Genomic DNA, 576716 nt, shown 5'->3' on the forward strand with positions numbered 1-576716 from the left:
AACAAATTATTTACATTCTAATACAACAGGTACAAAAGGCAAAGGGGATGAACTACAATCTTTAAAGAAAGAGAAAGAAACATTTTAGGGAAAAACACATAAAGGTGGGAGCACATAACCAGAATATAAAGTAAAATAAAGAATAATTTAGTAAAATAAAAAATGTATGTTATTGCTCCTTAAAACTACTGTGTAAGTATCCTTTTAACCTGGACAGGCTATATAAAACTAAATAAATAAGAACATAAGAACATAAGAAGTTGCCTCCACTGGGTCAGACCAGAGGTCCATCCTGCCCAGCGGTCCGCTCCCGCGGCGGCCCATCAGTCCGCAACCTGTGAAGAGGTTACTGACCACTTCTATAACCTACCTCAAGTTCTATCTGTACCCCTCTATCCCCTTATCCTCCAGGAACCTATCCAAACCTTCCTTGAACCCCTGTACAGAGTTCTGGCTTATCACCTCCTCTGGAAGCTTGTTCCATGTGTCCACCACCCTCTGGGTAAAAAAGAACTTCCTAGCATTTGTTTTAAACCTGTCCCCTTTCAATTTCTCCGAGTGACCCCTAGTGCTTGTGGCTCCCCACAGTCTGAAGAATCTGTCCCTGTCAACCTTCTCTATGCCCTTTAGGATTTTGAAGGTTTCTATCATGTCCCCTCTAAGTCTCCTCTTCTCCAGAGAGAATAGCCCCAGCGTTTTTAACCTGTCAGCGTAAGAGAAATTTTCCATACCTTTTATCAGTTTAGTCGCCCTCCTCTGCACTCCCTCGAGCACCGCCATGTCCTTTTTGAGGTATGGCGACCAGTATTGAACACAGTACTCCAGGTGCGGGCGCACCATTGCGCGATACAGCGGCATGATGACTTCCTTCGTCCTGGTTGTGATACCCTTTTTGATGATGCCCAGCATTCTGTTTGCTTTCTTTGAGGCTGTCGCACATTGCGCCGATGGTTTCAGTGATGTGTCAACCATCACCCCCAGATCCCTTTCAAGGTTACTCACCCCTAGCCGTGTTCCCCCCATTTTGTAGCTGAACATCGGGTTCTTTTTCCCTACATGCATGACTTTGCATTTCTCTACGTTAAAACTCATTTGCCACTTATTTGCCCAGTCTTCCAGTCTCGTTAGGTCCCTTTGCAGGTTTTCACAGTCTTCCGTGTTCCTAACCCTGCTGCAGAGTTTGGTGTCATCAGCAAATTTGATAACCTCACATTTTGTCCCCGTCTCCAGATCATCAATAAATATATTGAACAATAGAGGTCCTAGCACCGACCCCTGTGGAACTCCGCTCGTGACCCATTGCCAGTCTGAGTATTTGCCCTTTACTCCAACCCTCTGTTTCCTGCCTGCCAACCAGTGTTTGATCCATCGGTAGATATCCCCTTGCACCCCGTGGTTCCACAGCTTTTTTAGTAGCCGTTCGTGAGGTACCTTGTCGAAGGCTTTTTGGAAGTCAAGGTAAATGATGTCTATGGATTCCCCCTTATCCATCTGGCTGTTTATTCCCTCGAAGAAGTACAGCAAGTTTGTGAGGCACGACCTTCCCTTGCAGAAGCCATGTTGGCTCGCCTTCAGTTGTCCATTTTTTTCTATGTGTTCGCAGATTGTGTCCTTTACCATTGCTTCCATCATCTTTCCCGGAACCGAGGTCAAGCTCACAGGCCTGTAGTTTCCCGGGTCACCCCTTGATCCCTTCTTAAAGATGGGCGTGACATTTGCTATTTTCCAGTCCTCTGGGATCTCCCCAGTTTTTAGGGAGAGGTTACATATTTGGCGAAGTGTCTCTGCTATTTCGTTTCTCAGTTCTTTTAGTACCCTTGGGTGGATGCCGTCCAGTAGTAGCTAATTTAACAATTAGGTTACACATGTAACTGCCTCAATTCTACTTGTGTGGTCAATTTGCATGCATGGGCACTCAAGTTTATGGAATTAAAGGGACAGGGACCCGTTTATTAAAGTGGGCTTAGCAATTAATGTATGAACTTAACACATGAGTGCGGTAATTATTACTGTGCTGCCCTAACAATATGTTAATAGGAGCAAAACTGGATTGTTATGAGCGGAAAATGAGCATGGACCGCACTTGTGCAGTTAGTGTAGCTGCACTTACTGCCTCATTCTGAAACCTGCTCTAACTGAAAATACACCCAATGGGTGGTAAATAACTTTTCCGTGTGGTAACAGCACAGAGAGAAGCTGTGCATGCACCTAAGTTAGCGCATGTCCTCTGCACTTACTGCATGATGTTAATTTTTGCAATTAAAGCACAGCACGTGCAAAAGGTTAGTGAGCAAGCCAACTGTATAAGTGCTAAATTGGCCCTGTTATAAGATTACCCTCCAAGTGCACAAATTACAAAAATAAAAATTATATTAAATGCAAAAAAAGAAATAGTCCTGATATACTACACAGTACACCTACTGTGGATTCACCCTCATCAAGTAATAAGTTAAAGAAATATGATACAACATTCCACTTTTAAATATAAAACAAAAATAGATAAGTTTTCTTATTTCTTCAGTTTTTACTGTGGCAGGTTTCACCCTGAAAACAAGAGATTTAAACTTTTTGTAGATGAACAGGGTTAGAAGTAACCAGTACTGAAGCTAACAAGATTGTACCAAAGTAATCCCTTCGTTTTGGTTCATGAATACTGTAAAAATAGCTAAAATCTTGTCATAATCATGTTTTCCACTTTTCATCAAAGCTACCTTAAAGCAAGCCAGAATTCTGATCCCTTTCCCAGAAAACACAGGTCACACAAAATAAATTCCATGTCTTTTAGTAGAGATACCCATATTGCAAGCACAATATCCTCAGTTAAAAACTCGTTTATTCTTGCATCTGCCATTGGGAATGAAAACAGACACACACACACACCTTTCTCGGGAATCTCCATGGAAAAGTTATACAAAACTTCTGAAATCAAAAGGTGACCGTGTTAAAGGGTGAATGGAACGTCCTATTACCACCCCCGGTGTATGTTATTCTAATACAAAGTGTTTCCAATTACAATGGCACTCCTGGTATCTGGCTTCGTCTCCAACGAAAGCCTCAGCAGCTGCATGCCAGACATATGGGATCAATCAGAGCTTTTGGTGCTGATGGATTTTTTTTTTTATTTTTAGGCTGGGGGAAGTGGAGGGGGGGGGATTGTTGACAACTTGACAGACACGGAGCTCTGGTGACATGGAATCTCAGCAACTCAGCCAGATTCAAGAAAGGGAGGAGGAGGGATGCGAGGGAGGAAGAAAGGAGAAACGCACCGTGACTGCTCCCCTTCCTCTCAGACTTTTTATGGTTTATAAGAGGACGAGAAGAGAGGGGAAAGTATCATTTAATTTTGCAGCCCGGCTAGAGAGTCTTCCACTTAGGCGTGCAGCTGACTTGCCAGAAGGAATTAAAAATACAAAACAAAAACAGCCACCAAAAAACTAATAGACGGGACAAACTGCTGCTCGGACGCAAGACCGTTCCAACAAATTCCCTGATAAGACTTCATTAAAGAGCGGAAAGGGATCCCCCCCACCACCAATTCTGCAAAACCAGAGCACTCCCTCCACGTCAGCACTGCAGGTGAGACGGAGGTTGGTGGAGGGGGACACAGACAATGTGGCTCCCCCTGTGCCTCTGCTGCTCCTGCTTCTCCCTCGTTTCTTGCTGGAGCTCCGCAGCAGGCTTCCAGCAGATCCCCTTATCCAGCAGGAAGGGCAGCCCGAGCTCCTCTTCGCGCGCTCTCCAGCACGCGGAGCCCAGGAGGCAACAACAGCAGCTGCAGCCGCCGCCCGACAACGCCGAGAGCAAAGTGGAGAAGCTGGGCCAGTACTTCAAGCGCAACGTGCGCAAGCTGCGCGAGAGGAGCGCGAGCTTGGACCTGCTCTTCCTGGTGGACGAGTCGTCGAGCGTGGGGCCCGCCAACTTCCTCAGCGAGCTCCGCTTCGTCAAGAAGCTGCTCTCCGACTTCCCCGTCGTGCCTTCGGCCACCCGCGTCGCCATCGTCACCTTCTCCTCCAAGAGTCACGTGCTGGCCCGCGTGGACTACATCTCGACCAGCCAGCCCCAGCAGCACAAGTGCTCGCTGCTCAACCGCGAGATTCCCGCCATCAGCTACAAGGGGGGTGGCACCTACACCAAGGGCGCTTTCCAGCAAGCGGCGGTAAGACTCCCCCCCCCCTCCCAGGTGGTGCTTACCGTTCTTTCAGGGCTCCGGGGACAGGACGTTGGGGGATGGAACTAAAATGAAAAAAAAGGGGGAGGATAGGTGCTGTCTCTGTTATCTATGATGTAATATTTGTGACCTTTTTGAGGGGGTTTGTCTATTTAATTTGGCTCATTATTATTAGTTTTGGGAGGGGTTTTGGCTTCAAGGTGGAATTTTTGGAATACTTTTGAGATCCAGCCATAGCAGCCGACTTTTCCAAAATTATTAGGGGTGCTAGCCAAACCCAATGGAAATTACCTCTCCTAGGACACAGTCAAGAATTTGTTCAATATTGGGGGTGCTCAGAACTCACATAGCTGGCTCTAGTTATTTATGGAACTGTCTTGGTGGCATATTCCCTTTTTTCCCCCAACATTTTATTAGAATTTTAAGGAGCAGATACCATACTATGCATAGAAATTTGAATTTTAACATTACAAGTGATGTGAAGGCAATTTCAAATAGCACTCAAGGCTTCACACATCTTGTCATATGATTGAATGCCACTCCGGCAGCTATAGATTTATGTTTAGCAGTATGACAAAAACAAAACATATTTCACCATATATTATAATCAGCAGTCAAAACTGAGCAAAATAATGAAATAAAAATATTTTAAATTTTGAAATTAAAGAGAATTGAATTCCATTCATTCCCTTGAAAATGTATCAGAATTAAGATATAAGTAGGGAAAATAGTCTTATGTTAAGGTAAATTAAGAGTTTGTCTCCTACAGAGGAACTTTGGAAGATTAAATGTAAAATAGGCAGGGAGAAGCACTTCTCTTATTAGCCCCCTTGGGAATTGAGGAAAATGAATAGTGCTGATTGATAGTCAGAGTTTACATGCCCTTGTTTGTACCTTTGATTCTTACTCCCCCTACAAAAGCCATCCAGAATAAACACAGACTGCTCTATTACATGGTCTTTTGTGGTAGAAACTGGAGTTCATTCAAGGGAACACTACAGCCAAACACTCCTATTCTGCTTTTAGTTTTGCTCAGCTTTAAAATACTAGGCTTAGGGACCCTTTTACTAAAGTTTAGCACACTAAGGGCTCCTTATATCAAGGTGCGCTACGGGGGTTAGTGCGTCGGACATTTCATCATGCGCTAACCCCCGCGGCGCACCAAAATCTAACGCCTCGTCAATGGAGGCGTTAGCGACTAGCGCGGCAGGCGGTTGAACGCGCGGTATTCCGCAGCTTGATAAAAGGAGCCCTAAATGTTGGGCATCTTATTTTAGACTTATGAGCCACATACACTTAGGCCCTGTTTTTATAAAGACTGCCTAAAATTAAGCACCAATATCAGCATCGATTCTATAAAACATAAGTGCCTATAAAAAGCTCCTTATCAATAACTAATGTGAGATAAAGGCTTGAGTGAATAAATAAGACTTTAGATAAGCCTTAAATTATTTCTGCTCGAAGGTGAGGAGGAAGATTATTTCAAAGCCACAGAGCTTGGAAATAAAAGGCAGAGGACCTTGTACTTTCCCTTCTTGCCTGAGAGGGAGATGGGAGGACTAACCTATGATCATTTAATGAACAGAAGGACTGTGATGGAGTATAGGGAATGGCACAACAAGAAAGATATTCTGTTGTTCCTTCCAGGACAAGTCTAAAAGTCAGTATCAAAAATGTAAAAACAACATGAGAGGGAAGGAGATGCCAATGTAACTATTTGAACAAAGGAGTAACTGAATCAAAGCATCTGGTTCTATAAAGAAATCGAGCAACTGTGTTCTACTGTAATCTTTTAAACTTCAGTTGGGCAGACCAGCATAAATGATGTTACAAGTATATGACAAGTAACATAAGCATGATATAAGGTGCAAGGGCCTCCTTACTGAGGATTTTGCAAATAGTTGAAAGGCGATATAGGCTAGGAAACTCCATATGAAGAACTGTCAAAATGTGTTCAGAAAAAACAGTTTAGAATCAATTGCGACTCCTAGGTCATGGAAAAATGGAATGGGGGATATGTTGCACTCCCAAAAGAGTGGCATAGCGAGGGTGAGAGGCACCCAGGACTGTGGCACCCCTCCCCCACCCTCTTCACTGCCCTTACCCCCATCCACTCCTTCCCCGTACCTCTTTAACTTTCCCGGCGCGAGCAGCAACCCCAACCTGATGCTCGCGCCAGTATCCTAATCCCACCCAAAATACGTCTCTAACATGCCCCTTAAGATTTAGATGCACTGAAGACAAAACAACCAGAAAGAAGTTTAAAAAGTCAGTTTCAAAAATACCCACTTGGATGTTTTGACTAGTTAATAAGACATCCAAGGGCCATTTTTTGAAGGTCTGTTTTTTGAAAATGAGCCCCATAGTGTTATAGAATACTGTCATTTAGATGCTAATGTGCTACATTTAGGTGCATGCGTTTACGTTTGCTATTGACATGGGGTTCCCTTGAATCCGTTGAATTGATGTTTGAATTGTCAACAAAAAATGTGTGGTGACATAACTATTGCCAAAGATCATAAATAATTCATTAATCAATACTGAAAAGAGTGGTAAGGCTGAGCTTTCATTCAAAATATAAAACTCATTTGTGGTGAGACCTCCGAAATTCATTCCCCAACTCACTATAGGGCAGCCTAAGCTGATCCATTCGGGGGATTAATTTATCAGTCACCGGTCAATCACCACTCACCAACCTTAATGCAAAATCTTATCGTGTTAAAACAATAAATATTATAAATATCATAAATATTCTGTACAAATTATAAGTATTGATTAATGAATTATTTATGATCTTTGGCAATATTTATTTCATCCCACATTTTTATTGTTTATCATTTTTGATTTTTCAGTGTTTTTTTTTTGTCTTTTTTGATTTTGTGTTTGGATTTTCAGCCACACTATGCACAATATATGAGGAATACTGTGAGTGAGCGTATCCAGCGTGCCTATTTGCTTTTCTGCCTTGAGCTGTGTATATAACTGTAGTAAGAGATTTTGGAATGATTAAGTCTGTAGTTTTTGGTATTATGAATATACTAGAGTGGAGTTTTTTTTATGACCAGGGATGTGTCTCCTACTTCAGAAATTCTTTTGAAGTTAGGTTGTCTCCAGGATATACTATTTTGCTTTATCTTGGATGACACTGAGGCCTTTTTCTCCACTTATCAGAATTATTATAAATAGTGGCTACCCCTCTCACCAGCTATATAATTTGAATGTTTTTTTTGTGTTTATATTTGGATATTCAAGACACTCACACATGTGCACTGCATTGATGACATCACTGAACAAAGACAGAACAGGAAAAGAGAACCACAATGCAACTCTAAACTAGAAAAAATAATTCCATCCTATCATAGTGTTTTAAACCAAAAGTTTCAAGTGCATTCAGTTTAAAAGCCCAGCGTGCTTCCCTTTGCCTTAAGCAATTTGACACGATTTCCTCCTCTCTTATGAGCTGGTTCAAAATCAATTACACAGCATTTCAAACTGGCAAAAGTGTGAGAACATTCCATACAGTGTGAAACAAGACCATGTACTTTTTCAAATTTGATTATGTTTACATATCCTTACTCTCCAGTTTCTTGTAGTCATTCCAACATAAAGTTATGGGCAGGGACCTTGAATTACATAAACAACAAACTCAGTTTTACAGTTGGTAAAAAATTTTCAAAACATATTTTGTGCCATCTAATGGGTTAACAAAATCTTTTATTTGCAAAGTCATATAACAAATGCTGCAAGATCAACATTGGAAATGCCCAGTGATTAAAGACTTGTCCTTCTTCTGACTATCAAATTTTGACAGACTGAGGATTTCTTTTAAATTCTTTCCTTTTGATAATGCTATTCTAAATTCTCTCATATCAAACACAGGATGAATTTTCATAATATTCCAATTAAACTTTATATATTTGGACTGCTGGAGATCCACTGGAAAAATGCCTTAGGGTGCATTTTATCAATTTCATCCTGCTGTTTGATTTTAGACCCAAGGAGTAAGATCCCTGTTGTTAAATTTTGCTCTTGTGTATATACTTCTAATGACTTTATTAGGATAACCTCTTCTTTGTAATCTAAATATCAAATCCTTCGCTTGTTTTCTAAAAGTTGCATCATCTGAGCAATTTCAGTATCCTTCAGTGTTTTGGAATGACTACTGTTGTACATTATAGTGTTCCTGTCTGTCAGTTTGGTAAAAACATTGGTCTGAAACATATTATCTCTGTGTTATCAAAACATCCAAGAAACTAATCTGACTTTCAGATTAAGATACACTAAACTCTCTGATTGTCTAACGATTATCGCTAAACCAGTTTGACTGTTTTAGTGACAATCTAATACTGACCTGATATACACAGTGGCCCTCTGTGCATTTTTCCACACGCTCTTACATTCTCTGACTCTGCCATATATATGATCTCATTCCATAGTCCCAGGCACATTAGATAGATTGTGAGCCCGCCGGTACAGATAGGGAAAATGCTTGAGTACCTGATTGTAAAAACCGCTTAGATACCCTTGATAGGTGGTATATAAAAACCTAATAAACTTGAAAAAAAACCTTGAAACTTGAAAAAAGTATTACAATGAGATCATTAATATTAAAACTAGGCCACCGATCGATGCCCTGACATGGTTTCGCCATGCACTAAATTTAGTGATTACCTCAAATGACAGTAAAAAAACCGACAGATGCAGTAACTTTACCAACAGGTCTGCCATTTTTTTTAATGGGCACAGATGTGTCAAACATGAACAATACCTGACTCCAACAGCCGCTGCACTCCCCCAATGATGGCTGCCCCCCCCCCCAATGATGGCGACAGCACCCGGAAAATAAGAGAGACAGGAGGGATGCACACTCCCTTCTGCCTCAGAACCCCAGCCTTTTGTAGTGTATATGGGTCACCTGGACCGCCCCCCCCCCAACACACTCCCCACTTGACACGAAGGTCTCCTCCCACCTTCCCACCAACAAATACCCAAAAGAAGGCCCTGGTGGGCTGGGGGGAGCCCACCCCAAGCATCTCCCAACCCCTCTGTAACTCATCATAGAAAGCCTGCAAGAGAGATGCCCATTTCCTCCTGCTGGCAGGCCTACTTTTTCAAAATGGCGGGCCTTTCCCTTCCCAGTGCATCCTGGACCTAAGGCCCTGATTGGCCCGGATACCTAAAGATGTGTGTGTGCTTGAGCTGGAGGGGTTCTGATCTGACTCTCCCCCACCCCAGCCCACCCGGGCCTTTGTGTCGGGGGAAGAATGCATGGTTGGTCCAGGATCCCATTTGGCCCAGATGCACTACAAAAAGCCAGTTGTCAAGGCAAGAGGGAGTGGGCATCCCTCCTGTCTCTCTTATTTTTGGGGGGACATCGCCGTCATCAGGGTGTGGCGGCTATCATTGGGGCATGCAGCAGTCATCAGGTGGCCCGAGGTTGTTGTTGGTTGTCTTTGGGAGGAGGGTGGTTTGTCATCGGTGGGACCCACAACTGTCATCGGGGAGGGGGGCACAACTTTTTTTTTTTTTTTTTAACAGGGACAAGTATTGTGTGTGTGTGTCCATTTAAAAAAAAAAGTTTGCCTGCTCCAAACAGCTGAGTGGCAGGAGGCTGCTTTGGGGTTTCCCCTGCCCCTCAATTGTTGAGGCTTCCCCTGCCAGCTCTGTGATTGTGATAAAATGGCTTTTCTAGCATCTGGTGGGATGGGATTATGGCCAACCCCACAAAACTAATTTACATTCAAAATAGGCCAAAATAGGCTGACCATCGATTTCTGTTTTAAAATCAGACAAGGATCGGCCCATAGCGACCCATTCAGTTTTAGCTACTATTTTTAGTGCATCTGGGTTTCAGAACATTGTACTGTGAATACTGTGATAAAATGTTCATCAAATGAATTTAACCAGGTTACATAAGCATGCAATTCAACCTTGGTTCCCCTCCACAACAAAAAAATGTCATTGATGAAACAAGTTTTTGCTAGGCGGTGGAGTGGTGGGTCTGAGGCCAAAAGATAAATTAAACCTGTACATCCAGTGCTTTATTTAGAATTGATGAAACAATGCCATTTGAAAATCTTTTCTCAAAAAATGAAACATAGAGATTTGCTATAGTGGGAGTGAATGTAGCACCTGTGGCTACACCTGAAATCTCATATAATTAATTGTCCATTGAATTGAATAAAGTTTTCTTTCATAGCTAGTTTGGATAATTTAAATAGAAATTCAGATGGAATTTGATGTGATCTAGGTATTGATTCTTAAGTTGAAACAAATACACTCAAGACATCATCCTGTGGAATAGAGGTATATGACCATTAAAAAAGGAAAATTCTCTGAGCCAATGTTTTTGAATACATTCAGAAAATAAGTAGTATCCATATGCCCCCTCATTCCAGAGTTTCCTTTCAATTGAAAGAGATTCACCTCATGCGCATTTATGTGATGTAGATATTTAAATATCTCTATCATATCTCCCCTCTCCCGCTTTTCCTCCAAAGTATACATGTTGAGATCTTTAAGTCTGTCCCATAAGGCCACTGACCATTTTAGTAGCCTTCCTCTGGGCTGACTCCATCCTGTTTATATCTTTTTGAAGATGCGGTTTCCAGAATTGTGCACAATTCCTGAATTGTACACAATATTCTAAATGAGTTCTTGCCAGAATCTTATACAGGGGCATTGCTGCCTTCTTTTTCCTACTGGCCATTCCTCTTTCTATACACTGAAGCATCCTTCTAGCTTTTGCCGTTAACTTTCCAACCTGTTTGGCCACCTTAAGATCATCACATCAGTGGTGTACCGCGGGGGGGGGGGGAATGGGGTGTACCATGGTGGGGAGAGGGGGTGTACCGTGGGGGGGGGTCCGCCCCGGGTGCAGCTTGCCCCGGGTGCAGCCTTAGGGGGGGGTCCGGAAAATTCCTGGGCTGTGACGGCACTCAGCGGCATCGGTACCCCCCCTGCCCCGCGACAGCACTCAAGTTCGGCCTCCTTCTCCCGGCATCAGCAGAACTTCAGATCGGCAACAGGTGCTCAGTCAAAAGCTTCCCCTGACTCAGCTTCCTGTTTCTGCCCAGGCAGTTCAGACAGGGGAAGCTTTTGACTGAGCACCTGTTGCCGATCTGAAGTTCTGCTGATGCCGGGAGAAGGAGGCCGAACTTGAGTGCTGTCGCGGGGTAGGGGGGGACGCCGATGGCGCTGATTGCCGCCACGGAGGGGGAGGCGCCGATGCTGCTCAGTGCCGTCGCGGGGGGGAGGGGCCTTGCTGATCTTGTTGCCAAAATCGGAAAGGTGAGGGAGACAGATGGGCCTGTGGTGGATGGAGAGATTGATAGAAGGGGCAGATGATGGAAGTGGAGAGAAGGGGGAGAGAGAAGAGGGCAGATGATGAAAGTGGGGGAAAGAGAGAGAAGAGGGCAGATGATGAAAGTGGGGGAAAGAGAGAGAAGAGGGCAGATGATGGAAGTGGGGAGAGAGAAGAGGGCAGATGATGGAAGTGGGGAGAGAGAAGAGGGCAGATGATGGAAGGAGGGGGAAAGAGAGAGAAGGGGCAGATGATGGAAGTGGAGAAAAGGGGGAGGAGAAGAGGACAGATGATGGAAGGAGGGGGAAAGAGAGAGAAGGGGCAGATGATGGAAGTGGGGAGAAGGGGCAGATGATGGAAGTGGGTAGAAGAGGCAGATGATGGAAGTGGGGAGAGAGAAGAGGGCAGATGATGGAAGTGGGGGAAAGAGAGAAGGGGCAGATGATGAAAGTGGAGAGAAGGAAGAGAGAGAAGAGGGCAGAGGATGGAAGAAGGGGATAAATAAAAGGAGGGCACATGATGGGGGAAAAGGATTGAGTTAGGGAAATACTGGAGGGGGTGAGGGAAAGAGGTGGCGAGCTGTAGGTAGAAAGTAAAAAAGGAAATTGATGAGAAGGTAGTAAGAACGTAATCTAGATGGATGCAGAAAATAAATTGAAAATGAAAATGAGGGAAGAAAGGGATTGCAGAAGAGAGGTGTGGGATAGGTAAGGATATGAAAGAAATGCCAGACCAATGGGGGTGAAAGGAGAGATGGAAGGGGGAGGCATACAGTTTCTGGAAAGGGCATAGAAGGAGAGAAGATGCCATATAGGGGAAGAGAGATGGCAGACAGTGGATGGAAGGAAGAGAGTAACAAGATGAGGAAAGCAGAAACCAGAGAAGACAAAGGTAGAACAAAATTTTTCTATTTATTTGTTGCTTTAGGAGACATGTGTCACTGTTTCTGTGTTGTTGCATTGTATGCAGAGTCCAGCTTCTTGCTGGTTCAATTTAACCTTTGTCTATGTATTTCTATTTTATCCCCCCTGTTACAAAACTGTGGAGCGTTTTTGAGCGCTAGCCGTGGTGGTAGCAGCTCTGATGCTCAGAATTCTATGAGCGTCAGAGCTGTTACATCGTGGCTAAAATCCACACTACAGTTTTGAAAAAGAGGGAGGGCTTAGTTTGTGATGACATATTCCATACTAGGCGAAGGTATTTTCTGTGTTCTGTGTGTTTGAAAGACATGGTTTTCTGTTAGGATTGACGGTGTAGGATTGATCTGTACTAGTCTGGCTTGTTTAGTTTTACAATGGGTGTATTGATGTACTGCTCACTGCATATGTAAGATGCTGCCTTTTCTTAGGTACTCATGTGTGACATGTGGCTTGTTACTAAAAATCTTGTTTTTCGTACAGATGGGGGGGGGGGGGTGCCAAAAAATGATGGGCCCCGGGTGTCGCATATGCTAGGTACACCACTGCATCACATACTATCACACCCGGGTCCTGCTCCTCTTTTGTGCAAATTCTTCACCTCCTAAAGTGTGCTGTTCCCTCGGGTTTTTGCAGCCCAAATGTATAACCTTGCATTTCTTAATATTAAATCTTAGCAGCCAAATTTTAGACCTTTCCTCAAGCTTTGCTAGGTCCTTCCTCATGTTATCCATGTCATCAGGGATGTCTACTGTATTGCGAGGTTTGGTATCGTCCTCAAAGAGGCAAATCTTACCAGACAGCCCTTCTGTCTAGTAAGCAGTATCACATTTATATGCAATATGGCTTACAAAAATGTTAAAAAGTAATAAAAATGGGCAAATTGATTACTTCAGTAAAAGTAACAAATGGTATCCTATTGTACTTTAGAAGTAGAAGTAACAAAACTTTTACTTAAATACAACTAGTTACTTTTTAATATAGCACGGATTGACACAACTTAATTTTTTTTACTTTTCTGACCTTAGACATATAAGACTGCAAAAGAGCAGAGAAAGAAATGGTTTTAGACGAGAAATTCTGTGTTTCTTGCTAATGCCTCACATTCATGTTTGAAATTTGTCATGCAAAATGTGCCTTGAAAATGGCCAGATAGAATTCTGTATCATTGGGAAGAATAAAAACCTGAATGATTGTTGCAGTTGTCTGGGTCTCACCACGTCTGAGCTAGAGAGTTGCGCGGGGACAGAAATCCCACCCATCCCCGCCCGTCACCGCCAGTATCCTCTCTGTCCCCACTCGTCCCCGCCAGGATCCTCTCTGTCCCCATCTGTCCCTGTCAGGATCCTCTCCGTCTCCACCCATCCCCACAAAGAATTACCTCCATCCCCGCCCGTCCCCATAAAAAGCAGCAATTACTTCTGAAAGGATCATCAATTCCACAGTTTCTTTTGTGTTTGCGCTGCTGTTTTCCTTGTGAAATCTCTTTGGTGGAACCCTTTTTTTGTTTTCTGTTCAGTTAATTAACTTATAAACCCCCCTCTTTTACTAAGGCTGACGTGTCTATTATATTATATGGACGAACCCTGCTTGCAAAGCCTTCCATCCCCGTGGGAGTCCTGTTGGCTAAAGGTGGGGTCCCCGTGGAAGCCCCGTGGGTTAGGGGGGATCCCGTGGGACCCACGGAATTCCCGCGATCCCCGTTCCCGTGCAGACCTCTAGTCTGAGCCTAAGCGAACAAAAACTTTGAATGTTCTGTGTAGAAAGAAAAGTGTATGACAAGACACTAATAATATTTATAATTTTAAATTTCTTTAAACATTGTCTAAGAATCTGATGAATATAAAGCCAGAACAAATCATGGTATTGGTCAACTCGAGTGGGCATATCTAAATGCAGGATGCATGTGGAAGCATAGGGTGCTCTTGAGGAAAACACAGATACAGAAATAAGGAAGAAAAATTGGAATTTAAAATAGAATGTTGGTAACTTTTTTTTTCACTCTTCACATGCTTCTTTTGATCTCTCTTCTTTTACCACTTACAGCTGGGATTCCACTTCAATCTGAGATCAGCTTTAGGACTTGAAGACCAGGTGTAGAAATATATTTGTTTACAGAATCTGGGGGTCTCCTGGGCTCTTCCCCCAGCAGTCTAAGGGGTGACCTCCACACCTGTTAGCTGCAGAAAGTTTAAGACTGTCATGGATTAAAGATTCTTACAATTTGGCATTTCCTTCTTATCCACCTTTATGTCATTTGCCTTTCTCTCAGCTAATTTGTGGTTCATTTACTTGATGAGGAAATCTTTTATTGGAAATTGACTGCAATGAAGAACTTGCAAGGCTTTTCTCTCCTTTTGTGTCTGATTATAAAAAAAACAAACAAAAAAACCAACCTCTTAATGAATTGGGGCCCTAGAACTGTTTATATAGACAGAACCTGCTGCTTGCTGAAATGGCTTTGTATGTTTTTTCTATAAATAATGTAGCTCCTTTAGATATATGTATTATAACAGCATGTGGTAGCTTGACTAACTTTTGTCTTTCACCCTGCACTTCTGCATTAGGAATGTAGGGACTTAGGGGGATATTCTATAAATGGCACCTAAGTTACTTGAGAAACACCATTTAAAACAGCAAAAAAAAGGTAAAAATAAAGCATCTATCGCCACCTAAATAAAAGGCACCAGAATCACACCTACATAGGTGCTTTAGGCTGCTGAATGCCAAAGTAGGCGTGACCAACACCAGAAAAGGCATTAGACTACCTAAAATTCCTATGTAGGCGCAATTCACGCAAAGATAGGCAGCTGAAATGTAGGCCTGGAAAACCCTGGCCTACATTTCTGTTGCCTATCTTTGCTGGAGGATCCTGAAAATAGTGCACAAATCTCCAGCCCCCCATCCAAAGAGAGCCCATCCCACTTAGCCTGACACCCCCAGCCCCTTCCCAACATCCCTTAACACCTCTCCACATCCCCCTGTATCTCACTCCCTCCTGCTGATAGGGCTGCCTCTTCAAAATGTTGGTCCTTCCCCCTACTAGTGCATCTTTGGATGCACTGAGAGGGGCCTAAGGCCCTAAGCCAGGGGTGTCAAAGTCCCTCCGCGAGGGCCGCAATACAATCGAGTTTTCAGGATTTTCCCAATGAGCATGCAAGAGATCTATTTGCATGCACTGCTTTAAGAAAGGATCGAGAGGTGACCCGGAGAACCACAGACTGGTAAGTTTGACTTCAGTTCCGGGGAAGATGGCGGAAGCGATGAACCTCTAAAAAGGAATAAACTGATGAAAACAAGCCAACATGGCTTCTGCAAGGGAAGATCGTGCCTAACGAACTTACTGCACTTCTTCGAAGGAATAAACAAACGGATGGACAAAGGGGACCCCATAGACATCGTATACTTAGATTTCCAAAAAGCCTTCGACAAGGTACCCCATGAACGCCTACTACGGAAAGTGAAGAACCATGGGGTGGAAGGAGAAGTACACAGATGGATCAAAAATTGGTTGGCGGGTAGAAAGCAAAGGGTAGGAGTGAAGGGCCAATACTCAGACTGGAGGAGGGTCACGAGTGGTGTTCCACAGAGGTCGATACTTGGACCGCTGCTGTTCAATGTATTTATAAATGATCTAGAAATAGGGACGAAGTGCGAAGTAATAAAATTCGCAGACGACACCAAACTATTTAGTGGAGTTGGGACTAAAGAGGACTGTGAGGATTTACAAAGGGACCTGAACAAATTAGAAGAGTGGGCGACAAGATGGCAGATGAAGTTTAATGTAGAGAAATGTAAAGTCTTGCATGTAGGAAACAGTAACCCGAAGTACAGCTACACGATGGGAGGGCTGGTAATGGGTGAAAGTACCCTAGAAAAGGACTTGGGGGTAATAGTGGACAAGACAATGAAGCCGTCTGCACAGTGCGCAGCGGCCTCTAAGAAGGCGAATAGAATGCTAGGTATTATCAAGAAAGGTATTACGACCAGAACGAAAGAAGTTATCCTACCGTTGTACCGGCGATGGTGTGTCCGAATCTGGAGTACTGCATCCAATATTGGTCGCCGTACCTTAAGAAGAATATGGCGATACTCGAGAGGGTTCTGAAAAGAGCGACATGATTGATAAAAGGTATGGAAAACCTTACGTATGCTTAAAGATTGGAGAAACTGGGGCTCTTTTCCCTGGAGAAGCGGAGACTTAGAGGGGACATGATAGAGACTTACAAGATCATGAAGGGCATAGAAAAAGTGGAGATTGACAGATTCTTCAAACTTTCAAAAACTACAAGAACGAGAGGGCATTCGGAAAAATTAAGAGGGGACAGATTTAGAACCAATGCTAGGAAGTTCTTCTTCACCCAAAGGGTGGTGGACACCTGGAATGCGCTTCCAGAGGATGTGATAGGACAGAGTACGGTATTGGGGTTCAAGAAGGGATTAGATGATTTCCTGAAGGAAAAGGGGATAGAAGGGTATAGATAGAGGATTACAATACAGGTCCTGGACCTGATGGGCCGCCGCGTGAGTGGACTTCTGGGCATGATGGACCTCTGGTCTGACCCAGCAGAGGCACTGCTTATGTTCTTATGAGAAATTGCAGTCAGTAGATTTAATAAATCATTGAAATTTAATTAGTACTGAAATATTAAATGAGTTAGCACCTTTAAACCCCCCCCCCCCCAAATTTAAAAGGGATTCTTTTAAATGGGTTACTAAAGAACTACTGTTATTAAAAAGAAATCATGTAGAAAACAGACAAGCAAGCCATATCATTCTCAGTTACACTGCCAAGTGTAATATTTCTTTAAGAGATCAAGGCAGTGCTCTCAACACTCATACATGAGTGCCTTTTTGCCCATCTTGTGAGCATGTGTTCATCAGTCTTTTTTCATTCGCAGAGAGGGGAAGACACGTCTTTAGCAGCTGCTCTCAGTTTCATTCTTAATTGAGTGTTATGGTGCCTTCCCTTGCAGGATTTTTCTCATTTTCTTACTTCCAGGTATTTAAATTTCAATTCCCTTACATTTTTAGTTAGTTTTTGCCAACTTTTAAGTTTCATTATTTTTTTGTGGCTCACAAGGCCCTCTTATGCCTGAGCATTGGCCAGGTACTATTCTTTGATTTTTTTTTAGTTGAGATTCCCTTTTCTACCTGAATTGTTTGATTTAGCCATGGCTGTTTTTCCTTCCATGTCATTTAAGGCTCCCAGTGGCTTCAAGCACTGTGCTTTGTGCAATCGAACCATCTCTGGATCTGCCACCCATTCCTGGTACATTAAGTATTTGGGGCCAGATCATAACCATTTAAACTGCATTCTTTGCATATGTGGAAAAGAACACAGGGATCCAGAGATGCTCAGAAAGAGAAAATATTTGGAGGCAGATCTGAATAGTGGACATACTCGTATGCATCAGTCTTGGTGTCTGCACCGGCATTGGGAACATTGATCCCAATGACTACAACACCTGTGTCTGACACTAGGAGTGGTTGTGCATTGAGTGAATCTCCACCTGTCTTGATGAAGGCTGCTGCACAGGGCTCTTGGGACTCGTCAACATTGGACTCGACACCAATTAAGTGTTGTCCTCATCGGCACCGAGGGGTCTTGATGCTGTGCGTCAGGTGAAGGTCAAGAAGCACAGATATTGGTCCCCCTTGATGCATGGTGCCAGGAGCTCTGGAGCATTGAAACCATCAATACTTGAGAAGCATCGGCACTGAGAGGAATGCTTTCCCTCTATAGATGAAATGCCTTCACACAGGTCTCCTGGTAGCTGGGACCCGGTACAATGTTCCCTTTAAGCTGCGTGGCCAAGCACCTTCTTTCATCACGCAGCACACCAGTCGCTGATGGGAGAGTTCTGCACATCCATCAATCTACAAGGAAGTGTTCCTGATTGGCCACCATGTTCCAGCTCTTTCTCCCAGATTGGTGGATATAAGAGCTCTCCCAGTAGAGACCTCCCCTCAAGAGTCCCATCAGCTCAAGCCCACCACCATTTAAGCTGTGCAGAAAATTCTGCGTGTGAGAGATTGGGTGGCTGGAGCATAAGAAACAGAAAGTGGGGGGTAAATGGACAATACTCAGACTGGAAAAGCGTCACAAGTGGGGTGCCACAGGGCTCGGTGCATGGACCCGTGCTCTTCAACATCTTTATAAACGATCTGGACATAGGTACGACGAGTGAGGTGATTAAATTTGCGTACGATACAAAGTTGTTCAGAGTAGTGAAGACACAGGGGGATTGCGAAGATCTGCAACGTGACATAATCAGGCTCGAGGAATGGGCATTGACATGGCAGATGAGATTCAACGTAGATAAGTGTAAAGTGATGCATATTGGTAACAAAAATCTCATGCATGAATACAAGATGTCCGGGGTGGTACTTGGAGAGACCTCCCAGGAAAGAGACTTGGGAGTTCTGATCGACAAGTCGATGAAGCAGTCCGCGCAATGTGCAGCAGCGGCAAAAAGGGCGAACAGAATGCTAGGAATGATAAAAAAGGGGATCACGAACAGATCGGAGAAGGTTATCATGCCGCTGTACCGGGCCATGGTGCGCCCTCACCTGGAGTACTGTGTCCTGCACTGGTCGCCATGGATAAAGAAGGATACGGTACTATTCGAAAGGGTCCAGAGAAGAGCGACTAAGATGGTTAAGGGGCTGGAGGAGTTGCCTTATAGCAAAAGATTAGAGAAACTGAGCCTTTTTGCCCTCGACCAGAGGAGATTGAGAGGGGACATGACTTGGTGGAAAAGGACAGGTTGTTTACTCTCTCCAAGGTAGGGAGAACGAGAGGGCACTCTCTAAAATTGAAAGGGGATAGATTCCATACGAACGTAAGGAAGTTCTTCTTTACACAGAGAGTGGTAGAAAACTGGAACGCTCTTCCGGAGTCTATCATAGGGGAAAACACCCTCCAGAGATTCAAGACAAAGTTAGACAAGTTCCTACTGAACTGGAACATATGCAGGTAGGGCTAGTCTCAGGGCGCTGGTCTTTGAGCAGAGGGCCGCTGCATGAGCGGACTGCTGGGCACAATGGACCATTGGTCTGACTTAGCGGCAATTCTTATGTTCTTATGGCATAACTCTAGCTCCTGATCCAGACTACACCATATTAAAGTGCCTCAGCACAGCAGGTACCAACATTAAATATATTACTTTTTTATTTATTTATTATTTTTTTAAGATTCTGTTTATTCTGCAGTCTGCAGTACCAGTGGTGTACTAATGGGGGGGGGGGGGAGAAGCAGTCCGCCCCAGTTGCAGCGTATAACTCCTCCAAGGGTCTGTATCAGGAACTTCTTGCAGCAGCAGCAATGTTCACAATTCGCTGCTGGTATCAGTTTCGGGCCTTCCTCTCTGCTATGTCCTGCCCAATTCCATAAAGTCAGGAGCCAGCAGAGAGGAAGGCCTGAAGCTGACAAGAGCAATGAGTTGTGAATGCTGTGCTGCTGACCGGGTGGGGAGGGTGACAGAGAGGGAGGGGTGGGGAGAGAATTGCTGCACCCGACTGGGGAGAGGGAGGGAAAAGGAAGACCAGGGAAGGGAGAGGAAATGAGGGAAAGGAAGGAACGCAAGGAAATGTCAGACCATGGAGGGGGAAGAAGAGATGCCAGGGCATGGAGGGGAGGGAAGGAGATAGAGATACCAGACAAAGGAGACAGGGAGAAGAGGAGATGCCAGAGCATGGAGGTGGAGGGAGATATGGAAGGAGAGGAGAGAGATGCTAGGGTATGGGGGGAGGGAAGCGAAGGAGAAAGATTACCTGACCAAGAGGAAAGGAGGGAGAGGAGATGCCAGAGCATGGAGGGAGAGGGAGAGATGGAAGGGAAGGAAAGGAAAGAGATGCCATTGCCAGGGCGTGGAGGGAGAGAAGGGAAGAAAGGAAAGGAGAAGAGAGAGATGCTAGAGCATATGGGAGAGAGTGGAGACAGAGAAAATGGAGAGGGAGTGAAGCTGAAATGAATCATGTACAAAAGAAAGGAGGGGCACAAATTAGACAGTTTATGGAAGGGACATAGAAAGAGGGAAGATGCCATATGGAAAGGGGAAAGGATGGAAAGGGTATGGAAGAGAGAGAGGATGGATAGTGGATGGAAGGGGCAGAGAAAGACGACGGACAGTGGATGGAAGGGACAGGGGTTGAATAGAAAAGACAGAGAGAGGGAAGATGCTGCATGGCAGGGAGAAAGATGAGTCAGAAGACAGGCGCTGGATAGAAAGAAGAGAGTAAAGAAAAGTTAAAGCAGAAATGACAAAAGGTAGAAATTTTTTTGTTGTTGCTTTAGAATAAAATACATGTAGTATGTGATTGTATTGATAAATTTTTATAAACAGAAAATGGAAATAAGGTAATCTTTTTATTTGACTAATTTTAATACATTTTTTTAACTAACTGGCAAGTTGCCCAATCCTCCTTTGTCCCAGGTATGTTAGATAAATTGTGAGCCCACTGGAACAGATAAGGAAAATGCTTAAGTACCTGATTGTAAACCATATAGATAATCTTGATAGGCAGTATATAAATATCTAAAATAAATAAATAACTTTCGAAGTCCAAATTCCCTTCTTCAGATCAGGACAGGATACTGTAACAGTAGTATACTGTACTGACCTGAAGAAGGTTTTGACCTCTGAAGCTAATTGAAAAATGGATTAGTCTAACAAAATGGTATTTTTCTTATTTTCCATTTGTTAATTTGTAAAGTGGTGATTATTTGTCAATTTTTTTTCAAATTTACATCTGCTATCTTTATATTTTGCAGAGTATTTGGGGACATGTGCCACTGTTTCTGTGGTGTTTTACTGTATGCAGAGTCTGGCTTCTTGGTGGTTCAGTTTAACTTTTGTCTGCATATTTCTATTTTTAGTTTGTGATTACTTATTACATACTGGGTGAGGGTGTATCTGTATTCTGTATGTATGAAAAGGACATTGATTTCTGTTAGCATTGACTGTGCAGAATTGATCTATATTAATCTGGCTTGTTTAATTTTACAATGGGTGTATTGATGTTCTAGTGCTCACTGCAGTGTTTAAGATGCTGTTTTTTCTTAGATGCACCCTTGTTGTGCACCTAGGTTTAGTGATGTCTAGTTCTCATGGTAGTGCTTGTGGTACAGTCTTTTCCTAGGTATGTCAATGCTTGTTGTGTGACTTGTGGAAGTTACTGCTATTATCCCAGGACAAGCAGGCAGCATATTTTCACAGATGGGTGACATCATTCATGGAGCCTGGTATGGACAGTGCAAAAGTGTGCTGTCACTTTAACTTCTTAGAAGTCTCAAGACCGCCTATACTGTGCATGCACAAGTGCGTTCCCGCCTGACGTTAGCTTGTGGGACCATCAGTTCTTAGTTTTCCATGGTGCTAAGAAAATGTGTGTCGTTGGAGTCTCTCCAATTGCGCTATTTTTCCCCTTTTTTTGTGCTTTCCCCGAGTCGTTTTATTTGCCTCTTTTTATTTTTCTTTTGTAGCCTTTTCATTTCTTGAGATTTCTCTCAAAATTTTCTCTTCACGTTTTTTGGGCCTTAGGTCCTCTTTCAGCTGGGTTCCCAACCCTGTCCTGAAGGACCACCAGCCAGTCAGGTTTTCGTGATAGTCTTAATGAATATGCATGGAGAAGATTTGCATACCTATCACTCCAACCCATGGAATAATCCATCGGGCGTGCCCCAAGGCTCCCCCCTATCGCCCACTCTGTTCAACATCTACGTCGCATCCATAGGTCACCTCCTACAAAAGTAAACTTAAAGCACTACATATAAGCAGATGACATATCCATCTTAATCCTTCTAACCAACATCACAAATGAAATTAACGACAACCTCTCAAACACAATGACAGAACTCAAAAAATGGACCACCACCTTCAAACTGAAATTAAACACAGTGAAAACAAAAGTCTTTTTGGCAAGCCCCAATGACAAAGATCTCAGGCTGCAGATACAAATCCTTCCTGGATAGAGCCTTCATGTTCCAAGCAAATAGACAACAAGTCTGGTTGCGAAACTGCATAAATGAACCCAAACTGACTTACAATGCATTCCGAAAAGCAATAAAAACTGCCCTATTCGACAAATTCATTGACTAAAACAGACCTCCCTTAAACTAAAACAAACCCCCCGTAAACTCTATTCAATCTCCCAGGAAGCTCCAATTTTCATGTATTCTTTACCCATGGAACTTAAATTAGTATGTACCTTGTTTATATAACTTTTCTATTTTAGGCTCCTTATCATTCGCTGACTGTCCAGCCTTCTTACAATGTGAACCGCCTAGAAGTCGCCTGACTATGGCGGTATAGAAAAATAAAGTTATTATTATTATTATAATATGTAAATCTCTCTCATGCATATTCATTAGGGTATCCCAAAAACCCTACTGGCTGGTGGTCCTCCAGGGCAGGGTTGGGAACCACTGTTATAGAAGAGGTTAGTGCAGTGGTCCCCAACCCTGTCCTGGAGGACCACTAGGCCAATCGGGTTTTCAGGCTAGCCCTAATGTTGCAGATTTGCTTGCCTGTCACTTCCATTATATGCAAATCTCTCTCATACATATTCATTAGGGTTAGCCTAAAAACCCACTGTGTTAGTGTATTGGAAATTGTTATTGTATTTTCTTAGCATTGGCCAGGCTGTTTAGGTGTAATCTGTACTGAACCTGTTTAAGGTAGTTAAGGGCTCTAAAAATTTGTAATAGTGTAATGTAATAAATGATCATGAGATCCATGCAGTAATGTAAATGTGTAAAGTAAAATAAGGGAGAATTGTTCACATCTCCTCCAACTAGTTCTGTTCCTAGGGAACCACCTGTACCCCTTTAAAGTTTTTGCATCAAATTTGGCCAACAGAACCACTGACACCTGCTCAGAAAGAACGCAACTGAGTTGCTTTCCTTATACCAATAAAATCCACTTCCTGAACTCTATTGAAATCTATTGGTTTTCCATCTTCTCCGGTATTGTTTTCCTGTGTTCTCAATTTGCAAAAGATCCTTTTCTGTTTTCTGTGCTAACATATAAACATGTATGTTATAAAATACCATTACATACATGTTTGTTGCTATGTTGTATCTAGACATTTTAGATGTTGTTGCTTGTGAAATGGATGTTCCATTCACATGGAACCAGTGCATACATGTCTGTTCTTGGATGTATCCTGTTCAAAAATAATAGCAAATTTTCTTTTGCCTTGTACATCCTTCCTAAATGCTGCTACACCTTATAGTCCTTCCGTATTGTTCCTGTCTTTAATTTAAAAAAAAAAAAAAGTCTGACTCTTTGAGATTTAAATTCTAATCATTCAATTTTGCTTAATATTTTATTCATCTGAGACATACTATTTATTTTTAATTACAGCAAATATTGCAGCACTCTCGTGGGAACTCCACAAAGGTAATATTTCTCATTACGGATGGCTATTCTAATGGAGGTGATCCTAGACCCATTGCAACCAGCCTGCGTGACCTTGGAGTGGAGATCTTCACCTTTGGAATATGGCAGGGCAACATACGAGAACTGCATGATATGGCTTCTCATCCAAAGGAGGAACATTGTTACCTACTTCATAGCTTTGCAGAATTTGAGGCTCTGGCACGGAGAGCTCTTCATGAAGGTATTATACCTTGTACATGACATGGCTTCTGGCTAGTTAATATCATTCTTAGGAATTCAGTACAGAATCATTTAATACATTTATAAACATCTTTTCAGTTCTGCACATGCACCATTGCTGGATTTATCCGAAACTTACAAATTTTAAGGCCCATGTTACACAGAATGTAGAGATTAGATTTGAGAAGTCTAGGTTTAGATGTGCTCAACTTCAGTGGTATTTTACAAAAGACTCTTTGGAAGGCAGAACCTTTTGTAAAGTAGATGTAAGAACATCCAGGAGGACATGTGGAAACAGTCGTTTTACACATATAGATTTGAAAAAAATATAAGTGGGGTGAACTTGACTGCTTCCATATGGAAGTGGTGATTTTGCAACTTTTACATATATACAAGCCTATACTTATAAATGCCACAATTTTTATTATTTTCATTTTGAAGGTGGAAATAAATAATGGGGGTGTGAGGAAGTGTATACGATAGCGGTGGGCAACCTGCCATTGAATTTTATGCAGCCTGAGGGACTATGGGAAGTGTACATAGAAAATAGCCATCACTAATGTCATTAACCAGAATTTTGTTGTCAGTGGAACTGTTTTAAAGATACAACAGGAGGATAAGACTTGTTAGCAACTGTTTGCAAAGTATACAGAAGAATACAGTAACATACTATTCTGATAATAATTTGTGTTCAATCAGCTTTTTGGCAGTGAACTATATGGCTTATTTGTTAATTTTCTGTGAATGACCCATTAGGGATAGTACTGACATTCATTTGGCCCTCTGTATATAAAGGTTGCCTACCTCTGGCATAAGAGAAAACCCAGTCTTCCTTAAACACTTTACTTCACTGGGCCTCTTTAACAGAGCTAGTGCTGGGGAATTGTTCAACCAGGGAAGATAAATACTCAAAAGTTGTAGAAAGTCAAAGAGGTCCAGAACAGGAAGTAGAAGCCCTCCAGACTACCTCTATGTAAGGAACATTTTGTTGCTTAGCTATTGGCTTGGCCTGCAAGATAGGACAAGCTCTTTGAGTGTTGCATTTCTGTCCTGAATAAAGGGTGTTTTCCAAGGACAAGCAGGCAGTATATTCTCATATGTGGGTGATGTCATTCACGAAGCTTGCATAAACAGTTCAAAAGTATACTGTCACTTTAAAAGTCTTGAGAATGCCCGTATCACACATGCATTGGTGCCTTTCCACCTGATGTCAGCTCCAGGATCTTCAGTTCTCAGTTTTCTGCTTAGACTAGAAGCTGTTTCTTAGAGTTTTTCTAAGCATGTCAAACTTTTAATACTTTTGTGCCTTCCTGTTTATTTGTTTTTCTTCTCAGTTTAGTAATGGTTTTCTGTGTTATTACTTGGGCTTCTCTTTTTTAGTTCAGTACTCTGCTTTTTCAGCAGTCAGTTTAGGCAGTAGTGTATCCTTTAAAGTCTCTGTTAGGCTTTATATAAAAAGTGTTTTAGTCTAGATTAGTATTTTAGGTTGCATTTCAGAGCATTAGATCAGATTAGGCTGCAGTTAGCAGTTGAGGAAAGTCTTGTTTAGTGTTTAACATTAGTTTAAAATACAGCTAGAGAAAGATAGTTTAAAATGCAGCTAGAAAAAAAGTAGCCCTACAGAACATATTTTTTTACAAAGGTCTTTCAGTTAGGCAGTTAGAAACTGCTCTTTTAATAATAATAATAATAATAATAATAATTTTATTCTTATATACTGTCATACGAAAAGGTTCAAGGTGGTTCACAACAAATAAAATTGATACATCCAATGCAGACAAAATACAACAAGTTAAATTGAAAATAACTTATTAAAAGTTAAAACTGAATGCATTAAGATACCAACCTATCAAATAAGTTGTGTCTTTAGCAGTTTTCTAAAATCAGATGGAACCTCTAATATAATTTTTTCAAGCCATACATTCAATTTAGCGGCCTGAAAGGAAATGGTTCTCTCAAGGAACTTCTTATAACGACAGGATTTTATGGAGGGATATGTGAACAAATGCACTCTGCATGTACTCTTATTAGAGTGGTTCAAAGAGAAGTGAGGAACAAGATAGCCTGGTGACATACCAAAGACTGATTTATAACAAATGCATGAAAATTTAAACAAAATTCTAGACTCTATCGGCAGCCAATGGAGTTTCTGATAAAAAGGAGTAATATGCTCCCATTTTTTTAAACCAAAAATGAGGCGGACAGCTCATTTCTGAAAAATAAATCACCACTCTGAACCACTCTCAATTTTTTGAGAATTTTCCTATAAGCACCTAAGTATATAATATTACAGTAATCAAGAATGCTCAAGATGGAGGACTGTACCAACAAACGAAAAGAAGCTTCATCAAAATATTTCTTAATGGTGCGAAGCTTCCAAAGCACTGAGATACATTTCTTAAATAATATATCAGTATGTTGTTCCAATGTAAGATGTTTATCCAAAGTCACTCCCAATATTTTTTTAGATTGTTCTATATTATAGTCCAAAACGTTCACATGTATCATTGATATTGTAATTGGGAGTTGCAAGGAAAAATATAGTTTTCTCCGTATTTAGGGCTCCTTTTATCAAGGGCGCTACAGGGGTTAGAGCGTCGGACATTTCATCATGCGCTAACCCCCACGGCACACCAAAAAACTAACGCCTCGTCAATGGAGGCGTTAACGACTAGCATGGCAGGCAGTTGAACGCGCGATATTCCGCGCGTTAACCGCCTACCGCAGCTTGATAAAAGGAGCCCTTAGTTTCAATTTAAAAGCAGTCATCCAGAGTTCAATCTGACTTAAAATGGTCGCTAAAGAATTTACGAACTCAGGTTACAGACAAGTTAACGGGATGACTATAGTAATGTCATCCGCATAAATATAAAACTTAAGATTTAGACTTTGCAACAGATTTTCCAAAGAGACAAGATAATTGTTAAACAAGGTGGGGGACAAAGGCGAACCCTGCGGAACCCCACAGGAATTTTCCCAACGATAGGACAAAGTGTCATCCTTGAATACCTGGTATGATCTTTTACTCAGGAATCCACAAAACCAGTTCAATACATTTCCCACAATTCCAGTGGATTCCAAACAATCTAAAAGAATAGTGTGGTCTACCAGATCGAAAGCGCTGCTCAAATCCAGCTGCAGAATCAAAGCACTTGTACCTTGACTAAATAATGAATGCAGATAATCTAACAAAGAAGCCATGATTGTTTCGGTACTAAAGCCTGACCGAAAACCAGATTGATTATCTTGCAAAATGCTAAACTTGTCCAAGTATGTAACTAATTCAGCGTTTGCCATACCCTCCAGTAACTTAATAGACAGAGGAATACTGGCAATGGGTCTGAAATTTGATGCAATACTAAATGATTCTTTAGTATTTTTTATAATTGGTGTAATCACAATTTGACCCAATTCTTCTGCAAACTTCCCTATGGATAGTAAAAAATGAACCCACATCAACAGTTTAGCCTTAAAAGAGACCGGGGGCAGCTTTCATGACATTCGGAGGACAGCTATCAAGTCTACAGTATGAATTGACATACTTATTATAGAACTTACTAAGAGTTTGCCAATCAATAGCTGTGAACTTGTTCCAACCCAAGTCTACTCTGGGAACCTCTGAACCCTGGAGGATAGGGAAACACCAATGGTGATTAATGGAATCAACTAAAGTAGACCTCAGTTTTTGTATTTTGGTATTGGAAAAAATCAGCCAAAGTGTCTGCAGATAGAATAGATTTTTCAGCGGAACTAGTAAATGCCTCTATATCGTAAAGATCAGTTTGGTAGAAATAGGAACTTCTTCCTTATTTCAACTAGCGCTAGTTGAAATAAGGAAGAAGTTCCTATTTCTACCAAACTGATATTTATGAAATAGCCACCTGAAGTTACATTTGATCTATATCGTAAAGGTCATTAACTAATTTAAAAAGACTTCTACTATTAATTGCTAATCTTTTGGGAGTAAAAATGTTTATGTTTCTCTTTGATCAAGTTTTTATAGTTTTTAAATTTTTGCCTCCAAACCTCTCTCCAAACCTATGCTCCAAGGTTCCCGATTTTAACCATTGTCTTTCCAGTTTCCTTAATTCCCTTTTTGCCATTAGGAGATCTGTGTCAAACAATCCATCTAAATTTCTGTGTTTCTTTCTTCTCACTTTAATAGGAGCCATTTCATTTAAAATATGGATATTAGTATCGATCCATGAGTCCATAAATTGTTCAATCTCGTTATTTTGTTTTGAAATTATATAATGGGACCAAAATTCCACAGGGTTAATCAGACCTCTACTAGCATGAAATTTTTTATTTCTTTTTTAATTTTATTATTGGTTTTAAATTGGGTTGTCTTTAATTGCCAGTCAAATTCAAAATTACATAGTCTGTGGTCAGATCATAAAGAGTCAGCCCAATTCACTTATTTCCAGTGAATCTTAGGATTAACTGGTTCTTTGGAAGAAAAAGTAATAAGATCTAGTTGATGACCTTTTTGGTGAGTTTTTACTGGGGATGATTTGAAGTAGCCTAAAGCGGAAATAAAGGACCAAAACTCTATAATTTCAAGTTGATCTACTTGGTCAAGATGAATGGTAATATCCCCACTCAATAGATTATATGATCCTGTTATCGAATTATTTATCAAAAATTCAAATAAGTCGTCCTTCGCTAAATTCCAATTTTTAGGAGGTATGTAAAACAAAGTAGTAATTAAAACATCTGCTAGAGATTTGGAAGTTAATTTAAAAGACAAAATTTCTAAATTATAAGTGGACTTAGAATTTAAAACAGTACAATTTAGATAATCTCTAAAAATAATAGCTAAACCTCCACCCCTTCCCCAAGCTCTCACTAATGATAAAATTTTAAAACATGGGGGAAGGCATTCTTGAATGATAATGTCATTGTCTGATAACAACCATGTTTCAGTAAGTAGAACAAAATCAGGGTTAGATTCTTTCAACCAGTCGTTAATCGGCTAAGATTTGTTTCTCATTGATTGTATATTTAAATAAAAACCACAGAGATTTTGATATCTGAGAGGGTCAGTTGGAAAAAAATGGGAATAAGTCAGATTTTTTAGTACTCGTGGTTTTTTAGTATAGGGCTTGTTTAGTCTGCGAGAGGCTGGCAAAGCTGATATAAGAAATGGACCAGATTCAGTATAGTCATTCAAGGCATGGTACGGGGTCATTGGTAAACTTATTAAGACACAGTTAAATACCTTTCTACCGATTGAAGATGGTGCAATGATAGACTACTGAAAACACTTACAGGGGCAAGCCCCCGATTTGTGATTTTCTTACCATTTCATGGTTCTGAGCACCTTCTTGGTTCTAAGGATTTATACTTTCTATAGTTCCTCTTTTTTGGTTTGTTGATGGGCTATATATATACAGCATGTTGTGATGCTAGCAGTGACATCAACACGTCCAGTAGGATGACCAATGGAACACCCATGCTAGATGTCCAGTACGCCTTATAATAGATATCCTTATACATCTATACTTATATGCAGTGAGGGTTATATAATCGATAGATTTAGACATATGGCAGAAGTTTGTGTGGCAATCTTCTAGGCGTATAGCTGTGCCATAATCATTTGCTGCATTTCTTGTAGACATACTGTCTGTTATGGTCGCACGATGTTGGACATACAGCATTTTATATTCCGATTTGTATGTCCATAGCATTTCGATTATGCCTCTCCAGTTCTGTTATCTTAAGATTTTTTTTAAACTTCTTTTGTTACGTAGATTGAGAGACTATCCTAAGATGCACTTTTTAAGAACTAGAAGACTCTTCTTTCCTTTACTGTTGCTCCCGGCATATTTGACTGTCCTCGACTCTCAATTGAAAGTTTCCTGATTTCCAGCTGTAACATACTAATCTTCCTGGGTCAGATCATCATTACTCTATGATCTCCACTTTGGAACTTTTACTTATGGTTCTCTGCTGCGCATACTTGCATTCACAGCACCATTGATACTATTGCAGGGATCCACCATGGATTTAGTGCCTGTAAGGTGGTATTCTCCTTTTTTGTGCACTATAATCATGAAGTAAACAGGACATGCTCACTCCATCCAAACTGTAGAATGGTTCAGGGTGGATTGTCTATCCCTTCCTTCACAACAACTCTGCTATATTACCTTTTCAAGATTTTAATGGAGGGATCCAATCTGGGTGTAGAGCCTGTTAAGTTGGATCCCTTCCCACATTTTTTCATTGCCAAAAGAGCCATTATTGGGGTACAACCTCTCACATGGATTGCTTTCTTTTCCTTGACTGTTTGTTTTTGTTGTTTTCAATTCATATTCTCCGCTGAGGCTTGAAGATGGAGAATTACTATATAGATGGTTCACTGGTTTGGTTCCCTCAGCAGGATCAACCAGGACGCCTACCACTGTACCATCAATGCTAATACAGTATTCTGAGAGATATTCATACTATTCTTTTGGAATATCTTACCCTACTGTCCTTTCCTAATATCAAACAGACAGTGTCAAGATTGGCCTTCATCTCCATCTCCTTCTTTATTCTAAAGGCCTTGGAGGCTTGGGACTGGCTGTAAAGCTGGAGGATGCCAGTTGAGCACACATCTTTTTTTAGGATGTTTTACTTTTGTAAGCCTAGAGTTGTTGTTAAACCTTTCCTCATCCATTCTGGGCTAGACTATGAACAGGATTGCACTTATATCTTTCAAGTTCTGGAACTCTACACTATTTCTATTTTTTTCGATAGCTATTATTACAAGGCTTCCGTTAAAAAAAGGACATACTTTTGTTGAACATTTAATACAGCCAGACTACCTCTTCTGCTTCTGTGAAGCTAATAATAGCAAGAGCTCCAAGGGATTTCTAATCAAATTCTATCTCAGTTTTTTGACAAGACTACCGTTCACATCTTCTGATGTTGGTTTTGTAGCTTGCTGCAGCCACTCCAAGTTACATTCCCCTTATTCCTTTACTTGGACACTTTACTTGGGCAGAAGGAGTGCAGTAGCTACTACGCACTCCTTCTGCAGGGTTCCAGTGCATTTCTTGGGTGATGCTATTAATTTCATCCACTCTTAATTTCATCACATTTTTTCAGTTGGGAAATAGTTTCCACCACTACATGCTTTCATGGTATCCCTGGCTTATATTGTTACACTGCAAAATTAATGTCTCGTTCTGACTCTACGATTCTTTTCTGCTGGGCTACTGAACTTTCTGTTCTACCGCTAGCCCTTCTATCCATTCTTGCAGAGTTTCTCTGACTCTCATATTATCTGTGTAACAATACTTTCCTTCTGTTTGCAGGGTTACTCAATTTCCCTCTATTGCTTTTTGGTCACCTTCTTTTTGTAGACCTACCTACCTCTCCGACGTTGCAAATTATTCAAAATACTTCTGTTAAAAATATCATCCAGGCAAGGAAATTCGACCATGTTTCACCTCTACTAATTAAAGCACATTGGCTACCCATCGAACATAGAATCATTTATAAAATTATTCTACTTTCATTCAAAACTAGAACTTGTAATCAACCAGAATTCATAAGCAGACTTCTTATACCCTATGCCCCCCTCAGATTACTCTTCTCTGCTACACATCTTCTCAATATTCCCTCTTTGAAAATCTTTATTGATTTTTAAACTTTGATAGTGCAATACAATTGGAAAATCATAAATACTGCATAGAAAGCACTAATAACTGTACAATTATTACATTAAGCAATCATTTACTCCCATCCTCATCTTAATTATTAATACAATAATACATATGATGTGATTTCAAAACTATAATTAAATAATTTAACTCCTCAATGAACATTTCCCTCCCTCCCCCCCCCCCCCCCCCCCCCCCCACCCTCACTGGATGTGTAAGAATCTAATGAAAAGGGAAGAAACATGGCCCATACTGTAATGCAACAAAAGTAGTCAATGGACTTCATACATCATTAAAGATCTTACTAGTCCCCAAACGTTCTGCCATCATTCTTTCATACTTATATGTGGCACACACATTTACTCACCAAAAAGTATAATTAATCATGTCATGGTTCTTCCAATTATGTGTGATCAGTTGAACACCTATTCCTGTTATGATCAGGAAAAGACGACTTTTATACTTGTCTAAAGTAGGCTTAACATGAAGTAACGTAACACAAATTACAGCCTCATAGGATAAGGGGACAGATGACCCAAGAATGAGATTTATTTGTCCCCAAATTGACTTCCAGAAACCAAGTATCAGTGGACAAAAATATAACAGACGATCCAAAGTCCCTATATGAATATGACAATGCCAGCATCTATTAGATTTAGAATTATCTATTTTTTGTAATCAAACTGGGGGTCCAAAAAATCCTATGTAATAAAAAAAAACCCAAAAACCAAGTTATTCCAGGTCGGGAATACAAGGTCTCTGCTTATGCAGATGACATATTGCTTCATTTGAGGAATCCTGGAACAACCATTCCACATTTACTGGAGCTGATTGAGAAATTTGGGAAATTTTCAGGATATAAGATAAATTGGAGTAAATCAGAGGTGCTTCCGCTTAATGTAAACCGTTCTGAACTCCCCTGGGAGAATGGTATAGAAAAAATTGAATAAATAAAAAATAAAAAAATTGTACAAAAGGTTTATTTGATTCATTCCCCTTTCTTTGGAAGGGAGAAGGGATAAAATATCTAGGTATTTGGATAAAAAATACAGTGGAAGAGACAATGCAAGTAAATGAAAAATCTTTATTGCAGAAGGTCACAGAAATATGTGAGCATTGGAATCCATTACATCTGTCTTGGTGGGGGAGAGTACATACTGTTAAGATGATGATTTTGCCTGTGGTTTGTTACCAAATGGGTATGTTGACAGTTTTTTTTTCCCGTGGTCCTTTTATAAAAAATTAAATAGTATTCTGACAAAATGTATTTGGCTTGGGAAAAATGTGAGAATTTCTCTAGTATCTTTACAAAAATCAATTGTGGAGGGTGGGGTAAATTTTCCCAATTTTTATAGGTATCATCAAGCCTATATAATGCATTAGGGTATGTATTTGATCCTCCCTGAGCTCATGGAACATCTTCCAGGCTGGCTATATCTAGAATGGAAAATTATGTCCCCTATGCGACTCTCTCATTATCAGGCTACCTAGATATGCTAAGGACAACATAATTTTATTGGATACATGGAAAACAATTACATTTATTGATAAACTAACAGATGTTCCTATAATGAAAATCTATTTTGCAGTCCTTATGGTTAAACTTCAAGATTCAAGTAGGCGGTGCTGGGATTGCCTGGAAGAATTGGATGCAGGCAGGTATTCGGACATTGGATGATGTTATATCTAATGAGAAACTGCTTGATTTTTCACGACTGCAACAATCATTTGGCATTTTAAAATCCCAAAAGTATAGGTGGTTGCAGTTGAAGCAGGCTATTCAGAATGGGTTCCCTGAATGGAAAAGTTTAAAAACTTATTACAGCTTGCAGATTCTTTGCTTCCAAACAAATCTAGTAGGACATCAGGCCGTCCAGTGGTACAAATTGATTTCTGAATTTTTAAAAAAGAAGCCAAAAAATAGTCTTGGAGATATTTGGAGCATCAAGATAAAACATTATGTTTCTGTGTCTCGTTGGCCACGAATTTGGATTTGGAGGTTGAAATGTACAGCATTAGCATCTATGAGACAAACATGGAAAAATATTAATACCATGTGCTTAAATATCTTTTTGGTTACTGCACCCTCCCTCTGGAACTACATAAAAGAGGAAACAAATTTAAACTAGTTTAAATCTAAATTAAAAACCTTCTTGTTTGAAGATGCCTTCGAATAGTAACTACTCTTTTAAATATGCTGTTTAATGGCAACTGTCCTTCTAAGGACAATTCGACATCCCTTCTTTTGGTCTCTCCCCTACCTCTTGTTCTTTCCTTCAGTGTCTCTTTCCTATAATATTATAGTTCAACTCCTCTTTTCCTTTTGTACAATGTTGTCTGTTTGGTTAATTATTCCCCCAAATATGTTTGTTAACTTGATTGTTTTTATTGATTAATGTACCCCGCCTAGATGCCTGATTAGGCGGTATAATAAATTTTTAAATAAACTTGGAAGCAACTCTAAGGGCTCCTTTTACTAAGATGCGCTAGCGTTTTTAGCACGCATTGCCGATTAGCATGTGCTACACGTACAAACTAACGCCAGCTCAATGGTGGCGTTAGTGTCTAGCGTGCGTGGCAATTTAGCGTGTGCTAAAACCGCTAGCTTAGCTTAGTAAAAGGAGCCCTAACTTACATTTTATTGTTTGCTTTCAACTTTACGGTGTTCCCTCACATCAGTTGACATTTTTTTAGTTCAAGGGTAAACTAATAGTGTGATCTCAAGCAGTTCCTTCACAGGCTTGACTTTATTATCTAGTTAGTTTTTTCTATTCTGATTTTTTTAAAACCCAAAACAAACAAACAGCATTGGGAACAGAATAATACTGTTCTTTGATTAAGCGATTAATCAAAAACACTAATAAACTTGAAACTTGAAACTTTATTTCTATTAGTACACACATTTTTTCTTCCTGTACTTCTACACCAGGGGTGCCCAATAGGTCGATCGCGATCGACAGGTAGATCGCCAGGGTAAAGTGAGTCGATCAGACTCACTTTGCCTTGGTGATTTACCGGGCCGATCAGCCTTCCTCTCCCCGATGTCAATTCTGCCGTCGGAGAGGAAGTTCGGGCCAGCCAATCGCTGCCTGGCTGGGCAGAACTTCCTCTCCGACGGCAGAATTGATGTTGGGGAGAAGAATGTTGGTCGACCCGCAGGGAAGCAGAGAGAGCTTGGTGCGGCGGCGGTGGCAGCTTTGGGGCCTGTTACCTGATGGCAATGGTGGCGGCGGCGGCTTGGGGGCCTGTTCCCTGATGGTGGTAGCAGTGGCTTGGTGGAGGGTAGGGAGAAAGAAAGAAAGGGGGCAGGCAGGGAGACAGAAGGAAAGAAGAGAAACAAATAAAGAAAGGGGGCATGAAGAGGGAAAAAAAAAGAAAGGGAGGCACGGAGATAGAAAAGGCAGGGAGAGAGGAAGAAAAAGTTGGGGGAGGGAATGAGGTCTGGAGGAGAGGAAGCATAAAGGCTGAAAGAAGGGAAGAAAGATTGGATGCACAATCAGAAGAAGAAAGTGCAACCAGAGACTCATGAAATCACCAAACAAGTTAGGAAAAATGATTTTATTTTCAATTTAGTGATCAAAATGTGTCTGAATTTATATCTGCTGTCTATATTTTGCACTATGGCCCCCCTTTTACTAAACCACAATAGCGGTTTTTAGCGCAGGGAGCCTATGAGTGTTGAGAGAAGCGCGGGGCATTCAGCGCAGCTTCCTGCACTAAAAACTGCTATTGTGGTTTAGTAAAAAGGGAGGGGGGTATATTTGTCTATTTTTGTATGGTTGTTACTGAGGTGACTGTGCATAGAGTCATCTGCCTTGACCTCTTTGAAAAAAACCCGGAATAGGAATGATAATTAACATTTTCTCAGTGTACAGTGTGCTTTGTGTGTTTTTTTTTTAATTTTATTGTTGGTAGATCATTTTGACTTGGTCATTTAAAAGAGGCTCGCAAGCCCAAAAAGTGTGGACACCCCTGTTCTACACTATTCGCAACCAGATTATGGTAGCTCTTTTTTCCCCCTATTCCTTCCTTTCATGAGGACAAGGTCATATATCTCTTACTTGATTCTCAAGTTTCTGAGCTTCCTACTCTCCTTTCAATAGAAGATGAGACCAGTTTCTGCATTAAGTTTGCATATCTTGTTCTTTGTTTTTCCATGCAGTATGGGGATATCCCACATTTCCATTCCCCGTTCACCATGGCTTTTCCAACATTTTTTCTTAAGAAGTGCTACTTCTTGCCATCCTTGCTCTGGCTCTGGTCACTTGCAAGACATATCAGAGCTCTCTCACAGTCTTCAGGGGGAGCATTTTTAACACATGGCTTTGCTCCCAGTCCTCCACAATTTCTTTCTATCGTCCACAGTAACATTTTTTTGCTCCTTACTACTGTGTCTTTCCTAGTTTTCTGGAAAATATTCTAACCACTGGGAACCATGCTTTCATTTTGCTTGAAAAAATTCCCTCTCCCATCTGTGTCTTCCTGAGCAATACCTGGGTTTACCTGCTCTTTTAGGTCTGGTTGTCCACATATGTACATTTGCCAGTATCCATTCTTTTTTTCTTGAATCTTTCTTATGTCTTCCTCGCCTATGCTTGGATTCCCCTGCCGCTATAAGGTCGTCTATTATTTACAATCTCCATTACTTTAGTATTCCCTGGGTTCTTCCCATGATCCTCTGCTTGAGGATAGGGTTCTTCTGCTTAGTCTGTATTTATTTCCTTTCCTCGCTTCTACCTACTTGTCTCAAACAGTATACTTGATTTTATTGCGAGGCAACAAGCGTTTATATTTCTTTAGAGGCCAACTCAACCTCCATCCCCTTTGCTAAAGCTAAGGAGTCCCACATGTGAGAATATGGTTTCGATAATGGTTTCGATCTTTCCTAGAGAAAAGAGTGTTTTGTGTTGAGTTTGAAAAGAAGAAGTTGGGTTGGCCTTTCCTGCGCTATGGGTTCCTCAGGGATCAGCTTTGCCAGCATTGTTATTTAATATATATTTGTTACCGCTTTGTAAAACGCTAAAAGACCTGGGTCTGAATGTTTATCTTTATTTGCACGATATACAGTTTTTGATTCCAATTCAGCATTCTATGTCTGAGGCCCTGGGAGTGCTTCATAGAACATTCCAGCTGATTCAAGGGTGGATGTGTAGTAGTCAGCTAAAGCTGAATGTCTCTAAAACAGAGAGACTCAGTTTGGTCGACCAAATGAGCTTCAAGCATTTCCCTATGAGGTCATGTTAGATAATGTTTCTGTACCCGTGTTACAGCAATGCAAATATTTGGGTGTTACACTGGATTCCACATTGTCCTTTAAGGCATAAATAAAAGTAGTAGTCACAGGTGAATTCTACCGGCTATGTGTTTTACGTAGATTAAGAGATTATCTATCTGATGATCAATCCTGTGTTGGATTATTGTAATGTTTTGTATTTGAGTTTATCACAATGTGTACTTAGGTCCATGCAACTTGTTCAAAATGCCGCTGCCCACTTGGTGGCTCATGTCTCTCAGTTTGAGCACATTACTCCTGTTTTGAAAGATCTGCATTGGCTGCCAATCAGGGCTCATATCTAGTTTAAGACCCTGTGTTTAATTTTTAAACTATTGAATGTTGGTGGTCCGGAGCTGTTGCGATCGTTGGTGCACTTTTATGTTTTATCACAGAGTTTACATTTTAGAGATAAGCTTTGTCTTGATGTGCTCTCCCTGTTGGTGGTTAAACTTCTGAGTCACCAGAAAGTGATGTTTTCTGTTCAGGATCCTATTTGTTGGAACAGGCTCTCTATGGATCTCTTAGGCAAGCATCTTCAGTTTTACAGTTTAGAAAAAAGCTAAACTAAACTAAACCTTAGGTTTGTATACCGCGCCATCTCCACAAGCGTAGAGCTCGGCACGGTTTACAGGGTTAGGTTGAAAAGGAGCTACAATGAAGGGTTATAGGAAAGGAGCTAGGAAGATAAAGAGGGACAGGGAACCAAAAAGTGGGAAGTGTTAGATTTTTGAAAAGAGCCAAGTTTTCAGGTGTTTGCGGAAGGATTGGAGGGAACTTGAAACTCTGAGCGGGGATGTGAGATTATTCCAGAGTTCTGTGGTTCTAAAGGGGAGGGATGTTTCTAGTTTTCCTAAGCTGAAAACTTTTTTTTATTTTTGCATGCTTTTTCAAAGTCAAGTCTCAGTCAAGTAAAAGCAATGGAGATGTTTTATTGGTGTTTGTTTCTTTGTTGGTTGTACTGTTCTATGTTTGTTTGTTGTATTGTAATATGTTCATTGTATTAAGTTGTTTTGTTGTTTTATTGAAATATGTGTTATATGAATTTGGATGTTTTATTGTACTCTGCATAGAATTGCAGGATATGTGGAATATAAATTTTTAAAATAGACAAGCAGGCAGCATATTTATTTATTTATTTATTTAAGGATAAAGCACAATTACTTACCATAAAAGGTGTTATCTGGAGACAGGTAGATATTCTTACAACCTACCCACCTCTCCTGGTTGCTTTTTCACTTGGGCATAGAACTGACCTTATGAGATGGCATCTGGCGGGAAAGCACTGGTGGATGCGGCCACAGCCAGTCTCGAAGCTTTGCTAAAAGCTTAAAGTGACAGTACACTTTATCACTGTCTGTACCGAGGCTCCGTGGATGATGTCACCAACATGTGAGAATATCTGCTTGCTGTTTCCAGATAACACCTGTTACAGGAAGTAACTGTGCTTTCTCTACCTCCCTCGGCTGGCAGAAAAGGATGACACCCACTTGTTAAGGATAGTACAGTTCACTAAGGGAAAGGAAATTAACTGGTATGACTAATTTTCATCTTAATGCTGTGTGAATACTAAAAAATTTGAATTCTGTGTTTGGAGTTCTTCTTTTGTGATTTCCATCCCACAGTCATCTTCTTACTTGACTTTTGCTGTGGTTATCACCTATTATTTTGAGCTAGCATGGAGTGAGAATAAAACATTGTTCAGAATAAAGGGTTAGATTTCATTGGGGGGCCTGGGATAGGCACATGGGATCTCTCAGAGAGAGAAAAAGATAACAATTACTGCGGATGGGCGGACTAGATGGGCCATTTGGCCTCTATCTGCCACCATGTTTCTATGGGCTCCTTTTACTAAGGTGCGCTAGCATTTTTAGCGCACACAGGATATTACTGTGCATTACGCGGCTAGAACTAACGCCAGCTCAATGCTGGCGTTAAGGTCTAGCATGCAGGGCAATTCAGCATGCTCTATTCTGCGCGTTAATGCCCTAACGCACCTTAGTAAAAGGAGCCCTTTGTTTCTATTGAGGTTTTCCATTTATGCTAGGAGAGAATGCAAAAGAATATGCCTCATATTTAAATTTCTTTTTTTTTAAGTAATTTGTAGTTTAAAAAATTCTATAGTATTCATGACAAATCTACAGAAATACATTTTACATATCTATTAACTTTCATGGACCTAATTTTACCACGGGCAACATACAGGAAAAATAGGAAGAGAATTTTTCGTCATATTTTTCTAAGAGAAGAAAACAGATGTATAACACACTATACTTATGCTGATAATTCCATCCTTTTTGTAAATTCTTATGGGTGTATTTCTTTTTCTTTCTGATGTTTATGTTGCTAGATTTACCTTCTGGTGGTTATATTCAAGAAGATATTTCCCACTGTTTCTATCTGTGTGAGGCAGGGGAAGACTGCTGTGATGTGATGGCCAGCTGTAAATGTGGTACTCACACTGGCCAATTTGAATGCATCTGTGAGAAAGGATACTATGGAAAGGGACTGCAGCATGAATGCACAGGTCAGTATCCACATTAATGATTTCAAATAAAAATGCTTTATATAATAAATTATATATTGAATGCATGAACTCAAATCTGAAGGTCCTGTGTACAGAACACTTTTGTCATAGGCTGAAAATGTTAAGAAACCCCCTAGCAAGCAGCACTGGTAATATACTTCCATACTGTATACATTCAACATAATTGAGCAGGTAGAAAAAATGCGCAAACCAGTATATTTAAAGCCACATTTTAATGCTATGTTGCTGTTTGCATGAATAGAAACCTGGAGATATATGTCTTTAAAACTGGATGATGGGGACCCACTTAATTTATTTAATTTAAAATATCTATTACCTGCAACTACCCACAGTTTTAGATAGCATACAAAAATACATATATAAAATTAAAATTAAAACAGACATACAATAAAAACCAGGATATACTAGCTATTCCAGCTTGAATTATTTCAGGATAAAATAATTTTCATTTACCTATTTATAAATTGTTCCCAAATGCTCTGCTGTATAGTAATTTCTTCATATGCTTCTTAAAGCTACAGGAGGGCTTAAATTTTATCATGGCTCTGACCCCAGCCATCAACTGATTACTTTTAAAAATTTCAGCAATGGTAAATGAGTGATCGCATGATTAAACATGTGAATTTGTAGCAGGAATCTGTACTAATCTGTCAGCCCCAGAATTTAATTTTCTTAAAAACAAATAAGATTTCAGAGCTTCTATAAGATAATAACGGGCACGTAAAAATCAAACAAAGCGCTTAAATTTTGTATACCAATGAACTAGTTGATTTAATATGTTCAAAATGAGATGGACCTGTAAGCAATTAGGTCATGGAATTCTGAATAGATAAAAGAGCTTTAAAAATTGATAAAGGTCGACCAAGCGACAAAGAATTATAATAATTCAATCTAACAAACTTGAGGGACTGTCTAAAAATCAATAGGTAGCTAAGGGGAAGTGGCAAGATGGTGGCATGAGCAGCACAACAGTAAGCAGTATCTTGGACACTGGCTGCTGGAAAAAATTTCCTCTAGCAAATATGCCCTTAGCAGGCAGAACATAGCAGCAGATTGCTAGGTTGTAAATTCCTCACAGAGAGTTGTGCCCTTCTTTGTCCTTAGCCGAAGGAGCTCGTTCCTTAAGATCTTCTTCTTTAAATTTGCTTTCAGTCCCTTCATTAAGAATCATAGGCACCAGACGCAATGATATATTCTCTGTAAAAGCGCCCACACTGTGGAACTCCCTTCCAAATTTTATCAAAAACGAAAAAGACCTTGTTGCGTTTAAGAAAATTTTAAAAACATATTTATTTCAGGACGCATTTGATCTATAAAACATAGTCTTTTTAGGTTTTCCATTCTCTTCTATTCCATCTTAACCCATGTCTACCTAATGTGCTTTACCCTTGAATGTTTAAACCTTTATAAATAACAAAATTGTAACTTCTTCCCTTTCTTTCCACCCCTTCATGTTCGTCAATCTTTGTCGTTTTTTTTTTAAGTGATTTTTGTAAACTAAATGTATGTCTGTCTATTAATTGATTATTAGAAACTAAATGTATTACCACACTCTGATGGTTTTTAATTGTACATCGCTTAGGTACTGTGATAAGCGATTCATCAAATAAAGGTAAACTTGAAACTTGAACTTGAACTTGAGCGTCAGGGACTTTGGGCCAGACGTCTCTTTTTCTCCTCCGGTCTCCAGTATACTGCCATGTTCAGCATCCATAGTGGCAGCAGTGATGGAAGCCCGGGAAATGGAAGAAATGGATCAGGGCAATAGTGAGGGTGAGGCTGCTGTGACTAAATCAATCCTGATGTTACAAAATCCACTCGAGAAAGATGTAAACTTTTCTTGGCTATGAGACAGGAGGCTACAGATATTGGAGCATTTTTCTTGTTATCCTATCTTTGTAAATGCGTTATTAAATTGAGTGGGATAAAATATATATTTTTTAATCCTGATCAACTATGATCTTTTGTAGATATGAAGAAAATAACAGCTTAATTATTGGATTTTGTTTGTTTAGCTGAGGATATTACATGTTAAGCCTGTGTACTAATATTTTTTGTTTCCACTTTTTGATCTCCTTTTATTTATTTTATTGACTCCCTACACTGTGATCTAAGGAGGAGGATGTTTCTTTACTCTATGGATACATGTTATATTTGATCTGTTTTGCTTAAAACAAGTGGATGCTCTTATAGACTTTGGGGTCCTTTTATCAAGCCGTGCTAGCGGGGTTAGCGTGTCGGACATTTCATCACGCGCTAACCCCCGTGGTCAGCTAAAAAACTAAAGCCTGCTCAATGCAGGCGTTAGTGGCTAGCGTGGCAGGCGGTTTAACGTGCAGTATTACGCAGCTTGATAAAAGGACCCCTTTGTTTGATAATTAATAATTCAAGTGATAAAAAAAAATTAGCAGGTGACAAAATACTTTCTTACCTTTCAAACAATTGCAGTTAAAAATAAGAGGTAGAAATTTGGGAGTCAATATTAAAAGCAATTTAACTAAGGTGGGGCTACCCACTGATATTCAGCAGCACATAACTAGATAGTGCCACTGATCCTCTGAGAACAAGCATCTGGGTGACATCATCCAATGAAGTCCCATGCAGATGCTATCTAGTGTATACAGCTATTAGAAAATTCTAGCAGCATCCCACTGCACATGCATGGGTGCCTTCCCATGCATGTGGGTGTAGGTTCCTTGTTATCGTTATCTGTGTTTTCCTGCAGAGATGGGAGTAGAGAATGACACGGTGACTTATCCGTGGCTAGCCATGAGTAACCCGCCGAATAGGGGACGTAAAAAAATGGTCGCTGCGGGGACGGAGAGAAGGCCATTCACTGCCCCATGGAGCAGTGAATGGCCTTGGCCCCACAGTTAACTGAGGATCGCACTAAAGATCGCATGGTCCAGCAGCTTCCTCCCTCCTTCCTCCCAATCGTGGTCCGGGCATCTCTCTCTCTCCCTCCTTTCCTTCCCCTCACTGGCTTACTTTAATTTTCATCTTAAGCCTCTGGAGCCTAGAAGTTGCATGTGGCTGCCGGAAAGTCCTCCTCTGACGCAACTCCTGTTCCTGGTTGCATCAGAGGAGGACTTTCCGGCAGCCACACACGACTTCAACGCTTGTGAAGATGAAAATTAAAGTAAGCCGGGGGAGGGAGGGAGCTGCTGGACTGCGGTGGGAGGGAGGAGCTGCTGGACTGGGCAAAGGGGGGTGGAGAGGAACAGACGCTGTTCACTTTGGTGGGGAATATATGTGGGGTGGAGACGGGAACTGAGCTTGCGGGGACGGGGATGAAGCTCACGGCGACGGGACGGGGATGAGCTCATGGGGACAGGGCGGAGACGGGGACAAATTTTTTCCCCGTGTCATTCTCTAGTTGGGAGGTCGTGTCTTTGCAATTCCTCTTTAGCACTTTTCACAGATACCTCTTTAGTACCTACCCATTTGGGTTTTCCTCATTTTCTTCAAAAGTTTATTTTTAGTGTCTCCCCCTTTATTTTCCTAGGTTTTCAACTCTTCAAGTTTTCTTTCCTTTTCATGTAGTTCTTCAGGACTATGAGGGAGTGGGTGATATAGTAACGAGCATTCACTTACTGTAAGACACCTTACAGCAGGGAGCATTTGTTCACAGGTGCAGAAAGTAAGTCACTTTTGGGTAAGTGAGACAACCATGCTGAGTCGAGGAGTAGGGCTCAGGTAGGGAGGCATTTAAATGCCCTGAGGCTGAATAAATCAGGGAGGCTCCCAGGCAAGAGGTCTCCAGGAGGGAGATCCCAAAAAAGAGAGAGCCTCCCAAAGTGTAGCTTGGGCTATAGTACTTGAGTAGAAGCCCAGGGAAACAGAGTGACCCTCAAGCGGATATGAGAAGGACCGTCAAAGTAGGAAGTCTGCTATCACTTTGAAGACGCAGATAGTGGGTGCACAGGCTGAAGGCAAGCCTAGGGGTATGTATTTGTATAGGGAACTGCAATCTTGTGTTTGGAATATGGTCAGAAGCCAGCCCTCATAAGACTGCTTTCTTATGGTTCACAAGGAATATTGATTCTACTGTCTTTTTCAGTGAAAGCTACAATAATAAAATTAATTCTTTTGGTTACTCTTTCCCTTTGCCTGCCTGTGTTTGTGAGCGCCCCTGTCTGTCAGCCACAGTACCAGAAGGCTCCTTTTAGTCCTAAGCATCAGCCTCAATTTGAGCCTTGCCCGTTAGTTGCTCAAGATTGAGAATTTAGCTGAGATTCTTTTCTTCATGTCCAAGAAAACCCTCAAAAGATGTGGCCAATACAGACAGGTGACTTTTGTAATGGGCCTTCATACTTGGTGCAGCAGGTGCCTAGGGCCTAACTGTGTTCTCTCTGTTTAACAGAGATGGCGCATTAGGTCCAGCAGGCAGGAGAAACTTTTTGGCTCTGTTAAGGTTGGTCAGACTTCATCTACCACTGGGAGTGCACAAGATCGAGGAGGTCTCCACTTCCCTCTATGTCAGGCACTGATAGTAGGCCCAGGGATTGGTCAGTATTGGACCCGTCACCAAGGATGTATACAGATTTGATGCCATCTTCATCAGCACTGATGGACCATGATGCTGAGTGTCAAGAGAAGCCAAAGAAGCATAAGCATCGGTCCTCTTTGAAGCATAGGTGCCAGGTGCACAGTGCATCAGGACATAGGCATTGCCAATACATAAGAAACACCAAGAAGATTGATCCCCCTCTTTGGTGGAGGTGCTGGTGCACTAGTCTACAAGCAGCCAGGTTCCTGCTTCTATTTTGACATTGGCTCTTTTCCATGCTGTCTTTGAACTGACTTGCCAGCCTTTTCTGATGCTTGCCGTTGATGAGCGGCATAGGGCCATGCTCAGGGAGGAGTTGGCGCATATGTTTCATCTGCACATCACTTAGATATCGAAGATGCTTGTGAAAGCTGCAGCTCAGCCTCAACTTCTTCCTGAGGCCCCCATTTTGTCTGTGGAGTAGTCTTTAATGATGCTGCTTCGACGAGAGTCAACATTGACATTGACCCATGTGGTAGTGCTCTCTACATCAAGAAAGGAAGCCTCTCCAGAGTCTTAAAATAGGGTTGTACCTCGATACCCTCCAGGGTGTAGACATGGTTCCACTGAGCCAGGGTAGTCACAGACTCACACTGCCCATCTAGAGTATTGTGAGGAGTCTGACTTCGACCACTCATGAGAGTTAGCGGAGAATCTATATTGCTTCTCAGAGGAAAAGTCCTATTAAGTCCCTTCTAACCTGCTCCCGCTTCAAGGGAAAGTTAATTCTCTACCTGTGAGTCTCTCTTTCACAGGTTTTGTAAAGGAGATGACTCTGGCTAACCCATTTAAATTGGAGACAGAGGAGGAGCTTAGGGTGGAGATGTTATCTGTACTGGATGATGAATCTCCTCCAAAGGAAGGGATTGCAATTCTGTTACACCTTATTCTTAAGGATTTACTGATAAAGAACTGAGAATCTCCATTCTCAGTGTAAGTTGTACTCAGTATTGTATCCAAAAGGCTCCCAGATTCAACAGGGTGCAGTTGCCTTACCACTCCTTGGTAGTCGAATCCACAATTTGTTTGGTTCTAGCTTTCCTTCAAAAGGCTCTTGTGAAAGACCTGGTGGATAGCTCCCTCAAGGTACAAATAATAGGTCATTCCTGCTTCAGAACTTAGGCTAACAAAAGAACATTGGCCTCTCACCTAGATGTGTCAAGATTTTTGAAGGGAGCATTATGCTTGTATCCTCCACTACGTCATCCATTTCCAATGTGGAGTCTTAATCTTGTCCTGCAGGCCCTCATAAGAACATAAGAATTCCCTCGCGTCCACACACAACCTGATCCTAGGAGACATTAATCTCCACTTAGAAGATAATACCTCCAAACAAGTAGTGGATATTCTTACATTCCTCAACACCCTATCATAACAAATACTCAACCCCGAACCCATGCATGAAAAGGGCCATCAACTAGATATTGCTGCTTACACATCTCCCAACCTCAACACACAAAATATCCATATCACCAACGGCTCATGGCATCCTACCTTATGGTCTGACCACTACAAGTACACCTTCACCATCAACTGGGAGCATAATAGCATCAAACCTACCCCACGCAAATCAAGCTTCAAGTCCAGACAGAAAATCGAACCTAATACATTCTGGGACACAGTAGATCCAGCAATAGACTTAAACAACCCCAAAGAATTCATAAACACCTGGCGTTCCACAAGTGAATCCACTTTGAACAAACTAGCACCACTAAAAACAAAAAACAAAGTATGCAGACCATCAGACAAATGGTTTGAAGCCGAACTCCTACACCTAAAAAGGCAATGCAGACAATTAGAAAGGACATGGAAAAAACAGAAACAAGACCACAATAAAACAGAATGGAGATCCCAAATCAAACAATACAAAATCAAACTGAAGGATAAACGCAAAGACTACTACTCCAAACTCATTGGCACCGAAAAACCGGACACCAAAAAACTTTTCAGCATTGTAAAAAACCTCACTGATATCAAACCCTTCCTCGCCACCCAAGGAACCCAGACACCAACAGCTTCTCAACTAGCGGACCACTTCATAAGAACATAAGAACATAAGAAGTTGCCTCCGCTGAGGCAGACCAGAGGTCCATCTCGCCCAGCGGTCCGCTCCCGCGGCGGCCCATCAGGCCCTTTTGCCTGAGCAGTGGTCCCTGACTAGCTTTATAACCTATCTCTACTCCTATTCCTGTAATTTACCTCTACTCCTATCCCTATAACCCATCTCTACACTTATCTATACCCCTCAATCCCTTTGTCCTCTAGGAACCTATCCAAGCCTTCCTTGAAGCCCTGTACAGTGCTCCTATCTACCACAGCCTCTGGAAGCACATTCCATGTATCCACCACCCTCTAGGTGAAAAAGAATTTCCTAGCGTTTGTTTTAAACCTGTCCCCTTTCAATTTCTCCGAGTGCCCCCTTGTACTTGTGGTCCCCTTTAGTTTGAAAAATCTGTCCCTGTCTACTTTCTCTATGCCTTTCAGGATCTTGAAGGTTTCTATCATGTCTCCCCTAAGTCCCAAAAATAAAATCACCACAATCAGATCCACATTCAACAACTCTCAAAACATCATAGAAGAGATACTAATAAATCCCACAATAGACGAAGCCATCTCAGCAGATAGGACCTGGAACAACTTCCCAACGACACAATGGTCAGACCTTGACTGGCTGTACAAAAAATACAGCAAATCTTCTTGTGATCTGAACAACTGTCCTCCCTATCTACTAGCCACAGCGTCCACTAAATTCATAGCATGTCTCACGCTATGACTGCAAACCACCCTCAGGGAAGGTCAGTTCCCTCCGGATCTTGGCGAAATCATAATCACTCCCATACTAAAAGATCCCAAAGGCCCAATAGACAACCCAACAAACTATAGACCAATCGCTTCTATTCCACTATATGTCAAACTCATAGAGGGTATAGTAGCACAATATCTCACCAATTACCTAGAAGACCACCACATTCTGCATCCAACTCAATCTGGTTTCAGAGCTAACCACAGCACAGAAACACTACTGGTATCTTTACTAGATATAGCCAGACAGCACCTCAGCAAAGGAAACAAGTTACTAGTCATCCAACTCGATCTTTCAGCAGCATTCAACTTAGTTGACCATCCAATACTACTCCAGATACTAGATGCCATAGGAATATCAGGTAAAGTCCACAACTGGTTCCAAGGATTCCTTAAAACAAGATCATACAGAGTTAAGTCAAAAGATCTTCTATCCGACCCCTGGACAAACCCATGCGGAGTACCACAAGGATCCCCTCTTTCGCCCATACTTTTCAACCTCTTTATAGCTTCCTTAGGCACTACCCTAGACGCCCTAAATATAACATCTTTCAGCTACGCGGATGACATAACCATCCTCCTCCCCTTCGACATCCAAGACCCCATCTCCAACAGACGCCTGAAAACAACACTGGAAACTGTAGAAAAATGGATGAAGAACCATAAGCTGAAACTGAATGCAGAGAAAACCAAATTCCTACTACTAGAAAAGGAACAAAAACCATCCCTAACAGAACTGGAAGTAAATGCAACCAAATATCCAATACAGAGCACTCTCAAAATTCTAGGAATACAATTAGACAGATGCTGCACAATGCAAACACAAATCCACAAAATCGTACAAAAAGCATTCTTCATCATGCGAAACCTAAGAAAAATAAGAAAATTCCTTACCAAAGAACACTACAAGCTCATTGTACAATCCCTCATACTTAGTACCTTAGATTACTGCAACAGCCTCTATCTACCTTGCCCAAACAACATGATAAAACAACTACAGACCGTACAAAATACTGCCATCAGACTCATCTACTCACTTAGCAAATTTGACCACATCATTCCTGCCTATGTAGACGCGCACTGGCTTCCGATAAAAGCAAGAACTCAGTTCAAATTCTATTGTCTACTATTTAAAGTAACCCATGGCACTGCCCCCAGCTACCTAAACAACCGCCTACACCGCTACCACTCACCCAGATCAAGGAGAACTCAGAACCTATTCACCTTCCCCCCTCATAATGGTACCCGACGTAAGAAACTTTACGACAGCCTCCTGGCGACACAGGCATCGAAAATTGACCCCACCATCACCAAACTGATGATCAAAACAACAGACATCAAAGTGTTTCGAAAAGAAATCAAAACAGTTCTATTCAAAAAACACATCTTTACTTACTAATCTCCTCCCACTCGTACATGCTTTCTCCCCTGTGAATAACACACTAGTCAATTCCTCGAATCATACCAACCAAAAAATATCCAGACCGCTAAATAAGCATCTACCACATGTATCCAATAAACTTATCCCTTCAATGTTAGGTTATCCTCCTCAGCTACCCGAATATATTGTTATTCTCCACTGTTTCCTATAAGTACTTGAATCTTTACTATGTAATTCCATCGGATAAATACAGATATCCTCTAATTTGTAACTATCAACTGTATCATGTAATGTACATGAATCTTTGTTATACAATTCTCTCGGTAATGTCCAGATATCTTCTAATTTGTAATCCGCTTAGAACCGCAAGGCACAAGCGGAATAGAAATCACTAATGTAATGTAATGTAATGTAAGAATTGCCACTGCTGGGTCAGACCAGTGGTCCATCATGCCCAGCAGTCCGCTCACACGGCGGCCCTTAGGTCAAAGACCAGTGCTCTAACTGAGACTAGCCTTACCTGCGTACATTCTGGTTCAGCAGGACGTACGCAGGTAAGGCTAGTCATGTGAGCCTCTGGAGGAGGCATCATTGATGGACCTGATGGTGGCGGTCACATCAGAATGATTAGTGTAGAGAACCAACCCTTCCTCAGGATTCCAGATAATTGAGTAGTATTGCATACAGTCCACTCTTTCTTGCCCAAGATAGTTTTGAGTTTCCACATCAACTAGGAAGTACGACTACCTGCCTTCACACCCTTGGGATCCTAAAAGAGTGACAAAAGTCCTGAAATTGTGGCTGTCTGCAGAGTGTTGCTTCAGTATCTGAAAGTCACAAATGAGTTCAGGTTGTCAGATTTTCTCTTTGTGCCTGCCAGAGCCACCTGGCCTCCAAGGCGACCATTTCAAGATGGATATGTAAGGCCATTTCTTCAGCCTTCCAGTAGGGGAATAATATCCTCCTGGGCGGAGACAGAGCAGTTTCCCCTGAAGAAACTTGCAGAGCGGCCTCACCAAATGAGATTCTGTGTTTGGGTCCACAGGCTCATTTGTCCTGTCCTAGATTTTATGGAACTGCTTTGATATGTCCCATCTGTTCCAGAATGATGTGTCTATTGCACTAGAAGAGAAGATTAGGTCCTAACCTTAATAATCTTTCTAGTAGATCAGGGGTGTCAAAGTCCCTCCTCGAGGGCCATAATCCAGTTGGGTTTTCAGGATTTCCCCAATAAATATGGATGAGATCTATTAGCATACAATGAAAGCAGTGCATGCAAATAGATCTCATGCATATTTATGGGGGAAATCCTGAAAACCCGACTGGATTGCGGCCCTTGAGGAGGGGCTTTGACACCCCTATAGTGGATAGACACATCATTCTGGAAGCCTGCCCTGCCAGATGTTCATTAGCTGTGTTTTCTGTCTCAGGCATGTCTGATTGCAAGATATCTTGTTTTTATCCAGCAAGGGTAAGGATAGAGAAGACCAATGCTATTGTGAAGGGATCTAGGAGTATCATTTAGAGCTCCGGGACTGTTAGTGCAGGTTGCACTCAGGTAGGTAGCTTGTTTGTTCCACCTCGTTAGATGTTTTCAATGGTTTGTTTCATCAGAGTTCATTGTTTTTGATATGAGCAGAACAGATTTGTTTCTCGGAGAGTGTTCCCATACCTCTCCCTGTTATGTTTTTTCTCTAGGGCTGATCTGCTTTTGATACAAAATGATCACTTGCAGGACAGCCCAGAGTGAAGGGAGCAGAGAGAAAAAAATGTAAATGAATCTCTCTGCACAGATTTTCATGACGAGGGATTGACTACCCATCTGTTCCAGACAGATGTGCCTATCTACTAGAAAAAAGATTTTCAAGGTAAGGACCTAATCTTCCCATATATTGAACAGAACAGTCCCAATACCGATCTTGGAGGCACGCCACTTCTCACCTTTCTTTCCTCCAAGCAAATTCCATTCACCAGCACTTTCTATCATCTGTCCGTCAACCAATTTCTAATGCAGGTCACCACTTTGGGTCCTAACTTCAGCCTAGAATGTTTTTGTTTTTAGGTGCCATTGACTCATGTTTGAGTCCTAGTGACTTGATGATTTGTAGATCTAAAAAGAAATCGGTTTTGTGGTAGTCTGGAAAAGTCCTCCAGCATCATCCCCATAGTTGTTTTCAATGTGTCCAGCCATCTGATTGCAGATCACCCTCTTCGACTGGACCCTTTGATCTAGAATACTAAATACTATTTTGCAAATACCCATTTAACTCTCATAGCAGTGGGGAGGGAGGGCATATAAAGGGGTGGAGCATAGGTGGGACATGAGCAGAAGTCCCCTTATGTATGTAACTTACAGAATTCTGTAAGTTATGAATGCCTTTGTTACATTCTACACATATGTCAGCTCTATAGCTGGTGTAGCTAAAGGCACAAATTTATTTATTTAAAACATTTCTTACCTGCTTATTAGTTGTGTCAATACCAGGTTACACTAGTATTCAACTGACATCAGAGGGAAGGCTTCCGGGTCAGCTGCGGGCAGGAGCCGCAGCTCACGACTTTGTGAAGAGAAGAGTGGCTGGGATGAGGGAGCCGGCCAGAGGAGGTAAACACCCATGGCAGGGAGGGAGGCACAAATTTGAGACACAGCACAGAGGGATGGAAGGACGAGAGGTGCGTTGGGACATGGAAAGGAGAAAGAGAGTTGCATTGGCACAAAAAAGGAGAAGCACACTCCATACTGCGCAATATCCATAGCTAGTAAAAATCTATAATTCCATTTTAACATTGTCTACATATCATTTCTATTTATTGTAACAGCAGTTGGAACAGTTGGAACATCTGGCATATTACTATGAAATAAAACCAATGGCATCCATGGAGAAACAATAAAATTAGAATGAAACGTACCCCACAGATATCAATTACAAACTGCTAAAATTTAATAACATGCTGTGCATAGTTGGCAAGGTTATCATCCTTTAACTTTCATTCTAAGTCACTGCATGTGCCTCTGCTTTTATCATACTAACGTGACACTGCCTGCCTCCTGTCCTCTACTGCTGAGTAAACATAGAGTTGATGACTTCCAGATGTTCTTAATCAGCACAGTCTGTGGCTGTTGGTGTCATGACTCCAATACTAAGAACATTGCATAACTGGAGATGCAAAATTGTTTGAGGAAAATGCATTTAATATGAAAAGATTACAAACAGTCATGAATTACTTCATGTTGAACTGTTTCTTCCTTCCAGATTTTTCTTATCTTTCTGTTGAGTCACACCAAGTTGGAAAGACTAAGAGGAACTTTTAGTAAAGTGCGTTAGGTATTGAACCTACTGCACCTTTACAGCAAAGTGGTAAATGTCCTTCATCCAAACTGCATTTAACTGATTAGTTCATGATAAGCATCACATAACATGCATTGCCAGTGGGCAATTATCAGGAACTGCCTACAAAGCAATCAGGCCCACTTCAGTATATTCCCTTCCCCTCATCCGAACTCCCAAGTCAAGGTCCCTGTCCCCCCTCCCCCAATCTGATCCCCCTGTGATACTCCCAAAAAAGATATAAACAGTATGGAGTAGGTCTAGAGCAAAGCTGCTAAAATGGACAGAGGTCTTCGTCATAAAGCGTATGAGGACAGACTTAAAAATCTCAATATGTGTACTATGGAGGAAAGGCGTGAGGATAGATGTTTAAATATGTGGCATAAATGCACAAGAGGGAAGTCTCTTTCAAATTAAAGGAAGCTATGGAATGAGGAAGCATAGGATGAAGTAACCTCAGAAAATGCTTTTTCATGGAAAGGGTGATGAATGCATAAAACGGTTTTCCAGTGGAGGTGGTGGAGATGAAAAGTGAATATGAATTCAAGAAAGCTTGGAACAAGTACATTGGATCTCTGAAGGAGAGGAAGGGATAGTTGATTGCATGGATAGGCAGACTAGTTAGGTCATAATGTCTTATCTGTCTTCATTTTTCTATATTTTTAAAACCCCCGACACCCCCTCATCAAAATCCAAATCCCTTGATCAAGGCATCACATTCCCTGACACTCCCCGATCAACTGTCACTTCCTATCAGTACATTCCTATTCTGTGAGTTAAACTTACCTTGTGAAAGTAAAGACAAAAGTGCCATTAAATTTGCTTTTGAGATATTCTGTGGGCTCTGCACACTTATTGCCATTGGACATGTTTTTCCAGTGGTTACTCCCCAAAACAACCTCAAATCCCTGAAGCTGCCTATTTCTGCCATTGTTTAAAGAGGAAATACAAGGAGTGAGGTACTAAAGGAACCAAATAGATGTCCAAATGATTATCTTTATTCCTTCACTTATCACGCTTCATCAAAGATTACAAAGATGAAATTCTCTTCAAAAATATGAAAGCTTGACATGACTGTATTTTGGCAAAAACAATACCTACGTCAGGAGTCTAATCTCTATAAGGAGCATGCAAAGCATAAATAACGATAAACACATCAAATGAAACATAAAAAGTTAAAAAGCAATGATGAAAAGACTAATAAATAAGGACAAAACTTCTAAAGTAATAATAAATCATAACTGAATAATAGTGACATAAAGATGTGCAATGAATCAATAATTAAAATGTAAAAACTAAGATGTAATAAAAAGGCAAAGCAATAGGGAACAAAAAATTGAACGAATGTGCAACTTTAACACTAGGCACTAAAATAAGTTTTTAGCCCTTTATTTGACATTGTTTCTCAGAAGCAACATGTATTTTCTATGGCTCTTATGGGAGATCTGCATCTCCAAATGCCTGTTACTTGGCACTGTTGCTCTCGTTCAACTTCAAGTTACGTAAAGCAGCCGGCAGCTGTCATCTTAGTTCCATTGGCTGCTGCTAGATCGCACAGATGTGCAGTCCTGTGAGAGCTTTTTCAAGCGTGCAGTGGTGTGTGTTTTGGTTTTGCTTGTACTGAATGCGTATCACAATAACTTCAAGTGATCTCTGCATTTCTCGGTTCAGGATGGTTTGGAGGTGAGTTTTCACATTTTGTATGAAACAATATAATAATAATTCTAATAATACATAATGTCAGTGAACACAAATGTAAATGAGATAGAACAGTTCTGTGGTGTTTTGCTTTACATGGGTATTGTAAGCATGCCTTCGTATACAGATTTCTGGGCACAAACAACTAATTGTGAAAAAGTTACATCAATTTTTATTCTAAAACGCTTCCACGATCTCCATCGTTATTTACAATTTGCAAATAAAGTGAATGCTTCAAATTCAGAGGACAGGCTATAAATTAGACCAGTTCTAGATACAGTTGTTAAGAATTGTAGAACACAAAAACAGGAGCCCTAGTGCTCAATTGATGAAATGATGGTCCCATATAAGGGTACAAGAGCTTGTAATCTGCGGCAGTATATCCAAAAGAAGCCTCATAAATGGGGTTTCAAAATTTATGTTTGAGCAGGTATATCAGGAATTATTCATGATTTCCTCCCTTACATTGGGAAGGGAATGTTGACAGACTTGTCAGAGGAAGAGAGAGAATTTGGGATTGGTGATCAAGTTGTGCTAAAACTGTGCAAGACTATATCAAACACTTTGAATGCCAGGGTGTATTTTGATAATTTTATCTGCACCCTGGAACTTATTTCAAATCTAAAGTAACAAAACACCGATTCATTAGGGGGGGAAACGCCGAAAAAAATTGGGCAAAGGACTACTACCCTGTACAGGATGACAAGTCTCTTCAGAAATGTGGGTGTGGCAGTTATGTCTTCTGAATGGATAGGGCACTAGGTCTAATTCTTATGAGAAGAGTTGACATTAAAGTAGTGTGCCTAGCGAGTTCATTCTGTGACATTGAACCAGTGTCCACAGTGAAAAGATGGAATCATGTAGAAAAGAAGAAAGTAGCTGTGCCTTGTCTGAGCATAATAAAGCAGGGGTCTCAAAGTCCCTCCTTGAGGGCCACAGTCCAGTCGGGTTTTCAGGATTTCCCCAATGAATATGCATGAGATCTATGTGCATGCACTGCTTTCAATGCATATTCATTGGGGAAATCCTGAAAACCCGACTGGATTGCGGCCCTCAAGGAAGGACTTTGAAATCCCTGTAATAAAGCAATACAATAAGCATATGAGAGAAGTTGATTTGGCTGGTATGCTAATAGAACTCTACTGGGTGCCGCTCAAATGCAGACGTTGGTATTTGCATTTGTTTGGATATGTTCTGGACTTGTGCACAGTAAATTCCTGGTTAGTCTATAGGAGGGAAACAAATGATAAAAAGATATCACTGAAAGCTTTCAGTATTGCTAATGCCTTGATGACCGCTGGTAAGAGAACAACAGTTAGACTTTCTGCGGAGTCTTCACCACAACCACAGAGGAAAAAAAGGGTATTAGTTTCAATTCTAGTCCAAGGTGCACGATTCAACAATGGATCATTGCCCTGATCATGGACCTAAAGGCAGGTGCCAATATTGCCCAACAAGTTTCTCAACTATCAGATGCTCAAAATGCAATTTGGTTCTTTGTTTTGTGCCTAATAGAATCTGTCTCAAGGCATTTCTCAATTTTTTTTTAAAAAACCCAAATTTTGTGAAAATTCAAATTTTGTCATGGTACGAGCAAAGTTGCTTACAAGCAATGTTCTCTATTTTTGGAAATAAATTAAAATAAATATCTAAGAACATGTAAATAAATGCATTATATATACCCTGCTTACTTAATATGTGCAGCCCAAAAAATTTTAACTACAACTTTTCATCATATGCCAATTAAAGGGTTAAATTATTAACACCCCCCCCCCCTTTTTACAAAGCCGTAAAGCAATGGCCCCGATGTCCTTTAAATCCCTTTAGGCTTCGGGGCTGTTATTTCAGTTGCCCGTGCGAAACAGCTTTGTAAAACAGGCCCTAAATTATAGCATAAACCATAAACAGGTCATCTGGATTATAAAATTAAAGTTAGACCATGTCAAATGCATCATTACAAAATGTAAATGCTGACAACAATTTCAAGAGAAATAATTTAAAAAATAAATAAAACTAAAACTGAAAAAACTCACTATTGATATTTTGATGAAATTAACTGCTTACCAGAGTATGTGATACTGAAGCACTTTTGACAAGTGGATAAGTGATCGCATCAAAATACTCTGAAGAACAAGAGCTACTAGTAAAACAATGCTATGGATCAGATGGCATATAAGTACATTTTAAGGTGAGCGATCATTTCTATGTCTATGTGAGAATCAAACCACGTTCTAAAAGGATCGTAATGGTAGTCATTTGGATATGTGAGAGTAAACTACCTCCTAAATTTATGCCAATATATAGAAGGTGCATTATAATATAAGATAAAAACATGGCATTTTGAAGCGGTGAAGTGCAATACTGTGAACCAGTGAGAACGCTGAACAAGAAAGTAAATAGAAAAAAGTCCACATCTTTTTTTTTTTTTTTTTATATTATCTTTATTAGCAATTGCAAAGGGAACATACAACCAGGATCAGAACAAACAGATCAGGCATGGGTTTCTAGAGTTGGTATCTATGCACATCTTTTTATGTGGCATTGAAGCACTTATAAATCAGGGATCAGATTGAAATAATCTAAAGGAGACCAAAAGCTGCTAGTGAAGAACTGCCTTAGAGACCACCCGTCGTATATGTGCATCTAGAGAGTAAGCAGTGAATACTGTAGCTAATGTGAGCATTGAATGGCACAACAAAACTAATTGTAATGATATTGAATCAAAAGAAATGTGGACCACCTCCTAAACTAATTTAGACAGCATACCTATTACAAAAAAGTGCAATATAATACTATGCCCAAGTGTGAATGTAGAAAGTGCATCTTCAGTGACATGGTTTTGTATGCTCTAAGAAGTTTGTCAGCCAGTAAAAAAAAAAAAGCCAATTTAGAGCAATATTATAAATAAGTAAAACTGCTACACAAGAATAAGCAGTAAAGTGAATGGAATCAAAAATATCCCATTTCTCTTCTCTTTCCTACTTCACTTCCCCCTCCATCTCACATATTGTTTTCTCACTCAACCCTTCATGCCCCTCACACTGACCCACTTCCTGCTTTCCTTCTGAAGCACTTTATGCACTCCCCATTGCCTTTTCTGGTCTCTTTGGTCACTACCAGTCTTTCACATGGTTATTTTCCTAGAACCTGGAAGTTAGCTTGAATTACTGTAATGCGGTCTATTCAGACCGCTCGCAATACATTATTAATCGTCTCCAAACAGTACAAAACACCGCTGTTCAGATCCTCTCATGAGCTATTAGGTTTGATCATATCACTCCACTCCTTATTAACAATCTTGACTTTCGGTAGCCTCTCATATCCAGTTAAAAGTGTCAACCCTTACACATAAGGCTTTACACTTGGGTACCCCTACATATTTCTCCAATTTGATTACTCTTTGTGCTCCTCTAATGGTCCTGCATTCACTATTGGATTCCAACATTTCACAATGCACATTATGAGAGTACTATGATGCATGCATTTTTTTTTTTTTACAATGCACCTGCCCTTTGGAACTCGCTTCCAACCAATATACATCTGGCATCTTCTTACTCCATGTTTAGAGCCTCGTTAAAGACATTTATTCTCACGGGCCTATGAAAGCCTCAGCCTCTGTTTCTGCTTTCCTATTTTTTTAATGGCATTCCTTTCTAATTCTTTCTGTTTTTATAGCTATGAACACTACCTTGCTATTGTTCAAGGAAAGGCAGTTTATTAAATTTAGTAAACCATAAACCATGATGTTTTATTGATACTTGTAACTTTCTTCAAATTTTTTGATAAGGTGCGTCATCAAGTTCTGATAAATAAATTAAAATATTATGTAACCTTATATTTATTGGTATCAAAGCCTGAGATACCCTTAAATTATCAGGAGTCCATAAATGTACATACATGCATGAATATATACAATTCGTTCCAGGCCCTCTGAGAGTGGTAACTGGTAATAGAGCATGAACAATGGAAGAAAGTCATCTTGGTCTACATCAGGGTCTCAAAGTCCCTCCTTGAGGGCCGCAATCCAGTCGGGTTTTCAGGATTTCCCCAATGAATATTCATGAGATCTATGTGCATGCACTGCTTTCAATGCATATTCTTTGGGGAAATCCTGAAAACCCGACTGGATTGCGGCCTTCAAGGAAGGACTTTGAGATCCCTGGACTCTACATGGACACTTAGACGAAAGACGAGTTATGTTTGCTTGCATATCCTTGAAGGAGAGAGAGTAGTAGCCAATGCAGGCCAGAAGATTGACTAGGCAGTTGTGTTGAACTTCTTGCTGCAACCACAGCAAAACAGATGGGAAGGTTGAAGCTGATGTGATCGGGTCATGAGGGATAATGGGTATGACTAATTGTTGAGATCAGGCTTGGAAGGGTGGAGGTGGAGGGATGAGTAAAGGGAAGAAATATTTAATCCTCTACCCCACAGGTGTCGAAGTCGGTCCTCGAGGGCCGCAATCCAGTCGGGTTTTCAGAATTTCCCCAATGAATATGCATTGAAAGCAGTGCATGCACATAGATCTCATGCATATTCATTGGGGAAATCCTGAAAACCCGACTGGATTGCGGCCCTCGAGGATCGACTTTGACACCCCTGCTCTACCCCCTAACTAAGCCATGCAAATCAGCATGGTGGGAAGAACAGAGAAATTACACAATCCTTCCCCATCACCAAACTGACCTCTCTTCATACACTGCAAACTAATCAGTCAGATTATATGTGTGATTTTTCTATAGATTATTAATGAAACTGCTCTCTTTGAGCCTCATATTATGATGACTTGTTCTGGAATTATATGTCATCTGAAAATTTCTTGCTACTCATACTAGAGGATTATTTATACCTTTTGAAGTATTTAAATGTCTGTGCATTCTCTGATTTCTTTTGAACGTTTACAAAAGTGTGCAAAGGCCAAAAATTTACGGAAACCGACTGGAAGAATGCAATTTGTTTTGTCTAAGGGGGGTCAACTGCAGTTTAGGAAAGCAAAACTTTTAAATGGTAGATGTTTATCTCAACCTCTTTAAATTGTCAGTTTCTCGTTCCTGAGTGGCAGTGTTCCATTGGAGAGGAAATACGCCTGGATTATTCCCATGAGGGTGTTAACAAAAAGTCTATTCCACACTATGAACTTAAATTTTTCTGTAGACATTTACTTCTTTAAGACTAAGAGCAGAAGCAGATGTTAATTCTTTTTCTTCCTGTATAGATGAATACTTTTCTGTAGTGTTTAGTTCTGTAGTGGTTCTCTGATCTGCTGGAATTTGGGTGATTTTGTGCTGCTGTAAATTCCTCCTACCTGTTAGTGTGCACAAGAAGCAATGACCTGCCTAAGACATAATATGATGGGCTGGTATCAGAGTAGCAAACATTTTTTAGCTGGGGTTTTGTTTGCATGTTTTATTCTGAACTATACATATTTCTGTGCATTTTAACATTTAAGGTATGGGTGGGTGCATTGATGATTTGGAGAAAAGGAACTTGAAAATCCAGTGGACCATGTCCACATTAGTTGATTGATATTCACACTGTCTAGATTACTCATTTTACTTCTTCCCATATACATTTACATAGAATGGAACAACATATCTGAATTTTGTTGTTTTGAAATATGTTAAAAGTGTAGCAAGTCTTTGCATCTATTGTTCTTAGAAAAACTTTCTTCTGTGAATGTCATGTGCCGCAGAAACGTTTGTAAGATATATGAAATGTATCGGGGCAGAAAAATATTTTTTATTAATTTAGAGACCCTCAGGTTGTGGCTCTGCTTAGGAGTGCAGAGACTCTAGTGCCTCTACCAAGTTAGTGTGGAGGGTCATTTTCAAAACATACGTCTAAGTCTGATTTAGATGTTTGGTGCTAGATGTCCAAAGTTGGCAGTAAGAAAATGCCTGTTTTTGTAAGGCAAACCACCATATGACTAGAAATAATTTTAAAAATCCTCTATCTGGATGTCTAGGCCATTGGGACGCCCAGACCACCAGGATGTCTATATTTATACCACATTTTTGAACAAAATTTTGTCCAAGTCCCAAACACCTAGAACAAGACCATTTGGATATGGGAGGGGTCAGTCCTGTAAAGGACTGGCCACTCAGACAAGGCACCTTAGAGGGCACTGCTGTGAACTTCACAAAAAAGGTGCCAGGTAAATATCTCACCAGAACTCCCATATATGTTATGGTGAAACCCCCCCTCCCCCAAAACCCTCTATACCCACCTATAACCTGAATAGCCCTTATGGCTGCAGGTGGTACCTGCATGGCAGTAGAGTAGGGTTTTGGGGGGCTCACATTTTCCACCATGAATGTAGTGGTTAGAGTGGTTTATGGAACTTGCTACTCCTTTCCATGGTTCACTAGCCCACCCACCAGGCTACTAAGGACACCTGTGTACAGCTCTACTATGGTTTCCTATACCAGGTGCTGATGTTCTGGAGAAAGGTATTTACATTGGTATTCTGATCTTTGTGGGTGTGAGGGGGTCCACGAGCACTGGGAGAGTGTGGGGCTATCTTACCTTGATGCACACAGTGGTCATCCGGTCAGTTTGAGCACCTTTGAGACCCTTCTAAAACAGGTCCAGTTTCAAATGTATAAGTTTTGTCCAGGATGTCTTGCAAAATGTTTGATTATCACTGCAAGATATCCATGTCTAACCTGCCCCTGAGACTGCCCAAAGCCCGCCCATAACATGCCTCCACCATGCCCATCTTGTGCTCTGAATGTACAGAGGCTGGAACACTTCGCTAGACGTACAGAAAGACAGTTTTGATTATTGGCATTTGGATGTCCCGGCGATTAGAACATCCAAGTGCTCATTTAGGATGATTTTTGGACATCTACGTTTTTTGATTATGGGCCCCTAAGTCCGGGTTTGGATGTTTTGTAAAGTTTGTCCAAAAATCTGGTAAAGAAAATGGCCATTTTCGAAACTGCAAAATGTCTGCCTTTTTTTGAAAATCAACTTTCTAGATGTGTTCTTTAGTACATATATCTTTTTTGACCATTTTCGAAAAACAAAACATCCAATTGAAATATGCATAAAACAAGCCATTGGGATGTAGGAGGAGTCAGCATTTTTAGTAAACTGGCCACATAGACATTCCAGCAGAGTAGTGGGGCACCCTATGGATCCCTGCAATGAACTTCACATAACCCCCTGACAATGTATGGTGAGCCCTCCAAAACTCACCTAAAACCTACTGTACCCAACTGTATACCTCCCCAATAGTTCTTATGCCTGCAGGTGTCACCTATATGTCAGTACAGTAGGGTTTTAGGGCTCCTTTTACTAAGCTGCGATAGCATTTTTAGCACAAGCAGGATTTTAGCGCACGTTAAACCCATACTACACAGTTAGAACCAACACCAGCTCAATGCTGGCGTTAAGGGCTAGCGTGTGTGGCAATTCAGCGCGCGCTAAAACCGCTATCGCAGCTTAGTAAAAGGAGCCCTTAGTGTAGTAGGTAGAGTGGGATATAGACTTGGATCACCTAAGGCAGGGGTGCCCAACACGTCGATCGCGATCGACCGGTCGATCGGGAAGACAACGCCAGTCGATCTCGTGTTGCCGTTCCAATCGGCCGGCCGATCAGCCTTCCTCTCCCCAAGGTTCCCCACCGGAATCTCCCCAAGGTTCCCCACGCACACTCATTCTTGCTGCGCCCTTCCTGCCCGACTGCCAGAACCCGTCGTCCAACTGGGGGATGATGTCACTTCCTTCGGGAGAAGGCGGGAGGGAGGTCTAGGGAAGTCACGACCCTTGAGAGCTGAGCGCCGGCTGCCCCTGGCGGAATTGACAAGCCAGACTGGAGAAAGGCGGTCGGGAGCAGGAGGTGCTCTGCCCAAAAATGCCGGAGCTGCTGCTGCTGCTCTGACGTCTTGAGCCTGAAAATGGGAAGTTGAGTGTCGTGCTAAAAAGAGACTGGAACGGCTCTCATGGAAGACTGGCTTTTTTTCTTTCCTTTTCCTCGGCCCTGGGGATCCAGAGATTTGGGCCTGCAGAAGCCTCACGCTGACCAGCATTCCTCTCCCCGACATCAATTCTTACATCGGAGAGGAATTTCTGGGCCAGCCAATCGCTGCCTGGCTGGCCCGGAACTTCCTCTCCGACATCAGAATTGAAGGGGAGCAGAATGCTGGTCAGTGCAAGGCTTCTGCATGCAGAGCTTGGGGGGCGGTGGCTTGGAGGCCTGTTCCCCAGTGGCGACGGCAAACCTAGTGGCTTGGGGGAGGGCAGGGAGAAAGAAACAAAGGGGGCAAGCAGAGAGACAAAAAGAAAGTGGGCATGGAGAGAGAGAGAGAAAGAAAGAAAGAACAGGAGGCAGGGAGAAAGAAAGAAAAAGTTGGGGGAGAGAATGAGGTATGGAAGAGAGAAAGCATATAGGAGGCTGAAAGAAGGAGTGGGCTGAAATCAGAAGATGTCAGAAGAAGTGCAGCCAGAGTGAAGTGAGAAGAAGTCAGAAGAAGAAAGTGCAACCAGAGACTCATGAAATCACCAAACAAAAGTAGGAAAAATGATTTTATTTTCAATTTAGTGATCAAAATGTGTCTGTTTTGAGAATTTATATCTGCTGTCTATATTTTGCACTATGGCTCCCTTTTACTAAACCACAATAGCGGTTTTTAGTGCAGGGAGCCTATGAGCGTCAAGAGCAGCGTGGGGCATTCAGCGCAACTCCCTGCGCTAAAAACTGCTATGTGGTTTAGTAAAAAGGGAGGGGCTATATTTGTCTATTTTTGTATGGTTGTTATTGAGATGACATTGCATAGAGTCATCTGCCTTGACCTCTTTGAAAAAAACCCGGAATATGAATGATAATTAACATTTTCTCTGCCTTTCAGTGTGCTTTGTGGGCTTTTAAAAATTTTTTTATTGTTGGTAGATCATTTTGACTTGGTCATTTTAAAAGTAGCTCGCAAGCCCAAAAAGTGTGGGCACCCCTGACCTAAGGTATCATTCTCACATGTTTTGCAAAAATAGGCATCTTCCTGCCTGTGAACCTAGGAACACTTTTATAAAGTTATTGCCTTAATGTGCTTACTACTTTTTAATTAGATTCAGGTGAGCTTTGGTAACATTTTCCTGCCTCATAATTTAGGATCACAATATGTTGAAAAGGAAAAACACAGAGATATTTGCTATTGAATGCTGTATTGGGGAAAGATGCTATTAAAAGTGTTGTTTGAATTATTTTGCAATTGTGCACCCATTAAAGACAAATAACAGTTATTGACACTCTGATTTACTTAAAACTACGTATATTTGTAAAAGTTGTTTGAAAGATGAGTGACGATGACCATAAGCAAAAATAATTGACTTTATTTTGATTATTGGTTTTTCTTCTTTTTCATTCCACAGCTTGCCCTTCAGGCACATACAAACCTGAAGGCTCCCCTGGTGGCATCAGCACTTGCATCCGCTGCCCTGATGAAAATCACTCCTCTCCCCCAGGGAGTGACTCCATAGAAGACTGTGTCTGCAAGGAGGGCTATCGAGCTATAGGTTCAGTCTGTCAAGGTGAGCTAAAAGAAATCAAATAACAGCTTATTTTAGTAAATAAGAAGGAATTGTAAATAGTATATATGAGTAGCTGGTTAGACCTGCCCTAGCGCTAAAAAATACATTTTATTTTTTACTGCACATCCAAAAATTACTGTGAAATGCCTCAGCATGCACCACAGTAAACAATTTTTTTGCTGCAGTAACTAGGTGTTAATGCTTACCACAGCCTAGTAAAAGGAATCCTAAGTGCCCTGAAGGTTTCTTTTTTAAAATTTTTTTATTCATTTTAAAACCAGCATAAAGTGCAACATATTATCAATCAATTAGCTCAATAGACAGCACTCAATTCCTTCTAATGATACAATAAATACATAACCCCATCCCCATCCCCACCCATCCTTCCTAAATGTGTAAAAAACATTTAATATAATTCAAATGAACAAGATAAACAATCTTGTAATCCAATAATAAATTAATTACATCATCATACCCACCCATCCTGGATGCATATAATCAAAGGGCTAAATCCAATAATCAGTCTTTACAAAATTTTGTCAATGGGTCCCAAACATCCTTAAATTTTTTATAATGTCCCAATTGTATTGCTGTCATATGTTCAAATTTATAAGTTTGGCACAAGGATTCCCATCAAAAACTATGTAGTTTAATCTATCCCAATTTTTCCAGTTTTTCAGAATAAGTTGTATAGCGACTCCCGTCGTGATGAAAAGTAATTTGTTGTTATGGGAAGTTATTGGACTCATTAATGTGCCAAACAGCACTGTATCATATTTCAATGCCACTGGATTTTCCAGTATTCTATCGATTTAACTCCATGTAGAATTTTAAAAGCCATACAAGCGCATTTAAATTGAATTCTAAAATAAACCGGGAGCCAATGAAGATTCTGAAGCAAAGGGGTCACATGGTCAAATTTACATTTTCCAAAGATCAGCTTCACAGCAGTATTTTGAATTAATTGTAATCTATGAAGACAAATTTTTGTAATGCCGAGGTAGATAGAAACATAGAAACATAGAAATTGACGGCAGAAAAGGGCTATAGCCCATCGAGTCTGCCCATACCAATGACCCACTCCCTGATTCTTTTTTTTTTTTTTAAAGTTCTTTATTCATTTTAAATTTCTTACATCAAGTGATAAATATATAATACATATAATTTTCAATATACACTTGAATATCCATCAATATATATTTTAATACAAACATATATAAAGACCCCTTTTGCAATAAATTATAAATCATCTGTTATTATAATATTGTACCCACCCTAACCCCTATTATATGATCTATCCTTGTGCTATGATATCTGATCTTTAGAAAAAAGAGCCAATGGTCCCCAGATTTTATTAAATTTTTTAATATAACCATGTTGTAACGCTATTGCTTTTTCCATCTTATATATATGGCAAATAGAATTCCACCAAAAAGTGAAATTTAATTTTGTATGATCTTTCCAGTTTTGAGTAATTTGTTGTATGGCGACCCCTGTTAATATCAATAAAAGTTTATTATTGTTTGCTGATATTGGACTCTGTGTTCTCATTGCTGTTCCAAATAAAATTGTGTCATATGTAAGTCCAACATGATTTTCTAATAATATATTAATTTGGGGCCAAATTGTTTTCCAAAAGGCATTTATACAGGGACAAAAATAGATTAAATGATCTAATGTCCCAATTTCTACCTTACAATGCCAGCATCTATTAGATTTAGAACTATCTATTTTTTGTAACCGAGTAGGGGTCCATAAAACTCTATGTAATAAAAATAACCATGTTTGACTCATAGATGCTGACATTGTAGTATGTATTCTCCAGGACCAAAATTTTTGCCATTGAGTTGCAGAAATTGTCTGTCCTATCTCAATACTCCAAATGTCCCTAAGTCCTGTTCTTTTTTTTTTATTTAAAAATCCATATAATAATTTATACCATTTTGCGGCTTGGTGTCCCAAAAAATCTGCCTGAAAGCAAAGGATTTGCAAACTATATTGAGTATTAAGATTTTTCCATTCAGGGAACCCTTCCTGGATGGCTTGCTTCAATTGCATCCATTTAAAATATTGTGTTATGTTCAATCCAAATTTCTGTTGCAATTGTGAAAAACTAAGCATGGATCCATTTACTATAACATCATTTAAAGACCGTATACCTGCAATTATCCATTGCTTCCATATTATTTTGAATCCACCAATTTTGATCCTGGAGTTTACCCAAATGGATTGATTTAACGATTTAGTTATTGGATCTGTTGTAATATTACTAATAAATCTTAATGTTTTCCATGTATCTAATAAAATTCTGTGATCTTTATATCTCTTGGGCATTGTTATACTTATAAGATGTTCCGGATATAATGGAAACAGGAGTCGCCATTCTAAATATAACCAGTCTGGTACATTCTCCATGAGGTCTGGGAGGATCCAATACATACCCTGTCTTAAAATATAGGCTTGATGATACCTATAAAAATTTGGAAAATTTACCCCTCCCTCTCTAATTGTTTTTTGTAATGTTGCTAAAGCGATTCTTGGCCTTTTCCCAAACCAAACAAATTTTGTAAGTATTCTATTTAATTTTTTATAAAATGACCCCTGAAAAAATATCGGAATCATACTCATTTGATAACAAACCACAGGTAAGATCATCATTTTTATTGTTTGAACTCTTCCCCACCATGAAAGATGTAAAGGATTCCATTGCTCGCACATTTCTGTTATTTTTTTTAATAAAATTTTTTCATTTTCTGTTACTGTATCATCAATTGTATTTTTAATAACAATTCCTAAATATTTTATTCCTTCCTCTTTCCATTGGAATGAATATGAATCAAATAATCCTTTGGTACAATGGACATTAATTGGAAGAACTTCAGATTTTTCCCAATTTATTTTGTATCCAGAAAATTTACCAAATTTATCTAATAAATTTAATAAACATGGAATGGTATCTTCCGGTTTCCTCAAATATAAAAGAATATCATCTGCATATGCAGATAATTTATATTCCCAATTTGAAAATGTGATCCCCTTTATTCCCTTAGTTTGATTTATTGCAATTAATAAGGGTTCAAGAACAATATCAAAAAGTAAGGGAGATAAAGGACAACCTTGTCTAACCCCACGTAACAAGTTAAATCTTTCTGAAATGTTATTATTTATATTTAATCTTGCTCCAGGAGAGCTATACAATGTTTGAATCATTTTAATAAAAAAGGGACCTATTCCGAACCATTTTAAAGCTTGATACATAAATTTCCACTCCACTCTATCAAATGCTTTCTCTGCATCTAACGATATTAAGAAAGCTGGTTCATTCATAGTTTTCGCTAAGTTTAAAGAATGAAGTGCCAGTCTGGTATTATGTGAGGAATGTCTTTTAGCAACGAATCCTGTTTGGTGTACATCTATAATAAAAGGAAGAGCTTTTGCCAATCTTAATGCTAATACTTTAGCAAGCAATTTTTCATCTACATTCAACAATGATATGGGCCTGTAGTTTGAAACCAATGTAGGATCCCTGTTTGGTTTTGGTAAGACAATAATTACAGAATCTGCCATAGTACCTGATATATTTTCATTATGTATCTGATATTGATATAAATTTAATAAATAAGGCAATATAATATTTTGAAATGTTTTATAAAATTCAACAGTATATCCATCTCCACCTGGAGCGGATCCAACTCTAAGAGATTTCAATGCTAGTTCTATTTCTTTTAATGATATATGTTCTTCTAAACTTCCTTTTATATGTTCTGGAATATTTGGTCCAATAATTGAATTTAAAAACTCTAAGCCATCTTGTTCTTTATTTTCACAAGAATCTGAAGTATATAGACTCTTATAAAAATCAAGAAATTGTTTTACAATATCTTTAGTGCTGGTGTGTGTATTACCTTTTGTATCTTTTATTGCAATAATTTTAGTTTTTCTTTTTTTTGCTTTAAGAAAATTTGCTAACATTTTTCCAGCTTTATTTGAGTTTCCATAATATCTAAATTGCTGACAGAACATTTCTTTTCTAACAAATTGTGAAGAGAGTTCATTATATTTAGTTTTAACTTTTAATAGTTTTTGTAATACTACATTTTCCCATTTAATAATTAATTTTTTTTCTAATGATTTAATTTCTTCCTCTAATTCCATAAATTGTTTTTTAAGCTGTTTTTTCATAAAAGCCGAATATGATATAATGTTTCCTCTCATTGTAGCTTTACAAGCATCCCATATAATTTCAATATTCATATTGTCTGTGCTATTAATTTGAAAAAACTCTTTCATCTTTACTTTTAGGTCTGTTACAAAATTTTCATCAGCAAGTAAGGCATTATCAAATTTCCAAATTGATGTAAAATTTGTTTTTATATCATTTTTTAGATCAATCCACACACCAGCATGATCAGAAATTATAATAGGATCAATAACTGCTTTCATAACTTTTTGTGCTAAATTACTAGAAACAAATATATAATCAATTCTTGAAAATGATTTATGGACCTGAGAACAAAAAGAATATTCCTGATCATTAAAATGAAGAATACGCCATATATCTACCAAATCACAAGATTGTATCAAATTTTCTAGCCCTAATGATTTTATAATTTTACTAGGTTTCTTATCCAAAATAGGATCCATAACAGCATTGAAATCTCCAGCTACTATCAAATTTGAAGTAGCCAATGGTAGTAATATCTGTTGAATTTTTTTAAAAAACTCCATTTGATTTGAATTAGGAGCATATAAATTAAATAAGTCCAGGGTTGTATTTCCCATTATCATTTTGATATGTACCCATCTTCCTAATGGATCAATTTTTATAAGTTTAAAATCAGCAGTACATTTCTTATTAATAAGTATGGCTACTCCTGCCTTTTTCCCTAAGGCAGGAGCAAAAAAACATTTAGATACCCATCCCCCAATTAGTTTATTAGATTCATTCCCTGTAAGATGTGTCTCTTGCATGAAATAAATATCCGCATTTTGCTTGTGAAGGAAACCTAACATTTTTTTTCTTTTTACTGGGTGATTCAGACCATTGACGTTAATGGAAAAAATTTTAATTGTCATTTAATAATTTGAGTAAAATTAAATATCTTCTTAATAATAAAATTTTGATCAGATATCTGCACTTTTCTTTAATTATTCTAGATTTAATTATTAATTTTCCCCTCTTCCTATTCCCATCCCCCACCCCACCCTCCCTTTTAATTAAAAATTGTGTATACTTGGTAGCACGCATCTTAAGTCGATAATAAAGCACTCCATAAGACCTGTTCTTATTGTATTCTATAAATTAAAACATTTGTTATTTAAATGAAATATAATATAATTTAGCCATGTTACACACATATATATATATATATATAATATTCAAAGCATATTATATTGTTAATTTATCTAAATTGTTATTTTTGTAATAAATATATATCAATAAATAATCCCTTATTTGTTTTATTTTAAATAATATGGGAATTCAATGATATATAATTAAGTATTTTATGATCAAAAAATCCCCCTCCTATGGAGGAACCCACCGTAAAAGCACATCTCGATTTCACATATATATTTCTTTTACTTTTATGTTAGTTGAATCCAGAAGAGAGAATAATTTAAATACAAACTCATTTCCTTCAAGTATATCTCAGTCCACCTTTATTCTTGATTGTAGTTTTCTATTCCGTTTTGAATTTTCATTTTCTCTTCTTTTCTTCTTTTCCCAATGTATGTAGTTCTTCTCTTTATATGATCAATACGATGCAACAACAAGATCTGTCCATAAGTTCAACGGTTATACAAAAGTCTTTCTTTATAGTTCCGGTGTCTGCTCTGTCCATCACATGTAGTTCTCTCGCTTTGACATCTGGGAATCTGAGTCTTTATTCTCTCCTCTGTATCTAGTGTTATATATGTTCGAGATGCACCCCCACTGCGCATCCCCCCATGGAGGAAGATCTTTATTTTATATTGTATTAAATTAATTAAAATTATAAAGTAGTCTTTCAAATATTTTCTATTTTTCTAAAAATGAAAATCATTTATCTGAAAATTATTAATTAATATTGAATGTTCCTGAACATCTTTCCTTATAAATTCATTTTTTAATATTATATTATATTTTCCTTTAATACATTCATATCTTCCTTTAATAAACTTAGTTCATGTTTAAAACATTCACTTATTCCCTTAATAGAAGTTTTTTTTTTTTTTTTTTTTTGGAATTTTGATTTCATTTGAATTCCATTTTTGAATATCGTTAGTGTAGAATATTTGAATTGATTTGAATATATTACATTCTATATAGTTTTTCCAAATCAATTTATAATACCTTTTTATCAAATTAGTTATTTAACTATATTCAGTTATCTATATATAGGAACTAAAATATGATAAACAATTTAAGAAGACATTGGTACTTCCTGGTTTTGAATAAATTTTTCTAATTTCTCTGGATCATTGAAAGATAAAGTTTTGTTTCCAATTGTCACTTTCATAGTAGCAGGGTATACCAATCCAAACTTCGCTCCTAATTCTCTCAGCTTTGGTCTTAAATCCAATAACTTCTTTCTTTTTACAGCTGTATTTTTTGCGAAATCCGGCACTAGATGTATAAAAGCATCCTGATACTTCAAACCTTTATTTTTCTTGGCCAGTTGTAATATTTCTATGGCCTGTTGGTGTCGCAATAGTTTAAAAATAAAAGGTCTTGGTCCTTGCTGGTTTACTGCTCTTTTTAACGGCACTCTATGTGCTCTTTCTATTTCTATGGGAAATTTCGTTTGCAAAGGAAGTAGCTTGGGAAGTAATTTTTCAATGAAGGTGACAGGATTTCCTATTTCTGCTCCTTCCGGCAAGCCAATCAGACGGATGTTACTTCTTCGTTCACGATTCGAAAAATCTTCCAGGTCTTTAATAAGTATTTCAATTTTTTTCCTGTCTGCTTGGCTATAACAGATTTCCTCTTCAACTGTCAGCATTCTTTCTTCTAAGTTGTTAGATTTCAATTCAAGCACATCCATCTTCTTATTTATATTTGAAACCTCTTCTGTTAAATCGGTAACTTTTTTAGTAATAATAGAAAGCATTTCTTTAATTTCTTTTAACTCTTTCATAACTTCTGTGTCTGTCAGTTTTAAACTGCTCTCCTGCTCCGGTTTTGCCCTTTTGCTACTTCCTGATACAGCGAAGTCGTTTTTATTCTGTTTACCAGTTGCCATCCTTTTTTCTTCTTTATTATTCATAGGACCAGTGAAATTTTAATATATCTTCCGTTTTCATTCAATTTATTTAATCTTTCAAGGTCTTTTTAACGGAGCTCTTCAATTACACGACTTTCTTCATGCGTGTCCAAGCCACGCCCCCTCCACTCCCTGATTCTTACTCTCCTAGAGATCCCACATGAATATCCCATTTTCTCTTGAAATCTAACACGCTGCTGGCCTCAATCACCCTCTGAGGCAGCTCGTTCCAATGATCTACCACCCTTTCAGTGAAGAAGTACTTCCTCGCATCACCTTGAAATTTCCCTCCCCTGATTTTCAGCGAGTGTCCTCTGGTTACTGAGGGCCCTATAAGACTGAAGATATCATCTTTCACCTCTATACGCCCAGTAATATACTTAAAGGTCTCAATCATGTCCCCTCTCTCTCTTCGCTCCTCCAGTGAGTACATCCGCAGTTTTTTTAACCTTTCTTCATACGTGAGTTCCCTGAGCCCCAAAACCATCCTGGTAGCCATTCGCTGAACCGACTCAATTCTCAACACATCTTTTCGGTAGTGTGGTCTCCAGAATTGAACACAATACTCGAGATGAGGTCTCACCATGGATCTGTACAGCGGCATTATGACTTCAGGTTTTCTGCTGACAAAACCCCTACGGATACAGCCCATCATTTGTCTTGCCTTGGACGATGCCTTCTCTACTTGATTGGCAGCCTTCATATCGTCGCTAATGATCACTCCTAAATCACGTTCCACCGTGGTCCTGGACAAGGTTTCACCATTTAGTGTGTAAGTTCTGTGTGGATTTTTTTTGCCTAGGTGCATTACTTTACATTTTTTAGCATTGAAGCCCAGCTGCCAAGTTGATGACCACTGTTCAAGCTGTCTTAGGTCCTGCGTCATAAAGTCAGGCACACTGCTTTTGCCAACTATGTTGCATAGTTTGGCATCGTCGGCAAACAGTGATACTTTTCCTCTAAGTCCTTGGGTCAAATCTCCTATGAATAAATTGAATAAAATCGGCCCTAAGACGGAGCCCTGAGGTACTCCACTCATCACTGCTGACGTTTTGGAGGGGGTACCATTTACCATCACCCTTTGAAGCCTACCATCTAGCCAATCCCTTACCCATGTTGTGAATGTATCCCCTAATCCCATCGATTTTAGTTTGTTCAACAGCCTGCGGTGTGGAACGCTATCAAAAGCTTTGCTGAAGTCCAAGTATATCACGTCAAGGGACTCACCGGCATCCAGATGACTGGTCACCCAATCAAAGAAGTCAATCAGATTAGATTGGCAGGACCTTCCCCTGGTGAATCCGTGTTGCTGTGGATCACATAGATTTTCTTCATCTAGAATTTTGTCAAGTTCCTGTTTGATCAGTGTTTCCATGAGTTTGCACACTATGGATGTAAGACTCACCGGTCTGTAATTTCCTGTCTCCGTTCTGCAGCCCTTTTTGTGGAGTGGAATTACGTTAGCTGTTTTCCAGTCTAGGGGTACTATTCCCGTGCGCATGGAAAGATTGAAGAGTACGGATAGTGGTTCAGCCAGAACTTCACTCAGCTCTCTGAGTACCCTGGGGTGTAGATTGTCTGGCCCCATAGCTTTGTCTACTTTGAGTCTTGAAAGTTCGTGGTAGACATTACTAGGTGTAAACTCGTAATCACGAAACAGGTCATTTTGGCTGTTTCTTATTTGTAGTTGCGGACCATCTCCCGGTGCTTCACAGGTGAATACTGAGCAGAAGTATTCGTTTAGCAGTTCTGCTTTGGTAGTATCAGATTCTGCGTAGTTTCCATCTGATTTCCTAAGGCGTTCTATTCCATTTTTGTTTCTCTTCCTGTCGCTAATGTACCTGAAGAAGGATTTGTCCCCTTTTTTAATGTTCCGTGCTAGATCTTCCTCTGTTTGAAGTTTGGCTTCCCTGACTGCCTTTTTGACAGCCTTAGATCTGGCCTGATAGCGTTGCAGTAATCAAGACGAGGTCTTTAATTGTATTCCTCTTCCTGGAAATGACCAGTTATCTTTTTGATGTAATCCGCTTAGAACTGCAAGGTACAAGCGGAATAGAAGTCATTAATGTAATGTAATGTAATAATATAATTGATTGAACTAAGATAGAAAAATGACAGTGATGAAAAAGATGTCTAACCTTCCTCAGCATTCGCAAACTAAAGAAGCATTTCTTGACCAAGTAATTTATTTGATCCTTAAAGGAAAGAGAGGAATCAAAAAGGACTCCCAATATCTTAGCAGAGAACTCAAATTGGTTAGGAGGACCCAGATACCAGAGCTACAGTAGGAGGAAGACAGTCCAATCTTGGACCTAACCACAAAAGCTTAGTTTTAGTTGTGTTAAGCTTCATCTGGACAGATAAAGCCAAGGCTTGAAGTTTGGAAATGCAAAGATTTACTTTGGAAACTAGATTGGTAATATCCAGATCAAGCTCAATCAATATAAAGATATCCACATAAATGAATAATGTTTCCCAAGCTGACAGCTTAAAGGTGTTCAGTGTGGTCATATATATAGATTGAATAAAATTGGAGAGAGTGGAGAGCCTTGAGGAACCCACAGGGAGGCTGCCAAGAATTGGAGATATAGCCTTCAATATTTACTGAATAGGAACGGTACAGAAGAAATTTGGAAAACCAATCCAAAACAACCTTATGGAGACCTATATCTGACAAATCGTGCACTCAGCACTTGGTGCTCGACCCCTTGGTCCGGAAAACAAAGACACTACACAAGCGTTTTCAACTAGTGTGGAATTTATTAGGCCGCAGCCATAACAGCACTATTACATCACAACTATCATCAATTGAGCAGAATAACCAATCAGGTATGACCACCACATGATCAGGTGCACAGCATATGCCTCTTCATCCTCTCCGAATCTGAGTTGACGTAACAGCTTCCCCTGCTCGCTGGACCTATCCCGTTCAAGGATGTGTCCTCTCATCAGCAGTACGTTGCTGTGAAGATCAGGGCCTGGCCTCCCTGCCGTCCAAGCAAGGTGACATGCCCAATTTCCTAAGCAATGTAAAGGTGTATGTCGTTGACTCATATGCTGTGCTTACCCTCCTTTCCAGTCTGGCTGCGACAGAAGTAGAGGGTGGGCGGGAGGGAAGCCGCGACCGCCTCATGTGAAGCCGGATCGAAAGGGGCGACCTCCCTTCCGCTCACCCTAATCTATCCTACCCCCCTCCCCCCCCCCCCCCTGCGCCTAGCCGATTGGCCCCCAAGGCTTCGGCCGATTTGTCATCGCTCCTCCCTATGTGGTTCGGAGCTTGTTCTCAAATCGTGCACTCAGCACTTGGTGCTCGACCCCTTGGTCCGGAAAACAAAGACACTACACAAGCGTTTTCAACTAGTGTGGAATTTATTAGGCCGCAGCCATAACAGCACTATTACATCACAACTATCATCAATTGAGCAGAATAACCAATCAGGTATGACCACCACATGATCAGGTGCACAGCATATGCCTCTTCATCCTCTCCGAATCTGAGTTGACGTAACAGCTTCCCCTGCTCGCTGGACCTATCCCGTTCAAGGATGTGTCCTCTCATCAGCAGTACGTTGCTGTGAAGATCAGGGCCTGGCCTCCCTGCCGTCCAAGCAAGGTGACATGCCCAATTTCCTAAGCAATGTAAAGGTGTATGTCGTTGACTCATATGCTGTGCTTACCCTCCACTACCCGGGATAGCGAAACCTCGCTTATCGCGGGTTCCCCCCAAGTGCTGTAGCTGCGGCCTATATGATACCCACTGCATGGGTATGCAAAGGTACTGATAACTTTTCGTACTGAATCGCCTCAGGTACTGATAACTTTTCGCAATGAATCGCCTCGGTGTAATGAAATAACTTTTCGCAATGAATCGCCTCAGTGTAATGAAATATATACGCAACCCACTGCACGGGTACAGCGTCGCAATGAATCGCCTCAGTGTAATGAAATATACGCAACCCACTGCACGGGTACAGCTCAAGGTACGGGTAACTTCATCAACTGATATATGCAAACTTCATCAACTGATATTTGCCAAGGTCCTGCTAACTTCATTGTCTCAGCTTACTCAAGTTATATATGCAACAAACAATAGCCAGCAATAGCATATAATGGCCAATCGCATATAATAGCGTAAAATAGCATGTAAAGAGCATACAATAGCCAGCAATAGCATATAATGGCCAATCGCATATAATAGCATAAAATAGCATGTAAAGAGCATGGCCAATCGCATATAATAGCATATAATAGCGTAAAATAGCATGTAAAGAGCATACAATGGCCAGCAATAGCATATAATGGCCAATCGCATATACTAGCATAAAATAGCATGTAAAGAGCATGGCCAATCGCATATAATAGCATAAATAGCATGTAAAGAGCATCCAATAGCCAGCAATAGCATATAATGGCCAAGTGCATATAATAGCATAAAATAGCATGTAAAGAGCATGGCCAATCGCATATAATAGCATAACATAGCATGTGAAGAGCATCCAATAGCCAGCAATAGCATATAATGGCCAATCGCATAGCATGGCCAATTGCATATAATAGCATAAAATAGCATGTAAAGAGCATCCAATAGCCAGCAATAGCATATAATGGCAAGCCAGCAATAGCATATAATGGCCAATTGCATATAATAGCATAAAATAGCATGTAAAGAGCATAGCCAGCCATAGCATATTGTGATAAGCCTAGCCAATGTAGAGCACATGCAATGTGATGATAAGCGTTGCCACTGTACCGAGGAGCACATGCAATGTGCTGATAAGCGTTGCCAATGAGCCGCTGATGTTGTATATTGCTGATATTGTGCTGCCGTAGAAGCTGGCGCTGCAGTTGAGGCCGTGGAAGCCTCTGCTGCTGTATATTGCTGATATTGTGCTGCCGTAGAAGCTGCCGCTGCAGTTGAGGCCGTGGAAGCCTCTGCTGTGATAAGCCTAGCCAATGTAGAGCATTTGCGATGTGCTGATAAGCGTTGCCAATGTACCTAGGTGCTGAAAGCCTAGCAACTGTATGTGCTGATAAGCCTAGCCAATGCACAGAGGAGCACATGCCATGTGCTGATAGGCCGTATAGAGGAGCACATGCAATGAGATGATAAGCCTAGCAAATGTACAGCGGAGGAGCACATGCAATGTGCTGATAAGCCTAGCAAATGTACAGTGGAGCACATGCAATGTGCTGATAAGCCTAGCCAATGCGGAGCCCATGCGACGTGCTAATAAGCCTAGCCAATGTATCTAAGCCTAGCCAATGTGCTGATAGGCCGTATAGAGGAGCACATGCCATGTGCTGATAAGCCTAGCAAATGTACGGGGGAGCACATGCAATGTGGGAGCACATGCAATGTGCTGAGAAGCCTAGCCGATGTACAGAGGAGCGCATGCAATGTGCTGATAAGCCTAGCCAATAGCCCATGTATATAGGAGCAAATGCCATGCGCTGATAATGTACAGTAGAGCTAATGCAATGTGTTGATAAGCCTAGCCAATGTACTGAGGAGCACATCCAATGTACTGATAGGCCGAAAATGCCATGTGTTGATAAGCCTAGCCAATGTACGGAGGAGCAAATGCAATATAAGCCTATGTAGGCCTAGCCAATGTAGAGAGGAGCTTATCCAATGTACTGATACAGAGGAGCATATCCAATGTACTGATAAGCCTAGCCAATGCACCGAGGAGCACATCAAATGTACTGATAGGCCTAGACAATGTACGGAGGAGCATAACCAATGCACCGATACAGAGGAGCATATCCAATGTACTGATAAGGTTAGCCACTGTACATAGGAGCACATGTAATGTGCTGATAAGCCTAGCCCTTGTACAGAGGAGCATATCCAATGTCCTGCTACAGCGGAGAATATCTCATGTAATGAAAACCTACCCGATGTACAGAAGAGCATATCCAATGTACTGATAAGCCTAGCCTGTGTGTAGTAGGTCTGGAAGTACTGCAAGCCGTAAGGGAGGCATCGGACATAATGTCCCGTAGATGCTGTTGAGGTAAAGTAAACTCTCCTTCTGAAGGTCTTATAAATCCCATATGTAAGTCGTTAAATGGATAAAGCGAAAGTAGACCCCTTAAGGTCCCAGCTTCTATTTCTATCCCTTTATAACTTTCATATAACCAAAGTAAAATTGTTCTATCTGTAGCCGATATGTGAGCACACCGATTCCATTTATATCCCTCTAAAGCCCTGTCCCTTCGTGCATCGAACTTACCTCCCAGATGCTGATTATCGTACTGCCGCTGATTGCGAGTACAGGATTCCAGATATCAGCTGTTGTGGTCTCTGGTAATCAAGATAGTATGAATAGCCTGGGACCAACAGCGGCTGTGCTGGTAACATCGGCTGTGCTGGAGGTGGATATGTCGGTGCTGGTGCAGAAGTCGTTGGTGCACCGTTTGAACCCCGTGCTGAAGTATCTGCCTCTGGAAGATCTTGCTGGGATTGTGCTGCCGTAGAAGCTGGCGCTGAAGTTGAGGCCGTGGAAGCCTCTGCTGTTAGAGCCGCTGATGTTGTGTATTGCTGAATTTGTGCTGCCGTAGAAGCTGGCGCTGCAGTTGAGGCCGTGGAAGCCTCTGCTGTTGTATATTGCTGAAATTGTGCTGCCGTAGAAGCTGCCGCTGCAGTTGAGGCCGTGGAAGCCTCGGCTGTTAGAGCCGCTGATGTTGTGGCACGCGTAGTCCTAGTCTTTTTCTGACTAGTCGCTGAGGGCTGTATCTGAGCTGCTGGTTTTGCTCGTGGCATACGTTTTGCTCGCGACTTACGTTGAGCCAGCATGTCTATAAGAAGTACTAAAAGAATAGAGACAGTGAGGCTGGCTCTATAAATATGCATAAGATAGACGTATACAGACGTCCGTAACAAAGGCAGGCAAGAGAAACCGCTGGAGACCAGCGCGTTGGTGCCACGTTGCATAGCATCTACAGATAGCCAGAGAACCAGCTGGAGACCAGCGCGTTGGTGACACGTTGCATAGCAAATACAGATAGCAAGAGAACCAGCTGGAGACCAGCGCGTTGGTGCCACGTTGCATAGCAAATACAGATAGCAAGAGAACCAGCTGTTCTTGTTGAGGCTGTGCGGCCGTAAAAGCGCAGAAGCCGGTGCCGCTGTTGAGGCCGCAGAAGCCGCTGTTGAGGCCGCAGAAGCCGCCGTCGAAGCCAACGCTGTTGTTGTGATGCGTGTGGTCCTAGTCTTTCTTTGACTCTTAGCTGTGGGCTTTTCTGCAGTGCTGGTTTTGATCGAGGCTTACGTTGAGCAGGCATGGCTATAATAAGTACTAAAGAATAAAGACAGTCAGTACAGGCATACATGGATTGGAACCCGAGACAGGCCCTAATATTAGTAAGCCCTCCTTCTGGGATCATGCTTAAATACAATATAGGACTCAAGCCATCAGAAACTCCAGTTGGAGAAAGAGCATTGCTGCTAAGTTGTAGGTATCGCATATAGTGGGATCGGAATAGCATATAATGGCAGCTAATAGCAGATAAGAGCCTTTACATAGGCTATAAGAGCCTTTAAATAGCATATAATAGCCTCATGGCATAGCAAATAATTGCCTCATAGCATAGCATCAAATAGCCTTTTATATCAAATAGCATTTTATTAACTAGCATATAATAGCCTAATAGCATAGCATTAAATAGCATTTTATTAACTAGCATATAATAGCCTAATAGCATAGCATTAAATAGCATTTTATTAACTAGCATATAATAGCCTAATAGCATAGCAACTAATTGCCTAATCGCATAGCATCAAATCGCATTTTATTAACTAGCATATAATATCCTAATAGCATAGCATTAAATAGTATCTTATTAAATAGCATATAATCGCCTAATAGCATAGCATTTAATTAAATAGCATATAATAGCTGTAGATAGCGTATAATTGCCTAATAGCATAGAATTTTATGGTATTTTATTAAATAGCATATAGTAGCCTAATAGCGTAGCAAATAATTGCCTATTAGCATAGCATTAAATAGCATTTTTTTTTTTTTTTTTTTTTTTAAATAGCATATAATAGCCTAATAGCATAGCAAATAATTGCCTAATAGCATAGCATCAAATAGCATTTTATTAACTAGCATATAATAGCCTAATAGCGTAGCATTAAATAGCATTTTATTAAATAGCATATAATTGCCTAACTTAATAAATAGCATTTTATTAACTAGCATATAATAACCTAATAGCGTAGCATTAAATAGCATTTTTTTTTAAATAGCATATAATTGCCTAACGTAATAAATAGCATTTTATTAACTAGCATATAATAGCCTAATAGCGTAGCATTAAATAGCATTTTATTAAATAGCATATAATTGCCTAACTTAATAAAGAAAACATTAATATCGGATTTAAAGGTCACCCAAAAATTTTTTTTTTTTTTTTTTTTTTTGAGGAGAATAGTATTAAAACAATGATATCAAGCAGGACAAATCCTGTTTCTCAGTAGAGAGAGCACAGTGCAAGCAAGCTATGCGCTCTCATGTGAGCACAAGCCACAGGTGAAAGTCTCGGCCGCATGGCCAGCAAAAGCCTGCTTGAACCCGAGGTACAGTCCACGAGGTGCCGCACTCTCCATGGCCGATACGGCCGCTCGCACGGAGAACTTACCAGCTATGTGGCCGGGGTCATAGCGAGGGTCATTGCGAGCGTGGCCCGCGCCTGACCACGTTGTGACGATTGAGGCGCGGGCCTCGTGGTGCCGCACTCGGGCATCTACCACTGGCCCGCCCCCCTCCTCACGGGGTGAAGGAGCGCACGGCGATGGGGAGCCAGGCCGACTACCACCTCCCGGAGTGAGGGCTCGAAACAACGTCGGCGGTTTGTTTTTTTTTTTTTTTTTTGCAGAGGATCGTCGCCGCGACGCTTAAGGCCGGCGCGGGGCCACGTGGCGTCACACCCACAACCATCGGGCGCCGCACTCGCAAGCCGCCTGCCCCAACGCGGCCTAGGGGAGTCGTTGGCATCTAGCGCCGGCGCCCCAGAGCGCCTGTCGGTGCCGCGAGCCGCCTGCCCCAACGCGGCCCGCGGCTGAGGAGGAGGGGAGTCGTAGGCCTTGAGCGCCGGTCGCTGGTTGTCGGCGCCGCTGGGCCCGACACGGCCAGCGGCTGGGTGAGTGGAGTCGACGTCCCAGCCCGCCCGGTGCATCCGCCCTCCCTGTCTGAAAGGCAGGAGAGAGAGAGCAGGAGAGAGAGCAGCAAAGGTGCGCAGCGGCCCCACCCCTCCCGACGCGCACCCACCTCCCGCAAGCACCCCGCGGGCGGCAGTCCCCGACATATCGGCGTGCAGCCGTTGGAGTGAGGATGCAGAGGATGATCGCCGCGGGAGCCGGAGGCGGCCGCAAAGATGAATCAACAGTCGAGGGGGGGGAAGGGGCGCCGCGCTAAGGGACAGCCAAGTGTGGGAGGAAGGGAAACCGCGTCCGCCTCGTGTCAGCCATGGGCCCAGGGCACGGACCGCCACCGTCAGCGGCCGTCGTGCGCGGCGGCTCCCCCGAGACGCTCCTATCTCGCAGGATCCGAGGGAGCGTCTCGGCGGGCCCTGCCATTTTGGACACAATATGGAGAGTCGGGGTGTGAGCTGCGCGTCGCTCCGTAGGGGTGAGTGCACGCCGAGAGCAGAGCGAGCCGGCGATGCACGTGGGGAGACAAACCTGGCAATTAGTAGACACGTTGCCATGGTCTCCCGCGATCTCCCTTCCGCTCCCATGGATTGGGGACTGCTCCTTGCCGCGGAGGCGACCAAAGGAAGCTCTGCCCGCCTCCAGGTGAGAGACAAATCCATTGCTGCAGTGGGTGAGCGGAAGGGAAGCCGCGACCGCCTCATGTGAAGCCGGATCGAAAGGGGCGACCTCCCTTCCGCTCACCCTAATCTATCCTACCCCCCTCCCCCCCCCCCCTGCGCCTAGCCGATTGGCCCCCAAGGCTTCGGCCGATTTGTCATCGCTCCTCCCTATGTGGTTCGGAGCTTGTTCTAAGTAGCTGAAGTAAAATATCATGATGTACTACATCAATCACTGCAGATAAATCGAACTGGAGTAGAATAGAACATTTATTTTGAAGGCACATTCGTAGAATTTTTGAAAGAAGAGAAATCAATAAGGTTTCAGTACTAAAATTAGAGCGAAATCCATGTTGAAACGGCTGAAGTAAAGAAAATTTCTCAAAATAGTCAGTATGATATAACTTGTACCCTAGTATGATAATGTCCCATTGGTTATCTTCTTTCTACCAGGTTTCAGAGATGCCTATTATATCTATCTTTTCATTTAGTCCAATATATTCTAACTCTCCCATTTTGTTTCTTAGGCTTCTGGCATTTGCGTAACAACATTTCAAACAGTGTTTGTCCTATCTATTTACAATTTGCTCAGCAGTTGGCATAGATAATTTGCGATCTTTAAAATCAGCCTGCTCTGAATTTAAGGAAACCTGGCCTGTATTGCAATCTCACTATCTGGATGCTCTGTCTTCTCTTTTATGATGATATCTTTTAAAGATACTATGTTCTTTTGAATGATTATCGGCCTTCCCCCAGTTTCTAGTTTAAAAGCGGCGCTATCTCCTTTTTAAACATTGACACCAGTAGCGTGATTCTACCCTGGTTAAGCTATCTATATGCCTAATAATCGAATATTCTACTATAACAGCTGTCCAAATCCTTCCCTCTTGGGCAGAAGACCCTGGAGACACATCCTCAGTGCAAAAGGATATTGCATCTCCTGGTGGGCAGGTACTGGCTACAGGATTGCCTCCTACTTCATCAGAGTAATGCTGTCCTTTAAAAAGACCTCCCTCCTACGAGGCAGAACAGAGGCTACCAGACTGGAGGTGGGACTTTTCTAGTATATCCCTGTAGGTCTCCTCTATATATCTCAAAAAAGATATAGCAGATTTAGAAAAGGTGCAGAGAAGGGTGACGAAAATGATAAAAGGTTTGGGATGACTTCCCTATGAAGAGAGGCTAAAGTGGCTAGGGCTCTTCAGCAAGGAGAAGAGACGCCTCAGAGGGATATGATATAGGTCTATAAAATACTGAGTGAAACATATCTGGAATATTACCATACAACGTTCTCCCTTGCTCCTATTTGGTGCCTCTCTCCACTTTTATCCTAGACGATGAGAGGCTGCAGCTTTTCTCCGGTGGACTGTATTGATAGCTCTGAAATGCATTTTGCTCAGATTGTTGGAGGTGGATGTTCCTGATTATTCTCTCTGGTGCTGTCGCCTGATCACACTCCTGATGAGGGAACGCAGGGATGTGCAGGATTTTTCCTCATTGTTGGTGCACCTTCCAGTGCACTTCGGAACCTTTTTGGAACACTATGACCCCAGCAGCTCGTAGTCACTTGAACTGTTGATCTGTTATTTGCTTCTTGCTGAGTTCATTAACCCTGTACAAGTCTCTGTGCATATTTTTCTTTTCTGGTACATTCACTGGATGGTGGCTTGAAGGAGGACTAGGGGTGGGGGTGGGGGTGGTTTGGAGGAGGACTAGAGGTGGGGGGAGGGTGGTTTGGGGCGGGGGGGGTTGACTGGTATTTGTTGATCAAAATGAGCTTGTATTCCATGTTCTGGTATGCTCCTTGTTCATTGTTCTTGTTGAGCTCAATAAAATATATTTGACAATAAAATACTAAGTGGAGTGGAAAGGGTATGTGAATCGCTTGTTCACTCTTTCCAAAAATACTAGGACTAGGGGACATGCGATGAAGCTACTAAGTAGTAGATTTAAAACAAACCGGAGAAAATATTTCTTCACACAACATGTAATTAAACTCTGGAATTCATTGCTGGAGAATGTGGTGAAATCAGTTAGCTTAGCAGGGTTTAAAAAAGACTTGGATAATATCCTGAAAGAGAAGTCCATAGGCCATTATTGAGATGGCTTGGGGAGATCCACTGCTTATTCCTAGGATAAGCAGCATAAAATCTGTTTTACTACTTGGTATCTGGCTGGGTACTTAGGACCTGGCTTGGCCACTGTTGGAAACAGGAAACTGGGCTTGATGACCTTCGGTCTGTCCCAGTATGCCAATTCTTATGTTCTTACCTCTCTCTCTCCCTCAGCTCCTCCAGGTCTGCTACTCTAGCCTAAAGGGATTGGATCCATTTCCTGAGTGCTAGGAGCTCTGTGCACCAAGCACACACATAAAACCTCTCACCAACTGGGAAATAATCAAACATGTGACAGTGCAAAAGATAGGATAGCCCCCATTTTGCTGCTGGACTGCGCCCTGCATCTTAATATTGGTGATTTCTTTAAGTTGCTAAAGGAGTTGAAATATGTACTCTTAAGTTCCCTTAAGATTGTTAGTTGCATATTAGATTATGGTAATGTTTAATTTTTATTATTTTGTAATGTTGTAATTAGTAAGTTACCCTCCAAGGACTTCTTAGACTATTTCTTAAGAGCTAATTACTAGCTAATTGCTTTTTTAGCCTAATTGGTTCAAGGAACTATAAATCAGAGATCAGGCCAGGGATGAGTGGGAGCTGTGGAGGGTGGGCGGTAGTTAAACACCAAACAAGACTTTTCTCAACTGCTATCTGTGCTCTAATCTGATCTTATTTTATGCTCTGAAATGCAATCTAAATTACTAATCTAGACTAAAACACTTTATATAAAACCCCTAACAGAAATGCTAAAGGCTACACTATTGCCTAAACTGACTTTGCTGTAAAAGCAGAGTAATGAACTTAAAAAAGTAAAAGAAAAGGACAATGAAATAACCTGAAGCCCAATTTTTGGTGACGGGACAATCGCGTGCCAGACACCAGCGCACCAACAATCGAGTGCTGACAATTCAGCGCAAGACACAAGCGCACCGCGGAAAAACTTAGATTTAAAGAGCTCCGATGGGGGGTGTGGAGAGAACCCCCCTTCTTTACTGCATACTGTTCATGCTGCCGTTCATTGCTGTTGGGGGGGTGGGGTGCAACCCCCCACATTATGGAGAAAACTAAATTTTTCCTGAAAAAAATTGGAAAAAGTTCTGTTTTCTCTATAATGGAAGATTCCAACTCCCCAACCCCCCCTCAACAGCAGCGCGAACATTATGCAGTAAAGTGGGGGGGGGGGGGGTTCTCCACTCACACCCCTCTTCGGAGCTCTTTAAAACCAAGTTTTCACGCAGCACACTGGTATTTTGCGCTGAATTGTCTGCCCTCCATTGTCGGCGCGTTGGTGTCTTGCGCGCAACTGACTATGAACCCAATTTTTACCTTTTCCCATATTTGAATGCTAGTAGGTAAGATAGTCTAATGGAGTTTTTCTTCCCCTTAGCAGATCTTCACTCAGCACCTCTTCAGGACAAGGAACAGTTGAGATCCGGGTTACCTATTTATTAGCTGTGCTTATAAAATGAAAAATAATGTCAGCTACACCTCCTGGATGAGTCACCCTTTAATCTAACAACAGTGTCATAGGTATTGGGTATGTTTGAGTAAACAAATGAGAGATGAGAGAGAAACCAATTGAGGATATATGAGAAAGGGAACAGTGGCGGGGATAGGGTGAAAGGGAAGTGGCTGTTAGGGGTTAGAGAGTGAGAAAGAGACCTTGGAGGTAAGAAGCATGTTTGTGCTGCTTGGGGAGGGGAGGGAAGGAGGTCACAGTCATAGTTTGTGGATCACTGGCGCAGCTGGACACTAACTATGACTTTGACTAGTAGATCCATTTTTCCCAAATAATGGCTGGTTTTAAGAAAGGTTTGGACAATTTCCTGGAGGAAAAGTCCATGGTCTGTTATTGAGAAAGACATGGGGGAAGCCACTGCTTACCCTGTATTGGTAGCATGGAATATTGCTACACCTTGGGTTTTGGCCAGGTACTGGTGACCTGGATTGGCCACCATGAGAATGGGCTACTGGGCTTGATGGACCATTGGTCTGACCCAATAAGGCTATTCTTATGTTCTTATAATAGTAAAAATAAAAATAAATAATTACTAAACTAAACTAAACCTTAGGTTTGTATACCGCACCATCTCCACAAGCGTAGAGCTCGGCACGGTTTACAGGGTTAGGTTGAAAAGGAGCTACAATGAAGGGTTATAGGAAAGGAGCTAGGAAGATAAAGAGGAACAGGGTACCAAAGAGCGGGAGGTGTTAGATTTTTGAAAAGAGCCAAGTTTTCAGGTGTTTGCGGAAGGATTGGAGGGAGCTTGAAATTACATTTAAAATGATTAGAACACCCCCTCTTTTAGTGGAGCAATTAGTTTGATTACAAATATAAATAATTCAAACAAATATAAATAATTCAAGAAGCATAAATCTGTTTTGAATTTCAGCTAATTTTGGCTTCTGTTGTGGGAAAGTACCTTGAGAACTTAACTTTGCAAGCAGCCTCTCCTGTGGCACTGCCTTGTCTAAAGTGATTTGAATATACAGAACCCTAAAACATTCTTGTGTAAAACATTTGGCCAGTAGTGTCTGGCTCCAGCTTTAATCTGGCATGAATAAAATCTACTTTACCAAATATGAGCTAGTATACTGAAGGACCTCATCATTTTTCATTCATTTTAGTTGCCACACAGGGTTCTGCCTTTTTACTATTTATTTTGTTACCATGTCTAACTTTTAATATAGTCTTGTGCCATAGAATTTGTAAGTTCCAATTTAAACTGTGTGTATAAAATCCAATTTTAGAAAGGACATGGAGAAAGGAATTCAGATGTCCAGGTTGGGATGTGGAGAATTTTACAAGAGACTTGACCAAACGCAGAGCCTCTTGTAAAGCAGGTGCAGGTCTGCATGTGCATGTCTCTCCAGCAAGAGTAATGATTTAAAAATGCTGTACCTGGTGAGAATATCCATGCAATACCCTCTCCCTCCACATACACACGTTCACATATGCATGGGCGCAGTCATTTGAAATCACTGTTCCCAAACTCAGCATTGACACAATCCTCCCCCTCCCCTCAACCTAGCATAGTTTCCTTGGATCACAGACGATGGCCAACAATATTCCCCCCCAAACCTGTGATCACACCTGAACCCTCCCATCCAGTATTTATTCAGTTGCTCAAGTTTTGCCTTATATTCTTAAGTGTAAAACAAATTCATTCAGCATATAATAATTGTTTTTCTTTGTTTTTATGTATTTACTAGTTGTGCACTGTCCAGAACTGCAGGCCCCTGAAAATGGTTACTTCATCCAAAACATCTGCAACAACCACTTTGAAGCAGCCTGTGGAATCCGATGCAAACTGGGATTTGATCTCGTTGGAAGCAGCATCCGACTCTGTCAGCCAAATGGTCTATGGTCAGGTTCTGAGGCTATATGCAAAGGTATGATGGATTACATTACATTACATTACATTAGTGATTTCTATTCCGCCTTTACCTTACGGTTCAAGGCGGATTACATTAGAGTTGTTATGATAATAGGAAGAACATATTATTAAGATATTAAAAAGTAGTTAAGGAAAAGTTTGAGCATTTTCTAATTTGTTAAGGAGTAGTTGGTAATGGATGTAGCACAGGCTAGGAAGAAAAATATTTCCAATTTATTACTGTGAACAAAAGCATTCAATAACAACTATTTTATAAGGACAAGGAGAATATCATATTTTCCTAGGACAAGTAGGTATAATATTCTAACATGTGGGTGACGACATCCACAAACCTGCTACGGGGACATACCAAGTGAACTGTCACTAAATTTTAAGGCAGTGCATACCACAAGCATGTGCTTACTGGTACCTTCCCGCTCGATATCGGCTCGTACAACCTGCAGTTCTTCGTTTTTTGTGGAGCTGAGAAGCTGTGTTTTAAGTGTTCTCAGTGCGCCAAACTTTTGATTTTTGGTGCCTTCCTGTCATTTTTTTTTCTTTCGGTTTTGACATTACAGTCAAACCTCGGTTTACGAGTGCACCGGTTTGCGAGTGTTTTGCAAGACGAGCAAAACATTCGCAAAATCGGCGCCTCGGAAACCGAGTTTGACTCAATTTACGAGCGCCACCTCCCGTGATCCGGCATCCCTCCCTGCTCACGTTCCCCCCCCCCCCCCACGCGATCCTGCATCCCCCCGAGCACCGAAACGACATCCCTTACCCCAATTGGGCACCGGCACCAACACCAACGCACAAGACATGCCGGTGCCCGAAGATCCTCCCTCTTCTGTGCTAGGCTGGGCGGTGCGTTGGAGATATTCCCTCTTGCCTGTGCTGGGCTGGACTGGGCCTTGAGCTTTTGCGTATGCTCAAGGCCTTATGGTCTCGCTCTCTCCGAGATTCTCAGATTCACAATCTCGGAGAGAGCGAGACCAGAAGGCCTTGAGCATGCGCAAATGCTCAAGGCCCAGTCCAGCCCAGCACAGGCAAGAGGGAGGATCTCCGATGCACCGCCCAGCCCAGCACAGAAGAAGGAGGATCTTCGGACACCGGTATCGGCATGTCCTATGCATTGGTGCTGATGCCGGTGCCCAATCAGGGTAAGGGATGTTGTTTCGGTGCTCGGGGAGATGTAGGATCACGGGGGAGGAGGGGGCGACGTGAGTGGGGGGGAGGATGCCGGTTCGCAGGGGGTATGCCGGATCACGGGGGGGGGGGGGATGGAGCAGCATCGGTGGCCTCAAGGGGGGGGAATGGAGCAGCGCCGGTAGCCTTGTGAGGGGGGGGGGAGGAGGTGGAACGAATCAAAGCAAGTTTCCCTTACTTCCTATGAGGAAACTCGCTTTGATATGCGAGCAATTTGGTTTACGAGCATACTTCTGGAATGAATTATACTCGTAAACCAAGGTTCCACTGTATTTCTTATTTTAGTCAAATTCCTACTGAATTTTGTTCCTTTTTTCCACACCTTTTCGTTTTTGAGTCTTCATGCCACTTTGAGCCCTTTTTTCTTTTCAGGAGCAGCAATACTTGTTGGGCTGTTTTCTACTCAAACTCCTGGGCCATTGAGCCCTATGATCTTGCATTGGCCATTTTCCCTTTCATTTCCAAATTGGTACTGAGCAGCTTCAAGAAATGCTTTTGATGCAATAGGACCATCTTGGGCTCTGAGCCACACAACTGGTGTGTCCAGTGCCTGAGTCCTGAGCATCGGGACATTGACTGTGCCCTCTGTTCCCTTATGCAAAAGAGGTCACTGAAAGCCCACAAACTTCAATTTCAAAAATGTTTTGTTAACATATCTACAACATCAAGCATAGCTGGGGCAACGTAAGAATAGCCTTGCTGGATCAGATCAGTGGTTCATCTATCCACAAATAGTAGCAAAATTCCATGCCATCGATCCAGGGCAAGCAGTCTATCTCACTATCTCACTAGCAGTTTATGGACTTTTCCTCCAGGAACCTGTCCAAACCTTTTTTAAAACCAGCTACATTAACCGCTCTTACCACATCTTCTGGCAATGCATCCCATAGCTTAACTATTCTCTGAGTGAAAAAATATTTCTGCCTATTGGTTTTAAAAGTATTACTCTGTAATTTTGATTATCCAAGGACAAACAGGCAGCATATTCTCACACATGGGTGATGTCACCAATGGAAGCCCAGTACGGACCACTTCAAAAGTGCATCACCAGAAAGTTCGCAATAGCCCGCCCCGCGCATGCACGAGTGCCTTCCCGCCCGACGTAGGCGCGCGGTCCTTCAGTTTCTTAGTTTCCGTGGAGCTAAGAAGACACGTTTCAATGGCCGTTGAAATTTTTTCCTTGCCTTCCCACTCTCGCTTTTGTGACTTTTAGTCATTTTTTCTTTCGTTTTCTTTTTCCCATTTAAAAAAACAAACAAAATAACCAGAGGAAAAATCTTTATTTTTTTTCTCCCTCGTGGGTTGGGCCAGCAGGGCCTGTTTGTCCGCCTTGGCCATCGGTTTCAATTTAGCCGAGGCGGTCTTCCCTTGCATGTCACGCTTGTTAACGGGATTTAAGAAGTGCGATTGCTGTGCTCGGCCCATCTCTTTGACTGACCCACATCGCTGGTGTCTCCAGTGTTTGGGGCCCGAGCACCGTCTTGAAACCTGCACGCGCTGTTCTTCCCTTCAGGAGAGGACTTTGAAAAACTGCATTCTTCAACAACAGAAACTTTTTGGTGTCGCTATGGAAGGGGAACCAACATCATCCCTACCAACACCGGCAGTGCCGACCAAGGCAACACTGCACATATCGACACTGCCAGTAACATCTGACATGCCTTCGGTGTCGCACCATATTGTCTCTGTCAGTAAGCCAGCTAAGAAGCCTTCCCTTACGCCATCTGAGACTCAGTCAAAATGGCATTGAGCCAAATCATGCTGACCTCGAAGAAGTCTCGTAAGCACCCGGTTCCGATCTTGGTGAGTGCCTCGACATCAGCCTCCTCATTGCCAGACTAGAGCGCTGCATCAGTGGTACCAGAAAAAAAGCAAATGATATTGGTGCTCTCCCTTAAGCAAAAGATTGACAATTTGCTTCAGGAGGAATTGGGTGAGCATTTTCAAATGTTGGTGCCGACGCAGCTTATGCCCATGTCGATACTGACTCTCCTGGTGCTGCTCCAGTCTGAGCAGCCCATGACACCGACCGCTCCTCACACTGATGCTCCACCGGTGCGGAGACACTCGACACGGGAGTTGTCGGATCCATCTCCACGGCACCAGTCGTCCTCGACGCAAACATCTGGAGAGGTGACTGGTGCGGTCCCGGAATGCCTCTCATAAGATCACGCACCTCGAGGTTTTGACACCGAATCTTCAACACCGTCCCTATTCCATTCAAAACTCAGACTTACTGGGAGACTCTGAGCAGTGGATTCTTCTGGGTCAGATTCACCTCAATGTTCTTCTTAGGTGCCTGCTATCTTTTCTGAGCGGTCCACTTTTTCAAGATTTCTTCATCAAATATCTAACGATCTTGCCATTCTGCTAGAAGCGGACTCCAAGCATAGTAAACAGTTCTTGGAGGCTTTAGACCAGGGATCTCAAAGTCCCTCCTTGAGGGCCACAATCCAGTTGGGTTTTCAGGATTTCCCCAATGAATATGCATTGAAAGCAGTGCATGCACATAGATCTCATGCATATTCATTGGGGAAATCCTGAAAACCTGACTGGATTGCAGCCCTCAAGGAGGGACTTTGAGATCCCTGCTTTAGACTATGACCATCCGCCAAAGGAACTGTTGAAGCTTCCACTTCATGACATTTTGAGAGAGACTTTCTACAAAAATCTAAAAACTCCACTATCTATTCCTGTGGCTCCTAGGACGCTTGAGTCCTTATACAGAATGGTTTCTATCCTTGGTTTCGATAAACCTCAACTTCTTCGTGAGTCTCTAGTGGTGGATTCAACCTTGAAGAAGTCTGCAGGGTCTAGTGTCTACGCTTCTGTACCTCCTGGCAGAGAGGGTAAAGCGATGGACAAATCCAGTAAATTCCTTTATCAAAATGCAATGTTAGAGAACTGAGCTGGGAATTATAATTTTCATTTTTTCCTTTTACCTGAAACAGCTGGTCAAACAGTTTTCTGCTTCTCAGAAATACATCCCTGTTCGCAAGACCCAGGCTTTCCAAAATCTTATTACTACGGTCTTGCAATTGAGGAAGTATATGGTTCGTTCTACCTATGACACGTTTGAGCTTTCCTCACGAGTTGCAGCCATGTCAGTGGTTGTGAGACGACTTACGTGGCTCCATGTATCCACGCTCGATGTCGACCATCAAGATCGTTTGGCCAATGAACTTTCCGGACCATCCATGGACACTGTGACTCAAAAATTGTCTGCTCATGAAACCCGCCGGGACACTTTGGTCAAACCAAAGAAGAAGCCTCAAGCTTCTTGTACTTTCAGGCCGGCTCCTTCTTACCAAAGCTGCTGCTCCTGCTCAACTTTAACCTAGAAAACAGAAGCAGCAGCAACGTCTACAACCTAAACAACAGGCTGCTCAACAGAAACCTACTCAACCTTTTTGATGTGTTCCTAAGGAGCATAGCCACAGTTCCCATTCTGCAACATCTGCCTCAGCCAATCAGAGGGCGGCTTAAACATTACATAAATCATTGGGAGCTCATAATCACAGATCTCTGGGTATTGACCATCATTCGTCAGGGTTACACTCTCCATTTTCACACCCTTCCTCCAGATCATCTTCCAAGAGAGTCTATTTTGGATCCTGCACAGTCCTCTCTTCTTCTTCAGGAAGTTCAATCTCTTCTCCTTCTCAATGCTATCGAAGAGTTTCCTCCCTCTCAGCAAAACCAGGGATTTTTATTCTCGGTACTTCTTAATCCCAAAGAAGACGGGAGGACTACACCTTATTCTGGATCTCAGTAATCTCAACAAATTTCTAGTCAAGGAGAAATTCCGGATGCTCTCCCTTCTTTATCCTCTTCTGGATCAGAATGACTTGATATGCTCTCTAGATCTCAAGGAAGCCTATACTCATATATCAATCTATCTGGCTTCCCGCAAATACCTTCGCTTTCAAGTGAATCAGCGCAATTACCAGTACAAGGTCCTTCCTTTTGGCCTGGCATCCTCTCCCAGGGTCTTCACAAAGTGCCTTATTGTAGTGGCTGCATCTCTTCATTCCCACGGTCTCCAAGTCTTTCCTTACCTGGACAACTGGTTGATCAAAGCTGTCTCATCTCAGGAAGTGGCGCTAGCACCATCTCAAACCATTTCCTTCCTCCAAACCTTGGGATTCAAAATCAACTTCCCCAAGTCCCACCTCATTCCGACCCAGCATCTTAAATTCATTGGAGCAATTCTAGACACCACTCTAATGTGAGCATTTCTTCCTGCAGATCGCCTACACATTCTTCTTTGCCTCTGTTAACAGATGTTTCAGATTCAAACAATCTCTGCAAGGCGAATGATGATTCTCCTGGGCCATGTGGCTTCTGCAGTAAATGCCACACCATTAGCAAAACTACATCTTCGCACTCCTCGGTGGTCTCAAAAGCGACAGATTGTCTCTCACAACATATTTCTGTGACATCATCTTTTCAGCAGTCGCTTCACTGGTGGATGACCTCCAATCTATCCATAGGTCTCTTTTTTTCACTTGCCTCCTCACCAAAAGGTGATAACGGCAGACACATCTCCTTATGCCTGGGGGGCGCTCCTGGACGGCCTTCAAACCCAAGATCATTGGTCTGCCAAGGAACGCAAATTTCACATCAGTTTACTCGAGCTCCACGTGATATACAGTAAAACCTTGGTTTGCGAGCATAATTTGTTCCAGAAGCATGCTTGTAATCCAAAGCATTCGTATATCAAAGCAAATTTCCCCATAGGAAATAATGGATACTCAGACAATTTGCTCCACAACCCCAAAACTTTAATACAAAATACACCAAAAACATGCTTGTAATCCAAAACACTCATATATCAAAGCAAATTTCCCCATAAGAAATAATGGAAACTCAAGACAATTCATTCCACAACCCAAAAACTTTAATACAAAATACTATACGAACTTGTATTGCAAGACCTCGCTCATTTAGAACAGTCACTACACTCCTGCAGTGTCAGAGAGAGAAGAGCCATCGGCTCAGTTGTGATGATGCGACACATGTATACTGTATGTACTTGAATTGCAAGACATTGCTTGCATATCAAGTTAAAATTTAATAAAATGTTTTGCTTGTCTTGCAAAACACTTGCAAACCAAGGTACTGTATTATGTTCACAAAGCTTTCCAACACCTCTTGAGTCCTGAAGTCCTACTCCTTTGCACAGACAATCAAGTAGCAATATACTACATAAATAAGCAAGGAGGCAAGGGCTCTCTCCTGTTATGTCAGGAAGCTCAGAATATCTGGCTTTGAGCGACAGCTCACAGCATTTTCTTAAAGGCTGTCTACATTCAAGGGGAGCAGAATTCCCTAGCAGACAACCTCAGCAGAATTCTTCAGGCTCATGAATGGACTCTCAACTCTGCAGCTCACCATCCCATCTTCACACAATGGGGCACTCCTCAGGTGGACTTATTTGCGACTCACCACAATCACAAGTTGCTCCAGTTTTGCTCCAGACTTTACTCTCCTCTACCGTCTGGAAGCCGATGTGTTTCTCTTGGATTGGATGGGCCTGTTTCTATATGCATTCCCTCCAACTCATCTCCTCTGTTCAAACTCAAACGAGAGTCAGCCACCATGATTCTCATTGCTCCTTGGTGGCCCAGACAGCATTGGTTCTCCCTTCTACTTCAACTCAGCACCAGGGAGCCAATTCCTCTACCAATCTTTCCTACTCTACTTACTCAGAAATAAGGTTCACTTCTACATCCCAACCTGCAATTGTTACACCTGACAGCTTGGTTTCTCTCAGGCTGAATCCATATGAGTTACATCTCTCTCAGCCTGTCCGCAATATTATTGACGCCTCCAGGAAACCAGCCGCGCAACAATGTTATTAACAAAAGTGGACTAGGTTTTCTTCCTGGTGTCTTCTTCATCATCACGATCCAACTTCCTTATCAGTGGAACTAGTGTTGGATTATCTACTTCATCTGTCTGACTCTGGACTCAATTCCACATCTATTAGAATCCATCTCAGTGCTATTACAGCTTTTCACCTGACAGTTGAGGGAAAACCTCTTATCCCAGGACAAGCAGGCAGCCTATTCTCACATATGGGTGACGTCATCGACGGAGCCTGGATGTGGAAGCCTCGCAAGCAGACTTGTTTGTAGAAACTAGAAGTTTCGAGTCGACCGCACCGTGCATGCGCGAGTGCCTTCCCACCCAGTGTAGGGCGCGTCTCCTCAGTTCTCAGTTTTCTGCGGAGCCGAGAAGTCCGTCTTTGACTCTCTGCGTTTAACTTTGTTACTTCGTACCTTCTCTACACCGCGGTTTGTGTTCTTTTCTTCACGAATTGCTGTTTTTCTTTTATTTCCTTTATTTTAAAAAACAAATTTTGATTTTTTTCCGTTTGGCTGCCAGGGCAGACCGCTCAGCCACAGCCCATGGGGCTTCGATTTTGCGGCGGCTATTTTTCCTCCTATGTCCCAGCCAGCAACAGGCTTCAAGAAGTGTAGCCAGTGCCAGCGTGCAATTTCACTCACTGACCCACACCGTTGGTGCCTCAAGCGCCTTGGGCCGGACCATCAACTGAAGTTGTGCGAGAGCTGTGCTACTCTTCAACCTCGAGCCCTTAAACATCGTCATATTTTGGTGCAGAAGCTCTTCGGGATGGATTCTTCCTCCGATCCCTCGAATTCGAAGGCAGCCTCAACCTCACCTTCAACCAAGATTCCTCCTGCTTCTACTGCTTCGACCTCGAGCCTTATCAGACCTTCTTCATTTGCAACGGCTCTCTCCTCGACGACTCCTGCTGTATCTTCCCCTGTATCCTCAGGTTAGATAGCTCAGCAGAAGGTTCCAGCGGTGGTAATCAAGGTGGCCAAGACTTTCAAGTCGAAGCACATTTACACTGCCTCTGTAGAACCTCCAGCCAAAGCATCCATCCTTGCCGGCTTCTTTCCAGACCGTGTTGGAGAAGCAATTCATTCAGTTCCTTACTAATATGGGACCGAAGCTTCTTCCTCTTATCCAGCCTGGGCATTCTGCAGATTCCCATGAGGTCGAGCCTCTTCCTTTGCCTCAGTCTGAGCTTGCACACTCTTTGCAGGAAGCAGAGTCTCTGCGAGTGTCTGGTCTGGAATCTAAGCACATGAAGCAAGGAGCAGAATCTTTGCCAGTGCCTCAGCAGGAATCCTCACACTCTATCCAAGGAGCAGAATCTTTGGGAGTTCATTGAGGTTCCTCCACCAAGCCTCTGGAGCTTCGATCCACAGCCTTCAGTCCTATCCATTCTTTGGCGGCATCAGCTGCTTGTGTCTCCGAGGTGAAGTCTCCTCGATCTTCGAGATCTGCTTCCAAATACCTTTCTCACCGACGTTCGAGACCTTCATCGAGGCATACTTCCAGGCATAGTTCTTCTTCTAAAGAACGTCCCACTTCAACTAAGCCTCGATCTACTCCTACGTCTACTAGACCGCCGACTCCTCGATCGAGGTCTCCACTTCCACATCTCGATGATGCAGCGGTTTCGATTGCTTAGTCCAAGTCTCCATATTCTTTTGATGTCTTTTTTCCTGCCGAAGCTTCATCTTCGACCCAGGCTGCCTCGACGACCTCGAGTCCTTCTCGAAGCAAAGCATTGGCGGTCAGCTATCTTTTCTTCGTCAGATGGCTGTTGACTTGGATCTTCAATTAGATGCTGGTTCCAAATACTCTAAGGAGTATCTTGAAGTCATGCATCTCCCTCAACCTCCGGCAGAGTCACTTAAACTTCCTCTTCACAAGCTCTTGTCTCAGACTTTTGCCAGATGCCTGGAGACCCCTTATGAATTCCAGCTGTTCCAGGCAAATTTGACTTCAGATATAAAACTCTCCATCGCAAAGGATTTGACAACTCACAGTTATCTCACCAATCCCTGCTTGTGGAGTCATCCTTAAAGAGGTCCCATCCTTCCAAGGTTTATGCCACTGTTCCCCCTGGATGGGAAGGGAAAACTATGGACAAATTTGGACGTCGAATCTATCAAAATTCTATGATGTTCTCTAAAGTCCTTAATTATAATTTTCATTTTATTACTTATTTTGAGTTCCTCATTACTCTTTTGCCTAAATTTTTGAGTTATTTGGATACTCAAAAACACTTTGAATTTCAAGAAGTCTTAGCTTCTCTATCACAACTCAGATTGCATCTCCTCCAGTCATCTTATGATGCCTTCGAGTTGTCTGCCCAGGCGGCTGCTTGCTCTGTAGCAATGTGTCGACTTGCCTGGCTTCGTACCAAAATCGGCAGTGGTAAAATGTCCACTCTCAAAAAATACATCTAGCATATTTATTTTTTTTCGAAAATCATCTATCTGGATGTCCAGGACATTGATCATCCAGACTGCCAGTACATCTATCTTTATACCACATTTTCAACCAAAAATTAGTCTAAGTCCCAAAAGCCCCGAAGTTAACAAAGCCTTGCCCCATACTACATGACCGATAATTACTAACTTGGCTTCTACAAGATTATTTCCCTCTGAACGCAACCTCTCTGAGACTGTGACATTTGTTATCTTTGTTTATTTATTTTATTTATTTAAAATTATTTATAACTCAGAGTGTAGTTGATCTTACTGCATTCTCAATTTGCATCCTTTGATCTGGATATCTTTATTTTGTTCTGAAATTTAATAAAAACTTTTTGAACTTAAAAAAAATTATTTATAACTCGCCTATCCACAATTCTAAGCGGGGAAACAATAATAAAAGATACAAACAAATACAAAACCACAGAAGAGATCTCTGGTTAGTTGACCTAGATGAAGATGAAGGCTGATTGTAGCAACGCCTAAGATTGTAATATGAAGTACATCTGGAACTGATAAAATGTATGCAGGTTGATGTGGAAGACTGAGATGTCTGAGCTGTTGAAAGAATTGTCATTATATCATTATGTTTTTTTAATTTTATCTGCAGCTTCACCCCTCTAGTTCCTTTATCCTGGAATCTTTACAGATTCTCTTTTGCTAGGGGCAACCAACAATATAAATTATCTCTCCCATCCAGAAAAGGGCTTAGAGGAGTTAAGATTTTTGGCCAATCTTTGATTTTTAAGTTTTCTCAACTTTGGAACGATCTTCCATTCCTTATAAGAAGCTCTGGTTCTCTTCTATTTTTTCGTAAGCTTTTGAAAACTACTTTATTCACTAAACATTTTGGAAAATTAATTGTTTTTGAAATTTTTCTTTTATGGTTTATATTTTTTTAAGTTAACCTTTGTAGACTGAGTCGAGCTTTCTTAGAATGAAGACTCAGAATATAAAGCCAAGTATTAGATTAGATTAGCTTCTTCAGGTTTTTTCTCTGAATAGGTCATCTCCCTTGCAAAAGAATTTGGAGAGTCACTCTTGGACTGAAGTTTCTAGATCAGAGACTCAAAGCCAGGCCATTCTACACATGGCAACAGGTACAGCAGATATTCTGCAGGAGACATAGAAAGTATTAAAAGCTGCTCAGGCCATGAACTTTCTAGTAGTAAACAAGTTCTTAGAAAGCTGTTTTAGTAGAGAGGTCACATAAAACTGGTAACCCGTTATTCAGTTAATCAGCACAATAGACTGGAAGGTGCATTTACCAAAGGAATCCAATGTTCTGGCTTTTCTTCCAGTGGGAGCAGAAGCATAAGATTGGGAACTATATAAATACTTGAAAGCAGATTCCACAACTAGGGAATGGTGTTGAAGCAGAGGCTCATCAAATCATGGACATGTTTGTATCCTATACATGGAGGGGCATGATCAAAAGAAACGTCTAAGTCGTGCCATCATGTTTCTATGTTTCTGAATAAATTCATGTAAACCATTCTGAGCTCCCTTGAAAGGACTGTATAGAAAATTGAATGAATAAATCATCTCTACTCACTCAGAGTCAAGATTTCTTTTTACATCCCAACTTGCAGTCTCTGCACCTAACAGCTTGGCACCTCTCGACCTGACAGTAGATTTTAATCTCTATACCCCAGTACAAGCCATTATAGCTGCTTCCAGAAAACCTACTCATCAATGCTGCCGATTCAAGTGGACGTGCTTTACTTTGTGATGTAATCTCCATTACCTTGATCTCTCCACATCTTCTATTCCTTCAGTGTTGGACTACCTTATCCACTTATCCAACTCTGGACTTAAAACTCTTCTGTCAGAGTGCACCTCAGTATTCTTATTGCTTCCATGCTCCTTTCAATAATAAAACTTTAGCTACTCATCTGCTTGTTTTCCGGTTTATGAAAGAACTCTTGAACCTGAAACCTCCACTCAAACCACCTCACTATTTTGGACCTGAATGTAGTACACACCATTCTCATGAAACCTCCATTTGAACCTCTTGCAACTACTCATCTCAAGTTTCTCACTTGGAAAGTTGTCTTCTTGATCTGCTTCACGTCTGCTCATCAAGTGAATGAACTCCAAGCGTTGGTTTCTGACCCACATTTTACAGTATTTCATCATGATAAGGTGGTCCTGAGAACTCATCTTAAATTTCTTCTGAAAGTAGTCATGGAATTTCACATTAATCAATCCATTATGCCACTTGTTTTTGGGTTTTTTTTCCCAAAGCCTCATTCTCTTTCTGGATAAATGGCTCTTCACACATTGGATTGTACATGTGCCTTGGCTTACTATATACAGAGCACTAAGCCACACAAGTCTTCACATCAACTGTTCATCTCTTTTGACCCTAACAGATTAGAACTGCCTGTAACCAAACGAACTATTTCCACATGATCAGCGGCCTGAGTTTCCTTTTTCTATGCTCAGGCTGGGCTGCAGCTTGAAGGGCGTGCTACAGCACACAAGGTCCGAGCTATGGCAGCATCAGTGGCTTTTTTGCATTTCACTCCCATTGAAGATATTTGCAAAGCAGCTACTTGGTCCTCAATTCATACACTTACAACTCACTACTGTCTAGAATCCTATTCCAGATGAGATGGTCATTTCGGCCAAGCAGTTTTGCAGAATTTATTTTCTTTCTAAAGGCCAACTCTCTTTTCATCTCATTTCAGTGAGCTAGGGAGTCCTACATGTGAGAATATGCTGCCTCCTTGTCCTAGGATAAAACACAGTTATTTACCGTAACGGGTGTTATCCAGAGACAGCAAGCAGATATTCTTGCATCCCTCCAACCTCTCCTAGTTGGCTTCTTAGCTTGCTCATGAAACTGAGGTACCGTGAGCCAGTGTTGGGTGGGAAGGCACTCGCGCATGAGCTGTGCGGGAAGTCGCAAAGTTTCTAAAGTCTTAGTGGCAATATACTTTTACCACAGTCTGTTCTTCATGGATGACATCACCCACATGTGAGAATATCTGCCTGCTGTTCCCGGATAACACTGGCGAGCACCCTTGTATACCGGAAGAAGAGCCCCTGACTGCCCATGGCCATACCAATTTGTGGGTTGTGCATGAAAATTTTAGGTGCCCAGTGTTATAGAATAGTGTGCAGGCAGATGTGTGTACAAATCCAAATTAGTAATGCCAATTTAATATAAATTATTGATTGATGACACCACATTAGCTCATTAATTTGCATGTGCATCTGCTGTCTTCAAATGCTTGACTCCAGAGACTTATGTCACAGCTGATAATGTTAGAGCTACGGCTGTGTCAGTTGTCTACTTGAGGTCAGCTTCCACAGAAGAAATTTGCAGAGTTGCAACATGTTCTTTGGTCCACACATTCACTTTACATTATTGTTTGGAACAGGACTCTTGACATAACATTTGATATGGCCAGAGAGGTCTCCAGAATGTATTTAGGGGTTAGAATCTAACTCCTACTGGTTCTGAGTCTTGTATTGCTGTTGGCTGCTTTATCAATAAAAATTATTTACAAAAAAAAAAAAAGAATCTAACTCCACCCGTTAGGTCCACATATTTCTAATCCAGGCTGGCTTTTCAAAACAATAGTGAGTGAGTTTATATGTTATGCTTATCCTGCTCCATAGTCTTTACTTTTGCAGAACAATCAGTTTTTGAAGGTAGTCTGCAGCTAGGGAATTCTACATATCAGAATCAGGGGCGTAGCCACTGGACGGGCCTGGCACACCCAATGTGGGCTCAGGCTTGACCACCCAGCAGCCACAGGTTGCTGGCAGTAGTTCCTACCCGCTGCAGACAGCTGACCCAGAAGCCTTCTCTCTGACATGTTTACTTTTGTATCAGAGGGAAGGCTTCTGGGTCAGCCGCTAGCAATGCTACTGCTAGGAACTGCTACTGGCGAACTGAAGAGAACAGAGATGCTGCATTGGCTGGGGGAGTGAGAAGGGAGGGAAAGAGAGAGAGATGCCCCCCATACACTTTGGGCTCAGGCCTGCCCAAAATTGACTATCTGGCTATGCCACTGATGAGGATATAAATTCAATAAATATATTTGAAATCTTTTTTGTCCTTGTGAAAAACAAAGTTACTCACCTGTAGTAGGTGTTTTCTGAGGACAGTAGGGTACATATTCTAACATGCTCGTACCTTCCCTTAGAGTTGAATTATATTAACAAACAACTTAACTGGCTAAGTCCTCATGACAGCGGTAGGTGGGCAGGTGGGCAGGCACATTTTGTTCTCAAAAATTTACAAAACTGCAGAAATGTTCCTACACCGGGCTCCATCGAATGATACCACCCACATGCAAAAATATGTATTCTTCTATCACCATAAAACTCATGCTACAAGACAGTAACTTTTGTTAACTTTTCCCTGTGTGTTGCATGAATGATTATGCTGTTATGTGAATTTGGTCTTTTAGGGCTCCTTTTACAAAGTCGCACTAGTGGTTTAACGCGTGTAATAGTGCGCGCTAAACCGCCGGACGTGCTAGCCGCTACCGCTTCCTCTAGAGCAGGCGGTAGTTTTTGGCCAGCGCGGGGGTTAGCGCGTGATGAAAAGTCGCACGCGTTAACCTCGCTAGCGCGGCTTTGTAAAAGGAGCCCTTAGATTGCCAAAAACAAACAAAGCAATGCTAACTTTTGAAGGCTGTTGGCTCTGATGCATCCTAGGAACTTAAACCTCTGTCTCTAGCTGTTGTCTGAATGTTTTTCTCATTTCCTTTTGAGCATCTGGAGGAAATTGTTGTATAGCTCTCTGCCAGAGTACTGAACTGAAATGGAGTGATTGTGTAAAAAAACCCAAAAAACAAAAAAGCAGTTGATTATTGAATTTTCTGTGTCTGAAGATTTTGTCGACCTTTCTGCAAAAAAGAAAGAAAAAAAATTGTCCTGTTTACTGTATTTTTAAGTTTGAGCAGCATCATATCATACATAAAGTAAAATATTTCTTCATTGTTCTAACACAGTGTATCGCAAACTGTGTGCTACGGCACACCAGTGTGCCTCCTAAGATGCCTTGTGTGCCGCGACACACTGGCAAGGAGGAGAGTCGTCCGTGCTGGCTGCCTGCCTACATGACGTGCCTCTCACGGTGAGAGGCACCTCTTATAGGAAGTCAGCTGGCGTGGACGACTCTCCTCCTGGTCGGCATCTCTCTTCTCCCTGCACCTCCCAGATCCCTATAACGGTGGGGTTATGGCAAGACAGGGCTCCACGCATTTGTGGACATCGATGTGATGATGTCACGCATGCACGTTTTCAAGTTTATTTAAGATTTCATATACCGTCCAAACAGCCTTCTAGGTGGTGTACATTGTCATAAAAACATATATTGACTAAAAAGCATATTTAAGATAACAGCACATCATTAAAAACAATAATAGTTATTAAAAACATTTAAAAACAAAAACAAACAGGAACAAAAGGGAAAAGGGTTAGAACTACAATGATCAAGTAGAGAGAAAAACATATAGAGAAGAAAACAAAAAGAAGGGTGGGGGAAAAAAAATAAAATAAAGGAAGGGTGGGGAAAAAAACCCAACACAACTATGTAGCCCTGAAAAGAACATTTAGGTCTCGAAAGCATCAAGGAAAAGAAATGTTTTTAACTTTGTTTTGTCATGTCATCGCATTGACGTCCGGGTGCCTTCTGGCCGGGGCACTGCATTTAGTGTTTCACCGGCTGGAAAAGTTTGCGAGACACTGATCTAACAGGTACATTAGTGTTTTGACACAAAATCTGTTTAACTCGTGTCCCATTTCATCACAGAACACAGAATATGACGGCAGAAAAGGGCCATCGGCCCAACAAGTCTGCCCACTCGAAGAACCCTCCCCCCTAAGCACTTTCTCAAAGTGAACCCACATGTTTATCCCATTTTTTTCTTAAAATCGAGCACGTTGCTAGCCACAACTACCTGAAGTGGAAGATCATTCCAACGATCAACCAGCCTTTCGGTGAAGAAATACTTCCTAATGTCACTGTGAAATCTCACACCCTTGATTTGTAACGGATGCCCTCTTGTTGCCATAGGTCCAGTAAGGAAAAAGATATCTTCTTCCACCTCAATACGGCCAGTAACATATTTGAACGTCTCTATCATTTCTCCCCTCTCTCTGCGTTCCTCAAGAGAGTATCGCTGCAACTTACTTAGGGCCCGATCTTGTTCAACATCTATATAAGAGACTTGACAGAAGGGCTCCGAGGTAGAATAACATTATTCGCCGATGATGCCAAACTAAGCAATGTAGTGAGCAAAAGCACAACAGACAAAAATGCAATGGCAGACGATATGGTGCATGACCTACTTCTACTGGAGCACTGGTCTAGGTCCTGGCAACTCAGTTTCAATGCCAAAAAATGCAAAGTCATGCACCTGGGAAGCCAAAATCCATGCAAGATTTACACCCTAAATGGCGAGATCCTGACAAGAACTGAAGCAGAAAGAGACTTAGGGGTGATTGTCAGGGAAGACATGAAGTCTGCAAATCAAGTGGAGCAAGCTTCATTCAAAGCAAGGCAAATCATAGGTTGCATACGCAGGAGTTTTGTCAGCTGTAAACCTGAAGTCATGCCACTGTATAGATCCATGGTGAGACCGCACCTAGAGTACTGTGTGCAATTCTGGAGACCGCATTACTGCAAGGATGTGCTGAGACTGGAATCGGTCCAGAGACTGGCCACCAGGATGGTCTCAGGACTCAAGGAGCTCCCGTACGAGGAGTGGTTAGGGAAATTGCAGCTCTACTCACTCGAGGAACGTAGAGAGAGGGGAGATATGATCGAGACATTCAAGTATCTCACAGGCCGCATCGAGGTGGAAGAAGACATCTTCTTCTTCAAGGGTCCCGCGGCAACAAGGGGGCATTCGTGGAAAATCAGGGGCGGGAAACTGCACAGTGACACTAGGAAGTTCTTATTCACTGAAAGGGTGGTTGATCGCTGGAATAGTCTTCCACTTCAGGTTATTGAGGCCAGCAGTGTGCCAGATTTTAAGGCTAGATGGGATAGACATGTGGGATCTATCCGCAAAGATAGATAGGGAGGGTCACTGGAGTGGGCAGACTTGATGGGCCGTGGCCCTTATCTGCCGTCTATTTCTATGTTTCTATGTTCTTCATATGGGAGATCCTTGAGTCCTGAGACCATCCTAGTGGCCATTCGCTGAACCGACTCGATTCTCAGCACATCCTTTTGATAATGTGGCCTCCAAAATTGAACACAATATTCCAGATGAGGTCTCACCATGGACCTGTACAACGGCATTACAACTTCAGGCTTTCGGCTGACAAAACTTCTTCGGATGCAACCCAGCATTTGTTTAGCCTTGGATGAGGCTTTCTCCACTTGATTGGCAGTCTTCATATCTTCACTAATGATTACTCCCAGGTCCCGTTCTGCCACAGTTCTTTTTAAGGTCTCTCCATTTAGGGTGTAAGTTCTGCATGGGTTTCCACTGTCAAGGTGCATAACCTTACACTTTTTGGCATTAAAAGTCAGTTGCCAAATTGTGGACCATTGGTCCAGTAAAAGTAGGTCCTGCGTCATAGTGTCGTGCACGGTGCCCTTGCCCACTACGTTGCACAGTTTAGCGTCATCTGCAAATAATGCAATTTTACTTTGAAGTCCCTGAGGCAGGTCCCGTACAAAGATATTAAATAGGATTGGACCCAGGACCAAGCCCTGCGGCACTCCACTGATTACTTCCGACGCTTCGGAGGGAGTACCATTTACCACCACCCTCTGAAGACTGTCATTGAGCCAGTCTTTAACCCATGCATTTAATGTTTCTCCAAGTCCCAACAAACTTATCTTGTTCAATAACCTACGGTGTGGGACACTATCAAAAGCCTTACTGAAGTACAAATACATGACATCCAGGGACTTTCCCATATCTAGCTTTTTTGTTACCCAGTCAAAGAAGCTGTTTAGATTGGATTGGCAGGACCTTCCCTTTGTAAATCCATGCTGGTGGGGATCCCTCAGCCTTTCGTCGTTCAGAATCGTATCTATTTTGTGTTTAATCAATGTTTCCATAAGTTTGCACACTATTGATGTGAGACTTACCAGTCTGTAATTTGCGGTCTCCGACCTGCATCCCTTTTTGTGGAGCGGAATGATGTTAGCTGTTTTCCAGTCCAATTGGACTTTACCCGTGCAACCTATTCACAGATAAGCATTTTAAGCTGAAAAAAAGTGCTTTTAACACACCTCTGTGACTTAGAGTTTTGGTATAAAAAATCTTCCCTGTTGCCATAGCTTCAAACTTGCAACATGTCATATTTAATTCTGGTCTTCAGAAAAATGTATATGGTATTTGAGAGAGAATATTTTAAGGTTCCATGAAGCATTTGCATTTAGTTGTTTGAAGAGTGAACAGTTTTAATAAATTCACTTTACCCAATCAAATCAATAAATACCCCAGAGTAAAATACTCTTTGAAATGTGTTCCTTTCTGTAAAAGTTTTAAAATAGTCACAGTTGTGGGGTGCAGGAGTCATGTATTTGTGACTTCAAGAATTGTTTTGCTTGGACATTTTGTAGCATATCAATAGATATCACTAAGAAAATTTAGAAACCCTTTTTTTTTTTAGTTTTGTAGTCTTACATGGCTAAATTTCATCTTCACAGCTCTAGTACATTAGGAAGCCTTTTCTGAGGCCCTTCACATTGTCATTGTTTTTTACTCACAGTTGTTAGGATTTTATACTGTTGTTCTACTTTTCAAGGTTTAATTAGGTGTTGTGTGTTGTAAGTTGAGTTTGAGGCGCAGAGCTGGAACCCACGGGGCTCAAAGCTGCTGATGAGCAGAAAGGGGACCATTCTGTTTACATGCTAGCTAGGTCTTGAGACAGAAGAAGAGGAGGAGTAAGAGGGGTACTGCCTGAAAAGGACCCAGAGTGGAGTACCAGCTATGGGCAGCCATTGAAAATAGCAGCATTCTGAAAGGACTCAGCCAAGTGAACCTAAAGAAGTTCAGCTGCAGGAGGTGTTGGGGATGTTTTGTTTTTGCTTTGTTTTTTTTAAATACCTCAAGAAGTTGACGGGACCTGGAGAGTACATCCTCAGTTCATTTTCTAAGAAGGCTGGCTTATTTTTGTGAAGGGCTTATTGCCAATGCATCCAAAGTTCACAGGAAGTAGTATTTCAAGTATGTTCACAGTGCTCTTGCTAGTGAAAACTTTTAGAGATTTTTTAATTTTGTTTTTGTCTTTGGGGGTGATGATGTACCAGGACAGTGTGCCTTAGGGTGACATCAAAGATCCACTCTCAAGCTCTTATCAGCCCTCATACTGCACCCTCTTTCCCTTTCTCTTTTCCTAGTCCACTATTTCCCCCTGTCTTTCATTGACTACATAGTTCCCTAATTCCACATTCTATAGCGACCATTTTTGAAGTCCTCATCTACCTTACTCTGACTCTTATTCCCTCAACAGGCCCTTCCCTGTCTCTCAACCCTTCTTGGCACTCAGCCCTTTATTCTTTCTCTTACCTCTTTCCCAGCTTCTAATTCTTCCTTTATTACCTAATCGCCAATTCTTTTCCATACTTTCTTACCCCTACATCTGTATCTTGGCCCTACAGTGCCTGCAAATTCTTTCCCAGCCCTTCTGGATGTCTCACACCATCTTCACAACCCTTCTTCCAGACATTCTAACCACTTCTCGATTCTTCCGTCACTTCATCTCTCCTAGACCAGGGTTTTTCAACCCAGTCAGGTTTTCAGGATATCCACAATGAATATGCTCGAGATAAATTTGTATTCACTACCTCCATTTTATGCTTATTCATATACATTGTAGGTATCCTGAAACACCAAATAATATATGGGAGTCTATTAGGTTCTACAACCACTTAATAATTCAAAAATTCCCGGTTACCCAAAATACTACTGCATATTCAATTAACTTTTCCCAGGAAAAAAGATTTTTACTTTTTCTTTTATCACTGTATAAACCACATTCAGAAAAATATTTGTATTGTGTTCAGAAAACAAATTGTGATTTGTCAGCATATAACCAAAAGGCCACTGTTAACTATTATCACACAATTACCGGTATGTGTTCTACAAAATCTCCTTCATTGAAGTATATTAATACTAACAGTTATCTGCTGTTCATATCAGTTTCCAGATGTATGTTTGCAACATGGAAATCTCCATGTGGATCTGTTTCTCTATAATTCACTAGGGGCACATCTTAAACAAATTTTGCTTTACATCTCTGATAGAAACAGAGCCCATTCACCTCATCCTAACTTGGTTCCAGGTTTTGCCAATACTGGCTTCTTCAGGGGATATTGACACCAACTATATAAATCAAGAAGCAAGATCTTAAATTGGATTTGCCACGTTACTGGGAGCCAGTGAAGACTAAAAAATATTGGTGTAATATGATCAGTGCCATGAGAACCAGTTAACATTCAAGTGGCTGAGTTTTGTATTTGTTGAAGAGCTTATAAAGAGCATGCAGGAAGACCCAGATACAAAACATTACAATAATGTAGGTCAGTGGTCTCAAACTCGCGGCCCGGAGGCCACATGCAGCCCGCCAGGTACTAGTTTGAGGCCCTCGGTATGTTTATCATAATCACAGAAGTAAAATAAAACAGTTTCTTGATCATATGTGTCTTTAGCTATAAATGACAATATTATTATTAAGACTTAGCCGAAAAGAAAGATTTATAAATTATAAAGAATTTTTACCTCATGCAAAATTGTCATTTCTTTAATAAGACATTAACTATTTTTTCTGAGGCCCTCCAAGTACCTACAAATCCAAAATGTGGCCCTGCAAAGGGTTTGAGTTTGAGACCACTGATGTAGGTTATATTTCACTATAGATTGAAAAATAGTGTTAAAGCTATCTGGGGATTAAAAGAAGTCTCTGTTTCCACACTAAGGACCTGATTCTACACTGTGTGCTAAAAGAAACAGACCAAAATGTTTTTTTTTGTTGTATCTTCCACAGAACTTGGTTGGTTCTTATGAAATTTAGTGTGTCATGTCCTAATTGATGTTGATGTAAAATGTAAATATTTCCCACTGCACCACAACACTACCTGTAAAAATGAATTGCTGCTATGGAATAGTTTGTAAACAGTCTCTGTATCAAAATGGTTTTCACTGCAGAAGACCGAATTCTTATGAAGAAATTGGTACTGCTAAAAGGTTACAGCAGTCAACGATTGTTGAAAGATTTCCCGCAGCCTTGATATGCTGCTATGCAAGATCCAAGCAACGGGCACTGTGGATTGTAAGCCAGGCAGTGGATGATCGCACTTGATTCACACACAAGAGCACGTTGACATTGTATGCAATCTTGTACTGAGCCAAGAGGACATGTCACAAATACACTGTACAACTCGCCAAATAGCAAGAGAAGCAGGAATAAGCCAGACAACTGTGGTTAGGATTATTCATGACGGGGGGTCACGTGATGAGTCTGGAGTGAGAGTGTGTGTTTTTTTTTTTTTTTGAGCTCTCTGACCTCGGGTCTCCTAACACCAGCTTAACTCCCTTTAAACTACTGGCTGGCTATCTTAGCCCCCACCGGATCTTTTGCTACGGTTGGGAGTGTGCGGGGGGTGTCTCGCAGGGTCGCTGGGACCCGGAATGCCGGTACGGTTAGCAAAGACACCAAAGCAGAAGTCGGCCCTGTCGGGGTCTAAGATGGCGGCGTCCCCGACTCCAGTTTCGGCACCAGCACAGTGGGGTGAATGGGCCCAGGAGATCTCCCGCATGGTTACAGCGGCCCTGGAAGATCGTTTGCACAAACTGCAATCTGCAATGGAGGGCATAAATGAGCGCTTTGAGTCCCACGCTACCCGCATCGCAGAGGTGGAGCAACGCATATCTGATGGGGAGGACGCGGCTTCACAGGATCGGGAAAGTGTGATCGCCCTGAAGGCTCAGGTGGCCACCCTAACCGGCCGGCTAGATGATCAAGAGAATCGCCAGCGGCGGAATAATCTGCGGGTGGTGGGTCTGCCAGAGCTTCGGGCAGATCTTGAGTTGTATAACTTTTTCCAAGTTTGGCTCCCGACGCGGCTGGGCCTAGAGCCGCCGGTGGCGGGCTTTCTGTGCGAGAGGGCTCATCGCCTGGGGCAGCGCTCGGGAGATTCTAATCGTCCCCGAGCAGCGATAGCGCGGTACCTGAACTGGAGGGAGAAAGAACTTATCCTTCATGCTTACAGGAAAGCCGGTCTGCTGGAATATGAGGGGCGGAAGTTGCTGTTATTTAATGACTACTCCCTCCACGTGGCGTCCCTCCGCAGAGAAATGGCGCCCCTGTGCACAGCATTCCATCGGAGAGGAGTGCGCTTCGCGCTAGTCTACCCAGCGTCTCTGCGTGTCTGGAGGGAGGGAAAGCCTTACACCTTCCCTGATCGTGCGGAGGCCCAGCGATATTTGGATTCCCTGCCTGTGGCTGACAACGGAGGAGTCCCTGCAGCAGATCGGGTGGCTTGAGCAGCATGGTCGGGGAGTTATGCATCCGGTCTTTGCCTCTTCACTTTCTGCTTGCTGACCAGGAGTAGAGAATGTGACACTGTGCTTCCCGGTGCTCTGATGGCTGGTTTCGGCTGGTGTGAGCGGGGGAGGATGGTGGGACTGGGGACTGGCAAGGTCTGGTGTTTTTGCCGTGCTCCCTCGCTGTTGGGATGAGGGCTGGACTGGTTTCAAAGTTCCCAGTCTTCTTCTTTTTTCTATATCTGGCTGTTGTTTGCTCTTCTAGCTGGGGTTACATGGGCAGTGTTGTTCTTCCTGTGGTGGGTGGGTGGGCTTTCTTGTTGTATATCTGCCAGTATTATTTCTTTCTTTGTTTAGGGGGATCCGGGGGTTTTTAGAGCTCTGTAGGGGATTTTGGGTTGTTTCTGTTTTTGGGTGTGCTGTACATTGTTTCTTCCCTCACCTTGTTCTGTTTTGTCAGGGGTAGGGTTTTTGGGGATGCCTCCGGGGATGATTTCCTATGGGGGACGGGGTGGGGCTGTTCCCTTCTTTTTCATTCTGTGCTGGGAGGCACTGGGGATGGCTCTGGGATAGTGCTTTTTCAGGGGGTGGGCTGTGGTTGGAGGGTAGGGAGGGTTGGGAGTGGGGGGGGTAGGGGGGGGCTGTTGTGTTTGCTTGTGGGGTTGGATGGCTGTGGTTTGGAAGGGCTGGGGAGTAGACTGTGTGTGTGGGGGTGCAGCGACCCCGGGGGTGGATGCACTGGATTTTTTGTTCTGAGTTCCTGCTTGGGGAGATTTTGGTTCTCTGGGTTCCAGATGGGAGGCCTAGCTGGGGGGCAGCCCGTCTCTACTACTTTCAAGTATACTGTTCTTCTGATTGGGACATTTTCTTCATCATGACTAAGTTGACCATATCTACTTTAAATGTAGATTCATTCCCCTATAAAGAGGAAAAAATTGTTATCTTGGTTCCGGAGGAGGGGGACGGACATCGCTTTTGTGCAAGAAACCCATCTTTCGGCTGCGGAGCATCTTAAGTTGCGGCGAGAATGGGTGGGCGAGGTCTGTTCGTCCTCCTTTGGCGCCCGGAAGCGAGGGGTTGCCATTCTTATTCATAAACAGTTGCCCTTCCATGTTCATAAAGTTCTCCAAGATCGGGATGGCCGCTGTGTTATTGTTTTGGGGGAACTCTGGGGTCAGAAGTGGCTATTGTGTAATGTGTATGCTCCTAATGTGTATAATCATAAATTTTTTTCAGATTTGCTTGCCAAGATAGCCATGTATCCTGAGTACCAACCGGTGGTAGGAGGGGATTTTAATATTACCGCTGATCCCGCACTGGATTGTAGACCGGCCAAGGGTGGGACCAGGGACCACGGAGCCAAGGGGGTAAACTTTTTGCTTAGCCAGTTGCAGCTGTTGGACACTTGGAGGATTTTGCATCCCGCGGAGCGCACTTACACTTTCTACTCGCATCCCCACAATGTATATGCCAGATTGGATTACTTGTTGGTGTCGCCCTCTCTGCTCTCAAGAGTGTCTGGGATTGATATTGAGGAGGTTCCCCTGTCGGACCATTCACCAGTCGTCATGGAGCTTCAGTTCACGCCGGATCCTGGGGAACGCCATTGGAAATTTCCGTGCTCTCTATATCGAGATCTCGACTTTCATAAATATCTTCGGGAACAGTGGTTGGAGTATAGTTCACACAACAATACCGAAGATGTTGGTCCAGTGACTTATTGGGAGGCCTCCAAGGCGGTCCTGCGAGGGTTTATTATTGCTTATCTGTCTCGTAAACGGCGGTCCCTGGATGCGGAATTGTTGACTCTATCGGGGGAACTTCGACAGCTGCGGGCGCGCCACTGTAATTCTCTCTCACTGGATGACAAACTTCGTCTCTTGAACGTTCGGCGACAGATCGACGCCATCCTGACGCAGAGGGCTTCCCGCGATATTTATTTTCAACGGTATAAATTGTATGCTTGGGGAGGTAAGACAGGGAGGTTGTTGGCTAATTTGGTCCGGCCTCCGCGTACCAGGCAGGTTATCCTCTCCATCAGAGACCCCAAGGGTACCTGTTACACGCAGGAGCGCCAGATTCAGCAGCAATTTGTTCAATTTTATGAATCTCTGTATGCGAATAGACCGTTCTCGGACGCTGACCGGGATGTTTTTTTTCAGGGGCTTCGGCTCCCTCGGTTGACGGACGCCCAGTTGGGACAATTGAACGCCCCTATTAGTCCAGAGGAAGTGCAGATTGGTATCAAGCAGCTTAAGTTAACTAAGGCACCGGGCCCGGATGGGTTTGGATCTGAGTATTATAAGATTTTGTCGGATCAGATCTCTCCGGCTTTGGCGGGAGCGTTTAATGCACTCTCTGAGTCTCGCGGTTTGGGGTCTCCTAATTTGGCCCATGTGGTGCTGCTGCCTAAGCCTGGCAAGGATGCGGCACAGGTGGGTTCCTATCGGCCTATCTCCCTTCTTAATCAGGATGCCAAACTCTTTGCCGCTCTTTTGGCGCGTCGTTTGAATGTTTTTTTGCCGATCTTGATCCACGAAGACCAGGCTGGATTCGTGCCAGGCCGTTACGCGTCCATGAACTTAGTTAGAGCTTTGATGGCCCTCCATTCCAGGCGTGGCCTGGCTGGAGAATCGGCTATTGTAGGCCTGGACATGGAAAAGGCCTTTGATAGTATCTCCTGGCAATATCTCTTTTGGATTCTGCGGCAGTTTGGCATCGACGGTACCATTCATCAGTGGATCAGTAGCTTATACATCCAGCCACAGGCCAGGCTGTTGGTTAATGGTCAGTTTACTGCACCGTTTGCTTTGGGGAGGGGAACGCGACAGGGATGTCCGCTGTCCCCATTGCTTTTCGTGTTAGCTATTGAGCCATTGGCGGCTAGGATTCGAGCTGATCCGGATATTCGGGGCATTCATATTGGAGACCAGGAGAGTCGCATTAATCTTTTTGCCGATGATATTCTTCTTTATCTGGACCATCCCCGGAGGGATTTGGGGCGGGTTCTCGCTTTGGTCCGCTCCTTTGGTGATATTTCTGGGCTGCGAGTTAATTGTGATAAATCTGAACTTCTTCCATTACGGTCTACTCGGGTGGAGGGTTGGCATGCGAGCCTTGAGATTCCCCCGGTGAAGGGGCCGATGCGATATCTGGGAGTATATTTAAGTCCTGATCTCAAGCTTCTGTATCGCTATAATGTGCTCCGTCATTTGGAGGAGATTCGGCGTTTGTGTGAGAAATGGAGAGAACTTCCCCTGGGGGTTTGGGGTCGTGTGGCTTTGACTAAGATGGTCCTCCTTCCCAAGATTTTGTATCCGTTGCAGGCTATGCCGCTCTGGGTTAATGCTAAGGAGGTGCGTCTGTTTCGTTCGCTTATCTCCTCCTTTGTTTGGCGTCATAAGCGAGCCCGGATTAGCTCTGCTACCCTGGCATTGGATAAATATAGGGGTGGTTTAAACCTTCCTGATCTTCGCTATTATAATGTGGCCGCTTTGTTCCGCTTTATTCATGAAGGATGGTCGGGGTGTTATAAATTCTCGTCCCGGAGCTGGGTGGAGTCGTGGTGTGCCCCACACTCGGTCTTGTCTCTTTTGCATATCCCCTTGTCGGTTATCCCGGGAGGGGGGGCTAAGTTTGCTTATCTCTTGCCTATGAGGCGGGCGTGGCGGTGGTGGAGACGGCGGCAGGGGAAATCTCCGGCTGCATCCCTTTTGTTGCAGTTATATGGGAACTCCGACTTCCCGCCAGGAGTGGGACACGCCTGGTTCCGGCAGTGGGAGCAGAGAGGGGGAAGAACACTTCATGATATTGTCTCCTTGGGGGGGGGGTCGGTTTCCTTCTTTTGAACAGCTGCAGACTCAATGGCACTTGCCTCGGACTCACTTCTGGGCTTATCTCCAGGCCCGGCATTATTACTTCTCTCTTGACCGTCGCTGGGGGGAAGCTTGGCTATGTGGTCCCTTGGATGTTCAGTTTTTTCAGGTTTCTCCAGCTTCCAATAAGTTGGCTACCTGGTATCGGATTCTGAAGGCCGCTTCGGATTTGGGATCTATTGACCGTTTGGCCTCTCGGTGGCAATCGGAGCTCGGTATTGCCTTGGACCGTAAGGCCTTTCTTGATCTCTTTGCCACCGTGCACGCCATGGGGGGTTCCACAGATTTTAGGGAAATGCAATTTAAAATTTTGCATCGGGCTTATTTATCTCGGGCTCAGGGAGCTCGTATGGGCCTCTGGGAAGACGCTGTGTGTGTTAAATGTAAGCGTTATGTGGGTACCCTAACTCATCACTTTTTGGAGTGCCCTTCTTCTGCAATCTGGCTGCAGGTTCTCCCCTTTTTGGAGCGCCTTCTTCATCGAGCTATACCATGGTCTTATGGTTTTCTGCTCCTGGGGGATCAGCGGGATTTGATTGAGGGGGGGCTCACGCTCCCTCAACGCAGGGTTCTTTACATGGCTGTCTTGGTAGTAAAAAAGCTCTTGTTGCAGCATTGGGGGGACGAGTCTGGTGCATCCTTTCCGCATTGGCTGGCTCGTTTGGCTATGGTGGGGCGCTATGAGCTTCAGCGTCTTCCTAAGGCTGGGAGTTTGATTCACCGCTGCTATCGAGATCTGTGGCAGAGGGTGTTGCAGCTCTGCTCCGGTTTGGAGTCGGAGGGCATGTCTTCGTCTTCCTCTTTTTGATTTGGTTCCTAGTGGGGGTGATTGCGTTATCTCTCTCTGTTTTCTTGATTTTGCTTTTGCTTTTGCTTCTGTTTTGATTTGGTTCTTTCTCGGGTGGCTGCACCGGTGTGGATGTGGGGGGGGGAGGATTGGGCGGCTTGGATGTTTGACTGTCTGGTGGTATGTGTGGGGGATGATTGTTGTGGTCTGGGTTGCGTGAGTGGGATTGGCGTGTGTTTGTGTGGTGGGGTTTGGTATTTTAAAATGTCAACTGTGAGGGGAAACCGCACCTGGGGTTTTTTGTACTGCGATTATTTGCTGTTCTGCTATCTTGTACTGTTTCTGGATGCTCTGTTTTCTGATTGTTTCACTCGTGGTTGTGTGTTTCTTTGCAGTTGTCAATAAAGATAATTTACAAAAAAAAAAAAAAAAGGATTATTCATGACAATCTGAAATTAAAGTGTTAAACATTGTGTCCAAGAGTTAAGACTTTAAATGGAAGATACCGCACAATAGGTAGGCAATGTTACTCTTTCAATATCAGAGAAATATGATCACATTTCATAAGTCTATATATCAAATGTGCTACTTGCAAAGCACAAAACAAACAGATATGCTTAAATCTAAAGCATTGCAATAATCAAAGTGGGACATCACAATAGTATGAACTGCGGTTCTGAAATTAATCACATAAATTTAATCATAAAGTCTGATGATAACTTTCAGTTTGTAGAAAAACCTGGATCATGTTGCATAAATGGGCTCACTGTGATAAAGAGGCATCTAATAGGACTCTTAAGTAGTGTATTTCCTTAATGATAGGGATCTTCATAAATGGAAATGAGGCAGAATCCAATCCTGATTAAATAGTATCTGTGTTTTTTGTCATATTTAATTTATAACTGTTGGCTGCCATCTTGGTTTTATGGAGTGCAAAGAATCAAGAAATTGAGGGCTTCTGATGGAGTTCCAGCAATTGGGAAGAAAAATTGTAGGGCAACTGCACAGAGTTTATACTCTACACCCAAACATAAGAGTTTACAAAGAGGAGACATGTAAATATTAAATAAAACAGGGGAACATGCAGAATCTTGTGGCACTCCTGAGCAAAGTTCTTTCCAGGTAGAATAATGAATACCTGTTTGTACTCAGAAAACCTAGTAAGACAGAAATAAGGACAACCAGTCTAGAACTTTGCCCATGATTCTCAATGATTTCATCCAGCTAAATAGTAATCTTGCCGTTAAATTAATTCACAACGGGAAAAAATATGACCATGTATCCCCCTTTCTGATTGCCTCACATTGGCTTCCCATCAACCATCGCATCATCTTCAAAATTTTACTTTTGGTATTTAAAACTTTATCCACAAACGAACCATAATTCATAAACAGGGTACTCATTCCATACAACTCTTCTCGCTCCCTTCGCTCATCAAGCCAAGGTCTTTTGGTAGTCCCTTCTTTGAAAGTGATCGGCACAAGACGATACGATATATTTTCAGTAGTTGCCCCTCAAACCTGGAATTCTCTCCCCCAATATATTAGGGACGAAAAAGATATCAGTCGTTTCAAAACTAATTTAAAAACCCTTCTGTTTAAAGATGCGTTTACCTCCTATATGGAATAATTGCAGTGCAGCAGTCCTTCAAAAAAACCCAAAAAAAACTACCCCTCCTAATGTTTTCTCTTTTCATGTTTCTCTCTTTTTAAAATGATTAATATTGTAACCTGAATCCCTCTTCCCTTCCATCCAGTTGAGTCTGTTGGTCTGTAGGTCAAACCCCCCTTTTTTTTAATTTATTATTATTATAATTACCTTGTATCTTAACATATGTTCAAATTAGGATTTTATAGTAATTCGCTTAGTATTTTATTTGTTATCATTATTTTGTATTTTATCGTACATTCAAATTTGGATTTTAATGTACATCGCTTAGTATTTTATGTATAAGCGATTCATCAAATTTCGAATAAACTTGAAACTTAAACTGTGAAGGATCATGTAAACCTGCTGTAATGTCCAAAGCCACTATGAAAACTGGATACTATGACCAAATCCTATTTTAATTGTATCACACACCAAAATCAATAAAGTTTTAGCTGACTATTTCTGATGAAGACCAAACTGATTATCATCTAGAATATTATTCTCCTCAATAAAATCTTGCAATCATTGCCAAGTTTCCAAGTTTAATTTATATTTGATATATTGCCTGTCTGCAAATGCCATCTAAGTGGTTTACGATAGCATGTTTCTCAAATACCAACTTTTCCTGAATATAATTCACCTTGAACTACTGCTGAAAAAGATGTGAGATAAATTCAAATAAATGAGAAGGCACTGTTCATCCTGCACAAGATTTTTTAGGAATTTCAGTGATGTTCACAGGAGTAAGAGGATGGAGTTTATATCATGATAGCTTGTGAACCACATTGTATTCTGATCTTTATCAGGTTCAGTTAATATCCTGTCTTCCTCCTTGCACATTTAGTAAAACCTATTTGCAGAAATATGCTTGTGCACTGGATTCATGTTTTAAAACTAAGCTGAAAAAAACATGTAATACAAAATAATATTTTCTCTATTCAATATACTGCAGCACGAATATGTCCGAAGCTTCACTCACCTAAACATGGACATATTAACTGCTCTGCAAGCAGTGCTTCCTATAAAACAGAGTGCTATGTGACGTGTGATGAAGGTTATCTGTTAGAAGGAAATGCCAAACTCACCTGTCAAGGAAACTCCAAGTGGGATGGGAAGGAGCCCCACTGTGAAGGTAGGGTTGTTTTTTGTTGTTGTTGTCTGTTGCATTATACTGTAAGTAGGAGTGTTCTCTCTGTATGCCATTTTATGAAATGGTTTATATTCAATGTACACTACTTTGTAGCATGAGTAGTATATAAAATGGAAAAAATAAAATAAAGAGAGATTTTAGAAGCACTGGTTGCAATTCAGCATTTTTAGAACCTGATTTTTTTTTTTCTCAGCAAGTAGGACCGAGTCACGTACGCAAGTGGATGATGTCATCCAGTGGTTCCTGGACAGAGCAACTCAGTCAGAACAACCTTTCCCATGTCTCCTTAGTGCACCAATCCTGGCTCCTGGCTCCTTAGTGCCCCAATTTTGTTTTTCCTACTTTGCTGAACATGAAAACAATGTTTGAAGAGATTTTTTTCACCTTCATCTGTATCCAACATTATTTCTAGTGCAACAGGAATATCAGTCTTGTGTTAGATGTTTTTTCTTTATTGTATGTTATTTTGCGAGTCATCTAGTTCAGTGATTCCCAACCCTGTCCTGGAGGAACACCAGGCCAATCGGGTTTTCAGGCTAGCCCTAATGAATATGCATGAGAGAGATTTGCATATGATGGAAGTGATAGGCATGCAAATTTGCTTCATGCATATTCATTAGGGCTAGCCTGAAAACCCAATTGGCCTGGTGTTCCTCCAGGACAGGGTTGGGAACCACTGATCTAGTTCATTTTTTTAACTAGATAGTCAGCCTATAAGATTGTATAAGTATATTTTATATTAATTTCAGGGCTGCCCAAGTCCGGTCCTCGAAATCTACTGGCAGGCTAGGTTTTCTGGATATCCGCACTGAACATGCATGAGAGAAATTTGAATACCAAGAAGGCAATGCAGGCAATCTCTCTCATGCATATTCATTGTGGATATTCAGAAAACCTAGCCTGCCAGTAGATCTCAAGGACCGGACTTGGGCAGCCCTGAATTAGATTATAGCAAGGAAATACATGTGTGGTTTGTTGTTATTGAGTAGATCCCCAAATCAAGTTTCAAGTTTATTTCAAGCTTGTTATACCGCCAAATCAAGCTTTAATGCGGTGTACATCTAATAATTAAAATATTAAAAATAACAAAAGGATATAACATATGTCATATTATAACAAAAAGCATAAAACCAAGCATAAATTTATATAAATTAACACAAGAGACAAACAACAAGGAAAGAAAATCCCTGGTACAGTACAAAGAGGATTTTGAAACTGTGTGAACTAAAAGAAGTGAAGATGGAAATACGGCTAGCAACAGCAGAACTTAAGAGAAATGGCTAAAGAGAGGTGACGACTTTTTTCAGATATATTGGGGAAGGGGGAAAAGCTAGAAATGAAATTATAAGACTGAAAGATGCTAAAAAACCACTATATGGAGAGTTATGAGGATAAAGCAAATGCACTAAACAAATACTGCTCTTCATTGTTCATGGAAAGAAATCTTGGAGAAAGACCACAGACAGCTGCCAAGGGTATATCTGGGAAGAAAGCGTTTATAAACAACATGAAAATCTGAAAGCAGACAAAGTCATGGATCCAGATGGGATACATCCCAGGATATTGAGGGAACTCGTATAAATCCTGATGGGACTTCTTTAGGATTTATTTACTAGATCTTTAGAAAAGAAGGCTCCACAGGATTGGAGATAAGTGGATATGGTCCTTTTTCACAAAAGCAGGAACAGGGAAGAAGTGGGAAAATACAGGCTGGTAAGCCTCATGTCAGTGGTATGAAAATAATGGTATCGCTGCTGAAGGAAAAGGTAGTTAAATTCATAGAATTCAATTGGTTGCAGTATCTGAGGCAACATGGCTTTACTAAAGGAAAATCCTGGTAAACAAATGTGATTGATTTCTTTGACTGGGTGACCAAAGAACAGGATAAATGGAAATGTGCTAGATGTGATCTACTTGGATTTCAGCAAATCCTTTGATAGGGTTCCTCACAGAAGACATAAATAAGCTGAGAGGACTAAACGTAGGACTCAAAGTAGTGAACTGGATTGGAAACTGGTTGACTAACAGACAATAGAGGGTGGTGGTAAATGGAATTAACTTGGAGGAAAGGAAGATGAGCAGTGGTATGCCTCAGGTGTCAGTTCTGGGGCCGATTCTGTTTAATATATTTATGGGAGACATTGCGGAAGGGTTAGAAGGGAAAGTTTGCCTTTTTGAAGATGGCACGAAGATAGCCAATAAAGTGAATAACCTGGAGGATAACCTGCTCCCCTCTAGACTCCAGGGAAAACTGATACCATGAGAAGAGATGTACAAAAATTAGAAGAATGGTCAAAGGTCTGGCAGTAAAAATTTAATGTGAAGAAGTGCAGAGTGATGCACTTGGGGATGCATGATTCTTGGGCATAGACTTCCTTTCATGCATCTTTCAGTGAATGTTTCATCCTCCTCGCCATCCATATTGACCATTTCCTCCCTCTCTCTGCCTTTTTCCTCCTCTCCTTCCATGTGTACCATCTCCTCCCTATGCACAGGCTCTGCGGGCTGCCACTAGCTCACAGACCTTGCAATGAAGACCACTGGTTTATATCATCAAGGTCTTTTTCTATTTTGTGTATAAGTACAAACATTTCATGTAAACCAGGCCCATTTTAGTTTGTATTCACTGATGTTCTTCTGTCTTCCCTCAGAAATCCATTGTCCTGTCATTCAGAAACCAGAGAACTTGCTGATATCCCCATCAAACTGTGGACAGGAACCAGCCAGATCTGGGACATTATGCCAGCTGAGCTGTGACCCTGGCTTTATCTTATATGGAACCACAAAGGAACTGAGGTGCCTTTTATCTGGAAAATGGAGTGAAAATGTCCAAAAAGCATTTTGTGAAGGTATAGAAATAATGTATATTTTCCAGAAAGGAGAAAAAAGAAATACAGTGGTACCTTGGTTTACAAGCATAATTCATTCCAGAAGCATGCTCGTAATCCAAAGCACTCATATAGCAAAGCAAATTTCCCCATAGGCAATAAAGGAAACTCAGACGATTCGTTCCACAACCCAAAAGGTTTGCTATGGGTTGGGTTGGGTACCTGCCTGGAAGATGCCCAGGTTCTGCAGCCCCTTCAGCAGGGTGACTTCCTTTAGGTGGCCAGATGCTGGCAACCCTCAGGGTTCCCGTACAGCTGCCCTCCCGCTTCAGGGCAATGCAGGCTCAGGTCCTGCTGCCGGGCTCTCAGCTCCCAAATTAAGCCGTCCGCCGTCCCGATAAACGATTGCATAGGTGCACGCCACATGTAAGCATGCACAACGTCAATGAGCGCAGCAGACAGCTTAATTTGGAAGCTGAGAGGTTGTTTTGCAGGAGTGTTTTGCTCATCTTGCAAAACACTCGCAAACCACGTTACTTGCAAACCGAAGTTTGACTGTATGACATGAAAAATTGCTCCAGGGAGGATGAGAGCTTCTTAACAAGACTGACTGCTATCATAAGTACATGCTTAGAATTTGGCAACACAAATGAATTAGTAGTCCAAAGACTTGCCTTCAGAGTTTATATATTTTTATCATAATACCTTGCTCCTTCTCCCCTCTAGACTCCAGGGAAAACTGGTATAGGGATTGACAAGCAAGATGGGAGTGGGGGAATTTGGATGCTATCAACATGTTTCTAAAAGGGATCATAATGGTTGCCAATCGAGACAGACTGAAGGCACATCAAATCCAGTATTCTGTTTCCAACCATGGCTAATCCAGGATACAAGTATCTGGCAAGATCCCAAAAGAGGAAAACAGATTTTATGGTGCTTATCCCAAAAATAAGCAGTGGGTTTTCCAAAGTCCATCTTAATAATAGCTTATGGACTTTTAGGAAATTATCCAGATAAGTGCCATAATTTTGGATCTAGTAATAATGTTAGGTGATAGTATTAAAACACTCCTTATTTGTAAAAATGGTTTAATATCTGGAAGAGATATTTGTCTCACAACATTTTGGTTTTTTCATGCTGCAACACAAGTATTTGGACAACTATAGGCATAGGGCCGGATTCTGCAACTGACGCCGGTGTCGGCTGGCACCTCTAAAACCTATGTCAGTTGCATGTCAATCATGTACTAACACCGGTTGCAGAATTGCGGCCACATGCAAAGTAGATGCCAGAAATACAGGCCATGGTTTTACTGGCCTACATTTCCGGTGCCTATTTTACACAAGAATCTCATCCACAGGGGCTCCTCCTACTGGTACTTATGGCATAACCTACACCCACTTTGACCGCAGGCGCTGGTAGGCACCTCTGTGGATGGGATATCAGTGACCTGTTCTGTAGACACCTACATTAAAAAAAAAAAATTAGTTTTTATTTATTTATTTTTATTTATTTAACATATTTATAATCCACTTAATGAGCTAAGTGACTTACAAACTCACATTCACAATATCATTAAACACTACAACATTCATTTATAAAACAGCACTTTAAAATCCTAGGCTTCCTACCCGGGGAACAGATTGCACTAATCTCTTGTCTTCTGATTCTAAAAACCACCATTACACTTTTAAACATTATCAATATTAAGTAAAAGTATGCTTTAAGCAATTTCCTAAACTGAAGTACATTTTCACATATTGCACCAGGTATCCCATTCCATAAAACTGGACCTGCAATTGAAAAACAGGATTTTCTCGTATTTAGATATTTCACTACATCCCTTTTCCGTACATCCAGTAACCTCTCATTTTCCGATCTTAATGATCTACCTGGTCTATACATTATCGAGCATGTTTTTTTTTTTTCAAATAATCATGTATCATTTTGAGCTCTTCTGGGAGAACGGTATAGAAAATTAAATAAATAAATAAATATGCATACATACATTTTGTATATCCCCTGTTGAATTATTTTCCAAAATTTTAAATTGTAGTCAATATTTAATTGAAATCCCATGCAATTTCTTTAAGACTGATATAATATGCTCAGAGCGCGCCTTTCCCATCAACGTTCGGGCTGCTGAATTCTGAATGATCTGCAGTGCCCTCAAATGGACAGCAGGAAGCCCTAAATAGATTGCATTGCAAAAGTCAAGTTCTTTATCATCTCTCCAGACCGGCACAGAAAACTATATGTTTACGCTTCTCTGCCAACAGGTGGAGACTGAGACACTAAGGGCACCTTTTACTAAGGTGCGTTAGCCATTTTAGCTCATGCTAAACACTAACGTGCCCATTATAAGTCCGTGGACGTGGTAATGTTTAGCGCATGCTAATATTAAGCACGTGCTAAAATGGCTAACGCACCTTTGTAAAAAGGACCCCTAAGTTTTGAGATCAGTACAAGTGGGCTGTGCAGTCCTTCTTACAGTCAGTTTTTTTCTCAGTCTCCAGCAGGTGGAGTGGTCTGTTTGTGCAGTCTATGCTCAGGTTTGTTGAGGCCTGTTGGATCTGGTTAGTGAATCTTTCTTTTCCCTATGTCTGTCCGGACTGGGGGGACCTTCTCGTGGGTTCTACCGACCTCAGAGGTGCCACACGCGAAGGAAGTCGAGTTCCTCCCCCATTCCTCCGCTTCCTCCGGTTTTCTGGATTTAGGAGGTGCCTCAACTGTAGCCTGGCCACAACATACTGGCTACGCCTGCAGTTTAGAATGCTAGTGGGGTCTGCTTTATCTTGATAGAGTGGATGTGATTAGATTCATGAGAGCTGCGAACTTGCTCCGACGGCCTGTTACGCCATTGATTCTTGCCTGGGACCTCAATCTGGTGCTCTCTGTGCTCGTTTGTCCTCCGTTTGAGCCTCTCTGTTCCTGTACGTTGAAGGACTTTACTCTTAAGGTAGTCTTCCTGGTGGCCATTACTTCTGCAAGACGTGTTTCCAATCTGCAGGTCTTCTCTTGTTGGCTGCCTTTCCTGGAATTCTCTTAGGAGCGAGTTGTGCTGAGGCCGGTTCCCTCCTTTTTGTCAAAGGTAGTTTCGCCTTTTCATTTCAACCAGTCCGTGGCCCTCCTGTTTTGGGTAGTCGGGAGGGCTCTTTGGAGCAGAGGCAGTTGCACACTTTGGATATCCATAGGGTCCTTCACTTTTTTATTCAGCGGACTCATGAGTTCTGGAAATTGGATCATCTTTGTCCTCCTCACAGGTCCTCGTAAGGAGGTTGGCGCTTCCAAGGCTACCTTTGCGTGCTGGATCAGGGAGGTTATTGCTTCAGCATACTATCTTCACACGAAACCTGTTCCAGCATTTCCCAAAGCTCATTCCACTAGAGGTCAGGTAGCCTCTTCAGCTGAATCTGTTACCTCCAGTGGATATCTGTACAGCTGTGGTTTGGTCTTCTCTCCATTCCTTTGTGTGACACTACTGTGTAGACTTTCAGGCGAATCGGGAAGTGATATTCAGTGAGCGTGTTCTAGTGGCATCCCTTCAGAGTTCCTACCCAGGATGGGTACTGCTTTGGTACGTCCCATCAGTTTCTTTGCCGGTCTGGAGAGATGATAAAGAAGGAGAAATTAGGTCCTTACCTGCTAATTTTCTTTCTTTTAATCTCTCTCCCGCCCTGTCGTATTATTCCGTGGTTATTTGGCAACACGTTTTTTACTGCTGGTGTTTGTTGCTGTTGGTTGTTGGGGAGTTACAAAGGCAGCAGCTTTGACTCATCTGGTTTAGCTGGTGAATTATGGGACGTTTTTGGGAAAGGTTCTTGTTCTAATCAGTATCCAACAGTGTTTTCCTGGTCCTTTTGGGCTAAACTTATGTCTTCTCCATGAATATATGGAGTCATAGGTTCTGGAATAAGCATGGTATATTTCTGCTTGGCTATTCAAAAAGACTGATTGTAAGAGAGAGTGCAAAGCCCACTTGTACTGATCTCAAAAGTTAGTTTATTTATTTATTCATTTTTTTATACCGGTTTACATTAATTTATTCAGGTACTCAAGCATTTTTCCTTGTCTGTCCTGGCGGGTTCACAATCTATCTAATGTACCCAGGGTCACAAGAAGCAGCGTGGGTTTGAACCCACAACCCCAGGATGCCGAGGCTGTAGCTTTAACCACTGTGCCACACACTCCCCTTAGTTAGTGTCTTAAGTTCATATCTCAATCTCCACCTGCTGGCAGAGGAGCGTAAGCCCATCAGTTTCTGTGCCGGTCTGGAGAAACTAAAAGAAAGAAAATTAGTAGGTAAGGACTTAATTTCTCCTTTCAAAAGCACCATTGATTGTATCACCTGTCTAAAATCCCAACCACACCTTTCTTTTGTGATACTAATGGAAAATAAATCCTATCAGACATTGAATAGGATAGTATAAAATCCCAACCAGTCAAACAGTTCTTCAGTTGTAATATCTTTCTCCTTGTAAATTATGCTGCCTGTACCATTTTTGCTATTTCAAAATCAATTTTGAATCAAGAATCATCCCCAACAATGTGGCTAATTACCATATTGTTTATCACCAATTAAACCAACTAAGTTAGGTGGCGGTAAGAGGCTGCTGTAATTTAGGTCGGCTGTCATCAAGCTGCATCGTGTTAATGCTCTAACACTCATAGAATTTCTATGCGCATAAGAGCACTTACTTCGTTAGCCTGTGTTAAAAACCTCTAGCGCAGCTTCATAAAAGAGGGGGGTTAGTGCTTTAACAGAAAAAAATTTGCAAAGCCTTGTCTAAAAAGACTGCTATTGTGTGCAACCTGAAAATGTGAACTTTACATGGAGCATCTTTTTATGAAGCTGTCTTTTGTCTCCTCCCACATGTTTTGGAATTGAAAAGAAAATATAGTAAAAAAAAAAAAAAAAAGGGCCCTGAAGCTTATGAAAACACATTTATTTATTAACATTTTTTATACTCCAGATCCAATTCGCTCCCTGTGGTTTACAATGTAATTAAAATAATTTACAAAATAAAGTTAACATCACAGACTAGCCCAATACACCCCCTCCCACCCACATTTAACCATAAACATGTTCAAACCAAAAATGTTTTCAATTACTAATTAAACCTAGCTAAACCCACCACTGAGAAAACCCTCTCCCATTGCCAATTTTACTTCTTTTATAGTGGGAACATTCAAAAAACGCGCACCCTTTGAGACTATAAACTGGGGCTCAGAATATAATCCTGGACTTTAGCTTGCAAATACCGTCGGCTGGAACCTCCTGAAACTTAAGTCCTCTCTTACTAAGGTGTGCTAACCGATCAGTGCGTGCTAAACCCTGATGCGTGCATGTTAGTCTATGGACGCGTTAGCATTTAGCGTGAGCTAATTTGATTAGCACACGCTAATCGGTTAGCGCACCTTAGTAAAAGAGGGGGGGGCTAGACTTTAACACCAGCATTATACTATAAACTGAATATACAGTAGTATTGCATTTGATAGCTGGGGGGGGGGGGCTGCTAGCAGCTTAGAATGAGAGACACTACAATAAGGGCTTTTGTTCTAAGACATGAGAAAAGCCACTGTTTTCTCTGGGATCGGTAGCATGGAATTTGGCTACTATTTGAGCTTCTGCCAGGTTCTTGAGACCTAGATTAGCCACTGTTGGAATCAAGATACTGAGCTAAATGAACCATTGGTCTGACCCAGTATGGCTATTCCTATGTTAATGACTGACTTTATAACTATGGAACGGCAGTGGTGTTGCTGACTCATATCTTTTGTGATTCAGACATTGAGCCTCCTATTATCAGCTGTCCAGATGATATTCATGTACAGACTTTGGAGCATCAAAATGCTGCAAACATCTACTGGGACTTACCAATTCCAAAGGACAACTCTGGTGACGAGGTAACCTTTTTCCTTAAGAAATTCTAATATGGCCATAACAGAAACCAAGCAAAAATGCTTGTACAGCAAAGTAACATGGCTCATACATATACAATTATAGGTACTAATCTGTACAAAAAAAAAAGAAAATATCATCAGATTAGAGGAAACTGAAAAGATCATTATTGATTCAAGTCACCAGCACTAGGAATTAGGATGATTGCTCACACAGACTGTCTTATGGATACTGTGGAGAGGAAGACTGAAGGGGGAGTGTCAGTAGGGATTGAAGAATGCTTCCAGTCAGTTAAGTGGTAATATTCTCTTTAGACTCATTTGTTTCTCAAGTGACTGTTGTCACCCTCCCAGCCCCTGTTGGGTAGCAATAGTGCCAGGACGGGTGGCTAAGCCAACATATATGCACGCCTCTCCAAAAAAGAGAATGGCTCTTCAGGGTGAGTATGTCAAAACTATGCAAGTAAGGAGAATTGCAAAGTCAAACAGGCAAACTTTGGCACAATGGATTTTTGACTGTATTTCCTTGCGTTTCACTTCAGGGCATGGAAATTTCAGAGAATATAGGTCCTCACAATCTCTGTGCAAAGACACCCTCAACCTCTAGTCTTCCATTAGCTTCTATACAGACATCTACAGAGCAGTTACTTGGGTTACTGCTCATATTTTCATCAAACATTACTGTTTAAACTAGTCTTCTGCTCAAGATGTAGCTTTTGGTCAAGCAGTTCTCTGCAATATTTTTACTTACTAGCTATTTGGCATCTTGTTCATCCTCCACCTCCAAATTTTTTCAAGCCATCTGGGTATGAAACTGATTAGCTAGGGACTCATCTAGACTGTGTCTGCAGAGAAAGTGAAGTTGGTTACATGTAGTAAAGATTTTCCATAGACAACAGGGAAATGCAACTATATTCACCTTCCCACCATCCTCTCAAAAAAAAAAAATCACTCAAGCACATTTCTCTTAGCTCAGGTATAGACTGAGAGAGTCTGTCATAGAAACATGGTGAAGAAACTCCTGCACATGCTCAGAGAGGTAGTTTGAAGCCCATCTGAGCTAACAAAGAAATCCAGCGCACAGGCTCAATCAAATGGCATCACCTAGAATGTGACTGCATTCCCCTGTTGACTATAGAGAACCCCTGTTGCAGGTAAGCAACTTTGGTTTTGATTAATTTTTATTTTGGGGGGGTTAGGAGAGAGTCTTTCTTTAAGTATAAATGTGAAGACATCTCTTCTGCAATTAGGCAAGCTTATTCCCGGGCTGTAAGGCAGGAAGAGTCACTACAGTTTTGACATTATAGGAATAGCTACTATGAATAACACAAACTGGATAAAGGAGACTTGCAGTACAATAAGCAGTTGGAATGTTCATAACAAAATATTTTATTAATTATACCTTCTCTTCCTCTCCCAGGTATCACTTCAGGTCTCTCCAGCTTTCATACCTCCTCATCTTTTCCCAATTGGAGAGGTTGCTGTGAAATACACAGCAATGGACAAGTCAGGGAACCTAGCCAGTTGCAAGTTCAACATCAAAGTCATCGGTAGGCCCCCATTAACAGCAAGGTCATAGGAAAGTGATGAAAGTCATAAAATTGACCCAGAACGAGGTTGCATTGATATTCTTCCTCCCCTGTTAACTTTGTATTTAATATCAGGTAGGCACTGAGGCTCTGATTCTATAAATAGCGCCTAGATCCTAGGCACCATTGAGTGTGATTGTTAATCATCTGCTAGGCGCTGTTTATAGAATTGTGCCTAGTAGCACTTAAGAATTTTTAGGTACCAGTAGGCATTAAAACCTTAGGCACACTCATTTAGGCTAAGAAAACCCTGACCTACATGGCGGTATGCCTAAGTGAAACTATGCCCCAAATCCACCTCTAACCATGCCTACTTGATCCTTGCCTACCGGCTAATTAATTTTTTAAATGTTTTTTGTACTTGGTTTTTTTATGGAACTTTCAGTTATCCCAGGACAAGCAGGCAGCATATTCTTGACTGATGGGTGACGGCACCGACGGAGCCCCGGTACGGACAATTTTAGAGTGATTGAACTCTAAGAACTTAGAAAGTTCTAGCAGGCCGCACCGCGCACGCGCCTTCCTGCCCGACGGAGGCGCGCGGTCCCCAGTTTCTTAGTTTCCGCGGAGCTAAGAAGACGCGTTCCTTTCAACGGCTGTTGAAAGATTTTTTTGTATCGCCTTCCTGCTCGCGAAAACCTCTGAGGAAATATTATTTCCTTTTTTTCTTTCTTATTTTCTTTTTAGAAAAAAAAATAATAATTTTTTTTCCTTTCTTTTTTCATTTCTTTCGGTTTCGCCCCGGCGGGGCCTGTTGCCACCATCGAGGCCTCGGCCTTCGATTTGGCAGAAGCCGTTTTTACTTTCATGCCCCCCCAGCCAGGGTTTAAAAAGTGCCAGCGGTGTGCACGGCCCATTTCACTCACCGACCCGCACAACTGGTGCTTACAGTGCCTGGGTCCTGAGCATAAGGCCTCCACCTGCACCCGCTGTGCCACATAAAAAAAACGTACTTTAAAAAACCGTCAAATTCAGCAACGGTTGCTTTTCGGTGCCGATATGTCTGACCCTGTGGCATCGACACCGGTATCGGCCCCATCTCAGTCGGCACCCACTTCGTCGACACCGCGCCAGCGTCGCAGCACCCACGTAAGCCGGCTAAGAAGCCTTCCCCGCTGGAACGTCCTCCGGTCTCGGTAGCAGCGAGCCCAGTCCTGCCGACCACAAGGCGCCCGCGGAAGCGCTCCGCCCCTATTGAGGTGAGTCCCTCGACCTCAGGCTCCTCATCCTCGGGGCGTCGAGCGGCACCGCAGGTACCGCAGAAGAAAAAAGCGGTACCGGTGCCTTCTCTGGACGAGCGCATTGCAGCCGTCCTACAGGTGCAGCTTAAAGAGCAGTTGCAACAGTTCCTTCCTGCTCTATTGGCACCAAGCCTTCCAGTCCCGGTCTGGTCTGAGCCACCGGTACCGACAGTGGAGCAGCCTCTATTGTCCGGGTCCACTTTGTCGGTACCGGTCCATTCTGCTTCCTCGGTCTCCATGCCGGTCCTGGCACCGGAACCGAGAGTTCTACACCAGGCTGTTCAAACTTCGGCACCGTTGCAGCCTTTAACATCTCCCGGTACCGTTTCTGTGAGGTCGGGTAAGTCGGCACACAAAACCCGACACCTGGAACCCTCCACACCGGAGTCTCGAGACCGTAGCTCCCAAATTAGAGATCCTGATCTGTGGGGTGACTCCGAAGAGCCTTTTCTCTCTGAGGGTGAGTGTTCATCGACTGATGAGGATCCTTCTGCTCCTGACCCGTCCTCAAAGCCAGATTCTACATCTTTCACTTCCTTCCTGAAAGAAATGTGTGAATCTCTTTCTATTCCTTTGGAGGCTGAGTCTAAAAAGTCCAAAGCGTTCCTTGATGCACTGGCTTTTGACCAGCCTCCAAAGGAATTTCTCAAATTACCCCTCCATGATATCTTGAGGGAAACCTTTTATAAGAATCTGGAGACTCCTTTAACCATTCCAGGAGCCCCTCGTAAATTAGACTCTTTGTATAAAGTGATCCCTATACCTGGATTTGATAAGCCGCAGCTTCCACACGAATCTCTTCTAGTGGAATCTACGCTTAAAAAGTCTGCCGGAGCTAGTGTGTACGCTTCTGTCCCTCCTGGCAGAGAAGGAAAGGCCATGGATAAGTTTGGTAAGAGGTTATACCAGAATGCCATGCTGGCTAACAGGTCTAGTAATTATGCTTTTCATTTTTCTTTTTACCTCAAGCATCTCATAACCACCATGGCTTCCTTTGAGAAATACCTTCCTGATCGCAAACGACCAGCTTTCCACCAGTGTTCGTCCTCTCTCTTTCAGCTGCGTAAGTTTCTGGTTCGATCAATTTATGACACGTTCGAACTTACCACCAGAGCAACAGCCATGTCTGTAGCCATGCGTCGCCTTGCTTGGCTCAGAGTGTCGGAGCTTGATGTCAACCATCAAGATCGCCTGGCTAATGCTCCATGCCTAGGGGATGAACTCTTTGGCGAATCCATGGACTCTACCACCCAAAAACTCTCCGCCCATGAGACTCGATGGGATACTCTTCTAAAAACCAAGAAGAAGACTCCACCTGCCCGGCCTTTCAGGCAACAATCGGCCTATCAACGCCGTTATGTGGCTCGCCCTTTGCCATCGGCTCCCCAACAATCTAGGCGTCAACGTCAGCAACAACGACAAACCCCTAGGCCACCACAGCAGCAACCTGCGAAGCCACCTCCTCAACAAAAATCTACCCAGCCCTTTTGACTTAGTTCTCCAGGGCATATCCAGTTTTCTACCATCTGCCCACCTGCCTCAACCTATAGGTGGCCGCCTTACTTTTTTCCTCAGCCGTTGGGAGATCATCACCTCGGATCAATGGGTCCTCAACATCATCCGTCACAGCTACTCCCTCAACTTTCAGACTCTTCCTTCCCAAAGTCTGCCAAAAGAGTCTGCTTTGAACACTCCTCAGTCCGCCCTTCTTCTACAAGAAGTTCAATCCCTCCTTCTTCTGAACGCCATAGAGGAAGTTCCTCTCGATCAGAAGGGACAGAGATTCTACTCCCGTTACTTTCTGGTCCCCAAAAAAACAGGAGATCTCAGACCCATATTAGATCTTCGCGATCTCAACAAATGCTTGGTCAAAGAAAAATTCAGAATGCTTTCTCTGGCCACTCTTTACCCTCTTCTCACTCAGGGCGACTGGCTATGCTCCCTCGATCTCAAAGAGGCATACACTCACATTCCGGTAAATCTGGCCTCAAGACAGTACCTCCGCTTCATGATCAATCACTGTAATTACCAATACAAGGTGTTACCCTTCGGTCTTGCCTCCTCTCCAAGAGTATTCACCAAATGCCTGATTGTGGTGGCTGCTTTCCTATGCTCTCACCACCTACAGGTCTTCCCATATCTGGACGACTGGTTAATCAAAGCCACTTCCTCTCAGGACGTGCTCCTTGCCACCAACCAGACCATCCTCTTTCTACAACTTTTGGGGTTCGAGATCAATCTACCCAAATCTCATCTCATCCCCTCTCGGAGACTTCAATTCATTGGAGCGATCCTGGACACTGTCCTCATGAGAGCGTTCCTGCCGTCCAACCGTCTTCAGACTCTTCAATCTCTATGTCAGCAGGTGATTCCACAACACTCCATCTCTGCCCGGCACATGATGATACTTTGGGTCACATGGCCTCCACAGTTCATGTCACCCCCTTCGCACGTCTTCACCTGCGCACTCCTCAATGGACCTTAGCTACCCAGTGGTCCCAAGCGACGGATCCTTGCTCACGACACATATTTGTGACATCATCTCTTCGTCAGTCTCTACAATGGTGGTTGATATCCTCCAATCTCTCCAGAGGTCTTCTGTTCCATCTACCTCCTCATCAACTAGTCATCACCACCGACGCCTCCCCTTATACCTGGGGAGCTCATTTGAACGAGTTCCAAACTCAAGGCTTTTGGACAGCCCAGGAAAAGAAGCATCACATCAACTTCCTGGAACTCAGAGCGATGTTTTATGCTCTCAAGGCCTTCCAACATCTCCTCTTTCCTCAAGTGCTACTACTGTGCACAGACAATCAAGTTGCGATGTACTACATCAACAAACAGGGGGGACAGGCTCTCGCCTCTTGTGCCAGGAAGCCCAGAAGATTTGGACTTGGGCAACAGATCACCAATTATTCCTGAAGGCTGTTTACATTCAGGGAGAACAGAATTCCTTGGCGGACAATCTCAGCAGAATTCTCCAACCCCACGAATGGACTCTCGATTCTTTGACTCTCTAGTCCATTTTCGCCCAATGGGGCACTCCTCAGATAGACCTCTTTGCAGCTCCTCACAATCATCAGCTGCCCCACTTCTGCTCCAGACTCTACTCTCCTCACTGTCTGGTAGCGGATGCCTTTCTTCTGAATTGGTCCAATCTGTTCCTGTATGCTTTCCCTCCTCTGCCTCTCATGTTACGAACCTTGTTCAAGCTCAAGAGGGAACGAGCCACCATGATTCTAATTGCTCCACAGTGGCCCAGGCAACATTGGTTCTCCCTTCTACTTCAACTCAGTTCCAGGGAGCCATTGTTTCCTTCTCTGCTTACGTAGGATCAGGAGACCCTTCTCCATCCCAACCTCCAGTCTCTGCACCTGACAGCTTGGTATCTCTCGGGCTGACTTCACATGATCCTCTTCTGTCTCAACCCGTTCGTTCTATTCTAGATGCTTCCAGGAAACCGGCCACTCTGCAGTGTTACCATCAGTAGTGGACACGGTTTTCTTCTTGGTGTCTTCTTCATCATTACGATCCCACTTCCCTTGCTGTGGAGACCTTGTTAGATTATCTTCTTTCTTTGTCTGACTCTGGTCTCAAGTCTACTTCCATCAGGGTCCACCTCAGTGCTATTGCGGCTTTTCATGAGCCAGTTCATGGAAAACTTCTCTCAGCTCATCCTTTGGTGTCCAGATTCATGGGGGTCTTTTCAATGTGAAACCACCTCTTAAGCCCCCGCCTGTAGTCTGGGATCTCAATTTGGTCCTTTCCGCCTTAATGAAGCCTCCATTTGAACCTTTGGCTACAGCTCCTTTCAAGTTTCTCACTTGGAAAGTGCTCTTCCTTATTGCTCTTACCTCTGCCAGGAGGGTCAGTGAGCTACATGCACTAGTTTCTGATCCACCTTTCACAGTCTTTCATCATGACAAGGTGGTTCTACGTACACATCCAAAGTTTCTCCCTAAGGTTGTCTCTGAATTCCATCTCAACCAATCTATTGTTCTGCCTGTCTTCTTTCCAAAACCTCACTCTCATTCTGGAGAACAGGCTCTGCACACTTTGGACTGTAAGCGGGCTTTAGCTTTCTATTTAGACCGTACTAAGCCCCACAGATCATCTCCCCAACTCTTTCTGTCCTTTGATCCGAATAAATTGGGACATCCTGTTTCTAAGCATACGCTCTAAAATTGGCTCGCAGCGTGCATTTCATTCTGTTATGCTCAGTCCGGACTGACACTGGAAGGTTCTGTCACGGCCCATAGAGTTCGAGCTATGGCAGCATCTGTAGCTTTCCTCCGCTCCACTCCTATTGAGGAAATCTGCAAGGCTGCTACTTGGTCCTCAGTTCATACTTTTACATCTCATTATTGTCTGGATGCATTCTCCAGACGGGATGGACACTTCGGCCAATCTGTTGTACAAAATTTGTTTTCCTAATGGCCAACCTTCCCTCCATCCCTCTTTTTGTTAGCTTGGAGGTCACCCATCAGTCAAGAATATGCTGCCTGCTTGTCCTGGGATAAAGCACAGTTACTTACCGTAACAGGTGTTATCCAGGGACAGCAGGCAGATATTCTTGCATCCCACCCACCTCCCCGGGTTGGCTTCTTAGCTGGCTTATCTTAACTGGGGACCGCGCGCCTCCATCGGGCGGGAAGGCACTCACGCGTGCGCGGTGCGGCCTGCTAGAACTTTCTAAGTTCTTAGAGTGCAATCACTCTAAAATTGTCCATACCGGGGCTCCGTCGGTGCCGTCACCCATCAGTCAAGAATATCTGCCTGCTGTCCCTGGATAACACCTGTTACGGTAAGTAACTGTGCTTTATCAGCGTCAATTAAATAAATTGAGAAAATTAAGTTAACGTTCTGATTGAAGTGCCTAACTTTAAGCATTTTTATATAGAATCAGGGCCTGAATGTTTGAATATGTCCTTTTCTTAAAACTTAAGCTTGCTATTTATGTTGTGTGATTTCATATGTTCATCTTTATTTGATATATCTCTAATCAAAGCAGATATAAGTGGTTTAAATAAAAAGATGAATTTTGGGAAGAAGGAATAAACAAAGGGGAGCCATATAAGAAGGCTTAGGTTACAAGTGGCAAGCATAGTATCAATTAAATTAATGACAAGGAGAAGAGATGGTAATAGTGGCATGGAACAGGGCATGAAAAGCACAAGAACCAATGTATTAGAGCCTATAATATGGATTAGCCATTCCCAACCCAGTCCTTAGTTCCATCGAGTTTTCAGGATATCCACAATAAATATTCATGAGTTAGATTTGCATGCAATTGAGGCAGTGAACGCAGATCTATCTCATGCATATTCATAGTGGATTTCTTGAAAATCCGATGAGACTCGGTGTGTCCCAAGGATGTGCTGAGAATGGCTAATATGGAGGATCAGATTTTTATTGGGAAAGGCCTGATCAAATTAGGTTTTCATTGCAAACTTAAATTTGAATTAATATGATATATTTAATAGTATAGAGCTGACTGACACTATCTTAAAGGTCTAGTCTATCCTGAGCACATTCAGTTCCTTCTTTGCAGAGTAGATGTTAATATTTTCATGTTTGTTTTTAACATGACAGGTTAATATGAGCTATTTTTAAAGAGATCTAAATTCATGTTTTAAAAATAGCTAAATTAAAGATATTAAAATCATTCTCCTTTCTTCTTGGTGAAAAGCATAAAAAGTGAAAGCACTGTTTTGTATATTGAGCTCCATAGCAAAAAGGAAAACACAACCCCACGTATAGCAATGCAAACCACAAGAAAAAATGGGGAAGGGGTCCAGTGTGAAAAGGATTAAAGACTCTCTGATAGCCTTGAATTATTTTTATAGATGTTGTAGCTATTTATATGTTTTTAATAAATTGATTGTCCTTTGAGGCTGATATATTGTGTCCCTCGGTTTACGAGTGCACCAGTTTGCGAGTGTTTTGCAAGATGAGCAAAACATTTGCAAAATCGGCGCCTCGGAAACGTAAGGAAGTTCTTCTTTACCCAGAGAGTGATGGAAAACTGGAACGTTCTTCCAGAGGCTGTCATAGGGGAAAACACCCTTCAGGGATTCAAGACAAAGTTAGTCAAGTTCCTGCTGAACAAGAACGTGCGCTGGTAGGGCTTGTCTCAGTTAGGGCACTGGTCTTTGACCAGAGGGCTGCCACCTGAGTGGACTGCTAGGCATGATGGACCGCTGGTCTGACCCAGCAGCAGCAATTCTTATGTTCTTATGTTCTAAATGGGTACAAGGCAGTTAAAGAAAGGGGAGGTTACAATAAAAACAAAAAGGTTGGGGAAGAGAAGGAGTGGAACAAAAGGTAAGGGAAATCACAGTGAAATTCTGTCCAAACAACTAAGGATATAAGCTAAGAAGTCAAGAAGAAAAGGTGATCCATAGCATGAGTAAGGTAAGGAAAAAGGTCAAGAGCAGAAAGCCAAAGAAAAATAGTATGACTTCAATTGCGCCTTAAAAGTCACAAAAGATTTTTCAATGCGGAGGTAGTAGGGTAAGGAATTCCAAAGGGTGGGAGCCATAATGAAGAAAGGAATTTCTATGAAAATCGAGAAATAATTGCCGAAATAAAGTGACAATCAGTAACTGTTGCTGAGATGAACGTAATGTTCTTTGTGGTGAATATGGGACCAAAAGACTGTATAAGAAAGAAGGAATCCCTCTAGATCAGGGATTTCAAAGTCCCCTCCTTTAGGGCCGAATCCAGTCAGGTTTTCAGGATTTCCCCAATGAATATGCATTGAAAGCAATGCATGCACATAGATCTCATGCATATTCATTGGGGAAATCCTGAAAACCCGACTGGATTGCGGCCCTCAAGGAGTACTTTGAGACCCCTGCACTAGATAGTATATGGTGAGTGAGAGTATTGTGATTGATTGTAAGTGATATTGTTAACTGTAAAATATCCTTGATTTATTTTATTTATACATTTATTGTGTTAAAATCCAATAAAATATTCAACATCTACAATTTTAGTCTTTAGTGAAAATTTTAAAGGAATTCCTTTCATAGTGAAATTTAGAGTGTTTTCTAAAAAATATTTTGAAGAAAAGAGTAACATTGCAGTTTTTTGGGAATTAACCTTAAGCTTGTTTGTTGTAAGCCAGTCTATAATAGTGTCCAGTTTTACTGAGATAGATGAGTATGATGCAGGTGAATGAGTTTCTAGTGGAAAAATAAACTGGATATCGTCTGCGTAATATAGAATGTGAATCCTAGAGACTGTAGAATAAGGGTTAGAGGAGTGAGAAAAATATTAAAGAGAGTAGGGCTTAATATAGAATCCTGCGGAACACCAGATTTGATAGGATAAGAATGAGAGAATGTGGAGGATTAATTGACTGAATTTGTGTGGTTAGACAGTTGTGATCTGAACCATCGGAGAGCGTGACCATTGACCTGTATGTCTTCCAAACATTGGAACAATATATCTTGATCCACTAGATCGAAGGCTGCCGACATATCCAGGGAAAACAAGACAGCATCACGACCACTGTCCAGTATCTGCCTTATATGATTTAGTAATCCCAGAAGGGTATGCTCTGTTGAATGGTTTGAATGAAAACCGGTCTGACAAGGATGTAAGACATTTGTTTTTGTAAGGAAATCTGTCAGTTGAGAAGCAACTGCTTTTTCTACAATCTTGGACATGAACAGCAAGTTGGAAATGGGCCTATATTTAGCTACAATCATTTCTATAGTGCTACTAGACATACACATCAAAACATAGACATACACATCAAAACATAGAAGAAACAGTTCCTGATCAAAAGTGCTTACAATTTAGTCGACAAACTGGACATAGTGGTGCATCAATACACAGTACTCAGATGGGGGTATTATAGAGGGAATAAAGCAAGACAGATATTCTTGTACAATCTCACTTTATTCCAGGACTAGTGGATTATTTCCCTCTACCCGCCAGAACGTGTAGGAAGCCTCATATTTCAGAGACTTAAGCTCCACCCCTCTCACCTCAGCACTGTCCCCTCAAGAACTAATTTCTTTCCTTTAAGCTAGGCTGTAGGAATTTGTCTTTTCTCCATGAGTTTATTTTTTTTTAAGTTGTCTTTTCGTTCACGGTTTTCGTCCTTGTGCTGAGGAGGTTCCCTGCGGTGACAGCTCTGACTGTGGGAGATAGATCTTTGGAAAAGTCTGCTTCCAGTGAACTCTCTGGAAAGTGCACTCTCTAGACAGCCTGCTCTTCAGATCAGGGCTCAGGGACTGTTTTCTTGGGAGCTTGCTCACCCCAGGTTTGTCCGCTAGTGGGTTGAGCGCAAGCTGTGTGGCTCCTTGGAAGCATGCCCGCAATCGGGGGACAGACTGCATTCTACTGCCAGGATGGGGCAGTTCAATGATTTGAAGTCCAGCTTGCCTGCATCCTATTGCAGAGGATCTCCCTATAAGCTGTTTCAGCTCTCAGCAGTGTTTTTCCAAGCGGCACATGTCACAGTGAGTACAGGCTGACAGCCTGAATCAGCGATTTTGGGGGTCTAGAAAATGGGTTTGTTGGAGTTTTCCCTGCATGTCCTACCCTCCTCCACCCCTAAAATCACCATTTTTGAGGGCTTCAGGTGTTTTTCCCAAGCTATTTTTGTGCAAAATTGGTACCCACTGCAGCCATCGTGGATTTTTAGCACTTACAAGCTTTGTTTTTGCAAGAAAATCACTCAGATGGACTCCCCAGGGCAGGATTTCATGGATTCATGCCTTATTTGTGGTGGATGGCTTACAGGCACAGCTGTGTTCCACTTGAGCCGGTTGCCCTTCTAGGGTCAATTTTTGTTTGGCTAGGGGCTGGATAACCTTATGAACAATGTCCAGGATCACAGACCTCAGTCTTTGCCTGTGACTAGGTCCTGCCCCTCCAGGGGTTTGAGGCTCTCTCATTTTTGTCTTTTCAGCCATTCTTGTCCGTACTCGCGACCCTCAGCTGGCCAGTGACCCCCCCCCCCCCCTCATCTGCCAGATCGCAGTTTGACAGTTCTTGGTTCCAACCGTCTATGGGGAGTTATCCAGTGGCGCTTTAAAGAAATAAATTCTGACACCAGGTCACTCATTTAGGGGGGCGGTTGTCGGCCGTTCTGGCCAAGTGGCAGGCCATTACCTCCGATCGGTAGGTCTTGAAGGTCCTCCGGGATGGCTACAAACTAGAGTTTTCTCCTCTGCTCAAGTATTCTCTGGATTCCTCGGTGGGCTGCCCAGGTTCAGGCCACTGTCTGCAGATTACTGGATATTGCGGCTATACAGCCTGTCTTGGATGTTGGTGGCACGGAACCATCTTTCCTGGTGACTGCAACCTCTAGCTCTCCAGGGGTCTTTCCCTTCGGATTTTGGAATGGATGATTCTGATGACAGATGCAAGTCTCAAAGACTGGGGGGGAGGGGTATGACCATCTCTGTTCAAGGTCAGTGGACTCCCTCAGAGCACAAATGGTCAATCAATCACCTGGAACTTTGGGCAGTTTGACTGGCTCTCCACTTCATGGGTCATCTCCGTCATCGAGCCATCTGAGTCTTCTCGGACAGTGCCAAGGTGGTGGCTTACATCAACCAGCATGGGTGCCTCCCTGAGCATGGAGGCTCAGTTTCTCTTCCTGTGGACACCTAGTGGCACTGTCAGAGGTGCATGTGGCCCGAGTAGACATTGTTCAGGCGGCTTTTCTCAGTTGTCAGACTTTGGGCCCCAGGGAGTGATCGCTATCTCACAGGGTGTTCAATTGCACCATGGAGATGTCCTGCGTTCACCGTCATGGCAACTGTGGCCAGCAAGAAAGCCGATCGGTTCTTCAGTTGATGTTGTGAGGCCAGCAGTGAAGACCTGGATGCTCTGGTACAGCCCTGGCCATGGGAAGGTCTCCTATATATCTTCCCTCCGTGGCCTACTATAGGGTATCTGTTGCAATGGATAGTGGCTCATAGAGGTCCTATGTTCTTTGTCACATCTGATTAGTCAAGGCACCTGTGGTATGCCAACCTGGTTTGGTTTCAGCAGGATCAGGGGTTCCAGCTCCCTTGTCACCTTTGCCTTTTCACTTAGGGCCCGATTGTACTGCAGGATCCAGACTGCTTTGGTCTTACAGTCTGGCTATTAAGTATGTAGCCTTAACTGGCCAGGTCTGTTCTTTGGCAGTGGTTGCCAAGTTGCTTCACAGTGGATGCCTATGCGAAGGCTTGGAGATGTTATCAGGCGTGGTGCATCCTGAGACAAGTGGACCCATCTGTTCCATCGTTCTCTCGTATCCTGGAGTTTCTGCAAGATGGCCTGATGAAAGGCCTGGCAGTGGCTTCTCTCCGGGTGCAGATTGCTGGTTTTTCTTGTATGGGCCCTTCTTCTCCAAGGGGCTCCTTAGCAGTTCAACCAGATGTCTGTTTTCTGTGGGGTGCTCTGAGGCTTTGGCCTCCGCTGGGCCTTCCAGTCCAACAGGGAATCTCTACCTCATTCTGGCCCATCCACCTTATGGGCCTCTGGAGCAGACATCCTAAATGGATCTTCTGATCAAAACTATATTTCTGATGGCCATTACCTCCACCTGCAGGGTTTTGGAGCTTCAGTCTCTTTCCTGCCAGGATCCCTTTCTGCATCTTATGGATTCTGGTGTGATGCTGCGCACTGTTCTTTCTTTTCTTCTGAAAGTGGTTTCTGCTTTCCTCATTAATCAGGAAGTCCAGCTTCCTGCTTTTTGCTTCCTCTGGCTCAAGGGAGCAGGACCAGGTGTTGCAGTCCTTGGGCGTGCGCAAGCTCTTGTTGCAGTGCCTGGAGATTACAAACGATTTTTGCCTCTCTGACCATCTTTTTGTTTTAGCGGGTCCTGCCCGCAAGGGCAGGCTGGCTTCCAAGGCCACCATTTCTTGCTGGATCCATATGGCCATTTCCGCAGCTTACATTGTGGCCGGTAAGAAGCCCCCCTCAAGAGGGCTTGTTCTACCAGATGTATTTTGTTCTCTTGGACAGAATCATCAGCGATCTCTTTGGAGGATATTTGCATGGCTGTTACCTGGTCCTCTTTGCATACATTCACCTAGTTTTATGGGATCGATGCGGTCAAGTAGGATTCTGTTTTTGGTGCATGTGTTTTGACAGCAGGCTCATCAGTCCCACCCTGATTCTCTGGAACTGCTCTGTTATGTCCCACTAGTCCTAGAATAAAGTGGGATTGTATAAGACCAGTAAGACCTCATTTAGAATATTGTGTACAATACTTGAGACCGTACCTTCAAACAGGATGGAGTTGGTCCAAAGGAAGGCTACTAAAATGGTCAGTGGCCTTCATCATAGGGTGTATGGGGGACAGACTTAAAAATCTCAATATGCATACATTGTAGGAAAGGCAGGAAAGGAGAGATATGATAGAGATGTTTAAATACCTAAATGGCATAAATGCGCATGAGGTGAGTCCCATTTGAAAGGAAGCTCCAGAATGAGAGGGCAGCTCAGGAATAATCTAAGAAAATACTTCTTTACAGAAAAGGGGGGTAGATGGGTAGAATAGGTTCCTGGTAGAGGTGGTGGAGATAAAAACTGTTAATTCAAGAAAGCTGTGGATGGGCAGACTGGATGGGCCATTTGGCCTTTATCTGCCGTCATATTTATATGTTTCTCTGTTTAAAGAGGAGGTGAGGGTTGGAGCTGAGAGAGTCAGTCAGGGAGATGTAGTAATCTTGTTTGGCAAGTGAGAGAGCAGATTGGAAGGAGGTCAGGAGGAATTTGAAATGAATGAAGTCAGCATGAGTATGGAATTTGAGCCAGAGACATTTAGCAGACCTGGCACAGGAGTGTAATTAGAGGATTTTAGAGTTTAACCAGGGCTGGGGTTTGGGGCACTTTACAGTGTGTGAAGTAGGGAAAATGAGGGTATTTAGAACAGAGAGAGTGGTGTTGTAGGAGGAAACAGCCTTGTGGAAGAGAGGAGGGGTGGAATATAGTGGAAGAGAGGAGGGGTGAAACAGTAGTGGAGGGAGTGCCAGGGTCGATGGCCTAAAGATTGCATAATCAAGCAAGATCCAAGTTTTCCCATCAATTCACCTCAAAACTTTTTTTACATTTTCTGTCAACAAAACTGAGCAATCCTTTTAAAACTAAATTTCTATGCTATTGAAGATAGATTTTCCTTAAACATGATTATGCATGAAATGCAGTATAAATATACAGCCCTTGAGCTTTTATATTTCTGTTTTTCTAAACATTAAAAGTATCATGAAAGTACATTATAATAATGCATATCTTCTTTTTTTTCAAATATGAATATCCACTCAAATTTTCTAGCACATCTTACTTCTTTTTCTGTATGTGAGATCTCACCAACAAAATTAAAGTGTTTTAGCATTCTCTTAAAAGTGGTCAGGTAAAATTGGCATTGATGGGGAAGAAGCAAAGGAAGAGATGGTGAGGGGCTAAATGTTTATAAACAGTACAGTCTTAACGAAATGTATGAGAACAGGGGGTATGGCATGTAGAAATATGAAAACCGAAAAGACCATCAGACCGGTCTAAATCTGCTCATTCTTCCCAACTACCGGTACTTGATTTCTGGCTTTACTTTGCCTTCTAGCTACTAAAAGTCCTCTCTGTTTTGTGCTCATTTCAGATAATATTCATAAAATATCCCTTTCTTGCTCATTTCTTCAGATGTGGAATCTCCAGTAATTGACAGGTGTCGATCACCCCCTCCAATACAGACCACAGAGAATGAATTCAATGTAACATGGGAGGAACCACAGTTCTCGGACAACTCAGGTGAGATATACCTTAACCTATACACACACAACCACTAAATAAGGGATAGAAACAAAAAGGAATTATATCAAATATACTGTAAACTCATTGGAATGGAAGGATTCTCATAAGAAAAGTGGAAATAAGCGTATGCCAGAGGTCTACAAAATCCTGAGTGAAGTGGAATAAATAAACGTGAACCATCTGTTTACTCTTTCAGAAAGTACAAAAGCAATAGGATATGCTATGAAGTTACATAGTAATACAAATAGGTGACAATATTGTTTATGCTCAACAAAATAATTGTAAGCTCTAGAGAACTCATTGCCAACCTTAAAAAGATTGGACAAGTTCTTAGAGCAAATGACTATAAACTCCTATTACGGAAGACCAGCGGAAAACCATTGCTTATCTCTTGGGATAGGTAAATTGGAATCTTGCAAATTTGGGGAATACTGCCTGATACATGTGAACTGGATTGGCCATTGATAGAAACAAGATTCTGGATTAGATAGACCTTTGGTCTGACCTATCATAGCAGTTTTTATGTCCAGGTGGTTGTACCATTGTGGTACTGTTATAACATTATCAGCCATAATATTAAGGAATGTATGGATTTTCCAGTCCCATCTGTGCAGAATCCCAAGAGTGTATTATGTGTTGTTTATTATTTTGGTTTTTGTTATTGACATGCATCTCAACTGTCTTCCTGTAATCTATTACTCAGTATCCTTGTCATATACTGAATATTGGGATTATTTAAAATATGCTGAGGCAACAGAGCTGCTTCGGGAAATTGGACTTCTGCCAGACTTATTTAATTTTGGTTTTCAATTTTTTCTTCCAGTTTATGAATTATTTTAAATTTTATTCCATTGTTTTTACCCCTATTGTTTTAATTTTATTAACTGAATTCTATTGTTTAACGGCTCCTCCCTTTTATTCCTTTTTACATATTAACTTTATTTCATTTAGATGCTCCTATCTGTAAAGTTAGGAATTTCTATGAATTATTCTACATACTTCTCTCCTCTCCACTCCTTCCTGCCCTCCATAGTCCTCCCTACCCTGTTCTAGCCCCTTCCTCTGTAATGCCGCCTAGAGCTTGTATAGGTATGTGCGACACACAAATGGAAGAAATGAAATGAAATATTCACTTCAGGAATCATTACAATTATTGACAAATGCTAGAGACAGACAGTATATTTATTTACTGCCTTTTCATGAAGGAAATTCACCCAAAGGGATTTTCAATACATTAAATAGTAATCAGGTACTCTTAAGTATTTTTCCTATCTGTCCTTACAGGCTCACAATCTAACTCTGGTACCTGGGTCAATGGAGAGTTAAGTGACTTGCCCAGAGTCACAATGAGCAGGAGGGGATTGAACTCAGAACCTCAGGGTACTGAGACAGCAGCTCTAATCACTGCTGTGGCACTCCAGTCTCACAGAGGAGCTGTGGCATATTTTAGACCAACTTCAAAATTATGGCATCTATGGAATGACTGGTGGGGATCCCTAAGACCTGCCAGCTGAAGCAGTTTGCTGCCCAAGCCCTGAGCTTCATGCAGCCTGAGGAAGTCAGCGACATATTTCAGACGCATTCCTGTTCATGCTCAGTTCATGTTTAACTGACCATCTGCAGGAGTTCTGCCATTGGTGACTGAAGCATGCTGCCGACTTGCTCAGACAACATGGAGCTTAGGGCTTGGACAGCAAACTGCTTCATCTAGCAGGACTTGGGCATCCCTGCTAGCAAAGGTAGGACTCCATGCTGCCACTGTCACTATCATTGTCATCGTTGGTGGGAAGTGGAGAAGAAGGCCTAAGAGGAAATGTGTTGCCTAGGGGCACCATGAAAACCACTAAGTGCACTGTGAACCAATAAAGTATAGGAACGACTGACATAAGAACATAAGAATAGCCTTACTGGGTCAGACCAATGGTCCATCAAGCCCAGTAGCCTGTCCTCACAGTAGCCACTCCAGGTCACCATTACCTGGCAAAAACCCAGAGAGTAGCAACATTCCATGCTACCGATCCAGGGCACAGTAACACAGTAAATTACAATATAAAAAGACCAGCAAGGCTCATCCAATCTTCCCACAAAGGTAGCTAAAGATGTACCTGGCACTCTGTGCAGGTTGCTCCCTCACCACCCTTTTTTGTTTTAAGAATTGTACCTGCCACTGCATGCAGGTAATGCTCCCTATGCCTTTTGCTTTCAGAGAAATACCGTATTTTCACGCATATAACGTGCGCGTTATACGTGTTTTTACAAATCGTGCATACCCTTGCGCGGTATACGCGTGAGCGCGTTGTACAAAATTTTTTTTACATAGTTCCCCCCCCCCGACGTCCGATTCACCCCCCGCAGGACCGCTCGCACGCACCCGCACCCCCACCCCGAAGGACCGCCGACTCCCCAACACGATCGGGGCAAGAGGGAGCTCAAGCCCTCTTGCCCCCCCGACTCCCCGACACGATCGGGGCAAAAAGGAGCCCAAGCCCTCTTGCCCCGCCGTTTCCCCAACTCCCCGACAATATCGGGCCAGGAGGGAGCCCAAATCCTCCTGGCCCTGGCGACCCCCCCCCGCTAGTTTTTCGGGCCAGGAGGGAGCCCAAACTCTCCTGGCCATGGCGACCCCCTAACCCCACCCCGCACTACATTACGGGCAGGAGGGATCCCAGGCCCTCCTGCCCTCGACGCAAACCCCCCTCCCCCCAACGACCGCCCCCCGCAGCCGACCCGCGACCCCCCTGGCCAACCCCCACGACACCCCCACCCCCCTTCACCGTACCTTTCTGTAGTTGGCCGGACAGACGGGAGCCAAACCCGCCTGTCCGGCAGGCAGCCAATGACGGAATGAGGCCGGATTGGCCCATCCGTCCCAAAGCTCCGCCTACTGGTGGGGCCTAAGGCGCCTGGGCCAATCAGAATAGGCCTGGGAGCCTTAGGTCCCTCCTGGGGGGCGGGGCCTTGGGCACATGGTCAGGTTGGGCCCATGTGCCTCAGGCCCCGCCCCCAGGTGGGACCTAAGGCTCCCGGGCCTATTCTGATTGGCCCAGGCGCCTTAGGCCCCACCAGTAGGTGGAGCTTTGGGACGGATGGGCCAATCCGGCCTCATTCCGTCGTTGGCTGCCTGCCGGACAGGCGGGTTTGGCTCCCGTCTGTCCGGCCAACTACAGAAAGGTATGGGGAAGGGGGGTGGGGGTGTCGTGGGGGTCGGCCAGGGGGGTCGCGGGTCGGCTGGGGGGGCGGTCGGAGGTTCTTGGGGGGGCAGTCGTTGGGGGGAGGGGGGTTTGCGTTGAGGGCAGGAGGGCCTGGGATCCCTCCTGCCCGTAATGTAGTGCGGGGTGGGGTTAGGGGGGTCGCCGTGGCCAGGAGGATTTGAGCTCCCTCCTGGCCCGAACAACTAGGGGGGGGGGTCGCCAGGGCCAGGAGGACTTGGGCTCCCTCCTGGCCCGATATTGTCAGGGAATTGGGGAGTCGGCGGGGCAAGAGGGCTTGGGCTCCCTTTTGCCCCGATCGTGTTGGGGAGTCGGGGGGGGCAAGAGGGCTTGAGCTCCCTCTTGCCCTGATCGTGTCGGGGGTGCCGCGGTTGGCTGGGGCAAGAGGGCTTGAGCTCCCTCTTGCCCCGATCGTGTCGGGGAGTCGGCGGGGCAAGAGGGGAAGCAGCAGGACACCGGTAGGAGCTTCTACATGATGGGGGGGGGGTCGGGAGGCTGTGGGGGTGCGAGCGGTCCTTCAGGGTGGGGGTGCATGCGAGCGGTCCTTTGGGGTGGGGGTGCGAGCGGTCCTGCGGGGGGGGATGAATCGGACGTCGGGGGGAGCATCAGGCTTTCAGGGTGGGGACAGGACTTCAAGGGGGAGAGGAGAGTCGGGGCGGGCGAAAGAAGAGTCGGGGTGGCCAGAGGAGAGTCGGGCAGCATGCGCGGTATACGGGTGTGCGCGGTATACAAAAATTTCTGTACATAAATTTGTGTTTTCCGCGCGCTATATCCGTGTGCGCGTTTTACACGGGTGCGCGTTATCTACGTGAAAATACGGTACTCTACGTATACCTTGATTCTATCCTCTTGCCATATAAGCATCCTCTGTGTAAATCCCATGCCTTTTTTAATTCAGTCACTGCTTTGCTTCATCATCTTCCACAGAAGGGCATTCTAGACATTCACCATCATCTCCATGAAAAAAAAGTCTTGTGCCTTTATAAAATAGGCACCTTCCTGCTCAATTAAATTAGACAACCTGTTATAAAATTACACTCTACTTTGGTTAGAGTTCACCTCAGTACTATTAGTGCTTATCATGCTCCTTTCAACAATAAACCTCTAGCCACTCATCCACTTGTTTCTCAGTTTATGAAAGGACTCTTGTACTTGAAACCTCCACTAAAACTGTCTCCAGTTATCTGGGATCTCAATGTAGTCCTCACCAGTCTCATGAAGCCTCTATTTGAACCACTAGCAACTGCTTATCTTAAGTTTTTCACTTGGAAAGTGGTCTTCTTGATCTCTGTCACTTCTGCTCATTGAGTGAGTGAACTACAGGCATTTGTTTGTGATCCACCATTTACAGTATTTCAGCACGATAAAATGGTTCTTAGAACTCATCCTAAATTTGTTCAAGAATTGTACGGGGACAGAAATCCCACCCATCCCCGCCAGGATCCTCTCTGTCCCCACCCATCCCCACCAGGATCCTCTCCGTCCCCACCCGTCCCCGTCAGGATCCTCTCCGTCCCCACCCATCCCCACAAGGAATTACCTCCATCCCCGCCCGTCCCCATAAAAAGCAGCAATTACTTCTGACAGGATCATCAATTCCAGTTTCTTTTGTGTTTGCGCTGCTGTTTTCCTTGTGGAATTTCTTTGGTGGAACCCTTTTTTTGTTTTTCTGTTCAGGTAATTAACTTATAAACCCCCTCTTTTACTAAGGCTGACGTGTCCATTATATTATATGGACGAACCCTGCTTGCAAAGCCTTCCATCCCCATGGGAGTCCCTTTGGCTAGAGGGGGGTCCCCATGGGAGTCCTGTGGGCCAGAGGGGGGTCCCCGTGGGAGTCACGTGGGTTAGGGGGGATTCCCGCGATCCCCGTCCCCGTGCAGACCACTAATTTGTTGCTAAAGTGGTCACGGAATTTCACCTGAATCCATTGTACTTCCTGTTTTCTTTCCAAGGCCTCATTCTCACCTTGAAGAAACAGCTTTTCACACATTTGACTGTAAATGTGCTTTGGCTTATTACATACAGAGAACTAAGCCACACAGGTCTTTGCCTCAACTGTTCATCTCTTTTGATCCTAACAGTTTGGGTCTGCCTGTAACCAAACAAACTATTGCCACATGGTTAGTAGCCTGCATTTCCTTTTGCTATGCTCAGGACGGGCTGTAGCTCGAGGGTTGTGTTACAGCCCACAAGATCCAAGCTATGGTAACATCACTGACTTTTTTGCAATCCACTCCCATTGAAGATATTTGCAAAGCAGTTACTTGGACCTCAGTTCACACATTTATATCTCACTACCGTCTAGAATCCTATTCCAGACTAGAGAGCTGCACGGGAACGGGGACGACGGGAATCCCGCGGGACCCGCGAGCATCCCGCGGGTTCCCCCTTTGGGTCACGGGGATCCCGTGGGGACGCCCCTAGGGTCGCGGGGATCCCGTGGGGATGCCCCCTAGGGTCACGGGGATCCCGTGGGGACGCCTCCGAGGGTCGCGGGGTTCCTGCGGGGCTGGATGTACTCAGTCGCGCGGCTCTTCTCTCTACCTTCTCTGCTTGCAGCACAGAGCCGAACGGAAGTCTTCCCGACGTCAGCGCTGACGTCGGAGGGGAGGGAGGGCTTAAGGCTTAAAGCTTAAAGCCCTCCCTCCCTCCGACGTCAGCGCTGACGTCGGGAAGACTTCCGTTCGGCTCTGTGCTGCAAGCAGATAAGGTAGAGAGAAGAGCCGCGCGACTGAGTCGGGAAGACTTCCGTTTGGCTCTGTGCTGCAGGCAGTGCAGGTAAGGAGGAGAGTAGCCTCGCGGTTCGAGTGGCTACCAAGGGACGGGGCGGTCCGCCCCGCCACACCCCGCCCCGGTTGCTGCACAGCCGGCCAGGTCCCCTTACTTTTGTGGCACTTCCCCGACCGACCGACAACAGCCCCGGTCCGACAATCCTCCCTGCCCTGTAGCCGCGAATCTAAATTATCTTCTTACAGCAGCTGTAATAAGGTAATTTAGATTCGCAGTTAAGGGCAGGGAGGTTTGTCGGACCGGGGCTGTTGTCAGTTGGTCGGGGAAGTGCCACAAAAGTAAGGGGACCTAGCCGGCTGTGCTGCACCCGGGGCGGTAGAGAAGGAGGGGGGGAGAAGGACGCTGAAAGCACTTGAAGACAGAGGAGGGAGAAGGACGCTGAAAGCACATGGGGGAATACAAAGGGGTGGAGAAGGACGCTGAAAGCACATGGGGGAATACAAAGGGGTGGAGAAGGACGCTGAAAGGCCATGGGAAGGGCGGGGGGGGGGAAGGACTCTGAAAGCACTTGTGGAAGACAGAGGGGGGAGAAGGATGCTGAAAGCACATGGGGAAGACAGGGGTGGAGAAGGACGCTGAAAGGACATGGGGAAGATAAAGGGGTGGAGAAGGACGCTGAAAGGCCATGGGAAGGGCGGGGGGGGAAAGGACTCTGAAAGCACTTGTGGAAGACAGAGGGGGGAGAAGGATGCTGAAAGCACATGGGGAAGACAAAGGGGTGGAGAAGGACGCTGAAAGGACATGGGGAAGACGGGGGGGTGGGTGGAGAAGGACGCTGAAAGGCCATGGGGAAGACAGAGAGGGAGAAGGACGCTGAAAGGACATGGGGAAGCAGAGGGGGGAGAAGGACACTGAAAGCACATGTGGAAGACAGAGGGGGGAGAAGGACGCTGACAGGACATGGGGAAGATGGGGGGAGAAGGACGCTGAAAGGAAATGGGGAAGAGAGAGTAGGGAGAAGACGCTGGCAGGGAAGAAGACAGATGCCAGACTATGGGGGGAGCGGAGAGAAGAAGATGGGTGCCAGACCAATTTGGAAGGGCGAAGAAAGGGAGAGGCACAGTAACAGAGCAAATGGAAGATGCAGAAGGAAGAGAGACAGTGGATGGAAGGAATTGAATGAGAACATGAGGAAAGCAGAAACCAGGCAACAAAGGTAGGAAAAGAATTATATTTCTTTTTTTTTATTTTGCTTCAGGATAAAGTAGTATATTAGTTGTGTTGATAAAAATTTATAAACATTAGAGGCTCTGGTAGAAACCCATTTGCAAAGTATGTATTCTTCCCAATTAATATTTTCAAATTAATAAAGTCTTTTTCTTATTTGTAAATGGTTTCTACCAGAGCCTTTAATTCAGTAGCATAATTAAATGAAATAACTATTTCTGAAGTTTATATGGACGGGCGGGGACGGAGGGGATTCCTCGCGGGGACGGGTGGGGACGGAGGGGATTCCTCGCGGGGACGGGTGGGGACGGAGGGATTCCTCACGGGGACGGGTGGGGACGGGTGGGATTCCTCACGGGGACGGGTGGGGACGGGTGGGACTTTGGCGGGGACGGGTGGGGACGGGTGGGATTTCTGTCCCCGCGCAACTCTCTATTCCAGACAAGATGGTCATTTTGGCCAAGCAGTTTTACAGAATGTATTTTCTTCCTAATGGCCAATTCTTCCACCATCCCGTTCAGTAAACTAGGGAGTTCCACATGTGAGAATAACTTCCTGCCCTCCCCAGATAACACCTGTTAACAGTAAGTAACTGTGCTTTGCTGTAACACGTTGGGGACTGTTTTAGATCCATAAATCTTTCTGATTGGTATAGTTATTTCGATGTTTGATGGTTCCTTTATTATGTTTAACATATTTGTTGTACTCTTTCAGAACAGAACAGAAATGTATTTTCTGGGTGTCTCCCCATACCTCTCCTTGTTATGGGTTTTTATATACGGCTATCACCTGCTTTGTACAAATTGAAGGGGGCAGCAGAGCCCTCTGGTGAGGGAGGAGGGGTTGAAAACTTGGAATGAATTCCTTCTGCACAGCTTGCGAGCATTGGGAAAATGCCCTACAGTCCAGAATGACATACCTATCTACTAGAACAGATATTAGGAAGGTAAGAACCTAATTTCTTTATATGGAAAAAAAAACCCCAACATTTTTCAGGTATTGGAAGACTTCCATTATATAAAGGAAAATTGGCTGGATGCCATGACTTTTTATGGACAATAGAAGTTTTTCATGTAAAGAACTTAGGATGTAAGGTGCTGTATTTAACAGCATTTGAGGTTTTTCTTGTATAGATCACTAGAATAAATGCAGATAAAGAAGATAAAAATTGTTTTACTAATTCCAGGACACTCATTGATCATAAGGAACACTCATTCACCTGGAGATCTCTTTCCCCAGGGAGAGACAAAAGTCCATTATACTGCCACTGACCCATCAGGCAACAACAGGACCTGTGAGCTCCACATCATCATTAAAGGTGCCACTCCACTTCTTGATCCTTTCCTTTATAGTTTATATATGTTTGTATATTTTCCACTTAGATATAGGTGGATTATAAGTAAATAAACTAAACTATACCTTCCTGCTATTGAGAAAAGTAACCTTCTTTGGTTGTTTTTGTAATGGATAGTTTTGATTTCAGAATAGTTTTTTCTCATTCTGGTGTTTGCAGTACAATTATTTTGAAAATAGAACTTGATATGAGTGACTATTTTTTTTTTAATAATTCTTTATTAATTTTCACATCACATTCAAAAGTGCATTAAAATTTACACACAAATATTATCATAAATAGCACTTACATTCAATCAATATCAATACAAAATATACTTTCCCCCCATCCCTTCCACTATATACAATCAAAAAAGAATTCAAAATGTATTTCCTCCTCCCTCCCTTCCTGGATGTGTGTGCTATTCAAATCAAAAAATAAAAGCAATATGCAACTAATCGGAATTAACAGAATTTGTTAATGGGCCCCATACTGATTTTTTAAAATTATAATGACCTAATATATCGGAATTCATTTTTTCAAATTTATAACATAAACATAAAGGGCTCCTTTTACGAAGGTGTACTAGCATTTATAGTACACGCATACGATTAGCGCGCTAGCTGAAAAACTACCGCCTGCTTAAAAGGCGGTAGCGGCTAGCGCACGTGCGGCATTTTAGCACACGCTAAAACTGCTAGTGCACCTTCCATGTTTGCTTGAATTGATTGAAAAATTTGGAAAGTTTTCTGGGTACAAGATTAATTGGAGCAAATCGGAAGTGCTACCACTTAATGTACATTGTACCAAAGGATTATTTGATTCATTTACATTTGTTTGGAAAGAAGATGGATTAAAATATTTAGGAATCAATATCAAAAGTAATATTGAAGATACAGTAAAGGAAAATGAAAAACTTTTATTAAAGAAAGTAACGGAAATGTGTGAGCAATGGAATCCTTTATATTTATCTTGGTGGGGGAGAGTTCAAACAATTAAAATGATGATATTGCCTGTGGTTTGTTATCAAATGAGTATGATACCAGTTTTTTTTCAGGGGTCATTTTATAAAAAGTTGAATGGTATTCTTACAAAATTTGTTTGGTTGGGGAAAAGACCTAGAATTGCTTTAGTAAAGTTACAAAAAACAATTGTGGAAGGGGGGGTAAATTTTCCAAATTTTTATAGGTACCATCAAGCCTATATTTTAAGACAGGGTATGTATTGGGTCCTTCCAGAGCTCATGGAAAATGTCCCAGACTGGTTGTATTTGGAATGGCGACTCATGTTTCCTATACATTTGGTTCATCTTTTGAGTATACCAATGCCTAATAGATACAAAGGGAATAGAATTTTGATTGATACTTGGAAGACTTTGAGATATGTTACTAAATTATCACCTATTCCAATTTTTAAATCATTAAATCAATCCATTTGGCTAAACTCCAAGATCAAAATAGGCGGTCATAAAATTCTCTGGAAACAATGGATCATTGCAGGAATAAGAACTTTAAATGATGTTATTTCAAATGGTAAGCTGCTTAGTTTTTCACAGCTGCAACATAAATATGGTTTTACTAAGTCACAAAGTTTTAAATGGTTGCAGCTGAAGCAGGCTATTCAGGAGGGGTTCCTTAATGGAAAGATCTTGATACTCAATATAGTTTGGAAATCCTGTGTTTCCAGGCGGATTTCTTGGGTCACCAAGCCGCTAAGTGGTATAAATTGATATATGGTTTTACAAATAAAAAACAAAAAACGGGTCTAAAAGACATTTGGAGCATTGAGATTAAGCATCAAATTTCTGCTTCTCAATGGCCACGAATTTGGTCTTGGAGAATTAGATGTACAGTGTCGGCATCTATGAGACAGACTTGGTTCTTTTTGTTGCATAGAGCTCTTTTGACCCCAGTACGTTTACAAAAGTTTGATAGCTCTAGATCTAATAAATGTTGGCACTGTAATCTAGAAGCAGGGACTTTGGATCATCTAATTTTTTATTGTCCTTGTATTAACGCCTTCTGGAAGTCAATTTGGTCTCAAATTAATTATTTTCTAGAAAATCCAGTTGCTATGTCATATGATACAATTTTGTTTGGAACAATGATGAGAGCAAAGAGTCAAATTTCAGCAAATAATAATAAATTACTAATGATTATGACAGGGGTTGCCATTCAAAATATAACTAGAAATTGGAAAGATTATACAAGACTTAACTATACTTTTTGGTGGAATTCTATATGTTATATTTATAAAATGGAACGAATTCTTGCTATGCAAAAAGGAAATTATAACAAATTTAAAAAAATTTGGGGGCCATTGATTGAATATTCGAATGATTAGACACTTTTTTTTTATATAGAAGAATAATATGATATGGGATTGGGAGCGTATAATGTGTGAGAATCAAATAAAATGTTGATATGTGTGGAAGGGGAGGGGGGATAATATAAGATTTAATATTATATGAAGTAAACAAGTGAATTGTATGAATATTGAATGATTATTGTATACTTGTTATGAGATATGAAAATGAATAAAGAATTGGAAAAAAAAAAAAAAGGAGCCAAAAGTCTCCCACCAAAAGGAAAAGTTAAGCCTGTCCCAATTTTTCAAATTTTTGGTAATCATCTGCATGGCAATCCCTGTCATAATAATTAGGAGCCTGCTTTTATATTTGTCTAATGGGGGTTTAGTTTTCAATAATGTCCCACAGATTACTATCTTATAGGATAATGGAATCGAAGATTCTTATATCAAATTAATTTGTTCCCCATATTGATCTCCAAAAGTTGAGTATCAAGGAATAATAGAACAACAGATGATCCAGTGTCCCTATTTCAAGATGACAGTGCCAGCATCTATTAGACTTTGAACTATCTAACTTTTGCAAACGTGCTGGGGTCCAAAAAATTATCTGTAACAAAAAACTCAAGTTTGTCTCATAGATGCTGACGCCATACATCTCATCCTCCAAGTCCAAATCCGTGGCCATTGAGTACTAGAAATCTGCTGCTTTATCTCAATGCTCCAAATATCCTTTAAGCTAGTTTTTTGTTTTTTATTAAAATATTCTGATATTAATTTATACCACTTGGCAGCCTGATGCCCTAGCAAATCTGTCTGGAAGCATAGGCCCGGCAAGCTATACTGATTATTTAAACTTCGCCAATCAGGGAACCCCTTCTGAATGGCCTGCTTCAACTGCAACCACTTATATGCTTATATGCCGAATGATTGTTGCAGTTGTGAAAAATCAAGCATTTTCCCTTTTGATAACACATCATCTAAAGTACGTATACCTGCCTGCAGCCAATGCTTCCAGAGGATCTTATACTCGCCGATTTGTATCTTGGAGTTTAACCATATAGATTGACACGTGGATTGTTGTATTGTATTACCGTATTTTCACGCATATACCGCGCACCCGTGTAAAACGCGCACACGGGTATAGTTCACGGGAAACCGAAATTTATGTAAACAAATTAATATATAGCGCGCACACGCGTATACCGCTACAGGAGTTCAAAGAAGCTATGGATAGGTACTTGGAAGACAAAGGGATTGAGGGGTACAGATAAGAGTAGAGGTAGATTATAGGGATGGGATTAGAGGTAAGTTATAAAATTAATCAGGGATCACTGTTCAGGCACTAGGCCTGATGGACCGCCGCGGGAGCGGACCGCTGAGCAAGATGGACCTCTGGTCTGACTCAGCGGGGGCAACTTCTTATGTTCTTATGCTGCTCCTTGAATTAAAACCTCCTTCTGCCGTCCCGACTCCTCTCGCAGCTCTGCCACGAATCGCCGCCCTGCTCCTGCCTTGACGTCCCGACTCTCCTCTCGCCGCCCTGCCCTCTGCCCCAACTCTTCCTGTCCCCCTTGAAGTCCTGTCCCCACCCTGAAAGCCTGATGCCCCACCCCGAAGGACCGCTGGCCCCCCCCACCCTGAAGGACCGCTGGCCCCCCACCCTGAAGGACCGCTCGCACCCCCACCCTGAGGGACCGCTTGCACCCTCACCCTGAAAGACCGCTCGCACCCCCCCGATGTCCGATTCATCCCCCAGCCCCCCCCGCACGGAAAAGCAGCCTACCATTGGTTCCCGATGACAGTGAGCCTTGCTGCTTCCTTTGCCGGCAGTCCCGCCCCTTCTCTGAGCCCTGCGCTGCATCCTCTGCCGCAGTCCCGCCCTTTCTCTGACGTCAGAGAAAGGGCGGGACCACAGCAGAGGAAGCAGCGCAGGGCTCAGAGAAGGGGCAGGACCACCGGCAGAGGAAGCAGCAGGGCTCACTGGCATCGGGAACCAACGGTAGGCTGCTTCTCCGTGCGGGGGGTGTGGCTGGGGGATGAATCGGATGTCGGGGGGGGGTGCGAGCGGTCCTTCAGGGTGGGGTTGTGAACGGTCCTTTAGGGTGGGGCTGCGAGCGGTCCTTCAGGGTGGGGCATCAGGCTTTCAGGGCTGGGGGATGAATCGGACGTCGGGGGGGAACTATATTAAAAAAAATTATACAACGCGCTCACGCATATAACGTGCATGGTTATGCTCGGTTTGTAAAATCGTGTATAACGCATGCGTTATATGCGTGAAAATATGGTAGGTGTTAAATTATTGATAAACTTTAAGGTATTCCAGGTGGTACAAAGAATACTATTGTCCTTGTATATTCTAGGTAAATTGATACTCAAGATATGGCACAAACGTAATGGGGACAAAAGATGACTTACTAAAATCAGCCAATCTGGAAAATGTTCCATGAGTTCAGGGAGGACCCAATACATACCCTGACGCATAATGAAAGCTTGATGATATCTATAAAAATTAGGAAAATTTACCCCTCCCGTCAAAATTGTTTTTTTGCAAAGATACTAAGGCTATTCTAGCAGTTTTACCCAGCCAAATACATTTTGTAAGTACCCCATATGATATGAGTGACTTTAGTTATACATTTTACAAAACAATTGAGGACAGTTTTTTCTGTCAACAAGTAGAATTGAGACAGACACACAGGTGAGGTAACAACATTAAATGGTACTGGGACAGACTGTTCTCTCACAGCTCAGAACAAAGTGTAATCTTCAAGTGTGACTCTTCCTGCACAGTGTGGTGTTCTGAGCTCTTCAGTTTAGAGAGTGATTTGGGGACAGAAATTCATCCCTGTCCTCTCCCTATCTAGCGAGCATAATTCATTTCTGAAGCATGCTTGTAATCCAAAGCACTCGTATATCAAAGTGAATTTCCCCATAAGAAATAATAGAAACTCAGACAATTTGTTCCACAACCCCAAAACATTAATACAAAATACTATATGTACTTGTATTGCAAGACCTCGCTCATTTAGAACAGCGTCAGAGAGAGAAGAACATAAGAATTGCCACTGCTGGGTCAGATCAGTGGCCCATCATGCTCAGCAGTCCGCTCACACGGCGGCCCGTAGTTCAAAAACCAGTGCCTTGAGTCTAGCCTTAACTGTTTACGTTCTGGTTCAGCAGGAACTTGTCTACCTTTGTCTTGAATCCCTGGAGGGTGTTTTCCCCTATAACAGCCTCCGGAAGAGCGTTCCATTTTTCTACCACTCTCTGGATGAAGAAGAACTTCCTTACATTTGTACGGAATCTATCCCCTTTTAACCTTGGAGAGGGTGAACAACCTGTCTTTATCTACTAAGTCTATTCCCTTCATTATCTTGAATGTTTCGATCATGTCCCCTCTCAGTCTCCTCTTATCAAGGGAGAAGAGGCCCAGCTTCTCTAATCTCTCACTGTACGGCAACTCCTCCAGTCCCTTAACTATTTTAGTCGCTCTTCTCTGGACCCTCTCGAGAAGTACCGTGTCTTTCTTCATGTACGGCAACAATATTTGTCTATGGCCAATCAGGGACTTCCTTAGACTCCTCGCTAAGGAAGTCCCTGATTGGCTGAGGTGCCACAGCCCCCCCCCCCACAAGGGAGGAGCCTGAGGCGCCTCAGCCAATCAGTGCCTTAGGCTCCTCTCCGTGCATCAGATGATGCATCGGGGCGTGACCTAAGGCCAGTATCGTGACAGAGCAGCAGGAGCAGGAGGACTTTGGGTTCCTCCTGCTCCCAAAGACGCTCACAGGAGGCCTGAGGAGCAGGAAGGACCGGGCACCCCTCCTGCTCCCAACGATTCTAAAGGTATGGGGAGGGGGGTAGGCCGGGCCCGGTCAGCCGGATGGCCTACTATATGGAGGGAGGTGGGCCGGGCCGGGCCCGGCCAGGTGATGTTTGAGATGGCAGGAGGGAGTTGGCTTCCCTCCTGTCTTGTGTTCGGTGGGGCATCGGGCGCGGGGGCCGGGGCATCCTCGCATGGGGCATTTTTTAGGGGTTTGGGGAGGGAGGAGGCACTTCGGGGGTGGGCTTTTTTTATTTTTTATTTTAACCGAGCAGTTATTTTGAGTTTGTAATACACGCAAAATATCTGCCCGATTAAAATGAAAAATAAAAAAAAGCTGTCAGAAGCCCTGACAGCAGTGACAGGAGGCTGCTTCTCCTGTCGCTACTGTCAGGGCTGAAACCGATCCGTGCAGTCAGTTAGGGGCGTGTCTCCAATCACCTCCATTTGCATGCAGATGGTTAGCGAAGAGGTCAGCCTGCCTCCAATCGCATACGGATCGGAGGGTTAGTGAATCTAGCCCAAAGTTAGACAAGTTCCTGCTGAACCAGAACATACGCAGGTAAGGCTAGACTCAATTAGGGCACTGGTCTTTGACCTAAGGGCCGCCGGGGGAGTGGACTAATGGGCATGATGGACCACTGGTCTGACCCAGCAGTGGCGATTCTTATGTTCTTATTTAAAAATGTGCTATTTAAAAATTGCCCACCCATCCTGCCAGGTAATAGTATGCATTCACTATTCTTAGAGCTGATGTGACTGTCAGGATCTATTATTTTACTGACACTGCAGCAACTCTTTCCTGCCCCCTGCTTCCCAGAAGCTGTTGCACTAGGTTGCCACCTAGTCTTGTCAAAGAAATGAGCCAGACCTAAGAGAGTCTGAAAGGACTGCAATGCCTGGTCACATAGAGCTATCTGACCACTACCAGTATTTTATTACTCATAACCATTTGCTAATTTAACTTTTTTTTTTTTTCCTAGGCTCTCCATGTGAGATCCCTTTCAAGACAGTGAATGGAGATTTTGTATGCTCAAAGGATAAAGTGGGTATTAACTGCACATTGCAGTGTAAGGCAGGCTATTCTTATCCAGAAGGCTCTACTGAAAATTACTATTGTGTTTATGAGGAAGGTGTCTGGAAACCACCCCACTCCACAGACTGGCCAGACTGCTCCTGTAAGTTTTAGTTTTAATCCTTGGCGATTATAAATGCCGTCTTTTTCTTGTCTTGACCGGGATAGCCATGCAGATGGTAACCCGAAATTGGAAGAACTACGACCGCCTAAATTTTCCTTTTTGGTAGGCAAATTTATGCTCAATCTATAGATATAAAAAAATGAATGCCGATAGTTTGGGGCACAGTAATTTATTTAAAGGGGGAGGGAGCTATTTCTGTCCTAATTTGACTTTTGAGTATGTCCACCAGGAGTGAGAGGAGGGTGGAAGGATATTTGTAATCTGAATAGGGTAAGGTTATTGGGATGGTCCATGTTTCTGTGTTTTATTAAATAATTATTGGGTGGGGGTGGGGGGGAGAAAATGGTTGGTTATGCATATTTGTAAGTTGAATGTGCTTTTATTAACTTACTAGTGTTATAGTCCGTTACATTAACGGATGCTAGAGTGTGTGTGTCTGTTTATTTCTTTCTTTCTCTCTCTCTCTCCTTAGCCACTTTCTGTATTTCTGTCTTTCTTTGTGTCTTTATTTTTCCTCTGCTGTCCACCCATTCTCCCTACCTTTTACCTTACCTGTGTCCACCACCACCCCTTCACTGCTTCCCTTATCCAGCAGCAGTCCTTCCTTTTTTTAATCTCCTCCCTGTCCAGCAGCACCTCTTTCCTGTCCCCCCTGTCCAGCAGTAGACCTCCCTTCCTTTTTCTTCCCCCGTCTCTTCCCCTGTCCATCAGCACCTCTTTTCTGTCCCCCTGTCCAGCAGTAGGCCTCCCTTCCTTTTTCTTTCCCCCCCCCCCCGGTCTCTTCCCCTGTCCATCAGCACCTCTTTCTTGTCCCCCTGTCCAGCAGTAGGCCTCCCTTCCTCCCCCCCCCCCCGTCTGTTCCCCTGTCCATCAGCACCTCTTTTCTGTCCCCCTGTCGAGCAGTAGGCCTCCCTTCCCCCCCCCCCCGTCTCTTCCCCTGAAAAAATTTCAGCCCTGAGCACAGAACCCTGTCCAGTCTTGCAATATGAGTTTTCAAAACCTCAAAAAGCTAACAGACTCCAAAGAGCAAAAAAACAGAAGCGAGGGAAGGCCATTTGGATTTTCTGCTCTGATTTTGAAAGTGACATGATGAAGTTTAAACCACGCGTTTGGATGCTGATCAGGAGGCGATGGGAATGAAGGAGAGACTGGGGAATGTTAGTGGGAGACGTGGGGACAGCGAACACCCCAGAGGTGGACGGATGAGACAGCTGGAGCAGACATGCTGGAGAAACCGGGGCATGGAGGAGTGAAAAGCCCAGAGGGAACAGAGGGATTCAGGCAATGATGGGGCTGAAGAGTTCCTGCTGCAGAGAAAGGCCCTCACCTCGGCCGGCTGTTGCTCCCTCCCTCTCTAGCTCACCCGCCACTTCCCCCACCAAAGCGCAGCTTCCCAATCTCTTACCACCTGAAGCCGACATCCGGGAGAGACAGTGAGGAGATTTGCGCTGCCATCAGAAGCCGACAGCCTCCGCGCCGCCTGAAGCCGACATCGGGGAGAAATTTGGAGATTTGGTCTGGCCTGCTCCCTGCTCGCCTTGTCGTATTGTACTTTTTAGTTGAAAGACGCAGCGGCGGCTCCTCTCATGATCCCCATCTGCGTCGGAAGTCCAGACCGAACAACAAATGATAAACAGAACCCTAAGCGCGCATGCGCACTCCTATCTGCGGGGCCCTACAGCTCACGGAAAACCGGCGCACACAGTGGGAATGCGCATGCGCGGCTAGCCTTTTATTATATAAGATTATATGAAGTTTAGAAAATCAGTAAAGAATTTTAAAAAAATCCTGGGCGATTGTGTGTTCTGGCTGTTTTTAGATAGAAATTTCTGCTTAAAGATATCTGATTATTTAGAAGATCATGGTAGGTTGGATGAGGGACAATGAGGATTTTGTAGAGGACATAGTACTTAATTAGTGCTAGTAGCAGTCACATATTTCATCTTGAGGTAATTGGCAAATGGATATAAGGTGTTATTGGTCCTACTTGACCTATCTGTTGCATTTGCTGTAGGAAATTATGAGCTTTTGAAGACTAGATGTGCACAGGTAGGTTCAAATGGGGCTGTTTTAAAATAACTGCTCCATTCTAAAGAGATAAAAGTTTTATGGTAGAGATGCAGGAAGAAAGAGGTCATGTTGGGACAATTAGAATTGTAAGTATATATTATGGTTCTTTGCTTGTGCCTTTCCTTTCTAATATCTTCATCCAGCTACTGGATGAGATTTTCAGGCAGTTTGGGCTGGAGTTTATAATCCTGCTGGGAAAAGGAGTAGATGAAGAAATTAGACAGATGTCACCTATGTAAGTCTTGGGTAAGTGCTGAATTGATTTAAATCTAGCAGTTTGGTGGTAAGTGCAGGGAAAACAAAAATGCTGAGAATTGGAAAATGAAGTGGGGAAAAAACTGATTTTGGATATAGAGGGGATTGGGATCTCAAAAAGTTAGGAATGTGTTAGGAATTTAGAGGTAAATTTTTCTAAGAATTCAGTTTTAAGTTGTATGTACAAGAGATGTTTAAGAAAGCATCTGGGAAGTAGGTAAGAGACCTTAAGCCTTTTAACCTTGCAGGTTTTGACAACTGTGACTGTTTTGATAGCCTCATTTACCTTGGACTATTGCAATGCAATATTGTTGGACTTTTTTAAAAGGGGTGCTGGTTCAGAACGCAGCCATGAGGCTGTTACTGGAGAGATCCCATAAGAACAGGATTTCACCATTGTTAAGAGAACTTTGACTACAAATTCATGTGAGAATCAAATTCAAGGGATTGATTGTGACAATCAGGGTCCTAGGGGAAATTGTCCAGAGTATTTGAATGAAAAATTAAGTCAGTACGTGCCAGGGAGGTGTTTACAGTCCAACTATTCATGAGGTGAAAGAGGGGCAACTGTACAATAGTGTACCTATATTTAGGTGCCTAGTCTATTAGGAAATTAGGTACAGTCGACTCCACCTAAGTGCACGTCGGTTAAGCGCACGCTTCGGTTATCCGCACCCTACCATCATGGTCCTATTATTTTTACATTAAAGTCAATGGACGTAAACTTCGGATATTTGCAATTCGGATAAGCACCCAATCCACTTATGCGCACTGATGTCATAGGTCCAACCTCTATTCTTTCACATTCTGTTCACTCTGGTTAAATGCAATCACATAGAAACATAGAAATAAACGGCAGATAAGGGCCACGGCCCATCAAGTCTGCCCACTCCAGTGACCCTCCCTATCTATCTTTGCGGATCTGAATGGGAATGGCTAGGCTTCACACAGCAGCATAAGCTGGGAAAGTGAGTGCTGGGATAGCTGGGAAAGTGAGTGCTCCGCTTCCACTGAAGGGCATAGCTTTCCTATACTTTAGGCTCCAGCAGCCCACGTGCCATATTTAAACTGAGCAGGCTTAGCTACAGCCTCCCTCTACCATCCCCCCCCCACTCCTATTAAGCGCACACTCCTTTAAAGCACACGTGATGACCCGGTCCGAGGGGCTTGCACTTAAGCGGAGTCGACTGTACCTACTTTATAGAATACTAGCTTAACAGCTTATATAAACGCCTGTAATTTAGGTGCAAACCCCTTATTGTCAGCCATAGAGCAGTCATTACAAATTCCATTTTCTTTCCCAGGCCGGAAAGGAGATAAATCCAAAATTCACTTTTTTCCTTTATCCCAAAACCCTGTTCTGGTACTTAAGGGTTCACCCCTTCGACAACCACCTTCCCTTGAGCACCTAGTCTGCATTTAGGAGACTAAAAGGAGGCAAAAGACCCCCTTTCCTCCAAAATACCACAATTTATGGACACAGGAGCCTTATTCCACCACCCTTGACTACCTTCCAATGGAGAGAATGAATACACAATCCACTTCTTTTCCATTCAATCATCATTACATACAGTAAGTGTATATATATGAAAAATGAATGAAAAAATTGCATTATAATTAGTACTATTATGGGGTGGGGTTAGAGGCGGAGCTTTGACAGGGCTTTTGAGCACTCCCAATCATTTTGAAAAGTTGGCTCCTATGAACAGGGTCATGTAGTTATAAGCTTCCCACTTATTTCAGCTTTTATAAAAAGAAACAGCATCTTGTCTCTAGACTTTCTACCCGAGAGATTGAAGAAAATTAAAGCAAAACTTTTTTCTCATTAGATTCTTGATTCATTCTTATTTATTTTTCAATATTTTACCTCATTGTATTCTGGGTATTTAGGCCCGCTGTGGCGATGTTCAGTTCAGTATAATTTTATGCTGACATTTAGATCTTGATAGGGTATGATGAGATTTATGAAGATTAAATTAAATTTCTCAATATGCCTCTACCAGTGGGTGCTGACAAGTTCTCAGCCCAATTAACCAACTTCCTAAATTCTGAGCGTTATTTTGCCACTGTAGCTGAAAAGTGTGTTATCTTATTTTGTTAAGGGCCAATTTGCAGAAACAAAATTCAACTTTTTAACATTATTTAGATTATTGATTAAACCATGTCCACGTCATTTCTTCTTACTTGGGCTGAGAACTTTTCAGCATTCCCTCATATTTGGCCTTTGTAGCCTCTGCTGTAGCTTTGAATATTATTTTCTTTGTTCATTTGCCTTCCCAAGAGCTGTTCACTATGGCCTTCCAGTCCTTAAATTGGGTTTTGAGCCCTTTATTATTTAAATGATGATGGGTACTTACTTCCATTAGATGATCTTGAAAGGTCAAGATTATCAGATTAAAAGTGCCCAGACTGAAGGTAATTATTATAGAAGCAGAAGGATTTGCACTATCACTGATCACCTACTAATCAGTAAAAGTTATTTTGTTTTCATGTTTTTCAGTAAATCGTTTTGCAAATCATGGATACAAGTCCTTTGAAATGCTCTATAAGGCAACTCGATGTGACGACACCAATTTTCTAAAAAACTTTGCTGATACTTTCCAGAGTACTCTTGGTAAAATGGTAGGTTAGTAATAGGATTATTTTATGAATTGAAGTGCACCGGTTAGAGAATCGCACCTGATCCCTTCCCATCAGCTAATTGTGGCAAGGGAGTCCCCCTGCCGCGATCAACCGAGTGATTGCAGCAGGGAAAACCTCCCTGCTCCAATGAACTTAGCTGGCAGGATGGATGCCCTGTTCCTCCCACCACCACCCCTGATCCCCCACCCGACACTGTGGCAGGAAGGATGCCCAGTCCCTCCTGCCGCCACCCATGAGTCCCTCGACGAAGTCTCCTGGCAGGAGGGATGTCCACTCCCTCCTGCTGCTGGCCCTGTTGATCCCCCAAACCCCAGACACTCCCCAACACCCACCCGACATTCCTCAACACCCACCCGACACTCCCAATACACCTCGATATTCACCAATACAACCCAACACTCCTTGACATTCTCCAAACATTTACCAACACACACTGACACTCTCTCACACCCTAACATCTCTCTTGATACTTCCCGACCCCCCCCCCCCATATTCTAAAGGTATGGGAGGGGGTTCGTGATGGATGTTGGGGAGTGTCAGGTGAGTGTTGAGGGGTGTCAGGGTGTGTTGGGGAATGTCGGGTGGGTGTTGGGGAGTGTCGGTTCGGGGGATTGACGGGGCCGGTGGCAGGAGGGAGTGGGCATCAATCCTGCCAATTGGATGTGGGAGGGAGGAGTATCAGGGGTTCAGGGATTAATGGGGTCGGTGGCAAGGGGTAGTGGACATCCCTTCTGCCAATTGAATGTGTGTGTGGGGGTGTTGGGAGTGTCAGGGCATCGACAGGGTCAGCAGCAGGAGGAAATGGACACCACTCTTGCCACGGACAGTGTTGGGTGGGGGCCCGGAGTGGCGGCGGGAGTGGGCATCCCTCCTGCAAGCCACTTCATGGGAGACGAGTGCCCAGCCACGGCCACTCAGCTGATCGTGGCAGTGAAATTTCATTGCTGTGATCAGTATTGTGTACTATTTGAAATGTAGATCAGCTTTTTGTTGGCCCACATTTCAGGCGCCTATTGTGGCCCTAGGAAGACACCTAGGGCTGATTAAGCTCACCCAAGGCCGCTTCTGGGCGAAACTACACCCAGCTTTGGGCAAACCTAAGCATCTATAGGTGCCACCCTGCACCTACGACAGCCGCCTATAGTGTAGGCGACCTGCCTCAGGTTGTTTTGTTTTTTTTAGAAAACGTGTGTTTCGATTGGCTGGTTAGACAGCAGTAGGACGCCTACTGCTGCCTGTAATTGGGATGCTGTTTATAGAATTTGCTCCATATTGTTTCATCTGCCATATTCATTGTTGACTTCCTTTCACTTAAAATATCAATAAACTTATCTGCAAGAAGAATGATGGAATGAGATAGCTCCTCCAAGAGGCCCATTCTATGAAATTTAGAGCTAAATTCTAAGGCGCATTTCATTTAAGAATAAATGTGCATATGTATCTTCAAGTCTTCATAAATCAAACACAAAGTACAATGATACATTTAAAAAGGCGGTAATAATTTCATACAGTATTCATTGTCATTGTAGATTTTGCATACCTGCAGTGATAATGGCAATTAGTTTCAAGAATTGAAAAGATACCATGTTGTAAGTAAACGTCTTGACTTGGGGTGTCTCAGAGTACATTTTGCAACACTAGCCTAACAAGCTCTGGCACGCAGTGTATCCTGTATTCAGACAACTCATCTTGCTCTGACACAATGAAGGAAATTTAACTCTTGAAAACTACTGTGTACTGTTTAAATCCACTGTAACAGAACTGTTTCATCAGAAAATAACTTTCAGAAAGATAGTCACAGATATATTGTTGGTCCAAGAAAAACATACTACCTACTGAACAGTTTTACTTGTTGGCTCCTATTTCCAAGATAGCTAATCTCAGATATCGTAAGGTAGTTAAACAGAAAGGTGTCAACTTGTATGCTGTTCTTTATTGTTACCCAGCACAGTAGATATTCATTCTCCCATGTCCCTCAGTCTTCCATACCTAGCTTATATTACCTATTCCAAGCTACTACTAGTGAACCAGAAGTACCACTTACTACTACAAACAGTTTCTGATGATTAGATAAAGAAATCAGGACTCTGGCTCATTTGGAGTGGATGATTCTTTGCTCCCACAGCATTACTTTGACTTGGAGTTATATTTAAAGATGTCCTAACAGTTCTGCAGTCTTTTCTTCTTTCTTTTTCTCAGAATTGTGGTTTTATTTTGCTTTCCTTTCAGCTAAAACCTTGGTCTTTTGGTTCATAGTCAAATGCGCGCGTGGACAAATGCGCGAAGACAAGTGATCTGCGCACGCGTGCTCAGCATTTTATTATTATATATAAATAACCGTGTAGTCGCGCTTTTATACAGCGCCCTATTTTTGCTACACTCGTTTATCTTGCAATTCACTAGCGTGCATCTTATATAGCTTAAACCATTAGCGTGGAAGCCACAAGGGAGGTGAAATTATGCGAGTGCACGAACAACGAAACTTTGATCTGAGCAAGCGTGCTCAACGTTTTATTATCATACACTCGCTTATCTTGCGATTCCATTGTGCGCATCTTGTATAGCTTTCAACTGTAAACCACGTTCTAAAGTAAGGAAATGAAAATATAAACATACCTGCAAATGAAGAAATTTGGAAGTAGTGTCACTCTCACCAAAGGCGAGTGAAATCCACGTAAGAAAAATACTCGTTATAGAGCAAGTTCTAGCAAGACCAGACCTTTACCTATAACAGACACAGTCAGGCAACGAAAGAAAGGCGGGCTGTTCTCAGCATATATAGAAGGAGCAAACGTAACCATAGTAACGAAAATGCATTCACGTGACTTATATTCAAAGCACAAAGAGCTAGGTAGCCATAGTGATAAACATTCACTTGCAAAACACCGTCACGTTTACGTGAACGTGGGCGTGATTTATTTACATGAAGGTGTGCTGTGGCAGGGACCTCGTGCAGCGCGATAGAAATTACATTACGTGATTTCTATTCTGCCATTACCTTGTGGTTCAAGGCGGATTACATAAGATTTACCAAGAGGTTACAAGAGTTGTAACTTTACATAAGAATTGTCATAGGAATTACATAAGAATTGTCGGGACTTGAGGTGGGTGTTGGGTAATTGGAAACATTTTAGATTTGAAAGGGGTAGAGATTGTGGTAGGTGGAGTTTGGGAAGCAGCTAGTCATGTTAAATAGGTTTTATGTATTTTTTGAAGAGTAAGGTTTTTCATCTTACAACAAGTGCATAAATATTAAACAATTGACACTGAAAACATCACTTGAAATTCTATCATTATATAATGGTAATATATATATTTTAATCCCTTCCCTCCCACCCTTCCTAAATTCTTTATTCAATTTTTCATCTTACATCTTTGACGCGCAGCCCCTGATTGGATAAGGCCCGACTTAGTGCAGGAAGAGGCGGTCGGAGCATACCGCAAGTGATTTCCTGCACTCGCGGTGCTCCGGCTGCTCTCCCGCTGCCCTCTTCAGTCTCCCCCATGAAAACCTGTATTCACGGTTTTTCAAGATTTGCGGGGGTTCCTGGAACGGAATCCCTGTGAATATCAGGGGAGTACTGTAGTAGTAAGTGGGTTTGGAGAATTCCTGGGGATTTGTGGGAGTTGCAGTGGTAAATTGGCCAGTGAAAACTAAAGAACATTTGTGGCTAATCTTTGTTCTCTGTGCCTGATTCAATATAGCTTAAACAAAACATTTGCTTGTGATCCCAATCATATGTGATTTATGAAGCAAACAATTTACCATAAGCATGGAAAAATCTTTTTCTCTGTGTCATCTGATAGAGCATAGTATGGTGAGTACTCCCCAGTGTTCATGTAGAAGATTTGGAAAACATACATCTGCGATGGGTTGGTCTAACCATCTGCTCTTTCCACATAGGACCAGCTCAGTCCTCTTTTTTTTCCATAGACCAGTGAGAACATATTTTTGTCTCACTCCACAGCTCACGTCTTGCAATCTTTGTGAGTGTCTCATGCAAGGCCAGTGCTTTCTCTTCCTTTTATTTTCACTAGATAGTAAACTGGTATATTCAGGGAAGTGGGTGGTCAGATATGTGAGTGACTTTGGAAAGAGGTCTGATATGGGGGAAGCCTTCGGTGGGGAGGGTAGGAGGGAGCAGCTCCTGAAAATCACTCAAGCTCTAAAAATTAGGCTGCAAGCATTGGGCTGTGGCTTAGCAGCCCAATGTCCTAAGTACTACAAATAGTCTAACTTTTATCGCATCTTAATAAATACCATTTCCCCAGCCTTTTTGCTAATAATATGCATTAATGGGATTATCATACACTAGCATGATAATACATTTTAGTAAATCTAACCTTAGAATGGACTGAAATTTGTCAGCGAAAGTACATTGCTAAGAAATGCAAGGTCATGCATTTGGTCTGCAAAAACCCAAAGGAATGGTACAGTTCAGGAAGTGAAGTACTTTGTGTACGAAAGAAGAGTTGATCTTGGGTGTGATGTTATGTGATGATCTTACGGTGACCAAACAGGTTGAAAGATGATGTCGAAAGCTAGAAGAATGCTAGGGTGCATAGAGAGAGGTATGACCAGTAGGAAAAAGGAGATATTGATGCCCCTGTTTAAGACTCTGGTGAGACCTCATTTAGAATATCGTGTACAATTTTAGAGATTGCACCTTCAAAAAGATATAAATAGGATGGAGTCGGTCCAGAGGAAGGCTACTAAAATGTGGTCTTTGCCATAAGGCATATGGGGACAGACTTAAAGATGCTGTGGATGGGCCATTTGGCCTTTATCTACCATCATGTTTCTATGTTTCTAAAGACTCCTTTCCTTTTTACAGGTCCCATCATTTTGCAATGATGTTGATGATGTTGACTGTCGATTAGAGGATCTACCTCATAAACAATGCCTGGAATATAATTATGATTATGAGAATGGCTTTGCAATTGGTAATGTGAATAGTTTAAAATAACACAATGGATAAATATAATACTACAGTGGTACCTTTGTTTATGAGTGCACCGGTTTGCGAGTGTTTTGCAAGACGAGCAAAACATTCGCAAAATCGGCGCCTCAGAAACCAAGCTTGCCTCGATTTGTGAGCGGCGCCCCCCGCAATCCGGCACCCTTCCCCCCCATGATCCGGCACCCCCCCCTGGCGATCTGAAGTCCCCCAGACCCACCCAAACAGGCTTCTTACTTCCATCTCGGCCTCGGCACCAGCATGTCCTGTGCGTTGGTGCCGGTGCCCGAAGATCGGCCTCTTCTTCTTTGCTGGGCCTTGAGCATCTGTGCATGCTCAAGGCCTGCAAGTTCATGCTCTCTCCGAGATCTCCGAGAATCTCGGAAAGAGCGTGAACTCGCAGGCCTTGAGCATGCACAGATGCTCAAGGCCCAGCAAAGAAGAAGAGGCCGATCTTCGGGCACCGGCACCAACGCACAGGACATGCCGGTGCCGAGGCCGAGATAGAAGTAAGAAGCCTGTTCGAGTGAGTCTAGGGGACTTCAGATCGCAGCAGAGGGGGGTGCTGGATCGCAGCGGGGGGTGCCGAATCGCAGTGGGGCGGGGGACTGAATTGTGGCGGGGGGGGGCGGATCGCGGGGGGGAGGGGGGTCGGTTCTCGTGGGGGGATGGGGGTGGGTGGGAACGAATCAAGCTAGTTTCCCTTAGTTCCCTATGGGGAAACTCGCTTTGATATACGAGTAGTTTGGTTTATGAGCATGCTTCTGGAACGAATTATGCTCGTAAACCAAGGTACCACTGTATATTGTTTGTGCATTTATTTCCAGTTAAATTGTGGGATCATCAGAAAATATAATCAAGATAGAAAGAGGATAAAAACGGAGTTTACCCCAACAACTTTAGTGTTGTAAATGTGATGTAACTTGTATTAAAAACCAAACAAAACAAGTGTTTAAAATTTAAAACTTTATTTTGCTGTTTTATTTTTCATCCAGTGAGGTTATTTCATGCATAGCACAACTTCCTTCCTCAAAGATTTGCCACATTTATCTCTCTACACTTACATTTATCCCTGTTATTCTAGACCCAGGTCTGGGGATTAGAGATCGTCCAATCATAGTAATTGGTGGATAATGAGAACAAATCAAGGGGCTTCTACTTTAACTTGTCTCACATGGGTGTAGTTAAACTTGTTTCCATCTGCAGAAAGTAGGTTCAACATTAAGGTGTGCTTCCTTATTTATTTATTGGGATTTATTTACTGCCCTTTTATAAGAATTCACTCAAGGTGGTTACAGTTGGTGTTCAGTTTAATTATATTACTGTATAAATCAAAAACAGTTGCATTTTACTACCACTCTGAGCTTTAAGTGAGGTAACAAGAGGATATGCTATATTTGTTTTTCATTTACTTCCCAAAACAAGCAAAACTATTCTAAAAATTATGCGTAGCTTTACATATTTAGAAACAGCACATGTTTGGCCAAAAATTAATATTAACAAAACTGTTTTCATATGAAATACCGTAGTCTTGATATAACATGAATTCATTTTTTTTCTTAATCTTATTTTTCATTCTTGTATTTAATGATTTCTAGGCCCTGGCGGTTGGGGTGTGGCAAACAGGTTGGACTATTCATATGATGATTTCCTAGATGTAATACAGGAAGATCAAAGACAGAAACACATCTCTAGTTATCCTAAATCTGCATCTCTGCGGGTGAAGAGACATAAAAAATTTAACATGCCAATGACAGACCAGAAAATAAAATTAATTTTTAATATCACGGGTAAGGAAAGAATCTTGTTACTCATGTATTCTAAGGCCAGAATCAAGCAAACTAAGGGGTTCCTGTACTAAGCTGTGTTAGGCAGCTTGCATGAATTTTACTGTGTGGTAGACATTAGTGCATCCCAACACTAACATCTACTGTGTGTTAAAACCAGCAACGTGCTATATATAAAAACACATTAGCTGCTTAATATCAGTAGTGGACAGGTTGAAGGTGTGGCTGGCTGTGTCAGCTAGGATGCGACTCTCTACAATGCACTAACTATCATGATTGCAGATGGCATGGCTGCACTGACCACCACCAGTAAAAGGAGGCACTAAGGACAGCCATATTATTGGCAGTCCAGTAGTATGCTGTTGACACAAGTTCAATGACTGTGTTCCCATCCCCCTTCCTGATACCCTCTGGATGTTTGGTCCCCTAAATCCCCTTCCTCTGATCTGATTCCCCCACCCCCAAAGTTTTAAGTTCGTCCAACCCCTGGACTCCCTTTTCCCAATCTGATTCCCCAGTCAATCACAAACCCCACTCTCTGAATGCATAAACTCGCCCTCATAGCATGACCCTCCCTTCAGCTCCCTGAAACATTGAAATTTAAGTAAATAAATATTTAATAAATAAAATACTGCAACACTTAAACAATAAGATTCAGGCTAATCACATTCTACACAGACCAAGAGGAACATCCAAAAAAAAAAATCCTGCTCATAAAATCCAAAAAATTCTATCTAACGTATTTCCGTCTAGATTTCCTGTTTCATTATGGCCATGAGATAAATGTTTTTATACTGAAAGCATCCAAAATGAATAGCCATTTTCCAAAATGAAATGCCCAAGTTTTGGATGCCAAAAAATCAGGGACATGAACATCCATCTGGCATCATTTTCAAAAGTATAGCCACACAGATATCCCTACAGAGCAGAGGAGTAGCCTAGTGGTTAGTGCAGTGGACTATAAACCAAGGGACATAGGTTCAAACCCTGCTGTAATAATTCTCTTTTTTGTAAATGTGATCCCTCCAGAACCTGAAAAATACCTACTGTACTTGAATATACACCATTTCAGAAGCCTTCAGGCTTGCAGGTGATACAGTAGATATTTTTCTGTTTCTAGAAGGCTCAGAATTATAAACAAACAAAAAAAAAGAGCAGAAGTGGGACTTGAACCTGGGTCCTTTTATTATCCCAGGACAAAAAGGCAGCATATTCTCACATGTGGGTGACATCATCCATGGAGCCCCAATGCGGACAGTCTCGCAAGCAGACTTGCTTGTAGAACTTTAGAAAGTTCGTGACTGCCGCACCGCGCATGCGTGAATACTTTCCTGCCCAACCTAGGGCAAGTCTCCTCAGCGTCACCTCAGTTTTCCAAGGAGCCAAGAAGTCCTCTATTCGATGCTATGCACTAGACTTAGTCTTTTGTACCTTCTCTCACCATGGCTTGTGTATTGTTTTTCTTACAGGGTCGCTGTGTTTTTCTTTTTTGCGTCTTTTATTTTTAAAAAAAAAGATTTAAATTTAACTTTTTCTTTCGTGTCACGGTGGGGCCTTTCCCATGGCCTCAGCCTGTGGGCTTCGATTTGGCCACAGCTATTTTCCCTTCTATGTCCAGACCGGTCACAGGCTTTAAGAATTGTAGCCGTTGCCAGCGCACGATATCCCTCACTGGCCCACATAGGTGGTATGTTCAGTGTTTAGGGCCTGACCTTCGTCCGGAGTCGTGTACTCGCTGTGCTACTCTTCAACCTCGAGCCATTAAACGTTGTTGAGTTCAGGTTGAGAAGATTTTCGGCGGTATGGATACTTCAACTTCGATCGCAACCTCAAATCTGGTCAAGTCTTCTATGGGGCTCCCGAGGCCTACCTCATCCTTGGCCTTAATTAAACCTTCCTTGTTTGGAAAGTCCTCGTCTTCGAGCAAATCCTCTCCTGAGGAGCAGCTCTCCTCACTGTCTCCCTCAGGTAAGGTAGTTCAACAGCCTCCTTTGGACATGCCACCCTTAGAACGGGTAGTCATGAAGCTGCCCAAGCACCATGTCTTCAAATTGAAGCGTCATTCTTCATGACCTTCCTCAGAGACTATAGCCGCTGCAAATGTACCAGATCCTCAAGTCTCGGTGCCCAGTTTGCAGGCTATGATTCAGGAATTTGGTAGCATGCTTGCCAAATACACTCCTGCCTCGACTCTGCTTCCTGCAGTTCAGCCTAAGCACTCAGGCCAATGCCTCGATCTGAAACTACTCACTCTGTACAAGGAGCCAAGTCCTTAAGAGTGCCTCGAGATGAACCTCCACACTCTATACAAGGAGTCAAGTCCTTAAGAGTGCCTTGATCTGAATCTACAGTTCATAGCCGAAAACACACAGGACAATCAAGCACCGACAATACAAAGCAGACAATCGCATGCAGGATATCAGCGCGCCAGACTTAAACTTAATTTTAAAGTGCTCCGAGGGGGGTTTGGGAAGGAAACCCCCGCAGTTAAGTTAGTACTGTTTGCGCTGTCATTGGGTATGGGTGTGGGGGGGAACCCCCTTTATAGAGGGAAGAGGCGTTTTTCCCTTTTTTTAGGGAAAAATGTCAATTTCCTCTGTAATGTAAGTTTAAGTCTGGCGCGCTGATGTCCTGCACGCGATTGTCTACTCTGTATTGTCTCGCGCGCTTTTGTCCTGTCACTGAATCATCATTTCACCCAGATTCCTTCAGATCTACCTCCAAGAGAGTATCCTTCAAATCCATCGCAGACCACCCTTCCTCTCCAGGAAGCCCAGGCTCTGCTCCATCTCTGTGCCATCGAGGAGGTTCCTTTGGAACAGCAGAGCAGGGGTTTTTACTCCTGTTACTTCCTAGTGCTGAAGAAGACGGGCGATCTATGACCAATCTTGGACCTCAGAGCACTCAATAAATTTCTTGTCAAAGAAAAATTTTGCATGTTGTGTCTAGCATCCCATGTATCCTCTTCTAGATCAGAATGATTGGTTATGTTCTCTAGATTTCAAAGAGGCTTACACTCATATTCCCATTCATCCAGCCTCTCACCAGTTCCTCAGATTTTGGGTGGGAAATCTTCATTTTCAATACAGAGTGCTTCCATTTGGCATCATCTCCCAGAGTGTTCACCAAGTGCCTCGTTGTGGTAGCAGCAGCTCTGCGTAACCATGGTCTCCAGGTGTTTCCGTACCTGGACGACTGGCTCATCAAAGATTCAACATCTCAGGGGGTTATTGTATCGACCCAATGGACTTCTTGGTTCCTACAAACTTTGGGCTTCGAAATCAACTTTCCCAAATCCCAGCTACAACCCTCTGAGACTTTGCAGTTCATTGGAGCTGTACTGGATACTGTGAAACTCAGAGCATTCCTTCCTCAACAGCGTCAAGATGCTCTCATTCAACTTTGCCAGAAAGTGTCTTCCCTATCTTCAAAATCAGCCAGACACATGATGGTTCTCCTTGGTCACATGGCCTCTACAGTTCACATGACTCCTTTTGCCAGACTCCATCTCAGAATTCCTCATCTCAGTGGCATCTCAGTGGGCTCAGGCTTTCAACCCACTCTCTCAACACATTGCAGTGACTTCTTCGTTGAGACAGTCTCTCCACTGGTGGATGCTCTCTTCCAATCTCTCCAGAGGTTTACTGTTTCAAACGCCCCCTCATCAGAAGGTCCTCATGACAGATTCCTCAACCTAAGCTTGGAGGGCACATCTCAATGGTCTCCATACTCAAGGCCATTTGCCCAGCACGGATCGTTGTTGTCACATCAATCTGCTGGAACTCAGAGCGTTTCAACATCTTCTCCGTGATCAAGTCGTCCTCATTCGATCATACAATTAAGTTGTCATGTACTACATTAACAAGCAGGGAGGTACAGGATCTCTCCCTCTTTGTCAGGAAGCTCAAAAGGTGTGGAACTGAGCAATCAATCGCAACACCTTTCTGAAAGCAGTCTACATTCAAGGGGAGAAAAACTATTTGGCAGACAAATTGAGTCGTCTTCTCCAATCTCACGAATGGACACTCAATTCCTTGATTCTACATCACATTTTTCTCAGTGGGAAACCCCTCAGATAGACCTCTTTGCATCTCCTCACAACAACAAACTGCCTCTGTTTTGCTCCAGGATTTACTCTCCTCACCGCCTCGAGGCAGATGCTTTTCTTCTGGAATGAATAAATCAGTTCCTCTATGCGTTCCTTCCATTCCCTCTCATTCTCAAGACTCTTGTCAAACTCAAACAAGACCATGCCACCATGATTCTGATAGCTCCTCGATGGCCCAGGCAACCTTGGTTCTCCCTTCTAATTCAACTCAGCAGCAGGGAGCCATTTCTTCTACCAGTTTTTCCATCTCTGCTTACACAGAGTCAGGGGTCTCTGCTTCATCCCAACCTGCAGTCTCTACACCTAACAGCTTGGTACCTCTCAACCAAACTTCCACTCTACAGTTTTCTCAATCTGTACAGGACATTCTAGAAGCTTCTAGGAAGCCTACTACTCGGCAATGTTACAACCAGAAATGGACTAAATTTTCTGCTTGGTGCACCATTCATCACAAAGAGCCTCACTTTACCTCCTTGTCTTCAATTTTGGATTACCTGTTGCATTTGTCTCAATCTGGATTCAAATCCATATCCATTCGAGTCCATCTTAGAGCAATTGCTGCTTTTCATCAGCCTAGTGAAGGGAAACCCCTCTCTGCTCATCCTGTGGTTTCCAGATTTATGAAAGGAGTTTTCAGTGTCAAACCACCTCTCAAACCGCCTCCAGTGGTTTGGGATCTCAATGTTATTCTTGCTCAATTGATGAAGCCTCCTTTTGAACCAAATGGCTTTGGCTCATCTCAAATATTTCACTTGGAAAGTGGTTTTTCTTATTGCTCTCACAGAGTCAGTAAGCTACAAGCTTTAGTAGCAGACCAACCTTTCACAGTATTCCATCATGACAAAGTGGTCCTCGGTACTCATCCTAAATTCTTACCTAAAGTGGTTTCAGAATTTCATCTCAATCAACCCATTGTACTTCCAGTGTTTTTTCCAAAGCCTCATTCTCATCCTGGAGAAGCAGCTCTTCATACTCTGGACTGTAAGCGTTCTTTGGCTTTCTACTTGTAAAGAACTAAGCCACACAGATCTGCCACACAGATCTGCTCCTTAACTTTTTGTCTTCTTCGATCCAAACAAGTTGGGACATCCGATTTCCAAGCACACCATCTCCAACTGGTTAGCTGCTTGCATTTCTTTCTGCTATGCTCAGGCTGGACTGCATCTACAGAGTCGAGTCACAGCCCAAAAAGTCAGAGCCATGGCGGCATCAGTAGCTTTCCTTAGATCTACTCCTATTGAGGAAATCTGCAAAGCTGCCGCTTGGTCCTTGGTTCATACCTTCACCTCTCATTGTCTGGATTCCTTTTCCAGGCGGGATGGCCATTTTGGCTAGACAGTTTTACAAAATTTATTCTCCTAAATTGCCAATACTCCCACCATCCCATTATGGTTAGCTTGGAGGTCACCCACATGTGAGAATATGCTGCCTGCTTGTCCTGGGATAAAGCACAGTTACTTACCATAACAAGTGTTATCCAGGGACAACAGGCAGATATTCTCACAATCCACCTACCTCCTCTGGTTGGCTTCTCAGCTAGCTATCTGAACTAAGGAGACGCTGAGGAGACGCACCCTAGGTTGGGCGGGAAGGCACTCGCGCTGCGGCAGTCGCGAACTTTCTAAAGTTCTACAAGCAAGTCTGCGAGGCTGTCCGCATCGGGGCTCCGTGGATAACGTCACCCACATGTGAGAATATCTTCCTGCTGTCCCTGGATAACACCTGTTCTGGTAAGTAACTGTGCTTTCAAGGGCCACTGTAGTAGCCACTAGGTGGCTCCTCTGAGCTGTTTGCTGCCTTATTTAGAAAGGCTATAATACCTGTAGCTGACATAGACACTGTTTTTTCTTTCCAATATCACTCTCAGGATAGAGGGAGGGTGACAGCAATCACTGGGGGTTTCATGAAGGGTCATGCCTTAATCCCTCCGGTGGTCAGCTACTCAATTAGAACACATTTTTGTAATTTGGACATGACAAACAGGTCTAGAAGAAAACATCCTTCTTTTTTAGACATGGACATTTCTTCTCATTTGAAATTCCTCATTGGACATTCTGCTTTTGGGCCTTCTCTTGTCCCACCCAGAACACCCCCATAAAACATCCCCATGCTATTTGGATGAATTGCATTGTGAAACATCCAAATTCTGACTCTTCCATAATCAGGATTTGGCATTTTCTAGCAGATGAACATTTTTTATGTATTTTAAGACGTCCATCTGCTTTGAAAATGTTCAGCTAAGCCTAATAGAAGGAACTTGCTATCTCTTAGGCACTGAAGGAAAAAGCCATGTATTTATTTACCTTCTTCTAAAAACATAGGTAGTTCTTTAGAGACCCTTTCACTGCTTCAGCCCAGAGAGTAAGTACGTAAGCAAAGATATATAGTAAGGGTACCATTTCAGTAGTGGTACTCATTCCTATTAGTATTCTATAACCTATGTGTGCAAAAATCACATACGAGGTTTGTAAATTTGTGTACAAGAAAATAGAAGGAGGGGGAAATGTCGATTATTGTCCATGGCTCAAAGTTTAATGCCATGGAATTTGCGGGGCTATTATAATCTGCTCAACTAGGTTAAAGGGAGTTGTTTGATAAGTGAATCTCTCAAGTATTTAGGGATAGAAACAAGTTATGGATCTCCATTTGTAACTTCCATGGGATTTATTTACTGATTGTTTTTCTTTTGTCTTCCCTCAGCGAGTGTGCCATTACCAGATGAAAGGAATGATACGTTGGAAATAGAAAATCAGCGTCGACTTATTAAAACCTTAGAGACAATTACAAACCGACTCAAAAGAACCCTTAAAAAAGAGCCCATGTATTCCTTCCAGTTTGCATCTGAACTGGTTGTCGCCGACAGTAACTCACTGGAAAGCGAAAAGGCTTTCCTCTTCTGCAGACCAGGTTCAGTGCTGAAAGATCGCATGTGTGGTAAGAGAAATATCTTGCAGCAACATAGCATTATTAATGTTACTTTTTATTATTTGTATATTGCTATTGTAGCATAACTGTTCCCAGGTTGCTGGCAGGGCACGACTGATATCACTAATAAGTCCCATGTGTTTCCTCAAATGGAGGGGGGCAGCATATCAATGTCCTCCATCTGTACTTCTTCAGGAGCTTCCTCAGCCTGCTCTCTCTCTGAGTGAAGTTCCCAGTCTTTAGCCTGCCTGTGTGTGCAGAGGCCAAGCCCAACTCTGTGTGGGGGAGGGCTGAAACTCAGCACTCCTGAGTAGAGAATGGCACAGGGACAAATTTGTCTCCGTCCCTGCAGGAACTCAATTTCCCCATCCCATCCCCGCAAGTTTTGTTAATGTCCCTGTCTCTGCCCCATTCCTGTAAACTCTGCCTTAACCACACAGGCCTCGAACACTTATGATTTTAAAGTGTTTGAGGTTTCTGCAGATGATGATGGAGCCTGCAGGAATGGGGCAGGGACAGGAAAAGAACTTGTGGGGATGGGGCGGGAAAATGAGTTTCCGCGGGGACGGGAAAAAATTTGTCCCCATGTCATTCTCTACTGCTGACCTCTTCCCCTGCTTAGCCAGCAATTTCATTATGCTAGGACTTAAAGGGGCCAGTCCCTGTTTTCTAGGTGGTTTCCTACATGTATTCAATTGCTGTTTACCAGAGGTTCTAGTCGTAGGTGGCACAGAATCCTGCCCAGTCCCTTGATCTACCTCTGACTCAGGGTAGGAGTCTCACTCCTGCACAGGAGCTTAATTGCTGCACTGATCAGCTCTGATAGTCTTTAGGTCCATGTTCTTAGGTATTTTAACTGGCGCAGGGTTAGTATTACTGCTGAACTTGTGACACTATACAGATCGTACATTGTATATTGTATATTGCTATACTTCTAATTATTTGTATATTGCTGTACAAATCCAGTAGAGCTTATGGTCTAGTCCAGTGGTAGGCAAACTCATTAGTCAAAAGGGCCAAAGATCAGCAGTACAACGATTAAGATTTCTTTTGAGAGCCAAATTTCTTTTCAAGAACCATGTTTTTAGGAGTTGATTTAATCTAGCTACTAACATTAAATAAAACCAGATATCATCATAATAATTTTATTTATTGACAAAAAAATCTTTTTCTACCTTTTGTCGTTTACCTTTTGTCGTTTCTGCTTTAATCATCTTGTCTTCACTCACTGCTTTCTAGCCAGCATCTGTCCTCTCTCTGTCTTCCATGCAGCATCAGCCCCTTCCATGTCTGCCCTCTCTCTGCCCCTGCCATCCACTGTCCACCCTCTCCCTGTTCCATATGGCATTTTCCTTTTTCTATGCTTCTTCCATAAAATGTCTATCTTGTGCCTCTTCTCTCCATTGTACATGATTCATTTTAGCTCTGCCACCTCTCCATTTTCCTCTGTCACCACCCCCTCCCCTATGCTCTGTCATCTCTCTCTTCTCCTTTCATTCCCACTCCATGGTCTGGCATCTGTCTCCTTCCATTCCCTGATTCCCTGGCATCTCTCTCTTTTTCCTTTCATCTCTCCCTTCCCATCCATGCTCTGACATCTCCTCCTTCCTTTTCCCTTGGTCTGGCATACCTTCCTCCTTCCCTCCATGTCTTGGCATATCTCCCTCTCTCTCTTCCCCCATGCCGTAGCATCTCTTCCTCCCTCCATGTCCTGGCATCTCTTCCCTTCATGCCCTGGCATCTCTTCCTCCCTCCCTCTCTTCCCTCCATACCCTGGCATCTCTTCCTCCCTCCCTCTCTTCCCTCCATGCCCTGGCATCTCTTCCTCCCTCCCTCTCTTCCCTCCATAACCTGGCATCTCTTCCTCCCTCCCTTCCCTCTAAGCCTTGGCATCTCCTTTCATTCCTTCCTTTCTTCCAGTTGGGTGCAGCAATTCTCTCCCCCTCTGCTCCCTTTCCTCCTTCTGTCACCCCGTCCCCGGTCAGCAGTGCAGCCCCTAAGCGGATGCGCCAAGGCCTGGCGTCATGAACTTCTTCAGGCAGCAGCAGCATTCACAATTTGCTGCTGTTGCTGGCTTCAGGCCTTTCTTCTCTGTTGGGTCCTGCCTTCATGGAAACAGGAAGTAGGCAGGACTCAGCAGAGAGGGAGGCCTGAAGCCAGCAACAGCAGTTAATTGTAAACGCTGTTGCTGCCTGAAGAAGTTAAAGATGCCAGGCCAGGGCAGATCACTTCTCTCCCTGTAGCCAGGGCCCCTCTGAAAAGGAACATTTAGCTCTCCTTTCCATGCAAACCCCGCCGACCTGCTGCGAGACGACCGACAGACCTCTCTCCAGCATTTGTCAGCAGCCACAGCACTCTAAAACAGGCTGCTTCACAGTTCGCAGCCTTCTGCTTGTGATTCCCTCTGCCGCGCATCTTTAACTTAAACAACTTGGGCCAATCAGATGCACCGGGAAGAAGCCTAAGGCTCTGATTGACCTGGACACCAGGATGAACGGGACCTCAAGCTGCCATCCTGCCGATGATGTCACGGGAATTTTGGGGCCATTGTAGATCTGAAAGGTGTCAACAGGGCACTCCAGGTTCTGTCTTTTCGCATGGAGTCTCTGAAGTCCGTGCTTCTCGCTGTTCAGCCTGGGGAGTTTCTGACTTCTCTCGACCTGACGGAGACCTTTCTTCATGTTCCGATTTGGGTTTCCCATCAGCGTTTCCTTCACTTTGCCATTTTGGGAAAGCACTATCAGGTATGTGCACTTCTTTTTGGTCTGGCTACGGCTCCACAGACATTCACCAAAATTATGGTGGTGGTGGTGGTGGTGGTGGTTGTGGCGGCCTTACACAAGGAACAAAATTATGGTGGTGGTGGTGGTGGTGGTGGTTGTGGCGGCCTTACACAAGGAGGGCATTCTGGTTCATCCATATCTGGATGACTGGTTGATTTGAGCAAAGTCTTTTCAGGAGAGTTCCCGGGTCACAGCTCGGATAGTGGAGTTTCTGCAGTTACTGGGGTAGATTCTCAACCTTTCCAAAAGCTGGTTGACTCCGTCTCAGCACTTGGAGTATCTTGGAGTTCTCTTTGACACCGATCTGGGGAGAGTCTTCCTTCTCGAGGCCTGGGTGCTAAAGTTGCAGTCGCAGATTCGCTCCCTGATGGATTGTTGTTGCCTTCGGGCCCAGGATTTTCTACAGGTTTTGGGGTCAATGGAGGCCTCCCTGGAAGTGGTCAGGTGGGCTCGGGCTCACATGCGCCCCCTTCAGTATGCTGTTCTTCGGTGGTGGTCTCCGCAGATTCACGATCTGGGCTCTCCAGTCCCTCTTTGGGGGTTGGATCGTCATAGCCTGCGCTGGTTGCTACAGTCTTCCAATCTGCTTCAGGGAGTGAGTCTGGATTAGCCCCAGTGGACAGTGTTTCTAACGGACACAGTCTCCTTGGTTGGGGAGCCCAATGTCTCGGTCAATCAGTGTTCTGGAGACCAGAGCCATTCGCTTGGCGTTAGTAGCTTTCCAGTCACTGCTGGAGGGCAAGTCGGTTCGGGTTCTCTCGGACAATACCATGGCGGTGGCTTATGTCAATAGTCAGGGGTGAACCAAGAGTCATCAGGTAGCATAGGAGGCAGCACTTTTCATGGATTGGGTGTAGGCTCATCTTCTGGACATCTCGGCTTCCCATATAGTGGGATTGGACAATGTCTAGGCGGATTTCCCCAGTCGTCATGCGCTGGATCCTGGCAAGTGGTGCCTCGGGCTAGAAGCCTCCAAGTTGATTGTTCAGTCATAGGGTCGGCCATTCATGGACCTCATGGCTACAAGTGTCAACACCAAAGCGCTGAGGTTCTTCAGTTAGCGCGGGGATTACCAGGCCAAGGGGCTGGATGCTCTGGTGCAGTTTTGGCCAGTGGATGGCCTGCTGTATGTCTTTCCTCTGTGGCCACTGGTGGGCAGAGTTCTTCTTTGCATTGCTCGGCACACAGGCTGCGTGATTCTGATGGCTCTGGACTGGACCAGTTGCCCGTGGTACACAGATCTAGTTAGTCTTCTCGTGGCAGATTTTCTTCCTCTTCCCCTCTTGCCCGACTTTCAGACTCAGGGTCCCATTCCCATGTTCTATCCAAGAAGTAGAGAGGGCGGCCAGACAAATTTAGACCTAAAATTAGTATAGTCCATATAACTTATGCATGTGCATTACAAGGCCACACAGATTCTGCCCAAACTATGCCCTTAGGAGCATCTGATCATTCAAAGGTATACATGGTCTTTTCAACATACTTAGCTTTCTGTTCATAAATCCTATGCAATTTTATAAATGCTATTTTCTACTCATATAATAATGCCTTACACCTGGAAAATGGATTTAAAGATAAGTGATGCACTTTTAAATCTATGCTTAAATTATAAAGAAGTTTTATAAATCATAAATAAGTTATTAAATAATAATAATAAAAACAAAAAATATAAACATGAATACTTTCCAATAGTGGGGAATGATGAAGAATCCCAACACCACTGACTCTGTTTGAGTAAGTGGAATCAGAATTCCCATTGGATTGTATAGTCTGTACTGAGTGGAATTTGTGATCGGTACTTCATAAAATTACTGCCATTTCACTTATTCTGTATTGTGGTTTAACTTTTACATTACCAATGGTGGGAATTCTGGTAAAATACAGGCCTGTTTTTCAGGGTATCTGCAGTGACTATTCATTGAATATATGGGGTAATTTTATAAAGGTTGCTCAAATTTGGGTGCTAACATGCAGGTTGCTGAGCGCAAATTCTAAAATAGTATCTGAGTACTCAGATTTCATTATAGAATAGAGCAGGGGTGCCCAATACGTCGATCGCGATCGACCCGTAGCTCAGGAAGGCAACATGAGTCGATCGCAGAGCCCATCCCGGGCTCCGTGATAGACTCGTGTTGCCATCCCAATCTACCGGGCCTATCAGTCTTCCTCTCCCTGACGTCAAAGACGCCGACGCCGGGCATCCACTTTAGGCTGTTTTTTTGTCATTTCGGGGGGGGGGGGGCGTGGCAGCAGCAGCAGCCTGAAAAAGAAATCATCCTGGCCCGGGTCGGTATCATGCTCCGGAACTTCTACCTCTTCCAGCAGCCTTCCTATCTGGCCCTCTCCCTTCTACCTGCTTCCGGCCACACCCCCTGCTCCGCGGCTCTCTTCGGCAACTCAGCAGCAGCGATTGACACAAGCTTCTGACGTCGGGGCCTACCCTCTGCAAGTCCCGCTTGTTTCAACTTCCTTTTTCCACAAAGGCGGGACTCGTAGAGGGAAGGCCTCAATGTCGGCAGCATGTCTTGATCACCGCTGCTGACGAGTTGCTGAAGAGAGCCGTGGAGCAGGGGGTGTTGCCGGGTGCAGGTAGAAGGGAGAGGGCCAGATGCAGGACTCGTGGGTGAGGGAGCAGAAGAGAGAGAGAAAGAGAGGGGAGGGAAACATAGGAAATATTTCATACTGGGCTGGGCCGGAGTGGAGGGAGGGTAGAAATATTCTGGTTACAGGGTGCATTAACAAAGGAAAAGGGGGGAAAGCTGAAAATGGAGATAGTGACACAAAGAAGAGAAAGGGTAAGCAGGACCTACTGAATAAGGATAGAGATACCGAGGGGACATGAAGAGGAGGTGAAATAGAGACATAGAAGTAATGCTGAAAAAGTGTGTGGGGGGGAGATAAAGACATTGAAAGGGCAAATGGTGAACATGGGGTAAAGACAAGGACAAAGACAAATGAAGATTCTGAAAAAGTGGTGAGATAGGGATATAGGTGTGATGAAAACAAAGAAGGGTGATGCTGGAAAATAGGTGGAATGGTAATTCTGACAGACACAGAAGGGAAATGCTGGATCAAGGAGAGATGGGGCTCAGGCTGGATAGAATGGGGAGAAATGCCTTGTTGGCCCGGAACTTCCTCTCCTACGTCAGAATTGACGTCAGGGAGCGGAATGCTGGTCAGCGCGACGCTTCTGCAGGGAAAGCTTGGGACGGCAGTGGCTTGGGGGCTGTTCCCCGATGGCGGTGACAGTAAACCGAGTGGCTTGGGGGAGGGCACGGAGAAAGAAAGAAAGGGGGCAGACAGGGAGACAGAAAGAAGGGGGAACAGGGAGACAGAAAGAAAAAGTTGGGGAAGAGAATGAGGTCTGGAGGAGAGGAAACATACAGGAGGCTGAAAGAAAGGAAGAAAGATTGGATGCACAGTCAGAAGAAGAAAATGCAACCAGAGACTCATGAAATCACCAAACAACAAAGGTAGGAAAAATGATTTTATTTTCAATTTAGTGATCAAAATGTGTCTGTTTTGAGAATTTATATCTGCTGTCTATATTTTGCACTATGGCTCCCTTTTACTAAACCGCAATAACGTTTTTTAGCGCAGGGAGCCTATGAGCATTGAGAGCAGTGCGAGGCATTCAGCGAAACTCCCTGTAAAAAGGGAGGCGGTATATTTGTCTATTTTTGTATTTTGTTACTGAGGTGACATTGCATAGAGTCATCTGCCGTGACCTCTTTGAAAAAACCCGGAATATGAATAATTAACATTTTCTCTGCCTTTCAGTGTGCTTTGTGTTTTTTAAAAAATTTTATTGTTGGTAGATCATTTTGACTTAGTCATTATAAAAGTAGCTCGCAAGCCCATAAAGTGTGGGCACCCCTGGAATAGAGCATGTTGACATTTAGACATAATCACTTATGTCATGTAAAATTCAAATTTTCAAGTTTCAAGTTTATTGAGGCTTGATAAACTGCTTTAATTACCAAAGCGGTTTACATTATACAAAATTTAAAATTTAAGTAAAAACAGGGAAATGAAAATACAAACTACAAGATACTACTGACGAGACGTGCCATTAAAGGATTACATTACTTAAAAATAAAAAGAAAGGGGAATGACAAGAACGAAAGGGAAAAATGCAGGCATAAATTTCAGTGCTTAAATATTGCACTTCAGTGTTTAATTTATAATATTCTATAAATTACATGCCATGTGTACTCCTTCTAGTTGCCATGCTAAGCATGCAGAATACCACACACAATTGTTCGTATTCTATAATAGCTTGCAAATTAGTCGCTAAAGAGCCAATATTGAGACTGCAGGAGTTAGCCAGACTGACTCCAGTGGTCGGCAGCAAACCCAGAAATTCAGTACTGGCCATATTTGGTGACTGGCATTAAATTTCCAGTCTAATTTTAGCTGCTAAAAATATAGCCGGCTAAGCCAATATTCATTGGCTGGCCGGCTAAGTTATAGCGCTAAAAAGAGGCCTGTTATTTATGCTACTCAACAGCTGGTCAGCCAATGAATATCAGTACTAACCAGCTATGTTGCATTACATAAGCAGTGACCAGGCTATCTACTAAGATTAGCACTTAGTCAGCTAAGTGCTATTTATCTGGCTAGAAGTCATTCTTGGCTGGTTAAACAGCACTGAATATTAGGCAGTAAGATTATAAAATTAGTATGTATACCTGATCTAAGAATCTGGTACATATTCATGAATTTGGTTACCCTGAAACCATATGAATTTGTGACTTTTACAGACCCCCTAGATCAGGGGTCTCAAAGTCCCTTCTTGGGGGCCGCAATCCAGTCGGGTTTTCAGGATTTCCCCAATGAATATGCATGAGATCTATGTGCATGCACTGCTTTCAATGCATATTCACTGGGGAAATCCTTAAAACCCGACTGGATTGCGGCCCCCAAGGAGGAACTTTGAGATCCCTGCCCTAGATCTAGTCTTAACCGTTCTGAATTCTATGGTCCAGCCACTAGCAGTCCATAGCTTGTTTTCCCCTTGAAGGTGATATAGGAATCAGCAGGGGGGCTACCACATCATGGCAAATCAACTGTAATACAGTAAAGTAGATTTAGTCACAACACACAGATTTTTTTTCCAAAACCAGGCTAGCATAAAACTGCAACAGACCTGGAAATGCTGTAGCCATATGCAATGTACTTTTACCTATATAATCTTTAAAAAAAAAAAGTCAACATGTTCTTCATTCCTGTTTCATCTATATATAGTATTATGTTCATTTGAATAATATTAATATAGTAACATAGTAAAACAACAGCAGATAAAGACTAGTATGGTTCATCCAGTCATCCAGTCTTTCCTTTGTTCTTAGGGTTGTATCTGCTGTCCCTCCTCCATGCCCTCTTTTTTTTGTGAATGTGAATGAGTTATGTTATATTTTACTCCATCTCTTTCCATGTAGGGATCATCTGTGTATATCCCACTCCATCACCATTTTCATTTGTCTTGAACTCATGTTGTGTGGGATAAATTCCTTTTTATATTAAAATAAGTTATTTTATTGTTATTTACAACTATTCTTTTTTGTGCTATTGCAGTAAACTGTCCCCTGGGTACCTATTATTCCTTGGAGCATCTCACCTGTGAGAGTTGCTGGATTGGATCATATCAGGATGAGGAGGGACAGGTGGAGTGCAAGAGCTGCCCTGCTGGGGCCTACACTGAGTACCTACATTCGAGAAGCTTCTCTGAATGTAAAGGTGAGAGAGAGCTCCAGCAGGAATACAGTCTCCATGCCTCAGAAAGACTAAGGTTAATTTGCAGTATTGTTTACAAAATAGGATAAGAAATTAAAAATCATTGTGCATAATACTCTTTATGAGTTAAAATAGTTATAACGACAAAAAACAGGGAGGAATGGAGGGAAGTATAGTCCAAAAATTAAAAAAATATCACTCCAAAACAAAAGCACCACACAAGCCAAGAAAGCTAGCTTATTACTTAAGCGAAAGTAAAGCCTCAGACAAACGGAGAGGTGTACCCACACTCTTACACCAAAGCATTTTAGGCAAAAACCTTTTGCACAAGTTTAAAGTTAGCAGGTGGGAGCAAAAAGTAGCCAATGGTTAAAAACTACTGAACACAAACAGGCCAGGCCGATCGTTTCGTGGCCAGTAACCACTGCTTCAGGGCCTTAGCGCCAAATCCAGGCTATCAGTACGTAGATCCTAATTGCTGCTTTCAATCAGCAGCAATTAGGATCGGTGTCAGGTCAAAAGCGCACCGGGAGAAAGGCGCACGCAGACAACTGAGCGCAACGCAAAGCCGCACGCCGAAGAAAATGACTGTTTTAAAGGGCTCCAACAGGGGGTGTGGGGGGAACCCCCCCCCCACTTTACTTTATACAGATCGTGCCGCGTTGTGTGGGCGTTGTAGGGGGTTTGGGGGGTTGTAACCTCCCACATTTTACTGAAAACTTTACTTTTTCCCTAAAAAACAAGGAAACAATTAAGTTTCCAGTATAATGAGGGGGGTTACAACCCCCCAAACCCCCCACAACGCCGCCGCGATCTGTATTAAGTAAAGTGGGGGAGTTCCCCCAACAAAACCCCCCGTCGGAGCCCCTAAAAACACTCTTTCTTTGGCGCACGCTTCCGTCTTGCGCTCAGTTGTCGGCGCGTGCCTTTGTCTTCGGCGGTTTTGTCTATGAACCATTAGGATCTGCTTAGAATATTAAGCGATCATGCTACTTAATCCAGCATAGAAAATAGAAACTATCCCCTATCACAGAGAGAATATTTTCTTTTTGTGCCAAATAAGGCCACATACCCACAGCGAACTAAGGCACCAATATGATCTTCAAAAGATAGTTGGAAATCAGTCAAAACACCTAGATATTTAAAGGTATCAACTTGTATCACCCCAAAGAGTCACTAACAGGCATGAGCAATCTTTCTTTCCCGTTATCCAAACAAACCTAAATGTTCCCTGTGTTCAGTTCCAAACATTCACACAATCGTGTATCCACGATAAATCATCAGCCACTTTTGAAACAAGAAGCAGCTCATCTTCATAAACTTAAGGACTGATACTATAAGATTGTAAACCGTTCTGGGCTCCCTTGGGAGAGCAGTATATAAAACTGAATGTAAATAAATAAATAAAGGACTCAATAATAAAATAAGTAAAAGAGCTTGGGATACTCCACTTCTGAGGTTCTGAAATCTCCTGGCTCTCTAACACCAAAAAAGTATGTTCAGATAAGAAATTAGCAACCAAAAATATACTATGCTTTGAATCCCTATAGCTTTTAGCCGATTGAAGGAGAAGCTCATGATTCAAATCAAATATAGAGGCCAAATTAAGTGATATCACCAAAGCTAAATCTCCCTTATCCCAAAGGTTCCACCAAAGTAGTCTTGGTACATAACCATAGTACCAATTGGCCCACCACTATTTTTTCATTGAATGTTATTTACTGTATTTTCACGCATATAACGCGCGCGCTATACACAATTTTACATAACCATGCATGTTATATGCGTGAGCGCGTTATACAATGCGTTTTTTACATTGCTGGTTCCCCCCCCCCGATGTCCGATTCATCCCCCAGCCCCCCCCCGCACCATTTGCAGTGGAGAAGCAGCCTACCATGGGTTCGCGATGCCAGTGAGCCCTGCGCTGCTTCCTCTGCCGCGGTCCCACCCCTTCTCCACCGCAAATGGTGCGGGGGGCTGGGGGATAAATCAGAAGTTGGGAGTGTGAGTGCGAGCGGTCCTTCAGGGTGGGGGGGCCAACGGTCCTTCGGGGTGGGGCATCAGGCTTTCAGAGTGGGGAGGGCCTTCAAGGGGGGGAAACAGGACTTCAAGGGCAGGGCGGCGAGAGGAGAGTCGGGGCAGCAAAGCAGGAGGAGGTTTTAACTCAATGAGCAGCATGCGCAGTATACGGCAATTTATTTACATAAATGTTGTTTTCCCGCGCGCTATATCCGTGTGCACATTTTACACGGGTACGCATTATATGCGTGAAAAAACGGTAATCATTTCCTTCTGAAAGCTGTATAAAGTCTTTCATTCTGTTTTATTTCTTTGGCAGACATCCCTATGAAATAAGGACTAGTGAAAAAGCTCCCATTGACTAGTGCTTTAATCTTTTTTCCTGCCTACACCAATGCTTTTTTGTTACTCTTTCTGCTAACCAATGTTCCTGTGTCTAGGTTATTCAATAAAGCTGGCTATAGTACTTAATTTTGTTTGCCTTTTAGCCCAGTGCAAGCCGGGAACTTACTCCTCTAACGGCCTGGAAACCTGTGAGTCATGTGCATTTACTACATATCAGCCGGCTTTTGGTGCCAAGAACTGCATTGCCTGCCCAAAAAGCATGACAACTGTGAGAAGAGGAGCTGTGAACTTAACCGAATGTGGAGGTTTGTTGAGATTAAAAAGAGTGAGACTCTTCACAGAGGAAACTATTAAAGTTATATGACATTACCTGTAAAACAGCACAAAGCCATATGCTAAGCTAAGCACCTATCTATTTAATGTGAAATGCACCAAAGTTTATACAGATAAATTATTCATATAACTTGTTCTTATTATTTCTGCAATCAGTCTTAAAGCAGCAACTAAACGTTTGGCACAGACCTTGGAATACACTAGCGTCTCCAGCTAAACTGAAAACTTTAGGCTGTGCGGTGACTTATATGGTCAAAACATATCTACCTAGAGGGATAGAATTAATTGAGATTGACTCCCTTTACAGAGTGCAAGGATGCTTTTGAATATTGCCCTCAGAGGGTTTTTTTCCCCATTTTCTTTTCCTCACTCCAGTATTTTCCTCTTATTTCTTTATGCTTCCAACCCAGTCAGACCAGGTTCAGGGATCCAGCACTTGGAGCCTTCAATAACAATTATCCATAGTATTTTAACCCTATTTATATTCTGTTTGTTATCTTTAGCTACCGGTGCATATGACTTAATTCTCTTCAGATTTTTGCTGTTTTAAGAGGTCTTTTTTTTTTTTTCAATTGCAGTGCCTTGCCCAAATGGTGAATTCTCTCGCTCAGGTTTAATGCCTTGTTACCCATGTCCCAGAGACTACTACCAGCCAGACCGTGGGAAATCCTATTGCTTGTCTTGTCCATTTTATGGGACAACTACCATTGTTGGGGCCAGGTCTATTACAGACTGTTCAAGTAAGATTGCCCAGTTGAATTGCCTTATGAAAAACTTCTTGTTTTAGTTGGGTCAGTATTCAGCCAGTGGCAGTGAGTATTTTTTTTAAAAGCTGACTGCTGCCAGCTAATTTAGTGCTTGGCCATATCCAGGCACTGGTATTGAATATCTGGGTTAGCAGCAATATGTGCAGGTATGTTTGATATTCAGTGCCATACCTGCTTAGCTAACTGATCAAAGATAGAAGTGCTATTTAACTCCATGCTTTATCCTGCCCCCATCCCCAGACTGCCTTGGACCTGCCTGGATAGTACTGTGCTGGTTAAAAGGGTTATTCAACAGTACTGTTCAGTTACCGTGTATACACGAATAAAACTAGGATTTTTGAGCCTCCCCCCCAAAAAAATATTTTAAGTGACAGTGCACTTGGCAGTGTCCATACCGATTTCTGTTGATGACGTTGTCCCACATGTGAGAATATATGTCTGCTGTCCTTAGAGAAAACCTGCTTACAGGTAAGTAACTTTGCTATTAATGTCAATTATGAGATATTGATGCCAATTAAGTTTATTATTCAATTAAGTTGTGTGCAGGCATCGACGGTGTGTACTGATGTACACGTACAAATTTAGGTGCTATTTATAGAATTTCCTCCTGAGTGTATATGTACGAGGGGCGTTCAATAATTTATCTACCTCAGTAGGAAAGAAAAGAGTTTTCAAAAAAAAAAAAAAAAAAATTATTTTTCAACAGCTCCATACACTTCGTCCACTTTTCCTGCAATGACTTTAACCCCTTTGAAAAGAATTCTTCTGTTTGACGGTCAAACCAGGATGTCACAGCATTCTTGATGTCTTCACCACTTGAAAACCGCTCTCCATGAAGAGATTTCTTCAAAACTCGGAACAGGAAATAATCCGAGGGACACAGGTCAGGACTGTAAGGTGAATGGTTCAGCTGCTGAAATCCACATTCTCAGACGGCAGCCTGTGATTGTCATGACATGTGCACCAGCACATTGTTGTGAAGAAGCAGCACGACTGCTATGAGTTTTCCTCGTTTTTTCTCCTTGATTGACTCCTGCAAAGCGATCATTTGTGTTGGTATAACTTTCCCCAGTTATAGTTATAGAACTCCAGAAGCAAAAGTTCTTCATCATCCCCAGAAGATAGTTGTCATGACTTTGCCTGCCGATTTTTCTGTCTTGAACTTTTTTTGGGGTGGGGGATGACTTGTACTTCCACTGCATTGATTCCATTTTGGACTCAGGATCTCTGTGATAGACCCAAGTCTCATCTCCAGTCACCAAACAATGAAAAAAATTCACTTGGTCTTCACGGAGCATCTCCAAGTTCTCCTGATAGCACTGGGGGTCTCATGGCCTCCTGAGGTGGCGTCAGCATTCTTGGAATCTATTTTGCACTAACCTTGGACATGCCAAACTTTTCATGAATTATTTTCCAAACTGTACCAGCCGAGATGCCCATTTCTTCAGCTATTCGGGAAACCTTAATTCGTCTGTCTGACAAAATTAAATCCCTAACTTTCTTACACATTTCTGTGGAAGTTGCTGCCACAGGCCGTCCAGTGTGAGGGTCATCTTCAATGGACTCTGTATCCCACTTAAACTGCTTGCTCCAGAATTTTATTTTGTAGGATGATGGGGCAGACTCACCATAAACTGAAGTCATGAGTTCATGGATCTCCTTTGGCTTTTTCCCTTCTTTTGTGAGAAGTTTTAGCACTGAATGTTGCTCCGAATCTAACAGTTTCTTACTTGATGTGGACGAGGACTCTCCTGACATCCTGTCTCTTGGAATGTTAGACTAAGCCATAACTGTGCATGAGTAAACTTGAGACATGTTACAAAATGCAGAAACTTGTTTCAACATGCTTGCTACTTTCTTTCATACTCAGGTAGATAAATTATTGAATACCCCTCATAGAATGCTGAAATAAAACATGAGTATGTGCTCAAAAGATCATAAAGAAAATACAGATCTTTGAAATACAATGATATAGATGAATTGCAAAGACTTGGCAAATAGTGGCCTAGTGCAGATTTTTCCAAATTTCTCCTAGAAAAAAAAAACACGCACACTTTTAGGTACTACTGTTTTGAAACATCTAAAAATATGGCCCTTACAGGAGGTAGAACCAGCCTTTGCTTTCCATTTTAAGGCTCTAAGGTCCGAATGCTCTAAAATCACCCTTAAAATCCTGTGGGTCGCTGTGGTGCTGGTAAATGGTCCGATTTGAAAATGGCAATCGATACTGAAACAATTTTGCATGCAAATTGAGTTTTGTGGAGGTCCGCTGTAATCCCATCCGATTAGTCATTGGAGAAAGCGACTGACACATTTGCAGAGCCGGCAGGGGAAGCCCCGAACAGCTAGGCGGCAGGGAAAGCCCTGAAGCAGCCTCCTACCACTCAGCTGTTTGGGGAAAGAAAAGTAGTATTTTTTTTTTTTTTGCATGTGTTACACACACACATCTGTGCCCATTAAAAAAAGGCATGCCAGGACCCCCCTCTGAAGATGCACCCCATCCCCCCAACTTTAAAAGAAAAATTGGCAGGAGGGAAGCCCACTTCTCCTGCCTCAACCACATGGAGCCCCATACACATCTGAACCTTAGGCACCTAGGCCAATAAGGGATGCATTAGGAGGGGCCTAAGACTCTGGTTCAGATACCTAAGGTCTCTCCTATGGGAGGGGCCTTAAGGTCCTGGGCCAGTTGCACGGGGAAGGGGAAGGCCCACCATTTTGAAGAGACAGGCCTGCCAGCAGGATGGAGTGGGCATCCCTCCTGCTGATCTTCAATTTAGAGGTAGACAATGGCACGGGGAAAATTTTATCACCTTTCTCGCCTCGTCCCTGTGAGCTTGGTCCCTGTTACTGCCCCGTCTCCACGAGCTCGGTCCCCTTCCCTGCCCCATCTCCGTGAGCTCAGTCCCCGTCCCCGCCTTGCAAACTGTCAGATCCCATCCGCACAAGCCTCAAATAGTTATGATTTTATACTGAACTTATTTTATTAAAGTAGAAAAAGAAACTATTCTGTACAATTGTCATTTTATAAACACAAATAATAGAGAACAAGGATCAACAAAACCCCTGCCTCCCCTCCCTTTCACAAATATCCCCTCCACTATTGTGAAAACTGAACAAACCAAATTACTACAGAATGCTACATAGAAAAATCAAGCTAACAGAATACTTCAGTCAAACATGGCAGGAATAGTGTTAGGGGAATGCAACTAGGGCAACTGCCCCCTGGTCAGAGAGAGAGAGCCCTAAGCCAGATACACGCTAAAGAAGCACAGCCTGGGCTTTGCGGTCCCCAGTTATGTCTAATACCAGCTCTAGCAGGATACATATTTCAAATCTGAAATATTCTAATCACAAAATATAAAATAAATTTATTTTTTTCTACCTTTTGTTGTCTGGTAATTTTATTCTTCAATTCACATTAGTAACATAGTAGATGACGGCAGATAAAGACCCGAATAACATAGAAACATAGAAACATAGAAATAGAGGGCAGATAAGGGCCAAGGCCCATCAAGTCTGCCCACCCCAGTGATCCTCACTATCTATCTTTGCGGATAGATCCCACATGTCTATCCCATCTGGCCTTAAAATCCGCCACACTGGTGGCCTCAATAACCCGAAGTGGAAGACTATTCCAGCGATCAACCACCCTTTCAGTGAAGAAGAACTTCCTAGTGTCACTGTGCAGTTTCCCGCCCCTGATTTTCCACGAATGCCCCCTTGTTGCCGCGGGACCCTTGAAGAAGAAGATGTCTTCTTCCACCTTGATGCGGCCCGTGAGATATTTGAATGTCTCGATCATGTCTCCCCTCTCTCGACGCTCCTCGAGTGAGTAGAGCTGCAAATTCCCCAACCGCTCCTCGTACGGGAGCTCCCTGAGTCCCGAGACCATCCTGGTGGCCATTCTCTGGACCGACTCCAGTCTCAGCACATCCTTGCGGTAATGCGGCCTCCAGAATTGCACACAGTACTCCAGGTGCGGTCTCACCATGGATCTATATAGTGGCATAATGACTTCAGGTTTACGGCTGATGAAACTCCTGCGTATGCAACCTATGATTTGCCTTGCTTTGGATGAAGCTTGCTCCACTTGGTTTGCCGACTTCATGTCTTCCCTGACAATCACTCCCAAGTCTCTTTCTGCTACAGTTCTTGTCAGGATCTCGCCATTTAGGGTGTAGATCTTGCATGGATTCTGGCTTCCCAGGTGCATGACTTTGCCCAACCTGATTCAATTTAAATTTTTTAATTTTTTCTTCTTAGCTATTTCTGGGCAAGAATCCAAAGCTTTACTCTGTACTGTGCTTGGGTTCCAACTGCCGAAATCTCTGTTAAGACTTACTCTAGCCCATCTACACCCTCCCAGCCATTGAAGCCCTCCCCAGCCTATCCTCCACCAAACGGCCATATACAGACACAGACCATGCAAGTCTGCCCAGTACTGGCCTTAGTTCAATATTTAATATTATTTTCTAATTCTAAATCCTCTGTGTTCATCCCACGCTTCTTTGAACTGGTCTCAGACTTTGGATTTGGGTTCCTTCTGTCTTCATCGTGGCATGGCTGGCTCCTGAAGGTAAATTAGGCGCAAGAGGAGCTGGAGAGGAGATGCCGAATCTGACACAGGTGCAATTTTTTTTACCACAGGAGCAAGACATTTCACTGCTCCCATAGAGTGGTAAAAGGTCTTGTCCCCATTCCTGCAGTAAACCAGTTGCAAATGTCTCCATTCCTGCAGATTTACTGCGGTGACCACAGTTTACCGCGGTAAACGGTCCCCGTGTCATTCTCTATTTAGAGGTTCATGGGGAAATTTGCAGGGGAGGGGGCTCAGGGGTTCTTGGTTGGACCCCGGTGGTAGGAGAGAGTGGGCATCCATCCTGCAGATCTTCAGTTTAAAGGTGGGGGGGGTTTGGTGTGTGCGTGGGGGGATATTCGGGTGGCCAAGGTTTGACCGTTTTGCTAGTTGCACTGTTAATTCTGTGCAATTCTGACCTGACTCCTTTTTTTCCAACCATGATTGAGTGTCCCCTGATGAAGGCATCTTTTGATGCCGAAAGTTAGATCCTTGTTGGCACATTTTTTTTTTAGTTTGAATATTTTATTGATTTTAATATACAATGTACAGGGTTTACATAGATTGCTTAAGACATCTCCCTTGTAGTGCTGTCTGATTCAGGAAAAAAAAATTTGATTCGATTTTCCTGCCCAAAAAATTTTTGATTAAATTTTCCTGCCCAATTGGGTGTTTGTTTGTTTTTCAAACATCCTGGTGGGTTTATTTTATAACCTCTTCACCTCTTTTATAGCCTCTTCGCCCACTTTGCCCTCTCCTACCCACACTGGCACTGTGGTGTAAACAAAATAAACAAACAAAAAAGACTTTTTCTCCCTCTGTTAAATCCTAGGTCAGGTTTGCGGTCTAACACCAGCTCTGGCAGGATACACATTTCAAATCTGACATATTGTAATCACAAAACAAAAAATAAAATTATTTTTTCTACCTTTTGTTGTCTGGTCATTATTCAAATCATGTTGGTCCCACGCTCTGGTTGTCTTCTGCTAACTTGCTTGCCAGGGCCTCCTGGCCATTTGTCATTTTCTTCTTTCTTGGTGCTAACCATCCATCTTCCATCTCTATTCTCCCCTTCCATTTCCCTTCCCTCCCCTGGAGGTCTGGCATCTTCCATTTTTTTGTTGCCATCCCTACATCTGCAGCGATGGACCCCACCATCCCCAGATCCACCATCTCTCCTTTACTTAACTACACTTTCATCTAGCATCTCTCCCTCTTTCCCCACCGCCCCAGGGTTCACCATCTCTCTCATTCTCTTCCCAACTACCCTCCTATCCAGTATCTCTAGCCTCCTCCCATCTACACCATCCCTTGTGTCCAACTTCTCTCCCTTTCTGTTCATTCCCTCCCTAAATCCCTCCCTAAATCCTTAAATCTGTAACATTTCTAATCATTGTAAACCGCATAGAACTTCACGATCCTGCAGTATATAAACTGTTATTATTATTATTATTATTATTAATAAATTCCATTATCCACCATCTCTCTCCCTCTCCACTGTTTTTAGACCCATTTTTCTCCCCCCCCTTGTCTGGCACATGCACGTCTCCTTGAACCCCCCCCCTCTTCCCTCCCTCCCTCTGTGTACTTCTACACTAGGGCCCCCCTCCCCTGAAGTCCTGCACCCCCTGCCCCGATGGCCTATCCCTTCCTGAAGGCCTGCCCCCCCCAAAGGCTTGAATGTTCCCCCCTGGCCTCCCAGTCTTAACTTTATTTAATTACAGCAGTGGAGCAGCCTGCAGAGAGAATTACCGGTGCTTTAGCGATCCTTGCAGGCTGCAATTGGCCTCCACAGCTGTCGTTCCCTCTGCCACGTTGGGCCGCTGTGCGAGCGAACTGCTGGGCATGATGGACCTCTGGTCTGACCCAGCAGAGGCACTTCTTATGTTCTTAAGATATTGAATGGAATTGACTTAGTAGAAAAAGAGAGATTGTTCACTCTCTCCAAGGTGAAGAGAATGAGAGGGCACTCGCTAAAGTTAAAAGGGATTAGATTCCGTACAAATGTAAGGAAGTTCTTCTTCACCCAGAGAGTGGTAGAAATCTGGAACACTCTTCATGATATACTGCCTGGACTGATGAACAGATCACAGTGGTGTACACAATAGGTAAAATAACAATAAAAAAAAAATAAGGAGCTACAATATATAAGACAAGAGAAAAGTGCATCAGTTCAGAGCTGTGTCTGTATCTATAGTCCATGTAAGACAAGTCTAGATAAAAGACATTTGGAGAGTTCCCATGTGGTCCTTGCCTCCCACCTTTATATCACATTATTGCATGGATCATGTTTCGAGATCAGTCAGTGGATCAGGACAAATAATATATTTTTTTCCTTAGATAGCATCAACTCTCTCAGATGAGCTGAGATTTCAGGTAGCTTCTAATTTGCCTGCTCTGCTTCCATTAACTTTTTTTTTTTTTTTTCAAAAGGTTAGCTTTTGTTCTTCAAGGATTAACACATTCAAAAGCAAGCCTAAACTAGAGAAAACTACTTGTGTAGCTAATTCATCCTGCTTTATCTATAACAGTTATTTCCTGTAAGTGGCAAGATAAATCAGACACGCAATCCCCTGCACCTCTCTGACAGTTGATATTAAGCTATGGACAAATTGAGGTATCTCTCTGCAAGGACATGATGCATTGGAAAGTGCATATATACTCAATTTTTTTTTCTAATTTCTCAAAGCTCTCAGAGCTTTTTCATTCTGACACCAGTGAGATGATGTCACCTCACTTGCAAGCCCTGTTACAGATGGAGAGTACATTCAAATACCATTAATAGGGCAATTAAAAAAATTCCCATATAATGTCTCTAGTTAATGTTAGCTATGGTTTTTGCACCAAAAGGGAAGATACAACAAACATAGGGCCTCTTATCAAGCCGTGGGAGCAAGTGCCTTTAAATCCCTATGGACTTCGGTGCATTTACCACACCTGCCCACACTATTGGGCTTGATAAGAGGCCCATACACTTTTTCTAGGCAATTTTCAGCAGAAAACTATCTGAACAAATTTATACGTTCTTTTTGTGCATTTACTTTTTCAATGGAGAAAAACAAATGTTCTGGAAAAGCAACTTTGAAAATGATTTATCCTTTGCCAGGTAAAGGATAAATCACCACCAGTGGGAGACAGCGTATCCAGATTGTTCCCAAAGAGAGGCAGCGTGGGAGCCCTGCTCCGCCCCTCTCCCTGACCGAAAGGGAACATTTAAAGGAGCACAGCAGCCAGCCGGGCCCCCTTTCAGGCCACCAACGGGAGACAGCATACCCAGATTGCTCCCGAAGAGAGGCAGGGTGGGAGCCCTGCTCCGCCCCTCTCCCTGACCGAAAGGGAACATTTAAAAGAGCACAGCAGCCAGCCGGGCCCCCTTTCAGGCCACCAGCGGGAGACAGCGTATCCAGATTGTTCCCGAAGAGAGGCAGCGTGGGAGCCCTGCTCCGCCCCTCTCCCTGACTGAAAGGGAAAGGGAACATTTAAAAGAGCACAGCAGCCAGCCGGGCCCCCTTTCAGGCCACCAGCGGGAGACAGCGTATCCAGATTGTTCCCGAAGAGAGGCAGCGTGGGAGCCCTGCTCCGCCCCTCTCCCTGACCGAAAGGGAACATTTAAAAGAGCACAGCAGCCAGCCGGGCCCCCTTTCAGGCCACCAGCGGGAGACAGCGTATCCAGATTGTTCCCGAAGAGAGGCAGCGTGGGAGCCCTGCTCCGCCCCTCTCCCTGACCGAAAGGGAACATTTAAAAGAGCACAGCAGCCAGCCGGGCCCCATTTCAGGCCACCAGCGGGAGACAGCATACCCAGATTGCTCCCGAAGAGAGGCAGCGAGGGAGCCCTGCTCCGCCCCTCTCCCTGACCGAAAGGGAACATTTAAAAGAGCACAGCAGCCAGCCGGGCCCCCTTTCAGGCCACCAGCGGGAGACAGCGTATCCAGATTGTTCCCGAAGAGAGGCAGCGTGGGAGCCCTGCTCCGCCCCTCTCCCTGACCGAAAGGGAACATTTAAAAGAGCACAGCAGCCAGCCGGGCCCCCTTTCAGGCCACCAGCAGGAGACAGCGTATCCAGATTGTTCCTGAAGAGAGGCAGCGTGGGAGCCCTGCTCCGCCCCTCTCCCTGACCGAAAGGGAACATTTAAAAGAGCACAGCGCCAATGGCGCTCAGCCGTTCGGCGCACCGATGAAGGCGCGCGACAAGTGCGCGCCTTTGTGAAGCGCCTGCAGTGACGACAGTTGGATTCTGAAGCTAACAAAATAACAGGCTCCAATCAGGTAATCACTTAAATTTAAGCACAACTAACTTGTTGCTATACCTTACCATACCTTGTTAAACTTAATTCGTGGGTAAACCTTGTTATACTTAATTTGTAAAACCTGTCCCCCGCCAGGATCAGGTTATCAGTTAGCTTCATTCTCAACTAACCTGCTGTACCTAGTTATATTTAACAGTTGGTATACCTTGCTATACTTAATCGGTTGGTTTTAACTTGTAATATTGTATATTACCTTGTAATATTACCTTGTAATATTGCTATACTTAATTTTGTTGGTTGTACCTTGTAATATTGTAATTGTTGTATTCATCTCACACTATCCTGTTTAAACATCTAAGAGCACTAAGAACAACTCTCACCACTCAGGCATAGGCAATCCAAAGAGACAGATAACACCAATAGAGCAAAGAACTCCAGAACCAACACCCCTTTTTACACACAAAAATGGCAACACGCACATTTAAACTCATCCTAGTCCTACTACTGCTCTCCCTACTCATAGAGAAATGGAAAACTGCAGGATACCACACACATTCTATACCCATCCTCACAACAACACACAGACTGGTTCAACCCAACAGGAAAGTCCAAACCCCCAGAACCCTGACACCTTGTCCATCATCCAACCACGAAAACATTCTCACAATCTGGGGAAAAAGACCCCCAACAAAACCTAAGACAAAACCACAAAAACTTCAAACACCTTCCAGAACACTAATCAACACACTAACTACTCACCCTCTCATAAAATTCACATTAATAGCATGCGCATATATGAATATACGATCTATCAACCCAAAGACAGAACTAATCAAAGACTGGCTGATCAAAGATAATCTAGGTTGCCTCTTCCTAGCCGAAGCCTGGCTCACTTCTGACTCAGACCCTAGCATTACTGAATTCTGCCCAAACGGATACAAACTAAAGCTAGTATGTAGAGAAAAGAGAAGAGGAGGAAGTCTAGCAATCATTGCAAAACACAACTTCAACATTAAAGTCCTAGCCATGCACTCCACCCCCCACCTAGACCTTCTAGCCTGCCAACTTTCTGACAACACTCTCACAGGAACTCTGAACTGCCTTCTCTGCTATGTCACACCAGGAAAATGGAACACCTCTAAACAAGAACTCGAAGAATTTATCCTCCAGCATTCCCTCTCCTCCACACATAACCTGATCCTAGGAGACATCAATCTCCACTTAGAAGACCACACCTCCAAACAAGTAGTGGACATTCTTTCATACCTCAACACCCTATCTTACCAGATACTCAATCCCGAACCCACGCATGAAAAGGGCCATCAACTTGATATAGCCGCTTACACTTTCCCCAACCTTAACACACAAAACATCCACATCACCAACGGCTCATGGCATCCCACCTTATGGTCTGACCATTACAAGTACACCTTCACAATTAACTGGGTGCAGAATAACAACAAACCCACGCCACACACAACAAGCTTTAAGTCCAGAAAGAAAATCAATCCTACCACATTCTGGGACACAGTAGACCCAGAAATAGACCTAAACAATCCCAAAGGATTCATAAACACCTGGCGCTCCACAAGTGAATCCGCTTTAAACAAACTAGCACCACTAAAAACAAAAAATAAAATATGCAGACCATCAGATAAATGGTTTGACGCCGAACTCCTACACCTAAAAAGACAATGCAGACTATGCATGAGATGGATTTGCATGCACTGCCTCCTCGAGATGCAAATCTATCTCGTGCATATTTATTGTGGATATCCTGAAAATCTGACCTGGCTCCGGCTCTCGAGGACTGGAATTGCCTACCCCTGCTCTAACTGAATGGCAGATCCTATTTTTCTCTCATACTGTACATTCAGTGATAACACTTCCTTCCACAAAGCCTTCTTGTTTCCTGAGGGGATATGCCAGTTGCTATAAGAACATAATAATTTAACCTAGTTTTTTTTCCCCTTGTTTCAAGGTTTTGGCTCTAGTTTCTCAGCAGCAGAGGAAGGTGTAAGGATTCCTGTTGCCCCTGAAAATATCAAACAGCACTATGAAGTCAGCAGCCAGGCAAGAGCGAGATGTCTTTTTATTGTTGTCTCTGATGATCTAGAAGTGAATTCAGATGTGGTAACACTACATTATGTCAATATTTAGTGCCAGTAAATTACCTTAATCTGATTGCAGTAGTTGGCTTTTCATGTAGATAGAGCAAGTAAGACCTGCCAGTTCTTATTCATTTGATTAAAGTTATGTCTGCAAAGCCAGTGAAACAGGAATTTTGAAATATATGGCCTACATGATGCTGTAGCATCCTTAGTGAAGCAGAATTTGAATAGATAGTTGAAATCACTGAAGGAATAATTCTATAACAGGTGTCACCGGCCCAGATCCGCACTATCCTTACAGCAGCCCTCCATCAGGTGGCAGTAAAAAGAAACTAGGCATGCTCCGGCAATACAGCCAAAGCCCTACAGAGGGTGCTGGTCTGAACCACTGAGCAATCCACTTCCCAGACAACCCAGACACACTAAAGCCATGATTCTGCAAAATGCGTCTAAAGTTAGGCGTCCTTTGTAGAATCGCGTTCAACACTGTTTAGGAATCTAACTTTTTAGGCATCCTTTAAAGAATCAGGTTTTAGGTGAGATTTAGATGTCCAAACAATGTCCTTAATGTTATAATATTTTATTATGTTATTAGAATGGTGATTTTATGCTGGTTTTCATTATAATCGTAATACTAGGAATTGGATCTGTTTAATGCTTTTATTTATTTCTCTTCCATCAGAAAGTAAATTAGCAGGTAAGAACCTAATTTCTCCTTATTGGTACTAATTAGAATTTACACGTACATCTTTTTAGGTGTATTCCATAAAGAGTTGCATGTAAATTCTAGTGTGCAGAAGTAACAAGGGGGCATGACCATGGAAGGAGCTAGGAGTGTCATAGGTGTTCCAAAAACTTGTGTGCATGGTTATAGAATAGGCCCGATCCATGTCTAAGTTAGATGCAGAGATTTACACCAGGTTTTACTATAAACCACCTAAGTTTAGGCACAATTTATAGAATAGCGTTAATTTTTTCCTGTGCCAATTTGGGGGGCAACATGTAAAGATTTTTCCCCTGAATTAGTTGGCACTGTTACGATAAACAGTAGAAAGTGTTTGATTTTTTTTTTTTTTTTTCAAATTTATCATTATTATTTTTATTTACACATTTACAGTAACCAGCTACAACTAAAAATTCAGAATGTATGAAAGAAAAATTACAGCGACAGTCTATTACTATACTGAATCATTGACATTCATTTCTTACTGTATGGGAAGAGACGATTATCATGTTTGACAGCAACCCTGTCATACTTATGTTATGTTCCACCTACTATTATAAATTAATACAGAGTTATCTTTCAATCAATAAGGATCTCTTTAATAGCTAGTATACAAGCTTATTTCAAGTTTATTTAGTCCTGATATAATGCTTTAATTACCAAAGCGGTTAAGGAGAAAAGTAAAAATATATGTTTTATCTTTATGTGCTTTAGTTTGAGCTCCAATATATTTCCAAATAAGTTTTTGAATGTTAGCGTTATCACAGATACATGTCCAACCTTCCTTCCAATATGAAGTTATATCAGAGCAATAAAACATATATGTTAACCTACCTGTCTCAGATTTACATAGCCAACAAAGTACAGTAACCTCTGTAGACAATTTAGCCATTTTAACCACAGTCCAAGTCACTTTATGTGCCATAAAAACAAGTATGAGTAATAGAAACTGAAAGGGAAATATGTGTTATATGGATCCAAGGGCCTCTTTATCATATCTAGGCTGTCACCTAAATTTGTTTCCCATACTTTCACTATCCCCCCCCGAATATCTAGTTTGTAAGGTCAATATCATTCAATAAAGTGAAGATATTCGCTTGCTAGAAGCCACCATTTTCTTGAAAAAATCTTCAATGCTTTGCTAGTGAATGGGATTAACAGACCTTACATGGGTCTTTCCTAGAGCTAAGTCCTTTCCCAAAAAAGCCATAAAATAGGAAATTTTCTGTTATGCTTTTTTTGGCCATATGCTAATGTTAACATGAGGCCACTAAAAAAATTAACAGAGGAGCATTTACTGCCTCCTGTTTAAGAGGTATTAAGGGCTCCTGTATTATCAGCATTAATCAGCACGCTAACTGAATAGCACTTCCATGCTCATTCTCCACCCTGATGAGTCACATCCCAAAACAGTATTTAAAAAAAAATAAATACCATGCACTTAGTGTACCTAGATGGCAAAACTAATGCAGACACTTTAGCGTGTCCCCCATTAGGATTTTTTTTTCTATGTTAAGCGCAGATTAGTATCTAATATTAATGGGCCTTATTTGTACCCATTCAATATAACTGGAAGGAAAGTACCGTATTTTCACGCATATACCGCGCACACGGGTATAGCGCGCGGGAAACCTAAATATATGTAAACAAATTTTTATATAGCGCGCACACGCGTATACCGCGCATGCTGCTTGCCGCCCCGACTCTCCTCTCGCCGCCCTGCCCTCTGCCCCGAGTCTCCTCTGGTCCCGACTCTCCTTTCACCGCCCTGTCCTGCTCCCAGCTCTGTAAGCATGCGCGTTGTACAAATTTTTTTTTACATAGTTCCCCCCCCCGACGTCCGATTCATCACCCCGAAGGATCGCTCGGACCCTCGCCCCAAAGGACCGCTCGCACACCCCAGCCTCCCCCCCCCCCGCATGGAGAAGCTGCCTACCGTTGTTTTCCGATGCCAGTGAGCCCTGCTGCTTCCTCTGCCGGCGGTCCCGCCCCTTTTCTGATGTCAGAGAAAGGGCGGGACCGCCGGCAGAGGAAGCAGCGCAGCGCAGGGCTCAGAGAAGGGGCGGGACCGCCTGCAGAGGAAGCAGCAGGGCTCACTGGCATCGGGAAACAACGGTAGGCAGCTTCTCCATGCGGGGGGGGAGGCTGGGGGAGTGCGAGCGGTCCTTCAGGGTGGGGGTGCGAGCGGTCCTTCGGGGTGGGGATGCGAGCGGTCCTTCGGAGTGATGAATCGGATGTCGGGGGGGGGGAACTATGTAAAAAAAAATTTGTACAACACGGTCACACATATAACACGCATGGTTATACTCTTTGTAAAATCATGTATAACGCGCGCGTTATATGTGTGAAAATACGGTGGTCTAAAATCCTGCTGAAGTTCTTGATAAGACTGAGTAATAATTTGGAGAGTTCCTTTCTACTTATAATACGAGATAGAACAGAGCAATACCTTGTTATGAATTTTAAAAATACCATTATACTAAACAGAATAAGGAGCTCTGCCTAGTACCTCTATAAATATTGAACTTCTCACAATTATTATGATTAACAGATCATCAAAGTAACTGTAGGTCCAAAGCCAAACTATTCCATAACGCCTACTTTCCCACAGCCTGAACTCTAGTGATTTTTCACGGAGCCAGTTGCAAATGAGACCATCATAGCATGTTCACTTTCTCTGCCACCTGCTTCTCATTACACCTACAAACTCTACATAGATAAGAAGATTGTTACTTATCTGTATTGCATGGTGGCAAAAATTCAACTCTGCAACTGCTCTGGGTACATTCTTAAATTCTAAACTGCTGTCATACTCTCTCAGACCCTCCAGCCTAGGTTTCACAGTTGGCTTCTTCAGGAGGGGACATGGGTAACAGGACTCCTCCATCCAGCTAACAGTGGAGTTGCTGGAGCTGTCTGTTAGCTGGGTGGAGGAGTCCTGTTACCAGTGTCCCCTCCTGAAGAAGCCAACTGTGAAACTTAGGCTGGGGGGTCTGAGAGAGTATGACAGCAGTTTAGAATTTAAGAATGTACCCGGAGCAGTTGCAGAGTTGAATTTTTGCCACCATGCAATACAGATAAGTAACAATCTTCTTATCTATGTAAAGTTTGTAGGTGTAATGAGAAGCAGGTGGCAGAGACAGTGAACATGCTATGATGGTCTCATTTGCAACTGGCTCCGTGAAAAATCACTAGAGTTCAGGTTGTGGGTTTGAGCGTTCACTTAATAGCATTTTTTGAAGCCAGTTTGATAATGTAATTTTACTATATATATCATATTTATTATTATCTATTTAAGGTGATCAGTGATAGAGCTGTTAGTTTATCACTATTTGGTAATTTGAATTTCCCTAGTATATAGTGTATTGATATATTAGTTACATGTTGTGCACTTGATGATTATTTTATAGTCTTTAACAAGGTGGTTAAATGAAGAACAGCATTTGTTGCCAATTTAGAACTTTTTGAGCAATTATTTATTTGCCTTCTTTCAAGAATTTCTCAATAAATCCATGACATTTTCTTAAAGGATGAGTTTTCTTGTGCAATGGGCACTGTCGGTATGGATCCTCTGCTTTGTAATGGGAGAAAGATCCTTTCTGCTGGGGTGAATACAGTTTGTTCTTAGTGATACATAAATGCCATTAAATGTAGCTTTCATTTTTCTGGCAGGTTTTCCATGAATGTTTTCTAAATCCATGTCATAATAGTGGGACTTGCAAACAAATTGGAAGTGGATACATATGCATTTGCACCCCAGGCTATAAAGGTATATATACTATAATATTCTCAGAACAAACAAATCATAAAGTGTGTGTCACATATCATATAGGCAGGAAAAGCCATTTATATTCCTGGGGATACTCACTAATGAAAGTGATTCAGGAGACTGTGATTGTTTTAAGCACTGCATTGTTTTGATGGTATGTGATTTAAGTAGAAGAGAGTTGTGTGAGATTCTCTTATCTCAATGTGTGCTTCTTTATATTCTTGAGTGAGAGGAATGAAGTAGAGAATGACACGGGGAAAAAATCTGTCCCCGTCACTGCACTGTCTCCGGCCCACCATCCTCTGCACCGCCCCATCACCGCCGTTCCCTTCACCGCCCCGTCACCGTCACCGCCATCCCTGTCACTGCCACTGCCATCCCATTCACCGCCCCGTCACCGTCCCCGTCTAGCACCCATCTTCTTCCCTCCGCTCCCCCATAGTCTGGCATCTGTCTTCTTCCCTTCCAGCGTCTTCTCCCCACTCTGCCTTCCACATTTCCTTTCAGGGTCTGTTCCTCTCTACCCTCTTTCAATGTCTGTTCTATTCCTTTCCACCACCACTCTTCCCTCCCTCCTTTACCATCTGTTCCTTTCTACCACCCTTCTTTCATATCTTCTATCAGTCCCCCCACCATCACTAGCAGTCTCTCTTCTCCCTTACTATGAGCAAATAGAACTTCTGAAAATTGTATTGCTGAGGCATTATTTCTAGTACGCCTTTTTTTCCAGATGGATAATGACATCAATTTTATAATTCTTACTGTCTGCTCTGATTTCATTCACAATTTGGTTTGTGTTTTGTACCTGAGGATTCCATGAGGCATTTAACCTTTTCCTGTCTCTTCTGTGATTTCAAGTTGATTCCTTCAATAATGGAGTCTCAAGGCAGTAGCAGTTTTCTATTTTGGGCTCTTTTGACATTGTTTAAGGGATTTCTTGTACATTTGGTGCTGGTCTTCTTTGATGAGGTCACTTCAGAATCTATTTCCAAGGAAGAGAAACTTTTTCCCTTTCACCCCCTCCTTCCTTGTGTGAGCCGGAACACGCGGTCCCCGCAAGCAAGTAATTTTATATCATTTTCATTCTATTCATTCATAGAAATTAAAGTCTAGATAATGCCAAGTCACATAACAAAACATGATTTTACAAAAATAATTCCCTGCACAGTCAAGCCTGCAAGGATTACTAGATGTCTTTCAGCAGCTCCCCTCCCTCCCTCCCCCTTACCTTTGTGGCCAAGTCAAAATGATCTACCAACAATAAAATTTTAAAAACACAAAGCACGCTGTACGCAGAGAAAATGTTAATTATCATTTATATTCCGCGGGTTTTCAAAGAGGTCAAGGCAGATGACTTTATGCAATGTCACCTCAGTAACAACTATACAAAAATAGACAAATATTCCCCCTCCCTTTTTACTAAACTGCGATAGCGGTTTTTAGCGCAGGGAGCTGCGCTGAATGCCCCATGCTGCTCTCGACGCTCATAGGCTCCCTGCGCTAAAAACCGCTATTGCGTTTTAGTAAAAAGGGGCCATAGTGCAAAATATAGACAGCAGATATAAATTCTCAAAACGGACACATTTTGATCACTAAGTTGAAAATAAAATCATTTATCCTACCTTTTTGTCTGGTGATTTCATGAGTCTCTGGTCCTTTTTCTGGTCCTTCTTGTTTCTTCTCTCCCCCCCCTCTTTCTTTCTCTCTCCCCTTGGCTCCCCTCTTTATTTCTGCCTTTCTTTCTCTCTCCCTCTGGCCCCCCTCTTTATTTCTGCCTTTCTTTCTCTCTCCCCCTGGCCTCCCTCTTTATTTCTCTCTCCCCCTGGCCCTCCTCTTTCTTTCTGCCTTTCTTTCTCTCTCCCTCTGGCCCCCCTCTTTATTTCTGCCTTTCTTTCTCTCTCCCCCTGGCCCCCCCTCTTTATTTTTTCCTTTCTTTCTCTCTCCCCCTAGCCCACACATCAGTGATGCGGCAGAGGGAGGAAAAAGCCGACGCTACTGGAGGGAGGTTTGCTGCTTTCTGGGAGGGTCGGAAAGGTTCACCTGGGGGGGGGAGATAGGAGGATCAGCGGTGGTTCGGCTGGGAGGGGGAGAAGCGGTCTTCCTCAGTGCTCCAAGGCCTGGCGCCATTACCTTTTTCGCCCCTCCCGCCCCCCCCCCCTTGGTACGCTACAGCTCTCCAGCTCTCCTTAGTTTGCCGGTTTTCTTTTTCGGCGACCGGCACGCTTTCAAAGAGCCGCGCATGCGCGGCTGCTCAAAGTTCAATCTTCTGCTCTGCTGCAACTTCATGTTTCCGGTTGGGTCAGAGCAGAAGATTGAATACTGAGCAGCCGCGCATGCACGGCTCTTTTGAAAGCGTTCCGGTAGCCGAAAAAGAAAGCCGGCAAACTAAGGTGAGGTGGAGAGAGGAAGCTGGTTAAACGATCGAGCCGGCGTGCGGGTGGGCGGGTGGGGGCTGCGGGAACCGCACGATCCTTTATGCCTCACTGCGGTGACAAGACCATTCACCGCTCCACGGGGCGGTGATGGCCTTGTCCCCGTCCCCGCAGAGGCTGCTAATTTTCATTCCCCGTTTTTGGCGGGTTACCCGCGGCTAAACGCAGTAGCCGCGGGTAAACCGCCACCGTGTCATTCTCTAGAATGAAGCTCACCTGCTCTCATGTTACAATACAAGAAATTTTCTTTGTCTTTTTCAGGAACCTCAGCGCCACCACTCAGAGCTCAAATTTATTCATTGCTCTAAGCTTTACGTGTTAGCTCCTCATCGGATCCTTTTTATAGCTATAAACTTATTTGCTTTTGTCTGATTTGTTATTTCTTAGCGTTTAAGCATTTAAACATTGAAGCTTTAAGCATTAAGCAGTACTTAGCTTTATATCTTGTGGTCTCTGTCTTTATCAAGGCTTAACCCCTTACTGATTTACCTCCAAGATTTGTGACCACTCTATCCACAAATTTGTGGATAGAGTGGTCACAAATCTTGGAGGTAAATCAGTAAGGGGTTAAGCCTTGATAAAGCTGTAATGCGAAACATGTCGGCAAGATGTTTCCCCTAGCCAGAGACCACAAGATATAAAGCTAAGTACTGCTTAATGCTTAAAGCTTCAATGTTTAAATGCTTAAACGCTAAGAAATAACAAATCAGACAAAAGCAAATAAGTTTATAGCTATAAAAAGGATCCGATGAGGAGCTAACACGTAAAGCTTAGAGCAATGAATAAATTTGAGCTCTGAGTGGTGGCGCTGAGGTTCCTGAAAAAGACAAAGAAAGTATAAGGATGCATTGTAACTGATAGTAAAATTCACTATCTAGTTGAAGGTTGGAGACTTATTGGATAAAGCACCCTTAAATTGGATTGAATGTTGTGCATGGTGTGACAATACAAGAAATGACATATTCATGGGGGTTAGGGGCAGAGCCAGCCCACAAATATGGAAAAATCGCGAATAACTTTTTTTGTTATTTGTGTGTGTGTGTGGGGGGGGGCGAAACCCTCGTGAATATGATGAAATCACGAATAAAACTCTTATGTTCACATTTGCAATTGTTTAGGAAAACCAAGTTATTTATTGCAGTTTTTGCATTATAAGCCTGGCTGATATACAGTAAGCATGGCTGGAAAAAAATCAAATTTCTCTCTCTCTGCGTGGAAAGAAATGCTAGAAAAAAGTGAATTTTTCTCTGCACACTGAAGCAAGTGCTGGGAAAAAAGTGCCAAACTTTTTATTGGCACTCTGGGATGATGTCATTTGGGGGAGGAACCGTCAAGACAAAAACCACGAATAATCGAAGTCACACGTAATAAACCCGCGCATAAAGAGGGAGAAGTGTATTCAAGTACAAAGATCATACTGACTTGCTTTAGATATAACATGGATAATAAGGAAAGTGAAGGGGAGAAATTAAATAGTAAAAGACTAGTCCCTATCCCTCTGCTATCATTTGCCATCTCAGTAACTTTTCTAATGGAATGTATGATGATAAAGGCAACCAAAGGGCTAATACTAGCACAACTCCTTTTCATAACCTGTTCTTTATATTTTGTGGCTTCTGTAGAGAAGAGTATACCAAGCCCTATATGCTCATCTTAACACTGTAAACACTTCTGCACCTTCATTCCTTGGCCCAGATGCACTAAAGCCAATAATCATCGTATTTTCCTTCCCGATGCAGAAAACAGCTCACCGTCTGATTTTCTGCACAATCGCTCATTCCCTGATCCAACCATGCAAATAAGCTGATTAATATTGAAATTCCATGTAAACTAGTAGAGCAATTGATGCTTTAACATGGCTTCCCAATGCACTAAAAAAGTGATTCCTTTTAGCGGCCCCCAAAAAAGCAACCTTTTTTTTTAATGGGCACAGATGCTGATGATAGCCCTCCCCAATGAACCAGCACTGGGAACTGACCTCACCTCCCCCCCCCTCCCGCGCTAGTAAAAATGGCAGTAGGAATGCCTACTTCCTTCTGCTATGCCGACCCCACCTCCCAGTGTAGGGAGGGGCCTAAGGGTCTCTGGTTGGCCTAGACCAGGGGTGCCCACACTTTATGGACATGCGAGCTACTTTTAATAATGACTAAGTCAAAATGATCTACCAACAATAAAATTTTAAAAAAACACAAAGCACAATGAAAGGCGGAGAAAATGTTAATTATTCATATTCTGGGTTTTTTCAAAGAGATCACGGCAGATGACTCTATGCAATGTCACCTCGGTAAAAAAATACAAAAATAGACAAATACACCCCCTCCCTTTTTACTAAACCACAATAGTAGGTTTTAGCACAGGGAGTTACGCTGAATGCCTCGCGCTGCTCTCAATGCTCATAGGCTCCCTGCGCTAAAAAACGATATTGCGGTTTAGTAAAAGGGAGCCATAGTGCAAAATATAGACAGCAGATATAAATTCTCAAAATAGACACATTTTGATTACTAAATTGAAAATAAAATCATTTTTCCTACCTTTGCTGTTTGGTGATTTCATGAGTCTCTGGTTGCACTTTCTTCTTCTGACTGTGCATCCAATCTTTCTTCCTTTCTTTCAGCCTCCTGTATGCTTCCTCTCCTCCAGACCTCATTCTCTCCCCCAACTTTTTATTTCTGTCTCCCTGTTCCCCCTTCTTTCTGTCTCCCTGTCTGTCCCCTTTCTTTCTTTCTCCGTGCCCTCCCCCAAGCCACTCAGTTTGCTGCCACCGCCATCGGGGAATAGCCCCCAAGCCACCGCCGTCCCAAGCTTTCCCTGCAGAAGCGTCGCGCTGACCAGCATTCCGCTCCCTGACGTCAATTCTGATGTAGGAGAGGAAGTTCCGGGCCAACAAGGCATTTCTCCTCATTCCATCCAGCCTGAGCCCCATCTCTCCTTGATCCAGCATTTCCCTTCTGTGTTTGTCAGAATTACCATTCCACCTATTTTCCAGCATCACCCTTCTTTGTGTCCATCTCACCTATATCCCTATCTCACCACTTTTTCAGAATCTTCATTTGTCTCTGTCCTTGTCTTTACCCCATGTTCACCATTTGCCCTTTCAATGTCTTTATCTCCCCCCCCCCACTTTTTCATCATTACTTCTATGTCTCTATTTCACCTCCTCTTCATGTCCCCTCTGTATCTCTATCCTTATTCAGTAGGTCCTGCTTACCCTTTCTGTTCTTTGTGTCACTATCTCCATTTTCAGCTTTCCCCCCTTTTCCTTTGTTACTGCACCCGGTAGCCAGAATCTTTCCACCCTCCCTCCACTCCGGCCCAGCACAGTATGAAATATTTCCTTTTGTTTCCCTCCCCTCTCTCTTTCTCTCTCTCTTCTCCTCCCTCACCCACGAGTCCTGCATCTGGCCCTCTCCCTTCTACCTGCACCTGGCAACACCCCCCTGCTCCGCGGCTCTCTTCAGCAACTCGTCAGCAGCGGTGATCAAGACAAGTTGCCGACATCGAGGCCTTCCCTCTACGAGTCCCGCCTTTGTGGAAAAAGGAAGTTGAAACAAGCGGGACTCGCAGAGGGTAGGCCCGGACGTCAGAAGCTTGTGTCGATCGCTGCTGCTGAGTTGCCGAAGAGAGCCGCGGAGCAGGGGGTGTGGCCGGAAGCAGGTAGAAGGGAGAGGGAGATAGGAAGGCTGTAGAAGCTCCGGAGATGACACCGACCCCAGCCAGGATGATTTCTTTTTCAGGCTGCTGCTGCTTCCGCTGCCACCCCCCACCCGAAATGACAAAAACATTTCGGCGTCGGCATCGGCGTCGGCGTCTTTGACGTCGGGGAGAGGAAGGCTGATAGGCCCGGTAGATCGGGACGGCAACACGAGTCTTTCACCTGGGATGGGCTCTGCGATCGACTCACGTTGCCTTCCTGAGCTACCGATCGATCGCGATCGACGTGTTGGGCACCCCTGGCCTAGACACCTAAGGCCCCTCCCATAGGAGGGGTCTTAGGCACCTAGGCCAATCAGAGACCCTTAGGCCCCTCCCCAGTGCATCCCCTGGGTTTCCCCCCCCCTCTTTGGGTGGTGGGAGGGAGTCATGACTACTGGGGAGTGGGATTCATGCCTTAAACCCTCCAGTGGTCATCTTGTCAGTTTGGTCACCTTTGAGGCACTTAGACCTGTTTTACAATCATCTAAGTCCTGGCAAGTAAGTTCCGCTTAGGATGTCCTGGGAAAGCTTCGATTATTGCTTCAGGATGTTCAGGTTTAAGCCCATGCAATGCCCACCCATAACACACCTCCCAACATGCTCCTTTGAGCTCTGGATGCACAACAGCTTAGAAGTGCTGCTGAACGTCCAGAAAGTTTGTTTTGATTACCAGAATTTGGACATCCCTGCTATTAGGACATCCAAGTGCCGAATTAGGCAGGTTTTTGGACGTTTTAAAGTTTTGATTATGGCCCTCATATTCTACATCAGGGGTGCTCACACGTTTTTGGCTTGTGAGCAACTTTTAAAATGACCAAGTCAAAATGATCTACCAACAATAAAATTTTTAAAAAACACAAAGCACACAGTACGCAGAGAAAATATTAATTATCATTTATATTCGGAGTTTTTTTCAAAGAGGTCAAGGTAGATGACTTTAAAATACGCAATGTCACCTCAGTAACAACTATACAAAAATAGACAAATATACCCCCTCCCTTTTTACTAAACCACGATAGCATTTTTTAGCGCAGGGAGCTTCTGCAGTCGCTGCTGGTCTGTTACAGTATCGGGGAACAGGGAGAACACAAAGGCAATGCAAGTCTAAGGGCTCCGCGATTGACTCGCGTTGCCTTTGCGATCTACTGGTTGACCTTTTGGGCACCCTTGGTCTACGTGAAGTTTTTCTATGGCTTGAATGGCTGCTCTAGTTTTTCAAAGTGCCCTACATTTACATGAAAGTTACCACATGTAATTACATATTACACATATTTTATGTGAATCTCTTGAAAAGCAGGCTTTTTTGCTACCTTCAAAATCTAGAGTTGACTACCTATGATATTGGGCTTTACATTCTGCCACTTCACTTCCCTTCACTGCTATTTCTTCATTCACAACCTTTACCATGCCTTTTCTATGAACTGATTTGAACAGGCAGGTCAGTATTTTATTTCATTAGAGCAGCCGCAATCATTTTACTTAACTTAAATTTTAGTTTTTTATGATTTTAAATTGCATTGTACTTTGTTTCATCATATCATCAAGTATTATAATGCTCTAATGTATTTCAGGTTCAAAATGTGAAGTCGACATTAATGAATGTAAATCGATCATTTGTCAGAACAGTGGAGTCTGTAAAGATGGCATTGGGAAGTTTACATGCCATTGCCAACCAGGCTACACAGGTAAAAGACTATGGCCCATATTTTAGATGCTCTAGTCATATTTTTGGCATCTGAAAACCAGCATTTAGACATCTATATTGCATGGATGTCCAAATACCGATTTCAAAAAGACAGGATATATATGTCTGAAACTGCAGTATGTCTTTATGACAAGGGGTCTGGGTGTATTTTGAGTGGGACTAGGGAGGGGCCAAAATATAGACATTGAGCTTCAATTTTAGAAGGGAAAGGATCATCTATGTCTGAAAAGAGGTTCTGGTACTTGGCACATCTGGATTACAGAAAGGTCCTCTGATTGAAAACTGTCCTTTAGAGTGATTAAGGCAAGTTACTTCCTTATTTAACCAGTGGTTGCTGTCCCCATCCCATCCCCAAATATAAATCTAGCAAGGGATATGGGGGCTCTATGACAGCTTCTTGAACTATAGGCATTCATGGTACTAAAATCATTTTTAAATTAGCTTCTTAACAGACCCCCCATTGCAGAGTTGAGGAACAGCCTAATGGTTTGTGCATTAGACTGAGAACCAAGAGACCCAGGTTCAAAACCTACTTCAGTATTGATTAGTGCACATGTGCTGCGCTCTGTGCCAAGCTCGCTCTTAGGTGCTTAGAAATAATGGCAAACACACATATTACCAGTTCAATATTATTATTTATTAATGTTAATCTTACATGTCTCAGAAATCATATGTGTGATGGAATCCCATCAGGCGTGAAATTTGTACCTCTCCTGATGGTCTCTCTGAATCTATACTGGTCCGTTCCTTTTATATTTTTTACAAGGCAGTATGACATCACACTTGTCAACCAACAGAGGCTGTTCTTAGATTTGAACTTCGGAAAGTTTCACAAATCATAATTTTGTTTACATTACTTTCTGAATATGCCTAAAACATTATTACATATAACATACCCAATACCCGTTTTGTCATTCTCAAAACTTAAATCAGACAGTTCGTCTGTGTTAAAGCCAGCCTGATAAGTTTGTGTCCCTGTATTAAAAGTGAAGCAGGAAAAAACCTACTCCCCCCTCCCTCCTATGCTGGAGGTCAAACCAGCTGACCCTTCCTGCTCTGAGTCTCTCAAAGACTGGTACAGTGTTTCTGGCTCTAACTCTTTCCAGATGTTGCCTCTTAGGATTTCTCCTTAAAGTTTCTTCAGGTTTAAAATATATAAAATATTTGAAATTAAGTACAAATCATTCTCTTACATATCATTCATACCACATATCACACACATTCGGGGCCCCATCCATCCATAAATCCACATAACATATTTCATTCATATTTAATACATATAACTTATCTGTATTAAAAAATATGAAACCCTATATCTTCCACAAGCCAGACTGAGAGGTCTGGTATTAATTAGAGCCACGAGGCTCAAGGTGGGAAAACGCAAAGAGAACAAAGAACAGACAGAAAATCAAGATGGAGTCATTAAAACAAAATGGAGTTCTTAATACAAGATGTATTATGTATATCATACCTGATTTCTTCTATGATTCTGCCCCACCTAACACAAATAGTGAATTCCCCTTTTCCTTTGCTATATATCGGTTTCCTGGTCTTTTGTTTATCATCCTGACTTTTTCAAAGTTTTAAATGTGTTCGCATGTATATAAGACCCTCTGATCAGGACTAAGAAGGTATCTGTCTCGCCCTGCTAACGCTTCTGCACCGTGTGCGCCAAATCAGGCCTCTTCAGTATTTAGTGACTTTTTTAAAAAAGTTGTGAGTCCTCCAGCAACAGAAAATGTACCTAAATATATAGGAAATGCAAGCCTGAAGGCTATTGAAGCAGTGTACATTCAGGTACAGTAGGTATTTTTTTTTGTCTCTTGAGGGCTCACAACCTGCTGAAGTGGAATTTGAACCGAAGTCCCCAGGTTCTCAGCCCATTACTTATAACCATTGGGCTACCCCTCTGCTTTGCTTGAATATCCATATGAACTTCACGTTACAGCTTACTCAAAAAGGTTTTTCATTTCTCTAAGATATACTGTATATTAAAAATCTTTCGGTACCTTGATGCCACCCAATAGCAACTCGAAATCTCATCATCACCAGGGATTTATACATCAATTTTTCACTGGCCCTATAGTAATGATTTCTATATATTTATATTTTAAATTCAAATAGGTCATTAACCAGTCTTTAATATATTAGATCAAAACTTATCTTTTAGTAGATTGAAGTTGGATAGGGGACTACTCCACCAACATGACTCATGTTTTGCAAAGTTGCTATATCAAGGTACCGTCCCCTCTTTACCATTCCAATGTTATCTTCCAGCATCCTTCAACTTTGATGTCAGAAGGTGACAGAAGTGTAGTAAAGAGGGTACGATACTTTGATACAGCAACTTTGCAAAACACGAGTCATATCAGTGAAGTAGTCCCCTATCTGACTTCAATCCATTAAAAGATATGTTTTGATCTAATATATTAAAGACTAGTTAATGACCAATTTGAATTTAAAATATAAATATATGGAAATCATTGATGTATAAATCCCTGGTGACGAGATTTTGAATTGCTATTGGGTGACACCATTGAGGTCCTGAAAGACTATTAATCTTTAATACAGAAATGAAAAATGTTTTTGAGTAAGCTGTAACGTGAAGTTAGTGTCTGAGAAGATTGCTACTGCTTGCTAAGAGTTTTAAGAATATATATTTCCCAGTGTGAGTTATAACATGAACATTCCTATGTTGCTACAAAGACGCCCATGTCCCTTGTTTTGTCTCATTCAAAATTTAGATGTTTCAGTTTGTAAAATGGATGTTCTTACCAGCATATGAATATCCATTTCTCATGTATTTAGAACAAGATGTATGTCGGTACATGCTTTTCTAAAACATAGAAACATAGAAAAATGACGGCAGAAAAGGGCCAAAGCCCATCAAGTCTGCCCACTCCAGTGACCCTTCCCCCATGAGTTTGCTCACCAACCTCCTGCCCTTACCTCATTAGAGATCCCACATGAATATCCCATTTATTTTTGAAATCTGCAACGCCGTTGGCCTCAATCACCTGCCGTGGGAGTTCATTCCAATGATCGACCACCCTCTCAGTGAAGAAATACTTTCTGGAGTCCCCATGAAATTTCCCTCCCCTGATTTTCAGCGGATGCCCTCTGGTGGACGAAGGTCCCATAAGACGAAAGATATCCTCTTCCACCTCGATACAAGAAATGCTCATCTATATTGAATGTCTATATTCTGAGTTGGAAATCTTTTCTAAAATGCTGCTCCAGGCTAGTGTGTACCCTATCACATTTGTTAAGTCAACCTGAAGTCCATATGTGGAAATTTATTAATGATAATGAAAATGTCCCTTTAAACCTCATGTTTCTTTCATTCAGACTGAATTTGTTTTCACTGAATTCATTTGGCAGAGTAAATTCCCCAGACAGTGTCTCTAATGCCCAGTGTATCTTATTCACACCCATTTGGTGGTTTGAACTCTGCTTCGAATAGTTGAGGTTTGTATAGCTCAGTTTGTTGTCATTTGTGATATAAATAAATATTCAAAGTTTTAACAAGTTTTATTTTCCAATAGTTCTGTGGTCACATTTTTCTGAGACAGTCTTCCTAAAGCAAAGAAACCCACAAGAGACATCTGTTTAACATGAAGCTGTATCCCAGAGAATTAATATGTATGACTAAGGATCTGGTGCCCTAAATTTCCTTTCACTACATCCTTTATCTGGTCTTAATCATGCTGCTTTCATGAATAAGAGCTTTTATAGCACAAATGCTATAAATTAAAATACTTAATTTGCCCAAATGCATGAACAGGGGACCACTGAAAAGTTTTCATTTCAACCAACAAAGATGGGGCAGTCTCCATTGAGAGTTATTCACTTAGTCCAGCAATTTTCCACTTCTTTTTCTGTATTTTTCTGACGGAATGAAAAGAGTGGAAAATCACTAGTCTAATTATAGCCTTCAATGGAGACTCTCCCAACTTTGTTGGTTGGTCTGTGAACTTTTCAGCGGCCGCTCATAAAATAATTATGTTGCCTATGTCATAGTAGTTTTATTTAACTATTGCCTTCAGTAGTTTATCGTAACTAATACCCATACTATACTCAAAAAAGTGATGCACTGAGCAGACTGAGATAGTAGGGTAGTTCTTAGGTTGGGGGGGGCAGTTGCAAAGGGGCAGTTTGGGTATGTGGAGAAGTAGAGAATTGTACCTTTTTAAACTGCTCTGCCCTGTTTTCTGTTGCATTTCACTCTATTTATTTAAGTTTCTATGCTATAGTAACTAGAGCTCCTTTTCTCATAGAAATGCATTGGGCCATATTTTGAGGCCCTCATTTCTCTGGAGCTCTTGGTCTGATTTGACTCATTTTCAAAATATCTCTACCTTTTTCCCCAAATACCAAGTTTCATCTCATTCTGTTAATTTTTCTTTGCTATAGAAGCAGAAGCTGGAACTCCTTCTCCCATAAAAATGCATTGAGCCATTTTGAGGGGCTTAAAGCTCTGAACCCCTACTCTGATTTGGCCTATTTTTTAAATTCATTGTGTCTTTTACTAGTTTTTCCCTCATGTCACGTTTCATCCCATTCCATTAAATTTTTGGAGTGTTATTTTGCCCCCAGACAGACAGTTGAGTAGACAGATATTCTCAACCTCCTTTTGTATAATTCTTTCCAACTCCTTTTGTATAATTCTCTCCAACTTCCATTGGGATAAAAAGCATAAAAATTCAAAATAACCCCCCCTTCCCAGCATGTATGAGGATATGCCTACTTATACTAATACAACTCACATATGACAAATGATCATGAAGTTACAGGGAAATACTTTTAAAACCAATAGGAGGAAATTTTTTTTCACTCAGAAAATAGTTAAGCTCTGGAATGTGTTGCCAGAGGTTGTGCTAAGAGTAGATAGCATAGCTGGTTTTAAGAAAGGTTTGGGCAATTTCCTGGAGTTAAAGTCCATAGACTGTTATTAAGAAAGACATAGGGGAAGCCACTGCTTGCCCTGGATCAGTAGCATGGAATATTGCTAAATAATAATAACAGTTTATATACCGCAATACCGTAAGTTCTATGTGGTTTACAATACATTAAGCGAGGTACAAATTGATTGAATTTAAAAGGGGGGAGTTAATAGGACCGGAAATGCGTTGTTGAGGAGAAAGAGATTAATAGGACAGAGGAATCACTATGGAGGAGAAAGAAGATGAGTGGGTCAGTTGTCTAGATACTTTTAGGAACAGTTGAGTTTTTAGACATTTTCTGAATTCCTCATAAGTAGTGGGCTACTCCTTGGGTTTTGGCAGGTACCAGTGACCTGGATTAGCCATCATGAGAACGGGCTACTGAGCTTGATGGACCATTGGTCTGACCCAATAGGGCTATTCTTATGTTCTTGTATAAGATACTCATATATTAGTGTTAGGAGCATGAAAGTAAGAAAAATAAAAGCTTTATATGAATGTATATAACAGGCATGTACAACTTCGAACAGGTCATGATCTACTCTTTCTAACCAAAAGTGCTAGTGATCTACCACCATGAAAATTAAATTTCAAATTAGTTTCAAATTAAATTTTAACCCAATAAAGTTGGAGGATTCCCCTCCTCCCCCCCATTTTTAATGAACCTTATGTCATTTACTTGGATATGATAAGCTGTTAAGCAAATTAATCAAAAACAGAGCGACGAAGATCCAGTAAGAACTGCGAGGGGAAATGGAAAGTACATTTTTTATTAAAATTTTATTGAGGAATAACTTTCTTTAACTGTCTTAATAACTTTCTTTAACTTTTATTGAGTAATTTGTGTTAAATTTAGGTCAAGTATTGATCCAGATAGATCTTGCACAATCTTTAATATTTTGCTTTTGCTCATTAGTGAGATGTTTGAGCCTGCATTTCATCCACCAGCTTTATGAAGTTGGGTGAATATTGCGTGAGGGCTAATCTCAGGGAATCCTGGAGATGTTCATCTGTCATGTTGAAACGTTGTGTACTCTGTCATTTTCAGATGGGAAAACGCAGCTTCACACAAATAAGTTGAACTGAAACAGGAGTGTACACCTTCACTGCATCTTCTCAAGTTTGGAAATTTGTCTCTAGGTACTAGCTTCCAAAACAATACTTGCTCAGCACGGTTCTTGAGAAAAATGTCATTTTTAAGGGTTAATATTTCTTTTTCAAAGAGATGATTTGTTCAATGAGTAGTTTTTACTGATAGCAGCTGCAGTTTCTTTAATGTCCACATCTACTTTGAATGGGTATGACAAGTACTCCACAACTGTTCCAATTTTTTGGAAGTCACAGAATCTATTTTCGAATTCCTGGATAACAGAACAGATTTCTGTCACATACTTCTCGTTCTGAAAAACAAAATTTGGATATTGTCCCAGATGGTCCTGCATATTAGGAAAATGATCAAAAGTGTTTGCAAGGTCAGTCATCATTAGCTCAAATTTGCTCTTGTAGGATGAAACTACTCATCATCTTGCCAATGCATTTGTTTTTACCTTGTAGTTCAAGGTTCATATCACTTAATTTGCCTGTAAAGTCAGCAAGAAATTCCAGATCGCATAACCACTCTTCATCTACCAGCTCTGCTTGGTCATCTCCCTTCTCCTTCAAAAAACTTCTTATTTTATTCAGCAAATCACGAAATCTTTGCAGAAATTTGTGCCTACTTAACCACCTTACATCTGTGTGCAAAATTATTTCCGCTGCCCCTTCATCAAGAGTAAGATTGAAAAGCCGTCTTTGAAGTGATCTTCCATGAACTGAATTTACAATTTTGAAAGAGATGTCCATGACAGTCTTTGTCTTTGTTAAAATGTACAGCACTATGTATGCCTTTCAGTGCTATAGAAATAATAAATAGTATGAGCAGGAGTAGTATTGAGTCTCTTGCTTGCCAAAACTTGCTGGTGAATGATACAGGGTAAAAAAGGAAATCTGGGAAGTCGTCATGCTGTCTACAGAGGGCCATGAAACCCTTAACCTCACCTGTCATTGCTCTTTCTCCATCAGTAGTGATGGAAACAAGTGTATGCAATGGAAGATTATACTACAGAAAGGACTACAGGGTGAAACTGAAAGAAGCCAAGAGAGAGATACGTTTGGCGAAGGCACAGGCGGAAGAACAAATGGCTAAAAATGTAAAAAAGGGAGATAAAAATTTTTTCAGATATATTAGTGAAAGGAGGAAGATAAAAAATGGAATTGCTAGGCTAAAAGATGCTGGGAACAAATATGTGGAGAGTGATAAGGAGAAAGCAAATGTGCTAAACAAATACTTCTGTTCTGTGTTCACAGAAGAAAATCCTGGAGAAGGACCGAGATTGTCTGGCAAAGTTACACGAGAAAATGGAGTAGATTCTGCGCCGTTCATGGAGGAGGGTGTTTATGAGCAACTTGAAAAACTGAAGGTGGACAAAGCAATGGGACCAGACGGGATCCATCCCAGGATACTAAGGGAGCTCAGAGAGGTTCTGGCGAGTCCTATTAAAGACTTGTTCAACAAATCTCTGGAGACGGGAGTGATTCCTGGGGATTGGAGGAGAGCGGATGTGGTCCCTATTCATAAAAGTGGTCACAGGGTTGAAGCAGGAAACTACAGGCCGGTGAGCCTCACTTCAGTTGTTGGAAAAATAATGGAAGTGTTGCTGAAAGAAAGGATAGTGTATTTCCTTGAATCTAATGGGTTACAGGATCCGAGGCAACATGGCTTTACAAAAGGTAAATCGTGCCAAACGAACCTGATTGAATTTTTTGATTGGGTGACCAGAGAGCTGGATCGAGGACATATGCTAGATGTAATTTACTTGGATTTCAGCAAAGCCTTTGATACAGTTCCTCATAGGAGGCTGTTGAACAAACTTGAAGGGCTGAAGTTAGGACCTAAAGTGGTGAACTGGGTCAGAAACTGGCTGTCGGACAGACGCCAGAGGGTGGTGGTTAATGGAAGTCGCTCGAAGGAAGGAAAGGTGACTAGTGGAGTCCCTCAGGGTTCGGTGCTGGGGCCAATCCTGTTCAATATGTATGTGAGTGACATTGCTGAAGGGTTAGAAGGAAAAGTGTGCCTTTTTGCAGATGATACCAAGATTTGTAACAGAGTAGACACCGAAGAGGGAGTGGAGAATATGAAAAAGGATCTGCAAAAGTTAGAAGAATGGTCTAATGCCTGGCAACTAAAATTCAATGCAAAGAAATGCAGAGTAATGCATTTGGGGATTAATAATAGGAAGGAACCGTATATGCTGGGAGGAGAGAAGCTGATATGCACGGACGGGGAGAGGGACCTTGGGGTGATAGTGTCCGAAGATCTAAAAGCGAAAAAACAGTGTGACAAGGCAGTGGCTGCTGCCAGAAGGATTCTGGGCTGTATAAAGAGAGGCGTAGTCAGTAGAAGGAAGAAGGTGTTGATGCCCCTGTACAGGTCATTGGTGAGGCCCCACTTGGAGTATTGTGTTCAGTTTTGGAGACCGTATCTGGCGAAAGACGTAAGAAGACTTGAGGCGGTCCAGAGGAGGGCGACGAAAATGATAGGAGGCTTGCGCCAGAAGACGTATGAGGAGAGATTGGAAGCTCTGAATATGTATACCCTAGAGGAAAGGAGAGACAGGGGAGATATGATTCAGACGTTCAAATACTTAAAGGGTATTAACGTAGAACAAAATCTTTTCCAGAGAAAGGAAAATGGTAAAACCAGAAGACATAATTTGAGGTTGAGGGGTGGTAGATTCAGGGGCAATGTTAGGAAATTCTACTTTACGGAGAGGGTGGTGGATGCCTGGAATGCGCTCCCGAGAGAGGTGGTGGAGAGTAAAACTGTGACTGAGTTCAAAGAAGCGTGGGATGAACACAGAAGATTTAGAATCAGAAAATAATATTAAAGATTGAACTAGGCCAGTTACTGGGCAGACTTGTACGGTCTGTGTCTGTGCATGGCCGTTTGGAGGAGGATGGGCAGGGGAGGGCTTCAATGGCTGGGAGGGTGTAGATGGGCTGGAGTAAGTCTTAACAGAGATTTCGGCAGTTGGAACCCAAGCACAGTACCGGGTAAAGCTTTGGATTCTCGCCCAGAAATAGCTAAGAAGAAAAAAAAAAAAAAAAAATTTAAATTGAATCAGGTTGGGCAGACTGGATGGACCATTCGGGTCTTTATCTGCCGTCATCTACTATACTATATGTTACTTTGTCACAAAAGAATGGAAAGAACTGAATATTTCCTGACTGGTAGATCTCCCTTTTAAAGAAATCATTCCAAGTAGTTTTTCTTTAACATTGAAGTCTTCAAAAACCATCTGGATAAAGACTAGTAACTGGGCTATGTCTCTTATGTCTGTAGCTTCATCCAGTTGGAATGAGGAAGCAACACAATTTGAAACATCCTCCAACAATTGTTCAGTTGTGTCTCCACACATCTTTTCTATTCGCCGCACAACAGTGTTGTACATCTTGAATAGCAGCTATGATCTCTTTCTTATTTTTAAATCCTTCAAAAAGATTGTCAGCTGCTTCAAGAAAACAATCTTTTACAAATTTCCCTTCAGTTAAATGTTTGCATTTCTTTGCGATCAGGTTTCTGATCTTGAAGGATGCTATGGTTGTATTGACCGAATGTGACCTTGGCTTTGCCATCAACTGTTGCTGAGTAGCCAATTTCGATTTAAGTTCTTTGAGCTTCAGTTTACGAATTTCACTTTTGGGTGGAAAATCAGCATCAAACTTATTGCTATGCAGAGCCTTATAATGACGTTCCAGATTACCCTTTTTGGGCAAGGATACTGGGGAGTTACAAATTAGACAACATTTGTCTTTCACCATGATGAAGTAGTCCATTTTCCATTCATCACGAAAGTGGTAGGTTTTGCTCTTCTTTGGAACACTCATCTTCGTTATACTGGGATGGCTGGATGTAAGAAGGCCAAATCTGCTAAGTTAGTATAAACACTGGCTGAATCTGGTCCAAAACTGTCACTGTCACTGGAGATGCCAAAACTACACATGCAGTTCTAAAAGTAAAAATAAGAATTCATCATACTGGCACCAATAATCAAATACCACCAAACAATCATCAAAAAAACTCAAACACCTGTCCAGCAAACCAGATAAAATCAAATGCCGTCAAACAAGTTCAAATACCACCACACGCGATTTAATAAATTCTGCACACAGTGTAGAATCAACGTAAAGGTAAGGCAAAATAAAATTGCAGTGTAGAATCAGCACAAAGGCTAGGCAAAATAAAATTGCAGAGGCAAGCAAAAGTCACAGTGGTTTAAACCAATTTGAAGACAAAGCATAGGCAAGTTAGAACAAAATTGGAGAAGTCCGCCAAAATCACCAAATTCTTGACACTTTGTTGTGTCTGCCCGAAAGCGTTTAATGAAAGCGAACTATAAAGCGACCAACGACCAGCACATGACACAACTAATACAGTAAGTGTATTCAGGTAAAGCGCGGGCGAATAGATATCACCCAGTATATAACAACTTCTAATGAGTGTTGGGGCGGGGACAGGAATGGGTGATTCTGAGAGGCAGGAGACCAGGTATGATGCTGGGCTTGTGGCGTATCGTCGCAGGGCACGGGCAGGCGGTGGTGGCCCTCCCAAACTATTGGCATGTAAACAACAAGCACCCCAATACACCCACAGGCAAGGAAAAAAGACAGACAAAGGATCAGCAACGGCAGCAAGCCCTCGGCAGATGACCTGCTGGCACGAGCTCTCTCCTAGCGACAGGGCGAGCTGATGGAGAGATGGAGCCAAGTGGGACAAGCGATCTACCTCTGACCCCTCCGCGATCTATAAGTAGATCGCAATCTACCTGTTGGACATGTCTGGTATATTAGAAGGTGATTGTGACAGCTGGTTATTTATTTACTGCTAGTTAGCATACCTTACAGGTGGTATTCACTCTTTGTATACCCTCTGCTGGTATTGTGTTTTCAAGTCTGTTTGCAGTGGCCTTTGTGCATTTATGCGTAACTAACCTTTCTTTGGCTGAACAGGGCAATGTAATGTATTTCATGTTGGTATCATTGCATAAACTCTGGCAGATTTCTGATGCTCAGAGCTACTTCATATTTTAGTTATTAAGAGATAGGGAAGATATGAGATATAAATGTACCATATATACTCGAATATAGGATGAGATTTTTAGGCCAAGAAAATAGGCCAAAAATGTGGGCCTCGTCCTATATTCGGGTCATCACCTGACTACCCCCCCCCCCCCTCCCGGACTTCATACAGGCTTCTGGTAGGTCGGGACAGGAGGGATCCCTCTCGTCTCCCGTCCCGGACACCTAACAATTTTTTTAACTCTTCCCCCCCCCTGCCTGTCTGCCCACCTTTTTTGCAGGTTTTAATCCCTGGTGGTCCAACGGTGTATGGGGCAGGAGCGATCTTTCCATGTTCCTGCCCCGTGCCGAGCCATTGCCTCCAATCTCACAATGTACTTGACAGGACTGAGCTATTCGTACTCCCTGCTTGGCCTCGCACTGCTCTTTGATCAGTTTCCACCAGGAGGTTCCAGGAGGGGGTGGGGGGAGTTAAAAAAATTGGCCAGGATGGGAGATAAGAGGGATCCCTCCTGTCCTGGTCTACCACTAGACCACCAGAGGGGGTACAGGGTAGAAAGGTGGAATAGGGTGCAGAGCCTGGCAGGGAGTGAGGTGGGCTTGCTGCAGAGCCAGGGAAGGAAGGGAGGGCAAGGAAGGGAAGGAAGGGAAATAGGTGCAGAGCCTGGTAGGGCAGGGAAGGAAGGGAGATAGGTGCAGAGCCTGGTAGGGAAAGGGGCTGGGTGCAGAGCCTGGCAGGGAGGGAAGGGACTGGATGCAGAGCCTGGCAGAGAGGGGGGCTGAGTTCAGACCCTGGCAGGGGAGGGCATGAGGGAGGGGACACTGGGTGCTGATCCTGGCAGGGCATGACACTTGAATATTAAGCCCCTGTCTTATATTCAAGTCAACCATTTTTCCTCCTTATGGGGGTCTTGACTTATATTCGGATCGACTTATATTTGAGTATGTATGGTAACAAGTAAATACATATGTCGTACTGATCCATATACTGTACATCTTCAGAAAGCATACAGTCAGAAAATAACACACGTCATTCAACCATTCAGACTGAATTTGTTTTCACTGAATTCATTTGACCTGAATTCTAAAAAGACCTGTAGAACTCCACACACTAAGGCCCCAATTCATTAAAATCAGCGATCGTCGCTAAACCTGTTTTCACAGGTTTAGCTGCGATCGCTGCAAACCGACCCAGTTCACAAAACGGCCTACCACATGTTTTTCCTCTTGATCGCCCATTTTCCGATTCAGCCATGCAAATTTGTAAAATCCCATGCAAACTAGCCAAGCGATTGATTCACTAACATTTGCTTGGCTATTTTGCATCGGGTTTTATGATCCTAAAACCCGACTGCTGTAGACTTGTAGGTAACTATGTTACCTCCATAGAGAAAAATGGGGTAAATGGATAGATAAACAATAACACTTTCCTAATATTTTATATTGCAAACTGATGCTGTAAACATGTTAATGATAACAATTTTCCCAATGACACCTAAGTATTAGCAACTTTATATAAACTATCAGCTAACCCGCATTTCAATCAATCCCAAATACTGCATAAACTAGGAGGCTGATATATCATATAGACCAAAGGATTCAGTTCATAGGACCTCCTATAACTTATATCTTATTTCAAGTCTACATCCTGTGTGATCACTATAATGTAATCATTTATATCGCAACCTCATTCCCATCCCTTAAGTCAACAAAATTGCTCAATTGGTTTGGCATATACCTTATAGTCAAAAAAAGAGAGAACAGTAACACTTATCTTGTATGGTTAAATTGCCATATGCAACACTGGTTTTCAATAGAACACCCGATGGTCAAATAACTTCAGAACATTTCAGTCTGCATAGATCTTCATCGGGGGAATTTAATGATTTGTTGCTGAGCTCTGAACTTAAAAATGCGCTCCCACTGCGTTAACAGGCATGTGTTACCGAAAGGTCTGCCGGGTTATTTTTTTTTTTTAATGGCATAGATATTTTGCGTGTATTACACAAGCAAAATATCTGCTCATAAAAAAAAAAATTAAAAACCCCACTGCTGCCAATGCCCCCCCCCCAAATGACCCCCAACAACCCCCCCCAACACGGTGACCCTAAAACAAAGAAGCTCGCTCACTCCCCCCACCCCAAATAAAATGGCAGGAGGGATGCCCACCCCCTCCTACCCGGAAAGACCTCCCCTGCCCCCAAAGAAAAAGGCAGGAGGGATGCACACTTCCTCCTGCCCTGAAGGTGCATGCTCACCCACTCGCTCGCTCTCTCCCCCCCCAAAAACAGACGGCAGAAGGGATGCCCACTCCCTGTTGCCACCAGACGCCCCCATCCCCCGTAACTTTAAGTTGGGAGCAGGAGGGTTGCTCAGTCTCGCCTGCTCATCCAGCCTCCTTCTGCGCAATGTGGGCCTTAGACCTTGCCCTGGTGCATCATGTGATAAACGGGGAGGGGCCTAAGGCCCTGATTGGCTCAGGTGCCTCGGGCTCCTCTCTTGGGAGGGAGTGGGCCAATGGCAGGAGGGAGTCGACATCCCTTCTGCCATTTTTTGGGGTTCGGGGAAGAGAGAGGGTGCTGTCGGGAGGCTTTATTTTCATTTTTTTGGCAGATATTTTCTGTGTGTAATACACGCAAAATATCTGTGCCATTAAAAATTTTTTTTTTTAAAAAGCCTCCCAACAGAAGCCCTGACAGCAGTGACAGGAAGCTGCTTCACTGAGCGATTGATTCAGTGAGTTTGCATACAAATGATTTGCACATCTGTGCAAATGATGTGCATGCAAACTTGACAGTGAATCAATCACTGTTTAAAAATCGGTTTAAAAATCGCTGTTTAATCACTGTTTAAAAATCGGTCCCTATCTTTAATGAATCTGAGCCTAAAATAAGAACTATGACGGCCAGAGTATATAAACCATTTATCAGCTTTTTTACTACAGGGTGTTAATCCCTAACATGTGGTTAGCGAGTGAGAAAAGGTTAGTGCAAAAATCACTAAAGCATTGTGCAAAATTTTGCTTGTTTTTGCATGCTAATTGCATGCACATTGCTTATTTTTTTTAAACATATTTTTTAAGAGGGGGCTGTAATGTGTGGAGAGTGGATATACCCATGTTATCTGGCTAGCATGTTATAATTAGCACGTGTTAACCGGATAACTCAGAGTTAACATGGGAACACCAATAAGAGGCAATAAGTGCTCTTGTATTAATTTTTTGCAGGTCTTGTGCATTAATGGGAACATTAACATGGAACCTGCAAATTTTTTTAAAAAAATTACCAGGTTAAATCTGTGCTTAGCATGCAGGAAAGCTCTGTGTTAAAATGCATTAAGCCCAACTTTCAGTACACACTAGTAAAAGGGTCCTAAAAAGTCTTAAGATCTTAAAAACAAAACCAAGAGCCAGGTCTCATTAACCTTGGTAAGAATTCTTAAATTTAGAAGAACAGCATGAAATGGCCTCACTAAAATATCCACATATACCCCATCCCTTTTATAAAACCATAGCGCAGTTTGCAGTGCTGGCTGTGGCTATAGAAATGATTAATAGTAAATTTCCTTGCTTACACAGCAAATCATGTTTGGAAGAAGATACAGTAAGTTTAACAAAACTTAGCTAGTGCTTTTATCATTCCCTGTCAGTTGGTATTTTCTGAGAAATGTATGCAGTGAGCCTTCTTTTCCGAAGGAAACAAATCAAATGCTTTTAATTTTGCTGCATTGAAAATTTGTATCAAAATCCTGCAGATGGCTGAGAGAGAGATTCACATTAGCACTGTTTTTCTTGCAAATATCATTTGGTTAAATAAATTTGGCTTTCATGCTTTAGTGCACAGATCTTTCTGCTATATCAGTACAATTTGAAAGGGATTGTGGCAAAGTTGTATTCATTAATAACATAAACCAAAAATCATATTTCACTAACTACATTTTCTAGGCCAGCTGTGTGAAGAAGATATAAATGAATGTAGTTCCAATCCATGCCTGAATAAGGGGAATTGTGTTGATGGTGTCAATTCTTATAACTGTATCTGTTCAAATGGATTCATAGGTGAGTAGGTGTTCTAATATATTTTTAAAAATGTATTGTGAAATGAGCCAGATTTATAAAACTGGAAACTAGGGATGTGCACAGGGGTGAAATCTTAGGTTCATTTAGAATTTTTGACCTTTTTTCCGATCATGGAACTTTTTAACAAGCAAATCTTTCCATGTTAATTTGTAGGTTGGCACACGCTAAATTGGATTTTGGGCACACTAAAAAAATTTTAAGGCATTGATGTTCAAACACATTTGCATGGTTTGTTGTTAGTTCTCTGTCACTCCCCTGTTATGACATGTGCCAGTGATACACTATAAAAAAGGCATGACTATGATTGACACTCTTACGTCCCTATGATATAGCTATTCTGCGCATTTGTCAGTCGTTTTCTCCTACGAGTGATGGATAGTATTACAGTGGACCTCCGTGAAACTCATTTGCATGCAAAATTGTTTGAACATCAATCGCAGTTTTCAAATCGGACAATTTACCGGCACCACAGCGACCCAAAAAATTTTAATGGCGATCTTATAGCATCTGTCTCTTAGTCTCCTTGTATGTACAGCAGGGGTCTCAAAGTCCCTCCTTGAGGGCCGCAATCCAGTCGGGTTTTCAGGATTTCCCCAATGAATATGCATGAGATCTATGTGCATGCACTGCTTTCAATGCATATTCATTGGGGAAATCCTGAAAACCCAACTGGATTGCGGCCCTCAAGGAGGGACTTTGAGATCCCTGATGTACAGTGTTTTACTTTTCTGGGTTGGTGATGGTGAGTTTTAATAATATGAAAGCTAGACAGTACTACTGTTTAGGGTCATATTTCCATTTAAGGCCCTTATATGGAAACAGTATCTCTAACGATGATATTGTGAGATTGCTAATTTGGATCCTGGCAGAGCAACTGAGGAAGCTCCTATCTGACCCACTAAACACCAGAGAATTTCAAAGGTAAGCCTAGAAGGGTAGGGGAAGACTGGGAGTGAGGGCTAATGACTTGAGGACAGTGCTTCAGATGGAGAAGAGAAAACTCCAGGTAGAGATTCAGTTTTTGGGCAAGTCCTTCAGGTTGGGGTTATGGTTAGGAGGCACTATTGGGAGTCTTGATTTGGGGGCACAAGATAAAGCTAGAATTTGAGGGTACCCTGGCCACATCCATTTAGTACAATTGCTAGCTTTTTAAGGTGTATCATAACATAGGGTTGCAGCTTAGTAGCTCATTATTTCCAGGTAGTAAAAAAAACACAGCTTGCATTGTGCTTCCAGATTCTCTAACTGGTGCCCATGTTTGCAGCTACCGATCACATGTAAATCACACGACGGTACCGGTTAGAGAGTCATGTCAGATTCATGCAAAGCTAGGTGGCTGAAATATAGGCCGGAAAACTCTGTCCTACATTTCAGCTGCCTATCTTTGCCAGGGGATCCTGAAATTAGACCCTAGCTTGCATCAGCTAATCACGGCAGGGGAATCCCCAGTCAACTGAGCAGGCAGGACTCGCCAAAACTGCTGCTTCAGGAAGTCCTACTGGCTTAGCTGATCAGGGGAAATTCTGCTGCAATCAGCTCAGCCGACTGTGGCAGGCAGAAGACCCTCCCTCAATCGGCAGGTGGGATGCCCACTTCCTCCTGCCTGAGGACACCCCCCCCCCCAATCAACAGGAGGGATGCCCACTCCCTCCTGTTAGCAGGCCCGCCTCTTCAAAATGGCAGCCTTCCCCTTCTCGGTGCCTCCTGGGATGTATTGGGAGGGGTCCTAAGGCCCTGATTGGCCCAGATGTCTAAGGCCCCTCCTATGGGAGAGGCCTTAGATGCCTGGGCTAATCAGGGCCTTAGGCACCTTCCCGATGCACCCTGGAATGCATCGGGAAGGTGCCTAAGGCCCTGATTGGCCCAGGTGCCTTAGGTCCCTCCCAGTACATCCCAGGGTGCACTGGGAAGGGGAAAGCCTGCTATTTTGAAGAAGTGGGCCTGCCAGCAGGAGGGAATGCTGGTCCTGCAGTAAAGGTTTGGGGGTGTTTTCAGGCAGAAGGGAGTGGGTATTCCTCCAGATGATTGGGAGGAGGGTCTTCTGCCCACTGTAACCAACTGAGCTGATCGCAGCAGGGGAATTTCCTCCAATCAGCTGAGCCGGCAGGACTCCCCGAAGCCGAAGTTTTGAAGAGTCCTGCCGGCTCAGCTGATCAGGGATTCCCCTGCCGCTATCAACTGATAGCAAGCTACAGTTTCAGGATCCCTCTGCAAAGATAGGCGGCTGAAATGTGTTTATTCACCGTGTTATTTTCTAGTTCACAGTGGCAAGAGGGAGTGAGCATCCCTCCTGTCTCTATTTTTGTTCTGGGGGTCATCAATTGGATGGCTCATTTTAATAGTAATGAGATCATTTGCATGCCAGAGACAGAGAATGTACGAATGCACGGAAAACCACATGGTGAGCCGTTTTGTACATTGGGTCAGTAAATTAGGTCGGTTGCTAAACCATTCAAATAGGTTTAGTGACTATCTGTACACGATTGGAGCATTTAGTGCATCTGGGGTTCTAACCCATTAAATTAGATTTGTCTATGTGTTCCACAATTTTATTTTTTATAATTGTTTCCATTATTTTGCCCGGAACTGAAGTCAGGCTTACTGGTCTGTAATTTCACAAATCTCCCCTGGAACATTGGCCACCCTCCAATGTTCAGGTACTACAGACAATTTTAGCAACATATTACAGATCACTAACAGCAGGTCAGCAATTTCATGTTTGAGTTCTTTCAGTATCCTGGGATATATGCCATCCAGTCCAGTTGATTTATCACGTTTTAACTTGTCAATTTGGTTTAGTTCATCTTCCAGATTCACCGAGATTTTTTTCAGTCCCTCTGCATCATCACCCTTGAAAACCATTACCGGTTCAGGTAGATCTCTTGCATCTTCTTCCATAAAGACAGAAGCCCAGATTTCATTCAATAAAGTTTCAAGTTTCAAGTTTATTAGATGGCTTGATTAACCGCCTTAGACAAAGTTTCTAAGCGGTGAACATTTAAAAAAATTACATAGATTAGGTAACAAAAACAGTCCATACAATTAATAAATAAACTTAAAAAACTAAAAATTAACATTGTTAACACAAGGTAAGGAGGGATGAAATACAATTTGTAAAGTAAAGAAGAAACATCAAAGGAAAGTACAAAAGGGTAATAAGACATTAAAGGGGAATTAAAATAAGCAAAGTAATAAGATTAAAAATTAACTTGCAAATGCATCTCTAAAAAGGAAAGTCTTTAATTCGTTTTTAAATTTTAGAAACTCTTTCTCCTCCCGTAAAAACATAGGGAGGGCGTTCCATGTCTGCGGTGCCGTACAAGAGAAGATATATTGTCTCCTAGTATTGATAATTTTTAGAGAAGGAATAGACAAAAGATTTTGTTCGCTTGATCTCAAGGTTCTCTTTGTAGAATAAGGGATAAGTAGTCTAAATAGAAATGCCGGGGACTTATTATATAAAGTTTTAAAAATAATTGTGCATAATTTATGAGTGATTCTGTGTAAAACAGGAAGCCAGTGAGCCTTTTTAAGGAGTGGTGTTACATGATCAAACTTTTTGGATTTAGTTATTAATTTAATTGATGCATTCTGAATAATTTGTAGACGTTTTATTTCTTGTAAAGCAATTCCTTTAAATAGGGAATTGCAATAATCGATTTTAGATATCACCAGAGAATGAATAAGTATATTTAGTGATTTAGGACAGAGAAATTTAGAAATCTCTTCACTATGGCCTTATCCTCCCTGATAGCCCCTTTTGCTTCATGTTCATCCAGCTATCCCATGGATTCCATCACAGATTTCCTGCTTCTGATGTACCTAAAAAAAACTTGTCTTTTCAAATGTAGAGAGATTTCATAGTTGCTGCAAGTGATAGAAACAATTTTTAAAGGTTCTCTGACTTTGTGGAATCCAAGTAAGTGATGAATCTAGCAGAATTATTAATGATGGGTAATGTAATTCTATAGTTTCTGGAAGCATAGTAGAAGAGAGTGGGAGACATAGTGAGGATGGGGTCCCACCATTCTACAGTGGAAAGACGAGAGATGCTTGAGGTAACAGTTAAGTAGTCCTCCCATTATAGTTTTTATTTTATTTTTTACTAAGACAAGGAAGGAACTTGGATTAAAAAAATAAGCAAAATGCTTTTTCCATTGAACCTGTGCCATTGTCTCCTATTTTAGATGTTTAATCAAAAAAAAAAAAAATTCTGAGTGTTTACAGACCAAATTTATGGCCTCAGTTTTCACAGGAATTTTCTTTTTAATTTTCCTATTCTTAGGCACTCACTGTGAAACAGAATCCAATGAATGCTTGTCAAACCCCTGTTTAAACCATGGCATTTGTGAGGATCAAAAAGGTGGTTTCCAGTGTCTGTGTCCAGCTGGATTTACTGGTTCCATTTGTGAAAAGAACATTGATGAATGCCATAGTACACCCTGCAAAAATGGAGCCAAATGCATTGATGGCATTGACAGCTACAGGTGAACTATACTGCTATGATTTGAGACTGCACATTTAAAAATGAGTGCACAGTACAGTGTTAACCTATAAAACAGAAATTACAGATTCTGGTGATTACTTCAACCAATCATATGCCTTCATCACCTTGCACATGAAATCTTTGAATTTTTTCTCATCATTTTCTGAGCAAATACAATGGCCTTAAGCTAACCACATTCAAGTATCTGCAAACCATTCAAATTTATTCTTTTCCCCTTGATCATGTTAAATACCTACAGACCACCTACAGAATTAAGTTTACAATTTTATGTTGAATCGATTTTTATTATCAAAATATACAAAAACACAAACCAACAAACACGAATCACAATTACAAAGGAATAATCAGATACAGGAGATCGGATTCAACACCCCTCCCACCCCACCCCCACCCCAAACTCCCTGATCTGAAAAATAGCAGAACCCTAGTGCAGTAGGCTTGGACTCAGATAACCCACTGCCAACGAGAAAAGCTAAACTCCAACACTGAGAAGAGAGAAAGAAGAAAAAAAAAAAAAAAAAGGGGGGGGGGGAAAGGAATAGAAGGTGCACCTGGTGCCCTCACAAAAATACAACAAGCTCGGGGCCCAGAGAGAATTACAATAAATTCAGGATGTCACTTCGAGCCCGTGGTGATAATGAAAAAAGATAAGAATCCCAGATCCGCAGAAATTGGCGTTTTCTTCGCAGGCTAAAAGACGCATCCTTCCGCTCCAACAGCAGCAGAGCATGCAAACGATTCCTCCAAGCCCAAAAGGAGGGCAAGGTATCTCCAATCCAAACAGCCAGAATCACCTTCTTCCCCAGGACACCCACCCGTCTCATAAACTGCCGCTGACCCGAATCAGACAAACAAAAGGCCTCATATTTATCCAGCAGGAGACCAGCAGCAGAAAGGGGGAGTGCCTTACCAAAAATGCGCTCCTAAGTTTACAATTTTAATAATAACGTGGAGAGCACTTTATTCCAGGCAATCTGCTTACTCATCAAAATGTCCTTAATTCCATATATTCCTGATATATCTCTTCTTTCTCAAAACAAAAATTTGGAAATTTTCTGACTGATATTCAAAGCTGGACAGAAATGGCCACCGATTGATTAAATAGCTTGTTTGCAGCTATCCAGTCATTTCAGCAGCATTTATCCCCCCCCCCCCTTTTTACAAAATCGCACTAGAGGTGTTTAGCACCAGCCAGTATGCTAAATGCTCTGCACTGCCCCAATAGTCATAGAGTTCCTATAAGTGTCACAGCAGCACAGAGCATTTAGCGCACCAGCCAGCTCTAAAAACCTCTAGCATGGTTTTGTAAAAGGAGGAGTTAACCTGGTATCTTCACTGAAAATTAAAAATTAGCACCTAATTTAATAGTGGATAACTTGTGAGCATTTCAGGGGCAGAGGTAGCTTAAGTGCTGATATTTAACCTCTCACTTCATAAGCAAACCACTTAAATTGGGTCACATAAATAGCAGTCCAATCTTTAAGTGCTGTAGGAAGCGATCGTCTGTCCCAAAGCTGTGTGTGGGGACAATGGGACAGGGGATCTAAAAATGGGATGGTCCCGTACAAAACGGGACGTATGGTCACCTTACCTATACCCTTCCCACACCTGCCCCCTTCCTTAGTCTTGGTAAAGTTATGTATAGACAAGCTGTGTATGCATATCAGATGTACAATTTTATCAATGCCTATTTCTCAATAGGTAATGATCTCAATAGGTAATGCTTTGAGAAATCAGGTTGTTTCTCGCAAAACAATTTATGTAGAGCTTGGCAGTGTGTATGTGAAGTGAATGATGGTGTGGGTCAGGCCAATTCCACTGCTTCCAAAGATTAAGCAGGTATTAGATAATCTAGTGTGCATTAAAAGTATATAAATCCAAAGGTTTGTCCCTGCAGTCTACTATTGATAATAAAACTATCTGCAGATATGGTGTTATTTCTCTTCTCTCCCAAGGCGTTTAAGAGATAAAAAACTGGATAACTGAGATGGTTCCAGGAAAAGTACTTTAAAGACTGATATTTAATCACACACTTGCAAGGAAATCTTAAATGGAAAACACCTCCTATATATGCGGTATAGAAACTTATAAATAAATAAATCTATTCACTTAGGAATGTTTTAGACTTTGCTGCCCTCCATACCGTTGTACATGCTGTTATGATGTCTCACATTGATTATTGTAACACTATTTCTCTGAGGACAAGCAGGCATAATATTCTTGCTTGGGTTACATCGTCCTGATTGGACACTACCAAGTGCACTATCACTTTAAATATTTAAGCAGTACTCCTACCATGCACATGCTAGTGCTTTCCCACCCAACATTGGCTTGTGGGACCATCGGTTCTTCATTTTCCGCAGAGCTGAGAAGCTGTGCTTCAGTTTTATATTCAGTGCGTCAAACTTTTGTCTTCCTTTTTTGTTCCTTGCCATACTTATTTTTTTTTAGTATTTTCCTCATATTTTCTTGTTTTCATCATGTTCCAGTATTTTACTGGCACAACAAATAGCCAACATACAAGAAAATGAAATACCAGCGGATATGATTTGGAACTCCTTTCAAGTTCTAGAATGGAATAATTACATCAAACTATCTAACAAGTACACTAAATCACACTGCATTCTGGATCCCTGTCCCCCTGACATTATGAAAGCAGCCCCATTAAACTTTAAACTAACATTGTGGAACTCTCTGACTGATAATTTTAAAAATGGAAAATTCCTAACTAATAACGGTCACATTATTAACCCAATTCCAAAAAATCGTAAACAATCCTTGGCATCGGTAACCAACTATAGATCAGTAGCATCCATCCCACTCTTTGTAAAAATCATGGAAAGTTTGTTACATACCCAATCGATCAATTCTCTCTTTTACATGAATCCCAATCTGGCTTCAGACCTCTGTTTAGCACCGAGACAGTGATTGCGGCGATCCTGGATTACTTACGCTCCTTATTCAGCAAGGGCCATAACACCCTGATCATGCAATTTGACATGAGTTCAGCCTTTGACTTAGTCAATTATGAGAAATTGTTACAATGCTTAGACGCAATTGGCATCAGAGGTGAGGTATTAGACTGGTTCCAAGGTTTCCTTATGTTCCGCACCTATCAAGTACGTTTCAATTACAACCTCTCTAATACCTGGAGAAACCCATCTGGCGTTCCACAGGGGTCACCATTATCCCTACTGCTCTTCAATGTTTACATGTCATCACTAGGTGCACAGCTGGCCCAGTGAGGTATAGAATTATTCAGTTATGCAGATGACTTTACAATCATTATCCCGTTCGCTACTTCTCTCCCTGAAGCTACCCCCATGGCAACAGAAGTACTAAACTTGATGGAACAATGGACAACAGAATTCAGACTGAAGCTTAATCAGAAAAAAACTAAATTCTTCGTGGCCTCACCACACCCACTTGTCACCACAGCATCACTATGCATCAACAAACTCAGCTACCTACAATGAAGGTTCTGGAGATAATACTGGACCAAGGCCTAACCATGAAAGACGAGACGTTCAAGTATCTTACGGGCCGCATCGAGGCGGAGGAAGATATCTTCTTTTTCAAGGGTCCCACGACAACAAGAGGGCATCCGTTGAAAATCAGGGGCGGGAAACTACGAGGTGACACCAGGAAATTCTTTTTCACTGAAAGAGTGGTTGATCGCTGGAATAGTCTTCCACTACAGGTGATTGAGGCCAGCAGCGTGCCTGATTTTAAGGCCAAATGAGATCGGCACATGGGATCTATTCACAGGGCAAAGGTAGGGGAGGGACATTAAGGTGGGCAGACTAGATGGGCCGTGGGTCCTTATCTGCCGTCTATTTCTATGTTTCTATGTAAGTGAGCTCCCTAGTCAGAAAGGGTTTTTTTACTCTCTGGAAGCTTAGGTCTATTAGAGCATACTTTGACGCTTCATCATTCAGAATTCTGGTATAATCCCTAATACTAAGCCATCTCGATTAACATCGCCCATCTGGCAATCTCCCAGAATAACATGCAGAGACTGCAACTGGTGCAGAATGCGGCAGTCAGGTTGATCCTTGGATTGAAGAAGTCTGATCACATAACCCCTTCCTACCAACTCCTACACTGGCTGCCGATGGAGGCACGTTCGAAGTTCAAGCTGGGATGTCTTTGCTTTAAGGTACTATCTGGTTTAGCCCTTAAATATATAATTGACCTCTTCTACTTCTCAATCAATAGACATAAGAGAAGTACACACCTGAAGTTCATCTCCCCACCGGTTAGAGGATGTAAATTTAAAATACGCCATCAACATCTTCTCTCTTACTAGGTGGCTTTATGGGGCAAAGACCTGGAAAAACTAATTATAAACACAAATAACTATGGTGTATTTAGGAAACACCTAAAGACATACCTGTTCTTGAAATACCTAGGTAGCGGATCTGTACAATCTCTCCCATCACAATCTCCCATCTCAATCCCCTCCATTACAACTGTTCTCTTAAACTGTTAGCCACTATTCTTCAACTATGTAAGTTCTACTCAATTTGTAGCATCTTTCTAATCATTGTAAACCACATAGAACTTCACGGTCCTGCAGTATATAAACTGTTATTATTATTATTTAGTTCATTTTTGTCAGTTTTTCATGTTTGCCTTCAGGCCACTCCAAGGTCTTTTTCTTCCCTGGAACATTGACTGTTTTTGGCATTCTATTTGCTCGATATTCCTAAGCCATTGAACCCTTTGACTTACGGCCTCTTTTACAAAGCCGCGCTAGTGGCTGCACTGTGCTAATGGCCCCGAAGCCCATAGAGATTTAAAGGGCTTCAGGGCTGTTGCCGTGTGACTTTGTAAAAGAGGCCGTTAGTGTCAGCTGTTTTCTCCTCTTTGTCAAAGATGGTACTGAGTGGCTTGCAGACCTGATATGGTCCATGTTTTGGCATTAAAGTCTGCCTCAGGAGTGCAAGAAACATCCAGGAGGTGATAGTCTTATAGTGTCGATGGTAAGACTGAAAATGCCTTATTCGATTATTCAGGAGCAATACCAGAACAATAAAATCCCTCCTGGCACAAATCATCGGTTCAAAAAACTGTGTCGGAGCGTCTTTTTAAACACTCTGACAGAAAGCTTTTTGAACTGACAATTTGTCCCAGGAAGGATCTTATTGTTCTGGTATTCCTCCTTCTCTTCCCTTCCCCTGTACCTCTAGTTGTTCATCGCCGTGAGCAACAAGAACTTCAACATGCTCCTCACGACTCCATTGGCTCTCCCTGTGATGTCACTTCCTATGCGTGGCACCCGGAAGTGATGTCAGCAGGAGATACGACATGGTCGTGAGGAGCACTTTGAAGTTGTTGCTCATGGCGGTGAACAACTTGAGGTATAAGGGAAGGGGGCGCACGCATGGCAAGAGGAGGAGTAGGAAGAGGTGAGGGGGCAGAGAGGAAGAGGGGTGCTTGTGCCCCCCACCAGCACTGCTTTCAATGCATATTCCTTGGAGAAATCCGGAAAACCTGACTGGATTCAGCCCTCAAGGAGGGACTTTGGGGCCCCCTGGCCTAGTATCTCAATAATGTAGCAGAATGCTTGTGGGGAGCCTCTTGAAGGAGCTGGCACTATTCTAATTGCAGTAGTTACTGTGCATATGTAAGCCACAAATATATTCTCCTCCCCTGTCAAATCTTACAAGAGTTAATTCAGAAGACAGGCTACCATAGATTTTCATATGCCCTTTACCAAAATGAGATGGAGCTTTACACTGAGCCTATTCCAGAATAAGTTCAGAAATAAAGATTTTTTTTTTAAAGCGGGTGAGGGCCGTCACCAATCACAGCCCCCCAATTCACCCCAACTTCAAACAGCAACACTCCCACCCACTCTGGGGTTATCATATGGCTCCAGAAAAAGGAGAATGGATATGAGACATCCAAGTTTTATTTCCATTGTCTCCAGTAACATAAACGGAAAATTTATTGCTTGATCAAGTTAGTGACTCAAGTAGTTCAGTTTCAGAGAGCAGGAAAACATCTCATGCTAGAACCTAGCTGCTGCTTGTATGATTGTAATGAAGATTTAAGCAAAATAGTACAGTTTACTTTTGTCTCCCCTTAGTTCCATTATTCACATTTGGGTCAATAATGCTCTTTCTTTACGAGTGAGCATGAAAATGATCATTTTATGTGCTTTTCCTTAGGTGTCACTGTACAACAGGATACACTGGGGTGAACTGTGAAATAAACTTTAATGAATGTGAGTCCAATCCATGCTTAAATCAAGCAACCTGTGTGGATGCCTTGGACTCCTACATCTGCAAGTGTACACCTGGCTTTACGGGCAGAAGGTGTGAAACAGGTATACACAGTCTTAATGTGTCAGCAGAAAGGTGATATACGATGCAAATTGTACCTTGATTTCTTATGATACAGTGTAGAAGCAATTTTCAAACTAATTCTACAGAGAAACCCTTGATAATTGCCTTCCTACAGGGTTGGGAGGAGATGAGCCCCTGGGGGCAAGGCCAGGTCTGGTAAAGTGTATTCCTGGGGAGTTTATCTAAAACTCCCTATACATAATTCCCAGTGGGCAGATTGCACCTGCAAAACTGCAGATAACCTTCATGCTCTAAACCTCCACTGAGCTATAGATTTTCATAGAGAAACTCCATAAGGAGTTTACTTTTGAAAATAACTGGGGGATGCACTAAAATCAGCAATCTTCATTAAACCTGTTTTCACAGTTTTAGCAACGATTGCTGATAACCGACCTGATGCACAAAATGTCCCACCTTGTGTTTTTCCCCTCGATCGCCCATGCTACCGACAGGTCTGCCTGGGGGGTTTTTTCGGGGGAGGTTTCAATGGCACAGATATTTTGCGTGTATTGCACACACAAAATATCGGTCTCATTAAAAAAAAGTCCCCCACTGCCAACGACGGCCCTCCCAACTAAGCGCCCCCAACCCAAAACAAATGGCAGGAGGAATTCCCACTCCCTCCTGCCACCGGAGGCCCCCCTCAGCCCCCCCCCGGTACCTTTTAAGTTGGGAGCAGGGTGCTCAGTCTCTCCTGCTCCACTGAGGCCACCATCTGCAATGCGGGCCTTAGGCCCCTCACCGGTGCATCATATGATGCACGGGGAGGGGCCTAAGGTCCTTATTATCTCAGATGCTTCAGGCCCCTCTCTGTGGGAGGGGTCTTAGGTATCTGAGCCAATCTGGGATTTCCTTAGGCTCCCTCTCTATCCCAGATACAAGAGGGAGGAGCCTAAGGTCCTGATTGGCTTGTCTGAGCCGATCAGGGCCTTAAGCTCCTCTCCCTTGTATCCAGGATACAGAGGGAGTCTAATGAAGTCCCTGATTGGCTCAGACACCTAAGACCCCTCCCAAGAGAAGGGGCCTGAGGCACCTGTACCAATCAGGGCATTAAGGCCCTACCCGGTGCATCATGTAATGCATGGGAGGGGCCTAAGGCCCTGATTGGTTCAGATGCCCCAGGCCCTTCTCTATGGAAGGGTCTTGGGTGTCTGAGCCAATCAGGGACTTCCTTGGGCTCCCTTTGTATCCTGGATATAAGGGGGAGGAGCCTAAGGCCCTGATCGGCTCAATCAAGCCAATCAGGGCCTTAGGCTCCTCCTCCTTGTATCCAGGATAGAGAGGGAGCTTAAGGAATCCCTGATTTGCTCAGATGCCTAAGACTGCTCCCACATGGAGGGGCCTGAGGCATCTGAGATAATCAGGACCTTAGGCCCCTCCCCGTGCATCACATGATGCACCGGGGAGGGGCCTAAGGCCCACATTGAAGATGGCGGCCTCGGTGGAGCTTGACTGAGCCAATCAGGGCCTTAGGTTCCTCACCTTTGTATCCAGGATACAGAGGGAGCCTAAGAAAGTCCGTGATTGGCTCAGACACCTAAGACCCCTCCCAAGAGAAGGGGCCTGAGGTGTCTGAACCAACCAGGGCCCTAGGCCCCTCTCCATGCATTACACCAGGTAGGCCCCTCTCCATGCCTTAGGCCCCAGGTAGGGGCCTAAGGCTCACATTGCAGGCGATGGCCTCAGAGGAGCGGGAGGGACTGAGCACCCCTCCTGTTCCCAACATAAAAGATACTGGGGGTTTGGGGGGCCCTCTGGTGGCAGGAGGGAGTGGGTATTTCTCCTGCCATTTTTTCAGTTCAGGGGTGGGTGGGGTGTATCTTCCAGTGGAAGGAGGGAGTGGACATCCCTCTTGCCTTTTTTTTTTTTGTTCAGGAGGAGCGGTGGCTTGGGGGTGCCGGTACAGGGGGGGGTGGGCATGGTACGGGGGGGGGGTGGTGGATTTTTTTCTTTTTTTAATGGGACAGATTGTACATGTTTAACAACATCTCTATTGGGATGCCTTAACTTTCCTGTTTTGAAAGTATCCTTCAAAGATACCTTACTCTGATCCATGTGCTCCTGAACAACTATTTGTTTCCCCCATTTTGCTTTAAAAGCTGCTCTGTCTTCTTTTAAATGTTAGTTAAGGTGGAGTCTATAAACATGCCAAATGATTGAATCACCAACTAAAACAGCCATCCCAACCCTTTCCTCCTGGGCAGAAACCCTGGAGACACATCCTTGGTACAAGAGGATGTTTCATCCACTGGGGGGCAGGTCCAGGCTGCAAGATCACTTCCTGCTTTACCAGGGTGATGCTGTTCTTTTTGGTGACAGCTTTTCTCCAAGGCAGTATGGGGTCTGCTGGGCTGGGAGTGGGCCTTAGCTACTATATCCCTATAGGTTTCTTGCTTTCCTAAGTGATACTCTAGCCTCAAGAGATAGACACTCATTCTGAGCTCCATGCACTGAGAGCACATTTATAACCTCTTGTAAACTGGGAGATGATCATACATGGGACACTCAATGCAAAAGTATATGTGGCGCACAGTGAAAAAAGACCAGAAAGCACCTCTCTCACTGTTGGACTGTTGTCTGCATCTTAATATTAGGGAGTGGTTTAATTATTTATAACTTTTCTATCGCGTTCTCCCCAAAGAGCTCAGAACATAATGTACATTGTATGCTTTTATTTGGTGTTTGCTTGTAAGCAAGTGCAAAAACATTATTTATGGCAAATCACTTTTGAAAATACTCTGTAATAACAAACCTCCCTCTTTTTCTCTTAATTAGGATACTTTACCATAAATTAAGAGATGTGCCAGGGGTGGATGGGAGTTGTGAAGGGTGGGCGGGAAAGAAGATTGAACTAGAGACCCTGCTAAGCAATTGACTGCAAAAACCCGAAGAAACGGTATAGTTTCGGGGGTGAAGAACTTATGTGCATGACAGAAGAACCGGACTTGGGCATGATTGTATGTGATGATTTTAAGGTGAGCAAACATGTTGAAAAGGTGACGGTGAACACTAGAAGGATTCTAGGGTGCATAGGAAAAGAAATGGCCAGTCGGAAAAAGGAGGTATTGATTCCCCTGTATAATACTCTAGTGAGACTTCATTTAGAATATTGTGTACAATTCTAGAGACCACATCTTCAAAAAGATATAAAAAGGATAGAGTCGGTCCAGAGGAAGGCTACTAAAATGGTGTGTGGTCTTCGTAATAAGGTGTATTGGACAGATTTAAAGATCTCAATATGTATACTTTAGAGGAAAGGTGGAAGAGGGGTGATATGATAGAGACGTTTAAAGAAGAGAGGAAGAAGCGATATGGATTGCTCTGAAAAGAGAAGATGGAACTTCTATCTACGTGGGTGTAATCTACAGACCTCTGACTCAATCGCAGCAAATTGATAAGGATCTGATTATGGATATCCAAAAGTTTGGAGGTGCTGCTGTTGGGAGATTTCAACCTGCCGGATGCGAACTTGAATGCTCCGTCTGTGGAATCAGAAAGAAGTAGGGAGATTGTGGATGCCTTTCAAGAGGCACTGCTCAGACAAATGGTGAGGGAACCCATAAGGGAAAAAGCGATATTGGATATGGTCTTCACAAATGGAGAGAGTATCTCTAATGTTCGAGTGGGTGCTCACCTGGGAAGTAGCGATCATCAAACAGTTTGGTTTGATATAACGGCTAAAGTGGAGAATGGCCGCACAATACTTAAAGTCCTAGATTTCAAACGTACTAACTTTAATGAAATTGGAGAGTACCTGAAGAAAGAGCTGTTAGGATGGGAGGACATAAGAGAAGTGGAAAGACAGTGGTCTAAGCTGAAAGGAGAAATAAAAAAGGCTAAGGACCTTTTATGTGAAGAAAATAAATAAAAACAAGAGAAAAACGAAGCCAATATGGTTCTCCAAACTAGTGGCAGAGAAAATAAAGGCGAAAGAGTTGGCGTTCATGAAATATAAAAAAACCCAAGAAGAGGAGAGCAGAAAGGACTACAGGGTGAAACTGAAAGAAGCCAAGAGAGATATGTCTGGTGAAAGCACAGGCGGAAGAACAAATGGCTAAAAATGTAAAAAAAGGGAGCCAAAATTTTTTTTCAGATATATTAGTGAAAGGAGGAAGATGAAAAATGGAATTGCTAAACTAAAAGATGCTGGGAACTGATATGTGGAGAGTGATGAGGGAAAAGCAAATGTGCTAAACAAATACTTCTGTTCTGTGTTCACAGAAGAAAATCCTGGAGAAGGACCGAGATTGTCTGGCAAAGTTACACGAGAAAATGGAGTAGATTCTGCGCCGTTCACAGAGGAGTGTTTATGAGCAACTTGAAAAACTGAAGGTGGACAAAGCGATGGGACCGGACGGGATCCATTCCAGGATACTGAGGGAACTCATAGAGGTTCTGGCGGGTCCTATTAAAGACTTGTTCAACAAATCTCTGGAGACGGGAGTGGTTCCCGGGGATTGGAGGAGAGTGGATGTGGTCCCTATTCACAAAAGTGGTCACAGAGATGAAACAGGAAACTATAGGCCGGTGAGCCTCACTTCGGTTGTTGGAAAAATAATGGAAGTGTTGCTGAAAGAAAGGATAGTGTACTTCCTTGAATCTAATGGGTTACAGGATCCGAGGCAACATGGCTTTACAAAAGGTAAATCGTGCCAAACGAACCTGATTGAATTTTTTGATTGGGTGACCGGAGAGCTGGATTGAGGACATATGCTAGATGTAATTTACTTAGATTTCAGCAAAGACTTTGATATGGTTCATCTTAGGAGGCTGTTGAACAAACTTGAAGGGCTGAAGTTAGGACCCAAAGTTGTGAACTGGGTTAGAAACTAGTTGTCGGACAGATGCCAGAAGGTGGTGGTTAATGGAAGTCGCTCGGAGGAAGGAAAGGTGAGTAGTGGAGTCCCTCAGGGTTCGGTGCTGGGGTCGATCCTGTTCAATATGTTTGTGAGTGACATTGCTGAAGGGTTAGAAGGAAAAGTGTGCCTTTTTGCAGATGATACCAAGATTTGTAATAGAGTAGACACCGAAGAGGGAGTGGAAAATATGAAAAAGTATCTGCAAAAGTTAGAGGAATGGTCTAATGCCTGGCAACTAAAATTCAATGCAAAGAAATGTATAGTAATGCATTTGGGGATTAATAATCGGAAGGAACCGTATATGCTGGGAGGTGAGAAGCTGATATGCACGGACAAGGAGAAGGATCTTGGGGTGATAGTGTCCGAAGATCTAAAGGCGAAAAAACAGTGTGACAAGGTGGTGGCTGCTGCCAGAAGGATGCTGGGCTGTATAAAGAGAGGCATAGCCAGTAAAAGGAAGAAGGTGTTGATGCCCCTGTACAAGTCATTGGTGAGGCCCCACCTGGAGTATTGTGTTCAGTTTTGGAGACCGTATCTGTCGAAGGACTTAAGAAGACTTGAAGCGGTCCAGAGGAGGGTGATGAAATGATAGGAGGCTTATGCCAGAAGACGTATGAGGAGAGACTGGAAGCCCTGAATATATATACCCTAGAGGAAAGGAGGGACAGGGGAGATATGATTTAGATGTTCAAATACTTGAAGGGTATTAACGTAGAATAAAATCTTTTGCAGAGAAAGGAAAACAGTAATAATTTGAGGTTGAGGGGTGGTAGATTCAAGAGCAATGTTAGGAAATTCTACTTTACGGAGAGGGTGGTAGATGCCTAGGTGGTAGAGAAGAAAACGGTGACTGAGTTCAAGAATCAGAAAATAATATATTAAATATTGAACTAAGGTCAGTACTGGGCAGACTTGCACGGTCTGTATATGGCCATTTTGGGGGAGGATGGGCTGGGGAGGGCTTCAATGGCTGGGAGGGTGTAGATGGGCTGGAGTGGAACCCAAGCACAGTACCGAGTAGAGCTTTGGATTCTTGCCCGGAAATAGCTAAGAAGAAAAAATTAAAAAAAATTTAAATTGAATCAGGTTGGGCAGACTGGATGGACCATTCGGTCTTTATCTGCCGTCATCTACTATGTTACTATGTTAAATACCTACAGAGCATAAATGCGCATGAGTCGAGTCTTTTTCAATCAAAAGGAAGATCTGGTATGAGAGGGCATAGGATGAAGTTAAGAGGTGATAGGCTCAGGATTAATCTAAGGAAATATTTTTTTACAGAAAGTGTGATAGATGCATGGAACAATCTCTCGGAAGAAGTGGTAGAGACAGAGACTGTGTCTGAATTCATGGAGACGTGGGATAGGCATGTGGGATCTCTTAGAGAGAGAAAGAGATAATGGTTACTTTGGATGGGCAGACTAGATGAGCCATTTGGCCTTTATCTGCCATCATGTTTCTATGTTTCTCTGCTTTAGATCCTGTTGCTCACGCAGAAGGATTGCGAAGACCTGCAACGTGACATAAACACGCTCGAGGAATGGGCCGCGACATGGCAAATGAGGTTTAACGTGGATAAGTGTAAAGTGATGCATGTCGGTAACAAAAATCTTATACATGAATATTCGGAGAGACCCCCAGGAAAAAGACTTGGGAGTACTGGTTGACAAGTCAATGATGCCGTCCGCGCAATGCGGCAGCGAAAAGGGCGGACAGAATGCTAGGAATGATTAAGAAGGGGATCACAAATAGATTGGAGTAGGTTATCATGTTGCTGTACCGGGACATGGTACGCCCCCATCTGGAATACTGCAGCCAGCACTGGCCTCCGTACTTGAGGAAGCATACAGTACTAATCAAAAGGGTCCAGAGAAGAGCGACTAAAATGGTTAAGGAGCTGGAGGAGTTTTTGTACAGTGAGAGATTAGAGAAACGGCCTCTTCTCCCTTGAAAAGAGGAGACATTATCGAAACATTCAAGATAATGAAGGGAATAGACTTGGTAAATAAAGACAGGTTGTTCACCCTCTCTAAGGTAGGTAGAACAAGAGGGCACTCTCTAAAGTTGAAAGGGGATAGATTCTGTACAAACGTAAGGAAGTTCTTCTTCGCCCAGAGAGTGGTAGAAAACTGGAATGCTCTTCCGGAAGCTGTTATAGGGGAAAACACCCTCCAGAGATTCAAGACGAAGTTAGACAAGTTCCTACTGAACCAGAATGTATGCAGGTAAGGCTAGATTCAGGGCACTGGTCATTGACCTAAGGGCCGCCGTGGGAGCAGACTGCTGGGCACAATGGACCACTGGTCTGACCCAGCAGCGGCAATTCTTATATTCTTATGATTTCAGTGAGTTATAAAGAACTGCACTTTACGTGAAACAAGTCACTGCTGAGATCTTTACAAGTTAGTGTTATTGATCTAGTCTAGTGCATTGGATTAATTAGATATAAGTAGGCATGACAGTTCATTCTGCTTCCTGAATACATATTTCCTTGCAGTAATTTTAAGCACATGCTTTTATTTGACAAGCTAACCTCTAGCTGTAGTTCACAAGACTATTGCTAGGAGGTCAGCCAATGCCAGTTTAAACCCAGTATCCAAGTATCCAGTGAGGCAGGAGCAACTGGGGTTTATTCCTGCTCTATCTGCTAGACATCAGTGAAATTCCAGGTAGGTCCTTAGGGGGGGGCAGAGTCTTTGAGTGGGGTGTCATTTTGCTTGAGGTGAGTCAGCAGGCCATTGGTTAATCTTGGGTCCCTTTTAAAATGCTCCCAGCGAGAATGACTCTACTTTTGAGGTTGATTGCAAGCTGTGTTTTTCATTTACCACAGGAGTTACTAACATGCTGCACCTGGTTAACCACAGGTTCTTGTACAATCCCACTCTATTCCTGGACCAGTGGGTTTTACAATATCAGCCACCAGACATCTTGTAGGAAAACTTCACACAGTTTTTCAGCCCCTCCCTCTTACCTGAAGGACTACCCTCTGGCTTCCAGTTGCTTTTCCTACAAGTCAGATAGTAGGAGCTTGTCCTTTCTGCTCATGCTTTTTTCTTCTTTTTTTTGTGTGCTTCACGCCCTACCAAGGCCATGTGCTGCAGAGGTCTTCAGCATGGACAGCTCTGTCTGCAGGAGATCATAGACTAGGTTGAATCAGTCTGTTTCCAGGGGGTCTGGCTCAGGATCAGTGCCCCATGTTCATCTGCTAGTGGGTTGGAGCACAGGCTGCTTAGCTCTGTGGAGGTGAATCCAGGATTGGGGCTGACTGTGTCCTCCCCTACTCCCCTGTTTTCAGCATCTGCGGGGGAGGTCTTTGGATGAAGTGGTGGCCCGGAGAGGCAGTCAGAAAACTGTAGTCCCAGTTTGCTAGGCTCTTTGGGGCAGAGGATCTCCCTGAATGCTGAATCAGCTTCTCCATTGCAGCCTGCAGCACAGCATATCACAATGAGTAACAGACTGACAGTCTGTGAGATCAATTTTGAGGGGTCATAAAATTTGCATTTCTTGCTGATATATTGTTAAAATAGGGTACCCCGCACCACCACCACCACCAACAACAACCTGGAAATTCTAAAAATGCTGTTTTGAGGGTCCTGGTGTTTTTCCTGGGCAGTTTTATTTCAAATCGAGCAAGTAGCGGCCATCTTGGATTTCTCCCAATTTGAATGTTATTTTTTTTTTTTATCTTAAAGGCTTTGTTTTCAGAAGAAAACCTATCAGATGGACTCCCCAGAGCTGGATTCTTTGGATTCATGCCTCGTTTGGGGTGAATGGCTCAATGGCAAGCAGTCGTGTTCCACGTGCCATGCAGACTTTGGGAGGGGGAAATGGTGTCAGATCTGAACCGCCTCTGCTTCTCTGGGAGAGTTTACTGCCAAATCCAACTGGGGCCAGTTGAAAAAGTCAAAGAAGGACCCAAGGGGTAAGCGCTAGAGCATCCATGGTGGTGAGCGCTAGCACTTCCTTGGTGAAACACAACTATATTTTTTTATTCCAAAGAGTGCAAATCCTCCAAGACCTCTGAGAAAACCCAGTTGGAGGCGTCTGCATCTCCAGATCCTGTTTTTCCACTGGACTTTATTAGCATGATGTACCAGACGTATTTTGGAAAAAAAAAAAAAAAAAGAGCTCACCGGCTCCACCCCCTAGACTTTATCATTGGATTTGAATGTTCCATTGACTTCTGCTGAGGTTGCTGCCCTAGGAAATTCAGAGCATGAAGGTCCCAGCCTGCAGGTGGCCGTAAAGGATGATTTGGATAATTTGGCCATGCCTTTAATCGCTCAGGTGGGTACCACTACAGCTGGTGTTTGGCTACAGTCGCTGACCTGGTGGGTCAGGACTTGAGTGATGCTCCAGATCTTGGGGAGGATTCCACGGTACAAAGACTTTCAAGCCTTCTGATCTCATTGGCATTATTTCTGACTCCGTCCAGGAATTAAAGCTGAACTCTACTCTGTCTTCAGTGGTGGCATACTCCCTTATGAATAGCTCGAAGCCGCAGTCCTTCAGATCATTCAGACATTGCAAAGATGCTCACGGATCACTGGGAGGCTCTGGAAGGTCCTCTGCGTGTGGCACGCACCATATCCAAACTCTATCCCATGGCTGAGGAGCTTAAAAAGAGATTTGTTTTGCCATAAGTGGACTCCCTGATGGTTTAGGTCACCAAGCACACTCCTCTTCCCAGTGATAGTGGAGTAGTTTTGAAGGAAGCTCAGGACCGCAGGATTGCTTTCATTCTCAAGCGGATCTTCGACTCGGTGGTCTCTGGGCTGGGAGCAGCCACTGCTGCTTCCTTTCTGGACAGAGCTTGTCCCTCCAAACTGCGCCATGATCTGGACACTTTAGTACTCCAGGATACTTCCTTTTTGTTCTCTGGAGTGGACTACGTGGTGGACATCCTATATGATCTGTTTTGAGTGATCAGCAAGCCCTCGGCTTATTCTGTTTCTGTTCGTCGGTTGCTGTGGATCCGGCAGTGGTTCAGTGTCTCCTTTACTCAGGCAACCCTTTGCAAATTGACGTTCAAGGGGCAACTGCTCTTTAGCAAGGGTTTGGATGATTTAATGGTTAGTGTGCAGGACTGGAGACTTAGGTCCTTGTCCTTTCGGGGCTTGGGACGCTCTAGCTTTCATCCATACAAGTGAGACCGTCAGTTCTTGGGTACTTCTTTGGGCCAGCGCCCCTTCCAGCCCACCCAATAGAGGTTTTGGGGTCCAATCCTCAGGGCTCCAGGCCATCTCATCCTTCAAGCAGCAGTTATGATTCCAGGCCCTTGCCGAACCTCTGAAGATTGGAGGAAGGCTCTTGGCCTTTCTTGTGGAATGGCAATCCATCTCTTCAGATCGCTGGGTCCTGGATATTGTGTGGGACAGTTGCACGCATGAGTTCTCACATCCCCTTCAGGACTTCTTTCTGGATTCTCTGGCAGGAAAGCTGGACAAGGAGGCCAAGGTCAGCATTATGTTTCAACGGTTGCTGGCTATAGCAGCCTTAGAACCAGTTCTGGAGGAAGACTTGGGCTCTGGCAGATACTCAATAGACTTCATCATGCCAAAGAGAGGCACCAAGGTCTAAAGACTTATACTGCATCTCAAAGGGGTCAATGCTACTCTCTTAAGTTCTCCGTTTCAGCTTGGAAATGGTGAGGTCCGTGATCACCTCTGTGGCGCTGGGAGAGTTTCTGTTCTCCTTGGTCTGACAGAGGTATATCTGCATATCCACATCTATCAGGAACACAGGAAGTATCTCCGGTTTCACGTCCTGCATCAGCATTTCCTGTTTGTGGCATCAAGCAGTTCATACTATGGTCCAGTTGCTTCAGAGCCTGGACCGGGTGGTCAACTTATGCATGAGCTGGCTTACGCCATCACAGGACCTGGAATATCTGGGAATAAGATTTGCCATGGCTCTCAACAAAGTCTTTCTTCCGGTTTCTCGCCAGGAGAAGCTTTGTCAGCAGTTTCATGCCTGGTAGTATCTTCCTGGGCTCCATGATTGTGACCATAGATGTGGTTCCCTGGGCGAGGGCTTGTCTTCACCAGTGTGACTTCCGATAATGACTGCGGTTTGACATAGTTTGACTTGGTGCTTAAACACTGTCTCACTGTCCAGAGGCTTTCCCCTTCGGATCGCCTCCTGGATGATTCTGTATGGCCGTGGGAGCTATGTGAGGGTCAATCCAGTTCAAGGGCAATGGTCCCCCTCTGAGAAGACGTGATCCATCAGTGGTCTGGGGCTTCGGACGTCTGGCCTGGCTCTCCGGCACTTTGAAATCACACTGTGAAACAGGGAAGTCCAGGTGTTTTCGGACAATGCCACGGCAGTCACATATGTCAGTCATCTGGGAGGACCCAGAAGTGTATCAAGAGGCCCTTCTCCTGATTCTCTGGACCGTGTGTCATCCTCTAGCCTAGTCAGTGGCTCACATGGCAGGAATGGATAGTGTGCAGGCGGCTTTTCTCAGCCGCCAAACTCTGGACCTTGGAGAATGGAATGCTATCTGGGACAGTGACCAGAGTATAGTGAACAGTTTGATCTCATGATGACTGTGTCCAACAAGGAGGTGATCCGGTCCTTCAGCCGCTACCCAAAATTGGGAAGCGCAGATCTGGATGCCTGGGTTCAGCCCTAGCTGAGGGAGGACCTCCTCCATGTCTTTCCCCTTCGCAGAATCGCCTCGCATCAAAGCAGGGTGATCCTGGTGGCACTGGATTGGCCTCGCCACCTGTGGTTTGTTGTTCTTATTCGCCTTCAACGGGATTAAAGGGCTTGGATTGCTGTCTGGGCATTTGGTGGGTGGGACTTCCGTCCTACTGATGCAGGCCTAGCCAAGTCTCTGGTTGCACCGGTGGGGGAGGAGCGATGTGCGGGAGGGCCTTCCTCCTCACCAGCCTAAAGTCCCCTACCCACCTCATCATTCCCTTTGTAATTCCCTACCTGAGCAGCATATATAGATTACCTTTTTTGTCCTGTATGTCTGTCATAATTAGATTGTAAGCTCTTTCGAGCAATGACTGTCTCTTGCATGTAAAATGTGCAGCGCTATGTGCATCTGGTAGCACTATAGAACTAATAAGTAGTAGTAGTAGTAATACCACTAACCTACTCTTGGGGTCCAGCTTGGTGCTCTAATAGGAAAGGCCATAATATTTGAAGCTGCCACAGAACCTGGTATGTACTGTCACTGTCACATGTTTGGGGATGGGAGGGAGTCAGTGACCACTGGGAGATGGGGTTCATAATTTAATGGGATAATAGAGATTGTTGTTTTTATGTTAATATGTTTACGGTTAATTTTATGATTGTTTGCTACTGGAAACCACTTAGATATTAAGCGGTCTATAAATGGTTTAAATAAATAAACCCTAACCCCCCCCTCCCCCCCCCCATGGTCAGTTGGTCATTTAAAGCATCTTTTAGGTGACTTAGTCGATATTGAAACAATAAAAAGATTTTTTAAAAGTCCCATATTTTTCACTAGACATTTTTATCTTGTTCCATTATCCCTGAAAAACATTCAAATTCTGACCCCATCCAAAACACACCCCTAACACGCCCCCTTGCAATTTAGACGAACTGCAAAGAAAACTGTCTCAAATCTGAGTTTTGAAAATTGTAACTTGGATGTTTTCCTATGAAAAACATCCATCGGCCACTTTTGAGATGTTTTTCTCTTTTGATATTGAGCACCATCTTCAGTGATTTACTAATCTTTTTGCCCAGTTATCCCTAATTGTATGAAAGGCCTTTTGCATACAGAACTAGCCATTCAAAAAATGCTGGTACAATCTTTACTATAAAACTTTATTATAGAAGCTTCTCTGCATGTAAGCAGCATTTACACATAGATTAAGGCTGTAAACTGTTTAGATATGTTTGAATCTATTTAAATGTGAAAATAAAATAGCAATTTTGGGAAGCCATTGTTCACACGTGGCGATCTTCTCCACCTATGCATTATTTGAGGGGTTACCATTGTTGTCCTTATTATCCAACTTTTTACTTATTCAAATATGAGTCAGTGCCGTATACACTGGATAATCAAGACTGTACTGTAATTTGAATGAATGAATGAAAGCCTGTAAAGCTGAAAAATCTCTTGTGGTTGCAGAACAGTCCTCTGGTTTTAACCTGGATTTTGAAGTCTCAGGGATCTATGGCTATGTCTTGCTTGAAAACGTTCTCCCATCACTGAGTGCCATCTCCTGTACATTCTGGATGAGGTCCTCTGACACCACCAACTATGGAACACCAATTTCGTATGCAGTAGAGAATGGAAATGACAATGCTTTTCTCCTTACAGACTACAATGGGTAAACCAGACAGCAGTATTAGCCTCTCACAGATTACTGATGTGTGTGATTGTTGGCGATTGTTTGAGACCCTGTTTGAAATATTTAGCTAGTGGATGAAAGAGTCCTTTACTCATATGGAAATTAGGGATTAAAATTGAAATAATTAATGATCACATTTGAGCTATGGCATGCATGTAATTAGAATATATGATGAGAGAAAACATGATTAGCACAAGGTGAAAAAGAATGAGTAGTTGCAGGTAACTCCAATCTTTGCTACTACTGTACCACAATAAGTTCTTAATAATTTTATCTACCTATTTCACAGCATAAAGTGTGCTTTCTCCCAGAAGCTAGTGCACTGCTACATAAAAACAATTTTTAGACTGGGCTTCAACCATTTCAAAATATCTCTATCCCCAAAATATGAGCTTTTTAGGTTTTTCAATTTTTCCTTTTGAAAAATGTGTGACTGTTTCCTTGTTCAGACACATGGGAAATTCTACGACTGAGCACCACAGGACAAACAGCGGACCAACAAATATATAGTATAAAGGCAAAGGTTTTAATTCAAATTATCATATAGGTCTAACATAAAGGCTTCACAGATAAAGGCTTCATGGTGGCATCTCTGCAGATCCCAGTGGCTGGTCACTCTGGTTCCAAATCCCAGGATTGGCAGTTCTCTTTGGAGTTGCATTCGGCTGTTGCTGAGTTTTGCAAAAATATCTTCGGGTCTGGCCACCCATTAAGAATCTGTTCCCAGTCTGGGATCTTAATGGGGTGCTGTCTGGCTTTGCCAGCGCTTCTTTTGACCCACTGAGAGATGCTTTTTTCTGGGATTTAACACTCCAGAATGTTTTTTCTGATCGCTCTCTCTTCAGATCATAGAGTTTCCGAATGGCAAGTGTTGTCGTGCCGACATCCTTTGCTCTGAGTTCCTAAGAGCGGACAGTTCCCTTCCTTTTTTGCTGAAGGTGGTTTCAGCTTTCCATGTCCATCCGGAGGTGTGTTTCCTGGTTGTTCAGCTAATGGGTTCCAATCTCAGGATTGTCTGCTAAAGAACTTGGACGTGCGCAGGGTGCTCCTGCATTATTGGGTGCTCCTGTGCAGGGTTCTCCTGCATTATCTCAAGAGTTTTGCTTTCTGACCTCTGTTTGTGTGTGTGAGCTAGTGTGCTCACTGTATTATTGGGAAGTGTTGGGAGAGAACCTGTTTGCTTATTATCAGGGTGGTTAAAAAGTAATTCTGAAGGCTTTGCTTTTCAAAAAGCAAACAATTTCACAGGTTCTGGAGTTCTCCCTGGCTGAGTTCAGCGCCACCAGCAAAATAGACAGAGCTTTACTTGTGCCTACAGAGGTGGAAGCTATTACATGTTGGATGGTATTTATTTTGGTTCCCTGTTTTTTGGGGGGGGGTTTAATGAAAAGTGCCAAATGTAGATTAGAAGGGGCAAGAATTAATATGCTCTGGTGAAGAGGACTGATTTGTTAAAGCCTAAAGTCCAGAAGCATTTATCAGGACATTGAATCTTATTAGAACTGTTAGGAAGAAAGTGCGTTTTTGTTTTTTCCTTCTCTTTTGGTGCTTGTGCCTTATGAAATTTGTTGGTGCCTTATAGAACCTGGTATCCTGACTACTGGCTGTCCTGAGGTCTGAATAAAGTTGGAAACTACCATTCTGTTTGTGTTCCTCTTTGGGTCAGGGGCATTGAATTTTGTTCACAGAGATCCTAGGCAGTTGCTTAGGGCTAACCTTCCTGAAGGGTTGTCCTGGTCATAGGAAACACGCCCAGATCAGTGTTTGTCGCATCTAGTGTGGCCCGCTGCCCTTATCAGGACCGAGCTCACAACATGATATATATAATATACATACATACATATACATACATACATACATGTTTTTGATGAATGCTTTATGTTAGATTGCTGATATATGGTTTTATTTCATTGTTTTGTCCTACAGTTTTGTGCCTCTGATGCAGCCTACAGGCAAATGTGGCCATGTCAGGTGTACTGTATATACATAGGTTGAATTAATACCTTTGACTTTATCCTATATATTTGTTGGTCTGCTGTTTGTCCTGCTATGTTTGCATTGCAGGTCTTCTGCTTCACTTTTATCCCCTACAACTAGGTACTTCCATTTAGATGCTCCAAGAACTTGTGGTGGGAATGTAATCTATAACAGCATCTGTATGCCAAGAATCTGTTACAGAATACCAGCATAATCCAGTGCCGGCATGACTAACATTTATAACCCTGTAGTTATACCAGTCATAGATTTGGCATAACTGCGAGAAGGTAAATATGGCAGGAACACATGTAACTTACAGTATTCGGTTTAGTTACAGTATTCGGTTTACTTATGTGTGTAAGTGGTAGTCCTGCCCATACCACTTAAACTCTATTCTGTAACTCCACATAGATGTCTTGCTGTCACTTTCATGGGAAAGTGTACACTTATGTGCAAAGGTGCTAGTGGTCCAATCATTTACACATGCAAGGGGGTGTGCAAATGCAAGCACTTAGGGCTATATTCTATATATAGTGGCCAAAAATTTGGCGCCAACTAGAGCAGTACCTAGTACAATTCTACTAGGTGTGCTTACCTTTTATAGAATCGCACCAAGCGTCTGTATGTCTCATAACTTTTAAGTGCACGCAATTAGGCCGGCTAAAACCAGATCTAAATGCCTGCACCTAATTTCCATGCAGATTGGGTGTGTTCTGTAACAATGTGCATAACTTTTAGGAATGCTCATAATATGCCCATGTTCCTTCCCTTACCATGCCCCCTTTTCAAATTTGGATATTAGGGGCTAGATTCACTAAGGACACCGATTGTGTCCTGACCACTTTATGACACCGACCTGATTCACTAACCTTGTTCCTGGGGGAACGGTATGCAAAGTAGGAAGGACGTGATTCACAAAACAATTTCAGGAACTGCTGAGAACCAGTTGCTTGTGTAAAAACCCCTGCTCTCTGTCCCAACTCTCCTGCTGTCGGCCTCCCTGCTCTATGCTCTGATTATCCTGCTCTCTGCCCCGACTCTCCTGCTATCGGCCGCCTCGCTCTCTGCCCCGACTCTCCTGCTCTCGGCCGCCCTACAATCTGCCCCAATTATCCTGCTCTTGGCCGCACTGCTCTCTGCCCTGACTCTCCTGCTCACCCCCGCAATGCGAGCCCATGGTTTTAACCCACGGGTTTGAAGCAGATTAAAACCACGGGCTCACAAAGTAAAAAATAGTTTCCAGCTCTGCCGGGCACGGAGGGCCAGCGCATGTACAGACCATCTACAGGCAAAGAAGATGGTCTGCGATACGTCAGGATCGCTGTCTAGCGATCCATGTGGTTGGTGGGGAGCATTCCTCCGATCGCCCTCATTTGAATAAGGACCTGTTGTGAATCAGTCGGCCTGTCACGGATTGCACACGATCGGGCAGGTTAGTGAATCTGCCCCTAGGTCTGTTGCTTACTTTCTACAGAATCACACATTTCAAGTTGTGCCAATTAATATCAATTATGATATTATGATATCAATTAATTGCCAATTAATGGTGCTATTTAGACCAATCAGTTAAGTTATACATTCAAATTGGCTGTGTGCATCATTTTGCATATACAGCTTAAGGTGCCGTATACAGAATTTAGGGGTTAATTTATAAATTGCCCTTATGGAGACTTTTTTTTAAAAAAAATATTATGACATGTAACTGAAGTCTAGTCAAGAGTAGACCGTTGGCTCTTAAGCTTTTCTATGTCATTAAAAAATGAAACTGTTCTTCCTAAGATGGTCAATTTTATATGTTCAATTATACTCATGAGCTATAATGTGAGCTGTTTAAAAAATGCAAGCCATGTTTTTATAAAGGATAAGGTTAATGTCATTGCCTTCCTGTGCTACTATCTCCTTGTGTAGCTGGGTCCTTTATGTGAATGGGAAGGAGAGGATAACAGATTGTCCCTCTGTGAATGATGGAAAGTGGCATCACATTGCAGTCACGTGGACGAGCACTGATGGTGCTTGGAGAGTGTACATTGATGGGAAGCTATCTGATGGTGGCACAGGCCTGTCTGTAGGATCAAATATTCCTGGTAATGTAGAGCTGTTTTCCAGTTATGTTTTTTACTGTTTTTTGTTGTTTTTTTTGCCATACCTCTTCTCCTTTTTCACAAAAGGTAGTAAAAAGTATTAAAAAGACAGGAAGGAAGACCACATGGCAGCTGGCATGGTTAACAAATGAGGTGAAGGATGCTATTAGAGCTAAAAGAAAATCCTTCAGAAAGTGGAAGAAAAATCTGACTGAAAATAATAGGAAACACTATAAGGAATGGAAAGTCACATACAAGGCACTGATAAGGAAGGTAGAGAGAAACCTTGAAAAGAAGATTTTGTTGGCAAAAACACATAGTAAAAACTTTTTTAGGTATATTAAAAGCAATCAGTTGGACTGCTAGATGACCAAGGGTTAAAAGGTGCGCTCAGGGAAGACAAAGCCATAGCAGAGAGAATAAATGAATTCTTTGCATCAGTCTTCACTGACATCAGAAAACTCGGTAAACTTGGAAGTGGCACAGCAGCGATACTGTCCCCCGATGAAGGCTGAAACGCTCCAAAGGAAGTTGAGCGTCAGGTAGTTCATAGCCCTCCAACGTTGGTTTTGGCTAGGAAGCCATTAAGATAAGTGTTGCTGTTCTTCTTTAAAAATGCATTGATATATTGATTTTAGGTTTTGATACAATTATTAAAATAAAGAAAATAAATCGAACCCTTAGTTAGTTTTTACATCAAATAAAAGTAAATAAAAATTTAAGGTCATGGTTAGGAAGGAGGTTTTGAAGTAAATAATTATACCATATGCATTCAGAATGAAGACTTGAAATAACATCCATGTTATAAGAGATCTCTTTACGGAGAATAGCACATTGTTTATGATACTTCAACCTCCTATTGTAGTTGTTTTGGGGTGAGTTTGCTGTTAAAATGGGGTATCGTTTGAATGAAAAAAAGTAGTGGGTCAACAGAAGTGTTATATTAAATCATAAAATGGAAGTTGGACCCTGATGTGTAAAAAACTCTTCAAAGCAAGTATAGTATAAATTATGCTTAAATACCCCCTTTTTCGTGATTAATGATATTTGATTGTGGGTTGGATAACTTATAAGATGATTTGTCTGTGTTTTCAGTAACTGTGTTACCGACAGGTCTGCCTGTTTTGTTTTTCTTTTTTTTTTTCAGTGGTGTTATACAGGCAAAATATCTGTCCCATAAAAATGAAAAAAAGTCCCCCAAAGGCCCTCCCCAACAATCCCTGACAAACATGCCCCAGCCACTGTCCCTACCTCCCCCAAATTCAAAACTAATGGCAGGAGGGATACCCAGTCCTGCCACCGGATAGCTCCCCACCCCGAATCAAAAAAAAATGGCAGTAGGGATGCCTACTCCTTCCTACCACCAGATGCCCTCCCCACTAATCCAGGAAGGATGCCCAATCCCTCCTGCCACCAGATACCCTCCCCACTAATCCAAAGAAAATGGCAGGAGGGTGCCCACTCCCTCCTGCCACTGAATGCCCCCACCCCACCCCCTCTCCAAACCTGCCCCGTATCTTTTAAAAATGTCGTAAGCAAGAAGCCGATCTCAGGCTCCTGCTTCTCTGGCATGGCCCGTCTAAATGATGTGCCTTCTCCTTCCCCTCCCCGGTGCATCATGTGATGCACAGGGAGGTGCCAAAGGCCCTGATTGGTTCAGATGCCTAAGGCCCCTCCCAAGGGGTGGGGGCCTTAGGCATCTGAGTCAATCACACCTTAGGTACCTCCCTCAGTATCCTGGACATAGAAGGAGGTGCCTAAGGCCTGATTGACTCAGATGCCTAAGGCCCCACCCCTTGGGAGGGGCCTGAGGCATCTGAACCAATCATGGCCTTTGACCCCTCCCCATGTATCACATGATGCACTGGGGAGAGGAAGGGCCGTCATTTAGATGGGCCACGCCAGAGAAGCAGGAGCCTGAGATTGGCTTCCTGCTTACGACATTTTTAAAAGGTTGGGGGCAGGGTGTCTGGTGGCAGGAAGGAGTGGGCATCCGTCCTGCCATTTTCATTGGGTTGGGATGGAGCGTTCAATGGCAGGAAGGAATGGGCTTCCCTACTGCCATTTTATTGGGTTTGGGGGTGTGGGCGTCTGGTGGCAGGAGGAAGTAGGCATCCCTCCTACCATTTTTTTTTGCATTGGGGGGAGAATGATGGCTGGAGTGGGGGAGGGGTGTTTGCCCAAAGAGAGGAAGGACGTGCATTAAAAAGAATTCAAATTGTCCTGTGAATCCTTGAGAAAGCCACCGCTGTGGTGAAACGGGTCCCATTGGGCTATTTGGATATCTGCAAACTTAAGTAATTCCTTCTGCCATTTAAGGAAATTATGAAAAATATGAAAGATTAATTGAATAAATAGGCAGCACTAGGAGGGGGAAGGAACTTAGGGTCGATAATTGAGACTCTGAACCTGTCAGTCTTGGCATGAGGTAATTATACCTGAAACCAAGTGGGTTTCTGAAATCCTTACCTCCTTTCTCATTCTGGATACCATACAGTGGGATTCTGTATATTCTTGGAAGAATAAGTGGCACAAAGATACGACTGGCACTTGTGAATGTTACACCTGCCTCATGCATACATTTACTTTACCCTTTGCTAATTTAGAGAATGATACAGGAACAAATTTGTCCCTGTCCCCGTGGGATCTCAATATTCCCATCCCTTCTCCACGGGATCTGTCCTTGCCCCATTCCAGCAAGTTCTGCCTTAACCATACAAGCCTTGAACAATTATGATTCGAGGCTTGTGCAGAAGAAGACAGAGTTTGCAGGAATGAGACAGGGACATAGCTCACAGGGATGGGATACAAATTTGTCTCTGTGTCATGTAATTATAAAAGCACATAAGCACACGTCATTTTTATATAATAGGTACAAGGGTGGTTTGAAAAGTTTGGTAAAAAAGCAAGTTAAGCAACATAGCCTTCTTCAAGGGCTATACGAATCTAGTCCAGCTTTTTTGTAAACTGTTTTTCCTAGGATACGAAAAAACTGGAAACTTGCTGGACTATCAGGCTCATAATCAAAAGCATAAATATCCAAAACGCATCCTAGATCAGCACTTGGACATCCTAATCACCGATAATCAAAATAATTTTCTGTACATCTAGCGAGGTGTTTTCAGAGCACAAAATGGGTATGGTGGAGACTTGTTATGGGCAGGCTTTGAGCAGTCTCAAGGGTGGGTTAGGCATGGATGTCTTGCAGCGATAATTACAACATAACACTTTCACCAAAAATAGTGCAGTGAATGGAAACTTTACTTAAATCCAACAATCAAAGCCCAGTCCAACTTAGCATGCGCAAGTTAATTTAAATGTAAAAGGGAGGAAAAAGCCTCAGAAAATGCAACACAAGCCAGCCACCACAGCGGCTCAAGGCCTGCCTGAACAAAATCTCATGGGCATAAAAAAACCTCCTTTTTTACTAAAATCAAAATGACTCTGTGCGATGCAATAAAAGAATGATAAATTAGATAATAGTGCCAAACTACTTATCTTATGCAGAGGATCGGCACACCAACGATGGCCAGCGTTTCACAATTCCATGCTGCCTCAGTGTGAGGCGATAGACGTTTGTTTGGGCTCATCAAAGAGGATTGACTGGCAGTTACACTCTGAGGCAGCATGGAATTGTGAACGCTGGCCATCGTTGATGTGCCGATCCTCTGCATATCATAAGTAGTTTTGCACTGTTATCTGGTTTATCATTCTTTTATTGCATTGTACAGTGTCATTTTGAATTTGGTAAAAAGGAGGTTTTTTTTAGCTACGGTGGCTGGCAAGAGCTATATTTTCTGAGGCTTTTTCCTCCCTTTTACAGTTAAATTAACTCATGCAAGCTAAGTTGGACTGGATTTTGATAGTTGGATTTAAGTGAAGTTTCCATTCATTGCATTATTTTGGTGAAAGTGTTATGTTGTGATTTTTGCAGCAATATAATCAAACATTTTGTAAGACATCCTGGATGGAACTTATATGTTTTAAACTAGACCTGTTTTAGAAGGGTCTAAGTGCCACAAAGGTGCCCAAACTGACCAGATGACCACTGCATGCATCAAGTGTAAGACACCCCCATGCTCCCCCTGTGATCACTGACCCCCTTCCACCACATAAAAATGAGAACAAAACGATACATACCTGTCTCTAAAACAGCAGCATCTGGTATGGGGAAGCCTAGTAGAGCTGCACACAGGTGGGTGGGCTAGTGAACCATATAGAGGACCTAAGCCCATTAGCCACTCTAACCACTACACTTATGGTGGAAATTGTGAGCCCACCAAGCCCCCCCCCAAACTCCCCCATCCAAACCCTACTGTACTGCCACAACCTACTCCACCCCACACAGTCTGGCTTCAGAACCAACTACAGTACTGAGACCCTACTAGGAACACTCATGGACATCGCGAGACAACTCAGCACAGGCAAAAAAATGCTGATCATATCTCTCCGCAGCCTTTGATCTAGTAGACCACAACATCCTTTTACAAACTCTAGACTCAATAGGAATTACAGGAAAGGTACTAACATGGTTCAAAGGATTCCTTCAAACCAGAACTTATAGAGTCAAAACAAACAAAGAAACATCAGAACCATGGTCCAACCCATGTGGAGTTCCCCAAGGATCACTCCTGTCTCCCACACTCTTCAACCAATTGCCTCCCTAAGCTCCTACCTAGACAAACTAGGCATTACCTCCTACAGCTACACAGATGACATCACCATACTCCTCCCCTTAGATCAACTAGAGCCCTCCATGGTAGGCACAGTACACAGAACACTTGAAATAGTAGCAACATGGATGAAAGAACACAAACTAAAACTTAACTATGACAAAACAAACTTCATACTCCTAGAAAACAGCAAAACCCCAACCTTGACTAACCTGGTAATAAACTCGATCTCATACCCCATTCAACCCACGCTAAAACTCCTTAGAGTGCTGACAGAGGCTGTACCATGCAACCACAAATCAACAAAATAATGAAAACATCATTCGCAACTATGAGAAACCTAAGACAAGTCCGAAAATTCTTCGACAGAAAACAATTCCAACTCGTGGTTCAATCACTGATCCTTGGCCTAATAGACTACTGCAACATACTATATCTCCCCTGCCCAGCAACTGCGATAAAACAACTTCAAACAATACAGAACACAGCCCTAAGACTTATCTATTCACTGAAAAAAATAAGACAAACTGGACTGACAACTCACCAATCTGCTGACTTCGACCATAGACTACAAAACCTTCAAAAAAGAAACAAAAACCCTACTCTTCAAAAAATACATAAAACCAATATAACACAACCAAACATACTCTGAACTCCTCCTGCGATACCAACTACTCTATAGCAAACCAGAAAATATTCAGTCTCTTCCCTAAGTACTTCTTAATATCTTAACAATATGCACCTCTTAATATCTTAACAATTCTTATGTAATCCGCCTTGAACCGCAAGGTAAAAGGCAGAATAGAAATCACTAATGTAATGTAATATAGGTGCCACCTGCAGTCATAAGGGCTATTTGGGTTGTTGACAGGTAGGTATAGTGGGTTTGGGGGGCTCACCATAGCCTATATGGGAGTTCTGGTGAGATATTTATCTAGTACCCTTTTTGTGAAATTCACAGCAGTGCACTTTAAGATGCCCTACTGCTCTGTTGTCATGTCTGGGTGGCCAGTCCATTACAGGACTGGCCCCTCCCATGTCCAAATGGTCTTGTTCTGGATGTTTGGGACTTGGATAAAATTTTGTTTGAAAATAATGGTATAAAGATAGATGTCCTGACGGGCCCGGCGTCCCAATGGCCTGGACATTCAGACAGAGGATTTAAAAAAAAAAAAAAAATATATATATATATATATATATATAGTAGCGTGGCCATCCCTTAGGGCATAGCAGGGACCGGCACACAACCACAAAATATCCCCGGCGTGCTTCCTCAAATGGGAGGAAGTCCCTGTGGTGGATAGCTTACACTGTGCACACTGAACAGAATGGCCTCTCACAGGTAAGTATCAAAAGGATAAACTTAAATTTATTTATTATCCAGTCAGGATCAAAAAAAGAATGCAAGGAAAAAACAAAAGTGCAAAAATAACAGTAACATCAACTGACAGTTCAATAATGCTGCACTCATTAGCCTGGTCTGATTAATTCTCAGTGTTCAACTTATGTCCCAGGTAAGTCTTACTTCCTTGTAGCAGTACTGCAACAAAACTTAATTAAGTCACTTGTAGTCCTCAATGCAAACAGAAAAAAAACTTTGCAATGTCATAGATCTTCCCTTCTCCTCAGAGTTCCAGAGTAGAAGGTTGGCGGATTTGCCAAAAATGGCTCCTTATCAGGACAAGGAGCAAAATGAACCCTCAAATCCCTCTGCACAGATGTTGGGCAGATCCTGCCCCAGCCTCCAGGGTTTTCCAACTCTAAGAAGGACACTGCAAGTATTTCCTCACTGCAACCAAGCCTCAGCTTGCAGTAGCCACCTTGGCTCAAAAAAGCAACTGCCAAACAAGCAGAATAAATTACCAGCACACTTCCCTCTGCTAGCATACACAGAGAATTCACTTATTCAGCAGTGACTTCCTTCAAAACATCACAGTAATTAAATTAGTGTCCCAGCAAAAACCCAAAAAGTTCACAAAAAGAAAACTTTTCAAAAACACAAGCCCACAATTCAATCAGCTTATTTCCATCTCTTCCAGAAAATACTCGAGGGCCAATGAACTCAACAGTACTTATATGTTGAGCGACTAAAAATAATTGATACAATTTTGAAAAAAGTCACTATGGAGAGTGGAGAGGAATTAAACTGTGAGTGAAAAAGTGACTTCATGCAAAGATTTTGAGACAACACCCTTTTCAAAAACGTTGAATTTGATTACCGGTTCCCTGAAGCAGTAGTCGAAACGTGGCACGTCGGAACCAGAGACATTTATAAAGCTAAGTCTCTCAAATTTGAAATATACTCTTAAGCTCTTAAAGTATAAGCAGTAGCTTAAGTAATAATAATCAGCAACAGTTTTGACCCATATTGAACACTGCAATGATTGGGTGGTGAGGCGGTGGTAACAGCCTTCATGTCTCTGAGCAGAGTTCGATTAAGAGTAGATAAGAATTATATACAGGTCATCTTATAATCATTTAACAGAGTGACTTTTTTCAAAATTGTACTTCCATCTCTTCAGCAAGCATAAATTCTGGCAAAGCACTCCAGTCCATTTCCTCACGTACCTGGTTTATCAGGGCTGCTTCTTCTGACTCTGGGTTCAACATTTCCACATCAGCAGGCTCTGAGGGAGGTGCAGGCTCTTCCAACATGAAAGCCTCCTTTGACTGCCCTCTCCTCTCAGACAGACAGCTCTCTAAGTGCTTAAAAACTGCTGTGCCACACCCAGCCCTACGCAGGGGCTTTCTGCACCTGAGGCTGCCTTCTAACCTGTTTGGTCAGCAATTTCAAAAATGGAGGATTTAAAGGGACCAAACTGTTTTTTCCCCACGGCTATGTACTGAATCTTGCCTAAACTCAGCCTGAGCTTGCTGGTCCTGTTCCTGCCCAGCAGGAACATACTGGTCAGCTCTAATCATTTTCACTGGGCGATTTCTTGGGCTCTTAACTGGCACAAGGCCATAATGGGAGTCAGGCTTGTGACAAAACATATATCTATATCTATCTATCTATATCTATCTATCTATATATATATATATATATATATATATATATATATATATATATATATACACACACTTCTCCCTCCGTATCCGCGGTTTCTATATCTGCAGATTCTCGTATTCGTGATTTTTCGGCTGCTGACTCCACCCCTCTAATTTTCGTCATTGAACCCGGCGTTTCACATTGGAAATCGCTGCTTCTGGTGGTTCATGTAGGAAATCGCTGCCCCCGGTGGTTCCTGAAGGAAATCACTGCTCCCGGCGTTGTACAGAGCAAATCGCAGGTTGGGTTATTCACGGTTTATTATCTTTTTCAGGTCTATTTTATCGAAAAACCGCAAATAACATGCAAAAAGTTATTTGCGGTTTTTCGGTATTCACGGCTATGTTCTGCCCGCATCCCCCGTGAATATGGAGGGAGATGTGTATATATTTCTAGACGTATGATGGTTTTCCTCTCGAAAATGGGCATTTTCTTACTGCCAGGTTTGGACGTCTAGCCCCATACGTCCAAATCGGACTTAGACGTATGTTTTGAAAATGCCGCTCCAAGTGTATAGCCCTTGGTGGAGACTATGTTGTTTAACATGCTTTTTTTTTTTTTAACCAAACTTTCAAACTACCCTCATATATGTTCTTTCTGCCTTGGTGACCTGTTATAAAATAACCCTTCATGTGTGTAATTTACAAAATAAGTGAATATTTCTAAACCTTGTCCTTAAGAATGCCTCTGACCAAGTCAAATAAACAAATGTCCACACAGGTTTTATGTACATAAATTTAGGAGTTTATATCTTAGGCAGATTTTGAAGTGACCATTTCTGTGCATAAAACACTTGCTTGCAGAGTTGCCTTATAAAACTACACCACTAGTAAATATTTTATAATTATTTACTAAAAGGTGTATTATAATTGATGAAAGGACAAGAAGCTTGGGTTTGATGAAGCTCAGCTGTTCTGACCTTCATGTGGTGAATTTCTTTTGTAGTTATGCAAATTAAGAGGAAATACAAATAAAGCCTGAAATCTCATTATGCTATAATTAACTATCAAAGAAACTTGCACTCTTAACTTCAGAAAGATATCATAAAGCTACAAAAGGTATTATAGCATGATGCTTCTTTCTTTTGTATCTAGGTGGTGGTGTATTAGTACTTGCACAGGACCAAGATCAAAGGGGAGAAGGATTTAATCCAGCTGAATCTTTTGTGGGCTCAATTAGCCAGCTTAACATTTGGAATCATACCCTTTCTGCCGTGGAGGTGAATATTTTGTTAAAGTGTATCAGAACACACTGCAGGTGCTTAAGAAGGCAGCAAAAACAGTAGTGCAGTGTCATTAACAGGCTCTATCATAACGCTACATATTTCCTTAATTTTCTTTCCTTTCTGAAAAATGAACATAACATGCTCCACTAGGGGTACATAAGAATAGCCTTACTGGGTCAGACCAAAGATTCCATCAAGCCCAGTAGCCCGTTCTCACGATGGCCAATCCAGGTCACTAGCACCTGGCCAAAACCCAAAGAGTAACAACATTCCATGCTACTGATCCAGGGCAAGCCATGTCTTTTTCAATAAAAGACTATAGACCTTTCCTCCAGGAACTTGTCCAAACCATTTTAAAAACCAGCTACATTAACCACTCTTATCACAACCTCTGGCAGTGTGTTTCAGAGCGTAACTATTCTCTGAGTGAAAAAATATTTCCTCCTATTGGTTTTAAAAGTATTTCCCTGCAACTTCATCGAGTGACCCCCCCCCCCCCAGTCTTTGTAATTTTTGACAGAGTGAAATGTATAAGAGGGCATTCAAGTTTCAAGTTTATTATGTTTTTATATACCGACTATCAAGGTTATCTAAGCAGTTTTACAATCAGGTACTCAAGCGTTTTTCCCTATCTGTCCCAGTGGGCTTTCGGAGTACCACAAGGTTCTATACTATCGCCTTTATTATTCAATGTATTTCTCTCTCCCCTCCTTACACTAGCCCAATCCATCGGATTCACCATTTTCGCCTACGCCGACGATATTCAACTCCTCCACCCTATCAATACTACTAATATTACAGATACAAAAGACATAAATAATAAACTGGATACCATACATGATTGGCTATATACAAACAAACTCGCACTCAACATAAATAAATCTCGTGTACTTCTACTTCCCATCAAAAAATCAGAATCATTACTCGGAACTATTTCTATTAAATCCACCCCATTACAAATGGAAACAAAAATTAAATTACTCGGCGTCGTCATCATTGATAGCAATCTCACCTTCCATGAGCATATCAGCTCTGTAGTAAAAGTATGTTTTTTTAAACTCCGCATTATCAGATCTTTAACATCCATTCTGAACACTGACTCTATCACTATCTTGACCCACTCTCTGGTAATCTCTCACCTAGATTACTGCAATTCCCTTCTTAACGGCCTCTCACAAAAAGAACTACGACGCCTCCAGCTAATACAAAATACCGCTATAAAACTTATCTATAAAAAAAGCAAATATGACCACGTCACCCCTCTTTTAAAGGAAGCTCATTGGCTTCCCATCTCTTACCGTATTACTTACAAAATCATTCTTCTCACTTTCAAAATCAAACTTCTACATCAACCAACTTTTCTTGATAAGCTTCTTATACCCCAAAGTTCCCCGCGCACATTGAGATCTTCAGACCAAAAGCTCCTTTTTATACCGTCCCTAAAAGACTCTTATTATACTCGTAAAACCAATTTCGCTGTTACCGCTCCTACATTGTGGAACTCACTGCCACAACATCTCCGTGATGAACAACAACTTGCTAAATTTAAAATAAATTTAAAGACATTCTTATTTCAGGATGCGTTTAACCAAACCTAAAAAAAAAAAAAAAAAAAATGCTCTTTTTCATTCATTAGACAAGTATCCATTATTCATTACATTAACGTTCCCCCCTCCTCATGTTCATCCCCTCCCCACTCTCTCCATTTCTTCTATACAATGTAACTTTTTTCCCTTCCACCACAATTTCCTCACATTCAAGTATGTCAAGTCTTTGTCATTTATGTTTAATTTAAGATATTTCCATTCACAACCTATTTCTATCTATTCTTTTTTTTTAAGCTGATTGTTAACCGGCCAGACAATTGTTTGATGGTCGGGATATTAAAAATCAATAAACTTGGAAACTTGGAAACTTGGGCTCACAATCTATCTATCTATCTGTTTTATAAAAGAACTGCGTCGGCACACTATTATTTCATCAAACTGTTTATAGTAATAAGAAAAAATAATAATTTCAATACATCAAAAAACCTCACTACTCACAATACATGAAAGAAATTTTTAAAGGACCTCAGTGGCTACCCTCAGAAGTATTTCATTTGTCCAAACTGAGCTTTGATAAGCCAGTCTCTTCATAAGTCCTTCAACATTATTTGCAGCATTCAATGTTAACTATTAATTATTTAGAATTTGTACTCATCATTTTAATGTTTTCCATCTACATGGGGGGTTCCAACATGATATTATGTTTCACCAAAAAATGGCTGTTTCAAGGAGTATCTCCCTTTAGATTAACTGTCAGTCATCTCAGCATCTTCGCTCTCTAAAGAGGGGAGGAACAGAGATGTCGCAATGTCGTTTGCTGAGAAGGATAGGGGAGGTGGAGGGAACAGGGAATGGGACAGGAAAAGATGCTGGATTCACACAGGTGTAAGAGGAAGAATGAGCAGAAAAACCAGTCCCACACAGTATAGAGTAAAGATGCTATAGATCCACAGGTAGTACAGGTGGAGTAAAATAGCAGTTTCCAGAGTATAGTTCTCACATACAAAATTCCTTTATTGATTCTTGTTATTTTTTACTTCATTTTTATAAATTATCTGCATATCCCATGCTTACTTAATTCATATAACACTCTTAGGAGTTAGCAGGACTAAACTACAGGAAGTTCCCGGGTTACAAATGTCTGATATGTCAGACTTGTACTTACAAATGCGGGTGACCTTTCCCCTCTCCCTCTCACCACATGGGTCTGGTATCTCTGTTCCTTTCCTCCCCTCCCTGCAGACTTCCCAAAGTGGTAGCAGCTGGCCAGCAGGAGCAGCACTGTAAACAAGACACCTGAGGTTGGCCCTATTGGGGCCTTTCCTCTACCACGTCTGCTTCCTATGATGTCACTTCCTTTAGGCAGACGCAGCAAAGGAAAAGGGTGTCCTGTGTACAGCACTGCTTCTGCCTGCCAGCCACCATCATTTTGGGAAGGCCACGGGGAGGGGAGAACCAGAGATGCCGCAATGCCACACCTGTGTGCTGAGAGGAGATAGGGAAGGAACAGGACAGGAAGATATCTGATGGGGTGGGGATTTTTTCCATTTATTTTTATTCAAATTTTGAAATAATGAATACAGCAATGTAACAATAGTGGAACTATATAAAAACATCATACATTATAATATTGGTTACAATGCTGGCCAAAATAAACCCTTCCCCCCCCCAACTAATCCCCAGCCCCCACCCTCTGAGATCATGGGAATGTGAGGGTAAGGAGAACAAAATTGCCACTCAAGGTTGACCAGCTAAGATTTGACTACTTGTTGAAGGGGTCAAAGTATCTAGAAAGGGTTGTCAAATGGTAAGCAATACTCGTCCCCATCGGGAGTCCCAATCGGGCAAACCCATACGCTCCAATGGAAGACTTATTCTAAGTGGAGAGAATAATTTTAAGGCCTGACAGTACAGCCCATCTAAGGAATCCTTTAAGCCCCCTAGGTATGGGATGTTATAAATCAAAAAGCCAAAATAAACTATAGCAATTGTAGTGCCATCGGTCTACCACAAGTATCCCACTTGTGAAAAAACAGAAGACTAGAACAATCTAACCAGACAGCAGTCCCAAAACATATGGGACAAAGATGCCCTATGGTGTGTGCACTTTGGACAAGCACCGGTGGAGACAAGTGTCACCCAGTAGGCACGCCAGGGCACTAAATACACTCAGCAACTGAATTTATAACCAATTTCAAAATACAAACATCTGGCAACAAACCATGGAGTTTTTCAAGTATTTCTGCACATGTTGACCTTGTACATTTATCGACAATTCAGTACGCCAGGCCAATACCGCACGCTCATAATCCAGTGAAGGGAGGAAGTCACTACCAATTGGGCATCCAACCAATAAAGGTCAGAGAGGCGCTCATAAACAGCAGAAGTGAGCGAGAAGGTAGGCATAGAAGTCACATAGTTTTTCAATTGCAAGTAGGTCAGGACATCCATTCTATTCCATCTGTAGCTAGTTCATAACAATGAGAAAGCATGCAGAGTACTATCATCTGTAAGAACTTGGTACAAATACATCAATCCCCCCCCCCCCTTCTGCCTGCCTGAAATCCAGCTGACATCATCCCTGGTGAAAAATTATCATTACCACAGATAGTTAGAAGAGGGGTCACACGATAATCAAGTTGCATTTGTTTACACACCTGGCACCATGTCAAATGCAAGAGAACTAGAAAAAAGTAATGGGCATTCCCCAAGACAGCAGCTGGAAGTCTAGGCACATGCAGGAGATAACTGAAATGATATGGTATCCAGAATTGTAGCTCCGCTGGGGTCCAGGAAAAATGGATGTTTATAGGAACCAATCATGGATATCTCTCATATGACAAGCTTCCATAAAGCGCCACAGTGATAACAAACCCAAGCGCCCCCACCCCCCTCCCCCCCAATCTACTGGCAGGGCAACTTGTTGCAAAGGGAGTCCAGGTCAGCCATCCAACCAAAGAAATCTTCGTAACAATCGGTACAACCAATGTTCTACCTTCTCCATCAAACTCAGTGGTAACATTTGATAAAACAGACCCATTGGGGAAGTATCATCATATTATACAGAGCAATGCATCTCAAGGAGATAGGGAAATACCTCCAGTTCAACAGGCAGAGCCGAGTCCGTGCCACCAATGGCTGTATGTTTAAGTCATGCAAATCCAGCAAGTTCTGCGGTAAGGTGATCTCCAAATACACACGTTTTCCAGGTGCCCAAAAGAGAGGAAAGGTGCCTCATCACTTCTATTTGCCATCGATTCTGGAGATTGGATTATATATCTGTCCATAAAGTTAGGTCTCTCTCCCCAATGCTAGTTGAAGACACAAAATTGAAGTTTACCAGTGGATGGACGGAGATTCTGAGGGGCCCTCTAGGCAGCGTCAGGAAGACACGTCCTGCACCGCTCACTGCATCACATGGTCTGTTTTATAAGATACAGGTGGAAGAAGAGGAATGAGCACAAAGACCAGACACACACAGAGGGAGGGGGACACAGAGAGATGCTGGACCCACAAAGTGGTGGATCAGGGAGAGAGAGACAAAGAGAAATGCTGGACTGGGGCGGGGAAGAGAAGGAAGACTCACCAAGGCCAAGAAGAGGAGAGGGAAGATAGAATGGTCAAGGCAAAGAAGAAGGGAGAGGCTCTTGAGATGCTAGACCATGGAGAGTGGGGAAGGAAGAGAATTCAGCATGACAGAAGGACAGATGCTGGCCCATGGGAGAGGGAGTGGCAGGTATGCAAGACGGCGATGGAATGAAAGTAAGTGTAAACCTCCTATCTTTTCTTTCTATTTAAACTATTATAAGTACTGTTTCTTTAATGTTGTTACAGACAGTATACTCATACATATATATACAAACACACAGATTCTCAGATGTTCCAAGTTACATACAAATCTGACTTAAGAACAGCTTTAAAGATGTAACTTATTCTTAACCCAGGGACTGCCTGTAAATAGATGATGTTCATAGCACTTAGCATCTAATACTTATTTCTTTTGTGTCCCTTCCGGATTCAGTACGCTAGGTGTTCAGTCCCTCCCCGCAATCCGGGAGTTGAAGAAATCCAAACACTTTTCTGAGCACATGCTCCTCCCACCTCAGAGAGAGAGTTAGAGTACAGAATGACACGGAGACAAATTTTTCCCCATCCCCGTGAGAACTCAATTTCCCCATCCCGTGAGTTTTGTCGCTGTCCCTGTCACATTCCTGTAAACACTGCTTTAACTGCACACACCTCAAACACTTATGATTTTAAAGTGTTTGAGGCTTGTGCAGATGAGGATGGAGCTTGCAGGAATGGGGCAGGGACAGGAAAAGAACTCATGGGGATGGGATGAAAAAATGAGTTCCTGCAGGGACGGGGAAAAATTTGTCCTATGGGTGCTCTAAGTTAGAGCCCCCTGTAGTTTTCAATTTCTGCAAGCAATCTGTGCAGAAGTCTTTTAGATTTGCTCTGCATCTTTTTCTTATTTTTTCGCCTAAAGTTTGTCTTTTTGGTGGCTTGAATGCCTTGAGACCCCTTTGCGTTGGTTCTTTGTCAGAGGAAAGGACGCAGTCCCGCGGAGCCGGACTGCTGCTTCACTGAGAAACTTTGGTGGATCTGTGGAGCCAGCCTGCTGTGTGCCACCCTTCCTAGACTCTGATTCCATTCCCCTGGGAACTCGCTTGCCTGCTCACCTTGTCAAGGGTTTAAACGCAGGCTGAATGCATCCTGAGTATAACTCCTCCAGGTTTCAGGGTGCAAGCTGCATTTCCTGCCCCCCAGTTACATGAAGAAGACCGTGGGGTGGGGGGTTACAGTCAGTGTCCATCCACTGGCAGTCCGAAGATCTTCAAGTCTGGTCATTTTAGAGCTATTCTGAGGCAGAAAATCCTTTTTCTCCATTCAGCTACAGTGAAAAGAGCTGATAGGCAAGACACTTCAGTGACTGTGAATACATCTCCATTATTTCCTATAGGAGCTTTGAGGGTGGTCTGTGAAACTCTCTAAAACTAATTTTTGAGAGTTTCTGAGGGTAGGGTTCAAGTCTCCCACCTCCATAAACCCCAAATCGCTATTTTTTATTTTTGGATTTGGTTTATTTTTGCCGTTTTTGGTGTGAAATTCGCTGGCGGTGGCCATCTTGGATTTTTATTGAATTTTTTTTTTCAAAGTTTTATTTTTGCTTCAAAACCTCTCGATTTGATTAAAAATCATTTGGGATGGACTCCCCTGCCCTTAATCTGTCAAATGTATTGATTGCGCCAAATTGGCATCGGATCAGCATCTGTGTGCCACAGCATGCTGGGGAAGGGGGCAGGAACTTCGGACTTCGCCTCCTTTAGGGTTGGGGCGCTGGTGTGGGTCCATGATTTCAGGAAAAAAAATCCTGCCCAGAGGCTGTTCTGGAGTCTGGCGCCAAACACTGGCATTAAAAGACTCTTGGTGCAGAATGAGTGCCTCAACAAGGCCCTACAGTGGACAAGGTGTGAATTTTCACTGAACTTTTTTTTGGCTCCTCTGTAAATTTATTCTTCAGACCCAGCTCGTTGGACGCAGCCAGCAAGCATGTTGGTTTCTTCCGAACCAGTTGAACCAGTGGACCCATTCAGGAGCCCTCTTGTTCAGCTATGGCAGAGCTCAATTGCATAATGCCATGCGGATATTATGCTGCTTTTGTCTCCTGACACTGCTTTTATTTTGGACCTAGCTGATACCCTTGCTGCGACTAATACAGCACGGTCGCCCTGAGAGTCCAAATTTGGGGGAGGACCCCTCCATCAGAAAATCTTTTAAACATGTAACAATGTCTGGTCATGAACCATTCTATTGTGCTGTTTTTTTTTCCATCCCATCCACAGCTTCTTGGTCTGGTTACAGAATAATGGGATTCCCAGGCTACTCTTTCCAGCTCTCTCTTAAACTATAAGTTTTGGCTGCTGACAGTTTTGAGCAACCTAAGGTGGATTCCTCGGGCTCTTTATACTTCATCATGCCAACGTATGGCTCAGATGACTGTTCTGGATCTCAAGTCTATTGATCGCTTCCTGCAGATTCCTCATTTCTGAATGGAAACCATGCGCACATTCATTGCTGCTGTCTCTTCTGGAGAGTTTCTAGTGTCCTTGGATCTCACAGAAGCTTTCTTTCATATCCCACTATTTCCAGAGCATCGTATATTTCTGCGTTTCCATGTTCTGGAACAACATTTCCAGTCCGTGGCTCTTCCCTTTGGGCTCGCAACAGCTCCCCACACTTTCACCAAGATGATGGTACTTGTAGTGGGGGGGGGGTTCCACAGGCAGGATGTCCAGGTCCATCCTTTCTTGGACATCTGGTTGTTCTGGGCTCCGTCTTGTCTTGAGTGCTCCTGTACGGTGAAAACAGTGATCTTGGGATGGATTGTCAACTTAAAAAAAACAGTTGATGCGTCTCAGACCTTGGAGTATCTGGACCTTCTCTTTGACACTCGGCAAGGTCATGCGTTTCTTCCCGAGCTCTGCAGTCCAAAACTTCAGCAGCAGATCAGAGATGTCTTGAACCTTCCAGTTACCATGCCCTGACATTATCTGCAGGTGCTGGGATTCAAGGCAGCCTCAGTTTATTATGGCAGCGATTCATTTGGGATTACTTGCTTCCAGCACACTCTGGAAGGAAAAGCAGTATGAGTGTTCTCTTACAATGCCATGGCATAGCGTATATAATTCATCAAGGGGTACAAGAAGCGCTCCCTTGGGCTAGGAGGCTCACATGCTGTTTCGCTGGGTAGAGTTGCATCTTCTGTCTCTCTCGGCATTGCCATTGGTCGGAGTCAACAAGTCCTGGACCCAGAAGAATGGTCCCTCTCGTGGAAAGCGTTTCCGTCTGATCGTACATCACTAGGGTCAGCCCCAAATGGCCTTGATGGCATCAGTAGAGAACTCAAAGGGCAAGCGTTCTTCAGTCAAAGAACAGAGCATGGACACTCAAGGTTGGACACTTGGTTCAGCCCTGGCCAGCTCATGAGCTCCTTTATGTGTTTCCTCCATGGCCTCAGTTGGTTGAGTCATCCACTGGATAGTGCCGCATCCCAGCTTTGTGATTCAAGTTGTTCCGGACTTGCCTCATCATCCATGGTTTGCAGATCTTTTCAGTCTTCTGCAGGTCAGGGAGCTCAACCTCCATCTTCCTAGCAACCTTCTCGGTCAAGGTCCAGTGCCTATGGAGACCCATGGTGCTTTGGCTCTTGAGCACTCAGCCTCGATGAGGCATAGTTATTCAGAGGAGGTCCTCTCAATGCTTTTGAAGTCCAAGAAATCCTAACCTATGGCTTTTTTTGCCTCAGCCTGGAAGGCTTCCCTAACAGTGGTGTGCTAAGGACCTGGTGGTGCCTGTCTTGGCACAGCATATTTCGGACCTTCGAGCTCTTTCATGCGGAGACCCTTTCTTACAGACGCCGGAGTAGTTCTTCGTACTGTACCTTACTTTCTACCAACGGTAGTTTCTGCTTTCCATGTCACCCAGGAGGTTCATTTGCCTGTGTTTCATTCCACTGGCTCAGAGCAAAAAGATCTGATCTTGTGCAAGTTGCTCCACTTTTGGAGAGGACTAATGATTTTTGGTTATCTGATTCCTCTTTGTCCTGACTGCTCCACCTTGGCGTAGTCGGCCAGCATCTATAGCTTTGATCACCTGATGGATTTGTATGGCCTTTACTGCGGCTTATGTCACCGTGGCAAGCTGCTGCCGTTTTACTTTCAGGCCCACTTCACTAGAAGTGTTGCTGCTTTGCGGATGGAGTTTTGCATGTTTTCGTCAGATGAAATTTGCAGGGCGGCCACTTGGTCCCTACCTTTACCCATTTTCTCCAGGTGAATATTGGGGCTCGCTCTGATGCAGCTTTTGGGACCTTGGTGTTGCGGGTAGGCTTTTCTGTCTCTCCCTAGATGCTGCCTTGCTTTGGTACATCACCTAGTGTACTGAACCTGGAAGGGACTAAACAGAATGTAAGATTAGGTTTTCACCTTTGATAATCTTCTTTCCATTAGTCCCTGGAGGATTTAGTATGGCCTGCCTTCTCACTTGTTCTGAATCATCTGCTTTCTGCGTCGCTTATTCTCCTTCAGGATTGAAGGATCCTGTGGGACGTTTTCCACTTCTATGAGTATGCATTACTGAAGGCTGTCTCATATGAGTGCTTGTTGCACACAGCAGGTTAGTTCTACATTAGAAACATAGAAACGTGACGGCAGATAAAGGCCAATTGGCCCATCTAGTCTGCCCATCTGCAGTAACCATTATCTCTTTCTCTCTCTGAGAGATCCCACGTGCCTATCCCAGGCCCCCTTGAATTCAGACACAGTCTCTGTTTCCACCACCTCTTCCGGGAGACTGTTCCAGGCATCTACCACCCTTTCTGTAAAAAAAGTATTTCCTCAGATTACTCTGAAGCCTATCACCTCTTAACTTCATCCTATGCCCTCTCATTGCAGAGTTTCCTTTCAATGAAAGAGACTCGACTCATGCACATTTATATTACATAGGAATTTAAAAGTCTATCATATCTCCCCTCTCCCGCCTTTCCGCCTATGTGCCTGTTTATTGCTTGTTTTCATGTTTTGCAAAGTAGACCAGTTCACAAATTGTTTATGTTGCTGGGGAGCTTCTCCAGTACCCCCTTCCTTGTCATGGATTTATTCAGATATGTTGCTTCGCTTTAGGACTGAACTACAGGGGGCTTTAACTCTCTATCTGAGGTGGGAGGAGCATGTGCTCAGAAAAGTGTTTGGATTTCTGCAACTCCCAGATTGCGGGAAGGGATTGGTGTTCGCGACCTTGTTGTTTTGTCGTGCTGTATTGTATATTTACTGCTGGTGTGCCAATAAAACATGATTTATACTAAAAACCTAGTGTACTGAATCCTCAAGGGACTAACAGAAAGAAGATTATCGAAGGTGAAAACCTAATCTTCCAATCCAATGCTACTGACTATACATAGAACAGTGCTGAATATAAGCATTAATTTTAAATGCTGTATCCTGTGTTTTGACTAATATTCCTCAGAAATTTGTATTAGTTTTTATATATTTTTTGAATATTTGCTCTTGTTTTAATTTTTTGTTTATTTGCATGACTGTGTGTGCTGTGTCCATATCCTAATTTAAACCAATTAAACTAGGGTTACCAGACATCTGGATTTCCCCGGACATGACCTCCTTTTCGAGGACATGTCCATGGGTCCAGACGGCTTTTCAAAACCTGGCACTTTGTCCGGGTTTTGAAAAGCTTCCTCGAAATCGCATTGGGCAGGAGGGCATCCGTGCATGCACAGATGTCCTCCTGCCCGACAAGAGCAGGCAGTGGAGGAGCGGGATTGGGGGGCGGGATCGGTGGGCTGGGGGGTGGGTCTAGTGGTACGGATTTTACTAAAGTAAAATCCGGTGACCCTAAATTAAACCAATATCTGTTTTTAATTTTCAGGTGAAATCTCTTGCTACCTCATGCCCAGAAGAACTTAAGAAAGGAAATGTTTTGGCCTGGCCAGATTTCCTGGCTGGAGTTGTTGGAAGAGTGAAGATAGATTCAAAGAGCATATTCTGTTCTGGTTAGATCTTACATTTTTTTGCTCTTTAGAACAAAAATAGCTTTATTCTTGGAAGTACAGAAGTATTGTAAACATATACTATGTTAACCCTTCTTATTCAAAGCCTTCACCTCCTGCATAGCTCCCTCATCCCTTCCCTATACATGCAGACTCACCACCATCACATTCATTTCAAATGTATTTCTTGTACAACTTCAGAGCTACAACAATGAGTCTCCATTCCTGAAATTTCAGTGTTTTGTAGCAAGAGTTTATCACAACCTCATACAGATTGAAGATTTCCTGTTCTGTCATGATGTAGAAAGATGGCTGATGGATGCTTATTTTGTTTACTTGTCCTTTATGACAGCTAGAATTTATTTTCCCCTTTTCACCTTCATTTTGGAGGTTCATTTTCCAACTCTTATTGCTGTGATTTACAGAAGCTTTTCCATTTAAATAGAGGTGACCCCTCTCCAGGCATCTGACTCTTTGACTACATTCTGTAGTGGATGTTTGGAGTTTGTGCTATGCTTGCTGTAAGATCATAATCAGCTGCAGTGAGTCTGTAAAATAAAAGAACATGTTAGGAAATGCTGGAAATCAGAAAAGCTTTTAGATTTTTGCAAGAAATTATAAAAGAACATACAGCCATAGAGTTATGATAGGAGGAAGGTCAATATGCTGAGAGCATAAGAATAGCCAATGGTTCATCTAGCCCAGTATCCTGTTTCCTCAGTGGCCAATCCAGGTCACAAGTACCTGGAAGAAACCCAGATAGCAGCATTCCAATCTACCAATTTGAGGGCAAGCAGTGGTTTTCCCTATGTCTGTCTCAATAGCAGACTATGCACTTTTCCTCCAGAAACTTGCCCAAACCTTTTTAAAACCTGGCTACGTTAACCACTGTTACCACATCCTATGGCAATGACTGTATTCCAGAGCTTAACTATTCTTTGGAGCGAAAAAAATATTTCTTCCTATTGCCTTTAAAAGTATTTCCATATAACTTCATTGAATGTCCCCTAGTCCGTGTAATTTTTGATAGAGTAAGAAACGATTCACTTAGGATTTTGTAGACCTCAATCAAATCTCCCCTCAGTCATCTCTTTTCCAAGCTGAAGAGCCCTAACCTATTTAGCCTTTCCTCATAGAAGAAGAGTTCTGTCCCCTTTATTATTTTAGTTGCTTTTCATTGAACTTTTTCTAATTCCAATATATCTTTTTTGAGATACAGTGACCAGACTTGAACACAGTGAAGTTGCACCATGGAAGTGATACAGAAACATTATAATATTCTTATCTACCATTGGTCTAATAGGTCTTATTTGCCATCCCTTTCCTAATAATGTAGAATATAGCAAACTTACTGAAACAAAAAAGTTCTTAATATAATCCAGCCAATATGTAAAGTGATTTAAACGGGCAGGAGATGCTCCTGGTTGTTTAAATCACCTGTCACCACTTACCTCTGATATTCAGTGGCACTATAGCAGGCAGGGGTGGTACAGGTGGCAGTGTTAGAGGGGTGTCAGTAATATTCAGTTCTGGCACCCGCATAACTAAGTAGCCTAATTTAGGACAACTTTAGAACTTTTTTATGTAGCCTTATTTTCCTGCTAAGCTTGGCCACTTAAGTTCCGAATATCAGGACATAAGCATCTCTGGCTTCTTTTTTGGTGCTAAGTGGGCATTTTCAGGTTTAATGGGCCATTTGGAATCTTAGGCCACACCCATTCCATCCCAGGATGTACCGGAATAGAGGCCTTAGACATATGAGCCAATCAGGGCCTTAGACCCCTCCACGGTACATACCAAGATGCACTGGGAAGGGGAAGACCCACCATTTTGAAGCGGCAGGCCTGCTGGTTGGAGGGAGTAAGCATACCTCCAGCTGACCTTTCTTAATCAAAGGTATGGGAGATGAGGAAGGGTATCGGTTTGGGCTTAGGGGTACAAGGTGGGGGTCTAGAGGGTTGGGGTGCTGGGGTGGGGATCTAGAGGTTTGAGGGGTGTCGGAGGGTTGAGGTTCGGGGGATGTCGTTGGTTGGGTGGTGTCAGGGGTGGCAGGAGTTGTGGGCGTGACTGCAGGAGGGAGTGGGCATCCCTCCTGCTGGGCTACTTCGGGGAGGTGTCAGGAGTTCAATGGGTAGCGGCAGGATGGAGTGAGCATACCTCCTGCTGATGTTGCTTTACGGAGGGGTGTCAGGGATCGTGGGTTGGCAGCAGGAGGGAGTGAGCATCCGTCCTACCAATTTGGGGGGTGGGTGCTGGGAGTCCCCTGCTGCAGTCACTCAGCTGATCATGGCAGGGGTATCCCCCCCCTCTCCCGATCAGTTGAGCCGGCAGGACTCCCCGAAATCACGGCTTCGGGTTGGCATGCCAGCTCAGATGATCAGAGATTCCCTTGCTGCAATCAGCTGAGCCAGCCGCATCTACTTTTAGGTTTTGAAATGTAGGCCAGCATTTTGCTAGCCTACATTTCAGGCATCTGTCACAGCCCTAGGGAGACGCTTAGGGCATGTAGGCACTTATGGCTCCTAATGCCACTGTAGGCATTGCTAATTCCTGGAGTGGCATTAGGCACAATTCACATCAAAGGTAGGCACCGGAAATGTAGGCCCTTAAAACCCTGGCCTACATTTCTGGTGCCTACCTTTCCTGAAGGAACAATTCTCTAAATGGTGCCATTGTGTGATTGACATGTGATTGGTTGACACCCAAAATGGCGCTGTTTATAGAATCCATTATTTTATTTTTAAGAACATTTTTTTCAGTAAGTTTGATAATTCTGCATTTTATAATTATACCTTTCATTTTTGTTTTTTGTAATTTAAATTTATATATATAATTTTATATGCTTTCCATCAGTATGGGTTGTATTCAAAACAATTTTCATTATAATCAATTGGAAGTCTGTGGGCTTATTTTACAAACTGGCGCTATGGATTAGCATGTACTGAATGTGAAAAAGTCCATGGGAATTGAATGAGCTTCTTCGCATTCAGCGTGCCACAGAGTGGTAGCACTGCTTTGTAAAAGGAGCCCTAAGTTACATTTGTTTTACTTTTAGAAATTCTACCCCTGCTTCAGGCATCCACCTAAACACTACTTCTCTAGCTGAAAGTATAAGTCCTGTGAAACTTCATATATAGGACTAGATTCAGTAAATGGTGCTCAAAAATGGTGTAAAATATCCTCATGGAGCAGTATTCTATAAACGACTTAGAGCCAATTTCCGTACCAAACTCAGTGTGTGAATTTACATCAACTGAAACCTGGTGTAAATGCTAGCACGTAATCTAGATATAGATCCCTGGTATTTAATAATACTGCTTGCATATTTAGTGATCACCCCTGAGCCGCCCATGCCTCCTTTTGAGTTGCACACTATATGATTTGTGCGTGGATCTTTGCTTTGTGAGCAAATCCACAATTAATGCCAATAATTGATTGTTAGAAGACAGTGTTCCCTCTAAGCGGGCGGGTGTTGTGAGCAAACTTTTTTCACTGTGAGCTAAAAATATCGGGCGCCAGCAAGTTATGAGCCAAATAAATATGTTGCTTTCTACCACAGAACTTCCTTACGTTTGTATGGAATCTATCCCCTTTCAACTTTAGAGAGTGCCCTCTCGTTCTCCCTGCCTTAGCTACTAAGTCTATTCCCTTCAGTACCTTGAATGTTTCTATCATGTCCCCTCTCAATCTCCTCTGCTCAAGGGAGAAGAGGCCCAGTTTCTCTAATCTTTCGCTGTACGGCAACTCCTCCAGCCCCTTAACCATTTTAGTTGCTCTTCTCTGGATCCTTTCGAGTAGTACCGTGTCCTTCTTAAAGTACCAGTGCTGGACGCAGTACTCCAGGTGAGGGCGTACCATGGCCCGGTACAGCAGCATGATAACCTTCTCTGTCTCTTCAGTCCAGCATCTGCCCCTTCCATTCACTGTCTGTCTTTCCCTGCCATCTCTCCTCCTGCCCCCCCCCCACCCCCCAATTTGGTCTAGCATCCATCATCTTCCTTCTGTTCCCCTCATGGTCTGGCATCTCTATCCTTCCCTCCCCCCTGTGGTTTTTAGCATATCTCTCTTCTCATTTCCTCCACTCAGATCTGATCATTCTCTGCTCTCTCTTCCCTTTTCTACTCTGGTCTTCCTTCTCTATTTTCTGCCTCCATCTAAATTAAATTCTTTCTTACTATTTAGTCCCGTTTCCCTCTTTTCACTGTGTCTACACACAGCTTGTCACCCCTTTCCCTCACCCCTCCATTATCTTACTATTTTCTTCCCCCTTTATTTATCTCCTCCTTCCATCCAGTATGTGTTCTTTCCCCACTTCCATTCAGCATCTGCTCTCCCTTCTCAACTGACATCCATCTGCCTTCTGCTCTCTCTCCCTTCTTCTCACTTCCATCATCTGTCCCCTTCTCTCTCTCTCTCATCTCCTCCATTCCATCATCTGCCCCTTCTCTCTCTCTCTCTCTCTCCCCCCCCCCAACTTCCATCATCTGCCCCCCTTCCCCTCACCTTTGTGGGTCACTTTCTTTCCCCTGAGGGTGGCTCATGTCACAGGGGAAGCTTTGGCCGAGCAGAACCGCTTGATTGACAGTGGAACTTACTTGATTGATGTCGATGCTGGGGCCCGTTGCCGTTTGAAGGAAAAAAAAAAAAGGTGGAAAAAAGGAACCTGTAAAGGCGAGAGGAAGGGAAACCTCCAGGACAGCTGCTTTTTGCCCTCCTTCAGCGGCCCAAGAGTTCAGACCAGCAGCGGCAGCTCTGTATGCTTTTAACTTCGGCACAGAGCTGCCCCTAATCAATAGTTTAGCGCGGTTTCATGAGGCAGCCTCGGGGCCTTTGATAGCCGGCCCGCTTCGATGATGCGATGTGGGCCGGCCTAGCAAAGGCCCCGAGGCTGCCTTATGAAACCGCGCTAAACTATTGATTAGGGGCAGCTCTGTGCCGAAGTTAAAAGCATACACAGCTGCCGCTGCTGGTCTGGAGGTGCGGAGACAAGGCAGGAGGCAAACGCGGTGGAAGGCAGGAGTCCCGGCGAAGCCGCAGGAGTCCCGGCACAGCGACTGCAACAGGAAGTTGCAAGTCAGCTGACGCCGGCCTTTCGTTGCGGCGGGGACCGAATCCTTCGCGGACCGGCAAGATTTTGTTTGCGGACCGGCGGTTGAAGAACTGTGCTCTACACTGTGTGCGCTGTGACGAGAAACTTGTGCGCTGCGAGGTAATATTTTGAGCGCCAGCGCACCCAAGCGCAGCTTAGCGGGAACACTTGGTCCTAATTAAATCGTTAGCCAATTTAGTTGCATACGAATCTCAGAATAGTTCATGGAAATTTGTCCACATTTACTGAATCTGGACCTTAAGCCTTTATGGAGAGAGGAGAGAGGATGGGCATATTGTTTTTCACCTGGGTCAACCACTCTGAAAAATGTTTTCTCTGAGGACAAGCAGGCCAAATCATCTCACAACTGGGTGACATCATCTAACAGAAATCAGTGTAGATGCTGCCTAGCGCTCTGTCCCAAAGTGTGAGAATGATACCCGCAGCCTTCATTTTTCTGCAGAGAAGAGAGGTGGTGGTTTTGATTTCTTAGTGAATTGACTTACACTTTTTTCTTGGTGCCTTCCCTGTTAAGTTTTTGTCCTTTTTCTTCATTATTTGCATTATTTTAAACTTCTATTAGTGTCCCTAGTCATTTTTGCCCTGTTTTAAGTTTCTTTACTTTTTCAGCTCCGTGGTCCTCCTTAGGCCTGTGCTCCGGTCAGGTTCCATCATTCTTTTTGGGAGGCAAGTGGCCTTTTCATACCCTCACCACTGAGCCTTTTCATTTGGCATGGTCTGTTTTTCCTTCCATATCCAAAAGGTTCCTGGTGGCTATAAGTGCTGTTTTTAGTGTACCAGTAATCTGGTCATCTCTGGGACTGATTCAAATAATTGATGTCTCCAATGCTTGGAGCCAGACCATGGACACTCATTCTTGTGCCCTCTGCTTGGGCATGCAAAAGAGGAACCAGGGAGACCAGTTCAAAATAATTTTTGGCGCCAAATCCAGTCATAAGAACATAAGAATTGCTGCTGCTGGGTCAGACCAATGGTCCATCGTGCCCAGCAGTCCACTTACACGGCGGCCCTTAGGATAAAGACCAGTGCCCTGAGACTAGCCTTAACTGCGTTCAGCGGGAACTTGTCTAACTTTGTCTTGAATCCCTGGAGGGTGTTTTCCCCTATAACAGCCTCCGGAAGAGCATTCCAGTTTTCTACCACTCTATGGGTGAAGAAGAACTTCCTTACATTTGTACGGACTCTATCCCCTTTTAACTTTAGAGAGTGCCCTCTTGTTCTCTCTACCTTGGAGAGGGTGAACAACCTGTCTTTATCTACTAAGTCTATTCCCTTCATTATCTTGATGTTTCGATCATGTCCCCTCTCGGTCTCCTCTTTTAACGGCAGAAGAGGCCCAGTTTCTCTAATCTCTCACTGTACTCAAGTTTGGCATTGGAAGCATCATCCCTGATGGCTGAGATGGCTCATTCTGACACTGGGAGTGCACTGTCACAATCTATATAGCTTATGCAGATATAATAATAAGATTCAGCAAAAATCAAAAGTATTTAAGTATCTTGGAACTTCAGAGGTGACACTCATAGGACCGAAATGGTTTTGAGTGGTCTTCCACCATGTCTCTTCACTAGTTCTGGGTTTTTGGGGGGGTTTTTTAACTTTTAAAAAAATTGCTTTTTTTTATATAGTGCTTTAAAAGGCATTCAAAGTGCAGTCAAATTCTTAAGCATTCAACAAATATTGTACATTTCCCATAATGGTTTAAAACTTTATATCAAAAAGGCTGTGTAACAAGAAAAGCTTAAAGAAACTTAGCTTTAGTTGTGTCGGGGAGGGAAACTGATGCCAACACGATCATGTTTCGCTGGGGAGGCTGTTTCAAAGCGCATTCCGCCTGGGAGTGCACTGACATCAAGGAGGTCTCCCCCTGCCTCAACACTGGGCACTGTGCTAGGGCCCTGGGACCAGTCTGCATGGGATCAGACACTGAGGTGATGGGAGGATTTAGCATCATCCTCTTTGGTATTAGAAGCTCCAATGCTCAACACTGAGCCCAAAAACAGCAATCATTGGTCCCCCTCAAAACTAGTACAGTGAACATCAGAACATCAGTGTTGCGATACCCAAGAAGTGTCAGCATCAAGAGGAGTGCTTACCTCTTGAGGAGTGCCAGCACTGCAGCCAACTTCTAGCCAGGCTCAGGCTTATAATTCAGCACATACAGGTTTACAAACTATCCCTATACCAGCACCAGCCCTGCTTTTATTGATGGTTGCCCTCAATGACTGGTATTGGGCCATGCTCCAGGAGGAGCTGGTGGGCTTGCAGCAGCAGCAGATCAGAGTGCATTGGTTTTGAGGGCACTTGCGCCAGCCGTAGCACAGCTGCAGCTCTCCTTGGAAGCCCAGGTCTTGCCTATGGGCAGCTGCTCCACTGTTTCCTCAGTGGGCATCAGAGTCTGGGCTGGCCTCAGCAGTATCCTGCTCAACATCAGGGGAAGAAGCTTCCTCGGAGTTGGGCAGTAGATCTATGCTTCAGCCCTGATCAGCCTTGGACCTTCCTCTAGTACACCAAGGTAGGTGAGGACTCATTTCTCCCAGGAGGATTGCTTGGGGTTTGACCAGTCATGAGACTCTGATGAAAAACCAGACTACTTTTCAGAAGAGAGATCTTATGGCATGCCCTCCTAAGGGTGTCTCCTTCATTTTTGTCAAAAGGCTAGCGGCCACTATCCTCTTTAAGTTAGAGACTGAGGATGAGCTTATGGTAATGTTGTTGAACATTCTGTACTATGACTTGCCCCTTAGAGGAAGGCAATCACTTTACCCCTCCACACTGTCCTCAGGGACACACAGATAAAGAATTGGGAGACCCCTCTTGCTGTTTAGGCTGTCTCTAAGAAGGTGGATTTGATGTATTACATAAAAAGGACTCCAGGATTCAAGAAGGCCCAGTTACCACTCCATGGTAGTCTAATCCGCTTTCAAGAGAGCCAGAAGCTCTAGGACTCATGTCTCAGCTCCCTCGGACAGAGAGGCCAGGACACCGGATTCTTATGGGAAAAAGGTGTATCAGACATCAGTGCTTATCTCCCACATCCAGGCCTACCAGTTCTACATGAGCATGTACTTGAAGTCCATGGTGCGAATATGTGAACACTCTTGCACTGAAACAGGCTTCAAAGCTTTGCCAGCTGACTACACAGCAGGAGTGCAGTACAAACCTAACCAGGGGCATGTTTGATACTTTTGACATTGTATCCAGATTCTCTCTGCCTTAGGTGTCAGGATGCATAGATTCCTATGACTGCACGTCTCAGACGTCAAACCAGTAGTTGATGGACATTCCATGCCAAGGAGATAACTTTTTTGGAACAAAATGGAGGAGGTTACAGACCTCATTAAGAAACACTCTGTCCCTTTCTCGGTAGCCTCCTTCTGCAACCATCTCCTCTCGGAGGTTTTTGGTTGGACTTTGGAGGAGCATCTACTATTTTCATAGGTATAGGTTCACCACCCAAAAGGCCCAGCCTTAGTGTTTCAGGCCCCAACAGCAGTGTACCCTGAAGCCCCAACTAGCTCCCCACTCAAAGCAGGGAAGAAGATTTTGACTGGCTCTAAGAAAACATAGTTGACATCCAAGTAGCTGTTCTGAATGACCTGCTGGTAAGGAAAAGGCTGAATTTTTTCCAAGAAATGTATATCTTTGTAACCCCCAACCAGTGGGTTCTCTAAACTGTCTGCCACAGTTATGCAGCCGTTGGTGAAAATGTCTTCCAGATTGCCCACCAAGGGCACCTTATCTCAGCTCTTTGCACATGAAGGTACTTGCAGAGGAGCTCTCTACTCTTCTAAAGGCCAATGTAGTTGACCCCATTCCACTAGGAAAAGAAGGGAGAGAGTTTGTTCCAAGTACTTCTTTATGCCCAAGAAAAGTAGAGGGATCTCATCCCATCCTAGACTCAGGGGCCAGAGCAAGTATCTGGTCAAATAAAAGTTCAGGATGGTTTTCCTAGGCACCCTTCTCTTCATGGTTCAAATAAACAATTGGCTATGCTCTCTGGACTTAAAGGATGCCTATATCCATAGGAAATATCTCAGATTTTACATGGGGAAATACTACTTACAGGACTGTGTACTGCCCACTGCCCTTTGGTTTCTTTTCAGCTCCCAGGTTCTTCATCAAATGTCTAGTGATGGTCACAGCATTACTAAAGAAGCAGGGGATGCATGTGCTTCCCTACTTGGACAACTGGATGGTCAAGAGCACATAGACTGTGCTCTTTAGTCTATGTGGAGGACTATTGAACGACTGGTTGGGTAATACTATCATGTGCTCTCCATCCTTTTTAGTTTTAGAAAATCAGTAAAAACGCAGTTGTTCGATTTGTAACCTAAGGATTCATTGTTTTACTTTTTTTTATCCTGTACTAGCTGATGCCCCGGCATTTCACGGGTATTTAATTATAGCAATAACACTGTAAATGGATTCAAATAAAGATATTTTTTGTGATGAATGAAATTATTTTTTTGAATTTGATCCTGAGACTATAATTCCAAATTCTTTTACTTCAGAAGGTTGTAATCATGGATGCATTCAACTTGGACTGGGGAGCCCATGTAGATGGGCTTCACACCCATGGGACTTGGTTCATCCAGGAAGCTTCGCTACATATCAACTTCTGGAAGTCCAAGCAATTTGAAACACTAAAAGCTTTCAAAGATTGGCTGATGAACCTAATTATTCTGATTCAAACAGACAACAAGTTGACTTGTATTATGTGAACAAGCAGGGGGGGTATGGGATCCTACCCCTTGTGTCAGGAAGCCATCAGAATGTAGACTTGGGTCATCAGTTACAGCATAGTGGTCTGGGCCATATATCTGGCCAAGAAACAGAATAGTCTGGCAGACAAGCTGAGAAAAGTCATGAAACTGTATGAGTGGCCTCTCAACATAGGTGTTGCATGCAAAGATCTTCCAAGAGTGGATCATTTTGCTACTCATCTCAACAATAAGATCCCTTAGTACTGCTCCAGACTAGTGGAAGATGCCTTTCTCCTTCTTTGGGAAGTGGATCTTCTGCATGTGTATCCTCCCATTCATCCGATAGGGAAGATTCTCCTGAAACTCAAGCAAGACAAGGGCACCATGATCCTTGTTGCCCCATTCTGGCCAACACAGGTGTGGTTCCCTATTCTAGAACCAAGGAGATTAGAGTGTTTTCCAAACCTCATCACTCGAATCAAGGAGGCTCTTCTTCTTCCCAACCTTAAGTCCCTGGCTCTCACAGCCTGAATGTTGAGAGCGTAGAATTTGCCTCCTTGAACTTGCCAGAGGGTGTCTCCATGGACTTGCTGACTTCACTAAGAAGAGTTACTCCTTTAAGTGGAAGAGGTTTGCTATCTGGTGTGAGAGCAAGGCCCTAAATCTCTCTTTCCCTACACAAAACCTACTTGAGTGCCTCCTACACCTCTCGGAGTCTGGCTTGAAAATTATCTCTTCAAAAGTTCACTTCACTGTGCTTTTTATCACCATGTGGGAGGTAAGGCCATCTCTGGATAGTTTCTAGTTGTTCACTTCATGTAGGGTTTGCTGTTGACCAAGCTACCCACCAAACCTCCTCCTGTGTCATGAGACTTCAGCATTGTCGTCACCCAGCAGGTGAAAGCTCCTTTTAAGAAACAAGATGGCAGATAAAGGCCAAATGGTCCATCTAGTCTGCCCATCCACAGTAACCATTATCTCTTTCTCTCTCTGAGAGATCCTAAGTTTCTATCCCAGGCCCTCTTGAATTCAGACACAGTCTCTGTTTCCACCACTTGATTCCTGTCATCTGAAGTACCTCACCTGGAAGGTCTTATTTTTGGTGGTAGCCACTTCATCTTGAAGGGTCAATGAGCTTCAGTCCCTAGGAGCAGATCCATCTTACATGAAGTTTCATCTAAACAGAGTATTCTTCTGCACTCAAGTTCCTTCTAGAGAATGACATGGGAACAAATTTGTCCCCATCCTGTCCCCACAAGTTCTGTCCTTGTCCCTGCCCCATCCCTGCAAGCTCTGTCCTCATCTGCCCAAACCTCAAACACTTATGGTTTGCATATGAAGACAGAAATTGCAAGGATGGGACGGGAATGGAGATAGATCCAGCAGGGATGGGAACAAATTTGTCCCTATGTCATTCTCTAGTTCTTTTCTAAGGTGGTGAAGGAGTTCTGTCAACCTGTTAAATGTTCTGCTAACATTCTTCTCCAAACTGCATGGCCATCCTGGAGAAAGTGAACTATACACCTTGGACTGCAAGCGAGCCTTAGCCTTCTATCTGGAGCAGACTAAAGCCCGTAGACAGTCCACCCAGCTTTTTATTTCTTTTGATCCCAACAGGATGAGGGTAGCCATTTGTAAATGCACAATCTCCAACTGGCTGGCAGACTGCATCTCTTTTGCTTATGCCCAAGCTGGGCTGACTCTCTGGAGGGTCATGTCATGGCTCATGTCAAAGCCATGGCTGCATTGGTAGCCCACCTGAGGTCAGCCTGTATCAAAGAGATTTGCAAGGCTGCAACATGATCTTCAGTCTACACATATTTGCATCTCACTACTTTCTCAAGCAGAGTACCTGACACAACATCAGTCAAACAGTATTACAGAATCTGTTTGGTGTCTAGAATCCAACTCCACTATCCTAGGCCCATTATTTCTGTTCCAGGCTGCACCTTTAGAACCAGTTAGTTTTGATTTCAGGTTGTTTAGGTCTTGCTATTTGTCCTAGTGTTGTTTTCAGGGAGTCTGGTAGCTAGGGATTCCCAGTTGTAAGATGAAATGAGCTGTTTGTCCTTGGAGACAGCAAAGTTACTTTCCTGTAGCAGGGGTTCTCTCAGGATAGTGAGCAAATTATTTTCACAAATTTTCCCTCCCTTTGGAGTTGTCTTTCCCAGTTATGTCATTAGACTACTGGTCCCTCACTCACATATTAGGTGGGAAAGCACCTGCACATGCACTGTGGGATGCTGCCAAAGGCCTTTTAAAGAGACGGAGCACTAGGCAGCATCCGCACAGGGCTCTGTTGGATGATTTAACCCAGTTGTGAAAATGATTGGCCTGCTGTCCTCAGAGAACACCTGCTACAAGTAAATAACTTTGCTTTCCCTATGAATCCGTGAGTGCAAAATGATATGTCCAGTGTTTTTGAATAGTTTAGAGCTGACCCACAGTGTAGAGTGGTACTTAAGATTTAACATAAGCTAGTTGAAACAGAAAAGTTTTTTTTTTTTCTTTAGATATCAGATAGAGAGAAAGGAATCTTTTTAGATGTTTGCAGGAAACTTATTCTACAGGGTGGGATCAAAAAGATTGTAAAACTGAAATGACAAGAAGCCTGCTTGGAAGTGATGGCTTGGAGGAGGGTGTACAACTGGAGACAAATAGAATCAAAGCAGACATTAGCAAAGAAGAGGCGGGGCAGCCACGAACATGTTTATAGGTAGAGGTTACCTGTCTTTTTTTAAGAAATCAGCTTAACAACCAAGTATCAAGTTTTTCTAGATTAAAACATGTCATAAAGTGAAACCTTTTGCATTTAGATGTGTTTGTATGTTATTTTGTACACAGATTGCCCTAATTTGGAAGATTCTATACCTCATCTACACTCTTCTGCTACTGATCTAAAACCAGGCTCAAAGCTCAGTCTTTTCTGTGACCCAGGCTTCCAGATTGTAGGGAGTTTCATTCAGCAGTGTCTCAACCTCGGACAGTGGAGTCAGCCTCTTCCACGCTGTGAAAGTAGGTGAATACTCGTTAGGTACTGCACAATGTCAGAAAAGTTCTTGTACATCCAGGTGTGACAAAACACTATCAGGATTTTGCCATTCCAATTGCCCATCTTTTTTATAAATCAAACAATGTCACTCAACATCATTAATATGATTCTAAAACTTTATTTTTCTATATTACTGTCAGTATACAAAGTACTGCACAATATAAAAATAGGCTAGACATATGCAAACCAGCGCATTGCCTGCATATTGTTAACAATTAATACAATCAAAATGTATATGAGTTTTCTTTTCTCTATTAGCTGATAAATTATTCAATAAAGTTTCTTTCTTACTATAAATAAGAATATACCCCCACTTTTACTAAGCCGCGGTAGAGGTTTCTACAGCAGCCCGGAGCGCTAAATGCTCTGACGTTGCTAGGACTCTCATAGGAATTCTGTGAGCGTCGGAGTAGCATTGGAGCATTTAGCGCTCCGGGCTGTGGTAGAAACCTCTACTGTGGCTTAGTAACAGCAGGAGTTATATGGATGTATAAAGATATAGATATATTTGTGACTTGGAAGTTTCCTCCTGTTTCATTTTACTTTACAGCTGAATCAGAACTTGGATTACTGTACTGTGAGTCTTGGTGTGAATTAGCCTGAGGTTTTTGTAACTATTTTTTCCTTAGTGTCCTTACCAGACCAGTCCAGAACCTATGGGTTGTGCTTTTCAGCTAGCAGATTTAGAGGCAGAGATTGTAGAATTCTGAATTCTACCCTATAAGGACACCATGACAGGCTGACTGCAATTTCTAAACTGATTTGTTATGGATATTCCTGGGCTAACTAGAGAGCTTTATTCCAGTTGAGCAGGGAGCGATTCTAATTAGTTTTCAACTCTGGAAAAAGAATTTTATTGGCAATTAACAATCTTTTTTTAACTGACAAATCTGTATCACCTGGTAGACTGGTATAGTTCCTTACGGATGGATATTATACCTCACTGCTACCAGCAGGTGGAGACTGAGATCAAACTTGTATATCAATATAGCTTCAACCCTAATAATCCAGTCTTCCTCAGTCTCCGGTAGCAGGTAGTAAGGCTAATTCGGCTCCCCTTTTAGAACTGCTGGAACTTTGTTTGTGGACTCCTGGTTCCCTTTTAGTGCTGGATTGAGCTTGGATGGGTCCTGTTTGGGGATCCGTCCGACCTCGGGGGTCCCTCCCCCACCTTCTCACATTTTTGTAGAGGTGCCTCAGTTGGTGGCCTGGTCCCCTGGTTGGTCAGCCCTCCAGCTTTGAGAGCCGTGGAGTCTGTTCTGTAAAAAAAAAAAATCCTGAGGTATGCTAATTTCCCTTTAACACTGCCTTTTTACTGTATTTTCTCATCTAACCGGCACTTTTCTTCAAGGTTTTCAGCACAATGAGCACTTTTAAAGGGAAAGAATGTTCATTGTGCTCCAGACACGAAGTACTCGCGGCTGGCCTGTGCAAGCATTGTGCAGGCCAGAGCAGTGGGGTAGATGCCGGTGGCCAGGGCACCCCGCTGCATATACCTCACGAGTTGGCTTCGGATTGCAGGGAAGCCCGGGCTTCCCCCGATGCCCATGCGGAGGGTTCCCCAGCCGCCAACAGTCAGGGAGAAAAGGATTCCCTTGCCGCCAGAATAGCTAGGATTCCCTTTTCACATCGGTCAGTTCCTCGGCCTCAGTGTCGGGAAAGTCCCAGGCTTTTCAGATGTGGCAGGCAGCAGGAGCTCCGATTTTGGCGGTTTCAGATTCAATTTCAACGGGAACTTCCTCCTTCATCTCAGTTACCTCAGGTGACCTTCCCCCTGTTCTGGAAATAGAGGGGCAAGGTATGACAGGGTCCCCTGCTGGGGCAGGGAGTCCCTTGGGGCCACCGGGGGTCTTTCCCCCTGAATTTAGGTTAGCACTTTGTAAAGCTTATGTGCTGGCGGCTGGAGGTTCCGTGTCTACTCCAGGGGTCTCGGGTGGGGGGGGGGTTGCCCTCGATGTCTTCCCCGGCGTGGCCCCACACAGTGGTGGTTTTGCCCCCTCTAATCCTCTTTCATCCAAACGCCCAAGGGTCTCTTGGGATGAGGATTTTTGGCCAGAGGAGCAAGATGTAATTGATGAGGACCCTGGACCCTTGGGGAGATTTCCAGGATCCTCTTGGGGGGTCAGATTCCGCCAGCGAGGGGGTTCGAACACCCCCTAGCTGGCGAAAATGTGGCTGTGGTGCGCATTTATCAGCAGGAAGAGCTTCATGAGTTAATTCTTCAGGTCTCCTTGGTTTTGCACTTTATGGACATCGTATCCAAGCCCCCATATACGGTGGACTCCTTGCTTAAGGGGGGATCCACTATGCTTCCCGCTTTTTTCATAAGCATAAGGATATTCGGGATATTATGCTCGCACAGCGGTAGGTGCCGGAAGTCCCTTTTCGTTTTGCGTGCTCCTTGGCCCGCCTGTATCCCATTCCTGAAGGTGATAGGGACACTCTGAAGTCACCCATGGTGGACGAGGTGGTCTCGGCCATCTCTAAGAGGCATAGCGTGCCTGTTGAGAGCGGTGCGGCCTTGAAGGACCCGGAGGAGCATAAGTTTGAGTTCCTCCTTAAACAGAGTTTTGATGTGACAACTCTGTTGGTCCAGGCGGCGATGTGTGGCAGGCTAGTGGCTCGGGCGTGTTTTTGTTGAGCCCAGCATGTGCTTGACAGTAAATCTGAGAATTGGGACTTGCTAAAGCATGAAGTTGCCAAAATTGAATTGGGTGCTTCTTATCTCTCGGATGCCATGTTTGACCTCTTTCGAGCTTCTGCCAAGTCTTTGGCCTTTCGAGTGTCAGCATGCCGTACCTTGTGGCTTCACGCTTGGTCGGTGGATTTGGCATCCAAAGCTAAGTTGACAAAGTTTTCTTTTAAAGGATCTTTCTTGTTTGGTGAGGACCTGAACAGGTTGGTTCAGACTCTCACTGATTCCAGAGTGCCTTGTTTGCCTGAGGATAGGCCTAGGCCGCTGGCTCAAGGTGGCACTGCTCATGGGCGTGATTTCTGCCGCTTCCACCCTGGTAGAGGGGCTGCCTTTTTTCCATATGCTGGACTCTCTAGAAGCAGATTCTTCCAGCGCATGCAGTCCTTTCATGGGGCCTGCCGGGGTGCGGGTAGTGCCCCCGCTGGGTCCCCTTTCACCTGTCCTACCCAATGACTCCAGGCCAGCGGCCGTCTTGGTTCCGGTGTGCGCCCATCTGAGGGATTTTTATCCAAAGTGGGCAGATATCACGTCCAATCAGTGGGTTCTGGAGGTGATTCAGGATGGCTATGCTCTGGAGTTCGCCCAGTCCTTAGACCGTTTTCTCACTTCTCCCTTGCAGGTGGCATGGAAGCAGCAGGCCTTTCACCAGACCCTTCAAAGATTGTTAGATCTCTGTGCGGTGGTTCCAGTTCCCCCACAGGAGTGGGGCACAGGTTGGTGCTCAATTTACTTTGTGGTGCCAAAGAAAGAAGGGACTTTTCTGCTCATCCTGGATTTGAAGGAGGTCAACAGGGCTCTTCACGTGCCTTCTTTCCGCATGGAAACTCTGCCGTCTGCAATTCTGGCGGTTCAGCAGGGAGAGTTTCTGACCTCTCTAGATCTGACCACGGCCTACTTGCATATTTCTATTCGGCCTCCCATCATCATTTCCTGCGTTTTGTGATCGTGGGGCAACATTATCAGTTCTGTGCACTTTCCTTTGGTCTGGCCACGGCTCCACGGACGTTCACCAAGGTGATGGTGGTCATCATTGCGGCATTGCGAAAAGTGGACATTCTAGTTCATCCCTACCTGAACAACTGGTTGATTTGAGCCAACTCGTTCCAGGAGAGCACCTGGGTCACGGTTCGGGTGGTGGAGTTTCTGCAGTCGCTGGGATAGGGTAGTCAACCTTGCCAAGAGCCAATTGTCTCCATCTCAGTGCCTGGAATATCTATGGGTGCTGTCTGACACCTCCATGGGAAAGATCTTCCTTCCGGAGGCCTGGATAAGCAAATTGCAATCTCAGATTCACCTGCTTATGGTGGCCTGGTGTCCTTGGGCACAGGATTTCCTCCAAATCTTGGGGTCAATGGCGGCCTCCCTCAATATGAGGTGGTCACGGGCCCACATGCATTCTCTTCAATATGCTCTTCTTCGGAGGTGGTCGCCTCAGAGGCACAGTTTGAATCACCCTGTTTCGCTTCTGGGCTTAGCTCGGGGCAGTCTTCATTGGTGGCTCCAGACCCCCATTTTGTACAAGGGGCGAGTCTGGATCAGCCACAGTGGATGGTGCTGCTCACGAATGCTAGTCTTCTCGGTTCGGGGGCTCAGTGTCTAGGTCACTCAGCTCCGGGCATCTGATAGATGGAGGAAGCTTCTTGGTTGATCAATGTCTTAGAGACCAGAACCATCCATCTGGCGTTGCTAGCCTTCCAGTCCTTTTTGATGGGCAAGTCAGTCAGGGTTCTGTCAGACAATTCCATGGCGGTGGCCTATGTCAATCATCAGGGGGGCACCAGGAACATTCTGGTGGCACAGGAGGCGACTCTGCTCATGGTCTGGGTGGAGTCACACCATCACGTTTGGCTCAATTTTATCACTGTTTTGTAGAGTGAAGGATACTGTCCTTTTGCTTAAAGTACAGAGAAAAAATGTAGAAAACTTTACACTCCAAAATTACGCTCTCTGGTAGCCCACACAGTCTGCTTACCAGAGGAAAAAAAACCAGCCATGGAAAACATCCAAAAGACACATTTGTTTCAAGCCACTTCCATTTGCTCTGGCCAAATCTCAGCTGCAGCACTGTTGTCTTCCACGATCATAGCCTCACCCGACTCTGAAGAAAAGAATCCTGAAGGAAGGTTTCCTTCAACTGGCTCCTCTCTCATTTCCCAATCAGGGCTGCTTGCCTGGTCTGGGGTAAGCTCTGTCCCGTTCTGAGCTTCCTGTTGCTCCTCCCGTCCTGTTCCCTGCTCTCTGCTGAGCCTCACTTTAAGCTGAGGAAAAAACACATACCCTTGGCTTCAGTGGGAGGAAGGGCTTTCCTTTCCTTCCTCAGCCTGGGACATTTCTCTGAGGAAAAACTGTCTTGTCTGTCTTCTGCCTTACAGGAACTGGATAATAGTAGGGCAGAGATCTGTTTTGCTTTGGCACTGCCATAGGTAAGGTAAACCTTTCCTGTTCTGTCCCAGTCTGATCTTCACTGCTCATAGGGTAGTCAGCTAAATTACTGTCATGGGCTCTGACCTGGTCTGCCCTTCTGCACCGGGGTTTGTATGATTTCCTATATTTCCCTGTGATAAACTTTGGGATTGCTGTAGGTTTGTCACAATATGTGTTCTAAGCCTTTATCATTAAATATATTTTATTGAGCAAATACAATCAAAATCAAGAACAAAGAACAACAAAGTAGCTCAAAATTGTATACAAAAACCATCAAACCCACCCTACCAACCCAACCCATCCCCCCACCCTTCCCCTCTCACTGATGCTAAACAAAATGAGGTAAATAAAAGAATAATACCCTAGCAGTTCAAAAGGCGGCAACGAGCCACCGGAGATAATGTAGACCAAAAAGGCTCCCAAATTCATTGGAAGGCCCGTCCAGGCAAGAAAGAAATTCTTCAAGCTTTGCTTGGTCTTTCTTCATGTTATTCACACCATCCGGGGTGTCTACTCTATTGCAGATTTTGGTATCATTTGCAAAGAGGCAAATCTTACATGACAGCCCTTCAGCAATATCACTTATAAAAATATTAAAAAGAACAGGCCCTAGAACAGAACTTTGAGGCACACCACAGGTAATATCCCTTTCCTCAGAGCGATCTCCATTGACCATTATCCTCTGTCATCTTCTACTCAACCAGTTCCTGACCCAGTCTGTCACTTTGGGGCCCATCCTGAGGGAACTCAGTTTATTTATTAGACGTTTATTTGGAACACTGTCAAAGGCTTTGCTAAAATCTAAATACACCACATCTAGCGAACTCCATCTATCCAATTCTCTGGTCACCCAGTCAAAGAAATTGATCAGATTTGTCTGACAAGACCTACCTCTAGTGAATCCATGTAGCCTCCAGTCCTGTAATCCACTGAATTCCAGAAACTTCACCATTCTCTTAAAAGAATTTCTCTTAATTTGCTTACCACAGAAATCACTGACTGGCCTGTAATTCCCTACTTCTTCCATACTTCCACTTTTGTGTAGAGGGACAACATCTGCCCTTCTCCAGTCCTCTGGTACCAATCCCAACTCTAGAGAAGCATTGAAAAGGTCAGTCAGCGGAGCCACCAGAACTTCCCTAAGTTCCTTCAGCACCCTCGGATGTACACCATTCGGCCCCATTGCTTTGCCTACCTTTAATTTAGCTAGCTCCTCATGAACACAACACTCTGAAAATCGATCAGGGTCTTCCACTCCTCCATCCCTATTCATGAACAGAACAGAAATATTTGTTAAGCAATTCAGCCTTTAAGAACATAAGAACATAAGAAATGGCTTCGCCGGATCAGACCCTAGGTCCATCCAGTCCAGCGACCCGCACCTGCGGAGGCCAAGCCAGGTGTTCCCTGCTGAGAAACCTTGTTTACTCGTATCCCCAATGTGATTTGCAAGAAGGTGTGCATCCAACTTGCCCTTGAATCCCAGAATGTTGGTCTCCATCACGACCTCCTCAGGGAGAGCATTCCAAGCGTCCACCAATCGTTGTGCGAAACAGAATTTCCTAATATTTGTCCTGGGCCTGGTGCCCCTCAGTTTCAGTCCATGACCTCTTGTCCGAGTCACATTTGACAATGTGAATAACGATGTTTCTTGCTCTATTTTGTCAAATCCTTTTAGTATTTTAAAAGTTTCTATCATGTCTCCTCGCAGTCTTCTCTTCTCGAGGGTGAACAATCCCAGTTTTCCGAGGCGTTCTTTGTAGCTCAAATTCTCGATACCTTTTTGTTATCAGCTTCTACATATTTCTCCCCTTCACTTTTGAGTCTCACAATGCCACTTTTACACTTCTTCCTTTTACTGATATATCTGAAAAATGTCTTATCTTCCCATTTTTCCATATCAGCTATTTTTTTCTTCCAGTTGTATCTTTGCTTTCCTGACTATTCGACCAGCCTCTCTTAACTTTTCCAGATATTTTTCCTCTCTTCCTCTTTCTGCGATCTTTTGTAGTTTGTGATAGAGAATGACACGGTGGCGGTTTACCCGCGGCCACCGCATTTTAGCCGCGGGTCACCCGCCGAAAACGGGGAAGAAAACTAGCAGTCGCTGCGGCGACGGGGACAAGGCCATTCACCGCCCGCGGGGCGGTGAATGGTCTTGTCCCCGCAGTGAGGCATGAAGGATCGCGCGGTCCCCGCAGCTCACACCCGCCTGCCCAATCGATTCTAGTGTTTAGCCAGCTCTCTCCCTTCTCCTCACCTTAGTTTGTAGATTTTCTTTTTCGGCGACCCGCACGCTATCAGAAAGCCGCGCACGCGCGGCTGCTCAGTGTTCAATCTTCTGCTCTGACGCAACCGGAAACAGGAAGTTGCAGCAGAGCAGAAGATTGAACACTGAGCAGCCGCGCGTGCGGGTCGCCGAAAAAGAAAATCTACAAACTAAGGTGAGGAGAAGGGAGAGAGCTGGCTAAACACTAGAATCGATTGGGCAGGCGGGTGTGAGCTGCGGGAACCGTGCGATCGCTAGTGTTCCCGGCTCAAATTGGAAGGAGGGAGTGAAAGGGAAAGAGATTCTGGGCCAAGGGGATGAAGTCGGAAAGAAAAACCCACAGCAGGAAAGAAAGGGAAGGACTGGCAGGTGAGCCAGATGCTAGAAGCAGGGGGGGGGGAAGAAAGAGGGAAAAAAGCTAGATGGGGTTGAAAAGAAGAGACACACTGGTATGGAAGAGGAAGATAGGGGAAATCTGGACACAGGAAGGTAACAGAAAGAGGGGAAATTATGTGCATGGGGCATAGGGACAGAGACATAAAGGGGACATGCCATGGGGATGGTATATGGACACAGGGGGGGCAATGACAGATACATAGGGGAGATATTAGAAATGGAGAAAATAGGAGCACAGAAGCGAGATGGTTTGTGGGGATAGGACAGGGACCGAGCTTGCAGGCTCCAGTGGCTTGCACAAATTACATTGTAACGTGCCATGAAAATAAGAGGAAGGAAGGTAGATAGGCCACGCGAGAGGAGCTGAAGGGTAGTAGAAAGGAACAGATGGTAAAGGAGGGAGGGAGGGAAGGGTGGTGGTGGAAAGGAATAGAACAGACATTGAAGGAGGGTGGAGAGGAACAGACCCCCAAGGGAAATGTGGAAGACAGAGTGGGAAGAAGACAGATGCCAGACTATGCGGGAGCGGAGGGAAGAAGATGGGTGCTAGACCAATTGGGGGGGGGGTTAAGGGAGAGGCACAGTAACAGCAAATGGAAGACGCAGAGAGAAGACACACAGTGGATGGAAGGAATTCAATGAGAAGATGTGGAAAGCAGAAACCAGACAACAAAGGTAGAAAAAAAAATTATATTTATTTATTTATTTTTTGCTTTAGGATAAAATAGTATATTAGTTGTGTTGATAAAAATTTATAAACAAAGCCCTGCCAGCTGAACATCTCTTTCTCTAGTTCAGCAGCAGGAACTTTGATTTATAAGAAAGGAATAAGCTAAATATTACAGTACTAAGGCTTATATGGATGCAGCGGGGACGGTGACGGGGCGGTGAATGGGATGGCAGTGGCGGTGACGGGGCAGTGAAAGGGATGGCGGTGACGGTGACGGGGCGGTGAAGGGAACGGCGGTGACGGGGCGGTGCAGAGGATGGAGGGCCGGTGACGGGGCGGTGACGGGGACAGATTTTTTCCCCGTGTCATTCTCTAGTTTGTGAAAGCTAATCTCTTATCCTTTACCTTCTCAGCAACTACTTTTGAGAAGCAAAGTGGCTTTCTTTTCTTCTTACTTTTGTTTACTTGCCTCCAAAAATGGATTGTTGCCCTTACAGTTTTGCCCACTGCTTTTCTACTCCTTCCAGTCGTTTCCTTTCAGACAACAATTCCTTGCCGTAATCCTTCGTCTGAACAAAGTTTGTTTTTTATTTAAGTCTAGAACCTTTACTTTTGAATGAGCCCTTTCTATACCCATCTTAATGTTAAACTGTACCATGCGGTGATCACTGGATGCTAGATAATCACCCACTATAATGATCGCGGCAAGAGGGTGCCCAACAATCTCCTGTCGACAAAAACTGCGATCGCCAGCAGGAAGGTGCTTAACCCTTCCTGCCAACAGAACCCGCCCCCCCGAGGATCGCTGGCAGGAGGGTGCCTAACTCCTCCTGCCGGACCCCCCAACGGCCCCCACTAAGATCCCTGGCAGGAGGGTTTCCAACCCCTCCTGCATGACCCCTCAATGGCCCCCCTCCGAAGATCGCCGGCAGGAGGGTGCCCAACTCCTCCTGCCGGACCCTCAAACAGCCCCCCTAAGATCGCCGGCAGGAGGGGTACCCAACCCCTCTTGCTGGATCCCCCCAATGAAACCCCTCACCCCATAACCCCTACTTGGGCTTACCTCCAATTTGGCCAGACAGTTCCTCGCACTGTCCAGCCAGCAGGCCCGCCTCCAACCAAATTAGGCGGGCCCATCCCTCCACTGCCCAACTCACAGGATCCTAGGGCCTGATTGGCCCAAGCGCCTAGTCACCCAGTCAAAGAAATTGATCAGATTTGTCTGACAAAAAGAGCTACCTCTAGTGAATCCATGTTGCCTCCAGTCCTGTAATTCACAGGATTCCAGAAACTTGACCATTCTCTGTTTTAAAAGCATTTCCATTAATTTTCTTACTACAGAAATCAGGCTTACCGGCCTGTAATTCCCTACTTCTTCCTTACTTCCACTTTTGTGTAGAGGGACTACATCCGCTCTTCTCCAGTCCTCTGCTACCACTCCCGACTCTAGAGACTCATTGAAAAGGTCAGTCAGCAGAGCTACCAGAACTTCCCTAAGTTCCTTCAGTACCTTCGGATGTACACCATCTGGCCCCTATCGCTTTGTCTACCTTTATTTTAGCTAGCTCCTCACAAACACAACCCTCTGAAAATCGATCAGGGTCTAATACTCCTCCATCCTTACCACTTGATGGATTGTATGTAGAAGTTATTTTTTCAACCTACACATATTTCACAAAACTATATGTATAACAGTTGCTAGTTAAGGAGCTAAACTCCTCAAGTCTACCTGTTAAATTTTTTGGGTCATTTTGAAAACTAGAGGGTTAAGTACTGTTGTCTCCTCACATACTCCTATAAAGCCCTGACCAGCATGAGCAGGTTGCCGATACTTGTGTGTCTTGGAAGGTGGTGCAAAATCAGAAAGGAAAGTTTTTAAAAATATACATGTAATCACATGTAAAATCAGGAATACACATATATATTTATAGACCACCCAAATCATACCCAGAATATATTCCTTTTGAATCTGTATCCCACAGCATTTACAGCATTGTAAAATCGACATTTACATGTCTGTGCATTTTATGTGTATATACGCCTCTGTTTATACATGTATGCTGCACTACTGTTCTAAAATGATCTCTGTTTGGTGTATGATTTGAATATCCTGTGCTAATCACAGTGTGTGTGCTGAAGTTAGTCTTCAAAAGGAAACCACGTACAGTTTTACTTCAAAATGAATAGCTGCAAAATATGCATGATAAATGTTCACTTATATGGCTGCTGAACAGGGTCAAAATGGCATGTGTACATTTTAAAATAAAATGTGTGTGTACTGTTTTAACCCCCGCTTGTTCATGGAAACACTTCTTTTTTTTAAGCTGATATGAAATCCTACACATTCTTTTAACTGGATAGAGGAAGGACTTTTGTTCATATAGGCCAGTTTCTTCAGGTAAATACCTATGCACCCTTATAAACTGTTCTTTCTTGTTCTTTAGTGCTATGAGGAACAACTGTTACATCAGGCTTTCTCAGCAGTTCTGTTTTAGCTTTACCAGTATTAAGCAATGGTCACAGTGTCCATTTCATAAACTGATTCTGAAGCTGAAACTGAAACTGAAGCTTCTTTGCTTCAGGGATAAGCTGCGGAGTCCCTCCACCTTTGGATAATGGATTTTATTCTGCTGAAGACTTCTATGCTGGCAGCACAGTCACCTACCAGTGTAACAATGGTTATTATTTACTGGGAAATTCGAGGATGTTCTGCATAGACTCTGGAAACTGGAGTGAGACAGCACCCTCATGTCTTGGTGAGAAACAGTATCTAAAGCAGAACTGTTTTCAGCTCAAATTATAATTATGTGGGTTATGGTCGGAAGCCCTTAGCAACAGCTGTCATGTTCTGTTTGATTTTGATTCTGATCAAGCAGTTTTCTCTTGTTCCTTTGGGCTTCCAGGCCAATTGGAACCAGAGTCTGGATATGGCACCATGAGCTTTCAGTCACATTTATCCAGCAATTTTTTTCCCCTGTATTAAGTCCCTTCATAACTTCCTTTTGCCTAGTCCAAAGCTTTTCAAACTGGATCTTGAACCCAAATCTGTGTTTGGTGACACGATCTGGATGAGTGCTCTATAGGACATCATTGTCCTACACCACCTGGGAGTCATGTATTTTTTTGTAGCCATGATCCCAAAATGTGAATTGGGAACATGGCCACAAAAAGATTGGCAAGCACACTGACCTAGTCATTGCAAAGATAGCTCTTGTATAGAAGGTAAACAAGGCTTTCTTCAAAATTTGTAATTATGAATCCTAAATCCAACCTGCAGAGTGAGCAGCCAGTGGTTACTGGGCTGAAATAAGCAGTAGGGGAGCCGCTTCTCAAAAAACCTTTGCTGGATCCCATCTGCCCGTCCAACTATCGCCCTGTCTCCCTTATTCCGTTCCTATCTAAGATACTTAAGTGTGCTGTTCTCTGTCACTGCCTGGACTTCCTTTCAACTCGACAGATTCTCGATCCTCTACAATCTAGTTTTCGTCCCCAACACTCCATAAAGACTACCTTCATTAAAGTCTACAGTGACTTGTTCATGGCCAGATCTAAGGGCATTTACTCGATCCTCATCCTTCTTGACCTGTCTGCTGCCTTTGATAGTGTTAATCACAGCTTACTCCTTCATACATTGTCCCCACTTGGATTCCGTTAATCTTTCCTCTCCTAGTTTGCCTCCTACCTTTCCCAATGAACCTTTAGTGTATGTGTTGGTGGGTCCTCTTCTGCTGCTACCCCGCTAGCGGTTGGCGTACCCCAGGGTTCTGTCTTAGGACGTCTTCTCTTCTCTCTCTACACCTCTTTTCTTGGTGCCCTGATCTACTCCAATGGTTTCCAGTATCGCATATATGTTGATGACTCCCATATCTACCTCTCTACACCTGAAATTTCACCTAAAGTCCAAGAAAAAGTCTCTACCTGTTTGGCTGACATTGCTGCATGGATGTCCTGTCATCATCTGAAACTGAATATGTCCAAGACTGAGCTGCTCCTCTTTCCTCCTCAACCCTCTACTCCTCATCCTCCTTTCTCCATCTTGGTAAATAATACTGTCATTATTGCAGTCTCCTGCTCGCAACCTTGGAGTCGTCTTTGATTCCGACCTCTCATTTTCTACACATATCCAACAAGCTGCTAAAGCTGCTAAGACCTGTTGCTTCTATCTTTTCAATATCACTAAAATTCACCCCTTCCTCTCTGAGCACACTACCCAGACCCTTCTCCACGCTTTCGTAACCTCACGCTTAGATTACTGCAATCTACTTCTAACTGGTCTCCCGCAGTGTCGCCTTTCCCCCTTGCAATCTGTGCAAAACTCTGCTGCACAACTCATCTTCTACCAACTTTGCTACACTCATGTCACCCCTCTCCTTAAGTCACTTCACTGGCTCCTTATCCACCATCGCATACAGTTCAAGCTCCTATTGCTGATCTACAAATGTGTTCATTCTGCTGCCCTTCAATATCTCTCTTCTCTCCTTATACACCTCCCAGAGAACTCCGTTTCTCAGATAAGCCGCTCTTAGCTGTACCTTTCTCCTCCACTGCCAATTCCATACTTCGTTCCTTTCATCTAGCTGCCCCCTATGCCTGGAATAAATTACCTGAGTTTGTCCACCAAGCCTCTTCCCTTACCTTGTTTAAAAGCAGACTGAAAACCCACCTTTTTGATAAAGCCTTCAATCCTTAACCCTACTTCTCTGCCCTCCAACCCAGCCAGCTGATTAACCGTTCCCCTTAACTGTATCCATGCCATCCTGTTTGTCTGTCTTGACTGTTTAAATTGTAAGCTCTTTGTGATGCTGTACAGTGCTGCATATGTCTGATAGCGCTATAGAAGTAATTAATAGTAGTTGTAGCCATGGTGGACACAGATGGCCAGAGCTCACCTATAGCTACACCAAACTTCAGGCCTACCCAGCAGCAACCCACTCTTTTGGTAGCTGATGAAGATCTCCAAGCCCTGCCAGCTGAATACCTCTCCCTATGATGCTCAAAACTCTGCAACCTTGCTTGGTAGTCAGGGTCAGCTTCATGAACCGCTGATGCTAGTATTTATGCATGCTCAGTTTTCATGCATGCACTGAAAACTGCATGTGCCCTGAAAACTGATGTCATTGTGGCACAGAGCTGCTGCTGACTGCAAAGCTGAGCTGCAGAGTTCTAAGCACTGTCAGGGGAAGTTCTTCGCTTGGAGGGGGTTTAGCGATCTTCACCAGCTCAAGAAATTAATGTTTTAAGTTGAGTGGGAAAAAGTGCTGTGAGAGGCAGGGAAGCATTGAAGAACAGGGAATGATTTGGGGGAGCATAGAGGGTATTCTGTACCTACTCCCACCCAAAATCTGCCATCTGGCTACACTACTGGAAGTAAGTCATCGGAAATCTTTTGCGAGCTCTACATGGTTTAACATTGATCACTTGTCTTAGATTAAATCTTTGGGATAAGCATGATTCATCCATTCTGTGCTCTAATCTAATAATCATATTCCTTCCAGATGTGGATGAATGCGCCGTTGGATCAGACTGTGATGAGCATGCTTCTTGTCATAATAACAATGGATCTTATGTTTGTACCTGCATCCCCCCTTACACAGGAGATGGAAAATCCTGTGCAGGTATTTCCTTTAGTTCAGCTCTAGCAAGACATTAGGAAGGTACTTTAATAAACCATTTTTGTTCATAAAATGGGCTTTTATAAAGGTTAGGCATGCCTACAAATACATGCAGTATAAGCTGGTGCATATTTGGACAGCAAGCATAATATCTTTGCTTTCAGTCTAGATTCTATTTCTTTAGGATTTGTGCTCACATTTTATAAAGGCACATAAACGCCTATGGAACTTATTTTAGAATCATCTCCATGTGTAAATAGCAGCATGTGTAAATGACTTCCTTAGCATCCTCGTATTCCACAAAAAAGGAAAAACACAACCCCATGTATAATAATACAAAACAGAAAAAGAGTGGGAAAGGGACACAGTCAACCAACTTCAAGGACAAACAATTTATTGAAAACATATAAATAGCTAAAACATATACAAGAAATAATGAAAGCCTAACAGAGTCTTTCAATCCTTTTTGTACTGGACCCCAGCACGGTTCGTGTTTTGGCTTAAAATGCCTTCCTCAGGGGTGTATAAATGAAATCCAGTAGATGGCACCAAAGTACTTGTTAAAAAACCAAAAAGGAATGCTCTTGATACATAGTCAAAAGCCTGCAACTCAACGTAGTTCCAGTCTGAAAAGCACAGCAACACCATTCAGCTAATGCAATAGCCCCTGAGGAAGGTTTTTTTAAGCCGAAACGTGGACTGTTCTTCAATTGTTTAAGTAATTTCTTACTGGTAGGTCCTTCTCGGTTTCAATTCTGATTGTACTTTGTGCTCCATACCCGCTTTCATGTGGGATTCCCCAGGATTCAATATTGGCTCCACTTCTATTTAAAATATTTTTCGGACCTCTTGCTAGTATGATCCAGGATCAAGAGATTTACTTTTATGCTGACGACATCCAGTATGCTACTCTACACCATGTCTTTTGCAAATAGAACAATGTCTTACTTTGATTCACAGTTGGTTTCTTAGGGATTGAATAAGCAATTTAACTAGCCAGAAATATGTCCTGGTTGGTTAAATTGCTTATTTGGGGCTAATTGCTATTTGTTTTAAGGCATTAACAGGTCTAATCCCAGAGTATCTTATGGAATCTTTCATCATTACAAATTATAAACATTCTAGAAAATCTTACTCACTATTCTCGTTTCTTTCTGCAAAGGAATGCAAATATAAGAAATTCCAGAAACGACTGTTGTCCTTCCTTGCAGCCTCATGGATTAGGGATCTGACTCACATATTCACACTTTCAAATTCATAACAACAATTTTGATATTGCTAATCTCTGTGAACCACATAAAACTTAACGGTATTTGCAGTATACAAGTGAGTTTTTATGTTATGTTGGGCATATTTAAAGCCACTTAACTGGTTAGTACCACTGAAAATGACAGGTTAGTGCCTAACACAGAACCGGCTATTTTGGGGGCATTCCGGAGGCAGAGTCAGCCCTTGGTTCTGAGTTTTTGAAGTTCTTCAAACCCATAAATTCAATGCCAGAGCCTGGACATAGCCCAGCATTGAATGTCTAGGCATAATATCAGCAATGGTCAACATAATGCTGAGTGCCATGGGCTGAATATCAACCTCTTAGTAATTGTCTCATTTGGAATCCATTGAAAACAGTAGTCTATTGAATCACTGGATCAAAAGAGTGTCCTACCATTGCTCCAGCTCATGCAGGATTCCCTATTTCTCATGTCAGTTGAATTAAATGTATTGGTGTGTACATTGATGGCCAACTCTCCTTTGACATTCAAATCTCACATGTTCACAACTGCTTCTGGCATTACACCAATTATGCTCAATTTGCTGTTTTCTTGATCATGATTCTTCACTAACTTTGCTTCATGTGCATGTCACTTCAGGACTTGAATACTGTAATACAGTATATGCAGGACTTCCACTGTATCTATTAAAATATCTTCAATCAGTACAAAACACTGCAATTTATTTAATTCGTTTTCTATCCCGTCGTCCCCAAAGAGCTCGGGATGGATTACAGGTTAACATACATTTGCCACAGTTACAGACACATACTAGGGATCTGGTACCAGTATCTGTACTATACAGTTTACAGGTTAAAATCATCACAGTTACAGTACAAGATTTAGCAATACAAGTTTCTATCCCAACACGGCACATACAAAGGATCTTGTTTCAATATACATTTCTTTGTAATCTATCAGTTGTGTGGGTTAGGTGAACAGGTATGTTTTTATTGCTTTTATTGCTTTTTATTGAAGTCCCTCAAGTGATCTTATCTGTGGGGGCAGTTGATTCCATAGGGACGGTATGAAGTGGGAGTAGGAACGTCTTTTTGGTGATTTGCAGTTGAAGGATCTGACCAGGGGGCATTTTGAGGCATATTTTATCCTGGGAGCGGAGGGACCTGTTCGGCACATACAAAGGAAGCATGACTGTCACATAGCCTGGCGCCATGTCGTGTAAGGACTTGAACACTAACATCAGGCCCTTGAAGACACAGTGTCTGGCTACGGACAGCCAGTGAGCCGACGATAGGGCCTGAGAGACCAGGTCGCAGGAATGGAGGTTCTTTAGAAGTCTTATTGCTGCATTTTGTACACGCTGGAGACATCGTATGTTCTTCACCGTGATACTGTTGAATAGGACATTGCAGTAGTCAATGCTGGAGAGGACTAAGGTATGGAGTCAGACTCAGAAAAGTAGTTCCTTATTTTTCGAAGTTGTCACAGGTAGTAAAATGAGGAAGATACCACCTGAGAGATGTGGTTGGAAAGTGATAGGTTGGAATCGAGGAGTATTCCTAGGCTGGTCTTTTGCAGTTATAGTAGTCGAGTCCCACTGTAGAGAGAGGGACAGATGAAATTGCAGTGTTGTTTGTGGATCCAAAGGACTTCCATCTTTGAGGCAGTTAGTTGTAATTTGTTGACGGACATCCAGTTGGGTGTCACGGGTTTTTCCTAGCAGTAGGTACAGTTGGATGTCATTCGCGAAGGAGTGAATCTGTATTTGATAGTTGCAGGCTATGTCTAGGACAGGTCTAATGTAGAGATTGAATAATTGGGGGGATAGCAGGGCCCCCTGAAGAACACCGTATGTGGTCGATTTTGATAGCGCACCATTGAGCAGTACACTTTGGGATTTATTAGTCAGGAAGGAGGCAAACCATTGTAACGTAGTGTCTCAGATTACAATTTCAGAGAGTCATGTGAGGAGGAGCAGATGGTCAATAGTGTCAAACGCTATACTGAGATCCAGCAGCACCAGAAGGATATCATTATCCTTATCCATGAGTGTCCAGCAGTCATCAGTGATGTCAAGAAGGACGGTTTCAGTACTGTGGAATTTCCTGAATCCTGACTGGAAGGTGGATAGGGCTCCTTGTTTGTCAATGAAAGAGTGTAATTGGTTTAACCACAGTTTTTTTCCAGGATCTTGGAGATGAAGAGTAGTTTAGAGACAGGTCTAAAGTTGTCAGGCACGTTAGGGTCGAGCATGAGTTTTTTCAAGATTAGTCTGGTGACTACCAACTTCCAGTTTGCGGGCACTACACCTGTTTGTAGAGAGTTGTTGATGAGAGGAAGGATAGAGCCTACAAAAGCTTCTTTCACAGCCACCAGTAGGTGTGGCAGACAGGAGTCTAGTTTTTTTTTTTTTTTAGTTCAATCAGTTTTATTGATTTTATAAGAAAATAAAATCCAACAATAGAGTGCTCCCAAAAGGAGAGTACAAAGAACAAGTATTAACACCTGCCAAGTACATTAAATTGCATAAAATGGGAGACTATACATATGCAGTACAATTAAAATAGAAATACCAATACTCATGATAAATTACAAAGGTATCAGAACAAGCAAAATAGACAATGATAATGATAATGAAAAGCAGTAAATGAGTGCCAGTGCAAATCCAGAGGGTAACGAAAATTACTAGAAGCACAAAATATGAAAATAAGTACAAGGATATGTGAATGAAAGAGATCTCAAAGGTCAGTTTTACAATAATCAAGTAAGAGGGACCAAGTTTTGTTGTAGGAGGGTAGTGAATGGTGACGTTCAGCAATGTGACGTTCAAGTTTTCAAGTTTATTAGGATTTTATATACCGCCTATCAAGGTTATCTAAGCGGTTTTTACAATCAGGTACTCAAGCATTTTTCCCTCTCTGTCCCGGTGGGCTCACAATCTATCTAACGTACCTGGGGCTATGGAGGATTAAGTGACTTGCCCAGGGTCACAAGGAGCAGCGCGGGGTTTGAACCCACAACCCCAGGGTGCTGAGGCTGTAGATCCAACCACTGCACCACACACTCCACACTTCAAATTTAGCGTGTAAACAGAGTTCCACCACTGAGTTCCATGTAGTTTGGAGGAGTCCTTCCAATTTTGAAGGATAAGTTGAAGGGCTATGAACAACAATAAAATCAGCAGGCGTTCATGGTACATAGGCAAAGGAGAGGTCAATGCCAAAGAGCCAGTAATGAGGATCTCAAAAGAGAAAGAGTCATGTATGTGAAGTATTTTGAGGATTGTGGACCAAATTGTTGTCCAAAATGACAAAACATGGGGGCAGTCGTAAAGCATATGATAAAGAGAGCCATCATGTGATTTACAAGTCCAACAGCAGCCATCATTGGATCTATTCAGTTTGGTATATTTGTTGGGCGTCCAGAATGCCCTATGGTACAAAAAGATGGCTGTTTGGAAATGGGAGGCTGAACGCAAAGATTTTAAAAGAGTTGGCCAAATAGTTAACCATGTGTGTGTAGTGAAGGACATTTATAACATCGAGTTGCATTTGGCAATGGAGTCTAATGGAGGCAGAGAACATTTGGACTGTATAAACTTATACCATTTGGAAGATTGACCTTTTGAAAGGGAATATGTCTATCTGTTTGAGGACATCCTCCTTACTTACCTCTATGTGCTCCAATTTTTCAGCCTGTTCCCCACTCATGAGCTCCTCTGAGTCCGGTATATTAGATGTGTCTTCTCTCGTGAAGACCGACGAGAAGAACGTGTTCAACCTCTCAGCTATCTCTTTATCCTCCTTAATCACTCCCTTCCTATCCCCATCGTCCAACGGCCCCACCTCCTCTCTCACTGGCCGCTTCCCCTTTACGTAACTGAAGAATGCCTTGAAGTTTTTCGCCTCCCTGGCCAGCCCCTCTTCGTATTTCCCTTTTGCTTTTCTAACCTCTCGGTGGCATTCCTTTTGGCATTTCCTGTGCGCCTGATGATTTTTCTCCGTTGGGTCCTTTTTCCATCTCCGGAAGGATACTTTTTTGTCATTTATTGCCCTCTTTACTTCTGTTGAGATCCAAACCGGGTCCTTTGACCGCTTGTTCTTGCAGCCTTTCCTGAAACTGGGGATGTACATTCTTTGTGCTTCCTGCAGGGTGTCCCTGAATAGGGTCCAGGCGCTTCCTACAGTCTCCATCCTAAAGAGGTTTCTGAGCTTCCTCCCCACCATTTCCCTCATAGCAACATAGTTCCCTTTCCTGAAGTTGAGCACAGTTGTTGCGGTCCTCCTTACTATTGGTGTCCCCCTTTCTAATGTGAATCTGATCGCATTGTGGTCACTGTTGCCTAGTGGTTCTCCCACTTCTACCCCTCTTGCAGGCCCCCCTAATCCGTTTAGGATGAGGTCAAGAGTAGCACTCCCTCGCGTCGGTTCCCTGACTAGTTGTTCCATGAAGCAGTCCCTCACAGCTTCTACAAATCCTGTTTCCCTAGTGCAGTTGGAGTGACCCGTACTCCAGTCTATCCCCGGGTAGTTGAAGTCCCCCATCACTGTTACACTTCCAGTCCTGCACTCCTGTCTCAGTTCAGCTTCCAAGTCGTGTCCGACTCCTTCCGGCGTACCAGGTGGGCGATAGTACAACCCCAGTTTTATGCCTGCACCCTTGTTTCCCGGCAATTTGACCCATAGCGATTCCAGCCCCTCTGCCTTCGTTGCCATATCCATCCTGACCGAGTAGATAGAGTCCTTTATATATAGTGCTATGCCTCCCCCCTTCTTGTGGGTCCTGTCCCTCCTGTAGAGCTTGTACCCCGGCAGTGCCACATCCCATTGATTCTCCTCTGTCCACCATGTTTCTGTAATTCCAATTATATCCAGGTCTTCCCCCTTGGCCACGACCTCTAGTTCACCCATCTTGGCCATGAGGCTTCTTGCATTTGCGTATAAGCACCGCAGGTCCCGTCGTTTTTCCTCCACATCTGCCTTTACCTGGGCTGCCTCTCCTGTTCCCTGTGCTTCTGCTTTGCCCTCAGCCTTTACCCTCGTGGCTTTCAGCTTCCCCACATTCCCGCCACCCCACTTCCCCGCTTTTCCTCTGGGTTTTCTAGCCCCCTCCTGGGCCCTGGCCTCTGTTCGATCCCCCTCGCCTTGTGGCACCCCTATATTGCCCTCAGCTTTCGCCCTCGTGCCACCCAGTCCCCCTGTGTCTCCATGCCCCTTAGTCTCCTCCCAGCAAGCTCCCTTTACCTGATGTTTCCCTCGCTGTCTGATCATAAGATCCACCGGTCTCTCTACTTCCTCCTTGCAGTCAACCCGTTCAGCATCTGTTCTGGATACTGTTGTCCGAAGCGTCAACATCAGATCAGCTGTCGGCTTTCCCCCTCTCCTCAGTTTAAAGCCCTCTCGATCTCCTTCCTCACATTGGCTGCCAGTAGTCTAGTTCCCGCTGTGCTCAGGTGCAGGCCGTCCCGCCAGTAGAGCTTACTCTTTCCCCAGAAGGACGTCCAGTTCCTCACAAAGTGGAAGCCCTCCTCCTGGCACCATCTCCTCAACCATGCATTCACAGCCTGGAGGTCTGCCTGCCTCTTTGCATCTGCTCTCGGTACAGGCAGGATCTCTGAGAATGCTATCCTCCGGGTACTCCGCTTCAGCTTTCGTCCCAGGACCCTGAACTGGTCAGTCAGTGTGGCCATGCTGAAGTTCCTCCTGCTCACATCATTCATTCCGACGTGGATTATCACCGCAGTCTCCTCTGTCTCTGCTCCGTCCAGGATCCTCTCGATCCTATCAGTGACATCTCGTGTCTTGGCCCCTGGGAGACAAGTCACTAGCCGGTCCTCCCTTCCTCCAGCTACGTGACTATCTACCTCTCTCAAGATCGAGTCTCCCACCACAATAGCAGACTTCCCTTTCCTCAGCAACCTCCTCTGTCTCAGGTCCGTGTCCTCGGTGTAGTGCGGTGTCTCTCCCTCGGGGTCACGGTCTCCTCCTCTTGCGTGGTTCCTCCGCTAGGTCCTTCCCTGGTGTTGCCTTGTGGATCCTGGGTCTCATCTGCCGACATCCGTCTGTGCAGCTGCTGGTCCTGTCCCTCCACCTTCCTATAGGCCTCCTCGATGAATCTCTCGAGGTCCCTCACCTGGTCCACAATGGGGCCTGCTCCGTCTGTGTCCTTGGTTGACCAGCTCATCTCCTCTGTGGTGCGCAGTCCCTCCAGTCCCTCCAGTTCCTGGACCCTGACCCTCAATCTGCCGACCTCCATCCTCAGGCTTTCCAGTTCCTGACACCGACTGCATATGTACTCCCGCCTTCCCAAGGGGAGGTAGTCGTACATATTGCACTCTGTACATAAAAGCCATTAAGCAAAACAAGGACCACAGAGCCACTTAGATCAGAGTGTAAAAGCTTACAGCCAGCAAAAATGTGAGCAAACATCAAAAAGTCATTATGGCTTGAAGATGCCAGAGCAGATCAGAAGATTCGAACAGTTCAAACAATTCAAACAGGGCAAGTAGATCAGACGCTGTCGATCGGGGTGGGAGATTTCTCCTCTATGAAAGAAGCGAGCAGTTCAGGATCTGTAAAGTCCCTTGTCTGGTTGAGGAAGGTGACCCACAGTCGTCCAGGATAAAACATGCCGAAGCGGGCGCCCATTTTTTGAGTTGTGGTCTGAAGGCTAGAAGCTGTTGTCTGGAGCGAACCGTAGCTTTGTGCAGGTCAGGAAGAAACAGGATCTTGTTGCCCTCGTGGGTGAGAGGTGAGAAAGATTGCGCCTTTTGCATGACATCTAGGACTTGAGGGTAGCGGAGAAGCTTCAGCACGATGGGCCGCAGGCGATGGTCACGTGGCTGGCGGGAAGATGGCGTTCTGTGTGCTCTTTCAATCTCAAAGTCTTTCGCAAAGTGAAGATCTAGTAAAACTGGGATAAAAGACTCGAGGAAGGCAATCATGTTGTTTCCTTCCTTCCATTTCGGGACCCCAAGCAAACGGATGTTATTTTGACGAGAGCGGTTACTTGCATCTTCGAGTTCCCTCTCGTTTGACATGAGTCTGGAGGGCCTTGATGTTTGCTTCAGCAGTAGCCAATTTGATTTCCAGGTCAGCGACTTTAGATTTGAAAGTAGTTAGATCGGAGTGAATAGTAGTTAATTCGTCTTTGACTTAAGTCATAGCGTCCTTGGTGTCAGTCATTATATCCTGAAGTAATATAATCGCTTCCCAGAGATCAAGCATGGAAGGAGGTTCCGGTTTCTCCGATTTGTCTGAGGCTGTTTTTGCAGGAGATGGAGAATCTGGCTTATGCCTCTTGCTCACTTTATTTGAAGCCATAGTTAACCAAGTTAATTGTGCAAAAATCGATGAAAAAGAGATGCAAAAAATATAGTAGAATAACTAAATAGTAAGAAGGGTTGCTTGAGCCGATCAATCAAACGACCATCTTAGAAACATAGAAACATAGAAAGATGACGGCAGAAAAGGGCTATAGCCCATCAAGTCTGCCCACTCTACTGTCTCACCCCATTAAGTCAGAGTGCTGCTCGACCCACGTAGAGATCCCACGTGGATGTCCCATTTATTCTTAAAGTTGAGCATGCTAGTGGCCTTGATCACCTGCACCGGTAGTTTGTTCCAGTGATCCACCACCCTTTCTGTAAAGAAATACTTCCTGGTGTCACCACCAAATCTCCCTCCTCTGAGTTTGAGCGGGTGCCCCCTTGTGACTGAAGGTCCCTTCAGAAAGAATATGTCGTTTTCCACCTCGACACGACCTGTGACGTACTTAAATGTCTCAATCATGTCACCCCTCTCCCTGCACTCCTCTAGAGAGTAGAGCTGTAACTTGCCCAATCTTTCCTCGTATGAGAGACCCTTGAGTCCGGAGACCATCCTAGTGGCCATTCGCTGGACTGACTCAGCTCGAAGTACATCTTTACGGTAATGTGGCCTCCAGAATTGCACACAGTACTCCAGATGAGGCCTCACCATGGTTCTGTACAGTGGCATTATGACTTCAGGTTTACGGCTGACGAAGCTTCTATTGATACATCCCATCATCCGCCTTGCCTTGGATGAGGCCTTCTCTACTTGTTTGGCAGCCTTCATGTCTGCACTGATGATTACTCCCAAGTCCCGTTCTTCTGAGGTCTTAGCTAGTGTTTCTCCATTCAAGGTGTATGTTCTGCATGGATTTCTGCTGCCGAGATGCATCACCTTACACTTCTTTGTGTTGAAGCCCAGCTGCCATGTTGAGGACCAGTTTTCCAACTTGATCAGATCCTGCGCCATACCATCCGTGATATCGCTTTCACCTACTATATTACACAGTTTGGCGTCGTCGGCAAACAGCGCTACTTTTCCCTGAAGCCCTCGGGTCAAGTCCCTTATGAATATGTTAAAAAGGGATGGTCCCAGGACTGAGCCCTGCGGCACTCCGCTAGTCACCTCCGATGTCTTAGAGAGGGTACCATTGACCACCACCATCTGTAGTCTTCCACTCAGCCAATCATTGACCCATGCCGTTAGTTTCTCACCTAACCCCATCGATTTCATCTTGTTTAATAGTCTACGGTGTGGGACACTGTCAAACGCTTTACTGAAATCCAAGTACACTATGTCCAGAGACTCTCCCGAGTCTAGCTTTCCTGTCACCCAGTCAAAGAAGCTGATAAGATTGGATTGGCATGACCTGCCCCTAGTGAATCCATGTTGACAGGGATCCCTCAGATTCCCCTCATCCAATATCGTGTCTAATTTCCCTTTAAGTAGAGTTTCCATGAGTTTACACACTATTGATGTGAGACTTACTGGTCTGTAATTCGCAGCCTCCGCTCTGCAACCCTTTTTGTGCAGAGGAACAACATTGGCAGTTTTCCAGTCCAGGGGGACTCTCCCCGTACTTAGGGAGAGATTGAAGAGCATGGCTAACGGTTCTGCCAAAACATCGCATAGCTCTCTGAGCACTCTTGGGTGCAGATTGTCTGGTCCCATGGCTTTGTTCACCTTGAGTCTTGACAGTTCTTTGTAAACATCAGCTGGTGTGAACTCAAACTTCTGAAATGGATCATCCATGCTTTGTCGGGCTCCACAGTGCCCCTCCCAACAGGGGTCTAGGTTTGAGCCAGAAGGGTGAGTAGTGACTAGTATTTAAGCTATATCATTGTGGGAGACACTTTCGAAGTGGGTTAGGTTCCCCATTGTAGTTTTAATTATCTTATCTGAGTTGTGGAGGGATGATGTCTGTAACGCAGAGTAGTTGAGGTGAGACTGTATTTTTTTCTACCTTGTCAGCAAAGTAGTCTCAGAGCATTTCACTACTGAGCTCGGTGTTAAGGCATTGGTTGTCTTCTTGTGACATTGTGAGTATCTTTTTTTGTTAGTTTAAAAAGGGGGTTTGTTCTATTGGAGGTCTTTAATAGTTGTTGAGAGTAGACTAGCTTTTTAGCCTCTAGGGTGGCTTTTTTATATTCTTTATGCAGTTCCTTCCATTTGGACATATCACTGTTAAGCCTGAATTTGTACCATTTCCTTTCCGCTTTCCTTAGTTCTCTTTTGTTAGTTCTTAAGTCTTTGGTAAAACAGGGAGAGGAGTATTTGAGGGGATAGTATTTGATCTCTTTGACTAGCACTAGCCCTTCGTATAGGGGGTTTACCTCAGTGTGCTAATCCATGGCAGCCTTGTCAATAGTTTCAGATTTGGGTTTTAATGTTTTCACTAGGTTGGAAAGGCCTCTGGAAAGATCTTCTAAGTTGATAGCATCGTTGTTTTATTTTCTTATGTTGGGTTTGCTTCCTGGTTGACTGTTGGCGTCAATTGCCACACCACTAGATTTGATTGAGTTACTCCACTCCTTATGCAACACCATTAGCTTCCTGTTAAATTTTGAGTTCAATTCAAACTTCTTGTTTTTGCTTATAAGGTTATTTCATACTGGCTGTCCTATTTATTTAGCATCTCTTGTCATTCCTTACTTTTTTTCCTGTCTTCTTAGTTCATATATTACCTTAAGCTTGCACATTCCCTTTGCCTTCAGTGGCTGATCTTGAGAGTACAAGGCATTTGCCCTTTTTAGTATCTACATCATGGAACCGATTGCCCCCTTACATTCAATTGGAAGCATATTTTTTCAGCCAGGCCTTTGATGGTGTGATACTGGCTTGGGGGCAGACAGTGTGGTTGTATGTATGTTTTTACTCTTAAAAAGCTATTTTGCTTTCCTATGAAATTGATGGCTTTTCCAACGAAGTGATTTTTATTGAAAAATCCTTGTTTTTGACATCAAAGAAAAGGCAGCATATCAAGTGCAGTAAACATAAACAAGATTTCATTACAGCAGATTAGTTTAAATTTCTTCCTAAGGTGATGGTGGTTTTCCATCTTAACCAGTCAACTGTTCTGCCAAAACCCCATGCCCATCCTGGTAAAAGCGCACTACACACTCTGGACTGCAAAAGAGCCATGGCCTTCTAACTGGAGTGGACAAAAGTCCATACTGTAGACAGTCCACCCAATATTGGGGGGGGGGGTTGACACTAATAGGGTATGGCATTTGATCCACTGCTTTTCTGTGATTAAAATCAAGTGGGTTGCATATTATATACAGACACTTATTTTCTATCTGGGGCAATGGCGGGTTAAGTAACTTGCCCAGAATCACAAGAGCTACAGTGGGGATGGGAATGGTAGGAGCCATCAGTAAATGCATTTTATCCATCTGGCTAGCAAACTGCATCTCCTTTACTTAAAAACATACTTGGGTGCTCATTTGTAGAATAGCACATAAGTGTTCCATACTGATCTGCAAAGAGAGCATAAGCATGGGAGGGGCATGAATGGTCCAGGGGTGTTCCCTTAAAGCAGGGGTAGGGAACTCCGGTCCTCGAGAGCAGTATTCCAGTCGGGTTTTCAGGATTTCCCCAATGAATATGCATGAGATCTCTTTGCATGCACTGCTTTCAATGCATATTCATTGGGGAAATCCTGAAAACCCGACTGGAATACGGCTCCCGAGGACCGGAGTTCCCTACCCCTGCCTTAAAGTGTGTGCAGTGTTATAGAACTGGGTGAGCCACACTCCACTTACACGTCAGGATTTACACCTGGGTTTAGTTGGTGTAACTTTTGTGCCAAAGTCAAGCATGAATCCCAGTGCTTCATGCTAGTCTATATACAGTACACATTTGGAACAGGTGTCTGTGAATTTGTATACTATTGGGTCTGGTTTCTATTATAAAGACACATAGGTACTTATGTTAATTTTGTAAAGTAAGCAAAAATAAACACATTTTTAAATATCATTTATGTATTTATTTATTTAATTCATTTTCTAGCCCGTTGGCCCCAAAGAGCTCAGAACGGGTTACAGGTTTAACATATATAATTTCTGTACAAGTTTTTATACTAACTTGATACATACTAGGGTCTAATATTAATATTAATATACATAATATACAGTTTACTATAGTTATCCTTACGGTGCAAGGTTTCAGTACAAGTTATATCCTAATTTGATACACAGAAAGTTACAGTGTATTATACAAGTTATCCTTATGTGACACATACTGGTTCTGGTACCAAAATACATTTCTTTGTATTGGTCAAGGGTAGTAGTTTAGGTGAAGAAGTAATAATAATAATAACTTTATTCTTCTATACCGCCAATAATCATGCGACTTCTAGGTGGTTTACATTTGAAGAGAGCTGGACAATCAGCGAGTTACAATATGCAGATAGTCAGTGAAATTACAGTATGTAGAATCTTGAAATATACAGCGAAGTACAATATACAGTTTGTTAAGTATTTTCAGAGGGGACATGTTAGAAATAGGAGCAAATTACAAAATACAGTTTGTTAAGAGTTTCGGTGGGGCATAGGATAGAAATAGAAAAGAAAAGGATTAAAAGAGTTACTGTTTAGGTAGGCAACCTGTTATAAATTTACCTCATAGTTGCTTAATGTAGGTGGTATTTGAAAATGCACCCCATACTACATACCGATACTATGGGGCTCATTTTCAAACGAGAAAAACGTTCAAAAAATGGTATAAAGTGGTATTTTTGCAGATGATACCAAGATTTGTAACAGAGTAGACACCGAAAAGGGAGTGGAAAATATGAAAAAGGATCTGCAAAAGTTAGAGGAATGGTCTAATGCCTGGCAACTAAAATTCAATGCAAAGAAATGCAGAGTAATGCATTTGGGGATTAATAATAGGAAGGAACCGTATATGCTGGGAGGAGAGAAGCTGATATGCACAGACGGGGAGAGGGACCTTGGGGTTTTAGTGTCCGAAGATCTAAAGGCGAAAAAACAGTGTGACAAGGCAGTGGCTGCTGCCAGAAGGATGCTGGGCTGTATAAAGAGAGGCATAGTCAGTAGAAGGAAGAAGGTGTTGATGCCCCTGTACAGGAGGCTTGCGCCAGAAGACGTATGAGGAGAGACTGGAAGCCCTGAATATGTATACCCTAGAGGAAAGGAGAGACAGGGGAGATATGATTCAGACGTTCAAATACTTGAAGGGTATTAACGTAGAACAAAATCTTTTCCAGAGAAAGGAAAATGGTAAAACCAGAGGACATAATTTGAGGTTGAGGGGTGGTAGATTCAGGGGCAATGCTAGGAAATTCTACTTTACGGAGAGGGTAGTGGATGCCTGGAATGCGCTCCTGAGAGAGGTGGTGGAGATTAAAACTGTGACTGAGTTCAAAGAAGCGTGGGATGAACACAGAAGATTTAGAATCAGAAAATAATATTAAATATTGAACTAGGCCAGTTACTGGGCAGACTTGCACGGTCTGTGTCTGTGTATGGCCGTTTGGTGGAGGATGGGCAGGGAAGGGCTTCAATGGCTGGGAGGGTGGAGATGGGCTGGAGTAAGTCTTAACAGAGATTTAGGCAGTTGGAACCCAAGCACAGTACCGGGTAAACCTTTGGATTCTTGCCCAGAAATAGCTAAGAAGAAAAAATAAAAATAAATAAAAATAAAATTTTAAATTGAATCAGGTTGGGACAACTGGATGGACCATTCGGGTCTTTATCTGCCGTCATCTACTATGTTACTATTTGGATGTTTTTCTTGCTAAAATGTCAAAAGCACTATTTTCAAAACACATTTTAGATGTTTTTCAAGACTGGCCATCCCCTGTTTGTCTAAATTCCAAGGGGGAAAGGGTGTTGAAGGCATATTTTGGGCAGACTTGGGGTGGTTCTTAGGACTTCGACATTTTGAAGTGATAATCAAACATTTAACAAAATGTCCAGGGCACCATTTAGACAAGTTTATTATTATAAATTATCAAGTTTATTATAAATTTGATTAATCGCTTATTCAGAATTATAAGTGATGTACAAAACAGTAAAATTACAAATTTATGGGGGAAACAAACCAAATGAATAAGACTAACCTGACAAAGCATATTAAACAAAAGGAAAAAATGGGTAAAGAAATACAAGTTGTTGTAAATAAGACAAGTAGGGAAAAAAAGAATAGGAAGGGTGAGAGCGGTGGGCTTCAAATAAGTTGGGAAATAGAATTCAATTGAGGTTCCTAATCTAGCTTTCTAGCTGTCAAACGCATCTTTAAAAATAAAACATTTTAACTTGCTCTTGAATCTATCTAGATTGCGTACCTCTCTTAAATAGGGAGGGAATTCCATGTTTGGGGGGCTGTGACAGAAAAGATGAATTGCCGCCGTGTGTTAATGTTTTTGAGAGAGGGAACAATTAATAAATGTTGGTCATTTGACCTAATAATCTTGTTGGAGTGTGGGGAATCAATAATCTATGAATGAAGGTGGGAGTTATATAAAGTAGAGATTTAAGAGTCAGCAGGGCTATTGTTGTGGTATACGGTAAGTTTTGGGTGGGTTTTGGAGGGCTTACTGTATAATATAAGCAGGTTATTGTGAGCTGTGTACCTGGGACTTTTTAATGTGACAGTCACTGCAGTACACCCTAGAGTGCCCCCTCTGCTCTGCTGAGCTGTCTGTGGCCAGTTTTCTAAACATGCTGGCTGCTTGTTTGTCCTAATGGCTTACTTGTGTGCATTTTTCATTTGGAAATTTATTTTTCGAAAATGGTCCTAAAAGAGCACAAAAATGTCTAGAAATGGTCATTTTTGAAAAGAAAAGATGTTTTGCTGTTTCGAAAATGGTCATTTTCTCTATAGGATTTTTGGATATGTTTCCCAAACTGTCCAAACTCGGACTTAGACATCCTATCAAAAATTCCCCTTCTTGTATTACATCATGGAATATTTCATGTTTATTCCTTTTCTTTTACTTTAGAACCTATAAAATGCAAGAGGCCAGAAGAGCCAGAATATGGCCATGTCTCTGGAGATACTTACATAGTTGGTAGTAAAGTTACCTTTTCCTGTGAAGAAGGATACCAGCTAATGGGGGATGCTAAAATCATATGTTTAGAGTCTGGAGAGTGGAGCCACATAAGACCATATTGTCAAGGTACAGTATTCTTTAAGGTAATACATTTATGTAGTATTCTAATATATTATTTGATGAAGGGGTTATAATTAAGTGTATATAAACGGATAAGAGGGAAGAATTTATTAAAACAGGCTTGTTAGTCTAATTTCTATCAAACAGATCATTAATGAATATATTAAACATTGGTTGAAATAAAGATTCCTGGGGTATGCCACTATTTACCTCTCTCCATTAGGAACAGTGACCATTTAGACCTTTTTTTCCTTTCCTCTCCTATAATTTGCCACCAAATAAGATATCTCCTATCTTGGTGGTTCTCAAACATTCTTGGTTCATGATGCTCTAAGACCTGGATTTTAAAAGCGGCACCAGTAGGTAGGTGCCAGCAGGCGCTCTACCTGTGCCTATGTTAATTGTTTTAATTGGCAATTAATAGCGTGGCAACTGACCGTGCCATTAAGAACAAATTAAGAGAAAAAAAGTAGGTGCCAGAATCACATCTATGCAGATGCTTAGCGGTGCCAAACAGCAAAAGAGGCATTGTTATAGGCAGGGTTGACGTTTGGCACTGCCAGAAATGATTCTACGCAGGCCACAATTCAGAAAATGGCACCATAATCTGAGTTTAATAATTAAAAAAACACAGGAGATTAATCAATAAATACTGAATTCCCCAATAATTATAAAGTTCAAATCCTGGGAGTTCTATAATTCAACAATAAATATATGTATGAAAAACAAAACCTAAAATTATGAAAAGACTGTGCAAAATAAAATTAATATATTATGTATGCGCTCAGTCAAAAAACACCCATCATACACTGACTACAAAGCATTGCATGGGTATTATTCACATCATAGCACCCACCTGCCTACCATTAGATATCAGTTGATATATTTGCACCTTCAAAACCAGCATATAAAAATCATAAAATGATTCAACTTATCTTTTGGTGCTCAAATGATGGGAAAAAAGGCAGTAGGTGTCCATTGAAGTAATGTTCCTGCAAACACCATCGGGAAAATCCCAAGTGTCCAAAATAATCAATCCTTATATCCCATATGAAAAATTAATGTGCTGAATCAAAAAACAATTCAAAATGTTGTCCACGATGACGACTCCTTCCTCAACACCGATCGTGTTTCCCATCTGTTGCTTCATCAGGAGGAAGACTTTGAATCTACAAATCAACAAATGATGAGCATTTTCTACTAATCCAAGTTTGAAAAAACTTCTCAATGTCCAACAAGATAAAAACGCATTCAAAAATTCTTAAACCTCACAATAAAATCACCTTTGGGACTCCAAATCGACGAGAATCAAAAACACGGGCATAGGCTTTTCTAGGCGCCACCACGGTATTCTGCAAGTAACCCAAATCAACAATTAAAATAATTGTTTTTAATGAGTTTTTAATGGTGTGATCAATTGCCATGGGCTCCTTTTACAAAGGTGCGCTAGCATTTTTAGCACACACACCGGATTAAGAGGAGGCAGTAGCAGCTAGTGCATGTGGCATTTTAGCATGCGCTATTCCGCATATTAACGCCTAACGCACCTTTGTAAAAGGAGCCCCATGTCATTTAACCCATTAAAAAAGAATGAACTTAGGCACAGATTTAAGTTAGGCATCAATAGGCATCCTCAATATAGGCGCCTTGTGAGGCCTAACCTAGGCGCCTCTTATAGAATCTCCCCCTTTATGCTGTGCACAAGTAGCAAGAGAAACTAGCATTGAGATGTTTCTCATTTTATATTTAGTTTAGTTTTTAAACTGATTAAGGACAAGCATGATATAGATTCGTACTAAAATAGGGTAAAGGAATCCAGACATTATATCAGCCTGATGCACAATCCAGAATAAAAAAGCATATTGATGTTAGTAAATGCCAGGACCATATACTCTGAAATATTACAATCAAGAACAATGCATTTCTCAAGCTATTTTTTAAATATATAAACTTAATTTTATTGTAATATCATTTCCTTACTAATACTAGAAGCTTGACCAATATTTATGCTTGAAAGCAATCACTGCTGGTTCCTTTCTCATAGAATCTAGCTTCTGCACACCACAAGTTTGATTAAAACACTGCATCTTCATCATACCCAAAAGAGCCTGGAAATTCTTTAGAATTAAGTTTCAAGTTTATTAGGATTTTTATATACCGCCTATCAAGGTTATCTAAGCGGTTTTTACAATCAGGTACTCAAGCATTTTTCCTAAATAGTATCCAATAATTACCTAAATAGTATCCAATAATATGCTTAGTTATTTACCAAGCAGATCATTACGTTCTGAGAATTTAGCTTTACTGAAAACGAATGCTAACCCGAGGTTGGTTGAGACTGGTAAAATGACTTTCTGTTGTGCAGGAGTTAAAATATGGAACTCCCTTGTGGGCCAAATACAAAATTGTGGTGAAAGGGGCCTGTTTAGAAAATTGTTAAAGACACAATTATTTGTAGACACCTTTTTCTAGTCAATAATCTTCTCTGGTTTAGCTGAAGAATTATTCATGATCTTTTTATTTAAGCTTTTGCCGCTATTTTGCAGATATGTTTTTAGGATTGTTTGTTTGTTTTATTATGTTCTTTTATAATTTATGCATGTAATTCATGTAAACCAGGGGTGTCTCACCTTTGGGCTTCCCTGGGCCGCATTGGCTGAAAAAAAATGTTTCTGGGCTGCACAAACGCGCAAAACACTGCAGCAAGACAGATGAGGGAGCCGGCAAGACGGTAAACACCCAGGGGCAGCAGAGGAAAACACTGCATCGCCCTCGACCGGGACCGCACAAAATACTTCACAGGGCTGCAGGTTGGACACTCCTGATGTAAACTGTTTAGTTTTAAATGGTATATAAATTTTAAAAATAAATAAATAATGAAAGACCATATTTTAACTCCAGTCAAAATGGCTTCTGCGCACATGGACCTTGGCTAATGAAAACTGAAACTAAAAGCCAGTGCTTTTACAATGGCTGACTTTGCAGCACATCTGGAGGTGACAGCTGATGTCATATCTCCACAGAGAAGCTAATTCCTAAAGAGCTTATCATTCCAAATTTACAAATACCTGCTAAACTTTTGTATCAAAAGCATTTATTTGGAGCACTTTGCCATATAAACAACTATGCAAAATCATATCTGTATTAATTACAATTGCATTACACATTCACACAAAGCTTCCCCCCCTCACCCCCCCTCCCCCGGTACTATTTTAATATCCCTTGTGATATAGCAGCAATCTCAATCCTGCCCTAATTACACCCTTAGAACACCAGGAATTATAAGGCAGGCCCAACAGTGGCCCCTATCACTTAGTTTTTCCAGGCCTTAAGCTAGCTCATTTAGAATCTACAAGACTTGTGTTCTATTTCTTGGCCTCAAGACTCTGGAATGAATTACCACCACCTTTTCCCAAAGTCAAGAAACTACTTAAAACCCACTCCTTTCAACAGGCCTTTGGAATGTAGCCACTAAGTAAATGACTGAACTACATCTGAGGTCAGTATCCAGTAACCTTACTTGTCCTTGGATGTTTGCGATCTTTCCTTTTAATTATAGCGTTCATTTCCCTTTATTTTATTTTGTTGTATTGTTAACCATTTAGACCTGCAATCAGTACAAGCGGTATACGAAGTACAATAAAACATAGATAACTTATCCATATGTCTTTATGTAGTAGTTTTACCACTGGGTATTGGATAATTTTATAAAACATTTCTGCATATAGAGCCTGTTTTACATATAGAAAATCCAAGGCCACAAGAAGAAAGGGGAAACAAAAAGTGCATAAATGTACGATATGCTAACAAAAAGCACAATTGGTCTGAGGAATAGGGACTAAGATGACTTTTACTGAAGTGACCCAACATGGCCTGTTTTTGGCAAGAACCTGTGTCAAGAGTCTAAAAAAATTACATCCAAACAAATAATTTTAGACAAACAAAAATAGCTTTGGAAGCTCTTTAATTTTAAATCACAAAAATGAACAATATATAAATTGAATCATTACGGATAAAAATAATTTTAAAAATACATGAATTTTAATAAAACCATTTAAACATACATGTAGAAAAAAATATTTAAAATATATATAGAAAAATTATTTTAAAATTTCATAGTAATTATAGTGAAAATGACAATTATGACATATTGGGCTCCTTTTACTAAGCTGCGATAGTGGTTTTAGTGCGTGCTTAGCGCACACAGAATTGCCGCATTGAGCTGGCGTTAGTTCTAGCCACATAGCGTGGGTGTAGCGCATGCTAAAATTCTGCGCACGCTAAAAACGCTATCGCAGCTTAGTTAAAGGAGCCCATTATGTTGTACTAAACTTAAAAAATCTCTGGATATCAATTCTTAATATTTAATCTAGAGAATAAAACAGATATGTTACCTAGAAATCTGAAATGTCCCCTTCACATCTGGATTAAAATCAATTGTGAAGTTGTGTAGTCTCAATGTCCTTTGAATTAAAGGCAGAACAATAATGACTTTCATGCTATGTCATAATAAATTTATTCAGATCCTTCTAAGCCACAAAAATAGAATAGATTTTTTAAAAGAGATAAAGTGCCAAGAATATGTGAAATATTAAAGAAAATTATGTGATTTTTGCTTCCCTCCATAAAGTTCTCATGTAGTGAACAATAATCTGTGGGTTTTGTTCTTACTAATATAAAATGCTTAATTGAAAAAAATGTGTCACCAATTGTGACTTTTTAAAAAATGAATAAGAATAATGCCAATTGTGGATAGACACATACCCTCCCTTTTACAAAACCGTGCAAGAGTATTTTAGCGCCGGCCAGCGTGCTGAATGCTTTGCGCTGCTCCGAAGCTCATGGGAACTGTGAGTGTCGGACAGCGCAGAGCATTCAGCACGCCAGCCGGCACTAAAAAAATCTTGTGCGGTTTTGTAAAAGGGAGGGGGTTAAAAAAGCCAATCTGTTAGCAGCTTCTTTGTTGTCGGCAGTATCGAACTGAAACACTTCCTTCGAAGCAACCCCCAACCTAGTGTGCTAAAGCCCTTCAGTTTCTTCCCTCCCTTATACATTTTATTTTTTTATTGTATTTAAGCTCTTACCATTTCCCATTTTCCCTTTTTATTCCAGCAAGTCTATATGTTCTGTCCTCCCCCCACACACTTTTTATTTTGAAATTGTGGGGAGAGTGTGGCGCAGTGGTTAAAAGCTACAGCCTCAGCACCCTGAGGTTGTGGGTTCAAACCCATGCTGCTCCTTGTGGCTCTGGGCAAATCACTTAATCCCCCCATTGCCCCAGGTATATTAGATAGATTGTGAGCCCACCGGGACAGACAGGAAAACATGCTTGAGTACCTGAATAAACTCATGTAAACCGTTCTGAGCTCCCCTGAGAGAACGGTATAGAAAATTGAATAAATAAATAAAAAATAAAATAAAATATTTTAACAATATTCTGATAACTGATAAACTGTTTAGGTATGTTTTTGATAAATTGTATATCAAAGATTAAATAAACTTGTAAACTTGTCCATGACATTTCTTGTTTAATTGAAAAACGTGAACTTCCAAAGCTATTTTTGTATGTCTAAATTTTTTTGTTTGGATATGATTATTTTAGACCCCTGACACAATCTTCTTGCCAAAACATGGGCCATGTTGGATCTCTTCAATAAAAGTCATCTTGGCTCCTATTCCTCAGACCAATTGTGCTTTTTGTTAGCATTTCATACGGCAAATGGTTGTTATAAAATTGCATGGAGGTATATATGTGTAAAAGTAGGTACATGTTAAGTACACCTACTTTATTACATGACTTGCTCATAGATATCCCCAATACATAGGAGTATATTTTATGAAAAGCACAAATTTACATCTCTTTCAAAACAGGTGTAAATTTGGATTAGAGCATTTTTGCACTGCTGGGACTGAGTCTGGATTTCCACTTTATGAAGACAACTGGGCTCCTATGTTGTATTTTTAAATAGATGCCTTTTCCCAACTTTGACATAAGAACCCAATTTTAAGATTAGTTATAACATCTATATGTCTGTCTGTCTGTTGCATGAAATCCCTCGTAATTCATACTTTTAGTCAGGTTGAAGTTCTATTCTGTTTATGAAATATGAACTATTAACTATTCTTTTTTATTTTGAAGCTGTCTCTTGTCACAGTGTATCTCCTCCAAATAATGGAGCTATTGAGGGATCAAATTTTACTTTTGGGAAAAAGGTGACATACAGGTAAGATAACTGAATTATTGACTCCCTAAATCCCTATCCAGTAATATTCTTGTATAAGTTTTGGATTTTTTTTTACTACAGAATGGCCATGATTCTATAAAGTCTGCTTAAAGTTAGGTGCCAATATCGGTGCCTAACTTAATTGATTGATAGACTTAATTGGTGTTCAATACCTTACTGTTGGCTTTAATTGGACTTAATTGAAAGGCATCTAACTTGAAAAATGTGATTCTATAAAAAGTGGGTGCCTAGCCTAAAGCGCCTACACTATATGTGGGCATGGTTAGGGGCAAATCATGGGTATGTTTTTGAGTTAGGCATTTCTTTGTGAATTAGGTGCCATATCAGCTCCTAACTTTGGGTGAAGAAAACCCTGCAATAAATTGAAGACATCTAAACGTTAGGATACCGAGTGTCACCTAAATATGCCTTAGGCACCTGGGCCAACCAGAGTCTTAAGCTTCCTTCCCAGTGCATTCTGGGATGCACTGGGAGTGGCCTATGACTTTGATTGACCAGATAACAAAGGCCACTCCTATGGGAGAGGCCTTACGCATCTGGGCCAATCAGAGCCTTAGGCCCCTCCCCAGTGTATCCCAGAATGCACCGGGAAGGGGAAGGCCCACCATTTTGGAAGAGGTGGGCCTGCCGTCAGGAGGGAGTGGGCAACCCTCTTGCCAGCCATCTCCTAAAGGTATGGGGGGTGTTCGGGAGGTGTCGGGGGAGGATGTTAAGGTGTGAGGGAGTGTCGGGTGAGTGTTGGGGAATGTCAGGGGTTTGGGGAATTGACGGGGCTGGCATCAGGAGGGAGCAGGCATCTTTCCTGCCGCGGGAAGTGTCGGATAGGGGTTTGGGGTGGTGACAGGAGGAATTAGGCATCCCTCCTGCCAGTCAACTTTACCGGGGGGGGAGGGGTTTGGGGTTCCCTGCCGCAGCTGATCGTGGCAGGGGGATTATCTTGCAATCAGCTGATGGGAAGGTATCAGTAACAATTCTCTAACCAATGCCTGTGACATGGGTGCAGGTTAGAAAATTGGTCTGGTTAGGTAGGGTTGGGCATCTGTCCCTTAGGGCAGATGTGATTCTGTATAGGACACCAGTGTGCAATTCTCAGCCATTTCTTAGGCGGCTGCAGAAACCTGCGTCCTATACAGAATTTCCCCCTTTATACAGTGTGGAAGCATCTAAAAGGGAAGTTATAAATGTGGGTTACAATTAAGATGTGTTTTTACTACTATTTCTGGCTATTTTATCACAGGTACCATTTTATGCAATTGTACCTAGTTACTAATAACCCAGGTTAACTGTAAAATAACCCACCTCAACAGTAACCCATGTTAATAACTTCCCCCTTAAATGCTAATCTCTGGAAATGTCAGTTTAATAAAATGTAAGGATGGTCGCACCCCCACAATGTTAGGTGGTAGGGGTTAAGTGAAATGCGCACTGACCAACGCCAGGTCCCAGGTTCAGTTCCCTCACCGATGACTCACCAGGAAGTAGAATCAGAGGCACAGCCAGAGGTTTTTGCATAAAGAATATATTATAGAAATAGTCTTACAGAAAAGCAATATTTATAATCATTACAATTAAGTAGAGAGTATTACACTTAAATAGAGAGCCCAGCAGTTCCCCTGCCTTACAGAGTCCAGAAGGAATTGAGTGTGAAGTTTCAGGGAAAGGCAGAGAGAGAGAGAGGGGGATGGGATGATGTTTCGTATTCCATAGATAAAGAGAAGGATAGACAGAGAGATAGAGAGAGCTCAAGAGAGAACCAGAGTGCCAAGCCAAGAGCCAAGAGATAGCTAGATAGAAAGAGAGAGAGAGGGCCAAGACCCCTCTCCTGATAGCTTGATAGGAAAAGAGACAAACCTATTGATAGAGCCGAGAGCAGGCTTTTATACCTTGGAATCTTATTCTGAATAGAGAAAATATTGTATCTCCCAGTATCTTTCTGTTTAGAACTTGCAAACCGTTTGAGACAATGGTTAATTTAATTGACAAAGGAGGGTGTAATACCTGCAAGCATGGTGATGGGATTAGGTCTCTGGCTTCTTTGTTTCTTGATCTGTGCACTTGGACCTAAGCACCCTCTTAATCAGACATTAACACCTTTTAGCTAGTCATGATTCAATCAGGGAAACTTAAAACCATATCAGGGAAACTTAACACAGTCTCCCTGCACTAAGGGTCTATCTGCCTTCCCATGCCAGAGCCAGATTGATATAATCTCCCATAGGCTTCTAGGCTGACATGCATGTCTAAAAGCCAAATAGCACTTCTTAAGTAAATACCATATCAATAAAATATCTATAGATTTAAACAAATTATAGGTTTAAAACATGTATTAGTAAAAAATGTACAGTGGCTAAAACAGACCTCAATCCAGAAATAATGGGGTGTTGTGGCAGATCAATAAAGGACTTCTGAAACTTCAGCAGGACATACAAAGTACTTCTGGTAAATCCTAATTCCTTAAATATTAAAATAAATTAAAACCGTGGAGGGGCAAAATAAAAAAAAACGTCTAAGTCCCCTTTTGGCCTAAGTCCCTAAACGTTCAACCCAGAAGCAGGGAAAGTGTCCATAACCAAAACATACGTCCATGTTTTGATTATGGCCTTCCTCTGCCTAAACGCCCAATCTCCACTACATCTAAAAGTACCCCCACAGCACGTTTACACTTTTTAACCATAATGAAACAAAAACACGCCTAAGCCAAAAACGTCCAACAGAAGGGCTTTTAGGCGAAGGAGGAGCCAGTCCTTCACCTAAAAGCTGGATTCTGTAACCGGTGTCTGTCAAAAACAACACCGGTTACAGAATCCTCCCCCCCCACCTAACAACGATCCAGACAGGAGGGAGCCCAAGCCCTCCTGCCATGTCAAACTGCGACACACCCCCTCCCGACGATATCGGGGCAAGAGGGAGCTCAAGCCCTCTTGCTCCCCCCCCGACTCCCCGACACGATTGGGGCAAGAGGGAGCCCAAGTCCTCTTGCCCTGCCGACTCCCCGACAATATCGGACCAGGAGGGAGCCCAAGCCCTTCTGGCCCTGGCGACCCCCAACCCCCCCGCTAGTTGTTCGGGCCAGGAGGGAGCCCAAACCCTCCTGGCCACGGCAACCCCCTACCCCCACCCCGCACTACATTACGGGCAGGAGGGATCCCAGGCCCTCCTGCCCTCGACGCAAACCCCCCTCCCCCCAACGACCCGCCCCCCCCCAAGAACCTCCGACCGCCCCCCCAGCCGACCCGTGACCCCCCTGGCCGACCCCCACAACACCCCCACCCCCCTTCCCCGTACCTTTGGTTTAGTTGGCCGGACAGACGGGAGCCAAACCCGCCTATCTGGCAGGCAGCCAATGACAGAATGAGGCCAGATTGGCCCATCCGTCCCAAAGCCCCGCCTACTGGTGGGGCCTAAGGCGCCTGGGCCAATCAGAATAGGCCCGGGAGCCTAGGCCCCTCCTGGGAGCAGGGCCTGAGGCACATGGACCCAACCCGACCATGTGCCCAATCATATCTCCCCTCATCCATCTCTTTTCCAAGCTGAAGAGCCCTAACCATTTTAGTCTTTCATCATACGAGAGGAGTTCCAAACACTTTACCATCTTGGTCGCTCTTCTTTGAACATTTTCTAGTGCCACTATGGGCTCCTTTTACTAAGCTGCGATAGCGGTTTTAGAATGCGCTAAAATTCTGCGCTCGCTAAAAAACGCTATCGCAGCTTAGTAAAAGGAGCCCTATATCTTTCTTGAGATAAGGAGACCAGAATTGAACGCAATACTCCAAATGAGGTTGCACCATGAAGCGAAACAGGGGCATTATAACATTCTTAGTCTTGTTAACCATCCCTTTTTTAATAATTCCCAGAGAGGATATATATTTTGAGAACAGCATTTGGGATTATGTCATGCTTGTGGCAATATAAGTTCTATAAATTATGTGTGGAAAGTTGTTAAGAAGTTTATGTAGATGTTTTCCATCTAAACTATGTACGTGGAGGGGCATAATAAAAAAAATATGTCTAAGTCCATTTTGGGCCTAAGTTGCTTGTCATCCAAAGCCAGGAGCATTTAAAGTCCATTCTCAAAAATGTGTCCCGATTTTTTTTTTTTTTTTTTTGAGAATCGTCTACTTGCACGTCCAGCCCTTTGATTGTTCAGACCGCTAAGTCGTGTATCTTTATACCCCATTCTCATCCCAAAAATTGTCCAGGTCAAAAACGCCTAGAATAAGACTAAGTCTAGGTCGGCCCACGTCCTACCCAAATCCCACCCTCACCACTCCTCCTAAAACACCCCTTTCAGCTCTGAGCGTACAGCAGCACTGAAAAGGCCTAAGCTGTTTTTAGATACATCTAAAACCCGTTTCGATTATCGCCACTTGAAGTCTTTTAGATTGTCCAAGTACCGATTTAGGCAGGATTTTAGACTTTTTTTTTATTATGAGCCCCTTAGGGCCTGATTCTAGTACTGGTGCCTACATCAGCCGGTGCCTCCAAAAAACGGTGCCGGCCGCATGTCAATCACACGTAGGTGCCAATAGGAGAATTACAGCTTACATCTAATAAAGGCACCTGTAATGTAGGCCAGCGATTTGCAGGCCTACGTTTGATGAGAATTGTGTCTACAGAGGTGCCTAATGGCGCCTAATGTCATTTCTGGCATAAACCATGCGTACTTTGACTTTAGGCACTGTTAGACACCTCTGTAGATGCGATTACGGTATCCTTTTTTTTGTAGGCACCTGTGGGCACCTACATTTTTTTTAAATGGCCTTTTAATTGGTTTTAAACAACATGGTCAATTATCGCATTTGGGATTATGTCATGCTTCTTTTAATTTTACTCTTTATTTCTTCTTAATCTCATTTTATTGTACACCGTTTAGACACTTGTTTGATAGACGGTATATCAAAAATAAAGAAACTTGATCGCACTGATTAACTCCAATTAAAACAAGTTAGGCAGCAGTATGGCACCTACCACCGCCTAAATTACTGCGCTGTTACTAGAATCTTGCCCTTAAAATGTATTTATTATTAGATTTTTTTTATATACTGCCTTACAAGCCTAAAAGCTATCAAAGCAGTGTACAGTCAAATACAGTAGTTATCTTTCTGTTCCTGGAGGGCTCACAATTTGAGTTTGTACCTGAGGCAATGGATGGTTGTGACTTGCCTAAGGTCTTGTAAATAAATCATATTAATAGTACACTAGTGTTCTGCTCATTCATGGTAAAGGTGTTAGGGTTAAGTTCTTGCCCCAGAGAGCTAACCCAGAAGGAAACACTAGCTTATAACTTACATCTCTGGTCAAGCTTATTTAAACATTTTAGTTAATATTCCTAATGAACATGCAAGAAATAGTTTGTATGCAATTTCATGCTTGTTCATTAAGGATATCCTAAAAACCCAACCCATTTATAGCTCTTAAGGACCATCAGTGAATACCACTGCTTTACATAGTGGAAGTTCCACTTGGAAGGCTGCAACCATATCAAGATTGAACTCAAGAAGAACTTCTCTAATCTTATCTCCCCCATAGAACTCCTCCAAAAAGCACCTGAAGTTTAATATCAACCCACATTCTACTAACTGCACTAGCTACAAGGGAGCACTGGAAATATTCTAGCACACTAGGGGAAAGTTTTACCTTGAATTCTGTCTTCATTTCTTCTAGATGCAATGAAGGATACCAGCTGACTGGTAATACAGAGGCATTATGTCTTGCTAGTGGCATCTGGAGTCAGGCTCCTCCTTCCTGTGAATTAGTAGAGTGTCCTGCTCCTGAGGGCTTATCTAATGGAAATTACACAATGACTGGAACAACATACCTGTCTACGATATCATATACATGTAATGACGGATACAGGTAATATGAAATTTCTATAAAATGTGAAGAATGTATTAAAAAGAGCAGATGAGCCATTTCCTGTTCCTTTGAGGGGCATGGCTCGCTGCTATCTTTGTTAGTGGCACAGTCCCCATCTACTTCATGGGGCGAATCTGGATCAGCCACAGTGGACAGTTCTTCCCAGGGATGCCAGTTTTCTCGGTTGGGGAGCTCAGTGTCTAGGTCACTCAGCTCAGGGCACCTGGTCCATGCAGGAGGCACCCTAGTCAATCAATGTTCTGGGGACCAGAGCCATCCAGCTGGCACTGTTGGTCTTCCAATCCTTCTTGACGGGCAAGTCAGTCAAGGTCCTTTCAGACAATGCCACAGCGTTGGCCTATGTGAATCATCAGGGGGGACACCAAAAGCACTCTGGTGGTACAAGAGGCGGCTCTGCTCATAGTCAGCAGACTAAAGGAATATAGAGAGGGTCAGCTATTATATGCTATTCCAAAGTTTTGTCTCAGTTTCCATTTGCTGGTCATGATGAGATATATACCCATCAGTAAGCTGAAGCTGTACCGGTCTGGAAGGTTTAAAAGAAATAAAATTAGCAGGTAAGAACCTAATTTCTCCTTTTGTTTCCATAAAATCTGCTTCTTCACTCTCAGGTTCCCCGACCCTTACCTGTAGGTTAATAGGTTTCATGGAGCTTGCTTCTAATTCCCCCTCAGAGAAATATTCTTCTTGCTCATAAGGTTTAACTTTGAGAGCTAAATACCTGTCTTCTTTAGCACTCTCCAGACCAGTAGAGGTTAACTTTACGAATGGGTATATATCTAATCATGACCAGCAGGTGGAGACTGAAAACAAAACTTTGGGACAGTATATACTATCCTCCCTTCTCTATTTCCCTCAGTCTTCTTTCAGTCTCCAGCAGGTGTTGAGTGATCTGTACCCATCTCTCTTGGTAGGGCTGTTGGAATTTGTTTAGGGGTTTATTGTCCCTGTTTTTGGCCGGACGGAGCTTGGTCGGGCCCTGTTTGGGGGTCCGTCCGACCTCGGGGGTGTCAAACCCGGCGGGTCACGAGCGGGGTCCCTCCCCCCACTTCCTCCACCTCCCCACATTTTTTTAGAGGAGCCTCAGCAGTAAGCCTTGCCCCCTAAGTCAAGCAAGGCATATTGCTTCGAGAGCCTGTGGAGTCTGTTCTGTAAAAAAAAAAAAAAATAAAAAATAAAAAATAAAAAATCCTGAGGTAGTGCTGGTCTGAAGGGTTGTTTCCCTTTAAGAAAACTGTATTTTACTGTATTTTTTCATGTAACCAGCACTTTTTTATAGCTAGGTCGCGTCTGGAGCAATTGTGCCCTTCTCCGGGGGAGTAGGCCACAATTTTAGTCCAGCCGCGAGGCACTCGCGGCCGGCCTGAACTCGGCGGTTTGGGTCGGTGAGGTGGTGGAGCTCCGTCGGCAGCGGCTGCAGGCGCCCAGAGCTCCCCGCCGATGGTGCCTCGCGAGTCGGCTTGGAGCAGTGGGGAAGCCCGGTCTTCCACAACCGCCCACGGAGGGATTCCCCGAAGGATTCCCTCTCAGCTGATTTTTTGACAGCTGATGCCGACTTGCCTGTCTTAGCGGCTGGGACTGTTCAGTCTTCTCAGCCGCTACAGGCCATGGAGGGAGCATTTTTGGCGGGAACTTCGCCATTTTCTTTGTCTGGCCCCTCCATTTTGTCTGCAACCTCAGGTGACCTTCCCCCTGTATGGCGAACACAGGGGCAGGTTTCAGCATGGACCCCTGCTGGGGCAGGGAGTCCCTGGGGACCCCCAGGGGTTTTTTGCCCCCAATTTATTTTCTTTCTTTGTGCGGACTTTTGGGGGTCCCACGTGCGCCTGGGGGGTTTCGGGGGGGGTTTCCCTCCGCGCCCCCTATGGCTTTGCCTCCCTCTTTTCGTTTGGCGTCCCCTCTTCCTCCTCCCTCATCCAAGCGCCCGCGGGGGGGCTTGGATTGCGAATTGGTGGGCGGAGGAGCGTGTTGGCCTGGTTGAGGACCTGGCTGCTTTGGCGGGCTTCCAGGATCCTCTAGAGGGGACGCCTGTTGGCAGCGGGGCGGCGGGTTTCCCGTCTTCCAGAGCAGATGCGTCCGTGGTGCGCTTTTTTATTCAGAGGGATGAGCTTTTAGACCTGTGTAGCAGGTCTCCTTGGTGCTGCATTTTTGCAGTGGCGCCGCCGGAGGCCCCGCGTATGGGGGCCCCTCTGCTTCAGGGGGTCTGTCCTGGTTCCCGCTCTTTTCCTGTGCGTCAGGATTTGCGGGATTTTGTGTTGGCGCAGTGGCCTATGGGCGCAGTTTCGTTTGGTGTGCGCCTTGGCTCTTGGGTATCCCGTCCCGGAGGGAGGTAGGGCTACCTTAATTTCGCCAATGGGGAACGCGGTGGTCTCGGCACTTCCTAAGCGGCATACCGTGCCTGTTATGGACGGTTCTGCTCTTAGGGTCTCGGAGGCGCGTGCGTTAGAGACTCTTCTTAAGTATGATTTTGATGTCTCTGCCTTTGGGGTCCAGGCGGCTGTTTGTGGGGAGCTAGTCGCTCGCGCCGTGTTTCGGTGGGCTGAGCGTGTCCTGGATCGGGAGTCTGCTGACTGGTCTCTAGTGGATCAGGAGGTAGCGAAGATTGCGATGGCTGCCTCGTTCCTCTCAGATGCTCTTTATGACTTGGTGCGGATTTCGGCTAAGTCTATGGCATGGCCGCGCGGCGTATTTTGTGGCTGCGCGCTTGGGCGGCGGATTCTGCGTCCAAAGCTAAGTTTACTAAAGTTCCCTTTAGGGGGTCTTTTTGTTTGGAGAGGAATTAGATGAGTTGATTCAGACTCTGACGGACTCGAAGGTGCCCCGTCTGCCTGAGGACCGTGCCCGCCCTGCGTCTAGGTGTGGGGCTGCCCGGGGGCGTTTGCGGGAATTTCGCAAGTATCGCCCGGGGCGTGGGGCTGCTTCTTTCCCGGCTCAGGGTTTTTCCCGGGGTCGGTTCTTCCAGCGCATGCAGCCCTTTCGGGGGGCCCGTCGGGGGGCAGGGAATCCCTCCGCCGGTTCCCCCGCTTCCCGTCCTGCGCAATGACTCCTTGCCGGCGCCCCCTTTGGTTCCGGTGGGGGCCCGGCTGCGCAAATTTTTCCCCAAATGGGCCGAGATCGCGTCCGATCAGTGGGTCCTTGAGGTGGTGCGGGACGGTTACGCTCTGGAGTTTACCCGCTCTCTGCCGGACCTTTTCCTCGCTTCTCCATGTCAGACTCCATGGAAGACGCAGGCTTTTCGTCAGACCCTTCAGCGTTTGCTAGATCTCGAGGCAGTGGTGCCGGTGTCCCCTACGGAGTGGGGCACCGGCAGGTACTCCATTTACTTTGTGGTGGCCATAAAGGAGGGGACCTTTCGGCCCATCCTGGATTTGAAAGGGGTCAACAGAGCTCTCAAGATTCCGTCTTTCCGCATGGAAACGCTGCGGTCGGTCATTCTGGCGGTTCAGCCGGGGGAGTTTCTTACGTCTCTCGATCTGACGGAGGCCTACTTGCAGGTTCCAATTCGGGCCTCTCATCAGCACTTCCTTCGCTTTGCGATCTTGGGGCGGCACTTTCAGTTCGGTGCGCTTCCCTTTGGTCTGGCCACGGCTCCTCGGACGTTCACCACGGTAATGGTGGTCGTCGCGGCAGCCTTGCGGTCGGTGGGCATCCTGGTTCACCCCTACCTGGACGACTGGTTGATTCGGGCAAAGTCGTTGCAGGAGAGCTCCCGGGTTACGGCTCGGGTGGTGGAGTTTCTCCGGTCGCTGGGCTGGGTGGTCAACCTTTCCAAGAGTCGGTTGGTCCCGGCTCAGCGTCTGGAGTGCCTTGGGGTTATGTTCGACATCTCCTTGGGGAAGGTCTTCCTTCCAAAGGCCCGGGTGAGCAAATTGCAATCTCAGATTCGCCTGCTTTTGGCGTCCCGGGGTCCTCGGGCGCGAGATTTCCTCCAAGTCCTGGGGTCAATGGCGGCGTCCCTGGACGTGGTGAGGTGGGCGCGGGCCCACATGCGTCCTCTTCAGTATGCTCTGCTCCGGAGGTGGTCTCCCCGGAGGCAAGATTTGGATGTTCCGGTTCCCCTGCGAGGCTTGGCGCGCTGCAGTCTGCGCTGGTGGCTCCGGACCCCTCACCTGGTTCAGGGGGTGGGTCTGGATCTCCCGCAGTGGACGGTGCTCCTTACGGATGCGAGTCTCCTCGGTTGGGGGGCTCAGTTTATGGGCCACTCAGCTCGGGGCACCTGGTCCGCGGAGGAGGCCTCCTGGTCGATCAACGAGTTGGAGACCAGAGCGGTCAGGCTGGCGCTGTTAGCTTTCCACTCCCTTTTGCTGGGCAAGTCGGTCAGAGTCCTGTCGGACAATGCCACGGCGGTGGCTTATGTCAATCGTCAGGGGGGCACCAAGAGCACTCCTGTGGCGCAGGAGGCGGCTCGGCTCATGGTTTGGGCGGAGTCCCATCTTCTGGACCTCTCGGCTTCTCATATAGCCGGGGTAGAAAATGTTCAGGCAGACTTCCTCAGTCGTCACTTCCTGGATCCAGGAGAGTGGTTTCTCGGCGCCGGAGCGTTTCGGTTGATAGTGCAAGATTGGGGGCAGCCCCTGATGGACCTGATGGCCACGAGTGGCAACGCCAAAGTGCCCCGCTTCTTCAGTCGTCGCAGGGAAGGGCTGGCCGAGGGTCTGGATGCTCTGGTCCAGCCGTGGCCAACGGAGGGGCTGTTGTATGTGTTCCCTCCTTAGCCGCTGGTGGGCAGAGTGCTTCTTCGCATTGTTCACCATCCGGGTTTGGTGGTGCTGGTGGCTCCGGATTGGCCTCGACGTCCGTGGTATGCGGATCTGGTGAGGCACCTGGTGGCGGTTCCTCTTCCTCTGCCTCTCTCGGACGACCTTCTGATGCAGGGTCCCATTCCCTTGTTCGACCCGTCTCTCTTCTGTCTTACGGCGTGGCTCTTGAAAGGGGTCGCCTTAGCAAGAAGGGATATTCAGACAAGGTGATCGCTACACTGTTGGGGTCCCGGAGGCTTTCTACCTCTCGGGCTTATGTGCGGGTTTGGCGTCTCTTTGAGGAATGGTGTCGGGCGCGGGGAGTGACCTCTTTTCGCGCTTCTCTGCCTAACATTCTAGAGTTCTTGCAGGATGGCCTGGATAGAGGCCTGGCTTGGTCTTCTCTCCGGGTTCATCTTGCGGCCCTGTCGACCTTTCGAGGGTTGGTGTCAGGTCAGCGTTTATCGGCTCTTCCTGATGTGATTCGGTTTCTGCGGGCGGCCAAGTTGCTTAGGCCTCCCCTACGGCCCTCGGTTCCCTCTTGGGATCTTAATCTGGTTCTCTCTGTTTTGGTGCGCCCGCCTTTCGAGCCCTTGGACGACTGTTCTTTGAAGGACCTTACTTTGAAGGCGGTCTTTTTGGTGGCCATTACTTCTGCTAGGAGTATTTCTGAGCTGCAGGCTTTCTCTTGTAGGGCTCCCTTCTTGGAGTTGTCTAGGGAGCGGGTCGTCTTGCGGCCTGTTCCTTCCTTTCTGCCGAAGGTTGTTTCTCCTTTTCATGTCAATCAATCGGTGGTTCTCCCGGTCTTGGGTGGTCGGGAGGGCTCTTCTGAGCAACGGCAGCTGCGCAAGTTGGATGTCGGTCGGGTCCTTCGCTCTGATGTGCAGCGGACCCAGGAATTCCGGAAGTCCGATCATCTCTTTGTCCTCCTGGCTGGTCCTCGTCGGGGAGCTGGCGCTTCTAAGGCTACTATTGCGCGCTGGATCAAGGAGACGATTGCTTCCGCTTATCTTCTGAAACAGCAGCCTGTTCCGGAGTTTCTCAAGGCTCATTCCACTCGGGGTCAGGCGGCTTCTTGGGCTGAGTCGTCGCTCGTGCCTCCGGTGGATATTTGTAAGGCTGCGGTTTGGTCCTCCTTGTATTCTTTTGTTAGACTTTATCGGGTAGATGTTCAGGCGCGTCGGGACGCGGTGTTCGGTGAGCGTGTTCTGGTATCGGCCCTTCGGGGGTCCCGCCCGTGAGAGGGACTGCTTTGGTACGTCCCATTCGTAAAGTTAACCTCTACTGGTCTGGAGAGTGCTAAAGAAGGAGAAATTAGGTTCTTACCTGCTAATTTACTTTCTTTTAGCTTCTCCAGACCAGTAGAGGTCCCCACCCTGTCTGTTGTTGTTGTTGTTGTTGGGGCTGTTTTCGCGGGCAGTTTTTGTTTTTTGCTGCGGGTTCTAGTATTTTTCTAGGGCCGGGGAGAATTAAAGAACAGCGGCTGTGGCTCGGCTGGCTTAGCTGGCGAGCTGTGGGGACATTTTCCTTCGGGTATTTCTCCTCTGCATTTTCCAACAGCATTTGGGTATGTTATTTGTTACTCCTGTTCGGAGTATTGTTTTCTTCCTGTTTTCCAGTTCTTGGTTCTGCTTGGCTATTCGGCAGACTGAGGGAAATAGAGAAGGGAGGATAGTATATACTGTCCCAAAGTTTTGTTTTCAGTCTCCACCTGCTGGTCATGATTAGATATATACCCATTCGTAAAGTTAACCTCTACTGGTCTGGAGAAGCTAAAAGAAAGTAAATTAGCAGGTAAGAACCTAATTTCTCCTTTCTGGTTGTTCGCTGCCTGCCCTTTTCTTCCAGGAAATTTGGAAAAAAAACCTTGCTTTGTGAGGAGTCCATTGGCCTGCCAAGAGAAGCTGCATGGTTTGGCTTGGAGAAGCTGCATTCCATGGCTGCTCCTCCCTTCCCTGCACAGCTGAAGGGTATTTGTTTACCTGCAGGGTTGAAGCTTCCTGCTAGTACCTCCCCTTTCATTGATCTTCTGTTTATCTGGCAGCCCTGCTGCTGAAACAGACTCAATCCTCCCCCTGGATATGGGAAAGGAATAATAGGGGAGAAAATTAGTTGTTTGAGCCCTCCCCACCTTGATTCCAGGTTGCTGTGTTTTCAAAGCCACTTCATTTTCCCCCAAGCTGCTTTAAAGTCCTTCTTCCCCCTTAAGCACAGGCTTGCTTTTAGCCTGCTCTGGTCTCAGGGCTGGATTTTTAGACGTGGCAGGTGCCTGCCTGTCACAAAATGTGTTTGCATGCATAAATAAAAGAAATGCAAACATTTCACATTGTGCTTAATGCGATGGCATATAATCTGTACACATGAGCAGAGTCTGGGCATGGCATAGATAGAATTCAGTTATGTGCATATTATAGAATACTGTTATTTAAGCACATATTTTACCAATCTAGATGAAAATATTTACACCAGCTCTATGCTTATATTATACACACGTAATTGTGCTGCTACACTAGTATTCTGTAAATAAAAGCTGCTGCTACTTTCCTATGTAGAATAGGTTTCAAATAGACACCTCTTTGAAGAAAATTTGATTTAAATGTGATTTAAAATCAGGAAAATTCACATCTTTATCTTTCTATATGATTCAGTTCAGTTATAACTCTATTACTGGGCTGAAATGATACAGTCATTAAACAAGACTGAAATCTTCATTTCTTGTATAGGACTGAAACTAGACCTGAGAATTGTAGAGTGAATATAATGGAAATGCTGTAATGAACAGGTTATAAATAAATACCTCTTGGTTTTCCACTGAAAATATAGTTTACTAATTCCTCTGTTTCTCTTAGCGTACAGGGTCCCTCCACACTGACTTGTGAAGCTTCAGCCAGATGGAGTGGTGGGGCCCCAGTTTGTGACCTTGTATTTTGTGGATCTCCTCCAGAAGTGAAAGATGCCGTTATCATTGGGAATAACTTTACCTTTGGAAACAGAGTCACCTACATGTGTAAGGAAAGGTAGGTACAAGCAAAACAGCTTACAAATAATGCCAAAAGAGGCTACATGCTGCACAGGTACAAATTCCATTAAACAAACTGCACAGTATAAGAAAAGTAAGAACATTCATAGCAATAATCAGGGATGTGACAAGTTTACATTACAACTCAGAGAAGATCATTTCTCATTAAATTTGGCCAATCGATCAGACTTTCTAGTTATATAAACTTCAAAACAATAGGTTAGACATTACATTACATTACATTAAAGATTTCTATTCCGCCATTACCTTGCAGCTCAAGGCAGATTACAAAAGATTTAGGGTGGATTACAAAAGATTTAAGGTTGGTCTGTTACGAGAAGGGAACAGTGGTCTGTTACAAGAAGAGATCAGTGGTCATGACTAGTGAAGAGGGCCGGTATTCTTAAGGAGTTAAGAAGAAGATAGAAGGAATGAGGTAATCGTGATGTTAAGACTTAATCAGGGATTTCTTGAAGAGTATGGTCTTTATTTCTTTTCTGAATAACCTGTAGTCTGTAGTTGTTATCAGCAGATTGGAGATTTGGTTATCCAGTTTCGCTGTTTGGGTGGCTAGGAGGCCGTCGTAAAGTTTTTTTCATTTAACTTCTTTGATTGGCGGGTGTGTGAATGGGGTGTGAGATTTTCTATGTCTGGTTGAGGTATTATGGATGAGTCCTTTGTTCAGGTAGGTTGGGCTGTCCCCGTTTATGGTTTTAAATAGCGTGCAGTAAAATTTGAATAGTATTCTTTCCTGGATTGGGAGCCAGTGTGAGCTCATGAAAGCTTCAGTAATGTGATCGCATTTTTTTAGGGAGTAGACGAGTCTTAGTGCTGTATTTTGGACTGTTTGCAGTTGTTTGATCATTGTTGCAGGGCAGGGGAGATAGAGGATGTTGCAATAATTCAGTATACCTAGGATAAGGGATTGAACTATGATCTGGAATTGTACTCTTTCGAAGAATTTGCGTATTTGTCTTAGGTTCCTCATTACGGCGAAAGATTTCTGAATTGTTTTGTTTATTTGTGATTGCATGGTGCAACATCTGTCTATTGTCACTCCTAGTAGTTTCAGGGTGTTTTGAATGGGTAATTGATCGAGGTGATTTCTATGTTGGTAATAGTTGGGGTTTTGTTATTTTCGAGGAGGATGAATTTTGTTTTGTCTGGGTTGAGTTTCAGTTTGTGGTCTTCCATCCAGTTCGCTACTGTTTCCAAAGTTCGGTGTAGAGTGTCTGTTATGGTGGTCTTTGGTTGATCAAAAGGTATGAGGATGGTGAAATCATCTTCATAACTGTAGGAGGTTATGCCCAGTTTTTCCATGTACGTTCCAAGGGAGGCAGTATATAGGTTGAATAGAGTAGGAGATAGAGGGGATCCTTGTGGTACTCCACAGGGGTTGGACCAAGGTTCAGATTTTTCTTTATCTGATTTAACTCTGTATGTTCTGGATTTTAGGAAATCCTCAAACCATGAGAGTACATTGTCTGAGATACCTATTGAATCTAAAATTTGCAATAGTATGTTATGGTCTACCAGGTCAAATGCTGCGGTTAGATCCAGTTGTATGAGAAGCATTCCTTTTCCAGTGCTAAGGTGTTGTCTAACTGTGTCCATAAGGGAACCTAGTAATGTCTCTGTGCTGAAGTTGGTTCTGAAGTCAGATTGTGTGGGGTGCAGTATGTTATGATTTTCTAGGTAGGTGGTGAGGAGTTTAGCTACTAGTCCTTCTATTAGTTTGACGTATAGAGGGATTGAGGTGATGGGTCTATGGTTGGAAGGTTGATCAGTTGGTCCTTTAGGGTCTTTAAGGATCGGGGTGATGATGATTTCACTGAGGTTAGTTGGGAAAAGGCCATCTGTGAGCATGTTTTATATCCATTGAAGGAGTAGAATACGGAATTTTGTACTAGACGTTGTTAGGAGATATGGTGAGCAGTGGTTGGGGTCACAGGATGATTGGCTGTATTTTTTGTAGAGTTTGTTGAATTCGAGCCATTGTATATTGGGGAATTGGGACCAAGATCTGTCTGCAGCTGTTGACTCTTTTTCAGTGGGGCATATTGTGAATTCAATTAGGTGAGGTGGAGTGCAGTTGAGGGTAGCTCTGGCATTTATGATTTTATTCTTGAAGTGTTCTGCTAAGAGGGTGGCTGAGGGAGGTGGGGAGATGTTAGTGGTCATGAGGGATTTAGTTGTTTTAATATTTGGAATAGTTTTTTGGTGTCTTGGGTTTCTTTCCCAATTTGGTTGGTGTAGTATATTTTCCTCTTATCCTTTAGTTGTATTTTATATTGTTTGTTAATTTTTTTCCAGGTGGTTTTCGTGTGTTCTAGGTTGTTTTTTCTCCATTTTCCTTCAAGTCTTCTACATTGCCTTTTGAGTAGTAGTAGATCATTGTCAAACCATTGGTCAGATAGTCTGCTGGTTCTAGTTTTGGTTTGTGATGGGACTAGCTCATCAAGGGTGTTGTCGCTCAAATTGCACCAATGTGAAATGAAGTCCTTGGAGTTGCATTCATTGGACAAGTCATTCATTGTCCAATGTTTATGGAAGGAGACCTGACCCAAGTCTTTCCAATTATCCAAAATAAGTTTTAACATAATAGATATCAAATGTTGTGCAGGAATTGAGTGAATCTGGACAAGCAACTTCAAAATAACAATTTTGTAAGGAGCCCTTACATCAGTGGTCTTCTCTGATTTTTAAGCTGGGGGCCACATGAGCTGAAATAGAGTCACCAAATTTGTTCGCATGTGAGGTCTTGCTGATCAATGTGTGTCAGTGACATCCAACCTTCCAGCCTGCCTTCAGTTTTTGGATTGGGTGTGTCCTCAAGGAGGTGGGCATTTCCAAATGCATTATCTTCATCTAATGAGAAATGCCTTATAATAATAATAACTTTATTCTTTTATATCGCCATAACCAAAAGTTCTAGGCGGTTTACACTAAAAAGAGCTGGACAATCAGCAAAATACAATAATACAGTAAAGAATACAAATATTTGTAAAATACAATTTCAATAATAAAGCTCTCTTTAAGTAATAAACTTATCGAACAAAGTGGTCTTAATTAATTTCCGAAAACAGCAATTGGATAACATAGCTTGCCTGGAGTACTGCGTCCAGCACTGGTCGCCGTACATGAAGAAGGATATGGTACTACTCAAAAGGGTCCAGAGAAGAGCAACTAAGATGGTTACGGGGCTGAAGGAGTTGCCGTACAGCGAAAGATTAGAGAAACTCGGCCTTTTCTCCCTCAAACAGAGGAGATTGAGAGGGGACATGATTGAAACATTCAAGATACTGAAGGGAATAGACTTGGTGGAAAAGGACAGGTTGTTCACTCTCTCCAAGGTAGGGAGAATGAGAGGGCACTCTCTAAAATTGAAAGGGGATAGATTCTGTACAAACGTGAGGAAGTTCTTCTTCACCCAGAGAGTGGTAGAAAACTGGAATGCTCTGTCATAGGGGAAAACACCCTCCAGGGATTCAAGACCAAGCTCGACAAGTTCCTGCTGAACCAGAATGTACGCAGGTAGGGCTAGTTTCATGGCGCTGGTCTTTGACCAGAAGGCCAATGCGTGAGCGGACTGCTGGGCACGATGGACCACTGGTCTGACCCAGCAGCGGCAATTCTTATGTTCTTATATACATTTACCTAATCAAGATTGTTGCCTACCGCTACCAGCTTGAAATACTAGGGTCCTATCTAAGAAGGTCTTATATCTACACCCATTAATTTTTGGGTAAGCAAATAAGTAGGAGTTTCTAGTTTCTCTTGATGGTCAATGCAATACAAAATGAGAGAAAAGGTAAGCTGGAGACAATCCCGATATCAGCTTAAAGCAGATACATGAAAATCTGAATAATACTCTTGCCTCCAAAGGCAGCCAATGAAGTAAACGATAATATGGTCATTCTTTTTTAAACCAAAAATCAATCGAACAGCTGAATTCTGAATTATCCTTAATTTCCTTAGAATTTTTTGGGGCGCTCCTAAATAGATAATGTTACAATATATAAGGCTCCTTCTCCCATCCTCTTCCTTTCTTTCTCTGATGATAACCATGAGCTTTTGATATCATTGCTATGTAAAACGGTTCTGACAAAAATTCTGATAATCCGTTATGAATCTGTGAATGTTAGTTATACAGCATGTTAAGGTTGGTCAAACTCACCTTAAAATATCAGTTTTCTCAAAAATAATAAAGGCGTTATTCCAGTAATAGCACGAGAACATTTAGAAACACTGGATTTCTTGGATTCTAATCAGAATTGCAATGTTTTTTATTCTGATCTCTAGATATACTTTAATTGGCCCTGAAACCCTGGACTGTTTGGCTTCTGGTAAATGGAATGGGAGCACACCACAGTGCCTGGCTGTTTCTTGTGATGAACCTCCAAGCGTGGAACATGCTTCCCCAGAAAGTGGCCATCGGTTGTTTGGGGATATAGCGATCTACTACTGCACTGATGGCTACAGCTTGGCTGACAATCACCAGATGCTTTGCAATGTTCAGGGGAAGTGGGTACCCCCTGAAGGCCAGGAAATGCCCTTATGCATTGCTGATTTCTGTGAAAAACCAAAAGCAGTTTCTTACAGTATCTTGGAGTCACTTGACAAAGCAAAATTTGCTGTGGGTACAGTTGTCAGCTTCAAGTGCATGGAAGGCTTTGTTTTAAATACTTCAGCTAAAATTGAGTGCACCCGAGGAGGTCAATGGAACCCTTCTCCTCTAACTATCAAGTGCATCCCAGTTCGCTGTGGAGAGCCACCAGTCATTAGAAATGGCTATGTGAGTGGCACCAATTACAGCTTTGATGCAGTGGTGGCTTACAGCTGTAATAAAGGGTATTATATTAAAGGAGAGAAGAAACGGACATGTGAAGCTACTGGAGAATGGAGTGGCCGCATGCCTACCTGCCACCCAGTGTCTTGTGGAGAACCGCCCCAAATAGAAAATGGATTCTTTGAGGTAAGTGCCCATCTGATAATACTAAAGTTATTTGTTTATAAAACTTTATAAACCGTGTTAATGCATGATCCAGTGCAATAGGTGAGTCATTCTGGACGAGCAGGTTATCTCCACATGGCCACAAGCCATCTGCAGAATGAATCTACTCTGGATTTTTTTCTGTGATCCTCTTACTTTACTGGGAGCTCTACTGCCACCTACAGTTTTTTTGTTCTGAATGCAAGCCTTTTTAGTTATTTTCTCAGTATTTTTCAATTAATTTTTGGCGGTCTTGTTGCTCGGAGCTTACCTATTTCTTGGTTAGCTCTGCCTGTGTGAAGAAGAAGCAGACTGAGATCTGCTGCTGACAGACAAATCCACTGTGGTACCTGTTAGCCAACCTGCACAAGTATTTTTTGGAGCTTAGGGCCATCCCCGCTTACCTCACCTACTGCTTAGCTAGGGTTTGAGCGCAGGCTGTAAGGCATCCATAGGAGGCTCAGTGGTGCCTCGCAGGCTGTCAGCTGTGTTTGTCGCCTCCCTCCTACTGGTAGTGCGTCCGCGGGGGTGGGGGTTCAGTTGGAGTCACATTGTAAAATCTGAGATCTGGGAGCTCCACCCTTCCCCTCCTCTACTTTGTGTTAGCTTCCAGTAGCTAATTCTAACACTCTTGGCATTTTAAATAAAAGTGTTAATAGTGGAACAGAAGAGCATGCCTCCATATCCATATTGGCAATGTTGAAAAGGGTATAAAAGTTTGGGAAGCAAGGCTATTTTCATCAAAGCTACTCTACCAAATAAGGAGAGTGGCAGATCACCCCACCACCTGCATAATTCCCTGATATGCGCCAGCTTATCTTCAGTGTTATTCTGATACACCAGCTTTCAATTAGCACTCGGAGAAATCCCCAGGGCATGATTAATTCCACACTGGATCCTCTGCCCCCCCCCTGCCCTCTGCCCACACCTCCATTTATTTATTTATCTGCTTATTTACTTCCCTATTTCCACTTTACTTCTTTTTTTCTCATTTTTTTAAAATGTCGGGATTTTTTTTTCTTCATATAAAATGTTGAACCGGGGGGTGTCCTTCTAATCTTGTTTTGGCCTGCTGCTGAACAGTCCTAGGTAGATTGATTCTTAACAAAGTAAGATTCAGAGAAGAACTCCAGATCCAACTTTACGGTGAAGAAAAACAATCCCTGCCTTCTGAGGTAAGACACCACCACTGCAATGTGGCTTGTTGTAGCCTCCCAATATAATACATGCTCCGGCTCCTAAGGTGCATACTCCCTGGCTTGCTCTCTGGCCTCTCCCCCATGACACCCACCCACCCAGGGCACATGCTTTTCCAGCTTGCCCCAGCCTTTCCTGTAGCAGGTCCTCTCTCTGCTATGCCTCCTTAATATGCAGTAAATAGAGGAAGAAAACAGCTATACACTGTCTACTGCCTGGCTTCCAACTCTGGTTTGATCGCACAGCAATGGGAAGTTCCTCAAGGTTCCAATCATCAGTTAATTCAATGAAGGAAGAGGATAGACAACCAGCTAGATACTCAGCTGTTCACTGCCTCTTCTTCCTACATGGTAGAGGAGGGGACAGAACAAGCTGGGAGTATATTCTGCCGGTGGGGAGATAAAGAAGGTATACAGAAAACCAGTATTTTTTCCTTGTCTACTTCCTCCCTGTGAAACATTCACATCTGCTGAATTGCCAAGGAAATTTATTTTGAAATTGTTTTATAAAGAAATTTTGCTCTTTGCATCACCATTGGTCATTATTCATAACAATTTATGCAGTTTACTTTAGAGTTAACCACTCTAGTTGTTGGGGCTCAAAACTTTAGGCCAGCCAGTGTTATGCAGATAGAGGAGATGGATCAAAGATATTTCAGGCAGCTCTCTATACTTATGCTAGTGGTGATACCAGCCAAAGAAATATAGTCCCCGAACTGCTTCCCACCTCACGCTGCTTCTTTACTGCAGAAGTTGGTGGCGTGCCTTGAACCACCACTGGAACTTCTCATGCATGATCAGTTTGTGAACTGAGCATGTACTAGAAGTTCTGGCAGTGGCTGGAAGCATGCAGCCGATTTTTGATTTAAAGAAGCAGTGCATGGAGGAGGGGAGTAGCTTAGAACCTGGCTGGAGGGGCTTCAGCAGGTCCTTTCGTAGCTATACCACTGGTTACCATTGTTTAATCCTAACTGGATAGCTGTCTTTGTTTAAATGAATAATTTACCTGTTGAAGTTTAGGGCCATATATATTCAGTGGTCCTACTTAAATAGTTAGCATGCTTGAAAAGCTACATAAAAATAAAAGGATACGTCATTGGTTTATGCTGAGACTGCCCTGCTGAATATCAGCCTTTTAGTTTGTACATATCTTTATTGATTATTTATTTTATTTCTTTATGATATATTTCTATTTACATGTTTTTATTTTACAGCTCAAAACTGGGACAGTATTTGAGAATGAAGTAACTTATCACTGCAAGCCTGGTTATAAATTAATTGGAAGTTCTGTTCGTGTCTGCCAAGCAAATCGCCAGTGGTACAGTGAATCTCCACCTTCATGTGTTCTCCTTAGCTGCGGGAAGCCTCCATCTATCCAGCATGGATACAGCAAAGGAGAAATCTTTGAAGTAGATTCAAAGATTGAATTTTTCTGTGATGAGGGTTATGAACTCATTGGAGATACCTCATGGACTTGCCAGAAAACTGGGATATGGAGCAAAATACAAACTCCTGCATGTATGCCCGCAAAATGCCCAGAACCACCATTGTTAGAAAATCAATTGGTTCTCCGAGAAACGACTGACATAGGCATCATATACTTTTCTTGTAGAGAAGGATATGTTTTGCATGGTTCCTTTGTACTGAAATGTTTGATATCCCAGCAATGGAATGATTCTTTCCCACTTTGCCGACTTGTGGTGTGTCAGATTCCTCCATACATTCCATTTGGGGATTCTTCCTTTTCATCTCTTCAGTTTGGTAGTATTGTGAAGTATTCTTGCGTGGATGGGTTTTTACTAAGGGGAAATTCCGAACTAGTGTGCCTTGCTGATGGTTCATGGTCTTCTCCTTTACCAGAATGTATTCCTGTTGAGTGTCCTCAACCTGAAGAAATCCAGAATGGCATTGTAGATGTTCAGGGTCTTACATATCTCAGTACAGCACTGTATACATGTAAGCCTGGTTTTGAATTAATAGGAAATTCAACTATATTCTGTGAAGAAGATGGCCACTGGCTGGGAGGAACACCAGTCTGTAAGCCAATTGAATGTCTTAAGTCTAAAGAAATTTCTAATGGCAAATTTTCTTACCTAAATCTTCATTATGGGCAAACTATAACATACACATGTGACAGAGGGTTCAGACTTAAAGGGAAGCATATACTGACTTGTTTAAAAACAGGAGAATGGGATGCAGATGTTCCATTCTGTGAGACTATAACTTGTGATCCCCCTCATCCCATAGAAAATGGTTTTGTGGAAGGTGCAGATTATAGCTATGGTGCAATGATCATCTACAGCTGCATGCCAGGATTTCAGTTGTCTGGTCTTGCCATGCAGACTTGTAAAGACTCAGGCTGGTCTGGCTCTTCTCCAGTGTGCCTGTCAATAGACTGTGGCTTGCCCCCACATATTGACTTTGGGCAGTATATGAAAATCAGAAATGATAAAAGTGACATTGAACAAATGGATACAAAGGAAGAAAGCTATAATGCACCAAACTTCCATCTTTCATCCTCCCTAGTATCAAGCAATAAAAAGGAAACAGATACACCACCCTTGAAGGATCTATATGTTGAACTATCAGACTTTTTATTTGGAACTCTTGTATTATACACTTGCTACACGGGATATGAAAAAATTGGCAATTCTGTGTTAGTGTGTCAGGAGGATGGAAGCTGGAATGGAAGTGCACCAGTTTGTGAGTCCATAGAATGTGATATCCCTACAACTCCAAATAATGGGTTTATAAATTTTACTGATAATGCTTTGAGCAGCACAGTGCAGTATGGATGTAATCCAGGTTATGAGCTGATTGGCTCAGATTCCAGCCTTTGTTTATCTAACAGACAGTGGACTAATAAAGTTCCATATTGTGAGATTATATCATGTGATATCCCTCATCAACTTGCAAATGGATTGGTAGAGGCTACAAATTACACATACTTGAGTGTGGTACACTATGAGTGCAACCCCGGTTATCATTTAAATGGATCCAGTAAGAGAACATGCCAAGATGATAAGAAATGGGATGGAAATGAACCTATCTGTGTTCCTATTTCATGTGGTCAGCCAACAGCTCCAAAAAATGGTCAAGTCAGTGGAGATGGATATACATTTCAAAAGCATGTTAATTATAGCTGTAATGAAGGGTTCCTTCTAGATGGGGATAGGACTGCAATCTGCCTAGCAAATGGAAGGTGGCGTGGAGTCACCCCAATATGTACACCTATTAAGTGTGTATTACCAGTCAATATCACTAATGGGGAAGTAATTGGATCAGGATATGATTTTGGAAAACAAGTTGAGTATCACTGTAATGAAGGCTATTTATTACATGGATTGCCTAAACTTACATGCCAAGCTGATGGCACCTGGGATGCAGAGGTTCCTTACTGTGAACCAGTCAACTGTGGACCTCCAGAAGACATCTCTCATGCTTTTTTGAATGGTTCTGACTTTAGCTTTGGTGAATACATACAATATGTGTGCTTTCCTGGTTATGAGCTACATGGAACCCCATTACATCAATGTCTATCTAGTGGTTTGTGGAGTGGAATTCCACCTTTGTGTCTACCATGCATATGCCCCATTCCAGTAATTCAAAATGGGATGTTTATTGGCAAAGACTTTAGATGTGGGGAAGTTGTAAAATTCCAGTGTGATGAAGGCTTTAAGCTGCTTGGACCTCCTGAAATAAAGTGTGAGGCTGCTGGCAAGTGGAATTCAGGTTTTCCTCACTGTGGGAGGATATCATGTGGCACTCCACCATCAATCCCAAATGCCTTTATCAATGGAAGCAGCTCTTTGGATGAGAATGCCATAGTATATAACTGTGTAACTGGTTATGTTATGCGAGGAAGTTCAGAGCTGGTTTGTACCAAGAATGGTACATGGAGTGAACCATATCCAGACTGTGAACTGGTTTCCTGTGGACCACCGTCTTCTGTCCTTAATGCAGTGGCATTTGGAGATTCACACACATATGGAAGCAAAGTTCAGTTCAGGTAAGACAACAATTATATACTATATGTATTCATTCAGGACACAACGCACAAAATTTCATAAGAATCGGCCAAATTCTGTGGAAGATACAACAAAAAACATGTCCAGCAATTCTCTCCCTCCCTATGACCAACAGTTCTCCTCTTTCTTCCTTTCCTATTTGCACCATTTCTGTTTCCCTCTCACTCACACATCCATGCCCAACAATTTTCCCTCTTTATTCGCTCCCCCACCTCAGCATCTCTTTCCTTCCCTCTATCCTATGTCCCAAGTTTGTGCCCCCTTCCTCCTGTGTCCCAAGTCCATGCCTCTTCCCTTCCATCTATGTCCAAACACACTCCCTCTCTTCTGTATCTCAAGTTCGTGTCCCCCTCTCTCCTTCCTTCCAGCCTTTGTCCCAGGTTCGTGCCCCTCCCAGGGCAGGATTAACCAATAGGCCAAGTAGGCACGTACCTAGGGCCCGAAATGGTCAGGGGGGCCCGATGAAGGAGGGCATCAGCATTGTTTTTTCCAAACGGCGATGGGCCCCTCCAGCATCAATCGGCAATGCACCCCCCCTCGATCGGCAACGTGGGCCCCACCCCAATCAGCAACGCAGCCCTCCCCCATCAATGGAATCCCCCATCGATGGAAAGTAAGACAAGCAACGCAGGTAAGAAAGGCAACAGGAACTGTAATTGTGCAAGCGGTGCTGCTTGCCCAAAGCTTCCCTCTGACGCAGCTTCCTGTTTCCACCTGGGCGCATGGTGGGGTGGGGCGGGCCAGTGTACTTGTGTGCCTAGGGGCTCTCGATTAATTAATTCTGCCTTGGCCCCTCCCATGGTCCAACACACTCCCTCCCCCCCTCTCTCCTTTGTCCCAAGTTCATGCCCCCCTCTCCCTTCTTTGTCCCAATGTGTGCGTGTGCTTGCTCCCTCCTTCCCTCCCTTCTGTATCTCAAGTTTTTACCCCCCTCCCACATGTGTACCAGAGTCCTGCCTTCTAGCCGCACTTGCTTCTTCACAAAGCCACAGGCAGCAGTTCCTACATGCTGCACATGACTGATCTGAAAGCCTTCCTTCTGACATCAGCTCTCTAATTTGAGGCAGCCCTATGGAGGGATTGAGGGACCAATAGTTGTACCAGCTGCTGGTGATTTAGCAGCAATGCAGTTAGAGGAAAGCCATTTTTAGCTATTTTGCCATGTTGAGAAAGAAAGGATGAGGAGAAAACCTTACTTCCCTTTTCTACTAGAATTGCTGATAATCTTATTGTTTGTACAGGCTAAAAAAATTGAAAGAAATCCCCAGTATTTACCTTGTAGAAGAAAGGCAGGGTAAACTTCAGCAGAAGCTAAGCAGGAGGAGGAGGAATTCATCAGAGAAGCCTGTGTGTCCCTGGGTTTCTCAGCAACCCCAGAGAGAGAGAGAGGGGATGTAGTTAGAGAACACACTCTGTTAAAAGTAACAAGACAGCAGAGTTGGTTTTGTTAGAAGCTAGAGGGAGGGAGGGAAGAAAGGAAGGAATCCATTGGAAGGCAGGCTAGTTTCCAGAGGCAGAGGAGAGAAAAGTTCCCTGGGGGGGGAGAAGGAGCTCCAACCCACAGCCAACCCCCCAAAAAAGGGAGCTGAGAGGCCTGCAGCAGGTGGATCCCAAGGGGGGCAGAAAGCTGATATTCATGGTTGGCCCTAATTAGGGTTACCATATGTCTCCAGAAAAAGGAGGATGGATTGAGACATCTGGGTTTTACTTCCATTGGAAGTTAAACCTGGATGTCTCAATCCGTCCTCCCTTTTCTGGAGCCATATGGTAACCCTAGCCCTAATAGCTAGCTGAAGGGTGGACCCACAGTTTCCCTGGGAGTCCAATATGACAGAGAGGGGGACAGAAGCTGTGCAGCTGGGCTGAATGTGATATAAGTGTTATGCTGTGAAAGCTTATTAACTGTCTCTTGGAGAGAGACGGGTAGCACTGGAAGTTAAAAGCCTGAATGTGAATTAATACTGTGGAATCTTATTAACTGTCTGTGCGAAAGAAACAGGTACTGCTGAAAGTTAAAAGTCTGAAATGTAAATTTAAGTGCTGTGCTGGGAAAGCCTGTTAACTGCCTGTTTTGAGAGACAGGTAGGGCTGGTCCCTGGGTGGATGGAAGGAACTGGAGAAGTCAGAAAGCTTGTTAACTGTCTGCCTGGAAGGAGAGACAGGTATTGATGGACGTCTGAAGTAGAGAATGACGTGGGGAAAAAACTTTGGGTTAGATTCACGAACCTGCTCGATTGAGACCGATCCGTGTCTGATTCAGGCAGATCCGATGGATTCTTAAAACTGCAATATGCAGATGGGGGCGATCGGAGGAACGCCCCCATCTGCCGGCAGGATCGCTGGTGTGCAATCCTGACGCATGCGTAGACCATCTGTAGATGGTCTGCACATGCCTGTCCGAGCTGCGACTTTTTTTTTTAACTTTACTTTTTAGCCCAGCAGGCAGGGCAGGGAAGAGCAGGAGAGATTTGGGGCGGCAGGCAAGAGACACCTGGGGACCAGTAGGCCAGGGCGACGATTCAGGGCAGAACAGACAGGAGAGATCAGGGCAGAGCAGGATGGTGATTTGGGGCAGAGCAAGCAGGAGAGAGGGCAGAGCAGGCAGGAGAGATCCGGGGAAGAGCATCGGGGTGGCAGGCAGGAGAGATTCGGGACAGCAGAGCTTCTATGGAGCTGGAGAGTCAGAAAGATGTTTTCGACTGGTCCCCAGCAGTCACTTCTTGGGTTGATAGCCAGCCCAGTTGGTGAATCGCGTCCCTGTCTACTTTGCATGCGTTTCTCCTCATTTGCATGCACGCATTCGAAGCAGATCACAGGAGAGGTTAGTGAATCGGGCCGGAGGGAAATCTGGTCGCATAGGGGTCGCAAACCGATCGGCACTCGATCGGTTTGCTTTGTGAATCTAGCCCTTTGTCCCCGGCACTGCCCCATCCCCACGAACACTGTCTGATCCCATCTGCACAAGCCTTAAATAGTTGTCTTTTAGATTGAAATCATTTTATTAAAGTATAAAAAGAAACAATATGCTGTACAACTGTCATTTTATAAATCACAAATACAGAGAAAGGATCAACAAAACCCGTCTCCCCTCACAATATCCCTTCCACTATCAGGAAAACTAAACGCTACATAGAAAATTCATCCTAACAGAATACCTCAATGTGGCAGAGTCCAATCCAAACACACCTGGAGCACTGCCCACATGCACTCAAAACAGCACAAACGATCACTGTAAAAGGAGCAACAAGAAAGCTTTCATTTTTCTAGAGACCTGAGTCTCTTTCCTCACAGACTCAGGAAAGGCACAAACAATTGCTTAGTCTTCATAGCCTTAAGTTACTTCCACATTTATTTTCCTTATGGGCTCTGCTTACCCTGCTTCAGTAGAGACCGGTTATTCCGGGAAGTTCTTGCACATGTCCCAAACCTTTCCAAGGCTCCCTCAGCCTACAGCTAGGAAAGGGAAAATCTCTCTCTCTAACTACCCAAATGTCCTGCGCGCAATTGTCGGCCCAGCTTTGTCTGCAAGCGAGTATCTCACACGGTTTTGACGCATCACTGTGAGCGAGGGGGGCTGGAGCCCGCCGGACATGCGAGCAAGGGGTTGGCAGACCCTGCGAGGTAGGGAAGGGAAATAAAACACATTTATTTCTCTCAAGGCTCCTGAGGGAGAGGTTTGCCTGGAGCCTTTAGGGGGGAGCAAGAAGCTTTGTTCCCGCACCTGTGGTAGACAGATGAAATTTTTACCCATTCCTGTGGTTTCACTGTGGTTACCATGGGAACGGGTCAACTTGTCCTTCTCTAGTCTAAAGCTGAATCAAGGGGAGATAAGGCTACACCTGGGAAAGAAAGTTGATACCTAGTATGCATAGGGCCTAGGCTGCTGGCAGTAGCAGCGGGGAAAGTGGAGACCCTGTAAAGATAGAAGGGGGGATATGGTATGCTTTTTGTTAAGTTGCCTGAGTGATGTTCTTTATGTTAAAAGAATAACAAGCTACTCAGTTTTTAAGTTTCTGAATAAAGCTTATTTAACTGTTTGAAAAGAAGAGTGGACTGTCAGATTTGGCTAAAGGGGTGCACAGAAGGCATTGGTGGGTTCATCACCACTGGCGGCCTGGTAGGGGCACTACAGGATCACACTATGTAAGATAGATCTGTAATAATCCTTTTCCAATAGGTGTATTGATGTTCTATCACCCACTGCAGTGTTTACAGTGCTGCTTTTTCCTACATAGCCCCTTGTTGTGTGACTCCTAAATGTTAGTGCTGTATGTTAGAATTGCATTATAAGCCCTCAATGAATTTGCTAGGGTTTTATATTAGTTTGCAACAGTGGTTGTTAAACCTGTCCTGGGAAACTCCCCAGCCAGTTGAGTTTGAAGGATATCCCTAATGAATATGCATCGCTAACTCCACAGGGAAGCTATTATACTTAAGACTAACAGTTGAACATTCAAATATTTTATTAAACTATTGATATACCACATTGCTACAGAAAATATTTTTACAATCCTTATAAAATTACTTAAATAAACATATACACAAAATTACACAAACACCATTCATTACATCCTCATTACACTAAACACCATTCATTACATCCTCAAACCTGCAGTTCTCCTTATTCATCATATATCATTAGTTCTTTTTTCCAAAACTGCTTCATATATCAATGTGTTCATTAACTCCAGATCCTTAAATGATCATTGAATGTTCCACAATCTCATAAAGGTTCTTCTACACATAATATGCAGTGTAGCCCAACACCAAGCTATGTTTCGCTGTTATGCATCTTCAGGAGGTGTGTCTGTAAAGACTCCCAGTGTCATCTAAATACTCATACAAACATATCACAAAATAACTATAAGCATCCATCATTTTAATACACCTATGCCTAGATTCACTAACCTGCCCTATCCTGTCTGCTCCGTGGACAATCCGAGACAGGCCGACGGATTCACAAATGGGGGTGATGCAAATGAGGGCTAGTATTGTGATCGTAGGCACCCCCCCCCCCCCCCACAACTATGCGGATCGCTCTCCAGCAATCCCAACGCATGCGTTTGATGTCCGTGTTTTTTTATTTTACTTTTTTACTTGCAAGCCCATGGTTTTAACCTGAGGGTTAAAACCATGGGCTCATGCTGCAGGGGAGGGCGGAGAATCGGGACAGAGAAGAGTCGGGGCAGAGAGCACGGGGTGGCAAGCAGAATCGCGGCAGAGAGTTTTTGCAGGAGAATTGCGGCAGGGAGCAGAGAGCTTTTGCAGGAGAATCGCGGCAGAGAGAAGGGAGTAGAGAGCTTTTGCAGGAGAATCGCGGCAGGGAGCAGAGAGCTTTTGCAGGAGAATCGTGGCGGACAGCAGGGCAGAGAGTCAGGACAGAGAGCAGGAGATGCTTTACTCGGGGCAGAGAGCAGGGCTGGTGGAAGTTGGCTGGGATTTCAGGGCAGCAATGGAGCAGGAGAGTCGGCAGTCACTTGTTTTGGGATCGGCCAGCCCAGTTGGCGTTCCTCTTTTTTTTTTTTTTAGTGAATCACTGTCTGTCTACATTTGCATGCCGTTCCCCCTCATTTGCATGCGTGGATCAGATCGGATGCAGGAGGAAGGTTAATGAATCAGGTCAGGATCGGGACACAATCGGTGTCCTTAGTGAATCTAGCCCTTACTAACTTGTTATCTCCTTGAAGCAGCTCAGGAGGGAACATAGCATTCTTCTCCACACTTCATATCTCCTAACCTCAAACAAATCTGAAAGCAGTCATAACACTAACAAGCTTTTTAAACACACCTTGCTTTTTAAACACACCTACAAAACAACCTCACCAGGCCACTCCCATCATGGCCCCCTCTCCTTCTGCAAAGATCTTACATCATAACAGGTAATAATAGAGTACAATAGGTTCCACTCCTCCTCCCTAATATGCATGAGGCAGATTTGCATATAATAGAGGTGATAACTGTGCTTAAATATACTGAAGTATTCTTCTTTTTTAGGTGCCTGAAAGAGTATGTGATGAATTCAGAAGAAGATACGCACACTTGTCTGAAAGATGGATTTTGGTCCTCTGAGAGTATTTCATGTGTTAGTAGGAAATGCTCACTTCCAACCAACACAGTCAATATAATAGTCTCTGACACTGACTTTACCATCAACAAAACAATCACAATATCATGCACTGAAGGATATGTTATTTCTGGAACAAGTACCTCAACATGCCAGGTACAGAGCATGTTTGTCAGATGATAATGGATGTATATGCATTTATAACAAGGATGTACGCAATTAATCTTCAAGTGCCACAAGTTAGTTGGGTTCTCAGATAATTGCCAGTGAATACACATAGAGGCAGTACATGCAAATGCATCTCATGTGTATTCTGTGTGCAAGATTCATTTACTGTAGCTTATTCCTGTGCCAAAACTCATGAACTTAGTGCAGTGTCTCGCAAACTATTTTTAGACACGGCACACCAAACACGGCTGCATGTAGAAGACCGCCAAGCATGTCCGGACATCGATTGACGATGTCATACACATGATATGATGTCATCACGTCAATGTCCACATGTACTCAAAAGCCCTCCAAACATGGCCCTGAGCTCAGGGGCCTTCCAATACCAGGACAAACTGCCGGGTTTTGGAAAGCTCTCCATCTGGTAACTCTAAAATTCTAGTATGCTGGGGAGGCAAAGGAGGTGAAGTGCTGGCGCTGGCAGTGACAGATGTGTACATGGCCTATCTCTTGCGGCACACCCGGAATCTCACTGTGGTATACAGTTTGCGATACACTGACTTAGTGAGTTTTGTGGTAAGCAAATTAATGGAAAATGGAAATGCTTTTAAAACAGAGAATGGTGAAGTTTCTGGAATCCTGTGAATTACAGGACCGGAAGCAACATGGATTCACTAGAAGTATGTCCTGTCATACAAATCTGATCAATTTCTTTGATTGGATAACCAGAGAATTGGATAGAGGATGTGTGCTAGATGTGGTGTATTTTGATTTTGACAAAGCCTTTGTCAGTGTTCCACACTGATGTCTAATAAATAAACTGAGTGCCCTCAGGATGGGTCCCAAAGTGATGGGGCTAGGTCAAGAACTGGTTGAGTGGAAGGCGACAGAGGGTAGTGATTGCTCTGAGGAAAAGGATGTTACCAGTGGTGTGCCTCAAGGTTCTGTTCTTGGGTCTGTTCTTTTTAACATTTTTATAAACGATATTGCTGAAGGGTTGTCAGGTAAGATTTACCTCTTTGCGGATGATACCAAAATTTACAATAGAGTAGACACGCCAGATGGTGTGAATAACATGAAGGCTTGGTGAGGCTTGAAGAATGGTCTGAAATTTGACAGCTAAAATTTAATGCTAAGAAATTCAAGATCATGCATTTGGGCTGCAAAAACCCAAGGGAACGGTACAGTTTAGGGGATGAAGAACTTGCTTACCCAACAGTAAATGCTTGTTGTTTTAAATGATTTCTGAACTCTTGCATTTCAGGCAGGCAAATTGAATGACTGGTTGGGTAATATTATTATGCGTGCTCCATCTTATTTTACTTTTAGAAAATTAGTAAAAACACAGTTGTTTGATCAATTTGTAACCTGATTCACTGTTTTTAATCTTTTATCTTGTATGTATTTCTGATGATTTGTATTGTATTTTTTCACTGATTGTCTAGTACTTCTCATTGTAAACCACCTCGAACTATTATGGCTTTGGCGGTATACAAGAATAAATTATTATTATTATTATTATTATTAAGTTGGCCAAACAGGTTGTAAAGGTGACTGCGAAAGCTAGAAGGATGCTAGGTTGCATAGGGAGAGGTATGGCCAGTAGGAAAAAGGAGGTATTGATGCACCTGTTATAAAACCCTCATGAGCGATGCCAGCCTCGGCGGCTAGGAGGCCCACTGCTGCAGTCACCCCCTCCAGGGCAAGTGGTCCCCACTGGGGATCAAATGGTCCATCAGTTGTCTGGAATTGGGAGCCATTCAGTTGGCCTTGCTACACTTGCATTCTTTCCTGACAGGTAAAGCAGTCAGGGTGTTTTCAAACAATGGTACTGCAGTGTCTTAAGGAAACAGACAGGGTGGCACCAAAAGCGCTTCCCTTCACTTGGAAATCCAGAAGTTATTCCTGTGAGTGGAACTTCACTTTCAAACTCTCTCTGCTGCCCATGTGGCAGGGGTAGAGAATGTTCAAGCCGACTTTCTCAGCCAGCAGACTTTGGATCCTGGAGAGTGATCCCTATATCTCAGAAGGCGTTTTCATTCATAGTTCAGAGTTGGGGCAAACTGGGCATGGATCTCATAGCCACAGCCAAGGATGTGAAAGCAGCCCATTTCTACAGTTCCAGAGTCAAGCAGGGAAGCAGAGGGCTGGATGCCCTAGTTCAGCCCTTGCCCACAGATCTTCTTCTCTATGTATTTCCTCCATGGGCCATGGTGGGTCGGATCATGCACAGGATAGTGTCCCATTGGGGTCTGGTGATCCTGGTGGCTCCAGACTGGCCCTGAAGACCTTGGTACATGGATCTGGTGCATCTGCAAAGGGGCAGTTCCTTGAAACTGCCTGTTCATCCAGGGCTTCTCAGCCAAGGCCCAGTTCCAATGGAGAAACTGGAACACTTTGGTCTTATGGCATGGCTCTTGAACATGCGGCCTTAATTCAGGAGGTCTATTTGGAGATTGTGGTTATGACTCTTCTTAGAGCCAAGAAGCCTGCAATGGTTGTGGCTTATGCTAAGACCTGGAAGACCTTTCAGTTATGGTGTGCCAAGGAGCAGGTAGAGCTGGAGAGAGCTCCTATTCCAGTGATCCTTGTCTTCCTGCAAGTTAGTCTCGAAAAGGGCCTTGCGGTTTCATTTCTCAAAGTGGGATAACCTATATCTCATGCTTTTGGGCTGGGAGTGGCCTTCCGTCTCTGACTCCTCACCTGGATGTCACTCAGTTTTTAAGGTGGATTCTCAAGCGGAGACCCACATTGCACAGACTGTTCCTGTCTTGAGACCTCAATATGGTCTTGAGGGGCTTAGCCCATGCTTCATATGAGCCTCTTTTAGAGGATTCCTTGTTAGACCTTATAGTCAAGACAGTGTTTTTGGTCACCATAGTCTTGGCAAGAAGGATCTCAGAATTGCAGGCCCACTCCAGGAAGCCGTTTCTCCATTTCACGGCATTGGGTGTTTGTGTACAGTTCCTTCCTTTCTTCCGAAGGTGGTTTCTGCCTTCTACATCCAATTAGGAACTTTGCTTGTCCTTCTTTCAGCCTACAGGTTCTGCCAAACTGGACAAACCTGGAGAGGACTAATAACTCCAGGCTTTCTGATCATCTTTATGTGCTGACCAGTCACTCGAGACGGGGAAGACCACCTTCCAAAGCGTCCATTGCCAGATGGACACACATGGCAATTTCATCTTCCTACATTTCCTGTGGACAACAGCCACCTATTTCTCTTGCAACACATTCCACGAGAAGTGTAGTGACCTCCTGAGCAGAGTTTCAGACTGTTTTGTCTGATGAAATCTGTAGAGCAGCTATTTGGGCTACTCTTCTCATTTTTACAAAGTTTTACAGAGTGGATGTGGCAGCTCGAGAGGACACCGCCTTTGGGTCCTCGGTTCTGCAGGCAGGCTCATCTGTCGTCCCCCCTAGACATATGGCACTGCTTTGGTATGTCAGCTAAAGTACGGATTCCTGTGTATCTGCAACAGAACAACATATTAGGTTTTTGCCTTAATAATCTGGGTACTGTTAGGATTCACACTCAACGTTTGTTTCATCACTCTATCTCTCTGAGACCTGTCATCAATAAGTATGGTTCTGATTTTCTGCTTGTTCATCGTCTGATTACCCAGAATTTTCTGCAGAGGAGTTCTATGGCATACCTCCTCCACCTACTCGTAGAAGATCCCCACCAGAAAGCCTGTCTTTCACAAAATTCATTAGACAGATGCAGCATGCTCTTCCTATAAATATGGAATCGAAGACAGTACCTAGAGCAGAATGCTTGCAAGCTCTAGACTACAAAGAGTGGCCCAGGGATTGTGTCAAGCTACCTCTTCATAATTTTATGAAAGAGGCCTTATTTAAAAATTGGGAACAGCTACTGTCCATTACAGTAGCCCCACACAAATTAGATACCTTATATGGATCCAGTCTTGCTTTGATAAATCACATTTACAACGCCAGTCTTTGAGTCAGCATTGAAAAAACAAATAGCTCCAGAACTTATGCCAGCACTCCACCAGGAAGAGAGAGTAGAACTCTTAATAAATTTAGACATAGAATAGTCCAAGGATCTATGTTATATGATATTCTGCATGAAATCTCTTGCAGAAAATGTCTCTCTATGAGCAATACATTTCTTCAGTACATCTAAGCTCCAACCAACATCTCTCCAATGATCTCATGAGACAAGGAAATATATGGTGCGTGACACTTTTGATATAGTCTCTTGAACATCAGCAGTATCCATTGCCATACCTCAACAGGCATGACTTAGAATTTCTGACCTCGATGCCAGTATGCAAGACCACCTTTCCAACATCCCCTGCATAGGAGACAAACTCTTTGGTGACTCTATAAAGGAAGCTATGTAAAAGATTTTTAAAAAATGAGTATTGCATGACAACTTTATCCTCTTCTAAGTCCAAGAAAATTCAAATGTCCAAGAAATACTCTACTACCTCCAGACATCCCTTATATTACACCAAGTATAGATACAGCCAATCTTCCATGTCATCTCAAGCTCCTGCTCAGAGATGCATCAGGCAACAAAGAACGCAAAAGTCTCAGCTCAACTGCAGTCCAAACAGCAACAGTCTTTTTGACTCCGTCCTACATAGCCTAGTCAGTGTTTCCTAACCTCTCCCTCAAACTCTTCCCATAGGAGGTCGAATTGCCCACTATTACCATTGCTGGTCAATAACAACATCAGATCACTGGGCTCTTCAAATATTGAAATAGGTATATACCCTTCATTTCCAAAAGAAACCTCCAAAACATCCTCCAAGGGAGTCCTGTTTTAATTCCCATCAAAAGACCCTCCTTTACCAAGAGCTCTCAGCCCTTCTCCAGCTCCAATGCCTCTGCAGGAGAGGGGTTGAGGGTTCTACTCAAAGTATATTTCCTCATACCGAAAAATACCAGAGAAATTCATTCAATTTTAGACCTCTGGGCTCTCAACAAATACTTGGTGAAGGAGAAATTTCAAATGGTCTTTCTGGGACTGCTATTACCACTGTTGGAAAATAGCGACTGGCTCTGCTCTTTAGATCTCAAAATAGCCTACAGACACATTCCCATCCTCCCAGTCCATAAGAACATAAGAATTGCCGCTGTTGGGTCAGACCAGTGGTCCATCGTGCCCAGCAGTCTGCTCACACGGCGGCTCTTAGGTCAAAGACCAGTGTCCTATTTGAGTATAGCCTTACATGCGTATGTTCTGGTTCAGCAGGAACTTATCTAACCCTTTCTTGAATCCCTGGAGGGTGCTTTCCCCTATAACAGCCTCTGGAAGAGCATTCCAGATTTCTACCACTCTCTGGGTGAAGAACTTCCTTATGTTTGTACGGAATCTATCCCCTTTTAACTTTAGAGAGTGCCCTCTCGTTCTCTTCACCTTGGAGAGGGTAAACAATCTCTTTTTCTCTACTAAGTCAATTCCCTTCAATATCTTGAATGTTTCAATCATGTCCCCTCTGTCTCCTCTTTTCAAGGGAGAAGAGGCCCAGTTTCTCTAGCCTCTCATTGTACGGCATTTCCTCCAGTCATTTAACCATTTTTGTCGCTCTTCTCTGGACACTTTCGAGTAGTACTTTTTCATGTACAGCGACCAGTGTTGGACGCAGTATACCAGGTGGGGGCGCACCATTGCCCGGTACAGCGGCATGATAACTTTCTCAGATCTGTTTGTGATCCCCTTCTTAATCATTTCTAGCATTCTGTTCACCCTTTTTGCCGCCGCTGCACATTGCAAGAGATTGCTTCATTGACTTGTCTACAAGCACTCCCAAGTCTCTTTCCTGGGGGCTCTCTCCGAGTACAGCACCAGACATCCTGTATTCGTACATATGATTTTTATTACCGACATGTATCACCTTGCACTTATCCACATTGAACCTCATTTGCCATTTTGCGGCCCATTCCTCAAGTGCATTTATGCCTCGTTGTAGGTCTTCGCAATCTTTCTGTGTCCTCACTCTGAATAACTTTATATCGTCCACAAATTTAATCACTCATTGTACCAATTTCCAGGTCGTTTATAAATATGTTGAAGAGCATGGACCCAAGCACTGAACCCTGCGGCACTCCACTCGTGACGCATTTCCAGTCTGAGTATTGTCCATTTACCCCCACTCTCTGTTTCCTATCCGCCAACCAGTTTTTAATCCACATGAGTATATCACCCTCGATTCCATGGCTTGCAATTTTTCGAAGTAGACGTTCATGCCGGACCTTGTCAAACACGTTCTGAAAATCTAGATATATGATGTTGACCGGATCACTCTTGTCTATCTGCCTGTTTACTCATAAGAACAGGAAATACCTTTGCTTTGGAGTGGGAGCACGCCACTTCCAGTACAAGATGTTTCCATTTGAACTAGCATCAGCACACAGCCTAACCAGGGGGGATACCTCGCAGCTTGTATTTACCCGGGATTTATGCTCCGTTAAGCGCACCCTAATTGCCCGAGTAGGGAATAATGAAGAGCACCACTCCTACCAATTTCATCTGACATGGTGGAATCTGAACTGCCATATAAAAAAAAAACAAATTGAGTGTTCTGTATTTGGTGGATTTTTCATGCTATTGGTGAGTTAGGAAAGTTTGGTAGTTGGAAAAACAAGGGCAGGTTTCTGCTGGGTCCCCTGCTCGGGCAGGGGGGTCTCATGGGGCTGCCAGGGGTTTTTTTCCCCAATTTATTTTTTGCTTTGTGCAGAGCTTATTTTCAGGCAGCCGGGGGTTTTGCGGTTGTCCCAGGGGTCTCGGGGGGGAGGGGGGGTTCCCTCTGCGCTCTCTGCGGCTTTTCCCTCCTCTACTCCTTTTACGTCCCCTCCTCCAAGCGCCCGCGTGTGGCCTGGGACGAAGATTTGTGGTCTGAGGAGCGTGTGGATTTGGATGAGGACCTGGACCCTTGCAGAGACCTCCAGGATCCTCTCGAGGGGACAGCCGCTGGGAGCGGGGCCTCAGATTTTCTAACTACCGGTGAGGAGGCATCTGTGGTGCACCTTTTTCAGAGAGACGAATTCCCAGATTTGATTCAACAGGTCTCCTCGGTATTACGCTTTGAGGTGACGCCACCTGAGACCCCTCTTCTCCTGTGCTTCAGGATATTTGGGATATTGTCCTGGCGCAGTGGAATATGCTGGAGGTACGCTCCATGACTCATTTGGATAGAGCTACCTTGAAGGGATAGGGCTACCTTGAAGTCGCCAGTGGTGAATGCGGTGGTCTCCGCTATTGCAAAACGGCATTTTGTGCCCATAGAGGGCAGTTCTGCCTTATGTGATTCTGAGGAGCATAACTTGGAGACTCTCCTTAAACAAAATATTGATGTCTCTGCCTTGGAGGTCCAGGCGTTCGGTGAGCCGAGCATGTTCTTGACCGTGAGTCTGATGATTGGTCCTTGGTGGATCAAGAGGTGGCGAATATTGAGATGGCGGCCTCTTTCCTCTCAGACGCCCTCATAGTAACATAGTAGGTGATGGCAGATAAAGACCCAAATTGTCCATCCAGTCTGCCCAACCTGATTCAATTTAAATTTTTTAAATTTTTTCTTCTTAGCTATTTCTGGGCAAGAATCCAAAGCTCTTTCCGGTACTATGCTTGGGTTCCAACTGCCGAAATCTCCATCAAAACTCACTCCAGCCCATCTATACCTTCACAGCCATTGAAGCCCTCCCTAGTCCATCCTCCTCCATCCTCCCGCCATATACAGACACAGACTGTGCAAGTCTGCCCAGTACTGGTCTTAGTTCAATATTTACTATTATTTTCTGATTCTAGATCCTCTGTGTTCATCCCACGCTTTTTTGAACTCTGTCTCTGTTTTCCTCTCCACCACCTCTCTCGGGTGCACATTCCAGGCATCCACCAACCTCTCCATAAAGTAGAATTTCCTAACATTGCTCTTGAATCTACCACCCCTCGACCTCAAATTATGTCCTCTGGTTTTACCATTTTCCTTTCTCTGGAAAAGATTTTGTTCTACGTTAATATCCTTCAAGTATTTGAATGTCTGAATCATATCTCCCCTGTCCTTCTTTTCCTTTAAGGTATACATATTCAGGGCTTCCACTCTTTCCTCATATGTCTTCTGGCGCAAACCTCCTATCATTTTCGTCATCCTCCTCTGGACCGCTTCAAGTCTTCTTACGTCCTTCTTACGTCCGTCTCCAAAACTGAACACAATATTCCAAGTGGGGCCTCACCAACGACCTGTACAGGGGCATCAACACCTTATTCCTTCTATGGTTTTTGGAGTGGCCGCGTCTCATATCTTGTAGCTGCATGCTTGGTTGGCGGATGCGGCATCCAAGACTAAACTGACAAAATTTTCCTTTCAGTGGTCTTTTTTGTTTGGAGAGGATTTGGATAAGCATGGAAGACATGGATCGGCACACAAGGCATGAGAGACTGAAGCATGGCAAACATAGTATGGTAAATATGGTGTATAGTAAGACAAAGATAACAAACAGTGTGACAGAGTGTAGTAGAACATTATATGACAAAAAACATGGCATGGTTAGACATAGGTTAAGGTGTATCAGTGTTTGAGACTTGAGTCAGTGAAGAGTTGGGCCCTTTGTCAGAAGGTCCAGGGTATTAGAGTCAGTGCATTCTCATAGAGGGTCAGGGGAAGAAGTGAATTTTTATTTCCTTCCTGAAGTTTAGTAGACCTTCTAATGATCTTATGTGGGTAGGTAGTTTGTTCCTGCTGAAACCATAACTCTCCTACACCAGACCACCTGTAAGCCCTCACTGGGTCTACCTTAAGATGGTAGTCTAGTGGTCTCTTCGGGAGCAGGAACAAACCCCATTAATTCCTGCTCTGTAGTGCTTCTCTGTCAAAATGGCAATTGAGACTGCCAAGGGGCGGTCCCAACAGCCATTTCAGTTTGGCTCTAACAGCTGATTCATCTTGCTTGTTGATGGAGAAAAATAGTCTGTTAAACTTGTGCCTCCTATTGCTATAAAGGAAGAAAATTTAATGATTCAATATGGCACATGATAATCATAAGAGCTCCCACTTCTAGTTTGCAGATCCAGTCACTAATTTATAATTTTTTCACTACAGCATCCCATAACGTACCACTAATTTTTCAGCGCTTCCTATCACAGTTAAGATTCTGCTTTTCAGAACTGACCTGAGGATCCTCCTACATGTTCATGCTACAAGTCTCCTATATCTTTTAATCTGTCAATCAATAAAGATCCATTGATCCATTCTGGAAAACCTGCAGTATGAATTATGGATTAACAATGCTGAGGAAGCTCTGAAAAAGCAGAGTTAATTTCTCAAAGATACTCCTACTTTTAACTGAAATGTACAATTCCAATGCCTCCAGTATTGAGACTATCTTGATCAAGTCCAGAACTACCATACTATGTTTGCTATCACTTCATTTAAACACACTTGTAGCCCATTCTGAGTTCTTCTGGGAGGATGGGATATAAAACAAAAAAATAAAAATAAAATACTTCTGCAGCAATGAACAGACAGTGGTTCACCTGCTATTTGTGAGAGGAGCTATACATAGCTGATGGTCTAGACCAGTGTTTTTCAACCGCTGTTCCGCGGCACACTAGTGTGCCGCGAGATGTTGCCTGGTGTGCCGCAGGGCCGCCATCAGGGCAGTACTACCAGTCCTGCATTCAGGGGCCCAGAGCTGACAGGGGGCCCGAGGCAGGGGCGCCAGTAGCTCGCCAAGGCAAAGTGAGTCGATCACCCAGGACTCACTTTGTCTTGGCGATCTAATCTATCGAGCCGATAAGTCGTCTTCTCCCCGACGTCAATTCTGCAGTCGGAGAGGAAGTTCGGGCCAGCCAATCGCTGCCTGGCTGGGCGGAACTTCCTCTCCGATTGCAGAATTGACGTCAGGGAGAGCATGCGTCGGCTTTGGGGCCTGTTATCCATTGGTGGGTCCTGTTCCCCGATGGCAGCGGCAGTGGCAGTGGCTTGGGGAACGGCAGGGAGAAAGAAAGAAAGGGGGCAGGCAGGGAGACAGAAGGAAAGAAGAGAAACAGAAAAAAAGAAAGGGGGCATGAAGAGAGGAAGAAAACGTTGGGGGAGGGAATGAGGTGTGGAGAAGAGAAAGCATACAGGCTGATAGAAGGGAAGAAAGATTGGATGCACAGTCAGAAGAAGAAAGTGCAACCAGAAATCACCAGACAAGGTAGGAAAAATTATTTTATTTTAAATTTAGCAAAGTGGAGGCAGTATTACCACAGTTTTCAAAGGAATTTGCCCAAATAACTTAATAGTTAACTGGGTAAATTCCCAGAGATGAAAACTTCCCTTCACTTACTATGCACAGTTCTGAATTTATATCTGCTGTCTATATTTTACAATATGGTCACCTTTTACTAAACCGCAATAGTGGTTTTTAGCGCAGGGAGCCTATGAGCGTCAAGAGCAGTGCTGGGCATTCAGCGCAGCTCCCTGCGCTAAAAACTGCTATTGTGGTTTAATAAAAAGGATGGAGGGTATATTTGTCTATTTTTGTATGCTATAAAAACCAAATACAGAGAGAGACTGAGAGCTGTTGACGAAGAGCTACGTGTGTGTCTTTCTTCGATTCCAGCCAGAATATCAGCCAAACAGGCCCAGGTTTCGCACTGAATAAAGTATTTTATAATTTTTCACTATTCTGTTTACTTAATATTTCATAATAAAGTAATTATAAAATACTTTCTTTGTGTTTATTTGATTCCTATTCAAGAGAATTACTTTATATATAGTCAATATAGGCACAGAGTTAAATTTTTTAACATTTTCTAATGGTGGTGTGCCTCGTGATTTTTTTCATGAAACAAGTGTGCCTTTGCCCAAAAAAGGTTGAAAAACACTGGTCTAGACTTTGTCATAGATCATGCAAGGGTCCTACCCTCAAATGATCAGTGTTGATCTAAGCTGGTATGATGAATATGAAATTAGGATCATGTCCAATGATAATTATACTGCTATGGTTTTTTGTTTTACATTACTAACTAAAGTGAAGATGATGATTTTATCCTTTCGTTTAGCCTGATGGGAGCTGGGCACCACCATTTTCTGATGATTTCTGTTCTCCTATCTCCTGTGGGAAACCAGAAGCTCTACAGCATGGAATTCTACTTGGAACAAGATATCTCTACAAAGATGCCATTCTTTATCAGTGCAATGCTGGCTATGAGCTGCAAGTGAGTAATCTCTGTGAACTGTCTATATAGTGTGTAAGTCACACATTGTGGTGAATAATTACTGTGGGAGTAATTTTATAAGTGACTTGTATGTGTAGAACAGCAGTTTACTTGCTCAAGTAGGTGGTTATGAGGCACTAGGAAAATATTGCACCAACTTTTATACAACATACATGTAGGCATAAGTACAATGTTTTAAATCTATGGGGTTCTTTTATCAAGCTGCAGTAGGGGGTTTAATGCGTGTAATACCGCGGGTTAAACCACCTGCCGCGCTAGCCGCTAACGCCTGCATTGAGCAGGCGTTAGATTTTTAACTGGCCGCGGGGGTTAGCACGTGATGAAATGTCTGATGCGCTAACCCTGCTAGCGCGGCTTGATAAAAGGATCCCAATGTATAACTTTAGCTGCTCTTCTCACAAAATAGCTAATTATATGATTTAGGCATGATTTGGGGTACAATGAGGATACAAGCTAGTCAGATTTTCAGGATATCCATAGCTAATATGCATCTCATTCATTGGCAAAATCCAGCCACTAAACATGCCAATGAATAAACTGCAGGTACAACTATAAACAAATAAAACATCCATTTAAAGCTATGCATACATTTTAAGAGGTGGAAATTATACATTTTGTCCCACTGACAGTATATATAATTTTAAATATACAGTGTACGCTGTATCTGCATATTATCCCAGGACAAGCAGGCAGCATATTCTCACAGATGGGTGATGACATCCATGGAGCCCAGTACGGACAGTGCAAAAGTGTATTGTCACTTTAACTTCTTCAGAAGTCTTGAGACCGCTCATACCCTGCATGCACAAGTGCCTTCCTGCTTGACATCGGTTTCCGGGACCATCTCCCGCAAAGCTAAGTTATGTTTTTGGAGTGTCTCCAAACACGCAGTTTTTCTTCATATTTTTAGCCTTCTGTACTTTTTTCTCTTCAATTTCTTTATCATTTTATTTCCTTAGTGATTTACTTTAATTTCCTCAAATTTTTTTCCCTTTTCATTTTGGAGCCTTTGGGCTCTTCTCAGCTTCTTAGCAGGCTGGCTGCATCAATCGACTTTCTGTTTCTACTTCACTCAATCATCGTTACGATTTAGTCCTTCGACTTTACTGCGGCTGTTTTTCCATTGATGTCCAAGCCTTCCTTTGGGTTTAAAAAGTGTACTCAGTACAAAAGGGCCATCTCTATCACTGATATGCACAGTTGGTGCCTTCAGTGTCTTGGTCCCGAACTCCGGATTGACGCTTGTCTCCACTGTGCCACACATCCTCATTCTTCTAACCCACAGAAAATACCTCCATTTTCAAATAAGAATACATCATCTCCAATACAGGGTGTTTATCCTTTGGCCTAGCATCAGCACCCAGAGTATTCACAATTCTATAAACGACATCCCGATTGTAGGCAGTGGTAGGCGTCCTACCGCTGTCTAACCACCAATGGGGATGCACTTTTTTTTATAAAACCTTCTGAGGCAGGCCACCTACATTGGAGACGCAAGCTCGCCTAAGGCTAGGCCTGGGTGTGGCTTGGCCCGGAAGTAGTCTTAGGTGGACCTAGGTGGCCGTACGCATCTCCCTAAGCCAGCAGGAGATGCGTCCAATGTAGACCAGCAAAATGCTGGCCTACATTGTAAGTAGACGCGGCCACTGAGCTTTTCACAGCAAGGAATTTCCCTACCATGATAAGTTTAGTGGCGCCCGTCCTGTCCCCCCCGAACGATTGCGGGGATGCCCTGTCTCTCCTGCCCGGCAAACCCCTTCCTAACGAACGCAGCAGGAGGGATGCCCAGTCCCTCCTGCCCGGCAACACCCCCCCCCCCCCCGTATATCGCCAGCAGGTGGGATGTTCAATCCCTCCTGCCAGAACTGCCCCCCCCTCCGTAGATCACCTGCCGGAACCCTCCCACCCCCACCCCTCACTGTTGTTCACCGGCAGGAGGGATGTCCAATCCCTCCTGCTAGAAGCTGCCCTCCATAGATAGCCCAGGCCCCGTTGAAAACTATTTTAATAATTAATATACCTCAATTGTGCAATGAAAAGATGCTCTTCAAACTCGTCCTAATTTAAGATATTTTTTAGTTATAAAAAGGGAAAGATAGTAGTAACAAATGTCTTTTTCCAAATAGCCCTTGATAAATTGCAAAAAAGATCATGTGTATGCCCTTAACAACACAATTTCTTTTAGTGCAAGACACATTAAGTAATAATAAACTAGAAAATATTTAGAGGCATGCAAGCTTAGTATTAAGTAAAATAAATAATGAGCTTACAAGGGGTGCTGAAAAATTCTCACCCCAACCAAGAATAGAATGACTTTGATATGGTTCAATCAATGATCTGAAACAATGTCAAAAACATAGAATTTCGTTTCTGCAAATTGGCACTTAAAGAAATAAGATAACACTCTTTTCAGCTACAGTGGCAAAATAATTCTCATAATTTAGAAAGTTGATTGGTTGGGCTGAGAACTTTTCACCTCCCCCACATATGTATATTCCTCACAAATTGTATTGTTCATGGGCAGACTGAATAGGTCGTATGAATTTATCACCTATTATGTTCCATGTTTCCACAAAACTCTTAGAATGCTAGAAAGTAAATTTCAGGAATGTGCAAAAAAAAAAAAAAAAGACACAGAAATAAAGCTCCACAGAATAGAATCAAATACAATACAGTCGACTCTGCTTAAGTGCAAGGCCTCCGGACATGTGTGCTTAATCGGAGTACCACTTTTTAGTCATGAAAAATCACAGTACACTGTGGTCAAATGCAATAAAACTTTTATTCAGCAAAAAAAACACACGTAGCCCAGCACTATTCCGTCTAATGCAAAACACTGTAAACCTTTTTTTTAAACCAACATTCTACTGAAATAATCAGTTATTGTTTTCTGCACGCAGATTGCATGATTCAGGCTGTATATCTGACTACTGATGCTGTAAAACTGTCCATAGTCGTGACATCCATTTATCTCCAAAGAACAACACAGCGTGCATAGGGACTTCAGCGCGTCTGAGAAGGAAACAATCTCTCCAGGTGTTTCATTAGTCGTGATAACCACAGCAGTATCTCCATCCTCATCAGACTCTTGGTTGTCTGCAATGTCCTTTATGACTGTACAGCTGTGTTCCCGCTAAGCTGCGCTGGGGTGCGCTGACGCACAAAATATTACCTCGCAGCGCACAAGTTTCTCGTCACAGCGCACACAGTGTAGAGCACAGTTCTTCAACCGCCGGTCCGCAAACAAAATCTTGCCGGTCCGCGAAGGATTCGGTCCCCGCCGCAACGAAAGGCCGGCGTCAGCTGACTTGCAACTTCCTGTTGCAGTCGCTGTGCCGGGACTCCTGCCTTCGCCGGGACTCCTGCCTTCCACCGCGTTTGCCTCCTGCCTTGTCTCCGCACCTCCAGACCAGCAGCGGCAGCTGTGTATGCTTTTAACTTCGGCACAGAGCTGCCCCTAATCAATAGTTTAGCGCGGTTTCATAAGGCAGCCTCGGGGCCTTTGCTAGGCCGGCCCACATCGCATCATCGAAGCGGGCCGGCTATCAAAGGCCCCGAGGCTGCCTCATGAAACCGCGCTAAACTATTGATTAGGGGCAGCTCTGTGCCGAAGTTAAAAGCATACACAGCTGCCGCTGCTGGTCTGAACTCTTGGGCCGCTGAAGGAGGGCAAAAAGCAGCTGTCCTGGAGGTTTCCCTTCCTCTCGCCTTTACAGGTTCCTTTTTTCCACCTTTTTTTTTTTCCTTCAAACGGCAACGGGCCCCAGCATCGACATCAATCAAGTAAGTTCCACTGTCAATCAAGCGGTTCTGCTCGGCCAAAGCTTCCCCTGTGACATGAGCCACCCTCAGGGGAAAGAAAGTGACCCACAAAGGTGAGGGGAAGGGGGGCAGATGATGGAAGTTGGGGGGGGGGAGAGAGAGAGAGAAGGGGCAGATGATGGAATGGAGGAGATGAGAGAGAGAGAGAAGGGGACAGATGATGGAAGTGAGAAGAAGGGAGAGAGAGCAGAAGGCAGATGGATGTCAGTTGAGAAGGGAGAGCAGATGCTGAATGGAAGTGGGGAAAGAACACATACTGGATGGAAGGAGGAGATAAATAAAGGGGGAAGAAAATAGTAAGATAATGGAGGGGTGAGGGAAAGGGGTGACAAGCTGTGTGTAGACACAGTGAAAAGAGGGAAACGGGACTAAATAGTAAGAAAGAATTTAATTTAGATGGAGGCAGAAAATAGAGAAGGAAGACCAGAGAAGAAAAGGGAAGAGAGAGCAGAGAATGATCAGATCTGAGTGGAGGAAATGAGAAGAGAGATATGCTAAAAACCACAGGGGGGAGGGAAGGATAGAGATGCCAGACCATGAGGGGAACAGAAGGAAGATGATGGATGCTAGACCAAATTGGGGGGTGGGGGGGGGCAGGAGGAGAGATGGCAGGGAAAGACAGACAGTGAATGGAAGGGGCAGATGCTGGACTGAAGAGACAGAGAAGGTTATCATGCTGCTGTACCGGGCCATGGTACGCCCTCACCTGGAGTACTGCGTCCAGCACTGGTACTTTAAGAAGGACACGGTACTACTCGAAAGGATCCAGAGAAGAGCAACTAAAATGGTTAAGGGGCTGGAGGAGTTGCCGTACAGCGAAAGATTAGAGAAACTGGGCCTCTTCTCCCTTGAGCAGAGGAGATTGAGAGGGGACATGATAGAAACATTCAAGGTACTGAAGGGAATAGACTTAGTAGCTAAGGCAGGGAGAACGAGAGGGCACTCTCTAAAGTTGAAAGGGGATAGATTCCATACAAACGTAAGGAAGTTCTGTGGTAGAAAGCAACATATTTATTTGGCTCATAACTTGCTGGCGCCCGATATTTTTAGCTCACAGTGAAAAAAGTTTGCTCACAACACCCGCCCGCTTAGAGGGAACACTGCACAGATATCGGAAATAGTGCTGTCAGATGATGTGGGCTCATCGTTGTCAACGGCGACATATAGCTCAAACTCTTGTGGCAAGAGTCCAACTGGGAATTCAATGGACGAAGTGTCAGCTTCAGTTGTCTCATTAGATGCGTGTACAAAGCTCGTCCATCGATAGCAATTTGAAATCGTAGATGATGAGATTCAACTCCACGCCTCCTGTACAATGTGAAGAGTTGAGCACCAACTCCACGCCTCCTGTACAATGTGAAGAGTTGAGCACCATCATTTTTCTCGCAGCTTGGGGGCTGGATTCCATGCTTGAATCAATCACTGCCATCACATATCTTAAGACGAGTGACCTATAATGACATTTGAAGTTGGCGATTATCCCCTGGTCCATTGGTTGGATCAAAGAGGTCATGTTTGGTGGCAGAAACACTAGTTTGATGTTGGTTAGTCATATATCATTGCTGTGTGCTGCACAGTTATCACACAGCATTACAATGTGTCTCCTACGCCTTCTCATCAGATTGTCAAGCCTCTGCAGCCATTCAATCCACAGTGTCGCCGTCATCCATGCATTTTTTGTTGCTTTCATATTCAACAGGCAGGCGTTTAATGTTTTTGAAGCACCGAGGATTTCGATTCTTCCCATATTGCAACTGAGCAGCAATGTTAATTGTTCTTTTGGCACCTTGAAGCCAACAGTTTTGCTGCATTTGAAAGCCAATGTTCCATCAGGGATGGCACACCAGTACAGGCCTGTCTCATCGGCGTTGAAAACATCGCATGGTTCATATCCACCAATGACTGATGGCAACACTTCCATGACCCATCTTTCTGCACCAAACTCATCAGCGTCTTGTTTTTTGCCATGCTGCTACTTAAATTTTATGCCATTACGAACTTGCCACCTCTCTAGCCATCCATTTGTTGCTTTGAAGTCTTCTACGCCCAGTTCTTCAGATATCTGTGCTGCTTTCTCCATCAGCAGAGGCGTTGCTGCGATGGTTGGCTGAAGATAGAAGTCGTCAACTGCCAATCAGCAGAGGCCCATTGATTGGCAGTTGACAACTTCTAGCTTCAGCAAACCATCGCAGCAACGCCTGTTCAACATCTCCAGCCTTCCCAATTCTTTTCCGTTTCCTAGTAGGATTGCTGTTGTTTTGCCAGTCTTTCAATATGGCTTGCTTTTTTTGTGAATCCTAGAAATCTGGCTAGGATGAATGCTGTAATGTTTTGCAGTAGAGACCTGACTCTCCTGTTGGTCAAATCTCTTTTTTTTTTTAATTATTTGTTTATAAAATTTTTCAATATTTCCAAGCGTATACATCTTGTACAGTAAAGTGAGATCAAACAACATATTAAACTAAAATTGCAAAATTATTACTACAAGGAAATACTGATCTAGCTGATCTCACACTAGTCCTCAATATTATTGGATCCATAATTAAGAGTAGAACATATATAATTCAAATTAATTAAATAAGAAAAATCCTTATCTGACTAAAGTGCAGGAAACTAACTTTCCATGGACGTTGTTATTCCTTTTTCTAGACGTTTCATTGAGAGAAAGCTAATCAGTTGAGATGGCTCTGTAAATATATACTTCAATGATAAATATCTAACTACACATTTACATGGATATCTCAAAAAGAAAATACCCCCTATTTGAGTCACTCCAGGTTTTAGAATTAAAAATTATTTTCTTCTTTTTTGAGTCTCTCTAGAGACATCAGGAAAAATCTGAATATGCTGCCCCAGGAAGTCTTTGGATCTATTTTTAAAGAAAAGTTTTAATATCCAATCCTTGTCTGGAGCCAAAGCAACAGACAACAAGAGAGTAGCTGGAACAGCCAATTCTCTATCTGATTGTTCCAGTATAGCCAAAATGTCCAATGACCTCTCCCGGGGTTCCTCAATTTTTTTCTTCTTCTTTGAATTGGGGCTTAGTAGGTAGGTAGGTAGGTACTCTTGTAAGAGGAGGTAAGGAGTTTTCAGGAATTTCCAAAATCTCCATAAAATATCTTTTCACCATTTCTCTAGGAGAAGTTGACAGGATTCTTGGAAAATTTATAAGTCTCAAGTTATTTATTCGACCATTATTCTCCTGCACTTCCAACTTCTTCCTGAGTAATATATTATCTTTAACCAACATATCTTGATTTTGTTTCAGTAGCGTTAGCTCCTTATTTGTATTTTGTGTCTCTGTTTTAAATTGTAACATATCTTGCTTTAAAACTTTTATTTCTTCCTTTTGTTCTTTTAATTCTTTATCCAAACTTTTTATTTGAGGATTTAAGGAATTCACCAGATTCACTACCAAGTCCCATAATGCTTCGAGTGTGACTGTAGGAGGTTTTGTAGGTGAGAAAAGTTGTAATGGTGTAGTATCTAAATGTTCTGAAATTAGCTTTACCTCAGTGACGTCTTGTATTCCTCCAACCTCTGTTGTCCCGGTCGCAAGTCCCGTTGTCATATTCGGCGAGCCCTCCATACTAGCCTCTGTGGACAAAGAAGAAACCACCTCCTCAGGTGGATTCTGGTCCCGTGGGGAGCTGGCAGCTTGCGGCGTCGGTTGGAGGGGTGGCGTCCTAACGTCGGGGCTAAGAGTGACATCATGCTCAGGGGAACCCACTGCACTACTCTCCGGTGGTGTCCCCAACGAGCTAGCCCCCGACCCTTCTTGTTCCCGTTGTAGGCGTCGGAGAAAATCATCAATAGTAACCACTGGGGTCAAGGGTCGCCGGGAGGCTCCTCCGGTGTTCCTTCCTCGTCTTTTCGGCATTATTAGAAAAAGAAAAGCTTCAACGACATCCTCACTGCAGCAGACATGGAATGAACATCTTAGATCCAATAATAGGGAGCAGGATCTGATCCGGGTCTGTGTACCCCAAATTAAATTGCCCACTACCGGCTCCCGGACTCCACGTGGCTCCTAAGGGGCTCCCAAGGGGCCTTGCGTGCCCCTTAGGACACGCCCTGTGGCTGCGCGGCTGCGGCCGCAACCGCAGCAGCGGGTACTTTTTACGCTGTTGGAGACGGACCCAATGACGTCAGGGGTCTGTCTCTGTAAGTGCCTGACTGCGCCGCCGGCCAGGAAAGAGGAAGCCGCCGCTGCACAACCGGGACCAGCAACGGGACACCCCACAACTCTCCTCCGGTCCGGTAAACTGCCAGTCAAATCTCTTTAAGACATCAACACATTCAGCCAAAGACAATGACTTTGTCCAGCGTGGTGGACACATTCAGCCAGAGACAATGACTTTTGACCAGCATGTTGGACACGTATAGACAAAGACAAAGGTTTTTCTCCACGAGACGTCATGGTGCAGTTTCAAAAGTTTGAACACCTGGCCAGGCCTAGACTGCTGATCCGAAACACGTGGCTCATCAACGTGAGAACGTGATTGCTTTTAACCAGAGTAAATGTAATGTGAACGAATAGAAATGGGACTTATAACATCAGTGCGCATAAGCGGATTGTGTGCTTATCAGAATTGCAATTATCCGGAGTTTACGTCCATTGACTTTAATGTAAAAAAACTGGACCATGGTGGTAGGCTGTGCATAAACCAAAGCGTGCACTTAACCGAAGTGCACTTAGGTAGAGTCAACTGTATATGCCAAACTAGCCCAAAAATCTTTGTAGCAGCATGAGAAAATATGCATATGCTTGGCTCAGATACTACAGAAATAAAAACGTGGTCTGATTTAACAATCCTTGCTCATTCCTGAGAGTCGCAAGCTCCTAGGCAAGTTTTCTGCAAATATTTATTCATCATAAAGAGTTGTTCTAAATTTACTTTTAACCTTGATCAGATTCTTCCTCATTAATGTAATGCAGGCAGGAAAAACCATTCTGTGGTTGATGAGATTGCAGAGTTTCTGATGAATGCTGGAGGTTTAATTCCCCATCAACTGTGAGCTCTCAGAATTTGACTTGTGCTAAATATGTGCCTATGATATTTTCTTTATCATTTGGTAGGGTGAATCTGAACAGACGTGCCAGCATAACAAACTGTGGAGTGGGAAAAAACCAGAGTGTAGAAGTAAGTTCTAAAAATTAATTGTATATTTCAGAAATGTGCAGAATATTTATGAATGCTTAAACATGATTGGGTCCATATTCAGCCAGCATGGTCACTGCCTGGTATGTCTCCTACATTAATCTCTTTTTGTTTTGGAATGGAAGTACAGTATATCAGTTGGACTACCACACTATAAAGAGTTTGAGAACTACTGTATTTCCAGAATAACATTTAAAAAAATTAAAAAATTCATCAGAACTATGAGAGGTCATAACAGGCCACACCTCTAACTGTTTAGTTGTTTGAGATGGGGTGTTTGGGGAACGGGAGAGGGAGTTTGGGGGAAGAGATACAAAAGTATGTTGACTGATATTATGATTTTACTTTGCCTATGTTCATCTTTTACATCGTTTTCATTGGACTGGTTGTTGGCTTACAGGCATCAGCAAAAAGGATTAATGTTAAAAATAAGAAAATGCCTATGTATAAATGTAAAATCCATGGATTTTTTAAATAAATTCAGACTTTAAGATGGCATGGATAATCAGAACTAATCAATGTATGTAGAAACAATGCCCATAATAAAGAACTTCTCTTGTAGGAAGGTAAAGAGTCAGTTCTATTGTTATTTCTGATTGGATCAGCATGGAGAGTGCTATCCATTCTAAAGATTGGAAAGAACATAGAGAGAAATTTTCAAAGGATTCTCCACAATTAAACAGATGTTGACCCCTGGAAAGGGCCATCTAGAAACTGTTCTCCCACCTCAGTGCAGAAAAGTGATGGCACTGAATATGGGGATGAGACTGGGACCAATTTTGTAAACAGCACGTGGAGTTTTTTTGGAAATCCCTCTGTGTTTTTGCACTTGCAGACTCATGTGGGGGGGGAGGTCTTTCGTACCTGTGACCCCCCAGCAGCAAGTGATTTTTAAAGTGAAACACTGGCTTACAGGCTCATGCAAGCTTTGTAGCAAAGCTGAAAATTGGTCTCATAGCTGTTAAGAGGAATCCATTGTAATGAGTGGAATCGTGGAAAGTTGATGGCTGCTTATCCTATGGTTTCCAAACTTATGAGCAGCATTCTTCAGTTCATGATACATAATTCCTTATTTACATCTGATGCCAGGTGTTAGATGCTTTTTTAAAGATGTTCTCAATGGTATAGATTTGTAATTATATAGTTTCCTGTGCCAGGGATATCCTGTGGGACTCCAGAATCTCTAGAAAATGGTATCATTCAAGGCAGCCAATATCTGTTTGGAGATGAGATTTTCTACAGCTGCAATCAGGGTTTTGAACTTCGAGGACCAAGTCGAAGAATCTGCCATATCAATAAACAGTGGAGTCCAGCAGCACCAGTGTGTGTGAGTAAGTACAAGTGATTTGAATTTTAGATTTAATTACTCATCTTTACCAAATCTGAACTTATGATGTTACCTACAAGTACACAAGTTAAATTCTGTTATGTCCCTTCTGGATTCAGTACGGGAGCTGCAGAAATCCAAACACTTTTCTGTGCATGTGCTCCTCCTACCTTAGAGAGAGTGTTTGAGCCCCCTGAAGTTTAAATTAGAGAATGACACGGTGGCTGTTACCCACGGCTAGCCGCGGGTAACCCGCCAAAATGGTGGGGAGAAAAAAGTGCTCACTGCGGGTACGGGGACAAGGCCATCCACCGCCCCGTAGAGAAACCAGTAGTTGCATCAAAGGAGAAGCGTCCGCCCGCAGACGCACTTAACTTCAGGTAGGCTCCAGCGGCCTGCACAAATTACACTAACGCGCCACGAAGGTAAAGGGGAAGGAGGGAGATGATCGAACCGCGCGAGGGGTGCTGAAGGGGGTGGCGAGAGGGACGGGTGGTGGTGGAAAGGAATGGAACAGACGCTGAAGGGGGTGGAGAGGAACAGACGCTGAAGGGAAATGTGGATGGAAGACAGAGTGGGGAGAAGACGCTGTAGGGAAATGGGGAAGACAGAGTGGGGAGAAGACGCTGAAGGGAAATGGGGAACAGAGAGTGGGGAGAAGACGCTGAAGGGAAATGGGGAACAGAGAGTGGGGAGAAGATGCTGAAAGGGAAGAAGATGGGAGCCAGACCAATTAGGAGAGATGAAGGGAGAGGGCACAGTAACAGAGCAAATGGAAGACGCAGAGAAAAGACAGACTTTGGATAGAAGGAATTGAATGAGAAGATGAGGAAAGCAGAAACCAGACAACAAAGGTAGAAAAAAAAAATTTTATTTATTTATTTATTTTTATTTTTTTGCTTTAGGATAAAGTAGTATATTAGTTGTGTTGATCAAAATTTATAAACAAAGCCCTGCCAGCTGAACATCTCTTTCTCTAGTTCAGTAGCCAGAACTTTGATTTATAAGGCAGGAATAAGCTAAATATTATATTACTGAGAACATAAGAACATAAGCAATGCCTCCGCTGGGTCAGACCTGAGGTCTCTCGTGCCCAGCAGTCCGCTCACGCAGCAGCCCAACAGGTCCAGGACTTGTGCAGTAATCCTCTATCTATACCCTTCTATCCCCTTTTCCAGCAGGAAATTGTCCAATCCTTTCTTAAACCCCAGTACCGTACTCTGCCCTAAGCGCATTCCAGGTGTCCACCACACGTTGGGTAAAGAAGAACTTCCTAGTATTTGTTTTGAATCTGTCCCCTTTCAACTTTTCCGAATGCCCTCATGTTCTTTCGGAAAAGGCTTGTATGGATACTGTGGGGACAGTGGGCATGGGGATGGGGTGGGGACAGGGACAATTTTTTTCCCCGTGTCATTCTCTAGTTTCAATTTCTTCAAGCAATCCTCTGCAAGCAGAAGTGCTCTGCTCTGCTTCTTTTTTTTTTTTTTTTTTTTTTCTCTTAAGGTCATCTTTTTTGGTGACTTGAGTGCTGTGAGATCCCTTATTCCCTTTGCAGAGGTTCTCTGTTGGAGGAAAGGGTACAGTACTGCAGAACTGGACTGCTGCTTCACAGAGAAACTTCAGTGGACCTGTGGAGCCATCCTGCTTTGTGCCACCCTTCTCAGACTCGGGTCCATTCCCCTGGGACTTCGCTTGCCCTCTGAATCTGTCAAGGATTTAAGTACAGGCTGTATGTGTTCTGAGTAAAAAGTCCCTCCAGTTTTTAGGGCGCAGACTGCATTTCCTGTCCCAGGTTACGTGGAGTGGTTTCATGGGGGTGGAGATTATAGTCAAAGTCCGTCCAACGGGCACTCCAAAGATCTTCAAATTTGGTCATTTGGAGCATTTTCTGAGGCAGAAAACACTTTCCTCCATTCATCTGTAGTTTAACAGAGCTGACAGGCAGACACTGCACAGACTGTAAAGTACATCTCCATCATTTCATATGGGAGCTTCGAGGGTGGTCTGTGGAACGCGGTAAAACTCATTTTTCAGAGTTTCTAACAGTAGGGTTCAGGTCTCTCACCTCCCCAAACCCCAGATTGCTATTTTTTATTTTCAGGTTTTCTTTATTTTTGCCGTTTTTGGCGTGAATTCACTAGCGGCAGTCAGCTTGAATTTTTATCTGTCTTTTTTCTAAGTTTTATTTCTGCCTCAAAACCCCTCGATTTTGTTAAAAATCATTTGGGATTGACTCCTCAGCCCTTAATCTGTTGAATGTGTTTATTGATTACACCAGATTGGCATCGAGGGAGGACACAGGAGCTTTGGGCTTTACCTCTTCCAGGTCCTGGATTTGTAATTTTGGGAAAAATTCACGCCCAGAGGCCGTTCTGGAGTCTGGTGCCAAATATCTGCATTCTGAGTCTTGGTACTCTTTTGGCAGTGCAGGCGCCTCAGCAGGCCCTGCAGTGGACACAGGGTGTGAATTTTCCCCAGACTTTATTCGGCTTCTCTGGAAAGTGTATTCTTTGGACCCAGCTCTTTTGATGCAGAGATCCCTTTTTGGGAGTCCTCTCGTCCGGCTATGGCAGAGCTCAATTGCATTAGTTGCCAAACGGATATTATGCCTCTTCTGTCTCCTGACACTGCTTCTATTTTGGATCTGGCTGATACCCTTGCCAGGACTAGTCAGCATGATTGCCCTGAGAGTCCAGATTTGGGTGAGGATCCATCCGTCCGCAGACTTTTTAAGTCCACCATTTTATTGCTGATGTTATGAAAGAGCTCAAACTGGAATCTCCACCTTCCACATCACAGTGATTGGTCATGGACTGATCTAATGTGCTGTCCTCCTTTTTTCTATCCCATCCATAGCTTCTTGGTCTGGATATGGAACAATGGGATACCCCAGAAAGCTCTTTCCGGCTCTCTAAAGCTATGGCTAAGCGTTATCTGCTGGTTCCTGATTTTTTTTTTTAAGGTTTATTTAAATTTTGAATGCAATAACACTGTGAATGATACAGTTTAATATACAAACATATACCTTCAAAAAACATTTTTCTGCCATATCAAGGAAACAACTATATCATCATTCCCCCTACTCCCCCCAAAACAATCCCCAACCCTACAGATACAAAAAGAGAAGAAGAAAAAGAAAGAAACATTTTTTAAAAGAGAAATGGAAAGAGTAGCACTGGTTCCTGATTTTCAGCAGTTTTTTGACCATCCTAAGGTAGATTCCGATATGGCGCAGGTTACCCAGTTCATGGCCCTCCTAGTGATGGTGTAGTGCTTAAAGACTTCCAGGATCGCAGAGTGGACATTATATTGAAAAAGATTTTTGAAGTGGCTTCTTCAGGTATCAAGGCGGCGGCAGCAGCCTCCTTTATGGCATTTGCCTGTCACATGAAATAGCATAGTGTGCCCTCTGCAGAAGTGGATGTCTGTTCCCAGCTAGTGATGGATGGTGTGGATTATGTGGTGGACGCCTTTTATGATCTCATTCGAGTTCTTAGTAAGGTCTCAGCTTACACAATATTTGCGCACCAGAATCTTTGAATCCATCATTGGGCTAGGGACTCTGCCTTCAAGGCCACTTTAAGCAGACTTCCTTTCAAGAGTCAGCTTCTTTTTGAGAAAGGTCTGAATGACTTCATGGCCAGTGTTGCTGATTGCCACCCTAATTCTCTCCCTGTGAACAAATCTCGCCAGACTTTGGGAGGGAACCGTAGTACTTTTCGTCCTCCTATAGATTTTGTCAGGAATCTTCAAGCTCTTCCTCCCAGAGTAATGCATTTGGGGATTAATAATCGGAAGGAACCATATGTGCTGGGAGATGAGAGGCATAAATGTAGCAGGTATCTGTATGGCATGGATACAGCAGTCATCAGTATGGTTTAAATTCAACAAGCATCTTTCCTTGTCATCAACAGCAGATAAAGTCAGAAACTTTTGGGTAATGACCATCTACCAGCAGGTGGAGATAGAGAGTACTAAACTGAACTCTGTAACATAGAATGCTGTGCTCCTTGACTATTTAGTATTTCGCTCTCTCTAGCAGATAGTAGACGGTCTGGCTTATCTTGACTGTGGCTTCTGTTCCAGGTTTCCAAGTTCAGTGGAGCTTGGGGATGTTTAGGCTGAACGATGCATACTTTAGCGGGTATGCCTGGTGGTGCCAGGTCCTTCCACCACCCCATCCCCTCCTCCTTTTCCTCAATGTATTTCTTGCTCTCCTTCCTCACTGGAAAATTTTAAAAAAATACCAAAGGAAGTGATTTCAGTAATTAAGTCCTCTGTTGTGACCAGTTTCAAGCGGGTTTCTGGGCCAAATTAAGAGCAGTTTCTTTTCATAGAAATCCTCTATTTCCCTTATACTCACTGAGTACAGCTTTAAAGTTTCTCTGCGCTTTGGGTCACTTTGCTATTTTACCTTTACGTTCTTTTGTACGGCAGCTGAAGTTGTTAAGCACTGCTCACACTGTGGGAAGTGCAAAGCAGCATCGGGAAGTTGTCCAGTGGGACTTGCTAGCTTAAATTTGGCTGAAATGGCCTCAGGCCTGTTGGAGCCATCGACTTCCCATGTGGGGAACGTGACACCTCATTTTCCTCACACTTATGCGCTGCTCTCACAAACACCCATTGCCATCTTGTCTCTGCAGGAATTGGCCCCCATCGGTGAAGGGACTGCAATTTCAGCATCTATTTCAGGTAATTCTTTTTCTGCATACATTGCTAGTGAATTTGCTGCTATGCCTGGGATCCACACTTCTCTGGCTTTTCAGCAGCCCTTTTCCCCAGAATTTATGTTGTTGCTGCATCAGGCCTTTTAATTAAAGTGCTCTCAGCAATCTGAGTCTCTTCTTCTATCGCAACCCCAGCACTTGGGGTCCCCAGAATCTCTGCAGCTTTCTCACTCTACAGATGGAACCTGTAGGTAAAAGAATATGGTTAGAAGGGCTTGCTGAAGGGGATTCAATTTATTTTACTTCTCTTCCTTATTCAGAGGGAGGACTTTCAGCAGCGTCTATGACTTCTCTAATACCTGAGGCACTGGAGGAAGTGATGTGCTAAATGATGAGATTGATGACCCCACAACAGTTCAGGTGTTTCATAAGGAAGAATTGTCGTTATTCTTGGTTGTTTGATTTGAAAATCAATAAATATATTAAATACAAAAAAAAAGGAAGAATTGTCTTCATTACCAAAGCTTTGAAAATACTAAATATCTCTGTTCCAGATACTCCAGCACTGGCTGCCTCTAACCCCATAATGGCAAGTAATAAGATGTCACTTAATTTTTTCCAAATGCATGAGGCTACACAGGAGCTGATTCGGTCCAATTGACCATTCCAGATGCTAGCCTTAGAGTAGCCAGAACCATAGCACAAGAAGAACCGTTAAACTCATCCACAACGGTAAAAAAATATGATCATGTCACCCCTCTACTGATCAACTCCCATTGGCTCCCGATTAGTCACCGCTTTACTTTCCAAAATATTACTTTTAGTATTTAAAACTTTAATCTTTAAAGAACCTCAATTTATTGACAGAATGCTCATTCTCCATAATACTTCCCGGTCCCTTCGTTCGACATCACAAAATCTCCTAACGGTCCCTTCATTGAAAATCATAGGTATTAGAAGACAGGATATGTTCTCAGTAAAGACCCCCCCAACTGTGGAACTCGCTTCCCCAGTATATTGTTATCGACTGGTCTGCCTGAGGGTTTTTTTCATTTTTTTTTTTCAATGGCACAGATATTTTGCGTGTATTACACATGCAAAATATCTGTCCCATAAAAAAAAAATTTTAATCCCCAACAGCCCTCTCCAACGATCCCCGACAAATGCGGCACCCCCTAAACCTAAAACAAATGACAGGAGGGATGCCCACTCTCTCCTGCCATGATGGACCTTCTCCCCCCCCCCCCCCGAAAAAAAGGCAGAAAGGATGCCCGCTCCCTCCTACTACGAAGGAATTCCTTTCCCACAAAAAAAGGTAGGAGGGATACCCACTCCCTTCTGCTACCAGAGGCCCCCCTGCCCCTCCAGGCCCCCCTTCTCCATACCTCTTAAAAGTAGGGAGCAGGAGGTACTGAGAACACCTCCTGCTCCTCCTCCCTCCAACCAGGATACTGAGCCTTAGGCCACTCCCCAGTGCATCATGTGATGCACGGGGAGGGGCCAAGGCCCTGATTGGTTCAGAGGGATCTGAGGCATCTGAGCCAATCAGAGTCTTCCTTAGGAAGAAGCCTAAGGAAGGAGCAAATCAGGGACTTCTTAAGGAATGAGCCTAAGGATGTCCCTGATTGGCTCAGATGCCTCAGGCCCCTCTGAGCCAATCAGGGCTTTAGGTTCCTCCCCTTGTATCGCATGATGCACCGGGGAGGGGCCTAAGGCCCTGTGTTGCAGTCGGAGGGAGGAGGAGCATGAGGTGTTCTCAGTACCTCCTGCTCCCAACTTTTAAGGGGTACGGGGCAAGGGGGCCAGGAGGGGGAGGGGGCCTCTGATGGCAGGAGAGAGTGGGCATCCCTCCTGCCTTTTTTTCAGGCAGGGGGGAGGGAGTTCCTTCATAGCAGGAGGGAGTAGGAATCCCTCCTGCCTTTTGGGGGTTGGGAGTTCCTTCGTGACAGGAGGGAGTGGGCATCTCTCCTGCCATTTTGCTGCGGGTCGGGAAGGTGGACTGTGGCTCGGGGTGCTGGCGCAGTGTGGAAGGGCATGGCGCAGGGACTTTTTTTTTTTAATGGGACAGATTGTGTTTAACAAACGCACAACATCTGTGCCATTTAAAAAAAAAAAACCAGAAGCCCTAACAGCAGTGACAGGAGACTGCTTTCCCCATCACTACTGTTAGGGCTTTGCGCATGTGTCAATCACTCACTGAGCGATTAAATCAGTCGCGTTTGCATGCAAATGATTTGCATCTCCGTTTAAATCGTTTGCATGCAAACTTGTTAGTTCATCTATTGCTATTGGGAATCGGCCAACATCGATCCTGTCAGTAATATCGATTGACTTTTGTGCATCTAGGCCAGTGTGTGCTAACAGCAATAGTTAACCTGCTTGTGGCATTCCCAGCATTTGAGGGATAGGCAGGTGCTGACAAGAGGCAATTGTTGCTACCATGCATTAATGATGCAGCTGCAAACAAGACAAGTAGTTAACTACACCTCTGGAGGTGATGATCGGAACGTGTTAATGACTATGCTTTCTTATAGAGACCACTTGTGAGGCACCAGTTTTGCAGGGAGATGGCAAGGCAATATATGAGAACCTGACTGTTGGCAGCAAAGTGGTGTATTCCTGCAGTAAAGGATTCAGCTTGGAAGGGGAGCCTCTCGCAGAATGTGCAGAAAATGGAAGTTGGAACTACCCCATCCCCCTGTGCAAACGTATGTAGTTGCTTCAAGCAGAAAATTGGCAGTATTGCTCAGTGTGTTCATTTTTTGTCTAATACTTTTATATTTCACTAAGCAAAGGGACAAGAAGTCTCCTTATCACTTTGAATATTCAATTTAGAAAATTCTAACTTCTTTCATAAAGTACGAGTAACAATAAAAAAAAAAAATGAGCAATTTAGATCAAATCAGTGTGCCTATTGAGAATGGTATTTCTATTTTGCATTTGGCAAGAATTTGGGTAATCATTTGATCAGACTGTTAAGACATATCACAGCCTATCACTGGATAACCAAACTTCAGTTTAACCATTTACAAAGCCAGAAATTGCAGCCTTAAAGTGGTTTATTTATTAAAGTCTAAAAGATAACTGCAGTACATCTTGTTATGGAATCTTTATTAGAATTAGCAGAATACCTAAGGTATGACCTCATTTTTCCATGGGCATTGTCTCTAAACAGGTTAGCTCTGGACATGCCATGAGATTTAATGAGCTCTGATGATGGTATAACTGGAAGTTGTGCTTTGTCTTATAGCTAAGGCATGAGTCTATAGTCATAATTTGGCATTCTTTACATAATACCCTAAATTAAAATTACATATGAATTAGTCAATAAAATCTAGTCTGGGCATTTATACTCAAAGGCCTCCAATTGCCCAAAATTTATGACACAGATCTGCAGAAAAGAACATCGCTGATATCATAGGTAGAATTCCTACAGTATCTTACTGCGAGAGAGCTTAGTCTTCCAGAGCTTTCAATTGCAACCTTCTTCTGAGTGTTGTATTTTCTATAAGTTCTAATGTTCAGAATAAGATTACTTATACAATACTATAAGGCCTTTCAAAGCAGAATTTCAATATAACTAAATACAGCGTCAGATATTTTTAAATAAAGACCCACAAATGTATAGATATTTTATATCACATTATAAATAAAAAATAAATTACATATTTTACATATCTACCTCTAGGTGGCATACTAGACCAGTCCACACAAATGAGTGTTGGGACTGTCGACCATTTGATGGAGACAGAGAAAGAAAGTAGTTCCATGTGCTTTGCCCCAAAGGAGATTGTGCAACCATAGAATACTCAATATTTTCTGTCTCCAAGTAGATGGTGTATGAACCATGCAGCTTCTGGTTGGTTCTTCCCAACCAGCTCCTGAACCAGAGCAGTGACTAGAGCAAGGGGGTTATTTTGAAAGGATTATGATCCTTTTCTTCATAATGAAGATTTGTAGAAGTTTTATTGAAGTTGGGGTGACACTCAGGGGTGCCGAGCCCCCCTTCCCAAACTATAGTTTCCTCAGCAAATTAAAGGAATGACATTATGTATGTACCAGCTTTCTTGTAATGTAGATGAAATACAATCAGCAATTTTATTTAGTTTGGCTGTTGGTGTGTTTGTTCTCCCATTGGTTTTTCTGAGTTTAATTTCAAATTCTGGTAAGCCATGTTTTCTTCTCAGATAAATTTATTACAACGGTAGCTCACTGGGCAGGAAACTTCTAGCTCAGTCCTCACTGCAGTGTTCTCCGGAGACAAGCAGGGGATATGCCAGCCACACTTGAAGGTGAAGTCCTCTGACTGAGCATATGTGTCGATGCTCTCCCCTAGCTACAGTAAGCTTTTGGTTTACTTGGCATGTGCCGGGTCTCCCACCTTCCAAAGCTCTTCCTCTGACTCATAGAGAGAACATTATTTATTTATTAGCTTAATAAAACAAACAAAAAAAAAATTTTCAGCAAATATTAAAAAATTTTTCTGTCTACTCAGACTATCAAAATAAAGAAAGGAAAAGAGAAGGCTGATATATTTTTTTCTAAACGGCAAAAGTCTTGCCGGTTTAGCCTGGTGGTTGCTAGGACCGTGAAGATTATTTTCTTCATGGATGGAAGGTAGCTCCTTCACAGCAGTGCTTTGCACCACTAGAGACAGGAAATATCCGGGGCCGCAATCATCTCCGCTTGCTCCTATCCCTCAGGACCCAAGTTAGATACTGCCAGGGGAAGGAAGCTCACCACTGCCACAGCGGTTAGAGAAAGCGTAAACGGCACCTGCGGCCAGCCCTATGGTAAAAGCAGCTAGTGCTAGAGGCATGTAATACACCTCCTCCACCGATTCCCACAAAAGCAGTATGCGGCTCTCAGAAACAGCCCATGACTGCTGCAGCTCCGAAGGTAAAGTCAGGGAGGCCTCCTGCAGGCACTGCTCCTGCTTCACAGTCCTCTCCTGCCACAAAACAGGACTCTACAGGTAACATTTTGAATTCTTCTAAGTAACTTAAGTCAAAAAAGCCAGTTTCCCCAGCCCAACTTTTTGCGGACATGGTACCTCCTAAGAAGTTTTCTTTTTTCTTTATTTATTTCTAATTTTACATTAAATTTCACAAGAGTAAATCTTGCACCATTAAACACAAGGAGGAAAATCAATTCAAGGCATCAGAAGTCAAACTTACAATATCAATCAATCAAAGTAATCTCTTTCGTAGACCACAATTTAGGATGAGTGGTCAAATTATACGAGAGATGAAAAAAAGGAATTTTATTAAATTAAGAAAGGCGTGGAGGGGCAAAATAAAAAAAACGTCTAAGTCCCCTTTTGGCCTAAGCCCCTAAACATTCAACCCAGAAGCAGGGAAAGTGTCCATAACCAAAACATACGTCCATGTTTTGATTATGGCCTTCCTCTGCCTAAACGCCCAATCTCCACTACGTCTAAAAGTACCCCCACAGCACGTCTACACTTTTTAACCATAATGAAAAAAAAACACAAAACGTCCAACAGAAGGGCTTTTAGGCGTAGGAGGAGCCAGACCTTCGCCTAAAACCTGGATTCTGTAACCGGTGTCTGTCAAAAACAACACCAGTTACAGAATCCTCCCCCCCCAACAACGATCCAGGCAGGAGGGTGCCCAAGCCCTCCTGCCATGTCAAACCACGACCCCCTCCCCCCCTGATGATATCGGGGCAAGAGGGAGTCCAAACCCTCTTGCCCCGTTGAAGCCGCGACCCCCCCCGATAACATCGTGGCAAGAGGGAGTCCAAGCCCTCCTGGCCCAGGCGACCCCTCTATCCCCACCCCCACTACAGTACACCCCCAACGTCCGCCCCCCCAAGAACCCCCGATCGGCCCCCCCTTCCCCGTACCTATTTTAGGTTGGCCGGACAGACGGGTGCCAAACTCGTCCATCCGGCATGCAGCTCAACGAAGAATGGGGCTGGATTGGCCCAGGGGCACCAAAGCCCCGCCTCCTGGTGGGGCCTAAGGCGCCTGGGCCAATCAGAATAGGCCCAGGAGCCTTAGGCCCCTCCTGTGGGCGGGGCTGTAGGCACATGGGCCCACCCGGGGCCATGTGCCTAAGGCCCCGCCCACAGTAGGGGCCTAAGGCACCTGGGCCTATTCTCACTGAAGCTACCTTACAGCGGTGCCAGATTAAGGGATCCCTTGCCCTTTCCTCAATCCAGCTGTGGTCAGTTGCCCGCACACTCCTGGCGGGGGAGGGGAGGGGTTCCTTTAGCTCTCGTTCGCTGAGGTGGGGGTGGGCCACCCCATCCACGCACTCTCTCTCTTCTACCTGTTCTCCAAATACCTGCTTCTCTCACCAGCCCAAAGCCTCTCTCTCTAGTGGCTATCCCATGTCTCTCTTCTCCTCACCAATCCAGGCCCCAATTCCCAATCAGGCATCTCTTTCCGCCCCCACCCAACTATCATCCTCCTCCTTGTCCTCCACCCTCATCTCATGATTGATTCCCTTGCTCCTACCCTCAGCTGACCGTCTAATCTGCCGGTTCCTTCTTCGGACAGATGGGAATGATCTCCCTCTCCCCCCTTGCTCCAGGGGAGTTTACTTTGGGGGGGGTCATAGTCACGGGCATCGGGAGTTTTTATTGTTGCAAGTTCCAGCGATTGTTGGGGTTGTTGTGGGTTGGTTTTTTTGCAGACAGAGAGAGGGCGGGAGGGGGGAGTGGCTTCCATGGTGATCTGGCCGACTCCCTTGCCGGAGCTATTTTTCAGTTTAAAGGTGCCGCGGCGGCTCCTCTAATGATCCCCGCCTGCATTAGAAGTCTTCTTTGAAGCAGGTGCGGCTCGTGACAGGAGCCGCCGCGGCACCTTTAAACTGAAAAAATAACTCCGGCAAGGGAGCCGGCCAACTGGCAGTTCAAGTCGGAGCTTCGGTATGGCCCTGTTCGCCTTGCCGTAATGTATTTAATTTGATCCCTGCACCTCATAGCCAGAGAAAGAGGAGCGGAAGTGCTGGTTCAAGATACCCGTAACTCTCAGCTAAAGCCTTGGTCCTTCGGCCCCGGGTACGTTTGTCGGCTGTGCCTCTGCTTGGGTTGGGAGGGAGAGAAGAGGGGGAGGGGGACCTGAGGAATGACGCTGTCTCCAACCCGCCACTAAGCCAACAGCCACCTCGGGAAATTCGCGCGCATGCGCACTCCTACATGCGGGTCGCTACAGCTCACAGAAAACCGGCGCACGCATAGGGAGTACGCATGCGCGGCCTAGCGTTTTATTATATTAGATTCAATAATCAGGATCTTCACACACAAATCCTATAAAAATGCAGTTTAAAGCATGTGCTGGTGGTTCTTTGAGTTTGAGTGGCTGTCAGGACCTACCGTTTACTTAGACTGCAGCTGCTCTTTGCTACCCCTAAGAAGGCGCCACCCTGCCTATTCTTGTCTAATGGCTGGGCTGGTCCTGAGCTAAGGAGATCTGAAGGGGCTCCAGGAAGAATGAGAAAACTTGTATGGGGGGGAGGGGGAGAAGAGAGGAATTTTGAATTAGGCAGGACAAGATTTTTATTTTTAATTATAGCTAGAGGAGGGACTGCAGTAAAATTTCATTTAAAAAGATATGATATGATAGGAAATATCATTTTTTATATTGTTTCAAATGACTAAATGGAGTCGATATTCAGACCACAGGAAGCAGGCTAATTAACTCCTGTGGTCGGTGCTAACTGCAGATATTCAGTGCTGGCTATTTCCAGTGACCAAAAAGATACAAAAATGAGCAGTATAGTCAATGGCTTCTCAAGGCAAGGACTCTGGAAAGCACTAAAGCAATTTCATTCACAACTTGAAATCATTTATAATGTGAAAGCTGTGTGCCCTCAGTGTGAGGAGTTAGCGATAAGGAGAGATTTCTCCAGTGCTTAACATAACTGGTAAGTGAGCATTAATAAAAACCCACTACACCTGCACACCATCACCGGGCACACCACGTGTGCTCAAATTAACAGTGATAAATATATCAAACAATAAGTGAATACAGGCAGTCCTTGAGTTATAGACACCTGACTTAAATACGACTTCTACTAAAGAACGTGGTTGTGGCTTCATTTGATTTCACTAAGCAGTATTTCCAGTAGTAAAGACTCCTACACTTCTCCTGTAGCAGATTCAGGAATGATGCATGGCCACATTAAGAACAGTGTGTGGTTGTGCATGCTGTACCTTAGAGGGAACTCTGGGACAGTTGGCCCTTTTGTCAGCTGGGAGCAGAGGTAAGCAGCAAGAATCTTAAAATCTACAAATCTGACTTAAGAACATCTTTAAAAACATAACTCATTCTTAACCCAGGGACTGCCTGTATCCAATTTTTTTTTGTTAGCGCTAACTTAACCAGCTAAGTCAATGTTCAGCGCCGGCTTTTTAAGTTAATAGCAACCAAAGATAGACCAGCTATTTCCACAGCCTGATTTGGCTACTAAACTTAGCTGGTCAGTGCTGAAAATTGCTGGATATTGCACAATATAGCCAGTTAACTTTTAATTGCAAATATTCAGAAGAGATTTGGTTATCTCATGCTGAATATTTATATTTAACTGATTAAGCACTATTTAACTAGTTAGCACTGTTTCTGGCCTGTTAAATGCGCTAAATATTGACCAGCATATCCATATTCTCCACCATGGTAAAAAAAAGTTTCTGCTGTATGGATGTATGAATGTTAAGTCCTATCATGGCTTCATGGTAATTAGGAGATATTAGGTCTTACCTGATTCTTTTCTTTCCTTTAGTACCACCAGATCAGTTCAAAATGTGCGAGTTATGTCCACTGACCAGCAGGTAGAGACAGAGCATACAAAATTGTGTTAAGACCATAAGGACTCTACACAGCTCTCACAATTCAGTATTTGGAAACAGCAGTAGGGACCCAATAGTTTTTTGTTGAAAGCTTTCCTTCCATACACTATTAAACAAAAACTTATATAAAAGAATTGAGAGTAACAAGAACACAACTACAAGGCCTTGACTATTGGGTAAAACAAGGAAACGCTACTGAAAATGAGAAACATAATAGGGGTGGAAGCAATCTTCTTCTAAGGCAGAGGTGTCCAACCTATTGGCTTCCCTGGGCCACATTGGCCCCCAAAAAAATTTTCTGGGGCTGCGCAAACGCTTCAGCAAGACAGAGGAGGGAGTCAGCAAGACTGTAAACACCCAAGGGCAGCAGAGGAAAACACTGCATCGCCCTTGACCGGGGCTGCACAAAATACTTCATGGGGCCGCAGGTTGGACACCTCTGTTCTAGGGCAAGAACCTGAAATGTCTGCAGAAAGAATGGAAGTGATAAATTATGCCTGTTTCCTGTATGTCATTCAATCTTATAGTAGTTAGTGAAGGAATGCAAAGCTAGTGTCACTGCATTACAGATATCCAACGAAGATGCCAAATTGTTCTCCGCCCACAAATTTGTCATTCCTTTAGTACAGTAAACTTTGAACACCAGAGGAAGAAATTCAATTTGAGGGCAGTAAAATCTTTTCTAAAATCCTCCATGAGGGAAAAAAGGGAAATATACAGATTGGTGGAAATGAAAGGAGACACCACCTCAGGAAGGAATGATGGCACCATATGGATGACGACACCAGTTTCAGAAAAAAAGGGGATCCCTACAGGAGACTATTTGAATTTCCGAATCTCTTGGCTGAGGAAATAGCTACCAGAAATGCCACACTAAAGGTCAGGTCTTTCAGAATGGCTTTCTTAATAAGCTTGAATGGACAATGATGGAGGAACTTCACCAGGTTAAGGTTCCGCTTAAGACATAGTGATCAAAGGGGAGGATGTTAGTGTCCAATGTTTTTCAAGAAATGAGCTACATTAAGGTGAGCCACCAAGAAGGATTTTTCTAGTTGGCCCCAAAACATGCCAAAGCTGATATCTGGATCTTCAAGGAGCTCAAGGCCAAGCTTCAAGTTTTCAAATTTTATTAAAAGTTTGATGAATCGCTAAATTGTAATGCAAAGCGATGTACAAGTCTAAAAATCATATAAAAACATTTTGCAATTCAGGGGGACAACCTGATTGATATACACTAATCAATAAACATAACAGACCCAGAAGCCTGACCTGAAGAAATGCTAAAGGTTGTGACAGTGAAGACTGAAAAGGTGAAATTGACCTTCCTGATCACTACCCCTCAAAGGTTCTCCATACTCTAGTACAAACCCCTAAGGTGGTTCTTTTCCTGACCTGCTACAATGGACAATAACTCCTAAATTATCCTTACACTGTAACTGTAACCTTTCAATAGACAGACTACAAGATAAAAGGGGATAGCTTTTCCATGAAAATTGGATCTGAAATAGCAAACCTCTATGTTGAGAAAGAAGAGGAATCTGGTCCAGTTGGAGATGAATCAGATTTGCATATCATGATCAGCTGGGCCAATCTGGTTCCACCAAAACTACTGGCCCTGGATGACAAGAAGTTCTTCTGAGAACTCTGCTGAGCATTGGCCACAGAGGAAAGACATATAGAAGGCTGTCCTGTGGCTACGGCTGGTCCAACCCATACAAACCTTCTGAACTGTACTCTTTCCACTATCTGGTCCACTGAGGAGCAATCAGGATGAGATGCACAGTCTTAAATGATTTTCTGAAGGTCTCTATTGGAGAGGTATGTCAGAGATTCTCACCCAAGGAATAGTGGAAATATCACATTTGATGTCTTGTTATTCTGGTCAGAGGGAACAATGTTGTGGGCACTTTGCATGGTCCATTGAGGTAAAGAGATCTATGACTGGGTTCCCCATTGCACTGCAGTGTCTAGGATCACTTGTGAGGTTTAAGTTTGTGACTGAGTGAATTCGCTAATACAACTGATTGACCTGGGACGTGAGCTGCTTGGAAGTCCACTTGGGAGGGACAGAGCAAAGCACCAGAGGTGGTATGCCTTCCTGCAGAGGAATAGGGATCCTGAACTTCCCTGCTTGTTGACGTAGAATATTGCTATCTGGCTGTCTGTTTGTATGGATGGAAAGTTCACCAGGCATAGAACATGGGACATGGTTGATGTGTAGATGTAGCTCTGCTGGGCTCCTGATGACCCTGGGTTTTGAAGGGACCAAAATTTGCTTCCTACCCTGAGTTAGAGGCAGCTGATGTAATGGTAAACTGAGGCAGAGGAGAGTGGATCCACCATTGAAGAGACTCTATTACTGAGTTTGGTAGTGTAATGTGACCAAAGAGTGTCTGGATTCACCACTTCAAGGGTCGCATGCACCAGGGAGATAGATGCAGCCATGTGACCTAGCAGGTACAAGATAAGGTGTGCGGGTAGATGTGGAGAACTGCTTAGGTGTAGTGTCTTACTTTGGGCAGGTAGGTTTGTGCTACGATGGTGATTATTAGAGAATAACATGTGTAAACAATTTGTCCCTGTCTCCACCTCATCCCTGTTAGCTTGTCCCCGTCAGCTTGTCCCCGTCCCGTCCCTGTGAGCTCGGTTCGTGTCCCCGCCATGTCCCTGCAAACCATCTGATCCCATCTACACAAGCCTTGAATAGTTTTATACTGAACTTATTTTATCTTCTTCTTCTTCTATCTATATATATAAAATCGGAGGTATGTATGTGTGTGTGTATGTGCCGCGATCACGCAAAAACGGCTTGACCGATTTGAACGAAACTTGGTATGTAGATCCCTCACTACCTGGGATGATATGTTCTTGGGGTCTCGCGGTCCACCTGCACACATGGGCGGAGCTACAAACAGAAAATCAGATTTCACCCATTCATGTCAATGGAAAAAATGTAAAAAGCTGCCATTCTCACAGTAATTAAAAAACGGCTTGACCGATTTGAACGAAACTTGGTATGTAGATCCCTCACTACCTGTGGTGATATGTTCTGGGGGTCTCACGGCCCACCTGCACACGTGGGCGGAGCTGCAAACAGAAAATCAGATTTCACCCATTCATGTCAATGGAAAAAATGTAAACAGCTGCCATTCTCACAGTAATTCCAACTACCTGGGGTGATATGTTCTGGGGGTCTCGCGGCCCACCTGCACATGTGGGCGGAGCTACAAACATAAAATCAGATTTCACCCATTCATGTCAATGGAATAAATGTAACAAGCTGCCATTCTCACAGTAATTCAAAAACGGCTTGACCGATTTGAACGAAACTTGGTATGCAGATCCCTCACTACCTGGGGTGATATGTTCTGGGGGTCTCTCGGCCCACCTGCACACGTGGGCGGAGCTACAAACAGAAAATCAGATTTCACCAATTCATGTCAATGGAAAGGATGTAAAAAGCTGCCATTCTCACAGTAATTCCAACTATAAAACACTTTCAATGACACTATAACCACTAGAGACATTGTTTCTATTCTACCACGGACACCATACATATAGAGTTTGTATGTTCTAACTGTGTTTGTAACTGTTTCCTTCATGCACCCAAGTTCATAATGTTATTACATTACATGAGTACTCACATATGCTGAACTAGGAACACAGGCTCCATTCTGAACCGGGAAAAAACTGCACATTATAATTTGCATATAGTACTTTTTATAAAGCTGTTAAAAATTAATTTCATTCACCACTATAAAGTATCTTTATTTGAATCCATTTACAGTGTTATTGCTATAATTAAATACCCGTGCAACGCCGGGGCATCAGCTAGTTAAAGTATAAAAAGAAACAATATTCTGTACAATTGTCATTTTATAAATCAAAGTTCTGGCTGCCTAACTAGAGAAAGAGATATTCAGCTGGCAGGGCTTTCTTTATAAATGTTTATCAACAACTAATATACTACTTCGAGACCTGACACTACCAGATCTGCCCACATACTCAAACTATCTTTTCCCTCATTAAAAGGTGTCATGTATGCAGGTAAATTAGGGAAATCCCTTTTCTTCAAATTCACTGAGCTTTGGAATAACCTCCCTGCCCTGCTGTGGAACCTAGGCTCATTCCAATTATTCTGAAAGCAACTGAAAACCTGGCTTTTCTCTAAAATATAAAGCTATCTATTTAAAATGTAAAGCTAGCTATCCTCTTCATAACCTCTAATTTCTTATTATGTCCTTCCCTCATTTATTGAATTACCTGTAAACTGTGTCGAGCTCTATCTTTATGGAGCTGATGCGGTATATAAACTTAAGGTTTAGTTTAGTTTACTTTATCCTAAAGCAAAAAAAAAAAAAATAGAAATTTTTTTTTCAACCTTTATTGTCTGGTTTCTGCTTTCCTCATTCAATTCCTTCCATCCACTGTCTGTCTTCTCTCTGCCTCTTCCATATGCTCTGTTACGGTGCAAACCAAGTGGAGCAAGCTTCATCCAAAGCAAGGCAAATAATAGGTTGCATACGCAGGAGTTTCGTCAGCTGTAAACCTGAAGTCATTATGCCACTGTATAGATCCATGGTGAGACCACACCTGGAGTACTGTGTGCAATTCTGGAGGCTGCATTACCGCAAGGATGTGCTGAGACTGGAATCGGTCCAGAGAATGGCCACCAGGATGGTCTCGGGACTCGAGGAGCGATTAGGGAAGTTGCAGCTCTACTCACTCGAGGAACGTAGAGAGAGGGGAGATATGATCGAGACATTCAAGTATCTCACGGGCCGCATCGAGGTGGAGGAAGATATCTTCTTTTTCAAGGGTCCCACGGCAACAAGGGGGCATCTGTGGAAAATCAGGGGCGGGAAACTGCATGGTGACACTAGGAGTTCTTCTTCACTGAAAGGGTGGTTGATCGCTGGAATAGTCTTCCACTTCAGGTTATTGAGGCCAGCCGCGTGCCAGATTTTAAGGCCAGATGGGATAGAAATGTAGGATCTATCCGCAAAGATAGATAGGGAGGGTCATTAGAGTGGGCAAACTTGATGGGCCGTGGCCCTTATCTGCCGTCTACTTCTATGTTTCTATGTTTCTATAGTAAATTTAAGGAGATTTGGGGTCCATTAACAAATTTTTGTAAGAGTTAATTAATAAGTATTATTAAACTAAACTAAACTAAACCTTGGGTTTATATACCGCACCATCTCCACGAATGCGGAGCTCGGCACGGTTTACAGGAAGAAAGATGAGAGAGGAACTACAGTGGAGAGATTAAAGAGTTAGGTGTAAAGGGGGAAGGTGAGAGGCTATATGGTACCATTGATTCATATTAAGTATTATTATTATTTCCCTTTGATTCATGAAAAGAAGGCTGTGCACATCCAGGTGAGGCGGGTGGAAGGGGTAGGTGGGGGGTGTTAAGTACTTATATACGGTATCATTTGATTGTATGGAGTGCTGTCTATTATATTATTTGCTTGTTATCCTGTTGCACTATTTATTGGATTTCAAAAATGAATAAAGAATTTTAAAAAAACAAAAAAAAAACCCCACAATTGCCTTACCAATGGCAGAACAAAAAATGATGGACTCTCCCTTCAAACTTCCCTTAAGCTCAAAACTCAACCTATCAAAGTGGTATCTTCATTAAAGTTACTAGGAGTCACATTTGATAGTAAATTCACATACCATTTACATATCAGCATAGTAGTTCAACGTTGCTTTTATCGATTGCGCATGATAAGATCTCTATCTAAACTGTTAGAACCCGCTTCCCTGAACATTTTGATTCACTCTCTTGTGATTTCATGTTTCGATTATTGTAACACCCTCTTCAAAGGCACAACAAAAAAGGAAATAAGAATACTTCAATTAGAACAAAATACTGCAGTAAAAATTGTATTTAATGCAAAAAAATATGATCATGTCACCCCTCTTTTACGTAAAGCTCACTGGTTGCCTATACAACACAGAATCACCTATAAAATTATTTTATTAACATTTAAAACCAGAGAAAACAACCAACCAGAATTCATTAATAACCTACTTATCCCTTACAACCTTACAAGGATTTTACGATCTACAGCTCAAAACCTTTTTACTATCCCATCACTGAAACATATAAATACATTAAGGTCTACAATTTTTTCTGTTAGTGCCCCCCCCCCTCTCTTTGGAACAGTATTCCAAACTACCTACGCGAAAACTTACATTAACAGACTTTGTCAAAATTAAAGACATTTCTCTTCCTTGATTCTTTTGAAACCTAACTGTCCTTTTAAGGACGACCTAGTACCTAGAAGGATTCTTAATACCTGCTCCCCTCCCTATTGTTTTTTTCTCTTACATGTTTTCTTTTCCTTTACATATTGTAGTTCTAGCCCTTCTTTCCCTCTTGTCTCTGTTTGTACTTTTTTTTTTTTTGGTCTTTTAAAGTTAGTATTTTCCCTAGTGCTGTTGTGTGTTTTTAAACTGTATTTTAATTAATAGATGGTTTTTAACATTTTTGTACACCGCCTAGAAGGTTTGATTAGGCGGTATAAGAAATTTTAAATAAACTTGAAACTTGAAAAAGAGTGCACACTCCTAACAGAGAGAACATAGGAAAAAAAAACCAAACCCAACTGTTTGTTTTCTAAAGAATATATTTTAATCATGCTTTAAAAAAAACATTTATTTTCATTGACAGCAAATCCATGTCCAGTCCCTTTGATAATACCAGAGAATGCGGTTCTGACTGAAACTGAGTTTTACGTTGGCCAGAATGTGTCTGTTAAATGCCAGAAAGGCTTTCGACTACAAGGCCTAGCTTTGATGACTTGTAATCCAGATCAAACATGGACTCCAACAAGTGCAAAATGTGAAAGTACGTAAATTGTGTAATGCTAGAGAACTAAAGCAAATCTTCATTTGGCTATTAAGGGGGTAATTCTACAAGGAGATGCATTGTTTTAGGTGGAAGAAAGGTGTGTAAATGGCAGTATTATGTTTATTTAACTGTATCAGTGGTCTTTTATAGAATTTGAACAAGAGGCAAAATACACACCATGATTTGAAAGTGCATATTTTTCAAGTGGGTGAGCACATATGTGGTGTTTTGGTGAAGTGTATAGATATATGCTGTATGCCTCTGGGGCCACAAATGAGCTAGTGAGAGGCTCTACTCACAGTTCTTTGCATGACTCTTTTGCAAGGAGCAAATAAATGAATATCAGACACCCAGGATACATAATTATTATATATATTTAGGGCTCCTTTTACTAAGGTGCACTAAGCTTTTTAGCGCGCACTAAACATGCACTAAATGCTAACATGTGCATGTTAGGCTATGGATGCATTAACAATTAGTGCGTGCGTATATTTAGTGTGCGCTAAATGCACGCTAAAACACATAGCACACCTTAGTAAAACAGGGGGTTAGCTCTTTATTAGTGGAAGTAATAAATAGGCAGACACAGGATTCAGGCAGACACAGCTGCAATACATTTGATGACCATCAGCACAATTAAAATAATCACAGCAAGCAGATAAGCACAAAAACAGTGGGAATCTTCTCTGTTTTGTCAAGCTCCCGGGAAATATCAGAGCAAGACAAATCACAGATGCCAGCTTGCGCAGACCTTGGCACTAGCTTCTGCACAGAAGATGTTTCAGCAAAGTCCCAAGTAAAAGTTTTAACAGAGCCTCTACAGATGTTGCTGCAGATGACCTAGGACAGAGTCCTAAGATATATGTCTTTAATGAATGTTCCACCTAACAAGATCTTTGCATCTAGAAGACAGTGGTTTCTTTAGCCAATCAGAAAAATGCAGAAATATTTTATTTTTTTTAAACATGTTTAAAAGAGATATCAGGCTTCAGTGAGAAAGTAGAAATGTTCCCATCTTGCTGTGTCTTGTTGTTGTATCTTTCTGCTCCAACCCTCTATGATATCAGAAGTATTTTGCAGCACCTTAGAAATAGTCAGGATTTTCCTATGCTGCATTAGAGCCACTGTGGGATTTCAACTTGGGATTTGGGGTTCCTGGCCTGTTGTTCTAACAATTAGGTTGCTTTTCTACCCACTGGTAGGCTCAAGCCTGAAATATAGGTGTGTGGTTGATTTATTACATTAATATTCTAGGTAGAAAAGTAGGTGCCTACTTTATAGAATCAACTCCAAATGGATGTATTTTTGGAACTTAAAAATAGGCATTATTTTGTAGAATTACCCTCCTTGCATATTGCCACCTCATGGTGGAGAAGTACCACAATACTTGTTTCTTTGGGACAATGGTATTCTAAAACTTATAAAATCCATTGTATGAAATCTGTTTACAGTGACATCTAATAGTTGGATACATTATCATGCTTGGTTTTATTTCAATATCTTTCTAAATCAACAGAATATTTGGGTAACACTCTATTTAAACCACACATACCCTGTCAGACAGACAGACAGACAAACACAAAGAATTCCATGACATTCAGATACAAAGCCGTGTGGCAACAGCCCCGAAGCCCTTTAAATCTCTATGGGCTTCGGGGCCATTACCGCGCTGCAGCCACTAGTGCAGCTTTGTTAAACAGGCCTAATGTGTACCATATTTTCACACATATAACACGCGCATTATACACGATTTTACAAACCGAGCATAACCATGCGCCTTATATGCGTGAGAGCGTTTTACAATTTGTTTTTTACATTGCTGGTTCCCCCCCCCGATGTCCGATTCATCCCCCAGCCCTGAAAGCCTGATGCCCCACCCCGAAGGACCGCTGCCCCCCCCCACCCTGAAGGACCACTCGCACCCCTCCCGATGTCCGATTCATCCCCCAGCCCCCTCCCCGCACCGTTTGCGGTGGAGAAGCAGCCTACCGTGGGTTCGCAATGCCAGTGAGCCCTGCTGCTTCCTCTGCCAGCGGTCCCACCCCTTCTCTGAGCCCTGCGCTGCTTCCTCTGCCTTGGTCCCACCCCTTCTCTGATGTCAGAGAAAGGGCGGAACCATGGCAGAGGAAGCAGCGCAGGGCTCAGAGAAGGGGCAGGACTTCTGGCAGAGGAAGAAGCAGGGCTCTCTGGTATCGCGAACCCACGGTAGGCTGCTTCTCCACCGCAAACGGTGTGGGGGGGCTGGGGGATGAATCGGACGTCGGGGGGATTGCAAGTGGTCCTTCAGGGTGGGGGGGCCAGCAGTCCTTCAGGGTGGGGCATCAGGCTTTCAGGGTGGGGATAGGACTTCAAGGGGGACGGGCAGACCTTTAAGGGGGAACAGGAGCGGCAAGAGGAGAGTCGGGACGGCAAGGCAGGAGCAGGGTGGCGATTCGGGGCAGAGCGGCAAGAGGAGAGTCGGGACGGCAAGGCAGGAGGAGGTTTTAATTCAATGAGCAGCATGCGCGGTATACGCGTGTGCGCGCTATCTGTTAATTTATTTACATAAATTTCGGTTTCCCGCGCACTATACCCGTGTGCGCGTTTTACACGGGTGCGCGTTATATGCGTGAAAATACGGTATTCCCCTGTCCCTGGTGGGTTTACAATCTAAGGGCTAATGTTAATACATTGATGCACATTATTAGAACAGAAGTGTTGCCATACTGGGAAAGACCGAAGGTCCATCAAGCCCAGTATATTGTTTGCAATAGTGGCCAATCCAGGTCACAAGTACCTGGCAAGATCCCAAAACAGTAAAACAGATTTTATGCTGATTATCCTAGAAATAAGCAGTGGATTTTCCCAAATCCATCTTAATAATGGTTTATGGACTTTTCTTTTAGGAAATTATCCAAACATGTTTAAACCCTGCTACTTAACACTGTGGAGCCTATTTACTAATAACGAGTATTAAATAACAACAGAGGCATTAATGCAAGTTAGGAAGTCTATCCCTAAGTTTAAACCTAATGCAATAGAGGTGGAGTGATTTGCCCAAAGTCACAGTGTGTGTCATTTAAATTTGACATACTTACATTTCCTCATTTCTCTGATTCACAGCCTGCTGTTCTAACCACTAAGCTATATTTCCAGCCCACAAAATAGATTCTAGGCAAATGGTTGTTCACAGACATGCATGCACACAAAAAATAAAGATTGCAATACCTTTTATTAAACCAAAATAAGAATTATCCAGAAATGATATTGCATCATACAGGTCCTTTCTTTAGGTGTGATTTAGTTGAAAAAGAATGGCCTAAAAAGGTTTATGTCCAACACTATTTCTGGATAATGCATAATTATCCAATACAAGGTACTGGAACCTGCAAAGAATCCAGTTTTCTCCTGCACTAGCAAGACTACTAGAAATTATTTTCTCCAAAAATAAGTGCAATGTACTATATTATGCATTATCCCAGGACAAGCAGGCAGCATATTCTTGACTGATGGGTGACGGCACCGACGGAGCCCCGGTACGGACAATTTTAGAGTGATTGCACTCTAAGAACTTGGAAAGTTCTAGCAGGCCGCACCGCGCACGCGCGAGTGCCTTCCCGCCCGACGGAGGCGCGCGGTCCCCAGTTTCTTAGTTTCCACGGAGCTAAGAAGACGCGTCCTTTTAGATTTTTTTCTATCGCCTTCCCGCTCGCGTAAACCTTCAGGAAATCTTATTTCCTTTTTTTCTTTTATTCTTTTTTTGATTTCACTGTTTCCTTCTCTGCTTACACAGCATCAGGAGACCCTTCTGCATCCCAACCTCCAGTCTCTGCACCTGACAGCTTGGTATCTCTCGGGCTGACTTCAACTGATCCTCTTCTATCTCAGCCCGTTCGTTCTATTCTGGATGCTTCCAGGAAACCGGCCACTCTGCAATGTTACCATCAGAAGTGGACACGGTTTTCTTCTTGGTGTCTTCTTCATCAGCATGATCCCACTTCCCTTGCAGTGGAGACCTTGTTAGATTATCTTCTTTCTTTGTCTGACTCTGGTCTCAAGTCTACTTCCATCAGAGTCCACCTCAGTGCTATTGCTGCTTTTCATGAGCCAGTTCATGGGAAACTTCTCTCAGCTCATCCTTTGGTGTCCAGATTCATGCGGGGTCTTTTCAATGTCAAACAACCTCTTAAGCCCCCTCCTGTGATCTGGGATCTCAATTTGGTTCTTTCCGTATTAATGAAGCCTCCATTTGAACCTTTAGCTACAGCTCCTTTCAAGTTTCTCACTTGGAAAGTGCTCTTCCTTGTTGCTCTTACCTCTGCCAGGAGGGTCAGTGAGCTACACGCACTAGTTGCTGATCCACCTTTCACAGTCTTTCATCATGACAAGGTGGTTCTACGTACACATCCAAAGTTTCTCCCTAAGGTTGTCTCTGAATTCCATCTCAACCAATCTATTGTTCTGCCTGTCTTCTTTCCGAAACCTCATTCTCATTCTGGAGAACAGGCTCTGCATACTTTGGATTGTAAGCGGGCTTTAGCTTACTATTTAGATCGTACTAAGCCCCTCAGATCATCTCCCCAACTCTTTCTGTCCTTTGATCCGAACAACTTGGGACGTCCTGTTTCTAAAAGTACGCTGTCCAATTGGCTTGCAGCGTGCATTTCATTCTGTTATGCTCAGTCCGGACTGGAAGGTTCTGTCACGGCTCATAGAGTTCGAGCTATGGCAGCATCTGTAGCTTTCCTCCGTTCAACTCCTATTGAGGAAATCTGCAAGGCTGCTACTTGGTCCTCAGTTCATACTTTTACATCTCATTATTGTCTGGATGCATTCTCCAGACGGGATGGGCACTTCGGCCAATCTGTTTTACAAAATTTGTTTTCCTAATGGCCAACCTTCCCTCCATCCCTCTTTTTGTTAGCTTGGAGGTCACCCATCAGTCAAGAATATGCTGCCTGCTTGTCCTGGGATAAAGCACAGTTACTTACCGTAACAGGTGTTATCCAGGGACAGCAGGCAGATATTCTTGCGTCCCACCCACCTCCCCGGGTTGGCTTCTTAGCTGGCTTATCCTAACAGGGGACCGCGCGCCTCCGTCGGGCGGGAAGGCACTCGCTCGTGCGCGGTGCGGCCTGCTAGAACTTTCCAAGTTCTTAGAGTACAATCACTCTAAAATTGTCCGTACCAGGGCTCCGTCGGTGCCGTCACCCATCAGTCAAGAATATCTGCCTGCTGTCCCTGGATAACACCTGTTACGGTAAGTAACTGTGCTTTATTGAGAAAGCCTTATTGTTTGCAGCCTGACAATTCTGAGATATTTTTATTTTAATTGCAGAAGTCTCCTGTGGACCTCCTCATCATATAGAGAATGGAATCATTCGTGGTACATTCCATCAGTTTGGAGATATAGTGACATATTCTTGCTACAGTGGCTACATGCTAGAAGGTTCCATTAGAAGTGTCTGCTTATACAATCAAACTTGGTCTCAGCCACCTGTCTGCAGAGGTAATATAGGAGCTGGGACTGGGACTTGTATACAACCACATCTAAGCAGTTTACATAAAGTACTTCAAGCATTTTCCCTTTCTGTCCTGGTGGGCTCACAATCTATCTAATTTAAAAAATCAAACTTTATTTATTAACAAGTTTCCATAGTTTTTCCCATAGTTTTAAATTTGAGTTTTCTGCCAGAGATAGAAACTTAGCTCTCATAGCCTCTAAAAGACACAGCAAGGCCTAGATCAGTCTTCTTCAAAATTAAAAACAACAACAAAAGTAAATTTAAATAGTTTCCATAAGTTTACAATCCTTTTTCCCATAGTTTGAAACTGATGTAGCATATCTAGATTTTCAGTAAGCTTTTATTAAAGTTCCTCATGAGAGACTCCTAAGAAAATTAAAAAGTAATGGGATAGGAGGCAATTTTCTGTTATGGATTAGGAACTGGTTATTGGACAGAAAGCCATTTTTCTCAATGGAGAGGGGTGAATAGTGGAGTGTCACAGGGATCTATACTAGGACCGGTGCTATTTAACATATTTATAATTGATCTGGAAATTGGAACAAGTGAGGTGATTAAATTTGCTACCCACAAGCAGCAAACTCTGAAAGACTTATGTGGCCATTGTGACGGTTTTGCTGGCAAATCCTAATTGGGGTGAGATTGCTAGTACCACCCCTGGCCATATCAAGGCAATGCAGGGTTAAGTAGCTTACCTAAGGCCACAAGGGGCTGCAATGGGATTTGAACTTGGGCTATCTGATTTCTAGTCTGCTGTTCTAACCATTAGGCTACTCTTCTACCCTGCCTGGACATTGGCACTGTTTTATTATGCTGGCTTCAGTCAAAAAATATGGGGACAAAATAGAAAATAATCACTTCCAAATGAAATTTGGGAACATAAGATTTGCCGTTGCTGGGTCACACCAATGGTCCTTCGTACCCAGCAGTCACGCGGCAGCCCTTAGGTCAAAGACCAGTGCCCTATTTGAATCTAGCCTTACCTGCGTAAGTTCTGTTCCAGTAGGAGCTTCTCCAACCTTTTCTTGAATAAATGTTTTTTCAGTAAGAACATAAGAATAGCCTTACTGGATTAGACCAATGGTCCATCTAGCCAAGTATCCCATCTCCACAGAGGCCAATCCAAGTCGCAAGTACCTTGCAAAAACCCAAATAGTAGCAGCATGCCACTATCTCAACAGCAGTTTATGGACTTTTTCTCCAGGAACTTGTCCAAACCTTTTTTAAAACCAGCTACATTAATATCCTATGGCAAAACATTCCAAAGCTTAATTATTCTTTGAGTGAAAAATATTTCCTCCTTTTGGTTTTAACAGTATTACTCTGTAACTTCATCGAGTGTCCCCTAGTCAGAGGACTGGTCTAATATCTAGCAACTAAAATTCAATGCAAAAAAATGCAGAGTAATGCATATGGGGATTAATAATCGGAAGGAACCGTATATGCTGGGAGGTTAGAGGTTGATATGCATAGATGGGGAGAGGGACCTTGGGGTGATAGGGCTAGATTCACTAAGCAAACCAATCGTGTACCTATCGGTTTGTGAGCCCTTTGCAACCCGATTTCCCACCTGCAGTATTCACTAACCTGTTTTGCGATCTGATTCCAATTCGCGCATGCAAATGAGGGGAACTGCATGCAAAGTATGCAGGGATGCAATTCATTAAACAAATTTGCCGATTCAACTGTGCTGGCTGATCAACCCAAAAAGCGACTGCTGAGGATCAGTTGCTGAAGCCCTTTCTGACTGCCTTCTGACGCCCTGCTCTCAGCTCTATCAGCCCCAATCTCCTGCTTCCCCGATCTGCCTGCATGCCCCAACTGTAGCTGCCCAAATCGTCTGCCTGCTCTGATTTGCCTGCCTGCCCCGGTCTGCCTGCCTGCCCTGACTCTGCCCTGATTGCCTGCCTGCCCCGACTCTCCCACCCTTCCCCGCAGTGTAAACCTGTGGTTTTAACCCGAAGGTTAAAAAAAGAAAAACGCGGGTTAAAAAAAAAAAGTGCCAGGCAGGAGGTCCAGCGCATGCGTGGGGATCGCTATAGAGCGATCCGTGCCAGAAGGGGCGTTCCTCCAATCGCCTCCATCTGCATGTTGCAGTTTGGTGAATTCGTCGGACCTGCCCAGATTGGGCCCAGTTGGGCAGGTTAGTGAATCTAGCCCATAGTATCTAAATATCTAAAGGTGAAAAAACAGTGTGGCAAGGTGGTGGCTGCTGCCAGAAGGATGCTTTGCTGTATAAAGAGAGGCGTAACCAGTAGAAGAAAGAAGGTTGTTGATGAGACCCCACTTGGAGTATTGTGTTCAGTTTTCGAGACCGTATCTGGCGAAGGACATAAGAAGACTTGAAGCAGTCCAGAGGAGGGTGATGAAAATGATAGGAAGTTTTTTGCCAAAAGACGTATGAGGATAGACTGGAGGACCTGAATATGTATACCCTAGAGCACAGGTGTCAAAGTCGGTCCTCGAGGGCCAGAATCCAGTCGGGTTTTCAGGATTTCCCCAATGAATCTGCATGAGATCTATTTGCATGCACTGCTTTCAATGCATATTCATTGGGGAAATCCAGAAAACCCAACTGGATTCCGGCCCTCGAGGAGGGACTTTGACACCCCTGCCCTAGAGGAAAGGAGGGACAGGGGAGATATGATTCAGACATTCAAATACTTAAAAGGTATTAAGGTAGAACAAAATCTTTTCCAGAGAAAGGAAAATGGTAAAACCAGAGGGCATAATTTGAGACTGAGGGGTGGTAGACTCAAGAGCAATGTAAGGAAATTTTTATTTACGGAGAGGGTGGTGGATGCCTGGAATGCGCTCTTGAGAGAGGTGGTGGTGTGGAAAATGGTGACCAAAGTTCAAAAAAGCGTGGGATGAACACAGAGGATCTAGAAACAGAAAATAATAGCAAAATATCTGCTCCATAAAAAAAATTAATAAAAGACAGGCAGGCCTGACAAAAAAATGTGCTCCCCACATACACAAATGCGCCCCTCCCCGAAGAAAATGCACCCCCAAAGAAAAAAGCAAGAGGGATGCCAACTCCCTCTTGCCATCGATGATTTAAAAAAAAATCCACATTACTGATGCTGCCCCCTCATCATAAGTACATAAGCACATAAGCATTGCCTCTGCCGAGTCAGACCATAGGTCCATCATGCCCAGCAGTCCGCTCCCGCGGCGGCCCCCCAGGTCAATGACCTGTAGTGATCTATTACTCAAGAGCATTTTGTCTTGTATAGTAACTCTCTAATTGTACCCCTGGATTCCCTTACCCTTTAGGAACTCGTCCAATCCCTTTTTGAAACCCAAAACTGTACTCTGCTCAACTACCCCCTCTGGAAGCGCATTCCAAGTGTCCACCACCCTCTGGGTGAAGAAGAACTTCCTAGCATTTGTTCTGAACCTATCTCCCTTCAATTTTTTTGAGTGTCCTCTAGTTTTTGTTGCCCCCGCCAGTCTGAAGAATCTGTCTCTCTCTACCTTCACTATATCCTTCATGATCTTATAAGTTTCTATCATATCCCCTCTAAGTCTCCTCTTTTCCAGGGAAAAGAGCCCCAACTTCTCCAGCCTCTCAGCATACGAGAGGTTTTCCATGCCTTTTATCATTTTTGTCGCTCTTCTCTGGACCCTCTCGAGTATCGCCATATCTTTCTTTAGGTACGGCGACCAGTACTGGACGCAGTACTCCAGATGCGGTCGCACAATTGCCCTGTACAGCGGGAGGATAACTTCCTTGTTCTGGTAGTGATACCTTTTTTGATAATGCCCAAACCCCCAAGTCCTTTTCTAGGTTGCCTTTTCCCAATGTCATCCCCCCCATCGTGTAGTTGTACATCAGGTTCCCTTTCCCTATGTGCATAACTTTACATTTCTCCACATTAAAACTCATCTGCCATTTATCTGCCCACTCACTCAGTTTGTCCAGGTCCCTTTGGAGTTTTTTACATTCCTCTACAGATCTAACCTTACCAGAGAGTTTTGTGTCATCCGCAAATTTTATAACTTCAAACTTTGTCCCTGTTTCCAAGTCATTAATAAATATATTGAATAGCAGCGGTCCTAGCACTGACCCTTGTGGGATGCCACTTGTGACCCCTTTCCAGTCAGAATAGTGTCCCTTTACTCCTACCCTCTGTTTCCTGTTTGCCAACCAGTTTTTGATCCATCTGTGTATGTCCCCTTCCACCCCGTGGTTCCACAGTTTCCTTAGAAGGCGCTCATGAGGTACCTTGTCGAAGGCTTTCTGGAAGTCTAGGTATACTATATCTATGGGGTCACTTTTGTCCAAATGTCCGCTTATCCCCTCGAAGAAGTGCAGTAGGTTTGTTTGGCAGGATCTTCCAGTACAGAAACCATGCTGACTTGTTCTCATCAGCTTATTTTTTTCTATGTGCTCGCTGATACTGTTCTTGATCAATGATTCGGCCATCTTCCCCGGAACTGAGGTCAAGCTGACCGGTCTATAATTCCCCGGGTCGCCTCTGGTTCCTTTCTTGAAGATAGGTGTAACATTTGCTATCCTCCAGTCTTCCGGTATTACCCCTGTTTTCAGGGATAGGTTACAAATCTGCTGCAGTAACTCCGCTATTTCGTTTCTAAGTTCTCTTAGTATTCTTGGGTGAATTCCGTCCGGGCCTGGCGATTTGTCAGTTTTTAGCCTATCTATCTGTTTGAGTACGTCTTCGAGGCTTACCTCCATGCACGATAATTTTTCCTCTTGGTCCCCCTTGAAGAATTTTTCCGGTTCCGGAACATTGGATGTGTCCTCTTTTGTGAAGACCGACGAGAAGAACATGTTTAATCTGTCCGCCACTTCCTTTTCCTCCTTTACCACTCCTTTTCTATCCCCCTCATCCAGGGGTCCCACTTCCTCCCTCGCCGGCTGTTTCCCTTTCACATATCGAAAGAAAGGTTTAAAGTTCCTTGCCTCTTTTGCAAGTTTCTCTTCATATTCTCTCTTTGCTGTTCTGACCACGCGGTGGCATTCTTTTTGGTGCTTCCTGTGTTTTTTCCAATTTTCCTCAGTTTTATCCTTTTTCCATGTCCTGAAGGATTTTTTCTTATCTCCTACCACCTTCTTAACTTCTCTTGTTAACCATGCTGGGTCCTTTGCTTGATTCTTTCTGCCCCCTTTTCTAAATCTGGGTATATATCGGCTTTGCGCCTCGTTCACCGTGTCCTTAAAAAGGGTCCAGGCTTGGTCCACCGTCAGTGCCTTTCTGGTGCTGTTCTTGAATTTTCTCTTTATGAATATGGCAGGAGGGATGCCAAATCTCCCTCCTGCCACCCCCCCTGACCAGCACGGCACTCGCCATCCCCCGACCAACACGGCCCTCGCTCCCCCCCAACCAACATAGCCCCAAAAAGTTGGGAGCAGGAGGGATGCTCAGTCCTTCCTGCTCCGTAGGCCTCCTACCGCAGCCCAGCCCACCCCTGGCCCGGCCCCCCCAGGTACCTCTATGTTGGGAGCAGGAGGGGTGCTCAGTCCCTCCTGTTCCTTCAGGTCCAACAACGCTTCTGCTGGGCCTTAGGCCCCCACTCCGGTGCATTATATGATATACAGGGAAGAACCTAAGGCCCTGATTGGCTCAGGCCTCGGGTTCCTCCCCCCTTGGTAGGGGCCTGAAACGCTTGAGCCAATCAGGGACTTCCTTAGGGTTGAGCCTGTGACAGGAGGCTGCTTCTCCTGTCACTACTGTCAGGGCTCAATCCGATCCGTGCAGTCTGTTGGGGACATGCCTCCAATCACCTCCATTTGCATGAAGATGGTTGGTGAATCGGTTGGCCTGCCTGCAATCGCACATGGATTGGAAGGTTAGTGAATCTAGCCCTGTTTGTAAATCTTGATGCAGTAAAAAATTGATCCACTTGTACTCGTTCTACACCACTCAGGATTTTGTAGACTTCGATCATATCAACCATCTCTTTTCCAAGCTGAAGAGCCCTAGCCTCTTTAGTCTTTCCTCATACTGACAGTAATTTTTATGAATGCAGCAAAATTTTTGCTGGAAATTGTAGAAGCCAAAGTATGTCTTTGCTGCAGACTCTAGGCCATTAGCAAATTGCAGTTAATCTATTTTGTGGTTATGTACTCCACTGTATTTGCTCACTTAAAAGGCTTTAATAATTTGAGATAATGCATTTTTGTAAAACCAAGCCAAAAAAAATATCACTAGAGTATGTTATCATTGATTTTTGCTGTCTTTAAATGAAGTAGTAGATGATTGTCATATTTATTTTACTGGGCTTTTCTTCTCTTAATAAATAAAATAAAAAAAAAAAAATATATATATATATATATATATATATATATACACACACAGAGTATATATATAAATCATATTAATGTAGTTAGCCTTTCATGAGGGGTGAGAGTAATGTTGTAGTCCATACATACAAGAAAGGAAATAGTACTGGTGCTTGAAATAAACGGGAATATAATAAGACTATATGCCAGTAAAGCATCCTGGTGGATGGGGAAATAAGTAAAAGTGAAAATAAAAGATGAAATTCTGAGACACGTGTCCCATAGATATCCTTAAAGCCATCCACAAATAAAGTATACTGTATAAGTTTAAAACAGTGTAGCCACCCTCTCACTTGGAAGTAAGGATAGCCTGATTCAGCCCCCCATGACCACCCCCCAGAACCCCCAATAGGCCCGAACACCTCCCCCCACCCGCCAACCCGCAACACCCCCCATACCTGTAAAAAAGGTGGCCAGATGGACAGGTCACAAGCCCGTCTATCTTTCAGGCCCGCCATCCTCAGAATGGCGGGCCTTAGGGCCTGATTGGCTCAGGCATCTCAAACCCCGTCCACAGGCTGCATCGGGGCAGGAGGGCCTGGGCTCCCTCCTGCCCGGATCTTAGTGGGGGTAGGGGGGTCGCATGGGCAGGAGGTCTTGGGCTCCTTCCTGCCTGGATCGTTGGGGGGGGGTTGCTGGGCAGGAGGACTTGGGCTCCCTCCTGCCCTGATGTTGTTGGGAGGGTCGCGGCTTGTCCTTTGTTCTCTTACCCTCTAGCTTCCCATTTTTACATTTTTCTGCCATAGTCCTGCCTCATTCCTGCTTCTCAAGCTTGAGATCTGTCCCTCTGTCTATATCAGTGGTCTGAAACTCCCCCCGGGTGCTATTTTGCGACCCGCAGTCTTGTACCCGATCTCGCACACTGGGCAGGAAGAGAGGCTCCGGCATCGGCGTCAGCTGACTTGCAACTTCCTGCTGCCGTCGTATATGCTGAGACTCCTGCCTTCGCCTATCCGGCAGATAATCGAAGGCAGGAGTCTCGGCATACGCGATGGCTGCAGGAAGTTGCAAGTCAGCTGATGCCGGAGCCTCTCTTCCTGCCCAGTGTGCGAGATTGCGTACAAGACTGCGGCTGCAAAATACAGGACAGGGGAGGAAAGAAGGGAGAAGAGGACAAGGGGAGCAGGAAAGGGAGAAGGGTTTCTGCTGGACAAGGGGAGCAGGGAAGGAATAAGGGGTTCTGCTGGACAAGGGAGAAGAGGTGCTGGATCTGGCAGAAAGGGAGGGAAAGGAAAGGTGTTACACACTGGAGAGGAGGGTGAGATGGTGCATGGGGAGAGAGCATGTTGAGTTGGGGGGTGGGAAAGAGGGTTGCCACTTAGGAAAGAGGCAAGGACAAAGAGAGAAAGCATGCAGGTGGCAGAAGGTGTTGGACTCATGAAGAGGGCAAGATGGATGGGGAGGACAGAAAGGAGGGAAGGAGAAATGTTACACTGGGGAAGGGGGGGAGGGCAGAGGTGAAAAGTTGGATTCATGGAGGGGGAGAGAGAGATATTTGGTTGAGAGAAGGAGGACCAGAGGAGAAGCATGCAGAAGGAAGAGAGAAAAAAAAATGTTGGACTGGTGGAAAGGAGGGAGAAATGTTGGATTTGGAGGGGGGTCAGCAAGGAGGAAGGGAAGGAAGATGCACTGCAGGGGGCAGAAAGGAGGAAGGGAAAGAGAAATGTTACATTGGGGGAGGAAGGAGGTAGATGGAAATAGGGAGGGAGGGAAGGAGAGAGAGATAGGAAGAAAAGGTAAGACATGGAAATGTAAATTTTGAGAAGAAAGCAGAAAAAAGGGAAAAATTGAATGTTAAGTTAATGCCAAAGATGGATGCAAGGCAGAACTGAAGACAGAGAGAAAAAACAGTCAATAGACAAGAAGGCCCTGGAAACATAGTTAAAAGCACAGAAAAATAAAGGCACCCAGACAACAAAGGTAGGGAAAATGATTTTATTTTCAATATAGTAATTGAAATGTGTCAGTTCTGAGAAAGGAAAGATGTTAAACTTGAACTGTGAGGGCCGCAGAAAAAAATAGTTAATGTCTTATTAAAGAAATGACCATTTTGCATGAGGTAAAACTCTTTATAGTTTAACAGTTAAAGGAAAGATATATAAACTATAAAGAGCTTTACCCCATGCAAAATGGTCATTTCTTTAATAAGACATTAACTATTTTTTTCTGCGGCCCTCCAAGTACCTTCAAATCCAAAATGTGGCCCTGCAAAGGGTTTGAGTTTGAGACCACTGCTCTAGATGCTATTACCCCTTCCCCCCTCCTGCTCACTAGAAGTTCTTCCCTTTTCTCATCTCTTCCCTCCTACAACTTTCTGTCCTCTTTTTTCCAACAACTTCTCCTCCTCACTCTCTAAATGCAGACTATCTTCTTTCTTATTCCCTCAATCCCTTCTCTTAACCCCAAATCAGCCCTTTTCACCCAGTCAGCATCTGCCAGCAATATTCCCCTTCTCCCAAGCCCAGCATCTGCTAGTATCAGCCTCAGCCTTTTCCTCCCAGCCTCAGCATCAGACCCTTTGTTTAAAATAATGTCCCTTTCCCCAACCATACCATCAACTTACATTTCTCTTTCTATCTCCCATCCAGCTTTTCTGCTGCCCCACCCCCAGTATTTCGCCTTCTCTCTCCACCTTCATCTAGCAGTTCTCTCTTCCTTTCCATAATCCAGCGTACTCCTCTTTTCCCACTTTTTTTGTGTGTGGCTCTTCAGATAAGGAATTGTTGTCTTTGACGATCTCCAAAATTTGGAGTTTTAGAAGGCTCTGTGCCTCTGTGAACATAAGAATTGCCGCTGCTGGGTCAGTGCCCAGCAATCTGTTCCCGCAGCAGCCCTTAGATCAAAGACCAGTGCCCTAATTGAGTTTAGCCTTACTGCATATGTTCTGGTTCAGCAGGAACTTGTCTAACTTTGTCTTAAATCCCTGGAGGGTGTTTTCCCCTATTACAGCCTCCAGAAGAGCGTTCCAGCTTTCTACCACTCTCTGGGTGAAGAAGAACTTCCTTACGTTTGTATGGAATCTATCCCCTTTTAACTTTAGAGAGTGTCCTCTCGTTCTCTCTACCTTGGAGAGGGTGAACAACCTGTCTTTATCTTCTAAGTCTATTCCTTTAATTTTCTTGAATGTTTTGATCATGTCCCCTCTGTCTCCTCTTTTCAAGGGAGAAGAGGCCCAATTTCTCTAATCTCTCACTGGATGGCAATTCCTCCAGCCCCTTAACCATTTTAGTCGCTGTTCTCTGGACCCTTTTGGCTAGTACTATGACCTTCTTCATGTACGGCGACCAGTGCTGGACGCAGTATTTCAGGTGAGGGCATATCATGGCCCGGTACAGCGGCATGATAACCTTCTCCGGATCTGTTTGTGATCCCCTAAATCATTCCTAGCATTCTGTTTGCCGTTTTTGCCGCCGCCGCCACACATTGCGTGGACAGCTTCATTGACTTGTCTACCAGTACTCCCAAGTCTCTTTCCTGGGGTGTCTCTCCGAGTACTGCACCGTACATCCTGTATTCGTGTATAAGATTTTTACCGACATGCATCATGTTGGTGGTAGATGTGATGTACTATTCAGTTTGGACTGTGTGTGCTCACAGTGTGGTGGGACTTTTATGAATTTTAGCAAAAACTGTACGATGTAGAAATATTTAATATTTTCATAGCCTTTCCCTTTTTGTTCTCATATCTACACTAAAAAATATACAGAAAATCAATCACTTGTGTATTTCTACCCAGGAGTTCCCCCATTATTATACTTTACAGCCAACACAGTGACTATCCTTAGCTGGAACCATAGACCAAAGCTCTTTCCAGAACTCTGGATGTGTGAACCCTAAGTCAGGTCAGGTGTTTCCTGCTTGGTAGTATGCAGCACAACTACTGAACTATTGGGCCAAGCCTGAAAAAGGTAATCCTTACCAGACTTGCAAAAACTGTTTTCCTAGTACAGTACTTTGACTTCCATAAAAATTACTGTAAAATGCATCCAAATTTAATTATGCTCCTCAGTTTCAGAACTTAAGACTGAATTAAATATGCTGATCTTTATTTCTATCATTAGTAGAGTTACTGGCAATTTAAGACAGTAAAGTTTGTGGCTTTAGATATTATTTTGGCTCCTTTCCATTTTCTGGGATCTCACCATCCCTCACCTTCAGTCTACCATCCATTTATTGCTGTTTTTGTTATGTTGCAGCTGTTTGCAGATTTCCTTGTCAGAACGGTGGTGTCTGTCAGAGGCCCAATGCATGTTCCTGTCCAGAAGGATGGATGGGACGTCTTTGTGAAGAACGTATGTATTTATCTGCCTGTACTATCATGCTATAAAACATATATATGAAGGGCTTGGTTTTAAACAGGATGTCTATGTGAGAAATTCATTTTGGAGGCAATTCTATAACTTAGGTGCTAGCAGTTATGCATCTATTACCTTTGTAAATATATAGAATGATAATTCAAATTTAATGCAATATACCCACACAAAAAAACCTTTTCATATAATCATTATATGCATATTCTAGTGACCTTCAGAGGTATCATCGCCAGGAAAGTGTTAAACAGTCCATGTAGGATTACCTGCATACCCATCATAAGGTCAAAACAATTTTTATGTTGAATTTTATACAAAATGTAGATTTCAATATCTAGTTTATCTTATGATCCAATACAATTGCTGAAATCATAATTCAGGAGACATAACTTCTCTTATATGAATCCATGTTTTGCTTAGAGCTGAATCATATTAGTCTCCTAAAAAAGAAAATGAAAACCAAGGGAACTATTGCCTTAAAAATAATTGAATTCCAAAACAACTTGTTTAGAAACACACTTTCTCAACAAATAGTCACATACCAACATTGCTCAACTTGTAGGGTTTTTTTTTTTTGTTTACAATCCATCACAAGATAGCCATGACATTTTTTTATGACAATCAAAGCTCAAGTCACATGAGCAGAAACAACCAATTTCAAAAGCCAGGCTAGGCAAGCATCATCCATTCAATCTCTCTATTGAAACTGAACAAGGTTCCAGAGTTAAGTGAAAAAAAAATATCCATCATTGTCCTTTATAGTTGAGAAGCTACTCAAAATTTTTAGAATAATGGCATTTTCCAGCGCAATAGGGGAGACATTCTAGACAAGTAGGTAGTATCCCAATGGCCGCATGCCATATGCAAAAGGAATTCAATTTGGATTTCCTCTGTGACTCTGCTGTACTTCAGTGTGCTCTCTAGATCTAACTAAAGTTTTTCCCTTCTGCAGGAGTGTGTTTTGTTATGGTCCCTCCTTTTTATTATTTTATTTGGTGTTTTTTTTATCCCTTATTTCAAGATTTCTTGTGCTCAGAGCAGTTATTCAGCTCTGCCTGCATGGAGAGCACACACATAGCTGACAGGCTAATCCCAGTAGGTACCTGTCAGCCAGCCTGCATCTGCTTCTGAGGAGTTTGGGCCATCCCAATTTCTCCTACTGCCGGACAAAGTTTGGTACAGGCTGTTGGGCATACCTAGGAGACTTGGCAGTATCTCATAGGGTGCCAGCTATGTTCTGCACCTCTGCCCATTTCTGAGCACATCTTTCGGTCCATAGGGGTGGAGGTGCAGCCAAGCATGGAGTCTGATTGGCAGCCCGAAGATTAGTATTCTATGCATGAGGCATTCTAAGCATGAGGCAATGGTTCTCTGATTCAGGCTACTGTGTGAGAGCTATGGTAGGTTGCAGCACATTTCCAGGATTTCTGCACAGGTCACAGTGAGTAAAGGCTGTCACAGCCTTGAGGTAAATTGGAGGTAAATTTGCAGTTATGAAGGTTTCCGCATGTACCCCTGTGTTCCCCCACCTATAAAATCGTAAAATTGCCGTTTTAATTGTTTGCTATATATGAAAATATTGTGATTTTGGTATGAATTTCTTAGTGGCAGCCATCTTGGATTTATAACAATCTTTTTTTCAAAATCTCCCTACTTCTCCAAAACTGCAGTTTTGCCTCTAAACTTGTTGGGATGGAGGCCTTCAGCTCTCCTAATGTGGATTCTTGCCAAGATTGTGCAAATTGGGCGCTTTTGGAGCATTTTGTGCCACCTGTTGTGTGACACAGCCAGGAGTGATGGCAGCGCGAGGCTTAGCCTCTCCACTGATTCAGGTGACTAAACGTTTAGCTAGCCTGGCAGGCCGTTGTTTCAGTGCTTCCTGTTCTGGGTGATCCTTTGGATGATGACCAGCTCCTGGCCCTTTATGCTCCAGTACAGCTCTTCAGGGCACGAGAATTCAGGGACTTTGTTCTGACTCCTCGGAGTCCTTGGGAGCGGATTTGTCAGATTTTATATCTGCGTCTCTGCAGGAGTTGAATTTAGTCTCTTAGCTAGCTCTGTCTGCTTTTTCCTCCTGGCTTTGTGGAGTGTGCTCCCCATCTTCCGCCTTTCCCTGGCACCCTGCTATGACCTTCTTAATCTTAGAGTAGTATATCTCTCTGGAAGGAGATCTTAGGGTGGTGTGGGCAATGTCTCACTTATATCCGCTGGCATAAGATTGCCAGCAGCTTTTGGGTCATCCTAGGGTGGATTTATGAGTAACACAGGTGATTTTCAGCACCTTTTTTTCGCAGGGCAGGTGGTGTTGTGCTTACGGATATGCAGGACTGCCAGGTGGATGTTGTCCTTTGGAGACTTTTGCTGCAGTTACTTTAGGCATTAAGGCTGTTTCGGTGGCATCCTTTGTCACTCACACCTGTCTGTCTCGGCTGAGCTGCTCTGAGGCTGTGGAGCTTCCTCCTCACCTTCGTTTGGCTTCTTATGCGAGTACTGGCTAAGGTGCTGGTGTACTCCGCTTTTGCTGGATGGATGCTCTGGATCTGACAATGAGTGCTCATTCCACTTACAAGGCTCCTTTGGCTAAACTTCCTTTTAAGGAGCAGTTTTGTTTTGGCAAGGGAATAGACGACCTCATGAATTCTATGGTGGACCATCGCCTTATGTCCCTGATAGCAGACCCAGATTCTTTAGAGGTTCTGGTCGCTCTAATTGTTCATGGCTCCGTGCGACTTTCCCAGAGCTCCCAGTAGTGGTACTCCAACTGCAGGTGCTTCTAGCCTTCTGCCTTCCATTTTGCACACAAAGGTACATGACGCCAGGCCGAAGTATGCCCCTCTTTAGATAAGGACAGAACCTCAGTTGCCTGCCGGCCTGACCTTTGGGTCTTGGACATTCTCCACTCTGGCTTCACAATAGACTTGCGTGGCTTTTGATGGATTGGTTTGTGAACTTTTCCACAAGTCGACCTGCCATAGTGCTCAATGCTGGCTGGATATTCAAGATACCCGATCTCTCGGGCTCTGATGGCTACTCCATTTACTTCATCGTGCCTAAGAGAGGCTTCGCTGATTGAGGGCCTGTTATGAATCTCCAGTACGTAAATGCAGCTCTCAATGATTCCTTGCTTTTGCATGGAGACAGTATGATCTGTCATTGTAGCGGTGGCCCCGGGAGAGTTCCTCACCCCTCTGGATGTCACGGAAACCTACTTACACATGCCGATGTTTCCAGTCACAACACGCTTGCTTGTGGTTTCATGTTTCAAAAAAAATCATTGTCAATTCTCAGCTCTCCGTATCTTCATCGAGATGATGTTGGTGATGGCAGCTTATTTACAGAACATGGGTCTGCCAGTACACCCTTGCTTGGACAACTGCCTGATAAGAGCTCCATCGTTGGCCGAGAGTCATCATACAGTGGATAAGGTGATCCCAGTTCTGGAGGACCTTGGTTGAATTGTGAGCTCTGGACAGAACAGTCTGATGCCCATTCTGCCTCTGGAATATCTGGGTGTTCTGTTTGATGCAGCAGTGGACCGCGTCTATCTTACAGAGGCAAGCTGACGGTAGCTGTGTTCTCACTGTTTCTTCCTTCTTATAGGAACCTGTTCCATCGGCAAGGAGCTGTCTTCAGGTCCTAAAGTCCCTGGCAGCCACTGCTTGCCCTGGATCGATAGCATGAAATGTTGCTACTCTTTGGGTTTTTACCAGGTACTAGTGACCTGGATTGGCCGTGAGAATGGGCTACTGGGTTTGATAGACCAATGGTCTGACTCAGTAAGGCTATTCATTTGTTATATTTTTATGTTCCTTGGGCAAGAGTGCAAAAGTGCCCCCTCCAGTATACCTTCCTTTCTCGTTGGGCTCCACACAAGACTGCATTACAATCCAGTCTTCCTTGGACTCTGGAGACTAGGGCCAGCATGGCTTGGTGGCTTCTCTCATTATCATTCTTCAGGGGCATGCCGACGAGAATTGACTCCTGGGTCATAGTGATGACAGATGCCAGCTTTTGGGGCAAAGGAGCCCACTGTAATAGTCATCCCATCTTACGGGTTGGAATCTCTCCCACTGAACATTGTCAATTGACAGGCTGGAGCTGGAAGCCATGCGGTTGGCTCCGCTGCGATTCCAGAAATTTCCAGAGGGTCAAGTGATCAGAGTCTTCTCCGACAGCGAAACAGCAGTAGCCTGTGTCCCTTGCCTGTGAGGCTCTGGACTGGCCTCACATTCTGTGGTACGCAGATCTGCTATGTCTTCACAGATGTCATGGCCTTCAGTTCCACATCCCTCCAGATCTGCTTTCTTGGGATCCAGTCTCTATGGAGGACCCAGGTCGCTTTGCTCTTGCAGCGCGGCTTTTGTGTATACAACTTTAGTGCACATAGGCTATTCAGAGGTAGTTCTTGCCACGCTTTTCAAATCTATGCAGTTGAACTGTGTCTACCTACACTGGGGAATGGCAGATTTTCCAGCATTGTTGTGACCAGGAACAGATGGAGCCGTATTCCACTCCAATTTCGGTTGTTCTTGCCTTTCTTCCAGCTGGTCTAGATACGGGCCTCTCTGTGGCATCCCTTCATGTCCAAGTGGCTGGACTCTCTTATTTCAGAGCCCAGAATCATCCTTAGTCTTGGGTGTCTCACCCTGCTATTGCCAGATTTTTGCAAGGGGCTCTTTACATTAAACCGCTCTCAGTTTGGCATATCCCCTATAACTTGGGGAACTCTCAGGTCTCTTTTTACCAGGTTTACTGTGGTCTACAGGATGACATAGGTAAGTAATCTTTACCCCTTGGCAATAAAGCACAAATGTCAGAATGGCTTCAGTTTCCAAGTTTTTATTATGGATCACAGCACTAGTCTGCTGCTGACCCAGCAAGTCACAAAACATACACTCTTTTTGGGAAACAGTATAAATGGAAAAATCAAACTCTCAAACCAAAACATATTACATTGCTTTCTGTTCAAAGGAATTTCCAAAAAGGAAAAAGCTTTAGGGTTTTCAACTGGAGTCTTACAAGATTCTGTTGATTCAGCAGGTTGTTTACCACACCACAGCTAGTCCATTAGCCATAGCTCTATATGTTAACATCCAGTTCAGTTATTTTCCTGCTCATCAAAAATAGTTCAAAGAAACTCTCCAAAAGAAATATAGCACCAAAAGGTATGTATTCATATACAGCAGTCAGACAGTTTGCCATTGCAGAGTAGCTCCTAGTTACAGCTGCTTGCAAATGTTTTTAATAAGATACTGCAGCCTGCTTGAACTCCAGCAAGCAAATGTCTCTCACTGGTGAAAAGTAAATAAGTTCACAAACTCTGCACAGCTCAGAGTCATAAGAACATAACCAGTGCCTCTGCTGGGTCAGACCAGAGGTTCATCACGCCCAGCAGTCCGCTCACACGGCAGCCCATCAGGTCTAGGACCTGTAGAGTAATCCTCTATCTATATCCTTCTATCCCCTTTTCCTTCAGTAAATTATCTAATCCCTTCTTGAACCCCAAAACCATACTCTGTCCTATCACACCCTCCGGAAACCAATGCATCCAACCACTGGCATCAACGGCAACGCAGCCAACACAGCCATTTTTTTTTTAGTCTCTCAAAAGAATGTCCAAACTTTCTTTAGAACAAAACTTCAAAGAAGAAAAACAAAAAAAGCAAAACCAGTCCTTTCCAGGGTTTAGGTCACCCAGGTTTGTGGCTCCAAACACAGTTCTAGCCACAATAATGAATCACAGCAACTCACAGACTCACATTTGCACCAGTTGATGTCCATTACTGCTTCACCCCCACTGGGGCTAAATCCTGCTTTCTGGAAGTCCATATACTCGATCTGGTCAGGTTAAAAAGTGTCTACCTTCATCTTACAGTCATCCTACAGCTCTGAAGAGAGATGCCTTCTCTCTTCCACCTTCCTCCCTCTCTCAGCAGCAGGCTGGCTTTTAGTATGCTCCAAACCCCGCCCCCCTCAGCTGGGCATGAGGGAAGGGTGCTAGCTCTCTGGCTGATTGTCTCAGCTTAGCAATAGGGAGCTTTTCCTGACCCTTTCCTAACAAAGCAGGGAGGGAATTATGCTTTAAACTCCTTTCAGAATTAAATCTCCTTCTACAGGGAGACAAACTATGCTATCCTTCTTCCCCAGCATTATGCTGGCTCATCCAGCAATAGTCATCGCACTCATACTCTATAACACTGATCTGGTCAGCTCTACGGTACTGGGGCTGTCTATATTTCCTATCCCCCCACTGGAACAAAACCTCTGGTAGCAGTGGGTTTGTTACAGCAGTTATCCCGCCCTGGCATTTAGGAACTGCTTTGGTATGTCTAGAACAGGGGTCCCCAAAGTCCCTCCTTGAGGGCCAAATCCAATCGGGTTTTCAGGATATCCCCAATGAATATGCATGAGATCTATGTGCATGCACTGCTTTCAATGCATATTCATTGGGGAAATCCTGAAAACCTGATTGGATTCGGCCCTCAAGGAGGGACTTAGGGGACCCCTGGTCTAGAATGTCTCCCCTATTGCACTGAAAAAAGAGATTATGTACTTACCCTGGTAAGTTCTTTTCCAGTAGAAAAGGGAGATATTATAGACTCCCGACCTGTCCTTCCTGCGCCTGCATATTGTCCGTTTATACTTCTCTAGGTTGCGTCTTGGATGTTAGGCAGCCCTTGGGCTTGGAAGACTCTGTATATATGTCACTGTTTTATGAAGGGGTCACTTCTGAGCTCGTTTGATGCATTTGTTACATGTTTCCAGTTGTTTTCAAGTTTATTCTTGAGCAGAAAACTAGTTTATGGTCTTCACGTTTGTAAGGTGGCTCTCAGAGCTTGGGTACTAAGTGTAGGTGGAGCTAGAGAGCATAGAAAATCCAGATTGGATTCCTTCTGCATCTGGCACGCAGCCGTTGGAATACTACCCACTTGTCTAGAATGTTTCCCCCTATCTACTGGTAAAGAGCTTACCAGGATAAGTACATAATCTCTTTTTACACACATAGGTGGGCACATACATACATAAATTCCAAAATTCCACCTAAGCACTGCTCTGCAAATACACACTTAACTTCTATAATGCATATTTGCAATGGAGGTGTACACATAGGTAGAGCATGGACAGGGCTCAAGCTAAGTTACATCTGTATCAATGACATTTAGGAGCAAGCATTTACATGAGCTCTCTCGTATTTCGGTTAAGCTAATATTATTTAAAGGAAATAGACATTTGTGTTGCTTTATAGAATATATGGTTAGGCAACTGCCCTCTGTAAGCCTATTTTATAAAGAAAAAACAAAGTAGGCTCCCAGATCCAGCAACATTGGCATGCAAATGCAAAAGCACACATTTACACCTGCTGTGAGGTTGGTATAAGTGTGTGCGTGTACTTATATATTTTATGCAGTATTGGTATACATTAAAACTCTGACCTGCTGCACCCAAGCTGCATCCCTAAGAATGCCTACATATAAGTATATGCCATTTTGTCACTGTGTACACACACATGCTACCACACAGTTTCAGTCTTTCCTGCATGGAAAACAAGTTTATCATGAAAAAATACCCTTTCTAAAATAACCCCATATATTAAACAGAAATGGGGGTGCAATTTTAAACTGCATGTGATGTTGCAAATGTATATATGCATTTAATAATGAAATGTTCTACCACTGGTATATTGTATTTCATACAGTACTTTTTATGAACAAGGAGTAGAATAAAATGTCTGTTTTCACAGATGTACCGTACTCTTTAATCCCATTGTATTAATTATAGCATTTTTATAGAATTTATGAAATAATGGGCATATTTGTCAGGATAGATTACCAATAAGACATGTTATTTTCCACTAACATGTGCTATTTTAGCACAGGTCCCATTTTATGCAATGATACCTAGTTACTAATAACGCGGGATAACAATAACAGATCTTAATGGTAACCCAGACTGATAACTTCCTTCTAAGTCATTAAATCTATAAGAAATTATAAAATACTATTAAAATTAAATGCTTTTATTTTTTTTTAGCTATTTGCATCCTGCCTTGTTTGAATGGGGGTCGTTGCATAGGACCTTATAAATGTTCATGCCCAGCAGGTTGGACTGGTTCACGTTGCCATACTGGTAAAGCTGTGTCTAATTTATCTTATGTGAGCATAAGGTATAACTTGTACATCAGTCCTACGGCAAGAGTAGTTTTGTATAACCACTAAATTGGGAAAAACTTTATCGTTATATAGGAGATCTATGAAGAATGTGTGTTTATTTTGGACTATCAAAGGATTATAACAAAAATCTTGAGATTACAGGCCTTCTCACAGAACATGGGAAGGGAAACTGTTTACTCAAATAAATAGATACACGGATTATAAATATAAATGGATTACGAGCATAATCCGTTCCAGGAGCATGCTCGTAATCCAAAATGCTCGTTTATCAAAGCGAGTTTCCCCATAAGAAATAATGGAAACTCGCTTTGATACGTTCCCACCCCCCGAGGCCAGCGGCGCTGCTCTATCCCCCCCCCCACGAGAACCGGCATTGCTTCCCCCCAAACCCCCCCTGCGATCTGGCACCCCCCACCGCAATTGGGCACACCCCCCGCTGCGATTGGGCACCCCCCGCCACTGCTTACTGTCATCTGGGCACCGGCACCGGCATGTCCGGTGCCGGTGCTCTTCTTGCTGGGCCTGCAACTTCACGTTCTCTTCGAGATCTCGGAGAGAACGTGAACTCACAGGCCTTGAGCATGCACAGATGCTCAAGGCCCAGCAAGAATCCTGGGATCCTGGGTGACAGCCGTTGGATCGCAGGATGATGGCAGTTGGTCGTTAAGGCAGCGATACATCGAGTTAATAATAAACATAGAAACATAGAAAGGTGACGGCAGAAAAGGGCTACAGCCCATCAAGTCTGCCCACTCTACTGACCCACCCCATTAAGTCTGAGTGCTGCTCGACCCACGTAGGGATCCCACGTGGATGTCCCATTTATTCTTAAAGTCGAGCACGCTTGTGGCCTTGATTACCTGCACCAGAAGTTTGTTCCAGTGATCTACCACTCTTTCTGTGAAGAAATACTTCCTGATGTCACCACTAAATTTCCCTTCTCTGAGTTTGAGCGGGTGCCCCCTTGTGACTGAGGGTCCCTTGGGAAGGAATATATCCTTTTCCACCTCGACACGACCTGTGACGTACTTAAAAGTCTCAATCATGTCACCCCTTTCCCTGCGCTCCTCTAGAGAGTAGAGCTGCAATTTGCCCAGTCTTTCCTCGTATGAGAGACCCTTGAGTCCAGAGACTAATGGCGGCTGCCCTGATGTTTCTGCGGTCACCTGATCCTTACAATCTCGCCTGCATTTGTCATTGCCTTTCCTCCAGCCCAAAATCAAGCCTATATTTTGACATTGCCCAGACTCGGATCCAATTTGACTATCCTGCAATTTGGTTTTTCTCTGACTCTGATCCATCTGTCTAGACTGGCATATATTCTTATGATCATCTTCATCAGATCATATTGTTTGACTGGTCTTTATTTTATTTTATATATTATTCATTATTTTTTATTTTTTATTTTAATTGGTATTTTATTATTTTTATTTTTTTCTTATTTTTTCTTCTCAATTCTTATTAATTTGCTTATTGAATTACTTGTTGGAATTTTATATCTTGTCTCAATCTTTATCTCTGTCTTTACATATTATAATTTTATTTTTCATTAATTGTTCCTCAGGTACTTTAGTTAGATTGTGAGCCTTCGGGACAGTAAGGGATTTTCTAAGTACCTATCTTTACTTATCTTATTTTTATTGTATCCTTAATGTATATTTTCTGTAAACCGCTTCGAACCTAACGGATTAGCGGTATATAAGAAATAAAATTACATTACATTACATTTAATGAGCTTTCAAGCAGTCTCCAACATGGCCATGCAAATGGGCTCTTGAATATTGAAATGAGCACAATGGTGGATTCTTAAAAATCACCAAGTCATTCTCCAAGAGCGGTGTCAACTTTTGGTGACAAAAATTAGTAACTGGTCCGGGGGTGCAGGTACAGCGACAGCACTGTTAAAAGTGCATCTTATGGCATGTGTTTTGACTGTGGCTAATGAAAAAAATAAAAAATTACAGGAAGAATCATAAATTGTCTTTTTTTTTTTTTTAGTAGGAATAGTAAAAGCACACTTCTTGAGTGCATGTATTATAGCCCCTCTCAGCAGCGGGAGAGATGCCCAATTTTTCCCACCACCAAGAAACACACCTCCAGCACTACCTCAGCAGCAGGAGAGATTCCTAATCTCTCCCACCGCTAAGAAACACCCACCAGCAGCGGGAGAAATGCCTAATCTCTCCCACCTCCAACCAACACACGATAGCGGGAGAGATGCCCAGTCTCTCCCGCTGCCAACCGACACACGCCGCCAGTAGCGGGAGAGATGCCCAATCTCTCTTGCCGCCATCCGACACCCCAACCCCCCTCGGCAGAGGGAGAGATGTCCACGCTCTCCCACCGCCACACAACCCTCCTCCTCCCCCCCATGCCTCTGATGACCCCCGCCCTCTCCCCCTTACCTTACTTTCAGATTGCTGGCTGGAGGGATGCCTACTCCCTCCGGCCAGCTGGCCCAGCGATGGGCACATGCAAATTTTGTGAGTCTTCGCTACTCTCCGCCAACCTCATTTGTATGAGCGTTTTTTGGAGTATGACTGGCTTTATTAAAATCACTACTACAGTATAATCTCATTATAACGGACTCGCTTATAACGGAACCTCGCCTATAGCGAATGAGGTCCGCTGGTCCCAGCTGTGCGCCATTATAAACATACAGAAAATCATCGCATATAGCTGACTCGCATATAACAGACTTTCGGATATAACGAACAACCAATTTGGTCCCCAGAGCCACTTTTAGCTGTATTTTCTTCAGCTATAACGGACATGCAGGTTCCGTCTACAAGGCGAATGGCATGCCGGTGATATAGTATCATAATACAGCCCAGAAGAAAATGAGTATTTTTCTTTCCAGTACAGTACGACATAATGCTTTAGAATATCTTTCAATGATCTGGTTTTGCAATCATTTCGTGCCATACCAATGTTTTGCTGAGTTTTGTTCTTTGTGTTGCTGATATGGTTGTGCAGTGACTGTTGTTCATTGATTGAACGTTGTTTCGACCTAAATAAAGTTTTTTAAAAATGCACTCTGGATATAACGGACCGTTTTTCCAGGTCCCTTGAAGTCCGTTATAACGAGATTATACTGTATAACGGCTGTGACAGCGGCCCGTCGGTTTTTACCACAACTTTTAGAGAATCTAGGCCTGTTTTTTGTTTGGTAAGCTTCTTTTCCAGATTTTTGGACTTTTATTAAAATTTAACACATATTAGAACATTATAATGTGCAAACTGATAACTTTTAGGTTAACCTGCATTACATTTTCTAAGGGGCTCATAATTGAAAGAGAAAAACATCCAAAATCCGGCCTAAGTCAGCACTCAAACATTTCCAAAATACGTCTAAGTGCTGATAATAAAAACGGGTTTTGGATGTATTTCTAAATGACCTAGACCTTTATAGTGCCACTGAACGACCAAAGCTAAATGGGGCATTTCAGGAGGAGTGTCGAGGGCGGGACGTGGGCCAGCTTAGACTTAGTCGTACAGCATGTATAATCGAAAGTTATACAGTCCAGGATCAACGGAACTTGGACTTTGTGACTTAGACCATGTAAAACCCACCTAAAGTCACCAGATAAGCACTGCAAAAACATAAAACAGACATCCACACACTACCCCTGTAATCACCGACCCCCCACCCCCATAAAAATATTAATCACACCTTTAAAATTCACCCTCCAGATCATCATCACCTGGCCGCATTTTGGACGTATTTTTTGAAAATGTGTCCTAGGCTGTTTTTTTACTTTGGACAGCTTGCGACTTAGACGAAAACGGACTTAGACGTCCCTTTCGATTATGCCCCTCCACATATTTAACACAAGCTAATGAACTGAACACACATTAATAAATGCACATGATGATGAACCAAATGCACACTATTAAATGTACATACATCCCTAATAGCTATGTAATTTCAAAACTGTTTATGTGGTACCACAAGACTGACACTAGGGATCTTAGCCCCCATTTTGAACCCTAGCTCCAGGGCAGGACTGTTGTTAGACCATTCCAACTCTGGCCCACTAGACTGCCAGACATCCCTCCCCTCCCCTATATCAGGCAAAGTTTTTGATATGGTGGCTAGGGGGGGTCTTGGGTAGGGGGGGTTTGCTGGGGTAGGGGTCTGATCTTGAGAGGGATCACATTGTGGGGGGGGGGGGAATCCTGTGATGGGATTAAGATCAAGGAAGTGGGTACTGGGGATCAGCAAAGTTATTTAAGGTGGGGATTAGATGGGGGACTGATTACCAGAAGAGGGGAGGGATATTGCTGGGCAGGACTGCAGTAAGGGAAAGGAGATGGGATTTGATACACCACCTTTCTGTGTTTACATATTATATACAGGTACTTATTTTATACCTGGAGCAATGCAGGTTTTGTGACTTGCCTAGAGTCACAATAAGCTGCAGTAGGAATCAAACCAGGCTTCCAGGTTGCTACATTATTCAGTAGGCTATTCCTACACTCTCTGTGGCCACACTAACACACTGCAGCAAAACAGAGAAGAAAAGACTGCCTCAGAAATCTACAAAGACAACACAAAGTTTATATCAGAGGTCATAAGAACTTAAGAACAGCCTTTCTGGGTCAGACCAATGGTCCATCAAGCTCAGTAGCCTATTCTCACGGTGGCCAATCCAGGTCACTAGTATTTGGTCAAAACCCAAGGTGTAGCAATATTCCATGCTACCGATACAGGGCAAATAGTGGCTTCCCCCATGTCTTTCTTAATAACAGACTATGGATTTTTCCTCCAGGAACTTGTCCAAACCTTTCTTAAAACCAGTTACGCTATTCGCTCTTACCACATCCTCTGGCAACGTGTTCCAGAGCTTAATTATTCTCCGAGTAAAAACAAAATCTCCTCCAATTGGTTTTAAAAATATTTTCCTGTAATTTCATCGAGTGTCCCCTAGTCTTTGTAATTTCTGATGGAGTGAGAAATCAATCCGCTTGTAGCCATTCTACTCCACTCAGGATTTTGTAGATTTCAATCATATCTCCCCTTAGCTGTCTCTTTTCCAAGCTGAAGAGCCCTAACCATTTTAGTCTTTCCTCAAAAGCCCTAACCATTTTAGTCTTTCCATCCCCTTTACCATCTTGGTCGCTCTTCTTTGAACCTTTTCTAGTGCCACTATATCTTTCTTGAGATAAGGAGACCAGAATTGAATGCAATACTCCAGATGAGGTCGCACCATGGAGCGATACAGGGGCATTATAACATTCTTAGTATTGTTAACCATCCCTTTTTTAATAATTCCTAGCATCCTATTTGCTTTTTTGACCGACGCCCCACATTGAGCAGAAGATTTCATCGTATTGTCTACGATGACACCCAGATCCTTTTCTTGGGTGCTAATCCCCAAGGTAGACCCTAGCATCCGGTAACTGTGATTCAGGTATTCTTCCCAATGTGCATCACTTTGCATTTGTCCACATTAAATTTCATCTGCCATTTGGACTTCCCGTTTTCTGAGGTCCGCCTGCAATTTTTCACAATCCGCATGCGTTTTAATAACTTTGAGCAGTTTAGTGTCATCTGCAAATGCACTCGTCATTCCAATTTCCAGATCATTTATAAATAAGTTAAATAGCACCAGTCCCAGTACAGACCCCTGTGGCACTCCACTGTTTACTCTCCTCCATTGAAAAAAATTGCCATTTAACCCTACCCCCTGTTTTCTCTCCAATAATCAATTCCTAATCCACAACTGAACTTTGCCACCTATCCCATGACACTTTAATTTTCTCAGGAGCCTCTCTTGAGGAACTTTATCAAAAGCTTTCTGAAAATCTAGATATCCACATGTTTATTCACACCTTCAAAGAAGTCAAGCACAAGAACAAATAACAGCACTCCCACACCAGGGCTTATTGATAAGCTTTCTAATCAGTTTCCAATACAGTTCTCACAAGGAAACAAATATTTAACTACTATAAGGTGCTGACAGAACTTCTCTGAGGAACAAAGTAAAAGTAAACCCCTGATGCAGGCATTGTTCCGAAACACAGCCGTGTCAGGTCAGCTAATAAAGATCTTGTATTTTCGACTTGTCATCATGCCTCCATTCTTTGCCATCTCTGCTTTGTTTTGTCTTTGCCACACTAGCAGACTGCCAGCACCTTGGGTAAACATCCCCATTAACATCCATTCACAGCATTCTGAACCAAAAGCCATGCTTGGAAGTGTTCATTTGCAATATTCTTGAGTTTTTATCTTCACATGATAGAACAGTAACTTAATTTTTTCAAAACAGTAAGAGTTATAGCACAAAAGCATGTTTGCCACCATAGGAATGAATATTATACAGTAAAAATGGCCGATCAGAGCCTTACTGTGATAGAGAAGCAATTGCATACTTGAGAGGGACTTGTACCCTCCAGAGACAACCTCTTCCCACTTAAATATTGACCAATATATTATAATTCCTCCATATGCAATTTTTATTTATTTGAAACATTTGTAAGGCTATGATAATTATAAGCCAAAAGCTAATTGTTTGATCCTTTCTGTTGCCAAGAAGGCCACGGCAGTCAGCAGCCAGTGGTATCATTCAGGATCTTCTTCCTACATCAGGCAGAGGAGACCTAACAGATCCCCCACCCCAGCCTTTCAGCAACAGAGATTCAATGCCAAACCAGAGATGCCATGTCTCACTCTTTAGGAGTATGTCACACTCATTTGAAAGCTCATTCACTCTTAAACTCTTTGGACCCAATATTCAGCGCTATTTAACCATCCAGGAATGGCTTTCAGCTTGCTAAATAGGCATTCAATGGGTGACAAATGGCTATCTCCCACTGAATATCTGGCATAGTGGACTGGCCAGTAACTGGTCATGCTGTGTGAATAGTTGGTCAACACCAATATTTGGAGGCTCGCTGGCTATGTTTGTCAGCCAGCCAGAGCCACCTAAAAGGGTGGTCTATCTTTAGCTGTTGAGACTAGTTGGCTAGGCGCTGAATATTGACATAGCTGGATATGTCTTGGCCAGCCAAAAACAGAGCATAAAATCAATGCCAGTTGCTGGATATGGCGCGTGCATTGCATTTCCAGGTTCTCTGCAGACCGTGGGAGTCACTGGCAATTTCCCGTGGTCAGAATATCGGGGCGGGGGATGTTTGAGTCCTATTTCTCACTCATTAGAGCTTCAGTACCAGCGCAGTGATCATGATCGCTGCTTTCATGAGAGGCAAGCTTTAGACAAATAAACTAAGTGGTCCTACCAGTAAGAAGAAATCTGAGCACACCTTCCTCTCTACTGCTTCCCCTTGTCCTGTCCCTTTTTCCTTTACTTAGGGTTACCATATAATTTAAGGGGAAAAAAGAGGGCTCATGGCCCCGCTCTGTTCTACCACTAGCTCCACCCCATACTGCCCCAGCCCTACACAACCTCATCTCCTCTTTTTCCTGGAGCTTGGAGCCGCATCTGGAAGGCCTCTGAGCATGCGTGAATACCTGTGACATCATTGCATAGCATCCGCACATGCTTAGAGGCCCTCCAGATGCAGCCCAGAGCTTTGGCAGAGCTGGGACCATCCAAAACCCGGACAAAGTGACAGGTTTTCTAAATTCATCCGGACACCAAGATAGTTCGCTAAAAAGAAGACATGTCTGGGTAAATCTGGACATCTGGTAACCCCACCTCTACTGCAAACACATGTGCTCTGAAACCGAATCCAAACAACAAAGCAAATAAACCCCACAACAAATATACAACAGAAAGAAAGAGGGGAAAAAACCGTACACGTCAAACCGGGATAAAGCAGCGTTTATTAAATACAATTAGCTAACATCACTGCAAAGCATCAGCACATGCGCAGATGCTCTCCTGATGCAGTCCTGAGGTGGAAGCTTTTCAAAACCCGGACAAAGTGCCAAAGACACCCTAAATCAATCCCTGAGAGGAAAGAGTTTTTATTTGTATTTTACATACACATTTATACATAGGCTAAAAAAAGAGGACACCTGCCCTTGTCCCACCCCACCCACAGTATCCTGCCCTACATCCCACTAGTCTCACCCCTAAACCTCTCCACCCCCCAGCGCAGCCTCTCTTTTCTCTCCAGCCGCCCCCCCCCAACCTGGGTCACCCCGGAGTCGGGTATGGCTCTCTGAGTCTCCCCTGTCCCCAGTACCTCCTCTGGCGCTACAATTTCAAAACTTCAGGCAAATTCTCAAAGTTTTTCCAACGATTAGAAAAGTAACTGCCATATTTTTGTTTCATTCCATTATTTCATGCTTTGCAGCAAAGTATTTTGCAAGTTTTTAACAGAATTGTTGAACTCTGATACACAGGTGGTTCACTTCCCTCTTTCACTTTGTAGTAGTTCACACAGATTATTGAGGCAGGCAGTTTATGCTGAAACACGTCGAGTCATTGCGAGTAATTTTGAATAAAGGATTTTATGGACATCACTAGAATTCTTGTCTTCCATTATCCCTGCTCTTTGTTGCATTTCATTCCATGCCAACAGTTTTCAGAAGTCATGCATCTAAGTGAAAAGGCAGTTTTAAAACAAGCCTGGCTGAGGAGAAAAGTGATCAAGCTCCACTAGGGTTCTAAGTCATACTATTTGCCCTTTAACAGACATGCCAAGCCAAATGCATTTGTCATGATTTGGCAGAAGGGCTTCGAGGTAAAATAGCCTTATTCGCCGATGACGCCAAACTAAGTAATGTAGTGGGAAAATGCACAACGGACGAAGATTCAATGCCCGACGACATGATGCACGACCTACTCCTACTGGAGCGCTGGTCTAGGACCTGGCAACTCAGCTTCAATGCCAAAAAATGCAAAGTCATGCACCTAGGCAACCACAATCCATACAAGACTTATACTCTTAATGGTGAGATCCTAACAAGAACGGTAGCAGAACGGGACTTGGGGGTGATCGTCAGTGAGGACATGAAGGCTGCCAGTCAGGTAGAGCAGGCCTCATCCAAGGCAAGACAGATCCTAGGTTGCATACGCAGGGGTTTCGTCAGCCGTAAGCCGGAAGTCATTATGCCATTGTATAGATCCATGGTGAGGCCCCACCTGGAATACTGTGTGCAATTCTGGAGACCACATTATCGCAAAGATGTGCTGAGATTGGAGTCGGTTCAGAGAATGGCCACCCGGATGGTCTCGGGACTCAAAGATCTCCCGTACGAAGAAAGGTTAGACAAACTGCAGCTATACTCGCTTGAGGAGCGCAGAGAGAGGGGGGACATGATCGAGACGTTCAAGTATCTCACGGGCCGCATCGTAGCGGAAGAAGATATCTTCTTTTTCAAGGGACCCACGGCAACAAGAGGGCATCCGTGGAAAATCAGAGGCAGGAAACTACGAGGTGACACCAGGAAATTCTTTTTCACTGAAAGGGTGGTTGATCGCTGGAATAATCTTCCACTGCAGGTGATTGAGGCCAGCAGCGTGCCTGATTTTAAGGCCAAATGGGATCGACACGTGGGCTCTATTCACTAGGCAAAGGTAGGGGAGGGTCATTAGGGTGGGCAGACTAGATGGGCCGTGGCCCTTATCTGCCGTCTATTTCTATGTTTCTATGTGACATACACATATGAGCTTATTTCCAGCTCACACACTCAATGAGCCCAAACTCACGCATTGGCTCCCTGTAGGGCTAGTTTAGCTGTGCTTATCTGTTGTTCCTGGCCCCACCTACTCTCTCATCCCATCTTTCCCTTTCCTGACCTTTAATGGGGTTTGGGCCCTCTATCATGCTTCCCCTACTCCCAGTGCAGCACCTTGTTCCCTCCTACTTATGTTTTGCATCTCATAGTACCCGTGGATTTGGTTATTCGTGGGTTAAAAACAAAAAACAAAAAAAAACATTGCATCCCGGACCTTCCCCAGACCTTACCTGGTGGTCCAGCGGCAACGCAGGGCAGGATCGATCATCCTATGCTCCTGTCCTGTGCAGAGCCATCATCACAATGGCTGCCCTGAGTTCCCGTTGTAGTCGCGAGACTACAGCGGGAACTCACGGCAACCATTTTGATGATGGTTCTGCATGGGGCAGGAGCGTAAGACAATCGATCCTGCCCTGCATCACCACTAGACCACCAGGTAAGGTGTGGGGAAGGTCTGGGATGCAGGAGGGAGGCGGGGCTGTTCAGAGCCAACCCTGAAAGTAATCCGTGATATTTCAATATTCGCGGGCCGGCTCTGCCCCTATCCCCCGCGAATATTGAGGGTCTGCTGTAGTACAGTATGTACCCCATGCTGCCTTAGTTACCACAGTAACTTAGAACATAAGAACATAAGCAGTGCCTCTGCCGGGTCAGACCACAGGTCCATCCTGCCCAGCAGTCCGCTCCCGCGGCGGCCCAAACAGGTCAAGACCTGTCTGAATCATCAGAAGGGGCTCCCTTGCCACCTTGGTTTCCCATTTAAGTCCTGCCTTCCTATCGAAGTCCTAGCCCTCCGGTCTTGCACATGCACGACCTGGTTGGTTTATACTCATTACCTGGTTAACTTCCTATACTTGTGTTACATCCCAGCTCCTCCCTCAGTATCCCACGATCCCTTTATCCCTCAGGAATCCATCCAATCCCTGTTTGAATCCTTGTACCGTACTCTGCCTGATCACTTCCTCCGGTAGCGCATTCCAAGTGTCCACGACCCTTTGGGTGAAAAAAAACTTCCTTGCATTTGTTTTGAACCTGTCTCCCTTCAGTTTCTCAGAATGCCCCCTCGTATTTGCTGTCCCCTTCAGTCTGAAGAATCTGTCCCTATCCACCCTCTCTATGCCCCTCATGATCTTGAAGGTCTCTATCATATCTCCCCTGAGCCTCCTTTTCTCCAGAGAGAAGAGCCCCAGCCTATCCAGCCTCTCGGCGTATGAGCAGTGTTCCAGCCCTCTTACCATTTTCGTTGCTCTCCTTTGGACTCTCTCAAGTACCGCCATGTCCTTCTTGAGGTGCAGCGACCAATACTGAACGCAGTATTCTAGATGTGGACGCACCATCGCTCGATACAATGGCATGATGACTTTTATTTATTTATTTTTTTTTATTTATTATTAGGATTTTATATACCGCCTATCAACTTCCCGTGTTCTGGTTGCTATGCCCTTCTTTATGATTCCCAGCATCCTGTTGGCTTTTTTTCGAGGCTGCTGCACACTGTGCAGATGGCTTCAGTGATGCATCCACCAGCACACCCAAGTCTCTCTCGAGTCTGCTGTCTCCCAATAATACCCCCCCCAATTTGTAGCTGAACAACGGGTTCTTTTTCCCTATATGCATGACCTTGCATTTGTCCACGTTGAAGCGCATTTGCCATTTGTTTGCCCAGTCTTCCAGCTTGTCCAGGTCCCTTTGCATGTCCTCACACTCCTCCCTGGTCCTAACTCTGCCGCACAGTTTGGTATCGTCTGCGAATTTTATAACCTCACATTTTGCCTCCTTTTCCAGGTCATTGATGAATATGTTAAAGAGTAAAGGCCCCAGCACCGATCCCTGTGGCACACCGCTCGTGACTCCCCGCCAGTCAGAATATTGACCCTTTACTCCAACCCTCTGCAGTCTACCCGACAACCAGTGCTTGATCCATCTGTGCACATCCCCTCCCACCCCGTGGTTCCACAGCTTCTTAAGTAGCCTTTCATGTGGCACCTTGTCGAAAGCCTTTTGAAAGTCGAGGTAAATGATGTCTATGGGCTCCCCATTGTCCACCCGACTGCTTATTCCCTCAAAGAAGTACATAAGGTTCATTAGGCACGACCTTCCCTTACAGAATCCGTGCTGGCTTGTTCTCAGTAGGCCATTCCTCTCGATGTGCTCGCAAATGTCGTCCTTGATCATAGCTTCCACCATCTTCCCTATAATTGAAGTCAGGCTCACCGGCCTATAGTTCCCGGGGTCACCCCTCGATCCCTTCTTGAAGATGGGTGTGACATTTGCCAATTTCCAGTCCTCTGGTACCTCACCAGTTTTCAAGGATAGGTTGCAAACATGTTGGATTGTGCCCGCAATTTCCTGTCTTAGTTCCTTCAGAACCCTTGGGTGGATCCCGTCCGGGCCTGGTGATTTGCCGCATTTTAACCTGTCTATCTGTTTGAGGACATCCTCCCTACTTACCTCTATGTGCTCTAATTTTTCAGCCTGTTCCCCACTCATGAGCTCCTCTGAGTCTGGTATATTAGATGTGTCTTCGCTCGTGAAAACCGACGAGAAGAACGTGTTCAACCTCTCAGCTACCTCTTTTTCCTCCTTAATCACTCCCTTCCTGTCCCCATCGTCCAACGGCCCCACCTCCTCTCTCGCTGGTCGCTTCCCCTTAACGTAACTGAAGAATGCCTTGAAGTTTTTCGCCTCCCTAGCCAGCCCCTCTTCGTACTTCCCCTTTGCTTTTCTAACCTCCCGGTGGCATTCCTTTTGGCATTTCCTGTGCGCCTGGTGATTTTCCTCTGTTGGGTCCTTTTTCCATCTCCGGAAAGATACTTTTTTGTCCTTTATCGCCCTCTTTACTTCTATTGACATCCAAACCGGGTCCTTTGATCGCTTGTTCTTGCAGCCTTTCCTGAAATTGGGGACGTACATTCTCTGTGCTTCCTGCAGGGTGTCCCTGAATAGGGTCCAGGCGCTTCCCACAGTCTCCATCCTAAAGATTTTTCTGAGCTTCCTCCCCACCATTTCCCTCATAGCAACATAGTTCCCTTTCTTGAAGTTCAGCGCAGTTGTTGCGGTCCTCCTAACTATGGGTGTCCCTCTTTCTAATGTGAATTTGATCGTGTTGTGGTCACTGTTGCCTAGTGGTCCTCCCACTTCTACCCCTCTTGCAGGCCCCCCTAATCCGTTTAGGATGAGGTCAAGAGTAGTACCCCCTCGCGTCGGTTCTTTGACTAGTTGCTCCATGAAGCAGTCCTTCACAGCTTCTACAAATCCTGTCTCCCTAGTGCAGTTGGAGTGACCCGTACTCCAGTCAATCCCTGGGTAGTTGAAGTCCCCCATCACTGTTACACTTCCAGTCCTGCACTCCTGTCTCAATTCTGCTTCCAAGTCGTGTCCGACTCCCTCTGGCATACCAGGTGGTCGATAGTACAGCCCCAGTTTTATGCCCACACCCTTGTTTCCCGGTAATTTGACCCACAGCGATTCCAGCCCCTCTGCCTTCGTTGCCATATCCATCCCGACCGAGTGGATAGAGTCCTTTATATATAGTGCTATGCCTCCCCCCCCCCTTTTTATGGGTCCTGTCCCTCCTATGGAGCTTGTACCCCGGCAGCGCTACATCCCATTGATTTTCCTCTGTCCACCAGGTTTCTACAATTCCAATTATATTCAGGTCCTCCCCCTTGGCCACGACTTCTAGTTCACCCATCTTGGCCGTGAGGCTTCTTGCATTTGCGTATAAGCACCGCAGGTCCCGTCGTTTTTCTTCCACCTCTGCATTTACCTGGGCCACTTGCCCTTGGATTTCTGGCAGTTTTCCCGCTCTCTGTGTTTCTGCTTTGCCCTCAGCCTTTACCCTCTTAGCTTTCAGCTTCCCCACATTCCTGCCACCCCACATCCCCGCTTTTCCTCTGGGATTTCTAGCCCTACCGGCCCCCTCCTGGGCTATCATCCCTTGCGCCTCTGTTTGATCCCCCTCGCCTTGTGGTACCTCTATATTACCCTCGGCTTTCGCCCTTATGCCACCCAGTCCCCCTGTGTCCCCATGCCCCTTAGTCTTCTCCCAGCAAGCTCCCTTTACCTGATGTTTCCCTCGCTGTCTGATTTGGAGATCTTCCGGTCCCTCTGTTTCCTCCCTGCAGTCAGCCCGTTCAGCATCTGTTCTGGATACTGTTGTCCGAAGCGTCAACATCAGATCAGCTGTCGGCTTTCCCCCTCTCCTCAGTTTAAAGCCCTCTCGATTGTGTTAGTGCCCTCGAACACATGTTAAAGTAGAGATACCAAGGGTGGCCCATTCTAAAGCTGGAGATTTACTGCCGCTGTGCTGGAGATTGAAGGCCAATGAGAGAGCTTTTCTCATGGGCTGCAACCATGCCTAAAACCAGTTCTAGCAAAAGCACATTCCAAAAACTGATATATTCTAATCAATAAATAGAAAATAAAATTCCTTTTTCTACCTTTATTGTCTAGTCATTTTTATTATTCTTATTGTGTTTGTCCTAGTCTTTTGCTTTCTGCAAAGAGGAGGCTTCTATGCGAACACACACACCCCGATCACAAAAGCCTGTTGCACTCCCCCCATAGTGATCCACAAGCAGATACCCTCACTCAAAGGGCCTCTTCCCAAATGTGAGACTTCACCCCAACAGAAGCCTTACCCCCATGAGGCACCACCATATCATTTGAAAACCCTGGGGTCTAGTGAGCAAGCAGGAGCAGGTAACCAGATACAAGACTGCACTGGCAACCCCTAGCAATAGGCAAGAGAAGCCTATATATGTTAACATGATCCCTAGCAGTAGTACCATAAAACTACCACTAGGGATTCCCAGCACCATTTTAGATCCCAGCGCCCATGAAGACAGGAGTGACTAGGGATCTTTCTTGCCCTCCACCAGAACCCAGGGATTTTAAAAGGTACATGTAGAGGGTGCCTTCATATAAGTGGGGGACCTCAGGGGGATACTTTTGAATGGGGGGAGTGAGATTTCCTGGTGATGGTGTCTGCTTAGAAGGCACTATTGGGGGGATGTTTGATTGAAGGGGGCCCCCCTTCCAACAGGATCTTTGTGTTGGAGAGAGGCACACTGCAGCCTACACTTTGAGCAGGTTGCTCATTTACCCCAGGAATCAGCAACCTGTGGTACTGAGATACCACAGATTGGTGATTACTGGGCTAAATCAAGGTGAAATAAAACCCTACCTTTTACTGCACCTTGATGACTTCATCCCTGAACATGCATGCAGAGTTCCACTACTTGAGTACTACCAGCTATATTAGAAGCACATATTGGAATGTACGCTTAGGTTGGGAGGAGGAGACAGTGTATGAGGTTTACATTTTTTAACTTATAAGCATTGTCATGCAAAAACACACACAGAAAAGGCATGTCTATGGATACTTTGTCCCTCTGGCAGTTTCTAAACTGAAACCTTATGAGTATGTATACTTTCACTTTGAAAATTAGTGTAAAGAATATAGATAAAACATGTTGCATCCTTTACAGATGTTCAGTTTGAAAACTGGCACCTAAGTGATCTGTGTCTTTCTTGCAGCGGTTTGCCAGTCTCCCTGCTTAAATGGAGGAAAATGTATACGACCAAATCGATGTCATTGTCCCTCAACTTGGACAGGACCAGACTGTTCTAGGTAAGGAAAGCTAATTACTTATTTATTACTTATGTAGTAAAATATATATCACGAGTTAAAACAAGCTTTTATTGTATGCCTATTTGCAGTGGCTTACCTAGCATATGTGAGACCTAGGGCCCATCATTTTTTAACCCTCTATATGAAAACCATGATTGTTAGTAACAATTCACATGTCGCACAAGAGTGTACGTAGGAAAAGGCAGCATCTTACATACTGCAGTGAGCAGCAGAACATCAATACACCCATTGCAAAACTAGTACAGATCAATCCAGACTAGTACAGATCAATCCAATGACATCTTGATTCTGCAAAAGAGATCTTATAAATAGCGGTAAAAAAATAATAAATTCAACCATATCTTAGAAATTAGAGCTGATGTAGTCTCTCCAATGCAATTTTCTGAATCAGCACCCCAAATAACCCTAAGAGCAGGTAAAAAAAAAACCTAAGGCACTAAGAAAATTGGGGGGGGAGGGGGATCTGTGTATTGTGTATCTGGATTTTCAATTTGGCAAAGTACCTCATGAAAGACTTCTGAAGAAATTAGAAAGTCATGGAATAGGAGGTAGTGTTCTATTATGGATTAAGAACTGGTTTAAAGACAGAAAATAGAGAGTAGGTTTAAATGGTCAATATTCTGATTGGAGAAGGGTAAATAGTGGGGTTCCCCTGTTGTCTGTGCTGGAATACATCCTATGTTACATATGTACACTTATCTATCAAATATGGGCAGAGCATGGATGGGACTGAATGCTATAAGCTGTGCATTTAGGCACAAATACTTACACCAGCTCTGTAGTCAGCAAAACTGTGAACACCTAATTTATAGACATATTTTTTATGTTACACTAGTATTCTGTATAAAGAAAAGTAGGTTCTTTTTTCCAGTATATAGCATAGGCACCATTATAGAACTGCCCTCCACAAGAGTACTTTGCTAAATATAATCCCCAGTAACTAGGAGCAGTACTTTAAGCTACTCTATTCATGCACAATTGCTGCCATTCCATTCTTTTGATGTATTTCAAACAGCTGAAGTCTTTTTATTTTTTGCCCTAATTCTAATGTTCCTTTTGTTCTTGCAGGAGGAGGAGGCCTGGATTCTATCCCTTTTAACAATCACTGAACAATTTCCACAAAGAAAATGTATAATTTCTTCCAAACATCATCTGAAGTTGTTAATTAATGTATTGTAATTCAAATATAACTGATATTTTTGAAGGGTTTTTTTTTATTTTGTAATATTTCTTCTACTTTCCTTTTTTTAAATAAATCATCTGTATTTTCAGATATTAATGTATATTGTTATATTCTGCAACTGAAAATGTGCAGATTTGGAGAGATATTTGAATATGTGGAGGGGCATTTTTGATAGGATCTCTAAGTCTGAGTTTGGATGTTTTGGAAAAGACATCCAAAAATCAATTTTCAAAACCACAAGATGTCTTAAACTTTTTTTTTCTAAAAATGAACTATCTAGACGTTTTGGCCCTTAGTGCATCTTATCTTTTTCGGCCATTTTCAAATATGAAAATGTCCAAATAAAAAACATACAAGAATAAGCCATTGGGGACATGGAACCAGCCATCATGACAACATAAGAATAGCCCACTGGGTCAGACCATCAAGCCCAGTAGCCCATTCTCACAGTGGCCAATTCAGGTCACTAATACCTGGCCAAAACCCAAGGAGTAGCAATATTCCATGCTGCCAATCCAGGGCAAACAGTGGCTTCCCCCATGTCTTTCTCAATAACAGACTATGGACTTTACCTCCAGGAACTTGTCCAAACCTTTTTTAAAACCAGCTACTCTATCCACTCTTACCACATCCTCTGGCAACGCGTTCCAGAGCTTAACTATTCTCTGAGTGAAAAAAAATTTCCTCCTTTAGGTTTTAAAATTACTTCCCTGTAACTTCATCGAGTGTCCCCTAGGCTTTATAATTTTTGATGGAGTGAAAAATCGATCCACTTGTACCCGTTCTACTCCACTCAGGATTTTGTAGATTTCAATCGTATCTCCCCTCAGCCGTCTCTTTTCCAAGCTGAAAAGCCCTAACCGTTTTAGTCACACAGACATCTGGGCAAAGCAGAGGGGCACTCTAGGGGGTATTGCAATGAATGTCACTTTAAAATGTCCCAGGTACAGACCTCACCATAACCTGTTAATGTTATATAGTGATTCCTCCAAATCCCATCCAAAACTTACCCCCTCTTCTATTAAACTGCGCTAGCAGTTTGTAGCGCAGAGAGCCGCGCTGAATGGCCCGCGCTGCTTCCAACGCTCATAGGAACTCTATGAGCGTCGGGAGCTGCATGGGCCATTCAGTGCAGCTCACCGCGCTAAAAACTGCTAGCACAGTTTCGTAGAAGAGGGGGTTAGTGTACCTACCTGTAAACAACAACAATAGCCCTTATGCCTGCATGTGTCATCTTTATGTAGGTAAAGTAGGTTTTGGGTGTGTGCAAGCAGGTTATGGTGAGATCTGTACTTGGAACTTTTTAAAGTGACACTCACTGCAGTACCCCCTAGAGCGCACATCTGCTCTGCTCAGATGTGTCTGTGTGCCTGTCTGAAGCTTTCATACAAACTGGAATGTACAAGCTGTTTCTTTGACATCTTTGGGTGGTGGGAGGGGGTCGGTGACCACTGGGGAAGTAAGGGGGAATCTTGCCTTAATTCCTCCAGTAGTCATCTAGTCAGTTTGGGCACCTTTTTTTAATTTGTTTACTTATAACTTTCAAATAAAATTCACAAGAATACATCTTGCTGCATGAAACACAGAGAAGGAAAATTATTCAAAAAAGAAAATTTCTTATAATATAACCAAATCTTAATCCCCTTTCTTAGACCACAATAACAGTAGGGATAGGCAACGTATATTACAAGGAGAAATTAAATACAAATCAATTGAGGAAAAAGCTTAGTGTGAATCAACGACTAAATTATTCAATAAAGTCCCCTTTTCCAATCATTCTTTGACGATTTTCTTAATATCTAGGAACTGCTTCAGATGTTCGGGAGAATAAAACGTATATTTGACACCCAAGTACCTAACCAGGCACATACAGGGATACGCAAGAAGAAATGTAGCACCTAACTTAATTGTCTCTTGACGTAAGGAAAGAAAATCCTTTCTTCGTTCCTGACTAGTTTTAGAAACATTGGGGTATAACCATATTTTCTGACCCCCAAATAATTTCTGAGAACTCTTGAAGTATAGTTTCAAAATCATGTTAGAGTCCTGTTCAAAAACAAAAGACATGTTTGACGAATTTACTTCAATTTTTTGAGACCATGAACAAACAAATTGATAGTGGAGAACCGATGGACATAATATACTTGGACTTCCAGAAAGCGTTCGACAAGGTTCCACATGAAAGACTTCTCAGGAAACTACAAAGCCATGGAATAGAGGGAGATATACTAAGATGGATAGACAAATGGCTGGAGAACAGAAAGCAAAGAGTGGGCATAAATGGGAAGTTCTCAGACTGGGAGAAAGTGACTAGCGGTGTGCCCCAGGGCTCGGTACTTGGGCCCATCTTATTTAATATTTTCATCAATGACCTAGAAGAAGGAACATCCAGTGAGATCATCAAGTTTTCAGATGACACAAAGCTATGCTGGGCAATCAGATCGCAGAAGGATAGCGAGGAACTCCAGAGTGACTTGTGTCAGTTAGAGAAATGGGCGGAGAAATGGCAGATGAAGTTTAATGTGGAAAAGTGCAAAGTAATGCATTTAGGCAGAAAGAACAAGGAACACGAGTATAGAATGTCAGGTGCAACTCTGGGTAAGAGCGAACAAGAAAAGGTCAGTGGAACTGCTGGGACACATCTACAGAGAGTAAGGATCGCCAGCAGGACAACACAGCAGCAGGATCTGGAGGCAGCGGAGGGGACCCACAAGAAGACAAGTCCGGTGCGAGCCAATGCCAAGATGAGGAAAGATGGGAGGACATGGACTTACGGCTGGAGAGAAGGGAGTACACCAGAGACATGGACCTGTGGCTGGAGAATCAAGAGAAGATAGAGAGGACAGCAATCATCGTGGGGGACTCCATCATCAGACAAGTCGACAGCCACATAGCTGGAGGAAGATGAGATTGACTGGTGACCCGCCTACCAGGAGCCAAGGTAGAAGACATAGTGAGGATCATCGACAGCATGGAACAAGAAGATATGGCAGTGGTGATCCATGTGGGAACGAACAACGTGAACAACAGGAACTGCAACAGAGATGTACTGAAGGACCAGTTCTGGGCGCTAGGAAGGAAGCTGAAGACCAGAACACAGAGGATAGCATTCTCGGAGATCCTGCCGGTACCCAGGGCAGATGAGAAGAGACAGATGGAGCTGCAAGCAGTCAACGCGTGGATGCGGCGCTGGTGTGAGGAAGAGGGATTCCACTTCATGTGCAACTGGATGACGTTCTTGGGGAAGAGCAAGCTGTACAGGAAGGATGGACTCCACCTCAGCAGAGACATAACGAGGCTACTTGCAAGCAATATCAAGAGAGAAGTTGAGAAGCTTTTAAACTAGGAAGAAGGGGAAAGCCGACAGTCAACCAAGACAGAGAGTCAATGATGCGGGAACCGGTATACCTGGAGGATACCGTGCAGGAAGAAGGAGGGGAAAACTCGCCAGATCACAGACAAGACAGACCAAAAGGGACACGAGGGAAGGGCACGAAAGAAGGGAACAGGCTGCAAACTCAAGTGTATGTACACGAATGCAAGGAGCCTTAGAAATAAGCTGGGTGAATTAGAAGCTGTGGCACAAAAGGATAATGTTGACATCATCGGCATCACAGAAACATGGTGGACTGATGAAAACGTCTGGGACAAGGTGCTACCAGAATACAAACTATACTGCAGAGACAGAGTGACTCAAAAAGGAGGAGGCATTGCCTTATATGTCAAAGAGGGAATTGAATCTACTGGAGAGAACATGCCACAACAGATGGATAGGTTAGAGGATAGGCATCTACTACCGACCCCCAGGGCAGTCGGAAGAAATTGATGAAGAAATGACGGATGAGATTAAACGCAACTGCAAAGGAGGCAACGCAGTTATCATGGGCGACTTCAACTATCCGGGGATAAAATGGAACTTCGGCACCTCCAGCTGTGCTAGAGAGACCAAGTTCCTGGAAACTGTAGGCGACTGCTTCCTGGAATAACTTGTCAAGGAAAACATAAGAGGAAACGCAATTCTGGACTTAATTCTAAATGGGCTGCGAGGACTGGCACAGGATGTAGAAGTAGAAGGGATGCTGGGAAACAGCGATCACAATATGATCCGCTTCAACTTGGAAACAGGGACAAAACATCAGTCCAGAATGACGGCCTTGGCACTAAACTTCTGAAAAGGGAATTATGAAGGGATGAGGCGCATGTTGGAGAAGATTAAGAAGAAGATAAACACTGTGAAGACGCTAGAGCAGGGGTGTCCAATGTCGGTCCTCGAGGGCCGCAGTCCAGTCGGGTTTTCAGGATTTCCCCAATGAATATGCATTGAAAGCAGTGCATGCACATAGATCTCATGCATATTCATTGGGGAAATCCTGAAAACCAGACTGGACTGCGGCCCTCGAGGACCGACATTGGACACCCCTGCGCTAGAGCAAGCTTGGTCTCTTTTTAAAGATACAGTCACCAAGGCACAAAATCTATATATACCGCATATCAACAAGGGATCAAAGAGGAAAAAGAATAAAGAACCGGTGTGGCTCACTATAGAGATTAAGGAAGCGATCAGAGACAAAAAAACCTCGTTTAAGGAATGGAAAAGATAAAAAACAGATGAAAACTGGAATAAGCACAAACAACATCAACGCAGGTGCCATAAGGCAGTGAAAGGGGCTACAAGAGATTACGAGGAAAAAATAGCCAAGGAGGTGAAAAACTTCAAGCCATTCTTTCGATATATTAAAGGGAAACGACCCGCGAAGGAGGCAGTGGGACCATTGAATGACCAAGGAATAAAGGGAGCGATAAGGGAGGACAAGGCTATCGCCGACAGACTGAACACGTTTTTTTCATCTGTATTTACCGAAGAGGATATTCACAGCGTACCGGAACCCATCAGGCTATATGCTGGAAGTGAAAACGGGAAACTGACAGGGTTGACGGTCAGTTTAGAAGAGGTATGCAGGCAGATTGATAGGCTCAAGAGCGATAAATCCCTGGGACCAGATGGCATCCATCCAAGGGTTATCAAGGAACTGAAAGGGACTATAGCTAAACTGCTTCAACTAATAGCCAATCTGTTGATCAAAATGGGAAAGATTCCGGAAGACTGGAAGGTGGCAAATGTAACGCTGATCTTCAAAAAAGATTTGAGGGGAGACCCGGGAAACTATAGACTGGTGAGTCTGACCTTGGTACCGGGAAAGATGGTAGAAGCGCTGATAAAGGACCACATCATTGATCACCTAGACGGACACAACCTGATGAGGACCAGCCAGCATGGTTTCTGCAAAGGCAGATCTTGTTTGACAAACTTGCTGCACTTCTTCGATGGAGTGAACAGGCAGATAGACAAGGGCGACCTGGTCGACATTGTATATCTGGACTTTCAGAAGGCGTTTGACAAGGTTCCGCTTGAACCACTATCTTCGGAAAATTGCGAGCCATGGAATCGAGGGTGAAATACTCATGTGGATTAAAAACTGGCTGGAGCATAGGAAACAGAGAGTGGGGGTAAATGGACATTACTCGGACTGGAAAAGCATCACCAGTGAGGTGCCGCAGGGCTCGGTGCTTGGACCCGTACTCTTCAACATCTTTACAAATGATCTAGACATAGGTACAACGAGTGAGGTGATTAAATTTGCAGACGATACGAAGTTATTCAGAGTAGTGAAGATGCAGGCGGATTGCGAAGATCTGCAATGTGACATAATCAAGCTCGAGGAATGGGCATCGACATGGCAGATGAGGTTCAATGTGAACAAGTGTAAAGTGATGCATGTCGGTAACAAAAATCTCATGCACGAATACAGTATGTCCGGGGCGATACTTGGAGGGACCTCCCAGGAAAGGGACTTAGGAGTTCTGATCGACAAGTCGATGAAGCCGTCCACGCAATTTGCTGCGGTGGTGAAAAGGGCGAACAGAATGCTAGGAATGATAAAGAAGGGGATCACGAACAGATCAGAGAGGGTAATCCACTCCTCTGGATGCTTGCGTCATCATTGATAGAACCGGAAAGAAGCGATCAACAGTCTGCTGGACTGGGGTAGATGCTACTGCTGGCGAGGGCATGGCTCTAATTACCCCCTTCCTCTTTATATGTGGCATACTGGCAGCGGTGAAAAATTACAGCGATCAAACAACAGGTAATAAAGACAGGAAATCCAATAGTTGTCAGCTCTTAACTGCATCTTGCTCTCGGCTCACATACCGCCGCCATCTTGACTGGTTTGGGCACCTTTTTGACCTGTATTCGTTTTTAAAACAGGACTAGCCCCGAATATTTAAATGGTGCCCTGGGCACCAATGTTCAATTATCGCTGCAAAACATCTAAGTCCTAAGCTCATCTATAATACACCTCCAATATACTTCCTTGTGATTAGATGCACTGCAGACAAAAAGACTAGCAAAACATCTAGAAAGTCGGTTTTGAAAATGGTGACTTGGATGTTTTGGCGAGAGAAACACAGACAGACCCGTAACAAACATGAAACACAGAAACCATAGATCAGTAATAGAGATATGAAGGCAAAACAACTGGAAACCTCATGATTCAGTACTGCTATATACAAGGAAGCACTGTAGCTAGACTGTGATAGGATCATCAGCCTCATGGGCTGGAGTACTGGAAGCCAAATAGCAAGAAAAATAAAGAAGCACAGAAGCTTGTTGTATCATATCACATCATTCCTTATGCTACCAATTTATCTTGTTGGGCAGACTGGATGGACTGCCATCATCTACTATGTTACCATGTAGGAAGACACACCTGACCTTGCTACTCCTACTAGCTCAAACATTATCCAAAATGCAATAAATAGCACAAAAGATATGAGTAGTTTTTAATAAAATGGAGTGGCCAAAAAATTTAGGGTGGACAGGATAACAAGTATGTACACTTTTCCCTCTGTATTCGCTGTGGTAGGGGATTAACAGAACCACAAATACAGAAAAACCACAAATAACTTTTTTTATATGTTGTTCACTGTTTTCTATTAAAAACCATTGTGAATATAATAATAATAATTTATTTGTATACCACCCTACTGCAAAGTTCTAGGCGGTTCACATACATTAATAACATTATACAAACAATGAATAGAAATACAATACTCTAAATACAATAAAAGTACTTAAATTATACCGCAAATAACATGCTGGGAGACCTGGTCTGTTCCTGAAGGAGAGGCAAAACACGGTAAAGAAAGTGCAGGGAATCAGCGAATTTCTCTGTAAATACTTCTCTATGCAAGCTGATGTAATTGGGGGGGAGGAGCCAGCAAGCTAAAAACCGTGAATAATCAAAACCGTGAATGCTGAAACCGTGAATATGGAGGGAGAAGTGTACCTCCTAGAAGTCGTAAGATTATGGCGGTATAGAAAAAATAAAGTTATTATTATTACCTAGTCCAAATCAGACTAAAGTACATAGCTGTCTACAGTATGCAAATAGGTAAAAACAGATGTATTGCATAAAACATATACCCATTGTATAAATTAATACAGAAAGAAGTGCATGTCATGCCCTAGTCCAAAAGCAGGATATATGAGGGTGACTCAAAAATTAAAGACAATTGTTAAATTAAGCAATAACCAGAACAGAGCTAGTGAAATGCAACATATGTACTTATACATTACCTGTTAAATAGTTAATCCACGCACAGTGCAGAGCTTGGCCTTTAGTTGTGTGGCAGCCACAAAGTCAGAAACATGGCCACTTCATTGCAAGATTGCATTATCAAAGAGCGACATGCAGTAGTGAGTTTTCTTTGGGCAGAGTGAGTGAAATCTGTGGAAATTCATCTTTAGATGATTTCAATGAAAGGTTTATGAGTGTGTAAAATGGTTTAAAACGGGAAGAACAGGTGTAACCAACGAAGTTCTTTCTGGTCACCCATCAACATTGTGCACACAAAAGCAGATGACAGGGTGGATGCCTTGATTACAGAAGACTGACAGATAATGTCTCAATTGGCTGCATATTTGGATATCAGCTATGGATTTGCATGTGCCATAATGCATGATGACTTGGGATACAGGAAAGTCTGTGCACAATGGGTTCCCAAACAGCTTACTGATCTGCACATGCAACAGCATGTGGAGGTTGCGACCCAGTTCCTGAGAAGGTATGAAGAAGATACGAGTATTCTGGAGAGCATTGTCAACGGCAATGAGACATGGGTGCTATACTTAAGGTGACCATACATCCTGTTTTGAACAGGACTGTCCCCTTTTTAGATCCCCTGTCCCGTTGTCCCCACGCTCAGCTTCGGGACGCTGAAATGTCCCGTTTTCAGGGATAGTGTCCTGAAGCTGTCCGTGGGGACAACGGGACAGGCGATCGCTTCCCCTCCCCCCCCCCCCCCGGATCGCTATTATTTTAAATGTTATGGCAGCCGCGGCGCTATATCCATCAGCAGAGTCTTCTAACCTTGGACTGCCCTGGAACTTTTCCTGCAACAGCGGCTTTCTGTACCCGCCTAGGCAGGCGGCTGCTGCAGGAAGAGTTCCGGGGCACGCCGAGGTTAGAAGTCTCCTCAGATGGATACAGCGCCACGGCTGCCATAACATTTAAAATAATAGCGATCTGGGGAGGGGAGGGAGCAGGTATGGGGAAGTCCAGAGCTGCAGTGCCGACGTTAGAGGGAGTAAGAGCTGATGGTGCCACAGGGTCCCGCTGGGGGAAGTGAGGAAGGAAGAGGAACCGAAGCATCGGCAATTTTAGGGGAGCAGGTGTGGGGAAGTCCGGAGCTGCAGGGGAGAGTGTTACTGTACCCAACTGGAGAGAGAAGGAAGATGAGGGAGGGAATGAAAGGAGATGCCAGGGCTTGGAGGGAAGAAGAGATGCCAGGGCATGGAGGTAAGGAGGAAGGTATGCCAGACCAAGGAAAAAGGAAGAGGGAAAGGAAGGAGGAAATGCCAGAGCATGGAGGGGGAGGGAAAGATGGAAGAAAAGGAAAGGAGAGAGATGCCAGGGAATCAGGGAAGGGATGATGCCAGACCGTGGGGTGGGAAGAAAAGAAAAGAGAAGAGAGAGAGCATAGGGGATGGGGTGGTGACAGAGAGAGAAAAATGGAGAGGTGGCAGAGCTGAAATAAATCATGTACAAAGGAGAGAAGGGGCACAGGACAGATAGTTTATGGAAGGAGCATAGAAAGAGGGAAGATGCCATATGGAAGAAACATAGAAACATAGAAAGATGACGGCAGAAAAGGGCTATAGCCCATCAAGTCTGCCCACTCTACTGTCCCACCCCATTAAGTCAGAGTGCTGCTCGACCCACGTAGAGATCCCATGTGGATGTCCCATTTATTCTTAAAGTCGAGCACGCTAGTGGCCTTGATTACCTGCACCGGTAGTTTGTTCCAGTGATCCACCACCCTTTCTGTAAAGAAATACTTCCTGGTGTCACCACCAAATCTCCCTCCTCTGAGTTTGAGCGGGTGCCCCCTTGTGACTGAAGGTCCCTTAGGAAAGAATATGTTGTTTTCCACCTCAACACGACCCGTGACGTACTTAAATGTCTCAATCATGTCACCCCTCTCCCTGCGCTCCTCTAGAGAGTAGAACTGCAACTTGCCCAGTCTTTCCTCGTATGAGAGACCCTTGAGTCCGGAGACCATCCTAGTGGCCATTCGCTGGACTGACTCAACTCGAAGTACATCTTTACGGTAATGTGGCCTCCAGAATTGCACACAGTACTCCAGATGAGGCCTCACCATGGTTCTGTACAGTGGCATTATGACTTCAGGTTTACGGCTGACGAAGCTTCTATTGATACATCCCATCATCCCCCTTGCCTTGGATGAGGCCTTCTCTACTTGTTTGGCAGCCTTCATGTCTGCACTGATGATTACTCCCAAGTCCCGTTCTTCTGAGGTCGTAGCTAGTGTTTCTCCATTCAAGGTGTATGTTCTGCATGGATTTCTGCTGCCGAGATGCATCACCTTACACTTCTTTGCGTTGAAGCCCAGCTGCCATGTTGAGGACCAGTTTTCCAACTTGATCAGATCCTGCGCCATACCATCCGTGAGATCGCTTTCATCTACTATATTACACAGTTTGGCGGCGGCAGCAAACAGCGCTACTTTTCCCTGAAGCCCTCGGGTCAAGTCCCTTATGAATATGTTAAAAAGGGATGGTCCCAGGACTGAGCCCTGCGGCACTCCGCTAGTCATTTCTGATGTCTCAGAGAGGGTGCCATTGACCACCACCCTCTGAAGTCTTCCACTCAGCCAATCATTGACCCATGCCGTTAGTTTCTCACCTAACCCCATCGATTTCATCTTGTTTAATAGTCTACAGTGTGGGACACTGTCAAAAGCTTTACTGAAATCCAAGTACACTATGTCCAGAGACTCTCCCGAGTCTAGCTCTCCTGTCACCCAGTCAAAGAAGCTGATAAGATTGGATTGGCATGACCTGCCCCTAGTGAATCCATGTTGACAGGGATCCCTCAGATTCCCCTCATCCAATATCGTGTCTAATTTCCCTTTAAGTAGAGTTTCCATGAGTTTACACACTATTGATGTGAGACTTACTGGTCTGTAATTCGCAGCCTCCGCTCTGCAACCCTTTTTGTGCAGAGGAACAACATTGGCAGTTTTCCAGTCCAGGGGGACCCTTCCCGTACTTAGGGAGAGATTGAAGAGCATGGCTAACGGTTCCACCAAAACATCACATAGCTCTCTGAGCACTCTTGGGTGCAGATTGTCCGGTCCCATGGCTTTGTTCACCTTGAGTCTTGACAGTTCTTTGTAAACATCAGCTGGTGTGAACTCAAACTTCTGAAATGGGTCATCCATGCTTTGCTTTGCATCCAGCCGAGGCCCGTGCCCTGGTGCCTCGCAGGTAAAGACTGAACAGAAGTAATCATTCAGTAGTTTGGCTTTATCGGAGTCAGTTTCCACATAATTCCCGTCTGGCGTTCTAAGGCGTACTATCCCGTTTGTGTTCTTTTTCCTGTCGCTAATGTATCTGAAGAAGGATTTGTCCCCTTTCTTGATGTTCTTCGCTAGAGTTTCTTCCATACGAAGTTTGGCCTCCCTGACTGCTGTTTTGACCGCTGCAGACTTTGTCCTGTATTTAATGTTTGTTTCTTTTTCCCCCATGCGTTTGTATGATAGAAATGCTCTTTTCTTCTCCTTGACAAGGTATGATACCTCATCTGTGAACCATTGGGGTTTCCTTTTTCTTTGTTGTTTGGTTACCGATTTTATGTAGCGGATAGTTGCCTCATGAAGGATAGATTTCAAGGTTGTCCACATAGCTTCCACATTATCAGTTACTTCTTGAACCTGCAGCGTCTGGTAGACGAAATCTCCCATGCGTGCGAAGTCCATGCCCCTTAAATTGAGTACCCTTGTTTTTGTTTGTGATCTAGGGAAGCCTTTCTTAAGGTTAAACCATACCATGTTATGGTCACTGGTGGCTAGCGTCTCTCCCACCGAGACGTCCGAAATGCTTTCCCCATTCGTAAGTACCAGGTCCAGGATGGCCTGGGCCCTAGTGGGCTCTAGTACCATTTGTTTGAGCCGTACTCCCTTCATGGACGTTAATATACTCCTGCTATCACAAGTTGTCGCTGATAGTGTGTTCCAGTCTACATCAGGCATGTTGAAGTCTCCTAATAGAACAGCCTCCCCCCGTAAGGTGATATTCTCAATGTCTTCAATTAATTCTGCATCCTTTTCCTCCGATTGTCTCGGAGGTCTGTATACCACACCAAGGTACAGGCATTTTTCTCCACCTCTGGCCAAGTTTACCCAGATGGATTCCCCAGTATACTTGACATCTGTGATCCTGGTTGTCTTAATGTTCTCTTTGATATAAAGTGCTACCCCCACTACTTAACTTACCCTCTCTATCTTGTCTAATCAGGTTGTATCCTGGTATGGTTATATTCCACCCATGAGAGTCTGTGAACCATGTTTCAGATATTGCTGCTATGTCTATGTCTGCATTAACTATTTCTGTTTCTAGTTCTAGAAATTTATTCCCTAGGCTGTGTGCGTTAACATACATAGCTCTCCACTCTTTCTGTTTGCTAAGATCCTGTTGTAAGCCACTCATTTGAGTCAAATTGTCTCCTAGCGATTCGTTTGCAGTAAGGGTACTTACCTCAGACCTAGAAGCGTAATGTTGGTTCGCTACATCAGGATTGTTACTTACTGCTCCGGTGTAAAAGTGGGTACCCACCCCCGACTTACCTAGTTTAAAGCCCTTCGAAGTAGGCGGGCTAGTCTGTGTCCGAAGACATTCTTACCTCTGTTGGTTAGGTGGAGTCCGTCTGGTCCCTATAGTCCCTGTAGTGTCTTTCCGTGATTCAGAAATCCGAAGTTCATCTCCTGGCACCATCATTGTAGCCACTCGTCGTCTTCAGGATGCGTTCGTCCCTGTCCCTTCCTCTGCCCCTAACAGGAAGAATGGAAGAGAATACTACCTATGCTCCTATCTGCTTCAGCCTCTTTCCCAGAGCTCCGAAGTCTCTCACTATGTCCTCCAGGGTGTTCTTGGCAGTGTCATTCATTCCGACGTGGATGAGCAGCATGGGGAAGTGGTCCTGGGGCCTGAGAAGTCTATCGAGACAGGTGGTCACGTCTCTTATTCTGGCTCCGGGCAGACAGCAGACTTCCCTCGACTGCATATCCGGTCTGCATATTGGTCCCTTGGTGCCCCTCAACATGGAGTCCCCAATGGCTATTACTCTACGCTTCTTTTGGGGGTGTCGATCCATCGTCCCCGGAGATGGAGAAGTGTGTTGATCCTGGTCCACGTCGGTAGTCTCTTCCTGCAAGACCTGGAATCTGTTCTTCAGGCTCAGCTGTGGAGTCGATGTGGAGCTGCCCTGGTGAGAGAAAGAGTGAGAAGGTGAGGAGATTGTAAATGGGGGGGGGGGGGGGTCTCCTACGTTTACCTGTAGAGGAGGTCACTAACTGCCAGGAGTCAGTGTCTCCATCCATCTCCTGAACTGCAACAGTTGGTTTCTTTGTCGGCAGCCCTGGAGTCATCATGGGTGATCCGTCACGGGCCCATCGATGTAGGCCTCATCCTCTCTAATGCCTCTCAGATGTTTCACCTCCTCCCTAAGGCTTCTTAGTTCCTGCATGATGTTTTCATCCCGCTGACCGACCTCCTCTGTCTGTGTAGAGGCCGTGATGTACTGCTGTGGGATGGCCTCGGTCTGCGCGGAGACGTCCTTTCCCGGGGCTGTGTTCTCCTCCGTCTGTGTGTAGGCCGAGTTCATCTCCCAGATCACCTCAGTGCAGGGGATGCCAACCTTGCTTGTAGTTTTCACACCCCTCATCCGCCCTGCCATAACAAAAGGGAGAGAGTAAATGAGAGAGAGTAAATGTAAGAGTATGAGAGATAGTATGAGAGTATGAGAGAAGAATGAGAAGAGGAGAAAAGTACTTTTTTTTTTATTATTATTATTTTTTTTTTAAGTTAGGTTTTTTTAGTAAATTAGGTTTGCTGCTGGGCTGCCTGGGCTCCTTCTCAAGGCTCCTTCGCAAAGGCGCTCTCGCTAAGGCGAGCGCCTTTGCCGCTCGCCTTCGCCGCGCGCCAAACGGCTGGGTGCCGTTGGCTCCCTTCCTCTTAAAGGGGAGCCCAGGCTGATGCGATCTGTGACGCGGTGGGGATGGGCAGAGCTAGCTCTCGCCGCGACACCGATCTGCCTGCCTGCTGGTTAGTCCTCCTCCCTTCTGCTTCTCCGGCTTCCTCCCCTCTCTGCTAAAAGCCTCTCTGCTAGAAAAAAAGAAAAGAAACGAAATGCCACTGCAGACTGCCTCGTGCCCCGGCTCCCTTCCTCTTAAAGGGGAGCCCAGGCTGATGCGATCTGTGACGCGGTGGGGATGGGCGGAGCTAGCTCTCGCCGCGACACCGATCTGCCTGCCTGCTGGTTAGTCCTCCTCCCTTCTGCTTCTCCGGCTTCCTCCCCTCTCTGCTAAAAGCCTCTCTGCTAGAAAAAAAGAAAAGAAACGAAACGCCACTGCAGACTGCCTCGTGCCCCGGCTCCCTTCCTCTTAAAGGGGAGCCCGGGCCGATGCAATCTGTGATACGGTGGGGGTGGGCGGAGCTAGCTCTCGCCGCGACCCCGATCTGCCTACCTGCTGGTTAGTCCTCCTCCCTTCTGCTTCTCCGGCTTCCTCCCCTCTCTGCTAAAAGCCTCTCTGCTAGAAAAAAAGAAAAGAAAAGAAACGCCGCTGCAGAGAGAGAGGGCGGACACTGGATGGAAAGGGCAGAGAGGGCGACAGATACTGAATGGAAATGTGGGGGAGAGGAATGACAGCCGCAGAATGGAAGTGTGAGGGAGAGGGGGAGCAGATGCTGGAAGGAAGTGGGGAAGAGAAAGAAAAAAGGACACATGCTGGATTGAGGGAAGAGGATAAAGTTAGATACTGGAAGGGGTGAGGGAAAGAGGTGGCAAGCTAAAGGTAGACACAGTGAAAGAGGGAAATTGAGGACTGAATAGTAAAAAAGAATTTAGACAGAAGCAGAAAATAAATTGAGAAGGAAGACCAGGGAAAAACAGAAGGAAGGGAGAGGAGAGAGAGATGCCAGAGCAGGGAAAAGGGGAAGAGACAGATACCAGACCTGGGAGGAGGAAAAGAGGAAGGAGACAGATACTAGATCTGAGGGGGGAAAAAAGAGGAGAGAGATATGCTAAAATATGCTGGGAGGGAGGAAGGAAAGAAGGAGATAAAGAGGCAGAGAAATGGGGGGTTGTAAGCAGATTAGAAAGACTACAGAGAGAAAGGCCTGGTTGAAAGGGGAAAGACAGGAGGCAGATGCAGGACTATGGGAGGTTCAGACAGAGAGGGAGACCTGGAACAAAGGTACAAAGGAGAACTGACACTGGATCTGGGGAGGGTAATATAGGGAAAAGAGAGAGAGAGACTGGACGGGGCAGGATTGTGAAAGAAATGTTGGATGCAAAAGAAAGAAAGATTGGATGCACAGTCAGAAGGAAGTACAACCTAGAGACTCATGAAATCACCAAACAAAGGTAGGAAAAATGATTTTATTTTCAATTTAGTGATCAAAATGTGTCTGATTTGAGAATTTATATCTGCTGTCTATATTTTCCACTATATTTGTCTATTTTTCTATAGTTACTGAGGTGACATTGCATATTTTAACGTAATCTGCCTTGACATCTTTGAAAAAACCCCGAAACTCATAAATGATAAATAACATTTTCTCTGTGTACAGTGTGCTTTGTGTTTTTTATATATATTTTATGTTTACCATTATGAATTAATAAGATATTGTGTATACATGAAAATGAATGGAAGAAATTGGGGGTGGGGCTGTGGAGGGACTGAATATTAATAGATGTCCCGTTTTGATGGAAAAAAAATGGTCACATTAGCTATACTGCTCCCCAAAGAGCAAAAGACAAAGCATGGCAAAATAAAGGAAGTGATACTTACCTAGCTTTGAGAGCAGCCAAAAATCTTCTCTGCAGGAATGCAAAAGCTAGTTGAATGATACAACAAATGTGTTGCCTTTCATGGGAACTGTCTGGAAAAGTGATATATTAAATTACTCACAGTTACTTCTGTTAAAGCTGTTAAATATATTTTGTCTTTTTGATCTACCCTTGTAGTACCATAAGCAAGGACGCAGTCACAGAAAGGTTTAACAATCAAATAAACCAATTTATTTATGAATAAAAAAATGGGTGACCTGTTTCTCTCACAGATCAGGAAAAAAATAAACACACACAAATAAACCCAGGTCTTTTGTTTAAAAACAACAAACAACTCTCTCTGGTGGCCATCTTCTAAAGCAGTGATTCCCAACCCTGTCCTAGAGGAACACCAGGCCAATCGGGTTTTCAGGCTAGCCCTAATGAATATGCATGAGAGAGATTTGCATATGATGGAAGTGATAGGCATGCAAATTTGCTTCATGCATATTCATTAGGGCTAGCCTGAAAACCCAATTGGCCTGGTGTTCCTCCAGGACAGGGTTGGGAACCACTGTTCTAAAGAGCCACAGCATGCTCTAACACAGGGGTAGGGAACTCCGGTCCTCGAGAGCCGTATTCCAGTCGGGTTTTCAGGATTTCTCCCATGAGTATGCATGAGATCTATTTGCATTCACTGCTTTCAATGCATATTCATGGAGGAAATCCTGAAAACCCAACTGGACTACAGCTCTCAAGGACCGGAGTTCCCTACCCCTGCTCTAACATGTCTTTCAAAAGGCAACACAAATAGCTTGCTTCTGGTCTGGAATTCCAGAATTACAGTTCTGTCTTTTAAAAAAATGCATCACAGTTGGCCAGGCCTTAGTTCAAAAGTTACAGCAGGATTCCAATTTAGATAAACCTAGCCTACCTAAGTAGAGCTTCTGCAGCTTATACTTCTGTGCTGAATGCATAAGGTGGAGGGCTTCTGTTTGTTCCTCTAGGCCTCCCTGACTAATCTGTGCTGTCCTGCCTTAACCACACCCTCTCTCCCTCTGCACCTGCTGAGTCATCTCTTCCCTGCTCTATGGCCTGCCTTTTAAGATGTCTCTGTAAAGTAACTATGAGGGATAGTTGTTAAGGGGGAGTGGTACTTTCCTATTGACTCCCTCACAAAGGGGTGGACTGAGCTGGGCATTCAGGTAAGTCATGTGGCAGAGGTTGTTCTGTCAACATAGCAGCACTCTGCAATCTATGCACTTTTCATTGCCATCCAGCATTAACAACAGTGTCCCACAATTTTTTTGCTGCCTCTAGCTTTGCTATTGGGCAGAACTCAGGAGTCATTGGAGTCAGAGTCAGGACACGATCAATAGTGAGACAAAGAGCAGCGTCTATTCAACTGTGTCCTGACTTTGCATGACCTGCATATTGAAAAAGCATTCAAGCCTAGGAGGGTCCTATGATCACAGTGCTTTTTTTAATCTCTATAAAATTACATAGTCCCTTATAGTATATGGGCCCAGCCAGGCCCAGTCTTTTTTTTTTTTTTTTTTGGGGGGGGAAGGAGGGGAAAAGAAGACAAGGAGGGAAATGTGTTCCCAAGCTACAATGGGATGGATCTATACTCCTGCCTCCCTTCCTGATTTTCCTCCTGAGCCCTGACCCTGTTGCGTAAAAATTAAAAGCACTCAGGGACAGATGCTGAATATGGAGAACTGGGAAGAAAGAGAAGGGAAATCGAATGAACAAAGATCATCATCAGCACCACTCATCATGTCTTTGCATCACAGAATCTGCTTTTACAAGTCACGGCTGAGGGTACAAATTCACTAGAGTCCAGAAACCTCATAAACTGGGATGAATTTAATTTTTAAATGAAAGTATTCAGTTGGGCAGACCTCATTTATACTGCATCCAATATAATGATGGATGAGTTGTGTTGAGTGATCTGCAGATCCTGTGTAGCAATTCCTGGCTTTGATACAGAAATGCATTAGGAAAATAGGCTGATCATTTCCTTCTAGAGTGTGTTCTTCTATGGGCATGTTTAGTGCCATTTAGTTGCAGGTTGTTGGTTTTGTTGTTTTTTGTTTTTTTTTGGGGGGGGAGGATTGCTGTCAATGCCAATTAATGCTGTCTGTGGTATATTTTAGTATTTTATTTTCTCCTGTGTTGCACTCTCCCCTTTTTTCTTATATTCACATTTACAAGCATTGCAGTTGCGACCACAGGCCTTATTCATTCAATATTTTTTTATAGAAAAACTGAAAATATGTTTGGAACAGTGTGTACAAATGAGGGTATAGAATTATCATTCCGAGGTCAGTTTACAGAATGGGATAGTTGCAACAGGGGGATAGTTTGGTTGGTTGGGGGATTTTGGTTTGTTTGTTTGTTTGTTTTTTGAAAGGGTGGCAGTTCATGGGGTTGGGGGATTAGGGAATTCCACCTTTTAAACTGCTTTGCCCTGTTCTCTATTATGTTTTATTCTAAGTTTCTATGCTACAGAAGCTAGAACTCCTTTTCCCAGAGAAATGCATTGGGCCACATTTGCAGTGCCCTGTCCTCAACAACTAAAACTTAACCGATTTAATTACCGTATTTTTTGCTCCATAAGATGCACTTTTTCCACCCCCCAAAAAGGAGGTGTGTCTTATGGAGCGAATATACCTCTGCGCCCCCAGGCGTTCTGTTACTGCTCGTTGCCACCCCACCATCCCCTCACCGCCCTCTGACTTGCTCACCATTGCAGGAAAGGAAGAGAAGGACCAGCGGTCTGCAAGTCTTGCCCCGATGTTAATTCCCATCAGAGAGAAGGTCCAGGTCCAGGCCCAGACCTTATCTCTGACATCAGAATTGACGTCAGAGGAAGGCTTGTGGACCCAATTGCAAGCTGCCGGCCCTTCGTGGAGTTGCGTGCAGGAGTCAGCAGTCGCTTTGCCCTGTCGGAAGCAGGAGTCAGCCGCTGCCGTGTCGGCAGCGGCATCGGGTGTGCTCTGCGGTCCAGGAGTGCAGGAGCCTCGTTTTGAGTGTGTTGCAGTCCAGGTCTTGAGGATCATGGCAGGGAGGAAGGCATTGTTTGCCGACCGCTGGAAGGAGGGGGGAGTGATGAGCCAGCGGTGCATCTAGATTGTGAGCAGCCCTGCCTTCGGTCCTGTCTCGGTCCCACTAAACCGGCTGGCAATAACGAAGCCAGACATCACAGGGGCTTTCCCTCTTGCTAAATCGCTATAGGCTCTGTCGATCTCGATCCCACCCCTCAAAATCAGGAAGTAACTTCAGAGATGGGCAGGATCGAGATCAACAGAGCCTTTAGTAATTTGGCAAAAGGGAAGAACCCATGGCATCTGGCTTTGTTATTGCCAGCCGGTTTAACAGGGACAGGACCGAAGGCAGGACTGCTCACAATCCGGATGTGCCACAGGACTCGGCGTTCACTCCCTCTGTGACGGTTCGTCTTCTGCCAGTGACGTACTAAGCGCGCATGCGCAGTCGTGCAGCCACACCACTACAGAAAAGGGATCAGGGAACACGGGTCGCTAGTGCGCATGCACGGGCTAGCATTTTATTATTTAAGATTTTTTGGATAGAAACAAAAAGCTAACACGGGCCTTATGGTGCCTCAAATGTTAGACCTGTTTCTGGGTATATTTGACCTGCTGATTCCAAAAATGGCACCAGTTTTCTCTCATCAGCACTAGTTTTTGAGATACAGAACATGTGCCATATACCACTCTTCACTCTGCTCGCCCATTAACAAATCAGGATATTTTAATGTAGTATTTAAATTAATATCTTTTTTTTTTTTTTTTAAATTTTAAACATTAATCTTTTAAACATGAAGGGAACATTAAAAAAAGAAAAGAAAAAAGTGTACAACATGAAAATCTACTTATTTCATACCAAAAACAAGTTTATGATACAAACTTTACAGTCATTCAACATACAAATAGCTTCTTATGTAAGACTTCCGAGAGTGGGATCTGCTAGGACAATCCCACATAAAGATTTCAACAATAGGCTGCCATCATGTGTGCATCCCATCTTCCTTGGTATCTGGCTTCCATTGTTTTTATGTCATGGTCAAATCTTTCACCTTGCTCTTCTCTTAAGCAGGGCCAGATTACCCAATAGGCCAACTAGGCATGTGCCTAGGACCCAAAATAGGGAGGCCCACTGAAGGACGACATACCAGACGGCAACAGGCCCCCCTCTTCCCTCCCTGCACGGCAACGGGCCCCCACCCAACGACAATGCCAGGCCCCCACCCGACAACAACGCCAGCCCTCCCCCCAGCATCGACCGACGGCAATGCAGCCAATGAAGCTCGAAGAAGATCCCGCTGGTCCATCCCCCTCCAAAGTCACTTACTTCTTCCGGCAGACGCAGTCGTCGCGGGATCTTCTTCGAGCTTCATTGGCTGCATTGCCATCAGTCCATGCTGGGGGGAAGGCCGGCATTGTCATCGGGTGAGGGCCCATTGCCCTGCAGGGAGGGAAGAGGGGGGCCCGATGCTGTTGCTGTGTGGAAAGGGTGGTGGAGGGAGAGAAAGGGGGCATATGCTGATGGAATTGGTGTGCAGGGAAAGGGGGAAAACAAGGGGGAAGGATATTGGATGGATTTAGGCTGGAGGGAAAGAAAGGGGGCTAATGTTGATGGAATTGGTGTGCAGGGAAAAGGGGAAAATAAGGGGGAAGGATACTGGATGGATTTAGGTTGGAGGGAAAGAAAGGGGACAGATGCTGATGGAAGTGGGGTAAGAGAGAGAAGAGAATGAAATGCCAGACCATGGGGGTGTGGGTGTGGGAGAGGGAAGGGAAGAAGAGGAGAGGAGAGAAGAGAGATGCCAGATCATTGGAGGAGGGAATGGAAGAAGATGGATGCCAGACCAATGGGGGTGAAGGGAAAGATGGAAGGGGGAGGCATACAGTTTCTGGAAGTGGCATAGGACAGGGAAGTTGGGAAGAGAAACGGAGAGATGATGGACCCTGGGGTGGTGGGGAAGGAGGGAGAGATGCTGGATGAAAGGTTAGTTGAGAACAGGACAGATGGTAGATCTGGGGATGGTGGGGTCCATTGCCGAAGCTGCGAATATGGACATGAAAAAAAGGAAAGATGCCAGACCTCCGAGGGAGGGAAGGGAAACGGAAGGGGAGGACAGAGATGGAAGATGGATGGTTAGCATGGAGAAAGAAGAAAACGACAAATGGGCAGGAGACCCTGGCAAGCAAGTTGTCAGAAGACAACCAGAGCCTGGGACCAACAAAAGGTAGAAAAAAATAATTTTATTTTCTGTTTTGTGATTACTATATTTATTTTGTTTACACCACAGAGCCGGTGTGGGGTTGGAGATGTTGTAACCCTATAGGTCTGCTAAGACTAAGCCTTAGTCACTTAGGTGTCCTTTTATTAAGGTGCACATTTAGCATGCGCAAAATCGGTTAGCGTACCTTAATAAAAGGACCCCTAAGTATCTTAATTAAAAATTTGACCCGCGACAGCCTTTTTTTCAGATTTCGGCCCCCTATGTGATTGAGTTTGACACCCCTGATGTAGAGTGAGGCGGTTATTAATATAGACTTATATTTCAGATAGTATTACTGCTTTACAATATATTTGAACAATTTTATATACATATTGAAAGGGTTCAGAGTTAATGTCCAGGGTAAGTAGGTGGGAAGGGAAGGAAGTGGGAGTTGTTCAGAGATATTTGGGGGTTGCATAGAAGAAAAACTGTTCACTGGTATTCTAATCTTTATTTGTTTTAAATTTAAAAGAAAGAAATATAAGTGGAAATAAAAAAATAAATAAGAAAACAGATAAATGGGGCAGGGTATGGGCGGGGCATGGGTAGGGCAGGCCCAGGGGGGCCCAGTGTACTTGTGTGCCTAGGAGCCCTCAAAGAATTAATCCTGCCCTGCTCTTAAGTGACCAAGGTTCTCTGGAAAGCGATCTAAGTGACTGTGCAGATAATGAACTCTTAAAGCCAAGCCTGCTGAAATGAAAGAGCATTTCCTCTACTAATTGTGTGTAGTAGAGAGTTGCGCGGGGACAGAAATCCCACCCGTCCCCACCCGTCCCCGCCAAAATCCCACCCGTCCCCACCCGTCCCCGTGAGGAATCCCTCCGTCCCCGTGAGGAATCCCTCCGTCCCCGCGAGGAATCCCCTCCGTCCCCACCCGTCCCCGCGAGGAATCCCCTCCGTCCCCACCCGTCCCCGCGAGGAATGCCCTCTGTCCCCACCCGTCCCCGCAAGGAATCCCCTCCGTCCCCACCCTTCCCTATAAACTTCAGAAATAGTTATTTTATTTAATTATGCTACTGAATTAAAGGCTCTGGTAGAGACCCATTTACAAATAAGCAAAGAGACTTTACTAATTTGGAAAAATTAATTGGGAAGAATACATACTTTGTAAATGGGTTTCTACCAGAACCTCTAATGTAAATATAAAATATAAATACTCAGCTGATGAGAACCCACAAACTGTCAGCTGAGGACTTCCTTTGCAGTTGGCCGGGGGTCCCTTTTGCCAAGCTTGGCAGGCAGCAGTAGCGTCCCTGAGTCACAGATGCTGGCACCTCAGTGGCTCATGGATGCTGCCAGCCACTGCTGCGCTTGGTGGAGGGGAGTTCTGGCCATCTCTAGAGGAGGTCCTCTGCTGGCGGTGCTTGGGGATCCCCACCAGTCACAGCAAGGGTCAACAAGTACTTCAACACTGTAGAAATAAAACCAGAAATGCATTTCCTTTTCTTTTGAACACAATACAAAGACATCTGCCATATACATTTCCCAAAGCTAACATATTTTAGTCAATAAATTCCGTTTTTTACCTTTGTTGTCTGGAGACTTATTTTTCCATAAAGTTGGTCCCAGTTTCTTTTTTCCGCTTTCCCATCTTCTGTAAATTCTTCTGTTGCTGTCCATTGGTTCCCCCTACCATGGTCCAGCATTTATCTCTTTCTCATCTTTCGTGCCTGCCCACCAGCCCCACGCCCAACATTTCTCCTTCTATCACCCCTCTCCAGCATTATGCTACATCTCTCCCTCCATTCCCTTCACCACTGTCCAATATTCATCCCTCTTGCATCCCTTTCAATCTGCCCCATTGTTCCCTTGCCACATTTCTTACTCTCATCTTTTTCATCCCTATCATATTCTGTACCTTCCTCCCTACGACCAAAAATTCTCCTCTTTCTTCCATTTGCCGTGTGTACACAACCATCTCTCTTTCCCGCTCATTGACACACCCACACCCAATTCTCCCTTTCTATTCCCTCCCCCACCTCAGCATCTCTTTCCCTCCACCAGTTCCATCTCTTTCCCTCCACCAACATCTCTTTCTCCCCAGTTCATGACTTCTGTGTCCAAAAATGCACTCCCTTCCACCACTTCATTCGAGTCCAGATAACAGCAGGGGTTGGAGGCAGCCTGCAGCAAGCCATATGTAGCCGACCCAGAAGTCTTCCCCCAAAGTCAGAGCTGACATCAGAGGGAAGGCTTTGCATCAGTTTGGCGGCGGCTGAGGTGTCAGGTGGGAAGGGGTAGATACTGGATGTAGGGGTAGATACTGGATGTAGGAGGTGAGAGGAGACAGACTGTAGATAGAAATGGGGAGGGATCAGACACACTGGATGAAAGGGGAAAGATAAGACAAACTGGAATGCCTGGGGAGAGAGAAAAAGACAGATGATGGATGGAAAGAAAAGGAGAGGGGAGGAAGACATTGAATGGAAAGGAGGAGAGGGGGAGGATACGGATGGAAGGGAGGAAAGAGAAAGATGGAGCAGACACTGAATAGAAGGGGGAGAAAGAGAAATGAAGCAGATGCTGGGCTGAAAGGGGGGAAAGATGGGCAGATGCTGGATGGAAGGGGGGGGAGAAAGAAGGGTGGATGATGGATGGGATGACAGAGGGGGCAGAAAGGAGGAAGAGAGGAGACAGATCAGATGCTGGGCAGAAGCAGCAGACAGAGGGGCAGATGCTGGATGGAAAGAGGGGGAGGGGCAGATGCTGGATGGAAAGGGACCTCAGGTCAGCATCTGAATGGCCGTGCAAGTCTGCATGGGTCCAAATGGTGCCACACACTGCTAGACCCCCCCCCCAGTCCATTGTGCTTTCTAGAAGCCAGTATTGTGGTGCAGCCTGGTCCCTGCTAGGTTTTCTCCCCTAGAATGGGACAGACTGTGCTTTTGCCGGCAGAGGCAGAGTGGTGAGCCTGCACGATGTCGCAAACTAGCCCCCCTCCCCACCCCACCCCACCCCACAAATGTCCTCCACCCAGAACAGGATTGAATCTGGGTTCCCAGTAGCTGAGCAGTGAGCCTACCGAGGTATCCCCTACCGAGAATGGAACCAACTCTGCAGTAAGAAGACTTAAAGAAGACTTAGAGCCATAGAGCACGAGACTCCCACGGGGATGAAAACAGCCTACCTAAATTCTGGCGATGCAGGCATGCAGCTTACAAGTCCGGCGTCGCGGCAGGAAATAGCCATGCTGAGCACTGAGCTCAGCACGTACACAGATGAAAGCCTTGCTTGCTGATTGGTCCGGCGGCACGGGGCCACCGGACCAATCAGCAAGCAAGGTTTTCATCTGTGTACGTGCTGAACTCACTGCTCAGCATGGCTATTTCCTGCCACGACGCCGGACTTGTAAGCTGCATGCCTGCATCGCCAAAATTTAGGTAGGCTGTTTTCATCCCCGTGGGAGTCCCGTGGGACAGGCGGCGTCCCCGTGGGAGTCCCGTGGGTCAGGGGGCATCCCCGTGGGAGTCCCGTGGGCCAGGGGGCGTCCCCGTGGGAGTCCCGTGGGCCAGGAGGGGAACCCGCGGGATCCCCGGGATTCCCGCGATCCCCGTTCCCGTGCAGACCTCTAGTGTGTAGTTGTCTGCCTTCTTGTTGCCAAGAAAGTTTTCCACAACAAGAACAAATGAAGACTAGGCACATGATTCGATTTCATTCATTGATGCTATGAAATGTGGGTCATTTATAAGTTGTCTGATCTGTGGACCATCGAAAATTCCTGCCTTCAGTTTTTCCATGGTAAGTCCAGGTAAAATATACGCTATGGGGTTCATAATCGAAATGAAAATACATCCAGAAACCTGCCCAAGTTAGCACTTGGACAACCTAAAAGACAGGTTGTCCAAGTGCCAATAATCAAAATGGTTTTGTAGACATATTCAGAGACTTTTTAGGCCTCAGGATCCCACAGAGCTCAAAGGGGCGTTTTTGGTTTTTTTTTAAACTTTATTTTTATTGAATTTAACATACTTACAAGTATAACTACTTGATTTAGAAATACAGAATCATGTTCCAAAAGAAAAGCATCATTGAACATTACAATATTTAAAATAAATATATATATGAAACTTAACTCTTCCTTAGACCTCAAATTAGGAGGAGGAAAAAGAAAACAAAGATATTATAGGGAGTAATATTACAATAATATAACGAAAAAGTAAAGGCTTAAACGCTACAACCCAGCAATTCCTTTAAGCTACACTCCCTCCACTAGATAAACCTTTGAGATCTAAAAAGGAACGTAGATGATCTGGTGTAAAATACACATATTTCAGACCTTTGAACTTAATAACACATTTGCATGGATAAGCTAGCAAAAAAGTAGTTCCTAGCTTCCTTGTCTCTTCTCTCATGCCCAAAAACATTTTCCGTCTTTCCTGGGATATTCTAGTTACATCATGATATAACCATAAATGTTGACCACAAAAAAGTGATCCAGACTTTTTAAAGAATAACCTCATAACTGCATTAAGATCTTGTTCAAAGATAAAGTTAACAATTAAAGTTCCTCTCTCTTTAACTTCCGTAGATGATTCCTCTAATATTGCCGTAAGGTTTTGCAAGTCTTTATCAGTGACCAAATTCTCACCTACAGGTATATCTAAATTTCTTTTTGAAGTAGGTAAAAAGTATACTTTATTTAGAGGCGGAATCTGATCTTGCAGATAATTCAAACATTCTACCAGAAATTTTTTTAAAATCTCTAGGTGATATTGCCAAAATCCTTGGGCAATTTAAAATTCTCAGGTTCAATCTTCTGTTAAAGTTCTCAATCATTTCTGTTTTACGGGCAGTGGAATTTTGTTCTTTAACAATAGTGGTAATTGAATTTTTCAATGAAGCTGACTCAGTTTGTATTTTGTCCATGCACTCTTGCTTGACTTTTAGCAAACTTTCAGAAAAATTATCCATTTTCTTAACCATTACCTCAACATCTGAGGCAGTCTTCTCCACCTTCACATCCAGTCTCTTGATAGCCTCCAAAAGTATTTCCAGTGTCACTGCTGGGGTGCTTGTTGGTGCTCCTTCTCCTTCGGCAGCCCTTCCTCCCAGCGTTCCAGCTAGGGCAGTAGCTCCTCCCATTGCCTGCTCCGGGGTCTCCAACTCCTCTCCCTCGGGGCCAAGCTCGACACTCTGCGCCTCTGCTGGACATGGGGGCGCAGAGAGATGCGGTGGAGACAAAGATGTCATCAGATCCATAGATCCGAGTGCTCCCTCACTCAGGTCCGACGCAGAACTCTCCCGCCGCGGGGACATCTGGGCGTCGGCTGGACTCAGCGGCTGCAAAAACCGCTGAATTGTCTGCTGGGCAGGAGACGATGTGAGTAGCGGCAAGTACCCCGCTCTCACACTCCCCTTCCTCTTCGTATGAGGCATTCCGTTAGAGTAAGTATCTGTTTCCAGTTATTGAAATGAAGAAAAAAACGCTAAGCCTGCCGAGCACAGCTACATAGCGTCCGCCATCTTGTATTCCTCCAAAGGGGCGTTTTTGGAAGAATGGTTAGGGCTGGAGGTGGGCGGGATGTGGGCCAACCTAGACTTAGTCGTGCTGCAGGGATAATCAAAGTTTAATGCGGCTGCCTGAATGGAATTTATACGTTGTGAGTTAGGTGATCTAAAAATAGGTCTAAGTGCCCAGAAGGTATTCAGAGTGACCAGATAACCACTGCAGGGACAAAGTACAGACCCCACACACTCCCCCAGTGATCACAGACCCCCTCACACTGCCATAAAAATCGGAATAAAAATGTACATACCTGCCTCCAGAACATCAGCACCTGGCATAGGAAAGCCTAGTAGAGCTGCAAAGAGGTGGCTTAAGTAGTCTGGGAGGTGGACTAGTGAATCATTGCTGTGAACAAGGCTGTCTGTGAACTTCAATAAGATAAGTTGCTCAACATTTCATATTCTGCTAATTTCACTGGTTTTCAGCATTATATCTGCTTCTCTTCTCCTACCTGTTTCTTACCTAAAAAAAAAACAAAAAAGCACAAAAAATAAACCCTTCTCTTTCCTCTGTTAAATCTCATTTCCTCTTCCTCTTCCTCTTCATAGGAATAAGGGTAAGACGTTGTTAACTCTAATTAAATCCTGGTGCCTGTGGCTCAGGGTGACTAAAGTAGGGAAAATCCTGTTATAAATCCTGTGTTTTAGGGTAGCCACTGATTTGTTATAGAACCTGCATTTCTGTTTAAAATACTGTGTTTTAGGTGGTATAGAGCCTATATTTCTGACTCACTAGTTTTTAGCCATTGTGTCTGATTAGGTGGAGAAGAGAGGGGCTCTGTTTTACTTCGAAGGTTAATTGCATTATCTTTGGGACATTGCTGTGAACAAGGCTGCCTGTGAACTTCAATAAGATAAGTTGCTCAACATTTCATATTCTGCTCCTTTCACTGGTTTTCAGCATTATATCTGCTTAATTTCTCTTCTCCTACCTGTTTCTTACTTTAAAAAAACAAAAAAGCACAAAAAAATAAACCCTTCTCTTTCCTCTGTTAAATCTTATTTCCTCTTCCTCTTCATAGGAATAAGGGTAAGACTTATAGTCCCACCATATATAGAGACCCATATAATCAGGATTACTCAAATCAAGTCACTTCACAACCAATCAAGATGACCTTTATTCCATGCAATCACTGTGGCGCTTTAATTCCAAGACATACTATTTGGAGGCTTAAGGCTTGCCCCATCTGTCTTCAACTTGCTAGTATTAAGGAGGAGCTCTGCAAACTTAAACAGGAATTGAATACAATTAAAGCAGCTTCCATCACTCCGCAAAATCATACCAACTTACCACCTCTACCTCAAAGAATAAAACAGCCCAGGAATAAATGGGTCACAGTAGGCTCAGGAAGACTGCAACATGTAACACAGAAACATCCACCTTCACTAATATTACCTCTACAGAATTCCTTCGCTCCACTAGTGCACTGCGATACTCAAGAAAACAGAAGGGAGGTTGGACTGGAACCAATGAAGGTAACTCAAGAGAGAAAGCACACCCTAAGCACAAATAAAAAGGCCAAAAACAGAAAACTATTACTGTTGAGGGATTCCATCATCAGAGGCATTAACCTTGGAACACAAGGCGAGGAGACCAAAATAGTGAAATGTCTTCCAGGATCCTCAGCTACCAGGAGTTCCAGGCAAATACAGACTATAATGAAGGAAGAAACTAAGGATTTTAACACTGATGTTGTCATCCATCTGGGAACAAATGATCTGGCCAACAATTCCACACTTGCAGCACAGAAAGCTTTTCGGGAGCTTGGTGAGGGCGTGAAACCTTTTGTAAAGACTTTAGCTTTTTCTGAAATACTGCCTGCATATGGAAAGGGGGAGCAAAGAGTGAAAAACACAGAGGACTTTAATAGATGGCTCAAAGCCTGGTGTCATCAAGAAGGCTTCAGGTACATAGGAGGATGGGGAATACATGGAAGGACAAGAAGCTATATTGCACTGATAGGCTACATATTACTACAGCAGGAAAAAGAAACCTTGCAGAGAAATTTAGACAATATTTTTCTAGGCATTTAAACTAGAAGGTGGGGGTGGTGTAAGTACGAAGGACAATTATAGAGACCACCCCGGCAAAAGAAAAAATGTGGTAGTAGTAAAGACTGCAACATAAGCAATATCAGCAACTCATTTCTTAGTATTACAACGGAAAGTGAAACGAAACAAAAATCCATACGAAAAAGGAGATTATCGCTGAAAAATAGCTGGAATGTGATGACCACAAATGCTCGCAGTCTAAGCAACAAAGTTCATGATCTGCAAGCCCTGATGTTAGAGGCAGATCTAGATATTGTCGCTATCACAGAGACATGGTTCAGTGAATCACATGGATGGGATGCAAACATACCGGGATATAATCTTTTTAGGAAGGACAGAGATGGTCATAAAGGTGGAGGAGTAGCTCTCTATGTAAAGATCAATATCCAAGCGACCGAAATGCAAGGGACCTGGGGAGAGGAAGAAGCGATATGGATTGCTCTGAAAAGAGAAGATGGAACTTCTATCTACGTGGGTGTAGTCTACAGACCTCCGACTCAATCGCAGCAAATTGATAAGGATCTGATTGTGGATATCCAAAAGTTTGGAAGGAAAGAGGAGGTTCTGCTGTTGGGAGATTTCAACCTGCCGGATGCGGACTGGAATGTTCCGTCTGCGGAATCGGAAAGAAGTAGGGAGATTGTGGATGCCTTTCAAGAGGCTCTGCTCAGACAAATGGTGACGGAATCCACAAGGGAAAAAGCAATATTGGATCTGGTCCTCACAAATGGAGAGAGTATCTCTAATGTTCGAGTGGGTGCTCACCTGGGTAGTAGAGATCATCAAACGGTTTGGTTTGATATAACGGCTAAAGTGGAGAGCGGCCGCACGATACTTAAAGTCCTAGATTTCAAACGTACGGACTTTAATGCTATGGGAGAGTACCTGAAGAAAGAGCTGTTAGGATGGGAGGACATAAGAGAAGTGGAAAGACAGTGGTCTAAGCTGAAAGGAGCGATAAAAATGGCTACGGACCTTTATGTGAAGAAAATCAATAAAAACAAGAGAAAAAGGAAGCCAATATGGTTCTCCAACCTAGTGGCTGAGAAAATAAAGGCGAAAGAGTTGGCGTTCGTGAAATATAAAAAAAACCAAGACGAGGAGAGCAGAAAGGACTACAGGGTGAAACTGAAAGAAACCAAGAGAGAGATACGTCTGGCGAAAGCACAGGCGGAAGAACAAATGGCTAAAAATGTAAAAAAGGGAGACAAAAATTTTTTCTGATATATTAGTGAAAGGAGGAAGATGAAAAAAGGAATTGCTAGGCTAAAAGATGCTGGGAACCAATATGTGGAAAGTGATGTGGAGAAAGCGAATGTGCTAAACAAATACTTCTGTTCTGTGTTCACAGAAGAAAATCCTGGAGAAGGACCGAGATTGTCTAGCAAAGTTACACGGGAAAATGGAGTAGATTCTGCGCCGTTCACGGAGGAGGGTGTTTATGAGCAACTTGAAAAACTGAAGGTGGACAAAGCGATGGGACCAGACGGGATCCATCCCAGGATACTAAGGGAGCTCAGAGAGGTTCTGGCGAGTCCTATTAAAGACTTGTTCAAAAAATCTCTGGAGACGGGAGTGATTCCTGGGGATTGGAGGAGAGCGGATGTGGTCCCTATTCATAAAAGTGGTCACAGGGATGAAGCAGGAAACTACAGGCCGGTGAGCCTCACTTCAGTTGTTGGAAAAATAATGGAAGAAAGGATTGTGTACTTCCTTGAATCTAATGGGTTACAGGATCCGAGGCAACATGGCTTTATAAAAGGTAAATCGTGCCAAACGAACCTGATTGAATTTTTTGATTGGGTGACCAGAGAGTTGGATCGAGGACATATGCTAGATGTAATTTACTTGGATTTCAGCAAAGCCTTTGATACAGTTCCTCATAGGAGGCTGTTGAACAAACTTGAAGGGCTGAAGTTAGGACCCAAAGTGGTGAACTGGGTCAGAAACTGGCTGTCGGACAGACGTCAAAGGGTGGTGGTTAATGGAAGTCATTCGAAGGAAGGAAAGGTGAGTAGTGGAGTCCCTCAGGGATCAGTGCTGGGGCCAATCCTGTTCAATATGTTTGTGAGTGACATTGCTGAAGGGATAGAAGGAAAATTGTGCCTTTTTGCAGATGATACCAAGATTTGTAACAGAGTAGACACCGAAGAGGGAGTGGAAAAGATGAAAGAGGATCTGCAAAAGTTAGAGGAATGGTGTAATGTCTGGCAACTAAAATTCAATGCAAAGAAATGCAGAGTAATGCATTTGGGGATTAATAATAGGAAGGAACCGTATATGCTGGGAGGAGAGAAGCTGATATGCACAGACGGGGAGAGGGACCTTGGGGTGATAATGTCCGAAGATCTAAAGGTGAAAAAACAGTGTGACAAGGCAGTGGCTGCTGCCAGAAGGATGCTGAGCTGTATAAAGAGAGGCGTAGTCAGTAGAAGGAAGGTGTTGATGCCCCTGTACAGGTCATTGGTAAGGCCCCACTTGGAATATTGTGTTCAATTTTGGAGACCGTATCTGGCGAAGGACGTAAGAAGACTTGAGGAGGTCCAGAGGAGGGCGACGAAAATAATAGGAGGCTTGCGCCAGAAGACGTATGAGGAGAGACTGGAAGCCCTGAATATGTATACCCTGGAGGAAAGGAGAGACAGGGGAGATATGATTCAGACGTTCAAATACTTGAAGGGTATTAACGTAGAACAAAATCTTTTTCAGAGAAAGGAAAATGGTAAAACCAGAGGACATAATTTGAGGTTGAGGGGTGGTAGATTCAAGAACAATGTTAGGAAATTCTACTTTACGGAGAGGGTGGTGGATGCCTGGAATGCGCTCCCGAGAGAGGTGGTGGAGAGTAAAACTGTGACTGAGTTCAAAGAAGCGTGGGATGAACACAAAGAGTCTAGAATCAAAAAATAAGATTAAATATTGAACTAAGGCCAATACTGGGCAGACTTGAACGGTTTGTGTCTGTATATGGCCGTTTGGTGGAGGATGGGCTGGGGAGGGCTTCAATGGCTGGGAGGGTATAGATGGGCTGGAGTAAGTCTTAACAGAGATTTCGGCAGTTGGAACCCAAGCACAGTACCGGGTAAAGCTTTGGATTCTTGCCCAGAAATAGCTAAGAAGAAAAAAAATTAAAAAAATTTAAATTGAATCAGGTTGGGCAGACTGGATGGACCATTCGGGTCTTTATCTGCCATCATCTACTATGTTACTATGTTAATAAGAGGAGGACCCAGGCCTATAAGCCACGCTTAACCATGACATTCATGGTGGAAAGTGTGAGCCCACTCTACTGCCATATAGTTGGCACCTGCAGCCATAAGGGCTATTGGGGTTGTAGACAGGTGGGTATAGTGGGATTTGGGGGGCTCACCATGACCTGCCAGAGAGTTGTGGTGACATGTTTATGTGGCACCCTTTTTGTGAAGTTCACAGCAGTGCCCTGTAAGATGCCCCACTAGTCTGTTACCATGTCTGGGTGGCCAGTCCATCACTTTGCTGGCCGCTTCCATGTCCAAAAGGTTTTGTTCTAGGCGTTTGGGACTTGGACAATTTTTTGGATGAGAATGTGGTATAAAGATAGACAACTTTAGATGCTGCCGACTTTGGGCGACTAGCACCCTAGGCCCATAACGGACTTAGATAGTTCTTTGATTATGCCCCTCCATGTATTCAATGCACCATCTTTATTCAAAGCCTTTACAAATTGTTTCATCAGGCCTAGCTTTATATGTAGTGGTGGCAGTATGATTCTATTTCGTGCTACCAAAGGTATTCATTGATTACATTTTGCCCTCCAACAACCATATATTCCCTCAGAGGCCAATCTTTATCTTTTTTTTTTTTTTTGCCCAATGTTCATGTTTGGCTCTACTTAAGAAATGAAACGAAAATGGATAGAAACCTCAAAATGGTGAATAATAAATGTAAGAAGACAGGTTTCTGCACACAACTCTAATTACATACTCAAGAGGAAAAGACCTCAGATGCCTGCGCCACGTAGAATATGAATTCACAAAGTGGTCAAAAGCAGGAACAGGATCTCAATCATTGGTCAAAAACCTCTTGTAGCTGATTGAAAAATTATTTAAATCTAGTGCATTATACACTTAAACATTTTTTACTACTATCAACTTGTTTAATGCACTTATCTTAACTGTTGATAAGAGCCCAACGGGACCCTTTTCGCCAAGGTTTTGGCTTCGTCGGGGGACTTTAAAAAAAAAAAAATGCGTTCAGTTTAACTGCTATGGCATATCAAAACTTAGTAATAGGTTTCTTACTTGCTTTCAGTGTGTACTCCCCACAAATATAGCAAATGCATCAGCTCCGTCTTGAAGTTGCCATAACCTCTATGGTGTTTGATCTGCAAAAATTAAATTATATGAGTGGGAATATACACACACCTCCTATATGATCATAACTACAGTATTATACAGTTAAGTTATTTACCTTTTACAATCCAATGTTTTGAATGTAAAACTACAGTTGGAAATATGTAAACACTCTCACTATATCTGCTAACTTGTAGGCAAAAACACAAACCAGGAAACAGAAGACAAAGATGAAAAACCCATTGGAATTTAAATCTATGTGCAACTGTTTTAATCAGATCAGGTTGAGAAACTTTTGAAATACAAATTTATGTAATCTAAGGAAACCATGTTTTACCATCTAAATTTTTTGCACATAATTATGTAATATAACAGAACAAAGGTGATTTTGTCATTTGAGCTTTACATGCTAGTGTGCATTATAGGAAAGGAAGTAGTCGAATAGTTATGAAACAAAGGTCATTATACCTCCCCCCCCAAAAAAAAAAAAAAAAGGTGGGTAATTTAAATACATAAAATTTCCCATTCAAAAAAGAAAGCTTGTTATGACATCTCAATTCTGCAGAAGAAATATTTTAAAAGCAGTAAAAAAAATTAATAAATTCAACCATATCTAAGAAATTAGAGCTGATGCGGTCTATCCAATGCAATTTTCGGAATCAGCACCCCAAATAACCCCTGGAACAAGTCAAAAAAACCCAAGGCACTGGGGGAGTGGCCAAGATGGCAGCATTGACTGGGCGCTGAGATTGAGTTCTCGTGGCTGCTAGCATTTTTTTTTTTTTTTTTTTTGAGCAGTATATAAGCGAAAAGGTACGGTAAAGGTGCCTGCTTCCTCAATGCCAATACCCTTTACTCGACAGCAGACGATAAGAGCAATTGCTGCCCGGAATCTGCACTAAATATGGTGAAGTTAGCTCTGCGGTGGGAGTAGGTAAAGAAGGCTTTACCTCACAGGGGCATGAAATCTCCCTTTTGCCACCGCATATGGAACCGCCTCCCTGTTCGGCAAACACAACTGTCCTGGAGGTGGGAGCTAGCAGTGTTGCCGAAGTTGCGCCTGGAGTCCCTACAGAGGAAGCGCCCAGGGCAGATGAGCTTCTGCCAATAAAGACCGACATTGGGGAAAGAATCCCCTCCAGTGAGAGGTGACTGTCAGCAATTTAGCATATGCTGCAGAAGTGGAACAAGGCTGCTATAAAGACATCAGAGGCTGTTTCGAAGACATCAGAGGAGGTAAAAACTTTGGCTGGTAAAATCGATGATATCTCAAGAGCTTTGGAACACTCAAATACAGAGATGAAAAACTCTATTGTAAATGTGCAATCAGAAGTTCAGTCTTCACAAGCTTTTAAAGTAGCTGCGATTAAGGATATTATACTTCAAAGAAAAATAGAAAATATTGAGAATTTCAATCGTAGACTTAGGGCTCCTTTTACTAAGGTGCGCTAGTGGTTTTACAATGCCACATGCGCTAAACGCTAATGCCTCCATAGAGCTTGCGTTAGTATTTTTCGTTTAGCGCATGGTTTGCGCGCGCTAAAAACGCTAGCGCACCTTAGTAAAAGGAGCCCTTAATGCTAGAATTTTGAACTTCCCCAAGGTACCTGCGATTTCAGCATATGAGATGTTTAAGAAAAATTTGGTGGCAGTGTTAAGATATTCTCCGGACCTTATTCCTCCATTAAATAAAATATACTATCTACCACAGATCACCAGATCCCTGGAAACATTGGAGGGAGGTAATTTAGAGACACCGCAATTGGATATTAACAACATATCTGCTTTTCTGGAAGAGTCTATTTCTGACTTCATTGAGAACTACACTTCTGATTTTGTTTATTTTTCAACAGGACTTGGACCCCTTTATGAAACTTTATTTCCGCTCATCAAAAGAACTGTTTTATGGCAAAAGGATATGGGTATTCCTGGATATAACTGAGATTACCCATGTCAATGAAACAGGAGACCAAGGCTCTGGGGGTGTCTTTATTACTGACGTACCCTTGTAGGTGTGAAGTAAAGTATGCTCAGGTTAAGTACTGTATATTTTTTTTCAGTCAGAGCAGCTAAGATCATTTCTGGAGCTAAAGAAAATTGCTGCTGTTTAGCGGAATCAAATGATAAGCAGAGTATGCAATAGCCTTTCATTGTTTTGTTTCTTTTTCTTTTGTGTTTAACTTCTTATTATTACCTGCCTTATACTCCCCTAGGTATTCTGTGGTCTATGGAAGCGTAAATTATTTTATTTTGTTTTGCTTCACATGGATTTGAAAATGCGATGTTCAGCATTTATTCCTGCTGTCTTTCCTTAGCATGAATGTTACTTTCTTGTAATGTATTGAAAATTTGAATAAATAATTTTTTTTAAAAAACAACCCAAGGCACCAAGGAAAAATAATTTTTTTTGGTTGGCCTGTGTAATCAATGGTTTATTTGAGAACATCTGTTTTTAAACAAACCCTCCTGAACGTTCCAAGTGAATGAATATGTCAATAGCTTTTTGTATCTCCTTTATGGATAAGCTATGATCGAATGTGTGTACACATTACAGGCACAATGCACACCCTATCCTTTCTTCGTGAGAATTGCTGACTCACCTGCACAAATATATTTCTTCAGATTTCGCTGACAGGTGCGATGAGTTGCTTTGTGCCAGAATGAGACTGTTAAAGGAAGGATAGTGCAACAAAAATACATAGGAGGACATTTCGGAACATGTGTAACTAGCAGCATTTTTCAAAATCACAATGAAGATGGTTTTTATTTAATTTTCTATACCGTTCTCCCAGCTCAGAACAGTTTACATGAATTTGTTCAGGTAGTCAAGCATTTTTCCCAGTCTGTCCCTGGAGCAGTGGGGGAATTATGTGACTTGCCCAGGGTCACAAGGAGCAACATGGTTTTGAATTCACAACTTCAGGGTGCTGAGGCTGTAACTTTTAACCACTACACCACACTCTCCTCACAACTCAAACTAAAACATTCAATAAAAGCACAGCTTTTTGAAAGTATGAAAAAAATGATATTCATTAACACACACCCCCCTTTTACAAAATCATAGTGTGATTTGTAGCTCCAGCCATGGCGGTAACAGCTCTGATGCTCATGGAATTCCTATGAGTGTTGGAGCTGTTACCACTGCGGCCAGCACTAAAAAATGGGCTACAGTTTTGTAAAAAAAAAAAAAAAAAAAAGGGGGGGGGGTTAAATGTGGCAAATAAAGACCTCAAACACTCAGACACATGAATTTCATCAGTGTCTTTACTGGATTAATGATTCTTATCATAGGTCTATAAAAGAAACCCATTTGTTGTCATGAATCTTTTTTTTTTTTAAAGTTTAATGCAAAAAAAGTGCACCACTACAGTGTAATAACTTTAATCATTAATTAAAGGAAAAACATTTAACTTTCACTTAATGGTAACTGCTCATTTCACTTATCAAGCTTCCTCAGAGGTGGTGTTCTCAAATGTTACTGTAGATCAATTATGGTGCTGAACTCATTTCAAGGCATCTGCCATACGTTGTTGTTGCTTCCAGAACAACCTTCAAAACAAAATACCATACAAAATACAGTACTTGTAAGTTCATGTAGCCTACCAGAGTGCTTGAAAATACTGTACAATAATATCTCACTGGGAAATACCAGTCTTCAAAAACACAGCCTAATCTACTCATCCCCCTAAATTTGTGTATAGTGTAGTTCCAACAGAGGCCTACTATTCCAGCCATCCGCCCCACCTGAAAATCCTCACAATGGATGTTTTATTTTACAGCTGGGGGCTCACCTTGACGGCCTAGGTACTCAGGGAATATGGTCTCCTTACAAGAAAACCCTACAAATCAACCTGTTGCGGATACAAGCGATCTGCAACGCTTTGTTCACCTTTTAAGATTGCTTGCAGAACCATGTAGTTCTTGTGCACACTGACGATCAAGTAGCGATGTACTACATAAACAAGCAAGGGGACACAGGTTCTCATCCTCCATGTTTCCAAGTTTATTAAAATTTTTGATAAAACACCAATCATACATTCTAAGCGTTTAACAGTTAAAAAATTAAAATGGGGACAATTAACAGGAAGCCCTACAAATTTGGATTTGGGTAGTCACTCACATCTTCCTCAAAGCAGTGTATCTAGCAGGGAAACAAAACTACTTGGCAGTCAAATGAAGCAGTCTTTTCCAGTCTCACAAGTGGCCACTCTCCACATCACAACTATACGCCAAATTTTTGCATTACGGGGGCCTCCCAACATAGATCTCTTTGCTTCTCCCACGAACCAGAAGCTTCTACTTAGTAGCTCCAGACTGTTCAATCCCAACTGTCTCAAATCAGATGCCTTTCTCTTTGATTGGCGAGGACTCTTCCTCTATGCACTTCCTCCTTTACCACTAATCGGGAAAATTCTACTCAAACTTCACATCTATTAGCACCATGTTGGCCAGGGCAAGCCTGTTTTCCTTTCTTTCTATAATTCAGCAATCAGGATCCCATCCCACTCCAATTATTTCCAACTCTACTGACTCAGAACAATGGTTCTATCCTTCACCCCAATCTGCGTTCATTGGCACTCACAGCCTGGTATCTATCTTCCCAGACATAGATACCTCTCCACTATCACCTTCAGTATTAAACACTATTGAAGCATCCAGAAATTCATCTACTACATGGGTCCCCAACCACTAGGCTGTAAGCTGTGCCGAACCGGGCCACACAGAAATTTTTATTTACATTACAGGCAGTTCCTGGGTTCTGGCCAGCAAATTTCTCCCAGCCACACTTCTATTCACTCTAAGCTTCTGGGTCAGCCGAGGGCTGTATGTATAACGTAACCATTTATTTTTTTTTTCCTCAAAAAAGGACAGGACACCTGGATCTATCCCCCACCCCGGATCCTCCGGATCCCATTAAATATAGTGTAAAATATAGACAGCAGATATAAATTCTCAAAAGTGACACATTTTGATCACTAAATTTAAAATAAAATCATTTTTCTTACCTTTTTGTTATCTGGTGAGTCTCTGGTTGCAGTTCTTTCTGAATGTGCATCTGTTCTTTCTCTCTCCCCTCTTTCTTTCTCCCTTCCCCCCTTTCTTTCAAACCACAAATCTCTCCCCTGTTGCATTTTTGAAGAACGTTAAGCCTAGAGTAGGGCTGCCGCTGGCATTCAGGGCCATCTTTCCTATTTGCAGGAGGTTTGGGCACCTCCCGCAACTGGTTGGCGTCAAGCGCTTGTCCGACTCCACATGCTGGTTGCAGCGCCAGAGGGGGATGTGCTTGAGCATGGCGAGGGCCACCGCTGCTGAAGCCCGGGCTGCTCACATCCAACACGTAGATAGGGGGGGCCTCCTCACACCATGGCAGAATGGAAAGTCAGCGAGCGAATCCGTCAACTACAACACGTGATGAAGCGCTGAAAGGTTAAGTCAAAAGGGCCGGAAATATCTGACGCTGCGCACAGCCGCCAGTGCAACAGCAAAAGCGTTCCATGCTGTAAACAGCGCACGAGCCGAGGTCACCAGGGCGCTCAGCGCTCCCCGTGCATTCTCTCTTGGCCCTCACAGCCAGCCACTTGCACCAGCAGGGAGAAATCCCGGCCTCCTTTTGGGCATCCCTGCACGTTGTACCCAAGCAGAGCTTTGGGGCGCCGATATGTCCCGTTTTCAGAAAGAGAGCAACTAGACTCTAGTTGCTCTCTTTCTGAAAACGGGACATTTCAGCGTCCCTAAGGTCTGCTTGGGGACAACGGGACAGAGTACCTAAAAACAGGACAGTCCCGTTCAAAACGGGACATATGGTCCCATTATACATGTAAGAACCGCAGCCATGGCTTTGTGAAGAGAAGTGTGTCTGGGAGGAGGGAGCTGGCCAGAAAAGATAAACACCCGCGGGAGGGAGGCACAAACATGGAACACAGAATAGAGGGAGGGAAGGATGAAGAGGGGCGCATTGGGATATGAGAGAGAGGAGGCGTGTTGGGACGTGGAAGGAAGAGAGCACAAACTTTGGGCAAAGGATGGAAAGAAGGAAGAAAGTAGGGAAGGAACATGAACTTGGAACAAAGAATGGAGGGAGTGAGGGAAAGAAATGCTGAGGTGGGGGAGGAATAGAAAGGGAGAATTGTTGGGCATGGGTGTCTGAGCAAGAGAGAAAAAGAGATGGTGCACGTGGGGAAATGAAGAAAGAGGAGAATTGTTGGACATAGGGATGGGACCGTCTAGTTGCAGGGAAACATGCTCTTGGTTCCCACTGATTCTGCATTATGGTGAGTTATTTTAATATTATGTATATATTACAATGTAATAATAACAGAAATAAAGAGCATAATATAAAATGTGATAATTAAATTTTCATTATATATGTAATAATTAGATTATATATTTTGCACTTTATTGATTATGCGCTTGAATCCCTACCCCCTACCCCCCAGTCCGAGGAAAATTTGTCTTGTATAAAACTGGTCCCTGGTGCAAAAAAGGTTGGGGACAACTGATTTACTAGAAGTTGTTACCAGTTTAAATGGATACGATTTACTCTTTAGTGTGATCTCCCATCTTTAAAAAGGGATCAAGAGGAGACCCGGGAAACTACAGACCGGTGAGTCTGACCTCTGTTCCGGGGAAAATGGCGGAAGCACTAATAAAAGAAAAAATTGATGAACATTTTGAAAAACACGAACTTCTGATAACCAGCCAACATGGTTTCTGCAGGGGGAGATCGTGTCTGACCAACTTATTGCACTTCTTCGAGGGAATTAACAAACAGATGGACAAAGGAGACCCCATAGACATCATATACCTAGATTTCCAGAAAGCCTTTGACAAGGTGCCTCATGAACGTCTACTCCGGAAACTGAAGAACCATGGGGTGGACGGAGACGTGCATAGATGGATCAGAAACTGGTTAGCGGGTAGGAAACAGAGGGTAGGGGTGAAGGGACACTACTCAGACTGGAGGAAGGTCACGAGTGGTGTTCCGCAGGGCTCAGTGCTCGGGCCGCTGCTATTTAATATATTCATAAATGATCTAGAAACAGGAACAAAGAGTGAGATAATAAAATTTGCGGACGACACCAAACTATTTAGTGGAGCTAGGACAAAGGAGGACTGTGAAAAATTGCAAAGGGACTTGGACAAATTGGGAGAATGGGCAGAGAGATGGCAGATGAAGTTCAATGTTGAGAAATGTAAAGTACTGCATGTGGGAATCAGAAACCCGAGGCACGGCTATACGATGGGAGGGATGTTATTGAATGAGAGTACCCAAGAAAGGGACTTGGGGGTAATGGTGGACATGACAATGAAGCCGACGGCACAGTGCGCAGCGGCCGCCAAGAGAGCGAATAAAATGCTGGGGATAATCAAGAAGGGTATTACAACAAGAACGAAAGAAGTTATCCTGCCGTTGTACCGGGCAATGGTGCGTCCGCATCTTGAGTACTGCGTCCAGTATTGGTCACCATACCTTAAGAAGGATATGGTGTTACTCGAGAGAGTTCAGAGGAGAGCGACACGACTGATAAAGGGGATGGAAAGCCTTTCATATGCTGAGAGATTGGAGAAACTGGGTCTCTTTTCCCTGGAGAAGAGAAGACTTAGAGGGGATATGATAGAGACTTACAAGATCATGAAGGGCATAGAGAGAGTAGAGAGGGACAGATTCTTCAAACTTTCAGAACATAAAAAAACAAGAGGGCATTCGGAAAAGTTGAAAGGGGACAGATTCAAAACGAATGCTAGGAAGTTCTTCTTTACCCAACGTGTGGTGGACACCTGGAATGCGCTTCCAGAGGACGTTATAGGGCAGCGAACGGTACTGGGGTTTAAGAAAGGATTGGACAATTTCCTGCTGGAAAAGGGGATAGAGGGGTATAGATAAAAGATTACTGCACAGGTCCTGGACCTGATGGGCCGCCGCGTGAGCGGACTGCTGGGCGCGATGGACCTCAGGTCTGACCCAGCGGAGGCATTTCTTATGTTCTTATGTTCTCCACTCCTTGTATCTAGTCACATGTCCTCTACCTTCTTCATCTTTCCAATTCTGGACTTCAAATTTCTTCTGTACATGTTCATCTCAGTGCAAACAGTGTTTTCCATACTCTGTGTCTGATTTCAAGAAAGCCTGGGATAGGCACGTGGGATCTCTTAGAGAGAGGAAGAGATAATGGTTACTGCGGATGGGCAGACTGGATGGGCCATTTGGCCTTTATCTGCCATTGTGTTTCTATGTTAATTGAATAGTAAACCCATCTCAATGCATCCATTGGTCTCCAGATTCATGAAGGACCTTTATCACACCAAACCTCCACTCAGACCATCACCTGTGCAGTGAACCCTGTTGCGAATGGGGCTCCAGAGCAGACAGCTGGTGACTGCACTCATGCTCATGAAGGTTCATTACATAAAACGGCTGCAATTTGCACAGGAGTTATTTGACTTGAACTGACTAGCAGAGGGTTGCCTTCTTTGTTGAGTCATGTTTTGAGCTCCATCGAATGGATGGACATTGGCATGTCAGGTGTGAAACCGCCAAGAACAAGCACCCAGCAACAATTGTTGGATGTATACAAGCTGGTGGCAGCAGCATTGTGGTCTGGGGAATGTTTTCTTGGTACTTTGAAAGCACACAATTCCTACTTATAGTACAATCCCTAATACTAGGAATACTGGACTACTGTAACATTCTCTTCCTCCCATGTCCGGCAACTACGATAAGACAACTCCAAACAATCCAAAATACAGCCTTAAGACTCGTATATTCATTGAAAAAACACGACCACATCACTGAAGCCTTCATCAACTCACATTGGCTCCCAATCCAAGAAAGAATCCAATTCAAATTCTACTGCATATTATTTAAAACACTACACGGAGACAGTCCATCATACCTGAACAATCGCCTCATCCAAGCAACCAGCACCAGACACAGAAAAACGCACTCCCCATTCATACCCCCCCCATCCAAAGAAGTAAAAAGAACAAAACTACATGACGGCCTCCTAGCCACACAAGCTGCAAGACTAGACAACCAAATCTCCAACCTTCTGATGACCACCCAAGACTATAAGACGTTCAGAAAAGAAATAAAAACCACACTTTTCAAGAAATTCCTAAAATAGATATAACAACAAGACCACTATAAGCCCTCAAGATCTTCATTACCTCTCCAACTATTCTCTACAATTCATATAATTCTGTAATTCTGTAACTCTGTAATTCTTTTATTCATTGTAATTCTGTAACTCTGTAATTCTTTTATTCATTGTAATTCTGTCCTTAATACTAATCTTTTGTAATCCGCCTTGAACCGCAAGGTAATGGCGGAATAGAAATCCCTAATGTAATGTAATGTAATGTAATGTAATGGTCTGGATCCCTTGATACCTCTCAACCAATATAGGTATCTCTCCATCCTTGCCGATTAAGTACACTTGTATATGTTAACAGTCTTACATATGACTGATGGGATCTTTCAACAGGATAATACGACATGTCATACCACCAGAATTGTTTGTGAGTGGTTCACAGAGCACGACCAAGACTTCCAGCTACTTCTCTGGCCTCCAAATTCCACAGACCTTAACCCAATCAAGCACATTTGGGACTACCTCAATTGACATGTTTGACAACTGGATCCACTACCACACACCCATCAGCAACTGTCAGAAGCACTATAGTCTGCATGGCTCCAGATACCTCTAGCAACCATACAACATCTTATTGAGTTACTCCCATGGTATCTGGCTGCCATCCATGCTGCCAGAGGTGATTATTCTGGACATTAGCAGGTGGTCATAATAATGTGACTCGACTGTATATTTTCTACCTGGGGCAATGTAGGGTTAGGTGAGTTACTCAGAGTCACGAGGATCTGCAGTGAGAATTGAATCCATTCTTCCACAGTCATCACTTCACAATTCTGACACAAATATTAGTACTGTCTCAACTGGACTATTGTAACTCCCTTTATGCAAGTATAAATGTCACCCTCATCCACAAACTACAACTGATTCAAAACGCAGCAATATGCCTAATCTTCAGTCTGAAAAAATTTGACTCCATATCGCCCTATTTCAACAGACTTCATTGGCTGCCAATCACAGTGTGCATTAAATTCAAAATATCATGCGTAATATATCACATCCTTTATACAAGCTCAGCTGAACCTCTCATAAATTTCTTCACCAATTCTTTGACTAATTTAGCCAGAAACATCAAGAATCTTCTTCTGATCCTCCCATCTCCTAAAGAAATAAAATTCAAGCGCATATTTAGCACACTTATCACTTACATTGGCGCAAAGACCTGGAACAGCCTCCCTACAAACATCAAAACAGAACCATGTTATCTCAAATTTTGAAAGAAACTAGACTCTCCTCTTCAATGCAATACATTCCGTTGACAATCAGTAGCTTGTTCTAACTCTCAGATTTCCTCCCCTCCAATGTAATTAGTACTTCAAATATCTCAATACTTCCCTGTATAGAACTTCACCCCTCCCCCTCCCCTGCTATATCCCCTCTCACCCATTTCTTCCATCTTTTGCCAATCACGTGAATTATACAGTCACCTTGAACCTGGTTAGGCATAGTGCGATTCACAAATCGTAGATTAGAAATATGCTGAATTAGTAGGGCCTCATTTTAAGGCCCAGATGTGTCTATCTTCTTATTGCTGCTTCTGGTTGGAGTAGTGAAGGCGGTCTTGTATCTGCAGAGGGTGGTTTGAGGTGATGGTCTTTGCTGGAAGAGAAGCTTATTTGCAGAATAGCTGGGAGTGGAACATGAAGTCTTGGGTGCAGAAGAGAAGTTCAGCAAGGAAGTCCAGCAGAGATCCAAAGAGGAAGAGCTTATGTGAACTTTACTTTTATAATTCTTATGGGCTATAGGAGCTGGGGTCATGCGGCCCAATCATAAGTCAGGGATGCTGGAGATGGAAGCAGGGATTTGAGCTAGTTTGATCTAGTTTGGCTGGTCACATGTTTCCTGGTTGTCCAGATGATGAGTCCTGACAGGATTAAGAGGGTCGTTGTCTGGTAATGTCTGGTGGTTGGTATCGCCTTTTGTCACATCATGGAGAACGAAGGTCCTTAACACTGCTCCACCAACTCAGCCTCTTTTGTTATCCACTGATTGGCATTTAACTCCTTTTGTTTCAGGCTTTCCTCTTTCAATGGTCTGAAGGGAGAGGGGTCCAGATTTTTTCAGAGCTCAGTTCAAGCCTTTTTTAAAAATTATTATTAGATCCAACAAAATTAATCATATGATGCTAGTTTGCTTGTGCCTGTGTAATATTGCATAGTGGCTTCTCCTGGCAAAATACATGTGCACCTCTGTGCATCCTTCAGCAGAGCCTTTCATAAAACATATGAGGAAGTGAGCATGTCCAAACCTAGATGGCTCGGTAAAGATCTGAACAGCGAACAGCCTATCAAAAATGGGCCTTTCTGTAAAAAGGTAAGACGTGTAAAACCAGATCCCATCTTTCTCATCAAGGGGGGGCGGAGAGGAGTTTCCAAATTCCTACATTAAGAAATATTTTTCTCAGTTCCTATTGCGACATAGTGAGTCTTTTAGGATGTGCCTTCTTTTCCTTGCCCCTAGCATCCAACTGGGGAAACATTTTAGTACAGTGTTGAAGTTACAGAGTAAGTAATTGTGGGCTGGCAGCCTAGATAAACAAGGACTTTAAACACCTTTATACCGTAGTACTTTCTGGGGGTGTGGTACAGTTTCAGTTACTATGAATATAATCCACTTCAAACAATACCATGTCACTGATCCTTTTGCAAGCAAGCTAGGTAGCCATGTATAAGCAGTACTGTATTTCAAAGAGAAATTGTGTAAAAATGTGCATTTTGTTTATGTTTATTAAATGTTATCGCAATCTTACCCCATCTTCTACGAAACCGCACTAGCGGTTTGTAGCGCAGAGAGCCACGCTGCTCCCGACACTCATAGGAACTCAATGAGCGTTGGAAGCAGCGCGGGCCATTCAGCGCAGCTCTCTGTGCTAAAAACCGCTAGAGTGGTTTCTTAGAAAAGGGGGGTTATCCCCTCTTTTACTAAGGGGCGCTAACCGATTAATGTGCGCTAATTGAATTAGGGTGTGCTAAATGCTAACGTGTCCATAGTGTTAGCATTTAGCGCGTGCTCATCGGTTAGTGCACCTTAGTAAAAGAGGGACATAGTGTCAGTATTGTAAACTAGAGAATTCAGCATTCTGTGTCGCAGGACCCCCTCCGTCCTTCCCCCTACTTTAGAAAGAATCAGCAGGAGGGATGCCAACTCCCTCCTGCCACTGGATGCCCCCTAGCTCTCACCCCAACCACCCCTCAACTCCCCCCCACTGAATCACCCCTGTACCTGTAGAGATAGATGACAGCAGGAGGGTTGCTCAGTTCCTCCTGCTTGCAGGCCTGCTACTACAAAATGGCTGGTCTTCCTCTTCCAGGTACTTCCTGGGATGAACGGGGAGGGGCCCAAGGTCCTGATTGGCTCAGACACTGCAGTTCCAAGTGGTTGACTGACTATTTCCTTTGAGAGAACGTCCAACACCTCTGAAGGGGACGACTGTTGCCATGGCATCTGTCGCACAACCACCCAAGACGCAATCTGCAGCTGCATGCCCTTGGAAAGGGACTGCGGAAGGAGCTACCAAATCATGCTGGCCTGGGCCTCCACAGTCCAACAAAGAGCTGTTTGCAATGCTGCCATCTGCTGAGCTCAGTGTGAGAGCAACACATGCTGCAGTGGTTGCATATGCACCCTTGCCCAAGGGACTACATCTATGGAAGCTGCCATGAACCCTAAGACCTGGAGAAAGTCCCATGCAGATGGAGCTGTTTTGCCAGAAGGCAAGAATCTGAGAGCACAGCTGTCTGCGTGACTCTGGAAGATAAACTCAGCCAGCTGCCATGTCGATCAAGATCCCTAGATATTCCAGGGACTGTGTCGGGGTAAAAGTGCTTTTCCTATAAAGCACAATGCAACCCAGACCTTCTGGGACCTGGACCACCTGATCCACCATTCACTGACCCTCAGCTAAAGAGGGGACTCTGATCAGCCAATCTAAATACAGGTGCACCTACACCTCCATCATCCTCAAGTGAACTTACCCAACCCGACCACTACCACCTTGGTGAAGGTACGAGGCACCATAGACAGGCCAAAAGGTACAACAGTTTCCCATACTACCACATAGAGCTATTTCAGCAACTTTTCCAGTTTTAGTTTTAGTCATGGCAGAAAAAATAGGGGTGCTCCCTATGAGATGAATGGTCAGAGGCAGAAAATGACCAAAGACAATTTTGGTGGGAGAAACAGGAGCTTCAGTTTTTTCAGGAGTTTCAGAAATATGGTTCAGTTTTTTCATTCTGTTTGCAAACAGTTCTCTTTAAAAGCTACACTTACGAAAAGAGAGAAACAAAATGGCAGACGGACACTGATGGCGGTTTGTAAGCTCTGCGATTTATTCAAAAAAAAGTCTCCACAGTTACCTGCATTTTTTTTTTTTTTTGCTTTGGAGATGCCACATTCAAAAAGGAAGGGAGCGGTGATCCAGATGTAATGAAGTCTACCCAAGAGAGGCGAAGAGAATTTCTTCTAATGCGAGACAAGAGCATTGGGTGCCACTTCCTATTAGCTTATCCCTGTAAATGTGTTGTTAAATATTTGCGTATAAAATGTGTTTTTCCTCCCTGAACACCTAAGATCTTTCTTAGATCTTAAGATGTTGACCGGTGGCTCCGGTTGAGAAAACTTTAGAGTAGTTGAGATTAGTCTGTTTAAGCCTTTTCCTGGAACTTCTTTTTTTTCTCTCTCTTTTTTTGATCTCCCCTAAATTAGTTTTTCTCTTCTGCAGTGATTGTGGTCTAAATATTACAGGGTTTTTTCTGTTTCTTTTTGTATTGATGAAGAACAATTTTCTTCTCTTGTTTAAGGATTTGACACTGGAAGGTATTCCGTATTGCTAGAATGAGTGTCTAACTTCTAAAGATTTAATAAAGTAATAAAAAAAAAAATTATTTTTATTCTTTTTTTTAAAAAAGGTATATTTACTTTAAAGTACTTTGGGGGAATTCACTTCTGCCACTAGGAACATCCCTCAAAAATCAAACTCCTCCTTTACTTCCTTCTCCTTCCAATGGCTTCCCCAAATTTCTGGAAGGTTCTGGTGCCAGAAGGTCTGAGTTTCTAAGAAGGTGCCGAAAACAAGGGCAACCTAGGATTTCTAGTGTTGCTTAATAAAACAAACAAATCTGGAACAAAATGCTGCCAAAAGCTGTAGGCAACCTGCTCTCTTTGGCTAGAAATCTAAAAAAAGGCTGCATAGGAATAGGCATACAGGCACAAAACAAAATAAAATTGGGAACAGCAGGGACAAATTCATTAAGCTAAAATGTTAAATTACTCCCAATGTTACATAAGAATTACTTTTATTTTGGATGTTTTGATTTTCAGTGATCCATTTTTGTATGAATAAAAGTTTATTTTTTTGAAGCTAGTCTGCTACATTACTTTTCTCTTCTGCAGAAAAGCTTTTTTCTGAACTGTGTTCAGAACAGCCCCTACAAATGAAATGTCATTTGTTCGGTTGAAGTGTTGATGTTTTAAAGTTGATGATAAAACCCCATGATCTGAATGAGGCATATTGGGGTTTTTTCTGAAGATCAGGGCCAGGTATTCTGAGGAAGTTGCTGGCCAAAGAATGAAAAGTCAAAGGAAAGGACTTTGGGCTAGTTTCACTAATCTCCTTTCCGTGTCCGATCTGTGCCCGATTGCATGCAGGCTGACGAATTCACTAAAGGCCTGCATGCAAATGGGGGTGATCGCTGGCACGCCTCCCACTAACCGCATGGCTCACTGGAGAGCGATCCATGAGCATGCGCAGACCATCTTCCTACACTGTAGATGGTCTATGCATGCGCTGGTGGTCCCTCGTGCCCGGTTTTTTTCTTTTTTTAAACTATTTTTTTAACTTCATGAGCCCATGGTTTTAATCCACTTTAAACCCGCAGGTTAAAACCACAGGCTTGCACTGTGGGGAAGGCAAGGAGAGTCAGGGCTGAGCAAGGCTGGAGAGTCGGGGCAGAGAGCAGGGAGGCCAGAGTTGGAGAATAGGGGCAGAGAAGAGAGCAGGAAGCAGGGCGACCAGAGCAGAAGAATCATAAGAACATAAGAACATAAGCAATGCCTCTGCTGGGTCAGACCTGAGGTCCATCATGCCCAGCAGTCCGCTCACGCGGCGGCCCAACAGGTCCAGGACCTGTGCAGTAATCCTCTATTTATACCCTTCTATCCTCTTTTCCAGCAGGAAACTGTCCAATCCTTTCTTAAATCCCAGTACCTTACTCTGCCCTATTACATTCTCTGGAAACACATTCCAGGTGTCAACCACGCGTTGGGTAAAGAAGAACTTCCTAGCATTTGTTTTGAATCTGTCCCCTTTCAACTTTTCCGGATGCCCTCTTGTTCTTTTATTATTTGACAGTTTGAAGAACCTTTCCTTCTCTACTCTCTCTATGCCCTTCATGATCTTATAAGTCTCTATCATATCCCCTCTAAGTCTCCTCTTCTCCAGGGAAAAGAGACCCAGTTTCTCCAATCTCTCAGCGTATGGAAGGTTTTCCATCCCTTTTATCAGACGTGTCGCTCTCCTGTGAACCCTCTCAAGTATCGCCATATCCTTCTTAAGGTACGGCGACCAATATTGGACGCAGTATTCCTTTCCTGGGCACTCTCATTCAATAACATCCCTCCCATCGTATAGTTGTACCTCAGGTTTCTGCTTCCCACATGCAGTTCTTTACATTTCGCAACGTTGAACTTCATCTGCCATCTCGTCGCCCATTCCCCTAGTTTATTCAGGTCCCTTTGCAATTCTTCGCAGTCCTCTTTAGTCCGAGCTCCACTAAATAGTTTGGTGTCGCCTGCAAATTTTATTATCTCACACGTCGTCCCTATTTCTAGATCATTTATGAATATACTAAATAGTAGTGGCCCGAGCACCGAGCCCTGCGGAACACCACTTGTGACCCTCTTCCAGTCCGAGTAGTGGCCCTTCACCCCTACCCTCTGTTTCCTACCCGCCAACCAGTTTCTGATCCATCTATGTACGTCTCCGTCCACCCCATGGTTCTTCAGTTTCCGGAGAGCAGAAGAATCAGGGCAGAGAGCAGGGTTTTATCACAAGCGATTGGTCCTCACCAGTCGCTAATTTTTTGATTGGCCAGCCAGTCGGTAAGTTTAGTGAATCGCGTCCTTCCTGCTTTGCATGCCAATTCCCCTCATTAGCATGCACGGATCAGGATCTGAGGAGAGGTTAGTGAATCAGGTCAGAGGGAAATCGGGTCACAAAGGGCTCGCAAACCAATCAGTACACGATCGGTTTGCTTAGTGAAACTAGCCCTTAGTACTGATAATAGTCAACATGCAGAAGGAATTGAGGTATTTCCTGAGATTTGGATGTATGTGGATAGGTACGTATCTTTGTGTTACAGGGTCCTTCATTTGGGCACTGGCAGTCATTAAGGTGAAGGGGCATAATCGAAAGAAACATCTAAGTCCGTTTTCGTCTAAGTCACAAGTCGTCCAAAGTTAGACATAGCTTAGGACACATTTTTGAAAAATATGCCCAAAATATATTTTTTAATTGTCTAACTATATGTCCAGCTGTCTGATCGTCCAAGCTGCTAAATCATCCATCTTTATACCACATTTTCGTCCAAATATTTGTCCAATTCAAAAATGCCTAGAATAAGCCCCGTTGGACGTGGGAGGGGTCAGCAAAATGATGGACTGGACACCCAGACATGGCACCTGAATAGTGGGGTACCTTACAGGGCACTGCTGTGAACTTCACAAAAAGGGTGCCCCATAAACATCTCACCACAGCTCCATTATAGGTCATGGTGAGCTCCCCCAAAACGTACTATACCCACCTGTCTACAATCCCAATAGCCCTTATGGCTGCAGGAGCCACTTATATGGCAGTACAAAAGGGTTAGGGGTTTTTGAGGAGAGTGCACATGTTTCACCATGAATTCAGTGATTACAGTGGTTTATTGGCCTGGGTCCTCCTCTCCATGGGTCCCTAACCCACCTCCAAGATGACTTAAGCCGCCTCTGTGCAGCTCTCTAGGCTTTGTGCTGATGTTCTGGTGCTGATGTTCTGAAGGCAGATATTTAAAGTTGTGATTACGATTTTTAGGGGGGGGATTGGTGATCACTGAGGTAGTGTGTGGGAGTCTGCACTATATTCTTGCAGTGCTTATCTGGTCACTTTATATAGTTTTTTGTGACTTAGACCATGTTTTAAATGGAATAAGTCACAACGTCCAAGTTCTGTCTAGGCTGTGTTGTAAAACATTCGGTTATACATTCAGTATGACTAAGTCTAGCACGGTCTACGGCCTGCCCAAATCCCACCCTCGACACTCCTCCTGAAATGCCGCGTTTAGCTCTGGTCATTCAGCGGCACTGGGAAGGGCCAGGTCGTTTGTAAACACGTCCAAAACCTGTTTTGATTATCAGCATTTGGACGTCTTTCATTTATGATCGTCCAAGGGCTGACTTAGGCCGGTTTTTGGACGTTTTTCTCTTTCGATTATGAGCCCCATAGGGTATCCCAAGGCTTCAATACAATCATAGACTAAATTTGAAACAGGAATTGCATAAAAAGCAAGTTTATTGTCACGTTATCTTCAAAAGTGAGTCCAAAATAGACAGACAAACAAAAACTCAAGAACCAAGAAAGTCAACAAAATCCAGAAGCCTGAAGTATCAGGAAGCAAAACAAGACATGAACCAATGCAGGACTTCGGGACCAGGATGGCTGAACAGATAAGAGCAGACCAGAAGTCGAGATACACTAGACAGGAAAAATGAAACTGCAGGGAACAAGCCCAAAAATGAGGTTAAAATATCCAAGTTGACTGGGAAGGTCACCAATGGGCCAATCCAAATACAGGACTTAAAAAATACATGAAACACAAGACACAGCCAATAGTGGCTTGGCTTTAACTACATCCCTAGGAGGCTAAATAGTACTCCTGAGAGACTAGTGCACTAACTCTTTGATGTACCAGTTCAAGGCCATCTCATGCCTGACACAAGTTATTTATAATGAAATTAATAAATACTGTACTTTTAAATATATGTTCTCTACATTAACTACATAAGCAGACGATGGGAACACAGAGGCTTTGCAATTACCACACATTCATTTGAGCAATTAACCACAAATTAAATCCAAACCATTACCACACTGTAATAAAAGACCTCATTTACGTGTATGTGTATGTACAGTCTACGCTTAAAAAAATGCCTCAAACCTTGCATTTCTTCCCATTTCCTTGCAGTGAATAGAGCTGTTAAGCCAAACGTATAAAGAAGCCTGGCATATATTTTCATTATACTTAATATGAATTAGATGGCAAATAAAACATTTTTTCTTTAATGAGAACTGTTTGCAAACAGAATGAAAAAAATGAATTATATTTACATTTTTTTTCAATCACTACAAAGTATAAACAGCAATATTTCTCTCTATAAAACATGTAAAAATGTTATCTATAAAAGCGGGATGTATAAAGTAGTATGCACCTTAGAGGAGGTGAGTAAATACAAGTCTGTATAACCAGACTTTAGTTTTCACTGGGACCTTTACTTCAAATAGGTGACTATGGTAATAAGACAAAGGTTGCTAACAGCAACCAGAATCTAAAAAGGCTGTGAAGATGGCGTCTATTGTGTATAATGAACAACAAACAGAATATATGAATTCATTTCCTTTTCCATCAAATCTTTCCATATTTAAAAAAATTACCTGTCAAATGGTTTTGCACTGTTTCTGAGGTCCTCAATGAATGGCCCAATTCAGGAAAAAAAAAAAATTTGATTCGATTCAGCCTATTGAATTGGTTTTTCAATTCGATTTGATTTGATTTTCCTGCCCAATTGGGTGGGGATTTTTTTTTTTTTCCAAAACATCCTGGTGGGTTTATTTTATAGCCTCTTCACCCCCTTTGCCTTCTCCTAACCACACTGGCGCTGTGGTGTAAACAAAATAAACAAACAAAAAAGACTCTCTATTAAATCCAAACGCATGTTCGCGGTTTAACACCAGCTCTGGCAGGATACACATTTCAAATCTGCCATATTGTAATCACAAAACAGAAAATAAAATTAGTTTTTCTACCTTTTGTTGGCTGATCATTATTCAAATCTTGTTAGTTCCAGGCTCTGGTTGTCTTCTGGTAACTTGCTTGCCAGGGTCTCCTTCTTTCTTCTTTCTACGTGCTAACCATCCATCTGCCATCTCTGTCCGCCCCTTCCGTTTCCCTTCCCTCCCCAGGAGGTCTGGCATCTTAACCTTTTTTTTCGTCTCCCTCCACAGATCCACCTTTTCTTAACTACCCTTTCATCCATCATCTCGCCCTCCTTCCCCACCACCCCAGGGTCCACCATCTCTCCCTTTCTTTTCCCAACTACCCTCCTATCCAGTATCTCTATCCCCCCTTCCACACCATCCCTTGTGTCCAACTTCTCTCCCTTTCTGTTCCTTCCCTCCCTAAATCCCATGGTTCATCATCTCTCTCCTTCTCCTCTATTTTCAGACCCATTACTTCTTCCCCCTAAAGTCCAGCATATGCATGTCTCTTTGAACCCCCCTTCCCTCAGTGTACTTCTACACCAGGGCCTGTCTCTCCCTTGAAGGCCTGCTTGCCTGTCCCCCCCCTTTAAAGGCCTGGATGCCTGTCCCCCCTGAAGGCCTGCCCGCCCCATCCTGAAGGACTGCTCGCCCCAACCCGAAGGACTGCTCACCCCCCCACCCCCGGGAAAACCTGCGTGTTCCCTCTGGCCTCCCCGCACTGTTTACCTTATAGAAGCAGCCTGCAGCAAGATCGCGATGCCAGCGAATTTTGAGCTGCTTCAGTGCTGTTTCCTCCGCCGCAGTCCCGCCCCTCCTCTGACGTCAGAGGAGGGGCGGGACTGCGGCAGAGGAAACAGCACTGAAGCAGTGCAAAGATCACTGGCATCGCAATCTTGCTGCAGGCTGCTTCTATACGGTAAACGGTGTGGAGAGGCCATGGGGAAGCAAGATGCCAAGGGGGGGAGGAAGCCGGACGCCAGGGGGGAGAACTGGACGACGTGGGGGGGGGAGAGCCGGATGCCGAGAGGGAACCGGAAGCCAGGGAGGGGAACCGGACAGCAGCACTAACCGGCTGACGCTCCCCCTTCGCCCTCTAAAGCAGGTGCGTTTGCGGCCGGCCAGCAAGAGCAGCGCTGCTGCTCTTGCTTTAGGGGGAGAGGTTAGCTGAATCGGGAAGCTGATTTTTTTTTTTTTTTAATCGATTCGAATCTATTTACCCGAAGTGAATCGGTGAACCGATTCGAATCGTGAATTGGGCAGCACTAGTCAGGAGTGATTATCCTTCAGTAAAATGCAATGGGCAAGATTTCCTTTCTAACATAAGATGCATAGTCTGCACAGATATTTAAACTCCTTGCATAATTCCCTTATCACAACAGAAAGAATATAAAATTCAGAACTCACTTCCTGTAGCTCTGCTTATTTGTTCGATATTAAGATTCAGTCTGAGTTGGCAAAAAAACAAGGTGGTTGACTCAGCTAGAAAGAGGTTGAGAAAGGATGTGATGCCACATGTCCCTATCACTGAAACAATTTCACATTTCAACTTTATTTGAAATACGACAAATAAATATAATCTAAGCAGTTTACAATAACTTTAGGGGTGCAAAAAAGGAGATGAGACTAATTGGGAAACCAAATCTATCTAAGATACAAAGAGGAGGGGAGGGAATGTGTTAATATGGCAGACAGTGACAAATAAGAGAATGCTACTACTCAAGAGAGCTATTTACCCTATGCCAGGAGGGAATAAGTAGTAAGTCAGCTAGTGGGAATGGACTGTCTAAAATAATAAAGAGTTGTCTTAAATTTTATGTTCAGAATGAGTTTCTTGAAGATGAGAATTCCAAAGGATGGGTCTTGCATCCTGAAAAAATGTCTCGCAAAGTCTAAATGGACATGCAGATATGAAGGGATAACCACAATACCCTTACCCCCAGATTCTCTAACTGGCACCCATGTCGGTGAACACCTTAAAAGCGGCCACCAACATGTCAGTCACAAAACAGCGCCAGTTAGAGAATCACATCTTAAGCACCTATGTAGGCATGAGTCACACAAAGATAGGTGTCAAAGATGTAGGCCCAGAAAATCTTGGCCTACATTTCCGGTGCCTATCTTTGGGATCCCGACAATAGTCCACAGCCTGCCATCAGCTGATTGTGGCAGAGGAATACCTGATTAGCTGAGCCAGCAGGACTCCCCTAAACTGCAGCTTTGGGGAATCTTGCCAGCCCAGATGATCGAGAATTCCCCTGCCGCAATTACCTGAACCGGCAGGGAGATCCCTGATTCCCCCTTCTCTCTCTCTCTCACTCTCTCTCCCTCCCTCCCACCCACTGATTCCCCACAGTACCCCTCCAAAGAGAGACCCCGACATCCCCACACCCACCCCTTCTACCTTTGATGGAATATTGGCAGAAAGATTGCTGATTCCTCCTGACGGCAGGCCTGCCTCATCAAAATGGTAGGCCTTCCCCTTCCCGGTGCACCCTTGGATGCACTGGGAGGAGCCTAAGACTCTGATTGGCCCAAGTACCTAAAGCCCCTCCTATGGGGTCTCCAGATGCCACGCACCTCCACTTCACATCAACGCATGAAAAAGGTCTTGGGAAATATTTTCTACCCAGACCCTTAGCGGTTCATCAGCCCTGGATGACTATAAGGCTAAGCCCAAGGCTCCCACCCCTCCCTCACGTGTTATGGCATGCAGTACACAAATGCTCTTCTGCCAGTAATTCAGCACAATTTTGACATGAACTCACATCCTCACCCCTTGAGGAGTCCATCCCAGCTGATTGGGAGCAAAATCAGGGGGATTTTAGGGAAAAAGAGGCTTTTGAAAAAAAAAATCATTTGAAATTCAAGATGGTTGCCACCAGCAAAAATCTCACCAAATACATTCCATTGAGACATTTTTAAAAGTGCAAAAGCACAGAAAAAGGAGTTTTGGAGGTGGGAGACCTGAACTCTAACCTAGGAACTTTCAAAATTATGATTTTCCAACCCACTTTGATTCTCCTGTAAAAATGAATGAGGGTTTTACTCACAGTTTTCTGTTGGTGCCTGCCTGCAGCTTTTTCAATGTAGCTATAAGGAGGAAAGGGCTTTTCTGCCTCATACTTCCTGCGACTCCTCCAAACCACAGAATTTTCTGGTAGAAAGCAGGATGGACTGACCACTCCCCAGGGACCTCTGAACACAATTGGGTGTAGGGGTGATTCCTTCCTCACACCTGAAGGTTAGCCCTCTCCCTAACGTCATAAAGCATGCAAGAAATCTTTCCAGTATGAACCATACAAGAAGAGAAAAAGAAGAAATTATCTTTACTCCCTGCCAGATGCATTCTGGGTATGTTCAACAGAACTGTGTGTTTCTCTAGTCCAGTGGTTCCCAACCCTGTCATGGAGGAACACCAGGCCAATTGGGTTTTCAGGCTAGCCCTAATGAATATGCATGAAGCAAATTTGCATGCCTATCACTTCCATCATATGCAAATCTCTCTCATGCATATTCATTAGGGCTAGCCTGAAAACCCGATTGGCCTGGTGTTCCTCCAGGACAGGGTTGGGAATCACTGCTCTAGTCAATGACATCTGACTATGCCTATGTGTCAGCCCGTGTGAAGCTGTGGGAGTCATCAGCTTCTATGCTGTTCTTATCTAAAAAGACGCCTCTTCCCAAGGCCTGTATGAGACTTTACATAGTAAGGCTATTCATCCAAGGTCTGTTTCTGGATTAGTTCTGAGAGGTCATCTTATGAGAACTAAGGAGAAGGTGCCTAATTAATTATTATTCTGTACTGAGGTGTAAAGGAGCTTGCATCTTAACATAGGATTCTCTGCACACCTTCTATAATAATTAAGACTTGAGAAGTTACCTCTTGTGATTAGCTCTCTTCCCGGGAGTGAAGGAACAGGACTTTTATCCAGACCTGGTGTTCAGCTACAAAATGGGGGGATCACTGCTAGGGGTAAGTAACCTTGAAAGAGACCTGGGAGTGATGGTAGACACAACCTTGAAGGCGTCGGCACAGTGCGCCACATCCTCAAGAAAAGCAAACAAAATGTTGGGTATCATTAAGAAGAGTATCACGACCAGGACGAAGGAGGTCATCCTGCCACTGTACCATGCAATGGTGCGCCCGCATCTGGAATACTGTGTCCAGTCCTGGTCGCCGTACCTCAAGAAGGACATGGCGGTACTTGAGGGAGTCCAGAGAAGAGCAACTAAACTGATAAAGGGTATGGAAAACCTCTCATATACTGACAGACTGAAAAAGCTGGGGCTGTTCTCCCTGAAAAAGCGGAGACTTAGAGGAGACATGATAGAAACCTTCAAGATCCTGAAGGAAAGGGTAGACAGGGACAGATTTTTCAGATTATGGGGAACCACAAGTACAAGGGGGCACTCGGAGAAGTTAAAAGGGGACAGGTTTAGAACAAATGCCAGAAAGTTCTTTTTCACCCAGAGAGTGGTGGATACATGGAATGCGCTTCCGGAGGCTGTGATAGGCTGGAGCACGTTACAAGGCTTCAAAGAAGGTTTGGATAGGTTCCTGGAGGATAAAGGAATTGAGGGGTACAGATAGGAGTAGAGGTAGGTTTAGGGATAGTCTGGGACCATTGCTCAGGCAATGGGCCTGATGGGCCGCCGCGGGAGCGGACCGCTGGGCGAGATGGACCTCTGGTCTGCCTCAGCGGAGGCAATTTCTTATGTTCTTATATCACTTAAGGAACTATTGCTGAGAGACGTTTACAGCTCACTTCAGTAAATAACGGACCCTTGTTGACCTGGAGAAATTCTACATTGTGCCACGCCAAGAAAGAACTGATTATATCTCCCTGGGGCTTGACCTGCAGAATGGTGAGCTAGGAATCATATTTTCCTTATCAGCTGGACTAGGTAGATCTCCGATTGGTTACCGGAAAGGAGTTGTTAATTACTCTGGGTGATAAACTGTAATAGATTGCTGCTAATCAGGAATTATTATTATATGGAATTATTTAGTGTGTAAGAATTATTTCTATTTACTCATTTATTTAGCAAGTATTGTATGATAATATGTACTGAGTTTCATGTATGTATTCAAACTGTGTGAACAATAATTAGTTATTATTTACTGCTGGCTTATGAATTATATTTTTATATCTATAATAAAACTTTTTCATAAAGCTCTGGTCTCTATTTTTGTATAAGTTGGCAAAGAGTATAGAACCCTGGAATAAGGAGTTTATGGTTTCCCTAGCAACTAAGATACACGTGACTTGTTTATGTTACGCTAATTAGTATACCCATAAATCTACCTACAGGGGGTGGGTAAACACACAGCTGGCACTATGATACCCTGAGGGTTCTTACTCAGGGTGCCCACAGCCTGCGCTCAAGTCACTGCGAAACTCAGAAAGTGAACCGTCTCCCAGGGGAACGGACCCTGAACCCAGAACACACAACAGGTTGGCCCTCCAGCAGTGGCATAGCAGGGGTTGAGAAGGTAGGAGAGAGAGAGAGAGAGCGAGAGTCCTGTACAGGTAACAGGTGAAGAGCCTCCCCTGAAATCCCCTAACATATTAGGCCAATAAACACAACTAAAGGCCTAAGATGGCTGAGAATGCTCTGACTAAAACTGTCAAGCCTTTGCACAATCTATGCTTGCTGAAATCAGCAAGCCAAGTGAAAAATGAGCGAGTGAAACAAAACTTATTCTTTTACATGGCAACTGGTGTCACATCTGCAGTAATGCCAGGGAAGTGGATCTAATAAGGATGAGAACATGTCTTAACCAAGAATATAAAAATACATTATTTTGCAAGAATATCCTGTGATGAGCAGGCTTTTACTGGCCGATGGCTTGAAATTGCTGACATGATAAATTAAAACGGCATATGCAGGAAAAGATAGATTTTCTGGTAAACAGGACATGTGTATGGTATGACACAGATATTATGAACCAATTAATAAACTGATAAATGTAATGATGTTTGTAAGTGACCAATAAAAATTAACAATATGATATGTGCCAACGTGGCCTCAAGCTGTCAAGAATTGTATAAGAGATAGCCTTTGTGATTATGAAATCAGGACAGACATCCAGGTATACTCAAGCACTTGAGGCATACTATCTTTCAGCTCCATATTCAAAATTAATTTTCCTATGAACTGTTTTCCTACCTTCTTCTACTCTATGTTTATAACCTAACTAATTTATTTTTCTCAAGTACTTTAGCAAGAATGTGAGCCTTTGGGACAGTCAGGGAACTCTAAGTACTTTCTCTTCATCTTAATTAATCTTACTTATTGCATTTCTTCTGTTTCTACTGTAAACCGCTTAGAACCTCACGGTACAGCGGTATATAAGAAATAAAATTATTATTATTATTATTATATGCTGTAAAGATTTGTTCTTGTAACCTGTTATTGATTGTTAATAAAATAAATATATATTAATTATAACAGCATATTGAGTTTCCATGAAGCCAGTGGTATTGAAAGGCCGTTAAACAGGCGGCTTTTCAGGGTGAGTGGTGCCCCTCTCTCACTCTCTTCCCTCAGTGCACGCCCCTTTCCCATACCTTTTTATCGTCAGCTTCAGTGCTCTCTCTGATATCACTTCCTAGGCACAGGTCCTGGAAGTGACATCAGAGAGCGCCGAAGCCAATGCGAGCAGTTGCAGGAAGGAATAAATCATCACATGTACAGAATCTGGAGTAGATGTAACTGAAGGCCCATTATAATTTGCCAGTACTATTATCAGGAGAGAGGGAAAACCCACTGACCTCCTGTAGAGCTCTGAAACAATATGAGCATCTTATATAAGATATCCCCAGGAGCAGGTGTAAACCTTGATGTTGATCTTGGTGGGCATAAACAGCCATTCCCCTTTTGAAATGGCAAATACATGTATTTGTTTTAGCCCCACTCAAAATACACTGAGATCCTGCCCCTTTGCAATATGCATAATTTGGACATGTATATGCTGAATTTCTAAAACTTAGATTTAGCCAAGTATGCAATATAAACATCTAAATGCAAGTTTATACTAGGAGCGCAGGCCCAGGTGGGCCCACCCACTTTGAGCTCAAGCCTACTCAAAAGCATTGCACCTTAGGCTCTGCCAGCTGAAGACATCCTTCAGTCTTCTGAAGGTGCCTAGCAGTCAACCCCAGGCCACTAAGCTCTGCCCTGAGCTCAAATTGGCAACTAGTGCATGCTCACATCAGCATGAAAACTAAGCATGTGCTGGGTGCGAACATCAGATGGTGCCTCTCATGCATACAGAAGAGCATGCTAGGCAGGGCCGCCATCAGGGCAGTACTACCAGTCCTGCATTCAGGGGCCCGGAGCTGACAGGGGGCCCGGGCCAGTAGCGTACCTAGGGGGGGGGGTGGGGGCGGTGCGCCCAGGGTGCACGCCCCAAGGGGGTGCACAGGAGAGAGAGCTGAACGGGGACGATGGGGGACCCGCGGGGTTAAATATAACTCAAGCCGCGAGGCTCGTCTTCTACTCCGACTGCCCTGCCGCTCACACAGCCGATCGGAAGTCTTCCCTGACGTCAGCGCTGACGTCGGAGGGAGGGCTTAAGCAAAGCCCGCCCTCCGACATCAGCGCTGAAGTCGGGGAAGACTTCTGGTCGGCTATGTGTGCGTGGCGGGACAGGCAGGAACCAGAAAACAAGCCTACGCGGCTCGAGCTACATTTTGCTGAGAAAGTTGCTAAGATGGGCTGGGAGGCTAACGGGGAACACAAAAGGGGGAGGGAGTGCGTTTTGGACACAAGGCATGAACTTGGGAGAGAGGAAGGGAGGGAAAGAGATGGTTGTGTACACGGGGAATAGAAGAAAGGAGAATTTTTGGTCATAGGGAGGGAGTGAGGTACAGACAGTGGCATACCAAGGTGGGGTGGGGGCGGTCTGCCCCGGGTTTACGCCCCAAGGGGGTCAACAGCTGGCCATCCTCCAGTGTTCTCCCTAGGCTCTTTAGGCTCCCTGTGTCTCTTTAGCCACTTGAGTGCCACCGCCGCCATTGGGAACAGGCCGGTGCCAAGTTCTCCCTGCTTTTCCCTGTGGGGCCAACCAACTCGCCCCGCGGGGAAGAGAAGCAGGGCGAACTCTGCGCCGGCCTGTTCCCGATAGCGGCAATGGCAGCCTATTCCCCAGTGGCGGTGGCAGCATTTTCCCAATGGTGGTGGCATAGGGGAGGGCAAGGAGAAAGAAAGAAAGGGGGGGACAGGGAGCCAGAAAAAAAAAAGAAAGGGGGCTGGGTGAAACAAAGAAAAATGGGGCACGGAGAGAGAGAGAAAGACAGACATACAGAATGAAAGGGGGTATGGAGAGAGAGAAAAAGAAAGAAGGGGGCAGGGTGAAACAAAGAAAAAGTTTGGGGAGGGAATGAGGTCTGGAGGAGAGGAAGCATACAGGAGGCTGAAAAAAGGGAAGAAATATTGGATGCACAGTCAGAAGAATAAAATGCAACCAGAGACTGATGAAATTACCAAAGGTAGGAAAATGATTTTATTTTCAGTTTAGTGATCAAAATGTGTCAGTTTTGAGAATTTATATATGGTGTCTATATTTTGCACTATGGCCCCCTTTTACTAAACCGCAATAGCATTTTTTAGCGCAGGGAGCCTATTTGCTTCAAGAGCAGCGTGGGGCATTCAGCGCAGGTCCCTGCGCTAAAAACCGCTATCGCGGTTTAGTAAAAAGGGAGGGGGAATATTTGTCTATTTTTTTATAGTTGTTACTGAGGTGACATTGCATAAAGTCATCTGCCTTGACCTCTTTGAAAACCCGCGGAATATAAATGATAATTAACATTTTCTCTGCGTACAGCGTGCTTTGTGTTTTTAAAATTTTATTGTTGGTAGATCATTTTGACTTGGCCACAAAGGTAAGGGGGAGGGAGGGGAGCTGCTGAAAGAGTCTACCTTGACGTGGTTGCAGGCTTACAAATCTTTTGGTCAAAGAGTGCGGCGACAGAGAAAAGTATGTGTGTATTCGGCCCATGGAAGAAGGGGGGGGTCGGGGGGGAAGGGATTCGTGGGGGGCCCAATAGGATTGCTCAGTAAGGGGCCCAGAAATTTCTGATGGCGGCCCTGATGCTAGGTGCCAACTCAAGCTCAAGAACATTGTTGTCGACTGCAGAGCTGGAGGCATGGCATTTTGGGCTGCTGTACACCTTCAAAGTATTAGAGGAGGTCTTCAGCTGGCAAGGCATGAGATATTTATATTGTGAGTTGGGGCATTGGGGGAGAACAGCAGGGGCAGAGAGACATTTCATGCCCCACCATTTTGCCCCTAAGCCTAACCAAATTTTGCTGCTTTATTGTACATACAAATCATGAATTAGGCTTCTAAAATAACCACGTATGTCAAATTTGATTGCATTTTGATCATTATTGTCAAATGGCCCCAGCATAGTAGCTGCTTACATCAGATCATGTGTTGCTTCGGTGAGCCAATCTTTTTTTTGTTTGTTTGTTTTCAAATATTTATTGAAATTTTAAATTGTTACAATACAAAAGATTCATAAACATGAACATATGGAGAACTAGTATGTAATGAGGCACCCAATAAAACCTGAATAAAGGAAATTGTTCCTTAATTATGAAAGAAAACAAGCTAGAGACCTCCATTTTCTGATTCTTAAAGAGTAATTTGGAGAGTTATAAGAAAGGTTGTCTTCAGATTTTTTGTACCTCAATATCCAGTTCCACCTCATGTGTAATGATAAATGGGAATTATCTTTCCAGTTGTTAATAAGTTTTAAAGCTATGGAAATGAAGAAGTCAAAAAGAGATTTGTTATCATCAGAAAGTTGTGTGGTAAGAGCCAGTGACTTGTAGAGTATGGGGCTCATAATCGAAACTTAAACACATCTAAAATATTGGCACTTGGATGAGTTAAAAGAAAAGTTGTCCAAGTGACAATAATCAAACTGAATGTCTAGATCAGGGGTGCCCAACACGTCGATCGCGATCGACTAGTAGCTCAGGAAGGCATCGTGAGTCGATCGCAGAGCCCATCCCGGGCTTCGTGATAGACTCGTGTTGCCGTCCCGATCTACTGGGCCTATCAGCCTTCCTCTCCCCGACGTCAAAGACGCCGACGCCGGGCATTAGACAGTTTTTGTCATTTCGGGGGGGGAGGGGGGAGCGTGGCAGCGGCAGCAGCAGCCTGAAAAAGAAATCATTCTGGCCGGGGTCGGTGTCATGCTCCGGAGCTTCTACAGCCTTCCTATCTCCCTCTCCCTTCTACCTGCTTCCGGCCACACCTCCTGCTCCGCGGCTCTCTTCGGCAACTCAGCAGCAGCGATCGACACAAGCTTCTGACGTCGGGGCCTACCTTCTGCGAGTCCCGCTTGTTTCAACTTCCTTTTTCCACAAAGGCGGGACTTGTAGAGGGAAGGACTCGATGTCGGCAGCCTGTCTTGATCACCGCTGCTGACGAGTTGCTGAAGAGAGCCGCGGAGCAGGGGGGTGTTGCCGGGTGCAGGTAGAAGGGAAAGGGCCAGATGCAGGACTCGTGGGTGAGGGAGGGGAAGAGAGAGAGAAAGAGAGAGGGGAGGGAAACAAAAGGAAATATTTCATACTGGGCTGGGCCTGAGTGGAGGGAGGGTGGAAAGATTCTGGCTACAGGGTGCAGTAACAAAGGAAAAGGGGGGAAAGCAGAAAATGGAGATAGTGACACAAAGAAGAGAAAGGTAAGCAGGACCTACTGAATAAGGATAGAGATACAGAGGGGACATGAAGAGGAGGTGAAATAGAGACATAGAAGTAATGCTAAAAAAGTGTGGGGGGGAGATAAAGACATTAAAAGGGCAAATGGTGAACATGGGGTAAAGACAAGGACAGAGACAAATGAAGATTCTGAAAAAGTGGTGAGATAGGGATATAGGTGAGATGGACACAAAGAAGGGTGATGCTGGAAAATAGATGGAATGGTAATTCTGACAGACACAGAAGGGAAATGCTGGATCAAGGAGAGATGGGGCTCAGGCTGGATGGAATGAGGAGAAATGCCTTGTTGGCCCAGAACTTCCTCTCCCACGTCAGAATTGACATCAGGGAGCAGAATGCTGGTCAGCGTGATGCTTCTGCAGGGAAAGCTTGGGACGGCGGTGGCTTGGGGGCTGTTCCCCGATGGCGGTGGCAGCAAACCGAGTGGCTTGGGGGAGGGCACGGAAAAAGAAAGAAAGGGAAACAGGGAAACAGAAAGAAGGGGGAACAGGGAGACAGAAAGAAAAAGTTGGGGAAGAGAATGAGGTCTGGGGGAGAGGAAACATACAGGAGGCTGAAAGAAAGGAAGAAAGATTGGATGCACAGTCAGAAGAAGAAAGTGCAACCAGAGACTCATGAAATCACCAAACAGCAAAGATAGGAAAAATGATTTTATTTTCAATTTAGTGATCAAAATGTGTCAGTTTTGAGAATTTATATCTGCTGTCTATATTTTGCATTATGGCTCCCTTTTACTAAACCGCAATAGCGTTTTTTTGCACAGGGAGCCTATGAGCATTGAGAGCAGCGCGAGGCATTCAGTGTAACTTCCTGTGCTAAAACCTACTATTGTGGTTTAGTAAAAAGGGAGGGGGTGTATTTGTCTATTTTTGTATTTTGTTACTGAGGTGACATTGCATAGAGTCATCTGCTGTGACCTCTTTGAAAAACCCCGGAATATGAATAATTAACATTTTCTCTGCCTTTCAGTGTGCTTTGAGTTTTTTTTAAATTTTATTGTTGGTAGATCATTTTGACTTAGTCATTATAAAAGTAGCTCGCAAGCCCATAAAGTGTGGGCACCCCTGGTCTAGATGTATCCAGGGACTTTTTAGACCTCTGAATGCCGCTGTGCGCCCAGAGCTGAAAGGGACATATCTGGAGGAGTGGTTAGGGTGGGATTTGGGCGGGATGAGGACTGACCTAGACTTAGTCATCCTGCAGGGATAATCGAATGTTTTATGAGACTTCCTGGACGAAACTTATATGTTATATATAAAAGCAGGTATAAGTAGCAAAAAGGTATCCAAAGTGACAAAATAACCACTACAGAGACAACATAAAGACCCACACACACTCCCCCACAGTGATCACTGACCCCCTCACACTGCCACAAATATCAAAATAAAACGTACATACCTGTCTCCAGAACATCAGCACCTGCTATAGGAAAGCCTAGTAGAGCACATACAGGTGTCTTAAGTAGCCGGGGGGGGGGGGGGGGGGCTAGTGAACCATAGAGAGGAAGACCCAGGCTCATAAGCCACTCTAACCACTACATTCATGGTGGAAAATGTGAGCCCACCAGAAAAAACCCCCAAACCCTACTCTACTGCTATATAGGTGCCATTTGCAGCCATAAGGGCTATTGGGGTTGTAGTGTGTTGATATAGTGTGTTTGGGGGGGCTCACCATAACCTATAAGGGAGTTCTGGTGAGATATTTATGTGGCACCCTTTTTGTGAAGTTCACAGCAGTGCCCTGTAATGTGCCCCATTTCTCTGTTGCCATGTCTGGGTGGCCAGTCCATCACAATGCTGGCCCCTCCCACGTCCAAATGGTCTTGTTCTGGGCGTTTGGGACTTGGATGAATTTTTGGTTGAAAATGTGGTATAAAGATAGACATACTGGCAGTCTGGATGATCAATGACCTATATGTCCAGATAGATGATTTTTGAAAAAAAATAAAATAAATTCTAGATATATTTTTCAAAAATTGACATTTTCCCCCTGCTGACTTTGGGCATCTAGCACCATATGTCCGAATCAGACTTAGATGTATCTTTTGATTATGCCCCTCCACATGTCCAGGGGAGAGAGAATCCATAAATTTAAGAATAGCTTGTATTTTAGACCGTATGTCAGACCAGAAAATGTGAAGATTGTCACCTAAGTGTACCTACTTCCTTGCGACATGACCAACATAGGTCAGAAGGTGAGGAATTACATAACTTGGCTTTTCTCAGTGTTCCCAATGCATGGTGTTGGAGAAAGTATAATGACCCTGTGATAGCAGAGGAGCAAGATCTAGGACCTTGTAGCCAAAATATGTTCCAATGATGAGAAGACAAGATTGATTCTAGATCTTTTTCCCAAGCTTGTTGAGTGCCAATACAGAAGTTTCATTTCGATATTGTAAAGTCTTTTAAATCCGAGATGCTAGATGACAGCACTTTGTTTAAGAACATAAGAGTCAAGTAAACTCATATTGAGTATGTTATTAGGTAAATTTTCAGTTAACAGCACATGTGATAGTTGATACCATTTTCAAAAAAATTGAGAATCTGGTAGGTGGAATTCCTCTTTCAACTGGTCAAAGGTTTTTGCTGTTTAGTTGAAAGAATTTCCTGCTTCAGATCCTCCAGAGAATCTTTATTAGCTTTGATCAGGTCTTTAACCTGAAGAAGTAGACAAGGTTATTTCCTTTTGCTGCTCTGGTTTAGTTTTACAGGGTGAAAGAGGATCTTGCATTCCCCGTTTCACTCCTTGTTGAGGAGGGTAAAAATCAGATTTCTGTTGTTTTAAAGAAGCCATAATACCAACAGATGCACAGAAACATCCAATATTTGCAACATATCAAGCTTGATCCGATGTTAGGAGAAGAAATATAAGGGAGACAGATGGAGCATAAACTTCAGGCAGCCATTTTGTTATGTGATCACCAGCGCCTCCCCCCCTTCAGCAAGTCAATCTAAAGTAGCTTACTCTCTTATGGGTTTAAGAGTTAAATATGTGCTCTTTCAGATCAGAAGCTTAGCGGATCAGAAGCGTGGAGGGGCATAATCAAAAGGGACGTCTAAGTCCGTTTGCGTCCAACTCGCAAGTCGTACAAAGTAAGAAACAGCCTAAGACACATATTTGAAAAATACGTTCAAAATATTTTTTGTTTCAAAAATCGTCTAATTATACATCCTGCCGATCTGATCATCCAAGCCACTAAATTGTCTATCTTTATACCACATTTCTGTCCAAGTCAAAAACGCCTAGAACAAGCCCTGTTGGACATGGGAGGGGTCTGCAAAGTGATGGACTAAACACCCAGACATGCCACCTAAATAGTGGGGTACCTTACAGGGCACTGCTGTGAACTTCACAAAAAGGGTGCCATGTCTTCTCCTCACTACAGCTCCCTTATAGGTCATGGTGAGCCCCCTAAACCACCTCCAGAATCCCCTAGACCCACTTATCTACCACCCCAATAGCCCTTATGGCTGCAGGAGCCACTTATATGCCAGTAAAAAAGGGTTTTGGGGGTGTATAGGGGAGTGCACATGTTTCATTATCAATTCAGTGATTACAGGGGCTTATGGGCATGGGTCCTCCTCTCTATGGGTCCCTAACCCACCCCCAAGATGACTTAAGCTGCCTCTGGGCTGGACGACTAGGTTTTCCTATGCCAGGCGGCCAGGTGATGATGGTCTGGAAGCTGAATTTTAAAAGGTGTGATTACTATATTTATGGGGGTGGGGGGGTCGTTCACTGGGGTAGTGTGTGGGAGTCTGTGTTTTGTGTTTGCAGTGCTTATCTGGTAAGTTTAGGTGGTTTTTTGTGACTTAGACCATGTTTTACATGGTCTAAGTCACAACGTCAAAGTTCCTTCAATCATGGGCTGTATAACTTTCGGTAATACATGCTGTACGACTAAGTCTAAGCCGGCACACATCCCGCCCAACTCCCGCCCTCGACACTCCTCCCAAAACGCCCTGTTTAGCTTTGGTCGTTCAACGGCAATATGTAGGCCTAGGTCGTTTAGAAATACGTCCAAAACCCGTTTTTATTATCAGCACTTGGACGTATTTGGGAAATGTTCGTCCAAGTGCTGACTTAGGCCGGTTTTTGGACTTTTCTCTTTCGATTATGAGCCCAATAGCTTTTGAGAACTCCATTTTGGCCAGTTGCGGAAGTTGTGTCAGAGGAGAAGCTTTCGCCCACACACGCGACTGCAGGCTCGGCCGGCTTGAGCAACTTACTTTACTAACACGCCGCGAAGGTAAGGGGGAGGGAGATTGATTTGGTAGGTAGGAAGGAGGGAGGGGGCCGTGTGCGATCAGTGACCGCTCGCATTCCCTCCCTTAACTGTGGGGACAAGGTTATTCACCGCTCCATGGGGCGGTGGATGGCCTTGTCCCCATGCCCGCAGTGAGCACTTTTCCCCCCACACCGTTTGGGCGGGTTACCCACGGCTAGCTGCGGGTAACATCCACCATGTCATTCTCTACTGAACATGCACGCAGTGAGAGCATGTCTTATGCTGCTGCTGATGCACATGCAGGCTTAGAGTGGGACTCGGAGATGCTGGAGGGAAAGCTGCAGAGCCGGTGGCAGGTTGCCAGTGAAATCGGCAATCTGCTGGCTGGGCCGGGGTGGGGGGTTGTCCAGGGATGAGAGAAATGCTGACTGGGAGAGGATACAGGCATGAGAGAGAGGGATGAGTGAGAGATGCAGACTTGAGGGGGTAAGGGAGAGATGCTGGCTAAGAAGTGGAAGATCCAACACACCAAGAAGAACATAACATAGAGAAGAGATTCTAGATAGGGACTGAGTGTAGAAGGACATTGAAGTAATGCTGGACACAGAGAGGGACAGACATGGAGAAGAATGCTTGATGGGGAGAGATAATTGAGACGGGCATAAAAGGACAGTTAGACATAGGGACATTGCTTGAAAAGGGGCGATTCTGATAGAGGGATGATGGAAGCAGAGGAATGGAGAGGAACACAGAGGAGACAAGCTCAGGATAGAGATGGGAGGGAACAGATGGGGACAAAATGTGAAATAAGTGATCCTGGGAAGACAGTTAACCCCCCCCAAAAAAAAAACACAACCCCCCCCAAAAAAACAAACAAACAAAGAAAAACATAAAAGGGAATCTGGGACATAAGTGGACTGGGCATTCTTCCTGCTAGGGGCTGTCTAGGGGAGGAGGGGGTTCCAGCAGGAGGGACTGGGCATCCCTCCTGCCGGGGTATGTTTTTTGGGGGGAAAGTGGTGACAGGAGGAATAGGACACTCCTGCCACAGACATCCGGGGGTAGAGGTTTTGGGTGTTCCAACAGGAGGGACTGGGTTTCCCTCCTGCTAGACATCTTTGCAGAGGGAGGGGGGACGGGTTCCCTGCCGCGGCTGCTAAACTGATCACGGCAGGGAGATTCTCTTGCTGCAGTCAGCTCAGTAGCAACCCAATTCTCTAACCGGCACCTGTGACATGGATGCTGGTTAGAGAATCGTGGTGGTTAGGCAGGCTTAGGCATCTGTCCGGGAGGACAGACACGATTTTATATAGGACATGCGTGTGCTTCTGAGACTGGGTGTCTTATACAGAATCCAGCCCGTTATGTCCAAAAGTTTGAAGAGCTTTTAATTTTGTGTTTTTTCTGAATGTTTTGTATTTGAGTTTTGGTCATTTGTACATCATTATGGACTGTTTGGGATATGTACAGTGTATAAATAAACAGTTTGTATTTGTTTGATAAATTAGAGGTGTTTGCAGTGGCAATTGTTTGGGCTACTCCGACACAAGTTGGGCTACTTTTTGCCATGATTTGGGCTGGAATTTCTTTTGCCATCTGGCAACCCTGGAACAGTTAGAGGGAAAGGCAGAATAAAAAGAATCATCCCCTCCTCATTCACTTCCACCCCAAAAATTTCTCCTACCCACCTAAAACTACACTACTTCTCACCTCATGCTTCTCAAAAACTATCCACTTACTGCTGCTCATATCCAAAACTACCCCTCCACAATTACACCATCCCACAAGCTATCCTATTCTCAAAAACTGACTCTTGCAACTTTCTTACCACCCTACATACCACCCTCAGCCTCAAAAATTATCCTACCTGCAACTGACACAACACCCTACAAACTGCCTATGCCCAATAACTAGGTCTCTGTAACTAACTGTCCCATCATCACCAAAACTAGTCTCCCACATACCATGAGCCAGATTAAATGGTAAGGATGTACAGTACTCTACCATATTGAAATAAAGCTGCGCTGGTGTGCATTATTGATAGCTTGATGGAAATGACAATGGATGCAAGTGTAACTGATAAATCAAAACTTATTTTGCTAGATCTTCTCTAGGATTAGCAAACAACTCCAGAAAACGAAGGACAGATTGAGACAATCCAGGCTTTACTTCCATTGCTTTTAATTTTTTCAATCAAGTTCCTTATTTCAACTTGATGTATAAATACAATTTTATCTGTTCTATGTATTACTTCTTTCCCTGCCATGTCGGTATTTTCAGCATTATATTGTAAATGCTTTCTGTCTTTATCTGTTTTTAAGTCCATTATTCTAATTTGTATTTTATCTGTATCTCATGTATTAGTGCACTTTGTTGTGAACCGCCTAGAACTTTTTCGGTATGGTGGTATATAAGAATAAAATTATTATTATTATTAAAACCTGGATGTCTCAATCCATCCACCTTTTTCTGGAGCCAAGTGGTAACCCTTGTTCCTTCATGTCTCTATCCCAGACCCACCCGCAGAAACTGTGCTTTTAAATCATGTTATAAACCAAAGTAAAGTTCATTCTTTAAATCCAATATTTCCTTTCCACAAACAAAACAAAACCCAATAGAAATTAAGCTCTATCGAGCAGAGACTGTTTTCTTATTCTTTGTGACTTTGTGCAGCGCTACGTGCTCCTGGTAAACGCTATAGAAATAATTAATAGTAGTAGTACACCAGAACTAAGGCACACATTTCCATTACATATAGGGGAAAACCGCTTTTCGCAACTTTTGCACGAAACTTCCATTTCCCACTGACCACTCCCTTCTATATTAAGCTCGAGAGAAAAGTGTCGCAGTTCGAGGGGAGGAGGGGGCATCACGGAGTTTCCTGGCAGCGGTGACTCGGCAGTTCTAAGGAATGGCTGGGCGGAGCCAGGACCGATAATAACGGTCAGCTCGCTCCTCGCTCTCTCGGGGGAGCCTACATTTCCACTGCAAAATATCCGTTCGCAATCACCCCGTTGTCGCGTACGAGTAACACTAAAAGGTATGCCCTCACAACCCTTTCCTCAGAAACCCACCCCTCAAGATCTCCTACACTCGGGACATCACAAACAGATGCTCCCTGGCAGTTTACATCCACAGCCACGAGCGACCTACTGCAGGACAGCCAATGGCCGCGAGCACACGCCCCTCCTCCGGCCTCGGGCATTGGATAACGCACACGACGGCTGTTATCCCCGCGCCCCCTCCCCGTGTGCTATAAATAGCTCTTCAGCGCAGGCGCTCTGCTTCTGGCTCGTGTAATCCCCTTGTGGAGGTTGGGCGCGAGGGTTGCAGTGCCGGCAGAGCTCGTCCAGGACGTACTTTCCCCGTTTACTCCGTCCAAGTAGCAGTCAACATGGTGAAGCACATTGAAACCCTGGTGAGTGAACGGCGTACCTCCTGCTGCGCTCTCGCCTGGTGGCAGTGGGATAGCTCTTAGGCGTAGGTTTTGCTGCTTTCATGTTAGGGAGCTGAGGGAGAGAGGAGAATATTTCGAGAGCTTGCCTTCAGTTTAAAAGAGGTTCGCTATCTTTTTTTTTTAAATCAAAAGTGTTGAGGGGTTGTGTTCGGGGCCTTTTCCTTTTTAGGGTCGGTTGCTCCTGCTGGCGGGAGAAGCTGTAGGCCAAGGACTCGAGATGATAACTATAAAACGTTGTTTTTCTTTTGCTATGCGTTTACATTAAAAAAAAAAATCTTACATTACTCTTTAACAAATACATTTCGTGACCTTTTAAAAAAGTGGAGGTTTAGTGCGGCGCCGCCTCGTGACTTTAGGCTGAAATATCTGTCCCGAGTTTCCATTTTCTGCCTCTGTAGGCTTCTGCTAACACCGCAGAGCAGGTGTAGTTCACTTGGCGTTAAATATTCAAATTAATTGTTGCGTAGTTAAAATCTAAACGAACCTGGGTTAGGTAGTTCCTGTCCCAGGGAGTACAATCTTCTAACCCCCCCCCCTCCCGTTACAGTACATGACATCTGCCAGAGGTCCAATGGCGTGTCCCAATGAAAGTAGCCCGCAGATCTAACCTAGACAATGGGTAACTGGAAGAGTTTACTGTACTCTAAGCTTTTTAAACATGCTTTCCCATCCTTTAGTTAAACAGCTTTCCCATCCTTTAGTTTATCTGATTAGATAGTAAGCTCTATGGACCATCTCTCTTGAATGTGATTCTTTCTTTTTACTAGCCACTAATTTTTTTGTAAACTGCTTAGTCTTACAGTGACTGCTTTATCAAAATCTTAAACTTGAAACTTGCATGTCTAACAGTGCAATAGATCAAGTAGTAGCAGCTCCTTATTAGGTACATCAATTTGTGTTCAAGTCCTAGTGACTTGATGAATTACAGAAATAGGTCTTGTGGTAGTCCAGTAAGTTCTTTATAGGATGATGTAAATCAGGGGTGCCCACACTTTTTGGGCTTGCGAGCTACTTTTTAAATGACCAAGTCAAAATGATCTACCAACAATAAAATTAAAAAAAAACACAAAGCACACTGTACGCATAGAAAATGTTAATTATCATTCCTATTCCAGGGTTTTTCAAAGAGGTCAAAGCAGATGACTCTATGCACTATCACCTCAGTAACAACCATACTAAACCACGATAGCAGTTTTTAGCGCAGGGAGCTGCGCTGAATGCCCAGCACTGCTCTCGACACTCATAGGCTCCCTGCGCTAAAAACCTCTATTGTAGTTTAGTAAATGGGGACCTTAGTGTAAAATATAGACAGCAGATATAAATTCAGACACATTTTGATCACTAAATTTAAAATGAAATCATTTTTCCTACCTTGTCTGGTGATTTCATGAGTCTCTGGTTGCACTTTCTTCTTCTGACTGTGCATACAATTTTTCTTCCCTTCTTTTAGCCTGTATGCTTCCTCTCCTCCAGACCTCATTCCTTCCCCCAACTTTTCCTTCCTCTTCCCTGCCCTTTCTTTCTCTCTGCCTCCCTTTCTTTTTTTTCTGTTTCTCTTCTTTCCTTCTGTCTCCCTGCCTGCCCTATCTCTTTCTTTCTCCCTGCCCTCCCCCAAGCCACTGCCATTGCCATTGCCATCGGGGACCAGGACCCAAACGCCACCAATAACAGGCCCCAAGCTCTTCCTGCTTCGGCCAACCAGCATTCCTCTCCCCGACGTCAATTCTGCCATCGGGAAGAGGAAGGTTGATCAGCCCAAGATCGTGATCAACCTATTGGGGGAAATGCTGCCGGGTCCTGCCTTCGCGGAAACAGAAAGTAGGCAGGACCCGGCAGGAAGAAGAACAAATGCTTCACTAACCTGTCTCCCGCATTAGCCCTTAGCGAATGCTTGCTTCAGGGCTCAACATGTGCGTGCTTGCTTCCCTTCCCCCCCCCCCCCCCGGACATAACTTCCGGTTTCGGAGGGAAGATAAGAGAAGCCGGCATGCACACGTTAGAGCCCGGAGCATAAGTTCGCTACGGGCTGAAATCTCCAAGCTGTTTTTTTGTGGGTTTTTTTAATGTTCAGCAGCGGCAGATGACAGCTGGGTGGACCGCCCAGCTAAAAGGCCCTAGGGAGAACACTGGAGAGGAAGGCTGATCGGCCCGTAGATCAGGACGGCAACACGAGTATCACGGAGCCCGGGATGGGCTCTGCGATCGACTCACGTTGCCTTCCTGAGCTACTGGTCGATCGCGATCGATGTATTGGGCACCCCTGATGTAAATAAATGGGAGTGAGGAATAGCAGCAATCTCTAGGCTAGATGGTGTCTCTACATTGATATGAAAGCCAGGTAGTGTGCAGCTCACTTTATCTTCTAGGGTTGATAGCTTCTGAAAAATTAAAAATGTTCCAGACTGTTTTTTTTAAAAAGCTTGCATAGTGCCACTGGATAGAAAAGCTATTGCTATTTATTTTATTTATTTATTTATTCACTTTTCTATACCATTCTCCCAGGGGAGTTCAGAACAGTTTACAGTACATGAATTTTTCCCTATCTGTCCTGGCAGGCTCATAATCTTATCTAATGTACCTGAGGCAATGGGGGATTAAGTGACTTGCCCAGGGTCACAAGGAGCAGCAGAGTACTGAGGTTGTAGCTTTAACCACTGCGCCACACACTCGCCACTTAAGGCTTCTATAGTGTTGCCAGAATAGATACCATTTTTTTGGGCTGCAAAAAATCTGGATAGATGGTCCTGCTCAGTTCTGCCTTCGGCTCTGTCCTGTTTCACCCATCCCCTTCCAGTTCAGCCTCCAGACCTTCTCCTGCAAACTTCCTCTCCTTTCTTGACAAGCTCCAACCACATCTGGAGGGGCTGGAGCATGTGTGGATGTGACATTTGTGCATTCTCAGATGTCCTCCAGATGTGGCTGGAGTTTGTCAAGTCTTTCCAAAATCCGGACAAACTGCTGGACATGTCCAGATTTTCCCAGATGTCTAGTAACCCTATGCTAGATGCATGCAACATTGTATGTTACATGAAAAATGTAAGATGATTCCAGCCAATACAGGACAGTTGGGGTAGGGAACTACTAAGGGAGTGACAAAATAGACGTGGGGTACTTTACAAGTGGGTTGGAGTTGGGTTAAAAGCAACCTCACAAAAGTGGGCTTTTAGCCTGTATTTGAACACTGGCAGAGACAGAGCTTGACGTCTGGCCTGCCTGAAGCTTGTGTAATCAGTGAAAAACATTAGCTAGTCTGTAGTGTTGTAAGTTCTGTTTGGCACACCCATAACATTTCTTGTTAGGGTAGGTTTTACAGGATATGTTTCTATAGTGAATATGGAAGGTGTATAAATGTCTGTCGATTCAGTGCGACTATCTTGAAACCTATAGACAACTTGAAACATTTGAGGACTTTCTTGCCTAACATGCTAAAAATTTACCATGAAGTCCTCATACTCTTGGTGTCTGACACTCCTGCACCTGTTAAGTCAGTTGCACTATATAGAATAGAGCTTTCTGATTTTCTTTTTAAGGATATGTGCTGTATACTGAAGGTATGCTGGAGACGTTCGCTAGTTAGGTCCTCTGCATCAGTCAAGCTGCTCACTTCATGTGAAGTGATGCTCTAATAGGCATAGACTATAATAGAAAAATCTTGTTTCAGCTGCCCTAGGTGGGCTAAACTTAGGGTACTACGGCACCCAAAACTACACCAGTGGTGACAGCTTTAGGGAGTCAATAAAGAACATATTAATTGGAGAAGAAAAGTAAGGAAAATAGCATTTCTGGGGAAAAGGTAACTTAAATAGTAAATTCAAATGGAGTGGCTAACTTTTCAGATTACATATGGATCCATATGCTTGAACATCTGTAACTCTACTACATGAGGATGGGGTTTAGACTGTTGGATTACAAATTGTTTGCTCAGAGTTCATAACTTCATGCTTTGTTCTTGGTGACTAATCAGGTTTCCCTTTTAATTCCAGATGGAATCTGGTTCTTAAGTATTTGTAGATTTTTTTAGTTAGGGGAAAAAAAACCAACCTTTCTGAACTAGAGGTTCTTGTCCCAGTCCTCAGGACATATCAAGTCAGTTAAGTTTTTGGGCTAACCAACACAAGCATGAGATTGGAGGTAGTGTGCCACAGTATGTAATGCATGCTCATTTAGAATCTGGATATCCTAAAAACTACATTGGCTATGTGTTAGCCTAGCTCAGGGGTAGGCAATTCCAGTCCTCAAGAGCCAGGTCAGGTTTTCAGGATCTCCACCATGAATATGTATGAGATAGATTTGCATCTCAAGGAGGCAGTGCATACAAATCCATATCGTACATATTCATGGTGGAGATCCTGAAAACTTGACCTGACTCTGGCTCTCGAGGACTGGAATTGCCTACCCCTGGCCTAGCTTGAGAACTTGCTAAGGCTAATCTTATTGTTGGCATTTGTTTATTTAGTTTCATAAGTGTAATGGGCATTAATCCAAACTACAGTAGTGAAGATTGGGCCTGAGTGGTGTGCTAATGGTTAGAGCAGTGAGTTGAGAATCTGGTCAGCTAGAGTTCAAATTCTACTGATACGCCTCCTTGTGATTTGGGTGAGTCACTTAAGCCTCCACTGCACAGGTACGGAATTAGACCAGTCTAATAACCCATGCATTGTTAGAATACTCTGCAATGTGCCAAATCTTTTACTCCTGATGGCAGTACTGTGTGCAAACTACTGCTATCAAATATGTGCTGATAGACTGCATTGTAGAGGTCTGGCGCATGGAATAAATGATTTGCCTTCCAAGTCAGAAGGGATGCCTTATAAGAAAAGTTACCCCTAGGGTCCCTGCCCTGCACCCTGTAAAAATATCTTTGGGCTCTAGACCAGTGTTCTTCAACCTTTTTATACCTATGGCCTGGCGAAAATAAAAATTATTTTGTGACCAGCACCAATCCGTGAACCGGCAGTTGAAGAATACTGGGCTATGTTGTGGGCCAGACCCCGCCCATCTCTGCCCAATCTCCGCTCCAGACCCCACCCCATAATAGTACTAATTGTAACACTATTTTTTCCATTCAATTTCATATATACACACAATATAATCTTAACATATGGTTAACCACAAAATTAAACTACACAAAGCACACTGTATGCTTCTCAACATTCATTCCTACCAGAACGCAGATAACCCCTAAGCAAATATGGGACCAAAAACTAAAAGTACTAATATACAAACAAATCCTAAGATGCAAGACTCTACATGCAGTACAACCCCAGAGAAATAGAAACAAATGCATTTCTTCCTGAACAGTGCAAAGTACAGACAGCAGATGTAAAGTCTCAAAATTGACAATTCAGTCACTAAATTCATAAATGGATTTAGGGTCTCAGTTATAAGGATAACTTTTTAAGCTTCTAAATTCAGTTTGGCACCTTAGAATATGCATCTCTGTGTTGTATACAAGTATTATAAAGAAATAGGCACAGCCTTGTACAAGCACCTACTTTATGCATGCGTGTGCTAGGGAAATTTGTCTCCCTCACTCTATGCTGTGACTTACTTTTGGCCTGCTCCTGTCTTGACTGTTTTATGCTGCCCCCGGTGTTATCTTATGACTGGCTCCCTCTTCACTGCTGCAGTGCACAAAGCCACGGGCAGCAGCTCCTCGTGAATCCTGTGCCTCATCTGGAAGCCTTCCCTCTGATGTGCGACAGAGAAGGCTTCCGTTTCAGGCGCAGGACGCCCATAGGAGCCACTGCCCACTGCTTTGTGCACTGCAGCAGTGAAGATGAGGGAGCTGGCCCAAAGATAACATGATCTACCGGATAGCTCATTACATGGGAACAGTAATTGTAGCACCAGATTCACCCAGGCTCCTGTTTTATGCAGATATTGTATGACTAGAAAAGTGGTCTAGCTCTTAAGAACATCAAGGCTCTTAAGTGTTTTGGTCACAGCATAGCTCTTGAGTGTGCAGTGTTGGTCCAAAAAGGATACTCAGAAGTGGTCATTGCTACTTGGAGCCAAAAAGCAGATTGTTTCAGCGTATGCTAAGCACTGATGCAGCAAAGAAGTTAGAGCTGGGCAATACCCAATGTCTGTACAAGCTTTCCTGCATGAGGGCCTTGAAAAGGGAATGGCAGTGGTGTCCCTTAGCGTTCAAGTAGCTGGACTCTCCTGTTTCCAGGACTGAGAAGAGAGCTTTGCTGATTGTGCAGTAAATTGTCCGCAGACATAACAGACATTATCAGGATGGTTAACACAACCTTGTCTGTTCCTAATTATAATAATTTAGACCAGTGTGTCTCAAACTTTCTCGAGGCACACTAAAGTAGTGGCCATGGCTTGAGGCTCCCAGAAGTGCACAGATGTTGCTGTAATGACATCATGCTTATGCGTGACTTGTTGACCTCTGCACATGTGCAGAGACCCTCCAGATGGGCCCTGAGACACCAATAGGGGGTGCCATCAGGGAAGAGGGCCGGAGAGGCACTGGCGCCAGCTGATTGCCTACATCAGTGTTTATCAACTACTTCAAGCTAAGTACCCCTTAAGTCTAACAAATATCAACTGAATACCCTAGGCCCACCCAAGCTCTGCCCCAGATCCCATCCCCTTTTCTAATTGTAATGAAAATTTTTTCCATTCATTTTTCATATATACACAAAACACAGCATTTATAAATTCTCAAATAAAATCACTTTTCCTGGCAATCTTCTTCAGGCTGCTGTAATTAACTATATCCCAGGACAAGCAGGCAGCATATTCTCTACATGTGGGTGACATCATCCACGGAGCCCCAACGCGGACAGCTTTTCAAGCAAACTTGATTGAAGATTTCAAGTTTGCTGGTGCTGCACCACGCATGTGTGTGCCTTCCTGCTCCACTAGAGGGCGCATCCCCTCCTCGTGGTCTTCAGTTCTTAATTTTCCGCGGAGCCAGAAAACCCTGTTTTTCTCTGTCTAAAGTGCCTTTCTAGCATCACGGCTTCTTTGTTTTCTTGCGGGAGTCACTGTGCGCTTTTCTCTTTGTTCAAGTTTTCGTGTGTTTCTTGCATTGATTCGGCATCCGGCCATCCATGGGGGGAGTGCTATCCCGCCGGCCTCGACGAGACCCTCTAAGCCCTCCAAGCATGCTTCCGCCTCCAGGGAATACTCATCTTCGAGGTCACCCTCGGTGGAATGCACTGCTGCACGGGACATGCCTAACATGATGTCGGTGCCCGTGTTCCAGGATATGCTCCGGGCTATGATTTCCTCGGAATTCTCCTCGGCTTTGGCCCACTTAACCCTGGCTTCGACTTCACGTGTAGAGGACCAGCCTGAGCATCGTGTCAAGGCCCTTTGGGGCAGGGTGCATCTGTCTCGGCATCTTTCCTCTTTAGACTCTTCGCCTCCGTCCTCGAGGCAATCCTCGCCTTTGGGGTGTCTGAGGTCGAAGCGCCGGTCGGGGCGTGCCTCGACCCCCGTCTCACCGCTTGGCGAAGCAGCCCCGGGACTCCCCCCCCGAGGCGGGGCCGGTCCCGGGTGGTCACACGGCCAGGGCTCTCCGGGTCTCAGAGTTGACTTTGTCCAACCCCCGGTGTGGCTCTGGATCGTTGATATGGACCCTAACCTTCAGGATTGGTTGGCCAACCTTCCCTGTTTAGGCAATTAACTCGTCTATGACTATCGAGGCGGCCACGAAACGCCTCTCCGAACATTCTTTTGCATCCTTTGATGCGGTCCAAGCCGGAGCCCACTCCTCCCAAGGCCTATCAGTTGCCGCCTCGGTGGTATCCACAGAAGTCCACACCTGCTTTTTCACATCCTCCTCCATGGCAGCAGGCTCCCTCCAAGCCTCAGACCCCGGCTGCGACTAAACCCGTGCCCTCCTTTTGAAAGGCTGGCCGGGAGGGGGCTGGTCTCCTCCGCACTGGGTCCCTCTCCTCTCCCTATTAGGGGCTGCCTCCACGCCTTTTATCCGGTCTGGGACGCTTGGGTCCTCTCTGTGATCAGGGAGGGGTATTCTCTAAATTTCCGGGAGTTGCCGCCGGACTGTCCTCCCGGCGTGTCTCCTTCAAACCAAGCGCACCTTCCGTTGCTTCTTCTGGAGGCTCTGACTCTTCACCTTCGGGCAGTGGAGGAGGTTCCCTCTTGTCAGCGGGGGCAGGGGGTTTACTCCCGCTATTTCCTGGTCCCCTAAAAGACCGGGGACCTCTGGCCTATCCTAGACAGCCAGAGGCTGAACAAATTTCTTGTTCGGGAGAAGTTCCGGATGCTTTTGCTTCCCATCCTGTACCCTTTGATGGACGAGGGGGACTGGTTGTGTTCCCTTGATCTGAAGGAAGCATACACTCACGTTCCGGTGCATCCAGCTTGTCGCCGGTTCCTTTGGTTTCAGGTGGGGGACCTGCATCTTCAATATTGGGTTCTCCCATTCGGGCTTGCTTCGTCCCCTCGAGTCTTCACGAAGTGTCTCGTGGTGGTGGCTGCGGCCCTCAGGTCCCAAGGACTCCAAGTCTTTCCGTAACTCGACAACTGGCTGATCAAAGCCCTGTCGAGGGTGGGAGTTATTTCAGCGACCCGTCGGACAATTTTATTCCTCCAAAGTCTGGGGTTTGAGGTCAACTTCCCAAAATCTCAGCTGTGCCCCACTCAGTCTCTACAGTTCATCGGGGCCATGCTGGACAAGGTTCGCCTACAATCTTTTCTGCCTACTCCTCGTCAGGCCACTCTGGTTCAGTTGAGCCAGTTGGTTTCCCTGCGAGATTCGGTCTCAGCCAGGCAGATGATGATTCTGCTGGATCACATGGCCTCCACTGTCCATGTCACGCTGTTCGCCAGGCTGCATCTTGGATTCCTCAGTGGACCTTGGCGTTTCAATGGCATCAGGATCGGGATCCCGCTTCCCAGAACATTGCAGTGACTCCTTCTTGAGACGCTCGCTCAGTTGGTGGACCAACTCTTCCAATCTTTCCAGAGGGTTGCTCTTCCTCGAGCCTCCGCATCACAAGGTCCTGACCACAGACTCCTCGGCGTATGCCTGGGGGGCTCACCTCGACGGTCTCCGGACTCGGGGCCTTTGGTCGAGTGCAGATCGCCGTTGTCGCATCAATCTGCTGGAACTTCGGGCCATTTACCTTGCCCTGGTCGCTTTTCATCATCTGCTTCAGGACCGGGTGGTCCTGGTGCGCACGGACAACCAGGTGGCGATGTATTATGTCAACAAGCAGGGGGGCATAGGTTCCCTGTCTCTCTACAAGGAGACTCTTCGCCTTTGGGATTGGGCGTTCCGCCACAACATCTTTCTTCGTGCGGTTTATATCCAGGGGGAGCACAACTGTCTGGCAGACATGTTGAGTCACCTTCTGCAGCCGCACGAGTGGTCTCTCCATTCCCAGACTCTGCGTCAGATGTTCGTTCGCTGGGGGACTCCACAGATCAATCTGTTCGCCTCCCCCCTCAATCACAAGCTGCCTCAATTCTGCTCGAGGATGTAATCCCCAGACCGTCTCAAGGCAGATGCGTTCCTTTTGAATTGGGAGGGCAGATTCCTTTATGCGTTTCCGCCTTTCCCTCAGATTTTAAGGATGCTTGTGCAGCTCAGGTCGGCGCATGCCGACATGATTCTGATTGCTCCTCGGTGGCCTCGGCAGCTGTGGTTATCCCTGCTTCTACAACTCAGTGTTAGGGGCCCTCTACTTCTCTGCCTGTTTTCCCTTCTCTGCTGTCTCAGTCGGTTCACTGCTGCATTCCAATCTGCAGTCTCTTCATCTGACAGCTTGGTTTCTTTCTACCTGACCCCTTCTCTTGGGTTGTCTCTGTCGGTTCAGGATGTCCTTGAGGCTTCTACGAGGCAGTGCTATTCTCAGAAGTGGACATGGTGTGCTTCATCGTGTGGAACCTCTGTCTGCTTCGTTGTCCTCAGTTCTGGAATATTTGCTTCATTTGTCTCAATCTGGTCTTGAGACCAATTCAGTTCGTGTTCATCTCAGTGCGATTGCTTTCTTTCATCGGCAGCTTGATGGGAAATCGCTTTCTGTTCACCCTGTAGTTTCTCGTTTTATGAGGGGTCTCTTGCATGTCCATCCTCCCCTCAAGCCTCCATCTTAATGTGGTTCTTGCTCAGTTGATGAAACCTCCCTTTGAACCCATGGATAAAGCTCATCTGAATTTCCTTACTAAAGCTCATCTGAATTTCCTTACTTGGAAAGTGATCTTCCTGCTTGCACTCACATCTGCTCGCAGAGTCAGTGAGCTGCAGGCAGTGGTGGCGGACCCGCCTTTTACTGTATTTCATCATGACAAGGTGGTCCTGCGTACTCATCCTAAGTTCTTGCCTAAGGTGATTTCAGATTTCCATCTTAATCAGTCTATTCTTCTGGTATTTTTTCCTAAACCCCATTCTCATCCTGGGGAGGTGGCTTTGCATACTCTTGAGTGTAAGAGGGCGTTGGCTTTCTATCTTCAACGCACCCAATCTCATCGGAGGGTTCCTCAACTTTTCTTGTCCTTTGATCCTAATCGGTTGGGACATCTGATTTCCAAGCGCACCTTGTCCAACTGGTTGGCTGTTTGTATTTCCTTCTGCTACGCTCAGGCTTGTCTCTCGCTGTGCGGTCGGGTTACGGGGCATAGAGTCTGAGTGATGGTGGCTTCTGTCGCTTTCCTCAGGTCCACGGCAATTGAGGAGATCTGTAAGGCTGCCACTTGGTCTTCGGTTCATACCTTCACCTCTCACTATTATCTGAATACTTTGTCCAGAAGCGAAGGCCGGTTTGGCCAGTCGGTTTTGCATAATCTTTTTTCCTGAATTGCCAACTTTCCCTCAGTCCCTTTTTGGTTAGCTTGGAGGACACCCACATGTAGAGAATATGCTGCCTGCTTGTCCTGGGATAAAGCACAATTACTTACCGTAACAGGTGTTATCCAAGGACAGCAGGCAGATATTCTTGCAACCCTCCCACCTTCCCGAGGTTGGCTTCTTTGCTAGCTATCTGAACTAAAGACCACAAGGAGGGGATGCGCCCTCTAGTGGAGCAGGAAGGCACACATGCGTGGTGCAGCACCAGCAAAGTTGAAATCTTCAATCAAGTTTGCTTGAAAAGCTGTCCGTGGATGACGTCACCCACATGTAGAGAATATCTGCCTGCTGTCCCTGAATAATACCTGTTACGGTAAGTAACTGTGCTTTAAAGGTGAGGCCGGGGGAAGCCAGAGGACACTAGAGAAGGGGGAAACAGTCTTTCGGCAAATCAGGCAGTGCTGGTGGTATCTGTATCGTATAGGAAAGCCAGCTAGCAGGCACCTCTTTCTCCTCAGTGTGCCGCAGCATACTTGGAATCTCAGGAGGCACACTAGTGTGCCGAGGCACACAGTTTGAGATACTGTTTTAGACAAAACACAAAAATTTACAGGTAGAAAAAGCAGCACAATCACTTTAGTATAAACTTTCAAATTACTGGTATGTGATCGATGAGCTGTCCTAAAATGAAATATAGTTACAGAAACAGTAAAATGCGGACACTTCACAGTAGTATTGACAAAAATGAGAAACAAACTAATGCATAACTTAAAAACAGGATGTGATAGGCAAAAACTGTTTTCGGATTTAGTCGGCTAGTCGGCATGTACCCCTTAAGGTACAGGTGACAGAACTCTCTAGTAGCAAATTGTTTGACCAGGGTTAGTCTGTCTGAATTTTTATTTTTCTAACTAGTACTATCTGAAAGAAAATAGTACTCTACAACAGTGGTCTCAAACTTGCGGCCCGGGGGCCACATGCAAGGTACTATTTTGAGGCCCTCGGTATGTTTATCATAATCACAAAGTAAAAAACAGTTTTTCAGTCATGTCTCTTTAGCTATAAATTACAAAATTATTATTAAGACTTAGCCAAAAGGAAAGATTAATAAACTATAAAGAATTTTACCTCATGCAAAATTGTCATTTCTTTAAGACATTAACTATTTTTTCTGTAGCCCTCCAAGTACCTACAAATCCAAAATGTGGCCCTGCAAATGGTTTGAGTTTGAGACCACTGCTCTACAAGATTTGTTTTGCAATGCAACCCTTATTGAAATATAAATTTGTTTTCAAGTGTGGGATTTTGTGTGCATGGCCCATGACATCATAAGGCTAGAAAACATATGTGAAATAAGTATTTTGTTGGTCCATGGTGGCATTGCTACTACTGCTTTCCAAGTAAGCAAACCAGTATCTCCATTGCCATAGGAGCCATGCCCAATAGCCATGCAACAATTGTAGGTTCCCAAGCCTGTGTTATGCCTACGTGCTATAGGCATCACAGGAACTGCTCTAAATTGGTTCAGGGGCTTTCTAACAAGTCATTTATACCAGGTCTTCTGTGATGACAAATTCTCACCTGTCTGGACCACTCCCTGTGGAGTCCCACAAGGTTCCTCACTGTCCCAATCCTATTCAACATATGCTTGCTGGGGAACCACCTAGCCTCATCAGGAGTAAAGAGCTATAGTTACACCAGTAACATCACTATATTCCTCCTTATACCCACTCTGCCCTCAAAGGAATCCAAGCAAATCGAAGGATTATCCAAACAATGGAAGACTGGATGACTAATCAAACTGAAACTAAACCTTGAAAAAAAAAACCAAGTTCTTCCTCAAAAGCCCCTTGAACCTCAACGAGGAACATCACGATCAGGAGTAAAATCTTTTAGTCCACTATCAAAACACTAGGGGTGACTAGACCAGGGGTGGGCAATGAGGGCTGCAATCCAGTCAGGTTTTCAGGATTTCCCCAATGAATATGCATGAGATCTATTTGCATGCACTGTCTCCCGCTTCAAAACCTTAACAGGCTCTTCCCCTATCTACCTGTCAGATCATTTTGAATTCTCAGGCCCCTCCCACACACAATGCCTACCTGTTTGCCTTCCTGATCTTAAAGGGCTGCATCTACAAGAGATTCCTTGATAGATCTCTGGCATTCCAAGCAGGCAAATGGAATAAATGTCTAACCACCCTCATATCAAATTCACCCTCCTACCAAACTTTCAGGAAATCAATTAAAACCTATCTCTTTGCCAAATTTCTCCGACTCCCTCCCTGCCTTATATCCCTGCCTCATATCCCTGACATGCTTCTCGATATACCTGACTAATCCCAACTGCTAAGCTAATCTGAATGTCTTTTCCTTAGCAACAGCAGAAGATGAATCCAGAGACCAATGGGATAGCACACATCTACCAGCAGGCGGAGATAGAAAAACTGATTAACAGGTGGTCCTATGGCTGGCACTCCTCCTGTGTCTCCAGTATTCTCTATCTCCCAGCAGGAAATGGTCGCTATTCAACTAGCTCCTGAATTCTGGCTGTGACTGGAACTTTATTTTCGCCTGTTGAGGTTTCTCTTCAGTGAGACTGCCGTTTCGCCTGTTGAGGTTTCTCTTCAGTGAGACTGCCATTCTGTTTCTCCTGTTGAGATTTTCTCTTCAGTGATTCAGGGGTGTCCGGCTGAACGGTGCCGGCTTTAGGGGTTACACCTGGGCCCCCCCCCAGGTCCCTGCCTCACCCTCCCTCCATTGCTAGAGGGTCTGACTGGGTCTCGATTTTTTTCTTCTTTCCCTTCTCTGTTAAAAAAAAAAAAAAAAGGATCACAGTTGCTGCATTCTGCTCTGTTAGTGCTGCTCGTGCTGCTCATCCAGCTCTAACTGGCTTCAACCAGCCCTAACAACAAGCTTGTGAGTGTCTGTTTGAACTTCAGGTTCTGTTTGGGAGTCTTAGTACTGTGGGTTCGGTCAATATACGTTTAAGGAATGGATATTTTATTGAGGCTAAGTGTTATGACTAGAATCCGTTGAGGGAGCCGGGACTTTCCCGCCCTTTGCATGCACACGCTTGGTTTCCTTGTTGGTTACAGCGCGACAGTAGCGGTGCAATTTCATGCTTGCACTTGTACTCCTCGTTGAGTTTCAGTGCAGCAGTAGAAGTCCTGTTTATTCCAAGGCTCTCTTTCGTCAGTGTTTGTCACGGCCATGTGCAGCTGATTGTGCAGGTGCCGGTTTATAGCAGCACGCATGAGATGTGACATGTTTTTTCCGGCGCTGTGGGAAGCACCCCACCGTTCTTCTGGTTATTCCCCGAGTCTTTCTTTCTATGCATGCCGCAGCAGGGTAAATTTTGCGGGGCTTGAATCCGACTGTTTCTAGGAGTGTTGATGCGGCGGCCACGTGTCAGCGAGAATCAGGCATGCACTTGGGTCTCTGGCGATGGAGGGAGAGCTGCAGCGTTCCGGTAGTTTATTTACAGCTGACTTTGGTCAGGGTATGCCGCGGCTTCTCTCCTTTCCAGTTCAGACAAATTGTACGTGTTTCACCAGCTTTGGGCAGATTTGTCTATGTTCCTGCTGTATTACCTTGAAGGAAGCTGCTAGTTTAATCGGACTCGGGGGTTGGCACTCGAGGGGATTATCAGAGAGGTCACCCAGTCTGTTTGTCTCCGGACTGAGCCGACATACGGCAACTCACAGCACAGTGAGATCAGCAGTAAGATAGTGCCCTGTATTTCACACTGGTATCTCATTGTCTCTCTTGGGAGCCCTGCAGATTGAGCCTTTTTTATGTTGGTAACTGTCCTTATTTGGGCCTCTGTGCTGCGCTGCATGTGTTTAGTAGTGGCATAGGATATATATGCCTAAAGGTACTACTGGTTTCCAAGTTCAGGCTGTCTCTATGGGCATAATGACTCTTCGCATCTTTCTGCGGCCAGAACTCTCTCTCTATTTCTGAGGGGGCTTGGACTTCAGATTTCCATGCTTATCACGCTGGTTTCTCCTGTCGCCATCTTCTCATGGCACATGCTAGATGGACCCCCTGACCAGACAGGAAGGGTTGTACAGCTCCTTCTAACCAGGAGCCAGTTACTTATTCTATCAAACGCGTGGAGGAGCGCGCGTTATGTGTCGGTTAGCCTCATCCCTGAAGCTCTCAGAGATGTGAGCTTTGTCTGATACCTGTTAGGATGCTGTTTTCCACAGGGCGGTAGAGGCAGCATCTTGATTGCGTCTAGTACGTATTCACTTTAAAGGACATACGTATTTTGCTCACGTTGCATGGAGTTAGTACTGTTTTCACGTTGCATGGAGTTAGTACTGTTTTCACGTTGCATGGAGTTAGTACTGTTTTCACGTTGCATGGAGTTAGTACTGTATTCCTCTTTACATTGCGAAACTTGATTTTTCCTAGGATAATTTCTTTCTTCTTACAGATCCTTCAGTTCTCATCCTGCCGTTCCCTGACCTTCTGCACTTCATTCTGAGGGATCTAGACTTCTTCAATGACTCTTCAGGCTTTCTCATGAGGGAGAAGATGCTATAATGTCAGGTCAGGGGGCTGTGAACTTTTTTCAGGATGCTTGCAACTTTGCATCCTCCTCAGGTTTCCGGTTAGTTCTTGGAGTCTCTATGTTTTGTGTTTCCCTTTTAAGTGTTACTGGTCCTTAGGGCAGTTCTTGTAGTTCTTCAGGAATTAAGGGACGTTCCACTTACTGCATGGTGCCCAAGACGGGGGCATTGGGCAGGCTGTATCCCATTCTGCTGAATTAGTTTCTCAGGGTTACACATCTGCAGAAAAACTGGGAGAATATTTACATTTTCACTATGGATTCTGAATCTGCACTAGGTTTGCTTGCCTCTCTTGGAGCAGAACTTTCTGTTTTGGCACATGCCATTTCGCCTACCCAAGGCTTCATGAACATTTTAGAACATGTAGGCAGTGGTACCGTTTTGGCACTACCAAACGATTCACCTAATTTCTTCTTGACTGACTGCTTGATTCATACGACTTCCAGTCGGGCCATTTGACTGACACGAAAAGGGTGGTTTCTTTTCCTCAGTTCTTTGGACCTGAATCTTCGAATTGGCACAGCGCTCTTTTCTCCTTTACTATTTATAGGTATATGGGGGAGATGTGTTTATTCATATAGGAGAGAAATGTGTTTCTTCTCAGAAACTAGGGCGATGGGTCCCAGTCTCAGGTTTGCATTCTTCTTTGGTCACCATGACCCAGAGTATGGGATTCTGTACAGGTTATAGCAATGGTTCTTAACCTTGTTGGAGGTACTGAACCCCACCAGTTTCATATGCGTGTTCACCGAACCCTTCTTTATTGGAAAAATAAAATGTGATTTTTTACAAATTCAAAACATAGGTATACAGTGAGGGAAAAAATATCAATTTTGAAAACAAAAAAGTTCTCCTATATTTCAAATAACATAATGAAATTTATTGCAAATCAGTGTGACTTCTGCTGTTGCCTCTCAGAGACCATGTCAGAAATGCGCGGCTTTACCTTGGCAAGTGCCACTCATGTCATTTTCGCAACAGTCTGTTCCTTTTCTTCGTTTTTATGTCCAGCATCCTCAAAGGATTGCTCGCAAAGATATGTTGTAACAAACGGTATGAAAATTTCCCTAGCTTTCTTAGCAATAACAGGGTACGTTACCAATTGTTGACACCAAAACGTTGAGCGTTGTTGTTCTGAAGAGTTGCTGTTGAACCTGGCTCTGCTGAATTTCAATGATTTCATCGAGGTATTTATCATTGACATCTGTTGTCTCAACACTAAACGTGAATGGCTGTCTCACCCATGCTGGATATGACTCTTGTAGGGAAGTATCCGTCGAGACTTTGCAAGCTCATCTAAGTGCGTGGCTTCAGTTCCGCGGGTACAGAAATGTCTCAGATTCCAGATACATCTTCGATCTTACTTACACAGTTGTCTAGCAGGGGAAAGTTTGCGAAGTTATCGTTTTCTGTTCGTCGTTTCCATAATGGTAGCTTTTTTGAAAAGCTTTCAGGTTTTCTTCCGCTTCGATGATGTTGACTCCACCACCCTGCATCTGCTTATTGAGATGATTGAGAGCTGCAAAGATATCAGCAATGTACGCTAAAATGAGAATTAACTCAGAATTTTTGAAGCAATCTGCATGACAATGTTGCTGCTCTTGCAAAAACAGAGTTAATGCCACACGCATGGCAAAAACACGATTCAGCACCTGTCCCCGGGATAACCACCGAACGTTAGAATGGTACAGAAGTACCTTGAATTCAGATCCCATTTCTTTACACAGCTACTTGAAGATGCGGTGCTTCAGAGCATTATTTCGCACATAGTTCACGCTTTCCACAACAATTTTAAAACTTCTGCCAGTTTTGGAGGCAAGGTTTTTGTTGCCAACGCATGCCTGTGCAGAATGCAATGCATAACAATGATGTGTGGTGCATCGGCATTCACTAGCGCACCAAAACCGGACTTTCTTCCGAGCATGGCTGGAACTCTGTCCGAACAAACTGCAGAAACCATATCCCATGAAAGATTGTTGTCTTTGAAGAAGTCATCCACAAGTTTCTTCACATCAGTTGCCTTATAGCGCACGAATACTGCAAGCTGGCTTAGATTGGAAACGTCTATGGTCTCGTCGAGTTGAAGGCTGAATTTTGCCGGGCTTGAAATCAGATCTGCAACTACTTGAGCCAAGATGTCTTTGCTCATGTCCTCTATTCTGTTGCTGATGTCATTTGAAAGAGGAATTTCAGATAACTGAACTTCAGCCGCTTTTCCCAGCATGATATTTGCCATCTTCAACACAGCTGGTTTTGAGTGTTTCACCAATGGTGTGTGGTTTGCAATTAGGACGCTGACTCCCATCACGTTGTTATACATGTGAATCCATATTGTACATATTCGTCCGACCACTTTCGTATTTTGCTCGACATAGTAAGGGATTAAAATATTAAGATAGGTATCACACGACCTACCATCACAACAGTTACAATTCGACTACTGTGTGCATCAAATCCCCTGCAGCACAGATAGGCCAAGCGATGTTGCATGATCACCTGCAGCCAATTATGGACAAGCGGGGCGTATCATCACGAATCATAAGCGCTTCGGTCACGTTCAATCATCTATCAGTTAAATCACAAATTTTGATCAGGAATTGATTGATGTATACAAGGCGTTAGTTACAGATTGATAGATCAAGAAACCGAGTACACGATCAGTCTTGATCAAAATCACTGAATAACTGATAGATGATTGAACGTGACCGAAGCGCTATATGAGTCAGAGGTGTGTTTTGACTCCGCCGAACCCGCGAGACTGACTCACCGAACCCCTGGGGTTCGGTCGAACCCAGGTTAAGAACCACTGGGTTATAGGATTCATGTTGCTGACTCCACTGGGAACTTCGGCTTGCTTTCCCATTATAACACTACAGCAGTCACTTTTGTTCCGGTGGTTCCCGGTATCTCAGGGCTCCAATTATTTGGTAGGCTCCTCATACATTGCTCTGTATAATTTGGTGGCTCAGATTTCTTTTTTCAAAGGCATGCCTCGATTTTTGCTGGACTAGCTCATGGCCACCAAACATCCCGGGCTGTTGGGTTGGGGGGGGGGGGCTTGGTGCCTTCCATCCTCAGCTCCAGGAGTCTGGTCTTAAGAGGTGACTCAGTACTTGTTCATTCTTCTATTCTTGAGCATGGTCAGGCTACCTTTCTGGAGCTTCAGACCATTCTTCCAGAATGCCGCTGAGGGTTCTTTCAATCAGTATTATGATGGGGGTATTTCTCTACAGCTTGGGCAGTAGGTGATGTACTCAGTTGCCAGGTACAGTTGTTGTTCTACTTCAATGGGTGGACCCTCATCTTTCTCTTCTGTTGGCAGATCATTTTAAGGGTCAGGAAAAGAGTTTGGATAGTCTTTCTCTCTGCGAAATCTGAGCATGGCCCATTTATTGGATGTTAGTGTACAGCACTGTGTACGCTCTAGAAAGTGTAAATGTTAGTAATGAAATCTTCTACATCCTGGATATTGGGAATTTTGGCTCAGGCGTTCCAGCTCTCTTTATGGGCGTGAGATCTCCTGGAACTAGACCTCATGGCCTCGTCTCACAATTCAGTGCTTCCTAGCTTCTTCGGCGGGCACAGGGAGGAGTGGGAGTTAGAGGGGGTAACAGCGTGGCTTTTTTCTCACCTCTGGTTTCTCTTTTTCAGTGTTTTCACCTGGCTGATGATGGCTTGGATTTGCCATCTCAAGCTCGCTTTCAGGGCACAGTATTTGTAGAATCTCTGGCTTGGCTGAGCCATCTCAAGCTTGTTTTCCGGGCACAGTATTTGTAGAATCTCTGGCTTGGCTGCGCCATCTCAAGCTTGCTTTCCGGGCACAGTATTTGTAGAATCTCTGGCTTGGCTGCGCCATCCTTGCTATGCGGATCTGATGAGTCTTTCGACAGCTGGACTAAGAAGTTTCCTGGTATCTCCGGATTTGCTTACCTAGGATCCGATCAACATGGATATTCGTACTACTTATTACGACCTAGCTTTTGAGAAGTCATGACTGACGTGTAAGGGTTATGCAAAGCAGGTTGTTTCTTCTCTTATCCAGGCGCTACAGATGTCTTCACTTGTGGCTTCTGCTTCCTTTTGGAGGTTTTTCCTTCCTTGGATACTTCTCAACATTTGCACCCTTCCAGAGTTCCTTTTTGGCACAGGTGTATTGCCGAGGGCTTAGCGTTAAATTCCCTTCAGCTTCAAGTGCCATTCTTAGCTTGTTACAAGGGCTAAGTATATTGCTCTTCGATTACTTCTCAGCTTCATGTAGTTCAGTTCCTAAACGGAGTACGGTTTATTTGTACACCTCTTAGAAAGCCCTGTCCGAGTACAATCTTCAGGTACTTCGCAGTTTACCGAAGGCTTCATTTCATTCTTGTGCTGTTGAACACGGGGTTTCTTGTGGCCATGGCTTCGGCTCTGCAGTTTTCCGAGTTGCAGGCCTTGTTCAGCGGGGATTCCTATTTCCGATTTCCAAAATCTGTGGTATCAGTTCGGACGGTACCACAATTCTTTGTAAGGATGTCATCCTTTCTTTTACGACACACTCCCTTTTCCTTCCTTCTTCCTGGGATGAGAAATGGGGAGACATGCTTTTATTCACTGCATTTTTTGAAAGTGCGTAGCGTTCTCCACGAGCAAGGTTTCTAATGACTTTTAGTTGTTTAGATCACCTTTTTGTATTCTTCAAGGGACGCTTCAAACATATGGCGGCGTCCAAAGCCTCCATCGCTCGATGGGTCCAGGAGGACATTCTTTACGCTTGCTTGATGGCAGGGAAGCGGTTGGCGAAATAACTTCATGACCATTCCATCAGAGTGATGGCTATTTCTTGGACTCGGTCCAGAGGTTTTTTCCTTGGAGGAGTTTTGTCTCGCGGCTACTTGGTCTTCCGAGAGTGCTTTCTCTCAGCATTACTGGTTGGATGTGGGGGCGCATGCGGTAGATGCGTTTAGTGCGTCGGTTGTTGCGGAGGCGGCGTTTGCTTCCCACCCAGATTGAGGATTGCTTTGCTACATCCCATTAGTCTCTGGATTCATCTGCTGCTGTTGCTAGGGAAGGAAAAATTATGTTCTTACCTGTTAATTTTCTTTCCCTTAAGATGCAGCAGATGAATCCAGAGCCCTACCCTTTCTGGATATTGTCTGTCGGTTTTTTCTTTTGCAACTTCGAAGTTTGTTGTTGTTGAGGGTTGTATTCTGTATTATTGCCTTTTGAGATTTGTTATGGGGAAAAGTTTTTTTTCCATGCTATGCCTATTGATGGTTACAGATGCTTGGGCAAGGAGCTATACTGAAGATACAGGAGGAGTGCCAGCCAATGAGACCACCTATTAATCAGTTTCTCTCTCTGCATGCTGGTAGATGTGTGCTATCCCATTGGTCTCTGGATTCATCTGCTGCGTCTAAGGGAAAGAAAATTAATAGGTAAGAACATAATTTTTCCTTCTGCAGAAAATCCTTTACACTGCAGAAAAGGGAGCCTGGATTTTGGCAGTGCACTCTGAGAAAGGAAAAGCAGTGAACACACAACCCCCGTAAGCTGATTAGTATTCAGGGAAGCTTGCAGAGTGCAGCACTGCTATCCGCCTTCACCGTGCCCACAAAATCAATCGAATGAACACAAGGTAGCCCAATCATCCTTTCAACGCTTGCAGCTTGCCCATCCTGCCATCCCTCGAGGTGGCCCGCCCATGCAGAGTACCAATGCACGGATTGTGTTTGCTGCCGCATCCCTCCCTTCCAGCACTAATTATGTGCACTCACATTGTGCAGCTTCCACATGGCCCCTGCAATATTTGCCCAACTCCAGGCACTGGTAGCAGATGGGCATCTTGCACTGCACGCAGTACGTTCTGTGTAGAGAATGACACTGACAAATTTCATCACCGTTCCTGTCCCCGCAGATAACCGCGGGAAACATCTTCATGTCATTCTTTAAGGAGAGAGGGAAGAATCAACCACTAACCCTCAAGCTTTGCTTTGAAGAATGCTGGTGTAGAAGGACTGAGGTTGAAATAGACACTAGAAAATGACATGGGATTATTTCCTGCGGTTATCCGCGGGGACGGGAACGGTGATGAATTTTGTCACCGTATCATTCTCTAATGCTGTGTTCTCCAGCTCTTGGTCTGTGCAGGTGGTGATCTTGTGGGGGCTCAGCCTGCAGCTCACCCGGCCTTGAGCAGGGGGTACGAGATGGAGCTTAGCCAGGGGACCGTGAGGCAGGCATCAGGGCTCGCAGTAGAAGACATTGCACTGCTCGCATATCACCGTAACCTCCTTGGGATCTTCTCGCAGAGCTGCCACTTGCCGCAACCCGCGGGCTCCTGATCACCGCAGTGAGTCGGGTTCACCGTCACCGTAACTGCTCCCAGCATGTTCCCTTCAACTAGGGAATCCTTCAGGCTATATAGGCATCTACCTAGGGTAAAAACCCTAGGACAAATGACCTCAGTGAAAACAGGCAAGGAATATCGCACACACTCCTGAAGGTCCAAAATAAGGATATACTTTTATTTCCGACTCTAGGTCAAGCTGCTCTGGTGTTTATCAGTAGGTTAACATTTTCCAGTATCTTTGTTCAGAAACCAAAAACATAAAATGCTGGGACAACCTGTCCTCACTGGTTTCACATATGTCAGAATGGCTCTTAATTTCAAAGTTCAAAACAAACAGCAATAAGTAAACTTGACCAGACTGTCCCAGTTAGCTTCACTGGGAAAATCCGGTAAGAGTCCAAAAAGTAACACAATAATATAAAGTAAATGCTTCACAAAAATCACAATGCTCTAGTCCAGGGCTGCCCAAGTCCGGTCCTTGAGATCTACTGGCAGGCCATGTTTTCAGCATAACCACAATGAATATGCATGAGAGAGATTTGCCTGCACTGCCTTCTTGGTATGCAAATCTCTCTCTCATGCATATTCATTGTGCCAGGCAAATCTCTCTCATGCATATTCATTGTGGATATCCTGAAAACCTGGCCTGCCAGTAGATCTCAAGGACTGGACTTGGGCAGCCCTGCTCTAGTCTGTAAATTCCAGCTTGTTTGATGCTGAGTTGGCTTGCACACAAAGTGGTGCAGGCAGCCTCTTCAGCTCTTATCAGCACCTCCCCCACGCTCAGGCAGTGAATGGAGAGTGCTCAAGGCTTTTAGCTACAGTTCTTAATTGGCAGACAAAACAGGTAGTATATTCCTTAAGAGTGTTATGATATCCTTAAACAGCTTTAAACTAGAGAACTGAACGGGGACGACGGGAATCCCTAGGGTCGCAGGGATCCTGTGGGGACGCCTCTGAGGGTCGCGGGGTTCCTGCAGGGCTGGATGTACTCAGTCGCGCGGCTCTTCTCCCTACCTGCTCTGCTTGCAGCACAGAGTTGAACGGAAGTCTTCCCAAGTCAGCGCTAATGTCGGAGGGGAGGAAAGGCTTAAACAAAGCCCTCCCTCCGACGTCAGCGCTGACGTCGGGAAGACTTCCATTCGGTTCTGTGCTGCAGGCAAGAAAGGAAAGAAGAGTAGCTTCGCGGCTCGAGTGGCGTACCAAGGGAGGGGGGCGGTCCGCCCCAGTTGCAGCACAGCCGGCCAGGTCCCCTTACCTTTTGTGGCGCTTCCCCGACCGACAACAGGTAATTTAGATTTGCGGCTACAGGGCAGGGAGGTTTGTCCGACCGGGCCTGTTGTGTTGTCGGTTGGGTGGGGAAGCACCACAAAGGTAAGGGGTAGGGAGGGAGAAAGGGAGGAAAGGTGGAATGGAGAAGAAGATGCTTAAGGGAAATGGGTAAAACTGAGGGGTGAGAAGGACGCTGAAAGCACTGGGGAAGACAAAGGGGTGAAGGACGCTGAAAGGCCATGGGGATGGGGGGGTGGGGTAAGGACGCTGAAAGGCCATGGGGAAGACGTGGGGGGGGGCAAGGACGCTGAAAGGACATGGGGAAGACAGAGGGGGGGCAAGGACGCTGAAAGCACATGTGGAAGACAGAGGGGGGAGAAGGACACTGACAGGACATGGGGAAGAGAGAGTGGGGAGAAGACGCTGGCAGGGAAGAAGACAGATGCCAGTCTATGGGGGGAGCGGAGGGAAGAAGATAGGTGCCAGACCAATTTGGAAGGGGGGAGAAAGGGAGAGGCATAGTAACAGAGCAAATGGAAGATGCAGAGGGAAGAGACAGTGGACGGAAGGAATTGAATGAGAACATGAGGAAAACAGAAACCAGGCAACAAAGGTAGGAAAAGAATTCTATTTCTTTTTTTTTGCTTTAGGATAAAGTAGTATATTAGTTGTGTTGATAAAAATTTATAAACATTAGAGGCTCTGGTAGAAACCCATTTACAAAGTATGTATTCTTCCCAATTAATATTTCCAAATAAAGTCTTTTTGCTTATTTGTAAATGGGTTTCTACCAGAGCCTTTAATTCAGTAGCATAATTAAATGAAATAACTACCCTACCCAAAATAACACCCCACTTCATCTTCCTCCCTACCCTTCCCTTCCCTTCACCCCGGTTGGCACCCCCCAAGCAACAGTGATTGGTTCACTTTGCATTTGCCACCGGTCTATACCATATAATTGTTAATTAATTCTCTACACCTGCATTGTATAAATTCGCTCTGAACTGTTTCCAATATGCTGTAACTTCGATGTAACTTCGCTGTAAATGTACAGTCTCTTACCCTGTAAACCGCTCTGAACTGTTTGTGGTATTGCGGTATACAAGAATAAAGTTATTATTATTATTTCTGAAGTTTATAGGGACGGGTGGGGACGGAGGGGATTCCTCACGGGGACGGGTAGGACTTTGGTGGGGACGGGTGGGATTTCTGTCCCCGTGCAACTCTCTACTTTAAACCCCATATAGATTGACTCGTACAGAGAATGGTGGCAAACATTAGCAGCAAACGGGACAGAATTCAGCTCCCAGCCTGCAGACCTCAATCTGCTACTGGTCTCCATGGCAACCACTCTAAGCAACACAGCTGAATGGAGCACAATAATCAGCACAGACAGAAACGTATCCTGCTACCAGCATGAAACAATTTCAAATACTTTTGCCTCTGTACATGCTTTTCCAAAACACTGCTTTCTTATGTCCCAAAACACAAATCCTTTGAGTCAGCAGATCAGTAGATCGAGAGAGAAACATAAATTTACAGGCTCAATCAATCTGCATAACCTCTACAGCTTCAGGGAACTTAAATATGCCTTCTCCAATTACCATAGCTTCTGGCATTGAGTTAGATTCAGTAGCAGGGTTAGGAGGCATTTCACCCACCTCCTGAATATCCCAGGCTGCTGGTTCCGTTTTAGTAGGCAGCTACTGCTGGTGCCTTGGTCTGCTGGTGCTCTTGGTCTGCCTGCTCTCAGACCCTCTCCTTCTGAAGTCCCGTGCTCTCTGCAGCTCTTGTCCCTGCTCCTCCCTTCTCTGGGTCTCAGCTGCCCTGTTTTAACAGGCCCCAATTAGCCCCTCCCTGCTCTGAAGAGGGGAAAGGGAGAAAGCTCCCTCTGCAGCTGTCTGCTTAGCTGAATTTCAGAATTTTGAGTTCACACCAGGTGAAGTTTACAGTGAACTGGCAAGACTCAAGGTGAACAAAGCCATGGGACCAGACAATTTGCACCCAAGAATGCTCAGAGAATTGAGCGATGTCCTGGCGAAACCGTTGGCTGAGCTATTCAATCTCTCCCTAAGTAAGGGGAAAGTTCCCCTGGACTGGAAATTAGCTAATGTCGTTCCTCTGCATAAAAAGGGTTGCAGGGCAGAGGCTGCGAATTATAGACCGGTGAGTCTCACATCAATAGTGTGCAAACTCATGGAAACACTAATTAAAAGCAAATTGGACACGATCTTGAATGAAGGGAATCTTCGGGATCCCAGTCAGCATGGATTCACCAAGGGTAGGTCCTGCCAATCCAATCTCATCAGCTTCTTTGACTGGGTAACAAGAAAGTTAGACTTGGGAGAGTCTTTGGACGTCGTGTACCTGGACTTCAGGAAAGCTTTTGACAGTGTCCCACACCGCAGGCTGCTAAGCAAGATGGAATCGATGGGGTTAGGAGAGACACTAACTGCATGGGTCAATGATTGGCTGAGTGGCAGACTTCAGAGGGTGGTGGTTAATGGTACCCTCTCTAAAACATCGGAGGTGACCAGTGGAGTGCCGCAGAGCTCGGTCCTGGGTCCACTCCTTTTCAACATATTCATAGGGGATCTGACTCAAGGGCTTCAAGGTAAAATAACACTATTCGCCGATGACGCCAAACTATGTAATATAGTAAGTGAATGCAGTTTACAGAATTATATGGCGCAGGACCTGCTTACATTGGGAAGTTGTTCCTCAACCTGGCAGCTAGGCTTCAATGCTAAGAAATGTAAGGTCATGCACCTTGGAAGCGGAAATCCATGCAGGACGTACTTCTTGAACGGAGAAACTTTAACTAGGACTTCAGCAGAACGAGATTTAGGAGTAATCATCAGTGCAGACATGAAAACTGCCAATCAAGTGGAGAAGGCTTCATCTAAGGCAAGGCAGATATTGGGTTGTATCAATAGAAGTTTCGTCAGCCGAAAGCCTGAAGTCATAATGCCGTTGTATAGGGCCATGGTGAGACCTCATCTGGAGTACTGTGTGCAATTCTGGAGGCCACATTACAGTAAAGATGTGCGCAGAATTGAATCGGTTCAACGGACGGCCACCAGGATGATCTCGGGGCTCAAGGGTCTCTCGTACGAAGAGAGACTGAACAAATTGCAGCTCTACACTCTTGAGGAACGTAGGAAGAGGGGAGACATGATCGAAACATTTAAGTACCTCACGGGACGTGTCGAAGTGGAAGATGATATTTTCTTTCTCAAGGGACCCTCGGCCACAAGAGGGCACCCGCTCAAACTCAGGGGCGGAAAATTTCATGGCGACACCAGAAAGTATTTCTTCACAGAGAGAGTGGTTGATCATTGGAACAAGCTTCCAGTGCAGGTGATCGAGGCAGACAGCGTGCCAGACTTTAAGAATAAATGGGATGCCCATGTGGGATCCCTATGAGGGTCAAGATAAGGAAATTGGGTCATTAGGGCATAGACAGGGGGTGGGTAAGCAGAGTGGGCAGACTTGATGGGCTGTAGCCCTTTTCTGCCGTCATCTTCTATGTTTCTATGACAGCTTCCTGCCAGTTCCCTGGCATTCTGGGAGATGTAGTTCCCTGGCTCTTAGGTTTCTTTGAGCTCTAATAGCAGGCTTGGGAGAGTAACCTGCAACTGGACTGAACTCTCCCTGGCAGTCGCTGTCTGGCTCAACAATGTCAGTACAAGGGAAGTCAGCGCTATTGCACTCGGCAGAGCCAACCTGGTCATCTCTCCTGCATAGGGTCTTACTGCTCTTCCTAGCTAGACGGAGAGCTAGATTTGTCACACTTGAGCGCCGCCGCCATTATATGCAAATCTCTCTTATGCATATTCATTGGGGCTAGCCTGAAAACCTGATTGGCTTGGTCCTCCAGTATAGGGTTGGGGACCACTGTTCTAGATTCTCTTGCAGGCTGCCCTAAGAAGGTGTTTTGGGTTCAGGTCACAGTCTGCAGACTGTTGGATCTTGCAGTAATTGAGCCTGTGCCAGAGGGCAATTTGGGCTCTGGGAGATGTTCTATATACTTCATCATTCCAAAGAGGTTCTGAAGATTGGAGATTGATTCTGGATCTCAGAGCAGTCAATACGGCACTGACAAGTACCCTGCTTCTGCATGGAGATGGTGTGTTCCATCATCATTTCAGTGGCACTTGGGGAGTTTGTGGCCTCCCTGCATCTTACGGAGGCATTTCTTCATATTCCCATTTTTCCAATGCACAGGAAGTTTCTGCAGTTTTGTGTCCTGTACCAGCACTTTCAGTTTGACTCTTCCCTTGAGTATTGCACTCATAATCTATCTAGCAGGTTGTAAGAAGCATTTTAAAAGGCTTACTTCAATTCTGCCCAAATTAAGTGAACAGCTGTGTTCTGAATCAAACATGTAATGCCGTCAGTGAATTATACTGGCTCCCAGTGGAAGCACAGGTTATTTTTAAATTGTTTATGCTACATACTTTTTTATTCCTGTACATTCAGTGTAATTTGGATTTTTTTACACTTCAATCACCCAAGACTTACAAGATGCACATCATGGGTGACTACTTATCAGATCGCTAGCTGAGTTTTGCCCATTAATACTTCTGTTTTCATTTTACAAAGTTACAGAATACTTTTGCTTCAAATTTCTTGGGAAGGAATGGCTGGTTCATGTTTTGTTACAATTTTTGTAGCTCACTTTTCAGTCTTGTTATATGCATAAAAATGGAAGGTTTTGCAGATTTAAGTTTTTGCAGCTGACTAAGATAGATAGGATGTTTGAATTTGTAGGAGTAGTGAGTAAGTGTCCTAAGATTCCTGACCTGTAATTTTAGGGGGAGTTCAAAGGTGTATTTGAAGTCAGGATATTTGCATTTTGGTGAACATTTTAGGTCGTGCAACAACTTTTTAAATTTTAATACATAAATAAAATGCAAGTACAGAATTTAGTCCATCTGAACCTAAATTGTGAGTAAATGCACATGGGAAAAGTTAAAATAGACTGAACTACTTAGGCCAACAAGCCTATTTTCAGTTTAATTTATTATGCATTTTTTTCAGTGTTCAGTGATTTGGTAACTGTCATTATTCCATAGTATATTTAAAATTATATACTGTTTTAAACCAAAGCAATGTCAACATACAAAATATAAAAAAAACCCATACATCTTGCAATACTCTTCCAAAACAAAATTTTTTGTGAATGCTGAACAGTAGTCTACAATCAATCCATATTCATTGGTGTGGGTTTGGAGCACGTTGGATAGATCTTTCTGAACTGAGCAACAAGGCTTCTGCTTCTCATTCTGAGACTTCATTTGGACGTTTTGACTGAACTGGAACAAGGGATTCTGCTAACTTCAAAATTGTCATCTGAATTTGAGCTGTCCAACTTCAGCAATATTCTTTGAATTGGATAATCCATTAGAGTAAGGGTGTCGGTCCCTCCTTGAGGGCTGCAATCCGTTGGGTTTTCAAGATTTCCCCGATGAATATGCATGAGATCTATTAGCATACAATGAAAGCAGTGCATGCAAATAGATCTTATGCATTTTCATTGGGGAAATCCTGAAAACCCAACAGGATTGCAGCCCTCAAGGAGGGACTTTGACACCCCTGCATTAGAGGGAGAAGAGTAGCAGTTGTATGTGTGTAGAACTAATTTTCTGACTCTACTTTGGCTGCAAACTTACTAAATCTTGCATTCTATCCTCTGCAAGTACAGTATGCTAGCCATGCTGCATAATGAAACATTGACTCTGCTTGATCAATTTTCAATGTAACTAGAACTAATCATTGGTAGCAGCTTAAAGGATGGACAAGACATTCTTTGAAGGCTTCTTATTCACAGATCGTGTTTATTGCATCTGTGCCAGTTCTTTTAGCTCCTCATATTCATAAAATATGTGAATCCCTGAGTCTATTCACTGATGTGGTATTCTTGCACACGGCCAAATTTCCAAGGCTTTGAACATGGGTCAGATGAGCTGTGCCTTTCAAAGCAAGTCTGTCAGTGTGCAAGTACATCTATCAAACATAACCATTGATTGGAAGATGTGAATTAGGACAGTAAATCAGTGCCCCTCCCTAGCAGCCATACCTCAGCACTGCTTCTAGGCTTTGACATTCTTAGTTTTTATCCTAACGTGATATCAACTTGGTTTTCAACTGCCTATTGCTAAACTTTCAGCTTTGCAGCTGTATTAACAAAGTCAAAACTCAACAGCTTCAAAATAGCAATTTAGTATCCAACCAATATTACCGTAAGTAACTTTATTCCAGGACAAGCAGGCAGCATATTCTCTATATGTGGGTGACATCATCCACAGGGCCCCGACGCGGACAGCTTTTCAAGCAAACTTGATTGAAGATTTCAAGTTTGCTGGTGCTGCACCACGCATGTGTGTGCCTTCCTGCTCCACTAGAGGGCGCATCCCCTCCTCATGGTCTTCAGTTCAGTTTGCTTGAAAAGCTGTCCGCGTCGGGGCTCCATGGATGACGTCACCCACATGTAGAGAATATCTGCCTGCTGTCCCTGGATAACACCTAACTGTGTTGTTTCTAACCACATTGTTATGAATAGCTAGCCACAGTATAAGGATGTAGGACCATGAGCAACCTCTAAATTTGACCTAAACTTCACACGTTGGAACATATTCAGGCTTCTGAAGGCATGTTCTGATGCATTTTACCATAATAAGGCTTGGATTCAATAGGGCTGTTTACAAATGAACTTGGCTGTGTTTAATCAGCTGAATCTAATTATCAAAGTTTTTTTTGTCAAAGAGTAACTGTGGGGGCAGTTTTCACATGTATTGGCTAAATTTATTTAAAATCTTTATCAAAGGGAACCTTCATAAATATTGCATTTTGTTTTGAAGATCAGGTGCCATTCAGTGTGATATGCAATAGCAGCCATACGGGAGGTATGAAGCTTTTCATATTACTGTATCACACTAACTTTTTTTTTTCTATCCATTACAGGATGAATTCAACCAGATTATGAAGGATGCTGGCGATAAACTTGTAGTGATAGACTTCACTGCCACTTGGTGTGGACCTTGCAGGAATATTGCTCCCTTTTTTGAAGTAAGCTGTAAAGATAACTTACCAGTTCCATGTGGCCCACAATGGCTCCAGAGTTTAACCAGTTATCACTGATTCCCTCTTATCAGTCGCCATGTCCTCTTCAGTCTTCATAGTTCCATTTTGGTTTGACACTTGTGTCCCATGCAGTTGAAATTCACTGATTAGATATAATTGTTTACAACTTGTTTAACTGACCACATAAAACCAGTGTTCAGTGCAAGCCCTGGGGGCTGATGGCAACCCCTGGCGACCTATGGGGTAGCCCCATTGCCTTTGTTTGCTTCTGAATTTACCCAGGCTCAGTACAGGGGAAGATTAGAGAAGAGCTGCATGCTTAAGGACAGTATTTCTCAGTAAACAAGACAATACATTTGGAAACGACTCACAACCTTGGTGTTCCTCAATTAAGTTTGAAGGTGGGTTGGTAGGGATGGCTCAAACTGACATATTGGTCAGTAGTAGTGCTGCCTGATTCTGATTCAAAATAAATTCACAGATTTCACTTCAGGTGAATCGATTTGAATTGATTCATATTTTTTAAAAATTCTGCCTCACCAATTCAGTGCCCAACCCTCCTCCCCATCCTTCAGATCTCCTAAAAGCAGGAGCGGCAGCGCTGCCTCTTGCTGGCCATCCACTGCCGTTCCTGCTTTAGAGGGCAAGGAGGTAGGATCAGTCGGGAAGTGCTGCAGTGCTTAGGTGCTCTTCCAGCTTCCCCCTGGCCTCCCACTCTTACCTTCAGATACTGGTAATTATGGCAACCTGCAACGGTGCTGTAGCGATCCTTGCAGGCTGCGGTTGTCCTCAGCAGCACGTTCCCTCTGCTGCGATCCTGCACCTGATGTCAGGAGGGGTGGGACTGTAGCAAGAGGGAACATGCTGCGGAGGCAGATGGCAGCCTGCAAGGATCGCTACAGCACCGGCAATCCTCTGCAGGCTGCCATAATTACTGGTATCTTAAGGTAACGGCAGGAAATCAGGGGGTAAGCTGGAGGACACTGCAAAGATGGAGGGAACATGCAGGCCTTCGGGGGGGGGGGCTGGTGTAGAAGTACATGGAGGGAGGGAAGGGGTGTTCAGAGATGTGCATATACTAGATAGAGGGAAGAAAATGCCTCTAAACAGGAGAGGGAGAGAGATGGTAGGATAATGGGATGGAGGGAGGGAAGGAACAGGAAGGGAGAGAAGTTGGACGCAAGGGATGGTGTGGAGGGGGATGGGGGATAGAGATATTGGACAGGATAGTTGAAGAGAAAGGGCTAATGGACCCTGGAGTGGTGGAGGAGGGATAGATGCTGGATGAAGGGTAGTTGAGAAAAGGGAGATGGTGGATCTGGGGATGGTGGGGGCCATCGCTGCAGCTGCGGGGATGGAGATGAAAAAGAAAATATGCCAGACCTCTGGGGGAGGGAAGAGAAATGGAAGTGGAGGACATAGATGGAAAATGGATGGTTAGCACAGAGAGAGAAGGAAACTACAACTGGGCAGGAGACCCTGGGACCAATATGATTGAATAATGACCAGACAACAAGTAGAAAATTTTATCTCTTGTTATTACAATGTCAGATTTGAAATGTGTATCTTGCCAGAGCTGGTGTTAAACCATGAAAGTGAGCTAGGATTTAACAGAAGTCTTTGTTTTTGTTCACCCCTTTGCCCCCTCCTATCCACACTGGCGCTGTGGTGTAAAGAGGCTATAAAGGGGTGAAGAGCTATAAAATAAACCCACCAAGATGTTTGGAAAAAAAACAATAGGGTAGGAAAATTGAATCAAATTCAATTTAATAGGCTGAATCTAATCATTTTTTTTTTCCCTGAATTGGGCATCACTAGTCAGCAGTGTCATGGCTTTGCATGGAAGCATTGGCAGTTCTCTTTCAGCTCATAGAATCCAAGTGGCCCTAGCTTAAAAATTAATGAATACCAGACTACATTTCTATCACTATTTCCAATGTCTAAAATCTTCAAAAGTGGTCTCTTCTACTGGATAAACTAAAACAAACCGGTGGAAGTTCAGAAACACATTCATGCAAAAATTGGAGGAAGCTTCAAAGTCCCAGTGTGCAGTGTGATAACTGAATTGCAAACACTAAGCAGGACTAGTTACTATCATGGGCAAAAAACCTCCAAATAAAAAATATTTAGTTCAAAGCAAGGCAATTTCAAAGCAAGGTAATTTCAAAGTCTCAAAACTGTTTCCTTAACAGCAGCAGATGAATCCAGAGACCAATGGGATAGCACACATCTACCAGCAGGTGAAGATAGAGAAACTGATTAACAGGTGGTCCTATTGGCTGGCACTCCTCCTGTATCTTCAGTATGCTCTATCTCCCAGCAGGTGATGGTCATTATTCAACTAGCTCCTGAATTCTGGCTGTGACTGGAAAATTTTCTTCTGTTGAGGTTTCTCTTCAATGAGACAGGGGTGTCCGGCTGAACGGTGCCGGCTTTAGGGGTTACACCTGGCCCCCCAGGTCCCTTCCTTACCCTCCCTCCATTGCTAGAGGGTCTGACTGGGTCTTTTTTTTTCCCCTTATCTTAAAAAAAAAAAAGACCATTTACATTCTACCCTGTTATTGCTGCACAACCAGCTCTTACTGGCTTCAACCGGCCCTAACAACAAGCTTGTGAGTATGCTTTTTTACTGTTTGAACTTCAGGTTCTGTTGGGAGTCTTAGTACTATGGGTTTGGTCAACGTACATGTAAAGAATAGATATTTTGAGGCTAAGTTTGACTAGAAATCTGAGGGAGACAGGACTTTCCTGCCCTTTGCGTGCACGCGGTTGGTTTTCTTGTTGGTTACAGCGCGGCAGTAGCAGTGCGATTTCATGCTCGCATTTGTTCTCCTCGTTGGGTTTCAGTGCAGCAGTAGTAGTCATGTTTATTCTGAGGCTCTTTCGTCGGTGTTTGTCACAGCCATGTGCAGCTGATTGTGCAGGTGCCAGTTTATAGCAACGCTCATGAGATGGGACATGTGTTTTCCGGTGATGTGTTAAGCACCGCACCGTTCTTCTAGTTATTCCCAGAGTCTGATTTTCTTTCTATGTAGGCCGTGGCAGGGTAAATTTTGCAGGGCTTGAATCAGACTTTCTAGGAGCGTTGATGCAGCGACCATGTGTCGGCGAGAATCAGGCACGCGCTTGGGTCTCCAGCGATGGCGGGAGAGCTGCAGCGTTCCGGTAGTCTATTTCCAGCTAACTTTGGTTAGGGTATGCTGCGGCTTCTCTCCTTTCTGGTTCAGACAAGTTGTACGTTTTTCACAAGCTTTGGGACAAGCTTGGGCAGATTTCTGTCTTACTGCCTAATTCACTTGAAGGAAGCTGCTAGTTTAATCAGACTCTGGGGGTAGCACTCCAGGGGATTACCAGAGACTGACCTGTGCTAGGTCACCCAGCCTCAGTTTGTCTCCAGACTGGGTCGACATACGGCAAATCACAGCACAGTGACATCAGCAGTAAGATACATGGGTATCTCATTGTCTCTCTTGGGGTCCCTGTAGATTGAGCCTTTGTTGGTAACTGTCCTTATTTGGGCCTCTGTGCTGCACTGCATGTGTCTAGTAGTGGCATAGGATATATATGCCTAAAGGTAGTACAAACAGTTTCTAAGTTCAGGCTGTCTCTATGGGCCTAATGACACTTGGCAGCTTCCTGCGGCCAGGACTTTCTCTATTTCTGAAGGGGCCTGGACTTCAGATTTCCATGCTTATCACCCTGGTATCGCCTATCGCCATTTTCTCATGGCACATGCTAGATGGACCCCCCTGACCAGACAGGAAGGGCTGTACAGCTCCTTCTAACCAGGAGCCAGTTATCTATTCTATCAAACCCACGGAGGAGCACGCACTATGGGGCTGTTAGCCTCATTCCTGAAGCTCTCATTAACGATGTGAGTTTTGTCTGAAACCTGTTAGGACGCAACTTGATTGTATCTAGTACGTATTCACTTTAAATGACATGTGTTTCGCTCATGTTGCATGGAGGTAGTACTTTTATCCCAGGAAAAGCAGGCTGGTATTCTCGCATATGGGTGACGTCATCGGAGCCCGGATGCGGACACCTCACAAGCAGACTTGCTTGAAGAAACTTGAAGTTTTGAGTCGCCCGCACTGCGCATGCGCCTTCCTGCCCAGCGCAGGGCGCGTCTCCTCAGTTTTCCGCGAAGCTGAGAAGTCCGCCTTTGACTCTCTGCGTTTAACTTGGTTCCTTCTCTGAACCACGGTTTATTTTTTTCTTCACGAATCGCTGTTTTTTCTTTTATTTTTGGTAAAAAAAAAATTTTCTTCTATCCGTTTTTCAGGACAGGCCGCTCGGCCACAGCCTGAGGGCTTCGATCCTGCGGCTATTTTTCCTTTTATGTCCCAGCCTGCCACGGGCTTAAAGAGGTGTAGCAAGTGTCAGCACACAATCTCTCTTACGGACTCTCACGGACGCTGCCTCAAGTGCCTTGGGCCGAAACATCATCCTAGGTCGTGGCTGTCTCGCCAAACACTTCAGCCTCGTGCCTTCAAGCGTCGTTGTATTTTGGTGGACAAGCTCTTCGAGATGGAGTTTTCTACTGGTCCCTCGACTTCAAAGGCGTCCTTGGCCTCGACTCCTACCGAGGCCCCTCTTGCACCTACTGCTTCCACCTTGAGCCTCATCAGACCTTTGTCATTTGCAGTGGCTCTTTCTTCGACGTCATCTGCTGTATCTTCCCCTGTTTCCTCAGGTCAGATAGCTCAACAGTCAGCTCCACCAGTAGTGATTAAAGTGTCTAAGACTCCCAGGTCGAAGCACACTCACACTACCTCAAAGGAACCTCCAGCCAAAACAGGTGGTCTGGTTTCAAACACAGATCCATCCTTGCCGGCTTCTTTCCAGTCCATGTTAGAGAAGCAGTTTATTCAGTTCCTTACTAACATGGGATCAAAACTGCTTCCTCTTATCCAGCCTGGGCATTCAGCAAACTCCCGCGAGGTCAAGCCACTTCCTTTGCCCCTATCTAAACTTATACACTCTTTGCAGGGAGCAGAGTCTCTGAGTGTCTGGTCTGGCATCCAAGCACGTGAAGCAAGGAGCAGATTCTTTGCGAGTGCCTCGACAGGAATCCTCAAGGTGACATCAGCTGCTCTAGTCTCCGAGGCAAAGTCTCCTCGATCTGGTTCCAGACAGTTCTCACAGACGTTCGAGGCCTTCATCGAGGCATCCTTCCAGGCATAGTTCTTCTTCGCAAGACAGACCATCTTCCTCAAAGCCTCAATCTACTCCAACCTCGACCAGACCACCGACTCCTCGTTCGAGATCTCCAATGCCGGACCTCGAGGATATCCCGGTTTCGATTGCCTCATCCAAGTCACCAGGTTCCTTTGATGCCTTTTTCCCTGCTGAAGCTTCATCTTCACTGTGGTCAGCAAAATGAGTCACTCAGAAACATGAAACTCTTCAAGGGAGGAACGCTCCCCCCCCCCCCCCAAGAGATGGATCAGAGTTTGCCTTCCAGTCATTGCAACTGTGTCAATGCTGGTCACGCTCCATGTTTGATTACAAAAAATAATTAAAGGTTACAATCTTGCAACTTCTTGTGTGAGTTCTTTCTTATTTTTTCTCTTTTTCACAACATAAACATCACTCTATAGGTTGTAAATAATGTGATGACTTAACTTCGTATCGGGTAGGGGGTCTCTACGTGGCCCCGTTTCGATTGCTTCTTCAGTGCTGAATTAAGGATTTCTATAGCGATTTTGATTCGGGTCTTCTGAAGAAGCAATCGAAACGGGACCACGTAGAGACCCCCTACCCGATACGAAGTTAAGTCATCACATTATTTACAACCTATAGAGTGATGTTTATGTTGTGAAAAAGAGAAAAAATAAGAAAACTCACACAAGAAGTTGCAAGATGGTAACCTTTATTTAATTATTTTTTGTAACCAAACATGGAGCGTGACCAGCATTGACACAGTTGCAATGACTGGAAGGCAAACTCTGATCCATCTCTAGGGGGGAGCGTTCCTCCCTTGAAGAGTTTCACGTTTCTGAGTGACTCATATTTTGCTGACCACGGTTCATGCTAAGGTTACTGGCTTTGAAAGAGAGGTCAGTCTATATAGTTTTGGATTTGAGCAATTTTCTGACTTCCACTAGTGTCTAAACAAGTATTACCCCTACGATTCCTTAAGGAAGCTTCATCTTCGACACAGGCTGCCTCGACTTCCTCGAGTCCTTCTCGAGGCAAAGCATTGGCAGATCAACTATCTTTCTCATCTTTCCTTCGTCAGATGGATGTGGACTTGGATCTTCAATTAGATACTGGCTCCAAATTTTCTTTTTTTAATTTATAAATTTAATACATTTTACAATATCAAATAATATCAAAGAAAGGCCAAATTTTCCAAGGAGTATCTAGAAGTCATGCATCTTCCTCAACCTCCGGCAGAGTCTCTTAAGCTTCCACTTCATAAGCTTTTGAATCAGACTTTTGGTCGGTGCATGGAAACACCTTTTTCCATACCAGCTGTTCCAGGAAAATTGGACTCTAGGTATAAGACTGTGCATCGCAAAGGGTTTGACAACTCAGTTATCTCATCAGTCCCTGCTTGTCGAGTCTTCCTTGAAGAGGTCCCATCCTTCCAAGATTTATGCCACCGTTCCTCCTGGAAGGGAAAACTATGGACAAATTCGGACGTCGCATCTACCAGATTGCTATGATGTCCTCAATTATAATTTTCAATTCATCACTTACTTTGGATTCCTTACTTCTCCTACTACCAAAGTTTTTGAATTATTTGGATACCCAAATGCATTTTGAGTTTCAGGAAGTCCTTGCTTATTTCTCTCAACTCCGTTTGCATCTCCTCCAGTCATCTTATGATGCCTTCGAGTTGTCTGCCCAAGCGGCTGCTTGCTCTGTAGCTATGCGTTGTTTTGCCTGGTTTCATACCATTGACATGGACCCTAATCTTAAAGACCGCTTAGCTAACATTCCTTGTGAGGGCAACGATCTCTTTGATGAATCCATCGAGACAGCCACCAAGAAATTCTGACCATGAAAAATCCTTTGCTTCTATAGTCAGACCTAAGCCAAAGCCAGCTCCTGCCAAACCTGCACGCCCTGCTCTTATCTATCAAAGCATTTTGCTCCAAAGCCAGCTCCTTATACTCACCCTCCTCTGAAAAAACAGCAACCTCAGAAGCAACACAAACCTCAACCTTCTGCTGCACCTAAGGCTTCGCAGCCTTTTTGACTGTTTACAACAGAGTATAACCTCCACTGTTCTGTTTGTCTCCTTTTCCCCCTATAGGAGGTCATCTCCATCATTTTTATAACCGATGGACAATTACATCTGACCTCTGGGAGCTTACCATCAGGGAAGGATACTCTCTTCATTTCACTTAAGTTTCACCAGAGCTTCCTCCGCAGCAGATGAATCCAGAGACCAATGGGATAGCTCACATCTACCAGCAGGCGGAGATAGAGAAACTGATTAACAGGTGGTCCTATTGGCTGGCACTCCTCCTGTTTATCCAGTATTCTCTATCTCCCAGCAGGAAAAGGTCGCTATTCAACTAGCTCCTGAATTCTGGCTGTGACTGGAACTTTATTTTCTCCTGTTGAGGTTTCTCTTCAGTGAGAATGCCATTCTGTTTCTCCTGTTGAGGTTTCTCTTCAGTGAACTGGCAATGCTATTTCTCCTGTTGAGATTTTCTCTTCAGTGAGACAGGGGTGTCCAGCTGAACGGTGCCGGCTTTAGGGGTTACACCTGGTCCCCCGCAGGTCCCTGCCTCACCCTCCCTCCATTGCTAGAGGGTCTGAGTCAATTTTTTTTCTTCTTTCCCTTCTCTGTTTAAAAAAAAAAGGAGACCACAGTTGCTACATTCTGCCATGCTTTTGCTGCAAACTGGCTTCAACCGGCCCTAACAACAAGCTTGAGAGTATGCCTGGCTTTTACGGTTGTTTGAACTTCAGGTTCTGTTTGGGAGTCTTAGTACTGTGGGTTCAGTCATCGTACATTTAAGGTATGGATATTTTATTGAGGCTAAGTTTTATGACTAGAAATCCGTGGAGGGAGCCGGGACTTCCCGCCCTTTGCATGCACGCGCTTGGTTTCCTTGTTGGTTACAGCGCGGCAGTAGCGATGCAATTTCATGCTCGTACTTGTTCTCATTGCTGGGTTTCAGTGCAGCAGTAGTCCTGTTTATTCTGAGGCTCTCTTTCATCGGTGTTTGTCATGGCCATGTGCAGCTGATTGTGCAGGTGCCGGTTTATAGCAGGCGCATGAGATGGGACATGGTTTTTTTTCGGCGCTGTGGGCCATTCTTCTGGTTATTCCCCGAGTCTGATTTTCTTTCTATGCAAGCTGCGGCAGGGTAAATTTTGCAGGGCTCGAATCCGACTGTTTCTAGGAGCGTTGATGCAGCGACCACGTGTCGGCGAGAATCAGGCGTGCGCTTGGGTCTCCGGCAATGGCGGGAGAGCTGCAGCGTTCTGGTAGTTTGTTTCCATCTGACTTTGGTCAGGGTATGCTGGGGCTTCTCTCCTTTCTGGTTCAGACAAGTTGTATGGGTTTCACCAGCTTTGGGACAAGCTTGGGCAGATTTATGTCTGTCTGTGTTCCTGCTGTACTCCCTTGAAGGAAGCTGCTTGTTTAATCGGACTCTGGGGTTAGCACTCACGGGGTTTACCAGAGAGACTCTGACCTGGGCTAGGTCACTCAGTCTCGGTTTGTCTCCGGACTGGGGCGACATACGGCAACTCACGGCATGGTGAGATCAGCAGTAAGATAGTGCCCTGTATTTCACACAGGTATCTCATTGTCTTTCTTGGGGTCCTTGCAGATTGAGTCTTTGTCTGTTGGTAACCAGTGTTCCCTCTAAGCGGGCGGGTGTTGTGAGCAAACTTTTTTCACCGTGAGCCAAAAATATCGGGCGCCAGCAAGTTATGAGCCAACTCGCCCGATTCTCCTCTCGCCGCCCTGCCATCTGCCGTACGCCTCTTCCGATCGTGCGCTGTGACGAGAAACGTGTGCGCTGCGATGTAATATTTTGTGCGCCAGCGCACGCCAGCGCAGCTTAGCGGGAACACTGGTTCAAATGGTTTTATTTATTTCCCCAAATTTATTTTTGTTATACGCATTGAAAATATTTGATATTGCGTTTAAATCAAAATCTCAATAAACTTGAAACGAGTGCCCGTGAGATTGTGGGAGGGTTAAATACTCAAAACTTAGAAGTTTTTGCTACGCCAGCTTTCTGGTATCTTTACATACAGTGGCGTACCTAGCATATGTAACATCCGGGGCCCATCATTTTTTGGCACCCCCCCCATCTGTAAGAAAAACATGATTTTTAGTAACAAACCACACGTCACACATGAGTACCTAGGAAAAGGCAGCATCTTACATATTGCAGTGAGCAGTACATCAATACACCCATTGTAAAACTAAACAAGCCAGACCAGCACAGATCAATCCTACACCGTCAATCCTAACAGAAAACCATGTCTTTCGAACACACAGAACACAGAAAACACCTTCGCCTAGTAAGGAATATGTAATCACAAACTAACCCCTCCCTCTTTTACAAAACTGTAGTGTGGATTTTAGCTACGGAGGTAACAGCTCTGATGCTCATAAAATTCTGAGCATCAGAGCTGCTACCACCAAGGCTGGTGCTAAAAACGCTTCACAGTTTTGTAAAAGGGGGGATAAAATAAAAATACATAGACAAAGGTTAAATTGAACCAGCAAGAAGCTGGACTCTGCATACAATGCTTCACAGAAACAGTGACACATGTCTCCTAAAGCAATAAATAAATAGAAATTTTTTTCTACCTTTGTCTTCTGTGGTTTCTCCTTTCCTCATCTTCTTGTAACTCTCTTCCTTCCATCCACTGTCTGCCGTCTCTCTTCCCCTATATGGCATCTTCTCTCCTTCTATGCCCCTTCCAGAAACTGTATGCCTCCCCCTTCCATCTCTCCTTTCACCCCATTGGTCTGGCATCTCTCTCCTCGCCTTCCCTCTCCCACACCTCTCCTCATAGTCTGGTATCTCCCCTTCCCTGATTCTCTGGCATCTCTCTCCTTTCCTTTTCTTCCATCTTTCGCTCCCCCTCCATGCTCTCACATCTCCCCCTTCCTTTTCCCTTAGACTGGCATACCTTCCTCCTACGCTCCAAGCCCTGGCATCTCCTTTAATTCCCTCCCTCATCTTCCTTCTCCCTCCAGCTGGGTACCGCAACACTCTTCCCTGCAGCTCTGCACTTCCCCACAATTGCCATGCTTCGGTTCCTCTTCTTCCTTCCTTCCTCCCCCCCCCCCCCGCGGGACCCTGCGGCACCATCAACTCTTACTCCCTCTAATGTCGGCCCTGCAGCTCCAGACTTCCTCGCACCTTCTCCCCTCCCCCTTTGGATCGCTATTATTTTAAATGTTATAGCCGCGGAGCTGTATCCATCAGTGGAGATGTCTAACCTCGGCCTGCCCCGGAACTCTTACTGCAGCAGACGCCCGTCTAGGCAGGAACAGGAAGTCACTGTTGCAGTAAGAGTTCCGGGGCAGGCCGAGGTTAGACATCTCCACTGATGGATACAGCTCCGCGGCTATAACATTTAAAATAATAGCGATCCAAAGGGGGAGGGGAGAAGGTGCGAGGAAGTCTGGAGCTGCAGGGCCGACATTAGAGGGAGTAAGAGTTGATGGTGCCGCAGGGTCCCGCGGGGGGGGGGGGGAGGAAGGAAGGAAGAAGAGGAACCGAAGCATGGCAATTGTGGGGAAGTGCAATCCCCCCAATGCGTCCCCTTACCTTACCGACGCGTGTGTGCGCTGTGAAGAGAAACTTTGCGCTGCGATGTAATATTTTGTGCGCGAGCGCAGACCAACGCAGCTTAGCGGGAACACTGTTGGTAACTGTCTTTATTTGGGCCTCTGTGCTGTGCTGCATGTGTCTAGTAGTGGCACAGGATATATATGCCTAAAGGTAGTACAACATGCAAAAGTGCGGAAGGTCTCAAAACATTTTCAAAATAAACAGTAGCTTGTATCTCACGGACCTCAGTGGTACCGTCTGCATGCCCCTAAACTTTTAGAACATGCAGAATCAATGGCACCCCTAATCGTCATTGGTCCCTTATATTTTTTAACATTTTTAAAGATAATTTTGTTTTAAATTTATATTTCAAAAACGTATTACTTATCTTTAGCTACACAGGTGGGGGTACGGGAGTGCGTACACCCACCCGCGTAGCTAAAGATAAGTAATACGTTTTTGAAATATAAATTTAAAACAAAATTATCTTTAAAAATGTTAAAAAATATAAGGGACCAATGACGATTAGGGGTGCCATTGATTCTGCATGTTCTAAAAGTTTAGGGGCATGCAGACGGTACCACTGAGGTCCGTGAGATACAAGCTACTGTTTATTTTGAAAATGTTTTGAGACCTTCCGCACTTTTGCATGTTGAACAAGATATTACAAGGGAAGGCTTGAAGAGTGTTATAGCCGCAGTTGAAAATTTGTATTGATAAAGGTAGTACAAACAGTTTCCAAGTTCGGGCTGTCTCTATGGGCAAAATGACACTGCGCATCTTCCTGCGGCCAGGACTTTCTTTCTCTATTTATGAGGGTTCCTGGACTTCAGATTTCCATGCTTATCACGCTGGTTTCTCCTGTCACCATTTTCTCATGGCACATGCTAGACGGGCCCCCTGACCAGACAGGAAGGGCTGTACAGCTCCTTTTAACCAGGAGCCAGTTACCTATTCTATCAAACCCACGGAGGATCATGCGCTACGTGGCTGTTAGCCTCATCCCTGAAGCTCTCATTAGCGATGTGAGCTTTGTCTGATACCTGTAAGGATGCTGTTTTCTACGGGGCGGTAGATGCAGCATCTTGATTGAGTCTAGTACGTATTCACTTTAAAGGACATACGTATTTCGCTCATGTTGCATGGGGTTAGTACTGTTTTCATGGTTCCAGTATATTCTTTACATTGTGAAACTTGATTTTTCCTAGGAGAATCTACTTGCAGATCCTACAGTCTCATCCTGCCATTCCCTGACCTTCTGCACTTCATTCTGAGGGGATCTTGACTTCTTCCAATGACTCTTCAGGCTTTCTCATGAGGGAGAAGATGCTATAATGTCGGGTCAGGGGGCTGTGAAGATTTTTCAGGATGCTTGCATCTTTGCATCTTCCTCAGGTTTCCAGTTTGTTCTTAGAGTCTCTGTTTTGTGTTTCCCTTTTCAGTGTTACTGGTCCTCAGGACAGTTCTTGTAGTTCTTCGGGAACTAAGGGATGTTGTTCCACTTACTACATTGTGCCCGAGACGGGGGCATTGGGTAGGCTGGATTCCATTCTGCTGAATTAGTTTCTCGGGGTTACACATTTCTGCAGACAACCTGGGAGTATATTTACATTTTCTCTATGGACTCCGAATCGGCACTTGGTTTGCCTGCCTCTCTTGGAGCAGCGCTTTCGGTTTTGGCACATGCCATTTTGCCTACTCAAGGCTTCACGAACATTTTAGGTGATGTGGGCGGTGGTACCGTTTTGGCGCTACCAGACGATTCATCTAATTTCTTCTTGACTGCTGGCTTGATTCGGATGACTTCCAGTCGGGCCATTTGACTGACACGAAAAGGGTGGTATCTTTTCCTCAGTTCTTTACACGTGCATCTTCGAATTTGCACAGCGCTCTTTTCTCCTGTACTATTTATAGGTATATCGGGGTAATGTTTTTATTCATATAGGAGAGACATGTGTTTCTTTCTGGAGACTTGGGCGTGGGGTCTCAGTCTCAGATTGGTATTCTTCGCTTACCATGACCAAGAGTATGGGATTCTGTACAGTTTCTGGGATCCATATTGCTGACTCCACTGGGAACTTGGGCTTGCTTTCCCCTTCTTACGCTACAGCAGTCGCTTTTGTTCCGGTGGTTCCCGGTATCTCAGGGCTCCAATTATTTGGTAGGCTCCTCCTGCATCGCTCTGTATGATTTGGTGGCTCAGCGCGATTTCTCTTTTCAAGGCATGTCTCTGTCTTTGCTGGACTAGCTCATGACCACCGACCATCCCGGGCTGTCAGGTTGGGGGGCTCGGTGGCTTCCATCCTCAGCTCCAGGAGTCTGGTCTTAAGAGGCGACTCAGTACTTGTTCATTCTTCTACTCTGGAGCATGGTCAGGCTACTGTTTCTAGAGCTTCAGACCATTCTTCTGGAATGACGCTGAAGGCCTTTTCAGTCAGTATTATAATGGGTGTATTTCTCTACAGCCTGGGCAGTAGGTGATGTACTCAGTTGGCAGGTAAAGTTGTGGTTCTACTTCAGTGGGTGGACCCTCATCTTCCTCTTCAGTTGGCAGAACATTTTATGGGTCAGGAAAAGAGTTGGGATAGACTTTCTCTCCCAGGAATCTGAGCATGGCCCATTTATTGTATGTTACAGTGTACAGCGCTGTGTACGCTCAAAAAAGTTTAAATGTTAGTAATAATGAAATCTTCTACATCCTGGATATTGAAAATTTTGGCTCAGGTGTTCCAGCTGTTTTTATGGAAGTGAGATCTCCTGGAACTCCTGGCCTCGTCTCAAAATTCTAAGCTTCCTAGCTTCGGGCACAGGGAGTGGGGGGTGGGGGGAGGGGGTAGCAGCGTGGATTCTTTCTCGCCTCTGGTTTCTCTTTTTCAGTGTTTTCCCCTGGCTGATGATGGCTTGGATTTGCCATCTCAAGCTCACTTTCAGGGCACAGTATTTGTAGAATCTCTGGATTGGCTGCATCATCCTTGCTATGCAGCTCTGAGTCTTTCGACAGCTAGACTGTTGAGTTTCCTGATATCTCCGGATTTGCTCACCTAGGGTCCGATCAACATGGATATTCGTACTACTTTGGTATTACGACCTAGCTTTTTAAAAGTCATGGCTGACGTGTAACGGTTATGTGAAGCAGGTTGTTTATTCTCTTATCCAGGCAATACAGACGTCTTCACCTGTGGCTTCTGCTTCCTTTTAGAGGTTTTTCCTTTCTTGGGTACTTAACATTTTTACCCTTTCAGAGTTCTTTTTTGGCACGGGTGTATTGCCAAAGGCTTAGCGTTCAATTCCCTTCAGCTTCAAGTGCCATTCTTAACTTGTTACAAGGGCTAGGTATATTGCTCTTAGCTTACTTCTCAGCTTCATGTAGTTCAGTTCCTAAACAGAGTATGGTATATTCGTACACCTCTTAGAAAGCCCTGTACGGAGTATAGTCTTAAGATACTTCTTCGCAGTTTACCGAAGGCTTCATTTCATCCTTGTCTTTTGAGACTCTAAAGGGCTGTGCTGTTGAACACTGGGTTTCTTGTGGCCATGGCTTCAGCTCGGCAGTTTTCTGAGTTGCAGGCCTTGTTCAAGGATTCCTATTTCTGATTTACAAAATCTGGGGTGTCAGTTCAGACGGTACCACAATTTCTTTCTAAGGAGGTGTCATCCTTTCTTTTGACACACTTTTCCTTCCTTCTTCCTGGGAGGAGAAATAGGAAATGTACTTTTATTCACTGCATTGTTTGAAAGTGCGTAGCGTTCTCCGAGCTAGGTTTTGAACGACCTTAGTTGTTTAGAACAGTGGTTCCTAACCCTGTCCTTGAGGACCACTACATCGGGTTTTCAGGGTAGCCCTAATGAATATACATGGAAAAGATTTGCATGCCTGTGACTTCATTATATGCAAATCTCTCTCTCGCATATTCATTAGGGTTAGCCTGAAAACCCGATTGGCCTGGTGGTCCTCCAGGACAGGGTTGGGAACCACTGGTTTAGATCACCTTTTTGTATTCTTCAAGGGACGCCTCATTCGTATGACGACGTCCAAAGCCTCCATTGCTCGATGGGTCCAGGAGGACATTTACACTTGCTTGATGGCAGGGAAGCAGTTGGTGAAAACTTCATGACCATTCCGCCAGAGCGATGGTTACTTCTTGGACTCGGTCCAGAGGTTTTTTTCTTTGGAGGAGTTTTGTCTCGCAGCTACTTGGTCTTCGAGTGCTTTATCTCAGCTTTACCAGTTGGATGTGGGGGCGCATGCAGTGGATGTGTTTAGTGCTTCGGTTGTTTCGGAAGTGGCGTTTGCTTCCCACCCAGATTGAGGATTGCTTTGCTACATCCCATTGGTCTCTGGATTCATCTGCTGCTGTTGCTAAGGAAGGAAAAATTGTTCTTAACATGTTAATTTTCTTTCCTTTTAGATGCAGCAGATGAATCCAGAGCCCCACCGTTTCTAGATATTGTCTGTCAGTTTTTCTTTTGCAACTTTTGCAGTTTATTATTAATGGTTGTGTTCTGTATTATTGCCTTTTGAGATTTGTTATGGGAAAAGTTTTTTTTACATGTTATGCCTATTGATGGTTACGGATGTTTGGGCAAGGAGCTATACTGAAGATACAGGAGGAGTGCCAGCCAATAGAACCACCTGTTAATCAGTTTCTCTATCTCCGCCTGCTGGTAGATGTGTGCTATACCATTGGTCTCTGAATTCATCTGCTGCATCTAAAGCAGTGATTCCCAACCCTGTCCTGGAGGAACACCAGGCCAATCGGGTTTTCAGGCTAGCCCTAATGAATATGCATGAGAGAGATTTGCATATGATGGAAGTGATAGGCATGCAAATTTGCTTCATGCATATTCATTAGGGCTAGCCTGAAAACCCAATTGGCCTGGTGTTCCTCCAGGACAGGGTTGGGAACCACTGATCTAAAGGAAAGAAAATTAACAGGTAAAGCATAATTTTTCCTTCCTATAAATGACTACTTGAACAGGCTTCATACCCCTTCAGCTCTTTCCTCTATCTGTAGAAGAAGTCAAGGAAAAAAAAACTACCAGACACAAATGTAGTTTAAATATTCAAGACCTTGGAAGTCTTCTAGCATCCTAACTGGTAGGAAATAAACCAAGAATCTCTCCGAATTACAAGTGACTGGCCATTGTGAGATTATGAATCAATTATTAAACATAAGTTGGTACATCTTCCCAGCCCCATCAGCAAAATTGTGTGTGTGGGGTGGGTAACATGTTCACTTAAGACATAATGACATGGGATCTAGAACTCATCTATTTCCCAATCTTACAGGAAATAGCAACTGTGACAACTGTTTTAAAACTTAACACTTGCTAATCTGTAGAGCAATTTACAAGCACTTGTAATTTCCAATGGGAACCAGTTTTCACCTAAGGCTTTAGGGGATTGTAAAGTGCTCTATCTAAATAAAATATATAAAACATCCTCACAAATGGTATGATTTCAAAAATGATTAAATTCACACAGGAAGACACTTCACCCATAAATTTCATTACACTTGATTCTTTGTTCTGTGCACTAAAAAAATGGTGACTTTATAGATACTGACATCGTAGTGAGTTTTCCCTTGCTTAAAGGGAAAACTCACTACGATTCAGTGCTGTCTTAGGTTCCAAGTGACTGAATTGAACAGTCTCACCACATGCTGGTTAGTCTCACTGAACTCTTAATTCCATAAAAGCAGCCCATTCAGTTTAGTCCTTCTGGTTCACAGGTCTCCAAAGAAAATCTTATCACTCATGCTTATGCCTCTTCATCAGTCAGTTACACAGGGAACCCCCCCCCCCTCATCTCTTCCTGAAAGGCATTCTAAACGTCCTTCCTTTCTGTAACACTTTTTAGATCTGATTCTTTGTTACAATAAATTATAGCAGATCTGAATGGTTTATCCAGTCTGTCAGTCACTCCATGATTAAATTCTTTGGCATTTCTGGGACATAGACCTTAGAAGTCCACCCAGCACTGTCCTTATGTTCCAACTACTGGAACTTTTTAAAGGACAGTGCTCTGCAGACTTCTAAAGTCTATGGGAGAAGTGCATTCTCCTTGATTCTTAGTCTTTTGTAGTCACTGTCTTGTTTGGATCCCAATTAAAGATGGGATAAAAGAGCTTTTTTCCCAGGACAAGCAAGCAGCATATTCTTGATATATGGGTGATGTCATCCACAGAGCCCCGATGCAGACAGTTTCACAAGCAGACTTGCTTGAAAAACTTTAGAAAGTTCAAGTACAGTGGAACCTTGGTTTACAAGCATAATTCATTCTAGAAGCATGCTCATAAACCAAAGTACTCGTATCAAAGCGAGTTTCCCCATAGGAAGTAAGGGAAACTCGCTTGATGCGTTCTGACCCATCCCCACAAGGCCAGCAGCGCTGCTCCATATTAACCCCACCAGCACTGCTCCACATCCCCCTGCGATCCAGCATCCCCCACTCATGTCAGGCCCCTCCACCGCATTTTGGCATCCCCCATGCACCCATCCACAAGATGCTCAAGGCCCAGCAAAAGGAAGACAGCGGATCTTCAGGCACCGGCATGTTCTGTGCATTGGTGCCGGTGCCATATGGGGGTAAACCAATTTGTGTGTGGGTGGGTGCATGAGGGATGCCAAACGGCGGCGGGGGATGCCAGATCACGGGGGGGTGCTCATAAATAGAGTCAAGCTCTGTTTCCAAGGTACCGATTTTGCAAATGTTTTGCTCATCTTGCAAAACACTCGCAAACCGGTACACTCATAAACCAAGGTTTGACTGTACCTTCCCATCCGAGGTAGGGCGTGTATCTCCTCAACATCTCCTCAGTTCTAAGTTTTTCATAGAACTGAGAAGCCCTCGTTTCAAGGCTCTGCATGAGTTACTGTATTTTTTGCTGTAAGACGCACCTGACCATAAGACACCCTAGATTTAGAGGAGGAAAACAAGAAAAAAAAAACATTCTGAACTAAATTCTCCCTGCCAGGCTCTGTACCCTGCCCCCCCTCTGGTGGTAGGCCAGGGCAAAGGGCAGGCAGGCAGCCCCCCCAGTACCTTTCAACATAACTGCAATCTACATTTCTCTCAATCTGTCAAGGATATTTTAGAGGCTTCCAGAAAGCCTACAACTAGGCAATGTTACAACCAGAAATGGACTAGGTTTTCTGCTTGGTGCACCATTCATCACAAGGAGCCTTAATCTACCTCTGTCTTCAGTTTTGGATTACCTGTTGCATTTATCCTAATCGGACCTCAAATCAACATTCATTAGAGTCCATCTCGGTGCAATTGCTGATTTCCATCAGCCTATACAAAGGAAACCCCTTTCTGCTCATCCTGTGGTTTCCAGATTCATTAAAGAACTTTTCAATGTCAAGCCACCTCAAACTGCCTCCATTGGTTTGGGATATCAGTGTTCTTGTTCAGTTGATGAAGCCTCCATTTGAACCAATGTCTTCGGCTCATCTGAAATATCTCACTTGGAAAGTGGTTTTTCTCATTGCTCTCGCGTCTGCTCAGTCAGTGAGCTACAAGCTTTAGTAGCAGACCCACCTTTCACAGTATTCCATCATGACAAGGTGGTCCTCTGTACTCATCCTAAATTCTTACCTAAAGTTTTAGAATTTCATCTCAAATCAGTCCATTGTTATTCCAAAGCCTCATTTTCATCCTGGAGAAACAGCTCTTCATACTCTGGACTGTAAGTGTGCTTTGGCTTTCTACTTACAAAGGACTAAATCACAGCGATCTTCTCAAGTTTTTGTCTCCTTTGATCCAAACAAGTTGGGACATCCAGTTTCCAAGCGCACCATATCCAACTGGTTGGCAGCTTGCATCTTTCTGCTGTGCTCAGGCTGGACTGCACCTAGAGGGTCGAGTCACAGCCCATAAAGCTTGAGCCATGGTGGCATCTGTAGCTTTCCTTAGATCTACTCCTATTAAGGAAATCTGCAAAGTTGCCTCTTGGTCCTCGGTTCATATATTCACCTCATTGTCTGGATTATTTTTCCAGACAGGATGGCCACTTTGCCAGGCAGTATTACAAAATTTGTAATCCTGAATTGCCAACACTCCCACCATCCCATTCTGGTTAGCTTGGAGGTCACCCATATGTTGAGAATATGCTGCTTGCTTGTCCTGGGATAAAGCACAGTTACTTAGCGTAATAAGTGTTATCCAGGGACAGCAGGCAGATATTCTCACAACCCACCCACCTCCCCTGGTTGACTTCTTAGCTAGCTATCTGAACTGAGGAGATGCACACCATACCTCAGGCGGGAAGGCACTCACACAATGTAGCAGTTGCAAACTTTCTAAAAGTTCAAGCAAGTCTGCTTGTGAAGCTGTTTACATCGGGGCTTCGTGGATGACATCACCCATATGTTGAGAATATCGGCCTGCTGTCCCAGGATAACACCTGTTATAGTAAGTAACTGCTTTATAGGAACATGTTCCTCATTCTCTAATACCTACTGGGGCCCAGAAAAGAGATAACTAGTGTTCTACTTGTCAAGCTTCAAGCAGCTAGAAAAATTATTTTGCATCTTTCCAATTGTTTAAAGTGTGCTGGGCAGGCTCTAGTGCTGTTTGTGTGGTGGTGGTGGTCACATTCAAATAAGTTGCTGCACAATAGTATGCTTTGCTCATAGGAACGACTAGATGGGGTTTGAGCTAGGAATACTCAACTGCTTTATAGGCAGTTATGTAGATAAATATTCTTATGCAAGCCACAGGAATCTGACTTACTGACAAGGTCCATCATATCAAATATTTACTTGGTGATACTGTTCTTGTTGCTCTTTTTTAGAACAGGGGTAGGCAATTCCAGTCCTCGAGAGCCAGAGCCAGGTCTGGTTTTCAGGATATCCCCAATGAATATGTATGAGATGGATTTGCATGCACTGCCTCCTTCAGATGCAAATCTATCTCGTGCATAGTAATTGTGGATATCCTGAAAACCTGACCTAGCTCTGGCTCTCGAGGACAGGAAATGCCTACCCCTGGTTTAGGTTTTCAGTGTTTGGGATACTATCCCATTTTAAGTTGGATAATTTTTAATTCACGTTCCAGATACCATGTTTAAAATATGAAAAGTTGTTTGTTTTTTTTAGGAACTGTGTAAACAGAACCCAGATGTCTTATTCTATAAAGTTGATGTGGATGACGCTCAGGTAAACTTCATTTTTTTTTTTTTCCACCCAAGTGGAAGTCTAACCTTTGAAGGACTGAATAGGAACAAAACTCAAACAGAATGAGATGGAACTTGGCATTTGGGGGAAAACTGGTAGACAAGTCTAAACATCTAGATAGAACTTTCTCCCACAGAAGTACACCAAGGTATTTGAGGAAGCTCATTTCTCTTAACATCCATTCTATTTCTGTAGCATAGCATACATGTAGTAAAACGTAGTGTTCTGCCACGTGTTTATCTAACAAGGGTATGTAGAAGTCACCTCCAACAAAGCTTATGAGTAATGATTCTTTATTGCATAAACATCAGATAATGGCAAATAATGCAGATAGACATCAGATAATATACAGGATATAAGCAGAGAATATCTATATACACCAAATAGAATACTTCACTGTCTGCCACATTCTGCCTGATCAGGAAGTCGAGCGATCAATAGGTCAGTACAGTACATAGTTCCCAGGGCTATTGCTGAATTCAAATTCTAAGATGTGACTGTCTTATATAGCACAGAAAGTGCTGAATTTCTCATACACAGCCACTGCTGTTTCTGCAGTAACAGGTGTCTCCCTTATCTCCTAACTCTCACAGATGGAATGAGCTCAGGCCCTTCCTAATTACAGTATCATAAAAAACCTTCCTCGGCCCTTCCTGGTAAGACATGAAACAGTATAAGATATGATACAAGTTGATAAACAACTTGCTCTCACAAAAGTAAGTTGTAAGGCTGCTTAATTGTCTGGCACAAATGTAAGGCAAGGATTGCAGCTAAAAAGCAAGCAGACATGAAGATTCACACCTAATAGCCAAAGTGACCACTTGCCAGGCCCTGGCCAGCCATGAGCATAACACATAGCAACAAGCAGACAGATGTTGGAAAGCATCCTAGAAGCTATGCTCTGCATGTTTTTCTCAACTTGTTCTTTGAGTTTAGCTGGCACCAACTCTGCAAAAAGTTAATCTGCTATGAATTTTTCATACTTTCATATGGCTTATGTATAGGGAGGGGATGATAGGTGTATATCTACCAGGGCTGTCGAGTCGAGGAGTCGGAGGAAATTTCAGGTACTTGGAGTCGGAGTCGAAAGTACAAAAAACTGAGGAGTCGGAGTCTAATATTTATCTACCAACTCCACAGCCCTGATATCTACAGTGGTGTACAAGTCTGGAACCACTTGTGAATTTTTGAATTTTCTGGCCTAAATTGATACAATAGATTTCTGTGTACCACATGAGGGATACACTTGGCTTTATAAAATCAACTTTTAAAATCACTTGGATATAATTTACTTAGATTTCAGCAAAGTCTTTGATACAGTTCCTCATTGGAGACTGTTGAACAAAATTTGAAGGGCTGAAGTTAGGACCCAAAGTGGTGAACTGGGTTAGAAACTGGCTGTCGGACAGATGCCAGAGGGTGGTGGTTAATGGAAGTCGCTCAGAGGCAGGAAAGGTGAGTAGTGGAGTCCCTCAGGGTTCGGTGCTGGGGCCGATCCTGTTCAATATGTTTGAGTGACATTGCTGAAGTGTTAGAAGGAAAAGTATGCCTTTTTGCAGATGATACCAAGATTTGTAACAGAGTAGACACCGAAGAGGGAGTGGAAAATATGAGAAAGGATCTGCAAAAGTTAGGAATGGTTACTGCCTAGCAACTAAAATTCAATGCAAAGAAATGCAGAGTAATGCAATTGGGGATTAATAATCAGAAGGAACCATATATGCTGGGAGGTGAGAAGCTGATATGCACAGATGGGGAGAGGGACCTTGGGGTGATAGTGTCCGAAGATCTAAAGGCGAAAATGACAAGGCAGTGGCTGCTGCCAGAAGGATGCTGGGCTGTATAAAGAGAGGCGTAGCCAGTAGAAGGAAGAAGGTGTTGATGCCCCTGTACAGGTCATTGGTGAGGCCCCATTTGGAGTATTGTGTCCAATTTTGGAGACCATATATGGTGAAGGACAAAGACTTGAAGCGGTCCAGAGGAGGGCACGACAATGATAGGAGGCTTGTGCCAGAAGACGTATGAGGAGAGACTGAAAGCCCTGAATATGTATACCCTAGAGGAAAGGAGGGACATGGGGAGATATGATTCAGACGTTCAAATACTTGAAGGGTATTAACGTAGAACAAAATCTTTTCCAGAGAAAAGAAAATGGTAAAACCAGAGGACACAATTTGAGGTTGAGGGGTGGTAGATTCAAAGGCAATGTTAGGAAATTCTACTTTATGGAGAGGGTGGTGGATGCCTGGAATGCGCTCCTGAGATAGGTGGTGGAGAGTAAAACTGACTGAGTTCAAAGAAGCGTGGGATGAACAGAGGATCTAGAATAAGAAAATAATATTAAAAATTGAACTAAGGCCAGTACTGGGCAGACTTGCACTGTCTGTGTATGGATGTTTGGGGAGGGCTTCAGTGGCTGGGAGGGTGTAGATGGGCTGGAGTAGGTTAACAGATTTCAGCAGTTGGAACCCAAGCACAGTACCAGGTAGAGCTTTGGATTCTTGCCCAGAAATAGCTAAGAAAAAAATTAAATTTAAATTGAATCAGGTTGAGCAGACTGGATGGACCATTCGGGTCTTTATCTGCTGTCATCTACTATGTTACTATTTTTACAACTTTGTTGATACTGGAACTGGAATATAGCTACTATAACTTATAGATCATTCAGCCCTCAGCTGCAGACAAGGAATAGCTCTGCAGACCCATTTCGAAATTTCGAGTTTACACCCAGCACTGTCCACTTTGAACTATCTAATCTCAAGGTTAACAAAGCAATGGGGCCAGACAACCTACATCCCAGGGTACTCAGGGAATTAAGTGACGTCTTGGCGGAACCGCTATCCGCGCTCTTCAATCTCTCCCTTAGTACAAGTAAAGTCCCATTGGACTGGAAAACAGCTAACGTTATTCCACTCCACAAAAAAGGATGCAGGACGGAGGCTGTTAACTACAGACCGGTGAGTCTCAATAGTGAGCAAGCTAATGGAAATTCTAATCAAACGCCAATTGGATACGATCATGGACGAGGAGAATCTACGAGATACGCGTCAACATGGATTTACTAAGGGGAGGTCCTGCCAATCTAACCTAATCAGCTTCTTTGACTGGGTGACAGGGAAGCTGGATGTTGGGAGTCCCTAGACATCGTATACTTGGACTTCAGCAAAGCATTCGATAGCGTGCCACACCGCAGGTTGTTGAACAAGATGAGCTCTATAGGATTAGGAGACACGTTGACATCATGGGTTAGGGACTGGCTTGGAGGTAGGCTTCAGAGGATGGTGTGAACGGCACCCCCTCCGAAAAGACGGAGGTGATCAGTGGAGTGCAGCAGGGCTCGGTCTTGGGCCCAATCCTATTCAACATCTTCATAAGGGACTTGGCTGAGGGACTTCAAGGTAAAATAGCGCTATTTGCCGATGATGCCAAACTATGCAATGTAGTAGGCAGGAACACGTCAGACCAAAGCACAAGGCCGGACGGAAACTCAATGCCCGACAGTATGGTGCATGACCTACTCCTACTGGAGCACTGGTCCAGGACCTGGCAACTCAGTTTCAATACCGAAAAATGTAAAGTCATGCACCTGGGCAGCCAAAATCCATGCAAGACTTACACCTTTAATGGTAAAATCCTACAAAGGACTGTAGCAGAACGTGACTTAGGGGTGATCATCAGTGAGGACATGAAGACTGCCAAGCAAGTGGAGAAAGCTACATCTAAGGCTAGACAAATCATAGGTTGTATACGTAGGGGTTTCGTCAGCCGGAAGCCCAAAGTCATTATGCCATTGTATAGATCCAAGGTGAGACCCCATCTGGAGTACTGTGTACAATTTTGGAGGCCGCATTACCGCAAAGATGTGCTGAGACTTGAGTCGGTCCAGCGTATGGCCACCCGGATAGTCTCGGAACTCAAGGATCTCCCGTATGAGGAAAGGCTGAAAATTGCAATCACTCGAACGCAGAGAGAGAGGGGGGGGGACATGATCGAGACGTTCCAATATCTCACGGGCCTTATCGAGGTGGAAGAGGACATCTTCTTTTTCAAAGGCCCCACGGCAACAAGAGGGCATCCGTGGAAAATCAGGGGCGGGAAACTACACGGTGACACCAGGAAATACTTCACCGAGAGGGTGGTTGATCACTGGAATGATCTTCCACTGCAGGTGGTCGAGGCCAGGAGCGTGCCTGATTTTAAGTCAAAATAGGATCACCAGTGGGATCTCTTCGCAGAGAGAGGTAGGGGAGGGTTATTGGGGTGGGCAGACTTGATGGGCCGTGGCCCTTATCTGCCGTCTATTTCTATGTTTCTAATAGCCAAATGTATCCCTTTATAATATAGACAAATCTATTGGGACAACAGAGAAATTAATAAGGCCAAAGTTGAATGAATGCAAAATTCACAAGTGGTTCCAGACTTGGCACACCACTATAGTGCCAAAGGAATTACCTACCTTGAGCTTTTTTGCACACAACCTTTGAAGCAAGGGCTAGTTAACCTGCTAAATGATCACCTTTTTGCTGCATTCAGTAAGGTGAAGTGCTCATACAACTGACTAAGTTGCAATAAGACTTAAATTTCCAAAGCACTTTTGAAACAGTTCACATGTTTGAGGATTAAACTAGCAATAGATGATGAAATTGCTTTAACATTTTGGCAACTCATGAACCTGTGCAGTTTCTAAAAGCTATGGTTACCCTTTATCTTATAGACTTCACTTTGAAAGGGAAACTATAGCTGCTACAAGAGTTGGCTTAAGGGGCAGGGGTGTCGGTCTGTCCTCAAGGGCCATAATCCAGTCAGGTTTTCAGATTTCCCCAATGAATATGCACTATATGAGGTGCAATAGATATATAGCTCTTTTTGGAGTATGCAATGAATATGCATGAGATCTATTTGCATGCACTGCTTTCATTGTATGCTAATAGATCTCATGCATATTCATTGGGGAATTCCTGAAAACCTGACTGGATTGCAGCCCTCTGACACCTGTGGTTTAAGGACTGGGTGCAAAATACTAATGGATGGTTTTCCCCAGTTATATTTAGAAAATGAACACTATCTGAAATTTCTTGACTGCCTATAACTAAGCAGTTTACAATATAAAAACATTCACAGTGGTTTAGAGGGCAGCATAAATAAAATACTTTCAGTACACCAAATAGACCACTAAAAGTAGCAGAAAACTTGCAGAAAAATCACATATCATGAATCTTCAATGATTCTAGAGCAACTCATCAAATTCTCTCCAGCATAACTTTAAAGGAAGGCCTCAACATACAGTTGTTACATTTTCTTTAACTGTAACCGATGTGAACAGGTCCTTAGGATCCCAGGGAGAAAATTCCATAGTTTTACTCCCACCACAGACAATTGCTAGTCTTAATTTGACAAACCGACTAGTATTCTCCTTCATAGAAGTCAATCTCATTGTACCTTCAGACCTAGGATATCTCAGTTGGTATACCTCCCACAGAGTGAAAATTCCAGACCCATACAAACTCTGATGCACCACTGATAGCACCTTAAAGTAGACCCTTTGTGCCACTGGAAGCCAGAGCAATTGCCTTAGCACCAGAGTAACATACTCTCTACGAGGGATTCCCAAGATCAACCTCGCTGCAGAGTTCATCAATTGCTGTAAGGCTTTACATTTAATCTTTGCTAATCCTAAGTAGAGCATTAACATTCAAGCACTTTATTCTGAGTCTTATTTAAATAGGGAAAAAGATGGTTTTGAATTTTTAAAATTGAGGGTCCAAAAGTTCCTGATCATGTAAAAAGAAGTTTAGAAGAGCCTATATCACTAAAAGAATTACAAACAGCATTGAAATCTCAGAGTTGGGACCGCTCCAGGTGGTGATGGTTATACTGTAGAGTTCTATAAATATTTTCAAAGTATCCTATTACCTCATTTATTAAATTTATATCTGACGCAACTAAAAGGTTGTATTACAGGTACTATGGCAGAATCATTAACTATTGTTTTGCCGAAGCCAAATAAAGATCCTATTTTGGTTTCAAATTACAGGCCTATTTCTTTAATTAATGTGGATGGAAAATTATTGGCTAAACTTTTGGCCTTACGTTTGGCAAAGGCTCTTCCTTACATAATTGGTATGCATCAAACAGGTTTTGTTGCTCAGAGGCACTCTTCTAATAATACTAGATTAGCTTTTAACATGTTATATCTAACAAAGGACTTAATTGACCCGGCCTTCTCAGTGTCCTTGGATGCAGAGAAGGCTTTTGATCGGGTAGAATGGGCCTTTATGTATCAAGCTATGGAATGGTTTGGTATGGGATCAGGATTTATACAAATGATTCAAACGTATAGCTCTCCTGTTGCTAGATTATATATTGATGATAATTTTTCAGATTCTTTCAAGTTACAAAGGTGAGTTAGACAAGGTTGTTCCTTATCTCCTTTGTTTGATATAGTACTTGAACCCTTGTTAGCTATTCAACAGATAAAGGAGATACAGGGTATTCCATATTCTGGGAAGGAATATAAGGTATCAGCTTATGCAGATGATATATTGCTTCATTTGAGGAATCCTAAGACAACCGTTCCATGCTTGCTTAATTTGATTGAAGAATTTGGTAAAATTTCAGGATATAAAATAAATTGGACTAAATAAGAAGTTCATCCTTTAAATGTGCATTATACAAAAGGTTTATTCAATTCTTTTCCTTTTATTTGGAAGGAAGAATTAATAAAGTATTTAGGAATTTGGATAAATACAATTGAAGAGACAATGAAAATAAATGAAAAGACTATTACAAAAAGTAACAGAGTTATGTGAACAATGGAATCCGTTGCATTTGTCTTGGTGGGGAAGAGTCCAAACTGTTAATGATATTGCCTGTTTTATCAAATGGGTATGATTCCAGTTTTTTTTTCAGGGGTCTTTTTATAAAAAGTTGAATAGTATGTTTAAGTTTATTTGGCTGGGTAAAAGGGCGAGAATTGCCTTAGTGACCTTACAAAAGCCAATTATGAAGGGTGGGGTAAATTTTCCAAATTTTTATAGGTACCATCAATCCTATATTATGCGACAGGGTATGTATTGGGTCCTCCCAGAACTCATGGAAAAGCTACCGGATTGGTTATGGTTGGAATGGCAGCTCATGTTTCCCATTAGACTTAGTCGTCATCTCATTTTTAAAATGCCTAGAATAAGGAAAAATAATAGATTATTAATGGATACATGGACAACTTTACAATTTGTTAATAATTTAACACCTCTCAATTCAAAAATCTACTTATCAAAATATATGGTTAAACTCCAGGATCCAAATAGGCGATTTTAAAATTGTCTGGAAGGAATGATTAAAGCAGGTATACAAACATTAAATGATGCGATATCTAATGGTAAACTGCTGGATTTTTCACAGTTGCAACTTAAATTTGGCCTTGATAGAAAACAAAGTTATAAGTGGTTGCAACTGAAGCAGGCTGTTCAGGCAGGGTTCTCTGAATAGAAATCTCTTAATCAATTTAGTTTAGATTTCTTATGCTTTCAGGCAGACTTCCTGGGTCATCAGGCCGCACAGTGGTATAAATTATCTGGCTATTTAAATAAGAAACCAAAAACTGGACTTGGAGATATTTGGAGTATTGAGATTAAACATCAAATTAATGCATCTCAATGGACACGTATTTGGTCTTGGAGGATGAGATGTACAATGTCTGGGTCTGAGGCAAACATGGTTTTTCCTGTTGCATAGAGCACTCTGGACCCCTGTTCATTTACGAAAATTGGATTGCTCTAAGTCTAAGATGTTGGCATTGTCATCTCGAAGCTGGAACTTTAGATCATTTGTTTTATTGTCCCTTCAGTAAGGCTTTTTGGGAATCTATTTGGGATCAATAAATTGCCTATTAGAGAATCATGTAGCATTGTCATATGACACAATTTTATTTGGCATGTCTATGAGAGCTAAATGTCATATCTGCTAATAACAAGCTTTTGATAACAGGAGTTGCCATCCAACAAATAACATATAATTGGAAGGACTGTAGAAGACTGAATTATTTTTGGTGGAATTACCCTTACTCTTCTATATATAAGTTCATGTAAATCTTTTTCCTTCTCTTCCTATATTTTAAGTTCTTGTAAACCGTGCCGAGCTCCACAACATCCGTGGAGATGATGCAGTATATAAACTTAAGGTTTAGTTTAGTCATGTATATAAAATGGAAAGAGCGTTGGCAGTTCAAAAAGGTTATTATAATAAATTTAAGGATGTGTGGGGACCATTATTAAATTATAGTAATGAATAAGTTACACTTTTCCCAATTTTAATACACATGTGGATTTGGGGTGGGAGGGGGTTTCTTGGTTTTCCATTAAGAATATATATATATATATATATATATATATATATATATATATATATGAATGTCATAAGATTATTTTCAGATGGTATATATTAGTTATATATGAATTTGGGAGGGAGTGGGGGTTAAATCTTATTGGTGTATGATACTGAAGATTTTTCAAGTGATGTTGTATTATAATTGTTTGATATTTACTGTACACTTGATATAAGTTATAAAATGAATAAAGAATTTACAAAAAAACCCCAAAACTCAAGCACTTAATCTTCTACCTGCAGTTTGCCAGTTAGTCTAGGGATGGGTTTCCACAGTGCCCTTAAGGGTAATCTTACTGTTTTATCAGCTTTGGCTTCTGTTTAAACTAGACTCAAGGGTCAGCTTTTGGGGTAGCATTAGCATGTCAGTTGCTTGGTGTGCCACTGGGAATGCTAGTTCCCAGAAGCCTCCTCCCAGGGTGTTTAGACCAGTCAATGGACCTTCATCAGGCGAGGTTGTGGTTGCTGCAATTCTTATAACAATTCTTATCAATTCACTGGCGCAGCTTGGGAGAAGGGGCAAGAGTGAGGCATTCTGTGCTGCAGCCTAGGCTCAAGTAGTTCTAGTGATCACACCTTGCTATGGCCCTAGTGGTAACATCTTGGATGGAGCTTAAAGTGGGAACTCCATTTAAGACATTAGTAAAGCAGCAACATAATCCAATTCACATATCCTCATGCATTTACTGGCTATCATTAGGGAAGAAGCATCATTTGGACCTTAGGAATTTCAGTAGGGATTTTTTTGCCTTTTTTTGAGGACTCTTGTAGCATCCCCACAAGTTCTGGAATGATTTGGTGGGAATATGAAGGAGAATTTCTTTCCTTTTTTTATTGAAATTTTACAAATACAAAAGTACAAGAATAAAAACAAAATAAGCTGCAGATTAGAAAATGACACAGGGGAAAAAATTATCACCATTCCCGCCCTGTCCCTGCAAGCTCGATCCCCGTCCCTGCCCTGCAAACTGTCATATCCCACCTGCACAAGCCTTGAATAGTTATGATTTTATACTGAACTTATTTTAAAGTATAAAAAGACTATTCTGTACAATTGTCATTTTATAAACACAAATAATAGAGAGCAAGGATCAACAAAACCCCTGTCTCCCCTCCCTTTCACAAATATCCCCTCTGCTATTTTGAAAACCGAACAAACCAAATTACTTCAGAATGCTACATAGAAAAATCAAGGTAACAGAATACTTCAGTCATACATGGCAAGAATAGTGTTAGGGGAGAACTAGGGCAATTGCTCCCTGGTTCTCAGAGAGAGTCCTAAGCCAGCTGGAAGCTAAAGAAGCACAGCCTGGGCTTTGAGGTTCCCAATTATATCTAATACCAGCTCTAGCAGGATACATATTTCAAATCTGAAATATTCTAATCACAAAATAATTTTTATACCTTTTCTGGTAATTTTATTCTTCAAATCACATTGGTCTCAGGCTTTGGTTTGGGGTTCCTTCTGTCTTCATTGTGGCATGGCTGGCTCCTGAAGGTAAAATAGGCCCAAGAGGAGCTGGGGAGGAGATGCCAAGTCTGGCACAGGTGCAATTTTTTTTTACCACAGGAGCAAGACTTTTCACTGCATCCACAGGGCGGTGAAAGATCTTGTCCACATTCCTGCGGTAAACCAGTTGCAAATTTCCCATTACTGCAGATTTACTGCGGTGACCATGGTTTATCGCAGTAAACGGTCCCTGTGTCATTCTCTACTGCAGATAGCAAAATATACATAATATGCAAAATGTAATATAGTTAATATACAAAGTAAAGTTAATTGGGATTTACATGAGTCCTTACATATTCAAAGAGGGGTCCAAATTTTTGAATCTGGCTGTTTTTGTTTGAATGTTTTCCTCATACTTTCTGATGACACACAGGAGATTCTACTACTTGTTAAAATTAAGCCTAGAATTTTTTCCAATTAGAAACAATATGATGGATAGCTAAGGCAATCATGAAATCAAATATTTTATTATATAATGGTGGTATTGATATCTAGATTAGAGGAACGCAATATGATTTATGACATGGGGTCCCCACAGTTAGACTGATCTGCTATATTGGGCAAACCAGGATCCAGCAAGCCCATCTTTTTATATTATGCACTAATCTTGCCTGATCTCTTTTTATTTCTCTCTCTTAGGAAGTTGCAGCATTCTGTGATATAAAATGCATGCCAACATTCCTGTTCTACAAGAACAATACAAAGGTTGGTAAACTGTTCAGCAGGATAAACATGGTTTGCTGTTTTCTTCCTTACCCAAATTTATTTTTAAGAATAAACCAGGGCTAAGTGGATGAACCTAACTACACAGTGCTAGGGAGGGGGAGAAAAGTCCTGCTGTAGCAAACTTCTGCTTGACATTTGAGACACTTGAGTACTTTATTTTCCAACTGGATGGAGTTCTAGTGCATCAAGCTTACAGTTGGCTCAGTAAATTCTAGGGTTTCATTAAGAGCAATAACTCGGTATCAGAGTTCACAAATGCCATGTTTTTATCTTAAAGGTTTCATTCAGAGGTCATACTAAACGTTTAAAGAATTGCAAAAGTATTTTGAAACTATTTAAGATCTCAATTTTTTTTCTGAACACAGCATAGATAACAATTTCATTGGAATGGTCTAATGCCTGGCAACTAAAATTCAATGCAAAGAAATGCAGAGTAATGCATTTGGGGATTAATAATAGGAAGGAACCATATATGCTGGGAGGAGAGAAGCTGATATGCACGGACGGGGAGAGGGACCTTGGGGTGATAGTGTCTGAAGATCTAAAGGCGAAAAAACAGTGTGACAAGGCAGTGGCTGCTGCCAGAAGGATGCTGGGCTGTATAAAGAGAGGCGTAGTCAGGAGAAGGAAGAAGGTGTTGATGCCCCCTGTACAGGTCATTGGTGAGGCCCCACTTGGAGTATTGTGTTCAGTTTTGGAGACCGTATCTGGCGAAAGACGTAAGAAGACTTGAGGTGGTCCAGAGGAGGGCGACGAAAATGATAGGAGGCTTGCGCCAGAAGACGTATGAGGAGAGACTGGAAGCCCTGAATATGTATACCCTAGAGCAGGGGTGCCCAATACATCGATCGCGATCGACAGGTCGCTCGCTCAGGCGACCCCAGTCGATCGCAGAGCGGGTTCCCTTCTTTCCTTCTCTTTTTCCCCTCCTGACTGGCCCGCTCCTGAATTCTGCTGCTGCCGCTGCTCAACATTTTTTTTTAAAAAAATGGCTTGGAGAACTTATGCTCCGGGGGCTAACGTGTGCTTGTACCGGCTTCCCTTCTCTTCCCTCTGAAACTGGAAGTTATGTCGGGGGGGGGGGGGAGAGAGAAGGGAAGCCGACACGCACATGTTAGAGCCCCGTTCGCGGGCTAAAGCGGGAGACAGGTCAGTGAAGCTTGCGATTTGCTCTTCTTGCTACCAGGTCCTGCCTACTTTCTGTTTCCTCAAAGGCAGGACCCGGCAGCATTTCTCCCAATAGGTCGATCTTGGGCCGATCAGCCTTCCTCTCCCCAACATCAATTCTGCCGTCGGAGAGGAAGTTCTGGCCAGTGGAACTTCCTCTCCGACGGCAGAATTGACGTCGGGGAGAGGAATGCTGGTGGGCCCGAAGCAGGGAGAGCTTGGCCGGCGGCGGGCAGCTTTGGGGGCCTGTTATCCAGTGGCAGTGGCTTGGGGGAGGGCAGGGAGGGAGAAAGAGGGCAGGCAGGGAGACAGAAGGAAAGAAGAGAAACAGAAAAAAAGAAAGGGGGCATGAAGAGAGAAAGAAAGAGGGCAGGGAGAGAGGAAGAAAACGTGGGGGGGGAATGAGGTCGGGAGGAGAGGAAGCATACAGGTTAAAAGAAGGGAAGAAAGATTGGATGCACAGTCAGAAGAACATGCAACCAGAGACTCATGAAATACCAGACAAAGTAGGAAAAATGATTTTATTTTAAATTTAGTGATCAAAATGTATCTGAATTTATATCTGCTGTCTATTTTACACTATGGTCCCCTTTTACTAAACCACAATAGAGGTTTTTAGCGCAGGGAATCTATGAGCGTCGAGAGCAACTCTGGGCATTCAGCGCAGCTCCCTGCGCTAAAAACTGCTATCGTGGTTTAGTAAAAAGGGAGGGGGGTATTTGTCTGTTTTTGTATGGTTGTTAATGAGGTGACAGTGCATAGAGTCATCTGCTTTGACCTTTTTGAAAAAAACCCCGGAATAGGAATGATAATTAACAATTCTATGCGTACAGTGTGCATTGTGTTTTTTTAAAATTTTATTGTTGGTAGATCATTTTGACTTGGTCATTTTAAAAGTAGCTCGTGAGTCAAAAAAGTGTGGGCACCCCTGCCCTAGAGTAAAGGGGAGACAGGGGAGATATGATTCAGACGTTCAAATACTTGAAGGGTATTAACGTAGAACAAAATCTTTTCCAGAGAAAGGCAAATGGTAAAACCAGAGGACATAATTTGAGGTTGAGGGGTGGTAGATTCAGGGGCAGTGTTAGGAAATTCTACTTTACGAAGAGGGTGGTGGATGCCTGGAATGTGCTCCCGAGAGAGGTGGTGGAGAGTAAAACTGTGACTGAGTTCAAAGAAGCGTGGGATGAACACAGAAGATTTAGAATCAGAAAATATTAAATATTGAACTAGGCCAGTTACTGGGCAGACTTGCACGGTCTGTCTGTGTATGGCCGTTTGGTGGAGGATGGGCAGGGGAGGGCTTCAATGGCTGGGAGGGTGTAGATGGGCTGGAGTAAGTCTTAACAGAGATTTTGGCAGTTGGAACCCAAGCACAGTACCGGGTAAAGCTTTGTATTCTTGCCCAGAAATAGCTAAGAAGAAAAATTAAAAAAAAAAAAAAAAAATTTTTTAATTGAATCAGGTTGGGCAGACTGGATGGACCATTTGGGTCTTTATCTGCCGTCATCTACTATGTTACTATGTTACATAAATACAGTAGTCTGTACATTAGGTGGGGATTCATGCTTGTGAACTGCTTGCAGAAAGATGGTCAATCACTTCTTTCAGCTCCTCTTTTACCAGTGGCATATAGTTCCCTGTTTGGTTTTTCCTTCTGCGAGCAAACTGAGTTGTGTTTTGCTGTGTTCAGTCTTTTAAAATTTTGAGTATTAATTTTTCTCCAGTTTAATGATATTTTGGTGCTAGAAGGACCTCATTTTGGGGGCTGCTCTGCCTAGGAGAGGACACAGATTCCACAAGGGTGGGCTGCAGCTCACAGGGCAACCTCCTGATGAGCCAACCTACTTTGGGTTTCTTTGAAGCTCAGGGCCCATTCCTCCTGGGAACCTCCTTGCCTTCTGATTTTATTAGACACTTGAGTGCAGGCTGTGGGGCCCCTGTGTGAATCCTGGTGGGTTTCAGGGAGCCAGCTGTGTGTTAATCCCAAGAAGCCAGTCTGAGGTCCTGCAAGTGTTTATGGGCAAGGATTTACACTTGAGTTTGAATCTCCTGTGGAAAGCTTTATTTGATGGGTCTGATATGCTGTGTGGGGGCACACCAACATTGGACCAGGGAGAGAACCTTTTTTGGGAGGTCTCCACACTGCAAAGACTCTGGTTTAAGTGTCCAAGGGGAGCAGGACTGGGAGGATTAGAGATCTGACTCGAGCCTTAGGACAAAGGCATATCTGTTTTCCTAGAGGATTCTGGTTCCCTGTCAGACTAGAAGTCGAGGGATGATGGTTGCACTCAACCAGTGAGGATCACTGGTGTGGCAGCTTTTCAAGTGTGCTACCGTTCCACATATTACAAATGCATTTAGTGAGTTGAAGCTGGAGCCCTAGTAGCCATCCACTTTACAGTGCACAATCATAGGTAGCACAAATGCTCAGACCAGTTTGTTTGTTTTTTGTTTTATCCCCTTTCAATTTTAGAGAGTGCCCTCTTGTTCTCATAAGTTTACTTAACTTTATATTTTTTAAAAAACAGGGAATTTTTTTTTTCTTCTGTGTGGCTCACCTGATGGTACCTTTTTTCCTCTGCTATTGAGTTTGATTTGGCTGAAGTGCTTTTTCCGTCAGTGTCCCGGCCATTAACAGGTTTTAAAAAGTGCTGCAGGTGCCAAAGGCAAACTTCTATCACTGACCCCCATAGTTGGTGCTTGCAGTGCCTTGGCCTGGAGCACTGTGTAGAATCTTGTGCTCTGTTCTACCCTGCAGAATCATTCCATCAAGATCCAAAAGCTTCAACAAGAAAAAATGTTTGGCACTGGCATGGACACGACATCGCAACCTTCGACGTCTAAGGCATCGACACCGGCGTAAGACATTGCTCTGTCTGGTAAGCCAGCTAAGAAGCTGCCAGCTTCCCAACAGGTGTCACAGGTCACTCTTGCATCAAGTCCCTTGATGCCGACCAAGCAACGACCTCTTGCACCTTGTCTCTTGAGGTGTGCATTTGCTTTGAGGTCACACCTGAGGCAAGATGTGGCACTGATGGTACCGGCAGAAAGGCCAAAGGTACTGGTGCTTTCATTCTGTGAAAAGCTTGATGCACTTTTCCAAATGAGTGATATGTTTAAACTCCTTACCCTGACAGTCACTTACCAACCCAGCCTGAGCATAAGACCACCAGGTCCTGCAGTACAGACACTGGTTCTCCAAAGCGGCATAGACATTCCACACCTAAGCATAGGCCATCTCATCGCAGGTCCAGCTCTCCATTGAGGCATCGTGACTTCTCATCTCCTCAATGCTCCAGGTCCAGTAAGCATTGTTCCTCTTCAGGAGCTTTGGAAAGAAAACATGGTTCTCTCTCATGGTCTTTGAAGTGTAAGTGTCACCTCATGCAGCATCCTCATTGAATCGACACAGGCTAGACGGCACCATCGATCTTGATGCACTCCTTGACCAAAACACTTATGACACTGACTTAGTCTGATTCAGCTGAAGACTTACCTGAGTCTACAACAGAGGCTTATGATACTACCCCAGTCTCCACCAAGGGCTAAATCTCCTACTGAGACTTTTTACCAAATTTATTCACCAGTTGGTCAAAGAGCTACCAGTCAAGCTAGAAGCTGGTTCTGCCTACAGTGCTGAATAGATTATGATGAGCCTCCTAAAGAACTTCTCAGACTACCTTTGCATGGCTCTTCATAAAAACTGGGAAATGCCCCAACCATTAGTGGCTACCAAGGGGTCGGTACTTGGGCCGCTGTTCAATGTATTAATAAACAACCTAGAAGCGGGGACGAAGTGTTAAGTTATAAAGTTTGCAGATGATACTAAACTCTGTAACAGAGTCAGAACAGCAGAAGAATGTGAAGACCTACAAAGGGGCCGAAACAAACTGGAGGAGTGGGCAAATAAATGGCAAATGAACTTTAGCAGAGAAATGCAAGGTCATGCATTTAGGGAAAAAGAACCAGATGTTCAGCTACAAAATGGGGGGATCAGTGCTAGGGGTAAGTAACATTGAAAAAGACTTGGGTGTGCTGGTGGATACAACAATGAAACCAGTGGCACAATGTGCAGCAGCCTCAAAGAAAGTGAATAGAATGTTGGGCATTATTAAGAAGGGTATTACAACCAGGACGAAGGAAGTGATCATGCCGCTGTATCGTTCAATGGTGCACCCACACCTGGAGTACTGTGTCCAATATTGGTCACCATACCTCAAGAAGGACATGTCGATACTCGAGAGGGTTCAGAGAAGAGCGACAAAACCTGATAAAAGGTATGGAAAACCTTTCATATGCTGACAGGTTAGAAAGGCTGGGGCTCTTCTCCCTGGAAAAGCAGATACTCAGAGGAGACATGATAGACTTTCAAGATCATGAAGGACATAGAGAAGGTAGAAAGGGACAGATTCTTCAGCCTATTGGGACCAACAACAACAAGGGGGCACTTGGAAAAATTGAAAGGGAACAGGTTTAGAACAAATGCTAGGAAATTATTTTTCACTCAGAGGGTGGTGGACTCCTGTAATGCACTTCCGGAGGTTGTGATAGGACAGAGTATGCTCCAGGGTTTCAAGGAAGGACTGGATAAATTCCTGAAAGATGCAGGGACTGAGGGATACAGATAGGGATAGATATAGGTTAGGAAAGGGTGTAGATAAAAGGATAAAGGGGATCAAAGGGTTAGACAAGGATCACCTTACAGGTCATGGACCTGATGGACCGCCACAGGAGCAGACTGCTGGGCGCGATGGACCTTTTGGAATCTTTGACTCTTATCTATGGAGTCTGTCATAGGGGAAAACACCCTCCAGGGATTCAAGACAAAGTTAGACAAGTTACAGCTGAACAAGAACAGGCCTTGGTAGGGTTGGTCTCTGTTAGGGTGCTGGTCTTTGACCAGAGGGCTGCCGTGTGAGCAGACTGCTGGGTATGATGGACCACTGGTCTGACCCAGCAGCGGCAATTCTTATAGATGCAGAATAAAAGGAGGGATCTACCCATTTTTTTTTTTTTTCAAACCACTTCATACTGACCTTTGTAGAGGAGATTAGATGTAGATTGCGACAGAACAGCGTTGACTATTTACATTTAATATTTACATATGTACCCCAGAGTTTTTTAAATTTGACCACAGAATGGCAGGTGTTTGGATAAGTGATTCTGCTGAGTGATGTCATGACATGAAGATATGCAACTGACACACTTTGCTTTGAAATTGAATGCTGTGAACAGGAAGATATCCATTTTCTACTACAGCCAGTATGGAGTTTCTCTATAGTTCCCTGAAGATGTGATTTGAAAAATGGGGCACTTCCATTGGAATTTGGAAAAAGGTGCTGTTTTGAGGTTTCAATTTAAGATAAGTGGCTATATATTAGTGCTATTGGATATTATTATTGACAGTGCCTTATCTATGTACGTTTGAGGAAGAGGCTTTACATTTTCCCAATATGTAGGGAGGAACAGACCAATTCTCTGTAGTATAAAGTAAAATTGGAGTTTTCTTTTAACCTATGACTATTATGGGACCTCTGTATGTACATTCACAATTGTACTTGCTGAAACTGGTTTCCTAGCCAGTAGTGGCTTAAACAAGGTCTGTTTTTTGTTTTTCCATTTGATATACTCAGGATTTGGTCCTATTCTTCCTACCCTAGTATTAGAAGGGTGTAGACTAATTTTCTATTTTAGGCAATTTTCTACTCTACCCTTTTTTATATTACAAAATAATAAACTTTTGGGATTCTATGTATGTTCAACCACAGCTTATCTAAGTTACAGTGAAGTTGCTCACATGATACTTAATGAACTTTAATCCATTTTAAAATGATGTAGGCCAACTATTTATTCTATTTCTTTTGTAGGTTCATGAATTTTCTGGAGCCAACAAGGATACCTTGGCAGCTAAAGTTAATGAATTGAAGGCTTGAATTACATGTCATTGTATATTGTGCAGCTTATAACTTTATCTGTTCTGGCTGATCATGTAATAGAAATACTATGCATTCAAAGGTTTTAATTTTGCATTTTGGTAAATTAATAAAACATGTCAAATATCCACTGCTGTATCTAGTTTGTACTAATTTTGCATTGAGCCTTTTTTCACTTTTTCTTCAGAAGTCTTTCCAAACTAGCCACCCTATAGTATAGGATTGAAGGTAAGCAGAATGTTTGGGATTTTAACTACAAATAGGAATTGTCTACACAGCCTCTATAGGCAAGCTTACAGCTTGTGTTCAGGGATGTTTAGTAGATGGGAATATCAGTGAAAAGTTTATTCTTAACTTGACTATGGACCACCATGATTTCATTTCTATAATGGTGTTCTGTGGGTGTTGGCAGTTTCTGATGTAACAGTCTAAAGGTCTTTCCTTATTCCTTCCCAATATCTTAGTTTTCCTTACTTCTGAAAGGCTCCTTTCTAAACTACTTGTTGGGTCACTGTGGGTGTTCATGATGATCCATTGCTCTGAGGCTAGTGCTGCTATGAAAGGCAATACATTAGTATCAGCATGCCTGCCAACATCACTGCAGGGGTAGGCAATCAGTCCTTGAGGGCTTCAACCCATCAGGTTTTCAAAACTTCTGTAACATAATTACATATGATGAAATTACAAAAATCTTAAACTGGCTTGTGGCCCTGATAGGCTGAGTAATCTAAGGAAATACTTTTTTACAGAAAAGGTGGTAGATGCATGGAAGAGTCTTCTGGGAGAAGTGGTGGAGACACTTTGACTTCAAGAAAGCATGGGATAAGCACAAGGGATCTCTTAGAGCAGGAGTATCAAACTCAATCACATAAGGAGCCAAAATCTAAAACTCAGGCTAAGTCATGGGCTGATTTTTTTTATTAATGTACTTAGATTGTAACCCTATACTTCCACTAAGACTCTCAACCCCACACTGGCTCTGGTGTAAACAAAATACTTTTCCTCTTAGGTCCTAGTTCACACTTGCTATCTAATACTAGCTCTGACAGGGTATACATTTCAAATCTGACATTTTGTAATCGCAAAAGAACTTTTTTTTCCTTTATTTTTCTACCTTGTGTGGTCATTCAAATCATATTGGTCCCAGGCTCTGGTTTCTGTTTGTCTTCTGATAACTCACTTGCCAGGGTTTCCTGACAATTTGTCATCTTTCTTGTTGCTAACATCCATCTGTCCTCCCCTTTCGTTTTCCTTTCCTCCCCTGGAGGTCTGGAATTTTATTTATTTTTTTTTTTTTGCATCTCCATCCCCACAGCTGTAGCAATAGAACACCATCCCCAGATCATCTCTCCTTTTCATCCAGCATCTCTCCCTTATTCCCCACCACCCCAGGGTCAACCAGATCTCCCTTTCTCTTCCCAACTAGCCTCCTATCCAGTATCTATCACCCCTCCACACCATCCCTTGTGTTTAACTTCTCTCCCTTTCTGTTCCCTTTCTCCCTCCCTCCATCTCTCTCTCCTCTCCTGTTTTTAGACCCATTATTTCTCCCCTTTCTAGCATCCACTAGCTTCCCGGTTTCACCTTCAAAGCAGCCTGTAGAGCAGGGTGTTAAAGTCCCTCCTCAAGGGCTGAAATCCAGTCAGGTTTTCAGGCTTTCCCCAATGAATATGCATGATATCTATTTGCATGCATGGCTTGCATTGTATGCTAATGGATCTCATGCATATTCAATGGGGTAATCCTGAAAACCTGACTGGATTGTGACCCTTGAGGGCCTTTACCACCACTGCTGTAGACAATCACTGGTTGGCTGTAGTGATCCTAGCAGGCTGCAGTCTGCCTCCACAGCATGTTTATGCTGCCATGGTCCACCTATCTGACATATGGGACCATGGCAGCGGGAATGTGCTGCGAAGGCTGACAACAGCTTGCTAGGATTGCTACAGCTGACCGGCAATCCTTTGCAGGCTGCTTTGAAGGTAAGATCGGGAAGCCAGGAGAGATGGAGAAAATACCCTATCTAATTACACTGTGGGCTAGATTCTGAAACCCCTATCTTAAGAGGAAGAGATAATAGTTACTACAGATGGGCAATTAACTAGATGTTAATTGCCATAATGTAAGTGTGAAGACCAGTAAATTTCAAGCTTTACTGCACTACTTCACTAAGCCACAGCTCTCCAACTAAAGATAGTGGTGTGCAAAGGTCTGGAACAACTTGTGAATTTTGCATTCATTCAAGCTTTCTCACCCTTGTAATTTATTTGACCAATAGGTTTGTCTTTGTGCCACACTAAGTGATATATTTGACTTAGGATCAACTTAAGATCACTTGTTTTTAATTTTCCAATTTTGCTGATACTGGAACATAGTTACTATAACAGATCATGCTTCAAAACTAAATCAAGACTGTCCAATCAGCACATGTTTCTGACCAATCATGAGGCTGCTTTCATTAGTCCAGATGTCTAGGTAACAGGCAGCTATAAAAAGCATGGGCTTTTTAGGTTTCATACACTTTCTGTATCAACCATGAACAAGGCTTGGAATCTGATGGAGGAATGTGTTCATCTGTCATTGATTAGTAAGGAAAGATGTCTTGTGCCACCAACTTGCCAGCAAAGTTGGCTGAAGTTGCAGTGCAATACTACAGCTTGTACAAAAGAAGTAAGTCATGGGTTAAGGGGTAGACAAGCCTTGGTAACCCATGTGCATCAACATCATGCCAAGACCTACACTTTTGATGCATTTCAATGACTAATAGCAAGTTGACCTTAGCTACTTAGCTAGTGTCAGCATATTAATAGTTCATTACGGGTACAGTACCTGCAGTTTGGTCTGCAGAGCTGCAAGGCATCTGATAATTGATGTCCAAAGGCATAACTGGATTGGGTGGGCATGGAAGCATGCAATGAAACACACCTTCTGCCAGTCTGGTAACCAGGCCAATAACTACATGATGTTTCCTGGAGAGCAAGCCTTGGTGCCTCAATCTCACTGAAGTATCCTTTGAAGGCCATGATCTGGGGCTGCATGGCTGCCAGTGCTGTCTAAGCTTATTTATGCTTTTATGTTTAAAGAAAAAACAAAATGCATGGATATATAATAGCATAAAACAGCAAACTAAATATAACTGTATTAAGTAAAGACAAAGTAGAAATTCAGCATTGTAGCACAAAAAGTGAATAACCATGGAGGTAGAATGGCTTTCTTCAAGTCCAATAACTGCAGACTGACTTGGATGAGAAGTCACTTTTAGCACAGTTTACTTTTGTAGCTGCAGAAAGCACTAACAATGAAGCATTTAAGGTTGGATGTAAGTATACAAAGCACAGCATGGAATGTTTTTGTCATGTAGATTGCACAGTTGCTGCAGACTGTACATGGTAGCAGGTTGTAACAGTCCATCAGGAAAGTAGTTCTGGTAATTACACCTTCTGGATCCTGGCTGAATATGGGTTAGGAACTGCATAAGTGCCAGCAGGCCATGCATGTTCAACTATGCCCTGATCAATGCTAGTGTTCAAGCATGATCCAGGATTGAATATCTGTTCATAAAACAGTCCATGGCTCTCAGTGTTTTAATATACCAAAAAAACCCATCCTTGTGAAAGCAATCTATGGAATTCAAAATTTCTTTGCACTACAGTAACATTTAAACAAATTGTATGTAACTATGTATAGTGCATATATGTAGAGAAGATATTCAGCATCAGGGGACCCCTGTTTTCCAATAGGATTCACCCAGCAGTATACCGCTGGGTGAATGGGTGGGGATGTGCACAGATGGATCAAGCACTGGTTGTCGGGTAGACTGCAGAGGGTCGGAGTAAAGGGCCAATATTCTGACTGGCGGGGAGTCACGAGCGGTGTGCCACAGGGATCAGTGCTGGGGCTGTTACTCTTCAACATATTTATCAATGACCTAGAAAAGGAGGCAAAGTGCGAGGTTATAAAATTTGCAGATGATACCAAAATGTGCGGCAGAGTTAGGTCCAGGGAGGAGTGTGAGGACCTGCAAAGGGACCTGGACAAGCTGGAAGACTGGGCAAACAAATGGCAAATGCGTTTTAACGTGGAAAAATGCAAGGTCATGCATATAGGGAAAAAGAACCTGTTGTTCAACTACAAATTGGGGGGGGGGGCACTGTTGGGAGACAGCAGACTTGAGAGAGACTTGGGTGGTGGATGCATCACTGAAGCCATCTGCACAGCGTGCAGCAGCCTCGAAAAAAGCGAACAGGATGCTGGGCATCATAAAGAGGGGCATAACAACCAGGATGTGGGAAGTCATCATGCCATTGTATCGAGCGATGGTACGTCCACATCTAGAATACTGCGTTCAGTATTGGTCGCTGCACCTCAAGAAGGACATGGCGGTACTTGAGAGAGTCCAAAGGAGAGCAACGAAACTGGTAAGAGGGCTGGAATACTGCCCATACGCCGAGAGGTTGGATAGGCTGGGGCTCTTCTCTCTGGAAAAAAGGCTCAGGGGAGATATGATAGAGACCTTCAAGATCATGAGGGGCATAGAGAGGGTGGATAGGGACAGATTCCTCAGACTGAAGGGGACAACAAGTACGAGGGGGCATTTGGAGAAACTGAAGGGAGATAGGTTCAAAACAAATGCAAGGAAGATTTTCTTCACCCAGAGGGTCGTTGACACTTGGAATGCGCTACCGGAGGAAGTGATCAGGCAGAGTATGGTACAGGGATTCAAACAGTTTGGACAGATTCCTGAGGGATAAAGGGATCGTGGGATACTGAGAGAGGTGCTGGGATGTAATACAAGTATAGAAGGCTAACTAGGTAATAAGTATAGTAAGCCAACCAGGTCGTGCATGTGCAAGACCGGGGGGTTAGGACTTCGATGGGATAATAGGACTTCAAATGAGAAACCAAGGTGGCAAGGGGGCCACTTCTGGTGATTCAGACAGGTTATGACCTGTTGGGCCGCCGCGGGAGCGGACTGCTGGGCA

General features: G+C 43.7%; 2 protein-coding genes across 4 annotated transcripts; both read left to right on the plus strand.

Moving 5' to 3' along the window:
* The first annotated feature begins 3242 nt into the window (after window positions 1-3242).
* On the plus strand, window positions 3243-433919 carry SVEP1 (sushi, von Willebrand factor type A, EGF and pentraxin domain containing 1). 2 transcript variants are annotated; one of them, XM_033926500.1, is made up of 49 exons: window positions 3243-4156; window positions 23758-24013; window positions 39284-39460; window positions 62610-62768; window positions 85162-85341; window positions 114593-114772; window positions 117442-117639; window positions 123407-123525; window positions 124940-125069; window positions 139001-139108; window positions 147467-147598; window positions 154727-154921; window positions 159768-159889; window positions 164746-164854; window positions 166467-166658; window positions 173464-173697; window positions 182049-182210; window positions 184715-184876; window positions 185483-185644; window positions 196479-196570; window positions 201005-201101; window positions 208798-208911; window positions 223935-224048; window positions 228355-228556; window positions 234753-234910; window positions 247905-248106; window positions 252013-252188; window positions 261002-261126; window positions 272124-272247; window positions 284905-285075; window positions 296149-296322; window positions 299062-299181; window positions 314685-314861; window positions 320995-321079; window positions 326765-326956; window positions 334566-334733; window positions 339038-339710; window positions 342139-344933; window positions 350947-351172; window positions 362205-362360; window positions 371284-371347; window positions 372523-372696; window positions 379894-380067; window positions 392862-393038; window positions 398359-398529; window positions 409052-409147; window positions 417197-417292; window positions 432530-432623; window positions 433713-433919. In XM_033926500.1, exons 1-49 carry the CDS (start codon window positions 3611-3613, stop codon window positions 433741-433743), a joined length of 10941 nt encoding a protein of 3646 aa, XP_033782391.1. In that variant the 5' UTR covers window positions 3243-3610; the 3' UTR covers window positions 433744-433919. The 2 variants fall into 2 exon arrangements, with proteins under 2 accessions (XP_033782391.1, XP_033782402.1); XM_033926511.1 differs by having other exon boundaries at window positions 39347-39460.
* Window positions 433920-503832: 69913 nt separating this feature from the next.
* Window positions 503833-571864, plus strand: LOC117351338 (thioredoxin-like). Of its 2 annotated transcripts, XM_033926521.1 has the most exons (5): window positions 503833-503983; window positions 533945-534049; window positions 553936-553995; window positions 564545-564610; window positions 571669-571864. In XM_033926521.1, the coding sequence occupies exons 1-5, from the start codon at window positions 503960-503962 to the stop codon at window positions 571732-571734; spliced, it is 321 nt and encodes a 106-aa protein (XP_033782412.1). In that variant the 5' UTR covers window positions 503833-503959; the 3' UTR covers window positions 571735-571864. The 2 variants fall into 2 exon arrangements, with proteins under 2 accessions (XP_033782412.1, XP_033782421.1); XM_033926530.1 differs by lacking the exon at window positions 553936-553995.
* The last annotated feature ends 4852 nt before the right edge of the window (window positions 571865-576716 follow it).

Source organism: Geotrypetes seraphini, chromosome 1, assembly GCF_902459505.1.
Source record: "Geotrypetes seraphini chromosome 1, aGeoSer1.1, whole genome shotgun sequence".
Classification (NCBI taxonomy): domain Eukaryota; kingdom Metazoa; phylum Chordata; class Amphibia; order Gymnophiona; family Dermophiidae; genus Geotrypetes; species Geotrypetes seraphini.

What these genes read in the sequence shown, in the direction of transcription:
- SVEP1 (XM_033926500.1), top strand. Translation starts at nt 3,611, where the DNA reads ATGTGGCTCCCCCTGTGCCTCTGCTGCTCCTGCTTCTCCCTCGTTTCT. An exon ending in AGACTGGCCAGACTGCTCCT is followed by an intron (nt 154,922 to 159,767) that starts GTAAGTTTTAGT and finishes CATGTTTTTCAG; the next exon opens with TAAATCGTTTTGCAAATCAT. An exon ending in GGAAGCAAAGTTCAGTTCAG is followed by an intron (nt 344,934 to 350,946) that starts GTAAGACAACAA and finishes CTTCTTTTTTAG; the next exon opens with GTGCCTGAAAGAGTATGTGA.
- LOC117351338 (XM_033926521.1), top strand. Translation starts at nt 503,960, where the DNA reads ATGGTGAAGCACATTGAAACCCTG. An exon ending in ATATTGCTCCCTTTTTTGAA is followed by an intron (nt 534,050 to 553,935) that starts GTAAGCTGTAAA and finishes TGTTTTTTTTAG; the next exon opens with GAACTGTGTAAACAGAACCC. An exon ending in TTGATGTGGATGACGCTCAG is followed by an intron (nt 553,996 to 564,544) that starts GTAAACTTCATT and finishes TCTCTCTCTTAG; the next exon opens with GAAGTTGCAGCATTCTGTGA.